The sequence below is a fragment of the Micropterus salmoides genome, unplaced genomic scaffold (genome assembly GCF_014851395.1).
Source record: "Micropterus salmoides isolate LMB-PRFRI ecotype aquatic unplaced genomic scaffold, ASM1485139v1 Ms_hic_scaffold_23, whole genome shotgun sequence".
In the NCBI taxonomy this organism is placed as follows: domain Eukaryota; kingdom Metazoa; phylum Chordata; class Actinopteri; order Centrarchiformes; family Centrarchidae; genus Micropterus; species Micropterus salmoides.
Window position 1 is genome coordinate 11,078,943 of NW_024041484.1, and position 576,716 is coordinate 11,655,658.

Consider the following 576,716-nt stretch of genomic DNA (forward strand, 5'->3'; position numbering starts at 1 on the left):
ATACTAGTTTGGGTAAAAAATAATGTTTGATAGAAGGTTTGAAATGTTCAGCCTCATCTCAGCAGAGGAAATGGTAACCATTTTCATTAAACTGAGCAACTCTATCCACTGAGGAAGGTACTGTATGAACAAAAAGCCAGGCTAATAAAGAGTGCCTGTGAAAGATTTACATTTTATTTCCTGCAGTCATATGTGATGTTTTTAGTGTCATTTGAAAAGGCAGGTACTTTTATGAAATGCAAGATATCTTGATCTTTTCCCTGTACTTACCGGTGCAGCTGTTCTGACACCTGCGGTCCCCGAGCAGGAAGGTTGAGAGCACTTAGCTTCTCCGTTATCACTGCCTCTGCAATCTTGACTTCCATTGAGGCCTCAGCCCCTTTTAGCAGCTTGCCATGTCGATTAACCATGTATTACGTTTATAGTGCATAGTGTAGACAGTGAACCCTATTCACTCAGTGTACAGTGTTGGCACTGTGATTCCAGTGCTCAAGCCTCCATTAGACTCTTGATACCTAAGGCTGCTGAGTGGATTATGCTTCACTGATAGCCTGCAGGGATGTAAACCAGTACAGATAGGTTATTTGGATATGAACAGAAAAGGCACTCCAAACATGCATCTCAATTGGAGTGGTAAAATTTTTTTATTTTTCAAAGCATGGAACTGTCACAACATTGCAGATAATTGCAAGCAAAAATCCCCCTGGACTTAAGTTGCTGTAAGGACGTTTTTTATCCCCCAAACCTCTAAACAGCTGGCAGTGTGTCAGAGCCTATTGCCAGACCTGCTGTCGGGGAATGCAATAACGCGCGCGCGCACACACACACACACACACACTTTTTATATTTAAATGCCTTATATACATACTTAAAGGGACTATATGTAGTTTTACAATGAAATGAATCACTTTTTTATTGCGTATTTGTGAATGGGTTGTAACCTCACATAGAAATTATCCATTTGCCGGCTTTGTCAATTACCTCTGACAGCCTGTAAGCTGCTTCCTCTGTGAAGAAATCTGGTCAAATATTCTTTGAAATCCATTGGTTTACAGAGACTGTGACATTCATGTGTGCCCCAGAGCCTCTTGCCTACTGATTCTGAACTATACACACAGCGGCAACACCGCAGCTAACCAACGGCTCCCAGTCCAACACAGACTCAGAGTCACAGTAAGGTTAAAAAAACTATAAAGTTGAAAAGGCTGAAGCCCGTCAGGCCAAATGTGAATGAGATCATTGGGTCGACATCAGAAAGGCATGTGAGTCATGGAGAGACCGCTTTCTTTTAAAAACCAACCCAGCGTTGGTTTTCTTAAATATATTGTGATTTTCTGTTTTAGTTGGCTCAAGTTAGATAACGTTGGCTTGATGGCTAACGCCGACCAATTGCTAAAGTTATCTGTTGCAAAATTCTATAGTCACCAGCTAACCCGATCCATATCACTATCCTGTGTACGGCCGGTAATATGTGAAAGTGTTGATGTTTTTGCCCCCATTCATCATGAGCTGAACTCAAAGATCTAAGACTTTCTTTCTGCACACAAAAGGCCTATTTCTTCTATCGTTCACAAATCTGTCAAAATCTGTGTTAGTGAGCACTTCTCCTTTACCGAGATAATCCATCCACCTCAAAGGTGTGGCATATCAAAATGCTGACCAGACAGCATGGGTATTGCACAGGTGTGCCTTAGGCTGGTCACAATAAAAGGCCACTTGAAAATGTGCAGTTCCATCACACAGCAAGTTCTGAGATGTCGCAAGTTTTGAGGGAGCATGCAATTGACCCTTCGCTAAGCTGCACCCCCTTTAGTTACTGTCCAACAAACTGTCAGAGTCACACTTTTATCGAGTGATGGCAAGTTCGACTCTTTTGACAGACTCAAAACTTCAAATCTCGTTCATTAAAATGAACTAATCTTTTTTTGAGTCATTTCGTTCATTTGAACTAGGCTGGTTATTGTGATGCTGCAGTCCTCTAGTGGACAATTAAAAAACAGCGCCATTCTCAAACATGGAAGGCTGCCTGGCTTGCTTTATTTGACAAAGTATAATGCACAAATTCACCTCTTGATCACTCTCTATCATTATGTACACCCCCTTGGGCCCACAACCAAATTCAAACCATGTAAAAACCACAGAAATATGTTGTCTATATGCAATCCACTACTCCGGCTAAATCCTTCCATTGTCACAATCTTTCCTGAGTATACAACCAGACCAGCCTTATAAAGGCTTATATATATATAATTACTATCATTATCTCTGAAGTGCTCATTCATACAGTAGCCTAACATCCCTCTCCATGAGTAATATATTAATATCTGATTTGCGTATATAGAAGTAATAAGCTTGATACTATATCAATAAACACACTCTTATTAAAATTCAACCAATTTAATAATAATCTGGATCAAGCCACCAAGTTCTCAAAAGAACTCCAGCACAGAGAGAGGATCAAAGAAATACACATTACGTTGCGTTCTCTGGCAGACCTGGATCAGCTGTTAGCTGTTTACAGGGCTAACGCTAACATTTCTATGTGGCTGTGTCTTAATATTTAAATGACTGGGTTTGTTTTGGAGAGGAGACGACCTTGGAGGTAATTCGGCTCCCGGTAGAACTTCAGGGCACTGAAGTGGAGCAGACCCAGAACAACTCTCATCAGCTTTTAGCTGTAAACACTAGCAGGACTAAAGTTACGGTATGACTTGTGTTAAAACTATAACTTAGCACAACATCACTGTAATAATGTTATGCTTTATTAAATGTCACATAATTAACAAAATAGCTATATAATATCAGTCCAGTGACTGTTACCTGACAGCCAACCTGCCTCTCATTTTCCGGCGCCGGCAGTCACTCAGACTGCCCGAATGAACGAAAGACTGAGGAGGACCCATGTGAGCGGTGAACGAGTAGTTCATTCCTGCTCCACAGTAGGAGCTGTCACGTGACAAATGAACGACTCAAACCTAGAGACCCCTAGTTGCTATGAGCCGTGAACTAATCAGTTCTGTTTCCTGTGCAGCCTGCTTACCACAGCCCTGTAGCCAAGCTGTCAGTGACAAATGAACGACTCAAACAGACCCACAGTTGAGAGTCGTGAACTAATCAATTCGGTTTCCTGTGCTGACGGAGCCCATGCAGCTGCCCTGTGACAAGTGAACATAAGAGTCCAAGATCCTGTGATCCGGTGTTCTCTTCAGAGATGAATCCTGGTTTTCACTGTATAGGGCAGATGGAAGACAGCGTGTACGGTGTTGTGAGGGTGAGCAGTTTGCTGATGTCAAAATTGAGGATTGAGTGGCCCATGGTGGCGGTGGGGTTATGGTAGGGCAGGTGTGTGTTATGGACGAACACAGGTGCATTTTATGGATGGCATTTTAAATGCACAGAGACACTGGACGAGATCCTGAGGCCCATTGTTGTGCCATTCATCCAAAATTCTTGAAAGCTGAAAACCTCCCAGTTCTTGCATGGCCAGCATACTCACCAGACATGTCACCCATTGAGCATGTTTGGGATTCTCTGGACCGGCGTATACGACAGCGTGTTCCAGGTTCTGCCAATATCCAGCAACTTCACACAGCCATTGAAGGAGTGGACCAACAATCCACAGGCCACAATCAACAACCTGATCAGCTCTCTGTGAAGGAGATGTGTCGCACTGCGTGAGACAAATGGTGGTCACACCAGATACTGACTAGAAAGGCGCTATACAAATACGTGGTATTTGCATTTGCATTATGACCCCCCCCCCTCCCGGAACCACTTAATACAGTGAAAGTGCACATTTTCTCTAACTGATTTGATTGGTAGGCTTTAGCTTCTATCATTATGTTTTTCACATCAGTATGAGTCAGTTTGACAGCCTGAATACAAACTTCAAATACACAATGCAACTACAAAACTGTCTACTTCTTTCTGAGATTGTTTTTTCAAAAATTTGGACAATATGTCTTTGGGGAGTGCAGTAATAGACAGTGGCAGTGCCTTGATAAAAGTCAGTCAGGTCCAACAGTTTGTCGGACTTAGCAACAGCTTAGCGAAGGGTCAATTGTGTCTCATCTCGTGAGCCAAGTGTCTCCTTCATACCACTTTTCAATAGTATATGTACTGTATATGTCAATACAGTATATTACATGTTAGCCAGACATGTTGTATACTGTAGGTTACTGGTTTTCATGATGAAAAAATAACTTGCATGCTAGTGGTACTATATACATTGAAATGTATTTTTCGCATGGATGTCACACAGAATATCTGTATATCAATGGATGGGGGAAAGCTTCAGTGTTTCAGGAACACAAACCCTATGTTGATGAGACATTCTGAATCTCAGTTCTTTAAAAACAAACAAAAAAAACTACTGAAAGGATTTTATCTGCTATTGTTATTCTTTTTCTTACTTCTACTTGGGATAAACATGTCCTGAGTTTTGGCACTGCAGTTCCCATCATTCACTGGGTTAAGCAAGCAGGAAGTATGTTGCCGTGGAGCAGGTGGGCTGCTACAACAGAGCTGTCAGAATGCTTCAGTTCTTTGATCTCGTCATCTTCAAAGCAACAGAATGGAACCGATGATGCTGATCCTTTAATGCAGGATTCTAGAACTCTAGCGCCTGCTTGACTCTATAAAATGACCTCAGATTCTTACAGTGCAACTGCACACACGTGTTGTTAACCAGCTAATATACTACAGAGGCGATCTTCTCCAGACAACCACAGACTGCTAAGGATTACAGTCAGTTACAGGCCAATTCAGTCTACTACAGACAATCCACAGTCTCCATCAGACTAGAGTCTTCTACAGACTAACCACAGTCGACAAAACCGACAGAGTTGGCTTTCACCCTATTGGACAGGTAAACTAACATTACTGCAAACATATGAAATATATTGTGATGTTTTTAGTTGGCTAAAGTAAGATAAGATTAGCTCACTGAGCAGTTGCTAACATTATCCAATTCAAAGTACTGCTGTTGTATGGCTTGCCACATTACTTCACCAGGTAACACGACCCATATTACTATCCTATGTACCACCGGTATTTTGTTAAAGTGTTGATTTTAGCCTGCAAGAAATGATGTAACGGTACAAAGCACATGTGGAGCTTTGTGTTTACTAGCCTATACTGATGCAAGGCAGGAAAGCCAGCTAACATTAACACGAATCTGGCGCTGTTTGCTTCTCAATGTTCAATTTAGATTTATTGCCATTTTACCGAGACTCAGGTACATAGCTTCTTCACCCGTCTCAGTTACTGTAACCTTGCGTGGCCCACATAATACACAATAATGCAGCATAAGGGCCTGTGTCCACCAAAGCATTTTTCAATTCACTGCAATGTAAGCAGCGAATATTTACAACATGGTAAACATGCCAGCAGCGTGTCAAGGCGCTGAGCGTCTATTCCGCAAAATTTTCTAATTTGTGTGAAGCGCAGTGCTCGTCACTGTCACGTTTTACCCGGCCGTCCAATCACAGTGCAGGAGGGGTGGGATAAACACCACACCAAGCCAAGTCAGCGCTTGAACGAAATGATGTGCCTACTGGCCGAGGTGTGTCCTCACCCGCAAAATCTCATGAACCCACATGAGGCGAGTCCGTCCCCTCGCTCTACATGCTTCAACATTCTCTTAAGGGGCCTTCTGCCTTCTCTCAATGGCCAGAGCAAGTAGGCCTACCCTACTTTGTGCAACATATCACCTCCACAGATATTTATTATAGCAACCAAAGCATCTCAGCTGTGCCTCCAAAGCGCACCCTAAGGCCCCTTTCAGACCGAATGCGTTTTTTGTAGTAAAAAGTGAACCGGGAGGATGCCTTGGAGAAGGTCCGAGGGGAGAGGGCAGGTTGGCGAGCCCAGCTGACACAACGGGAGAGGAAGATGAGTGAACCTGGGGAGAGAGAGACAGACAGACAGACAGACAGACAGACAGACAGACAGGGTTAGTGACTGGGAAAACAGAGAACAGGGATGTCAATGAAAAAAAGCCTGAGTCAAGTAGTGGTACCAGGTCAGTAGCAACGACAATCTAGCAGAGATTGTGTGGAGAACCGGGGTTGAAGTACTGGCAGAGATGAGGTTGATTGCTGGCAGGTGTGGCAGGCAGAGGAGGTGGCTGATGAGGTGCAGGTGCGGACTGTCAGGAGCAGAGAGAGAGGGAGAGCACACGCAGGGGGAGAGGAGGAGACACAAACAGGCAGGCCAAAACACGAGGGGAAAACAGAATCACAAGAAAAAAGAGGAGAAAGAAACAGGACACTCACCGTCAGCCGGGCTGCCACCACAACAGTAATGTTACTTACTGTGGTCAACCTGTTAGAATGTGTGGCAACAATCTAATTTAAAATATTCAGTCTAGTTTACTTGAAAAGTAATCAAAAACCAAATTCAGAACCTCTAACCAACATAACTATCCCATCTGTTGTCTCTTGACTCCTCCCTGTCCAGTCTTGCTCAGCTTTCAGACCAGAGTCTAAAGCCCAGGGAGGTGTTAGCTAGCGCTAACCGCCCTCACTTCCCAGCAGCTGTAGAAACAACATGCTACTATTAACAGACACACATTGACCTACACTGTACATTTACTGCCAAACTGACAACTTACTCGCTCACTTTCACCGTCACTTTCTACCGCTCACATCTGCTCACAAACACACTTGCTACGAACACACATTGCACTGCCCTTAAAAGACGAACTTCGCTGCTCTTATAACAGCACTTGTCATGTAGATGTCCTAGCCAAGTGTTGACGTTGACGTGCTCACACAGTGTGCGTGTAAAAAACATTAGTTGACCATTTATTTTGATGATCATGTGAAATTTTTGTAGCAGCGTTAACTTATTGTACTGAAGTAATTTTGTTCCAGTGGTGAAGTGTGACACATATTTGATTAAGAGGGACATTTCACTCTGACACTTGTTGGATTTAAACCACATGCTGGAAGACCCACCACTCCTGTATGGACAAAGTTTTCGGTCATTAAAATGGTGGTGGCAGACTATGTTATATGGTCCAGCGTGTCACCACAACTGGATAGCACAGTGAAGCAGTTGCCACAACTGGAAGAACGCTCACTGCCTTCTAATTTGGATTAATGATCACGGTGCAGAAAATTAACTCTTTTCCTTCTCTTTCATGCTCACATCTGGGACTGCCAACTGCTGAGAGGAGGAAGGAGGTGATGAAAATGTAAGCTCATGGCAAGGTGCTAGTAACTTCTGTTCCCGCTTACCAACGACGGAGCAGCGCGCGGTCCCTGACTAGGCCATAATAATGCCTATCAGGGGCGAAGGGTTGTTTTTCTTTTTTCACATAATGATATTACTACTCACAACTGATCAGTATTTAGTTAAGTTGTCTTCTCAACTGTGATTTTGATGAGAGAAGGACGGAGGTGATGAAAATGTAAGCGCATGGCAAGGTGCTAGTAACTTCTGTTCCCGCTTACCACCGAGGGAGAAACGCGCGGCCCCTGACTAGGCCATAATAATGCCTACCAGGGGCGAAGGGTTGTTTTTCTTTTTTCCACTGGTGAAGTGTGACACATATTTGTTTAGGAGGGACATTTCACTCTGACACTTGTTGGATTAATCCCACATACTGGAAGACCCACAATTCAGCCCAGAAACTGCATGGAAAATGTACGCTGGATTTTGTGTCACCGCTCCTGTATGGACAAAGTTTTCGGTCATTAAAATGGTGGTGGCAGACTATGTTATATGGTCCAGCGTGTCACCACAGCTGGAAAACACAGTGAAGCAGTTGCCACAACTGGAAGAACGCTCACTGCCTTCTAATTTGGATTAATGATCACGGTGCAGAAAATTAACTCTTTTCCTTCTCTTTCATGCCCACATCTGGGACTGCCAACTGCTGAGAGGAGGAAGGAGGTGATGAAAATGTAAGCTCATGGCAAGGTGCTAGTAACTTCTGTTCCCGCTTACCAACGACGGAGCAGCGCGCGGTCCCTGACTAGGCCATAATAATGCCTATCAGGGGCGAAGGGTTGTTTTTCTTTTTTCACATAATGATATTACTACTCACAACTGATCAGTATTTAGTTAAGTTGTCTTCTCAACTGTGATTTTGATGAGAGAAGGACGGAGGTGATGAAAATGTAAGCGCATGGCAAGGTGCTAGTAACTTCTGTTCCCGCTTACCACCGAGGGAGAAACGCGCGGCCCCTGACTAGGCCATAATAATGCCTACCAGGGGCGAAGGGTTGTTTTTCTTTTTTCCACTGGTGAAGTGTGACACATATTTGTTTAGGAGGGACATTTCACTCTGACACTTGTTGGATTAATCCCACATACCGGAAGACCCACAATTCAGCCCAGAAACTGCATGGAAAATGTACGCTGGATTTTGTGTCACCGCTCCTGTATGGACAAAGTTTTCGGTCATTAAAATGGTGGTGGCAGACTATGTTATATGGTCCAGCGTGTCACCACAGCTGGAAAACACAGTGAAGCAGTTGCCACAACTGGAAGAACGCTCACTGCCTTCTAATTTGGATTAATGATCACGGTGCAGAAAATTAACTCTTTTCCTTCTCTTTCCCTTCTCTTTCATGCCCACATCTGGGACTGCCAACTGCTGAGAGGAGGAAGGAGGTGATGAAAATGTAAGCTCATGGCAAGGTGCTAGTAACTTCTGTTCCTGCTTACCACCGAGGGAGCAGCGCGCGGCCCCTGACTAGGCCATAATAATGCCTATCAGGGGCGAAGGGTTGTTTTTCTTTTTTCACATAATGATATTACTACTCACAACTGATCAGTATTTAGTTAAGTTGTCTTCTCAACTGTGATTTTGATGAGAGAAGGAAGGGGATGATGAAAATGTAAGCGCATGGCAAGGTGCTAGTAACTTCTGTTCCCGCTTACCACCGAGGGAGCGGCGCGCGGCCCCTGACTAGGCCATAATAATGCCTACCAGGGGCGAAGGGTTGTTTTTCTTTTTTCACATAATGATATTACTACTCACAACTGATCAGTATTTAGTTAAGTTGTCTTCTCAACTGTGATTTTGATGAGAGAAGGAAGGGGATGATGAAAATGTAAGCGCATGGCAAGGTGCTAGTAACTTCTGTTCCCGCTTACCAACGACGGAGCAGCGCGCGGTCCCTGACTAGGCCATAATAATGCCTACCAGGGGCGAAGGGTTGTTTTTCTTTTATCACATAATGATATTACTACTCACAACTGATCAGTATTTAGTTAAGTTGTCTTCTCAACTGTGATTTTGATGAGAGAAGGAAGGGGATGATGAAAATGTAAGCGCATGGCAAGGTGCTAGTAACTTCTGTTCCCGCTTACCACCGAGGGGGAAACGCGCGGCCCCTGACTAGGCCATAATAATGCCTACCAGGGGCGAAGGGTTGTTTTTCTTTTTTCCACTGGTGAAGTGTGACACATATTTGTTTAGGAGGGACATTTCACTCTGACACTTGTTGGATTTATCCCACATACTGGAAGACCCACAATTCAGCCCAGAAACTGCATGGAAAATGTACGCTGGATTTTGTGTCACCGCTCCTGTATGGACAAAGTTTTCGGTCATTAAAATGGTGGTGGCAGACTATGTTATATGGTCCAGCGTGTCACCACAGCTGGAAAACACAGTGAAGCAGTTGCCACAACTGGAAGAACGCTCACTGCCTTCTAATTTGGATTAATGATCACGGTGCAGAAAATTAACTCTTTTCCTTCTCTTTCATGCCCACATCTGGGACTGCCAACTGCTGAGAGGAGGAAGGAGGTGATGAAAATGTAAGCTCATGGCAAGGTGCTAGTAACTTCTGTTCCCGCTTACCACCAAGGGAGCAGCGCGCGGCCCCTGACTAGGCCATAATAATGCCTATCAGGGGCGAAGGGTTGTTTTTCTTTTTTCACATAATGATATTACTACTCACAACTGATCAGTATTTAGTTAAGTTGTCTTCTCAACTGTGATTTTGATGAGAGAAGGAAGGGGATGATGAAAATGTAAGCACATGGCAAGGTGCTAGTAACTTCTGTTCCCGCTTACCACCGAGGGAGCGGCGCGCGGCCCCTGACTAGGCCATAATAATGCCTACCAGGGGCGAAGGGTTGTTTTTCTTTTTTCACATAATGAAATTACTACTGGGGCGGCACGGTGGTACGGTGGTTAGCACTGTTGCCTCACAGCAAGAAGGTCGTGGGTTCAAACCCCGGTTGCCCCGGCCTTTCTGTGTGGAGTTTGCATGGTCTGCGTGGGTTTTCTCCAGGTGCTCCGGCTTGCTCCCACCATTCAAAGACATGCGGACATGATTGCTTACCCTAAATTGTCCTTAGGTGTGAGCGTGAGGGGTTGTTCGTCTATGTGTGGCGATGGACCTGTCCAGGGTGCGGCCGATGTCAGCTGTGATGTCCCGCGACCCTGTACGCACAATGGATGGATGGATATTGGATATTACTACTCACAACTGATCAGTATTTAGTTAAGTTGTCTTCTCAACTGTGATTTTGATGAGAGAAGGACGGAGGTGATGAAAATGTAAGCGCATGGCAAGGTGCTAGTAACTTCTGTTCCCGCTTACCACCGAGGGAGCGGCGCGCGGCCCCTGACTAGGCCATAATAATGCCTACCAGGGGCGAAGGGTTGTTTTTCTTTTTTCACATAATGATATTACTACTCACAACTGATCAGTATTTAGTTAAGTTGTCTTCTCAACTGTGATTTTGATGAGAGAAGGAAGGGGATGATGAAAATGTAAGCGCATGGCAAGGTGCTAGTAACTTCTGTTCCCGCTTACCACCGAGGGGGAAACGCGCGGCCCCTGACTAGGCCATAATAATGCCTACCAGGGGCGAAGGGTTGTTTTTCTTTTTTCCACTGGTGAAGTGTGACACATATTTGTTTAGGAGGGACATTTCACTCTGACACTTGTTGGATTTATCCCACATACTGGAAGACCCACAATTCAGCCCAGAAACTGCATGGAAAATGTACGCTGGATTTTGTGTCACCGCTCCTGTATGGACAAAGTTTTCGGTCATTAAAATGGTGGTGGCAGACTATGTTATATGGTCCAGCGTGTCACCACAGCTGGAAAACACAGTGAAGCAGTTGCCACAACTGGAAGAACGCTCACTGCCTTCTAATTTGGATTAATGATCACGGTGCAGAAAATTAACTCTTTTCCTTCTCTTTCATGCCCACATCTGGGACTGCCAACTGCTGAGAGGAGGAAGGAGGTGATGAAAATGTAAGCTCATGGCAAGGTGCTAGTAACTTCTGTTCCTGCTTACCACCGAGGGAGCAGCGCGCGGCCCCTGACTAGGCCATAATAATGCCTATCAGGGGCGAAGGGTTGTTTTTCTTTTTTCACATAATGATATTACTACTCACAACTGATCAGTATTTAGTTAAGTTGTCTTCTCAACTGTGATTTTGATGAGAGAAGGAAGGGGATGATGAAAATGTAAGCGCATGGCAAGGTGCTAGTAACTTCTGTTCCCGCTTACCACCAAGGGAGCAGCGCGCGGCCCCTGACTAGGCCATAATAATGCCTATCAGGGGCGAAGGGTTGTTTTTCTTTTTTCACATAATGATATTACTACTCACAACTGATCAGTATTTAGTTAAGTTGTCTTCTCAACTGTGATTTTGATGAGAGAAGGACGGAGGTGATGAAAATGTAAGCGCATGGCAAGGTGCTAGTAACTTCTGTTCCCGCTTACCATCGAGGGAGCAGCGCGCGGTCCCTGACTAGGCCATAATAATGCCTACCAGGGGCGAAGGGTTGTTTTTCTTTTTTCACATAATGAAATTACTACTGGGGCGGCACGGTGGTGCGGTGGTTAGCACTGTTGCCTCACAGCAAAAAGGTCGTGGGTTCAAACCCCGGTTGCCCCGGCCTTTCTGTGTGGAGTTTGCATGGTCTGCGTGGGTTTTCTCCAGGTGCTCCGGCTTGCTCCCACCATTCAAAGACATGCGGACATGATTGCTTACCCTAAATTGTCCTTAGGTGTGAGCGTGAGGGGTTGTTCGTCTATGTGTGGCGATGGACCTGTCCAGGGTGCGCCCGATGTCAGCTGTGATGTCCCGCGACCCTGTACGCACAATGGATGGATGGATATTGGATATTACTACTCACAACTGATCAGTATTTAGTTTAGTTAGTTACTGTGATTTTGATGAGAGAAGGACGGAGGTGATGAAAATGTAAGCGCATGGCAAGGTGCTAGTAACTTCTGTTCCCGCTTACCACCGACGGAGAAACGCGCGGCCCCTGACTAGGCCATAATAATGCCTACCAGGGGCGAAGGGTTGTTTTTCTTTTTTCCACTGGTGAAGTGTGACACATATTTGTTTAGGAGGGACATTTCACTCTGACACTTGTTGGATTTAAACCACATGCTGGAAGACCCACCACTCCTGTATGGACAAAGTTTTCGGTCATTAAAATGGTGGTGGCAGACTATGTTATATGGTCACCACAGCTGGAAAACACAGTGAAGCAGTTGCCACAACTGGAAGAACGCTCACTGCCTTCTAATTTGGATTAATGATCACGGTGCAGAAAATTAACTCTTTTCCTTCTCTTTCATGCCCACATCTGGGACTGCCAACTGCTGAGAGGAGGAAGGAGGTGATGAAAATGTAAGCGCATGGCAAGGTGCTAGTAACTTCTGTTCCCGCTTACCAACGACGGAGCAGCGCGCGGCCCCTTGTTTTTCTTTTTTCACAGAATGATATTACTACTGACAACAGATCAGTATTTAGCTAAGTTGTCGTTTTTGTCAATAGATCCTCATAAATATTACACACTGGACCTTTACCCTTTTGCTGCTTCCTCTTGAAGACCAATAAATTTTCATCATATTTTTTTTAAAACTCAGAAATAACTTCAGGCAATTATGGATTATAAACATACCAATTAAAAAATGAAGACAAACTCAGAGACAGACAAAAAAAATTATTAGAACAACTTATTTCAAGGTGCTTGGGGATTAAATAGCTTGGACAACCCGGCTGACAAAGGGGCATCACCAGAAGCAAAAATAACAAATCAAGACTCATAATTGTTCTTACATGCCCTGTGACATTGCAAAAGACAACAAACAAACACGTCAGAAGCAAGGGAATCATTTCCCGACTGCGATCAATAACAAGGACATTATTAAGGAGATGACTGATTGAGATTCACGGCAGTGTGACAAGAAGACAATCACCCGTCAGAGAGGTTGCCCTTATTTAGATTTCCTGATGGAGAGAAACACAGAGCAATAAGCATTTGGCTGGCCTACATTAAAGCCGTGGCATGTCATACCACATGGCAAGTATAATAAGATCATGAGATTTGATTATGTAATATTAGATTGTGTGTTGTAAGATATTGGCATTTTTATTAATGATACAAGTTGTTGGAACACAAAGGCTATAATAGTTAAGTTAATAACGTAAAATTAACATTCAGATATGTTCATATAATGTTGCTATTCAATGCAATGTTCTTTTCATTAGCACATATATAACATAGCACTGATCTTCACACATGCAGAGAAAGCAGCCAATATATTATATGTTCGACTCCTAAATCGTTAAGAGCAGCTCTGATTTAACATATATCACACTGATTGAATGAGCCCTTGGCTGAGGCAGCACTGATTATCAGGATGTAATTGTGTTAAGAGTCCAACGGCCATACTGGTCTCCTCTCCTCCACTCCGACCCCCAGCTCCAGCTGTATCTTGTCCTGTGATTTCTACAGAAAATGCTATTACAGCCACCTCTCCGGGGACTAGATCGACAAGGTGTCTACCTAATCACACGCAGAGATGAGGGTACCTGAGAGAGGAGCGAAAGTTCATTCTGCAGGTTAATAAGGTCCTTGGATGAAATCATGTGTATGATACAAACAGCAAAAATGACGGAGAAGTAGTTTTTAAAAAGATCCTATGTCTTCCCAGCTCTTTGATTTCCTCACTGTCTTTCCCACTTGTGTGGCCGATTGCCCTTCAGATGTTTTGAAGGAGAACATTAACTTGTAAGAGATAAGATTTCATGCTGTAATTGAGGCTTAGGGAACATAATGGTGTTTCAGATACGGTGTCTGCTGTACCAAAGACTGGCACGAGGCAGCTGAGTAAAGAGGCCGTCTGCCTTAATGTCACCAATGTGACATTACACGCAGGGATTGAACTCGTGACCTTCATTGTGACACATTGTTCGGCTGGTTCTAGTGGCCTTATTAGCTCCCTTGAGCTGAAACACATAATCACAACCACACACACACAGACACTGTGTACTGTATGTCACAGACCAGGATGTGGCCATCTTGTTAGAAGGTTACAATAGATTACAAAGAACCTCTTGACAGGATCTCATTTTTCTATTTTTTTGCACAAATAAACACACACACACACACACACACACACACACACACACGAGCATCTCAGGTTGCAAATGAATAAGAATGAGAAGGACAGGAGGGGAATGAAGTCAATGCACCATTTTACAGGCAGACGATCTGACACCAATAAAATGCAGCTTCATTGGGAGAATTTCTCGCTTAAAGTATGGGGGATGATATGAGCTGTGACCTCCAGGAAGGCTGAGCGAGGTGCAGCTAACATCAGCCGCTTGCACACATAAAATACAACACACACATAAAAGCAGGCAAGTATCATGATTTGTCCTATTAGTATTCATAATCACTCATACATTTTCGTTGCAAGCGTTACCCACTAGACAATTAACTCTGAACAATAAAAACCAAGTTATATTCATCTTTAATTATTACAAAACCACTTGAAACATAAAAACAAAACTCTCAGAGAATAATTGTTACTAGTTTAATAACACTTCATTATCCTAACTAACTTTTGAGAGGCAATTCTGTTCAGGGGAGGGGAGCGGGTGTTAAACTATGAAATTGACTACAGTGAAAAGAAGATTACACGTTTGGGTTATTGGTTTATTGGCAAATGCTGATCTGTACCTGGGAAATACCAAATAGCTGGCATGTTTTATTACATGTGATCATCTGGATTGCAACAGCTACTTGTACAACTATTTACCTTTGTGCATAAAGTGGACTAAGTTCTTAGTAACAAGTAGCTAGCTACTTTAAAATTACTGATCTGTTTGCACAATTAAAACTAAAGTAATGTCTTAGCTAGTAAATGCTTTGGTAATGTCTAAACCAGCTTTAATATAACTTAAACTTAATATAAAATAACAGTTCTAATGGGAAAAAAGATTATACTTAACAGCCAGTCCTTCATAAATGTAGGTATATGTCATGCAGTTTTAGAACAAGTGGCAAATATCCAATCACGCTGACATAACCAGCGCTATTTCGCCAATGTTACACGCAAAAGGTTTTGTAATTTGGTGCATGGGTTATTTTTGCAAAGTGTAATCTTTCCAGTTCACTATTTAACAGCATTTTCATGTTGGGTCAGATGTGTCGACCGTATTGCATATTACCTCTTTAATCTAAATGTCATATGGTAGCAAGCTAACATTAGTTGTGTCAGTTAGTTCACTTAGCTACTGAACAGGCAGTTGCTGGATGTAAATATGAAGTAAAAACTACTTCCAGCAGTTGCTGGATGTAAATATGAAGTAAAAACTAATAAGATAAAATAAACGTTATTGATTCCATGCAGGGAAATTAAAGAATATGTACATAAATAGTATTTTATTGAAGGCTGAATTCCAGGAAAGAGCAAGGCCTTACCTCTACATAAGAACTAGTTTGTGTGGTGCAATAACGTGATACCCGACAAATCTTTGTTTGTTGTTCTTTGGGTTTAAAATGATAATTACTTTTTATTGTAGTTAGTTTTATAAACACACCATTTTAATTTATTGTAGCACATCTTTAATAGCACCACAAGCAATAGCATTCAGCCATTGACCTAGACTCACAAAACGTCAGCTCAGCTGGGTCAACTTTCATTTGAACTGCAGACTGCATACGTCAGCGTGGGATCACTGCCAGAGTGGTGGGGGGGAAAAGCCAAATACCAAACAACAAAAGAGACATGTGCAAAATATATTTTTCCACACTAATGAGAATGTCACTCAGGCTCTGCAGCACCTGTTGCCTGTACAACCACTGGTCTCCCTGAATGTAGGCTAGACTGTTAAAGTGCTGTTTTCTTTCAGCACAGAATTTAAAAATCAAGCACATTTCTTTGTGTATGACTCATTATGACATGTACTACTAACTATGCAAGCTGTTCTTTTTTGGACATTATCCAGCTCCTTTGTATCATGGTTACCGCATAAAAACATGGGAACCAGAGACATTAAGGATCAATAATTTTAGCAGTGTAATTAGCCAAAGCCACATCCCCAGTGACACCTGCCCCCCTTTTGCTACGTCCAAAGACAACACTAGCTGCGGATGTATTTATGATCAGGTGGTGCAGTCGTAAAGCCTCATAATTAATTAATGGTGCGTTTTATGAGGCTACACTGTGAGTCAGTGCAGCCCAAAGGCTCTGAATTCCAGACAATAACACGTTAGGTTTGGTAATGTGAGGTTAATCACAGGTGGGTATTTGTTCACTGGGGTACGGGCTGCTGCTGAAGGTGTGCAGCCTTGGGTGGAGGAAAAGCTACATCCACAGGTTTCTCCCCGTCTGCCTGCGTCAGGCCGACCTTGCTGTCTGAGCACAAACATACATCAGAAGGGATGGGGACAGGCTGTTCCCTTGCAAATAAAACACACAACTGCAGATGAGCTTGAGAAGACACTTGTGCCTATGTGCATATCACACAACCACACAGTGTGTGTGTACACAAAAGATTTGCTGAGGTAGGAATCTACATGATGCTTTGTTCCGCGATCAAAAATAACTGTTCCGCAGCGGTCTGCGCGCAGTGATGCAAGGTAACCTGATACTGTCCCACAGCGCTGTTCTGCATGAGGCCCCTGAAGACAGTCCCCAAACACATGCTAAGTCACACACACGCACACACCTACAGTCTATTGCACACACACACACTCAGTCACAGAAACCCAAATGCAGTCAGAACAACAAAATGAGCTCTTGTATACCTACACAGTGATGTACACAAATCGACAGAAACTCATGAAGCTGTGTATCCACAGCCGTTTACAGTATTATATTTATACACACACACCAACCAAATAAAGACACTAAGCTCCTAAAATTAAACTTGTTTGAAGAACTATTTTTTTTTATTAAACCCAAAGTACACTTCTGTACTTTGAAAGTTACTTTATTGCTAATGTTCTTACTGGTAACCTATGCTGATATCACTTTATTGGCTGACTCTGAAGAGGATTTTTAGGTTTTGCTGAATGCGGCTTATTGGTGTTAGAAATAAAAAGCACTGGTGCACTTGGGGAAAAATATTTCCCCAATGTGCATTATTGTTTTATAGGTAATATATGCACATTTGCTTGAAATTGGACAAACACTGTACTGTATGATCTGCATTAACTGAAGGGGAAGCCTGTAAAGATATATGAAACCACACACTAACCATCACTTCAGATCACTTATGCTGCAGGTGTTTGGGAGTTCAAAGGAAACAGAAATGGTTCGACTCTTCAGAAGGCTATTAAACCACTTAATGGATTTAGATTTAATGACATCAAATCTGTGTGAGCAATCAGTCACAAATACGCTGCTTTCTTCATTTCAAGAAATCTAAAAAGGAGTTTGAATATGCATTAAAGAGCCACTATCAAAATATTCGTTTGAGAGACCTCTGATAACTATTCATGAGATCTGGTTCTTTTCCTTCTTGTTTTCAGTAACTTAATTCACTAAGATAGATTAAGGTGTGGCATCCAAAATATAATAAACTTAAAAATAATGCTAAGCTATTTCAACAAAGTCAATGAAATGTTAATACGTCAATACAATAAATACAGCTAACATTCCTGATTGACCCAATTACAAAAATAATGACAATAACATTAGCTACAGCTGGAGATGTTTTGGATATATATATATATATATATATATATATATATATTGTAAACTATGCTTTATTACCCTATAAAAGATTACTTAAGGCAAAATTACTTCTGGACCAGAGGAGCACCTTTTCTGAAACCCAATGCACATGAAAAGCACTACTATGTAAGTCTTTGACTATGTGACAGTTAAGTTTGTGTGATACCGAAGCAGGGTTGGGCATTTAATTAGTAATTATATTGCAATACATTCCTTTATTACCTTAGCAAAACTTCAATTACAGTAGTTTAATAAACTAATCTAATTGAACAGTCTAGTCCAGTGTTTCCCAAACCTTTTGTCATCTCCCCCTTTGGAAGTTCAATGTAAATTGGTTGAATTTTTGTCAACAGTTGACAAAATTGCACACTTTAAATCAGTTTCTCATTACTCATCACCAAACCAAAGATTTGACCATCTTGTACCTCTCTTGCAAACCACCTTGATAGCCTTGCCAGCGTCATAGCACTCTTGTGCTATGTGTGCAAGTTTTTTCCCCCCTCCTGGTCCCTCTAATGCCCCACAGTTTGGGAATCAGTGGTAAAAGTATATACAGTATAACGAGAATATGTAATAGAATAACTGAATGTAATTCCTTTGTCTGTATTTCTGTGTTTACAATTTGTTTTTAAGGGATGGTATAAGAGTACCATTCAACCCTGCTGAGTTTATTTGAAGATCTATATGTTATGGAGCATCCCAGTGAATCAACGAGGTAATAAAACTGAGGAAATTTAAAAAAAAACATTGGACCCTCATTACATGTTGTCCACCTTCTCCCCTGTCTGTCCAATAACAGTGAAATGCCAAAGATATGTTTAATTACAAATGATTACAATTAGAAATACATTTTCAGTAAGATATGTGCATGAATCTGGAAATCTCATGTGAACTGGAGAAGCATGAATGCATGACACTTTAAATTAAAACAACTCCACCTCCACACATACGCACACAGGCTCCTAGTAGTCTTGTATCAGAGCAAAGGAGTTAAGCCTCCTAATCAGATGACAGAGACTCAGCAATCATGGCATTAAAACTAGACCCGCAGCTTGGCTCTCTTGCATACGAGCTATTAGGCAAATCCTGACTACAAGGTAAATTGGAGATTTGACGTATCATCAGGCGCTACGGCAAATGCCTCACTCACATATCCTGCTCCTGCCTGCGATGATTTATAGTCAATGTGATGCAGCTTTGATGGTCTCCCTGTGGTTTTTTGTCAGTGGAGACAATGGCACACATCATCAGGGGATACTCCGGATCAGTGGCCACCAACTGGTGGACTCCAGCGAGCCTGCATATTGGCGTAATACTCCCGGAAAATTACGCAGTGTGAAAGTGGCTATGAAAGTAGACACAGACACAACTTACCCACAGCAGTCTGAGGAGAGGGCACGGAAAATCAATGAGCACAAAACCCAATATGAGAGTGATCTGTAGTCCTGTTTCACTCAATTTTGGTTTAATTCAAATGGCTTTATCGGCATGATTTTTTAGTTCAAACATGTTGCCAAGGCAGAAAATAAAGTATTAACAATATAATTTGAATAATAAACAATTAAATTAAATTTATAAAAAGAGCACAACACAACAGCAAAACTGCGGGCATATGAGTGTTCATTGAGAATACAGTGGATTTTTAGCAACATAAAAAGCCCATTTCAGATGAAGAAATGGTAATGCCTTGTGTGAAACACTTCTAGATCTAAAACAAAGGCAAAACAAATCCCCTTTTAGCCACAACAGCCACAGGATGAGCTGTCGATAAAAATGTTGGCTAAACTGACTCCTTTAGTCTGGTAAAAAGCATGAGCCCATATTTCTCGGTATAGAATTGTTCGGCCCTCAGCAGGGGCGGAGGGATGACTTACTGGACCTCTTGCAAGTTGAATACCCCTGCTCTGGATCATAGATGAAGCTGTGAGGAGAAAAAAGTGGGAGTGTTACTTTGGAAACTTGAGTGGTGACCGGGCTCCGTCTAATAACTCACCACTATAGCCGAGCCCATTAACACAGCTTGGTTATTTGTTTGGATTTATTCTGAGATGCAACCAGATATGAGTGTGAAGAGAAATGCCGCATGATGGTGAATTAGGTTATGCAAATAAGGCACAGTAATAATATGATTTAACATCCCTTCTCCACATCCATACCTTAAACTCGACTAGTGCGGTTCTAATTTTAATTAGATCGGATTTGCATAACAATTTCCCATTAACTGGGTCCATGATGACCCCTCACTGATGGCGCCAACTGGTTCCCCAATCATCTATTTAAGAAGCCATTAATCGGTGGGCGGTGTGACTACTTAGCAAATGCAGGCGTGTGCCAACACGCAGAGCAATTCTGATATCGTACAAAAACTGTCATCAGGTAGTAACGATGGTTTCGAGCAAACGCTGCGTGGTCACCATGTAAGGATTTCGCTTCCTTCAAAGTAAAATGCTGCTTGTTTTAAAGGTGTAATCAGCAATTTATTTGGCTAAATGTAGATACGTTTGCACATGTTCTGATGCATACATGGAAATTATTTTTAATATTTGATCTAGTCATGAAATCTCATGATACTATAGCTGTATACTTTAATCTCAAAATGCAGGTGTTAATTTATTATTATTATTAACATACAAACAACAATAATGATAATTATTGCGATATCATTTCCCTCAGTAACAATATAACACATGCTCAATAAATGTTTGATTTAAATCATTTGAATCACAAACAAATTAGCACTTCATTTTTCGATAAAGATATTTTGTTGAGGAAAAGGGACTAAAAAAGTTGTTGAAAAAAGATATAATTGTTTTGAATGTTCTACCTCAGATTTGTTAAGGGGTCCACTGTTTTGCATCGAGTGTCATGTTCTGACCATGAAGAAAAGTTTATACCCACAATTAACCATCTGGTTTCTTCAACTTTCACTCAGGAGCAAAAATCAGCCTTCAAACTCAAAAGTCATAATGATTAGACATTTATTGTGATAATTATTGAGAATGATTTTAAGTTTTTATCACGATAACATTTTTGGCCGTATCGCCCAGCCCTATTACAAACTGACAAGGCATCACGTCGGTGCCATACTACAAGTTTGGATAGCAATTTAACATGTTTCTTCCCAAAGCAAAATCAAGAAACAGAATTTCTCGAGTCGTCTGAGGGTTATCTCCTCTTCCCCGCTCCCTCACAGAAGGTGGCACATTGTTTTAACACGGATGAAAGACCTGAATCGGTATGTGCCCTGTGGGAGGAAGGCAAGACGCAGGGGGCCTCCTCCGTTATCTCTCGACACAGTTACGTACACACACACACACACACACACTCACAGACGAGGCCCTTTTCCCTGAACTGGGGCAAATTTCAAACAAATCTTCTCCGCCTATCACATCCTGTCCTTTGCAGTTTACACCAGGAGTGAGCAAAGAGGAGGGAGAAGAAGAAGAAGAAGAAGAAGTAGAAGAAGAGCGGTCTAGGAGCTGACCTAAAAACAACTCCTTACGGACGTTCTCCATGTCTCAAAGACACAAGGCCACACTATCAAATATTTACCAGAAAGCTGTACCCGATCACTGTGCAGAGGGGGGCGTGTTTGGTAAGAAAAGGTCTTTGAAAGTGTTTCAAAAGCATCTGTGCAGCAGTACATTGGAGCTCTCTCTCTGGTCTCTGAATGGTGATGTGGAGAGAAAGAAAAACACTTCCTTTCTGTCCCACTTGCCCTCAATTCAGCTGAGTGATTATATGGGCCAGTATAGAGTCTTTCAGTGTGACGGATGCTAGCTGTAATTCTTTCAATGCTCTGGGATCATGAGAGAGCATTTGCATATGTATGATCAGGCTACACAATAAGTAATCTCGCCAACACATGCATGGATTCACTACACATCAGTGACTTAAGCCCTCAAACCCAATTTCACATATTCCATGCAATTAAGGAGCTTTTTTTGAGGATGTTTTGCTATTTTGGATTACCATTACTCAGCAAGTGTTTGATAAAGGTGAAAAGGGAACTCCGGAAACCGTATCATTCATATGAATATGAGTGAAAGTACTCAGTGGTGCGCAACCAAGCTTTTTCCTGTCATTGAGGCAACACTGTTACAGTAACATCTGAATTGCATTGCTCAGCCTGGCCGCTAGGGGGTAGAGGTCCTCTGCTCAGGCATTGCAGGAAGAAGAGCTAAACTGATGCCATGATTTCAAATGAGCAGCCTTGTAAACATGCCACAGAAAGTTGTTAAAGATGATCATGAAAACGAGGTGTGCCAGAGTGCACAGCACAATGAATCCTTTTTCCAATATGCATTAAGGGAGGGGAAAGGAAGCCGAGGGAGTTCCAGTAACTGCAAGTTACTAATCGCCAAGTAGGAGCCTCTACAATGCTGTCACCTTAAATCCTTCGACCCCCTGACAGCATAATAGCCTCATTCACTTCTTGTGGGCAATTATTGTAGGTTTTAATTGCATTGTTGTGAAAAGTGACAACTCTGTCACTCAATTGTGTCTGGTGGCGTGCAGTCAGTGTACACTGCCATCACTCAGACCTGCCAGGTGTTCGTTTGGGACGATGTGTGTTGTGTCTTCTTGCCTCTGTATATCTGTGCAAGTGTGCAACAGAGTGGCGGTGACAGATTTGATCAACTTGTGTGCAGGGGAGACAAGTGTCTCAGGAGGTGACAACGGGGCGGCGATAAAGGCTGATTTGCCTTTCTACAGGTGACACAGTGTTGTCACCCACAAAGTCTGAGTCATCTGTACCGGGACAGTTCAGAAATTAGTCTTCTCTTCTCATGCACCCTGATAAGATCTTGTGTACTGTCACAGGAATTGACAGGAGGCGATCCAGACGAGAGGCCACCGCTGGCTGACTGTGGATCACTGTCAGTATCGGCCAGCGCATCCATCACAGGTCTGACCTCAGGAAGGGAGGCTTGGGCTGGAGGCTAGGGAGCCGAACATAGAGCTGTAGGAAGAAATAAAAGAAGTTGATGGATAGAGATGGAGCAAAGATAGGCAGAAGGATGTATTGGATCAACGAAGATATCATGTCATACAGAATAGGACATGATAAGGAGGAGAAAGAGCTCACGGACAGATGGCGACGGACTGGACTGGAGGCAAGAGGGTGCATGGATAAGGATGAAATAGTGATATAGAAAAGATCCTCAATCATATCCATTGGAGGAGATGATGCACACTAGCAAACATACAGTAATTGTGGAATAGTTTAAGTTAGAGCAACAATATCATTCATTGAGTCATGTTTCTGGCCAAGGCTCTGATGAATGAAAGTCCAATATTCTCTCTTGTAGCTCAGTTTTTGGGCTCTACCAACTCCTGCAGGAAATGTCTGGCTCTTCAGCTGCTAAACTGGTTTTTTTTTGGCAACTGGCAGCGCATGTAGAAGCAGCAGCCAGTTGCTCCTTCCAACTTTTATTTTTCATCTGTTTTTTTCTGGCTTTATTGCCAAAACACGTGTTACATATGACAGAAATACAGTCATTGGAAAAGAAGGGCAGGGTTCTGGATTAAACAGCTGCATACTGCATCTAAAAACGATGCTATGAGAGCAGTGAGAGTGATCCACAACAGTAAAGTTATGGCCCGGATGGCTAAACAATGAGGTGAAACTCACTATAAGGCTGTGTAAAGACGATGGGAGCTGCAGATTCAAGTGATAATTGTCGGTAGGTTGTAGGTTCATAAAGACAGCAACCTGTTTCACATTGTCACTGTTTTCACAGTAACTAGGGCCCGAGCACGAACCGTGCGAGGTCCCTATTGAAACTGAAGGGATTATTTCTGCAAAGTAACCTCAATTTTGGGGGCCCAAACTTTGCACAAAATTCAGATGCATTTTTTTTCATAGGTTTCGCGCATGGACGTGGCAAAATGGCTCGCTAGTGCCCCCTACAGAGGAGCCCCCGGACAAAGTTTCACCTACGTATATATGAAATTTCTGTAGTACGTGTATCATGTCCTGATGTACAATTGCCTAAACCCAACAGGAAGTCGGCCATTTTCATTTAATGGTCATTGTTGGCGATTTACACACTTTGTACACACTTTGAACTCCTCCTCCTAGGGATTTAGTCCGATCAACGATTTTTTAAAATTCTTTATTTTTACAGGCAAGTCATTAAGAACATGTTCTTATTTATGATGGCGGCCTGACAAGTGGGGTAACACGATTAAAAGTTATTCAAACAGTTATAACCAGTCGACCAGTTTGCCTGTGGTGTGCTGTCAGAAATCGAAGATTTGCCATGAAACAGGAAGTTGATATAACTTCTGTATACATGCTGACATCTGGACCAAATTTGATATGTATATTAAGAGTCGCCCCTGAACACATCCATATGCCTATATTCACTCAATGTCATAGCGCCATCTGCTGTCAACCGGAAATGACACGATTTACGCTGAAATGTACTACTCCTAACGGATTGGAAATATCAACTTCAAAACTGTCCCAGAAAACACTAACACATTGTTGTAAAACTTGTGAGTTTTCAGTTAACGGGTTGGCATGGCGGCGAAGTTCCATGCTTCACCGTGACACAGGAAGATGTTGTAACTCGACTGTACATGTTCAGATCTTTACATTTAAATTTTAAACGTTTAATAAGAGTCCCGCCCTGAACACATGTATATGCTGACATTCACCCACAGTCATAGCACCAACTGCTGGACACAAGATATGACCTTTAACAAAGCAGCCCCCATGGCACGTTTCACCAAATGTATGACATTTCTGTGGCACATGTATCATGTCCAGACATACAAGAAAGCCTCTTGGAGCGATGCCCTAAACCCAACAGGAAGTCTGCTATTTTGAATTTTATAGTCATTTTTGGAAGATTTACAGGCTCCGTACTTTAACAAACTCCTCCTACAGAATTAGTCTGACCGACTTCAGATTGTCGCTGTCTACTCTAAACCCGTTGACGATTAAAAGTTGTACAAACGGTGAGTTTTCGTGGAACGGTGCTCCGTGGTGTGGCGTCCAAAATCGATGATTTGCCATGAAAGAGGACGTTGTTGTAATTTCAGTGTACATGCTGACATCTGCACCAAACTTTACGTGCTTGATAACTGTCCCGCCCCGAACACATCTACATGCCAATATTATGTTAGTCATAGCGCAAAGGGCTGTGCAGCGCCACAAAGGGGATGCAATGATGATTAACACCTTTGTGCAGCGTACAAAGCACGTGGCAAATTCACAGCCACACCGGCAGATATCCAGAATCTGCAACGCAGCCGTCTCACACCTCGACATGCTACACGTGCGAGGGCCCGCCCAACGTTGCTTGCAGCTTTAATTTACACACTGTTACTATAAGAAATATTGATCATAGCCGTTTTAATTAAATAGTTTTACTGTGTTGATTTGGAACCAGTTGCCTGGCAGCCAGTGGTCACTCTAGGAAGTTACTCGTTAAAAAAAAAAGTCTAGCACTTAATCTCCAAATTTTACAGTTATTTTTTCTTTTTAAGTCTGGGCTAATGCCTCATAATCTCCTGCAAATGTAAAGCAAAATACATATTTGAAATGACCAAAAAGTTTCATTTGGGAACAAAGCATGAGGTGCAGGCAAATTAACTTGTAACCCCGAACAAATTGCTTTCTGTCTGCTCCAGATCTGTCAGATTAAAAATACAGCTTTTGTTGAAATATAATGGTGATGGAGGTATATGAGCACCAACACCAACGATGAGCCTTATCAATCCAAGCACACAGTCCATTAGCAGGCGCAAAGGCTTCAGAGCTGATTAATTGATTTTTAATTGGCTTAGGCAACGTGGTGACCACAGGAACAGCATAATGGCTTTATGAAGGGGGGGGAGGGAATCAGTTTGACAACCCCCGGCCATTGTTATCCCCACACACACCCCATGGCTGTGCACTGGTAAACCCCCTTGAGTGTGGCTGTGATGATGTTAATTGAGAGGTAGAAAATCCATGCCCCTCTCATGCCATGCAGCTCACATGGAACAGGATAATCATCGAGACTATGCACAGCATCCCGCTCCCCGGCCCACAATCCTTTGCTGCAGGGAGTTCTCAGGGGCTTAGCTGGTGTCAGGAACCCTTTTCATTCCTCAGCTCAGCTCTGACAGAGCAGCCTATTAAACTTGCCTTTATTATACAGGGTCCCGATACACCCTAAAATAAAGTCTGGGAAGACTATCACAGATGCTGTTGGTTTTATTTCCACATTTATTATGTGCAGCCAACACTGCGCGGCATCTCAAGAGCTGTATCTTATAAACTGTTAACATTCTAACATTGTTATCTGAACATCACACAATCTGCAAAAGCAAGCCCACATGCAAAAGCACAAATTACACTTTTTCCACAAAATTCTCTTAGCGCTTCATATTCCGAGTTTATAAGTCAAATTTGGATTTGTGAAAACCTCCCTGAATGCAAGGTGCCGTGATTGGATGAGGACGGCACAAAATGAAATGGGATTGGGTACGGCTTCTTCACAAAGTGGCACAGCGTTATAACTTTGAGGAGGGGCTCCTGTGATGCGATGATTCATCCTGGAGACATGGGGACATACTGTAAAAGGTAATTATCGCCATACAAAACAGACAATATTGATACACAAGCTGAGGTGTATTTTCCTGAGTGGAGTTTATTAGCATTTGTCATTTCTCCTAAAGTCCTAGAGTGCGCAAATAGGCCTGCTTATATACAGGAAATTGGCTAGTAATCAAGAAAAAAAAAGCTTTTTGTTGAAGCTATTCAAGAAGCGGTGTCATTACTACAAGCCATTGCATTCATTACTGAGCACAATATGCTTTTATAGAGTAAACACACCAGAATATCACATATTCTGTTGCCTTATTGCAGTTTGAGTGTCTTGATATGCTGTGCCCTATTTACACCCTACATCTAATGTAAAGAACTGACAGTAGTACATGGGCTGCCTTATCTGTTTTGGTATTTTTGCCTGAACAATAATTACACTTCCACTCAGCTGCTTAGCTGAATGGCCGCTGTGAAGCAGCAGCAGAGTGAGGGAGGCCGCATGTCTCTCAGCATCAACTATCTCTCTGTGCAAACAAAGAGGATTTCAGTATTGCCAGAAACTAAACGGGTTGGAGTAAATCACCGTGGTCAATAATCCTGACCTAATGCAGGACTAAACTTCACTGACATACCTGCTCACACCCACTGATTTCCTCTGACTTTTATAAAATATTAAGTTTCTTTATAGGGTGAATATCATGTTAGCAGAAAATTATTTTTCTCTGTAGAATTTTTCACCTCCACCAGGAACCATTTTCTTCCCCCTATCAAGATTCTAGCAGAAACAGCTTTCTAATCCCCAAGGAGAGATGAATTTAGGACACATTCTCATTTGCTGCATTTCTTATCACCGCAATTGGAACTTAATGTGAAAGTTACATTGAAGCATAACACTGCTGATCAGGAATACCAATAAAGTGTTATCTTGAACTCCTCGTGTTTCTTTGTCCATGTAATTGTTGTTAGCATCTTACTCATAACACAACTGAGGAATTACACCAGTCGATGGGTGTTTGAAAAGCATCGGTTTCAACCTCCTTTCTCTCCTTTTTCTCCCTCTGCAATCAGTATCTTCAGAACTGCCCTGATTTCCATCTTTTCTCCCTGAGTTGGTTCAAGATTAATTTTGTTTTTGATGGTGAATATGTATTGGCATTAATCACAGATGATAAAAATTTGCAAGTTTAATTCTGTCCTCTGAAATCTCAGCTGCTCACTGACGTCTTATACCCCCCCCAATCACCACCACCACCACCACCACAAACATTTGCAATAAAAAATAATTACAGCCAGATAAAAAGCCTCGATTATAACTCAGTGATTTCAAGTGCACTTAATGGTCTATTGTCTAAATTTGTCAAGCGCTAAGAGTTGTTTTGTTGTCTTTTAGAGCGGTAATTAGCCAAGTGCAGTCTGTCCTCAAACACCATATCTACATGACTCAGCTATTTCAGCCAATTTATCACTAGACTGTCACAACAATGGAAGCTAATGAAGAAAATGTGCATCTCAAACACCCTCTTCTCAAAAACGCTTTGTCCCTTTGTCACAGCAGAATAAACTATGACAGCTTTCTTCAACTTCACTATAGCTGTACTTTAGTACGTTTAATGCGTTATTTGAAATATTAAGTTCTCTAGGAGTTGCTTCCTGCTTTCTTATAGTCCAGACATTTTGCTGCTTGCTCTTGCCTCTGCTTGCATTCTTTTGCTTAAACTCTCTTTTTTTCTGCTAGAAATCAGCAGCTCTTGGATACTTTTAAAACACTGGGACTGTCAGATAAAGTTGGCTCTTCCCATACTTAAAAAACTTTTATGATCTTAGTGCTACGCGAGTGCGGCCTATCAATAGCACTAGCCTGTACTGCAGTGACTGGAGTTATAGCTAATGCTAATTAGCAACAAGATTCCCACCTTCTCTACGGAGTACTTCTACAAAATTCTACAGAAAATTGCAGTACTGGAAACCAAGATCCACAGGTTAGAAGTAAATATGAAAGTGAATGGACTATGTGGGAATGACACCACTTTACCGTGGACCCAAAACAGTGGACAAGACCATGCTAACACACAGCTAATTAGCACCAACAAGACTACCAAGAAGCAGGAGGCCTGTGTACTGGGTAATAAATCTGAAAGTGGGAGTCCTCCCTGGAACGCTCTTGGTGCAAAGCCTAAGAGTAAATCATTTCCTGGGGAAATGGGAGGACGAGTAACAGGCAGAACCCAGCGCCCTAAGATTTGTGATGTGACTGGCTGGCCTGCATTATCATCCAGGCAGAGCGCCTCTTCAACTCCTGTTCTTGGTAAGACACAACCGTGGACAGCTGCGAAAGGGAGAGTTAGCTACAAACCTCCCCAACAAACGAGTGTGCAACAGCAGAACAGATTTTCACCACTATTGCAGGACCCTGGATCTCCGTCTGATGACCTGGATAACCTCCCATCCTCATAAAAGGGTAAGGACTGAGAGTAAATCAGAAAGTAAAAGGTTGCAGGGAAGGTAAAGGTGGTCTCTGGTAAGAGAACATCTCCATGGAGAAATGCCACGCTGGTTAGAACTCAAAAAAGTGTCGAAAAGCTGAATGCAGGTGGCGGAAAACAAATCTCCAGGTTCATTATGACATCTATAAAGAGACTTTGCATTTATAATTTAGAACTGAGAAATGCAAGGCGGTCCTTCTTCTATGACATCATCACCAAAAACACTAATAATGCACATGCACTGTTTGCTATGGTTGACTGTGTCTGTAGCCTCTGACCTTCTATCCACCAGGGCCTGCAATGAATTTGCCTCCTTCTTCACAGACAAAATTCAAACAATTAGACAAGCAATCGGTGCCTCCATGTCAGTAACAGGATATGTCTTGTCCCTGTGTCCACTTAAAAACAATTCATATAGCATGAGACAATTTGATTCTATTAACCATAAAAACCTGGAGGACGTAATACAACATCTGAAATCCTCCTCATGCTGCCTTGATATTCTGCCAACAGGTTTTTTCAAAAATGTGTCTAAATGCCTGACCTCAGATCTACTACATTATTGTCAACATGTCTCTCCTCTCAGGTTTTTTCCTACAGGCCCTGAAAACTGCAGTCATTAAGCCACTCTTAAAAAAGAGCAATCTAGACAGGTCACTAATGAGCAATTATAGGCCCATATCAAATCTCCCATTTTTAAGTAAAATCATTGAAAAGGCTGTTTTTCAACAGCTTAGTGCTTTCTTGGCACTAAATAACTGTTTTGATGTCTTCCAGTCAGATTTTCGACCACACCACAGCACTGAGACGGCTCTTGTTAAGGTCTTCAATGACATCCATTTAAACACTGACAGTGGCAGAATTTCAGTCTTTGTATTATTGGATCTCAGTGCTGCATTCGACACGGTCAACCACAACATATTACTAGACAGACTTGAAAACTGGGTTGGACTTTCTGGCACAGTACTAAAATGGTCTGAATCCTACTTAAAGGACAATGACTACTTTGTGTCTATAGGTAATCACATCTGAGCTGACAAAAATGACATGTGGAGTTCCCCAAGGCTCCATTCTGGGGCCTCTTTTGTTTAACATTTACATGCTTCCACTGGCTCAGATTATGAAAAACAACAAAATATGTTACCATAATTATGCAGATGACACAGATATACATAACCATTTTACCAGGGGACTATGATCCCATACGGGTGCTGAATAACTGTATTGAGCAGGTCAAAGATTGGATGTGCCAGAATTTTCTTCAATTGAACAAAGATAAAACTGAAGTTATTGTTTTTGAATCCAGGGATGAACGATTGAAAGTCCGTGCTCAGCTTCAATCTGTAATGTTAAGAACCACAAATCAAGCCAGAAATCTTGGTGTAGTCATGGACTCCAACCTGAATCTGAGGAGCCACATTAAGACAATTACAAAGTCAGCATACTATCACCTGAAGAATATATCACGGATTAAAGAACTTATGTATCAGCAAGACCTGGAAAAACGTATCCATGCATTTATCTTCAGTCGACTTGACTACTGTAACAGTGTCCTTACAGGGCTCCCTAAGAAATCCAAACTGATTCAGAACGCTGCTGCTCGAGTCCTCACTAAGACCAAAAAGGTGGATCACATCACTCCAGTTCTGAGGTCTTTACATTGGCTTCCTGTATGTCAAAGAATTGATTTCAAAATCCTGCTGTTAGTTTATAAAGCACTAAATGGTTTAGGGCCAAAATACATTTCTGAACTTCTGCTTCGTTACGAACCATCCAGACCTCTCAGGTCGTCTGGGGCAGGTCTGCTTTCTGTCCCCAGAGTCAAATCTAAACAAGGAGAAGCAGCGTTCAGTTATTATGCTCTGTATATCTGGAACAAACTCCCAGATAACTGCAGGTCTGCTGAAACTGTCAGTTCTTTTAAATTAAGACCATTTACCATTGCTTTTAATTAAATATTTAAGATTTTTCTTTTTACCACTGCCTTTAACTAGTAGATTGATAACTTACACTGCACTGTAACTTTTACTGTCCTGTTTTCTTTTTCTTTGTTTTTAGCTTTTTACCATTGCTTTTGATTAAATATTTACACGGTGAGAAATGATTAGGTAGTTGAGTGAAAAGATAATGAGAGGGAGATTGAACAGAGTGAAGGAAGTGGTCTTAAATCTTGCGCCTGAATGATTTGTCCACCTGTAAACGCCAGGTGGGTCCAGAGTATAACTGGATCAAAGTGGCCTGCGGACAGACATGTCCTGGTTTCTCTGTAGTGTCCGAGGATTTTTGGAGTTTCAGTGGACCCAAAGATTGCTATGGACCTGAGTACAGACTAGCTAGAGAGAGTAGATTAAGTGTACTTCTGTTTATTCTCTTTTCAAAATAATTGTTACTCAATTATTTGGTCAACCCCTCAGCCTGTTTTTATTTTCCATTTAAGTCTTTTAACCCTGATTGTACACTGCACTAAATTTTCCTATGTTGCTTTTATGTTTTATGTAAAGCACTTTGAATTACCTTGTTGTTGAAATGTGCTATACAAATAAACTTGCCTTGCCTAGTATAGTCTGTGGCGCTGCTTGGTGGCGCCAGATGCACGATACATAACGTTCCAGAGGTTTGCAATTGGATTCAGGTCTGGGGAACGTGAGGGCCAGTCAATGGCATCATAAGGCCGGGCACTTTCCTGCACCAAGATAAGGTCCGACTCCCCAGACCATCACTGACCCACCACCAAACTGGTCATACTGGATGATGTTGCAGGCAGCATAATGTTTGCCACGGTGTCTCCAAAATCTTTTTTTCCTCTGTCACATATGCTCAGTGTGAACCAGCTCTCATCTGTGAAGACAACAAGGCAACAATGGCGGACCTGCCAATTCTGGTGTTCTCTGGCAAAGGCCAATCGAGCTGCACGGTGCCTAGCACAGATCCCACTAGAGCACTTCGGGCCCTCATGCCACCCTCATGGAGTCTGTTTCTGACAGTTTGGCCAGAAACATGCACACCAGTAGCCCACTGGAGATCATTTTGTAGGGCTCTGGCAGTGCTCCTCCTGTTCCTCCTCGAACAAAGGAGCAGATACCGGTCCTGTTGCTGGGTTGAGGCCCTTCTGCCTTGTCCAGCTCTCCTCATGTAACAGTGCGTCTCCTGGTATCTCTTCTATGCCATGAGACTGTGCTGGGAGACACAGCAAACCTCTTCTCGCGACAGCATGTATAGATGTACCATTCTGGAGGCGCTGGACTACCTGTGACACCTGAATCGGCTGCAGGTAGAGCCTAATGCTACCAGTAGTGACAAGGACACTGACAAAAAGCAAAACTAGAGATCAGTCAGTCAGGAAGGATGAGGAGGGAGCTGTTGTCTGTGGCCACCACCTGCTGTTGCCTCTCCAGTGCACCTGTTGTCACTTTCATTTGCACCAAAAGAGTTAAAATTGATTCACAGTCGCTTATGCTTCATTTCCTTTAGCTTACTGTTTAGACTCTGCTCTCTTGCTGACTGCTTTTCATAATCCGTAATCCTTATATGTACACACTTGACAACCACAGAAGTGCTCCAAGGGTACCCCTGGTAGGGAATTACTGCTCTGTGTTATCTGCGGTATATCCTGGGATGAAAAGAGTAAATATATATTTGCTCAAGTAAAAATAAAATCAATTTATAGACATTTGATTAATGGTTAAAAAAATACTTGAAAATGACTTAAAATGTAGTTAGCTAAAAGCAAAAATAAGGGCAGTTATAATGTTCTACTCATGTATTAAATGTCCTCTTTAGTGAACGTAATGGCTCTACTGTTATCAAGCGCAATAACATGTCACCTTATATATTTAGATATGATAGCACACATACAAGACAATGACAGCTGATAACCGACCATCTGGTTGCCATTGTGGGGCTTCAAGTTGTTAGCTGAATTTTGTCAAGATTGTTTTTTCTCTAAAGCGCCGCCTCAGACAAAGTTGATAGATTTCCAATTATCTGTGCTCTATTTCGACATGTATCCAGAGGCTTGGGCCCTGTCTGGGCTGTGATGCTCTCCTTAAAAAGAAATAAACAACCATAAAATAAATATTAATTTCAACAAATCCCAGCCTGGACATGGACTCAATAGTTTATAACAGATGTCATATTATGAAACAGACATGGGATGCAGATCTTCGTGGAGCATCACCTGCTGTTTGTCGCCCAACTCACAGATGACTTTTAACAGTGTGAACTGTGTTTTGACTACAACCATGCACACACTTTCACGCACAAGGAGGCATCGAAAGACTCTCCATCCTGTTTGTGTCATTTATTGGGCACATGTGTGTTTATGCTACGCAAACCACTTCAATGTCTAGAAGCTCATACTGCAGACGCTGCTAAAAAGGAGTTAAAGCCACAGCAAAACATTGTGAAAGAATAAACTACTCTTTCAGTGGAAAACCAGACTCTGGCTACTATGGGATATTATAACACTTAGTAACTTCAAATGTAGAGAAGTACTTTACATGAAATAATAAAAAAACAAACAAAAAAAACAGTAAAAGATTCAGTAAAATAAAAATACATACATAAGTACAAGTAAGTAAATGTTTTTTGTTTTTTTTTACTTCCATCCCTGGGTATACCTGCATATGTGGTTAATGGCTGACTTTCGTAAAATACAAAAAGCTGAGTTAGTTGTTGTCTTAACAATAATAATAATATATAGAGTAACTTCCTATCTCCTTGAAGAATTTCAAAAAGTGAGCAGTACTGTAGGTACACAATCTCTCCTTCTGTTCATTCTCCTCGTTAGATGATTTTCCTGTTGTTCTACGGTTTATGTGCCACAGAATGATAATAGAGTCCCATCAATGTAAGGAGATTGTCTCCTGAAATGGGAAGCAGCGGCAGCTGAGTCCTTTGGATCATCTCTCCACAGATTAAAAGCTTATTCAAATTATATTTCTCACTCTCTTATTAACAAGGCAAGCTTTGCATTCCCTGCAGAGAAGTGCTGGTAAGTAGCTTTGCAAACATTTGGGTCTAGAAGCACACAAATTGAAGCTTGAATGAGCTACTTCTTGTTTGTGAAATGAATGCTCAAAGACGTAAATGGATTATAAGTCATTTAACAATATTGTGGAAAACAAATGTGGTAATTGTTTTTGTAATCTGATATTGACTTAAGTAAATTGTTTCATCATTGTTAGAGAAAAAAAAAAAAAAAGAACTCCTCCTGTATCTGTGCCGCAACATAAAATGAAATTTTGTAAACAAATCTGCCAGAGCATTTTTAAACTTAGTTTAAAAATCAATGTCTAAAACCATTTTCGCTGAAAACAATATATGATCTTTCAAAATTACATTTCTCAGGCACAGTCAAACCCCTATGGAGCCCTATTAGCAAAAGGGTTTGTTTAAAAAAAAAATCACAGCAGTATAAGAGCACGAAAGCAGTAAATAGCAGAAATTCTTTCATTGCTCCATTTGTAGGCTACTGAGCACTCGCCTTGGTATGAAAAATAAATCACATGTACTTTCAGTAGCAGAAGCTTAGAGCTCCACAATAGGGACGGGGCTGTGTTGTACCAGTTCTGCTCTACTCCAGCTTTTGGCAGCTTGGCAGTCCCGACACTTTGCATATTCATGTGAAACTATGCCTGACGATGAATCTGCAAAGCCCTGACACCTCGTTGCAAACAAAGTTGATAGTAGTAAGACGCAGGCCCTCAGTGTAGGGGTGCACATATTTTAACTGTCAGCTAGTTGACTGTGTCTCACTGCAGTGTTTCTTCAAGTCAAGAAGCATTTAGGGGACGGGAAATTCTGGGCGGCAATAATGGCTGGTGATGTAAATGAAACAGCACATCACCTCAGCACACCTAAGAGACTGGAATTGTTTTAATGAGGGAACTTATCCTCTCCCTTTGTCTTTAAAAACAAACCCATGGAATATTGATGCAGCGAAATCACAACAATCTTGACGATTTGGCAAAACAAAGATAAAGATTTATGCATGAATTATGACTCCCAAGAATGTCCGCAGATGCTAATTCTCCTTGCATCCATGACTGCTTGTTACATCCTGACAAATGCAATCCTTGTATAATACAGTAAGTCCATTCAGCCAGATGATGGCTCGCTCAAGCCCAAACCACACGTCTGAGCACATTTACACTCATAATATGGTGCTAACTTTCCAGTAAGCATTCACATTATACAATCAGGCGGTATTCAGAACCTTCTAAATGAATGATGTGCAATTACGGTCCCTGCTCCCCTCCTAACCCCCCGTGACATGTGCATTCACAAGCGCTGCCACGGCGCACTGCCTCTGCAATTCAAGCTGCGACGTCAAATCATATTATGAAGAATGACCTTTGTCTTTGCTGTATCACAAGCCCAGAGTCTGTACTTAATCAAAGATGATTAGTTCAATTTACTAAGTCTGTTCTGTAATGGGTGCACAGAGGACTGGTGGCACTAGGGAGAGGTCAGACTGAGTGGAATTCAACCCCTTTGTCATTTGAATGACGTGTGTGGGTAAACATTCACGGTGGCTCAGCTGGTGAGGATGCCCTTCATCGGCAGCATTCTTGATTTACACATTTTGCTTTATAGTATTAATTTTAATTAGTTTATTTTATATGCATTCTAATACAGTATGGGAAAAAGTATTTGTTCCCCTGCTGATTTTCTACGTTTGCCCACTGACAAAGAAATTATCAGTCTAATTTTAGTGGTAGGTTTATTTGAACAGTGAGAAATAGAAAAATCTGAAAAACACATCAAAAATGTTATAAATTGATTTGCATTTTATTGAGTGAAATAAGTATTTGCCCCTCTGCAAAACATGACTTAGTACTTGGTGGAAAAACCATTGTTGGCAATCAGAGGTCAGATGTTTCTTGTAGTTAGCCACCAGGTTTGGACACATCTCAGGAGGGATGTTGTCCCACTCCTCTTTGCAGATCTAAGTCATTAAGGTTTCGAGGACAACATCTGGCAACTCGAACCTTCAGCTCCCTCCACAGATTTTCTGTGGGATTAAGGTCTGGAGACTGGCTTGGCCACTCCAAGACCATAATGTGCTGCTTCTTGAGCCATTCCTTTGTTGCCATGGCCATGTGTTTTGGGTCATTGTCCTGCTGGATTACCCATCCACGTTTTTCAATGCCCTGGCTGAGCGAAGGAGGATCTCCCCCAAGATTTGATGGTACATGGCCCCGTCCATCGTCCCTTTGATGCGGTGAAGTTGTCCTGTCCCCTTAGCATAAACCCCCTCCCCAAAGCATAATGTTTCCACCTCCATGTTTGACGGTGGGGAAGGTATTCTTGGGGTCATAGGCAGCATTCCTCCTTCTCCAAACACAGCAAGTTGAGTTGATGCCAAAGAGCTTGATTTTGGCCTCATCTGACCACAACACTTTCACCCAGTTCTCCTCTGAATCATTCAGATGTTCAATAGCAAACTTCAGACGGGCCTGTACATTCTACATTTCTTGAGCTGGGGGACCTTGTGGGCACTGCAGGATGTCAGTCCTTCACGGCATAGTGTGTTACTGATTGTTTTCTTGGTGCCTATGTTCCCAGCTGCCTTGAGATCATTGACAAGATCATCTGGTGTAGCTCTGGACTGATTCCTCACCGTTCTCATGATCATTGCAACTCCACGAGGTGAGATCTTGCATGGAGCCCCAGACCGAGGGAGATTAACAGTTCTTTTGTGTTTCTTCCATTTGCAAATAATCGCACCAACTGTTGTCACCAGGGGCCGGACTATTTGTTTCGGGGTGGGCCAGTCAGATTGATTAGTGTTTCCCACACACCAGCTTTACTTGGGCGGCTCTTAACGTACCTCAACGGCACCTGCACCAGAGTGTTCACTGTTGCTTTACCCGGTCCATGCTTGTGAAATATCCACCTGCTGAGTCTTATAACGTAATGGATGATCATTTCTCTGCAAAATGCTTAAATGGGTCGCCAAATATTCTGCCCCAGCTGTTTGCAACAAAACGCTTGATTGTCTGGAGGTCTCAACGTTCGCCTCAAACGTTGAGCTATTTAAGAGTGTTGCCTCCGTCTGAATGACATTTTACAATTTGACTTTTCAGTGTCAGTTAAATCCCTTTTTTGGCCCATTTGGGCCTGAGGAAAATAAGTTGTCTAATAATTATGCACACCTTGACAAGGGTATTGATCTCCTTAGGCCACACCCTCTCTCATTACACAAATACACGTCACCTGATATGCTTAAATCCAATAGGCATTCACCTTTATACAGCTTGGAGTTAGAAAATATGCATAAAAATTATGAAATTGTCAAAATACTTGCCTAATAATTGTGCTTGCATCATCTCTCCTGTTCAAGCTAACCGATCTGTCATTAATGACACCATGTGCTAGCCACTCAATCCTTACTGTACCTACTGTTGTCTAGTTATCAAACCAAAAATCCATGGGCTTGATGCTTACATTATTATGTCTTTTGCAGATGTCTTAGTGTAGCGACTCGAGGGTGGGGTTAAATATAAACAAAACTAGAATTAGGTCCCTACAAACTGAAGAGAACTAAAAATACCTTTATTAGGGAACCAAATAAGCAAGAATAACTACGCCAACACTATCCTACAGGACAGTGTAACAGGTCCTAGAACTGAGTGAACAGAGACATGCATCCACAAATATAAAGCTTTATTTATAATTTTCAATTGTCAAAATATACTTCATCTATTTTAAATACATAAAACATAGGCCTCACACACACACACACACACACACACACACACACACTCATCCATCCACATAAAACCACATAAGGGATTAACAGAACCAATACCTGTAGACTATATCAGTCCCAATAAAAGCAGCAGCAAAACTGTTCCAATATGGGTACTATCAGTCCTACCCGTTAGTCTATTCCCAGTTTATGCATCCCACCTGGATGATGAGTTGATGGCGTGAAGTTACTTTGGTGGATTACGAGAAGGAGGAAGGCCGTCAAACTTGTAAGGACCATCAAAGAAGGGGAAACCCGCGAGGAAAAGTTCAACGTCAATGCCTATAAATTGGAAAACAATATAATGTAAGGAATGTCCCAGTCATATGTAGCAAGAAGGAGAAAGAAACACACCGCAGTTGAGAATGAATGCGCACACACGCGCTGGAGACGAGCGCGCACCAATTAAGGCGTCAGCCTAGCCGCCGCACGCTACAAGTAATAAAAATTACACTTTATGTACTGCGAAAACCAATAATGCACATTAAACAACAACAAGAACGCTTACCAGTTTTAGAATGGACATTGAACCAGGTTGGGGAATACAATGCTGAGCCCCGTGCACCCGCGCCGTGCATGCACGCTGCGCACTGGAGGTCCAAAAGAATCAATAGATTAGCGTGGAACAATTTTATAAATAAAATACCACGCGATGACTCGCAGTAAGCTACTCACCGTTTGAATGTTTACAGTGTTCACAGCACGAGCTGGGAGATACCCCTGTTGACTCGTGAATGCACCCATGTGCCAGGTGTCTACAAACCAAGACGCAACGATTACACACGAGATGATGAATGAAAGTACGGTTTATTTTCTCTCTGTTTCTCTGGCGGGCAAAAAGGGTCAACTCAGGTGAGGAGACCTCCTTTTAAAGGCTCCGGTGCGTGACGTATACTTACCAGTGGGCATGCGGGCATACTGCCACATTAGCATATCATTCCTGGTATTTTTGTACATGTATGATAGTAAAATACGTACCATTAAAAAAATATATCAGCATGGAGTTGTTTATAAAGATCCGTCAAATAACATTAAATTGAGCTCCTCTCACATAATCTTGGCAAGGATGAGGGCTGAGATTACACGGGATTGCTGAGTGTGTGTGTGTGTGTGTGTACGTGCACATGAAAGCTTACATGCGCAACCTTTAGTACTTTATATGCTATGCTGTGCGCCTCTGTGCTCCGCTTAGACACGTAGGTCCTGCACTGGCTTTTCAGAGGCCCTTCCCTGTCACACAATGCGCACCCCCTCTTTGTGATGTGTGACTGCATGCAGATAGACTGTATACCATGCGTCAGATGTGACAGCTGCTGATAAAACTGCTCACAAATGACTTGTCTTCATGGAACTGTAAGAAGTGGAGATCTATCTTCTACTCCCCCGGCTTTCTCTCCAGTGTTGGACATGTGCTGGGCATGTTAGCATTAAAAAGAAACACTTGTCTCTTTTTTACCATTGCAGGCCTGTTTCAGTCAAATCCTGAGGTGCAGGTCCTTCCTCAGACCATGCCTCAGCCTAATTCGTTAAAGTGTAAAAAGTTGCTCAATTCTAGCTTGTGAGAGCCTTGCCCTGGGCATCGGCTCCATCTACCAATTAAATGAAAGCTAATTAAAGCCATTAAAGCAAAATGAAACCATTCAATACAGGTTGCTTGCCACAGGTTATAAAAGTCAGTGTTGAAATGCTTATGCGGTGCGGGGGTTGCTACGACACCTATGTGATAATACCTAGAAAGGAAAAACACACAGTTGAATACATTTTACATTTAAGATGAATGAGCTTAATATAAACTACTATGTTTTGATTTTTAGTGTTAAAGTACTGTAGTGAACAACGATGTGGATTTGTGCATTTTATATTGAATAAATTTGGAGCTACGCCTAAATTCCTTTCTCCTCCCCAGAGAAGATGGGGAGGGGTCAAAGTTGCTTTCTCTAAGTGCTAGCCCGACCATAAAACTGGCACCATTTTGATTCCGAAGCTGATAACGCGGGGCCTGACTGTTAAACTGACAAAGGGACACGAGCCAGCCATTGGCATCTCCCTGAACAGCCTATCAAAACTTACCCCACCACACACGTTTCCGTGGAAACTGACCTTATTCTTTGTTTATTACCACATCAAAAGGATACTCCTTGTCTCACCTAAGTGTGACATGTTCCAGACACTGAACTTTGGATGACAAAGGACGGCAATCTCCAAAAGATTCAAAGCATCTAATTAAATTTAATTAAATCTTTAGTTACCTGAATATGTTCGCTTCTATTTGAGTAGTTATGTTAACTGTTGTTGCTATCTGTTGTTGATATTAGTGCTGAAAAGAAGTTACTTGTGCAATGTTTTTATTTTCAGCAAGACACTCCTTCATCTGATGTAATCAATGCTTGTTCATAATACTTTCTTACAAAATCCCTTTAGAAATGATGACAAAGAAATGTTTTACTATACTCTTAATCGCCAGCTTGAATTTAAGGATGAATCAACAATATTCCCCGGTTCCTAAGGAGAGACGATCTTTGATTTAATCCAAGCTTTCCTCATGTAACCTGAGCTCCCCCAAGTGGACGAAATAAGTATTACATGCCCTCGTCGGAAATGCGGTTAAATGTATAAAAATCATGACCAATAATGTGACAATTTACCAAATGCTTAGAACAGTACAACCGTTCAACCATTGAGGTTCGATTGTGGAAAATATTTGATTATAATACGTGCAAATAGATTTCTTTTCTTTAGACATTAAGTTTAGAAAGGCAGTCCCTGGGGAAACCTGAGACGCCCCCTGGGGAACCACGCCCCAGACAACAAAAGAGCGACACGCGACCTGCTCGCCAGTCTCTAGACTCTTCTCTCAAGTCTCTAGACTCTTCTCTCTCTCGCTCTTCCACTCTGCCCTCTGGATGCTTCGGCACGCGCGTGGCGTGCCTCGCCAGGCAACGCCCAGACTCGGCCAGCGAAACAAACAGGCCTTTGTTCGCCTGAAGCTACACACCTGAAGTGCCGCGACATCGATCTGCCTTCAGTTTGTTTTATTTTCTTTATTTCTTTGGTTTGTTAAAGTTATGAGTCCGTTAAGTTACACTGGACTAATTCAGTAACGACCAAGTTCCATTTTAAGCCTTTTTCGTCGAGCCAACTTCACCGAGGTCAGACCAAGCCACGTGGTCTCGCCAGCTACAACCAAGGAAACCAGCAAACAGCCGAATTGCCAGACGGAGGAGGCATTTTCAATCAGACACGGAGAACCCCGGAGAATCCCTAGCAAAAAGCCAGGATCGGCAGCTAGAGTGGGACCCTTGCAACAGGCCAAAAGCAGGCTGTCGACAAGCAGTAAGACTTAACACACGTCCTGTGATCAGATGTCCGTTTTAACTCCTAAATTATAGCATTAGTTTACTTTCATTAGCTCTTCTATGCCGTATGAGTCGAATGCTTCCCACAATCGAACCTCCAGGCTCATTGTTCAGCAAATGTTTGTTCCCTGTATCCAACCATCTTTTATCACCTTAGTTAGAGAATAAATTCACTGTAATATAATCAAGAGCTGTGTGTGTTGCCTATTTATAGTTCCTGCCAAGAGAATTGACCCTTTAGATATGAGACTGACTGACTGATTTAAGATAATTGAGCGATTATTAACTAACTGATCACTAGTAATAATTGTATAATTATTCAAAACTACCTAGAGGTCCGGAGACTCTAGGATTGTAACAACTCCGGTGGTGCCCTTTACGAGGAAATTCTGATTTTATGAATAATAATTCATAATTGGGTATCAATTCTCATAAATTTATTAAAATGCATAACTAATGAATTTAGGTCCACTACAGTACACATTTTACAATCGTTGTATTTGCTTTGCTAGGCTTAGCAACCTAATAAGATGAGAACCAGGGCCTGCAAACAAAGGTCACTTGTAGCAGTAATTATTAGGCACCATTCCAATTCCCTACCATGCTACCAAATGTAAAGATTTAGGTTGCTTTGGTGTTGGTGGTGAAAAATACTTGATTTTAGACCCAGTAAGTTCAGTTAACTATGATGGACTTGTTCACTTGGAACAGAGCCAACATAGACACTTTCAGGAGTATCACTGCGGTTATTTGGTGCCATCCAAGTTTAAATGGCATTATCCACACCTGTCCAAACAAATCAACATGAAGGAGTAAAAGGCACCAGTGTGTGAGTGAACTGTTCCAAATGTGCCCTAAGAAAATAATCTGCAAAGTTTCATCTGTTAAAGCAACCTTTGATTATTGATCGGTGGCTAAGGCACGGCACAAATAATACAACGCTAAGAGGTTTGGACATCTAGCTTAGGTAGATTATGGTACTAATAGCAATATCATTCTCTACAGAAGTCGACATGCGCCCTCCACCACTACACTGTTAAGAGGTTCAATAATGCAGTTCTGCTGTGTCAATATACGCTAAAATACAAGCAATTATGGTCCTGTATGTTGCTATAAATAGCATACATTTGCCAAATTATTAGTATTATGTCGGTTAAGTAGCCAGCCTTCTGGTTTCGCTATTTTAAAAGCTGATAACAGTTTGCTCTCCATTTTGTATTATAACTATATACAATGACAATAATGCACCTATCTATCTATCTTCTAAATGCAGCATCTGGCAATAGAAAGGACTATGAAATATCGTGCATTAGGGTTGTGTCTCTTTGTGTCACATTTTGCATTCATGATGTTAGGATGCTTGGTATAAATGATGCTGTATCCAACAGTTTCTAAGAGGTGATGAAAACTGTAACCTTTTTTAAAAAAAACATTTTTTAAGAGGAGCTGTGAGTTCATTCTTGATGGGCAGGGATTAGTGTTTGGACTGTGGATGAAAAAGGGCTGTTTCAAAAAAGAGGGAAGAGCAAATGATACATGGCAGAAGGAGAAGAAAGAGGAAGAGACAGCCTGCTAGTTCCAGCACAGTGCATGCTCCACCAGCCTGCTATCAAATCTGAGTGGTATGAAACTGCAAAACGCATTAATGCCTATTGAAAATATCCTCGCTGCCTGATGGAATCTCGCAGGAGATATGAACGGTCTTACTTCAATATCAGCTTCTGATCTAATTTGACAAATGGATACCTATTATAGAATTTCCTATGATAGGTGCGCTAGGCAGTGGAGAGCAAGGTGCTGCCACTTTGAATTTAGAAATAAAACATCCCCTTCTAAATACCTCCTCTCCTGTACCTGATCCTCTAGATCTGCCTGGATTTGTATGTTATCTTCAGGATGTATTCTGATTGAATTCACAGGAATGCTGGCTATGCTAAAAACACTCAAAACTACATCTTCACTATATCATCATCGTGGTGTGCCGCATAGGCAAAATGAAAGTAAGAGTTTGACAGGAGGTTCACTTTCTCCTTTGAACACAGTGTTTGACCTTTTTCTGTACTCAATGTAATTAGCATTGTGCAAACACATAACTCATACAGTGTGGACAGACATGACTCACAGTGATCTTTTCACACAGCCACACACGTTTTGCTCATATCCTCACACATATCTAAAACATTATTAATTCAGAGTCTAGAATGGCGCCATGCATGTGACAGGGTCTAATTGCAGAGAATGTATTTTCTTTTTCCTCTCTTTGGATGTGAATTTACGCGAAGATAATAAAACTGCTGCTCTCAGATACTTAATTAGACTGACCCTCTTAGTGAATTGGTTATATCACAGGAGATTGAGACTGAACCTCTTACTGGCCCACCTGGAGAGCTGCGAAGTGATTTCATTATCTAGTCATGCTAATGATCTCATTTCCGAAAACTAGTGAAAACACATTGACATTAGGTTAAAATAACTACTTAATTTTCAGTGGCAACTTTTTTTTTAACACCTCGAAATGGAATCTACTTCTTTTCAAGGTACTGCTTCAGACTAAATGAAACCTAGTGTCAGACGTATGTAAGTTTTGTAATTACAAGATACTGTATTGGTGCATGGTATACAGTCCCCTCCAAAAGTATTGGTATTGGTTGCTTTGTTTTTGTTGTTCACTGAAGACTTTTGGGTTTAAGATCAAAAGATGAGCATGAGACAAGAGTTCAGAATTTCAGCTCTCATTTCGTGGTATTCACATCTAGATGTGTTAAACAACTCAGGACATACAACCCTTTGTTTGAACCCACCCATTTTTCAAGTGAGCAAAACTATTGGAACATGTGACTGACAGTGTTGCCTTTTAGGTTGATTGTCCAAACATTAAATAGCTCTGCATGACTAGTCTAAGTTTTCATCCTTGGTTCAAACCTATAAAGACTGCATTTCCTGTTAAAGAGGATAAACCATCATGAAGACCAGAGAGCTGCCACGAAATGAGAGCTGAAATTCTGAACTCTTGTCTCATACTCATCTTTTGATCTTAAACCAAGCCTTACAGTTCCAATACTTTTGGAGGGGACTGTACATTCTTTACATTTCACAAGACTTTGTATAGTCTGTTGCTTTAATGCAGCGCGATACCTGAAGCTCTCCTGGATCTATCCTCCACTTAAGTTTTACAATCTACATGTTGTCATCATACTTGTATATGACTTTCTGTTGTGAATCTAGTCTGTACACAAGACATCTATTGCATGACTGTCCAACCCTGGTGAGGGATCCCTTCTGTTGCTGTTCCTGAGGTTTCTTCCGTTGTTTTATCTGTTTTTTCAGTCAAGGGTCTAAGGACGGAGGGTGTTGTATGCTGTACCGATTGTAAAGCCCTTTGAGGCAAAATGTGATTTGGTCTACTATACAGATGTTGGGCTGTATAAATAAAATTCAGTTGACTTAACAGTGGCTTTAATCAACATCTTTTAACGGTTGGATCACATGAATTGTATGTGACAGGTGAGGCTTATAGTTATGAATCCAGATAAATTATGATTTGATTCTACACTTCCCATTATTCTGTTGTTGAGGTTGCACGGCCTGTAACTTGACAGTTTTGGTTCGGCCACAGCAGGCAACCCACTATACTCTACCTGCCAGCGCCAAATAGCAAAGTGACAAAATTAGCAGGAAGAGTTTAGCAAATAAAGAGCAAGGTATTTCCCTCAGGAATAGGTGGATAGCTACACAGAGCTAAAAAGGAGAGTGAATAATGGACTTACAGTCTTGACATATGATCTTGACATCTGCTGTTTGCTCAACAATTTCACTATGAACTTAAAATGTGATATAATGTTAGTGCTGTGTTCACACTTTGTAAGACCTACTATCCATAAGAAGCCAAAATCAGTGTCCAAATTAGTTATTGAAGGTTTGACGACATCATCATTAAGCAACCTTTCTTAGAGGAAGTGAAATGGGTTCAGTAGTAAAAAAAAAAGTAAAAAAGAAGTGAATGTCTCCCATCGAGGTAAGGTGTTTTTGCTTCTTGTTTTTGTTATAAAACTATTTATATGTTTACGTGTCATGCTAAATGTCATTTAATAAGAGCACACATGGAGAAAACTAATAAAAATCACTGAAATTATTGGTAATGTCCATTACACTGAATTGTACAGATGAGAAAAAGAAGCTAGCACACTAAAGTTAGCTAACATTAGCCATTACAAGCTACTGGTCACACCAGATGAAGCAAGTCTGTAGCAACAAAACCCCTAAAAGTTACATAGTCTCACTTTAAAAGACTAAACATAAGATTAAAACACTTTTGTGGGATAGCAAAATAGTGGTCAGACATCAGGCTACACAATTGGTCTTTTTCACTGTAGACATTTTGATTTACGGGAGGAAAAGCACAGGTGTTGCTAATAACATTAACAATAGCTCTATTGTATTTAAGTGTCCCAGTAAACTCTAAGTGAGACAACATGTGCAATACAAAGACCTAGAAACTGAAGCAACTGAATGGACTCTTTAACTACAGAGATATTTTAGCATTTTGCATTATTTCTTATAGGACATCTTGTTCTGTCAAATATTGTTAATGTGTGTAATATTCAGCTTTCAGTGGAGTTTGTGGGTTTTCATTAAAACCATAAAGCTTTATGATTAAAGAATCAAATAATCTTGTTTTAACATTAAGAATATTTGAGCATAATTAACAAAGATTTATCAATGCCTTTCTCTTAAACATAAAAATGTTCCTGTCATAACAAAAATCAACAAGTGTGAATTATTTTATCTCAGTGTGGAAACTCTAATATGGTGTTGATATTAAATTTAAGATGAAAAATAATCTAGCCAAAAGAAATTTATGTTTATACATAAAAATCTCTTATGCAGCTTTAGTAATCACATAAAAGCAAATATTACATAAATAAATAATGAAAGTAATAAAAAACTAAATCAAACATAAAAACATGGACTTTAATTGTTGCAAAAAAGTGCTAAAATGGTCAATTGTGATGAGCGGAGCAACATGGGTTGCACCCAAGTGCAGATAAGCAAACTGCATCTACTCTGCTTCTACGACTTTTAGAAAATAATGTTTAAGACTTACATGACCATGGCAGGCAAGGGCCAAAGCCAGAGAGGCAGTCAGGCAAAGAGTCAGGTAGGCAGGTAGCTCCAGGTGAGGGCTCCAGGTAACAGGCTTGAAAGCAATGGAGAGAAACAACTGAGCCACATAGGACAATTTGGCAAAGAGAGTAGTGGAAGTAGGTGAGCAGGGAAAGGATGTATAACACAGGTCGTTTTAAGCTTTGGGTCCCTGATGGCAGAAGTCTTAATTAACCCATATTTTTGAAAATCCATTATTGTTCTCAATAGTAAAGTCACTAAATTTACATTTAATCAGTGAAGACGTATATTTGCGGTACTTTTTGTGTCTGTACTGTACTCCTGAAAAATACTGTAGAGTAGCTTACACACAGGGATATACACATGAATGACTACTTCCACATCGCTAAATGGCCATGGTGCTCTCTGATAAAGTCAAATTATGCTTCGTTCAAAGGAACTAATCAGAAGAGTCCGCGCTTAGACTGATAAATGTCTTGCGTGTCCCAAAAACTGATCCGTGGCCTTCTCATCCATCAGCATAAGGGATTAGATGTGAGAATGGCGTGGATCTAGTTGATAGATTTACACTGTTCATAACCTTTCTGAACATAGCTTTTCTCGTACAGCTGACACTACACTTTGCAGAGCATTTCTTTGCCAGACCCTCTGACTAATGCAGGAGTTGTCAGAAAGATTACTATTGCTTTAATGGAAATAGGTAAACCAACCCTAAATTTTGCTAACAGTGGCAGGTAAATTAAGCGTCAGTTGACTGTGGTGTTTCACAGTGTACAGTGAAGAGGTGATATTTGTTATTTTTACATTCAAAACTGTCTCCATTCTCTGGTGGCTCATGACTTCACACCTTATCAATGGAGGTAAAGTGGGCTTTTTATTTGCTTAGTACTTATGGTTTTTAATTTTTAATCTGGAATACAATCAGCTTTCTTTTCTCATCTGTGCCCAGGAAATTGCCAATGCTAATGAGCAGCAGAGGAGAATTATTCAGTTAAGAGTCTTAGCCAAAATAAACAGTGTTTAATTTCTCGGATGAATTAAGAGTACGTGTCTGCTGATTCATCTCTTCGGGGTAAATGACATGTGACCGTAGAGGGTTACTGAGTGGAACTAAAAAATGGGGTCAATGATAAGTTGACATGTCAGCTGAACAGACTCTTGGTTAAAAAGACTGCTCCTTGCCTAGATGATTACAGGTTTAGTGTCTGCAATATGTGTCACCTGCTTAACTTAGTGCCCCATTGCAAGGCACTAAACCAAATACATACACTTATAATAAGTTACTAGAGGCTTCAACGAAATACATACAACATTAATACATTCTATTGATCTAAACCTGCAATGCAGAACTTTTGCTTCCCCTTCTGGCAGTGAGAGTAATTACGCAATCACTGTCGATGCACGCTCTCCCCAGCCTCGTGTTCAGAAATAGTTACAAAAATACAGAGACATTTCCACAATCACAAGACAAGAATCCATTATTTAGGAGGGGTAAATGTAATAGCCTCATTTCCTACTCCAAATATTTTACAAATACCAAGCTGTCCAAGAGCAGAAACTTGACATTCTTGACTGCCCTCAGTCCCTTCTCTTCTACACCAAGCAACACCAATACTTATCCGTATTTGTCCGATGAACCTCCAGAAATTTATCACCTGATTCTGTAGCTCCCCAAGGCTTAACGGAACTATATAATATATATATATATATATATATATATATATATATATATATATATATATATATATAATTTCAACTCATTGTATAACTGTCTGGCCACAGCTTTACTGCTTTGGTTCACTTTCTCCGCTCTCATCATCATCTCAGTATTGTTTTAGGCCACAGTGAAAAGGCTCTGATAAGCCCAAAATGGGAGGGGGGAATGCAGGGAAGGCCGTTCCAGGACTGAAAGTCGGGAGGGAACAGCGATTTCACAAATATTTTTTGTTTTTTATGACAACTACACTTGTTATTGTAAGTAAGTGCAATAAAACCTTTGCAAGTAAAAAGCCATACTTAATCAATACACCTAATCAACAAGCATAAACATGTGAACTTGTAATTGTATTTAGTATATAGCAGGGGTCTGCAAATAAGTCTGGCATCGGGCCAAATTTTTTTCAAGCTGTTAAGACTATTAATACAGAACCATATCAATAAGATTAGTAGTATCTTTAAACTCCTAATGATACCAATGCCCAAACACCACTACAATTAGTAAAACAACACATTTTAATGGAGATCCACTTAATTTCCCTGGGACCCACTCAAATGACCACCTGTGGGTCCCGGGGACTCAGTACATTGAAAAACTATTAACATCACTGAAGCTGTTGAGCAACTCGTCAAAATCAATGGAAGTGGTTCGCTTTCTAATTTCCTTGAACTTTGGTTCATAATCTAGTCTACTTAATGTAACGTTAATCATGATTATTTGACGATTCATGTGTTTGTTGTTGTTCGACAGGAGAGGAGAGGAAACAATGCAGTGGATAGGAGAGCAGAGCAGGAGAGGAGAGGAGACAGCATGAGAGAAGCAGAGCAGAGAATAGTACAACATGTTTTTGGAAGCTGAATAAGCAGCATCATCGAGTCAGTCATAAAGAATATAATCAATAGATCTCTGGAATCTTTGTCATTTTAAATTTCAATAAGATATTTTTTTCGCCAAACAGCAGACAGACAGTCAGCAACTAGCTGATGAACACAATAGAGAATTTACCAGCTAAAGAACACTGATACGCTGACAAAACTAGGAATTAACCAGATTGAACATAGTACATCCTTTAGCACTTAATTATTAAAGACCAAATCAATGCTAAAAGGAGAGTGACAATTGAATTACTGAGTGAATATATCCCATACGTCAGGTGCAAGTGGCAACCTCTGGCTCTTCCGAGTGAAGCCATCCAGCTAAGCAATTTAAACCTGCATTCCTTCTAATGGCCAACAGGTGGCGACTCCTGTGGTTGCAAAAAGAACTTCCTAAGTAACTAAGAAACTTTCCTAACGAGTTTATGGTCTCAGTCGCTAGTTTCAAGCCTTCTTCAATCAGGCATGATGCTTATTTAGTAAATTATGGTCCCATTTAGGGGAAAATAGATGATAAAGCCAAGTATGCTTTAGGGCGGGACTACCTTTTGATTGACAAGTCGCTACCATGTCGACCTGTCAATGAAGCTAGAGTGATTCTACCCACTACAGTATGTAAAGTAAACCAGCGCAGTTGAAAAAGCTTATTAGGAGTCGGCTGTTAATTTTTTCCAGTAAGTACGTTTTGTATTAAACCTGTTTTTTAGCTGGCTAAAATTAGCATCCCAGTTAAAAAAAACAAACACTTAACATCAATTACAGATGAACCTAGCTAACGAAGCTTGCTAGTGCCACTGTCTGCCCAATATGTGCCTCTTTGAAAAAAATCAAACTGCCAAACGTGAGGCTTTAGAACGGCAGTCCACAAACCAATGTGTAACCCTGTTAGCATAGAGGGCTACTATGGTATACATATTTAGTGTTATGCAGAAGAGAGATTTTTGTTCTTGATGGTCAAAAAGGATCTAATGCGAAGTTGATTAGATTAACAAGCATGTAGATGTTATTTTGAGAACTCAGTGAAAGGAAGGAGGGTTAGCACCACCCCCTGGTGTGCGCTGTGAGATTTAGAGATTTAGGGAGAGCAAGTGGAGAGCGAAGAGAAAAAAACTCCATCTTCCAAGCCAGGAAGAGTGTACGGCCGTTCCGTGGGATTTTGTCTGGAAAAACTAATGCCAATGAGCAGTTAGATCAATTTCACTCTGTTGAGATAAACCTTTGGATTTGCTGGAACTATTCTTGCTGCTCCGTGGCGCCACACACGTTTTGAGGCTTCAGGAGAGCTCAAGTTCTTGTTCCCTTTGGTCAGGTTTTTTTGTGATGTGTGATTCGACACCATTCCAGTCCAAAGATGGCGAGCCACTGTACCAGGATTAACTGAGATCTAAAAGGAAATTTGGAAGTTCTTTGGACAGACTGTGAACTTTTTCTGATTCTGCTTGAGCGATAGGACAGACTTGCACTTCACTTCTCCACATATTCTGCACGGAGAACAAGAGATCTTATCATTGGACTCATTAAGGGTGTACACCACAGAGACTGAGAAAAAAATCCCCGCGGTACATTTTCTTTTCTTATTTTGAATAGTTTGGGCCATTTTCTTTTGATGTAAATTCAAATGTATAATTTTTGTGTGTGTTACATTTTATACTTTACATTATGTAAGTGTGTAATAGATGTGGGAGGTTGTGTTAAATGCGCTATAGTTTCAATACATGTTATGCAGCTAAACCCTCTGAGTTGGTCTCATTAATTCTCTGTTTGCTCACACTTCAGCCATATCAACTTTGTAAGGACATAACATGTCAAAAGTGTTTATAATGCTTGTTCTGCCCCCATTTGGCCAAAACGCTAACTAGTGCAGCTTTAACATAGTATTTTTATTTGCCTAAATGTAGTGGAGCCAAACATTATTCATAGAGGAAAAAAAAGGTTTTGGAAGGCTCATATAAGAAATGCTCATAGGTGCTTTAGGAAGACAATGACAACCAGCCTATTTTGTCTTTTAGTTAGAAAGAATTGTTGAAAAAACTTTCCACCTTTCCATGTGGCTTGTTGAGAAAGAGACAAAAGTACTGGTAGAATAATTGGCTGGCACCATTGGCTGGTGTTAGAAGCCTGCAGGGACAGAAGTGGTCAGTTTCCCTCTATTGATTGCATAGTGAAGAGATGACAGTGGCAGCCAGCAGAGAGCGACTCATTCCTCATTTCAAACTAGGCTAATCGGGAAATTACTTTCAATATAGATGTTAGCACATCCATGGAGTGTTATGATGATCAGCTTCATGGCATTTTCGACAGATCTTTCCAGAAAGAGCTGCCGTGCAGCTTAGACTTGCATGAATGGTACTGAAGTCCCTCTGTGATCGTGCTCTGATACACACTGATAATAAGCATCCTTTAGATAATACTTTCTCCTCTGATACTGGCTATGTAACATCTGCACACCCAGCCAATACATTTTATTGCCGTTAGCTTGTGGTACTGTATGGGAGAGACTGTCATCACCAGAAAAACAACCATAGGTTGTTTGTTCAGCACGTTTTTACGACCCAGATTAACGTTTATTGTGTCTGCAACCTCTAGCTACATTGGTAGCAAAGGAGGAAGTCGGGTGACATATTATAAACAGTAGGTTTAATAGTGTTACTGACTTCTGTAATGAGATTTACTTCACTTGACTTACTTAACATAGTTAGGGTCTACTCACCGGTCGCTAGACTGGTATGGGAAACATTCATATGTGTCATTTCGGGAGACATTGACAAATGACATATTTTGTCATTTAGGTTGGAGGACAGGTTTGTATGTGATGTGTGTTCTAACCTTACATCTGTTCCTATAAATTATTCATCACTCCAAGCTCTTTAACGTCAAAACACTCCAGCTCAAGCAAGTTGTAACCAAAAGTCTCAGCATCATCAAATATTTTACTGAGCAGTTTGGTAGTTTGAAAGTATAAACACCCCTGAAAACTCATCTTAATCTACCCTTGGGTGCCTCCTTCTGTGGCTATGTCATTGCCAAGGTTTTAAATATTTATCAGAGGTATCGGTTAATTAAAACAGAGAGGGGCTGCAGATATCCTGCACTCTAATCCATTTTAACGAACATCTGCCAGGATTGCACATGAACATGTCATTAAATTCTGTTGTAAAAAAAAGTATGGTGCTTTATAATCTCCTCCCAACCAAAACAGTGACACCCTCTGTATTATTGAATTCATGATAATAAACATACAGGTGCTGGTCATATAATTAGAATATCATCAAAAAGTTGATTTATTTCAGTAATTCCATTCAAAAAGTGAAACTTGGATATTATATTCATTCATTACACACAGACTGATAAATTTCAAATGTCTATTTCATTTAATTGTGATTAAAACTGACAACTAATGAAAATTAGAATATTACTTAAGACCAATACAAAAAAAGGATTTTTAGTAGTATGAACATGAAAAGTATGAGCATGTACAGCACTCAATACCTAGTTGGGGCTCCTTTTGCCTGAATTAGTGCAGCAATGCAGCGTGGCATGGAGTCAATCAGTCTGTGGCACTGCTCAGGTGTTATGAGAGCCCCAGGTTGCTCAGATAGTGGCCTTCAGCTCTTCTGCATTATTGGGTCTGGCGTGTCGCATCTTCCTCTTCACAATACCCCATAGATTTTCTATAGGGTTAAGGTCAGGCGAGTTTGCTGGCCAATTAAGAACAGGGATACCATGGTCCTTAAACCAGGTACTGGTAGCTTTGGCACTGTGTGCAGGGGCCAAGTCCTGTTGGAAAATGAAATCTGCATCTCCATAAAGTTGGTCAGCAGCAGGAAGCATGAAGTGCTCTAAAACTTCCTGGTAGACGGCTGCGTTGACCTTGGACCTCAGAAAACACAGTGGACCAACACCAGCAGATGACATGGCACCCCAAACCATCACTGACTGTGGAAACTTTACACTGGACTTCAAGCAACGTGGATTCTGTGCCTCTCCTCTCTTCCTCCAGACTCTGGGACCTTGATTTCCAAACGAAATTTACTTTCATCAGAGAACATAACTTTGGACCACTCAGCAGCAGTCCAGTCCTTTTTGTCTTTAGCCCAGGCGAGACGCTTTTGACGCTGTCTATTGTTCAAGAGTGGCTTGACACAAGGAATGTGACAGTTGAAACCCGTGTCTTGCATACGTCTGTGCGTGGTGGTTCTTGAAGCACTGACTCCAGCTGTAGTCCACTCTTTGTGAATCTCCCCCACATATTTGAATGGGTTTTGTTTCACAATCCTCTCCAGGGTGCGGTTATCCCTATTGCTTGTACACTTTTTTCTACCACATCTTTTCCTTCCCTTCGCCTCTCTATTAATGTGCTTGGACACAGAGCTCTGTGAACAGCCAGCTTCTTTAGCAATGACTTTTTGTGTCTTGCCCTCCTTGTGCAAGGTATCAATGGTCGTCTTTTGGACAGCCGTCAAGTCAGCAGTCTTCCCCCTGATTGTGTAGCCTACAGAACTAGACTGAGAGACCATTTAAAGGCCTTTGCAGTGTTTTGAGTTAATTAGCTGATTAGAGTGTGGCACCAGGTATCTTCAATATTGAACCTTTTCACAATATTCAAATTTTCGGAGATACTGATTGTGGGGTTTTCATTAGTTGTCAGTTATAATCATCTAAACTAAAAGGAATGAACACTTGAAATATATCAGTCTGTGTGGAATGAATGTATACCTTATACAAGTTTCACTTTTTGAATGGAATTACTGAAATACTGAAACTTTTTGATGATATTCTAATTATATGACCAGCACCTGTATGCTTGTGCTTTAAAGAAAATCTATTGAATAATCTTGCAGAGGGTGTCAAATAATTTGAAATGTGGCGGTGCTCTAAAAGTGCAATCAAAATTTCTAAACAAAAACAGAAGAATAAAAGAGCACAGAATCAAACAATCCTCACAAATACAAATTTGTTCAAATGTCCACAGTCCACGGTTTTATTCTATTGGGTTCAATTAGTTCAATAATCCAGTATATAGCCAAGCAACTGTAAGATTTACCAGCCTAACCTTTCCCCACAAAATTCATGAAAAGAAGCAATTATAGATTGGAACAATACATGAAAGAGAGCCATCGCAACATTGCAAGACTCCTTTCTTTCTCAATAATGGAGGAGATAATCCTATCAAAAGTGAAATGCACTAACATTTCTGAGGTCAGGCCCTTAGACTGGTAACAAACAAAAGGCCTTTTTCTCTTCTGCATTCACAAGAGACCGTAGACAAGGCATGTTGAGACAAGTACCAGTTGTGCATTTTCATTATCTCAAGAACAAATTCCCAAAATGAGCCGGTGCGGTGGCCTTTGCATGGGCTGTTGAGTTTTGGAACTCAGCACCTCGGGTTCGTTCTTTTGACCAACCAAACACAACAAGTGAGCCTCAGCAGAATGCTCAAACCTTTAAACTAACAATTTATTTCCAGTAGTGTAATACTAAAACAATAAAATATCAACTATGCGTTGCAATACCCCAGCACTGTGTGTTTTTCCACATAATTTATGAGGAAGCAGGAAGTGCTGCCCCAGCTGACGATAAGAGGGAGGGAGGAAGATATGAAGACAGAAAAAAATCCTCTAACTTTGATTTACAACTGGAATGGAGAGCAAAATTAATGTGAGGCTGTGATGCTGAGACCTCCCATCTGCTGTGCTGTAGAACAGAGGCAGAGCAGCCATCTGTGTCTGAATCTGTTTTAACATTTACATTTAGCTGTGAAAAATAGGCAATCTAGGTAACAGGCCCAAGATTATATAATCTGCTATCAAAGACACACTATATCTTAATATACAATGTGTAGCACATACACACCATACTGTGGGGAAATCTGCCAGTGGGAAGAGGTAATTTCATTTTTCATTTTCAATGCTCAACTTGTTTTAATAACTCGCTTAGACATTATTTCACAATAAATATAGTGCATGGTACTTTGAGATCTCAGTCCATGATCATGATCCCAACCCATTTATTTCAAATTTTAGCATTATTAGCAAATCTGGACCTTTCAATTGCAAGTACCAATTCTGCTTTAGATTCGAAATAACCATTTCCTGAGAATCAAATGTCAGGTCTCTAATTTAAAAATCAAATCACATCTTTTCTGCCTCCTCCACTGGACCTTGGGTCTATGGCAAATGTCTCATATTTGAACACCTGCCAGACATCACTCTCAGATTCTGTCTTTGGGTTTCATAAATTGCAAGGACAAAAGAGCAGGCAGATAGATAGATGGATAAAATAGGATAGATAAGTAAAACGTTGAGTGACTTTGAATTGTGTCGCTTCAAATTATCTTATAGAATATTTTGCTTTTGATCCATTCAAGGCCTTCTATGTACACTTTAAATAAAAAATATAATAATTGTCTTTCTGAAGTACAAAACATAGGAAAATGTCCAAACCTTGGAGCTTAATTGTAGATGGATAACTAAATATATAACAATATACAGTGCGTAACTAGATAGCTAGCTAACTGGATACATATATTGGCTACTATAGACAGATAGATGATAGTGCTAGATAGATAGGTAGCTAGCTACATAGAGCTGAGATGATAGATATAACAGAAAGCCAGCCAGCCAGACATGTCCTTGAAATATTTAAACTAAAAGGAAGTTTGGACGTTGCAGGAACCTTTTAGTAATAGGAAGTTAAACAACCAATAACTTCAAAGGGGACAGAAATAAATTCAGATTTGGGTACTGCTGGAGAGAGTGCATGAGAAGGGCAGGGAACGACAGAGAGGCGGTGTGACTTCAATGCCACATATCACCCCATCCCTGGATTCAGTGTGAGCCACCCCTCGTGGATGATTCACATTGTGAGACGCAATTACCAGCGTGACATTTCCTTTTAATTGGGTTACCAATGACTCCTTTCTGAGGCAAAGGTCATTTTCTGGCACAAGTCAAAGTCTCACGCCTATATTTCAATGGTGGACTGATGAAGGATGGGTCTAGTGAATGGCAAAATCACACTGATGCTAAATGTGATATTTACATATAATTTACAAGCTTATAGGTAAGTGGAATTACAAAGACCATGGAGTATTTCATAGATCAATCCCGATGGAAACAACTTACTGTTGTTACAGTAAGTTACTGACAGTGTATGTGTTATGGTAAAAAGGTTAATTATGTAAAACAAACTGAATGTCATACATCCTCTGACATACATCTTATGAAATACTGAGAAGAAGACATTAAAACATACTTTACAGTATGGCTGTTATGTACATACCGGCACTATTACTGCCTTTTGACTGTACCAAAGCTTTAATGTCTAGTAAAAGTGACTGTGCTGTCAATTCAATGGGTTTTACCCAGATATCAATAGTTAATAGCTGTTAATTCAACGCTGAGTAACAATAAGGAAGGTTGGTATATGGTCGCGGTTGAAAAATATTTTAAATCTACAGCAGTCACAGCTTAAATGTTTGGAAAATACCATTGAATCAACATTGTATTTGCATAATTTTAATAAAGAACTTATTCACTGTGATAGATGCAACTTGTTTGGGTTTTGATTGTTTCAGGTTTAGATTTATATGTGATGAAAACAATGAAAAAGATGAAAAAGAAGAGGTATAAATGCTGTATTCAATGGTTGCTCATGTGGAGAAGGAGGTTAGCTTTGTGCCTTAACTAATAAAAATGCTAGGTCAACTCATAGCTGCATGTTTGTCTTGGGAAACTGGTTCATTGTTTATAATAGTTATATTATTTGATAGTGATCTGGTGGAGAGTAAGCAAATAGCTTTAGCAATGTCCTGGTAGGTAGATTTTTGAAGCAAACATCTGAACCATTGCCATTATGTTGATGTCTTAACAGATCTGTCTAATGTTGTGGTCGTTTTGCTGCTAAAAAATGATGCCAGCTAGCATTCAGCTAATGTTCCCCATTAGCATGTCTGATGTTAAAATAGGGTCTCATTGAGGTCAGCACATACCAGGTTCCTACTTAAATTATAACCAAGTAATGTAAGGTTTAATATAGCCTCTTTTATGCTGAGAAATTTGGTGAAAGCAGATATGTTTGCTAAGTTAGCAGAAAAAAACAAACTCATATGTGCTCCATTTAGCTATTTAAATTATATAGGTCCTTAAAAAACTTTTATACTTATATGCTAACCTTAGGGATACAAATGGATGATTCTCTATCAAAACAACATTAAGTATTTATCAGCGTAGTTTGACTTCAAGTCATATAGAGCAGTAGAAATCTTCAAAAACATTTTACAGTCATCCTTTAAGTGAAAGGGAAACTTTCTTTTCAGGATTCATGTTAACAGTATCTACAATTCAAGCTTAAGACCGGTCTTAAGACCAGAGTCTTTGTCTCGTCTTACTTGGTCTTGTCTTGGTCTCGGACATTGAGTACTCAGGATTTTATTTCCAGACCAGTCAAGACCATAACTTTGGGAATATCAATAAATTACTTTTGCATTGTCTGATTTGTTAACATCCTAACTTTGATTGGAAGTAAAACATATTGCTTCAAATGCAACAAATAACCCTAATTAACGACTGTCACCCCTCCCTGCGACGCTTACGTTGATTTCAGCTCTTAGTGTTTGTATGTCGGTGTTTTAATGGGAAAGTGGATCTTTCAGATCAATTTGTGAAGTACCTGTGATCTCGTTCCACATTTTACTGCGTGCCATGCAATGCAGGGATCTGGTCTTGGTCTTGACTGCTCTCAGCCCCTAAAAGTCTTGGTCTTGTCTCGGTCTCGATAAACCCTGGTCTTGGTCTTGACTTGGTCTCAGTTTGGGCGGTCTTGACTACAAAACTAATCATTATAATGGGTTTTATTTATTGTCAGCAAGAAGAACACATTTCATACTGTTGTAATTTTAGCAATATAAAACACCTAAATACCTGAATGAAGACTATTCATTTTACTTAATGATGTCCAATGTGTTGACCATTAATAAATTTAACAGTGTTCTGCTCTGATTTATTGTTTTGAAATCTGAATAAACTGTCTTAGCCTTGAAGGTTTTTAACAATTTCTTCATATTCAACAGATAGATGTGAGTTGCATCAATATTCTCATCTGACTCAGCAAAAAAAGTCAGTCTGTCCTATTCTCTCAAACTGTTCCTTTAATGGATTCAAACCGCTTCAACACGACTGGTGCCAACTTTCAGCGTTCAGGCAGAGGGTCTGCTGTGCTACAGTTCATACTTTCTTAACCTGTGCCTTGATAATTAAGGAGGTGGCTTTAAACAGCCATCACCTGCTAAATACTGGAGAGTTGCAACCCGAGTGAGTCAATGACGGTTAGAGCAATTTTGCCACTTGCTCACTTTTTTGCAATTAACTAATCAGGTCAGATACTAAGGGAGCTGGCCCCAAGGTGTTTCCTAGCAACCATGCCGCCGTGGTAGGCCTGCAGTGTGTTGGTGTGTGTGTCTCTGTGAAGAGGGAGAGTTACTGCCGCAGTAAAACTGTCTCTCGGCCATAAGTGATTTGTGACTTGACTCTCTTTGCTATGCCAATGTAGTGGAAGGCACGTACCATCTTTTGTTTGAGCAAGCACACTTTTATTACAAGGGAGAGACTGGCAGGTGGTGCAGGATCTTACTTACAGTATAACCATGCTTTATCCAAAGGACAGTGCAGCTCCTTCTCACTATGATGCATTTCAAGTAGGTCTGCACCATATATATTGTATTTTTATTATCTTTAGCAAATTAACATATATGGTAAAAACATTGCAGTATCACAATAGGTCGGATCAGAATGCTTGTTAAACAAATTTCTAGGTGGCAAAGAAAACAACAGATGTGCATATTGAGATTCAGATACCATCCTTTCTTCTAAGATCCAAATCATGATGTTATTGGTTTTCATGAATAGGTTTTAGGTTCAGCTGTCACAAGCTGAACTCTAATGTGGAGTCATCTGCGGAACCCAGATGAACTGCATGAAGTTACACTTTGGTCTAGACTGAAATATCTCAACTTTTCTCAAAGTCTGCACAGACATTCATGGCTCATTAATTTAAATTGTTCCTTTACTTGGATTGTTGGGAGGTTGAGATGGACTGATGGCCGCCCTGTAGATCGAGAATGTTGTTTATATAGTAGTTATTTTCCTGTCTAGAGTCTCCAGGGGATGAACCCTGATGATTCCCTGACTTTTCTGTAGCGCCACCATGAGGTCTATTTTTGTGGTTTTGAGCGAAATGTCTACTATTGGATGGACAGCAATGACTTTTGGTTCCAGGAATTCAGGTCGCCCTCAGGATGAACACAATCTTGGTGATCTTCCGACTTTCATCTAGAGCCATCATCAGGTCAACATTTTAATTTGCCCAATGTTTTGGTTTATGATCAAATACATGAAAAATTCCCATCAACCTTAACTGTACTTTATATTTAGTACTAATTAGCAAATGTTAGCATGCTAATGCTAACACACTAAACTAAGATGGTGAACATTATATATGCTGAATTTCAGCATGTTAGTATTGCTATACGAGCATGTTAGCATGCTGTTGTCGTTAACTTCAAATTCTTATTGTGTAGTAAAAATGTATCCATTTACCTCAACCAAAAGAAAATATTCAGACTTAATTTAACATTATATTGAACACAGGCATTATAGTCTATTCTTTTTCAGGGTCTACATTTACAGCACGTGTAATCAAAGCCACAAAATGGGACACTTAAATATTCAATTTGATTTCATCATTATTGCACTGCATGTAACACACATTGCATATTTTCTCTCATCTTGAATCTAATTTTATGTAAAGGCTGTGAGATCATTCACTCTCTCTCTGAACAAGAATTATACCAGCATTTTAAATGTAGCCTTCTTGTAAACGAAGCCATCAAGCCACTGTGTAAAATTATGTAATACAAGGCATGCAGAGTTTCAATGGCCTCCCTGCATGCACCATAATGAATGCTGATCAACCTTAGATTAATGGACAATTACAGTTGTATTTTATTGCACATCGACAATATGGCCAAGTGGACGGCTGGGGATGGGAGGCTGGCAGCTTCCAGGCACAGCTACAACACTGTGCATGTGAGAGAGATATTTTCTATACACTTCTACATATGACACTCATCACTGAAAGAGAAATGTAAGTATTAAATGATGCAAAAATGCGTGAACATTGATTATCTTTGACATGCTTGATCTCGTAGTGGGACAGGAGACTGTAAAATCATCTCCCTATTTTTCACTTCTCGCTGCTGTAGCTTTGTACGGCAATACTGTAACAATGTTATTCTTAGAATGTGCTATGAACAACACAAAAACACTGTCAACATCATTAGCTGCTGACAACTTCATTAGCCAATATAAACTGTTCATTAGCTTAAGAAGTTGAAAAGTGATCTTGACTTGGAACAAAGCTTTGCTTTGATCAAATTCAGTCATCCCGAGAGGAGGCTGGCTCTTTGTCTTTATATCTTGACAACAAACCCCACGTCTGTGCTCTGTAGTTTGCCTGTGTGTATGAATGTGAAGGCGCACGTTTGTGTCTGAAAGTGAATGTGTCTTTGAGAGTATGTGTGTGTCTGCCCGTGTGTGAGTGTGTTTCTTAGGAGAGCTGTGAGAGTATGAGTGTGGGCCTGTGCCTGTTTGTGTGTGTGTGAACTGACAAATCTGAAGTTGCCTTGGATCTCCCTTCGGGCACTGGCTCCCGCTAGCAACTCTCTGTCTCTGTTGTGTTTGTAGATTATAGGGGCTGTTGATTTTGGAATGTTTCTTTTTCCAACTTCAAAGTTTGACTGATCTCGCTTGCAGTAAGGGACTAAGCCACTTAAAATTTTCATTATTGCTTTCCTTCCTTCCCACTTTCTCTTTACCTCTGTCCACACACACATAATATACATTGCTAATTCCACGACAGCACCGGAGTTTGACATACGACTGCATACTATACCATAAACTACACACATCTGATTTTCCCTTGCCATCATGCACTAAGCCTGCAAGAGGTTGAAGAAACTGTAGCAAGATGGACTGCTCAATCAGTCTAGCAACAGCTTTAGAGCAAGTGTTAATGTGAGGCAAAAAGGACTAAGGCAATTCTAAGTTGCCACTGAAAGTAGACACATTAAAAATCCTACTACAATCAAATACAACAACTTGAAGGCCTTTTAAAGCACAAGAGAGTTGCGATTTAGAGTGCATTACAGTGTGTACATTAGTAAGTAAGGGTGGTTAGCAGAAAAAAACATTAATCACGCACCCACTCTGTGTGCTGTGGAAGCTTTTGAAGTGTTGCTGTGTAACTGCTTAGGAAACCTGGAAAAGACATGGATAATACCTCATGTCAGTCATATACCTAATCCATACTTAACATACATATTTTTATTCAATGTTAAGTATTTTGTACAATATTATATGTAAATGTTTTAATGCTGTCTTTTGCTATGTATATCCATGATGTGATGGATGCAATGCATTTTATCCATTCATAGATGGAAATAAGAGGATACGTTGGAACTTTTTGCTGCAGATGCATTATAGCCGCTTTTCGACCAAAGGTACCGGGGACTTTAAAGTCCCCATATCTCTTTTCAAGGAACTAAAAGGTTCCATCAGATTTGACTGCAATATAATGAAAAATTATAGGCTATGCTTGACCATTCAAGCAGCTTTTTTGTGTGGGAGCTATAATGAAGAGACACACGATAAAGTTTGTTACACATTTAATAGTAGCCAAACAAACTGGATAAAGCCATCAAGTTCTTTAAATAACTCCAGCACGGTGACAGCAACACAAAAATAAAATCGCAACAGTTTGGAAGGTTATTACAACATTTCCAGCCGACAAGAGCTGCATATCAGCTGCAGCACTCAGTCTGTGTCCGCCTGCGTTGGAAGAACGGGATGTTTAACGAGCTTTAATTACCTGTTGTAATCAGCTGTTCCGCTTGTTTTGGAGAGGAGACCGACTTCGGCTCCATGTAGAAACTTCCTGGCTGATGAAAACTTAAAACAAAAACTTCGGACACAGTATTTAGCGTATCTCCATCAGCTGTTCACTGTAAACACACTGCTGCAGCTGCCTGCTATTTCCCAGCTCTAAATATAATGCCGACATAGATCTCAGGTGGACATCGGCGAGACTTGTGTGGCTATTTGACTGTTGATTGTGATTTATTGGTTTGGAAAAACAGTGAGTTCCTCCAAAGGTTCCTAGTTCTGGGGTATAGTTCCTTTGGTCGAAACGCAGCTATATATTTCTACATGTGCCAGTGTTGCATGTGCTTGATTGCTTATTGCACATTAATTATGCCTACGTGAATGTTGTTTTGTTGGACAGATCTATGAAAAGCTACAAATTTGGCATACTAGCTACATTTCAGTGGCAAAAATACATTTTAGGAGAATTTATACTCTTGATTCAAAGCCATAACTGAGGGTAAATGTGTCAGGTTTTACATGTAGTGATTGAATTAACAGTGCGAGTTCAGCCTTGTGTTGTTGTGTAATCATGCTCATTATATAAATAATCCAATTGGACCTCTAGATTAGAATCATGTTCCTCTGATCAGTCAGAAAATCAAAGTGGGATTACTCTGGCCGTATCACGGATTTCTAAGAAGATTAAGGGCTGAAACACTCATTAATCTAAGAATATCATTTATTTCCTGATTGATTGTTGATAAAGATGAAATTATTTTACTGGGTGAAAGAAATCTGGGAGTCAAGAGTCAAAGCAATTATATGAGATCAAACGGCGCGTCTGTCTTGAGATTTGATTTATGTCACTGCTGCTCCTTGTGCCAGCAGTGTCCATGGCAACAAATGCCTGCATGTGATGTACTCGAAAACTGACAGTTGATTTGTGTGAAAATTTTGATTTCACGGTCTGAGTATGTCTGTTTATTATCCTTCTCTGGAGAACAATCAGCTTTGAGATGATCGGATTTAAAGCTATTGTGTCAATTTGTGGGAAGCACAGAAAAGAAACAGCAGCCGCACTGCAACACATGAATGAAGCAGATCTGTGTTTGCATTTGTCCTGTACTACATATGTACATCCCATTTCCTCCACCCTCAGAACCAGTCTCCCAACGTGGTTTAAGGGAATTACCTTAAGAAATCCGTGTAGAACATCCTACAGAACTTGTAAAACACGCTTTTACAACCAACTATGGGTGTGTAATTAATCATGTCCAAATTAAAGTAAAGGGAGAGGGTTTGACCTTGTCCTTAGAGAGCTAACTCATGTCCGCAGCACACAACTATTTTTACATTATTTTCAATTATCGTCTGAAACGGAGGGGGGCCCTTGAGGAAGGTAGCCTCATTTTTTTGTCAAGTCCTTGTCATTGAGTCACATTACCACGTTCTGTATATAGCTGAGCTGTGGTCAGCTGGTGCACACATTGTCCTTCAGTCCCATCCCCCCTTTGGATTAGAGGCTGGATTTGACAGAACTGTTGGATTTTACTTTTTGACGCTGTAGACAAAGTGATAAATTTAAAACAAACAAAAAAAAAAACAATCTGCCTTTTCATTTTATTTCAACCCATTACATATACAGCAGAAAAAGACTGGTGTTGACAGGCACATTCCCAGTGCATTATTTCATAAATCTACCTTGAATAGAAATGTCACCACAAAATGTTGTAAAAAATGTCACTTGAGTAATAACATAAAAGCATTCTGCTACCCACGTAGTGTCCAGGATAATGACTTTAGAGATACTGTCTTGTTATGCACCAAATACTTCTTCGTTTAGTGTGACAGCATCTTAATTATTACACACTCTGGGGGTGCTGGAGTGGACTGGGTGCCTGTGGTGATTGGCAGATAGATTAATATTGTCAGGCCCTGGAGACACGTGTAACATTCTACTTGAAGCCATTCTTACTGGTTTCAAGGACAAGTTCCCCACCTCGACTCCTTCTCTATTCCACTGTTGCTGCACTGAGAAAGGGACTGTGAGGGTCAGTATCACTGAAAGTCTTACTAGACAAATGCAGTAGTTGAGCCCATGGGACAAGGAGCACTTTGTACAAAACATACTGACACCTTTTACTTCTACAAAAAAAAAATAGGTCGTGAAATGCAGGAAGGACCCTTGCCAGCTGTTCTGCTAACTAACCTCTATAAAACGCTGTATGTTTATTATTGTTTTGTGTGAATTGACTGTTCACCAAACTCCTCCCCCAGTCATAGCTTAGCAACTATGGTCAACAGGCCTGTCAAGCTTTGGATTTTGCCACATGCAAGAATGGATTGCACGGAGCTGCAAACATTCAGTATCTAAAGAGGTTTTGTTTTTCTACTTTTTTCAAAACCAAAACCACACGAGCAAAACAAATCTAACCTCTCTTACTTAACCTAAGCATCAAAACAAGAGTACGCTATGTAGCTTTAGCTTCAGTCTTGTAGCATGATACCATATACACAGCCATCAAGTGCATATTTGACACACATTTTACAAGATTCTTGTTTTAGTCAGCTGTAAATATTAAAATGTCAGCCGGAGACAGTGTTTTCAAACAAAGACATGGAGCTAACGTTCACTTAAGTATCTAACTAGCTACAGCTAATAAAATATGCCAGGTACAGTCGTCATTGCAGCGGACAAATTGATATTTGGTAGGTTAGAAATGAGTTGGCTGCTTTTGTTTACTTCTGTCTGAAATCAGAGATTGATTCAAAAATGGAAAAGTGAAAGTCAGATAATGAGACACTGATAGTTTTTAGGATTGGAAGTCCAAGCATTTCTTTAGTATTATAGACACACTGTAAATACTGTCTTTGACTAAATGTTATTGCTTACCAGGCTGTAACTTCTGATCTGTATTCTTTTTTAGCTGTGAGACAAGTATGTCTTCATTCTTGAGGCATCCTTCGTGTTTTCATTTGTTCCAACTGTGTTTTTAAAGGTTATCAAATAAATCAAATCAAAGACATGTCTGAGAGCCAGAGGTATTTTACACACAGTTTTAACTTGACCAGGGGCCTCACATTTTATTTCATTTTTTTCCCCTTCACCTTGTTCCTTTCCCATGTGGGTTCTCCTTCATGTTTGTACTCTGCTTCAACTATGCCTTGGGCTCAACTTTGGAATGAGTCTGTCTCTGCAAGATGATTGGCGGTTGGGTTGCAGCCAGGGACAGCTGGGCTCTGAGAAACTGTCTTGGTGTTTGGAATACATTAATGGCCACCGCACTCAAGGTGCCTTGATGTAGTTGAAGAAGTCAGGCTGCCTTTGACACTCCTCCTTCTTACAATATCTTGTTTGACATTTGGGATGTAGATTTATTTCTTTCAGCATTTCCTGAAATGAATTTATTCCATCTAGTTATGAATTTTTCCCATGCCTCTGCAGTGCATTAGAATCATATTAGCACATGACTCTGTCACTCACTGGCAGTGGCATTTCTCTTGTTGAAATTGCCTACTTATGCTTTTGTTGAAAGCGTAGTTACTTAGCGTCCCCCACAGTCAATCTAAACATTTTATTTATCAGGGACTGACAGAATATGCCCCAGAGTTTTAATGCCGCATTTGTTATCATCGCTTAATTGCAGACTACATGTTTAACACTCCACTGGGCCATGGATGATTCAAAATTGCTTCATTTAAAATGACTGCAGTGCAAGTCAACAAGGGAGACCACATTCTCATCTGAAGCTGCATTGTCAGAATTCAAAATGACAAGAGTGTGTGAAGGGAGCATATCATTAGCAAAGACTTCCTTCCTGAATATAACTACGTCTCCGCTCACTGGTAGTTAACATGTATGAAAATGCTAAATCTTTCTAGATGCGCTTTGTATTTACAGTTGATCTACAGCCACATGAGAGCACTTTCACTGAGAAATACTGACAACTCTTCAAGGGAGAGGAGTTAAAGTGTCCCCCCACACATGCTAGATTTGTCACAAAAAAAAAAGCCACTAAAAGTGTCAAAAGTGTAAAAGTTGCAAGATCTAGCAAGAAAGTCACAAAGTTGGCAACACTAAGAGAAATGTGGCTAACGGTAACACCAAAGTTGTTTTATTTACATTTCTTCTTAACTAGCTATCTAATGTTAGCCACTGGTAAGCTTAGATCAGGGTTTAGTGCTAACAGTCACCAGGACAACTAGCTAGTTAAACTAGCTGCTCACTAAATATCTCCAAGCCACAGGCTGGCTGATTGTTAAGATACGTCTCATTTTGTATTTCTACATGTATGAATAAGTAATGTAACTAGTGATGTATATATATACTTTTGCCATTGAATAATTAGTAAAGTGATGTAATAAAATTTTTGTAATATATACTGTATGTGTATAATAATTTGTCCAACACTGGATACCAATTGGTACACCATCAAACACCATTTAATGTGACTATGTGAAACACATCTGCTTGATCTTACATTGTGAGCTTCTCATGGAGAGGGCAAAGTGTTTTATGTAAGGTTATACAAATGTGAATACTATTTCACAACTGTAGTCAGAGTTATATGTATCTGTCTGCTGTGAAGATGACATTGTTGCATGCACAGCAGCCAAGGACAACCCTCCTGTCGCCTATTGAAGCCGTGTGTTCAGCTATTGAAGTTACTGCTGGTGGTTGGCAGGTGAGAATTTACAGTATGTGTGGCCAAGTCCCACTGTGAATGACCTCAATGTCCTCGACCTGGCCAAAGCTGCCATCTCTGTAATGGCTAGTATCTCAGCCACACTGTACATGCTCTCCAAATGTGCCTTGTTTTTTATCCCTGTCTCCATCTTTTCTTCACTCTCTCCGCCTAAAGTTATTGTTGTAGGAAGTTGTCTTTGGAACTGTGGATTTGTGTTGAGGACGATATATGAATGTATGAACACTTTACATAGTAATCTCGGTGAAATGTATGTTTTTTAAGAAGCGGACTCACTTAATGATGATAACAAATAGTCAATATTACCGTTGATTGTAATTCTTTGCAAATAACCTCTTATTATTTTCTGAAAATTGCTGGAGTGATAATGGAGTTAGTGTGCTGAAAGATAGCCGCAGCTCGACCAAACAGTGGAGGTACACAACCATCCGAGGCAGTCTCATCAAGCCAAATAATGCATTTACGAAACATTTTGTTCTCTACAGTACATTAGGCAATTCAGTTTTCCTTCCCACTCTGCGAATATCCCAAAACAATATCAGTCACAGCGACCAACTGGAGCAAGAGCAAATGCACGCACATTAATGCAAATCAGATTAAGTGACCACTGTGTTTAGAAAAGAAATGGAGCCGCAACAGTGGGCTGTTGTCTGATATTTTGTCAGAGTGAAACTGCCATCCCATTTAGGACAATAAAGTTCTGTTCTCCATTGTTGTGCAAGCGGTTTCATCATGCTGTAAACTTAAAGTCTAAGAGATAAAATTTGGGATTATTTGCCTTCCAACTGATTCATGCTGGTATTGGGCATAACGCATGTCACTTAAACATTTTGATTTGACCTTTAGAAGGCTTGTATAAATGCAAAAAAGTATATGACTGACATGTACGTATTCTTTTTTTTTTATTAAGCCAATCTGACAATCCATGCATTCCACATACATTATACATTTCCACTAACAGATGTTTGCAGCAGCCCTTTTTTTTTTTTTTTTTTTACACACACAGGAGAATTTGAATGCACAAGTCAGATTGTGCTCCTTTTCCAAAGGATAAAAAAAACGCTGAGAGGTGCTGGAGCTCAGAATATGGTTGCCCTCTTGAAACAACATGTTCGATTCCCTGTTTGTGTCTGGTTTTTGAAGGATTCAACTACACTTGTGTTCACATAGCCAGATGGTATTATTAGTTTGCTGGCTCTTGTCATTACTGAAACAGCTCTTGCATTGCAAGAAGCTGGGTGACTTTTGCTGCATTGTACTGTACATGGAGTTTTTCTTTCCAGTTATGAATGTCAGCATTGCTTGTGTCATGACAATGTAGGCTACTGTACAGTAGCCATCTTTACTATTTAATTCCTGTTCTATCCCAAACATTGCTATTGACACAGCAGCAATGTAGTAAGAGCTTGATCTTACATTTTTATTGTACATAATACTAGGACTAACTAGCTCTACGACGCAGTGGCCCCACAGCAAGAAATTCCTGGGTTCAAATCCCGGTTGTCCTGGGCCTTTCAGTGTGGAGTCTGCATGTTCTCCCCATATCTGTGTGGGTTCCTCCAGGTGCTCTGGTTTCCCCCACCATCCAAAACATGTTAGATTAGGTTCTCCATTCAGTACAATTGACCAAGGCACTGTATCAGATGTGGAGTTGGTCCCCGGGTGCTGTACATTGACTGCCCACTACTCCCTTGAGGGATGGGTTAAATGCAGAAAATGAATTTCGCTACATGTAATCAAGAGCATAGGACGCCTTTTACAAAGATCCCATTTTTGGTAAATGGTCTTTATTTGTACCACTCAAAACGCTTTTACACTACGTCACATTCATCCATACACACATTCACACACTGAGCCTAACTTCTCAGATAAGAAAGTAACATTCACACACATTCACACACTGATGGAACAGCCATCAGTGGGAATTTGGGGTTCAATATCATACCAAGGACACTTCGACATGCAGACTGGAGGAGTATGGGGACGAACCTGCAATCTTTTGATAAACGGGTAGCCTGAGTTGGCATTTTAAACCAACTCACAGACCTGATGTTAGCTTAGCAAGCTAGCTAACTAACTAAGCTAACAAAGCTAATAAATTCTGCTAGTAGCAGTTGTTATTTAGCTGTCAAAATTAAAGGTAGCCAGCCAGAAATGAGGAGCCTGCTTTTGTCTATCTCTGTCTTAATTTGAGGACAAATTGTTTTGAGTGGTTTATCAGCCAGCTTGATATTCGGGAAGTCAATGGTCAATTCAGCCTGAACATGGATAATTGTGTCACATTACACTTACAGTAGTGATTATTCATTTACTGCACAGATATTTTGTTGATTAGTTCTGTCACCATGTGGTAGGTATCAGCCACCGTAAAGTTGGACCTAAATTCTGTGCTTTAAAGTGGTATTCGTGATAATAAAGCCTGTGGAGGTAGTTAATACCTCAGAAACACTGTTAACATATTGCCTTTTGACCGTCCACAACCTCTGACCACTCAACATTTCTAAGTGCATCAGGATCAAACATACTCCAAAATGCACAAATTACTCCCTCTTTTCTAAAGTTGTCTAAATGATATGCTTTTAAGAATAATTACACACAGATGAAGCAGAGCAAAAGAGAGAGGCAGAGTGCCTGTATGTCCCTGGCCTTAGTCATGATTAGCATAATTCAATTTCAAACGATCAGGGGAGTATTGAGGAAAAGGGAAGCCATTGAAAGTCTATAAATGGTCCAGTCGGCACACCTCGGTAATATCATCATAGAGAGCTTGAATGTGCTTGAATGGAGGGTTGATGTGTCAAGCAAAATAAAGTACGTTAAGATAGATGAGAGAGGGTCAAAGGGTCGTATAAATCAGTCTGTAATCTTAAGATGCACTTTTGTTACTGCTATTGAAACTTTTCATGTCATATGAGGTAGGGTATTTGCATCACATACATGCCAGGGTTTTTCTCAATCCACACTAATTTATAGTCTGTACTATCAGGTGCCAACAAAACTGAGTCATGTTTGTTCTGTATACATCTCTTATATCTGTTATTTTGAGACGGCCCTTTCAACAAACTTGACAGAATCAGAGTCATTTCAGCAAGTGCCTAAAAACGATGATTTTTACATTTAAGTGACAAAGCCCTCTAGTGCTCATAGTAATTATGATGGGAGCACAGGAGGAAGGTATGTGATAGTATTAAATCACAGAGGGAGGAGGTTGGTGTATTGTTGGGGATAAACAAAACATCACACTTTAACACGGGAGACAGTGGTTTGTTTCCATTTCCAACTGATAGTCGGTTATCATTGTAACCACGATGACGAAGGTCCCCTAACCTTCTTGAAGTAGTAATTTAAACAAGCTATCTTTTTCTTCTTTCCTTAAACCTAACCAAGTCCGTTTTGTTCCTAAACCTCAACAAACCTGAATGAGTAAATGTGACGTAATGTAAAAGCGTTTTGAGTGGTCGGAAGACTATAAAGGCGCTATACAAGTAAAGACAATTTACCAAAAATGGGATCTTTGTAAAAAGTTGTCACATCATAAAACAGATTGATATTTTTTATTTATCTGACATCTATGTGGAGCTGTAAAGGGCAAGTACAAGTGATGTATTTTGCCATTTAATTGGGATGACTTGTTGGGTATTTTGTTTTTATCTTCCAAGTACTTTTCAAATGTCAGCTGTCTTCATTTTCCCCTCAGCATTTAAGCAGCCTATGCTGTCTTTAATTCTTTGCACCTGTCTGTGGTCTGCTGACATGATGTCCCCTCCCTGTAAGCAGAGAGAATGTAGTTATATGGAGATATTCTCCCCTCTCCGTGTCATTATGATAAATGACTAGAGAGGTGTGGCGGTGGGTAGGGCAGGTTTCTCCTTGTGGAGCAGTGAGCTATCGCTCAAACAGGGTCTCTGGAGCTGAGATATCCATAAACATGCACATAAAATCAGATCCCTCAGCAGGTGGTATTCTGTCCTTGGCAGAGGAACGAAAAGTCAAATTGGCATACATTAGAATGATGATAACTGTCCCCGAGGACAGACTGTTTTTAGTTATCTGTCACTAGTCAGAAGTCAGACCCTGCCTGATAGGATTAGATTTCTGCCTTGGAGGAGACTTAATATTTTGGCACTCAAAACAGCTGCTGTCCATCTGACAATACAGAGCAAATGAACCACATGCCACACAACAGGTGAGACAACTGAAGATATAATTTTGCCAAAAGCATGCACTCATTTCTTAAGTTTCCATAGAAAAGTGCATCATGAATACAAAAAGACCATCAGTCTTACAGATTAACCATTTTTTACACATACCACTGTGAATCCTGGAGAAACTCTTTATTCCCATGAGAAGCTGGTCTTAAAGCTCCAGCACAGCTCATAAACAACATATGCTCGCAACAATTATGTTTGCCCTAGAGGCGAATTTAACCTTGAGTCTTCATAGCAGATGTTGGCAAAAATAACAGAGATTGTAACAGCTCTGGATGCATGATTCATTGGTATTGATGAGCTCTTATATTGGTCACCAGTGTCTGCTGCTGTGCAACTCTAAAAAAGATCTGCACAAAATAAAAGAACATTACACACTTGGTTTTGCTGTTGTCCACCCACACTTTAAATTTGAAAGATGCAAATGTGCAGGTCTGGCAGACTGCTTGTAGATCGAACAGAGGATGCACCGGGCCTGTCGGAGGATGCTGAAGCAGAGGTGGCAACTCATCACATTTATGGCACGAGATTGTAATGTAATGGGAAAGTCAGCTACTTTATTCTCATCTGTCTCACACTGTGAATCATGAATAATAACGAAGAATATGTTTCACTGCCTGACAAAACATTTAACCATGAGACCTTGTAGCTTTGTTACTTTTGTTTGCAAGAGAGATCATGAGCTAGATGTTGACGGGTACAAAACTCTTGCAGAACTATCTACATTTATTAAACATCAGAGACATTCTGAGCCTTATTTTTTAATTTAGAATGGCATTTTGTAGCATATTTTACTATTAATTGGGAACATGACTTAATTTGCTCTGTTTCAGGCTTGGCTTTTCTTAACTCCCTTTAGACCAGTTTGTCTCAGACTCAACTGGGCATGGTTCTAACTGACTTGGATACGATGTGGTCTGTGCTTCCTCTTCTCGGACTGCATCTTTATCAGGCGCTTAAAGTGCAAATACATGCTTAATTAGGCTATAAACCCTTGTCATTCTGGGGGGGTTTAACCAGTAAACTGACTGTGTGTTACCAACATGGTCATAGAAAGCTTGGTCAAAAAACTGCTTATTATATTGTCTAGCGTAAGTATTAATTTAAGAAATACAATCCCTATCTATTTGAAACCTCAGGGTCTACTGTTGGTGTAATTAAACTGTGGCTAGGCCAACAGTCTTTAAAAATTCCAAAAAACATACTTAAGGTGCTTCTCAAGTCTCTTGTTTGTTTCCTCAATCCTCGCTTGAACCGGAAGTTGTTCTGCTCTGCCATATTGCAGGCCGGTGCATCCTTCGCGGAAGTCTTTTAATGACCGACACGCCCCCTTATTGGGTACTGATCTGATACATCAGGACAGATAACATTAAACTCAAATGTATCGCTGCAAAGTCTTATATATGAGTTGATTCACTGTCTTCTTAAAATCTGTGTTCATTGTAGGTCTGAACAAAAGCCCCACACACAACTTTATTTATTAGAAAGATCTTTTTTTTATTTCTCCCTTCAACTTTTATTATGGAGACAATTAAAGTCAGAGAAAGTCGGAGAGAGAGTCTGTCAGCAAAAAACATGTTTTATACAATTTATCGTCATTTCTATTCAGTCACATGTGAGGCTGGTCATTCCTGTGTTTAGTTCAAATAGACGACAATAAAACATAGTAGGCTACACGTAAGGAGTCAGACAAGTCACTAAACTGCACCAAAATATCTAATGAAGCAAGCAAAGCATCTGATGAAAGCAGCCGGCGGTTGTATGAATGAAAGCTAAATAAAGAAAAAAATCGTTGGATTGATAGGCCTAAAGTGGAACACAGTGATGATCGGTGAGGAGTGATGTGACTTGCAAATAATATGTATGCAGTAGTGTTAAAGGATATCAGAATAGGAAAGAAACGGAAAGCCAAAACCTGAGCGTCAACTTTGATACAAGTTACAATTCAATTTCCCTGAAATTCCCTGAATTTCCCTGACACCACAATCATATTCTGGGTTATTCAATAACAAAATTACAATCAGAATCAATAAATATAAATGCAGATAATATCAGCATTGTGCCAGTAGAAATTATCCTGTGCCTCTGAGCAGGACATACAGTAACCTATAACTTTTCATTATTTCATTGTTAAACAGGCAACAGAGAATCCTGCTGCTCTGCACTGATAACTGTGAGACTTTATTAGTACCAACACAGTGCACATGTGTGCAGACACAAACTCCACCAAAAACCGATCCTGCTGCGATCCGTTGCCGCCATCATCAGAAACGGACGTCGCTTTATGTCACGCTTCAGAGGAAAGGAGATTTCATTTCTCTAAAAACATATTTCCTCGTTCCTTCTCTCCTGGCTTGGTTTCCTTGCATCTCCTCATGCATCCCCGGTGGGTGAGACTAAGACGCAAGGAAAAGACGCAAGTGAGGGAAACATGGATGCAATTAAGAGACTTCAGAAGCACCCTTAGTTTCCTGAAACTCACAGCCTGTCATCAGTCTTCACCTCCCAACAAGACCACAGCCACGCTAGCAGCTCTGTGAGGCTGTGCTGAACTAAATGCTAATGTTAGCATGCTAACTTGCAATTATCCTGCAAACAGATGTTTAGCTGGTTTAGCATGTTAGCATACTAACATTTGCTAATTAGCGTTAAACACAAAGTACAGCTAAGGATGATGGAAATGGCATTAACGTTGGTCATAAAACTGTCATAGTTTTTGTGTGTTTTGGGTTTAGTGTCATATACGGTTTTATTTTGTTATGCCCTTCCTCTTGTGTCTTGGGTTACTTCACTTCCTGTCTTTGTGTTTTCTTGTTCCGTGTTTGTTTTTAATTGTGTCATTTATTCATTCTATCCATGTCTCCTGTTTTATTTTGTTACTTACCTCTCCTCTCCTTTCTGTTCACTTTAATTCCTTCTCTTGTGTTTTCACAACCATTTGATTATTTGCTCAACCCTTATTGGGTCCACCTGTGCCGTGTTAATCACCTCCTTGTATATTTAAGTGAGTGTCTTCCCATTGTCTGGTGTCGAATCATCATCGTTCATTGTCAAGTGTCCCAGCCTGTCTCACATGCCGGTGTGTCAGATTACTCTGGATTTTGTGTTTTGTATTTTGTATGTGCTTAGAGTAGGTATTGTGTGATTCAAACAATAAATATATTCTTAAAAATGCATTTACCTCAATTTAACACCTCAAATAAATTCAATACTGGAACAATTCCGCTTTACATAATGTATTCTTCATTTGGCCACGGACATAAAGAGAAAACAATAGGTCTATTTATTTTATTTAAGTGAGTTTACCAGAAGACTCTGTTTTTCTCAGTTCATGATAATAACCTTGAGCGAAATTCTTGTGTGCCAGTATTCATCTAAAAGTCTAAAGTGAGCACTATCCCTCATTGTTCCAGCAGTCACATCCCAACAATTATAAATGCATGTGGGTTTTCCTTGTGCTCTGCAGTGTAAGATCAATGCCAAAAGAGGTTATAAAATGGTAATCACATCTCATTCTATTTTCATGGTCAGTTCATTTAAGAACACATGGTGCACCAGGTTAAATGGATTTATTCTTGACTCTTTCGAATCCCCTTTTTAATGCCAAATAGTCACTTTCACTGTCTCTTTTCTAATATTCTCTGTAATCAGTGATATGATTGAAATTAATAATATGTGCTTTGGCAACACATGTCAAATGTCATGCTTATAAAGCCTATTGAATTGAATAGAATTGAAAATTGATATGCTGTTTAGAACTGCATCATCAATATTTGACCATAGATAAATGACTGCTGTGGGAACTTGAAATGTCTGCACAGGATGGACCTGAGATTTGCCTTGAGGGTGAAGGTGGTGAAATGTTGCATCCACAGTTTAGTGTAGAGCCCGGCTAGACGGCCTTCATCTGACAGAGGTGTTCATCATTTGTGTAATATTTCTAATGTCAGTTTCTTTTCAATGTCAGTTTTGGGAGAATTCTTGGCAGGATGACACACTGTAAAAAGTTATTGGTTATAAGTGTGACTGGGAATAGAAGTTCCCAAGGGTCATTTTGTGTGACTCTTGTCCCTTACTAAATGACAATTGTTCCATAACCAACTAAATGGAATTGAAGTTTAAGTTTATCATCTATGACAGGAAAGAAAATAAAAATAAACGGGTTTAGCACAAGCTATGTCTCTAACGGGTGGCTCGAGGGATGACAATGTTGAACTTTTGGTCGGTAAACCACTTTAGCCCAGACTGAAATATCTGAACTGAAAATAACTATAAAATGGCAAACTATGGAACATATTAGGCTATAGACGTTCATGGTTCAGAGGATGAATCCTAGTTATTTTGGTGATCCCCTGACTTTTTCTGTAGTTTCATGTACTTTCATTGTGAAATAGCTCAACATCTACTGGCTCCATTGGCACATTTTACATTAATGGTTCCCAGACTATGAATCCGTTGGTGATCTAATTTTTCCTCTACTAGCACCAACAGGTTGACATTTTTAGTTTTTAAGGAAATGTCTCTTTAGTTATCAGATGGATTGCCACTAATTTAGATAAACACTCTCATATCTCCCTCAAGATGAATTGTAATATATTTTGTGATCCCTTAACGTTTCCTTTAGAGCCATCATCATGTGAAAATTTCAACTTCAAGTCAAATATGCTCATGACCAAATATCTGCAAAACTGATAGCATTCCCATTAGCCTCAGTTTCAAAATGTTTCAAATCTCACAGGTTTATACTGTATAGTCTTGGTAAACAACCATGCCAAATTCAAAGGCCCTAGTGCAAAGCAGGATATTTGATTTTTCTCCCTGCCAAATAGTGAAAGCTTAAGACTCAAGATATAAAACCAAGATCAGAACACAGTGACAGTCCTAGGAAACAGACACAGACACCCAAAGAAGATATACACACAAACCTGAGTACATACACTCATGACAGGCAGATGACAGGCAGGTGCAGGCATATACACACAAGCGCCTGTCCATCTGTCTGTCAACACGTAACATGCTCAGACATGCACACAAAAAGCTCTCTTTTGGTACACCCTTTCCACAGTGGCTCACATTATGCTTCAACATATTCTTCCAGTAAACCTTCAGCTAATGAAGATGTTATGAGAGCAGAGCTTTCAGAGTTCTCCCGATGTAGCAGTTCCACACAGAGACAACACAAATCCTTCACAGTGTGACACGTTTCAGCCTCAGGAATAATACATTATAGAGTGTAACTACTTTATGCTTCACTTGTCACCATTCCTGCTCTAAAGCTGCTACCAGACTTTATAACATGCTAGCTAAATATTGTGTTTATAATATGTGACATATAAATATACATATGTCTGATGCTGTCCTGACACTGAATATACATAGTAGTACTTTGGTCTTCGTTACCATGTAATTGTCAATAAGATATGTAAGTTATTAATACAACATTTTTTTTTATAGTTTTAGCCATCATTCCTCCTGGTAATAATAACATTATGCTCACCCGGTTAAAAGCTTTCAGATGGAGTGTGGAATTCAAAGGTCAGATGGTCATACAGGTTTTAACCACCAGGTTAGCCAAATCTATTTGGAAAAGAAGGAGAAGATAATGCCTGGAGCAGATTTTATTGGCAATACACACAATTGCTATCAAGACATTTCCCAGAATCATAAAAATGTCAACCTCATGGTGGTGCTAGGTGAAAAGACCGGGATCACCAAAGTCAGTAAGATTGATCCTCATGAATGCCTGTAAAAAAATGTTTTTTTTTAAATCTCAGGGCAATCTATCCAATAGTTGATTTGATATCTAAGTCTGGACTACACTGATGGAATGATGGGCCAACCCACAAAGCAACATCGCCATCCATAGAACCACGTGGCTAAAACATGGTTTGAATCCACTGTGAGACACCAATGTGTCCCTGAGCAAGAAACTTAAAGGCAGGGTAGGTAAGTTTGAGAAACTAACAAGAAACTGCAAATTTTTTAAAGTATCCAACAGTGAAACTCTCACCTCCACCTTTCAAAGCCACGCCCCCAAAACACGTGAACGCGCCTTACCGACTCTGCTGGAGGACGAGCACAGTGTAACGAGCTCACATCAGGGGTAAGAAAACATTTAACTTTATCGTTGTGAAAATAAATAACTAAGCCGGTTGTTAGTACTCACTATCAAGCTAGCATGTTAATATTGGATAGGTTTAAAAAGACTGACTTTGATTCAGTAACGAGTTGGCTAGCTAACTGTTATCAACAGGTAGCTGTGCTAACAGCTGCGGTAACACTGGGCAAAGCTAAAAACAGACTGATACACATTTTCCCGTTTCTATCAGTTACACTACACGAACTGAATTTCGTGTTAGACTCATAACATGTACCCTGTTTTGCATGTTAGAGCTTCCACGGTGACAGCATTTTTGTCTCTGATGAGGACTGCACTCCAGAGCCAAGCACAGACCGGGACGGGACCGGGAGCGGCCCGGGGTCGAGGCGAAGCAGAGGAGGGAGGGCTGCCAGGGTCCGAGGAAGAAGAGGCAGGACGAGGAGGACGAGGTGCAAGCCAAGCAGCACATACCTGCGTCGATCTTCACACTCAACAACAACGGCATATGAACAGGTATATATATTTTGATATTAGTCTATTGTCTCCCAGTGTACTTGTCTCAAAGTTTCTCTGGTGTTTCTCCCTAAGTCATTTGGGTATCAAAAATAAAGTGTTATATAAATGTAATCCATCACTATTGTTATTACTTTTTTATTGTTGTTTACTGATTACAACAACTAACTACACCTCTGCTTCAGCCATCGGCTCATCTGTGTCATGTACATTGACCTGGTGTGTAATGTGGACACAGAAGTCCTGTTAGAGAACAACAAACCCCTGTTCAATAAATATATCTGATAATGTTGATGAATGTTCTGTCCTATTACACAGATCTTTCCAATTTGGGGTTCTAACAACTATATATTCCTTTACAGGTCAGAATCTGAGGACTGTGGACAACAAACAGACTCCAGTGTTTCCATGCACCACACAAGGCTGACCTTCCAGACCCAGGACAGAGTAACAGACAGTTCAGTTAAGCAGCATACAGACAGTTTGTAGTGTGGCAGTGTGGAGCACTTAGACACAGAGTTGTGATACTGAGTTGCTGTTTATCGAAGATACACAACTGTTCTCCTGATACACCAGGACAATACAGAGGTTTAATCCTAGCAGGGTGTAAGATGTAATGTCACTAAGTGACACAGTGCTACACAAATAATTCCATCCACTGTGTGGATGAATACCTGTACATTGTTTTTGTTTTATGCCCAGGAGGGTAGAGAAAATACAAAGTATATTTTTCCCTGTTCTGGAGAATATTTTCATTCTTTTTCAGATAAAAGGTGTCCTGACTGATTATGAAGACAGTTCAGACTTTGCATGTAGCATCATAGTCGCTGCTGTGGAGATGATTAAATATATCACAATCACCTCTCTGACATGATTACCACATTTCAAAACCAACCATATTACTTTTTGTTTTATATTTTGCTGTATCTAGCAACACAGTTGGGGCAGGGACACCTGATTGAACCCCATGTTGACGGGGATCATCAGGTCTCCTGGTTCTGCTTCTAGGCATCTCCTCAGTAGTAGACAACTGTCAGAGGATGATGTAACTGTAGTCCTTCTCCACCTTCAATCCACTTCCTGGACTTTTTGTTGTACACCTTGCTGTACCTGATAATACAGAAAGCAGGATCAGCTTAGTGAGAAGTTTGTAATACCTGACATTGTTCTCTTATAGTAGTCTACACTTACATTGTCTTACCTAATGTCAGCGTCGGAAAACACAGCTTGCGCTGCTGTTTTCCAGCTCACCTAGAGGTAGATATAATGCATCGTCTCTACTCTGGCTCCTTCACCAGTCTGCACTCGTAGCAACAGTTAGCTGTATGCGTAGGTAGCTAAGTTTGCTAGTGATGAAAGTAACAAACCACAATCAAAATGATAAAAGCCAGATTACCTGTCCAGCAGAAATAAAGCCACCACGGTGAGTCAGCCCCTTGGTGTTCCTCAGTTGTCACTATCGTTGAAAAGCCACGCAGATATTACCTCCGGTCTTACCGCTTCGCTCGTCAGGTCTGAGCGAGTTGACCGGGTACGCGCAAGGGGGCAGCTCCTGTAGCAGCACGGCTGGTAGCCATGGCAGCTCATTGCATTCGGTCCGAATGGAATGATTGGCTGTGTTTACTGCAGTCCTGAGAGGACTACAGACAGACGATTTTTATACTCTCTTTTTCAGTGCACCTAACTTTTTAATATGCATTGGTGTATATAGACAGTTTCAACAAATATGACAAAAAGTGTTTTAGAAGCAAATTGCCTACCCTGCCTTTAACCCCTAGTTGCTCCAGAAGCATGCAACCTCTGACATACTTAGCAATTGTAAGTCGCTTTGGATAAAAGCGTCAGCTAAATGAATAAATGTAAATGTAATGTTTTTGTTTGATCAAAGCCCTAAATCCACTGCAGGTGAATTTGTCTCGCAGTACGAAATAAGACGACAGTCTTTGATTGATGACCAAAGAGTTCACCAGGTTTCTCTCATGTTTGTCAACTTTCGTGTTGGACAGCCTAAAATCACACAATGTAATGGTCCCTGTCCTGGTTCACCTTTGATCTACTGTACTTTTCCTGTTGTAGCTGTGTTCCTAGATATCGACAATTACTTACCAATAAATAAGAAATTAACAAGAATTAAACCATAATTATACTTTTTATCTCAGCACCAATGCTACCAAGAAACACTTTTGTACTTTTTCATTATCTACTCAGATTCTTTGAGAAACCAAACTCAAGTCATTTGTCTTCACTACAGTGGGCCTGTTACACAGTAAGTGTGGATTACTGTTTCTTGTTAAGCCAAACTGGAACGCAAGAAGAATCGTATCAGTGCAATGGTGGCCGTATCCCCTTATAGGAATCAAAGGCATTCATGCAGCGTTTGACACATCTACAATAGCGTTTCCCAACAAGAATCACACACAGCTCAGAGGGGTACTGTGCTTTTGTAATCACCCTATGTGTGCTCTAACACGATTGCCTAACTAAAGCGTTTCCTGCTTCTCTATGTTCCAAGTACAGTTTGATGGATGGAGGATGGGTTGAACCCCGCTGTACCACAATGCCAAATTGCAACTATCTGCTGATGTGTTTGAGAAATAACATTCTCCATCTCGCCCTGTCGAAATGCCAGGCTGTTTGGCCTGGCGGCGATGTATTAAATGGTATACTGATAATTGAAATCTTCGCGGCCCCTGCAATGCCTTTCTGCTGACTGTGATCTTTTAGGCAGATGGTCCCTATTACTCTTGTGCAATTGGAGAACAGAAGTGAACATGTGTCGAGATCGTATAAAGACATACAGAATACATCAGCACATAATTGTAAAAATTGTACCAGCAAATTTGACAGAACATTATCTTTATGAATACAGTATGTCTCATCCCCGCATTTCATATCCCCCGTTTGGTAAAGCACTTGATATTCCAAACATACTTAACAATTGATAAATGTGGGCCTCACAGGTTCCCTCCAAGTATGTGCATCAGAGCTATAACCAGATCACTGCAGCGCAAATGAGAGAGCTCTTTTCATTTCCATCGCCTAAGAAAATATCACATTGAAGGGTAATAGCCCATTTCGTTTCGATTCCAATGGACCTCATGAGTGTATTTTCACCCATGGCGCTCAGCTAAAATAGAAATAGAACAGACTGTTGACAGTAACCAATGTCACATAATCTCCCCCTGAAGGACAAGCATCAAAGATCAATTTATTTTCCTAAATGCTCTTCATATATCCATCTCTGCCGTGCGCCCAGGGACATTGCATATCAGAGTTTAAATCTAATGTTGCATGAATGGATTCGACGGAGGGGCAAAAGACAATACACTGACATAGATGGCGGACATGAGAGAGAGACAGAGAGAGAGGGTTGACAAACAAACTCATACAAAACAATGAAATTGAATAGCTGAATGGAAAGTGAAATGGTAAATGGTGAAAATGAATACTAATAATTACAATACTATTTGCACTGCGCCAAGAGAAGATGCTGCCCCTGAAAAAGACCTAGCTGATCCACCTGTGCAAAAACATGTAAATATCAAGGATACTGGAAATAATTAACACATTGAAAAAGATCAAAAAACAAAGTGGAAAGCATTTATTAGATGCCACTGCAAAGCATTATTAAAGCTAATTGTAAGTGTTCTTTGCTCGAACCTTTTTGGCTCCAACTGTTTTTAGTCTTTTTATAGCTCATGCAGAACCTGCTACTTCTTGCACTTCATAATTGCTCAGCACACATGGGACAGGGAGGCTTTGTTTACTGTATCGCAAGCCGGCAGATCAATTCCTCTCCCACTCTGCCCCCTTTGATAATTGCGAGCACAAGATGCGTGTTTACAGTTACAATTCTGCCAGCTCTGAAACAGTTGGACAGGAAGAAAAGTGAAAAGGCTGTGAGGTGGATGGGAGAATAAAAAGCTGGCAGCATCTTTTTGAAAATGCGAGCCCTGATATGATCGGTTAAAAATCAATACTATTAAAAATGAGGGATGGGCCAACAGAAAGCCCTTCAAAGTGTCAGATTCAATAAAAGATGGCGCTGGGATAATTAGCCAGTGTGAAGAAGCTACAGATCTCCTTTGTGACCTTGTGAAGAATTAACATTTAAAAGATCCACTCCGAGAGTGAAAGGAATTGACAGATTCGCAGTCAGTCTTGGTAAGACGCTTATGGTTTCTTGTTAAAATATTTGAATGAGCTGTGTATCGTGGATCATTTCAAAAGAGGGATGTGAGATCACTACTTCTTTTTTTTAAGTTACTGATTTTGTTTTAAGCCGGCCATGACTTTTTGTGTGCATTTGTATGTTGAATATTTATACAGAAAATCAGTAAGTTACTTCAGAAACATCATCATTAGGCAACCTGACTGAGAGCAAGTGGAATGGGACCATTAACAGACCAAATAAGGCTGTAGTGGCAAAAACTTTAGGTTACTTACGTAACCCCAGTTCTCAGAGTAGCATGAGTGAGATGTCTCACTATGGGATGCGCCTCACCGCGTATTCCTCAGAAGCATTTATCTCATTACGCCAATCCTGATTGGCTGGTGATCGACACCATTCAAAATAAGCACCTCTTCTCGCTTCGCCCCAGCAAGACGGGCTGTCTGGTGAGACATCTCACTCATGCTACTCTGAGAACCGGGGTTACGCAAGTAACCTAAAGTTCTCATTCATAGCATTCGTTTTGATGTCTCACTATGGCATATGGAGACTCCCGAATTGCCAGACAAGCTTATCTCACCAACCACCGGCTCTCAGGAAGCAGCACTCTGTTCCAGCGAGGGCCCTGTGCTCAGCACTGCACGCGCCACACTCTGAGCCGAGATATCCAGTTTATAAAACCGGCAAAGGTGAGGGGCGAGGACCAGCTCGCCGCCGCACAGATGTCCTGGATAGAGACCCCCTTAAACAGGGCCCAGGATGCAGCAAGGCCACGAGTTGAGTGAGCCCGTAGGCCTGGGGGAGCCTGCAGAACCTGACTAGTGTAGGCCAGAGCAATCGACCCCACAATCCAGTGGGAGAGCCGTTGCTTGGTAACGGGATTGCCCATACAGGGGCTAGCCCAGGACACAAAGAGTTGGTCACTTCTCAGAAACCCCCAGTCCTGTCCATGTAAAAGCGCAGGGCTCGGACCGGACACAGCACATGCAGCTGCTCCTCCTCAGGGGAGGAGAAAGGCGGCGAAGAGTACGCCCTAAGGTCAATGGCCGAGCATGAGCCAACCACCTTGGGCACAAAGGCAGGGTTAGGCTTCATCGACACTTTGACATCCCCTGGAGCAAACTGAGTGTATGAAGGATGCACAGAGAGTGCATGAATGTTGCCAACCTGTTTTGCGGAAGCCAAAGCCAGCAATAACACTGTCTGGGATGTTGGCTTGCCAGTTTACCTCCAAATCCCACATGACAAGCAGCAATAGCAGCCAGGTACACTTTAATTGTGGAGAAAGCCTTTTGTTTGTCAACCAAGACCTTCAGGAATGACAAAATCACACCGACCGGGCACTGAAAAGGGACATGACCCTCCCTGAGACACCACTCCTCAAACACCCTCCACCTACAGTAATTAAGGGATCTGGTGGAGGGTGCACGGGCACGGAATAGTGTTAACCACATTCTGAGGAAGCCCCATCACACTTAAATTATACCACTCATGGGCCAGGCCCATGGTGTCAGGCGCTCTGGTTGTGGGTGAAAGATTATCCCCCCTGCCTAGGACAGCATGTCCCTGCGCAGCGGGAGTTGCCATAGCTGTCCGCACTGGAGCAGATGTATCTCCGCTAGCCAATGCATCACCGGCCAATGCGGAGCTATGAGGATCAGTCTGCAGCAGTGCTCCCTCACCCTGGACAGAGTGACGCTTGCTGCTCCATAGTATCAGTTTACGTGCCAGCATGTGCAACTGATTGGAACGCAACCCCCCCCCCCTCGGCGGTTTATTTACGCTACCGTTGTCGTACAGGATGACGCCCAAGGGCATCCCCTGCACCAAGAAAGCTGGGTGTCGCCAGCGGTGCAGTGCCATCACGCATTCCACAGTGACTGTCACCCTCCGTGCGCCATGATGGACAGGGTCCAGTGCGAGGGAAGCCACCCAGCGCTGGAAATCCCTCATGAACAGGTGGCCTAGTCTGACCACCAGGATGGCTGATGCCATCAGTTCCAGTAACCTTAGACACAATCTGAAGGGGACGGATGTGCGCAGGTGAAAATGCTCGAGACAAGCCCTGAAAGCCTTTACCCTCTCTGCCGCCAGGCGAGCTGTAAAGGAAACCGAGTCCAGGTGTAACCCCTGAAATATTATACTCCGTGCTGAGGACAGCACGCTCTTCTCGGTGTTTATTATAAAACCCAAATCGGCCATAGCCGCTTCGGTACACTGCACGAACATTCTCGGGCTCAGGGACAGACCGAAGGGAAGTACTCTGTACTCGTAGCATACACTCCGAAAAGCAAACCTCAGATATTTCCTGTGCGGAGGGTAAATTGCAATGTGGAAATACGCATCCTTCAGGTCGACAGACGTGAACCAATCACCCTGGCGCAACAGACAAAACAGGGATGCATGACTGAGCATCCTGAACTTGTATTTCCTGGGGTACTTGTTCAGAGCTCGCAGATCCAGGATAGGGCGAAGACCGCTCCCCCCCCCCGTTTGGGGACCAGAAAATACCTGGAGTAAAAGCCGCTCTGACTCCGTTCGGGAGGCACTACACATATTGCTCTCTTTTCTAACAGCGAGACAATTTCCTCCCGTAGAATACGAGCTGACTCCCCCTGAGCCCGGGAGCATACAATGCCTGAGAAGCGAGGGGGGATGACAGCGAATTGAAGCCTGTAACCCCTTGATATCGTTCTCAGCACCCAGGCCGGGGTCGTGAGCGCCGCCCACTTTTCCCTCATCAGCGAGAGAGGGGTGGCAGCCCCCGGTGTGTCTTCCCCACTGCGCTCCGTCAATAATGGCGTTAGGGGGCCATCTAGTGGCGGGGCATGAGCGTGACCCCTGGTCGACACTGCGCATGGGCAAGGTGTTACTGCACCGATGGAGTCAACAGCGTCCCGCGTCCTGAAGGGAGCCGTAGCTCTCCTCTCCTCCTTATTGTTTTTCTGTTCATTGTTTTTAACTGCGCCCTTGACCATTGACCTGGATGCGGCAGCGGAACATGCTTTATTGTTAATAAAGAGTGAGAGTGTGTGCTTGTGCGACTTATAGGGAGGGCAGAACCTGCTGCCTCTGCTGCAAAGTCTCTCTTCTCCTCGACCAAGACGCGCCGGTGCCTCTCTGGCAATGCACGCCACAGCGGGGAGTTGGGGGGGCGGGAAAGCCCCCGCATCACACTCCGGAACAGAACAGGTGGGGCTGGCGAACAGGGAACATCCAGCGCCATCACCGGTGGGGAGAGGGAGGCTGTCAAACCGCCCTTTTCTTCTTCCTGGCCTGCTGACCAGCAGTCTGGACCGGCTGTCCCGGTGGAGTCGCCGTCAGTGTTGGAGCCTTCCTGGTCCAGCCCGCTCTTGCCTCATGCCGTGGAGGGGCAGCTGGGGTGGCCTGGGGCTTCAGCTGCTTAGGGATTTTAAACTGAGGGGGCCGCGAGACAGCCTGAGCGAAGGTCTGGCGCAGGCCTGCTGGGGGGTGGGCCTCAGCTTTCCGGTGTAGGCAGAGCTGGAGAGCTTTGTCCTCCTTCTTCTTAGCCTCACATCTCTGCTGCATGGAGGCCAGAATGGTGCCAAAAACCCCGTCAGGGACAATCGGCATGTCCAAGATGTCCTCCTTCTCTCTGTCAGAGAGGTTTGTCAGGTTGAGCCATCTTGCTCTTTCCTGTAAAACCATCACTCCCATAGATTTACCTGTGGCTTGAACCGAGCAGCGCTGAACGCGAAGGCAAATGTCCATTATCATGGTAATCTCTTCCCACACTACGGGCTCAGGCTTGGTTGCCATGTCCTCCATCAACTCCGCTTGATATGCGGTGAGCATGGAGGAGACTCTGACACTCAAAGCTGATGCTTTGTAAGCCCTCTCAGTCATAGCGGACTGGAAACGGTCCGTTTTTGATGGCAGTGTAGGGTTCCTGGAGGATGCCATGGTCTGTCGCGGGTGGAGGTGGGCTGCGACTAATGGCTCCATGGGGGGCATGCGGAGCATGTCAAGTTTTCCATGCCCTCAAAATCCAGGGAGGAAGCGCACTGTATCGGGGTCTTGCTGCTGAACGGGTGGTCCTTCCATGAAACCGAGACTTCATCCAGCAGCTCAGGAAAAACTTGGAGTAGCTATTTTGCTATCCTCTTTGCCTGGGTCAATTTCTTCCCATAATGGGATCTGGTGGTCTCCGTCACAACCGCAGGCCAGGGAATATTCAGTCTGGCTGCAGCGCGTTTGCACATGTCCTGCATATCCATACTGGGAGCGGGGGAAGCCGGCGTACTCCCGTCCTCACCCGGAGAGGCAGACACAGCGTCGGGCTTGGCAGCCTGAGCGGAAGGGATGAACATTTCATACTCATCCTCATCATCCTCATCTTCAGATATGAGGAGCTCTGAGGTGCCCTCGTCATCATCCTCATAATCCAGTCGAAGGCAGCTAGCGCCCGGCGACTGAGTGTCAGCTCTTATCTGTGGACAGTTAAGCTAGCTAGCCCGTACGACAGATCGAGATATGCTCCGAAGCGAGAAGAGGTGTTTGAATGGTGTCTGCGTTGTAGCGTAAGCTATTTAAGGGTAGGTGGGTCCACTAGACGTAGACACCATGATCACCAGCCAATCAGGATTGGCGTAATGAGATAAATGCTTTGGAGGAATACGCGGGGAGGCGCATCCCATAGTGAGACATTGAAACGAATGCTATGAATGAGAACCCTGACTTGATTTGAGCATTGGTGTGTGTCATGAATTCAACATGTTATTCATTCGTAAGACTGTAGCTTAACAGAAAAAATATGTAAATGTTACTCACCAGCAGTCATCAACTGACTGAACATAGCTGAAATCAATATAGCAATGACGGCAGAGAAGTTAAATGCCCATTCTCTCTGAGATCAACACTAGATCAATGGTTCATAACCTGGGGGTTGGGAGCCCCCCATGAGAGAAAGCAACAGGAGAGGAAAGAAGAAAAAAAATCTGCTACACATAATTAATTTCTTTTCTTGTAAATTAATGGGTTAGTTGAACTGGTCACTACTAGTAGACAAGTGGTGACAGGTAGACATTTGTTCTAAGAGGTCACAAGCCAAAAAGGTTTCACAACTACTGTGTTGGATGATGAGCTACTTTTCAAAACCTCCTCTCTAAATTTGTTCCATTGAAGCCTCAATGAATATCTGATTTTGAGGTTAAAGGGTAAGGGGAGGTCTTGCACAGCTTTTTTGTGGCTTTTAGTTGTTCTGCTCAAATGAAACTTAATTAATAAATGTTTTTATATTTCTGCTTTTCATTATCATTTTTCATTCAGAACACATTTTCATGGTGATGATAAATAAAGCCCTAAAATACAGTTGCCCATGAGTGGACAGATTGCTTTAGCTAAATATTTTTTTAATTTCCAACATACTGCATGTAGTACAAAACAAGTCAAAGTTATCGCCTATCTGCAGATGTTTGCAGGGACCAAAATGGTCTCTCACATATAGATTCAGTGTTTCTAAATTGGGAGTTTAAGTAGCTTTCATTTAAAGCCTTACCTCTCCAGCCATGAGGAGCGCAAAAAGGTTGAGGTAAGGAAAATATTATTACACTTTATATCTTTGAGGAGGCAGGCGTCCCATCCAGGCTCCTACTCTTGAGATATTGTAGTGGCTGGTTGTTTATGGGGCCCCTGAGTGTCACCACCAAAGTGACAGTGCAATGGGATCTGCGGGCATGGCAATGAACTGTGTACTTCTCCAGAGAGAGGGGTAAAGAGAGGCAATTTCTGGAATGATGGGTGACGGAGATGATGCCCAATATGCTTCAGCTCTTTAGAATTTACACCCTCTGCAGCACCATGTAAACAGCTTGGGAGCAAAACAAGGTGCTCTGCAATTTCCTCTCCTTCTCCTTTCCATTTTCCCCGTCTCCTTTTTTATGCTCGTTTGGCAATGTCCTTGAGAGAACATAATTTTAGATTCCTCTGGAGAAATACTTAACTGTAGTGCCTTGCCTATTGTTTGGGTGCCAATATTGCAAATTTTACCTGTGCATCTATCACCGGTGACAGAGCCAATTGCTGTGCTAAATGTTTACAGGAGGGCATTTTTGTCTGTATAAGCATGCAGGGGTTAAGAATGCTGTTATGAGCAGGTGTTTAATGGATAGTTGTGGATATGACAAGAATTCACTGCTATCTTGATGGAAGGCCATTATTGTGAATCTTTTTTATGATGCCTGCACTCTAAGAAATGTTTCATGGGTTTAAAAATGATTTACTATTAAAAATTAAGTTTGTTAGATACTCTTGTTTTACTCACTTGATAACTTATTTTTAGAAGTTGGTCAAACTTGAAATATAGAAATCTGTCAAACTACGAAATAAGTGGATATTCATTTCTGAGTTCACTCAACAACAGACAATATTAAGTTAGGGCTACTTGTATATCTAGCAGGCATCCTTTAAACTCATGAGTGAACAGAAGTGTGGGAGAAAGCAACTTTGCGTTTCATGATATAAAGGTGGGCTACTTGGTCAGTATTATTTTTGACTTGCTTTATCAGCAATGACTAACATTAATAACTGCCAACATAGCAAAAAATTGTGTTCTCACAACGCTAAAATTTGAATTATCGTCTTAAACTAATTCAGTGTTAAAGATGGTAGAGTTTTAGCTAGCTCCTACTAGTTAAGTCCCAGTTGTTTTTGTGCTTTGTTTCACAAAGGCAGCCAGATGATCTTGATTGGCACTGAACCTCTTAAGCACAAGTTGTAACACTGCAAAGGTTAGCGAATATGCATGTTGATGTTTAAGCTGTAATATTTTAGTGAGGTTTAAACTGGTTAATTGAGTCACAGGTTTTAGTTTTATTCAGTGGATTCAGCACTTTGCAAAGGTGGTCTAATGCTGATGGTAATGCTGGCACCACATTTTAGAAACGGCATTGTTGCAACATGTGCGTTTGTCGTGTGTGTGTGGAACATTTGAATCATCTTGTATTATTTTGGAGATAATTTTTTGATTTGGCATTACAACATTCTATCTAGTTATAATGGCTTTCTTTAAAATGTATTATATGACACAGCCCAGGCCTCATAAACCTCATCCTTTAGTAATTTTTCAATTTAAAAAGCAGTTTAAAAATGTTTTCTTATTAACAGGATGATTTTGTGGAAAGGAGGAGAGAGGTTGCCATCCGAGGCTTAGTGGTGTATCTCAGAGAAAAGGAAGAGGATCTCTTCAAAGAGCAGTTGGTGGGTAAATCAGGCACTGAAAGGTCCAGCGTGTAAGATTTACGAGGCTCGGTTTGCAGAATATGACAGAAATGGAATATAATATTCGCCTGAAAATAAAAATCTTTGTGTTTTTGTTACCTGATGAGCCATACTATCTACAGAGGGAGTGGGACACACCACAGTAGGACAGCTAAACCAAACACTAACTTTCGTTAGGTCCTTTCACATTTTTCAAGAGTTTGTAGCCACCACAGTCTCTCCTAAACGTGTAGAAGGACAAGTTGTATTCAGTTAGTTGCAATCTACAGTTTTACCTTTTATCTCTCAGTTTTAATTTCAGACACACTATAATTTGTGTTACTCTCATTTTGAAATATGATGACTTAAGACGCTGAGATTTATTCTTACATTACTTATGCCAGGATGGTGGTGGGGACATTACAAATCAAGTGATGACGATCCTTGTAACTAGAGGTGCCAACCTGTCTGAGCCAGCCAGTGCAACGATCGTGATTGAGGGAACAGAAGTCCTGGAAGACCTGGATGTACCCAGATCTTGTGCCTTGCTAATACAGCTGATATATGCACTTAATCTCGGATACCCAAAAGAACTGAAAAACACTTGAAGTGTTTCAAAAGATATTCCTAAAGCTGGATGATCTGAAAAACAGTCTGAAGGTAATGTCTCTAAAAAGTAAACTTCTGTCCTAAAAATGTCACAAGAAATTTCACAAGAAAAGGCTACACCGGTTATATGTTATGTGTTGTTGAGTAAATACGGCAGCTGTAATGTATAGTTGGTGCTGGTTACAATAAAGTTTGTTGAAACTACAATTGCTATGTGTAATTTCTTCTGACATAAGTGAAATAAGTTGATTATACTCAAAATAATTAAGGTAACAATTTGCATTGACATTTTTGAGTAGAATGGAAGTAAAACAAAGAAGTTTGAATAACTTAAAATTTAATATTTCGACCCCTTAATAACAACAAAACCATATCATTAAAATAAGTTGGTTCAACTTAATTAAGCTTGTAGTTGACAAAGCAAATCACGTTGGTTACTAAACTAATTGAGTTAGTCTAACTATAAAAGTCTCATGACAGACTAAAAAATGGCTTGAGTTGGAATTACTTAAAAAGATCAATGCAAATTGCTACCTTAATTTTTTTTAAGTAGAGCTAGTGCAGAGTAGTGCTAGTGGCATGTCGGCTAAAAGAGTTCTTTCGAAGAAGACTTTTATTTTTCAGACTGTAGTACATCAAATATACACTGTACAATTATAAACGCAACACTTTTGTTTTTGCCCCCATTCATCATAAGCTGAATCAAAGATCTAAGATCTTATGTACTCAAAAGGCCAATTTCTCTCAATTATTGTTCTCAAATCTGTCAAAATCTGTGTTAGTGAGCACTTCTCCTTTTCCAAGATAATCCATCCACCTCACAGGTGTGGCATATTAAAATGTTGATCAGACAGCATGGGTATTGCACAGGTGTGCCTTAGGCTGACCACAATAAAAGGCCACTCGAAAATTTGCAGTTCCATCACACAGCACAATGCCACAGATGTCGCAAGTTTTGAGGGAACGTGAAATTGGCATGTGACTGCAGGAATGTCCAGTGATACTTGTCTGTACATCCATGGGTTCATTACAAACAAGAACTGCTGATGACTAATTCGGAATACTTTTAATGGTGCCAATTTGCGGAAATGTAAACAAACAGAGGCTAAAACAAACGTTGTGGTTGGGCGCCATAGTCTGCTGCTTATCTACCACCTCAGCTTGTTCTCCTCTCGCGTTGTCACAAAGTTTCAGAGCAATGCAGGGCGTTCCTGTAACCATAGTAACTCACTTTCACTCCTGCCTGTGTGCGCACGGTGTGAGAGGAGATGGAGAGACGCTGACTGAGATTAATCTGAGCAGCATGCAGGGGAATAAATTAGCCTACAATACAATAGACTTTTGTATATTTCTCACTTTCCCCCTGATTGTCTGAATAACTCACTAGATATGTCGTTTTTAGAAATAAAATAGCTGAGGTAGGCAGAGGACCAAACCACTGTGAAGGGGACCATAATCTTTCAAAATTTAAAACCGCATTGGACTTCTAGTAGAGGACAAGAGCTGTTAACCATTTGTATACCAAATACATTGACTAGAAAATGACTGACAAGAGTGGTTATATTTAGGTTTTTGGATTAAAGTATTGCTAGGTACAACTCAGTAGTCAGTGGATATTGGTAGGAATATGTCCCTTGTCAATTCTACGCCCTTGGATGGAACTGGGCCATCACTAACACAATTTGTTTCACCTGCGCTTTTCCTGATATGACAAGTTAAAATGTCTCCTGTGAAAAAAGTCTACTGTCCATCTGCATACTGATCACACATTGGTTGATTCGCATCTAAGTAATTACGCTCAATTTTAAGCATCTAACGTCATGTCTAAAAATTCTCTTCTTAGTGTGTGGTGCTGCTCTGATGACACATTGTTACTAACTTGTTAATATTTTCTAATAGTTTCGGCCCCCTAATATAAAACTGCCAAACGTTTTGTGTTTTTGTCTGCTGATTTATGACGACAGGATTGGATTTCCAAGAAGGGTTAAATTAAGGGCAACTGGACAGGTTGAAGATAGTGGAAGACGTTTAGCCTCCGATCAGCTGCCCTTGATTTAATCCTGCGTGCCTGCTTCTGGGAGACGCTGGACAGTGTTTGCCATGAGATTATAACAGCGCAGTTAACCGTACCCGGTTATCATGGTAATTAAAATGTGTACGGTAATAATAACCTTCGGGAATTTTACCATGGTTTACCGTTAAACCGGTGATCGTTTCATCCCTAGTTGTATGTTTTATTCCCAGCTTCTGCTATCCAAGTTATTCAGAACACATTTTAATGCTATTTGAATACATTTCCAAACCTTTATTTTAGAAATGTCATTGTGTGTGTACAAATCGTGGTTAAAAGATCTGCATGCCGAAGTACTGCTTCCTGGAGATGTTTAAGGAAGTTTTACTCTTGTTAATATGTATATGTTTTCTATTTACATGTGATGTGGATATTACTTTTCTCAGGGGTTTGCACACAAGCCAGAGGCCGAAAGAGTTCACACTGTCTCAAGCCCTGTAGGGCAACTCCCTGTTGGCAGCAGCAGGAGAGCTCATGCCAAACATCTTGAGCTCTGACCTCGAGAGAAATCCATTGCTCACTGTGGCCTGCTGGTCCCACTGGCTACTTTTCCAGACCTCGATGCAGATCTGTAGCGGTAGCTGCAGGGGTCCCCGCCTGCTGGTGCTAGCTCTTAGGTCTCAGGGCCAAACAAGTCAACACACACTCTGAAAGCAGACTTTGGCAATAGGGAGAACCAGCTGTGGGTTTGCTCTGAAGAAGCCCAACGAGTTAGTGACTACTGATACACTGCCTGTACCCTACGCAGTGCAGAGAGCCATTATGCAAGGTAGCATGGATAAGGAAGCGGTTCTGTCCACCCACAGGGATGGATCTCAAGAGTGTATGTATGAGCAAGCAGTGTGTGCGCAAGGAGAGAAAGAAATGTGGTAGTATATCTTGATGTTTTTCCTGCTGCTGTAACGGCTCTTGCACATTTCTGCCCAGCGCCTAGCAAACGTCCACTCAGTGACCCCAACCTTTCATGTAATGCACAATAAAATGTTTAAGTGGCATGCCAGCACCATTGAACTCTGGATAAATTGCCTCATATTTTCTGTGGAGCGCTGTATTTTTCAAGATAAACACGACAACTCCAGACTATGGCATTAAAAAATATATTAAGGTTGGACTTGTGCTGTTTAGGCTCTCTATTTGGAAATGAATCTCACAAAGAGAAATATCTATATTACACCCTTGTTTCCTCACTTGACTGTGTACTTACTTTTGCTAACTTCACATGAGGGAAAGAAGAGGGAAAAAAAGAACGGAAAACATAATGCATATTTCAGCCGGAGAAGCGAATGTGATGGAAATGCACGATGATGACAATTCATGCATATAATGGATCTGACATTCCAAATGAATGACTCTGTTGCATAACCCTTCAGACTCATGTCGAGATACAGCATCAAACTGTCACCCGTGGCTTTTTATTTCACATATAGCCCCGAGCAGTGTCAGGACAGTGTTTGCATCCAATCCACCTAGAAACATAAAAAGTGAACTTATGAACTAGCTTTCTTTCTATAATACATTAAAATGCAGGATGGAAGCTATATTTACCCAAAAAAACTTCTTTGTGCAAGACCTCTATAAATGGACATACATGGTCTACAGTAATGGATTTGATTTTTTTGTGGTTTGCCCATGAAAAATGTTTTTAAAATGCTGTTGGTAGGATTTTTTTAATTACAGCTTTGAAAATCTGTATTTATAATTTGCCTGTGAATAAATCTGAGCAAGCACTGAAAACAAACTGCCCATAATCCTAAATGATTGTTGGAAAGTGGCATGGGGAAATGAAACACAGCATTTTGTGGTTAACCTGAATTATACATTTATAGGAAACTGCAGTGAAATAAACAAGGCATGGAACAAAGTGCAGCCATGCAGTTTGAATGAATCTGAACGTCTCGGCCTTGGGAATCCCTGCAGGGGAACACCTACCTACACCCAACACATACACAATCTGCTCACGGAAAGATTACCATGATAAACATGGCACGTGGGGAAGGGTAGGTACCAGGGTAAAATGGACACAGTATTGGATGGTTGCCAGATCTGCACAGCACGTAATTCAGTATCATCTCATATTCATATCACACACAACGAGCACTGAGATTGGCAGCCCCTGCAACTTTAATTTCATTTCAAAATACATACATAATAACAAACTTTTAATAAAATTTGTCTGAAGCAAATATAAATAAGTGACACATAAGTAATAATAAACTATCCACACACATATTTTACATTCCTACTAAGGCTGATGTAAACAGCTTGAATGGCTGAAAACAATAGCAGAAGGAAATGTGTAATTACTCTGACACAACAGGACAAAGGAAGACTATTTTTGCAGGCTGTTTATGTATTTACAACACCAGTTGTGGCTGCATTTGGCAGAATTGCTGGGGTAAATGATGCACAAGTGAAAGTGCAAGATTAATAAGCAGTTTATCCCAGAAGGGGTAACATCTCCTGCATCTTAATGTGTTCACTCTGATCCTTTTGTGAAAATGTATGCATGCATACATATACACACACACACACACACACACACACACACACACACACACACACACACACACACACACACACACACAAACCAAAACAAAAGTCTACACAGGCATCACTTACACAAAACACACTATACTATCCATGATTAGGAGATTTCACATTTCTGAAAAAAGATTTTTTTTTAAAGGAGTGAATCATTTAAACCTAATTTTCACATGGATTTAATGTTCCTATTGTACTTCCTACTACAACAACACACTGTTCACTGCAGTTTACAGTAAATGAAGTCCTTTTACAAGTAGCACAGCTTACAAAAGAAGGAGCGAAAATGCAAATGAGCTGCTGATTGTGCAGTCCCTCAAAGTAATTGAAAAAAGGACAAAAAAACAGCAATTACCAGAAACAATGTTCCTGTTACTCAGGATAATCCACAGACCTCAGCATCAATAGTTTTCATACAGGGGCTATCTATTCAGTTAAAAAGGCTACAGTTAAAACTGAAGGTCTGGGGATTAACAGGGACCATTTTTTTTTCTAGAAAGACCCACTGCTGAGTCTTTCAAATGTCATTTTTCAATGCTTTAAGCTCACGAACAGCTTTGCATTCACCACCATTGTATTGTGGTGGTAGCAGAGGTGGATAAGAAACTGAGAAGATGAAACCAACAAAATCTTCATGGCTGATGCATTTCTTTAGGATTCTCAAGAAGTGTCAGTAGCTGCGTTCTAGATGACTGCGGCTGACTTTCACCAACTTGATAGTCAAACGTCAGGTGGGTTAAAGAAACCGCACCATCAAGTTGGACACATTCTACCTGCGTGAGCTTACTTTGAGTTTAGAATAATGACTTATCTGATCAGTCGAAAGGTGGTTCCAACTTTGTGCAGCCGGAGAAAAGCAACTGCAGTAGCCGGATCCAGCGACTGCAGCTGACTTGCTCCGTGAGATTTTAATGTCAGGTGACATGGAGACATTTAGCTGCTTAAATTTAAGGCTTCTGCTATCTGCTGGCTAAGAGTGTTACCTCAGCTGTTTTTCTGTAGTTTTTTGCAGCAACTGTTTCATAACATTTATAAAACATCAGGGTCCATCCACTTAAATTAAAGTATAGTTTCAGTTTTATCTGCTGAGTACTCCACACCAAAACTAATTTTCTTTAATTCCCCCTATTAAATTCCCCTTTGCCACCCAGCCTGTACTACACGTTGAAAGATACAGTTGTTTGCCTTCAGGTGGCACAAACTGCAGCAGCTACTTTGACCCAAATTTATACTTAGGCCTAGTCAATTTCTAGCCAGGTGTTGAAAAGACAAATGCCTCCGCCCTCTCCAAGACCCATATGTAACCTTAACCCTCAAGTGAGACTACATTAAAACGATCTGTGAAAACGCTGTTGTTTGAAAAGTTTTTAGCTAGCTTATCCTGGCTAAACTGTTATTGTCTTTACTAAAGCGCTTCTTCTAACGTTTCCAAACAATCTTGTGCATGCCTCCTTCGTAACTGGAGTAGGGTCGACCCTGATTTGCAAGTAGCCTGGGACAGCCATAATGGGTTGCAATCAGATTTGTGATCTTGCCAACGGACACACATATGCTGTATGTGGCTAAGTGTAAATGAAAGTGTCTTAAATCTCATCTGGATTTTATCCAGATATGACACTTGAAATGACAAGTGTAAATGTGGCCATTGCCTGCCTGTGGATGGTAAATATGTCTCCCATGCTGTTGTTTTTCCTGTCCATAGATGGCGCATGTTGGATTGCAACTACTGCCACAGCTGTCTGCAAATCAGTGTTTATGTCAGGACCTGTTTTTTGGCTTTGCATCATTGACACTGCATGTCCTTGTTATTTTCTGATCATGAAGAACATTTTAAGGGCTGTTCTTCACCTAATTTGGATTTGTAGGATCTAAAATTATTTACTGCGATTGCTTGAATTTCTTTGATCCTTGGCCAAGAAAATATGAGAGTGGGTTTTGTTGGAAATTTGCAACAAGCTCTGAATGAATACTTCCACCATATTTTGGAAGGGGCAACATTGCATGGCATTGCCAGCAGCCACCAACTGTCTCCTCTTTGAAAATGTCCTGGAAAAGAAGGCCCTTAGTGGCGTCTTTTTTTTTTTCCTCACAGAAGAACTGCAGCAAAGAGGGAATACTCATTTATGTTATTTCCCATCCTGAAAACATCAAACCTCCTCTGTGACTCATACCACACATGGTGAGTGCACCCAGAGGCGTGTGTGTGTGTTAGTGTGTGTCACTGATTTGTTCATCACCAGTGACTATTCCTGTTTGAAGATGATTCAACATGCTTCCACTACACCTGACTCGTTCTGCCTCAGCATCAAAATCAATTTTCCCTCAGTCCCCACAGTAGATCCCACTCCAAGCTTCAGATCCTCTGCTGCCAGACTGCTCAGCTGTCCATCATGTGACGGCCTTAAGCTTCCCAGACAGTAACTGGATCCATGCTGCACACAGGCAGCCTCTTTCATTTATATTATGCCGTGCATATCTAAATAGGTCTATAAATAAATCTATAAGGGGGTGTTGTGTGATGCGGTTTTATGTCTGCATTAACATATGTATTCTGGTATAGGTGGAACTAACTTCTATATGAAGCAAATGTTCATATAGATCAATCTTAATAGGGACACATGCCTCTGTAGAATGCAGAGTCATGGGAGGGGAGGGAAGGAAAAGATTGAAAGCTTTCCCCACTTTCTCTGGGCATCAGTTAAGGTGACCATGATTGGAAGTAGGAATAGGGGGGCAATCAATTCAGCAGTTCACATTAAATTAGAAAAATAGCACAGAAAGTGAATCATGCTCTAAATCAGCTTTGGTTATTGGCCCAGAGCCTCCTCTCAAGCTGTCAGGTGGTGCTCAGGATCCAAAAGAACTTGGGTGGGACTTTCATCTGGGACGTGGTTGAGTCGAATGCAGCATCGTCAGTAGTTTTGTGCCCACGCTTACATGCATCAAATGTTCCGTTTATTTCACACATCTGTTGTTTATGCTTCATCCGAGAGCCAGTGCTTGAATGGGACATAATCTGGCATGGCCACCTAATTCTGTTTACAGCATGCTACAATATTGTCCTTGATAGCAAAATACTTCCGGTCTCTGTTTGACTTAATGTTCAAACATAACCTTTTGACAATAACTCTTCTAGAGCCACTTTTTCAGTGTAAGGTATAATTATTTATTGCCCACAATGCAGTCACTTCATTATTTTGGCATTAGTTATGAAGCTGACAAAGATTTTAGGACCGTTAAAATCACTCCATCATGAAATATTTACCACCGCCTAATTATTTGAGGCTTGGCAGCCATTTTCAAAAGCACCTCAGTGGACAAGCCAATTTCCAAATGAAAAAAATCCTGTGAAGTTAGCCATGGCCCCTATTAATATTCCTCTATGCAAATGCCAGATGATCTTCCCACACATTTAACGGCCTGGCCTTTCTGCAATTTACTGACTCACAGCCCAAAAGGAAGTGTCTGAACCCGAATTCAAGAACAACTTCTTTGCAGTCCTTTACAATGTAGAAGAAGAGAGCTGAGGTATGGAAAAATGAGGTAGCAACATATAAACAATCACTGAAGGCTCTATTGCTGAATATTAAAGAGCGTCTTAACTGGAAAACTGGATTTCGAAGTTCAATCTCAGCTTGAAAATATTCTTTATATTATATTAACTGCAAAGCGAAAAGTGCTATTTCTCCACCTCTTTTTTGCTTTTGTTGTTTCTGACATGTGAGTGACAGGTAGAAAGTTGAATGGCTGTTCCAAAACCTCAAAAAACAAATTCACTCACCAAAGAGTAGAAAAACCATTGGTAGTTAAGTGACAAGAATTGTTGAATTTGTTGGTTTTTAAGTGAACTAAGAAACACTTTTCAGATTCAGTGCCAACGCTTTGAAGTACAGTATTTTCCTCTAAGCCTAGGGCACTCAATAAATGTATAGTTTTGAATTAAAATCAATGTCAGAAATCATACAACTATAATCAAAGATCACTTGAGATAAAAAAAAGGTGCCTGTCAACTGTTATCTTTAATTCCAGCTTCCTTCTATAGAGACATTTGATCAGTTCCAAACATTTAATATTTCATTTGAACACGAGTCAAAACCAGCTAATCTTCCCAGGAAGCTTCTTAAAAAAAATTATGAAAAAAAAAATCTATGGACATCTATGGTTCCATATCGACTGAGCAAATGGCATCTGCTGATGAAGAATGGGGCATACAGGGTAAGGACAGGCAGAGCTCTGAAGTTGCGCTTGCATCAGCTGATTGGAATCAGCTGTTTTATTCATGCTTCACAATCACAGTCATTCAGAACTGTGTGGCTACCAGCGGACTCGTCATGTCCAATCATATTCATTGAGGTGTAGAGCACCTCCATTATTACTTGATACCTCTCACTATTACTCTGCTAAGAGGATCATGCTGTTACCATTTGGTCCCTCAGCTCCTCCACCATCCCAGTCTCCTTAGTGCTATATTTTGAGTATTGTTGATTTAACATTCATGAAAATGATTAAACAATTCAGTAAGCTGACCTTGAATGGAGAACGTCTTGTTATTAAAATATTTGTTCACAGTCATTATACTAGAGGTAAAGTAGAATTTATCCTAAAGTTACAAAATTGAATTCTTTTTGATGCAGGAAGTGCATCAGTAGGGCCAGTTCAAGGCTGAAGAAACTGGCATTCATGAGGCTGCTACAGGCATCAAAGAAGCAGATGGCAAGAAAAGGCAATCTGTTGTAAAAAAAAAAAAAAGCAGTCCTGATGCTCACCCATATTTTTGAGCTTGTCTTGTCCGTACTGTTGACTGCTCATTTATTTCTTGCTGGATTCGGCCATTTTATCTCCTGTTGCACATTTCCACCGCCAAAACCCTACACTTGTCATTTTAAAGGGTGAGCTAATATAGGACACATTTAAAAGGACACAAGGGCTTCAGTGATTAAACCCATGACCTTTTAGTTTAGTAGGATGGACTCTAACCATGATCTATCTCAAGTAACTCAGGTTCGGGACATCAGTAATGCCACATTCTGTACGTTGTTTTTTTGCCCTCATAGTTTACTGACCAGGTTTGTGCTGTAAATATGCTATTAATATTGATATTTTTTGATTCACAAATGTCAAAAATCAATCATCTAAATGATAACCTTATGTTGACGGAACGCAAAAGACTAAATTTGGAAGTGCCAGACAGTCTGTGGTGTGCACATAATAGAGACGTGTTCCCAGTATATTCGGCGCAACGCTGCTGCTGAATGAATGAGCACCACTACTAAAATTTCACACGATCATTGATATCAATGCGCAACTAATGATTTTCACTCCCACACTGTGCGAGCATGGTAATACTCAACACACTTGGCTCGCTTCCTCTTCTTATTCTTCAAAGGACATCTACGTGACAGGTGCTGTAGTGAGAGCACTGAAGTGAGGTATTTTAAGGGCAGTGCAACATGTGTGTGTAGTGAATGTGTGGGTGAGCGAATGTGAAACAGTGAGCAGTAGAAATTGACGGTGAAAGCGAGCGAGTAAGTTGTCAGTCTGGCAGTAAATGTACAGTGTAGAGCACTGTGTGTCTGTTAATAAAAGCATGTCTGTTGTTTCTCCAGCAGCTGGGAAGTGAAGTCTGTTAGCGCTAGCTAACGTCTCCCCCATGCTTCAGAAGTTGTGCAGGACTGGATGGTGCGGAGTCACGTGACTACACACACACACACAGTAGTATGTTTTCTGTGCTTGTGATTTGATCTTCTTAAATATAGAAATTATAGAAACAGCTTTCAAAGAGATGGATATCTCAGCTGTGCCCAAATATTGTTTTTTCCCAGGCTAGGAGCATTGCTTTTAGATGGCAATGGCGGTAGGTCGTTTGCTCGGTTTGTCCACCACTTTGGTCCAGGTTGAAATATCTCAACAACTACTGGTTGTATTGCCACAACATCTGGTACAGATATTCAAAGGAGGGAAGTGCAGCCTCACAGAGCCTTTAGCATGGCTGCAGACTCTTAGTCTGGTTTTGTCTTTTCGTTTGTTGCTCTACTGAAGGCACTGAATCAAAGTGGCTTCAGAAGAACAAAAGGGAGGTACATCCCCTCAACAATCATGCACACACAAAGCCCCGAAATGTTAACTGGAACAGTGACACTGCCAATGACTCAGAAACATAACACAAATCTGATAGTAAGCACCCAAAGTTGAATGCAGACAGGAACTCATGCCTTTTTTGTCTATCGTTGTCCCCCAAGAGTCTCCTGAGAACCTCTGAGGCCTTGTCCCCGTGACGACAGGATTTGGCAGCAAGCTGCGTTGTCATGCCTGTGATACAATGCCGGGGGTTGTTTTCAAGCCAATGGTAGCCCGGTTCCACATTGTTCCATACTTTGTGATGTCTCGCTCCACAGCTCAGGGAGGAGATGAAGGTCTCCCTGGCAACTGGACAGATGCTGGGCAGGAGACATTACTGTTCTGCTCCTCAGACCCATCCATAGAGCGTACACACACACACACACACACACACACACACACACATCCAACTATTTGTGATGTTCACCATTCACTTTAGCCCTGGGGAGGACCAGCGGACCAAGGAGGCTCCTGTGTTTCATGCACTGTTAAGTTGGTTAGGGGCTCTTAGCTGACTCCTGCCAGTCCTGCCCAGAGTCCATGAATGGAGATCCCATTGCTTCCCATGGGAATGTGATGTGTGATGGAAAATCATGTCCAAGCTTACTGATGCATTTTCACTGAAGAGAGCTGGCTTTTCAGTCTCAATGCAGATTTAATGTGATTGCATATAAGTGAGGTTTGGCAAAGAAAAAAAAAGAGGCAGTCTTCCTAATTCTCTGCAGCACTCTTTGTATTTGACACACTTCTGTGTAAAGTGAGTTGATGGAGCAGAAAAACAAACACGTTTTTGTTTTGTTTTTTGCATGCTGAACACTTGTGTGTCACTATGCTGACAGCTTGCCTTATAGCCCCAGAGAGCGAAAAGGGTTTTGGATATGAACAGGTCCAGATTGAGATTTCCATTATCTCATGCTTGATCACCTCTCAAATTGCAATATTTCGCCAAGACAAATCTGTTCCTTCATGCTTTGTGAGTTTTAGGTTGGATTGTTTCATTCTGTGCCTAAGTGAAAAAGTCATTTTGTGGGTTGTTTTAGTAAATCGTGTTATTCAGAAATGAGCCATTACTTACACTAATATGACACAAAGCTCATTCTGACCAAAGGCCCCATATTTCGCAGCCTCACTGAAGCAAGTCATATTTACATGATAAAGACTTCCTCATCTACCAGATCTACTTATATCTACAGTCCCCTTCGAGCGTTTTATCAGTTAGAATGTAATATTGTGCAGCTGTGCCTCCTCCTCTTTGCAATGTTCCTCAGAGCCGAGACACTACTGGCAGGGCACGATCATCTCATTATGCCAAATACTGAATTTTTAATGGGTCATTACAGTCGGCCATTTTCCGGCAGCGATTCTGTCAGTGCAAACAGGTGGGATAGGGTTCTGTCAGGTCACCGTCTGCAGAGGGAAAATATCTCCACTGATCCCCCATCTATATCCTGTCTAACAAAATGAAAAAAAAAAAAAAAAACGACAGGTAGAAAAAGTCAGTTGCTGCCATATCAGAGCCAGATCTTGACCCCTAATGTCCTTGTGGAATGGCTGTGAGAGAGACGGTACCTTTCAAAAGCCATAAATTTATTTCAGGGTAAGGCTAAAGCTAATTTCAACAGCCCTCAAAGGATTTGCTGATATAATAGATTAGGCAGAGCAGCATTATAACCCCACTGTGCCCTATATGCCATTAGACTTGTTTGTACTGCATTACTGATTTAATCTTATTTAAATGTACTCTGGTAATTAGGCCCTACAGTAATTATAGGGAATGATTGCATTAATGCAAACTTGAAAATTGAGAATTGACAAATGCAGGCGTATTAATTGACTCCCAAATTCACCTCATATTTATTCATGCTTTTTCATGGGGGTTCGCCGTACATCAGAGAGACAAGCACCAGCGTTCCAGACCGAGCGCCAAGAGCAAGAGACCATTAAGTCTTAAGAGACTTGCAGTAGATGTCGGTAAAGAAAGAGAGAGAGAGAAAGAGAGAGGGGGCAAAAGAAAGAGAGAGTGCAGAGTCCGATCAATATTCAAACTGCAAAATGAATTTGACTGGAGCGAGAACTTCTCATCAAATGGGAAAAGAAATTGGATATGAAAGATGACCTGCCATAAAATCCGATATCCCACAATGCCATCTGTCAGACAGCGGCTGGGGAATAATGACAACGGCTAATGAAAGTTGAGCCCTGGTTCGGCGGTGGTTTAAATCAGCTCCTCGCTGCGTCTGCCTTGCTGTGCTGACTCAGAGCCATGTCCTCTATCCAGCCCAGCTGGGTGCCACAGAATAAAGGAGTGGGAAACCCTCGACATTGTCCCAAACAGTTTCAAGTAGGAACAGAAAAGGGATCAAGTTGTTACTTGGAAGTGTTGTTACTCAGGTCCTGGAGGAGGTACTGTACTCACCTCAGACGAATGGGGAGGTCAGGATCAGCTACAGGACAGCACTAGTGGAGCTGATTGATATGAACGACTCTTAGGGCAGAGACTTTCTGTAATGCATGCTTCAACTTAAGCCTCTCTCTGCCTCAGTCTTCTGCTGCCCAGAAAGTACCTGATGCGCCAGGGGAAACATGGTGTCTGTCTGAGGTCAGATCCATTTTTTATTTTGCGTGTGCAGTATTTCAGTCTTGGAGGACATTAAATAAATTTCAATCAGGAGAGACATTTTAGTGAACAATAAATTATTATCGTTCTCTAAGACGAAGTCTCTCCTTGAGTAGCGTACAATGAATATGAGATATGTGAAATCTCTTTGGCAATTGGAATGACGTGGTATTTAAAGGCGGTGGTGCAGCAGTAGAGGTAGAGAAAACCCCCTAGCTGGAGTCTAGACACTGATGGTGGTGAGGGATGAAGAAATGCTGAAGATCTGGATGTGAAAAGGAGAGGACTTCAGCTGGGCTTGAACTGGGCCTGGATCTGAGGAGCAGGAGGCAAATAGGGTGGAGGAGGGCTGCAGCAATTCATACTGAAATCACAGCTGAGAGGAGAACAGATTTAAAGTTTGACAGTGACTACATGATTGGCTGTGCTGATCGCTGCAAAATCTGATCAGAAAACTGAAGAGTGAACGTCTCTTAGTCAGCTGTTAGAGGGCAGGGACAGAGACTGTCTGAGAGAGAGAGAGAGAGATGTGATGAATGAACCATAAATATAGTCATTCTGGTTGAACTTATACATGCTATATTTTCTTATTGTGAACAAACCTCACGAAAAGACCAAAACAAACAAAGAACTGATTCTACTAACAAAGTATTGCTTGTTCAAAGCATGATATATCTTATATCTCTGTACCACAGAGGTCCATTGTTGTCCAAAAAATATATATAAACATGGGCACCGTAGTTTGTTTTGGGTCAACATACAGTACACTGCTGCTGTAAATACTCACTTGAGCACGAACTGTGTATTAGTCCACAGCTGACAATAACAAATTTGCTCTTCACTCCAAAGTAACATTTGCTAAAACCTACAGTGACCAGATGTTTTAGGAACTCAACGCCACACTTCTTCACACAAGATTTTTGCTCCTTTAAAGGCAGAGTTCCCTTTACAGGCTGGGAGTGGCTTCACATTTTGACAAATAAACTTTAATTAGACGCTGGGCACCAAATGAATGATTCGTAATTGAAATGTTATCTGATGAATTTTAGTAATATTTATACTTATTCAAATAAACAATTTGATGGTATTTCACATCTTTGCTGAGCAAGAGGTTTGTGCAAAAGGAATTAAAGGCCTGCCCCAAATAAAGAAAATTAAAGCCTGGGCTTTAAGTTTTATGGTACATTTCTAATATAAACAAATAGGCTTGGGGCTATGTCCTCCAGGCGAAGGGTTGGTTTTGGTCTTGTTACACCAGCCTTACCCTTAAAAGGCCCCAATTTCCCATAAACGTTATTGCTTCCTTTTTAAAAAAGGACATTGCCTCTTCTCTAAAACAATCGGTCTCCCCATTCCCAACCTGCCAGCCCTCATTGACACTGCCACCACTCGCAGAACACTGACCGTAGCACACGACCCCTGTCAACCCCACAACCCATACTTCACCCTTTATCCCTCTGGCTGCAGATACAGACAACCAATCTGCAAAAAACACACTTTGGTAGGAGTTTTGAGCCATCAGCTGTAAGTGCTTTAAATAGCATGTGCACACTGTAATAGACTGTGTGTTTATACCCTTGTGTTTTGAATGTTATTTTTGTGCACAGACTGTGAAAACAAATTTCCTCTATAGAGAACAACAACGAATGAATCTGAGACTATGAAACACTTGCATTTGCAAGGACATACTGCATTTCATTACCTACAAAATAATGCATAAATGAGAACTAGAATGGGCATTTCCTTAAGAAAATGCGTGTGAGAGCTGCTAGCTATTTTTTGCGATTGCTATCGCTGTCGGTGCAATGTGTGGCTCCATCAGCTAAGAGACTCAATGATGTGCTGCACACTGTTCAGCAAACATATGTGTTAAGTTTGGCCCCCTTTTCGTTAACATGCTGTGAGCAGGGTTTTATTCATCAATCTCTGGATCTGGAGCAAGAGCAAGTGCTCAACCACCGGACTACTCAGATACACTGTGAAGGGCTTTCAACTTTCTTTGTCAATCATGTCTTATTCTGACAAAATAAATGGCTCTTAAGCACCAATAGAAGGCATGTTTTGCTTATAAACATATTTTCTGTGATGGCTACTCCGCTGTTGAAGAATAAAATAAATGAACATACATTTAGCTGAAGCTTTTATCCAAAGCGACTTAAAATTGCTATACATGTCAGAGGTTGCACACCTCTGGAGCAACGAGGGGTTAAGTGTCTTGCTCAGGGACACAACAGGTGGATGGGTCACAGTGGGGGATTGAACCCAGGTCTCTCACACTAAAGGCAGGCATCTTATCCATTGCGCCATCACAATGGAATGTGAAAGACTTAATATCATGTTAACAATGATTGCATTTAAAAAGACTAACAACACAGAACTTTGAAAGTAACCATTGAAAGTCAGTAAGGACTCCACATTTTGTTAGCATCAACTTCAAACAACAAACAGCTCCGTAAATATGCAAGCTTTAATATTAATATATTGTGACTCAAATCAATGTCAGGCATAAGAAGTAGTACTCCGAGGACTGTCTTTTTATTTATCTATCAAATCAGCTGTTCTTATCAAATGAAACAGGCACTTCACTCCTGGTTTCAATAGTAACCCACTACAAGAATGACAATTACCAACAAAAAACACTATATTCTAAGCAGCCACGTTTAACAAAACATAAATCACAAAGTAACTTTTGTGTTTCAAACAAATAGGAGACTTATTAGCAAATTTTAACAAAACTTTCTTCACTGCCATGCATCATGGGAATTCTGCAAGCGGCAACCTTCGGCTCTCACTTCCGATACAAATACGGAAGTATCTCAAACTGCAATTCATCGAGTGGCCACTTGAGGCTGGCTGCAGAAGGGAGTCAATCTCCATTGACCACCATGTTAAAATGCCCAACTTTACAGCAGAATAAAACATGTTTACAGCCTGGTTCAAAAAATGGTTTTAGTGCATATCGTATACATATAATTTTGCCCTTCGTGACAACTTTGAGGGGGGTGAATTTTTTTATAACTCACCTGTTTAAATTATATTAAGCCTTAAAGTTCTGCATTATTAGGGGCGTGGCCACTTTGATTGACAGGCGCCATTAGCCGCTGCCACTGCTAGCACTCGGTCCGCCGTCTGTAAGCCTCACTCATCTACACGGAGCTCTGAGCTCTGCCTGTTGGAGCCTTTTGGACATTTCTACATGCAGATACTGGGTGAATAATGGCAGGCTGTGCAGTTCATTGGAGAGATAACCTCCAGAAAATCTGTGTTCTACTTGGTGAGTGAAATTCCTGTATTTTATTTATGTGTTAACATTTAACAGGTATCGCTGTCAGCATATTTTTCTTTACACTTGATAAAGCACTTTGTAACTTGTTTTTGAAAAGTGCTCTACAAATAAGGATTATTATTATTATTATTATTATTATTATATAGCTTGTTAGCTGAACGTTAGCTTGTTACGCTAATTAGCCAGATAAGAGCAGCCCCAAGCTGCTAAGTTAGTGTAAGTAAGTAAGTCAGTCAGTGTGTCCTAACTGCAGCTTTTAATGAGTCAAAGACAAGTCAGCAAGAAGGGAGAAGCCAAGATTAACCTTAGTGTTAGACATTAGGGTGATAATGCTTTGAAGAAAAGGCGTCTGTGTGAGATTTAGCTAAGTCCTGTAACGGAATCACTGTTCAGTTAGATACTAGTCAGATACTGTTGTAAGTGGCTGCACCTGATCCCGATGGAAAAGAAGGGTTTAAAGGCAGAGAGCCGAGGGGGGAGCGGCTGCGGAGTTCTGCCTGAAACTGTCACACCGAGGAACACCGATGCCACTATTTGAGCTAGCTGTCTCTCCCGAGGAGAGCCGTGCACCTGCAAGTGTAACGTTACTTTTTAAAAACGATAACGTTATACTATTCTTTGTGGGGTTCATCAGTGGGGATGATTGATTCGAAGTACATATTGAAGTACGTTTATAGTCATCAATAAGTTAATACACTCAGTAGATGTAGCATTCCTGGAGATTCAGCAAATACACTGCGTTTGATCAGCGACGTTTCTGATAAGAAGCTTAAGATGTGGATGCATAATTTGGCAGAACAGCTGTTGTAGGCTACCTGCAGAGATTTTCATCCACCTTTTTTGTCAGCATATAATGCGCGTTATGCCTGCAGACAGGTAGCTGGGCTGTAACTACGGCGAAGGTTTAGTTAAGGCGAGAAATTAGGTGTGTGAGAGCCGCCTCTGAGTTTGTTTTGTGGGTTAGAATTTGCCAAAAAAGGTAGTACAGTTTAATAAGAAATATAAAATAAGATCCTTAAAATAAACGTTCAATAAGCTCGGACTTGAGTAGTTATTGTTGCACAGTGTCCAGCAGAAAACCGTATATTGCACATATTAGTAAACGGTGTATTTCACATTGCCACCCCTAATTACTGTCACATGCCAGAGAGATTTTCATGCTGAGGCAATCTCAGAGTTCAGTAGCTTAATGGCTCTTTGGAAGAAGCTGCGTAACTGTCTACCCATTGTTGTCTTTACAGGTGCCAGAGGAGCTGATTGCAGAACCCTCTAGATGTGATTAGCTGTGTCCAGCTCTACAGGAGAGAACAGCTAGAGCTTCCAGCTCTTCAGCTCCTGCTTTTCTTTTTACTCACAACAGCTGAACACTACTGATGTGACATTATGACACTGGGTTCTTATCAACAGATTCTATCATTATAATAACTCTCAACACATTTCAAGTCATACAAAACTACCATTACATTTGTAACCTTTTAATATTGATGTCTTCATGAATGCAAGACAAGAGTTTAATTTATTAAACTATTGCTTTTGTATTAGGAAGACTTTGTTATAAAGTGTTTCAAACTAATTATATATAATAAAATCATTCTTCGTTCATCATCAGTTTCATATTTTAATTTTAAATAGTGTGACCTAAACTCAACAATATATTATAGTTAGCAGCTGTAAATGAAAATATTAAATGTTATTTATAGGCTAACATCTTGCATATGTTAGTAAAAAGTAAAAAATGAAAGGTTGATGTTATATACTGTTTTATTTTGACATTTCTTTAAGAGACAAATGTGACATTGACTGAGAAGTTACTCCGTAGTGAAAAACAAAGAATGAATAGTTTTGAAGCCCTGTAGGAGGTGTCATTTATTGTGACCTGAGAAGGTCTTGTGTGGTTTACATTGTATAGACTCACCTATTTACTACATCAGCTCTGAGACCTCTGAGTTTGCAAGGTCACAATAAAAACCACCTAGTGGGATTCATAATTACTCTGTGCAGATCATTCTTTGTTTCAGCACTTACACACAGGATGGTTTGGATGTGCCCACATTATTCTGTGTTTAAAATAGACTTATATCAGAGCAGCAAACAAGACACTTAAGAAACTTCAGCAACAGGCTCTGTTACTGGGTGTATGGCTCCTTATTTATCTTAAAGTATAAGGTAGAAAGTAAAAATACTCCTGCACACACAGAAATACACTACATAATTACTTTTCAACATTTCATGTGAAACATGTTTGGGAGTATTTTCACTTTTTAACTTATACTAGACTGATGTTCTTAAGCAAGAGTTCAGTTTTAATGTTTCATGTTTTATCTGGTATACGATTAGCTTTTCCGTAAGTAGTAAAGACAGGGAGTGCTAATGTATATAGAATTTATTACAAGTGAACTATAAACCATATCTTTTTTAAATGGATCTATGATACGTATATGGACAATATTTAAAACTCAAAGTAAACAGAAGGAGAGAACGCCTTTCCACGTCAGTCCACCCCATCAGCACAATGAGGACTCCAGGTCCAGCTCTCTGGGCACCAGGTGGGACATCTGATCCACAGTGTGACTCTGGGAGGAAAATGTGTAATAAATTCTTCAGGTGATAAAAAATATAAAGTAAATACAGATGATTCTTTAATAAATAGAATATTGTGTAAAGTTAATTTTCTAACGTAATTTAATTCAAAAAGTGAATCTTTGATATATTCTAGATTCATTACACAAAGTGAAGCATTTCAAACCCTTTTTGCTTTCATCTTGATGATTACGGTTTACAGCTCATGGAAATAAAAACTCCAGTATCTCAAAATGTATAAACATTTTAGAATAAATACATATCTGTATTATAAATTATACAGAAATGTCAACTGGAGAAGAGCTCTCTAATCAGCTAATTAACTCAAAACACCTGCAAAGGTTTTTGAAGCCTGTAATCTCTCAGTCTGGTTCTGATGCTCACAATGGTCTTTTCTCAGTATTCTAATTTTTTGAGATGCTCCTCTAAAAGATGCCTCAGTGTTTCAATGTTGACAGCACTATTATGTCACATAAGTGGGAGAAAATGGAACAAGGGAGACTCGTTAAATGTTTTTGTGTTGTCCTTTTAAGACAATTTTATATCAGCTGTCAAATGTCCAGTAGCCAAGACTAGCAACGTTATTTTAGACTAAAAGTTTAAGCTTTGAGTAGCAGATGTGGAGGCATCAGAACCTCAACAAGAATCTTGTGACAAATATAAAAAGTACCTTTCTCTCTCAAGTGTCCTATTCCAGACAATAATCCCACACAGCCCTGCCGACAGCAGCAACGTTACTCAAAATAGCAGTGTGCGGAATTAATTAACGTGATAACAGCCATGGATAACATTTTACAAGATATACAGCTTCCATCATGTAACTGAGGACTCTACCGCTAGCTTATTACGTTTGTTCGTTTGAGCTGTAACGTTAAGTAAACTTAAGATAATTAATTACTGATTCATAGTTATCGTTAACTGTCAACATTGTTCTCAACAAAATCTAACTTTAGTGTTGCAAAATAACATTAACGTTACCACATTTATATATTAAAAAGCATTTAAAACCTTGTGAAGTATAATGTCAATAACAGATATGTGAGTTATTTTAATATTTTCTGGTGTCTTACCTTGACTGTAGCTGGTAATGTCGGTAAACTGGTAACAACACGGCCGTAGGTTCCAACCTCCACCGTACAGCAGCGCAGAGTAGCATGTAGCATGTAGCATTAGCTCCTTAGCATGAGCTAACTCGGTCAGGTCGAGCTAGGCGGGAGTGGTTTCAGCAACACGTCACTTCAGCTCCACCTACGACCTGCCTCTTTGCACATTTTTGGTTATCCGGGAGTGATGTGCGGTGACGCGCTGCCAAGATGGCGCCGGCCAGCTCCGTCAATTTTGAGGCTCTTCAGAAACCAATGGGTGACGTCACGGTCTACGTCCATTTTTATACACAGTCTATGGAATTCTGAGGCACGGGGTGATATAGAGCAGCCCAGGGCTGTTAAATAAGAGCAGCCTAAGTCCATCCTTCAAAACGATACAATTGTGATGATACAATTTGATGTGTTGTTGATAGAAAAAGTGTATTTGCTTAATAAAAAAAGCTTTACAGCTATAATTTTGGACTTTTTAGTTAGTGCTTGAGTAGCTGAGCATAAAAATATACCTCTTGTGTCCAAACTCCAAACAGGGAGGAAGATACAACAAGTTAAAGAATTAGTGACAGGGGGAGACCTCAGCCTGCAGCTACAACAGGGAGTGAATGGGAGAAGACTGAGACGTTCCAATCAATTAAGAATCAGAGATAAAAAACTAAACTTCCACTGAGCAGGATTTTGACATTTTGAGGGAGAAAAGGCATGTGTCTACATTTTGGTGCCTTTTTTGGGCTTATAGAGATAAATATACGCGACTAGCAGCAGTTTACAAAAATTCTGATCTGCAAAATCCTCCTGTCTCCACTCTAACTGATCACATGACACACTGGTAAAGTCTGCTAAAAGCAGTAAAACCCTTCACTTTGGAAGAGCATAGCTCCTAAAAAAACCCCATTTTTTTAGCAAACACCAAATACAACTTTTCTGCAACTTACAGCTTTTTGAGAAATTGAGTCTCTAGCTGCACATATGCCAGAGAACACTATAAAGAGTGGAGTCCCTGCTCCCATAGGAACCCATTCATTTTAAAATGCATAAAAATATTAATATAAAATCAACCATTACAGATATCAGCAACACAGGTAATAGCACCCATCTCATGAAGAAGATGTACAATTTGAAGTTGGAACCAAGTTTGTAGGACAAACGGTACTGGACTAGTTAGATGCCAAAAAATGGCGGAATAAATAATAATAATAATAATAACAATAATAAAGAGCGAAGAGAACAAAAGTGTGTGAGCTCTCACACTAATAATAAAAGTTTTAGCTGTAATGGAAATGGAAGTGTGATATTCTACATAACAATATTTTTCTATATTCTACATGTAGAAGCTAGTAAGGTTGCCAGTCTCTGCGTAAGATAATTATGTGGCTGTGTAGACAGTTTATTTAAACGCTTGACATCGAAGTGGACCAATTCTGAAGATAAAACTGCAAGAGATAATTAAATTCCAAAGTACTATCTCTGTCGTGTATTTTTCACTGGATCTTTCTCTTCTCTTCAGATCAGCGGTCTCAACACACACACACACACACACACACACACACACACACACACACACACACAAGAATCTCTACTCTGTCTCCATCATTTGTTCCAGCCTTCAAATATTTGAGTTTCATGGCACAAAAAATACACAGAATGTGATTAATGTACATTTCTTAGTGTTTTACAGTAAGAAGTGCCTCCATAAGACCAACATACAATTCAAAAGGTCAAGCTGTCATGTGCTACATGTTTCTCCTGTTCCTATTAGCAGAGCTCCCATTCTTGAAATGATTGGCCAATAATATTTTCATTCTGGTGTTTTTTCGGGCATCATGGATGCTAGGAAACTCAGAGCCTTGGGGCCTCAAGTGTGTGCCTTTTCAAAGCAACGTATGTAAAGTTAATGGCCTCTTAAATAAACTGTCAATCGTGCCACTGCCAGGCTTGTTTTTTGTTTTTCCCCACCCATGAAAGATCTTACTCCACACTGGCAAAGCTTCTCTCACTACCCCTCTCTTACTCTGCCCACCCACATCTACTCCATCCTCTGTCAAACAGCAGATTTAAAAATCGATCCCATTTGATCCTGTCGATTTCTATTTAAATCTACACCTACAAACCCCGGGTGGAAGCGGGGAGGTGCAGTTGTGACGGGGCAATTACAGCAAGCAATGGCACTGTATTTCGATAGATTGCGGAGGGTGCAAGGTGACTTAGGTCAGGAAAGGGGGTTCTTATATCTTACTGTCTCATTCAAATACACACTCTGCTGTCAGCCTAAATCATGACGCACTGTTTTCTCCCAGCCAGAAGGGGAATTAGCAATATTGAATCCGCTGTCGAATATTGAACAGCTCGTAGGGGTTTCTCTTGTCTGATCTAGCGCCAACTTTGGAACTGCAATTAAAGCCAGCACAGAAAAAGGGAATAGGTATCAGCTTCTCCTTTAGGAGTATGAGGAGTGTGTGGAAGATTTATTGCAGGAAAGAGTATGAAGTTTTCCAAAACCAGACAAACCTTGGTGACATAACATTATTTTTGGGCTTTGGTTGCTGAATATCAACGGGAAGAATACCCTCCGCTGAATGCCCTGACATACTATTTATTCCGTCAGGGCCAATGAATATCCTGAATACAGCTTTGAGGTGTCTGGAGGGTAGCCGGATGTTTGTTCTTTGTCTCAGTCTCATCAGCTGAAGACATTCAGACCAGCCGTGCCCCCTTTTTTTGCCTGCCAGTGTCTAAAAGCAGTTTCCTTGTTAAATATTCATGCTGCCCTTCTCTTTCAGGCAGGCTAAGATTTTTTTGAAGTGCATAAGTGCTGTATTGGTGTTTCGATGGCGGGGCGTAAATGGAGCGTGAGGACTTTGGCAGATGTGCAGCCCAGGATTCAGCTGATAACAGCCGTGTCCATTACACGAAGGAAGAACACGGAGGCGCACAACTGACGATAGCAATGAGATGTCTACTTTTGTTTGTGTGGAGGAGAGCACGAGAAACAGGGAGAGGGAGGCAAGGAGGAATAGGAGGAGGGAAAACGAGGAGGCGTGAGAGACTCTTGAGAGACCAGCCCTTGATAGAAGAGTTACATAAACAAGTACAGAATCGTATTCATTTTGTGAGTTCTCCGTTTGTGTCCTTGCACTAACCAACCCAGCCGCTCCTTACTTGAAAGCTAGAACTTGCATGTCCTTGAGAATAACCTGCTTGTAATGAGTGCTATATAATCTGCTGTAGGACTTACTTTTAATTGACAAAAGAACCATCAAAGGCAACTTCATAGCTGGGACTAAGCGTAAATCATGTTTTAATTAGGGAGGATATAAGGATTCCTTTCTTCCCTCAGCGAGAAATACTTTCCCAATGGACTGCCTTCAAATTCCACAGTAACGTTACTCCAAATAGCTTAACTAGATGCTAATTGGAGGCTGTGCTACCCAAGACGAGGCTCCATTCTTTTTTAATCAATCTTTTAGGCAAAAGGGCTACGGTGGGGGCTTTTTTTTCTTTGAAAGGAGCCAAGTCGACTGCCCCAAAACAGCGCTTCTTTTTAGGCAAGGGATTTTGCAAATGTGACAGAAAAAGGAAGGTGCAGATTATGGTGTCAGCAAATTGTTTGTGGCTTTTCCCTTTGATTTTTCTCTCAGAACTTTCGTTTTAATAACAACTATGAAAATGAATTCAATTAGCTGTGCAATGTGAATGAAATGTAAGGACTGCCAAACCATGAAATGCAGTTAACATTGCAGCATGTTGGGTCACCTAGCTACACTTCTCTCAGGATAAAGACAAAGAGCTCCTGAAAGCAATCTAGACATGTCGATGACATAATGAACATTGATCAAGAACCTTCCCAAAGTCTCAAGACAAAACAAAATCCTGTTATTTTTTCTGACAGAAGGTGAAGCTAAAACATCTTGAAAGTACTTATCGATTTTTGTTGAGCAATCACAGCTCACAGTCAGAAGTATGATTCGCAGATAACCTATGGTAAGGTATGAATGGATCTAACAAATCACCGCCCACAGAGGCATTATCAGTGTATGAGTCATTAACATGTCATTTATGTATATTGGGGCGTGGGGGGAAAATAGCCCATCAGAGGGCCAAGTGGAGGAATTAAACTCACAAATCACTTAGGATCTGCCATTTCTACCAGCAACATGTTAGCAATAAACACAAACTCATTATTGTAGTGCACTCCTTGGCCTATAAATGTCTCCAAAGCTGAGACAGGTAATAGAGATGACTAAAGCCTTACATCACTATTTGGTCAGATAGGCCAGAAGGGAACCCTCCCCAGCATCTGTGTGTGTTCCACCGAAATGGCTGAAATGGCAGCTGCAATGGCCTGCGAGTCATTTGATTAGGGCTCCCTGCAGACCAATCATGCCGCTACAGAGAAAGAGTAGAGCGTGGGGAGAGAGAGAGGGAAGGGGGGGTGAACCACTAATCACAAATCATATTTGTTAAAGGAAATGTTTGATATTTTGGGAAATGCACTTATTCACTTCATGATGGGGGCTAGATAAGCAGATCGATTCTACCCTCATTTCTGTGCATTCAATATAAAGCTGGAGCCAAGGGATGATTAGCTTAGCTTAGCATAAATTCTGTCCAGGTTCTACCTACAATGACCTCTAAAGCTTCTAAATAACATGTTGTATCTTGTTTGTTTAATCCATAGAAATAACGTGTAAGGGTGGGTTCACACCAGCCTTGTTTAGTCCGGTTGGAGCATTTACCCCCTTGGTGTTGTTCGGTGGGGTAGGTGTGAACGGAAGACTAAACTCTAATATGGACTAAATAACCGCTCTCTGGTCCGGCTCAGAGGGGTGATGTCGGACAGCTGTCAAGTGAACTGGAGCGGTAAATTTTTGGTGTGAACACCATTTGAACCAATCACATGAAGTGTTTTGTTGTATGTCATTTTAAACATAAATTATTAATGTACTATTAAATGTATTCTTGTTGTTATTTATAATATTTATCAGAATATGTTTTAATCAGTAGGTTTTAATTTTAGCCAATTTGTCTCGTTGTTTGGTCCCATAAACACATTAAGAGGAAAAAAAAAGAAAGGCAGACTACTAGAACAGTCAAGAACATAAATATAGAATGGAAAAATTACAATAAAAATATGAAGAACTTACTTCAAAAAAATACCACAATAACAAATACGTACAATGTATAATAATTATAGTATGTAATATTTATTCTTGATAAAAGGTTAGCACCTTTTGATATATTGACTTATGTATGTAGCATGTAGGGGAACATTTGCATTCATTCATTCAAGGAAATATAATAATAATAATAATGATCTTTATTTGTAGAGCACTTTTCAAAAACAAGTTACAAAGTGCTTTAACAAGTGTAAAGACAATAAAACATAAAAAAGAAATACATGATAAAAGCAAGGCTCTCCTGTAAAAGTATGGTTTAAGAAGGGACTTCACTGACTCAGCCGACCTGATTTCCTCGGGCAGGCTGTTCCAGAGCCTCGGGGCCCTGACAGCAAACGCTCTGTCCCCTTTAGTTTTCAGTCGAGACTCTGGAACAGACAACAGACCTCTGCCCGAGGACGTCAAGGTACGTGCTGGTTTGTATGGGACTAAAAGGTCAGAAGTCAATTCTAAAACAAACTGGGAGTCAGTGTAATGAAGCTAAAACAGGGGTGATGTGGTCATATTTCTTTGTTCTGGTTAAAAGCCTGGCTGCTGAGTTCTGCATAGTCTTGAATCGATCAATAGATTTTTGGGTTAAACAAGTAAAAAGGCTGTTGCAATAATCCAGGCGTGATGAGAGGAAGGCATGTCTGTGTCCTTAAAAGTTAACATTGATTATATTTTTGACACATTTCTGAGCTGGTAAAAACATGACTGCACAAGCTTTGTGGTGTGCTGCTCAAAACTTCAACCACTATCGAACCTGAAACCAAGATTCTTTGCAAAGACCAACCCCTGAGGCACTCCATATTTAACTGAACAAAATGAATAGACATAGTTATTAACAAGACACATAGAACCTCCTATTGGACAGGTAGGATGAAATCCACTCTAGGGCAGTACCAGAGATCCCCACCCAGTGCCTCACTCTGTCTAACATGATGTTGTGATCAGTGGTGTCAAATGCAGCGCTATGGTCCAGGAGTACCAGGACTGAGCACATGCCATCATCAGCAGACATTAAAAGGTCATTGGTGACTCTAAGCAGGGCAGTCTCAATGCTGTGGTACTAATATTTTGTTATTTTCCGGTACAGAGGGGAGTTGTTTGGACACAATTCTTTCTATAATCTTTGCAACCAAAAGTAGTTTGGAAATTCATCTAAAAATTTGAGGGAAGGAGGGATCTAAATCAGGTTTTTTTAAAAGTGGGTTCACACAAGCGGTTTTAAAATAACCAGGGACACAACTAGTAGATATGGAGCTGTTAAAAACAGAGATCAAATGGGGCCTGAAAGAATCCATTACTTTCAGTAAAAACTTTGTTGATATTACATCAAGTGGGCTGGAAGATACTCATTTGTGATGCTGTTTTTAAAAGCTCAGACAAGTCAATGGGATAAAAATGGCTAAAACTATCCTGTTGCTGGTGAGGAACCTCTGAGTAAGAGGCAGAGGGGGTAATAGATGCTGTGATTGATACCATCTTATCAGTAAAATAAGATAAAAACAATTCACAGTCGTTACTTTTATCCATATATATATGGATTATGCAAACATAGCCTGCTTTTATCCTTTTCTAGTCTATTTGCAGGGGCCAACTTTGTGATTTTTGGATGTTTGCAATTGTGGTCGACTTACTTCCCTGCCCTACTTTGTGCCACAATTCGGCTGAGTATGTGTGTGGTTGAGGACCCAAATGCAGGGCACGGATGCAGGCAGGTAAAGTTCAAAGATTAAATTAAACTAAAGCGAGCACACTTACAAGCAGAGTTTCCAAAAATCAAAAACAATCCAAACGAAAAAGAGATCCAACAGAACAGGTAAGGGAGGACGAACAGGCAGAATACATCACACATCAAGCGACAACAGCAAGCTACAATGACCGGACAAAGACTGAGGGAAACACAGGCAACAAGCTGGGAGGGAACAACACAGGTGACATGCAATCAGAACAATCGAGCACACAGACACACAGGCAAGCAGAGAGACTAACAGGGGAAACAGGCAGATGGGCAGGCAGAGGGATCACTGGGCGAACAGACAGAACACAGGTTACTAAACACTAAACACAGACTATATCAAAATAAGATGGAACAGATCAGAATAATATAAATAAAGTAATCCAGAACACAAGCAGACAGATCACACATCACCACAAGAATAAACAAGGCAAAACAGTAGAACACAAGACATGGAACAAAACAAGACCAAAATCCTTAACTCATAACACTTTTTATGGCAAATGCAAACAAGTCGTGGTATGATCTGTGATAAGAGTCTTGTGAGACATTCATATGCACAGTCCTCTAAAGTCTGCTGATATGCGCTCCAGACCAACATGAACCTGACTGTGCTCCATGATGTACGATGGGTTTGTTGTCTTTTTCCCCGCTGTAAATATATGACCACTAATCAAATCACATTTCTGCCACATGGCTTTTGTTTACAGTTTCTGGAACGTGTGAGTATTGCCTTTGTGAACGCAAACTGGACCAGTTGGAAGACTGAACCAATTTGTCATTGGTTCAGTCCTTTACTTGTGAACCTGCCCCATAAATGACAATTTGGACCAGCTCCTTCCTGGAGTCTATTCGTCACCATGAGGTTGTTCGTCCTAGTAATAGTCCAGCACAAATCCTGCCGCTAAACTATAAATTGCCTTTGGACACCGCCAGGCTACCTGTTTTCCCATGTTTTCTCATTTCCACCCTTCTACTTCATTGCAGGGCGCTTTGGGAACCTGTATGGAGACAGTGCTACAAAATATCATAACTAGAAACACCAGTGCGTCTTGTACATATGCCTCCCCTTTTTTTGTTTAATTTTTAAAAAATTTTTAAACAATGTGTAACACCATGAGGGGGCGAGAATTGTGTGTGTCTGTGTGTGTGTTTATGTGTGTGTCTGGCCCTGTACGATCACTAAATAAATTGTGTAGGACCCCGCCTCGTGTTTTCAACTTCGATGGGAAGATGAAGCGGAACTATCCTCCTGGTCACGACTTCAGGACTGTGTTCTGTGGCTTTGTGCCTGAAAAAAGTGAGACAACTATTTTATTATGTTTTATAAACACCAGCAGGCAATGGTGTTTACAAAGTGCAGCTTGAAAAAGATAACTGCATTGTGCTTGATCATGTGTTCATATGCGGTCATATGCACATGCACGAAACAACACTCGTGCTTTCCAGCAGCAAGCTCTGGGGGACCAGTCCACACAACATATGGGCGTGATGGCACTCCGCATAGGCACACATCACTTTGTAACAAGGCAATGATGATCTAGTCTCTCAGTCAAGGTTTCGTTACATCTGCACTAATGCAAGATGAAAAGCAATGGATTTTGACATTGACTATTGATTAAATATTAAATGAAAATGTCAAACTATTCCTTTAATTTATGACAGTAAGTGACAATTTGTAGGGATAAAAAGTACCCTCTGCCCCTGCAGCATCAATTGGCAAACAATCTCATCTAGTCAGGCCTTTAACCTTGAAAGCTGGCATAAAATGCAAAAGCAAGTTTTATGATTCAAAGCTGGACACTGGAAGAAAACAGTGAGTCACTGTTCATTTACATCTGTAGCAACATGCCCTCTGGTGATATCTAGGCAAATGACTATTCCTAATTCTTGACTCCTAGAGTTAAGAAAGTCAACTGAGAGACCGTATATCAGATATAAACTGTACCTGAGCTTACACACAGAAGGCCTACTTGTGCTCACACTTACTTAAAGCACACTTGCCACATCAGAGCAACACTTACATTTTGCCAGCCCACCAAGCACACATCAGACGCAGTCGCTAATGAATGGCATCGCTAATTAGCCTCCCTTCTTTCTTCTGCCTCCCACTCCCTTAAAACAGGATCACAGAGTGTGGGTCGGTCGTTCTCAGTGTGGAGGGCAGACTATTCGCTAGAGAGCCCTTTACTGCCGAAATCACCAAGATGCCGGTGAGCAGCTTGTCTGATTAGCACTGATTACTCTCTAATTGGAGTTCTCCAAAACACGATGACCTCTGCTTTGTTTACTGATGGGATTAATCACAGTCTGGCAGAATTAGAAATCCCAACTGAATTCATTCCTTCCTCGCTATTTGGAGGCTGCGTAGCCCGGGCCCCCCCCGCCCCCCACCACACCGCCTTCTTTCTTGTTGGAGGCTGAGTGGCCGACAAATGATTTCAAACACTGTCGAAGATCAGGGTGAACCTCGGTTCTGTCGCTGTCCACCTTCTTGATTTTCAGGTTTGACCCGACAGTTGGTCTGCCTTTGCTAACTCTGAGGCAAAGAGGATTGCTCTGATTTGTGCTCCTGTGAAGGTGCAGTGGGTCTACTGAGGCAATTACACATAATGAGACGGATGAATGAAGAAGAGATGGATGACCAGTTCAATGAATGTATTGTGTTAAACATTGCCTATTATATAGTATGGTAACTGTAACACCATTTTTGACAGATATGAAATTTTTATTTCATTACACAAATGTGACTTGACATTAAATGCTTCTGTGGTTTGGGTCCTGCGAAGCTATAAGTTTAACACAAATTTGTATTACTTAAATCAACATTTCTTGGAGAAGAAGAAGCCAGAAGTGATTATAAAATTGGGCCTTTTTTAGTTGTTCACTTCACCCTCCACTTCCCACCAGGGTCTGTCTGGGCTTTTTTGGCAATAATGATAACTCACATTACAAAACCAGTGGTTCATTATGTAGTCTCTCTGTTGTATCTGGTTAAAAGGATAACTGGAGATCTTTGGGATGCGTCTTGCTACTACTCATTCCATGTTTGCATCATCAGGTGCATGATTTGGGGATGAGCCTTTTACAACATTCACATAATTTTTCATGTTCACAAAAAAGTTAGGCACAAGAGGCTATGACAGACATATACTGGGAAGAAAACAGGTAAAGTTGCTGTCAAATTTTTCAGCAGTAGAGCTGGTGACAAAGGGCAGCACTGAGAGTGCAGAGGGGATGGCAAAGTATTTGAGTGACCACTTCAGAAGACAAGGAAGCTAACTGATGACATAACAATTAGCTTCAGATGTGACATTAGGGATTCACAGATAAAGACCTTAATAGAGAGGGGGGAGAGAGAGAGAGAGAGAGAGGCAGACAGACAGCAAAGACCAAAGACAGGAGTAAAGACAGGTACAAAGAGAGAAACGCATATGCATGTACAGTAGATAGATCTGGTGTGACAGGCAGAAACCAGCCAGCAAGCGGGACGACAGAGCAGATGCTCGGGGACAGACCTGGGCTCACAGCCGTCACACCCACAGAGAGTGTTCTCAGTGCAGAGAGGGTGATGGCAACATCACAGATCCCACTTAAGAGCCTGCTCAGGAGCATCAGCCGATCCATTGGGGACCGAGTCAGGCACTTGGCTCTGCCGTGTGGCTGGCACTGGTAGGAAATGACCAGGTTTCCAATGATGTGTCTGACATCTGTCACCCTCTGAATTTGCCAGGCCAAACTACTCAGTCTACACTCTAAAAAATGTCCATCCTACAGTTGGGTCATTAAGTCAAACACATTTTTTCTGGAAACTCATATATACACACACACTCACACACACACACACACACACACACACACACACACATACATATATATAAATATGCATATTTAGATGTTAGATGAGAATATTGATACCACTCTTGTGTCAGTCCATTAAATATGAAGCTAGAACCCGGAGGCCATTAGCCTAGCACAGCATAAAGACTGAAAGCAGGGGAAACAGCAAGCCTGGCTCTCTTGTTAAAGTTAAAAATACACTTCTAAAGCTCAATAACATTGTCATTTTACAAGAAGTTATATGCTTGACAAACAGTGGACAGATTTTCCTAGAGTCTTGTCAACACTGTGTGGTTGCAAATAGCAGAGACTCCATGAAATCGCTGCGCCCAGCGGCTGTCTGTCAAGAAATTTCTATATCACGTAACTAAGAGTTGGTGTACTTTTCTACTTGAAACAGAGCCAGGCAGCTGTTTCCCCCTACTTCCCCTTTATGCTAAGCTACGCTAATTGTCTCCTGGTTCTGGCTCAGTAGTTACCACAGTGACATGAGAGTGGTATCCATCCTCTATGATGAGGGTATTTCCCAATCGACCCCTTGAGAATAAGGCATATTATGGCACTTAAAGCAGTTTTATTAGTCAGACCTAAATGTATCAGTATCAACTAAAACACAGTGCCCAATTAAACATGTGAAAGAGCCTGTATGGCACAACCAACTAATATAAATGCATTAAGGAGAGCTTAATGGAACCTGCTTTCCTGCCTCTTAATCAGAGGACATTCTCCATCAGGGATCCTGGAAATGAACAGATCTCCCATCAATAAAATTGTGCCTGACAGTCATTTGAACACAAAGATGCATCCACTCTGAATGGTTAAAGAGAGACCTGCTCCCTCACATCACCCAGGGCCTTGCTGAGCAAACGTTTTAGCCCCTTGTAGGCTGAACCAAATTGCCTTATCTTGTGTAGAAAACGACAGAACTGCTATTACCATCTGGGATACTAAAACATTTAACTGACAGCTTCCAATTACACACCTATTGATTAAAGTAGATTTCTCTATCACCCTCTCGCCTCTCCTATACCTATCATGCATATCTTACTTTGCCCTTCTTCGGATGACAAGATAGTGAGGTTAAACTGCCCTATAGATCAAAATTTCAAGTCCTGTTTCTGGATAGTAAAAAAAAATAAAATAGAAATTACACTTTGTTTGTGGACCAGAACAGCAGAGCGTAGTACCCAAAGAGCCTGGCTGTAATTGCAGCAAAGGGTGGTAATGGCTTACAATTGCACTTGTACACTTTGTACCATATGATCAAAAGGGCTGTGAAGGCTGGGGACTTTTTTACAGTAGCGTTTAACTGCAGAATGGCACACACACTGACCTTTTTGTCGCTTTTCAAAGGTTGTAGAAATGCACATGGTCTTTTTTTAAATTTATTTTTTACAAGCTTGCCTTTCCAAAACCTACTTCTTATGAAATAGCTTGATTCTCTCTGATTTTCCTCATCTCAAAAATTAGAAATGAAAGTAAAAACAAGCGCAACAAAGATATAATTGTTCACTCTGGTCTGCTCTACCCAGATGACCCTTATATTTTACTACTGCAAATATACCACAGCCGACTGGGCTCCCCCTTGACAGAACTGTGCGCACAAGCGGAATGCAAACGACATAATTGGCTATGTAAAACTCTTGCTCTATTAGACGACGAGAGCATGGTGCCTGATAGCCTTCATCACCACTAAAGCTCTTCATTAATCTCCATCCACAAGGTCAAGGAGTTGCCCTGTACAAGACAAACGAATTAAAGCTCCTCCATCAAGAAGTGAACCTTGTGTGACCGAACGACAGAGGTGGCTCGCAAATTTTGTGGTAGACTTTGTTATCGCAGTAAGCTGCAATGTACTCTTTTTTTCTAGTTACAAAAGAGACCATTATTTTTTGAGAAAAGTGGTGATCATAAAATCCGTGTTCTTTTAAAAGCATGTCTTCCCTGTTCTCATGGCGCATTTCTTCTTCAAGACCCCTAAAGCTTCAAAACCCCAAGAAAACTCCACTGCTTCTTCCCAGTGCAGTAAACAACAACTCTGTGCATTACCAGAGCTTTTATGTGCACAGCATCTGACCCTGAAATAATTTCCCTTTCCACCAAATGAGGCTTCCACTCCGAGGTAAAGGTTAGCCTCAGAGCCAGCATTTAATGTAGAGGAAAAATATTGCGCGCCTACACGAATAAATCAAAGAACATTTAGGAGTAGCCTGCACTCAGTCATAACCCCCAGGATCACACTGCACACACACGCATCACCCTCCTATGAGTACTGTAAGCAGTGAACACAAAGGCTGCATTGACCATACCATGTGCTTTCATTACCTTTCATATACTCAGAGGTCTCCTTCACTCCACGGGTGTGTGCATGTGGAACTGCAGGTGTGCACCCCTTTCCTACCATTTTTTAATTAAGAGTAGCTAATGGCAGATGAAATGAGCACATTCCAATGGCCAGCTCTTCTAGTTTATCAACAGGTCCAGGTCAGCTGAAGGGAACTCACCCTTCTAAAGACATTCACTTACTAGGGCCTGTAATCAAAAGTGCTTTGGCTGATGATTAGATGAGGTTATATTTATGAAATACGGCCCTTTAATAAATCCAGTCCCATCTGCCAAAATAGATGTTTTTGAGCTATTACATCTTGTCCACATAGGACAAGGGGAATTGAAATCTTAATGTGGCTGGATTACGGCCGTCATTGTCGGGCGTTTTTTAATGACAGACATTTTGCTGGAGAAATGACCAGAGAAAACTGGTGATACTTTACTGGAGAACAAGGCTGAGAAGTGGCCTGACCTCAATTACATATGCGCCCGTTGAGCTGTGGCTTTGCTCGAGTTTGTACTGCTCCTGCAGATATGCATTTGCATAGTTCCTTATTCACACATGCACACACTCCTCACTCTGTGCATACACCCTTGTGCACATGCACTTCACAGGCAATGAAAATGATTACACTGAGGTGTATCAGAGCAGCTTTGTGCCTGTTTAAGTTAGCTGTTACCTATTTCTCAAGTTTTACCTAAAAAATGATTTTACAGTACACATCAATATCACTTTGGTGAAATATTTATTTTAAGATTTTATTAATTAAAAGAAAAGTGTCATATACTTAAAAATAGTCAATGTCAGTTCCTTTAACTTTGATGAATAATGAAGACCCATTTTTGTAGCAGATTTCACTTCTACAACTTCAGAAAGGAGTCAAAGCCTGTGTTTGTAATGGTAATATGTTATTACTTATGTTCTTGTCTTACAAATGCATAACCGCCGCTACTGCACTCATTTTATTTTTAGAGTCTTATAAGTCCATGTAGGCTGTGTAGTTGTATGTAAACACAATAAATAACATATCCAAAAGACTCCCTACTCAGCCAGTGAAAACAGTTGTGTAATGTCTTATATAGGTCTGGGAAACTTTGTCAATTGTCAGCTTCAATTTTCCGACTATTATTTTCTAATCTGTCCCACAACTTTATCAAAATGCAATACTAAATTACTTGATTACTCATTTATAGGGCCCATGTGTAGTTTTCAGTGGCCTCTAGTGGTAAGGTTTCAGACTGCAACCACTACGTTTCCAAATGTGTGCTCCTGTGTGTTCTCAAACTCATGAGCCAGTACTCTGCATCAGCCAAAACAAAGGCAAAAGACTGACTTCATTTAGCTGACATGATACGTTGGCATTAACTGCTTTTCAATAACTATTTATGTATCTTTCACTGGAGAGGCTCAGCAATGTCAGCCTAGCTACATTTACTGGAAGATAACAAAACGGTTAGTGAGCTAGAATGAATATTAAAAATTAGATTGTTGCCACAATGGACATAATACCGGCGGTACACAGGACAGCAATATGGATCGCATTAGCTGATGAAGTACTGTGGCAAAGTAATGTTATCTAACTTGAGCTAACTAAAACACAAAATCACAATTTATTTCACGCGATTTTCAGAAATGTTAGCTTACCTGTTTAATAGGATGAAAGTCAACTCTGGTTCAGTTTTCAAAACAAAGTGGAGGTCTCACTTTCCGGTGTCAACCGTGTTTTTCATTCTGAATCTCGTTTGGCCTTACGGGCTAAAGACTATAAAGAGGCGCAAAATCCGACTCGATTTCTTTACATAGGAGAAATGGTAACCAAGAAAGACGGTGAATGGTTCACAAATTGGCAATAAAAAGCCATTAATTTATTAATATCATTAAACTACATATAGCACCTTAAACAGACATGCCTGAATAATAATAAAAAACAAACAAACACAAAATATCTAAAAGGTGCCAGTGTGTGTGGTATGGGCCAGTGTGAGGGAATTTGTATGCTACACTGGCAGCCATTCCATCTTACATGCATTACATTCCCTCGGGGGTCACAAGTACGAACATATACTTCATACTGTACTCATTCATGCTCACATATATAAAAGGCATGAGCAATAATGGAGGTGAAAAACTGGTCAAGGTCAACTGGGAAACTTCTCTCCCTCACATATATGAATGGAAGAGTTGTGCTGTTCTGTTCACTAGTCAATATTGGCAAAATCACATCACACACGTAAATATCCCTGACGCACTTATACACACGTTACCATAATAATTCAACCTCTGTGTAGTCCACACTGGAATAATGTGCGCTGCCTCTTGTGCTCATTAAATTAGCATTTGTCCCGGTACAACTGCTAGTGCTGCATGCCAAGTTTGGCTCCCCATAGCTGAAGATCATTACAAGTCTATATGTGTATGTGTTACTGCCCAGTGGGAGATACAAGGATGCATGTTTGCCCCAAGCACTTAATACACTAGTGGTGGCTGTTTCATTACATGCACACATCAAAGACGGAAACCACCATGTGCCATGGTACTGTATGCAAAGCAACAAAGCAGTAGACCAGACATTTACCCCGGGGAATTCATTGTTAAAAATTTATTTTTTCACATAATATAATCACTGTATGTACATCAGTCTTGATTTGGTTCATCAGATGACCTAATGCTATATAATACTGCTTACACATTACCTGAGCTCCAGAACAATAACTCACCCACACCTTATGGATTAAATAAATTCTACACAATGCGAAAAACATATTGAAAATTCATCATTTTGACTGCACAGTTGCTAAAATATTGACTCACAATTCAAACTGAATAATTGTCCAGCACCTATTTTTATTACCTTTAAAATTATGGCTTTGCCTCTTGGCCCAATGCTACATGAGATGTGAAGCTTGACCTCACAAGCACCACTTAACAGCTGCAGCCCAGAAAAGACATTTCAGATAACTTGAGCTCAGTGGGCAAATGCTCCCACTGAGCACCCGGCAACCCTGGTTTATTGTCCCAACAAGCGGCGGTAATGTCACACCTCAATGTGTAACTTAGCCTTGACACCTCACACACTGGCTCGATGCCCTGCGGTGGTTTAAGAACACCACTGGGCCTAGTTAGCGTGTCCTGGCGAATGACACTCACTAGCAAGGTGACTCAGTGCTTGCCCTGCTGTAAATGGCACTGCCTCCCATCAGATTGAAAGTGGAGGTGCGTGTGTTCTCAGTGAGTGTGCATGTCTGCTCCTGTCCTTACCTGTAACAGTCTCTCTCTCTCTCTCTCCAGTTAACTGGTTAATGGGATGCATGACATCTGAGGAAGAGAGGGGTGACAAAAATAAGACTGTGTTCATGGCTCATCACAGCAAAGAGAGCTCCGGTGAAGTTGATCTCATGAGAAAATGAAAGTAAACATCGCTGTCTCAAGCACACAAAGGTGCTATCTTTATTTGTGTGATGCATAAACAGGAACAGCAGTTAACTGAATTACCATGTCGTGTTTAATTTGCATGTCATTTAAAAGGCACCCCACTGAATGTAACCGAGCAACACACAAGCCGAAATTTCACTCGGCTGAAATGTGACTTTTATGAAGTGAAGCATGCGAGCGCATTCTCAACGCACCCTTTTAATCATGGCTGTGTACTTAAGACATCTTCTAATGCATGTTGTGTTTGCACTGGAAAAGTGACAAACATACTAAATATGGTAAATTTTTGAGTGTGCTATTGATGGATGCTATTCTCCCACAATGCAGTGCACAGCTCCAGAAAGAAGTTAACTTTCTGTTTGCAAAGTTTAGCTGTCCAAAGTTGCAATATGATGGATGTCTGATCTTGCACGTTTTGTGTAATTTCCTGTTACTATAAAGCGGGTTGATTTTTTGTATACAAACTGCTAAAACAGTTTACTATGACGATTATCATGTAGTCTGTACTGTACAGAATTAGTCAGTAGTATGGATTTGGGACACACGTTTGGAAACAAGTGAGTTATTATCATCACTGCCCATTCCTTGTGGGGTTTTTCCTTTTGGAGCCTTGATGCCCAACATCAACACTGTACATACTCTCCACCCACATGATGATCTATTCCACGTGTGCTGGCTGCCTGAAACTTAATTTTAACCTACTTAATTTTTATTTTAACATGTTGATGTGTTGTGGCAGATGGAAACGCTTTTGATGACACTTTTAAAATTAAGAACTGTTGCATTCCTTATATTTTTAGAAATACTTACTGAAGCAAACTTTCTCAGATTTAAGTTTTAAATTTGCACTACATGACAGCTCTGTTTGTTTTCTTTTTATGTTGGCTCATTTTTTAATTGTTTTGATTATTACTGCTAATCAAGTTTTACTTACAACTGACAAAAAATATTCTGATACATTTTTCTTACTAAAGGACCGTAAGCAGTACATAACTGTGATCCCTGCAAATAGTGGTACTATAAAAGTGGACATGCCTTACAGAGCATCATACATAACCAAATACACATACACTGGAATGCACATATGCATACAAAGGAACACAGTGCTTATCTAGTAGATAAAAACAGCTGTATATGGGCATTGGCTTTGAGCACTAGAAGATAACACTGGAAATTAGAGTGTATAAAAGCTTCCCCACTGGGTGCGCCATCAATGGGTTTACTGGCAAATTTTACACAGTGTGTGTGTCCATGTGTGGTTATGCTGTATACATGTGCTGTGCACACTCTATGCACTTGTGTTGTGCTTGAACAGGTGCACATGTGATGCGATGTGAGTGTGTGTGGCTTGTGTCTAAGTGGGAGAGTGGATACATCTGGAGATTTTATCCTCCTCACTTCTTCTCACTCCCGTTCACTCTCTGTCGCTCTTTCTCATGGTTTGATTTGAGGCAAAGAACTCAATTCCTCAATTCCACACCCTGAGTGCTGTTGATAAGGGCCCCCACTCGCTGTAGTCGGGCCCCAGAGAGGGACACAGCGTGTACGCAGAATGGCAGAAAATCGAATTCCTCAAGACAATGAGGTCCATTTGTACAGTTAAGCCGGATGAAAGACCCATATTTAGCCAGCCAGTGTTTCAGCCACCATCTCCCTGTTTCCCATTGTCAGCCAGAAAAAATAAAAGCTTATTTAAGAGAAAGGAAAGTTGTGAAAAACTGTTTTGGCCCCAATAATTAGCAGAGAAGCCAGCTGGACTGCTGATGTTTTATTCTACATGTTTTCTCTTCCTTTTTGTCACATATTTGTGCATTTTAGTCAATGGATGATTGACACATACTTTTAATTTTTTCTCCGTAACGCATTGACAGAAAATAACAAAAAAATAATTATATATCATAGAGTGGATGAAATCAGGATTCCTGTTTTGAGGCTTAATCCATCGGTCGAATGGAACATTCATTTAAAAAAATAATGGTGAATTATGTGTTCTTTTCAAATGGACGATGCTGTAGTATTTCTCTGTATTGGTGTCAATCAACTTGCAAAAATCTGCTTTTAATATGAGAAAATGACAATACACACAACATTACAAAATGTACCATCTCTAAAAAGCAATGTAATCAAATTCTACCAAATGCACTGTAAACACAATAAATGTACAGAGTTGCTAATTGATAACATGAGCAGCTAAGTGCAAGATAATAAGCTTAAATGGGATGTTACACTCAGGCATTGGCCCATGAGTGTTCACTGAAGCAGACAACCATTAGTTAGTATATGTCCCATTGATTCCTCTAGTGGTGCATTAAATGGAACAGACCGCAGTCAATGATCTGCCTGCAAACAATCTCTTTGATTGAGAAGTGACAAACAACACTATGCAATCTCTTGAATTCAGCTTTGTTTCACACAGGATTTTACTCTCTGGAGGTACATTTTCTTTTAAACTTTTTTACTTTTTACTTTAATATTTTTACTTGTGCAGGACAAGCCCTTTGTGAGCCCCTTAAAGTGCTGCAGATACCCTGTTTTTCACTCCACTTTCTGTCCCCCATCTTAACAGAGGTTTTGTGCATCAGATGAGCAACATCTTCAAAGGTGTTACAGGTACAAGGGCAGACCCATCATTGTTGCTCTCCACTCCAGAAGAGCAAAGACATGAATGCCTTGTCTCCCCTTTTCATTGAGATGGACTGTATGGGAGTATGCTTCCCCCAAACTGCCATTGGTTTAGGTGGAACATGGTCTGTTCAGCCATAGATTGTCTTTGCTTTGAGGTAAATGCTAACTGCAGCATGCTAACATGCTAATGTTGATGTAGGTAAACATCTTAATCTAGCATGTTAGCAATTCGGATGGCATGGTCACCATTTTGGTCAACTTAAAAGGTAAATTATGGTCAAAAGCAAGTTAAAAGGTATAGAGTTGTGAAGTGGGAGGAACCGCTGGTTCCTTTTTCTTTATTTTGCTTCCAACAATATCCTGAGTGCTGCTTTAAATAGAAATATGAGACTATTTTCTATTTTTTAACTGTAAAGGCTCACGTTGTGGCCACCAGTTTCAATAATTTTAACTTTGTTTGTGAGGAAACATATTTTGTCCGTCATTTCGGCAAGGTAGATGCCTCTAAATACTACAATACCTGTGAGCCTTGGTCGCTGTAGCTGTTAACAAAACACCGCGTTTATGCAAAAATAACCCAGAAATTAAATGTGAATTGATTCAAGCAGCAGTTTGTAAAATCACCTTTCTCAACACAGTAATCTTCAGATCCCACCTGCTTGCCGATCAGAACTTTAAGCTCATTGATGGGATATTTCTTTCCAAAAAGCACTTTGGGAAACATAGATTCACTTATGCCCTGAAATATTTATGTACACAAGCTTGTATTCGTTTTTGTATCAAAAGAACCAGATATTTTATAACTTAGTTGTTAATCTTTTGGAATGATGATTCAACCAGAAAAGCTTCATGTTGATCCAAGGTGTGAAAGTATTTAATTCCTGAGTCATGTAACATTGTCTATGGGGAAAAATGATGGAACCTCAATTTAATGCAGTATAGCTGTAGATCTGAATAGTACATAATCAGGATTGCTTCCATGGCTCTAATACATTTAATTTCAAGTAGGCAATGTTTACAGCAATCCAGAAGAACATATGGAGGAGGTGAAATGAGTTTGGGGTAGCTGCTTTTATGTTTAGTGAGACGTGTGAGCTTACTTAAGGTTACTGGTATAGTGTGGATTTATTTTTGCAGTAAAATGTCTTTTCCCTCTTCATCACATTCACAAAGAAACTAACTGCGGAAGGCTGACCGATGAAAATCTACCTCTCATTTCCTTGTCAATGTATAAACGGTTCCCTACAGTGTTAAAGTTCGGCCAAGATAGGGCAAAGGAACACCAGACGCCTGACTCTTCACCTCCTTCCAATCTACTCCTCTTCCTCCTCCTTCTCCATTTCCTCCCTTAAGAACTGCAGCTGAGACAGTCCTCTAATGGTGAGTTTTAATGGCCATTAGACCTGCTGCGATCCACACAGGCCTCTACATGCACTGCTGCCACTTCCCTCTGATGCATGCTCGCTGCCTTCCTGACAGCCTCCCACAGAGCGATGGGAGGAGGGGAAGAAGACAGACAAGAGGAGATACTGCAAGTGTTTACATGAAAGAAGAGACAATAGAGAAAAGCTTTTGTTTTATATTTCATGTGAATCACGGTGTCGCTTTCCTGCTTTCTTGCTTCTCGTGTCTCTGTTGTTTATTTGCGAAGCGGAATGCTTCGCCGATTTAAGGGAGGGAGGTGAGAAGGAGCAGACTTGATGACGTGTGGGTTTTTGGCATGGTCAATGGGAGGAAGGGTGAGGTTTTATAGGCATTGATTGAAGCATTATACTGTGCATTGTTAAAAGATTATTACATTAACTGGCCTGACTTAATCACATTAGGAACGCGAGGGAAGAGAATGAGGTATGTCACATCCTTGCAGATACACACATCATAGCCTCGGGCTTTCTGCTCAGTTGCTTTATCTGGCAGTGTGCCGGGCAACTGCAAGAACAGTGGGAAGTTTGCTGACTTCACTGACAAATGGACTTTTATTTCTTGAAAGGGGCAAGGCAACTTTTCGGGGTGATGATTTATGTTGTGCTTCTGTCCTCAATGACTGTAGCGATCTACCCTACAGCAGTCCTCTGGATTTTAAATTCAACCCATTGTTTGGATCACTTGGAAATGACATGCCTTTGTTCTCTAAAACAATGAAAATAGATCAATTGAAAATGCAACTTCTGCGGTAAGCTAACTTTTTTGCTGCTGGTAAAGTTCCTTCAAAAGTTCTCCCAGCACTTGACCCTGCTAAGGGAAGTGTTCCTGAGAGGAAATGACATGCCAGGCAAAAGTTTTTAGTTGATATGCCTTCTACGCCTCACTGCTCTATGACCTGCTTTATGCGAGCGCCCTCGCAGTTCGAAGAGACAAATTGTGCCTCGTCAGTATCTATAAAAACCAGTGTTCCTTAGAGCCCAGCTTGGGCTTCTCTAGAGGTTTATTGACCCCAGACAGTCGCCCTCCCTTCGCTCCAGTCAGGGGGCCATTCAGCCTGGGCACTGAAACTCTCAAAGCTGGGCTCTCTGTTGGAGTCTTCGCCTTTCTCATTTCCTCCTGAACCACAGGCTTTTAACCATGTTGTCTCTCTTTCCACTCTAACTCTATTTGTCTGTGTTTCTCTTAGTTTATCTGTATAAACCTCTCCAGGCCTAATGAGACATTTCACACCTCCAAGAGACGTGCTGAGGTCTGCTGCCAGGACCCCGCTTGTTCATCATGGGGCCCTGCACCTCCTAGCTGCCCTCATTAGTGAATCCCTGAGTGCCCTGAGTGAATCCTCTGCATGTGTAAGTCTCCGTGTTGATCATAGCCAGGGTACATCAGGTGTCAAATACAGCTGCATGCAGGTAATAGAAATCTGACTCAACCGTAGATAAGTGATGGGCAGGCCCTGCAACGAGCTCCAGTGCATCCAAGGGATGAAACAGCTGGAAGAAAAGGGTTTTGCAGGGTGAAATAAAACACTTTGCAACACAATTGTAAAAGACTGACAGTTCACCAAATTCACAATTTAACTTCCTGTGCTGATTCGAGTAATTCTACGGAGGCTAAAAAAGACCAAAAGCATAAACCTCACAAAGCGCCTCCAAAGGTTTGGTAACCATCACCTTGGACACAATCTCAAAGCCCCTGACCTGCCCAAACTGATAAATAATACACTCTCATACACACTGAAGACCCATGGTTTTCCCTTCAGCTGTCAGAGAATTTCAAAAGCCTCGTTCTCTGCTGTGATAATTACCCATGCTGCTCTCCGATGGAACATTTGCATAATCATCATCAGCCATTCACAGAGGACACACAAAGGATTATAATGAGGCAACATAGAAACAAGACGCATTTCAGCGAGCCATTGAAGACTCACACTGAGAGGGCAGTCATTGTCGCCTGACACGGCGCACAGAACGCCGCTAAACAAAAAGAGAGATGTAGTGATCATCTCTTTGGGGGAAAAGGAATCAGAAAAATGCTTTGGCCAGCGCCCTCAAGTATTCATGTTGTGTAACTCGGCATAGCCCACTTAGGTTGCTGAGATGCTGTATTTGTGGAGAGTTGGTGGAGAGGTGAGCCAGAGAGAGGGGAAGTGAAAAAAGTCCTCTTATCCTTAACAAGCTTGCTGTTGCAACAATCACAGTAGGTGGAAGCAGCAGGCGCTGTCAGATATACCTGCCTTTAAATCCACCAAACTTTGTTCTACTTGCTAAAGCACAAATTCGTCTGCATAAGGTGAGCTTTACTGACATATTTTACCACAGACATATTATGATTTTATTTACTGTCCTAAATACCTGGTCCTGCTATGTTTTAGCAAATATTTTGCAGCGCTCAGAGGATAACAAAATAATCATCTTTAATGACTTATCTTTCCTCATGCGCAGGAAAGGAAATTCATGAAATAAACCGCTTTAATAACATACTGTATGTAATGAGCCAATTCCAGTGTGTAGAAGAGATGTGAGCGTCTTTGTAAAAATAGGATCTTATTCCACCTTTAACAGCTGTGTGCAGTGGCTCAGGTGGTGTTTTGATGTCTCTGGAGACTACTGGATCTCATACAGCATTTTCATGAAATGTTCAGCACTACAGCTTTATAGTCCAGTCAATTTAATGATAACAAAGGTGGAAGGTATTGCAGCATGTGCAAGAACAACATTAACAACATAAAAAATTCAGTTTGTGTTTAGAACATGATTTTCAGAGAGGGCTTTCTGATCGCTTTTAAAAGATTTTATGAGGGCCGATAGAGAGAACAACACAATCTGTATATCTCAGCCAGAAAGTGATCATCCTGCATTGGCTCTGTTAATGCTGGGTTCAGGATATGCAGTATATTTTTGTCTTGTGAGAGAGTCACTGTGCTGGATAAGGTAAGCATGAGGTCATAAATTCTTGCTGTGACGTGGACAAGATAACAGGACAGACTACACGTTGGACACCGACCAATCATAGCATGCAGTGTTTCATGGCCTGCGCAACATGTCCTCATATGCAAACAACAGAATAGGTTGTTCCAGTGCATATTCTTGGTGGTTAAGAGCAAAGATTGTGGTTATGGCAAATAAAATATGGTTAATGTATGGTTAAAGCAACATTATCTAAGACCTGGTGTGACTTGGCGCCCCTACTGTTTCAAAGTGTAATTCACTGCTGCCGTAAATAAGGACACCTGCAAACGCGCATTTTTTGACAGAGCAGTCTGACTAGTCCAAAAGAAAGAATGCCAGCTCGGCGTCTGTCTTGCAGCCTTTTATTTCAAGAAGCTCTCGTCAACGTCTGGGAGCCTCCATCAGCTTCCGCTTTCGTCTCTTCACCTCTGCCATTAGCAAAGGTTATGTCCATTGTGGCTGCTGAGCCCAGTTTTTAGGGATGAGCGAGTACACCACTATCTGTATCTGTGTCTGTTCAATAAATCAAATTATCTGTATCTGCAGCTCTACTCGGAATGGGCTTAACCTGGACATGGGCAGGACAAACAAGACGTTAGTTATTTAAACCTGAAATTAGTATTGGTTGATCAGACGTCGCTATATTTATTATAAACTATATACAGAACAGCCTCAGAAATAAGCTTCAGAGCAATGTTTTTGAATACAAAAGTAAGAGAACAATAAAAAAATGTTCCTATATATTTATAGTTTATTGAAAAACAGACACATTTTACTCTGATGATACTTGCTCAACCTACTTGTTATTTTGTTTGTGTTTTGCTCCTTCTTATAGCTTGCTTGCTGAAGAGTTGTGTTGCTGTGGGATGTGGTGCCATAAAGCATTACGCCGTTGTCGTGATAGACTTCCTGCCCAGGCTTCCAACATTACATGCAATACCAGGTGCCCTGGGCCCAAAGTGGCCATGACCCTACTGGACATGCCATTGATCCTATTACAATTCAGTGTAACTTCAACATGATTTGAAGCTGTTATTTAAGATAAAAGTATTACATAATGTTACTTTAAGATTTGGCAACTAAAACACTTTAAGTGTTTCCCACAGAATGAGTTCTTACTTTTTGTGGTAGATAAATGGTTGTGATTGCCCTGCCCGGATCCATGATGGGTAGAAATCTGTCTGAATGGGAGGGTGGCCAGACGTACCTGCCATAGAAAATGAAACATGAGCTCGGCAGATTTGTTTGGTTCCCAGACTAACACGACTCAAGAAAAACTGTTACTGCTAATTTTTGCCTCTGACGCTCAACGTCTGTCAGGTCAGGCCATTATTAAAGCTGATACTGTGTATTCTGATCCTGGCATTACCTGCTTGTATTTGACTGGGGTACAGTAGGTTTTTTTGTAACGGTAGCTGACACAGCCCATTTTACACTGACCTGTTTTTTGCCCTGTGGTTCCTAGTGGCCTCACTCAGAAGTACTGGTGTGCCAACTCCTTAATACTCCAGGTCAAACTATCTCAACTATAGAGTGTTGGGGGGAAAGTGGTGGTAACGCTGTTTTTGTTAGTCTGAATAGAGAAAAAAAATTATCTTTTTGCACAGTGTCTCGGGGACATACTACACAAACCTCCAGTAGAGCTTTTTTTTCATAGTTGTATGTGAAAGTACAAAGCCTACGTGTGCACATCAAAGTGAATGGTATGAGCAGTGATCAACAGGCCTTTCGTGTGGAATTGTTCAAAATAAATGCATTGGCACTTTGAAGTGAAAGTGCTTTATTTATTTGATGTTGGGACACGGAACTGAAAAGTAGGCAGAAATGGGTGAGAAAGATCAAGGGGGGGCAAAATGTTCAATCATCCAATCCACTGAATAAATTACTAAAGCTCCATACTGTGCTGGCTTAAACATTAATGTTAAACTAACGACAGAGCACTGTGAATAATTAATTAACCCTTACATGGCTTTACCACACATGAACTCACCCATGAACAAAGTAGGTTGAACCACGAGTTGTGAAGCAAATTCACATGGCCCTGTGAAAGCTGCCTTTGTCTCTGTGACTGGACAAATTCATGTTGCATAAAGCTGCATGCCCTTCATCTGACGGGTAAGATCTGGTTTATGTAAACAACAAGCGAATTATGCATTCAGCCATCGAGCTGGATGTGAACATCTGCCCACTGCGCTGTGCAGTCGGCTCTTCGAGAAGCGCTTGCAGAACAGCCAACCTGTGAGCAGAAGTGCTCGAGTGCCATCCCTTGAGCTGTGTCTCCTCAAAAAACATCCTGCATGCCTGCTGGTGTCCCCCTCCCTTCCTTCCCGTCCGTCTCTCCCTTTTTGCAGCTCCCTCCCTTCACAAAACTCCCCAATGAAGGGATTTGTCATCTGTACACCTCCTCCGTGTCATGCCCCCCCCCCGTAACTTTCACTTTCTCTGCCTCGTCTTCTTTGGAGCCAGCCTATAGTGACAGTGCTGCCTCTTCCTCTGGATGCTGCTGGGTGGACAGGGAGAGGGAGAGGCGCAGAAAGCACAGAGAGACTTGCTTGCACTCTTACCAAGATAGTCAAGGGGTGGGGGGGTGAGATACGAAGGGCAGCGAAGTTAAAAGAATTAGAGGGAGAAAATACACATGTGAGACAAAGCAGAAGAAAAAAGAGAGATATAGTAAGATGGAAAGAAAAGACGAGTGATGAAAAGAGATAAAGATGGGAGCAGTGAGTGTGCAGTCAGGGCTGTGGGGATATGAAACATCCTCAGGCAATATTCCTCAGCCTCAGCTCTCTCACGGTGAAAAGACAAAAACTTAGCTTTTATGCCGTAAACTTTGCTGCGTTGTAGGCAGGGCTTGGGAGTAAGCGCAGGGCGATAAGGATGATGAGGAATACAAATGTTAACTCTCCTTTGACTGCAAAACATGGGGACTATGGTAGGGCATTAAGGTGTTACTTGTGAGGTGTGATATTTTTGACAAGGGCATCGGAGCAACCACCTGTGAGCAGAATGAACTCATGGCCGAGCTGACCTTCTGACACAGACGCCATCATTCATTGCTGTACAGTCACCCTTGGTAATATATCTCCTGTTTTGTTACAACATCAAACAGAGTAGAAAGCAATTTTTTAATACAGATAAAATGACCGTTCACTAAACCTGCCCTGAACGGCATTGTCCACAGGCTATAGCTTAGCAGCTGTATCTAGGCACAGCTGGCCTGTCAAGCTTTACTATTCTTAACATGTTGAAGCACGGTGTGCATGCGGCTGTAATGAGAGTGATACTATTGAACGTTTGGAGGGTGGTGTCTGTAACACATGAGCAGAAGTGTAAGGAATGGATCAGAAAGTGTGACTATTTGCTCTCACAGGCTGTAGCATGTCTGGCTAACAAGCTGCAAATAACAGCACATTACTTCCAAGGCCTGGAGCATTTCATTTAAAACTAACTAACACTAAAGACCCCGTTCCCAATTAGCACATCCACTGTGTACCATATCCTCACTAGCTAACGTTAGCAGCTGTGTCGTGCATGCTATTGGATTTGGTCAGTCTGGTCACCTGAGATAATGTCCTTATATTTACATCACATGGGTTACTCCTCATCACAAAAGCCTTTGCAATGGTGAAAACCATACAGAATGTAAGCTAAACAGCCAAACAAGGCTATGCTATAAGAAACTAACTGATCTTACATCATACTTATAAAGCTAGCAGTGCAGCGTAGTGCTATTTAGTCCATGCTGTTTCTTTGTCTCCTTGTCTTCAATGTTGTGTTTCATTGTATTGCTTTTGCCACTAAGTGCATTTATAACACCCCCTAAAGATTGTTGTTTTAACTGGAAACATTAAAAAGTCTGCTCTTTCAACCAACTCTAGAAGCTAACGTTATCTTAATTTGCTCGCAAGCTACAGCTGATAAAATCTGCCTGTGATAGTTGTCATTTTTAGCCGGCAAAATCGATGGTAAGAAAAAAGTAAACCAACAGTTATCATTGTAAACTGCTTATGTGCCATGTAGAAAAAAAAGCTTGATGGGCATAGCAACAGTAATTAAGGGGGCGGGGCTTAGCAAACAGTCAATTAGCTGTGAAATTGACCACATGAATGATCTTTTGAAGAAGCGTTTTCACTTTAATTTTCAAATCTTCCGCATATTGATTTCCACTTGTGTGTGTGTGTGTGTGTGTGTGTGAGTGTGTGTAGGAGGTTTAGAGAGGTGTGTGGGTACAACTGAAGCATTTTGACTGCTTTAGAAGAACAAGGTCTGTAGCGCTAACATGACACGTCTCTCACATTCTTTTACTTCCCGACACTCTCTTCATGAATCATGTGATCATGAAGTAAATTGGCCTGCCGCACAACAGCAAGATAGTCTTTTAATGTGAAGTAGGTCATCACACACTGTGGCATAATGTCTCACTCAGGATCCTGCATGCTGACTCCAAGCATTTATCATTAGAGATGTCCTATGAACAACAACATGATGTAAATTGGTAAAGTATAAGTGATGTTTTCCTGTTCCATCACTACGGGAGATAAAGTAAATAGGCTTATTTTTTCTAACCTATACATCTCATTATGTAATATATTTATTTACATAAAATAAGATTTTTTTTTATCATTTCAAACATAATACATATACAGATATACAGATTACAGTTTTTGACCCATTCATGGTCATTATTTGTGGGGATTTTCTTATATCATAAGTCTAATTATCAGGAATAAAATAATATTTCACCTCAGTTGATTATGAAGGGCACTAAGTTAAGTTATTATTTAAATCACACACAGCATGATACAGAAAGGAGAAAAAGAACAACTAAGATATATGTATATATTTTTTTCCTTTTATTCTCGGCATACACAAAGCAAATACCATCAGAATAAGGAGCATAATTTGAATTTTGAGACCTGACATGTAGAGTCTGCTGATGTCCAGGGTTGTCATTTCTTCTGGGCTTTAACCAAAGCACTGGCTGCCTGTTCTGTCTCAGACAGATAGATGCTGTGAGCCCAAACCTACAATATGAGTCTTAACTATTATTTAAAGAAGTGCCCAGGGGGGCTAATGTTTGACGTCACTGCTATTGTTGTGGGTGTGATTAACTAGAAATAGAAAATGCCATCTTCAAGGGAACATGATTGGTGTGACCCTGAGAGGCATCCAGCACTGGACAATATTGATGAATTGCAACTGAGTGGTGCAATATTTCCGTTTAGATTTCCATTTTCCTACTTTCCGCTACTGATGGAAATAACTCAGTAGATAGAAGTGACTCATGCTTTTACATTTGCTCTTCTAAACAACAGTGTCCAGTAGGTTGTGTCTTAGGAAAAAAAATCTCTCTGGTGTACCGGAAATGGTTTGCTTAAAATACAAAAGAAAACTAAAGCAGCAATCGTCGCAACGGTTAAACAGACAAAGGAATTAAAATGCCTACATAGATCAGCATGCTAACATTTTCACATTGGCAGCATGTTGTTGTTAAGACGGTAATGTTCATCATCTTAGTTTCTTGTTTGCAATTAAGTACAGCTGAAGCTGATGGGAATGACATCAGTTTTGAAGGTGTTTCATCACAAACCAAAGGGCTGGCCCCATTAAAAGATTACCCTGATGATGGCGCTAGAGGAAAAGTTAAGCGATTAATGGTTAAGTCATTACAACTCATCCTCTGGGCTATGTGCATATCTGTAACGGATTTCATTCCTCAAATAGCTGTTTAGAGGACTGATGGACCGACATCGCCTTGCCACTAAGGTAACTGAAAAACACATAATAAGCTTGTAAATTTAAAGGATTAAACCAGTTGACCACTTACAGTAAAGCAGTTTTTACTATAAAGTACTTGGTAATGAGTTTGGTAGCAGTGAGAGTGATTTCTTTTTTAAACTTCCAAGAGGGTTTCATTTAAATAACTATCTAAAGTTAAACTCTCGAATTTGTCACAAGATAGGCAAAGATAAGAGAAAATCCCAAAATATAACACCACATTAATTATCTAATGACCCCTCATATTTATCTTGTGACCCTATGGAGGGGCCCAACCACCAGACTAAACAACTAACTGCATATAAAGTAGCTAAAAATTAGCTCCATTTCAACTAAATACAACAGTAATGTGTTACTTGATGCATTGATGTTTTAGTATAAACAATCTAATAATAGTCACAGGGGACATTTTTCAGCTGGGCACGTTTACGTTTGATACTTTAAAGATGTTTTGCTGATAATATGTCAGTACTTTTACTTCAAAGTGTGGTATTACTACTTTTACTGAAGTTAAAACACCCGAGTACTTCTTTCACCACTGTGTTTTTTAGTCTGGCACAACACACTCTGCCAATCAGGCGAGACAAAATATCTTCCTGTCAAACGCAACCTGCTCCTTGAATTCTCTTCAATCTTTTAACTTTACTTTGAAGGAAAAAGGAGCGATCTTTCTTATTCAGATATACTGCCAGTTTAGACTGCCCCCACCTCTGCACTGACAGATAGTTTGTGCTGAAATAAGCTTCCAAGTTTGCGGAGAACTAAAATTTGAAGACTCCATTCTAGATGAAATTGCTTGATTTCTAAACTGTTCATTTCTGCAGTGTGCAATACAGCTGTATTCTTCATACCACAGCAGTCTGAAGAAAGACATTAAAGCCTTGGGGTGGTTTTGTGAGGGATATGGATTGTTTGAATAATACTGTGCAGCACTGACAGTAGTCTCTTTGTATACAGCCGTTCTCTGGAGACGATTATTCTTCTGGAGATCTCCCTATAGACTTCGGTGAAGTCTTAAGCTTTTTTAAAAAAAGACATAAAACAATGATAGTCAACATAGTTTGATCTACATACAAAACTGTAAATGCAGGCTGCTCATACAGTGCCTAAGGAGAGCGAACATAGAGGTTTTATCATTGCTTTAAACACTTTGCTTTCACCTTCGATTCTATGCACAATATTTACCGTAAGCAAAGTTATAGTCTATTGAATGAAACTTTATTCAATACAAGTGCCATGACTGCTGGCAGTACACAGAACAAGTTTACAGATCTCCACCGCCTCAGCAGAGAACAGATCATTTTCTTTATGTCACTTGTAAAAGACCCATTTATAACTGTGAAATTCAGTCAATAAATTCTACTGCCCTCTGCGGCCTTTTCTCCCTCCGCGGAACACATCACAAAATGTCACCATGAAACGCCTTCAGAATATTCCCCAAACTCTGCAATAAACAAGAATGACCGAGAACATAACTCACACTATAAACACCTCAGGTCTCTTTCACAGGAAGCTCCCCTCCCCAAAATAATGTTTCATTGCATTGAATTTGATGCATGTTTTTCACGGCGGGTGATATTCTGTTTGTTTGTTTGTTTGTTTTTATCTATGAAAACTCCTCCTTGTGCTGGAGGTCTTCTCATGATGCACTGAAAGTACCCTTGACTGGGTTCATGAGGTGTGAAGTGACCACAGTCAACTTATACAGTAAAGGTTCAAGGTATAGAGGTGTAGAAGTCAAAAATGCAGAATCAGCAGTGGGTAAGGTGCCATCCCAGCCCCAGTAACTCTGAAAGTAGGCTGCTTTAGAGGTGTTGTTATTTGTAAGTGTGCAAATGTGGCTTTTTATCAGTGGCTATTCTTAAAAATAATTAATGATGATTTAGTATTGCAGCTACATTTTGTCAAAATATACAGCGCATATAAGGGCTAAACTTGGGAACAATAAGCAAGACTTTGATCTTCTAAATTCACCTATTTTTTAAGCATTGCAGAATGCAGAATCCTGTGTAAGACAGGATTCACTGTGTTGAAGGTTAAATACACAGTCCACGTACCAAAGTGTTTTTCCATGTCTCTGTCAGTAACTATATTCCACGTGTGGATAACTTGTACTAATGTTACGTAAGTGCATATTTAGCAGTAAGATGCGAGCAGGTTTAAGAGATAACACAACCTAAATTTGATTATCCAACTGTAGAATTTCCTCGTTCTTTTGGTCACATTAACCACAAACTTACAATAACAGGAATAAAAAAGAAGACAATGTAAATTGGCTGTTTACAAAGCATTTGGTTGCTTTAACTATTTATTTTTATCCTGCAATCTTTGGTCATAGAAAGGTTGTTCTCACCCAATAATGAATCAAAGAGTAAACTGATGCAACAGAGGCTTCAGTTTGGGGGAAAATGCTAAAGTAAAAAAAAAAAAAAATCTCATATCTTACCAGGGTTGAAAATATGAATCCATTCTGACGGGATACTCTTTTCTTTTCAAGAGGTAATTCACAAATAAGAGGTGTTTCACTCTGTGTCCTTACTTGGTGATCGCTCCTCCACCACAACATGGTTTGAAAATCACTGTGGAGTCTCATTACCTAGATTATACCTAGGTTTTGTCTACTGAAATGTTCAGTTACTGTGGCAAATATTAATAAAACACACACACACATACAAGTATGTTAATGCATCTTATGAATGGCAATGAGCCAATTAAGACCTACAGTACATGTACACCATTTCCATCTTCCTCACTCCAGTTTCAGCTGTGAAAAGGTTAGTTTATGCTCTAAATAGTTTGTACGACGTGTTGTGCGACCACTTGGGAAGGAAAAGGTGTTCATACAGTAGCTGTTCCGACCACGCTAAAAGGGAGGATGAAAGACTGATGTTAAGAGAACGTGACATCATGGAAATTTGAACACAACAGTGTACAATTTTGGGCAAACTTTCAGTTTACGAAAGTTACAAAAACAGGCAGACATACTTTCCTTCAGTATTTGTATTTTATGCAGCTTTAAACTTCTACTCTTCTACATTTTGGATACAAATATTGTACTTTCTACTTCACTATTGTGGTTACTATGCAGATTACAATTATTCATAACCTTCCTGTCCAGTGAATATTATGTGCCTCCTAATGTTTCTTAGGATTAGGTGTTTATTTATTGGTCGATAAAATTGTCCTACTTAAGCTAAATAAACTACTTGGATTAACTGGAAAGTGCATTATGAAATAGCTGAAAATAAGGCTGTTTTTCTACCCAACAGTAGCCTATCTAGTTACACCTATAGCAGTAAAATGCAACATACACATTAATTCAGCAGCAATAATAACAGAAATAATAATCTAAAAACAACATATGTAATACTAAAACACTGACCGGGAAATGAAAATTATTGGATACAATATATTTGACAAATGTAGCAAAAACCACATGGTGTATTTGTGTGTTTTGTCTATTTATAGCATACATGTTAATGAAAACAGTGCATGTGTCACCCTGTCAAGTAGCTTGCCATCCTGTCAGGGAAGCTGGCGGAGCAATAAAAGGCTGAAGAAATGGACCATTTCAGCAGACATTGTGCTTCATGATTGTGGAGTGAAATAACTGTCTTTTATGTTAACCAGATGAGGTTCACTCATTAAACGTGACCACATCAATGAACACACTAACAGGATATGATGAAAATGAGAACATGCAAAAAAAATAGCTTCCCCCCGGGCTCATCATTGTCATTGCACCTGTACTAAATTAAAAAAAGCCTGCTTGTTTTTCTACTATTATTATACCAAGCTGGGGTCTCTTGAAATGGCATTTGTCCTATTATTACAGACACACAAATATTAAGCAGCATTGTGAACAATGCAGAATGAGCAAAGGAGGGGGGAAATATGGAAAGTATTTGAAAAAATGTATAATTACTTAAGTTTAAGTGAGCAGCACCTGGGGCATGGAAAAATCCTCTGCATCCAATTAAAGAAAACTGTCTAAATAGTCTCATGGCATTGTATTTATTCATAAAGGTCATCCATTTATGAGTAAACTTTCAAAATAAATTATTTTGTGCAACTTACATGAAATTTGAATAATTTGTACAGGAGATTCAAAAAGGGAACTGTCGGTGATACTGACCCAGCAAAACACCTAAAAGTCCCTGAAGCTTTACAGAAACGTGAATGACACCATATGGATGGAAAGAACACAATAATGTTTGGTGGGGTTGTATATATTACGACTTAGACCCAATGAAATCAGACACAGGTGATGTTACACAGCCTCCAGTAGTACAGTCGTTGGATCAGAACCCTTTGGGCTGACAGATGAGGCACGTCTCTTTCTCTGTGGCTGCGGATAACCCTGCCTGACCTCCAGGAACATCAGTTTGTAGAACATTGTGTTAGAAATTCTCAAGGGATCTGAGTCGGGGAGCTCTGGAGCTAATAGGTACAGATATCCATTTTCTTCCCTGCTTGCGCCTTCTTCTTCCTTCCCACTGCACTGCAAAAAATGCCCATCTTAAATGTACTTGCACAGGAAAAGTGGCAGCTGCCGGCCAGGCTGCCACATTTTTCCAGGAATTCAACTCCAACTGCTGCAGCCAGAAACGCAGCAGCATGCACTTGTGTTGATGCGATCAGTAAACGTGCAAAGAGGTGGTGGCAAATCAAAATATACTGTTCAATTGCTTTATTTGACATTTCTAGTTTAACTGGTGAATATGAAAAGTCAAAATGCACAATAAATGGCTGAAATTTCTGTGCCTCATATCAGAAAAACATAAAAACATTTATATTTAACATAAGATTGCAGTGCAGCTAGTAAACATGCTTGTTGACACAGCGATTGTGTTTATAGTCCCACTCTGCTCAAAGTTTTTTGCTAGTCACTTCATTTACATGTTTGCGCTTCACTGTGCACTATGATGCATGCGCAGTTTGACACCAGAAAGCTGTTCCCACATTCACCGGCTGAAGGAGTGAAGTTTCTCACCTTCAGTCCCAGTTTAACAAGTGTTTGTACATGCAGGATTTCACGACATCACGACTAGTTGGGAAACCAATCACGGTCCAGTGTGTACGTTTTGCAAGTGTGATGTGAAAATTTGAATCCTCCAGCGCATATGAGTTGAGTACAGCTGTTACAATATTTGAATATTCATAGATTTTTTCCAGACAAATTATTGTTTGAAATATAATTTTCACCAAACAATAATTTGAGACTATCTTAGTCATAAATGGCCACATTTTGCAATAATCAATTTATTTTGCATAGTTATGTAATTGAGATGATATGTTGTCGATGCTCAGAGATCCACAGCCAGGGGGGCTGCAAAAAATGCCATGTTTGAACACTGAACAACAAAAAACAAAAAGCAGTATGCACTACGGTTATTTAGTAATAAGAACACTCTAATACATAATAGGCGATGTATAGTAGGATATAACATTCACAGGGGCAATTTTTCTGCATTGAGTACTTTAACTTTTGATAATTTTAGTACATTTGGCTAATAAAATAATTAAATGCATGCCTTTGTTTTACTTAAGCAAAAAATCTAAATTCTTTTCACACATCATTTTTGATTGTTTTGTAACAGTGTGTCATGCTGCAGTGACTTCTGTTTATGGATTCTGACTGATTAAAAGTTTCGACTGATTAAAACATTACTAAGGGCTTAATTAAGACAAGGCATACCATCTTTACATGTAGTAAGATTCCCAAACTTAGTTATGGTGTTTCAAAAAGCTGGAACAAACTAATTTCCTTTCAGGTCAAGTGCCATGATGACAAGGTTCACATTATGGGGTCCAGTGGGCACCTGGCCTGAGGAAGTGAGTCCTTATGTGCAGATACACTTGATCCAACTATTATCTTGAATCAGCATTATTGCGCAGTGCCTTTATTTTTAAAAACCTTTAATATTGATGTTTCTTATTTCTGCACTGTTTTACAACTGAAGACTTGAAGGAGTGATTTGTTAAAGCGGATATTTTTTGCAGTGTGCTTCACCTCCAACAGAAGAAGACATAGATGAGAACAGGCTTCTGGGAAATGAGTGACGGATCCTCTCAGCCAACCAGAGCAGGGACGCTGCGAGCACCTCGCCTGCTTCTCTGACGCTATTGGCTGTTCTCTGGAGAGTCGGGGTTTGTTCTGATATTAATGACTGCTGAGGAGACGGCGGCGCATCTATGTGGTCCGCCTGACACTTGATCGAGGGGAGAGAAGCGCCCTCAACAGCCGCTGTGAAGACGGGAAGGGAAGGGCACCGGGAACACATGCGTCTCTCTCCACACTCTCGCCAGCTTGCTTTTGGACGACGCCGTTTTTGTTTTCCCTCATGCAGAAGCCGCGTGTGTTGTTGTGGAAGAGAGCCCAGAACTGATTTCTCCTCAACTGCGTTAAAATAAGAAGACCACACATTGTTGACTGGCTTTATGTTGCGCGCTGGGGCTCCCTTGTCTTTGGAGCGGCGCACTTGATGGGAATATAGACAACACATACTGCTTCGAGGGCTATAATGATTAAATCGGGTAAGTTTACACTGTTTTCTCCTGAGATATATCTCTGTCATTTGATACATATTGCACGGTTGCGTCCCTGCAACGCATTTTCCAAGTTAATGAAAAACGCTTGAATTCATTAATTCGGGGATGTTTTGCTGGACATGTAGCCTAATCTTGTAATTGAAATAACGTATCATTACGCTTTTCAAATACCAGCCACTCATGCGTAATTGCAGACATTAGGGAATATATTGCAGGATAATAATGCTGATGACTGGCCTCGAACCCTCACTTGACGTGGACACGCGCTTTTGCGCAACTATGCAGGATGCGCCTAAACCGGACCGGATTGATGATGGACTCTGTTTAGGTTAAAAAGCCAAATTAGTTAAGGAAATCTGAGGCTACTTGTGTGTGTGCGAGTGTCTGAAGTGATAGACTGGCAGTATAATGTCCCCCGGGTCCTGCTTAGTGAGCGCACACCAGACATGTCTCGAAGAAATCCACAGAATGGTGGCCACCCTCCTTCTCCTCCTCCTCATCACTCTCTCATTTAAACCTTCCTGTTGCAAACACTGAAGTCATTACCGACGCATGCCACGAAAGTACGTTACGCGCACTCGGGCTTTTTGTGTTTTGTTTTTGTTAAACACATCACACACTCCAGACAAAAAAGGATTCTTTGCTTTCACCGCCATCTCGGCGCGTTGCATCCATGGTTTTTGCGGAATTAACACAGCCATTGAGAGGCGCATTCGCCATCATCACTTCACCTGCTTGTGTCAGTACACCCACACATACAGAGAGAGAGAGGAATATTCACTAATCCCTCAACTGCAATGGGGCATCTCACTACCCTCTCTCTCTCTCTCTCTCTCTCTCTCTCTCCCCTCCCTCCCATTTTATCTCTCACACCCTCTGTCCAAAATGTATGCCATCCAGCAGGTGTATTACTCATTAATATTTCAAAGGCAGATAAACAGATAGTGGCTGATAATGACAAATGGGATTTTCACCAAGGGGGCTACTGAAGGTGACTGCTGTAATCTTCTCTGCAGACCTGTTCTGTGTATGCATGCATGTGTGTGCGCGCCCATGTGCTTGTTCCTGATGATGGATACAATAGATGTTGGCCTCCACAGTGTGAATGACTCACCCCAAAGCAGCTGCTCAATGTAAAAAATGCACAGTCAAATGCCACATGGGAGCCATCATGCCCTCACATCAGACACCATGCCACGCTGAGGAAAACCTCAGCCCACACACTACGTATCGTTCCCACTTCGAATCATTTGACTACCTGCTGATTGAGACGAGGCTGTTTGGCGCTTATATTGTATCCTGCCACCAGCCTTTCATATGTGATCATTGAGAGCAAGTGTTATTGAAGGGTTTTTCCCGCGAACATGGGACGGCGGTAGCTCTGATCATGCAAAATATAGTCCTGAACTGTTTGTGAGGTTCAGTGTTAGGTTTATGCTCATACCTTAACATTGTAGCCCCCCCCCGTCATAAAAACAGTAAAGCAAAGCAGTAATGGGTCGCTCTATTAATTTGGGCACATTTGTTCCAAACAAATCAATATTACATGTCCACACTAAGTCATATGCTTAAAGTGAGTGGCTTTGCGAATTGCCTATTGATCTTTGTGTGAAACAGTAAGAAGCTGTAGTGGGCTGGTGCTGGATAAGGTATTGTGCCTGCAGTGGCCTTGTGGAGGCTTGGAGAGCATGATAGGCAGCACAGTGTGGGTGTTCCATATAAATTTCTCTATAGGTAGAAGGCAGCAGGTACCCTTGAGGTGAATGGATGTGTTGGTGCCAAACACTGCTACCGGTTTACGCTCAAAGTTGAGTTCAGGAAACCTATACTACATTGTGCCATCAAAATCACATTTATCTCGAGTTTTTCCCTATAATGGTGGTAACAAGATGCCCCAGGATCTATTGGGGCTCCTGAGTGAAACGCATGTATACATATTCAGAAGACGGCTGCAGGGGATCAGCCTGTGCAGCCAAGCATGGGCTCTCTGATAGCATCGTGTTCCCAAACAAACACAGGCACCCATTCAAATGGAATAAGCACAGGCAGAGGGCAAAAGGAACAGGGGGGGAACAGAGTGACGTGATGTTTGTCTTGGATCTGCAGGATGGGACTGTGGCAGACCCAAATGATATGAAAAGGCACAAAGAAAGAGGGGAGAGCTAAGGATCAAAATATGGTTTGATGGAAGCATCCATGACATTTTGGTGTTTTCAGTCTATATCAAAAGGTCAGAGTGGGATGTGAGTCTTCCTTTATATCCAGTGACATTTCCATTTCCATTAGCATTTTAGGTATTTAGCTAGCACACGTTTGTAGAGGATGAGCCACAGCGCTTTATCAAAAGGTGTACTACAAAAATGATAACGTATAATAGATACATGTCAGGTATTCGGAGAACTAAGACCGACGCTGGAGCTCTAAAAAAACAAAATAAAATCAAAACTCTTAGCTACTAATAAGATTCATATCAGAGCTGGACATGATAGGGACATATGCCCATATTGCCATTTCAAACGTGAGCAGAGAAGAAGGGGGACGTCTAAGCGCTACTGCTGTGCTGTCCATCTGTTCTGCATTTGGATTGATACATATATGCCCTGAGTGCACTAATGAAAAGCTTGGTGGATGTTGCATCATGAGACTTAACCAAGTGCTCATGTATTGATAAAGCTGCAGTGACTCAGGCACTTAGATATATATATATATATATATATATATATATATACATACATACATACATACACACACACACACACACACACACACACACACACACACACACACACACACAGAAAGTACACGTATACAAATGCACATATACAAAGCAATTACTGTCTCCAAATCAGCCAGTCATTGTGCTGCTAAGCCTTTCAGTAGACACAAAGCCATCACGCCATTTGACAGTGCCATATCTATCATCTGTTTGAGCTGAGGTAGAGTAGCAGAGAATGAAAACAGAAAGAGATGGCCCATATCAAACCCCATGAAATCATAATAAAGAGGTCCAAGCCAGCGATAAATGCAATTCAGTGGCATATAATGATTGATTCCGTCTGCCGTAGGAACTTATTCCCTGCAGGCTTGTGGCCCCTTGACCAGCCATATATTATTCATATAAATATAGATAGCTGCGCATCTTAGAGGCAGCACACATGCCACATTTGCACCTGCAGATTCAATTTGGCTCTGACTTTGAGGGATATGCCGCTGGCTCCTTTCCCCGCTGCCTGCGCCCACCCCCCCACCTCCACCTCCATTTTTTCATTCTGGCTAGCAGCTATACATGGAACATTATGCAGATTTTTGTCAAGAGTGAGTGCGATTATGTTGGGGGAGAAATGAGTGTTGAATGTTCGCTACGCCTTTGACCTTATCAGCGGCAGCCTTAAGCTGGATACCTTGGCTTAATTTTAATAGATGCAGCACGATGCGAATTAGACAAGGGGACCTAGCTGTGCTCTTTCACTGTGTGGTGCGTTATGCATGCATTATGCGAATGAGCTTAGGCACATTTGTTTTTGTGTTCTCTGCGAGGACGCTGTCAGCAAGTTACCTGTGCATGATTTGGTCTGCAAATGCATGCATCTGCCAATGTATTTGTGTATGTTCCTGTCTGCTGTGTGTGTGTGCATAAGGGCAGGTTGGCATGATATAGCGTTTAATAGTGCAGCATGTGTGTTCTCCCTCACTCAGCCCAAGGGCATGTCTTGTCCACAAAAGCACTAAAAAACCAGAGACAGGGGCCATGTGCTTAATTTGAAACATTGATTTTATATTAACAGCCGACTTGCCACTGATTCATGGCCATTCATGGTTTCCATCCACTCTCGCACACATACACACACATGCATGCGTACATACAGGAAGCTTCACGATGCATACACACTGCCTAGGAGGTTTCCTTTAATGGACTCTCCCCTACTTTGAGGAAGTATAATAGTAAATCAATGAGGTGAAGGGAAGAGAGAGGGACAGTAAAGTCATCCAGAGGCACCACCCACTAAGGAGCTTATCCAGAATGTCTATCCGAAGTGGAATGGTAGCGTCACTGCTGTGCTACATGTCCACCGTGGGTCCAGCGTCCACCAGCAGAAGCGTCTTGGAAGTGCTGCGATTTCAAGCATTCTCTCACTTTTTTTCCCTTGCTTTCACATAATAAGCAATAAAAATAACATTACATTTTCATTTTATATAGAGTCACAGTCCTATGTAAACCACTTTTTGAGCTAAGTAAAGATGCCCTGCTTTTAGCTTTGTAACAGTTCACTTCTCAGACAATCCAAAGGATTTTAAATGGTTTTATTTATATTATGACATTCTCTGTCATAAATAGACCTGAAAAAAATAGACCTGGCAGGTAAAGATGGCAGCTGCGAGTGAGGATTACTGCTAATGTGTCTGGTGGACCATTGATGCACTGGGTGGAATGCAGTTGACTCTGGCAGCCGTAATGCAGCCCGAACGGGACCAAACCATATCCTTCAGGGGTTACTGAAAAGTCATGCTGCATGGGCCAATAGAAACTTATACAGGCACGGACATTTGTAATTAGGAAATAGCAGCTCCTGAGACAGACAGTCAGACGGTATGCAGATAGACTAGGTTTGGCACAGCAGGGGTGACAAGTATTGAAAAGGCAATTAGGCTGACAGCAAACGAGCAATGAGACAGTACGATGCCCAGAAAGCAAGACGGGAACCTGGTAATGCAGAGAGACTAAATTAAATACCTACTTTCTCTCTAGTCCATTCCTCTCTTGTGATGCAAATGGGGTATAAGGAGAAATGTTCGCCATAAGGGTTTAAAAGAGCAGAGACAAATGTGAGAAAGCAAGATGAAAAGGACAAGGTTTATAAAAAGAGATGCGGGGGTTGCAATATCATGAGAAAACGCAAATAAGAGAACGAACAGGGAGAAAAGAAAGAGTGGGGGGGTGAGGGGGGGTTGACGACTTCAAGAAGAAAGCCTTGCGAGGCTTATTACCAGTGGATCAAAATTCCCAGTGAACCATTTCTATAATACACAGGCTATTCTCCTGAAAGAGGAGGCAATTCGGCTGCGCCCTACTTTCCACTTACGTCTGACCTTTATGTCTTCCACCCAGTTTTACCACAGTGAGTGTAATGTCTACCTCTCAGCAGATGCAATACTGCCTTGTTACCACTTAAACCGTGCAGGCCTCATAATCATCTCCCTGAGGGCCAATATGCTCCCGACCAAAACCTACATCTAGATTTATTCCACAGCACAGATCTCACAAACTTTGTCTTTTATGCCTGCCATAACCCTCACAGAACTTGCATTTTGCATAATAAATGATTTTATTTTTACGCAAACTGTAGGTCAACCTCCCAAACAGGGCACTGATGAGTACCCAACCTGCGATGAAGCAATCATCTTTACGTCCGCGCTCCACTAAACTCCATCCAAGCCCTGAGAAGCGAGGGGGAGGATTTATAACTCATTTCAATAAACAGCATAAAACAAACAGTTCGGCCTGGCTGTTCAGCTGCCCGACGGCCTTGAGTTAGGTCTGCCTGAATTAGCACCGCAGAGCCACCAGGACCAATGCTTTCTACCCCTACTGTGCACACTCATTAATTTAAAGTGGTCATATCTCACTGGTCTCTAATCAAACTGCATTTGTGCCATTACTGTCTGGAACAGCCACAGTGTTAGTATAATGGAGGGGGCCCGGTGGGAAAGTAAGTATGAGGTGTTGCCAAGATCTGAATGGAAAAGCATTTCACCTTGACAACGGCTGAACCTCTTAAATGCAGCTCCGTCCCAATTCAGTTATATCATGATTAATCTGGCGTCATTTCCCGATCAAATAGTACATTTTGGGGCACGTAAGTCATGAAATCCACTCAACACATGAAGTATGTGCATGTGTAAAATGAATATTACTGAACAACAACAACAAAAAAGTTTTATGAGTTTTTACCTGACAACAACAATAAGCCAACCTAAATGTACAGCATTTTAATAAGGAGACATTCCAAGTTTTACCAGTAATGCCAAATGTCACGCTAATTAAGAGTGAAATCTGTGACTAACGAGGACTACAGACATACCAGTTTATAATGGTGATGCAATGACATTGACATTTCTCAACATCTTCTCAGTTGGAATATGTCAGTAAATATACAGATATAGTAGCTCCCAACTCTTAACGATGATGCAAAAACACTTCCATAAAAGTTAATCATGGTTACAGATTTTGCCTCAAACCCCACCCTCCTCAGCTCTATGGGACACTAAAGTGTCTTTCACCTCACCGAGTTGTTCTAAGTCGCAGCTGTGCGCCACCTGCCCAACACTAAATAGCAAAAGTTAGTCAAGACAAAGTTAGTGACTAGCTGGTGAACATAGTGAAGCACTTGGCAGCTGAAGAGCCACATGTTTACCTCAGGAGTTGGTGGAGACCCAACCAGAGCTAAAAGAGAGTGAATGTTGGACTTGCTGGCCAGAAACATGACTCAAAATCTGCTGGATGTGTAAATAGGCAACTGTATGCAAGCAAGTTCTTCAAAACAACTGTAAAATGTAATAATATTTCGGTTCAGTTTGTCTTCGGTGTTGTGTTCACGGATTGTTTCCGCTGCCCACAAGTAACCAACGGAGGTAGACAAAACTGGCAGTGTTTCACACATTTAAGGCAGTCATGAAACAGACCATATTCCAGGAGCTTGTTTGCTGTAATGCACAGTCAGGATTAACACTGGCGAAAGTGAAAAGCCCTTGGGCTAGACTTTTAGCCTCCTACTGTAATGGAGGTGCTTTGGTGATCATGGGTTGAATGATTGCCCCCTCCCCTCCTCTGACTCCTGGAAGTTGTGTTAGATCCATGAGTGAACACCTGAGCTGAACCTATAAAAGGCTTCCATTGGCTCCCTGAGCAAATGTCAAAGCTTAGGCTTAATGTGTTAGTGCAGTTAGATATTACGTTCCAAGAGATCCCATTTCAAGCCCTCTAGTTTAAATTACAAGCTGTTGATTATGTATCTCTCTAGTCAAGATTTCCAAAAGGCTTTTCTGAGGACAAATTACAAGCATCCATCTTTGAATTCTATTTGCCACAGCCATATTAACCTCATTTCTCTTTGTCCAATGGTTGCGCAGCCAAACGCAAGTTATTGCCAAACAACCCACAACATTTATTTTGTTTCTTGGAAGTCCTTGTTTTCTCCCAACTGGGTTTTGGGTAATCCCTCTCTGGCCCTGCTAAGGTTAATATTCCCTGCATTGACAGCATTCCCAGGTTCACCGGAGGTTAATACACCACTACTGAGACTTAGACAAGTTCCTCCTCTGGCAAGTCATTTTGTCCTCCAGATCTCTTCTCTCCCTTTTCCCTCCCATCTCGCTCCACCTCAATTACCGCCAACTAGAGGAGAGGATTGTGGGAAATTAGCTCTACAAGCAGTGTGTGTGTATGTGTGTATGTGTGTGTGTGGGGGGGGGGGGCTGCGTAGCTTGACTGCACGGCTTACTAATGGGTTAGTACAAGTGGTGTGTGGACTCCATAGTCGCAGCAGTCACGGTGCAAAGCCCCAAGAAAATAGACTGCCTCTTCACTGGGCTTCACATAATGCAGTCGTGCAACCAATTTACCTATTCAACTGCCCGTGGATGATTAGGATAGTTCACTTAAGATGATGTAGTTTGGTACAGTTTTCAACCCTATAAAATTCAGCATGTTACCTTAACAAGGCCAATTTCTCCAGCCAAACAGCCATTCTTAATGGAGGATGTGTTGTTGAAAGCTTTTCAGTTTTGCTGATGTGAACACATGTTGATTAGTTATATTGAGCTCTCAGGATGTTCCATTGTCCTTTACATTCATCTAATCTGAAAGTGTACATTGTGTAAACATTGTCCTAGTTGTATTACATAGCCGTCTTGCCTCAATTGTCTTATTCCAAACTGTTTTATTGCGTAACCCAGTCATTGACTCAGCACTATTCTGCTCAGGCGGCAAGAATGCCTGAAGACTCAGAACATTTGCCACATCAGACACATTCCCACTCAAGACGTTGGTGCCAATTCAGTCAGCTTCTTACAAATGACTCCCAATGTTTCCCTTCAACGGCCTTTCACTGGGACCTCAGCTGACGTCCAGGAGACTGTACATGAATCCTGATTTGCATAGATTTGTCTACAACATATAAAACTGTATTTCTGTGATAATGAAAAGCATGCAATATTTAATCTGGTCTTGCTCTCAGAGTCAAATATGTACAGTTATAAGTGGCATTACTTAAAAAGCACCTTTAATAATTATATTTTGAGAGTAAATCTCCATTTCAAATTATTAAATTAAATTATTGGCTGAGTTTACTAAACTCATTGTCAAGGCTAGAGCTTAATGTTCAAGTATAAATCTGCCCTTTAGCTGGAGTAGATGTTCATTATATAACCACATTATTGGATGCAATAGATGAAAAAATGCATAATGAAAAGTGAGTCGTTTGATATTCATTTAATATTTTATTATTTAATTAGATGATTATTCTAAACACACTAAACTATTTAGTGGGTTTACCTAACCAACATTTTAACTCAGTGTGTGATACTTCACTCAAGTGGCATTTAAAGTACTACTCCTGTAGTACTGTCAGACTCATGATGGACAGTTTAATATCAAAATTCAGTATTAAAATCAATACATCAGAACGAGAGATATCCTTCTTCCTTGTCACCTTCATTACCCACATTGCAAATCAATGTGGGTGTGTTACCCTGGTAGTGGCTAATGTGACCTTGAGCCGCTAGCCTCAAGTAACTGAAAATTTTGAAAATAACACAAACACTAGTGGCTACAACCAGGCCTAAAATCAAGATTTTCATGAACCAAGTGTTGGATTATCAATAATTATATCCTCATTAATTAGCAGGGAAATATGTTTTGCTTGCTGGCCACACCATCTTGCAAAATGTCCAGTAAAGCTTTCCTAATCCCACCCTAGATTTTCGCCAATGTGAGACAACAGACATTAACATTAAACTGACAATAATGAATTATCTTTTTTCAATCTGTCTGTTTCACAACTATCATCATGCCTTACCAAAAACCAATGAAGTCATACCTGATTTAAGGTGTTGGCAGCACAATTTCGTATTCCACACCAACACCTCCCATTCGTAGATTTTATTTTTGAATGCTGCAGTGAATGAGTCTCTAACACCAAAATTAATCACAAAATAGTTAACATCATTGGTACAACAAATAACAGCACACCCCATTAGAGTCACCTGCGTTGATTGCACAATAATGCTATGCAGTAACAGTTAACCTGACCACATTATACTGCTGGCAATTGTGATTACTAAAGAGAAAATCCAGAACGAGTAGAGGTGAGACCCAAACGCTGTAGGCTGAATTACAGACTCTGGCCTGTGTTTCCAGGGCACGGATCAACTGCGTAGCCCACAATGAAGAGCCAGTGCTGAGGGAGAGTAGCTAAACCCTGTTTATCAGAATGCTCTGGGTGTTGCGGCTTATTAAAGTGCCAGGTGCTTTTGAAAAATAATACCCCCACTCTCTCTTCTTTCTCTCTCACTCTGCTTCCACTAGCTCCATGTCTGCCTTCCATCCTCCCTCACCTCTCCAAACCAGAATCGAGCCAGTGCTGGAGCAGAGGTTGAGGAATGAACCCTTGGCTTGGCTTCGCCAGTGGGGCAAACTGCAGCGTTTGAGCTGCCCTCACAATTTTTTATTTATTTATTTATTTTTTCCCCCACGTCTCCCCTGTGGCCACTGAGGTGGAGACAGCGAGGGTGTTGAAATGAAACCATTTCTCTCTTTCCTTGTTCTCACTTTCCAGCCGCCGTCACACTTATTCTCTTGATTCTTTCCATTTCATCCCCTGTCTCTCTTGACGTTTCCCATGATGTGGTGCATGATCTTATAGGCCCAAAATATCACAAGCGCCATCAACCCCATCTGTTCAGTAAGAGGCAGTTACATACAACAAATTACATGGTACACTTCAGCTGTGGAGTTTCTGTACTGGGTTTAGCGGCAGACGATGGGGACATGAATTATGTGATGGTAAAAGAGACACTACATAAAAAAAAAAAGATTTCTGACTCGCATGGAAGAGGATGCATCATTGTTCTATTTACTACAACATGCAATTTTTTTCTCAAATCATTTTATGCTTGTAGAAAGATATTTATGGCCAATTCAATCAATATTTGTTACTGTAAGAACCGAATATACTCTGCTACTCTATATGGCAGATAATCAAATGACATATTCAGGCCACTGTCCCAATTTGTTTGCCTTGTAATGTTTGTGTTAAATGTGTCCTGTTTCATAATCGTTCAATAACTATGAATTATAAAATGTGCTGAAAATTCAGAGAAAATCACACTGAGCACTCTCAGAAACATGTTCCGGCTCTTCATAATTGTCAGTGAAACACACCTAGACATTTTTAACCTTCTAAAAAAATTACTTATACATTAACAAACATTACTTGCATCCATTATAAACAGTTTTGCTCAGGGTTGTGTATAAAATGACTCCCTATTTACTATGTATTGCACAATATTTACAATTTTATTTGAGTGTCCAAATTCAAGGTTGGAAATACATACACCAATATAGTGCCCTCCAAAATTCACACAATGGACAGTTTAGGTCAATGGCATGTACATACATTTAATGAACAATCAAAGTGAGACATTTCACTGTCCCTTTTTTTCTCCAAAATAATCTCTTTTTGATCTTTGCTTATTGTTATTTGTCAACATGTGTGCCCAAGAGTCACAATTATGTATTTTTTCCCTTCAGGCCTGCGCGTTTGTATACACATTAACATAGCTGCAATGTGTGGCCACTGATGAACTGCATTACCTGTAATTTCCAAAAATGTTAAATCCTATTAGCGTGCAGATTTTGTTGATTGCACAAAGATTATATATGTCAACACATTAATGCATTTTTGTTTCCGTGGCTGTCGGTTGCTGCATCTTATAACAAACTGCACCTTTGTCAAATGCTTAGTTTGCATGTTTGGCTTGACTCTCTCACTATAGTGTGTGTTATTGGCTGCCCATTTATTGCCCTTTGCTATACTGTCCGACATATTCCAGTGTCTTGCCCTAAAGCAGCTTGCCCTAAAGGCCAATGCTTAAGCCCTACAATGTCTGCCATTTAAGAAGCTTAATAAAGCCTTCTCTTTGACCATTAACTCTGCTAACATTGGGATTGAAAGCCATATTGTGGGGGCACATCTGGAAATCCCCAGTATGAAGTCTAGAAGGTCAAAAGATGTAAATCCATGGTTCTCTGTCTTGAAAGGAGTGTGTATAAATGTCAACATGCATCAGCACACCTATAACAAATATCAGTATGTTAACACCCTTCTCTTATGACATTCCCTGACCACCTCCATTGTCATGTAATACTCACACTGCTTCTCTCTGTCTTGTTTGTCATACACAGGTAGGAATGGACTGGGCTGTGGACTCTGGGAGCTAGTCACAACAACCAATGAGGACATCCACCTTTAAAGACAGAGCAGAGTTTTCACGGATATCTAAATGTGCTTAACATAAGTCCTTTGAAATATAATATAATATATCAGTCCATCCTTTTTTTCTTTTTCCCCCCTTCCACCTTCTCGGGTCTGCCTGACTGCAGCCTCGGCCCCGAACCCTGACTCCAGAAGGCAACATTGAGTGACTGGTCATTATTTCCAAGGGCGTCTACACAGTAAGACAAAAAAAACCCTAGGGAGCCCTGCTGCAGTTGTTGTTGGTGGTGGTGTCGGTGGCAGGGGCGGTGAGTCAATCGCCTCAGCAGCTGCAGCAAATGATTCATTATTTGTGAAGTTAACAGCTCAGACCACTTAATCTACAAGGACCAATTTCTTACTGGAGGGAACCGGTCCAATATGAAGGACGTGTCATTCGTGGATCTTTTTGTTGGCTTGGCCATGGCCTCTTTTGTTGTGGCCACAGAGGAGAGGCCTGATTGCCCGAAGCTCTGTGTATGTGAGATTAGACCCTGGTTTTCTCCCAGTTCGGTGTACATGGAGGCGCAGACAGTTGACTGTAATGACTTGGGACTCTTTAGCCTGCCGGACAAATTCCCGGCGGGCACACAAGTACTGTTACTGCAAACAAACAATGTTGCCAAGATTGACCAACCCTTGGATTACCTGGCCAACATCACAGAGATTGATTTATCGCAAAATAACTTATCCTCTATCAGCGACGTCCATCTAGGGAATCTTCCTCAGCTGCTGTCCCTTCACATGGAGGAAAATTGGATACAAGAGTTGCCTGAACAATGTCTTGCTGATATGGCCAACCTTCAGGAGCTCTACATGAATCACAACCTCATCTCCTCCATTTCCCCAAAGGCTTTCCAGGGTCTCAGCAACCTTGTGCGGCTCCACCTTAATTCTAACAAGCTGAAGGCTATTAAAAGAGAGTGGTTCGAACCCATGCCAAATCTGGAGATCCTGATGATTGGTGAGAATCCTGTTCTTTCTGTTGATGATATGAACTTCAAACCTCTCAGTAACCTCCGCAGTCTTGTCCTCACCAGAATGAACTTGTCTCAGCTTCCTGACGATGCACTGGCTGGTCTCGATAACTTAGAGAGCATCTCTTTCTATGATAATATTTTCCCTGAGGTGCCTCACTCCGCCCTGAGAAATGCAAAAAATCTTAAGTTTTTGGATTTAAATAAGAACCCAATTGCGAGAATACAGAGAGGGGACTTTGTGGATATGCTCCATCTGAAAGAACTAGGGATTAATAGCATGCCAGAGCTAGTTTCCATTGACAGCTTTGCCCTGAATAACCTCCCTGAGCTGACCAAAATAGAAGCCACCAACAATCCTAAACTCTCCTATATCCATCCTAATGCTTTCTACAAACTACCGCGGCTGGAAACCCTAATGCTAAATGGAAATGCGCTCAGTGCCCTCCACAGGATTACTGTCGAGTCCCTCCCAAATCTCAGAGAGGTTAGCATGCACAGCAACCCCATCCGCTGTGACTGCGTAGTCCGCTGGATGAACATGAACAAGACCAACATTCGCTTCATGGAGCCTGATTCACTGTACTGTGTGGAGCCCCCGGAGTACGAGGGCCAGCATGTTCGACAGGTGCACTTCAGGGAGATGATGGAGATTTGTCTGCCACTCATCTCTCCCGAAAGCATGCCTGCGCATATTAAAGCACAGAATGGGAGCTCAGTGTCACTCCATTGTCGAGCCTTTGCTGAACCAGAGCCGGACATCTACTGGATCACCCCGTCTGGTACTAGGGTCCTGCCTAACACAGTGTCTGATAAGTTCTACATGCACCCAGAGGGAACGTTTGACATCTATGATGTCACAGAAAATGAAGCTGGTCTTTACACTTGTGTTGCCCATAATCTGGTTGGAGCTGATCTTAAATCTGTTTCAGTAGAGGTGAATGGATATTTTCCCCAACCTGCAAATGGGTCTCTGAATGTCACAATCACATCAGTGGAAACAAACTCGATCCTGGTTTCGTGGAAGGCTGGCTCTGGCACCCTAGCTCCCAACATTAAATGGTACACAGTGTCAGACGCTAACCATCCCACCACAGCGTTTTCCACCAGAGTTCCCTCTGATGTCCAGGTCTACAACCTCACCCATCTCAGCCCTGCCACTCACTACAAAGTATGTGTGGATGTCCGCAGCATCCACTACAACCATGACAACAAATGTGTCAATGTCACCACTAAGGGATTAGAGCTGGCAGCCAAGGACACAGAAAAATGGGACACAGCAGTAATCACCGTCTTTGGTGTGCTCTTGGCTGTGATTTCAGTGGCATGCCTGCTTATTTATGTGTCTCTGAGGAACCACCACCTTTATGGGGATATAAGGAAATGCGACTCCAAAGCTTCGCTGACACCAGTGGAAGCTACCGGTATGCACTCTCCTTTCTTTCCAAAGCTGTGGGTTTCGGGTAAGGGACTGCCAAGTGGAGTGGAAGTGAAAGCCACAGTCATAAATGTTTCTGACAATGCCTTTTAAGAAGTGCAGCGTTCTAGAGCACCACACACCAACTACACTGAATGGACAAGGCCATGGGCGGGGGTGGACAAATCTATAGTACTGTTTCAAAGGCATACCCATTGCCGGTCCCCCAGCTCAGACACACTGGCAAAACTATTATTGGACTGGGATGGAACAGTTTAAAATAGACTACATGCTCTCCCAGTTTCAACCCTAGATGAAGTGGTGGCTTTGTAACCGTTACATCAAACCAAGCTAACATCAACAGGAAGGGGCATTTACTGCAAAAAGATAAATTTCAGTACCATTCATAGAGAAATGCAGGCAGAGGAAAGAAGAGTGATGATGATGACGATGAAGGTCAACTCTCTTGTAATTGACTGTTAAATGTGTTCAGAGTTGTGGAACTGTCCGTGTGGTCCCAAGCAATACCGTCTGTGCTTTGTAAAACATCCATAGACGAGTTAGAGATACAGTAATAACACCTGTCTATTATGGGAAGGGAGATTTAGTAGAGTAGACAAATAAAAGTGACTATGGTGTAAGCCTTTTGATGAAATATACCCCTCCTTTTTCTATATAAAATGGATTCTTGATTTTTCATGGAAATATTGTTATATATTCTATTATGTTGATGTAATGACAAAACCTCTGTATCTAAACGGTTTAAATGGGTTTTAAATGAAGGCAAAGAGCAGACTACTTTTGATTACAACGTCGCATTAAGCTTAATGAAATTCAGTTACAAAATGAGTATCTAGAGAGGACATTTGCAAAATGGCTGTTTATGCTGTGTAGTTCTCGGTGACTAGGAAAAAATGCATTAGACTAAAACAAATACAAACAGGTTGATTAAAAGTGAGGTGACTGATGCGTTATCTCCTCACGAAGCGGCCTGTTAAGCCCTGGTAAGTGCCTACAACAAGAACTACATGAGGTAAACAGAGAAGGATCTGAAGATACGCGGCAGCCACAGCAAAACACGGCCATGTCACCGTTACAGAATCACAAGCTATTCTCCAGTACTTTTAGTGGAAATACTTTCTCAGTATTTTTAGCATACATATTTTAAGAAAACATTTCGTTGTTGCTTTGGGTGTAAAGTTAAAAAGCCATTTTTATATTAACTGTACTATATGTGATCAATGGGCACAACAGACTTATTAAGAAAAGTGCTAAGAAAAAAATAAATGTCATTGTTTCTTTTACAAATAATTGCCAACTTTTCTCGTTTGCTTTCATCTCATATTTGTCATAATGCATCTGGTTTATTTCCAAACAAAACGATTAGTATTATAATTAAAATACTTTCCTTTTTGTTGCCATCCAACCATTGGCTAATGTGTAATGACTTTCATCTGTGACATTTCAACTGCAAGCATGTAAAACAAAATATTGATAATGATCAAGTAGTACAGAACAAAAAAACTGTTGAGTTGCCCCCTGTGGTCTGACTTTTGAGTCAGACCACAGGGGGAAAGTCAAGTGACTTCAGCTGAATGGTTGAATGGTCGTCCTGACCCCGGGAAGAAGGGAAAAAACAGCAACAAAAGAACAGAACTCATTAGCCGCCTCATTAAGAACATGTTCGTCCTTCAGCTGGTCTGAATATAGTCACCGTGCTACAGCTGCTGCTGCTGCTCGTGCTTAGACAGGGACACAGCGTCCCTACAACAGAGAGATAAAGTACAGTACTGAAAAGTCGATGCAGGGTGGGACGGGGCCGAGTCTAAGCTTTAGGACTCACATTTTATTTCTCTTACTGAAATATCCAGCACACACAACATTTCACATGAGAAAGCCAAGCATGATGAATGGCTGTCAGAGGCAGAGTGACATGGTGGATTTATCAAACAGGGCCTAACACTCATACATCAGGCCAGCCTTCAGCACCATGGACAGAGGCTTTTAGAGCCACACTATCTGTCAAAGACAAAGGGAGTTAAAATATGACGTGGCGTGCTCCTAAGGTAATGCTCAGGTCAGACTGAGCCTGTCTCCTCGCAAATACAGTCACAAATACAGATGCACAAACAAGCCTTGCAGAGCTGAAAACCCACATACCCATATGTTTGTACAGGAAACCATACAGAAATTCAAGGTCACTCATTGGCTCAGAGACTCACTTGAAGAAGACAAAAACATAGTCAAGCACACACACTGGAGCACTAAATTAACCAGCCTGTCATTTCCAGTGGTGTTGCAGCTTCAGTTTTTCTGAGTCTGTGTGTTTGGAGAAACATGACAGCCAAATAAGCTACTAAAAGAATTCACCGACCAAACATGCTCTTTGAGATTAAAGCAGCTCATGGATATTAGCCATATTGTTCCTCTTTTTTTTTTTTCCACTACTCATGATTACATCCTTCAGTGAATACGCTGAATGTTACCCAGAAACTCATCTCTCCTGCTGTCTGTCCCAATCTCATGCATTTATCTCTTCCTTTTCCCTCGCTGTCTCTCTCACCAATCGCCGCTGACACTCACTCCATTTGGGTGTGGGTGATTGCATTATTTTTTGTCTGAATTTATACATTCAAAGCAACCTATATTAGAAAAAAAACCCTCTTGATTTTACTTCAATCCCACATGAAAAGAACCAGTGAGCTGTCACCATTTAATCCAAAGCGAGGAAGGAAAAATTATGTTTCTCGCTGAATCTTCAAATATTTCAAATATTAAAACCACCTTGTTCTATTTAAAAAAAAAAAGCCATCTGCTCTGAGGCAGATATTAAACCGTGCTCTGTGAAGGCTTATGGATGGGTGTTCCTAGTGGTTACATATTCATTTTAATTTTGTGAGGATCGTTGTCAGGCAGCCTGAGATTTGATGGTGCCGTCCACCAGTGAAAAGTGCAAGTTCAAGAGTGTATTTACTTATTAAATTAAAAACACAAGGTAATCATTAAGTCAGCGGCTGGCAGATCATTTTCCTTTATTATCTGATGAAAACAAATGTGAAAAGTACTACAGGAAATGTAAATTTGTGAGCCTGTTTAAATTTCATAGTGTTACTCAGCTTATTTAGACCTGCTATTGTAACAGTGTGACTATGGGAATGCTCTACACTAATTTTCTAGAGCACGTAGGAAGGTACTATTTAAACACTTTGTATTTAATAATGTTTACTCACACTACAGTGTGATTTTATAAAAAAATGTTTCTCTTTCTTAAAGCTGCAGTTGAATATTTAACTCCTATCTGACATAAGATTTTTGCAAAAAGCCTTATAGCACTGCAAGGGCTGCAAAAGCAAACAATGTTCAAGCTGCTACAGGCACTTTTATATGTTTGAATTATCAGCTTATTAAAGTTACAAACTTCTACATAGGTCAGCCAGTGTAGCTACAGGCAGCCACGTTTCAATGAAAAGTGAATTGTCAACATGCATTTACAGCCCTGCTGCTAACACTATATTTAATGCCATTGCTTGGTTTTAAGAGGCCCTTGTAGAGCCGGCCGGCTATTGGAAAGTCAACCGGATGACCTATGGATTGCAATAACAAAGCACTGATTGCTTTCATGACAGAATAAAAGTGGATATGCCTCTTGGGAGTCATATGAAGCACTTCAAAAATATTACACATTATTACATTTATTAATTAAACACATTTTCTTCAGCATTGTAGGTTGTTTTGTGTCTCATCACCTTCTGATGTGTTTACGCTGGAACTGATGTTATTCCCGACGACAGGTGAATTGTTCATACACACTGTGTATCATTAGTGAGCCAGAATTTGCCCTGCACATCGCCATTCTGAACATGCATTGCTGTGTATTTCCTGAAAAGTGGAGACAGAATGTCACAGCAGATTTGGCACGGCTCGTCAGAGAGCAACCAGTCAAAAGCCATTTGTGTGCACACTTCCTGTCTCCATTTCCATAACCATCACTCCCAGGGCGTCTCCAACGTGCAGCTAAAAAAATGACATGCTCCCTGCCTCACCCCCCCCCAGGTCTCTACCGTCATAATCATAAGCACTCACATCCACATGCATGCAGAGTCATTGGCATACCAAAACACAGCTGCTATTAGTCACTTCCATTTTGAACCAAGCCGATGTGTTCCCAATAAGTGTTGGTGGTGTGAGTTGCTTTCACATTTACATATTTTTCTGATTCACAACTTGCATGACATCACTGAAATTCCACATATAAAAGAGGAACCCCATTGATAAAGACGGTCATGCAAATTTGAGGTTTCTCATTGTAACACCCAACATTAATAAATATTATTATATTAATCAACCCGGATTGATTGGATTGCCCACCACAGAGGGCTTTTCCGCTAATTGGAAGACCCATTCTCAAAGAGAGGATTGGTTTCCTGGGCTACTGATGGATTACCGCCTCCCTTTGTTTCACTGCCGTTTCCTCCATGAAGTGGGCAAGCAGCCCGTGCCTGGGTCCGATCGATGCGGGGCTAATGAGTTATTCACATGCATGTGCTCACATTAATGATGGATTGGGATTGGACGGGAAAGAAACACTGCTAACAAGCAGACATGGTAGGACATGGAGGAACATCCTTTTCTAAGTAGGTTTTATAAAGCTTTGTCAACCTCATGGCACTGACGCACCATCGCTCCCATTAGAATCATTAGTGCTTCTGATACCATCTATATTAATGGCAGCCCACATCAATCATCACTGAACATTTAAGTCTTGTTGTCAAGTGGTGGAAGAGGCTCCTACAGTTATCGTCCCTGCATAAGTACCACCTTTTACTGCAGGCTTGTTTATGCAATGCTTCACTTGGACACATCTGTAAAAAGACCTGCTGCCGACTTTGCTCTCTATTAGGCAGATGGAAGGCTTGAAGGCGTTTAGGTAATAGCTGTTCATGCTGGTTATTGAGCTTTGAGGTAAAGTAGACCTGTCTTCAGGACTTTTTGATTAAAATAACAAGTGCATATTTAACTAGTTTGCAAAAGCATGCGTACATGTTAATTTACTCACCGGTAATTTTGCACTGGCCAAATTGATAAAGCATCTGCACTATCACAATTTTTCACATAACCAGGGGAGCGTTTGAGAGGAGGAGATGAAAATGATGGGGAATTATAAAATGTTAAACTCAATAAGTTCAAGTTGTGTGTGTTTTGTGTGCAAGTGTTCAGTAAAAATCTATTCTTACCAGCCGTTAACAGCATAGCTGGTATTGTTTTCACCTTGTGAGGTTCTCTGTGTGAGTGTGTGTGTGTGTGTGTGTGTGTGTGTGTGTGTGTGTACGTCATTCATCATGGAAAATTGTGTTCCTGGAGATGTCTGTCCGTCTGTCTTTCTGTCTACGGACAGATTTTGTCACAACCATGCAAGATGCAGTCATGAAACTTTACAGGTGTGTAATTGAGATCAAAATTAATCTGGGTCCAAAGATGACTGTGGTCTAAGCAAAATGCCATTAATGACACATTCACAACTAACCATGTTTAATTTTGTACATTCCCTGTATAAAACCTGGGAATGCTTTGGCAAAACACATATATATGTACAGTATGTCAAAACTAACATAGCTTAAAAGTTGACCCTGTGAGGACGGTTAAGCACATTGAATAAATCTGGCACAATTCACCTGTTATCATGTGTTCCATTGGCTGGTGTGATCTCATGGCAAGACGGTCTCTAGTTATGTATGAAAAAATTACGTTCATATTTGTTTCTTACCAAAACTTTACTCCTTGCTGTAAGCAGCAACAACAAAATACTAGAAGGACAGTACACAAGATCATGACAGGGAAAAATAATCAATCTTGTTCAGACGCAGTAAAGTGCCATTTTGGTTTTAGATTACACATCTTAAGGAGTTTGTGTTTCTGTTGACTAGTAAGTGACGTGCCAACAATGAATAGAAAAATTGGGAGAGAAATTAAGTTGAAAATGAAAACATGCATATAAAATCCTGGTAATCCTGGAGAAAAAAGATGAACACCACTCATATGATTTGCTCATCATGTACTGTATGATTGCAGGGTTCTACGGATGCAAGCAGCGTGTTTTCAGTGTGGCTGTACAATGGTTAACTGAAAACTGAGGAGGAACCACCTTAAACATATTCCACCTATTAACTGAAACCTGACAAAATAAAGCAGATTTAAGGCTCTCTAAAACCAGAGATTAAACTGGATTAACAGTTTTAATGTAAGTACATTAATACATTTTAATATTTAAATGACAAATTTCCATGATAATGTCATAATTAAATGTCGTGCTTTCTGGTTTCATTTGTCTGATAAGACGTTTAGTTGAATTTATCTGCTTGCTCTATGCTTTGCGTATTGTATTCCTAAATAAATTTGGATTGGCCCTTGTTTTATTTCATTGCATGCTTTGTCATGTTTAGCTTGAACTTATACTCAATCAAAATTAATTGAATTAGTAGAACAGGATTTTTTTCCTGCCCCCCCCCAAAAAAAATTAGTATTCTTTCTCTCTTCTTAATATCAGAAAATGCTAAATGTTTTCATTCTGCTCCAGAGAATTTGTGTTCTACAGGAATGCGGCAGCAATGGGGACTATGGCCTAAATAAAATGGCCCCGTATGTCTCTTTCATCATAACGGAGGGTCTTTGATGTAATGATGGCAGCGTTGGGTAGAGAGAGAGGGATGGATGATGGGGGTCAAGGCTCATGAGGGCCATTCAGCGGAGGAATCAGCACAACATAAAGTGCTGTACTGCTCTCAATACCTGTGCACACTGGCTGCACTGTGAGCACATTTATACACACCACACTCATCAGTTTTGTCCCTTGCTCAGGCCTTTGCGCTAATCAAGCTAAAGTAAGGAAAGGATGTCTTTGTGTGCGTCTCCCTGCTGACATTTTAAACATGCTCCCAAAATGAACTCACAAATGGCGGCAGTCTACCATCAATCATCCCGCCCCACCCCTCACAGTATTTGTGGATGGCAGCTCTGTGTGGTTCCATCCACTGCGGAGCAGTGTGTGACTCCCGGTAAGGTTATACAAAACAACCATATTCCTACAGTTCATTACACGCTTCCCTGGAAACTAGAAAAACAATAACCAAAGCTCTGTGCTTGATCTTTATTATGTTTTTGATAGATTTTCTATTCTCTCTATATTTGCACTTGTCTCTTCTCTCCAGCATCTTCCGCTTCCTCTCATCTCCAGATAAGACAAATCCACCAGTTTAGATTAGATCACAGCGAAACTGAATGACCGTTTCATATTGATGATAATTGTGTTTTACATAAATTATCTATCTAGATTATTTGCAATTGAAATGAAGGGAGCGGGGTAGTTAACAGTCTGGCAATCTGCTCTCCTCCATAATGTACGCATCCAGAATGATGTTTCTACTGACTGAAAGCTGTTCATCTATGAAATAAAAGAAACTGAGCGACCTATTAAATTGTATTATGTTAACGGTGGAATTAGCACCAGACTGTGGAATACCATCACATTCATTATTGTCCCAATAACAAATTATTCTCTCTTGAGGACATGTTAAAACATTTATCTCTCACTGGGGAAATGAAAGGCTACTAGATAGTTTTTGTGAAGCTAAAGGCCTACTGCTGAATATGTTAAGATCAGAAAAACGTGTCGCAAAAAAGGTTAAAAAATAAATAAATATGACTAAAATCCTTCTATTTATGTACTCTCTGTGCAACTAGCTGTAGAGATTTATGCCATTTGTAAGCCCTGTCTCAGTTCTGTCAAAAGAGAAAGCTTTCCTCCATCCTCTGAAGTGTGTCCAAAAGAACATGGGTGATAACGAGGGCCTGGCTCCTCTCTCTTAGTCCTGCAGGTCATTAGAGGGAAAGGCTCTTCTCTGGATCTCGATTCTAAGACATGCCTGTTTTTGTCTGTATGGGCTTTCGCTTTGGAGCCAGGAGAAGCTGGTCTGCCAGGTCCACCGCCGGTACCCTCAAACGGAGGCCGTAAAGACTGAGCAAGTGCCATCTTTCGCGACTCTGGTGAAGGATTAGCAAGGTGAGAAAATGTGAGAGGCGTTGTTTGAGCCTGATCAGAATCAGAAAGGCAACTGCGGTAATGAGCGGGATTCAATCAAAGGAATGGGGCCGCTCTTTGAACAAAGAGGTCTTAAGCCCACGGCGGTCAGGAGACAGATAGGGATACTCTGATTTAACTCAACCAAAGCCACATTAGTGTGTGATACAGATAGCTTCTTTTTTTTACGGTAAGACTCAATGACACTGATTGTACTGATAGACTTTTCTTTTCTTTAAATTAAACCATCATGTTGCTTTGCCCAACATAAATTGGAATTGTTTTACAGCAAACCAGTGCATTTACTCATCACTCACATAGCTGGTCGATTTTTTGTCATCTCCCTCCCAGTGTATTTTCATAGCTCAGTAGTCCAAATTGGATATTGTTTATGATGCATGATATTGAAAGTAGACAGACTCCTGCGGGACCAACGACAGTTTCGTCAACTGACTGAACAAGCTAACAAACAGATCCAAGTGATTTTTGTTGATGCTCGGAGACACGTAGCTCCCCAAGCACAACAAAGGGACATTCATTCTATATTTATGCCACCACGGAAGTGTCAGAAATATTGATGACCCTGGGCAGAAATTAGCCTGCTTGTCAAAATAGAATAGTGCAAATGCAGGGTTTTCTTTTCATCCCGCGCAGCCCTCGCAGTCTTTGCAACAATCATCAAGTAACCAGAAATTGTGACTGAACAAGCACAAAGCCCCGACACACTGGATCATTGTCAGTCTAAATTTAAACTAAGCACATCTGTCACTTTGTTTCACGGATGCACAAAAATGCTCCAAGGTTATGGAAGTTACTTGCTTAATTGAAGTGAGACAACTTGTTTTCTGTTATTGCCATAAGGGAATTTCAGTATCAGCGTGTATCTGTCACTAAAAGGAAACGTGGAAAGAAATGAGACTAAATTGACAATTTTTTTTTTTTTAAACTGTGACCCAGGCAGAGGCAACTAAATTGTTCAGGGGCTGGCACCCGCCTCTTTTGTTTATGTTTACTTTGCTAACCGAGTTAGAGAACTCTCATCAAAGATCACATTTTCCACAGGCCCAGACGTGTAAGTAACAGATGAAAGCATTGATTCCTGTCTGAGATCGATTCCTTTATTTCCTTAACTCAAAGTTCACCATCAAACTCTTAACCGCAAAACAGCCAGGCCAGGAGGAGAAAACAATCAAAAAAATAACAACGAAAAAACATCAGCGCCGAGAAAAGACAATGGCAATTGATCAGGCATTCGGCAAGAGAGGTGGCATCTCTCCTATCAGATTCATTAGTTTTCCGGCTGCTCTGACATTTCCATTTGCACACTCCAATTGACAAAATAAAATACCCGTTCGGCTCTCATTCCTCAGCTCCACGCTGGGTAATCACTCCTTCACTGCACCATACACTCTCACCCCCTCTGTTCCTCCATCCCTCGGAGTGCAGCCTCATCATGACGGAGTATGAAACATAAACGGAACGTACGCCCGTTTGCAGGGGAGTCGGAGGAGTACGAATGCCACTGAGCATCCCTTCAATCTGGGGTCACTTGTACAAATCACCTCAGGGAAGGGCACACTTCAACTTTTCATTTTCCTCCCATCACCATCACCATCTCTCTGTCTCTCTCTCTCTCTCTCTCTCGTGCTCTGCCCTGCATACCTAAACAACTCCTCCGAAGCGCAGCCATCTCCTAGAATCATCATCAGCATCTCCCTGCCAGGCTATTGACTGGCCACACACTCGCAGGGAGTCTCTCAGCCATCCATTTCATTTAGACGCAACTTTTTGACTCCTCCACATTAGGGGTCAAACAGGCTCTTTTCAAAAGAGACTCGGAACGGAGGTAAATTATACAAATTGAGTGGCAGGAGGGAAGGGAGCCTCAGCAGGCTCCGTGAACCCAGACGACCTCGGGTTTCCTTAATGATGTCTTTGCCAAGCCAGACGGAGACACACTGGATGATTATGCTGCAGATCGGGCAGAAATCTCTCAGTCTCGCTTTTTCTTCCTACACCCCTCTGCCGCCACCAAACCCCTCCCACCATCCATCACGCGGCTGCTTCTCTCTCTCCCCTCTAAATTCCCCTCCTTTCCATCTTTCTCCACTCCGCTATACATTCATCCTCCTCCTCCCCTTCCTTCTCTCCCTCTCTATACATTCATCTTCCCACTCCCAGACTTCCTCCGAACTCCACCCATTTGGAGCCGTGGCAACACGCTGAGAGACTTTGGTCAAATCTGATGATGCTCCCTTCCAACAGTGGCATTTAATCAATCGAAATCTTATTTTGGGGATGAGCAGAGAGGAAGCTGTTTTTTTCATGAGCTGCTCTATAATAGAATAACACAGCCAGAAGGCCAGGTCCCTCATCACCGGGGACTCCATAGACTGAGGTGATCGAGCTGTTTGAAGATGAATTTTGAATACTGCCTATGCCGGCTGGCAGACTGTGCTCAGCTGTAACTCACTTGAAATTTAGTCATAACATATAACAATGTCAATTAAAAATGGAAATTAGAATGAGAAAAAAAACCTAATATCGCTTCAAGGAGGGTTTGATTTGCATAAAACATGTTTAGAGAAATATAAGGGTTTGTCTTTTTTGGTGTGAATAACAGTAAAATACTGTTTCCTGCACCTTTCTTGGCATCATGTTTTTTGTATTAAAGCAAGATATCGCTCTTTCAAATTCTCGCACAAATAAAACCAACGAGTGAAATGACAAAATTTCATTATTCATTTACCTTCATTTAATCCTCTAATCTGACAACTCTATGGTATAACACGCCTTTCAAGTCTTCTGACCGCTCAATGTGCTTTTACACTACGTCACATTCCCTCATTCATACACTGATGGCAGAGGTGCCAACCGCTCATTAAAAAGAGAATTTAAAGTTCATACACCAGGGGCATTTTGAGGTTCAGTATCTTTCCCAAAGACACTTTGACATGCAGACTGGAGGAGCCGCCAATCATCCGATTAGTGGCCGATGCGCTCTGCCTCCTGAGCCACAGCCTCCTGGTTAAGGTGTGGTTAGGTTTAGGCACAAAAACAACTTTGCCAAGATGAGGGGAACATCAATATTAAAATTACTACTTTTCTAAATTCCATATCGGTAGGACTTTATAATAACTACACACTATAAAGCATTAGTTAAGTATTAGTAAATATGGAATTCATCATTTATAAAGCATTGTTCATACATTAATACACACTTGTAAGTCATTCATTCACAGTTATAAATGTTTTATTTTTATTATCTACACACTCTGCAGCAGTTGTTAAGTATTAGTACATTTTTAATTCATTGTCTATAAACCGTTGTTCTTACGTTAATACAGATTAGTAAGTCTTTATAAACATAGTTATACATGTTGTATTCTTTATTAATAAGCTCACCTATAATGTGCTTAATAGTTGTATTTTCATACTTTATACATGATTGGTTCACTATTTATAAATGAAGTATTATTTTAATGACAAACCATTTATATATGAGTACATGTATATGAGTATATGAAAGTGATACTTTCCCGAGAAAGAATATAAACAATCTCAGCATAACGCCTAAATCTACCAGTGGCAAAGCCCAAAGGATGCTACTAAGACCACCCGAAAATGCCCCCTAACTTTACTGGGTAAAAGCCTCACCGTTACAGGCCCGGTACCGTTTCTCTGAGACAGATATCACTACCAGCTCATCAATGATGTGCTTAATGATTGTATTTGATAAAAAGTGTTATTGCAATGAAAAACTGTGATTTCAGGTATATTGGGACATCAGATAATTTGGGACAGCATAAGAAAAAAGCCTTTTTCTTCTCTCCTGAAAGGTTTAGTCAAAGTTATTGGTGCTAAGACCTTGTGGTCTGCATCAAACAAGAAGTTGATCCCAAAAAACAAGAGTTCACAGAAATGACATAGGCTTCAGCTTGATTTTGATATACGGGTAAAACATTTGATGACTAATATACTGTAGATTTAAATGATATACAAAACATGTATGGTGTAATAGTGTACCAAAATACAAAATATTGTTATAGGAAATGATGTTTACATTTTTTAAATTAGAACTTTTTCTTGCTGTCCCAAATTACCAAAAAAACAAATGTTTTGGTAATTTGGACAGCATGTTTCAGGTATATTGGGACAGTGTTAAAAGGCTATTAAAATGAAATTTATCAATAGTGTGGATTCATAAAACCAGATATACAGAGGGCCCACACATGTATGTCAACACAGAACCACAGAGATGTAACCTACAGGCAACTTTTAAGTAGAGGGAGTAAAATGCTATTGCTAATGATGCTAATCCCCCACATTGTCTGTAGAAGACCCCATCATTTGGTTAAATTAGCCTATTCCAACAATCCTCTGACAATGGTAAACAATAAAGCAAATGTTTACTATGTTTAATGTGGTAGTTCTGTAACATATAATTAAGTCTAATCAAGAAGCAATGCTGATGCATGCAGACGTTTTGCCACTCACTTTGTTTAATCTGTGGATTTATTCTTATGTTGAATTTAAGGTCTGTTGCAGAATAGAATGGCACCAAGAAACAGATAAATAAAATAAACATGTTTGACAACATGTTGGAGTCTTTAATGATTTTAATCTTAATCAAAATGAATTAAGCTATCACAACAAATGATAGGCTCATACATAATATTGTGTAACTTGAGACGTATATTATTTTATTTTTATTTTATTTATGGTTAAGAAATAAGTTTAAAATACTTTTTGAAATATGTCAATAGGGTTAATGGCTAGGTTATACACTAATAAAACTGTGTCCCAAATTACCAAACATGTTCCTGAAAATGAGTTTTGTGTCAACTACAACAAAATGGTGAACCAAGCTTTGTCAAAATAATGTACACACTTAATTTCTTCCCATAAAGAAAGCAGACATCTTGAGGAATTCAGAAATATATCAAATGTTGGGTTACTTTTTAAAATTTATGACAAGAACGAGATCACAAGATAGAATTACAAAAACACAGTTATGCGCCTATGGTTCATACGATCATGTAGAACATTTAAGGAAATTATTTAATAAGTATTTTCTCTGTAAAGTAAGGACTATCTAGGCCATACAAAACATTACAAATGAGATTGAAAGAAGTCTCAGTTAGGCTTCTTAAGTCTCAGCTTTACTACGGCCTGGGTTAACACGTTTTGGACGTCTCGGTTAAGTTAGCAACAATAAACATGCAACTTCCGGTCAAGGTAGCAACAATAAACATGCAACTTCCGGTCAAGGTAGCAACAATAAACATGTAACTTTCGGTCAAGGTAGCAACAATAAACATGCAACTTCCGGTCAAGGTAGCAACAATAAACATGTAACTTTCGGTCAAGGTAGCAACAATAAACATGCAACTTCCGGTCAAGGTAGCAACAATAAACATGTAACTTTCGGTCAAGGTAGCAACAATAAACATGCAACTTCCGGTCAAGGTAGCAACAATAAACATGTAACTTTCGGTCAAGGTAGCAACAATAAATACGCAACGTCCGGTTACGCTTTCAAAATAAGACTAGTGACCAACGTTTTGAAACAGAACGTTACTTGCGTTCCATACGCAACCGAAGTAAAAAACCTCAATATTTACTTTGTGTTTAACACATGAAAAAAGTGAAAGTATGTTTTCTGGTAAAGCCGCCCTTCTCAACCATGTCTCCTCCTTACCATAGACTGTAGCCCACATAAAAAATAGGGCCTTAAAGCAGCGCTATTTTGACCCTTGGCGCATCCAGTAGTCTCTGCCGTGTGCGCTCACTTTAGCGCCAGAACGCACCGAGGAAGAACAGAGAGAAGCGGGCTAGACGCTGCTGGAAAAGGAGATCACACGGTCCCAGAAGAGGGTCTTAAGCTTTTTATATACAGTCTATGGTCTTAAGTGTAAAAACAACATCACTCCGGATTTTTGAATGCCCTCATTTGCCGAAGGAGTTTTTTCCCCCCTGGAAACTCCGGTGAGTAAAGTTTGTAACCTTTAGGGGAGAGCTAAAAGTGCAGCGTGATGCTAGCTTAATTGGGTGGGTTAAAACCATATTACTGTAAGTTAAAAGCAGTCGGTGGATGTTGTGAACACGATGTCTAGAACTGTTCAACAGTGTTGTGTCGTGGTTTCAAACTAATCTCTGGAGGTACTTTTGGATTTTAAGTACATGTAGTACCTTCAGAGGTATTTTTATTTACAGTATTTATGATATTACGTGTTAAAGATAATTTCGTTGACTAAAATGTGTAAACTCTGTTCAGTATTTTTTGGTTGTAATTTAATGTAACGTTAATGTAATTTTAAGAAATGGAGAAATTATTATTATTTATGTTCTTTCTCGGGAAAGTATCAAAAAACAGGCAGTTAATAATTTTCTTAAACTTTCCAAATGATCTTATGAACCATTAACATCTCATACATAAATGGTTTGTCATTAAAATAATACTTCATTTATAAATAGTGAACCGATCATGTATGAAGTAAGAAAATCCAATTATTAAGCATATTATAGATGAGCTTATTAATAAAGAATACAACATGTGTAAGTATGTTTGTAAATGACCTACTAATGTGTATTAATGTAAGAACAATGGTTTATAAATGATGAATTAAAAATGTACTAATACTTAACAACTGCTTCATAGTGTGTAGATAAAGAATAAAACATTTATAACTGTTTATGAATGACTTACTAATGTGTATTAATGTATGAATAATGCTTTATAAATGATGAATTCCTTATTTACTAATGCTTAACTAATGTTTTATGGTGTGTAGTTATTATAAAGTGCTACCTAGCGGTCTACCATATCATAGTCTGTTTACCCATGTATCCACTTGTGGCTGTATATTGTCATGCTATTTCCTCCCAACAGACAAGAGCCATGATTCCTATGGCCGCCAGAGGGCTTTGTCACTTAAATCTAAACAAATATTATTTTTAAAATATCGTTTTTTTAAATGGTATTTAAAGATAATTGACCCTTCGCTAAGCCACACCCCCAATACACAGCTGGCCAATCACAGCGCAATATAGGACTCGTTCTAACTGAAGTCCGACACTTTCATTGCTGCGCTCCATTCACTCTAATGCAAAATGAGTCGTTTTCTAGATTTCTTCTGCTGTATTTTTCCAAGATACGGTCAAATGCTGTTCCTGGGGCACTTGTAGTAGTTAAAGCAGCTACCCAGAGAGGTTGAAAGGAGAAGTATAACTTATTCTCTTTCCAAAACCTAAAATAAATCCAGAAAAATGTAGGCTGTGGGTTGTTCCTAATGTGATGTTAGTTAGCTAACACTAGCTAACTTCCTACTGTTCTGCTTTTTAACGATTGTAATAATTAATAGTGGCCTACCCAGCTTTACAGGAACAGTAGCCATGTTTCCATCTAAATGTCATGTGAATTTTAAGCGTACTATTGAAATGTCGCAAAAAAGAATAAAAAAAGAAATTGCGAAATATGTGCGTTTCCATCAGCTGGTTTGGAGCGAATAAACCAGGCTACGGTGAGTGTAGTTACGTCAGTAGTTGACGTTACACATGGCTGTGATAAACACGATGTATGGGTTCCAAAACAAAAACAAAACCGGTTGCATGGACCTGATGGCCATTGATCTTAGAAAAATGGAGAGAGGTCCTCAGAAATGTGTTTCAAGCCATGTCTCCGCATGTTATGGGAATATCCAGTGTTCTGCAGAGTTTTGCATGCCTGCCGAGAATTGCACGTACCTCCAAATAATGCTTTTAAACGCTATAATATCCTTTGTGGGGTTCATCAATGGTGATAAATGATTGAAATGAAAAGGCCAATTTTATAATCGTTTTGAGTCGTTAATATTTTATTACACTCACTAGAAGTAGCATTCATTGAGATTCAGCCAAAATATGCGGTGATTAGCCCGTTTGAAAAGCGTGCAGAGCAAAGGATCTGAAAAGTACTTTTAAGAGGAGAATGCATAATTCGGCTGAAGAGATGAAGGCTACCTGCCGAGATTTGCATCCACCTCTTTTCTCAGCACAAATGAGCGTTCCCAGCTGCGAGGTGCATGAAATTCTCAGCAGGCATGCAGAACTCTGCACAACAGGGCAAGACACCGACAGCAGAAACAGCTGATCAGTGGTGAGTTACAAGTTCACTACATGAGAACTTATTTGGAAAAAGTGTTCCCATCTCCCATTAAGCGCATTTACTCTTTCTCGACAAAGGCAAAAAACCACCTCAAGCAAGCGTAAAAACGTTTGAGAAATTTTTAGAATTCTGCCGTTTCCATCAACCTTTTCTAATGCAATACTTCAAAATGCGCATTAAAAAACGTGTTGATCCTTAATATCGTTGTCTTTTTTTCTCAATCATTGGGGGATGCGGTGGTTCACTTGTACTGTGTGATCGGTAGGCTTTAGCTTCTATCTTTTATTTTTTTCACGTCCGTTTGAGTCAGTCTGACAGCCTGAATACAACCTTCAAATTTATAATGCAACTGCAAAACTGTCTGCTTCTTTCTGAGATCGCTTTTTCCAACAAATTTGTCAATATTTCTCCAAGGAGTGCAGTAATAGGCAGTGGCAGTGCAGACAATTTGTCGGACTTCGCAACAGTAACTAAGGGGGGCGGGGCTTAGCAAAGTGTCAGTTATATAGGGGTGGGGTTACAAATGTACATATCACAAATAAAGTAGAGGAATATAATCAAAATGGCCATGCATTAGTCAGCACAAAATTGACAAGGAAGACAAAAACCCAAAAACCCACAAAATAAATATATAAAACTAGATTTTATCTAGATTTTAAATTTTTTTATTATACATATTCAACTTTGGAAAGTAATATAGTGTAAAACAGACAGCATTATGTACTGTATGATTCCTTCCATATGTAACGCAATTGTGCACTCACAAAGTGGGAAGTAAAGAAGAACCTAAGTGTATTTTTAACCAACTCCTCTCAGGTAAGAGAAAAGAGAACAGTATGCACTGCAGCTGTAAGACGGCAGGAAATGAGCTCTGCATCCGATCCGCCATCTGACAACAGAGGCGGCCCGAGCCTGTTAAGAGTCTCCACAACAGATGGACAGATGAATGGTGGTCAGGTGTCACGCACACACACAGACTTCCTCACACAAGCAACCAACACCTCTTCACAGACAGACACAAACACGGCAGATCTGGGTTGCAATAGGTATGCAGATCCTTTGCTTAAATTAAGCACTACAAACAGCATAAACATACTCCATCACAAGTAAAAGTACTTTTTTTAACAATTGCATGTACAGTATCTATGGTCTAGATGGAGTTTGCTAACTTTTTATCCTGTTAAAGTAAAATAAAATATGCATTGGATTTTATGTGCTCTGCAAAGGAATTTAGTGAGTCAAAGGTACAATATTTGCCGCTGATATAGTGATTTAGAAGCATATAGTAGCAGTAAAACTAGCATTAAATTGCCTCACAATTGTACCAAAGTACTTACTGAATGTACTTTGTTACATTCCATCAAGACTGTACTGCAGATACATACAAGCACTAATGTGTGCACTTGCAAACTCATACATGTACAACAACCTTGTCTATTAAAAATGGCATTCATATAGAACTAATTATGCAAACACCTTAACACATGAAAAAACCTGGATAACTGAGAAAAACTTAAATGTTTTAGTAGTCAAACCCTAGCCACACCTGGGGCACAGGACACAAACATGCAATCCCAGCAGCATAGGTATGAGGTAGTTCTCCTGCCATTGCCCTTGACCAATGCACTGGCCTCATAAAATAAGCTGGTCCCCGGGCACTGCCACTGCTCCTTTAGGATGGGTCAAAAAGCAGAGGACGAATTTCTTCATGGGGATAAATAAAGAATAACTTGACAAATGACCTGAAGTGCAAGCATGCATGTGAACCTAGAACAAAAAGCTTTGCCCTATTGTCAGGCACAAATATGCAGATTCACACAGAGATTGATGCAGCTTTGACTGATAGTGATGATGATGACATGGCATTTGGCAGGTCACGCACACAGATGGTGGACACCTAGCGATTTCACTGGCTCACTGCAGCGTGTTAGATTTTGAGCCGAAGCCTGACATCCATGCTGCGTTCTCAGGAACCGCGGGTGCAGAGGGAAAAGGAGAGTGAGGAAAAAATCTCTGGCCCCACAGATTAACAGAACAGATGTTCTCACCTCCTTCATCACTGACAGCCAAACCCAAGATGACCAAAATTGACTGCAGAGAAAAGTTGGACTACAGCTAGTCTGTGATTGTGTGAATCAGACAAAGGCTTGATCTAGATAGAGCTCCTTTGAAATCTGGGTCTCAACATAGCGGCACTCACTCTCAGCAGGGATCTTTCAGACTGGCAGAAACCCACCTAATAAACACAAAACCATTATTCTGCTCTCACACTCGCTCTATCATTTAATGCAGCAAAATAAGATAAATAAATATTTGCATGACATTAGCCCTGACAGAACTGTGTCCTTGTTTTATTGATATAATGCCACAGAGGGAGAGTTTATCATGCGCACGTTTTCTTGAGACAAATACAGGAAACAGAGAGCATAGGCTTGGCTATGATTGGAATAGCAATGACCTTTGTTATTGATTTTGGCTGGGGTTGCTCTAGGACCAGCTCAGCTTGGTGTGTGTCTTAGTATGTGTCTTCATGTGATACTGAAATACAAAGATAGCCATAATGCCCCAATTAGGGTGCGCTCTGACAACAAGAGCTGCTCAGAGCTGCTCCCATTTTCCCACCAACTGTAAACAGTGACAGCAGGAAACACAATCTACCTATACTGTATGTTGTGCATTACAGCACAGCCTTTACTGGCAAGTTGCCCATGCTACAGAGAATTGTGCGTTTTCTGCTAAGAAAATACCATTTCCGTTGCCAAAGCACATGCTACACTAGGTGGCAGCTTTCCGTCTCTTTGTCCCTTATCTATCCATCCAAGTATATATGTAGTCATCCATCCAAGAATCCATTTCAAGTACCCATTCATCCATCCATCTTTTCAGTCATTCCATCGATCCAATCATTGATCCAAGTACCTATTCAACTATCCTTTAATCATCTATCCGTTCACCCAAATATCCATCCATCCATCAATCCATCCAAGTATTAAGTATTCATGCCGTCAATCCAATTAAAGTATACTTTCATCCATCCATCCAACCATCCATCCCTCCACCTATTTAATACCAATCAAAGTATCCAACCATCCAAGTATCCTTCCTACTTACCTTCCCATGTACCCGTCTATCGATCCATCCATCCATCCATCTTACACTCCACGGACAACTCAATGCAACGAGATACACAAGCCATAATGACAATTTAAGGAAAATGAAAGAGCCTCGTGAGACAACCAAGAAACATTTCACTGCAAATTAAGAGTCAATAAAGCCCATTACACTGCTACTTCACTGTTCTGTGATTATGCTGTTAGTTTTCACCGTCAGCGATAGTGCTAAAAAAGACATTACCATTAAACGCTGAGACGTACTGTACAACTGTGATTCAACATCCCAATGACACAAGGAGATCTGCAAAAACAAGGAGGCCAGAAATTAGGCTAAATGTTGGAGAATACAATGTTCAAAGTGGTGTCTCCTGAAATAAATTTACTGTGAGAGCAAGACAGCAAGAGAGTAGCGGGAGAGGAGGTTGGGGGGGGGGGCTTTAATGGGCTTCTCAGATGACTAAGTAAAGGTCCCAGGCGCTTCGCTGCTAATTAGTTTGATTCACCAGGCAAGCTTAAAGCATTGTGGTTTGTTGTTTTGCTATTATTATTTCCTATCTTGTGTTGGCGTCCACTCTTTGAGGCTCCGCTTAGTGTGCCATCCGATGCCCCATGGAAAGGAAAATCATGTAGTGGCCCACCCTCAAGTCCGAAGAAAACACTGTTGTTGTCTTTTCTCCATGGTGTAAAAAGATTTCAGAGACTGAAGTAGCTTGAAATTAACTTTACTGTAAGAAAGAAGAAAAAGTTAACTGAGATAAAAGGGGGTAAACACAGTACAGGAATTGCCAGCAGAGACTTTCAGAGGAGCAGGATGTCACAGTACAATCTCCTCATAAAGGACACTTTCGAAGCAGAGACAAATTGTCCTTAAGGCTCTGTGTGATGGCAGCAGTCAAAAGACAACTAACATGTTCCAAAGAGGAAAGAGAGAAAAAGGGTGGGTGAGAGAGAAGCAAATAATTAAAACTATCATTTACCTTAAAAGCTGGAAACTGAAGTTCCGCCATGTGAACAAGTAGAATTCATCACTGTTGTCTAAAAACAGACTTGAAAATCAATGGAGTTTGGGCTCTTGGAAACTGGTAGTGGTTAAATACTGTGGTAATCAATAATGTAATAACCTTCACATGGGTGTGTAACCAATAAAATGGGATAAGATGTCAGACATACAAGAGAAACATAATACAATAATCTAATTACTCTCTTGATTTTAAATATGAAAATATTTTACTTAAGTATTTTTACATGCAACAAGATGAAAATATTTGTGCATTTTGCGTTATACACCATTCCCAGAGTTACTGTAGGAAACAAAAGTCGGATTTTAAGTAGATGTAAAAATGAATTCTGTACAGTTGAGGGTAACACAGATTTGGGTAATAGTTCTCTGTGTGTTCATCCCTATAATCAACTCTTTCACTTTATACGTAGTACTTCCACGGCTAATTAAAAAATATATGCTGCTATAATGTCTTGTTCAAGTATTCTCACAATTTCAGTAAACAATAGTATACATGCTGCTTTTAAACACCCAAAAGCGCCAAAGTGAACATTATAGTTGAGCCTGTAAATTGGACCAAAGACAAAAGTGAGTAATGGCACCAAGGGTAGGATCACTTTTATTAATCTACTTGTTGAGTTTGCATCCATTGATTTGACAATGTGTCACTTTATTGAAGAATGTGTGTGTGAAAGTTAAACCTTGTTAAATGCAGTTTCTTTTGAATCACAATGGACCTGAGATTTGAACTGTGCTGGGTGTTAAAGCTGTACAGTAAACAGACCATTTTTCTAAAAATGTTTTACACTTTTGCTGACTTCGGAATTTACCTTCCATTAGAAACTTATTTGCAGAGGGAAAAAAATGCTTGGTTAGCTTCCCAGCACAATGAGAACACCCTAACTGATGTCAGCACCCATGTTAGCCCCAAGCCCGTCTTCACCAACAAGAAAATATTAAAAAATGGAATTATGATGATTTGACAATCAGATAAAGAAAACGCCTCGCACGTCTCCGGCAATGATGAGAGCTTGCAAAACATGCACTGTATAGAGTCTCACAGGTGATGGTACTGACTGCTGCGGTGTATTAAGCTACATATTTAAGAAATAGCTGCTGCCTCTGCATATGTTTTCAGTATTCTGCTGGAGTAGAGTTGGCTTTAAAACAGATGTGCCACCTGCCTGTGGAAAGGAAGTTTCAGTCAGTCAAAGTTGTGAGGGAGAGTACGTGTGTGTTCTGTGTGCACAATTGTTTCAGTGAACGGTGAACTCCAAGAGTCTGGAGGAAAAAAAGCAGAATAATTCAAAGCCTACAGTTTGGCACAGTCACTGCAGAACAGCTTGTATGCATACATTATGTGCAAAACCTTAAATTAAAGATTGACGCCTTTTCCTCGTTTATCAGTTGTGTACGGAAAGACCCAGAATCATACTTGATGAAGAGAAAAATTGCTGGTGATGAGAAGACTATTAAGGAGTGACAAGATGAGGAAGGAGGTGTTTGTTTTCCTTTGCATTGTTTCATGTCATGTATGACACAAAATCAGTGTAATGAAACATGCTGAGCAGTATTGGCAGATCCGCAGCACCGGTTGGACGGGTTTTGATGGTGTAAATTAGGAAGGATATGGTGTAAACTTGAATGATTACAAGCTGCTTTGGAGTTAGAAGTGGAGCAACTGTAATTGGTATCGCAAATATTTTCCCAAGTTCTAATTTGTAGCATCAGAGAAAGCTACGCTCAAGCTAACAAACAAATTAGCTGTTAGCTAATGAAACGTCTGTTTTCTTCTGTGAATTTCTTGTCAAATCTCTCAGCTCTCCCACCTTTCCTATCTTCCCAGACAGACATTAATGAATGATATTTCACCACTTTTTTTTCCCTTGCCCCCATCCCCACCCCCTTTATCCCGTCCCGTCCCCAAGACCCCATGTTCATCAATCGGCCGGTAGAGGGGAAGCTCGTCTGTCTCTTGCTTATCTTCCTAACCACTCTGCAGTCATATCACCCTGACCTGACCATCCATCTTCTGCCATCTCCCTCCATCATCGTGAGCGTGTCTGTTTGTGTGTGTGTGTGTGTATTGGGCTGCATGGCAGCGCTGCATTTTCCAGCCCGAAAGCATCCACGTTTCCCTTCCAACAGGCCTTGAAAACGCTTCTGCTCGCTGTCTGCCGTGGCTGAGATCTTTTGCTCTAAAATGTCTATTTGGTCTTGTGTAAAAGAGAAACGGAGCGAGCAAGAGCGTCAAGGGGTCTGGCTGGCTTTCAGCTTACAGTTTATTGCGGGTGATGTATCTGAAGACAACCGCTGACAGCTTTGCAAACCTTTGAACCCCACATCAAAGGATGACAAAATGGTGGGCAATGTGTGGCAATTTGATCGGTTGAAATGAGTTGCCGTCATCAGACGTGGACTATCACTGATCTGAAATTCCAAAAAGTTTGTGGAAAGCCTGTTTACCCATTGCTATTCAACGTTCAGCTATTTCAAAATAAACTCTTCTGTGAGTCAGCACTCAAACACTGAATATTCCCATCCTATGGTCAGTGACCTGTCCTGATTTAAAGTAAAAGTTTTCTCAACTGGCACAAACTCTACACCACATTTGCATGATGCTAAGCTGCCCCACTTATCAGCTGCTGCATGAACTGCTGGATCTTGACTTTAATGGCTTTAAACCTACCGCACACATGCGATAAAATCCTTTTGGATCCCACTATGAAATTGTGTGCCTAAATACTGCGGGGTAAAAATAAACAGGTGCCAGGGATATGTGTTTCTGGCATTTGTCAGTTCTGCAGCAATCTATTGCAAACATTTACAGAGCATAGTAGAGGTGCTCTCAAGTTGTGGCTATGTAATCATTTGCTTCAACATTCAGAAGGAAAGAAAGAATAAAAAAAAAAAAAATCTCTATCCTGTACCATGTTGTTACTATGCTGCAACAAATCAAGACACTATAGCCTGGTGTAGACAGCAATCGGTAAATGCTCCTCCAGTTTGAAATGATAGTAGTGCTGAAACAAATAGTTAGTTAGTCAATCAACAGAATATTAATGGGTACAATTTTAATCGATTCATCGTATTTAGTCCTTTAATCAGCAAAAATGACAAATATCCTCTGACATTTTATCAATATTTCAAAACAACAATTGATTGAAAGTAAAAAAATAAACAAATAAACGACAGATTAATCAATAATTGAAATAATCGTTAGTTGGAGCCTTTCAGGTAACCGTCATGTTCAATTTCTACAGCAGTCATGCTGGCAGCCACTTAGTAACATTTGCATAATATTCTTTGTGATTAAAGAGAGTCATATTGCCATTAAATAAAAGAATATAATGTTCTTACACATGACATTTCTGAGTATATGATTAAAGCCATTTAGGAGAGAGTAGGAAGTGAAGCTAAATGCTGCACCTTGATCATGGAAATAATTTTATAATTTTAATAATAAGAGGCATATTTTGGCTCTATAGAATGACATTTGCAAGCTACAGGAGCTACACTACTTTTTATTAAAATTGGAGAAATTAGAGAACTGTCGTCTCTCCTTGTGGCTAAGAAGAGATAATTACGTATTCACAATATCTCAACACTGGCTCCTAAAGAGTAGGTTGCATTATTGGTTGTTTGCAGCCTTAATGTTGCTAGGCTACAGAGTCTATAGTGAGTCTTTTAGCCCTAAGTGTTTGTTAGAAAGTAAAGTTTGACCTACGGGAGATTCTGGTGGCTTGTGTACTGTGTTTTGCTGCCACTGTTACAGGGTTGTCAAGCTCGGACACAGGAAGCAGGGATTTGGGCCCAGATGCAGACACTTGCATAGCAGGAACTGTTTCTCAGCATTTATTAACAAACAGGATAAACTTACAATCCAAGCAAAGGGGGCAGTCTGACGAAAAGCAATAGTACAAACAAAAAAGGTATGCAAGAACCAAAGTATGAAATCTACAATACAACAGGGTAATCCATAAACAGGGGAGCCACTTGGCAACGTGAACTAACGAACTGACAAGAACAAAGAGAACAAGCAAACATATATATCTTTGCAAAGAATTAATCACAAGAAAGAAAGTAAAATTCACGTAAGACACACCAGGAGGGATAACAACAAAATAAAACTGGCTAACAGCCAAAGCAATTCAGATTCATCTTATAGTCAGGCCATCTAGGTAAGTGTAACAACCTGCATTGCCTTTAGTGTTGTGTGCCATGCGTCTATTATTACACTGTGTCTGTAATGATCCTGCAAAAGTCAGAAGGGAAACAGTAATTGAGACATATTGTGTGCGTGAAAGCCAGCAAGCCATCATTTTAACAGATCACTTGTGTTTCTTTTGGTCTTCCTGTATGTGAACTACATCTCATTAATTGCATATGTTACTGTGAAGACAGCCTAAAAAGTGGTCTGAGATTAAATGAATGCAAATTGCGATCGAAAATTCTGCCCCACACGGGTTGTGCTGAGCATGCTAGCATACTTAAACGCTGGCATGCCACATCATATATCATTTCTTTGACTACGAATTTGAGATAAGCATACCAACTAGTACACCAAGCAGTAATGCTTGCAGTGGGATGGCCGCCAGCTATATCAATTTGTGTTTTCCTACAGTACATATGATGCATCTGAAGAGGAGGTAATTAAGAGGATACTGCATGAGACTCCTCTCTTTGCTATTTTGTCTGTGTGCTGTATGTGTGAGCCCATCTGTCCCAGGGGATCCGTGCTGTCTCTTTCTTGTGGGTAATTATGGGTAATGTAGGATGACAGAGGAGCACAGTCACATAAACAGTAAAGGGGCTACTACACTGACTTGCAACCCCCTGATTAATATAGATGTGCCAGTATGATGTAGAAGCAGACACACACACACACTATAAATACAGGGACATACACACAAGACTCCCATGAATGTAAACACTCAGCAGGTAATGGAGGTGTGTATTACTTATTGTGGCCCCTCAGTAAACACACACTGTGATCAGTGTGAGATCGATAGATCACGTTAGTCAATAGAAATTAGCAGGGAAGTGTGAAATCAGATTCTGCACAGCAGGTGTGTTTACCTCTGTATGTACCTTTGCATGTATGTGTGTGTTGCCTCTCTGCATGCAGTACCAGTGTGCCATCTCAGTGTGAGCATGTGTTCTATCCAGGAACGCAAGGCAATTTAGCCAGCTTGATGCATAGCATTTATGCAAGGGCAAATACACAGAAGAAAAGAACTATGAAGCAAGAATAGATGTCTTCTTTACTTTGATATATTTGATTTAAGCAAGATAAACAGCCCTTTATCCATCTATGACAGGAGATATTACGACAACAAAACTATGTCTTTGCAGTAATATAACTGTGTCTGCTGTGGCGCAATGTGTGCAGCTATATCTTACTACGCTTAAATCTTGCAGTGGGCAGCCATCTCTAACCAATATTTAAATAAAAGATATGAAGCATCAGCCAGCAGCCACTTAGCTTAGCAACTAACCTGGCTATGTGCGGAGGTACTGGTTTTTCAACAGATTAAACAAGTGAGATATAACGTGTTAATTAGTGAGCTTTAGAGGTGCTGGTAGGCAGATTTTTTTTAAACCTTTGCTTAATTTGTTTAGCTTAGCATAAAAGCTGGAGGGAAAGCAGCTAGCCTGGCTATCGCCAAAGTCCGGGCAGCTAGCCTGGCTATCGCCAAAGACGCCCCCCCTGTTAAAAACCACAACTTTCATTGTTTCAGATGTCATTTTTTGTGTGAGCCAGGCTTTTTCCCCCCGTTTAAAGTCTTTATGCTAATCTAAGATAACCGGCTGCTGGCTATAGCTTCATATTTACCATACAGATATGAGAGTGTTATCAATCTTCTCATTAGACCCGTCTTCTTTTTTGAATATCCAATGAAAGAGACAATTTCATATTAAGTTGCCTTTGAGCTGCAAAATAAAAAAAAACACAAAAACATAAAGATGGATCAGTAAAACTAACTTTACAGGTATATCCATCCATCCATCCATCGTCAACCACTTATAATTTACAGGTATATAAAAAAGGAAATTAAGAGGGGACCATGTTATTTCCCTGGTGTACATCATTTAGACTTCATAGTATTTCAGATCACAGAAACACTGCAGTGGGTTCAACACTAACACGATGTGCGTTGATCTGGTGATAAACACACATTGTGTGTGTGCCCCCCCCCCCGGACACACAGACACACACACACACACACCCTCCCCGCCTCTCAGGTTAGGGAATCAGTAGGCAGCCTCACCAGGAGACAGAGAGCTCCCCAGGCATAAATCACACACCCACACTATTTTCCATCCTGACTCCCCTTTCTGTATCCTTTCTCTTTTTCTCCATCCCCCCAGTTTCCCTCTCGCTGCCCAACCCCTCCCCCCTCCTTTGCTCGCTCTTCTGGCTTAGCTCTATTCCTGTTTTCATCACACTGCCACAACTCCCTTGTTATTGCTCATCCTGCCTCTTTCTCCTACTTAACATTTGTCTATTTTTCTGTTTCTTTCTCCTACTTAGTTTCCACTGTTGTCTCTCCTCCTCCTCCCTTTGTGTGTGTGTGTCTCTCTCTTTCTGTCTCCCGCCTCTTCCTCCAAATTTACATCACACCATCCTTTGTTTCAAACTGCGAGCGGATGAGTAGCCACCTGCTGTGTACAGCATGGGTGTTAAAATTATACTTAAAATTATTATTCACTGTTAATAAGACTGAGGCAGAGAGGTCAAAAGGCGAGACAGAAGGATAGAGACGAGTGGGGAAAGGATGAATAACTAGAATGTGCTTTTTATTGCAGCTTTTCATCATAGTCAGAGATACTGGAATTATTTAGGGGAAATGACCACAAATTGTGTGTGTGTACTTCATTTTTCTCTGTCCTGTTGTGTGTATTTGCACGCCATGTGTGGGTGTTGGTGTGTGTAATTTTTTGTGCACACGTGGGGCCTTAATTCCAGCCTCACCATCTAATTACTTAAATTGTGCTTACAGGTCTTATTGTAGTGCACACTTTCCCTTGGAGAGCTATACCCTGTCTTCCTGCTTGCCTGCTGCATTAGCAGTAGAAATAAGCACATTAGGCAATTTTGTGCTCCATAATAAGTACTGCACCTGAGGGATGTTTTTGAGTAAAAATGTCTGGACAGAAAGAAAAACAGCTTTCGAGCCCAACCACACTATGTCCTTCTTTTCCTCTCCTTCTGTTCCTCCCTCCTCTCCTTCTCCTCATCGCTCACACCAGGAGAGATGAGTTTCTCGATAGAAAGGCCCTTGTTTTTGTGCCCGGTCACCCCTCACCACTGATTGCTCTGTGATTTTACAATTATTAGTAGATGGGACAGTTCAACCCTTCAGGAAATCGTTTCTCTAAGCTTCCTTGCCAATCAACAGGTCAGATTGCTTCATGTCACCTAAAACAATAGCACTTAAAGGAATACTATGGAATTTAGGAAGGCCACCTCTGTTTTATACTCACAACTCATAGTTGTGCAAAAACGGGCTTCATCCAGCCTTTTCTTCACACTGGACCTGCAGCACCAGGTTTCCATCTAGTCTTCAGATAAAATCAGATAAAGGACAAAACAGTCCAAACAGATGTTTCACAGATGCTTACTCTTCTTACCCGCTAAGGACAGTAATCATCTGAGTTTGATTCATAATATCAATACAATTTTTTTAAAAAACATTTTCAAAACAATTAGAATAATAACCACTTAAAACTGACTGCTGTAGAAAAGTACAAAATGGTTTAATCACATTTTATCAATCCAAATCCAGTATAGAATCTGCTCATTGAATCCAAATCTGATTAGGAGTAGCTTTCATCAATTGCAAGTGAAGTTATAAAAACTGAAAGATTCAAAATAATCACCTTTTGCTGCCTTACTGTAGAAGCCAGAAACATGACTTTTTAATGTTCGTAACCTGTAGCTTTAACCTGAAAATGCAATGAGTGACGTAACATATGAAATGTTGACATTAAGGATAATTTGTGTATTTTTAAACCTGGGGGGTTCCAATGACTAGTAGGTACAAAATCTTGTTTTGGAATCTGTGTAGTAAATGGGTTCAGCCAGCAGCCGCATCTTATGATGAGAGCTAGATGAGAGCACAGAAACTGCATCAGCTGCTGCCCACCAGTGCTAGCATATTCACACTTTATCCAACAGTTGTTGACAGTTGTTTTCTAATTTGGGTGCACATAATTTAGTTAACATGTTTTTTTTAGTTTGCAAGGAACACATAGCTGTGTTTTTATAATCTTACTGCAGCCTGGGAAAGATGGACTTTCTTTGGATTTGTTATATTTTACTGGAAGCTAATTAGTTTGTTAGATGTTTAATGTTGTCAGTCAGGTTTCCCCTTATGTCTGTCTAGGGCTAGTCCATGGGTGTGAATAACGTCCTTATGTGTCATTTGGAAGGGTAGGTCTGTTTGGTTATGTTGCACTAGGCATAATTTACCTCCTTTGAGTTTGGGCCTTAACTTTGTAGCTTCTTTTTCTTTCTTTCTTCTTCGAAACCCAACCCTAGACCCTGTCTACTGAATAAAAAAAGAAATTCAGACCTTTTCTTTCAACTTGGTGGAAACGCCACCGGTCGTTGCTATGGAGAACTCAAAGAAAAACACACACACACACACACACACACACACAAAAAATTATGCACACATCTACATCTCAGGCTTATAGACTGTATAAAACGCATATGTACTTTCTGTGACGTCACCCATAGGTTTCTGCAGAGCGATTGTGAAGCTCATTGTGGGTGGCTCCAGCCGTCGCCATCTTGGCATTGCCCGAATCGCCTAAGTCCCGGCTAATCCAAAAATGGGCAAAGAGGTGGAGCATCGGAGGAGCCAATGAACCCTGTTTGCTGCGGCAACTCACCTGTTACTCAAAGTGGCCATCCCCTTAATTATGCATAACTTTTCTCCCTAGTACAGTTGGCATGAACGGGGAAATTAGCTTAACAGATCAAAAGTGGGGGTTTTTTGTACCAGGCTGTGAACATATTTATATCTGCTGTAAAGTTTGGCATTTTAACATGGGGGTCTATGGATATTGGCTTACGTTTGTAGTCAGCGTCAAGTGGCAATTCGAGGAACTGCAGCTTTTGGCAACTTGTTGTTGGCAGTTTTCAGCCCTGACGTTGCAGTTTGCTCCGGTTTCATTTTCCTGCAAAATCATTGCCAATAAGCCAAGTTACAGATCCAGAATGGAAGGAAATAAAGAAAACAGCTGAATTAGCAGAATGTATCCCCCCCTCTTTTTTAAATAGTTTACATAAAGCAGTATTGTTTTTAAACTGCACTGCCATTATACTGCCATAAGCACATTATAACGTGAAATATTACATTCACACCTCTTGTACAGTGATTACTAAGAGCACCGCAAACAATACAAAACACTGAAACACCCACGCTCAGAACTCGAGACACATTCCACATGTTCAAGGGCCACGCATTACCAGGAGACTTCCACTTCATTAGCTTTAGTAAGGGCCTCTGTTTGGGTGGTTTGTAGGAGGACGAGGTGCTCCAAAGTGTGCCTGCACCTAATGAGGCGAGACGGCAGGATAGGGAAAGTGTGAAGAGTTATGTGTGTTTGTTTGCAACATAATCACCGGTCCCCGGGTAATGGCAGAAACATGTGAGGGTGAGATCGACTGATGGTGTGCGTGAGGTTTGTTATTGCATGTGTGTTTAGAGTGCCACACACATGTACTTGCTGATATTTCTCTCAACAAATGCGTGGTATAGCTTCAGCGAATTGCTGGAACAGGAAGATAGGGAACGTAAGTGTGATTTTGTCACAAGTGTTTTATCTATCTTCAAAGCTACTTAAGCGTAAACTTAAGTGGAACAAGGGGAACATTAGGGCTCAAGTGGTCTAAACCAACCTTCAGCTTTCATTTTCAAACAGTGCTTTACAGTATTCTAGAAAAATATCATCCTACTTAATATGAAAATGTGTGCAGCAGCTACAAGACTGAAATATAGGACAAAGATGCCTCTTTCATAAAAACTGCAGTTTGTATGTGCGCGTCTTTGTGTGAGCACAGTACAAAATTTGGTGTCGTTTGAATAAAATATTTCCCAGGGGCCTCCCTGCTTGGCACTTTGCTGGTGTAAAGCCTGGAGCATCATTTCAATATCACCCAGAGAGAGACGAGCATTCAAGAAGGGATTAAATGAATTGTCACCCTTCTTCCTCTACGTCTTCGCCACCAGTAAGAAGGGGCTCACAGGGGCTCCCTGCAGTGCAGTGTAGATGCTGGGGCAAAGGTTTGAACGGGACCATGCGATCAGATGTGCGCGTTACTGGCCAACTCTGGTTTGACTGAATCTGGATTTTTGCCACGGGGCGAGATTTCACCAAACATACTTCAGTATGCTGCTTTGATCACACGTCTTGTGATTCTATACTAACCCCTCACCTCTGTCAGAAATGTCTTTAATGCTGCCAGCATTTGCCTATAGCGTAACCTGCTTTATTTGTGGAGGCTCAACAATAAAGATGATGGAAAAATAGGTTTCTGTTATGCTTGTTTCCTCCCATGTAAGATGAGCACTTCGGTACAGAAAAACATTTTATAATTTGTGCTTAAAAGGATTCTTCTCCACTTCAGTCCTCATCGAATCATCCTCTCCCAGTTGCGCGCATTAGAAAGATCAAAGGTACAATAGAAGAATGTCAAAAATCAAAAGGGAGAAATGCAACATTTCCTAAGGGCATGGTAAAGTTCTGATATTCAAACTTCTTTTTTGCTAAAATACCATAAAAAAAAAACAAGAAGAAAAGAAGACATGTAGAAAAAGGTCTGTACGTCGCTTGACTGGTTGAACCACTAAAACAACCACATCCCTCTCTCTCTCTCATTCATATATATATATATATATATATATATATATATATATATATATATATATATATATATATATATATATAATATGTTTAATACCTCCTGTATGTGTTTCAGATTCTGTGGACAGAATCCCTTCATTTGTTAATGATGCTTTTATTGTATAATGCAACATAGAGTCACTTTGTCACTACCATTGCCAAAAAGCTATTTTAGAGCAATAGTACCAATTATACTGCAGATACATTGGCTACTGTATTTAGCCTCCAGTTATTTTTCTTCCACTGATCAAATAAAATACACACAAGCTATATTTGCAATGCGCATTCATTGCAACCCTCAGTTTGAAAATGTCAATACAAACTGAAATCTGCAGCTGTTGCAACAAACTGAGAGCCAGCATTATGTTTTAAATTACATGTAGTTTCTCCTAAATAAAAAAAAAAGGAGCAGATGGTTTTGACTGGAAGCTCGAGACCTGCTCTTGCAAATCAGAGCTGAAAGTTGGACGCTGACCTACTCCCTGTTGCGTGTTTAATTACACCATGACACAAAAGACTGAGACCTACTGATGGCACGATGAGGAGGAGGGACAGAAGGAGGAGGAGGTGGGGAGAAGGGAGGGAGGCAGTAATAATGGCTGTAAAGCCATCAAAGCTCCAGTAAATGTTGACTGAGTGTCCTTGAGATCACGGTGGAAGGGAGCGGAGTGCGCATCTGTGCGTGTTCATAAGAGTCTGCGTGTGAGCTCATGTGTGCATCCATAAGTCAAAATGTGCATTTGCGTACATGCGAGGCTCATTATGTGGGTGGATGTGCGAACGCTGGTGAGCAGGCACATGAATCCAAGTATGAAAATGACAGGCCAAAGAGGGATAAGTGGCCAAAGACTGTGTGATTATGTAATACGGCTTTATAGCTTTACAGAGTCACACTTTTGTCTTCTACAAATGCAGGATAAAACAAAAGACCATGTCTACACGAGAGGCCCAACTTTCAACATGAGATCTTTCTTGCGTCGTCTTTAAATGTCTCAGTTAATTAATCAACATTTAAATTGAAAATAGTCTCAGAAATATAAGTAGATTTATGTATTAAATGTAATTTCTCTTTCAGCTCAGCATCACGCATTCAGTAAGCCCCTGTGGATGAAAACACTCAATGTACATCACTGTAAGCAGCGTAGTTGAAGCACATAATTAGTGTTTGCACAGAAAACAATAAAGTTCAAATGTGAATAATACAGCAAATACTAAAATGCTTCCTTGTGCTCGCTCTCACACACACACTCCACCACAACAAGCCCTCAGGGTGTAAATACTGTAAGCAACTAAGTAATCAGGCAGTCAGCACATGTGCAAATGCAGATAAATGAGCATCAGTGTATGTGCGCAACTTCCACTGCTTGCTCTCAGCTGATCACAACCTTGCATCTGTCCTATAGTACCCGGTTGTACCCGGAGTACCTAAAATGTGTGTGTGTGCGTGTGTGTGTGTGAGAGTTAATATGTGTTTGTTGTGTGTGTATGGTGACTGGAGCCTGCCACTCTGTTTATCCCATAATCCGTCCTCTAAGGGCGAGTGTGCTAAACACAGATTGTGCTCCCCATGTAATCTACAAGGGCATCGTCGCCAGCATACGTGCAGGCACATATGCAAACACACACACACACACACACACACACACACACAGGCGTTGGGTGGCCTTTCAGCTACACTGGACAACAATACATCTACTGTATGTACACAAACCCATTGAGAGATTTTGTGTAAAAAAAAAAAATAATAAAAAATAGACTAACAAGTAATTTAGAAAGAACAAAAATAAACAGAAACACCTGTCTCCTTGTAGAGAGTACTGGCTGGCCTTCAGCAGCATCTGATAATTTAATTCATCCAATCAATGCTCATCAGCCCACTGGCTGGGGTATGTAGTGGAGGCTCTTTGAGAACATGTGCTCCTGACAAGAAGCACAAACACACACATACTCCCCCCCCCCCCCCCCCACACACACACACACACACACCTCACAACAAAAAACAGGAATAATGAGGGATTTATATGCAACTTCCTCTCTATGCAAAATTTTGCTCTGAGTGATACAGAGACAAACAAAAACACAAGGACGCCTCCTTTTCCTCATTTTCAGCTAAATTTCAGCTGCTAAGAATCCCCCAACCCCCCCATTGTTCTTGTTCGTGTTTCTTTCAGTGTCGGGAAATCTATAACGTTTGGTTTAACATTATAATGCTCAAACTTAAAATGACTATTCTTGCAGGCATGGCAGGCTACAATTATAGACGATCGATGCAAATGGTGAAGAACATACATACTGCTACACAATACAAGTATTTTCTCACTGAAGGAAAACCGCATCAAGTGAGGAGTGCTGCTACATGCATCTGGCACACGTGACATCCTGCGAGATTAATGAAAGAACTTAACATCCCCACTGCTCGCAGTATGAGCTGTATTCACGCAGACGCGCACACACACACACACACAATACGGAAGTGTTCTTCTTGCTCATTAGAGCATCTCTATCCTCAGGTTTTGCGGCCACAGGACAAGTGAGCATCTTTTGGGCATCATCTTTGCTCTCTCAGAGCCTTAAAAGCTTAGTCTCTGTCCATCTTTCCCACAGTGCCTTTTCCTATCCATATCTCTGTCTCTTTCTCCTTTGTTTGTTCCTCTTTCTGCCTCATCACACTTCCTTCGCCATGCCATCAACCCTGTGTTGTACCGTGCATGTAACACTAGAGCTACTTTCTTCTCTTTCTCTGAAGCCTTTCATCTCCATCTTCACCGGCGGGCCTCCGTGATCCCAAAACGACTCAAACATTTACGGACCCCAGTGGTCCTAATTAGGCTAAATAGAATATTGAGAGAACACAAAGGGAATGCTTTTGTGTGTACCGTCCATAGGATGCTTTATGAGCACTTGGAAAGTCACAGGCAATTTACCCGAGGGCTGGTCTCTTCCAGAAAAAGCCCTTTTCAGCAGAGCTGGTCTACAGCGCTCGGAGTGGGCCATGCATCATCCCACGCCTTGGAGGACTGCAGAGCTGCAGAGTACTTGAGAAGACAGGAGGCTAATGTTGTCCACCACATCATGTCTTTGAGTTTTATACAATTTATGTCAGTGCTTCATATTCATACCTTAAAAGGCTGAGCTCTTGCAGTGCTGAACATGTTTGCTAATGAAAGCTGCCAAACATCAGCGCTGTTTGTTTCACCAGTGAACTTGTGGATCGATTCATGTACTGTAGCTAGTGTTTGCTTTGCTAGCGTGTTGTTGCACTACAAATTGTTAAAGAAATAAATAATAAATTATTTTGTTTCTTCCTGTGAGGGAGATGAGATGGTTGATACCACTCCCTGTCCATTAAATATGAAGCTACAAACAGGAGATAGTTAGTTTAGCTTAGCATACAGGCTGTAAAGAGGGGGAAAACAGCTCGCCAGGCCCTGTCACAGGGTAAAAGGAGTAGCACATCTTAAGATCACAAATTAACACATCGGTTTTTATACAGATTAAACAAACAGGATATAACATGTTTTATTACTGAGCTTTAGAAGTGTTAATAAGGTTTTTTTCTTTTCTTTTTTTAATATATACACAGGCGTACTCCTGGCTGTGGCTTCATATTTAATGAACAGTTATGAGAGTGGCATCGATCTTTACATCTAGCTTTTGGCAATAAAGTGAATGAGCAACTTTGAAAAAAATCTTTTAATTACATTGTTTCTGAACAATTTTAGCTTTAGTGTTCATCATAAAAAGAAACAAAATAGAAAAGATATTTCCAAATGCTGCCTTTCCAAGAACCCTTCTACTGCTGCCAACACTTGAGAAATACCAACAGCATACAAATGTTTTCTATATGACACAGGATATGAAGAAAGGCAATATTGCTCTGAAACGCTCAGCTGAATACTTTCTTACTGCCCGTGTTGTATTTTCCATTGACTCTATTAGCCATCCCTCGCTCACAGCAGGGGAAGAGAGTGCCTTGCGTATTCCTTTAGAGGACAAGACATGCTTTGAAGAGGCTCCGTCTTTTTGCCCAATAGCTTTCCCAAGGATAAGGATATTTAGTATGAGGAAGGGAGCTAGTCCCAGCCCAGCACTGTTACATCCCATTCCACAGAACATAAAAGCCAACATGCCCCTGTAATATGCATAAAAGCGGAGGCCTTCAGCAATGCTTGACAAGGTACAAGAAGGTTAGTAAATTGCTAGACTTTGTCGGATCTGTCTGCAAAAGTAGATGTGCGTCTGGGACAGTTTTCACACGTACTTTGATGGAGAATCCAAAGTCAGCGATGCGGCTTGCTGATGATCCTACACTAATCGGAAGTGCTTTAACATCATTTTATTGTTGCTCCTCACTTAACAGCACCTGCGTCTGCTGGATACAGATGTTTAATCGAGTCTAGCTTAAACTGACACATCCGTGACAAAGCCAGTTATTCGGCACGTGTAATTACCTCATGACAATAAGCACTGCTTTGGATTTACTTTAGATACCTGTGCCACAAGCTAACTGTGCAGCATACTTTTGAATGTACAGTATGTGCATATGACCAAATTATATAGCATTAACTAGCCAGAATCCAAATGCAGGAAAGGGAACTCAGGTACACCTCTACGTGGGAGATTATACAAGAACCTCATCGTATTTCCATTTCTATTATCTGGTGGAGAATGCAAGAAAGCTGGCAGCAGCTCGCACTCTTGTTTATTTGCCTTTATAGATTTTTTTCTATCGCTCTCTCTCTCTTTCTTTTTTTTTTCCTAATGGAACCCAGCACTGTGCCACCTGCCAAATTTTGGCGGTCGAGAGAGAAGAGCAAAATAAATGTGTGTGTGTGTGTGTGTGTGTGTGTGTGCGCTTGCAGGTGTGTTGGGGCTTGTGGGAAAGAAAAAGACAATATGTGTGTGTATGTGTGAATGAGGGAGAATGTTGTGGACTTTCACAGCCTGTTATTTGTGCGCTGCTGTCAAATGAGTTCACTGTACAAGAAAAAAAAAAAGCAATCAGCAGGCCATGGCATCGGAGGCCGTTTGGCAAATCAAAACACAAACCGGAGTCTTATTGAATTGTCCTGTTGTGTCGTGTCGTGCCGCCCCGGCTTAGTGTTTTAAAAAGTGACCTGGTGTGGCCATCACAATCAATTAAGTGCTTGCGCGTCTATTTGCTTGTTTGCTAAGCCAAATGGGGACTATCATCCTCTGTGGTCAATAATGAAAAAAAAAAAATTAATCTCAATAGATATTTGCAGAAAAAAAGAAGGAGAATACAAATGGAGAGGGATGTGGAGATTACTGTTTTATAGAGCTGAGAGGCTCAACGCCCCTACATGCAGAAAATCACGAGCCTGCATAACAAATCTCTTCAGTTTGCCACCTCATCCAGCTCTCATAGTCTGCTATTATAATGAGTGCTTCTAGGGCTATCACCTTTCAAAAGTGACTCACATGCTGATGACCACTGCAAAGTGGAATGCCACTTCACTGGTAAATAGAAGGACGAGTTAGTTTATTTATTTACTCTTTTTTAACTTCAGCAGCTATTGAATAAAGCCCATCATTGTGAGAGTCTGACTTGCATTTTAAATACATCATTTGTTCATCAGATGACAACTGGCAGCTCTGTTTTCGTGCCTTATTTTCATTTCAGGGGCTTTGCAAGGGATTTGTTTTTTGATGATGCATTCAGTTACCAATATGAGCATTGTTAAGCCCTGATGTGTGCAAAATGTGCACCGTTTTGAAACCAGAATGAATTGTAAAATCAAATTACTGCACGGTTTCTCATTTGACTCATTGTCACTACACATCAGCACGGAAAGTGAGCAGTTTATTTCGATGGCATTTACAGGAGAAAACAGCAGTTATGTTGACTGTTGAATGCTCGCCGAATGTTACCACATTCAAATCAAAGAAGTGAAATAATGCAGGCTCATTATATCACACCTGGGACGAAAGGAGATATGAATACACATTAATTTTGCTATGTCTATGTGTGTTTTTGTGTTTGAAAGAGTAAGTGATATGTATGGGATAATACATTAGCTGGGTCCTCATTTTGCTTTATATTTCCCTGCAAACATTTGCGTGAATTGAAATACAAGTGAATGTTTTGTACTGTAAGTCAGGTTCCTGCCCACACAAAATCCAACATATGGCAAGGTTTTCCTAAAGCTGTAAAGGGGATTATGTTAGTTTGGTTGATATCTATGCATTCAACAGAACAAATCTTGTCCCTGGTAACTGATAAAATGCTATCCTTTCTTTTCCTTTTTAGTGTCTTAATGCATTTTTTAAATGTTTAATGTAATGCTTATAGACTTTTGTCTGTTGTAAGATTCTGTTTTAGGCTTTTCTAAAATCCATTTTCCCATTGGGTACAATATACAACAAGCATCTGGTTTGAAAGGGTGAAATAACTAGCCTTAAATACCCCCCCCAACCCACAACTGACTGTTCTTTAAACCCCACCCACCTTAGTTACTGTTGCTACGCCTGTCAAGTTTTCTGTCCTTGCATGGCACATGTACAGTTTAACAACAATGGTGGTAATTATAGTCATTTTTTAAACAAAGGGTCCTTGATTTCAGACAGGTGGACAAAAACAGGCTTTTCATTTCCAGCCGCCAACTATTCATCTTGCCAGTGCCACTATCTTAAGCAGATTTTATCAGCTGCAGCTAACTAGCTAATTAATCCTTTGCTTAAACATTTGCTTCATGGTTAAAATGCAAATCATAGGTTACATACATGAAGTCATGCTAGAGTCATGGAAGTATCTTGTATTGCAGTGTAGAACTAGTTAGATATGGTGTATGAGTCTGATCATACATTTTTCCCTATTACAACGAGTTTGGCCAGGGTTGCTGGAGTGTAAACTTCCTCAAATCCAATAAAGAGCAGGAAGGATCCACTAGCATTTCCCTACACTCTGATATAGTAGAGAATGGCTTTCATATAGTGAAGAAATACTACACAGTGAATGTGCTATTATGAAGGGGACATTTTTTCTAATCAAATCCCACAGAAATCAATCTTCTCATATCACTCCATGCAAGAAATACAATGAGCTTGCTCATGCACACACAGACCAGGAAACACACATATAAACACAATGTAAATTAGACATCCAAATATGTAAACTTGCACAAACAAAAACACAGAGATGAAAGAAACAGACAGAAACTTCCCTTAAGCCACCACAGGTGTTGACAGAGAGGGGAGGGGAGTGGCTTCTTTTTTACCAGCCAGACAGATCATATCAGAGTGTTTGCTTGCTTCGGGCCCTGCGGTGCCATCAGATGGCATTTGATAAGAGTGTGACAAGCAAAGGCAGCGAAGGTCAGGACATGATGGCAATGAGGGCAACAACAGCCACAACAGTCAGTGTGCTGGGGAGGGAGATTGTTGGGGGTCCAGGTTAAATAGGAAGTGGACAACCAAGGTAGAAGATGTAGTTGCTTTAGGTCACTTACCGCTTCAGAGGCAAGTCTGTTTCAACTGTACAAATGTGCAGGGGATGAAAAAGTAAACATGCATTTGAGATACATATTTCTTAATATAAAGTGACAGATTTTACCATTTAAAAATTGTGGAAGCCATTTAAATACTGGCATTTATGTAGGATTAGACAATTCTTTAATGACATTGGGGCCAAGTTTTTACAATTAAAGGCTGCATTTGATTTGTCTTCAATTGCCCTTTTCTTGTAATCTTGATGTCACACATTGCAGCAAAGGTCATGGGAGTTGCACTTTTAAGCAAATCCAAACAGAGACCCTGTCTCTGCCAAGCCGATTCTAGCAGTCCCCATTACGCACACATTGACATGCGTCGCTGCTCAGCTCAAATGAGTTACAAAGGAGGCAGGGTGAGGAAACATTAGCAGCAGTTGGATGGACTGGGTGCATAAAAATATTAGAGTGTGATTTATGGCCCGTGTCGATAGTCAGTTCCAGAAAAACAGCGCTGTGTAAGCAAAGGCCCTTCCGGCATCTCTATCCACCATTCTAGTACAATGGGTGACAGGGAAAGACTACGAAGCTATAATCTTTCAGCATCAGTCAAGGAGAAAGTCTACCTGGGAGATGCTGCCACTCATGCACCTACTGCTAAACTTCAATCCAAAACCTAGTGATATCTATATACTAACCCAAAAGCGTCAGCTAGAACAGCCTAGACTAGATTAGACGCACATAAGAGAATCCGAATGTCACTGAATGATGCCCAGTTTGGGGCCGTAACTGGCATTTTTGAGTCCAGGTTTATGGTAATGTTTGCAGATAAATGTTACAAGGATGGAAACATATTGACAGCTAGGGGAGTACAAGTAGGTGTTTAGATGTCAATATAATATATGTTCAGTGTTTATGTTAATTATTTTAATAGCAAAGCTTGGTTAATTTATGACAAATAACTAACAAAGACAAAAGGTGTACGTTGCAATCAGCAGCTGCTGTAGCAGACTACTGACAGGTATCATTCACAATTGTTCTTCTGTTGAACTGAATTTAAAACATAGCACTAATTAATACATTAGGTTGATCAGATTTCAGTAAGAAACTGCAGGGCTTTTTAGCACAGACATAGAAGAAGGTTTATTATTACTGAATGACTTTAAGGAACTTAGCAAACAACTGTTATTAGGTGCCTGGGAACAGAATGTGCATTGTGTTTCATATTTAGCCATCTGTAATGCCCTGCACTAATCACTCTTTAGGAGAACTACGCTATACCCAGTTTCTTTTTTACCTGGATTAGAGAAAGCTGTTGTGCATTTATATGATGGCAGAAGTTAAAGAGCCAACTTTGGGAAAAAATGTTAGTGTACTGCATTCCACATTTTAGGGTGAAGCTGACTGGGTTTTCTGCAGTGGCTAAGTTGGCGCATAAATTATATATTTTTATGAGTAACATTCACTGCGCTAACATAGCACTTTGGCGGCAACAGGTGGACTTTTTTAAGGTCAGCATAGCCTTATTCACATTGGTATCCACGACCTAGACAGCACTACACAGTAACACTCTGTACAGTAAAAGAAAGTCACACTGAAGGTGTGGAGTTTGAAAGATGTAGACATTCAGGAGAGAGTTCTAAAGTAAGATGCTATTGAGTTGAGCATTATGGGAGGTATCGCATCAACTGTTTTTACAAGAGACTAGAGGTCAGGATATCTTGGCCACTGCCGATTCAATTTTCACGATTTTTTTTAATGTGTTTCTTGGAAATCCCAATACTTTATGGAATGAAATATTACATTTCCAGAGTATCTCTTTAAGAAGATGCACAAATTGTGCATTGGCACTATCTGGAAAAAGTGATGTGCTCTCATTATATCAGCAGTTATATATGAGCTCCCCAACCAATGTGGACAAACAGCATAGGTGTTCCAGGTTAGTTCATACAGTGGATAGAGGTGCCCTGCTCCAGCACCATCCTTGGTGGCTGTGAGTGGGGTTATTCGCAAAACAGGTATTGTACAATCTGATAGCTGTTGGCACAACAGAGCGCCTGAAGCACTTTATGTTGCACTTTGGGGGTAAAAGCCAGAGGCTGGAGGTGTTTTTCCACGACATCAGCTCACCAGAGATGGGGTGGATGGTTTTGTGTAGGACATATTTCAGTTTGGTCCTGGCCCTCCGCCCTGCTACTGCCTTCAGGCTGTAACAGTCAGACTATTTTTTGAAAAACCAGTTTATTCTGCTCTCCTCCCTCATCTCAGCACTGCATCCTCTACACTCAAGAGTGAACAGCACATTGGACGCCACTGATTTAATAGAGGCATGTGAGATAGTCGCTGGTACGTATGAATGGCAACTTGAGACTGCACTGTGTCTACCTCTACGTCTCAGTGCTGAGAGGTGTTTGTAGCTTCTTCTTTATGAAGTCATCTACCAGTTCCTTCACCTTGCTGACACTGAGCCACAGAAAGCAGCATCAAAAGATGTTGCACCGATGTGAGAGCTCAAAAACAGACAAAGTTCCCCACCTTACTCAAGTCAACATCGTCTTGGCCTCCTTATTAGAGCAGTGAACACCTTGCAGTGGTGCTTCTTAACAGCTTCAATGTCACAAACATTACATTTGTTAGACACATTCATGGCTCACAGTACATTAGCTGTGAAGTAACTTGATATCTACAGTGAACACAAACTGTATGTTGCTTATCACAACTTGTTATTGCCTCTGCGTTACTATGGCAACATTCTGTGGCCATCCCTTACATACAGCACTGTATCTCCTGGCAGATCCAGCGATGTAACTGTCCATTCCCAGCAGCCCAGGATGAAACTAGAGATGATCACTGCTGCAGGATCACCAGCCACTCAGACCAACTGTCATTCATTTTACTCCAGAGCCTCTGGCCTCGGAAATCTGTGTACATGCTCACACACGCCTACGTCATGCGACTGAACATACATTCAAACACACACTTACTCATTGGTGGATATCTAGTCAAGAATACAACTTGGAATATCCTGGGAAGCAGTGAGCAGTGAGGAGACACTTCAAGCTCGGTCTCACCGCAAGGTCACAGCCTGCAGGCAGCAGCAGTAGCAGCAATAATGGCCCTCCATCTCCCAGCCCCATTTAACTGACTGATGCTTTTTGACATGTCGGAGCGATCGAGCCAGTTAGCCTCTGGGAGGCTTCAATTAGGACCAGGACTTAATGCAGCCGAGAACTTTGCAAGGCCCTGATACGATGTTACAGCCAGACTCAAATCAATAAGGAGAACATGCTTAAAGGCAGCTGTACTGAACCCCCCACACACAGTGCTGCTCGAGAGCTTAGAGATGGGTGTATGTCGATTGGGTGTAGTATAATGCAGAGAGAGAGTGTTTTCTGTTGGTAGTAGATGTGTATTTTAGCTAGACTGAATAGTCCCCAGGTTGTCTTCTGAGAAAGAGTTTGAACCCTCATAGGCAATTAGATAATTCTCAGTAAAGTGGTAATCAGAGGCAAACAGGTGCGTGTGACTGCTTGAACATGTGTTTAAATCTTAAAAAGAGAACAAACTGAATTCTTTCACCTGCACCTGTTGCCTGTATGGTGTGTTACACACACACACACACAGCTCCAGTATGATAATGAAATAAAGGAGCAGAGCTGTGAGTGACACGGCTGCAGCACTATTTCACGGTCCTTCCGACAGGTCCATTTCCTCACAGCAGGCATGTGATTCAGCCGAGGCTCCTATATAACTGCCACTGCCACCCTGCATCTTCCCTGCACTCCTGATTTATGGATAAGATGCGTGCGGTTATACACTCCCTCAGGGGCCAAGCCTATTTGATTTTGTCAGGGGCAATTAAATAGTCCATGATGGGGCTTGCAAACTGTAACATGATGAACTATGAGGAGAGAGCAATGATGATTTAAATTTTTTCTAGGCATGGTAATTCTTGATTTTGGCAAAAAAAAAAAAAAAAAAAAAGAAGCTCCGACTGGGAATTATGTTTTTTAAGGAATGTAAGTATTGCACTTATTCATCATATTTGCATCAGCTTCAATGAACAGCTCATATCAAACACTAAAGTTTTGTCTTTCTTCTCACTTCTTGAGTGCATATTACATCGCTGAAAACTAATTTTTTTGTTTTTCATCACAGCATTGAGTGGCATTCAGTGCTAGCAAAAGCCAGTTTGATGGAGCAGTGGAATAACAACTTTGAGGCAGGCAGACCTTGAGGTTGGCTGTATATCATTTTCCCCCCACAGTGCGAGTGCATCATTGTCTGGGCTGTAGCAGTCAGAAATGACAACAGAGGGTGACACTGAAAGGTCCCGGAGTTCAGCTGCCTGAAAATGTCACTGGGCTGGCTATGACAGAATGCCACACAGAGAGAGGGGAAGGGATATGACAAAACAACAACCTTAAAGTGCTACAGATCTCTCTCTCTCACACAAACATACACTCAAGGAAATGTGCATATTCTCCTCCTCCAACACACACACACACACACACACACACACACACACACACATGTTGTCATTTAATCTAAAGCATACAGAGAGAGGAGGGTTCTGTATAGTACATTAATGTTTCATTGATGATGTGAAAATAGACAAATATTTTGAAAACAGATTAGTCGTTTAAGTTATTCAAGCCCCCTGTTTCTCAAATCTGATGTGTTTCTATTTTTAAATATGATAGTAGATTGAGCATTTTGGGAAGTCACTACATTCACTAAAATAAGAGATTTTATGTAATAAACAATTCCCTGATTAATCAGAAAAAGTCACCAAATGGATCAACAATGAAACAAATCATTTGTTGCAGCCCTAGTACTGTGCATGGTAAAGTTTCGAGTTAAAGTTGTAATCCTTAAGATTTTGATGAAACCCTGCTTTATATGCTACTTATGGTTGTTATTTTCAGCAATAGCTATTCAATGTATTTACACTCCGAAATTACTTCTACAGTGTGTAGCAGCTTTCATTGTTAGCGGCGGAGTCCGCCATACCCACTGGATACCAATTTCCTACCTATGCACAGGGGATTCACAGGAAATTATGTATGTAATCTATTGTTAGTGTTGTTACTGCCTCACCGTTTACTGTTCACTTTCCTAAAGTCGTATCAGAGGTTTATAAAGTTAAAACCATTCAGTCAATGAAACACAAAAGGTAGCACTTATTGTGAAGCAGTGCCAGGAAATGCATTGTATTTGTTACAAAGGTTTGCCCTGACCACAACTGTCCATCAAAAATGCATCTCCTAAACAACACTATGGTAATTTGGGCATTTTTTGGCAGCTAGTCATTAATATTGGCAAGTAGCTGGTCAAGGACCACAGTAACTGTGGTAACAGTAAAACGTCACCAAATCAACCAGGTTGAAATGTTAAGCATTCTAATCTAATTTTCATACCAGTCACCTCATCCATCCAACATACTGTACACATTGAGTGAATTTTTGGAACAAAAAGCAGGATGCCGAATATGTACCTACATAGTGAGGATGTGACAGTCGCTCTAATAGCAGACGGCATGTTTCTACTGTGTCAGCTATAGTGCACATGCAGTAGTGCGTGTACTAAAGATATGTAAGGTGTGGATTCATCACAGCTTTCAACCCTGCGATATGAGACTGAGGAGAGGAGAGGGTAAAGCAGAAATGTCTCTCCTCATTAGACCTGACCCCCCCCCTCCCCTGCCGCTGACAGAGAGACTCATATCCTACCTCCACCAGTCAGCTCTCTCAGTATGGCATCAGTCCATCCGCAAGTGTAGCTCTTCCCTCAAGTCAAAATCAGCGCATTCGCTTGATCCGATTGGGCACGCACGTCAGCATCACCTTGTGTGAACGGAGAAGATAAAGAAAAAGAGTTCACCGTCTGAAGTCTGGCCAAGTTCTGCAGCTTCGCTGTCACAAAATTAATGCAGAGTACATTTCCTCTGGGTGTCAACTTATTGTTTTAGCACCTAATCTTTCCATGCTGTCAACCTTGTTTGTATCCTTGTAGTTCATACTAATTAGCTATATTAATATGACGAAGATGATGATAACGATGATAAAAAGGATAAGATACCTGTATACCTGTTGGTGGTGTTATGTTAAACTTTATCACAACCTGGGTGTTATTTTCATAGTTTTGACCATTGTAGCTTGCGTTTCTTGCCCCGTCAAACATTTTTTTTGTATTACCACCAAGTTCCAAACTCTACTATCTGAATTGATTGAAATGGACCAAACACCAATGTTAATAAATCTTTTACATAATTAGATGTCTGGCATCTAATTATGTAAAAGATTTATTAACATATGCTGCTGCAGAAATGTGTAAACATTTATCCTAGCACTGAACTTTCAAACTTTTAACATTAGGAATCCACTGAATTCTTAACAAAGCTTTTATTCTGAAGAAACAGTCTGAATCCACTGAATAAGCCCCTTAACAATGAGGAGGTTTAGAAACAATAAGCGCCATCACAAAGGGGAACAATTTTTCTTTAACATGGAGTGAGATTTGTTATTTAAATAGCAAGGCATGGGAGTAAAACGAAAGCACTGTATGTGATTTAATTGGGACTGTACCTGCAACCTAGGTGCAAAGGATGAGTCAACCATGTAACCTTGCTGCCAGTGGAAGGACAGGAAGCATTTCATCATCATTTCTCAGGGAAAAGAGAAACTACTATAATATTTTGCTAATTTTGAAAAAAATTAAAAAAATAAAAAAGTAATTTCAACATTTATCTAGATCTAGCCTATTTCACAGCAGCCATTTTGACTTGTCAAAGTAGGAAAAGACACAGGTGTTACTAATAACATTAATTATGGCTCTGTTCTATTCAAAGCCTGCATAATATCTGGACACTGAAATCAAAGCAGCTACATGGAATTCAGCCATCATTTCCTTTTTATTTTTTACACCCGTGCTTGTCCTACTGTGACATGTCAAAATCTATAAAAAGGATTAGTATTAATAGGACTAAATATGTTTCTAAACATATGAGGACTAAACATTCTTTCTATACACACACACACACACACACACACACACACACACAGGTTGTGGTCATTTCAGGTCTGCTTTATGTTTTCCATCTACTAGACCCCCATTCCAATAACCCTCAACCCTGCCTCACACTAAAATAGGGTAGCAGGTGTATTAATTCAATAGTCACAACCATACATCCATGGCTGCATTAAAAATAAGCCTCTCACACAGATGCTGCCAGCTGCATGTGTGTAATTGCGTGTGTAAGTACAAATGGACAAAACACACACACACACACAGCTGAGTGGTTTCCCTGGCAACCAGAGGCCAGGAAAGGACTTGTATTGAGCGCATATGACCATTTGACCACATATTGAATCTCTCTGCTCTTGGTGGAGTTTTTATCCAAAACATTGTTATTTAAGTGAAAACGTAAAACAGATATTAACATTTTTGAAAAACCTTGCGTGACTCTTAAAGCAGTTCATTCCTAACAGCTGGGGCAATTTCTTTTGTGGATTAGCAAGTCTATCATAAGAGCGCTTCCACAGATGTTATCTTCGCACTGCGCGGCTATGCAGATGACTTTTACAGCATGTGCAGAGTTTTCAGGTCTCCATTTTCATAAAGACGCATTATGGTGATGTGACACACAATCATTTGCACCCAAATGCACGCCAGTGTTAATTGGAAGAGCTGTTGTTATCCTGCAGTCTTAACTCTGCAGTAAGAACAAAAACGTGTCAATACCATCACCTTTCAGGAACTGTGTTTCATCAAGTCGTAGTTGCTAAATTATTAGCTAAGGCAGGGCATGTGTCAAAGTGAGTGAGTGTATGGTTGTGAGAGAAAACGTGAGGTTACAGGGAATGCAAATAAGTACGTCTTGAAGCTAGCACAGGTTAATTTAGGGCTATTTAGATTGCTGAATGGTTTTAAATGAAGCCCTCTCTCTCATGTGTGCATGTCCAATTAGTGGAGCGCTACCTTCAGGATTCAGCCTCTTCCTGTCGCCGTTTGCCAAATGCGGCTGTCGACTGAATCAGAAACTCTTGGTCTGTCTGTCTCATTCTTGCAGTTAGGCAGGAGAAATGGCCTCCTGGGGTATCTTATACCTTATGGTGGTTGGTAGTTTAAGAGTTCTTTGAAAGATAGAAGTAAATGTAGAATGGAGGTACAGAAGTTCCGATCCAGCCCGTATGAATAAATGCATAACCAAACAGCCATTTCAATTAAAATCCGAAAATGTTCAGGCATCATGCATTCAGTATTTTCCGGTGCCTTCTCGAACTATAGCTCATATGGGATGCCCTTTAATGCAGCTACCCTTTGCAAACAAATGGACATTCTATCACTTTCTAAACAGCAGGATTTCACAGCATCAAACACCCTAGCTGTGTGTTAGCTTTAACATGCTTTCATCAAAGGGCAGACACAAACAATGCGCAAAGGAAAAATGTTTACTTTTCCACCATGGAAATGTAATTGCATCATCTCTTTTGAAGTTATTTTGATGTGGATGACTGTAAAATAAAAATAAAAACATTTCAGCACATCCTTTGAGAGAATTATGGCCAGATTGTTTTCATAACCCTGGGACTGGTGAGCATAAAAACCAAAGCGCATTCTCCTGATAAAGCTTATCATGTCTGTAGACATGAGGCACGCTTAGAGGTTGGACTGATAGTGTCATCATATGAGGATGTTGGTAAGAGTTGGTAAAGTAAGCTTACATACTGTATTTGAAGACTAGATCCCCATGTGAGGGAAAAAAACATGCACTTTTACATGGGGGTGGGGGTGGGAGTGACTGGGAGTTGCAGTCACTTCAATAAGTGTGCCTCTCTTTGGGGTGAATGTCTTGATCAGTCAGAGGGGAGGAACAGGAGGCTGGGAAAACAGCTTGTACAGCGGGTATAATCAGCCCCAGTTTTGGCAGAGAGTGGCAGCGCTTTATTACTTGTCTAAGTAAATGTATAATCGAGCTAGTCACTTTATCCACTGGTGCGCTAGACTGTACTGCTTTTACTGGCAAAACGCAGATTAATTTATTTGAGCAGAAATCTCAAAAACTGCCAGGGAGATGACTGACGGGCATCAGGGAGGCTCAGGATACTGGGATTCTTACAATGTTAAGACATGCAGGATTTTTTGGGTGAGTACTGCAAAGCGGTTCCTCAGATTTAAACTGAAACTACATTTCCAAAAACCCTGGAAATGGTGGAGAATATTGCACTTGGCCTCCCCAGGGATTGTATTAAATGAAAACACTGAGATCAAATATTCCCTGCACTTTCAATTACATGCCATTCCACTTGAGCCCACTTGATCTCTTATGTAAAACGCCATGTGTTGCAATTAGCTCTGATTTAGTTTGTTTTATTAAAACATAGCCTGAAGGTTCTGAGGAAAGTCAGCAGCACTGATGTTCATCCTGGTACTCGAATGTTAAAATCATTAAACTGAACCCTTGAGCTGCAATTTGACATAAAGGAAGATACCTCCAGCTCATTACTACTCAATAGCCTGAAAGTAGCGGCTACCTTGTGGCTAATAGTTACAGAACTGAAATCAGTGAAAAGGAAGAACATTTATGAATGTTTTGAATGAAGTAAAATGAAGAAAAAGAACAAGTACAACAAGATACCTTACTCTAGACGGAGCCACAGTCTTCATTATACCAGCTCAAACTCAGAGCACCTCAACATTATGGAAAGGGGAACAGAAGGGGTTTAATTTCCACAGCGCTTTCTGCATCATTAACGATGGCTTTGATTAATGGTTTACATCCACCCAAATCCCCACCTGTGAGAATCGCAATAAAGATGATAATTTGTCGGGCCACACCCACCTTCCAATCCCACATGTAGACACAGAATAAACAGGAAAGTAAAAGGCACAGGGGATTAATTTTCACTTGCACCTGTACTTTAGTCAACACTGTTATAAATATTGTGACTTTCTAATCAGCAATTTTGGTGCCACTGCAGAAGGGGCACACAGTAGGCGTGTTCAATAGGGAAAATAGCCTTGCATCAATTCTCCCATTTTCTGCCGACCTCTTCGCTGTTTGCAACCCACCCATGTAATCCATCATGGAGACATTAATTATGTACAAGGCTCTTCCAGGACAAAGACTCTAATGAAGGGCCTGTCAACACAGGCCTTTCTCAGAAAACAGTGCAGTCATGGAGGTGGGAGGGATGTGTGTGCTGAGACCCCCACTTGGATCTGGTTTTGAAGAGGAAAGCGACAACAGTTCAACCGCATTTTCAGCACCTGCATTGTGATAATGCTTGCACAGTGCACACCTGGAAATGCAATCTCTAATAGATAAAGGGCCACTGGGGGTAGAGCTAACCTGCTAGCAATGTTAACAGATTCACTGTCATATATGAAAGGAGGGGTGGGGGGGGAGTTTTTTATTTTCTAAAATCACTGAATTGACCCTGCCTATATTTGGGACAGGCATCCATATGGGACAGGCCTTTAATTCCTTTCACACGAAACTGAAATAGGCTACTATGAAACAGTTTATTTATTTCAAACAGTATGAATATTACTTGTATATAAATGATCAAGTAATATCAAGTACACTTCATTCATTTGATCTAGCACAGACGGCTTATGCGCTTTTATTTTATAGGCAACAACGTAATGAAAACAACAACACGATGCAGGATGAGAAAAGTGTGGCAGAAGTTAGCAGACAGAGAGCAATGGACTTCAAATGACAGGATTCACAACTTGGATAAATTTTTATGAAAATCTGTTTTGACCCTTTTGATCGGTGGACCCTTACAGACTAAAGGAATATAAGTAATCAATGAACGGACACAGGTGTCGGCACTTTTCTTTTTATCTCCTGTACCATGCCAGTTACACCAGTAAATCTATACGAATTAGACTTTGGGCCTTGTTGTTTCTGTTAAATGAACTGAACGATTTAATTGTGAAGAATCTAACCTATCTAACGATGTGTTGCATGCCCATATTGATCATAAGTTTAAACATTATTTGTATTAACGATCTAAGCAGCTTAGAAGCAGCTAAAGCAGGCGACCTGGCGGGGTTAAAGTGGTTTTATTCATCCAAAGAACTTATATAAAAACCAGACTAGGCATTTAATTGAGACCAGCGTTTATTTATCAAAATGTGTTCCCACACCAGGCCAGTAAACGGGGTAGGCAGCTATTTGGGACTCGGCTATTAATTGAAGTTTTACGGTATATAGGAAGATGACTTCCCTTTTCATAACATGCAAATGTAAAGGCTATAGCTTATGTAGCAGTTTTCAAACTGCATTCAAACTCAAAAGTTACATAGGGAATATCATTATTCTTTCCTGTTGACACCACCACGAGAGGCAGTTCAACATGACTTGTTCAAATTGTGCAATTTTACTACATCAAAAGTTGGTGATACAATGAGGAGAACCAGCTCTGCTTGAACAGCACTTTCTTAATAACAATTCAACTGCAGAATTCAACTCAAGACTAGACCATTTTTGATTATCATAAAACTTGCAATGGATTTACTCAATATCACGCATATCTTCAGAATAAAACAATTAGTCCTGGGCAATGATTAAAATTTTTAAATGCGATTAATCGCATGATTTTCTGCGAATATTCGCATTGTTATGTGCAAAATTGAATAATGAATTCTAAAGTAGTGTATTGTGCACTTTTAATTTAAATGTACTGCTATATACACAAGTGCAATAACATGTGGTTAGCAAACACTAATAGGGTGTTTGCTAACCACATGTTAGTATGCTGATAAAAAGCCACAAATAGGGTGCTTTTTACCAGCACTATTCCCTTTACACGCGATAATAACGTGTTAACATGCCCAGCCTTAAAAACAATATATATTTATTTTTACCTACTCTCCATATGCTAGCTTGCAACTACACAAAGAACATAAAGGCTCAAGAGTCATCCCAAAATGCAATTTTACCATCAAATACTGTACGCCATTATAGACAAATGTATTACTGCAGACAAATTATTGAAACAAGATTTAAGAGAACACATTTTTTTGATTAACACTATTTTCATGCCATCTTTAACTTTTCGTCGATGGGTGTGTCATGCATGTCGTCAAAAATGGATAATTCGCCGTGAAACAGGAAAGTTGTTATACATTTCAGTGTACACACTGAATTTTTCATGTTTGATAAGATTCTTGCCCTGAACACATCTACATGCCAATATTCACTCAATGTCATAGGGCCACCTACTTGCAACAGGAAGTAAGCCATTTCTGACATTTTCAGGATGTGGCCACCAAAATGCGTGATTATTCAGCGCAGCGCCTGGCAACCTCAGGCCGCTGAGCCGCAACATGCCCGGACACGCGGCACGGCACGAGGGCCCATCCAACGCTGCTTGCAGCTTTAATGGAGATGTTGTATCTCCATTGTTTTGTCAGTACACAAACAAGAATGTGAAAACAAGTCGGCCTTTGGGGGAACTGTGTGCTGTAACTATTACTTAGCGAACTTTAGCATTAAGTTAAACTATGCCAAGTGCTTTATTACTCTAAGTAGCTTCATACTTATCACACGGAGATGAGAACGGCGTCAATCCTTCCTATCTAACTAGTAAAATACCGCAAATATTAAGGGCATGTTGCATTGGTGAAGTTTTTTCACTTGTGAAGTTGCTGCTACCCATGCCTCTAGTGGGATCCATAATCATGTGCCCCAGACAGACATGATATGTCTGCTAGATAAAGCACCTCCCTGCCAGCCGACCAGAATGAGACAGAAGTGTGGGGGTGATATAATGGATAGAAGACAGAGACAGGACAGGGCTGCTGCAGGTCTGCCCTGTGTTTCAGCTGGACACCTCGCAGCAGTCGCAGCCCTCACTGAGCTCTGAGCCCCGGAGGCACAGAGAGAGGGCTCAAGGTGTGAAACTCAAGCCATAACTGAGCCGAGCAGGCTTTTGTTTCATGGCTAATTACCGCTGACTCCTGGCTCTCATCCTCTCCCCAACACCCCTTTCCTTTCTCTTCCCTCCGTCACCCCCTCTGCCTGCTCCGTCTTGCTGTTCACCAGAGGAAAAGGTATTACTAATGACAGAAGAAGGTTACCCAATTTATCTTCGGGCAAAACCTTTCAGAGCTAGCTCTCCTTGCGTCCCTGCAGAGCGCAGATTGCCAGAGGAAAAAAACAAAACACACACACACACATACAACAAAAAGCAACAGCTGCGACCGGGGACTTAGCTTATTCCAATCTGACTCAGGTTGAAATGACTAAAATTACTTTAGTTTTCTTTTTAATCCACTATTTTGTCATCTGAAACTTATTTTTAAAGTCTATGGGATTTTAGATTCTATGGGCAAAGAAAGAAGAAGAAATCTTCTTTAAATGGTGGGCCCCATATCCAGGTGGTGTGATTTATCACAGAGGATGAGAAGAAAGACGAGGGGGGGGACGCAGCTTTAAGAGAGTTTTGGTGGTTTTGACCCTCTGATGCAGATTGATTTGTCCTTTTGGCATAGTGAGTAAGTGGCAGTTGGATAACAGGAAAAACACTCTTGGTGCAGCTTTAAGTGACATCGGAATCTTTCGGAGTCACATCATATCATGGTAGTAGCCAATGTGAAAACTGTTAAAGTGTATCTTCCCATTTTTCAGGAGGTACTGTCAAAGTACCCTTGAGTATATTGCTTAACCCCACCTAAGATGTTTAATAGCCGTTAGTAAAATACTGGCTGTAAAGTCACAGATGTGACTGTATATAAACCAAATGCTTAAAAGATCAGAGACACACCCTGTGTTTACACACTACTGATGAGGTGAATCAAGGTAAAAGCAATTATTCCTTATTGTTTTAACTACCAGTCACAAAGATATATAGATAAAAGAGAGGCAAATCAGCTGCAGCGGTACATTTAAGAGGTGAAGCTTTAAAACAAAAAATGCTGCAACTCAACTTTGAACATGCCCCTCATGTTTTGCACATAGGGTAGGGCATTGTAAGGAAGCAGCATGTAGACCTACCTTTGGCTAACCCTTCATTAAGAAAACTATTCACGGGTGCAACGACTTCACAACACAACATAACTTGAGCATGCGGAGAGTTAGATGACAAGATTGATGCCCCTCTCATGTCTGTGTGTAAATGGAGCTGGGGCGCAATTGGCTTAGCTTAGCGATTGAAAGCTGCTGGAAACCTGAATCTCTCTAGTTTAAAAAGTATAGTTACTAACACCTATAAAGCTCACTAAATAAAACATATCTCTTGTGTTTAATCTAAGAAACACAAATATAAAACAACAATTTTACGGGAAGTTACTTGCTGTAACCATTTCTTTGTGAAATATGACTCCCTCTAGTATGACTTCAGCAAACAACATACAGTGTGTGTGTACAAGTGAGCTGTAGCAGTGCTGGCCTACATCATTTTTGAGCTTTAGAGTCAGGCTAGCTGTTTCACCCTGTTTCCCATCGCTAAACTAAGCTAATTGCCTCTCTGCTCCAGCTCCATGTTTAACCTACAGACATGTGCGATATCAATCTTCTCATCTAACTCCTGGCAAGAAAGCAAATAATGATAGTTCTCAAATTGTCAAACTATTTCTTGAATACTTTGCATGCATTTTTGCTATGTATGAATATATGGCAGGGTGTTGCTAGAAAACAAGATGGATCCAAGATAGCTTGAAGGTAAAGAGGGTTCAAAAAATAACATGAGTGGGGAAGAAAGAGACTGAAGGTGAAAGGGACCCAAAAAAAAAGGGTGAAATACAAGGAGAAAGTGACTGACGTGTCTAAGTTAAATAAATGAGGAGCAGGATGTCCACATCTGTTACAGACTAAACCCTGATTAAACAGTTATTAATCAGCTGGGGCCAAAGGAGTCACTCCAACATTCATCAGCTTTTATCTGCTCGGCAAAGGCAAAAGATCTACAACCACTAACACGGCCAGATTAGAAGAGATGGACCAATAGGTAATGATATTCCATCACTTTAACATGCAAATTACCCCTTACTATAATAAAAACAAACATTTCGACTGCATGAGTATGTTACATAAAGAAGGGATATCAGGTGACGTCTTGCACCCACCCTCTGCTGTCATCAACTCCTCCATCATCCCTGGGCTGTCCTGCTTCATGTCTGCCAGAAATGCCATTTGCCAACTTTTCAGTAACGCAATTTATCATGACACTCTCCATGTTCTCTGCGCCTCCTCTGTCACCACACTGGGGCAAGCTGTCAGTTTAAAGTCCACCTCCTGTTTTGACCTTTGAGGTATTCCTCTTATTAATTTTTCCACCCATTCCTCTTGAAGGTACCCAAAAAGCGGCCAATTACCTCTGTGGTGTGCACAGACATAACAAAAACCCAGTGGGGATTTATGCCAAGAAGGCCAATTTAGCTGAATACAGTGATTGACTGATATGGGCAGGTAGCACAGCCCGCTAACTGCATGGTTTGTAGTGATACCACTGTAAAAAGCATGAAAAACTGACATATGGGAATAAATATCCACCGCTCAGTATTCGTGGGTTTACAAGGGTTTCAGCCTTGTGTGAAAGAGCTATGAAATGTGACTGGGCCAATATGGAGCTGTCCATAAAAAATATATTGAGTGAAATTAATTTATGTAAATGATAGGTGAAGATAAGGTTTATGGTCCTATGAGACATGGCATTTCATTAATTTTTCCAGCACTTTGACATAATTGTGAGCTCCTAATCTATGATCAGCTTGTGCGAGCCCAAAACCCACAGTGACGCATGGATTCATGGAGGTCCACCTCCTGTGGTGTGGTAGATTAAGTGTGGATGGGGTGGGGGTTGAAAACTAATTTTGACTTGCTGAAGAAAGCAGATAAAGATTAGCTAGAGCGCATGAAATGTAAAGAAAATTACAGGTTGAAGTGTATGAGCACATGAAACTGAAGGAGTGTTTAATTGGAGGCTTTGCTATTGATTAAGCTGGGCAGAGGTGGGTTTTTCATGAGCTGCTTGGGCTTTTGTGGAGCAATTTATTTTCCAGCAGGCAGAGAGGATCCATCCTGCAGAGAAATGAAGCTGTTGGATGGAGGAATTTAAGATAAGCGAGGGAAGTGTGAGGAAGAGGAGGAGAGAGATCGAACGGAGACAGATTTTTTCTCATTTATTTACTTGATTTAACTTTACACAAGTCGGGGGGGTTAATCATAATTTAAACTGACAGCCTGCAAAACGGCCAAAGACATGCATGGGGAAGCAGAATACTTAGAGAATCAACAGTATATAAGACCTCAACAGAGGCATAAACAGCACGAAGCTGGAGGAACAAAGAGCAAAATAATGAGCTGAAAACAATGTATGGTGCAAGCGATCAGCATAGCACACTGTAAGACTGTGTGTTGTTGTGGTGAGCGGGGGATATGATCATCTTGGCAGAGCAGTCTCAACAGCTGTAGCATCTGTGAGCAGACGCAGCAGCAGCATCAGCAGCAGCAGCAGCAACATCTGTCTCTGCCGCTGTGCCCTTTAGTCTGCTGCAGATTTGCTAGCCCTCTACCACAAGTGTCCCTCTGATAAGCTCATCTGAGCTGTATGTCAAAAAAAACAAAACACTGTGATTTCAATGAAAGAACTGCAGTTGCATTTGTGTTTACATCATGAAAGATCATTTACATTCCTTCTGATGTATTTTTTCAGAGAACTGGTGACTTGTGAAGGAGGGTTTGAATACATTATTGGATTAGGACTCTAAAAGGACTTTAACAAAAAGGCTGGTTCCTTTTTGTGTGTGAAAAGCAGAGCAAAGCGTGTAGAAGTAGCTATAGTTTCAGTGTTGCTGATATATCAACATTCTTTAAAAAAAAAAATAGAGGTGAAGAAAAGTAAATAGGATACACAAAGACAAAAGCATGCAAGGGAGAATCTTGAGAATCTGGCTGTCAATGCCATGACTCATACGTGACTCTGTGAGAAAGCAGGGGGGGGAATACAAAAAAAAAAAAGGTAGAACTCCTGCACACAGACAGCACCCACACAAAGAGAAACACAGTGTGGGGAAGAACTCCTGAAGACAAAAACAGTGCACCGGCATAACCTATATAAGACAGAAAAGTTTAGTCTTAGGAATGCTAGATGTAGACACTTCTGGGCTTTTAATCACCCACAAACACTGCAGATCTGGTGTGATGGCATGTTCCTAAATGCAAAATGTTGATGTGAATGGAAAATAATAGATAACACGACACACACTGTCAGACTGAACACATTACACATTACTGTCACAGGAGCTTGTCAACTTCATAAACTATTAACTAAACCTCAAATATCATTCAAATATGAATATTGTGTTCAAGTGGTAATAGCCATTTTAGCAAGAATAATGCATATAACAAACCTGTCATTGTGTTAGATGCTTTCTCACTGGCACTACTTGGCCTTGGCCCTTGCCTGCTTTCTCAATTTGCATAAGTATGAGGAGTTTAAAATGCCAGTGTGAAATGAAGACACCCGATGAACTCATCCTGGCTTAGCTACGAGTCCATTAAGTTTATTAGGCTGGCACGTGCCTAACCACTCCAGATTAGGCACGTGAGATACAATGTCTTGCATCTGGCAGATAGCTGAACACATATGATTCACATAGGTATTGATATTTGGATACCCATGTGTAGCATCTACACACAGAAAGTTGTGGACACATGAATGCGTAAGCTTCTTTGCACACACCAGTATAAATGGATTTATTGGGATTAGTAAACAGAAGTGGATGTTTTTAAATACACCCAGTCCATGGATGTTCAGTATTCCCTTGGGGGAAAGAACATGCCAATAGATAGAAATTATTATTTAAAACATCTGGAATATGCATCCCCAACATCCTCCAACAACTGCTTACCTCCCTTTTATTCACATGCAGTTCTGTCATTGGAACAGCCCCATGTGTTAATTCCTGCCTAAAACAGAAAATGTGGACTATGAATATATTGGCAAAATACTGTATTTTGCTTCTTCCTGCAGTCCCTTTCCGCTCTCCATACTTCCTTTTTCAAAATCCGTCTCTATTGTCTCCACAAGCAGGGGTGGAAATGGGTCGGGACTCGCCCCAAAGGAGTTCTGGCAGTAAAATTTGAGCAGGAGCAGAGCCCTGTTAAGGGACCAGCTCAGTAAAGGGATTTGAACCTCTCAGGCAGCGCTTACTCACAGGTTAGAATTACGGCCAACGTGGGGGCTTTTGGGTCTGCCAATCTTGGTGGGAGGCTGGGAGGAAGTGCTGCCTGGGAGGCCCGGCTCATGTCAGCAGGTTTTCTTTAAGGGAATTACACCTTCCAGTGGGTCCAAGGACATGCAACTTGATCACTGTACCAAAAAATGCTAATAAAAAAAAAGTTAGATAGACGGCTACTAATGACAAACTGCGCACAGCCAGTTTGTCATAACCTAAAACATTACGCTACTGTGTTTTGTTTTATTTATTTTATTTCATTAGCACATATTGTACAGGGTAACAGGGTGAATATTTATTTATCAGTTGTATCTCTTCAAGAGTCTACATCCATGAGGCTAAATGCTAACATCAACATGCTAACATGCTCACAATGACGATGCTTATGTGCTAATAGTAAGCAGGTTTGATTTTTACCAAGTTCACCATCTGAGTTTAACATGTAACATGCAAATATTTGCTAATTAACCAAAATACAAAACCCAAAATACATGCTGATGCTAATAGTTTTGCAAGTTTTTAGAAATGAATCAAAGCATTGGACAAATTGAAACTTTGACTGCTGATCTGGTCTATTTCTCCAATAAAACCAAAGATACAAAAAAAAAAAAAAAAACACATCCAGGTTTGCTTCAAAAATTCTGCAAGTGCATTGGAAAGCTTAGCAGAGTCTTGCACCTTTACTGGATAATTCTGATTGGATTAAGAAATACATATACCCATGACATAACTGCTCTTTTAACTGAATGTGGCCACAGCTAGACTTTCGTCATGTGCTGGCACATCCTGGTTTATCTCCAAATATGTCCAATTATAGAAGCAAGACACCTTCAAACTGTCATTTCCTCGTGACTTCAACCAACTCCAAAAATCGTCCAGCTGGAGCCGAGTCCACCATGTGATCTGGATCACAGCATCAGTGTTGCAGGTGTCACGCAGACGGGCTACCAGCAACTATAACTCCCTCTCTAGAGTTTTCTTACAGTCACAGTGCTGAGCTCACTACCATGACAGACAGCTGTGCTACAGACAGAATCAAATCGAATGTGCGGTGTTGACATGGATGAAGGGTGGTAGTCACTCAAGAGGGAGTAACATTTTTCAAAACTTGTTCTATGGTTTCACACAGAAGACTTCCAGCCACACACACACACACACACACACACACACACACAGGTTTGATGTGTATAATGCAGTGCTGGAGGTACTGTTGGAATGTGTAAACACCATTGCTATGAAGTCTCAAAAAACATCAGGAAGGATAGTTTCATACACTCTGGTCAACGAAGCCAAGGCACACTCACTGACAAAGTGAGAGTACAGTTCGTAGGAGGTGTGTGTGTGTGTGTGTGTGTGTGTGTGGGGGGGGGGCAAGATGTAGGAGAAAGAATTGGCAAACCAAGCAGAAACAAACAGTAGAAAAGGAGGTGTAGAAAGAAAGTAAGAAATGCTTGGCTGGTTTATGAGGCCAGCTCACTGCTCCAAGGGACAGGCGTTGCGTTTGATCTTATGAAGAACTTCACATGGGGATGATAACTCCACAACACATCTCAGTGGGGCTCTCCACTCTTCCACAACCACCATGCTTCCTTCTCTCCTCTCAGATACATGAGAGCAAGAGAGGCTGATAAAAATGAGCACGAGGGAGATGAGGATGGAGAGAGGGTGAGCAAATGGTAAAGTATGATTTATGAACACTTCTCTTGATCCTGTTTTCACTCTCCCTGGTTCCCTGTTGGGGGGGGGGGGTAAACAATGTCAATTCCTCTGAGGGAATGTGTGTGTAGTCGGGTCTTTCGTTCTGCCTATCTCTCTCATGCACAGAAACACAGTGGGAGAAGAGAGCCCCTGTCTGTCTATAACTTACCCCTCCCTCCTTCTCTTGTGTCTTTCAGCCCAGAGATCTATTTGTGCTGACTTCTTAAAAGGCCTTCGGGGTGTCATTGGACAGAGTGGATGGTCCTAATTGCATTTAGCAAAGTGGAAGCAGATCTGTACAAGCGTAAATGGATTGAAGGTTTTTTTTGTTCTCACTTTATTGAATCGTTCCTGTAATGCACCTCTGTCACTTTGTAAAACTCTGTCACATTGTGTGCTTTCAACACTGACTTCTATTTAAGCTAGTTTAACATGTATCATATTGACTAGCAAATGCTGACACTTAAACAATCCTTGGAATGGCCTCTGAGGGAGCGCTGTAAACTCTCTGAACCCAGCCATTTAGCAGCTAGCAACAGCATTTGCACATTTTGCATGTAATGAGTTAGACCGTCATTCATTTCACAGTAAAAGGTAAATCATTATGCCTCCCTAATGTATTTACTTCTACAACAGCAGTGTGGGAATGTATGCAGAGCAGCAGACACCCACTCACATGAGTCTTGTTTAGTGCTTTTCATAAAGAAAATCAATGTGCTAAATGGTCATAAACTGTATTTGATGATCATATAATTTAATCTCCATGGCTACTCAAATTTAAACAACTCTCAAAGTTCAATATCAAATGTAGGACTGGTGGCAGTTGAAGGAAATATAATACCGATGTGACAGGCTTTATCCTGCACTGCACTACAAATCTGGTGAGGACTGGTGAAAAGTTATTGAGGATGACATAAAACTATCTGCACCTCTGTATTTTAGCCCATTTTAACATTTTGGCAAATTTGCAAACATTCATTCATTTTCATTTCGTATTTGTTTACATCCCCTCTCTAGCGCTTACTAACCTCACCTGCCATTCCTCACCTGTCCACTAGCCATCACTACCGAGTTTCCCACTCATCTCGGCTCATCACCTGCTAAACCAGCTGCTCCTTGTGCGCAATCACCCTCAGTATATATAGAGGACAGATGTTTTGCGGACCATCTGTCACCCATAGCCCTCTGGATTCATTTCCTGGTCTGGCTACTTTCTCATTTGCACTTGCAATCGTGCGGTTTGACCTATAAAGGGTGTTTTCACCTTACCCCCCCCCCCCCCACCGTCTGCTTTTGGGCACCAGCACCGTGATTCAGTGTTACACTTCCTCGTCCTGTCTGCCTCCCTCTATCTCCCCTCCTGTGTGACCTTTCAGTAGTGCACCTTTGCGCTCTCCATCTTGGGGGGTGCCATGCCTCCTTGTGTGGGTGATAATGACTGCTATCATGAATGCGAGGAGGCAGAGGCAGACTGTGGGTATATATTACAGCGCGATGCGAATAAGGGGAGGGGCATAGAAGAGAGGAACAGCATGCTTTAACAGCACAAATGCAAGTACACAGAGACAGAATTGCTGGTTAAATATAACTGTCAGCATGAGGTACTTTAAAGGCTACCTACCGCCTAATTCAGCTTCACCAGTTATCAACAGAGTGTTCTTCATACAATGGCTAACAGTGCTTGACAGGGAGGGTTTTACTCAACTGTCCTCTGTGCTTTTAAAGAGTGACCAGTGCTTTAAAAAAAGTTGTCTTTCACTTAAGTATTGCATATCAGTAGCAACAAGTTGAAATCCAGAAGGAAGTTCTACACATCTACAGTATGTGTGATGACAGACCGAACAAAGCCATCCATGAGGCTGAAATAAGTGTATAGAAATTCTTGGCAAAGAGGACATTATTCTGTTCAACGCATTCCATATGAGCTGTCTGAATCTGCAGTTCTCTCCTGTTATGTCTTCAGTGTCAGACCCATTCATTGCTCTTAGATCATTAAAGTGCACCTGTGAGCTCATGTGACTGACAGTCTTGTAAGTATAATTATAACACAGAATTACTGCTCGCTCAACCTTGAATCAATACCCTTACCTCTTGAAACACATTCATCTCTGTAAAAAGCAATTAAACACTGGCAAATCAAAGAATACATTCTATGGTACACCCTGCCTACAAAGCCTGCAGTGAGAGGTCAAACATTGTGCGACATGAAAGATTAAATGTATCAATAATACATTCAGGCAGAATGATTCAGTAGGGGCACATAAATGAGGCGTCACTGCCATGTCACATTTGGGAACAGGTGTGACGCCGCAGAAGCTCCTGTCCCGCTGCATAAGGAGCGTATATTTGGCATGTCAAATGAGCAGGTGTTGTGTATAATTCATCTTTGTTCCATATTTCATGTACAGGAGCAGGAGAGTGGGTTTTGGAGTCTGCTGGGGGGTCTTTTGGAAAAAAAAAAGGCTGCCAGCCTTCTGGCTCAGTGTGGTGTACCTCTTTAGGAGGTCTCTCAGTGGGATCCGGTCTCTCGGAGTGTGTGTCTGTTTGTGTTCTCGTGTATGATCTATGCAAATTTGTGAATGAATCTGTAATCTCACACTGTATCTATGCCTAATGTCTTCTAACAGTGGCCTCGTAGTCCGGTTTTAACCAGGACATTTTTTTGACACGGTAATTTGCAAACTCGAAACTGGAATCTGCTCGTAAATAAAATACACTTCTCTATCAATCAACTCTCAAATGTATTTTTTACCACATCTCAAAGGAACTGCAAAAGCCAAAAAAGATAAACATGAAGTAGAATACTGGATTAATCCATAGAGACACAGGAATGTACGTGGACCCACTGCCAAACCCAGTTCTCATTTAGCTCTTTCCATCAAAATATTTTACTGTCAAAGTGACAGTGTTAAAAGGTCCCATGTCTTGTTTTATTATAAAGCAGGTGTAGGTACTTAGGTGAAATAATCAAAAACGCTCAGTCCACGGAGAAATTCATACAGCCTGCATTATTTTAGTTAGCCGTCAGGACTGCCCTAAGGTTGTGATGGCACAACTACAGTCGCCACCCAGTCCACCATCCAAACTGTCTCAGCCAGCGCAGGAGGTTGTTCAGTCTGTCTTGCAAAAAGTGCTTTTTCGGTCGTGAAGGAAATTTAAATATTTTCTGATGTCCCCTGGCTTCTCTGCCTCAACGTTAAGAGTTTTAAAGAGTTTCTTGATGGACAAATTGTTAGCTGTCCCTTTAGTTGCTAGCTACTGGTAACTGTAGCTGCCTGTTATGGTTTTGATGTTCTATATTTTACGTTTTTTGTACTTGTGTTTTGTCAATTATGCATTCATTCAATGTTTTATTCTGTTGAATCCATTCTCGTGCGTTTTGTGCACTTTACTTCCTGTTTTACTTTGTGTTTTATTTTCTCTCCCTGGTGGTCTTGTTTTTCTTCCTGCCAGTGTTAATTCTCCCCTGATTGTCTTCACCTGGGCCTCGTCTTGTCACCTCCCTCTTGGTTATTTAGGTCTGCATGTTCCCTTTGTCTTCGATGGATTGTATACTACTTGTAGTCAAAAGTCTTCCTTGTCTTATGGATTACCTTGTTGGCTTGTGGATTTTCTGTTTGATATTGTTCCCTTGGATACCTGTTTGTTCCTAGATTTGTGGATTACTATTTCCTGAACTGCCTCTCTCAGTTTTGTAGTAAGTTCTTGAGTTCATTAAAATTATAACTAACTGCACCTGCTAAGCTTGGGGGTCCGTCATTTTGGGTCCAGAACCTGTCTTTCCATCCACACTTGACATAATATATAACACTGTCATTATCTCAGTTAGCCGTGCAGCTAATAGCCTGACTGCACGAACTGGAAGTATGTTGGTGTTTACACCTCTAGTACAACAACTTTAGACCACTGGGAGCGCTCCAACCTCTCGGTCAGGGCAGAGTCAGCTCAAAACAGCATCAAGCGGTCATTCCGTCGCCAAGTTAGAGCTGGAGGTTGTTCAGTATGTCTCGCAAAAAGTGTTAATTCTTGTCTGATTTGTGGTCTATTAAACAGTAAACTACACACACAGTAATACTACATACACTATTACACGCAGGCATAAGTCACTGTTCAGACATAGAGTGAATAGAGGTGCTGCCTCAATGGACAGTGAGAAAAATAATGTGTTTTTTTTTTAACATTGAGGCATGTAGACATTTTCTAGTAGACACCCCTCCCCCAAAAAAGTATGAAACTAAAAATGAGCATAATATAGGACCTTTAAAATATAAATTTGCTCAGAGAAAATGCTCCCTTTACTTGAATTATAGAAGATTCTGTTAACACTTAGTAGGCAAAAAAGGATTCAACTGCACCACTTGAGGGAAAAAGTACAGAATCCCCTTTTCATGTAATGGGCAATGTCTCCTTTAACAGCAATAAAGTGAGCCGCTGATCTGTCACTCAGATGCCTAGAAGGAATTCTGAACCATAATTGTTTCTACTTAGGCTATAATTCATGTAATGTAAAGCTCACATCGGGTTTCTTCCATGGCTGTCAGTGGGTTTTGAGTAGAGGTCTGGCTTTGTGACAGACATAATTCAGTAATGAAACTGTGGTCAAATGTAATTTTTATGTGTGTCAACGCAGTACTAAAGCAGAATTGTAATGTTAAGTATAGTTATTTTAAATGGAATAGGACATCAGATGACCTGAAAATGTATATGTTTATAATACATTTTAAAAGCAGCTATAATCAATATGTTTTTATCCACAATGTATCAGATGACCATGTGAAAACAATGTGACAACCTGAGAGAAGTCGCTACTATGAACCTACAGAGAATTATCACACGAATCTGCATCTCCCCTCGGTTTTCCAGAACATTGTAGCGAGTTTTGAGTAGCCAGCCCGAAACGTTACTGTTTTTGTTCTCTCTCATCACTTTCATAGTGTTGTTTTTGGCAGCAGCAGACAGCTGTTTTCAGCAAAAACAAAAAAAGTTCTAAAAAAAACAAAACAAAACAAAAAACAGTGCACACTATCTGTTCAGCACCAAATGGCAGACAGACAAAATTAGCGACTAGCTGGTGAACATAGTGGAGCATTTGGCAGATCCAGATATTTTGGTAGAAATCAGTTTGGGGATTTGGGATGCCTACCCCAAGAAAATATGAAGGTTTTTGACTTTGACTAAATTATGCAATTTCACATCATTTTGGACCATTATTATTATTATTATTGTAGATAAAACCCAGAAATATTAAAGACAGAACTTGCTGTTGTACTCTAGGGCTGTGACATCTACTGATTATAGACTGAGCATTGTATATTAGGATTATCAACAGGAGGAACATGTTTCTGTTAGTAGTATTCAATCAAAATTGATATTCTAAAAGTTTCTTCATCACCTCATGTTAAAAGTAATTTTCTGCACCGCTGCTATTATAGTAACATACACCATACATACGTTTGGCAGTTTGTATGTCTGTTTACGCTAATGGCCACTTATGAGTGAGAAAAAAGCACATAATAACATTACAGAATGTTGTTACAGTCAATTGTAATTGTTATTTCCCTAGCCCCAAACTGATGGAAAAATACATTTGCCTGTGATGATTACTGAATACTACTCCAGTGATGAAATAGATCCATGTCATATTATCGTTTTAAGTTCCAACTCAAGTACTTAAAAAATAGTCAGTAAAAATACTGATTCTCCAGTTCAGGAGACATACAGCGTTTAAATGGATCTATCGGCAGCTGATAAATAGGGTCTGTTATTATTATTAATATCACAACACAGCAGTGAGTAAGAAATTAGAGTAATTTTTAAATATGATACTATTATCATTATTCTAATGTGCTTTCTCTTTTTCAGGAAGATTGAAGAAAATATTGAAAATTTCAATTTTATTTTATCAAGTAATAAAACATTTCTACATAATAATCAATACATTAGTTCTTAGATGAATCAATTAAAAAATAATTGTAAGGTGCAGTCCTAATTTACACATATCATAGCAATTAGTCTAATGATTTTACAAAAAGGAGCTTGCTAATAACAACAATAGCCTAGACCCTGGGTTCCCAACTCCAGACCTCCAGGCACTCCTACCTGATCATTTTCCAGTTCTCTCTGCTCTAGCATACCTGAACCAGCTGATGCCCAAGCCCCCTGAACCAACAGCGAGGGCTGGCGAGTTGCATCAGGTGTGTTGAAACATAATGCTATGTTACTAAGTACTGTTGCTGTGTTATTGATGTATTTTCACTACTCGAGGCCAATAAACCGATAACAGTGGTGCATACAGTAGATGAGTCAGTGTATAGAAATTAACATGTATGACAGTCTACTTGTACTTATTTGCTAACTACCTAGCTATGTGGCACTCAATTAGTGTGATGAACATCGTGCATTAGTTAATAAACAGTTCATTCTAACTGAATGACTGGTAGATGATTCGCTCTCATCCGCTTTCTACTTGCCGTGCTAGTGTACTACCAACTTTTGGCTGGCTAGTTGACAAAAAATCAGATACAGGGCTCGGCTGCTTCCCTGTGGTGAATTATGCTAGCTAGCTTAATAGCTAACATTAACAAATTTTAAAATGATAGACAATAAGGCCCTTTGTTTTCTTAGATGTTGTTAATTGGTTGGGAAGCGGTGAGACAGGGAGGAAGATAGCGTAGATGACAATGTAGGCATATAATGACAGGTAAAACCCTGAATTAATTTAACAAGGTCAACTGGCATATCTTGTAAACTGAATTGCATGGGTTGAGTTCTACTGATTGCCGTCTTTACCCCCAATTATACTGTCCAAAAACTGCACCTGTACTATTAATCACTACGGTCAGGAACACTTGAAGGCTATGTGAGTTGCAGAAAGGTACCTCAGTGAGGGAAAGAAGAAAACATTTGGGCTTTGGAATTCTTGCTGGCTCAACACTCCAAATTTATAGACAGTTTATAATGATTATGTCTTAAGTGCTTTGTTAACTCTATTCTTACAGAAACCTCCAATTCCATTTTGAGGATATACTGCGAAATCTCTTATTATGCCACTTATACGCCTTTATGTTGTGCAGATCCCTCAGTGTGATTTAAATGGGATCAGACAGTTACACAAACAACAATTAAAAGCTTGGTTAAGTTTGTTCTTCCTGATTACCAGTGAAGTTGTATCCTGCATACAAAGCAGTGCCTCCACAACAAATGTCTGTTGATATGCATTTGTGATGATCAAGGCTTCATTCAAAAGCTGCCACTGTCCCTCCCACAACACAAGACACTCATCCAAGGCCTTTATGAATAAGGACAGTCACTTTACAAAGACAGATGGCAAAAGTCAAGTCAGTCAGGGACTGGCAGAGCCATGTGTATGTAGTTCTCTGTTGCTTAGTCATAACAATATATAGTCAAATGAGGTGAACCATTTTGATTGGTAGACATAAGGAACATCAAAGGGCTGCCAGGGATGTAACATGTCATCTGTATGGGAAGACAAACATGCGGCCTCCAACAGTCACTGCCGTCTTCGTGGTTCTGGGTGAGATGGGGCACTGTGATGGTGAGGAAGAAAAATGGAAAACCACAATATGTCACGGTTAACACAGAGCAGCACACTGACTGCAACAGGCAGAAGTCAGTATAAATATTTCCCAATGGCCGCTGTATGTTCAGTGAAACTATACACAACTTTAATAACAAGTTGTTTGAGGGTCTTGACACAGAAACACACACCAATACTTTAAGCCAGACTTTTCTGAAAGACATGTTTTTAATAAAGAAAGAGAAATCTAATTTTCCACCAAATGTGTCATGTACATAGCAGATAACAATACTGCCAAGTTGAACTGTCATCTTATTTGTTATCTTTGCAGAAGTCAGATAAGCTCAATGCACACTCATGACACTCATGTCTGTTAAGTACAGAGCTGGAGCCAGGAGGCATTTACCTTAGCTTACCATTGAAGCAAGAATAAACAGCCAGCTTGACTCTGTCCAGAAATAAGGGAAAATACACCTACCAGCACTTCTAACGCTCATCAACTAACCTCTTGTTTGTTAAATCTGATTTGTTTGTTAAATTTCCTGGCCGGGCACTCTGACTTTTCCAGAGTCTCTGCTGGAGAAAGCCAATCTAGCTTTTTTCTACTGTTTCCAATCTTTGTGCTTAAGCTAAGCTAACTGGCTGCAGTATATAGACTGGAGGCAGGGGTTGGCTCGTCCTAAATCCCCTAAAAAACGTCATATGGCATGTTCATTAATAAACTTCAAAGGTGCTAGTAGTTGTGTGTTTTAGAACTTTGGACAGGCTAAGCTGGGGTAATCACCTCCCAGCTATTACCAGCTGTCATTTACTGTTAATATTTATGCTATGATTTATGGTGAGCTGGTTAGCTGGTTGTCATCATTCATGATTCCAATTGAAGTGACATGATATCAGAATCTTGACTGGTTGTTGCCAGACCCTAAATCCTCACCATTTAGCTGTAAGTCGGTCTTCTAACTGGGAAGTTACACAATATCTCGGTTGACTTGTCCCGGAGCAAGACATTGAACTCCCACCTGCTTACTCATTATAAGCAACACTAGATAAATATGTCAGCTTACTGTCTAAAATGTAAATATGCAGTGGGAGGGAAAACGGCACAATAATCCAATAAAGGCAGTGTCACCAGTTGTCATAACAACCTACACGCTACCTTTAATGTTGATGCCAAAAATTTGAAGCATTTATACTATCCAATTTTAGCTAATATCTGGTATGCAGTGTTTTGTTACTTTTGAGTATATGATGTTTTACACTGATTTGCTATAAACAATCAGATTGCCTGTAAACTGTTATCGGAGGCAGTGATATGCTTCACCACAGGAAGAAAAGAAAAAGAAAAAAGAAAACTTGCGAATCCTATTAAATGCTTTTTTCACCAAGCATTACAGTTGCCCTCAAACATTGTCCTGAATGTGCATTGTTCAGGCTGTTATGTGGAAATATTGCTGACATATCATTGGAAGGCTTGGGACACTATATTAAACAAACAATGCTATCCAATAGCTCGAAATGGTATGCTGATCACTTTTTTGCGTGGTCAGAATTGAATTTTCCTGAAATATCGTATTTGTACTGACTATGTCTCAGTGAAGGGAAAGTGAAGGAAAGAGCCATTCATAAATCATTCCTTGACATTGCTGCTTCATTACCCCAAACTCACTCTCTCCCAGCCTCACTCTGTCTCTCATCAAAACTCCATAATCCATGTCATAGCTGTTTGGATTGTAGGTCAAACGTGATTCACAAACACGGGGGGAGAGAATGAGTAAGGATGGAGGGGAGAGGGAGGGATGGATGGGACTATAATCTTCTGAGCATAAAGCTCTGTTCCACACACACTTGTGAAAATTACCTCTTGCTAGCTTTTAAAAGGCTCCATAGTTGTTGTTTTTTTGTGTGTGTGTAGGTGCTGGAAGCGTCCAAATGGAGCTAGCTTGTAATTATAATGCTCCAAGTACAGAGAATCATGCCCTTTGTGAGCACATGGGAGAGCTGATCATTGGATTTTTGAGGCTGCCATCGGGCCTCCTATTTTCACCAGAAATGTCAGCTTGATGGATTTAAGTCATGGTCAAATTTGAAAGCTCTGATTAAAAACTGAGTGGTGTTATGGATCAAATGTTGGGAGGGCAAAAGCAAAGTGGAGTGCAGCAGAGGAGAGAATAGCACTGTTTCCAAGAAGTGCAGCCTAAGACCATGTAAAATAGCTTTTGGTCAGCAGTAAACTATGTCAAGCACAGCGTTTTGGATCGAGTGAGTGGAGAACAGGAACCCTCAGTGCACCACAAAAACACAATACCAAGCTAAGCAATGGTAGTATTTGTTATTAGAAAAATCGCTAAACATTGAGAGCCAGCCACACACATGGTCCACATCAGAAGTTGGAATGTAAAAACTAGGAGCCTCAGTACGACTGCAGATATTTCACTACCATTTCCATTGCCTACGTTACCATCAGCCAGGGCTGGATTAACCCACTAGAAGGCCTCAGGGCAACAATGAGCTGTGGGTCTTGGGGTCACGCAGATCACAATCACCAGTGATGAATGGGTTTGTGCCTATATATTGTCTGTTTTCTGCTCCGTGTTGGTGATTTAACAATTCCTGACAAAGATCTCTGGTAGATCGAAGAGTTGCTCAATTAAAAGTGATGGGAGCTATTAGTACAGTGTGGGGATCTTCTGTTTGACTCTTGCCTTCAGTTTGGTAATCCAACCTTGTGATTATTGGAAACTAAGTATACTAATCATTAAATTGTCTTACCATTTACAATGATCGTAGTATTGTTGTCCAACAACAACATTACATTAGTCAAGTCCGATCTACTTTGCCGTAGAAATGAAAATTATTATAACAATGGAGGGAGATTTTAAGTCAATGGTAAGCTATGAGGAGCAAACATGTATCACCACCCACACTATTAAAAGCTACACTTTGTAGCTTTTTAACTTTTTACTATTATTATTATTTTTATTGTTTGTTTTTGTTTGTTGTTGTTTTTCTCCTCCCCAAGCCCCCCTCTCTGTTCTATTGCAGGTTTCGTTGCTTTCTGCAATTGGTGTTTCCCACTGCTTTTCCCTGTTGTCCCCACCTTCCATCCCCCTTTCCCCCTTCTCTTACAGGTGTTGTCCTTTCTCTGTGCTGTCTGTTTGTTCCCCCCCATCCCCGTGTCTGCCCCCCTGTCCGGCCCGGTGACAAATCAATACATAATTAAATAAATAATAAAACAGACAAAGGAGTATTTTAATACTCTTGTTAAAGTAAAATCTGTCTGGCACAATATGGTATCCAGGTCATCATACTCTATACCAGGCTGCTGGGCAGGACAGGTTTAAAAAAAAACAAACAAACAAACAAAAAAAAAAAAAGCTACACTTTGTCACAGTATAGAGTGAGTTTGTAACACATAATTAAGATTGCAGTGTTTCCATTGCAATGACAGGGAGTGTGTCGTTAGCGTAGGCGGAAGATGGCAAGTTGTTGTCAGTCCCAGACTAGGAAGCTGTATTTAATAAAAGCAACACCACTGTAGGTTTGGCAAGGTATGTACAGAGCTAAAAAACACAAATACAATCAATACAATGAGTTATTCACTAGTTTTTTTGTTTTACTGTACTACAGTATACTGGGGCTGCTGAACTGAGAAACAGGAAAGTTTGAGTAGGAGCCTTCCTATTATAATGACATTTCAAACCAGTGTGCTTATCCGGCACTGGCTTTGCCGGATATAAGTGATTCATCTCCTGGAGATAAAAGCAAACAAATGCTGCCTGGAGAGATGTCTGATGGTAGCTGTCCATGGTGCTGAATTTACCCTTGGCTGCTTTTCCTCCCTCACTCCTTCTCTCCCTCTCTCTCTCTCTCTCCCCCTCGCCCTCTGTCAGTCCGTCTGTCCATCTGCCCTGGGCCTGTGTGTAAGCACACATTGCCAATGTCACTCAAGACCGTCAAAGCAAGGCTGACACAACCACCTCCGCCACACAGCGACTATAATGTCTCAGGCAGGTGAAATATAGGCGATCGCTGTGTGCATAGTGTCAGCGGTTGCAGTCAATATGTCCTTTTTACTGTTTCAATATAAGCCTTAAAAGTCTCCTGGCAGAAGACATACAACAACATAGCCATGACCCATTCAGAAAGGTGTCAACTCCATTCACACCAACAATTGCCTTTCCCATCAAAGACATGCATCAGGCATTCGACTATCGTCATAGGAATGTAGCAGCTGGTGTGATTGGGTGTGTGGGAAGTAGCAGATTTTGCTGTTGTGCAGTTAAACACACTAGCTGATTGACAGCACAGCAGTGTGGCAATCTGGGAGATATACGAAACATATATCTCCTTTCCTCCAGTCAAGCCATGCCTGGGAAATGAAGAGACAGAAACCTTTTAAAAAGTCACGTGCACCAACACAGAGACAGAAGACACGACACACATACCCATCATGCATGCATGCACACTCGCAGACATACAGTATGCATGTGCATACTGCTTTAACATGAACGAATCAGTCTACAGCCATGATAGCAGCTCCGTAAGGTTGTACTTGGGCACAGCAGTGTTTTGAGCTAAATGTTTATGCCTGCATGCTAAGCTGGCAATGGTAATGTTAACATGCTGATGTTTAGCAGGTATAGTATTTACCATATTAACCATCTTAGTTTAGCATGCTAAAATTAGCTAATTAGCACTATACGCAAAGCACAGATGATGCTGATGATCTCAAAGTATCAGACCATTTGAAACTTTAACCTGTCAATAAAAAATATTGATAATTGAACTTTATTTACCGCGTGAGAACACATCCACTGTTGATTTTATCAATACTAATTCATTATTTCGTCAAAGGCTTTACTTTTTTTATCGTCCGTGTTTCTGAGGCAAAAGAGGTCCTTTGTTATTTCTTAGAAAATAATCCTTTGTATTCATGGCATGGATGAACAATCATAACTAATGAAGTATTACTTCACAAGAAAGAAAAGAGAGAGAGGGACGATTTTAATTTAGAATGTGTCAACAGTTTTACAGAAGCGTGTCAAAATGCTGCGGCGGTTTAGAAATTAACAGTGAGCTGGTGTCTTTTGGAGAGCTTACTTTTACTTTTTTCTGTGACAAAGCTGTCACCTTACTATTAAAGTCTTATGCTCCATGTTTCGGTGCATTTCACATGTCACAGAAAACATGGATCCCTCTTTGGATATGCTGTCTCTTTAAATGTATTACTATTTCTATCAGTAATTAAATTTCATATTGCTCTAATAAGGACATTTTATGCCTTTATATAATATTCATTTCACACATTTAAGAGAGGCCCAAGGCTCACGACTGTTTCACTGATTCATACAGTGAGATTCACAGTTTAGAATTCTAATGCTAGTATTCAGCGGGCTAATTTAATCATAATATGCTCCTCTGATATATACATCAATTAAAGATGGCTGAAGGTTCAGCACTGTGTGTGTGGGTTATGTCAGCTATACAGATTTTACCCTGAAACTGACACCCACAGTGTTTGAGCCAGGATTGTTTGGGAGGGGGTCAAAAGGGCACAGCAGTAGCTTTTTGACAAGGTCATTGCTCTATCCAAGGGAAGCAATGAACAATACTGTGTAAAGTAAAGTGCTGCAAAATAATATTAAAATAATACAAATTATTGGACATATATTGGACTTTTTTTTTTTTTTAAAGACATTGAAATTGTTGAGAAATTGTTTAAAAATCAGACCAATTTAATTATCTTGCATCTGTCCTCATATAGAATACTTTAATATACTCAAAAGCTTGTATTGAGAGGATACACACTTCCTCAGAGCGGCAGCATGAAATTCACAAACAACAGTCTCATAGTACCAATGTCTCACAAAAAAATAAAAGCTCCGCGTGCCATCTGTTTCTCTCGCTGCCTTTCTCTCCCTCACCCCTCTCATATGACTTTCAAAATTCCTTTCATGAATAGCCTTTGGAATAAATTGAAAAAGGCCCTTTTCTGAGAATGCTTTTCCTCCCCAAGTCCCTTTGGGTAACATGAGAAATCAGCAAGAAGAATGAGCTCAATTCAATTATCTTCCTCCGTACTCGGGGGTGCCAAAGAGCCTTTAACAAATTGAAGATGGCTAGGGTTGATTCAGGTAAATGGACTGAATCTCACTCAAGTATTTAGAAGGGGAAGGAATAGCAGGAGGAAGACCATATCTTGCTGTTAAAAGCTGAAGATATAATTTACCACTGAATGGTATGAAGCTTGAGAGGCCAGAGAACAGCTTTGTACCAACAGCCGTCCTCCTATCAGGGAAGCAGGAGCGAGCCCAGCGTTGGATTTGTTCCACTCACCAGGCTTTACCTTCTTTGTTCACAATGCAAGATGACAGCTTTGATGTTGGGCCTTGTCTTCTTCCAGTATTCTACCTCTGACTTTAATGTAGAACCAATGCCTTTGTCACAGTGAATCACAAACATTTTGTAAAGGTTGGCTTTTCCTGCTCAAAACGGTTGCATGTAAAGCAAAGGAAGCAGTGATTTTTCATGCAAAACCCAGAAGAGATATTTCCCCCTACTAGTTGGGCTGTATCATTTAGCATGTGCCTGGGACTCTATTCATTATAGTGACCTCAATAAAATAAGTGGGCGGTGAGCTGCAATAGATTTTGGAGGGGACAATATATCTTTTTTGTGTTGTATTCCAGTTGCAGATGTATTTTTTGTTTCAAGGATGCATGTGTGTATGGACCATAAAGACCTATGGATGGATGGATATTTAAAGAAAAGAGTAGATATATAAAAGGATCAAAATATAAAATTAACGTTTCATGTGTGCAGAGATAAATAAAAAGAACAGAAAGGCAGTAAAGCAGATAACACTCTATATCATGTCAGATCCAGTTTGATGCCAGTGCCCTGTTTCTGTGGGGAACAATTTACTTGTTTTCCTCCAGGCTCCAGCAGCAGCGGCAATGCCGACACCTCCTCTTCCCCCAAAATGAAGAGGCCTCTGCTGGGGAAATCACCTCTCAGCTTGGCCTCTCCACTCCTAGATCCCTCATCTCCTGCGCCGTAACCTCTGAAAGCACCCGCAGTGCGACCATTACCCAGGCACTGGGGCTTTAAGCAGGGGAAGATGGATCTAGAGGGTGTCCCCAGCCAAAGCTCCACACATCCCTCCTCTGTATTCCACACTATTACTTGTCTAGCTGCCTGCCGAGCTTTCTTGCCTCCTCTTTCCCCTCTTTTTTCTCTCCTTTTGTTAGCCACTAAAATACATGGCTGTAAAAAGATATAAATATCTGGAGGCGTGAGCCACATCCAATAAAGCAAACTGATGTGAAGGGCTGTGACAGGCGATCACACCATTTGAGGAGTGTGACGGCAATTTATTCGCTCAGTGAAGACTGGTAAGGCCTTGAAGCAGTCCACTGGAACCAGAAGACAAATGGACATAGATCTTGGTAAACCATTGTATTGTGGGCAAATGTTACATTGGTTCCATATTTACTGTAGTATTTAAACAGATTGTCCTTTGACCATTTCATATATTAAGATCAGTAGAATGTATGACCAAGATTGTACCACAAAAGCAGTGCTAAATAAATAGCCAACTGACTTCTGTCACTGGCTTAACTCAGTTATCTGCTAATACTGTCAGATCCATCCCTTGCCCATAAATAATCTGCTAATTATATGAAACCTCAGCAAAACAAAGAGTTGATGGCGTGCTTTGATCTGCCATGTGGGCCTCCGTTTGGAGGACCCAGCAGGTGGTCTGAAACAAACCTGAAAGGGAATCGCTGCCCTACCTCCATATCACACATTCAAACCTCCATGTCTCTTATCTCCCGGACCCCACAAAACAGCCGCTCTGTGTGTGCTCAAAGTGCGATACATCAAAACGCTGCACTTAAAAGGCGGGCCTCAACAGTGCAGTTTTCAGGAATCTCAAATGAAGCTTTTCACGCTGCGACTGTGCTTTTCACATATTTTTGTGTCAGTACCCACTGGAAGACGCTGCAACTTGGGGATAACAAGAGTTGTACTCGTTGAAAGTCAACACATTCATTATTGTGGCTTGACAACAAGTTTGTCCATTTCTTTGAAGACACAGTTTTCATATTGTGGAATCGCCTACACCGAGCCCATAATTGACTGACTGGCAAGTGTTTCAAATGCACATAACTCAATGCACATTGGCTTCTTTCCCACCTCACATGTCATTGGTGGACATTGCTAGAATTTGAATCATGCATAAGTGGACCTTTGGGAATGATCATAATTGCTGCCATCCAGGATCATTCAGCAACTCGCACAAAGAAAGGAACTATAAATGATGGGGGCACCGAGACCTGCTATTGACTGTACAGATTTCTATTGAGTTCACTCAGTGACACGATGTTTCTATAATACACCCATGTTCTCATGAGCTGCTGTTCCTAGGTGATCATAAAGATGCCACTGCAGTTCTGTCCCTTTCCTTAGCTCTTCTTTTTCTGGTGTCCCTTTCTGTTAAATTCTTAAGGTGTTGGTAAAACGCCATAATGTAAAAACATAAATGTGCTGTCCAGAGTGCCTACAAAAAACACACACAGTGGCACATAGAAGCCTGAAACAAAGGTGAAATTGACAAAATAGCTAAGTGGTCCTCAAAAGGTTAAAACAAAGTGGAGGGGTTTATTAAATAATTATATTTCCTCTACATAAAAAAGAAAAGTCCTTTTAGATGAGTCAAGACACAGGCCATGAGCATTAGCAAACAGTGTATTTCATTTGGGTCTGGCAAAAGTATATGTATAAATTATGTACAGTATACTATATTACTGTATTAATGTTTTATGCATGTCATCCCCAACTCTGTCTCTATTAGTCTCTTCTCTACAGGTTTAATAAGAGGAAAACAGTATAACAGTATAGAATTTAAAAAATGTGTCTTAGTAGAAATGTGAATGCATTTTAAAAGCTTCAGAGACAGACAGCCTCATATAGAATGTTAGAATCTGACCGTCATCTTGTTGGGGGATTAAGTCTACACTAGTGACTCTATGAGGCTGTACTACAACAGAGCGTTGAGCTAAATACTAACATCAGCATGCTGACATGCTCACAATCACAATGCTAACATGCTGAGGTTTATCAAGGAATGTTTACCATGGTCACCATTGTAGTTTAGCATGCTAACATCTGCTAATTAGCGACAAACACAAAGAACAGCTGAGGCCGATGAATTTGACAAAGTCAAAGGTTAACCTGTTGGTAGTGCTGGAGAAAAAGTCAATGGATCACCAGAGTCTTCAGGACACATCATCTGGGGAACATGAATGTCCGTACCAAAAGGTATGGTAATGTTGCTGAGATAATTCAATTTGGAACAAAGTGGTGGACAAGTCGATCCAACTGACAAGCTGACATTGCCATCCCTTGAATTAAGCAGCTAGCATGGATGAAAGCCCATAATATAAAAGCTGTGACCTCCTCTAAGTTGGGTGCTTGGCAAACCTACAGTACTTTTGTAAGCCCTGGTTCACACCAAGAGTGTGTGGCTTGAAGTATGACTGAACATGCAGACACTCTGAGGAGGCTCAAAGCTGCAGACAAAAACAGTAATGGAGGAAGTCAGGTGGAAAATGTAAGCACAGTAGTACTAATTGACCTGACAGACACCTCCAGTGTGTCTCAGTGGAGGGAACTGGTGGCATGGACTTCTGTGTAGCTGAGGTGTGTGAGGCACTCCTCTCTGTCATTTGGCTGTCTGAGGGTCTAAAGTCCCCAGCCATTTTTCTCTTTTAAATCCCTCTCTTTGTTTTTGCACCCTTACACTCTCTAAATATTGCTTCTCTCTTTGTGTCCTTTGCTTGTCCATTCATCTGTCATTCAGTGCAGCTCTACCTAAAAAAAACAAAAACAACGCACACACACAAACACAAACACACACAGACAGACACACACACACACACACACTCATACATCGTTCTATTTCAGAAGTTACCACTCAGACCCAATCCCAGTAGTGCTGTCCCCAAAAAGCCTCCTCCATCACCGTAACATAGTGCATCTAAGTGCTGGAGCGGATATCACAGTGTGTTGGTTGACCCTCTAAAGTGACAAAAAGCACAGCAGTAGCAGCACCAGCACCAGCAGCACATAAAAACAACATCAGCACTCTGGGCCACACCGGAGCAATTCCTTACCGCAGCAAACCCAAGAGAAACAGCAACAAAGGAGCTGTTGCAGTGCCCGTTGACGATCTTAATTGAATGAGACTGATGTTTAAGTTTGTGTTGTGTCCATGCATTTTGAAACAAACATCTGCCCAATCCATTTTTACATTGCACATTTTAAGATTTCCCCCCTCAACACAGTAACGCTGAGGGATTGCGTACTTGTGCGTTTGCATCAGACATCTCCCGGGGCATGGGGGCAATGAGCTGGCAGTAATTGGGTTTGATTTAATGCAGTAATGTATCCAACACAGCTGCCATGCTAAACAAGCTTGTGCATACAAGTACCATCTATTTACCTCTGGCGTGAATTTCGAATCTCAAATGCACTCTCAATTAAAAGCTGTGGAGTGCAGGAGTCGTTTGTTTTATTCAATTCTATATCATTAAATTCTAATATATTCATAAATTAAATTTTGAGCAATGTAGCTACTTAATAAATACAAGAGAGACATGCAATTCGATTTTGTATTATATAGTGCACAGGAAGAAAAAAAATTGAATGTATGATGTTTGCATGAGTTGAAGTGCGCTTGATGTATCTAACAAGACACTAAAAGAGTCTTAATGACCAAACAGATCGTAGGGGACGATACGGTAAATAAAATGCTTCTCATATCTTATTTAAGTTTTTAAAATGTACTCATCTACTGTGTTTTGTTGTTCAAGTCTGTTGTTTCACAAGGAAACACAAACTCATTCGGGAATCCCACCTACTTCTCCCTTCTCTAAATGTAGGCCACCGCTAAATTAATTGTTTAATAAATCATTGACGAGAAAATTAAATTTTTTACGAAAAAGAGTACGCAGGTGGTATTTCATTACAGCAGATATGGTGCAGTTTGTCAACTAGAATAACATCATCCATGGCCATCCAGAACCATTAGGACGTCAAAGCCCATCTGCGTCTCTCCCCTGTGAGCTGCCATGTTAAAGAATACATGTCTCCAACACAGTGCACTGACATGTCAGGACAGATGCTAGCATCAGATGGAGAAATGGAGTAAAGTGTGAGTACACGGCCACACAACAGTGTGTATACATGCACTTTATGATCTTTATCTAGTAGTGACCACAAACACATGCAATGGCATGACTTTGTGCAAATGCTGGCTTGTGCACTGATCTAACATAACGGGACACTGCAACCTCAAACAGGTACAACCGCACGGAACACACAGAGTGTGTCTTTATCCAGCTACTCCCGATTAGGCAGCCTAATACCTGCTCAACCTTGTAAATCAAGTCATGAACAGAATTTTTATTTTCAAATTTCACGTTTCGATCAGTCAGGTCCCCCCGAAGCACAAACAGTTCCCATCTAACTCACAAACGGGGTGCATAAATCATGCAGTGACCTTTTTGTGTTGGAGCAAGCAGAGGACAGGCAGTAGCTTTAGTTGTCCCGAGGAGTAACTTTTCACTGTGTGTGCATATGTACATGGATCACGTGCCCTAACTGGACCACATCAAAAGTTTTTGTATTAAGTTACATTGGTTCAAATGCATGTGTTTTTATGTTGATGCTGCTTGTTTTGCATTAAGTCATGTGCAAAATGAGGCATTACTTAGGCTTACAAAGAAGAACGCAATTTTGTTTTAACTACACTGCTCAAAAAATTAAAGGGAACACTTAAACAACACAATGTAACTCCATGTCAATCACACTCCTGTGAAATCAAACTGTCCACTTAGGAAGCAACACTGATTGACAATCAATTTCACATGCTGTGCAAATGGAATAGACAACAGGTTATAAATTATAGGCAATTAGCAAGACACCCCCAATAAAGGAGTGGTTCTGCAGGTGGTGACCACAGACCACTTCTCAGTTCCTATGCTTCCGGGCTGATGTTTTGGTCACTTTTGAATGCTGACGGTGCTTTCACTCTAGTGGTAGCATGAGACGGAGTCTACAACCCACACAAGTGGCTCAGGTAGTGCAGCTCATCCAGGACGGCACATCAGTGCGAGCTGCACGTTTCCTCTTTCACACGGACAGTTAAATTCATTAGCAATAAAGCACACAATTTCCTCAAGTCAGTACACTCAGGGGTTTTGCTGTTGGGGGCAATGAGAGTACATACTTGACCAGGACCTTATGTTGGCTAATGTTAGCAACGTATAAGAGATAAATGATACTGAGTGTGACTGACATTGCTAAGTTCTGAATTTATAAATATTCTGTGAGTTTCAGTAATGTTACAATATGTTTTTGCAGTTACCATTAACCCATATTTGCCACAGTGGCTGCTGTTCAGCAAAGGCTTGCTTTAAGGTACATTTACAACCTATGATAAACTTGTTTTCATTTAGCTGTTTTATTGTTTTGTTATTTTGCTTAATCTACATATATCTTATAAATTGTAAATACTGTTTTACATTACATTCCCCCCAAGAACAATGAGAGCATCATTTGTTTCAGCAAATGGCCAAAAACGATGCATGGTTACATTCAAGTGATAAACCCCTCGATCGGCTGTCCTGATTATGACTCCAGTACACCTTGAGCAAAGGAGGAAGTAGTGTGATGTTATTATAGAGTGTCAAAGTCATGGACAATGTCTGCAGAAGGAGAAGGTTAAAGTGGATGGATCGTTCAACAAATTGTCTGACTCAGAGATGTTGATTCTCGTCAGATATCTCTTTTCTGTATGACTTTAACTTGCTATAATCTCAAATGTCAAATTTTGGCAACACACTGAAATCACTGTTCAGCAGTAGTCTTTGCTTAACTTTGTTTAACCATCCAAGATGTGCAGGGCAATTAATTTCATCCAGCTCTGACAATTTCAAATCCCACATTCATCATTACATATAATTAGAAACAGTTGTATGGTCCTTCAGGGAATACAGGACCTCTCTACGGTCTGTGACTCTTCAAACATGTGGATGTTGATTTGTTATTTGCTTGTGACTTGTGCATTAACATAGAGTATTACATAAGAATTTTTTAAAATCCTGATAATGATAACCTTAAGACACTATTTGCATAGTGAGCCTTCAACTATGAGCAATGAACATAAAATAATAAAAACAGTTCGAACAGTTAACGAAAATTTGATCAAAGAGTGTTTAACTTACATGAATTAATAATACCTTTTCCCAAACTTTAAATTTAATTGTTGCTTGTTTAGTCATGAATAGTCAAGCTTATGAAGAAAAACTTTAAACCAGGTTTTCGGGGATTTTGAAAATGTTTATGCCAGTGTGATTCAAAACCTACGTAACCTAACCTAAAATGATCTTTTCTCTAATTTTATTGATTAGCGTTAGCGCAAATATGCGCATTTGCTTGTGTTCTTAAACAGAAACTGTATATAGTTAAGGTTCCATCTACACATATTAATTATGATTATTCATAATGTTTTCCCCAAGACATTTTCACTTTGATGCAGATTCACAACTCTCTTCATTATCTGTCCAATCATCATAATCAAAGCCTTTGAGAAATTAAGACGTTAAGACAATGCAACAAAATCAGACATATGTGCAGGGCAGCTGTTTCCACATAACACAGCACTGGAAATTGCTAATTCTCCCCTGCTGATTATGTAAATACCACTAGATCCCAATCTCAAAACACCATTAATCATGTCCGTATGGTTTGACTGTGTGTTATTTCAATTTCCTTGTGAAGGGCTCATTCAAGAAGCAAAGCTAATCAATTGTGTCTCATTATCATTGCATAGATCTGTCTGTGACACTGTACACTCAATGCTAAGGTTGACAAAAGACTAATACTTAAACAGTTCAGTGCTGAGGGAGAACATCAGCAGTCTGGAATACTCTACAGTACTACACCTGTCAATGGCATTGAAAAGTAATGTTTAGTCAAAGCTAATCATTAATGTAAATCTAGCCTCGACAGTTCTTTGAGCTAAATATCAGCATGCTAACATGCTCACAATGACAATGCTGACGTTTAGCAGGCCACGTTCACCATCTTAGTTTAGTGTGTTTGCATGCTAACATTTGCTAATTAGCAGAGCTTGATGGGAATGCCATTAGTTTTAAAGGGATTTGGTATTGGAGCCACAAAAAAATGATAAAGATTGACATTAACATATGATAAACTGTGTTCATGCAGCCTTGCTTTTCATATACACATATTCTAATGACCTTGATGTTGTCTAATCACCTGCTATCATTTGTAATTAAAGAAACCAATTTTCCGAGTATTGTCACTGTCTCTAAACACGCAACCTAAAACACACATGTACATAAATACGCAAGTACATAAAATCACATCATACACAGCTAAAACTGGCTGTTTAAATTAGTCAAGGAAACAAACAGCACATGGCACCAATACTAATGAGACTTTCACCTCTCACTTGTGCTGGTATTTTAATTATAAATTGTTGTGCAGCATGCTTTTAATGACTTGGTTTTAATAGAAAGCACAAATTAATTGTGTATATCTTGCTGCCATGCCACGTTGAAATTGTCCCGGGAATTGGAGTAATGAAGAATCAATGGAGCAACATATTGGATGTAGATGTTCATCAATATGGTTGTAACTAAGGAACAACCTTCCTGCTTGTGGATTCATGTCATGGCTAAGGAGTTGGGGTGGGGGTGGGGTTTGTCTGAAGATGGTGACCTATGGACCTATAAAAAGAATCGGAGGCTTTTCAAATAACTGAACAAACACATTGTTATTATAAAGTGTACTGTATCTTAAAAGTCAAGAAGAGTGCAGAAAAGAGTGCAGTGTCTAGACACTGGCTAAGTCAGCCACGGAAATTATTTGCATTTTCTGTCACTCGGCCCGGCAGGAGACACATTTGGGGCTTGTCTGCCAGACATGTCTACCCTGTTCCTGGGCTCCAATTGCTTTCTGTCCACTATCTCTTGTGAGGGACAGTTATCCCACATTTGAATTAACATGCATTCCACTTTGGATTGCTGCCTTCTATGAAAATAACATGAGAGGCGAAGATAGGGAGACAAACTCATTTAAAAACAGGCTGGGAAAAAAAAAGAAGCAATTGGCGACACTGACGGAGGAAACAGGAGCTGGAGTGGAGGGCGGAGAAGAGAAGAAAGGAGCAGGGGGTCCTTTGAAAAACATGCAGAAGGTAGGAGGGGATACACCTTTGTAGTATGTATCCATATTTGAATCGTATAAAAACAGGAAAGGCTCCTCTGCTTAACAAGGGAAGCCATCCCCCCTGCTCCATATTCCTCTCCCCAACAGACTGTGAAAGATGATATTAGTGGGTGTCTGCTACCTCTCATTTCACACCACAACCTGTGCAGCGATTGGATTTTGTGCCATTTAGAGTCAAAAAGTGGTCAGACGGTGAGACAGTAGGGAAGTAACAGTGTAGTTGGTGCCATTTGGTTATGTGTTCTGACAGGCGTAAAGGGAATAGTGTGCTTGTGTTTCCACGTGTTCAGGATGCGACGGCCCTGTGCACTTAACTCATGGGCATGTTATCATGCTCCTGCTGGTGACAAGGTGTGCGTTGCCCACAGCTACACAGCTGCGGGGGCGTGTGGCATGATGGGAGCTGGCTGACAAACGGTGGGTAACCAAGCGTCAGGAGAGACACCGGAGTAGCCAGTCATATCAGCGTGCAGGCAAAAGGCAAGGTCCAATCAGATTCCTTTAAGCAGGCGAGGAACATTTACTTTCACAGCGTCCTCCTGCCAACCACCCCCCTACAGAAACCTGTCGGTAAAGTTCTTGGGAAGCTGTCAGTCATGCTGAAGAGCCATTTTCACACATAGTATTGGTACGACAAGCTCTCTTTGAATTGCTTTGGACGTTCTGGTTCCCTGATAAGATCGCATTTGACATCCTTGTGACAAAATGACGTACTTTATTTGTACCACCAGGAAATAGGTGACATCACACAAATAACGTGTGAAAAAGCTACACTTGAGATGTAAGTGTGATACACTATTTTCATTATTAATACTGATCCTGTTTTTTGCAGGAAGTTCATTTATATGATGTTACTTTTTTTGATAAATGTCTCTATATTAAGAGTGAGAGCTTTAGCAAGCAAAGTAAATCACACACAAAAGGTTAAAGTCAGCCACCATATTATTTTGACAAGTAGTTTTCCCAAAATAAAGGTTGTGGTTTGCATGTTTGCTGATGTGCTAGTAATCCTGTTTCATGCTCTCCTGGAGAGGAGTCGCACCATCATCCCCAGGCATGACAATCCCACCTACAGGAGTATAGCAGCAACCTCCGCAACAGCAGTATGACTGATGTGTTTACGCATTCTCTTATCATATTTACCACTCAGTATCCTCACTACAGACTACTCAACATTTACAGTGACTGATTCAAAAACCATCAACAACAGTGGTGCATTATTTGAAAACGTGGGGGCAGCTCTACTGCTGCCGCAACATTTTTCTTCATATAGCAGCATATTGACTATAAGCCTCCATCCAGGATGTGAGGAAATAACAAAAATCTAGTTTGAGGAGTACACAGCACAGTTTCAGATAGTCAACTTACTTCTCCCACAGTGGGGCTAAATGCTCAAGAGGCGGGAGTGGGGATAATTTAATAACGCCTACACACTCTCATTGCAGTGAAATCGAGAAATAGATGGCAGTCTGCTAGTCATCCCTTACCTCATGATTAGTGTGATTTTCAGTCCCTCGATAACCCAGAAATGTACAGAGGAGAGGTCAGCCTTCAGAAGGAGACAAAATGATTTGGGAGATATCAGTGACAGTCGAGGTGACGCTCTTTCTCTGTGTGCTGATGCATGCAGTTGCTAAGAAAGAAAGAGAGAAAGATAGAAAGAATAGGAGATGGCAGTATAGGATGAGATAAAGAACTGGGGGAAAAAAGCTACAGTATCTATTGATACACTGCTGCAAATTTTCTCCTGGCCAGCTCTGACAAAAATGGAAGATTTTTATTAACAGCCTTGGCTCCTAACAGAGAAAGTCCATCTTTGTGCCGGTCATAGAAAGGTGTGTCGCACTGCTCTTATTTTGGAGGGGAGGGGTGTATCTCTGGGGTGTAAATATGGGGAAGTGAATTGAAAATATATAAACTATAATGGTACATGACACATTTTTACATTTTACATTTTTCAAAAGAGTATAAAACCGTTTTTGACAACATATTAGTGCTAATGTCTAAGCTTTTAGCCTCTGGGTGGCTATTTCCTACGGCAGTGTTTCACTGACATTTGAGGAGTAGTAGTGTGCTACCAACTGGAGCATGTTATAGCCCTGTACTGTATACTCCTTTCCCCATTTTTCAAAAAGCTCACATAGTGTTGACTATAACTATCCATATAAGACAATTCTCCCTTTACAACATGCTACATTTAGGAGGAATGATAATTTTTGTTCCACAATTGGAATTGGAAGCTAGTTAGCATAGCTTGCTATTGGCACAAAATCCCGCAAGACATTACTGTTATTTCATCACCCGCCAACTCATTATCATGCTCCTGCACACAAGTGTAGCATTTGTCTCACATTACACAAATGACCGAGTCTAGCTAGTATGAGTAGCTAGCTTTAGCGGCCTTTTTTTCAGGGGTCCAGTTGTGCTGACAGCAAATAAACACACCAACAGGTCATCATGTACCAACAGTGCACTGTACCATAGTGACTCATTTGTTCATTCTAAAGATGTAGATCTTTAAAAAACAGCCACAGGTAAATAATGAAATTTTTTAAATAGGCACAGTAATTTTCTAAACAACAGGACATTGTAGTTTTTTCATGTTTCATAGACACAATATAATTGAGTCAGACAATGAGTTTTGAATGTGCTAGTAAGTACTTTATCATCAGTATTGACAGATACTACAGATCCCATGCTCATCAAAGTAGGAACAGGTTGTCAGACAACAATGAAGGTTCATGGCACAGACAAAATACCTCTTTTTCTTTTTGTCCTCAGCTCAAAGCTTTAGTATGAGGAAGCATTGTATCGATTTTTACACCCCCTACAAATGGCACAACTTGCACAAACTCTACCGCTCTCTTTCTTCCACCCAGGAATCTTAGCCCTAGATTGCTGTACTCACAGCCTGCGACCTCTGACCCCCCAATAGCCACATCTCCTCTCTCCCTGGGGAGTCTCTTGGCTTGGCTTCTCTTTGTGGTACATGCTCCTCCACAACTCAATGACAGGACCCATAAACCACTGTCGAACAAGATAGCCCACCGCTCTGCACACTTGAAGGCCTGTGGGATTGCCATCAGAGAACAAACAAGGGGACAAGTCGGGTCTTATGTTGATCAATAATGTACTCTCTCTGCCATCACGCTATCTGTCACCTCCATTTTTGAGAAAACAACAGAATAAATAGCAGAGCCTGGATTTGTTGTTTCCAGTGATGGATAATGGGCGATAACGTCGCCTTGGCAACTGTTCTGCAGCATACACACCATAAGGGTCTCCAGCGCTAGCTATTCTTACTCTTAAGTCTGAATGTCTATCCCCTTATTGGCAGACTCACTATAAACATCCTCCTATAGCTCAACTGACAATCTCAAACTGACAACCTTCTTAGGTTTGTGCTCAAAGATGACAAAAGCTATTTAAAGTTGCTGTCCTTTCAATGTCTGAGCAAATCTCTAAATAGAAAACAGAAAATTAATATCCGAGGCTTTGAATGGATAAATATAGTAAGTATTTTTTTGCTACATTCAGGCTGATGTGCGCAGCAGTTCACTACATGATCATTCTATCCCTCTGTCCACCATCTGCTGAACAGGTGACACCTACGTACACATGGAAAAGTATTCCATGCGCTTTTAGAGCACAGTGAGCATCAGAGACAGTTATTCAAAACAAAAAAAATGTCTTGATTAACTAAATGCTGGTGATTTTTTTCAGATTATAACATTCTGAGGCAGTACTATTCATGTTTACAATGTACCGTACTATAGTGAATAGCCAGGACAAGGTGATCTAAAAGCACACATCTAAAGATGATTTCATAGTTACATCCCCATCACAGTCACCTGTGCTGCCGTGGCTTTCTCTGTTTATTGAGTGTAAACAACTGTTGCGAACAGCATGATTACAAAGACAGCACATCTAAAAGACAAAATGTCAAACAGCCGTACATCTAGAGCAAATCAAAACGGACGAGCCAAAGCAGAACATTTAGCCTCCTGTGGCTGTCTGCCTCAGAGAAATCAGTCACAGCCAACTACGGTAATGCTTGAGGGACTGCCTGCTGTCAGCCTGAGATGAGCACTCAGAGTTTCTACCACAGGTTCCATGTGTTCTGACTCGCTGTACCCAAAATGAGCTTTTAGCTGCCTGCCTGTCGAACAGAAAAGAGCAGACCAGAACACCATGTTTAGAGCTGACAAAAAACGGCCCGCTGAGCAGGAGAGGAGAGTGCTGGAATAGAAATCTGGACAGTAATGACCCTGATACAGATGAATATTTCAAAAATGTAGGAAAAAAGTTGTGGATTTTTTCTTTTAATCATGATTACTCCCTCCTCAAAATATGCTTGCTCTGCTAGGAAAATGTCATATTTCATGATAAAAAGCCAGTGTGCCTTCCAAAATGTCCTATATGACCATTACAAAAATAATTTATGTGAGCATTTTTGATCTCTCAACCATATGGTTATAGTTTGGTTAGGTTTAGGCAACTAAAGCTAATTGGTTAAGGTTAAGGAAAGAACGTGGTCAAAGTTAAAGAAGGCTAAGTGTCTACAGCCATGCTACCTTTGAGCTAAATGCAGATGTCAGCATACTAACATACTCACACTGGCAGGTATAATGTTCACCTCCTGGAACAGCGTGTTAACATGGCAACATTTGCTAGTTAGCACTACAGTAAAAGAACTGCAGAGGCTGATGGGAATTTCTCAATCATTTATCACAAAAAACTAAATTCAATAAATCAACATTTTTGACATGATGATGGCAATTGTATATGGAAAATGAACGGATTACCAAAGTTGTTATAGTTCAACTCTAAGAGGACCAAGAATGTCTTAACCAAATTTCATGACAACTGATTGAGACATTCTCTTTAAAAGCGTCGAAAAATTCAGGGGATGATGGGTACCATGAATTTCTGTACCATATTTAATGGCAATCCGTCCAATAGTTATTAAGATATTTCACTGAAAAGAAGCCACATTTGCCTAGAGGTTACTTGTTAGGAAAACTCCATCTAGTTATAACTGATGAACTAACGAACTAACCCACTCCAAAGAACTTACACAGTAAAAACAGAAAAGGAGTGCTACTCAGAATCACAAACATTAAAAAGAAAAACAAAACTTGCATATGCTTTGGAACAAGACATTCTCAGCGTGACTGATAGAAGTAATTTAATTATTGAACATCCCTTGTATGTGCTGTTCAAACAGCTGCACTGAATTCATATAAGCTTAAGACAATGTCTTTCCTGACAATTCCATTATTTTAATCAGGACCTCTTCAAATGAATTAGCAAAGATTAAAAACAATGAAGACAGAAGCAGGGACTGGAACCCCCTGTTGTTTTTAATAAAAGCCAAGTTGTACAGAATTCATTCTAATGAAGACGAAAGAACAAGCGTCTGTTCTCTTTGTGATGTGCATGAAAATAGCTCGCACACTTCTACTAACAAAAGTCTGGCATTTAATTAATCACAAAAAAAATGTACAGCCCCCTCTTACCCCCCACCCTTCATGACAGTCGAAACGGTTTACAAAAAGTATTGCTAATGAGCTCTAAATGACCAACCATTTGGAGTTGAAGAAAAAAAAAAGTCACTGACATGGCCAGTCAACGCCGCCAGGTAAAAGCCTCTAGGACCAATTACTAAGCCGGTCACCTCACAGCAAGACACACACACACAAAGGAGGACAGTCACACTCATGAGTATGAGCCCACCCTGCTGGTAGCTTAGGGGGCCTTTAGTTGTTTTTTGTTTTGTGTGGCCAAAGCGCCAGAAGCACTCCTTCTGCAGGCAGTAATGTGCTGTGCTCAGATCTGGTTTGAACAGGCATTATGGAGCCAAATGGCCACCCAAAATATCTTCAAAAACTCCCATCAACAGTAGGCTAGATGATAAGGACGGCTTGGGGTTTCAGTGTAGAGAGAATATTTATGCTCCCTAATTGGGCTGTGGTGGTTGAATTCACATTGTGCAGATTGTCTTTAATTTAATCTCCACTGCGTTACAGTTCCAACAGTGTTTTGCTAACAACTCCTTCTTAATGGTGCATTCCTTCCGAGGCTTATATGACCCCCTCTTCCCTCCGCTCAAGGACAGCAGGGAATAATATAAAGCGGGACACAAAAGAGGACAGAAACAATGATGGCTTGAAAACCAAAGGGTGGAAGGGGGCTCAGAGGAAGGAATGAAAAATGCATAGAGTTAATAGAGGTTGAGAGGAGGGATTAGGAAAGAACAGAGGAGAACAAATGAATTCCACACTGTTCATTATACCAGCCGCTATGTGGTGTAGTGCCACAAGCCAAGTGCCCTATTTATTCCAGGCATAATTACACGGCAATGAGGCCCTGCTGATGCCCAATGCGAGGTTAAGTCGATAGGTGACCCAGATTTAAAGCAGCCGTGTCCTGTAATGGCATCTACAGTCAAAGAGCCTTGCCTGGATTGCAATAACCCATCTCATCTGTCATAATAAAAATTTAGCTTGCAATTTGCGCTGCCCACTCTGTCCCTAGCTCCCCGCCTCTCATGTTCTCTTTCCTCACCCTCTCTCTCTTTGACTCTCACTTTGTCCCCTACACACTTGTATAGACACACATACACAAAGCGCTTCAGCTGTAATACTTTATGTCACTGGGCTCATATCGATTCCGGAACAGTATCCACCGATTTAATTACCCATGCTGCATATAAAATACCCCACCAACCAATCATTATGCTCTGAGCAACATGAGCCAGTGATGCTTGAGGTTTCTTGCCTAACAATCCTGTTAAAGTATAAAGCTTTTAGTGCTTTTGACCACACTCCAGAACGTCTGAATCCCTGACCCCTTGGCTCTTCTCTGCTCTCCACCCATTCCTCCTTTTCCATGCCTGTCCTCGTACCTAAACTTTTTTTATACTTGAGTTTTCATATGTTTTCCTAACATTTAAGGACTCCTTTAGTATAAAAAAAACACTCCACTGATTCTACACATGGACATCAGTTTACTTGTCATTAGGAATATACCTGTTGTATATGTCCTCTGTGGCTCTGCTGTTTTCTAAAGTCTGTGAAAATACTCTGATGATGTAATTTCCCTCGGGATTTATAATTTTGAAAAGGTGGATGTTAAGGTTTCATAGCAGAAAAATGTTTTTGTTCCTTATTGAGATATTAAATGTGTCTGTAATGCACAATAACTCTTTTGATATAACCTTGCTTTTTGAGCTTCTTAAAAAGGGGCACTCCACTGCTTCTACATATGAACAATAGTTCACTTGTCACAAGGAATACTACTCAACTTACAAAAACATTTGTTTATGTCCTCTGTGGCTCTGACGAGAGCTTTCTGAAGTCTGAGAAAATAACCCTGATGATGCTATAAGGGTCATCTGAGATTGTGGTTGAGAGTTCAAATTTTTTGAAGCTTGTGTTAGAAGTTGGAGCGTGGAGGTTGAAAGACATGGGCATTTTTAAAGGTACAGAGGGTCTGATGCCATTGAGCTGCATTGTGGGAATTGTAGGATGTGGTGTTTTTTGGAGCTTTAACCATATTAGGGACTAAAAGTCAGAATATCTAGGCTTCTGCTGCTTCAGTATTGACCATTCCCTTTTCAATCCGTCTCTTCTGAATCCCCCAGCTCAATAAAAGTGCAATGCTAAATCACTGAAGTGGGCCTTTATTAACACCTCACTGTGCTCCAAAGCTCAGTTTAAGGTGACACTCCACAAAAGCCCACACAATGTAGACTTATGAGGCAATTAAATAGTTGGATTGCAGGAGTGACAAGGTCTTAAAACAGAAATGGTGAAAACAACCACAGAAAACTTTTCCTATGTAGCCTTTGTTGTCCATCTGTATGCCTCTTTTGATGTTTTTGATTCTTTTATACTCAAAAAATAGAATTTTGGGTGGAGGATTACTTTGTGTTCGCGTTGTGACTGTCATTTTGACTTCATTTTTAAGATCTATTTTAGAGTTTACATCAAATTGCATTATGTCTGACATTCTCTCCTGCTGTCACTCTCCATTGTGGCTTGATGCATCAAAGAAGAGCTTCGAAGACCAAAGAACACAGCTCTGTGTGAACAGCAGTGGGGAATGATGTAACAAAAAAAGCTCTAAGTCTTTGACTCTGACCTACAGTAGTTGTTGCAAAGTAGTTGAAGACATCATTGTGTGTGAAAATATCACTTAAACATTAGCTGAAATGCAGGAGACAAACCATTTAATTATTTCTCGTATTTTCCCCTGACACTGTGACTTCATCCCCGAGGTGATGGCTGTGCAATCTGTCATCATCATGTTTGAGATGAAAGACAAAGGAAAGTGACATTTGTGCTGGTGATTTTCATTTCTGTGTAATGAGCTGACCACTCTGTCTCCATTTTAATATTATGTGAAAGCTGTCTCTCCGGGGCCAGAGAAAGTGAAAGTAAGCAATGTGGATTCAAAATGATTTGTGTCATTCTGCATCAGTTTGACCCCGTCACACTTTCTGTCATATGAAACACATTTCAGAGACTTTCCACCTGACTCACCTAAAATGAAACAATTACATCTCCTGTAACTGAGGTGCTCAATCTACTGCAACAAATGACATTTAAAATAACCCAGATTTTGTTTAAGTAGCTGCGATCATTTTCAGATGCTGATTATCCAGTTTTGTAATGAAACATATTTTTGTAACGATACTGTCATAACTACTACTGTATTCACGATGCCTAAATTGACAAGGTAATTTAAAACGTTAAAGCTCAATATTCAACATATGATAAATCATGATTAGCATGCCTCTGGTCTTGTAGTGTGGGGTCACCACCTGACTAGATGTTGTACACTATTTGTTCATGTGTTTCACTGGACTTTGCTGATATTGTATTATTCCAACAGCTACCAGTTCTGCTTTCGTCCAGTAACACTTAGCTTCAGCTGCCCATTTATTGTCATTTGGCATCTGACACCTCTGTTCATCTCAGTCAGGGTAAGATGCAAAGTCATCACTGGCTAACGGTGCAAATACTGCAAATGGTACGAAAGCCCATTATGATCCCCTGATGAATGTGGACAGTGAGACTTCAGAGTAAGCCAAGCTGTGCTTGCAACTTCATTCACATCTATCTCTCCTAAAGCTCCACAGTATGTAACGATTGCAGTGGTGAGAGAGAAAATGTGAAGTGCAGCCATTAAGACAAAGGAGGTCTGGGAGCTGGGTGTCCAATTAACATTTACCTGGATACGATCAACTGGAGGTGGGGAATGAGGGAGGAATGTGAAGTGGATTACCCTCATTCTAGATACCAGCTTTTGGAGGCTGATATTTTCTATCATGAATGTCAACTTGATAGCGATTTACCTGATACACTGTGGATCCCCAACAGAGCTTTTCAGTGTGTAAGTGAATACCGGAGTCTATGTGTGGGAGTCCTGTGTATGCATGCACAGACGCATATGAATTTATTGTACCAACAGGTATATTTTCCTGGGCTTTTGCAGAACATAGGCTTGCAAGCAAACAAAAAGGTATGTCCTGCCATAACCCAGACTTAAGGACGGACGTCAACAACCCAGAGAGACACTAACCTGACAATCAAAAGCGAAGAATAATTTCCCTCCCTTCGTCTCTCTCTCAGCAGTAAGCCCTCTCTGTCAGTACCCATGCAGTGCAAGAGTAGTCGTTGTTTATGCCCATTATAAAAGTTCAGGCCCTCACTAAAGGAGACAGAGAAACAAGGCTCCTCAAGCTTGACAGCAAATCTTTACTAAAAGCATATAATAGGAAACTTTTCCCCTCCTGCACAAATGCCAACATTATGCCATACATATGAGTAATGGAGGCAGGTTGCGGGACCCATGCCACTCTACACTTTGATCAAATAAATATTAAAAACGGTTGCCAAAGTAACAGAATGCTTAATTGCGGCGTGTTGAATGATAAATAGGGCAGTGTGTTCTCTTAAAAACATGGGTTAATTGGCCTGTCAGACCCCGGTGCTGACTTTGCTCCAAAGCTAGGTTTCTGCTGAGTAACGCCAGGCTAAACAGGAAACATTCACTTTATTCCCAAATAAAATATTTAACCTTTAAAGACTCTAATGATTCACAAACTATAGGTATATACTGGCATCATGGTATGAGTCTTTGATAAATTTCAATCCACAACAAACACTCTTGCCAGTCAGTTGTTCTTGACAAAGCAAGCAGTTTCACCTCGCACATCCTTCTCTGCCTATTCAGCATGTGAGGTTGGGGGACCTAGATAAATCAAATTCCCTATTCCTGCTGTAGTGCTCCACAGGTCCAGGAGGACAGTGTCCACTTCCTTACATTAATCTTTTAATGGACTCTCTCCCCTTCTCTTTGGCAGCTGCACTTCCTCCGACAGGTCAGCAACGATTGCCGGGGTCATTAGTCCTCTGATAGGCTGAACGATAAGATCAGCAACAATGGGGACAAGGTGTGGGTGAGACAGCGCTGAGCTAGCTACACAGCTCTGGGTTAAAGCGAAGAATCGTCTTTGCAAGGTCGTCCAGAGAGAGAGCGAGAGCGAGCGAGCGAGCAAGCGAGTGAGCGAGAGAGTCAATTTAACACTGAAGAGCAGTGGTTAGGGTTGTGTTGCAGTGCTGATACTGCACCATAGATATATTGCACTGTGAATAATGTATCCTTATAATAGCAGGAGCAGCAGCCTTGATATTGTGTCTTCAGTAATAAATGCATTAAATTAGACAGATCTTGTGCTTCTTCTTCACAGAGAACCTAAAGCCTTGTTTCAATGTGCTGACTTTTGCTCTCTAGAAATATTAAAGTTTTGAAAAGAACTGATTGGATTTGAAGCCCTTCAGCGTGCGGCAGAATGCTTAATTTTTTGGACGAACTTCTCAGATGTGTCTTGCGCAGCGCTTGCCTGCAGATCAAGGTTGACTTTGATTTGCATGACTGAGTTCTCTGGTTCAGATCACAGCGGATAAGGCAGGGGAAAAAAAGCCAGATTTTCTCTTAATGAGCCCAGAGGAGAGTATTTCATAAAACAAAAGGCCAAGATAAGAGGGAGGATGTTTGTTCTCCAGGAAGAGCTTTTGGCCTGTCCTCTGATGCAGTTTTCACAGCCGGCCGCATCCCAGTTAAAATTAACTACAGACAAAAACGGTTCAATCCATATCGTCCGAGGGGAACAAATGGGCTGGAGTTGATGGGTAAATGTATTTCTTAATCTACACTGGGGTGTAAGGGTAACTGGGTAAATGTGGCCCACTACTCACAACAAGTCCCTTGAGAGATTATACCAATTGCCATTTCAGAAATGAATTCAGTGACCTACAGTAATGTGAATTTCATTTGCACACTCTTTGCCGCCAGACAATTGTGTGTGTGTTTCCTCCTGTCGCCACAATAGCAGTTAAAAAAGAAGTATGAAAAACATTGAAAATGGACACATGACAGCCATACAGCGTCAGCATGATCTGCTACTCTGAGTCCCTGAAGTTAGGGACGGCCGCAAAAGTGCATGCTAAATGGCCAACCAAGTTCAGGGCAGTGGTGGAATGTTACCAAGTATATTTACTACAGTAGTGTACTTAAGTATAATTCTGAGGTACCTGTACTTGAATAAGTCCATTTTCTTCTGCTTTAGACTTCTACTCCACTACATTTTAGAGGGCAATATTGTACTTTTTAGCTCTATAGACAGCAATAGTTATTAGTTATTTTATACAATCAGTAATTGTAATTTTGCATATCCATATATGAAGAGTATAAATCGCAGTAGAAAACAATTTAACACAGAAAACTACACAATGTAGACAATTTCTATAAATATTCAATATAGGCCATGTACATGCAGAGCTTTGTGTTACACTAAAGTCACAACAGAAATGGGCAGTTCAGATTGATTGACACTGATTAAACCTTAAGTTCTGAAATCAGGGTGCTTGCCTCAATCTCCTAACAGCATCTAATCTAGAGAATGCAGAACTGAACTAGATTAAGTTATTTCTTGCTAAACAATTCATGTCATTTTACACAAGATAACGTTTATAAAGATGGATCAGAGGAATCCCACAATGTGCCTTCTTTTGCTAAGTAATTATATTCTAGCCCCTAATCAAATTAGGCTACGGTTTGCAAAACAGCCACCCCACAAAACACGCACACACACAGAAAACGCAACACGCGAGTCAAATTTAGTAAGCAGTGTGGGCTGTTGAACCCTCACTTAGCGCAACAGTCTTCTCTCATGTTATTATTTTAGAAGACACAAAAACACTTGGACTGATTAGTTCTGGGAATAAATGATCTCTAATTAGGCTAAGTGCTTCAGAGGGAATATTTTAGAAGAAGAGGAGCCCTGAATGGCTACACACAAAATTAGGAGCTAAAACACAGAAGTATGTTCTTCTGATAGTGAGAAGCAGAGAGACGAAGAGAGGCAGAGAGAGGCTGGGTGGATGATGTGGTTTGTGTAGTATTCAAATTAGCAGTGTTGCTTCCTCTTATAGTTTAATTAATAAACCATGAACTGCTATACTTAAAAAGACATTTTAAAAGTCTAAGGATCAGTGGGAGGAAAATGTTTGAACATCAGAAATGATGTAATCTAACGTCAGTAAACTGCATCCAGCTCACATGTTGACTAGAACATTAAAAGGGGACGAGGCAAATGACCAGGGAGACCAGCTTTCTCTGGACAGAGCGATTACTCATTTCTGTTTATGAGACAGATTGTATTTCATTCATAGAATTATTATCTCTGACATAATCGTAGCAATCAATACCTGAGATTAATATAACACAAGCATGATTTATCGTAGTGTATTTTCAGTTGTTTCTACAGCTTTTACATCAACTGTTGGTTAGGCAGTGTTTCCCCTAGGATGGAGTTGTAGCAAAACAATTTTGTGTGCATAGTGCGCGCCTGCTGTGTGTCTGAATATAAAATCCCAATACAATTTGTGTCAGCAGCAGTGCTGTTGTGTCCATGAGCATGCGATGCACATTAGAATAACAATTTGACTTTGTCCAATGAAAAATATGCAATTTCACATCATTTGGGACCATTATTCTTACCATATCTGTGAACAAATAGTTGGAAAAAGCTAAAGCAGATAATGAATAAACAACAACCAGAAAGCTAAGGACTAAACTTGCTGAAGAATTTGTCTGTGGTGGACTATTACCATTCGAGTTTGGAAAAATTATTTAGTTTAGTTTCCATCCTCTCTCCTTTTTTATGTTGCCTTTTGTGTCTCAATTTACTGCTTTTGACATTTATCTGTAGAAATAAACATGGGAACCATCTCCCTTAATTAAGCATTTCATTTGCACAATAAAATCCAAAAAAACATCTCCTCATTAGTTAAAAAGGGACTTTGCATCCCTAACTTGCTTTACTAACCTCAACTCCTCCACGGTCACCACTATAATTTATTTTCCTAACAACCAGTCTGAAAACTAGATAACTATTAGGATGTACAGCCACAACCCAGCTATATTCTAACTTTGTACAGGTTTGTGCTGCTGTGTTCATGAGAGAGAGAGTTAGAGGAGCTGGACGAATATATGCTCCTCAACCAAATAATGTATGATTTTAAATAGGGCCTAAGCCCAGTAAAAAACAACAACAACAAAAACAAACAAACAAAAAACAAACAAACAGAAAATCAATATGTAGCGGTCAGCACTGATAATTATCCCATACATTGATTTATTTGTGGGCCGCCAGAGTTTACAATAGACGACAATGTCCTTTGCATCTTAGACTGTGACACAATAATGGCAGTTGCTACTTACAGCTGTGGAACATTTAGCTTTTCGGCGATCAGCGGACATGAACAACAAAGTCCGGTGCCACTGACCTGCAGCACAGTCACGCATTCACGTCAAGGATGGTATGTTCAGTAATACAGCGTTACCTGGATTAGTAACAGTAATTATATTACTGTTTTAGAAAAGTAATCTGTTACACTACTAGTTACTAGGCAGTAAACTAGTTACTAGGCGTTACTGAGTAACGTGTTACTGCCCAACACTGCATAGCACCATAGTCAGCTTTCCTGCTCAGGTGTGCAGTCTGAAGTAGAGGGGGTTTGCTGGCGCTAATCAGCTTCACTTTTCCAGCTTTTTGGGAAACAGACAGACTTGTCTTGGTTTTGATAAACTGACTCACCCTAACCGACACATACATTTAACGGCAGATTATTTTCCTCAGCTCGCATTTACCGCCACTTTCTGCCGCTCAATTAAACACTACACACCTCCTGATTACTTACAGGAGTTACGCTGCTCTTATAACTGTCACCTGCAAGTGAGAACATTAGTACCGTGTTGTTTAATGACCTTGGGAAATTTCAGTAGCACCGCCACTCCTGACCGAATATAGGGGAAACACTGCTAGGTGAAAAGCCCTCTAGTACACTGGAAGTATTGTCTTTTACACAAACAAGAACACTGTGCTGATTTACTGTTTGTGGCCATTCATTTCAATGACGAAACTGCAAGGTTTGAAAACGTGACTTTTAACCTCTTTTAGCTTGTTTTGGTTTGACATCCTGACATGTACAGTTGAGTCTTAGCCACCCTTAGCAACATGTTCTCCTCAAAGGCTGCCAAATACCTTTCGCACAAGGTACTCTTAGCGTCCATATAAAACGCCTTCATAAGATGTAGTTAACATTGTGAAACGATCGCAATTTGGTTAGGTTTAAGCACCAAAACTACTTGGTTAGGTTTAGGAAAAGATCATGGTTTGGGCTAAAATAAGCACATTACATGACATAAGTTAGGCATGGTTTTGCCGGCTCACTGCTGTTGCTTCCTGAGACCCCTGAATTGAACAGTCATTATTAGTGTCATAACGTAACACCTGTGCATTTCCTGCCGTGACCAAGTACAAATGTCAGCTGTGAAAAAGGTTTATTCTTTGCTAAATTCTGCCGATAAAAAATGGATTAGCTACTATTTCTTAGTTTGTTTTGATGTGTTTTTGTGTCAGACAGTACTCTGTGGCAGAAATGTTATTAATGTAGCTTTAACTCCGACATCAACAAATCTGTAAAGACATTAACGTTTAAATTTTCACAGCAATCAGTAATTTGTTGCATGGTTATTGCTGGGAAGTATGGGGAAAACCATTACAGCTACGTCTGCTTATAGTCAAAGATCAATACAAAACAGATTGGTTTAGATTTAGCTTATTATTTGATGAGAAACATATAAGACCAGGAATTCATTTTGTGGAAATAACTACGCTAAAGGGCCTTAATTAAAATAATGGGCCACTTTTTGTGAGGCAATCTCACTTTGTGATTTAGGCTGATGAGATGCCTGTATTTTTACACAGCTGGTCTGTCTGATGGCGCTTTAAGATCCTGGGAAGATCTAGGCTAATACAAGGTCAATATTATCATAATTATGATCTCAAACCTTGCTTGCTTAACAAAAACTGTCTGTATCATCACTAATCTAAACGACTTCACTGGTGGGTCTTGTACATACTGTACATTTCCATCAATGTATCCAATGTGCAAACCACTTGGCCAAGCTGTCGATTACATAAGGAATATGAGAACAATCTCTTTTGACTCTTGAATGTTATTTATTTAAGTTTTTGAGCTATTTTATGGATTAATTAACTGTGCGACATTATTGTAAAGGTTGACGGTAATGCGGACTGTATGCTGAATAGAAACGCAGCTGTTAAAGACGACTGTCTTACAAAACAACTTTTATGATTGCTCTCTCTCTAGAAGCTGATAGAAAAGAACATATCATGCAATCATAGGTGACTGAGCTGAAGGGTCAGTGATCTGCTATAGAACAATATGTGGACATTGTAGGATTTCAGTTTCTTGCTTAAGGATAATGCAGAGTAAGTGCTTGCTGTCACAATCCTCAAACTCTGGCCTTTCACTCGATGTGCTATCCCCTTAATTACAACAGCAGCAATAAAGTACCATATATCAACAACTCTTGCTCAAATGTTGTAACAGACAATAACATTATCTCCAGTGTTCGTGTCAGTATGAAAAATCTAAAATTGTATTCAAATTGTGTACTGCAAGATGCTTAAAAAGATTTCTTTTACACTCTGATTGGATCATAGGAGTCTAAAATATGGATACAATCGCATCCCACTATGCTGGAACCAACACTAAAAGCTTTTCCTGCTGGGCTGCTATAGGACATGATGTAAATAGCTGTCTCAGAGAGCCCAGTCTTTGCCAGCCTGTGATTTCTAAGGAAGGTTCCATTACACTTCAAAGCAAGTGAGGGTGGTTTATTTATCTTGTAAACACATGCGCATTACTAATTACACCCATATCACCTTAAAAGAATTCCACCTCCATCAAAGTCACGACTGTTCGATTGAGAACGATTTTTCCTCTTTTCTTCTATTCTCTCGCCAGGACGGGATTAAAAGCTGGTTATCGTTCAATTCCTTTAATGTCGCCTCTCTCCCTGCTGCAGTTTCAAGCTAATTAAATTTCTTCCGGGGCAATGCTGTATTGGCTGGCTGACAGGTAACATTATAAAGCGTGACCTTCCTCGCGTTGTTATCCTTCTGACAGCTCAGGAACCCTGCTGGTGGGGAGCCGTTGGATGAAGGCAGGACAGTCCCTAACTTTTCATGCAGTCGGTGCACGTGTCAAGTCGCGTCAAGTCAAACTTTGTTAATCAAATTTCATACAAATACACTCGATGACATGAAAGTTTATTCAAAATGACAAAAAGCTAAACAAGTATTCCTACTTTAGCGTGCATTCTTTTTGCATAAATATCATAAAACCACTAATAAGAGTATAGAATCTCATCAGCAATGAGGTATTTCTAGACTCCTGTACAATGACAGAAATCTAAGGTTGACTCATCTCTTTGAGTAGGAGGAGAGAGGAGCTGCTACAGCAGCTTCTGCAACCAGCTAGGGTGTGTGTGTTTGTGTATTGATGATACATGATGGGTTTTTTTTTAGTGGGATATTCAAAATTGTGTCAAATGTGTTTTTAACACTTTGGGTCATCCAAAAACATATAAAGAGAATGTTAGAATTAAACCTTTCATGTATCCACACATGTATCATCATTACCTCCTCCTACACCCTTGCCTGTGGTTTTGTACAGCGTTCTTTCCCCCTGCCTACTCTGTGAGTGTGTGTGTGTTTATGTGTGAGTACAATGTGTGAGGACAAGCGAGCACTGTGTTCAATTGTCCGTTCACTGAGCTCAGCAGGGTGTGAGGGCCCTCTGGCCAGACAGCCCAGCACTCTGACTGGTTGTCAGGCTTCATTTCAGATCCTCAAATAATGTCTTCTTGCGCTACTGTGGCCAAAAAAAAAAAGACCAGCCTTTTAAGAATCCCAAGAACAATTGATTATTTTTATGTGCAATATTTGAAAACGAGATGGTTGCAAAGACTGTTGACATGAAAGTTGAGGTTGTTGTAATGTAATCTGGCAGACAAAATAATAAAAACATTTGAGGAGCAACTTATAATCAGCTGAAAGTGATGTTTTTGTAGACTTCCATTGGTTTAACTTTCCTCCCCTTGCTGCAGTGATGTACACCTGTACTCCAAGGTGTGACAGTACACTGTGACATCACTGCTGTGGTTACAGGTTGTAACAGAGCACGCTCACAACCAACAGCACCCAGCATCAAGAGGAGAAACCGATGTGAAACTCTCAACCAAAAATTTCACAGTTAGTTACCCTTTAATTATTTTCAAATTAAAGTCACTCTTTAACCTGATCACTGTAATCATTTAAACACATTTAATAGATAAACAAACACCGAATTGCAGGTGCACTAGTCAAAAAAGTACATAATTATTTGATAAATCAATAGGAAATACAGTCAACATCTGATGCACAGGACGTCACCCATATAATATTCCTACATAACTGGGTACATGAGCACCAACAGGCACAACCATGACTAATAAAAGTAAAGACACACAGACACAGATTTATCAAAGCTCATACTGTTTGTTGCCTTTTTGGAAGAAGGTTCAAGTTATATTTTGGAGGTTCATGTACTGTAGATGTCTGTGAAGTGGAACTACAGGCGAAAAGGAATGGGAATCTGTGTGTGCTGCCCTCAATAAGGAGCTCCCGCTGAAGGTTTTTAACTCAGACAAACTCTAACAGGCTCCACTGAAGCGTTCACATAATTTTAAAAGAGCTCGTGCACCTGATAACTCTGTGTGACTACAAGATGGAGAAGAGGGAAGAATGAGTGAGCAGGAAAGAGAAAGATGCACAGTGACACAAGGACATGGTGCAAAGCTAGAAGAAAAGGAGGATGACAAACATTTTAACAGATAACTTTGCCAGGATTGTTTTCCCACTAACCATTTGTGCCGGTGTACACATTAGAAACAGAATGTGCCAAGAGCTTTTCAGCCAACCTCTCCAGGCTAGCAGGGAGAAATATAGCTAGAAGTATGAAATTGTCTTCATGCTAAATTGCACATGGTTTCTCAAACCTCACAACCGATACTGCCTTTGAAAATGACATTTGCAGGGCTTAGCCAGGCATATTTTAATCTTTTCTCAGCTGTTTTGAGTTCATATTTGAAGATTTCTGAACCATAATGAGATTTAGAAAACATGAGGCCTTGATCAACAGACCATAATTAAAACAAATCATAATTTCCAAAGAATGGGAAGCAATTTAAACCCTCGGGTGATAACACAATAATACAGTAAATTATGACTTTTAATGACATTCACTTCATCTCAGTGCTCCATCAAAATAGGAAATGTTCCAAGTATTTTGTACAGTTCAGTGGATATGAGTGGAGCTGAAGGAGCTCCTGTCCTACACTAGCCAATAAAGCACTCAACCGATTTATGGGATCATTCTCCGTGACCTGGTGGAAAAATACGAAACATGGAATATCTGACCTTGACACTGACCTTTTTGAGCTACTGATTTTTAGATGCACACATAACATTTCAGCGCTACACACTAATGGTCTTACGTTGTTGGCTGCTGACAGAGATTCCCCAATCAACTTCACTTAATCAAAAAAATGAAACAAGGGGACTTTGGCTAGCAGCAACACATACTGTGTTTCTCCAGAATGTAGAAAAAAGCTACCAAGAAACTGATCTTTTTTGGATTTGTGGTGGTCCACAAAGCTGCACTAAACAATATTTACTTTTAAACCCGCTAAAAACAGAAATTGGGGGAAAGGGGTAGCTCCTCACAGGGAATTATCACCTGACTATGAAGTTCCCTTTGGCTCTATGCCACGTTTTAGCATCTTTTAGCTCGTTGTTTTGGTTTAAGCCCCACAACTTTAATGTTTGAGTTCACTCAGTGTGTCCACTTTGTCCACTTGAAAACAAAAGTATTAATGTTAAAAGTATGAATTAAAGGCACAATGAAATCCTGTATTTATGATTTTGATGACTCATCCTCCTTGGGGGCATATGCATGTGATTTGGGGCAATTAGCTAACTCCTCCCATCTCATAGCTAGCTAGCTGATATTAGCTAGTTTGTTGATCATTTTAGCTAGCTTGTGGGCCGTATTAGCTAGCAGAGCACTGTCATGGGTGAGTACTGTTTCCAAAACAGCATGGTTGAGGTGTAATCTGTTTTATTTTTTCTCTCTCGGGCACCTGAGCCTGATCTAACAACAATGGTGAAGGAGGTATGGTTGGAGGCAAACTGTTCTTTGGCTCCAATTTGCTTTGATTTTCCGTGTTTGCTAAATCACGCTCACTTTTCAGCGATCAAATCATATCCCAAACTAAATAATACCCCAGGCAACATATTTAGTTTCACTCAGAAATACATCACATTTTAGAAGCTACCTGCCCTTTTAATGGGAGTTTAACATAGCACTGGGATATTATGACATAGGCCTACTGCCAAATTGAAACAGCATACGTGATAGACTAAACTATGAATAATCTTCCTTGTAGTGTGAGAACACTTTTAAATCTTATTTTTTATAGTCCTGCTTTGAAGCATAATATGACTACTTGGCTAAATATCAGCTTGGGTGGGAAGAACATATTGTTATGCTCTGTGCTCACAGCCCACCCACTCTGGAGATTTCTGCATTTAAAAAAGGAGGAGTGGGCCGAGGCTGTGTTTTTGTTGCTTTTGATCTCGCCCGCTGTGACGCCTGGTACCCCCAATGGACTTGGCTTTCACTTGTAGTCCTCTGTAAACTTCTCAACTTGGCATAATTAAACAGATAGGTAACACTGGCTTGAAAACTGATGCTAAAAAGGAGGACTCAGCACAGGAGTGCCCCCCGATGCTCACTGCAGTCTGTCCTCTGAGAGCTGCACGAGGAAGCAGTAACAGCTAAGTAAACAATGCTTGGAATCAAAAAAAGGAAGTGAGAGATGGAGTTTGTAAGTGTGTGTGTGTGTGTGTGTGTGTGTGTGTGTGTGTGTGTGTGTGTGTGAGTGTGAGAGAGAGACAGAGACATATAGCTTATACTACATCTCCTAACCTGTGATATGAGATACGGTTCCTGTGTCTGCTGCTCTTTTGAAATCAGAGCCTGACTGACATTTTCAATACCATTAACAGCATCCTAGCACACATTCTAGGGGAACACATGCTTTACTACTGTAGATAACTACTCAAAAAATTCCAGAGACACCATGCTGTGTTTGTTTCTCTTTTATTTGACCGTCATATTCACAGGCACTTCAGCTGACCACACGCACACACAAACTCACACCGCCTCCCTGTTTTGCACATAATGCTGTGCACTAAAACCCACAGAAAATCATCACCTTAGGGGTCTTACTATTTATAGTTGACTCTCTAACCCTTTCCTAACCCCCCTGCCTTCCCGCAATACATAGCTCCATGATGCTCGCCTCTCTCTTCCTCTTTTTCACTCCTTCTATCTGCATGATGGAAACATATTTCTGGCAGCGAGCTCCTGACACACAACTCCTCCCCTGTCGATATCCTGCTGCCTCCGTCACACCTCGATCCATCTGTCTCTCTCCTTCTCCCCATCTCTCTCCCTGCCTGCATCTTTTACCTATCTCACCATGCTCCCACTCGAGTCTTGTCCAACACCGGTCCTTCTGGCTGACTGATCTGTGGCCAGGGCTCCCTGCATTGTGCAGAGTACAGCCCCCCCACCCCTTCCCCTTATTGCCACCATCGCCACCTTACTTACCCTCCATCCCTCCTACCGGTCCATCTTCATTCTGGGCAATTTCCTTCGCTCTCTGCGGGGAGGGTCTCGCTAATGCCGTTTGTAGTGTGAATCACTCTCACCTTGCACCCCTCCCTCCCCCTCCTCTTTATCCATGTCACTGCACCGCCGCCCATCCCTTCCTCATGCGCTGCTCTCTGTTTTTCACACATCTCATTCTGTCATGCCTTCAAATCTCTTCCAAGGATGTTGTTTTCATTAGGTGTTAACATGGACAGCTAAACACACTCACCTGCTCACACACACACACACACACACACACACACTACACTACACTCTTGGGCAACATCACATAACACGCACCCAAAAGCTATTGACTGGTGACAATGGCAATAATCACCTACACTAATCCATTTAGAGCTTTTGTCATTGGTGCTAGCATGGAAGGGGGATTGAGTGGGATTGCGCTGGCTCTCCTCAATGTGATAAATTCTCGGCGGAGAAGGCGAGATGTGTCAAAGTCAGCCTCAGAAACCTTGTTAAACAAAGCTAATCTGGCTACGGATTGATCTCAAGCAAGGCAACACAAAGCAAGAAGTAAACACAAACACTCTCTAAAACACTGGTGTGACCTGACCTTCTACTGCTGAACCAGCATGATAGTGCAAGTCTGACCTTCAAGATTAAAAAAAAAATGCACAGAAACTCTTGTGTCTGTTATACCATCCTGCCTACAATATGCTATGGGAACAGATCCTGTGCCATGATGTGAAAATGGTATGACCAACATGTTCCTATTCCAACTTGCACCTGCTGCTCTGGCACTGTTATGATAGGCCTTCCTCCCAGATAACTTTTATGGAGGCAGTTTCCAAATAATGCCTACAATCTTTGTTAGATTTAGGCAATCTGAGAAGAACTGAGTCTCCTTTACTAATTTTTGGGTTTGTTTGTGTATGCCAAGCAAAAATTATTTGGACTTGTATCTGATGAGCATGTATTTTATTTAACTACATATTAACACACATGAGCAAACGTTTACGAGGGTTGGGCCAATAGACGATGCCATCGTCCACTGCCAATGGCTGAGCATGCATCCTGATTGTAAAACCCCGCATCCCCCCCTCCCCCCCTTGGCAAAAAAAAATAAAAAATCAAAATTTTTCACATAATACCTCATGAGAAAGCAGGTTTTAATCACCACAGACATTATAAATTTTAAATATGCTCCACACCTTCCTCAGAATTCTCTTCTCCCCACACTCAGACAGACAAGAGGCCTACACCTCAGGTAAACACACCAGCTTGCCCCGCCTCTCTCTGTCTCTCTTTCCCCATCTACTCCACTTTCTCCATCAACAGTACATCTTATCAAGTTGCCTAAAAGACACAGAAGTCGTCTTTTTTCCGTATTTTTCCACCTGCGATCCGTTATCATGGAAGCATGGTGAACCGCTTGTGGGCTTATTAATGACCCAGCCTATCGAACAACCGAAACCAACATCTGCACCCTGTGTGTGCAATCCTGCTTTACCTGATCTGTGCTTGAAAAATATCCAAGTTTTTAACTGAGGTTACTGAAGTCTGTGCGAGTGAACACATGCACGTATGCGTGCCCCCGATGTCATCGTTCATCCCAATGTTTCAATTAGGGCTGAAACGATTCATCGATTAAAATCGATAAAATAGATTAATAAAATGCTTCGTTTAATCCATGCAACTATCAAGCCCACTGTGTCGCAAGGACGTTTATTACTGTCGCACATCGTGCTTATGCTGTGAATATCACGTGATTATAATGGCGCTGTTTGCAAAGTGGGGGAAGAGAGAGAAAATAGCAGGGACAAAGAAGAAAGTGTCCAAAGTATGGGATTATTTCAAGATAAAGAAAACAACAACAACAACTCTGTAATGTTACCGTCCATCCACCGTAAAAAAAAAAAAAACTTATGTCGCCTCGGCAACAGCACGACGGTGCCTGATCAGAAAGCAGCCGGTGGTCTGCCAGCGGACCACAGACAAGGTAACAGTAACAGCAACTTTAGCATTTAACTGAAATCATGATTGATTGTTGAGTTGAAGGCTAGCCAAAGTAAGCCGCAGACCTCAGCTGAAAATGTGCACACGTGCATTTATTTCCTTTTTGGGCCGTGAGTTGTAACCTCACAGTCAGGAGTTAACTGGGTGTTGGGGAGCTGCACCTTTTTTCTCACGTCTTTATAATTGCCATCTTTATAATAACAAACAACAGCTGTTGAAATAATCTATAGAAGCTTCGAATACTGAAATAATCGTTAGCTACAGCCCTCGTTTCAATGTAGACATCGCCCAACCCTAGCATTTACATTCAATTCCCAATGTGCTGATTTATTATGTTTGCATTTCTTTCCAGTGTTGTGTTTCTGTAGTGTTGGCAATCAATACTCAAATTATTTGTGTTTTTTGGTTACTTTTTAGTTAGATAGAAGGACAGTGGATTTAGTTTTTTTTTTAATGATCTTGTGTATTCTTCTTCAGAAAGAATTTTAATGAAAGGCACTGTGTTGTTTTAGGTTGTTTTAACATAGCAGAAATACAAAGAACTATGTGCCTCAAATGTGTAGATGAAAAATACTGAACAAAGAGTCATTAATCGATGTAAACTAATCTCTCATTTACTAATCTTCTCTAGCATGCACTCACAGCGACCCACAGTCTCATACATGTAACAACAAACCGGCATATAGTTAATTTGGTTAGCTTGCGTGCCCTATCAATTTATCCCTAGTTGGTAACATTGGGATAAAATGAATAAATTAAATGTGTGTTTTTAATAAGCCTTACTGAAGGAGAATTTCTGTCACTGCTTTGGGACAGATAAAGTCATCTATATATCTATCTCTTTCAGATGCCTAATTTCTGTCTTTACTTGTGATCAGACAAGCATTTAAAATTGTCACAAGTTGTCATTTGTCACTTTCGACTGGTTTCCAAGTTTCTACAAAGCAGGTCTCATCTAATATTAGCCTCAGTGGTAATTAATCCCCGAGACCAAGAACATCATATTATTTTACCAGCAGTACCTGTACCATGACAACATGACTTCTGTTCAGTGTGTATTTGGAAAGCTTCAGGAGACTTGCATCGTTTGCACAACGTACAGTTTCTTGCCTCAGTCACGTTTCCTGAATCCCTCCAATGGAGAGTAGCAAGTGCAAAGTTAGCATGACCCAAAGTCACAAGGGCCACAGTTACAAAAAATACTAGAATTATATATAAAATAATGTTACTGAACAAGTTTTTCACCCTCATGCCCATTTCCATATAATATATAATTTCCATATAAAGTAGTATACATATAAGACAGTGACACTATAAAATCCTATTGTTCTACAATTTCTAATTTCAAGATGAATCTCTTACTCTTCCCCATGGCCCATCTCTTTTTGATGCTGCATCTGTAAGCTTGATCAATAGACTGCCACTGGCTTCGTATCCATCAACAAATAACTATGCAAATAAAAATCAATGGTCCAACAACAGAAAATCACTGGCTCGCCAATTAAATCTGGCACCTCTCTGAAAGGCACTTTCAGAAATGCACCATGGACTGCAATAAAAAGGGTTTCTCAGTGCAAATAATAGGTTGTGTCTTAATGTCAATCATATAAGCCCTTATTTCTTCTGTCTTGAAACCCTGATCATAAGCATGCAGAATTCAAGAAATAGAACGAAATGCTTGAAGGAATCAGAGCATAACAACATGCATGATTGTCCTGCTGCAGGTAAAATGTGAGGTGGCTCTCTGTGAAGACAGGCTGTTCTTGGCTGCTTTTTGGAAGCCTTTGTCTGTCAGTGTGATCATTATCCACATAATCCAAACACACTCAGTCGTTGACCTTCTTATTCAATTGGTTTACTGTTTGAACAAATTATACTCATACCCTTTCAAGGGGTTTTGAACCATTGGGAAAGCCTCAAATATTCATGCAGTTACAGTCACGCAGACAAGTGGTGGACATCTCACACACACACACACACACACACACACACACACCACCTCTTTGAGTCGACCTGTTACCCTAGCAACCACATGTAAAATGGCCACCAAGGCCTGTCACAACTCTGAACATTGAAGTTGTATTCACATATTTCTAAAAATACATGAACTCTCTTAGGCCCATGGCCAATTGATGGTACCAGAAGGCAATAAAAGGCTATTAAATGCTAGCAGTATCCATGTATGTTGGCATAGTAAGCAGGCACACAGAAAACTAAAGACAATAACACAACCAGCATGATTGATTCATCTGTTTATTGCCCACAGATGTTGCATATAAAATGAACAAAACAGAATAAAATGCCACAATATAATAAAATAAGATTTTTTTTTTGAAACAGAACAATAAAAAATGTGGGTATGGATCTTAATAGAAATAAAACTTTGGACTAACATTACTAAAATACTTATTTTTAAAGATTATTATTATTTAGATTAACAACGTTAAACAGTTGGAATGAATAACTTTTTTTTTTTTTTTTTTAATAATTGTAATTATTTGTCCAATAACATCGTAAGTTCAACTTCTGTTATCGTCTTCTTCTTCAAATCCCGTCTTCTAGTCTGTTGAACTTTGACCTACACCAAGACCCTCGCTCACACCACACCCCTTGATCCATCGCTCACGGCCCCTGAGCTACAGTCCGCAGCCCCAACCCTTCTCATAAAAACAGCCCTTTATAGGCAAAATTAGGTAAATGGAGCACTGAACAAAAGTAGCAGACATTCCAAATGTGATACTCTGCCAGACAATTTACACCCAGCAATTTATCCACATATCCAATGATGATTTTATCACTACTGAAAACACAACAAAGACATGTCCCTCTGTAAGGTGATTTCCAATATTTCACTGAGCTTGGCCAATGAACTGTGACATGCTATCAGCCGTAGATTGCAGCAACGCAGATGCAAACGGCAATAAAGAGAGACTAAAATAGCAGTCAGCCTGTGCCTCCAGCAGGCTGGAGACTTGAGATGGGTCTCAGAGATGGGCCAGCAGCAGTGGTCTCCACCTCCCTCTTGCATTAATCACTGTAAAGATCATCTCAGATAGAAGACTCGAGGTCGAGGCAGGGGAATGGGGGGCTGAAGGTGAGGGCTATAGGGCCAAGATGATGGAGGTTGGGAGGATGATGCTAAAAGGAAAGGGAAAAGAAGGAAGGGGTGGGTTTTGCCATTTAAGTAGCTGGTGAGGTGATAGGTGATAAGGATTGGGGGAAAGATGCTTTAGCCTAGAGGTTTGGAGCCCATGTTGCTCAGGGCCTTGGGTTCCTTAAGTTATTTTTAATAAGATGAAGAGAATAAAGAGGGAATGGAGCATAGATTTCACTCAATGTCCACTTTGTACTTAATGAAACATTTTGCTTGTGACCTACACACTGGATTGATGAGGCACGGGCCAGTTACCGTTTTCAAGGTATCCAGCGGTATGAAAATGTCAAGAGTTTGTTTCTTTTAACATCTCAGAATCAGAATCAGCTTTATTGCCAGGTGTGTGTACACATACGAGGAATTTGACTCTGGATTGTACATTGCTCATGATGTGCTTACTTATACAATAATACAGTAATAAAATCAAACACAGGCTAAGGTATAGAGAACACATATATACAAACACTATAAACAAAACAAAATAGACAGAGACTGTCAAAGACAGAATCCCACAGGTTATGTACAGTGTAGAGTAACACAAGGGCGGCTGTGGCTCAGGAGGCATGAGGGTTGCCTGCTAATCGGAAGATTGTCAGTTCAATCAGGCTGCATGTCCAAGTGTCCTTGGATACTTCCTTGGAATGGCTGTTCCATCCGTGCATGAATGTGTGCGAATGTTAGTTTCGGTTTGAGCACTTAGGCTCAGTGTATGACTGGGTGAATGCAATGTGGTGTAAAAGCAGCGCTTTGGCTGGACAGAAGACTAGAAAGGCACTATACAAATACAGAGCACTTAACAAGGCCCCTCCACCTCTGGTTTGTGTGAGCAGTCCTGAACACACTTGGGCTCAATCCCATTTCACCCCTTGCCCCCACCCATTGTTTTTGAGTGTTTGCTTTGGCAGAGTTACAGTTACGGTGTTAAAATATTTCCCTACGAAATGGAACAACCCTTCAGGAACCCGACTCGTCATCAGTAGTCAATGATGGCTCTGACTTTAATAGAGGCGAGTTTTTACAGGATTTCTCCATGGCGATTGAAAACTACAATATGCCGTCCTCCGCTGTTGTAATCTCTCTCGTTTGGTAATGTTATATCATCATCAAGCGATTATACAAGTCACCAATTAAAAATAAAAAACACAGCTTCATGACCAGGTTACTAACGTTACTAGCGAAGCTAGCTAATGTGACAACATGCTAGTGGCTGAACTAGCGATTCTTTTTAATGATTGTTTTGAAGATTATCATGCTATTACGTTGAAATGAAACTAAGAATAACCATGGGTATCATAAATTATACAAAGAAAATGCTTGTATGCTGGGCACTTTCTTGTAGTCTTCCATTTAGAGTGTGAGAAAAATCTCTGTTTCAAGGGCTATTTAGCCCTCCCCCCTTGCCCTGAACATTTTCCCCCATTGAAAAAGACGGAGGCAAAAGACAAATATGATATCCCATCTACAGCAGCACCACCTGTCACTCTTTGCTAAATTCAAGGTAACACTATTTGCAACATGCTGAGAGTTAGCGTGTTGAGCACTGGTGAAATAATGGCTTGCTACTGAAGCAGATAACATGGCTAATTATCTAGCTAAGAGAAGAGCAGAGTACTATGTTTCTGTGATTTAGTACAATAATTAAATTTAGCTGGTATCTCGTATATACTTTAAGTCTTCCACCATTGTGAACTGTTAAAAATCACAATATTTATAAAAAAAAAAGAAGAACACAACAACAGCTGGCTCTGGTGTCTGTACGTAAAGAGACCGAACAACAGTGTGTGTGTGTGTGTGTGTGTGTGTGTGTGAGAAAGACACGCGCACGCTAACTCTCCTTATGTGTAAATCTGTATATATTAGTAGCAGTAGTATATGTTGTTGCTTAAAAATAAAATATATTGTGTTGGAAAAAGTTGTTGTTTTTTACCCAGACATTTAAATATAACAAATTTTAGAGCTGCAATCACAATACCGTGATTCTGTGGAACCATGATAGCTTTGCTTAAGGTTATCATACTGTGAAAATCTCATACCGGCACATGCCTATTTGTGATAATGTAAAACATATTGAGAGTTCGGCTGAAATGAACTATTTCTAATCACAAAGAAATTAGAAAGTAAATGTATCCACCAATTAAAAATAAGGTCATCACCAGGAAAGACGAAACAAGCCGTCAGGATTTGATGAGTGCAAAACAGGTTTTGGGCCCAGATGCAAGACACTAACATGGCAAGATCAGTTTCTCTTGACAAATTATTAAACAAAACAAAGAAAAACTTACAGTAGGTAAAGTCCAAACTTAAAGTGAGCAGTCCAGCAAACAGGTAAATCCAACAAAGAATAGAAAATCCAAAAGGGAAACGCAATGACAATTAAAACAAACAATAGTCCAGGCACGTGATAATCACTTATCCAGAATCAGAAAGACAAACTGTGAGCAAATCAACAGTTACTGAGAGTGCAGGACAATGGGATCAGGTTGCACACAAACACACACTGCGAGTGATAACGGATGACAAGGGCTGAACAGAAGTGAGGACACTATATACTAAAATACACATGAACAGGGAGGGAATGAACAGGTGAAAAGGTTTTTTTTATAAACAAATGTAGTGTAGTGAACCAACAGTGTGGATTTGTGAATGTTATATTAAATAAATTTGGGCTACTCCAAACTCCTCTTTTCTCTTCCTGAGAGAAGGAGGAGGGGGGTTGAGATCAACTTTCAACAGACGGCTGAAGAGACCCCAACAGAAGGGGGTGGAAAGGTCGCTTTCCCTAAGTGCTGTTCCTGAGCAGCCTGATCTTAAAACTGGCACCTTTGATTCCGAAGCCTGATAACGCAGTGCCTGACTGTTAAACTGACAAAAGGGACATTAACCAGCGATTAGCATTTCCCTGAACAGCCTATCAGAACTCTCCTTATCAAAGCATTACCTGTTTAATTAAATAATCTTTTAGTTACTTGATTACGTTTGCCTCTATTTGAGTAGTTATGTTACCATGTTGTTGCTATCTGTTGATATTATTGCTGAAAAGAATCTAAATAAGTTACTTTCGCTGTGTTTTAATTTTCAGCAAAGTTAAGGACACTCCTTCATTTTATGTGTAACCAATGCTTGTTCACAATACTTTCTCACACAATTCCTTTAGAAATGATGATAAATGTCATACTACACGCTATTAATTGCCAGCTTGAATTTAAAGCTAAATAACTAAATTTTCCAGCTCCTGAGAAGATTGTTTTTGGATTAATCTAAGCTTTCCTCATGTAACCTGAGCTCCCCAAGTGGACGAAATAAGTATTACATACCATCGTCGGAAATGCCGTTAATGCATAAATGTCACTCATTTATCATGACCAATAATTTGACAATTGTTTTCCTGTTACCAAATGCTTAAACTTAGAACGGTACAACCGTTTGACCAGTGAGGTTTGATTGTGGGAAATATTTGATTATAATACACGCAAATAGATTTTCTTTTTCTTTATAGACATATTAAAAGTTTAGAAGACAGTCCCTCGGGAAACTGGAAACGGCCTCCCTGCGGGAAACGAAGGACTGCCCTCTGGGGAACCACGCCCCAGACAACAAAAGAGCGACACACGACCTTGTTCGCTCTCTCTTCCCTCTTTGCTCTGCTCTCTGGACGCGCTCTCTGGCTTGCTTGGCACGCGCCCGGCGTGCCCCCTCCCAGCAACGCCCTAAGAATTCGACCAGCGCAACAAAGTCTTTGTTTCGCTTGAAGCTACACGCGAAGTGCAGCGACTTCAGTTTCCCTCAGTTCCAGCTTGTTTTATTTTCTTTCTTTTGTTTTGTTAAAGTTATCAGTCCGTTAAGTTACACTAGTTTAATTCAAGAACGGCCAAGTTCTTTTTGAGCTTTATTCGTCGAGCTAACTTCACCGAGGTCAGACCCAGCCACGTGGTCTCGCCAGCGGCAACCAAGGACAACAGCTGAATTGCCAGACGGAGGACGGCCAACCCTTTAATGGTTTTTCTTCAATCAGACACAGAGAACCTTGGAGAATCCCTAGCAAAAACCCAGGATCGGGCCGCCGACAAGCAGTAAGACCAAAACAAAGCATTCTGTGGCAGGGAGGTCCCATAGTGTTAATATTGTCTTTTTAACTCCTAAACTCATAGCTTACTTTCATTAGTTCTCCTCTGCCGTATGAGTCAAATGCTTCCCACAATCGAACCTCCATTCTCATTGTTTAGCCATTGTTTATTTCCCTGATGTATTTAACCACCTTTTTATATCACCTTAGTTAGTTAATAAATTCACTGTAACCAAGGAATTGTGTGTATTGCCTACTTCTAAGAGAATTTACCCTTTTAGATATGAGACTGACTGATTGATTTAAGATAATTGAGCGATTATTAACTAACTGATCACTGGTGAATAATTGTATAGTTTTTAAAAGCTACCTAGAGGTCCGGAGACTCTAGGTTAATAACAACTCCGGTGGTGCCCCGCGAAACGAGAGATTTATAGATTAATATTGTCTGAATGTTAAAATTCATAATTGGGTATTCTCATAAATTTATTAAAATTCATATGTAGTTTAGACATGCCACACAACTCTTATTTAATAATTTTACCCATTATCATGAGAGCTACATAAAAAATCTCTTACTAAAGTCAGTGATTATTTTCTTGAAGACAGACTTCATGACACTACTTTTTCAGCTTCAAAGGTAAATTGTGTATTTCTTGATGACTGTAATGTTAAGCTTATGTTTAAGGATGGATATGGATATGAATATTTTTAGGACTGTATCGATAATACCACTTTTGGGGGCTGAGATGATGTTTCAAGACAGGAAAAAAGAAAAATGCCTCTCCCCCTGTTTGGGAGTATTTTGGGTTTAGTCCCGATGATAAAGGTCAGACAGCCAACACAGACAATGCTGTGAGCACATGTTACAGGCCTCAAGCATGAGTGACCTGTCAACAGATATTGTGTCCTCTTTTGTACAGGAAAAGCAGAGACAGGAGATGTTACTTGATCGTGATCGTTCAGCAGGCTGTTCAGTCTTTATTAAAACAGAAATTATCTCTTTTTTCTCCTTCATTTAAACTACTTTGACAATAATATTCCTTTAACAAATACCACTTTTAGATTCAAATTACAGCATGGAGGACCATGTACAAATTTGTTGTTAAGTTCAACAGAAATACTTCACCTTTCCCCAGTCACACTTACTGCTATGATACAAGCCTACTTGTTTCACACTTTTACAACATTCTCAAATACAAAATAGAAAAACAATACGGAGGCCTACATTATACAAAATACATGTGCGTCTTTAACTTTACCAACATGTCACACATATCAGTAGGCTATTATTATAGTAAACTGACTGACAAACGAACGACTAGATTAACTTTCACCAACTTTCAATAAACTACAACTCAATTCAAAGTCTCTCAACTGAATAAACCACGGTTTTACACATAAAAACGTTGTAAGAACAACATAATGAAGTTCTCAGTACTTTGTGATATTTTGCTGCAATACATTTCTAACCTGTTTTGTACAGGAAAAGCAGAGACAGGAGAAGTTACTTGTGATCGTTCTTCAGGCTGTTCTCTGTCTGATGAGCAGAAGCTTTGCGCAGCACTACTACCACTTACATAATTGGACACTCCCTCTTGTGGCGTCATTAAGCAATTGCACCCTCAAGAATACTACTCAAATCCCATGCAAAATACATTCACATTGGGCCCTTTTTAAACAGGATATTACACAAAATAACAATAAAAAAAATTGTGACCATTTGTAGGTGTCACACACATGATCTCTGTTCGGCTCACTGATCTCACGGTCAGGGGTTGTTTCTCCTAATTTTAGGCAACCAGTGCCCCAAACTTGACTAGCACCAAATGACAGACACACAAATGTAGAGACTTGCTGGTTACCATATTGGAGCATTTGGAGCTGAAGAGACAAATACTTTGATTAGAAGCTAGTGGAGACGAAAAACAGAGAATGATTATCGGTCTTATATTCATCAGTTGGCCAGGAACACGACTCTGTCTGCTGAATGTGTAAATTAGCATATCAATCTAAAAGATAATATATCAATGCTGTGCTCACAGCATTGACTCTGCTACCCTCATATGGTTAAAAAACTGTTATTGTAGGTTAAATGGCTTTAATTGCAGACAAAACAATTAAACAGCTGGTAACTTTGAACTTTTATCAGAGTCTGCTGGCGTCATCATGTCCATTGGTAATTGTGCTGTTTGAGATAATGAGTATTTAATGCAACAGTGTATTACAGTGACCATAGAATGACAGGGGAGACACCACAGGGACAATTATGATGGGCGAAAGCAACAACTGTCACATGGCGAGGATTGCAGCCTGGAGCTGTACATATGCGTGTAGTTTATTGAATGCTTTCCAAAAAAGATATGTTTAGGGAATGGAAGTCTTCCATTTCAGTTATTCTATTATAACCATTAAAAAGTAAGAAAACAGGCAGCACAGACAAGTAGCACAAAGAACTTTAAATGGTGTCCAGCAGGTCTTAAAAGTGAATATCAGTTCTAGTTACTAAAAAAGCTCAAGTGTAGATCTGTCGGCTTGGCCCCTGGGCAAACACATACACGTGTACACACGCTGTGGGCTGGGTCATATTTCATAGCTTTAATGAATAGCTGCGGCCGCTACTGACAATCCCCACAGTGCAGAGACAGAATAATAAGCTCTGCATAATAACTGTCCCTCATCAGCGTTCACTCATCATAGCACACTCACTCCCTTCTTTCCTCCTCATCTCCCCCTTCACACTTCTGTGAATGAGGGGGTTAGTAAAGCAGAGCGAAGCAAGCAACGAGGCTCCCATGGGAGCTAGCTACACGATAGAGCCATTATGGGGAAATAGGCTTGTGCATTTCAGGGGCCAAAAGGGGGCATGCTTAAGTAAAGAATCTCCACTATTCACTTTCACAGCCGAGATGCAGCCACGGAGCTCTTTAACAATGTCTTGTGCATAAAAAAACACAGATAAACACACACTCCAGGATGAACTCAAATAGTATATTCAAACCACTAATATTGTAGTAAGCACAAACATGCAAATTCATACTAACGTTCGCACGCACACACAAAATCTTTGCAGGACAAAACAGGCCTGAAAAACATGCCCAGGTGGTTTACAGCCAGTAGCTACCTTTATTCAATAGGTAATCTACTTCCTCTGTACATTTCCCTGCTATTCAAGGAGTGAATGGATCTGTTGGGTAAAGGGATTTTCATTATTCAGTGGTGGTTCAGATTTAGAAAATGCTCCTGCGAGAATATTCTAGTGGCATTGCTGCCCCATTCTTGCTCTCAAACTGCATTGTTCTCAAGACCTATTGCCAACACGGAAGGTTTGTTGTATTTCAAAATGAGGATTAAGATTGAATAATTTATACAAATGGCTGAACAGCTCTTTACAACAGCACAAACCCCTACAACTTGGCTCAACACAGTCTTTCTTTCTCACTTTACCGTTCCGCTCACTGGCTGCAATCTCTGACACAAAATGAACCAAATTATTGCTACTTTACAGTTCACTATCTTATATTGGAACCACATTCATCATACATTTACTCTGACATGATAGGCAATAATACAGTCATGATCTACTGGGAGTAATGAGGCGCTTTGAGGGTAGCCACAGTTGGCTGGGTTCATTACTAAATAACCTGATGATATGCAGGCTGCATTCTAGAAGAAACCATATGGTGTATTTACCGTGGCTCTGTACCCAAATACAGTCAATTTACTGTTGGTTCTGACCATATGAATAGTAGAGTATGAGATGTTCCTGACAACACGTAAGGTCAAAATCCTGGTTACTCAAGACCTTATAAAAGATCCATATAACATAGACATCCTGAAATTGAATCCCTTGGTAAATTTTAACATGTTGCTTTCTGGTTGCGAGGTGTCAAAAATGCCAACAGAATACATAAAACACTGGTACATCCACAGTGAAATGTATTAGTACACAGATATTACAGTATGTTATATAAGACATCACATAAAACTATTGAAGAAAAGTTGTGATACTGTATACTTTATTCAGCTGCTTAATATATCTAATAGGACTGCTTTCACCCATTTAAAAGCAGTATTAACTGGGTTCTCTGTCACTTGGGGGGCAGTGGGATGTAAACACAACATTGACATACATGTAGTACCTTTAAAAGTTGTTATAGATATGCGTTAGCAAACATTTCCCTATTTACATACTATTACATCATAAGCATTCATTTGAAGTTGTATAAGTCCAGTATTCAGTCAATTTCAATTCAATTCAAATTAGCTTTATTGGCATGAATGTAATAACATTGCCAAAGCATCATATATACAACATAAGAACAATCAGCCCCATACATTTCATTAAACAAGTAATTAAAGCGTAAAGTAATCAAAGTGTATGTGTGTTTGTGTTTAAAAAAAAAAATGAAAAAAAGAAAAAATTAAAATTAAAATAAATAAACAAAACAATAAGCGTGTGTTTAAAAAAATATATTAAAAATAAAATAAATAAACAAAACAAAGTAAGCGTGTGTGTGTGTGTTAAAAATGAAAATATATTAAAAATAAAGAAAGAAATAAAACAGTAAGCGTGTGTGTGTGTGTGTTTGTTAAAAAATAAAAATATATTAAAAATAAAATGAATAAATAAAACAGTAAGCGTGTGTGTGTGTGTGTGCGTATGTGTTAAAAAAATTTTAAAATAATTTTAAAAAACAAAAAAAAGAAATCAGTATCAAATGTAAAAACAAAACAATTACTAAAATATCAAATGATCAAAATAATAATAATTTGAAAATCTGTACAATTATTTGTTAGTCTGAGGTTCCACTGATTGTCCTCACTTGAGGAGACATATTTTGCAGCAATTATTTCGCATTTGGGCATTTCTCCCAGTAAATAGGGGAGTTTCTGTGTGTCTGATATGAATTTGAATTCGGAAATTTTTGCAAAGTGTTTTTGTCTTAGTGTTTTATATGTGGTGTCTAAATAGAAATTGTGTGTAACCTGATTTCTGTATTGTTTCTGTAAGATTATTATCTTAGTCTTTGCTGTGTTTACTGTTCAGTCTCTCTCATAAAGACTGAGAAAAATGTGTCTCTGTAGTTGATGTTTACCAAGTAGACGCTTATTTTGTCTGTTTGACATTCAGGTAAGCTTACTTGAATATATCACGCATGTGGGTCAAAAAGTAGCAAAGTTAGGAATAAGGTATTAATGACTTGTTCTTCTCCATAATGGCTAGAGCAGTGGTGTGAATTCCAGCGCGAGCGCAATCCAATGAGTGTGCTTTCAGCTCAGCTGGTCCAGTGCTCTAAGCACGTCAAAATAGGTTAAATCTGGAACTGTGGAGTGTCGCAGCCAACAATAAAGAACAGTTTTTAACAATTCATCTGTGTATTTAGCCTATTGTGGGCAGGGTAATAAGAGAGCTCCCTAGCAGCTTAGAGAGCACCACAACGATCAGTTCTTACAATTGTGCTACTGGGCTATAATGCATAAAGTTGGCGGCTTGCGGGTAGGGTTCGGGTAGTTGTTTAACACATGCATTTGCAGGTCGGGTGGTGCGGATTGGCTCTCGCAATGAGTCGGGTGGGTATGGGCATTAAAAAACCCTGACCTGCACCTCAATACTGAGCAGACAGGTACAGTTAGCTTATCAGGTTTTGTTGCAGGAAACAGCTGCCTGAAAATAATGTCGATGAGAACAGTGAGATTGAACTGTAATACAAAAACAATATGCTGAAAGGCACTAAAATGCTCCCATTGGGTCACTAAAAGTGATATTTTTCACTCAGCACATTGCCATTAGACCCATTTTTAATATTAGTTTAATGTAGGCTTATAGCTAGATCTGATTCAGTACCAGCAGATACTCAAAGAATCTTAGCAAAATCGCAGGAAAAACGATGGGGACATACACAGTGTGCTGTTTGTAATGTGCTACTGTATATATGACCCAAGAGAGCAAAGTTAAAGTGTGAGAGTATTTTTTCCCCCGAGATGGAGTGGCAGAAAGAAGAGATCCAAAGAGTCAAGGACAAAGTTTTTAGCCTGAAATTGTTCCCACCACATCTCAAGCAGAGGTGCTTAGGGGGGAGGACTTTTCAGTGGAGGTTCATTTGAACCCGGGACATTTTTCCTTGTCAGAAAAGAAGCCTATTTTTATCTTTTCTTTTTATTCTATGAACCCACAGGGAGTTTAGCAGTTCTTTCTTGATCCAGGCGGGGTGGTGGGTTTAAAAGGATTCCTATCCATAGAAGCATACTACCAACTTCAGGGTTATGTTGCAATTTATGCGTTCTCTAAATGCTGGTCTCTTAGATGTACTATGCTTTCACATACTGTATCTCGTGTCTTTCTCTAGCTCTCGTCTCCTTTTTTGAAATACCTTAAGCAGGCAAACCCGAAACAGCAGAAACTATCGTACTTATTGATGTGAATGTCAGAGGGACTGATGCAATCCAACATCTACAGAATTGATGAGCTGAATTGAACATATTACAGTAATAATACACTACTTCTGGGCCATCCACTGAACCTTAATATGCCTCTATCTCTCAACACTGTACTCTGTATTCACAAAGGATTTACTTCACTTCCTCAACTCCCTTCAGTAGTTCTCCATTCCCATTTCTCCCGTCCCTCGTCTCTCTATATTTCTCTCGGTTCTCCCTAAGCTCCAGGGTGTATTGTTCTTAGAGACTGGAATCATACCGGAGATTTAGAACTTGCTGGATTAGAGGAGGCAGTGTTGTCCCTGGTGGCTATTCCCTTTTGTAGAGCAGACCCAAAAATAAAGGCCCAAAACCGAATGTGGATAAAGGAAACAATCCATCATACAGGTTGAAAAACCCCACTTGCGGTCAGTTAAGATGATAGTGTATCTATATGTGTTCTGTGTGTCGGTGTACATGTGCGCAAGCATGCATCCTCATACCCAGTCGATACAAAAAACAACTCTTGGCATTTTACGCAATACTATATATGCATCTCAGAGGATTTCCTGGAACAGAGTCCTGCATCCTTTGAGAATCAGAGCGAACTTCTGTCTTATGAATCAGTAAGATCCACACTACTGGGATTATCTTCATTTAGTTTAAGGTGTCGCACAGAATGCATTTTCATTGTAAAACCAAAGCCATACATGTTCAAGAGACTCACAAGAATGCCCCATTTCATATCTAGGAAAACATTTTAATATTTAAAACATGTGTATGTATCCCAAATCAAGATGTGAACAATTTATCGTATTTTACAGTACATTACATTAGTGAGGCAATTATGTCGCAATTTGTTCTCCAAAAAACAATGTCATATTAATTAAGTCATAAAAAGGCTTTAGAGAGAAGTCAGAACCATAAATACTCCTTTTCAAGCTATTTAACATATCTAACATCACTACAAGAGAGTTATCTTCAGTATATCATTTACCATTATTTTCTCATTTTTGATCAGAGATTTCTGCCTCCTGCAACTACTTAAACAGTTACATGCATCACACCCCAAGGCTGCTTAGAGTAACCAGAGTCATCTCCTGTCTCCTGCAACTAAGCAGCTTTTCTGTAGCAGTCAGGGATTAAGCACCTTGCTTAAGGCCACTTCAACATATGATTTCTATGGTTATTACTCAGAGAGCATTACTCGTTTACTTTTCTGACTGGTCTGGGGATTCAAACTTGCTCTAGGCCACCGCCATTTAGTAGTCACTGGACAAGAGAGCTGAAATGTCTGGTGTAAAAAAAAAAAAAAAAAAAAAAAAGTATAGCCACACTACTTGCATGAGAGTAGCAATCTGGATACCCAATGTCAGAATCTTTGTCCAATATTATTTTTTGGACACATTTTGAAGCAGTTTTTTTTTTTTTCTTCACAAATTGCATTAGTGTAGACTCTTTGGGTGGTATTTCTTTTTAGGTGCTAAACATTGAAATTTCATTTGTCCTTATTTACTAAAGGGCCACTCCAAAGTTTTGCGGTGGTAAAATGATTTCATGCAGTATGTATTATAAGGCATTTCTGTTTGGAAGAGCAAAATGGGGAGGAGGGAATGGACATTTATATGAACATCCTCAGCACCCACTTTACCACAGCAGATGAACCAATTTAGTGCCTGGAGAAGAAAAGCAGCTTTAAAATCTACAGCACTGTTTCAGCAGACACACACAGAGGGGCAGAGATTACAGCAGGGAGGAACAGTCAGTCTGAGAGATGGACAGAGCGTGATAGAGTGAAATGCAAATTAAAAGATGCATTACCAGAGTTCACCACTTATCCCCACAACACAAGAAAAAAGAACAACAATCAAACAGTTATTTTCAACACTACCTAACTCTATGTTTCTCACATTTGCTTCCTGCTTATTATCCAGTCTAGTACAATATGATTAAAATAGACAGTAATTAAGTAGGCTTTTATATTATTTTTCATCTGTTAATAGAAAGAATTTGGTCTGAATGGTCAAATGAGTTTTACCAAAAGTCACTAAATAACTGAATCACTTTTTTCTTAAGCCGACAACATCAGCCTAATTAATATTTCTCGTGATACACAAAGGCTTCTTCTTTCCCTGATGAATGTGCACTTGCAGTCCCAAAAGTTTCTTCTTTTCAACCAAGCTCAGCAGTAAAAGACACTTTCTTCTGCACTTCACTACTTTCCAGACATGAGCAACACTCATCAAAACAGCCTGGCATCAGGCAATTTATGCAAATTATTTATGAAATGCGGCAAGGCTCATTTACATCTATAGTCTTAGTAAAAATTCAGATAAGTAAAGAAATTGTGGTGATGCAAAATTTGTGTGGTAATGTGCAACAGGCTTAGTTAATATCCCCTTTTGTCTTGTTTAGACATGTAGGATGTATCTAGTACAACAATCTGAGGAAACACCAGGAACATAAATAAAACAAAACACACCTACTGACACACTTAATACTTGATTTCCTAATTTTAATATATCTAAAAAAATGTATATGACTTTTTTTCCCAGGACCCTACACAACCAGACACAAGTCAGACACCACCACAGACAGAGGCGCACACAAATATGCAAACAAACACAGGCAAAACCAACTAGAGGTGGCAGACAGCGCACCACAGGAAATGTAAGCACCGTACACAGGGGACACTGTCATTCAAACTGGCAAGAGGCAAAGCACGGATTCAAAGACAACAAAGTTGTATCTCTGAAGATACATCAACTCTGCAGTCATTACCACACCCATGCCTCCCGCTGACACACACCCCACAGCACGCCAGGATAAACCAAGGGAAAGCAGCTGAAAATTTGGTTTGTAGCAGCATGGGAATGAGTAATGCATGTTGAAGGCTGTCTTTGGAGGCCTTTGGAAGGATGGATGTGCGGCAGCTTGAGGCCTGGTGATCTGTCTTCCACTGTCGAGACTTATAAATACCTGAATTCTGACAGGGAGGACAGCTCCTGGATACAGACAATGCCCATGCACGTCAAAGCACGCATGTGCACGGGAGCACAAAGAGAACACACTTGTGCTCGCACGAGCAAAAACACACAGACAGAAAGACGTGTAAATACAAAGAAACACCTGCACACAAAGCCACAGAGACACTGAGGATCTCGGAGGCAATTTTTATTTTAAGACCACATGCTTTGAGACAGTCCCTCAGATGAGATAGGGTTCAGTCATTGCAAATTGGCTGATCAATCTTCATAACTGTTGTTTTTCCCTTCACTTCATAGGACAGCTTTTTAAAATGAGCCCATCCTTATTCTGTGCCAGCTGCAGTCACACTTGAATCTAGAGACATATAGTTTTAATATTTGTTTGGGTCAGAACAGTCAAAGTCAACAGTCTTTTCCAATGGTGCTAATTATCAGCTGATCTAAACTAATGATGTGGCTCATATTAAGAGAAACAATTACGCTTCCCCCTCCACTTTTTGCTCTCAATGTGTCAAAGCAGTGGCCTAGTTGTCTGATCAGTGTCATTGTCAATGTCAGTGTGATGGGGGTTGTCCTCGAGTGTTTAAGTGTGTGACTATGAGGTTGTTGGAGAGGCAGAAGAAGAGGGCTAACCTAAGATTTCAAACAGTCTTCAGATCAGTCATTGAATGAACTGTGGTGCTCAAACACCCATAGCATAGCATCAAACTACTCTGACTCTCTCTCTCTATATATCTATAAATAAATAAGCATATATATACACACTTATATAACAAATATCTGCACTGAAATAGCTGACAAACTTAACTTACAAATCTAAAGTAGTAGTAGTAGTAGTAGTGCAGCCTACACACACCTGACATTTCACAAAGCCTTCTTTTTCATTTTGTCTCAGTATATGCCTCCACATTAAGAGTCTGTGTCAGGTTTCTGCTTCCTATTAGTCATATTCCTACCAAAAGCTGCTGAAATTCAAGTCACCATGCCAATGATTTTGTGTTTGTGCCCTTGTCCCTGACTGCCCCATACTTTTACTAGAAACTTTATTGGGAAATTACAAAAAACAGATCTGACTGACTAGCAAACAAATTATCGTTTCATTCAATTAGTATAGCATTGAAATACATTGGAGGTGGATCTTTTCTGGAAGAGAGGCAATACTTTGGCGACAGAAGACAGTGAAAGAAACATGGCTGTGCATGTCACTAGCCTAGATCCAAACCCTAAGAATAACCAGCTGAGACCATTGTGTCTGTTATCCAACCTTTCAACTGTCGCAGAAATTATATAAATGGAATGCACTCACTTTTAAAGGAATAGTTTGGGATTTTGGGAACTATGCTTATTTGTTCGATGAAAGGATCATACCACTCTAATGTGTGTTCATGTGTCAAATAGTCTATAAGGCTACAGCTAACATTCAGTTGCCTTAGCTCATGTAATCTGCTCTCAACCACAGAAATAGTCTGGCAAACAACCCCCAAATCTTTTTGTTTTTACACTTTGGTTTGAGTAGGAAATTTCAGTACCTACAGCTAGCTTTTCTCCCCTGTTTCCAGTCTTTATTGTAAGCTAAGCTAACCTGCTGCTGGCCGTAGTCTTATATTTATCCTACAGACATACAATACAGACATACAAGGTATCAGTTTCATTCAACTCTCAGCATGAAAGCAAATAGGCTTTTTTTCCCCAAAATGTCAAACTGTCCATACAAGGCACTCTCCAGTCAATTTAGGGTTCATGCTTAAATATCTTTGAAATAAAAAAAAGTTGTAAAGCAAGTAGCAAGAAAAGTAAGCTCCCTCTTATTTTTTCTAGCATGTGCACATTCTCTTGAACTTGAGGAAGTGCTTCCAAATTCTCCTGGTGTGATTTGTGTCTGAAACAAATTGCCAGAGGTCTACGTTTCACAGCAAGCATACAGTGGCCTTAAGGGAGGTAGAGATATGGGCAGTTTTAGTGCCATTAGAGGATGTGTGTTTGTGGGTGGTGGTAAGTTGGGTGCCATTTGGGCAGCCTACTGAGCTGTGCAGTGAGTAGATGGCCTGGGGCCCTTGTGTCAAACCTGTTTAAAAACGGTTTGGCTTATTCACCCTGTCCCCTCTACCATTTGGCCTGGCTGCTTAGAAGCCAAGTGATCTTTCTCTTCCCACTCCACATCTCTCCGTATCACACTGTGCCCCTGCAGTTTATTTTCAATTTCAGACCAGTTGGTGTTCTTTCCGTCCATTATCATTTTCTCTGGCTCCTTTTTTTTGACAGACTTAACTTCCTGTGAAATCGTCCATGAATGCCTTCTTTTCTGCTGAGGAAGCATTAAATATCCTTTATTTTCCAAAGCTTTTAGTTGTACAGAGAATTCCATGTCCAAACTCCAAGTTTATATAAGCATAAATGCAATAAGGAGTGTATGAATTAAGAATAAAGAACAAACAATGGCATTTGAAACCTAACAAGGCTCATCATATACATGCAAACCAGCAGCAGCCAGCAGATTAATATCCAGACTACAAAAAAACTTGCATTCAGTGATTCACTGACTTTTAAAAATGGCAAGAGTTGACTTCTGCCAGCACCAACTGTGGCTGTGTGAAAGGGAGACTGTTCTCACCAGAAAAATGACAACGTAGGTCCTTCGTGCAGCACGTTTTAACGATCCATATTTAATTTTATAGTGGCCATACAACAGTAGCAAACGGTAGGAAGTCAGGTGACATCTTATGAAAAGGCAGAAAGTCCACATAAGGAGGTATGATAGGGTGGTTGGATGGGTCAAACCCCAGATTTTCACTCAGGAGAACAGTATGTGAAGTAAATGTTGAGTTACTTTGTTAAAAAGGGCTATATGAAATTTTTACTTCCTTTGAACAATGGCCTCTAAACTCACTTAGAAATGATGCACACGTCTGTTTGCTCTGTTGCTTGCATCAGCCACTATTCTGCTTCTTAAATCACGATGTAGCCCTGTGCACGCTCCCGAGCCTCTCTCCGACTACAGCAACACCACCGTAGCAAATGACATGCAGTCCACTAACACCACAAAACAACTGGCTCCCAGCAAAACACAGACTCCAACATAAGGATACAAGAATAAAGGTTTACGTGCTGAAGCCCATCAGACCAAATGATGTCGGTGAAAATAGTGAACAGTCTAAAGTGTGACAACAATCTCATTTATAATAAGTAAGTATAATAAGTCCAGCTCACTAACTGTTTTGTTATCATCCAATACATTTAGCTGTGCTCACATTGCTGAGCCTCCAGAGAAAGACACACAAATAGTAATGTTAGCCTACTGAAAAGCAAACAGTCGGGCTATTCATGTAGCACGTCGGCTAAATGTAGTAAATGTAACACGAGCATGGATTAGTTCAACCTCAAGCAGCTGATAAATATATTTCTGTAACGTTGCCGTGGGAGTTTACCTAAGTTTCCAGCATGTTGTGTGAAGCTGTCTCCCTGTCTGTCTATAGCCAGAGACAGTGTCTCGCTGCGCTGTATGAAAGGTACAGAGCTGGTGTTTATCTGCCTCTGAGCCGGGAACGTTAAATTAACATAGTTTGAACATGTCTAGAGAAATGCCACAGTCTGCACGCCAGTGTTTCCACGTTTATTGCGGGATATTTGTATGAAAGCAGTTGTGTTTCAGATTATGCTCGCTCATGAGTTCAAGCAAATTCACATACGAGCACACACGTGGTTGCAATCTTAAAACCACACTGCTAGTGGCCACTGAAAACTACATGATGCCCCTTTAAATAGTGTCACATACTTCAGTCACGTGACTTCCGTCACATGACTTACATAATTTATTTACTTTAACTCAAACCACTGTGTTTTCCTAAACCAAGCAACCAAGTAGTTTTTTTGCCTAAACCAAACTGCAACCATTTCACAACATTAACCACGTTTCATGTGATGTAGGTCACGTGACTTACGTAACATACACTGCTCAAAAAATTAAAGGGAACACTTAAACAACACAATGTAACTCCAAGTCAATCACACTCCTGTGAAATCAAACTGTCCACTTAGGAAGCAACACTGATTGACAATCAATTTCACATGCTGTTGTGCAAATGGAATAGACAACAGGTGGAAATTATAGGCAATTAGCAAGACACCCCCAATAAAGGAGTGGTTCTGCAGGTGGTGACCACAGACCACTTCTCAGTTCCTATGCTTCTGGGCTGATGTTTTGGTCACTTTTGAATGCTGGCAGTGCTTTCACTCTAGTGGTAGCATGAGATGGAGTCTACAACCCACACAAGTGGCTCAGGTAGTGCAGCTCATCCAGGATGGCACATCAATGCGAGCTGTGGCAAGAAGGTTTGCTGTGTCTGTCAGTGTAGTGTCCAGAGCATGGAGGCGCTACCAGGAGACAGGCTAGTACATCAGGAGACGTGGAGGAGGCCGGAGGAGGGCAACAACCCAGCAGCAGGACCGCTACCTCCGCCTTTGTGCAAGGAGGGGCAGGAGGAGCGCTGCCAGAGCCCTGCAAAATGACCTCCAGCAGGCCACAAATTTGCATGTGTCTTCTCAAACGGTCAGAAACAGACTCCATGAGGGTGGTACGAGGGCCCGACGTTCACAGGTGGGGGTTGTGCTTACAGCCCAACACCGTGCAGGACGAGAACACCAAGATTGGCAAATTCTCCACTGGCGCCCTGTGCTCTTCACAGATGAAAGCAGGTTCACACTGAGCACATGTGACAGACGTGACAGAGTCTGGAGACGCCGCGGAGAATGTTCTGCTGCCTGCAACATCCTCCAGCATGACCGGTTTGGCGGTGGGTCAGTAATGGTGTGGGGTGGCATTTCTTTGGGGGGCCGCACAGCCCTCCATGTGCTCGCCAGAGGTAGCCTGACTGCCATTAGGTACCGAGATGAGATCCTCAGGCCCCTTGTGAGACCATATACTGGTGCGGTTGGCCCTGGGTTCCTCCTAATGCAAGACAATGCTAGACCTCATGTGGCTGGAGTGTGTCAGCAGTTCCTGAAAGAGGAAGGCACTGATGCTATGGACTGGCCCGCCCGTTCCCCAGACCTGAATCCAATTGAGCACATCTGGGACATCATGTCTCGCTCCATCCACCAACGCCACGTTGCACCACAGACTGTCCAGGAGTTGGCGGGTGCTTTAGTCCAGGTCTGGGAGGATATCCCTCAGGAGACCATCCGCCACCTCATCAGGAGCATGCCCAGGCGTTGTAGAGAGGTCATACAGGCATGTGGAGGCCACACTGAGCCTCATTTTGACTTGTTTTAAGGACATTACATCAAAGTTGGATCGGATAGTGTGGTTTTCCACTACAAAATTAATATTATACAAATATTATACAAATTTATACTCATAACACAAAATTACTATGATAATGTATATCTGAGGATGGTTGCTGAGGTTGTTTTGGGCACATGATTTCTGGCTTTTAGTTATACCATTTTCTAGGCCATACCCGTGTATACTGGCACTTGCATAGAATACATACATACAGTGGATAGAAAAAGTCTACACACCCCTGTTAAAATGCCAAGTTCTTATCATGTAAAATAATGAGACAAAGATAAATCATGTCAGAACTTTTTCCACCTTTAATGTGACCTATAATGTGAACAATTCAATAGAACAACAAACTGAAATATTCGAGGGGGAAAAATTAAAATTAAAAACCTTACAAGAACCTGGTCGCATAAGTGTGCACACCCTCTTATAACCAATCACATTCAAACTCAGGTTAACTTAACTTGAAGTCATTACACACCTGCCATCATTTAAAGTGACTCTGATTAATCACAAATAAAGTTCAGCTGTTCTAGTAGGATTTTCCTGATATTTTCTTAGTTGCATCTCCGAGCAAAAGCCATGGTCCGCAGAGAGCTTTCAAAGCATCAGAGAGACCTCATTGTTGGAAGATATAAGGCCTACAGGCCTACAGCAACATTAAAGGAACTGCAGAATTTCTGGCAAGTACTGGCTGTGTGGTACATGTGACAACTATCTCCCGTAGTCTTCATATGAATGGGCTATGGGGTAGGGTGGCAAGACAGAAGCCTTTTCTTACAAAGAAAAACATCCAAGCATGGCTGAAGTTTGCAAAAACAAAGTCTATCAAGTCCCCCAAAAGCATGTAGGTAAAGTTGTTATGGTCTGATGAAACCAAGGTAGAACTTTTTGCACCAAACATACCTTTTGGAATTATGGTCAAAAACAACACTGCACATCACCGAAGGAACAGCATACCCACAGTGAAGCATGGTGGTGGCAGCATCATGCTTTGAGGCTGTTTTTCTTCAGCTGGAACCGGGGCCTTAGTCAGGGTGGAGGGAATTATGAACAGTTCCAAATACCAGGCAATTTTGGCACAAAACCCTTCAGGCGTCGGTTAGAAAGCTGAAGAGGAAGTTCACCTTTCAGCACGACAACGACCCAAAGCACACATCCAAATCCACAAAAGCATGGCTTCACCAGAAGAAGATTAATGTTTTGGAATGGCCCAGCCAGAGCCCAGACCTGAATCCAATTGACCATCTGTGGGGTGATCTGAAGAGGGCTGTGCACAGGCGATGTCCTCGCAATCTGACAGATTTGGAGCGCTTTTGCAAAGAAGAGTGGGCAAATATTGCCACGTCAAGATGTGACATGCTAATAGACTCCTACCCATAAAGACTGACTGCTGTAATAAAATCAAAAGGTGCTTCAACAAAGTATAAGTGCAAGGGTGTGCACACTTATGCAACCAGGTTATTTGAGGGTTTTTATTTTTCATTTCCCCCCCCCCTCAAAGATTTCAATTTGTTTTTCAATTGAATTGTTTACATTATAGATCACATTAAAGGTGGAAAAAGTTCTGACATGATTTATCTTTGTCTAATTATTTTACATCATAAGAACCTGGCATTTTAACAGGGGTTTGTAGACTTTTTCTATCCACTGTACATACATCCAAAGCACAGCTTGCACCAGTTTTAGTTAGCCTTTTTAACTTAGTGCAGTGCAATGCACCCGTAGCAGCACTTTAATTAAACTTGGCTACTAAATTGCTTACTGTCTCCCCAGCCATGTGTTCTCATTACCACTTGACTACTCTCCAATTTTTAATATGAGGCCTTGGTTCCTCCCAAAATATCAAATGCTGACTTTTAAATGAATGCATTTTTTTCTGTAAAACTACCATGATCCAGTACTGAATATATACTGTATTTCTCCAGCTAGAGCTAGTATGACATATTCATAAGAGTATACTGTCTGTAGGATAATTAAATGGAAAATGGTTTTAAAACTGTATTTCACTTCCATGGAAGGTATTGATGTAATGTTCAACACTATGATTCCTCTCATGAAGCATTCATAACAGATGTATACACATTTAATTAACACTAAAACAATATAACATAATAATTACGTATTAAACATAATTGTAATTATGTATAATGATATGTCTTTGTGAGTTCTGAACACATGTAAGAACAGTTTTACACTCACTGGTGAAGGAACAAATGCTTTACAATACACTTCAGAGGACAATGTCATCTAAGGTTATAGTGTTATACACCAGTTCTTTTGTTTTTATGCACTACTTATACAAAGTTAAAGTGGGAGATTAAAGTGTCATGGAAAAGATCGAATAATGGCAAGGCTTGTGGACCTCATTAAGAAACCTTGCATTACATAATCTATACTTAATTGCATTTGTGATGACAGATTTGCGAAATGGTTATTCATGTTTGGCTCCATGCATTTTTATTTCTGTACAGTTCATAGGTGTAGCTCTACAATATCCATTACCAACACACTTTACACCTCCAGGCATGTTAATGACGTGTTGACAGCCGTGTCAAATCTCAGATGAAAGCTGAGATGTGAACCTGTAATATCCAAGCCCAATCACGGAAATAGCATTCGAACCGATCAAGATTGTTGGCATCAAGGTACTGCATCTAAATCAGTCAAGGCACACACCACAGGGACACACGTATCATCTATTGTTTCAGGGTGAGATGAAATCTGCAATGTGTGCACACAGGCCCCCTCATACTAAATATTTCATTGACAATAAACATTGCTGTGATTGATGTGAAGCTGAGTCAGAGAGGAAGGACAAAAGAGAGAAAAAAAGAGAATAATACGAGAAGATAAAGAGGGAAGGGGAGAGGTCGAGAAATAGAAAAAGATAGATGTACTGTAGACACAAAGCAAAAGAACGGATTCTGCTCATCCTGTTGCAACAATAATAGAGGTTTAGAGGTCAATGCATGTTTGTAGTGCGAACACTTTACACATTAGGGCCTGACCTTGTTTGTAATAAGGCCCTATGAAGAGGGGGTGGGCATTACAGTGCTGGAAGTGAAGGCAAAGCTCTCACTCCTTCATTGTACAATTTAATTACTGCAATCAGAAGATCAAGAGTTACCAAAAAGGACTTCAGTTAATTCACAGTCCCTCTCCATATATTAAGAAACATGGCTTTGTGTAGCTCTGAAGGGCCTCTTTTCTCAATGATCATCTTATTAAAGTGTTTTTTCTCCTTTTCTTGTTATAAACGGGCCAAGAAATTGCAGCTCCTCAGAGACAAAATGGCTCAGAGAACTGGGCTTTATCCCTCGCCTGTCGTCATGGTCATTTTTAAACCAAGCCTGAAATCCCTTTTCGCTCAACAGTACAGCAAGACTCATGAATAAAATATATGGATGAACAGAAATAATAACACAGGAGCCATAACGTATTAATAGAACCTTTGCATTCATCTGTGACTTGGAGTCATCCTCCTAAGGCCAGTCACAATTAAAGTTGGAATGAATTCTTTCAGGAATAACAGCATTGTGAGAAAAATAAAATTAGTAGAAACATGTAGCATTAAGGATTCATTTTTATTACGAATCAGGAATTACCCTGGCTGGTGAGAAAAATTTATAATAATACATATTATTTAATGGTGCCATTTAATGACTCAAGGTTACCTTACACATAATATAAGATCAGTAACAAAACATAAAATGAAAACAACAATGGGTGTTAGATTTCATACGTAGTGAACAAAAGAAGGCTTCTTAATTGTAGCTAATGACTGCAGATTTTGTCAGATAAGATGAAAACTGTAGCTAGATACGTAGATGTTATTCCACTGACATAACAATTAGTTTGGATGCTTACTTAACAATTCAATTTTATTTATATAGCGCCAAATCACAACAACAGTTATCTCACAGCGCTTTTCATAAAGGAGCAGGTCTAGACCGTACTTTATGATGTTATTTACAGAAGCCCAACAATTCCAACCAAGAGCAAGCACTAGGCGACAGAGGCAAGGAAAAACTTCCTTTTAAGAGGCAGAAACCTCGAGCAGAACCATGGCTCAGGGTGGGCGGCCATCTGTCTCGACCGGTTGGGGGTGAAGGAGACAGAGAGAGAGAGAGAGAGGGCGAGAGAGAGAGAGGGCAAGAGACGAACAGAGAGAAAAAGAGAGGGATGGAAGGAGAGAGAGGGGAGGGAGGCAGCCTACACAATATACACACACAGAGGTACAGACAGTAAAGGTGATGTTGCTATAGACTAAATGAAAAATGGTATAGATATGTATAGTAGTGTTAATGATAACAATCGTAATGTTAATGATTATAATAACAATAGGACTAGTAACAATAGTTGTTGCAGCAGAGGGTGTCGAGCAGAAACACGGGGGCAGCAGGTGACCCGCAGCCACAGATCCAGACTCCACAGCTCCAGAGCCAGAAAACCTGCAGGAAGTGATAGGAGGAGAGAGGAGAGGGACGAGAAAACACAAGACTAACGGAAAGGGGGGAAGTTGTGTGAGTAACATGCAATAATGGAACGAGGTTGCATACAGAGGGAGAGAAAGTAGAGGAGAGAGGAGCTCAGTGCATCATCGGAAATCCCCCGGCAGTCTAGGCCTATAGCAGCATAACTAAGGGATGGTTCAGGACTCACCTGAGCCAGCCCTAACTATAAGCTTTATCAAAGAGGAAAGTCTTAAGCCTACTCTTAAATGTGGAGATGGTGTCTGCCTCCTGAACCCAAACTGGAACCTGGTTCCACAGGAGAGGAGCTTGATAGCTGAACGCTCTGGCTCCTAGTCTACTTTTGGAGACTCTAGGAACCACAAGTAACCCTGCATTCTGGGAGCGCAGTGCTCTGGTGGGATAGTAAGGTACTATGAGCTCTTTAAGATAAGATGGTGCCTGACCATCAAGAGCTTTGCAGGTAAGAAGAATGATTTTAAATTCTATTCTCGATTTTACAGGAAGCCAATGCAGAGAAGCTAAGACAGTAGAAATATGATCTCTTTTCCTGGTTCCTGTCAGAACACGTGCTGCAGCATTCTGGATCAGCTGAAGAGTCTTAATGGACTTTTTTCGAGCAGCCTGATAATAAGGAATTGCAGTAATCCAGCCTAGAAGTAACAAATGCATGGACTAGTTTTTCTGCATCATTTTTAGACAGGATGTTCCTGATTTTCACAATATTACGTAGAATAAAAGGCGGTCCTTGAAATTTGCTTAATGTGAGACTTAAACGACATGTCCTGATCAAAGATAACTCCAAGAGGCCAGGGAGATCCCATCAAGGGAAACTATATCTTTAGATAATGCGTCGCGGAGGTGCTTAGGCCCCAGAACAATAACGTTTAACATTAGAAAATTACAGGTCATCCAGGTTTTAACATCCTGAAGGCACATCTGAAGTTTAGGTAACTGATGAGTTTCATCTGGCTTGATCGATAGATATAACTGAGTATCATCTGCATAACAATGAAAGTTTATGGAATATTTCCTGATTATATATGCTTCTTTTAGGCAATATTAAGTGAAGAGGATTGGTCCGAGGACAGATCCTTGTGGAACTCCATGACTAACTTTGGCATACATGGAGGACTCATCGTTAACATGTACAAACTGAAATCGATCTGATAAATAGGACTTAGAGCGGTTCCTTTAATGCCAATGAAATGTTCCAGTCTCTGCAATAGGATCTGATGGTCAATGGTATCAAATGCAGCACTAAGATCTAATAAAACCAGTACAGAGACAAGTTCTTTGTCTGATGCAATAAGGAGGTCGTTAGTAATTTTCACCAGTGCTGTCTCTGTGCTATGATGAGCTCTAAATCCTGACTGAAAATCCTCAAATAAACTATTGCTCTGTAGAAAGTCACACAGCTGTTTAGCAACTGCTTTCTCCAGGACCTTAGAGAGAAATGGAAGGTTAGATAAAGGTCTATAGTTGGCTAAAACATCCGGATCAAGTTTGGGCTTTTTCAGAAGAGGTTTAATTACAGCTACTTTGAAGTACTGTGGTACATAGCCTGTTGATAGAGATAGATTGATCATATCTAGTATAGAAGTGCTGACTAAGGGTAAAACATCTTTAAGCAACCTAGTCGGGATGGGGTCTAAGAGGCAGGTTGATGGTTTAGATGAAGAAATTATTGAAGTTAGTTGGTAAAAACTGAGGGAAGTAAAACAGTCTAAACATATATCTGGTTCTACAGCTGTATCTAAGGTTCCTGAGTTTAGAGATAAGTTGGTGCCAGTTAAGGGCAGGTCTTGGTGAATTTTGTTTCTAATAGTTAGAATTTTATCATTAAAGAAGCTCATGAAGTCATAACTACTGAGAGCTATGGGAATACTTGGCTCAATAGAGCTGTGACTCTCTGTCAGCCTGGCTACAGTGCTGAAAAGAAACCTGGGGTTGTTCCTATTTTCCTCTATTAATGACGAGTAGTACGCTGCTCTGGCATTACGGAGGGCCTTCCTATACTTTTTAAGACTATCTTGCCAAATTAAACGAGAATTTTCCAGTTTGGTGGAACGCCAATTCCTCTCAAGTTTCCGCGATATTTGCTTTAATTTGTGAGTTTCAGTATTATACCATGGAGCTAACCATCTTTGTTTAATTATTTCATTCTCAACGTCCACATGAATATTAAAATCCCCTACAATAATAACTTTGTCCGTTTTAAGGACTAAAGTTGACAAAAACTCTGCAAATTCATAAGAATTCAGAGTACGGACCAGGTGCTCGGTACACTATAACGAAAAGAATTGGTTGCAGTGATTTCCAACTTGGGTGCAAAAGACTAAGAACAAGGCATTCAAATGAGTTATAATTTAGTTTAGGTTTAGAGCTGATTAGTAGGCTAGAGTCAAAGATAGCTGCAACTCCACCTCCTCGGCCTGTGCCTCGAGGAATGTGAGTATTAATATGACTGGGAGGGGTGGATTCATTTAGGCTAACATATTCTCCATCACCCAGCCAGGTTTCAGTAAGACAAAATAAATCAATATCATAATCTGATATTAGTTCATTTAATAGTACATCTGTTTAAGAGTCCACATTTAATTTTCCTATTTGTTTGCACTATTGCTCTTGTGGTTTTAATTTTTATGAGGTTTTTATGCAGAGCTCCTTTTCTGTTTACCTTTGATTTAAATAATTTCGATGGTCGGGGGGCAGGCACCGTCACTATAGGATTTTCACAAAGTAACTCCTGAAATGCGAAGGGTTTTGGGTGGGTAACTGCTGAATTAGAAGGGCAGAGAAATGTGTTAGACTGCGACTCTGCCTCCTGGTCTCAACTCTGGGTTGTCATGGATTTGTTCCACTAATAAACTTGGCCAGATTTCTAAAAATGAGAGCTGCTCCTTCCTAAATGGGATGGATGCCGTCTCTCCGAATCAGACCAGGTCTTCCCCAGAAGGTCTGCCAATGATCTACAAAGCCCACATTGTTTGCTGGACACCACCTCGACAACCAGCGGCGGAATGACCACATGCGGCTATACATGTCATCACTGGTCAGATTTGGCAGGGGTCCGGAGAAAACTACGGTGTCCGACATTATTTTTGCATATGTACACACCGACTCAACATTAATCTTAGTGACCTCCGATTGGCATAACCGGGAGTCATTACCGCCGACGTGAATGACAATCTTACTGTATTTACGTTTATCCTTAGCCAGCAAGCAGTTTCTAATAAGACTCAATGTCGCCCGCTCTGGCCCCAGAGATGCACTTAACTATGGCCGCTGCCTTCACTAACTTCACGTTTCAAAATGGAGCTGCCAATGATCAGTTTGTTTCTCAGCGGGTGTGTCGCTGAGTGGGGAAAATCTGTTAGAGATGTGAACAGGTTGGTGATGACCTGTGGGCTTTGAATGCTTACAACTATTCCTCCTTCGGACAGTCACCCAGCCACCCCTTCCTGGCTGCACAGGGGATGCCGGGGGGGGCGGTTACAAGAGGCTAACTCAGGACGTTCCGCACCGACTACTGGGGACTGGCTAGCTACAGTAGCTAAAGACTGATCTACCAAGGAGCGGAGCCGGACTTGTAAATCACTGAGCCTCGCCTCCATGTCTAAAAATAAACTACACTTATTACACGTACCATTACCGCTAAAGGAGGCAGAGGAGTAACTGAACATCTGACACACCGAGCAGGAGAAAGTAGGAGAGAGAGAGGTAGAAGGAGAAGCTAAAGTCGCTACCGGCTAAGCTTAAGTACTGTAGCGTCAGCTACCAAAACTTTTGTACAACTATGAGATTGTACAGCAGTCACTAAAAGATGGAAAGAACTGTGAGTGCTTAGGCAAAATTACTGTAAGAATAAGTGTTTAGCGGACAGTTGGCCGCTGTAACTAACTGTAATCTAACAAATGTAACTGGTATTTAGCGAGAGCAGTACAACACGGTACCAACACACAAGCACCGGAAACGGAAATGAGTCAACATGCTTACCGCAGTACGATAGCAGTCCGTCAGAGAGCTGTGCAGATCAGGAATAACATAACCCGTAATGTTTTCACAAAATACTGCTGTTAGCGAATGATTCATGGCCCTTGCCTTTAAAAATAATGCCGGGCAACTGTACATACTAAGCTAGTTAGCCAGACATGCTAACTAGCATCTTACCTTAGAGCAGATATACACACCATTGTGCGTTTGTGTTCCAAGACAAAATGCCCTGTGTTAGATAACATTTTATGAAAGGTTGTCTGGTTAATAAAAGATACATTAACTATTCAATACTGACCGCCTCTAAAAATATTTTCTATCCAATAATAGTATATCTCCCCATGTCTTATTCAGAGCTAGCTAGCTCTGTCTTGCTGTGACCTTTTACTGACCTAGCAAAGTATGGGAACTTACAAGTAACACACCTTAAATACATTCAGTATATCGGCTGTTTAAAGGTCCCTAATTACCTACACTGTGTGGAATATACAGAACATACCTTGACCAGAGATTAAGAGAACATATATACAGTGACTGCAAAATATATATTTGATCAGCCTTGTCATGAGTATTTTATTTTCTGGTCCAACACAAATAAATAGATAAAATGAATGGATGTTTTAAAAATGTTATTTATAAACTCATTTTGTCCAGTCAAATGACAAACCTTTTATTTTTTTTATTTTTTTCACAGGCACAAAGGAATGAAAGGGGGACCACCTCTGCAGAGTACAATGCGTGTTTGAGTGTATGCAATTTCATGCAAGCAATCTCCATGAAAGCGTATGTTTCCACATGTGCTGAAGACACCTTACCGATGAAAAAAGAGAAGGCTTGGGGCCCACTCGGGACCGATTTCCCCAGTCTGTTGTGAAGACCTGTTCATTACTGCGAGCAGGAGGGAACAATACTCCACAGCCCGCCAACTTCATTTGCTGCCATTTTCTCACATTCACTCCCTCTCCTCCTAAAACACAACAGTGTGCCACCCCGACTTCCCACAGCGCACCACTGCACGCCTGTGAAGCAGAGATTGGTTGCAATGGGCTCTCTAAGGTTTCAAAGCTGTCGCCGCTGCCTAGAATGTTTTCTCTCTCCGTCTATTTTTCATCTGTCATTTTCTGAGAGTGAAAAAACCCCCAGACATCTTGGTTTTATTTATTTTTTCTTGGTATTGCATGTGGGCTCCGACAGTTTCAAGTTGGCACTGGAGAGGAGAGAGCGAGTGAGACAAAAGACAAAAGCAGAGATACAGCCTGCATTTGAAGGATGCTAATGCACTAAGATAGCAGCAAATAGAACTTGAATGAACTATCCTGTCTTGGAATTGTCTTTTAAAGTTTGTTTGCCTGGTTCTCCATTTCTCCAGCATAAATATCTGCATACACAACACAATGAATATTTCATTTCAAAAGACACTAAACAAATAGAAAATCGTGACAATATGTCTGTGGTTAGAAGCGAGACACCAGGCAATGAAGCATAAGAGCTGATTTGTATTTTGGTAGACAGACATAGCTAAAATTAGTTGGCTGATGTACAATAATGATACTATATCATGCCAAAGCATGCAGCATATGATGGATCCATGCGGAAAATGAGATCTCATTTCACATTTCTTGCAACACTTCTTGCGTGCAGGAATACAGACAAATAGAACCATCAGATGGAAACTGATCCTTTGCACGAATCAGTTTTACAGGCAGCTCACAGATGGGTCTGCTCACAGCAGTATGCCGAATAAATCAGGTTTGTAATGGCCCCCACTGCAGCCATGACAAAAAGAGATCCACTGAGCCCCATGTGGGCTCATGGAGGGACCAGTGACTGGGTGTTTTTCTGAGTCAGATGCCGCCTCTTGAAAATGAAGGGTTTTCAGTAATTAAGGCATTTCTCAGCGGAACCAAATGTTTCCTTGAACTATTTGCTTTCAAGAGTGAATATCAATGATGTGTGGGAATTTGAATCTGCACTAGAAACAAACATGTTGGAAATTGAAATGCTGAATAAGGCACTTGTTCACACAGAGAAAGGTTTCTTGTCTCAAAAATTGCCCGTCTGCTTTTTGTAACTCAGAGATCAAACCCAGGGCGCTCTGACTGCTGACAGTCATTGCAATTGTAATGCTTTTAGTGTTAACTATTTAAATAAATGTTTAACCTTGCTCAATGCAAAGTTAAACATTTATTTATTTAGCCTAAAATAGAGCTCATGCAAGTTTGCATGTCAGCAAATACTTTATGACATGTGTAAATGACATAACAAAGCTACAACATCTATTTCCAACCTCTTAAATTAGTCAGATTCAAGGCAAGAAAGTGGGGATAATCCATTCAGAAATATGTCAACTATTTTCACATAGTATTTGGACACTGTCACATTGTCTTCACAAGCAGAGATATGGAGCTTTAATATCAGCTTCTGTGCTGACTGGATGTCTGCGATTGGGTCTAGACTTGTTTTCATATTTTGAGCAAATTACTGTCATTGTGTTGAATGGCAGATATGGGGAGCTAATACACATCGGGCAAATTAGCATGCCCCTGAAGCGCTCAGTACACTTTGTCAGGATGAGAGGTGATGTAAGAGGGGATAAATGTTGCAGTTTCCCCCTGACCTGGGGCGCAACATTCCCCGCACAGTGACACACTGCCCCCTCTGGGCTGGTAATGGAGATAATATACTTTCAACAATTTAAACAGCGTTTAAATTCATCAAAGCTCCGCAGTCCTATTATAAAGAGAACATGATGAGTGTGGGTGCTGATGTTAGGAATGTAAGGGAACGTGATGACAACTCCCATCACATATCAGCCAAATGATACTCTGCATACATGATGTTTAATCTGGATTTCAATACTCAGCACTGCAACCTCAAAAAACAGGACACTGGTCCATCTAATCATGCACCTGTCTAACAGACAGACTGAGTAACTGCATTAAGTGCAACATTTGCAGTGCTGTAATGATTAGTTGATTAATCTGCTTTCAATCAACAGAAATTACCAACTTGATAAACCTATGCTGCTTCAGCTTCTCAAAAGTGAGGATTTGCGGCTGTTTTTTTAGCACTATATAATGAATATGAATGGATTTTGGACTATTGTTGAACAAAGAAAGTAATTTGAAGACATCATCTTGGACTAAATTATGGAAGACATTTTAATTATTATCTGACATTTGGTAGACCAAAACAAACAAACAAAAAAATTAACTTGATTAATTTGCAAGTATAATTAGTTGCAGCCCAAATCTTTTTTTTTTTTTTCTCTCCTATCTCCTGGCATGCACCATCCAATACCAACAAGTGTTTACTGTCACAGCTTAACTATGCACCTCTTTTTTTCCCTTTTTTCCTCAACTGAGAAAGTGAAACTCCATCCTTTTAGTCCAACACACACAGTCATATAACGGCGCTGATAGTTTTCTAAAAGTTGCCGTGTGTCAAGACACAGCCAATGTGCAGGATTTCTAACAGAAAACTATCAGCACGTGTGTTTTGATGTGCATCATATGGTGCCAGCTACTATGCCTTGAGTGCCAAATTGCTTGCATCCCATAGAAAACCAATTGTCGTTAACTAGGGCTGCAAGATTATGGCAAAAATCTAACTATTTTGGTCAATACTGAGATCACGGTTCACTCATTGACTCTAGCAAGCATTCACATCCCTGGTGTTACACAGACTCTTTGACCAAACCTGTTGTTGCTGTTAAACAGTTGTATTTTGGGGATTTAGCAATATTACGATACTACCTACCCGTGACTGGGTATTATATCTGTTAACATAAAAAACCTACTGTGCATTCTGATTACAAAAGATCAAAATGTCATCTCCCAGTTACAGCTAAATCTCACAAGGTTAAGGAAGAGTTTCTTAAATGAATGAGGAAGAATAGGAACGCTGCAGAAAAGAGGATCGTGATGAGGGTAACTGGGGCGATGTCTTTCTCATATTACTTCTAGACCCTTGCCACAACCTTCCTAACAAAAGGTATGTATGGGGGGAGAACAGAAAGACGAAAGGTAAGTGCAGTTATAAAGAGCGGATGTGCTTGTTAACTGGAGTTAAATGTATTCATAAAGTGCTCTAAACACAGGTTTTTCACTAAGTGCTGCACAAAGAACAGAGGTAATGAATAAAGATGAGAAGAGCCGAAAACAAGCATTTCACAAATGCTGTGGTGTGTGTGTGTGTGTGTGTGTGTGTGTGTGTGTGTGTGTGTGTGTGTGTGTGTGTGTGTGTGTGTGTGTGTGTGTGTGCTCCATTTTCTTTGTATAACCTAATGTTAATATGTTTCTTAACTTGGCAGCTTATTACAGAGTTGGAACAATGATGCCCTGGAAACTTACACAGTAAATGTAATTTTCTATAAAGGAGAATTCAGGGTCAGAGTTATGCCTGGGATCTCTATCAAGCTGCCTAAATGGTACTGAGCATGCATTAAGCAGTTCAGAACAGTCAAATAATACACAATTTCTCTGATGTCTTACATTTTACACTGCATACATAAGCATGTACACTGCAAGTTAGTAGCTACAGGAGAAAAACACAGCAATGCATTCTTGTTTTGTGATGCTTCACGGTAGTAAGGAGCATTCATAGAGCCCAAAAAGTGACAATATTACCCAGAACTGAGCCCTGGGGGACCTGTTGAAGGGAAATGATTCATTGTTTTGAGTGGACAAAGTATAATCCCCCAGAGACAGTGCGCTATAGTTAGTCATGCTGGGTAGGAGTTTTGTTTTAAGGTTGTTAATACTGTAACTTCCAGCAACAACAAAAAAAGGATTGGGAATCCTTGTCTTCCTGGAATGGAAGTTTGTGAAGTCCATGAAGCTAATAACCCAATAAGACTGTAGTATGGTCACACAGTTTTATAAGCCAGGTACTTGTTTGTGAAGCAGTCAGCACATGACTCATGAAGACTCGTGCTCCATGTTGCACTTCAGAACACAGCCTTACTATACACCTGTTGCCAAAAATATGGCGAACACGCAACACAAAACATTATAACTCTTAAAGGCTTAGATTTTGATTATCTCAAAGTTTATCTTGATACAATACTCAGTACTGAGAAATGGGGGGCCAAATCCATAGCTTTTGTTGCAAGTTCAGCCAAAGCAGTCTGGAAGACACCCACTTGGTTTGATTAACTTAGAGCCCTATTACAGTGAAATTGCTTTTTTTGGTCTCCTCGGACAGCTTTTCCTGACTGCACCAGAGGTACTGTATATGTCATGTGTTAGTTTTCCCTGTCAGGACAATGCTCAATAAACCCACATGAGGACAAGGAAACCGACTTGATTTGGCTAATTCCGACTGATAGAGCCTCATATTAGCTTCTGCATATAAAAAGGACTGTGGATTTGAAACCTCAGCACTTACAGTGTAGTCACTCTACAAAGGAATCGCTTCACAGGCAATATGGACAGGAGGAATGATTACAGCAACCACAAACTCTCACAATGTACAAATGGAGATCGACTTGGAAAAAATCTAAATGTATCCTTAATGCAAACATGAACAAGAAGCCCTTAAAGTGCTCAGAAGAAGAAAAAAACCCTGAAATTTATACATCTGCAGTTCCATTAAAACAAACTCCACCTACCTGAAGATCATATGAAATTAACAGAAGCACTTCAACAGCTACTAAATAGACAGTGAGGTGAGTTTGTTGTGTCAACTGCTGTTTCCAAGGTCAAGGATGAACTTTGAATCACAACTTTTGAGCCAGCACAAACCAGAAGTGCTCAGAAATAATGGAAATTTGAACATCCACTATTCCATGACAACTGGTCAAACTCCTTCTGCTGCTGAAGCTCATGTGACAGGATGGGAAGCTCCAGAACAAATCAACACACAAACTCCTTCTTTTTAAGTCTGATGTAAGTAATGTAGTCTGGAAAGAGTTTTGTGACTTTTGTATTTTCTTCATCTTTAGAAGAAAATATGAGATATGAGTCATTTGCCAATACTTTCCTACAGCTTATGAAAATGTTATTCATTTATGCAGCTGGATTGCCAAACAACTAATCAATATAATCCTTCAGTTTCTATGGCCAGAGGAGCGTTCTCTAGCTTACAGTGTGTCCTTTTTCCATTTCATGGGGTGTCTTTTGGTTCCTGTGAAGAGGAGTGGTTTCTAGTCCGTCCCATATTCCTTTTGAAGAAAGGTGTTTCCTAGCCTAGAAAAGGACACAGATTTAGGAGTCTGAAAATGTTGTGGCAGGTAAGTTTGGTCCGACTGTGGGCAGTTGGTTTTGGTGAGGTTGGTCTGTGAGATGCTGCAAAAATAGAGTGAAAGCAAAATATTTCAAGCGAGCAAAACATTACTTTGCCCTGACCACTGATGCATGAGATGGTTAGGACAGTTTGATTGAGAGCACTGAAGGTAATTCAATACTTGCTTCTTTGCTTGCTGGCATCACGGTGTGTTAGGAACGTGGTACTGGGTGTTAAGAGATATGTCCTACATGAGCGCGTCCTGAGTTAACCTCATTCATAAATAAAGAAATAAATAACTATAAATATGGGAATTCTGAGAGCAGAGGACTGTGAGGTTGTTTGGAACGGGAAGAAAGGGGAGCATTGGTTAGATGCTCCCGGGAATGGATCAAGCTTCTTGGATGTCATTCATTTGAACTAGGAAGAAAGGGAAACCACTGGCTCCATCTTGTTTGGATAATGATGACAGGGGTCAGCTGGATACCTAGGCAGTCCAAATATCAACAGCCTTGATCCAATATTTAAATCTATTTAGAATTTTGATCTTACATCCATTGTGTTATGACAAATCTAGGATGAAACACATGTATCTCACATGTTTTGGAGCATGAAGGTATATTTCCAACTGTCATGCAAATGTAGATCACAAATTAGAGTAAATTGATAATAAATTCCTGCAAGAATCACATTTGTACGATGTTTAAAACTGTATAATTCTTTCCCACAGTGCCCCTATGAGCCTGCATAGCTATAGCTGGGTTTGAAAATTATTGAAATAATGGATGAGTGAAAACTGTATGATTCTAATCTAATCATATACTCGTATCGATCAGTGTGGGTATTGTACGAAATAAATGCAGTTGAAGTTACCACACCATGGTTGTTTAGGATATTTAACACTATGTTCCTTTACAAGGCTGTAGATCTATAGATTTATTTTCCTGCCCGCATACTGTCTATCTGTCCTTGCACTTCTTGGCTCAGCTCAGTCTGCACTCATCCGCAGCTGAACCAGCCCTGGCTCTATGTATGTCAGCCTAAGGGGGCCTGTTTGTGGATATGTGTATGCGAGCGTAAATGCATGAACTGTGTGTTTGTCCTACCTGGCACAGTGCATGCGATCCCTAAGGACCTGTGTGTGTGTAAGCATGTGTGTGTTCTTCCATCACTCCAGCTGTCTCCTCACATCCATCCGTTCTCTGATGACTGAACATCACAGCGAATCTCTCCGATCTGCTACCTTCAGGGTTCCACCCAAACAGACACGGATATAAAACAATGCTTCTTGGGACTAGAGCCAAATCACGCAGTGAAAAGTGGAACTTACACATCAGTTGTACACACAGCGAGCAGCTGAGGAAACCACTGGATGGACAGTCAGTTTTCCTGGGATCGGGCAAGTGCAACTCCTCTGATGTAGACAGGAGAAAGCATTCTGTACTAGACTCTAACGGACATGAATCTCTGACTTTTCTCCATTCTCAATTGCTCATCCCCATTTGTGTAATTTCATAAAAGCTACCTTTCAGCCATTGCATCTTTAAACCTTACTAGAAAAGTGTGAGTCCTGTTGTTATCTACAGCACTACACCCACTAAAAGGTACAGACAGCAGAGATAGACTTTATATAATACAAAGATATGTTTTATTTAAAGACCTTCAACATACAGTGCACACACAGCTCCCACACAAAGGAAAATAATCCTTTATGGCCATTATGAACCATACCTTCCCACACAACAAAGAAAGACACACCGTTGCCTCCATTTACACACACACACACACGTTTTTTACTATCACACCAAAACAATATTAAATTAAACCTATAAACCTAAACCTAAGTAGAGAATTTAACGAAAATTAGAACAAATAATAATCAGAGATGGTTGAATTCACATTTAATGTAATAATTTTTGCCCTACAGATTGGAGAGATATGAATTCCAATGACATGTATTCCTGACCTCTGTGTCTTGTGATTTATTAGATGTTTAGAAGTTATCCCTCCTTGTCTCGCATGACTTCTACTTCATGTCCTGTGGTTGATTCTTTGCACCTGCCCTAATGTGTCACCTACTGTATGTCCAATTATTATGCCCCGTCGTCTGCTTGTTCCCCCGTCTGCGTCAGATTGTTGTCATGAGTTTGTCATGTGTTTCAGTGTCTGTTTTCTCTTTGTTTTTGGATTATCTGTTATCTATATTCCTGGACTTGGATCTGGATTATTACCCGCTTTCTAGATTTATTCTGTCATTTTTGTATTTAGGTTTGGATTTTCATGCTCCTTGGATTTTTGTTTATACCAGTTCCCGGATTTGATTATTCCTCGGACTCCTTGCTTGATTCTGTGACTGTAAGTTTGTTATTTGAGTCATTAAATGTGTGTGTTTAGACATCACCAACTTATTGCCATCGTTTGCTGTGGTAGAGTTGCAGGTGCCAGTAACTATGTACACTGGTGACGCTGCTTTAAAACACGGAAGAATCAGAAACGGAGATCATCATCTCACACCCTCCAAACAGTCACGGTGCAGAAATCGTCAGTCGCACCACATTTACTCAGCAACGCAACAAAGATTCTGCTCAGCCGCTATGATGAACTTCCATCATTCAGGATTTGATGCTGTCGTAGTGTTTTCTCGATGCAAGTGACACAAAAGACATTTTTAGATCTGATCTGAGCGGCCAGAGCATCCGGACTGAAACACATCTGTAGAAATCCAATTGGAATCGCATTTCAAACCACATCCAAATGTAGCTGGGGTCAGATTTGCAAAACATGTATTTCATGTGGGCTTTTTTGCTGTCCACAGTTCCAAAAATCAATCCAGATACAATGTGGATATGCCAAAAAAAAAACTCATTTTCAGCCTTCTGTCCAGACTATAATGGCATTTTCCTCTCACTACAATCTCCCTGTGATCATTCTTCCTTTTAAATGCCAATATAGGTGAATATTTAGCAGAGCTGTTGTCATTAACCTGTTTACATGTTTATTTTGTCAGACGATGTTGCGACCATAAAATAATGATTATGTCCCACTCCTTACCAGATGGCTGTTATGCACAGTTTTGTTGTTTGCCAACTGGAAAGGGGGCGAAGAAGAAGAGATTTTGCCATTGCAGGCATTTAACTGTGAACAGATTTAAAATTAGACAGCTTAATGTACCTAGACGCGGTGGGTTTTGCACACCCAAGTATACAACTGCTCACACATGCACACAGAAGTGTGAATTTGTGACTTCCCAGACCATTTAGATTATTCTTGCAAAGGAAGTGTTGACAGAGAGCTACCAGTGTGGGATCAGCAGCGGGTTAATTAACAGCAACGTTTTCAGCTCCGCAAAGAGAAACAACACCTGTAAGGGGAACTCAGGGTGTGTGAATTCGACCTAACACATTCAAAACTGGAGAAATCTCACCAATACTGGATCTGCATCGAAGTACCACAGAGTGCAAATCACACTGCGAGTGTGAGTGCCATTTAGGCAAACTAATTCCCTGTATGCATTACGCCTCTCTTTGTGTTCAAACTAAATTACAGAGCCACATCATTTATAGAGCTGTCTGAACTTTTTAAAGTTAAATCTCTTGTATCTGCATCATTAAACTTTGCTGGAAGCGTTTCAGTGTTATACCACATGAGTTTTGTTGTTGCTGTTAATGAATTAATTTCCTAGAGGTCAACCAATTCTTGCAGGTTTAACTTATTACAGTGAAGGTAACAAGCTCCACAACAAACAACTGCATTGACAGCATAATTGCCTACAAGACACAAACTACATTAATTGGTCACCCATCACTAGAAACCAATGGGAAGTCCATCAGGATTTGCTCCCTCATACAAATAAAACCCACACTTACATTAGCTAGGTTTGTTTGCTCTCGTGAATTAGGAATTAGTACATTTTCAAAGCCAGGAGGCAGTGAAAAGCATAGGTGGTTTTTACTTTCATTGCTGCAGTGACTCTGTGTCCTCAATGTCTCTAATTAGAACAAACAAGCTGTTCCTCTGGTGGGGTCAGTGTGCTGTGGCTCCCCTCTGTCCTGATGTCCGAGCCAAGAAAACGACACATCTCAAGATCTCGATTATTATTAAGAACCTATTCCATTTCACTGTGTTGCTCCTCTGGGTGTCAAATTAGTGTGATGATGTACAGTATAATTGTTCACGTAACCATCAGTCATTAATTATTGCTCATTTTAAAAAAATGTTACATGGTGAAAAGCCAAGAAAAGCATGCCAATTAAAAGACTAGAACACTGCAAAAACAAACAAAAACTACTTATCAAGTAATTTCTGTCTGTAACAGATTCCTTTTGATATGTTAACTGAAAGCAGCTGATGAGAGTGCTCAGACTGAACCAGAAAAATAAAATTGTAAACCCAAACAATGAGCTGGAGGACACTAAAGCGCTCTGTATCTGAGGTATAATGAGGCTGTTCGTTCATCATTACAAGCAACCCCCTTTGACATTAGTCACTCAAAACATTGTTTAAAAATATCGATTAGTGCAGCTTTAAAGCTTGTTTTCTTTGGCTAACCCAATTCGATTTTTTAAAATCCTGTTTCCAATTTAAGCTATAGCAACTTGTTTCACAGCCCAGTATCCTAGGAAGGACGTTCATATTATTCCACAGCTCACGATTTATATCCAATGCCAGAAATAGTGCTTCATTTAGCAAGATGGTGTGTGAGAGTGTGGAGGCTAGTGTCGAGGATGGGCGTGTAGTGTACATACTGAATGCGTTCCTGTCCTCAAAACATTTACAATGCAGATTATCTACTTAATTTAAATGTTCCATTGGTTACAGCCAAGTCCGTCCTCCCCAGAAAAAAACGACAAAATATGTAGTTTGTTCAGAATGTTATTACGACCCATTTTTTATGTTTATTCTGACAGCGGTCTCTAGTGGCCCAACAACAGTAGCAAAGGAGGAGGTGGGGTGACGTATTATAAATAACGAGAAAGTCCATAAGTGGATGGGTGAATGGATGGGCCAAAACCAGGACTTTCACACAGGAGAACGATGTCTGAGTGTGAAACCAAGTAAATGTTATTCTGAGTCGTAAGTTAACTCAGCCTGGTGTTGGACTGGTACGGGAAACAATCACAAGTGTCGTTTTGGGAGGCATGGAAATACTACCTATTTTGTCGTTTAGGTTGGAGGACTTCCTGTTACATCCGAGTTTGCTACCCTGCAATCTTCTTTACCGTCTTTGTGGGTACATCGCTATTGTATGGAGAATAAAGGACAAATCTGCTGGCAAGTCTGGCAATAATGTTGTGTTTCCTTATTCTAGAGCAGCATCCTGCCTTATTATTGTTTCTAGATGCACACACTCATTTCTAGAAAATTCTTGAAACAAGTTGATATCTATTTGTAACAGGTTACAGTAATCTTACTGCACTGGGAGCCCTTAGTAAGCCATTAAGGACTCAATTATAGACAAAAGAAAATGGAGAAGACAGATTTTGTGCAGTGAATAGAACAGAGTGATTCATACTTGGATTTTACTGTGAAGAATACTGTGTATCTGTCCCTTTGCCAACAAAGAGAGGCTTATGAATAGGAAGCATTACAGGACGCTGCATTCAAAGCAATCAAGTCCTTTTGATGCAGACACCATGTTAAATGATTAAGTTTCATTCTTTAAAGATTTCTGCCCAGATAACAAGGCCGGGGCAACGCACTGTAAAATCCGCCTTAACATCAAGATCTAGAGAACCAGCACAGCAATTTATTTCCAATTTCTTAGCAATTTTTTTTCCATTCATTGAAATCAAATAGAACATAAAAAAACAAACTATAACAAATCAGTGGTGTTTAAGTGGCGCACACTGGTAACTGTGCAGTTGTAAGAAATTACTCAGACGTGTGAAATCAGCATCATTGACGATAACCACTCACAGCATGACCCGGACACAAAAGACAAATTCCATCTGATTTTTACCTCTAGATTTGAGTTCAACTGTCTTTAAAAAGGAAGATGAGCCAGGCTGTGAATAAAAAAGGGAAATATTCATTCCTGAACCCCATGTGGGGTGTGGTATGATATAGCTTTCATTTCTCTGCAGCAATCAAATTTGAGAGTGGAAATGGCAACAAGCGTCCAAAAACCTGCTGGTAGCAGCGTGCCTCGCAGACAAAGGCGCAGTCAGTGCCTTGCAAACGGCATGCTGCTTTCAGCGGCACTATGATGCTTTCACTGAATAACAGGCATAATATATCAACTGCTGGAAGAGAGATGGTGAGAGAAAGGGTTGAGGGTGGGGTGGGGGGGTGGGGGTTGAGAGCTGGAGGTGAAATACAGAGATTCAGAAGAAAAAGAATAGGGGGCAAAAGTGATAAAAGCATACAAAAAGCCTTTATGCTCGGTTTTAGATTTTGCTTGATTCTATATTTGCTTTCTCATACTCTCCGCAAAACACAACACTTCCTGGACAGCTCTTAGCTCAACATTGCCTTGAAAATGTGCATATAATATTAGTGTTAGAATCCTGAGCGATGTAAGCTGTCTCTAAAATCATCCCTATGCAAAATAAATCAGCCTTGTTCTATCTGAGTGAGCACGGACAGGAAGCATGGCTATATTTAGGAGGTAGGCTCTCCCATGATTAAACACGGAGCACAACAATTAACATTTTAAAGGTTAGCGGCTCCACAGAGAAACATGCATGTTGTCCCTAGCACAGCACATATGGCACAGTCTCAGGTCAACTCTGCTTTGCCAGCGATGCCAGCGTTATTTACTGCATTTCTAAAGAGTTTGACACAGTTAGGATGGAACACGAGCTTAAGGTTCAGGGATAATCCCTCAGAGGGGGGATGGGGGGGGCAGATTATGAGAAAATGATGAAAAACTCAGTAATATGCTGCAGGAAGGCAGCGTTTTGACTCCGTTTCAACATAGGTAAGGAGCAAAAAAAAACAAAAAAAAAAAAAAAAAAACCAGACTTCAATCAAGCTAGAGTGGGTCCAATAATGAAGGGGAAAAAATCTCTGTGGTGCCTGATACAACTCCGATTGCATGCAATTACCCTCGATCAGCTACAAAAATACCACAGCCATGCCAAAAAAGACAGACAAAAGAAGGCCCATATAAATTCTGTCTGGCTAAATACAACACAATTAGCCTCTGTTGCTCGCTGTCACATTACCACAACCCCAGAGAAACTGTGGTGGGCAGAAGAGGAGCCATCTCATATCTCATGTTTGAGAATGAGACACAAAGTAAGATCTGTCTTTTGTTCTCTTCCAGGCAGAGAGCCGACTATTCCCACTTGACGCCACCTCTCCCCTGCTGTACATATTGCAGAACCTGCTCAGATGGTTGCAGAGGCTGCGATTCTCTCTGTGAGTTTCTCTTTGATTCCCAACCCAGTCTGTATCGACACATAACATAAAATAAAATAAATAACCAAGAAACTATTAAACATGTGCACGGCAGTCAGAACAAATCATCATTAAAAAAATGCACTCAAACTTCAATTTGGTTGATATGCATGAAACAGAGAGTTAGCTACGAAATATCACAAGTGCCTCATGGGCACTGTAAAGTGGCACTTCCTCCTTGCTACATGGCTGCCAATACTGGCAGTTATTTCACACACAAGAACACTGTGCACTCACACTTTCATTTGTCAGAGGAGCACACACACAAATCATTATGAAACTGCTGCAATCACATCATACTGTACCACATACACATGACTAGGCCCCCAGTCAACGCAGCCCATGGGATCATGTCGCTTCACTATAGGATGGTGGGCAGGACATTTTCTTTTATTGGCCTGCCAAGAGATGTCATTGTACTATCAGTATGAATTGGACCTCTGCTGTTGTCACACATTGTGGTTTACTGTAGCGTGACTGCCGACGATAGAGTGCATTATCCCCATTCCTCGCTGTTGAAAACATAAAGACCATGCCGGCACATGAAAGAATGCTAGCAGGTATATTTCATTTATTTCCTGGAGCATCAATCACATGCACTCTAAGAGTTGATGGCTCTTGCTGCAACCACAAAGGACATGTGATCTCCATCTTTGTCAAGTAAGTGCACAGAGTAAAGTGCGGGGTAACATTCTGTGGCTCAAGTTTATTTCATTGTAGCTATAGGTGAATACTGTTTCTGCCACGCCGCTAGATTTGCTAGTACGCTTCCAAGTGACATTTCCCCTATTCCTCCTGTCTGATGAAGATCCACTACTTAATCTGCATTTGCTCACATGTCAATACTCCGGGGCAGTTGATACAGAAAGGAGAGCTTGTGGGGAGATGGAAAAGAAAATCAAAGGAACAGATCAGTACTTGCTAATCTCATTCCCATTTTGACCAAAACTGATTTCCATAGGAAGGACACCCGGCCTCAGGGCCTTAGCTCAGTTTCACTGTTCAGAGCCCATGGCCTTATTCATTAGGAGGTAAAGGTCAGGCAGGTATTTATAAGGGAGGTAATTAACTTAGTGTCTCACCACAGTAAGTAGCAGCCCCTCATCCAGTTATTGTGACCCACTGTACAGGCTCACCTGCCTCCGTTACTGACTGAACAGAGGAAGTGGTAGTAGGCGGTATTTTGCAGTATTTCTGAGAAAATAGTTTCACTCAAACAATATGTATGCTGAACTCATCTTGAGGAACTGTCAAAAAAAAGCTTTCCTTTATGCCAGAGAGGTGCTGACCGAAGTGGTGAGTTTACATGATTATAGTGAAAGTGTGATAAAACATGGACAGATGGATGGACCATTAACAAACAAAGCCATAGACAGACAGAGGATGGAGGAGTATGAACCTCTCTATCATACAGTGAAGCCATGGCAACAGCAATAATGGTTGGGATGACAACTGAAAAGTACATTTATTTTATATCTTAACTTTCTTCTTGGCTTCAAGTGTGAGTGGAGACAAGGACAACACAGAGAAGTGGTGAGAAATCTTAAGTAAATAAATAGCATAATTTTACCGATAACTATGTGGTCCATCCATCGTAAATGGTCAAAAGCCTAGTGTCAAGGAACAACATCAAACTGAGAGTGCACTCATGTCCTGCGTACATAACCTGCTTATATAACCTAAAATAAGCGAGATGCAGAGGCACACACACAGGCTGATAAATAAGCACATAAAGCACAGGCTGTGGAAGGTGTGGAGAGTCTAAGAGACAGAACAAAACCACAAGAGAAAAAAGAAAAATCCAGGCGCTAAGAGCTGAAAGGTCCTCCAATCTTCCCGGGCTGCTTGCTGTACTGTAAATATGTCCCAGTTGGTGGGAATCAGTGTAAAAGGCAGCTAGCAGCTGGTGCTTAGCGGGGTCCTGCTGGCCCAATCCCACAGCCGACCCGGCTCACTGATGAAGACAGATGGATTGGGCCACAGCCCCCAACGCAGGAAACACGCCCCCGAGCTGGCAGATTAGAGCCAAGCGTCCAATGGAGCCCTGATAGCCCGCTGAGGGAGGGAGAGCAGGCACACGGTACACAGGCGCCTTCACGTGAACTTTTGAACCAAGAGATGATATGGAATGAGGTCATCTGAATGTCAATGGTTGAGTGAAACGGTGCACAGAGGAACGCCAGAAATTCCTTAAGTATCATGAAAGTTATCGGCAGGTAAATGAAGAGCATCCCATGCATTCAACTAATTTTAGGTGGAGAGCAACCATTAGTGCTTTAACAAATGACTAATCAATGGCAAAGTTACTTTGAAGAGCATGGCTTTCACGGCCTCCAGGAAATTGATGTGGTTGGCGAAATACACTGATGTAGTAACAGGACCTCCAGGTAGCACAGTGCAGTATAGCTGTGTTGTGTGTGTGATGTTTTTCTTTCTCTCAAAACCTCTTCTTAACTTCATGGAATTGATGCTATCCAAACAATGGAGAGTTGTCTATGAAGGCTACAATTTTCGAGTGGTGAGAGACATTTTTCATGCAGTCCTGCTGTGCTATTGTCATACTCTATAAATCAAATAACATTCATGATTTCTTTTGCAGAAAAGAATGGAAATAATGAAGATCCTTGTAAATGAGCCAATTGGGCAGTGTTGGTGAGATGTTTATCTTATTATGTAAGATGTTATATGAACCAGTGTTCCCCTCGGGATTACTGTTCAGGAGCTGTATGTTCTAGGAAATGCAATTTGTTTTGTCTATAGGCTGATGGATCTTAATGTTGAACTAAAATATCACCTTTCTGAGATAGCCTTATGTTAATCTGCACTGAGGTTCGCGATATAAGTAGCTTATTTTGCTGGCACTCTGACAACCTACGCAGCTCATTATTTTAAAATGCACTTTTTTGTTGGCTCCACCTGGCTCCACTGTAACCACTGCTTGGATTCACTTTGCACTTCCTGCTTTAATGCTAGTGTTGTCAAACTAGAGGCCATGATGTGACACACAGCTATGCAAGGCCAGCTGATATTAAACATCACTTTGCTAACCTCAACACCTGAGGAAAAGAGGCTTGTGACTGCACAACAGATGGAGCATTTTACACATATACACCTAGCATTCCATAGGCACTGAAGCAGCATGTCATAGTGGAGCGGTCAGTTCACTGACCATGACACCAGTTAACCATGACACAGCTGTATTGAGTGAGATGGAAATGCATGAAAGTAACATATTAATATTAGGAACACCCACACAATGTCATGTAAATATGTACAAACACCAAAACAAGACCATTGTGCTAAAACTAAGTGACTTAGAGGTCCCGAGCTGGTGAGAGCTACAGTAGCCCCTAGAGTAATTTATTGATCGGTAAAGCCCCTGCTAGGTGTGTTACAGTTGGTTCGGGCCCATCTCTGATTGACTTAGTGTGATGAGAGCATAATTAAGACTGCAGCACATTAACAGATGGCTGCAGTATCACACTGCGAGTGAGTGAGAGAGAGAGAGAGAGAGAGAGAATGTGTCTGGCATGCATAGCAGAGCATCCCGGAAGGCCTTCTTGAAACATAGAGTACCTACAGATGCTAGAGGAAGTAGTTTTACACAATGTCTGGGCATATTTTATGACGACTGAGAGAGACATCTAAATATTTCTATACATTTCTCCTGGTGAGAAACCCTATGTTTACTTTATTCCTTCTTTTGTCGGGCAACTATAAAATCAGACTACAGTAATATGACGTTAAAAATCCAGCAAGACTTTAAGGTCTCATCTCTCAGCATGAGTTAGAAAAACTGGTCTTCAGTAGGCTTGAGTAATTTCTTTTTAATGTCTCGTGACAGCGGCAGCTTATTCAAAACGCTTGTAGCCCTCACTAAAACCAAGAAAGTGGAGCATGTCACTCCAGTTATCAGACCTTTGCACTCAGAACAGATTTTAAATTACTATTGGTTTATGAAGACACTATATGGTTAAGGGCTTGGCTACAAACTATGACTGTCCCAGATGACCTACTGTCTACTACTGTCCCAACAGTTGCCAAGATGGAGAAGCAGCATTCAGTTTAAATGCGCCACATAACTGGAAAAAACATCCAGAAAAATGTATTTCTACTCCAACTCTAAGCTCTTTTAAAATCGAGGTTCATAACTTTTTTGTTTTCTAATGCACTATTTCTCACGACGCTGTAATTGCATTAATTCTTCTGTTTTTTTATCTTAAATTTAATTAATTTGTCTTTTTAAATTACATTGTATTTCTTTTATATATTGTCTTGCCTTTTTATGTCTCTATGAAAGTAAACTTGCCTTGTCTTATCTTTATGAAAAGCAATTAAGGTTTAACTATGAAATGCTGAATAGTAATGTAACACAGTGTTTCCCACAGGATTTTAAGAGACTATGGTGGGTGGGCCTTGAACCCTCTCACCGGGGGTCCAGGGGCATGCCCCCTATAAGAATGTTTTGTACATTTTAAAGTTAAATGCCTTAAATTGATGCAAAATTAAGAGGCTATCTATGAAGAACTTGGTATGCTTGTAAACAATGTTGTGCTCTAATAAAGTATTTGATCATAAACCCATTGTATAGCTATAAATATACTATAATATATAATATAATATAAATACTTTTATTGGACACATGTAATATGTTTTATACTTTCTGTAAATATAATCTAATTAATCAATTTCCATGCTGTATAGACACCTTATTTTGAAAACCGGGCGTTGTGTGTATCCTCATGCTAAATTCATTAAGTCCAACCAGAGACCGAACTTGATAAATAATGTTGTATGTGGTTCTTGTATCGAGAAAAATGAAGACTTTACAGCCTCTCTTTAGGTAGGACTCTAATACTAATAATACTGCAACACTTGTCTTTGTAAAGAGAGAAACTGACAGGATAAAGCCGCTAACCTGCCTGTCAGCACGCACTGGTCCATTTCAGTGGATTTATCATAAAGGCTTTAATACGTGTGCACTCCAAATGTAGGCGCGGCTAGCTTAATTGCCTTCTCACAAACGAGTGACAGAGACAGGCCGTTAACATTACCGTAGTTACCTCAAAAGAAAAGCGGTTGTCTCGAGTCGGAGGCCAAAGTGTCTGAGCGTGCGAGCTTACAGTAGCGCGGAGCAGCGCCCACATCGTTAGAGTCCTGTAATATATTATGATATTATTATATATGTACAAATATTTTTCGGTTCATTCTGAAATTAAAATTCAGAAATGGTCTCATTAATTAATGGGAAACATTGTAACAGTAGCACAAGTAGACAAGAGACAAAGTCAGGAAATTGATATTATTGTACGTTACATAGCAATGTTGGTTTATGGTTTTAATATTTAATATTTAATATCAAATTAGATGATTGGTAATATTAATGAACATTAGCAATCATAAACTACATATCACACCAGAACAAGTTAACACTGAATGGCTAAACCCCTGAGTGTATTAAATTGAGCAACAGTTTAATTTATTGCTTATGAATTCATCTTTTTATTTGTAAGTGGAAGATTTTGTTCATTTAAAAGTTAGAGATTGTTGTAGCATCAAGTCAGGAGTTAGCCGCATCTCGTAACCTTGATCTGCATCTCCTAACTTGCTACCAAAACTCCATCAATAAATGTTTTGTAGTATAATGTTTACAAAAATTAAAACAAAAAAAATGGCAGTAGATTAACATTTGTCTTCTTGCCTGACAAACTTCACTGTTCACATTAACATTTACATGTCTTCCTCTACCCCTCCCTTATGTGGACAAGGGTCGATCCTCTTCTGTTTTTACTGTATATACACTACCTCTGGGTCATCTGCTTAACTCCTCAAGTGGTGTCTTTTATGCTGTGTTCCAGTCAAAGTTGGATGTCAGAACTTCCTAGCTGAAATTTCCAACTTCCGACCTCTAAGCATTCAAGGTGCACAATGCCAAACATAAACAAAAAACATGAATGCGGCAAACTGATGTTTCTTTGTTATGTATACACACAATTGTACTCTCAGCAGTACCCTTGGTGTTAAATAGAGATAGCCGTTTTAATGAAAACAAGTGACATAAACATACGTTTCTTATTAACTCTGTTCTTGTCTAGCTACATCGGTAATCTGCAAAAGTCAGTCAATGTTTTATATTTCCTAATGTTTTCAAGTTTTTGGGCATTTTTAATGTTTTTCCAAATAACTTTTATGCAGAGAAGATGACTTTAAGAGATAGTGAGCCGCAACCAGCTACATATTTCGCCATCAATGTACATGCAGAACAGGTTTTATAATATGGTAGTATGTATTTTTTAAATTAAAAACAGCAAATATACTTTATGTTGCCTTTTAGTTGGTGGTTTACCATTTCCAATGTGTGAATCCACGGGCGCTGCCATTGTTGTGAACGTCAGACAACTGCTTCTTTATGATGTCGGGGTAGATGGATTTGCCGCAAGTTTACAAGTAGGAAATCAGACTTTGACTGGTGTACACAGCGCAGCACCAAACACTGTTAATATGACCTCAGATTCATTACAGAACCACCTCCCTTCTCTATAATTACGAGCATTTCATTTGTACATCAAAATCCAAAAGAATAATCTCCTCATTAGCTTAAAAAGGACTAACATTAGCTTGCATCCCTAATTTGCTTTAACGTTGCTAACCTCAGCTCCTTCGTGGTCAACACCTTCCTTTCTTTTTAATTTAACTTAATGCTGATCTTTTCCTCCCCTAACTTCTGCCATCACTTTCTGCCACTCTCCCTCACATTCACTTGTCCTTTGAAAAATGAGAAGAGGGAGACAGTCACGCGTTGAGTTACGGTAGCTTACTGAAAATCATTAATGATCATGTGAAATTTTAGTAGCAGCGCTCATTCATTAAGCAGCGACAGCAGGCTTCAAATACGTTACTAGCAACTGGTTTTAACCAAGCCCTAAGCGCTGTTTCTCTCAGGCAAGAGTTGCTAAGTTTGCACTTTTGCACAGCTGAAGAATAAATCCATTTTATATCTGTGGTACAATCCAAAAGAGACTTGCAGCAATAACAAAACAGCTGCATGTTGGTCTTTGTAGTCGTAATACAACGAATTATATTTGGACTAGCGAAAGAAAAACTACACCACCACAGGAGGAAAAAAAACATTCTAAAGCCAGTAAAACACAGAATCAGTTTCAAAATCACCTTTAAGCCCCTGCATGGCCTGGCTCCGCATATATAGCAGAGTTTTTGAGCCTCTATTCGAGTTCTTGGCTACTCGGATCACTTGATCAAGGCCTTTTATCCATTCCTCATTCCTATTTTAAATCCAGCGATTTTCCAGTGTAACTCCTGAACTCTGGAATAGCCTTCCCCATTCCATCAGATCTGTTGAAACTGTGGTTTTGTTTTAAGCTACTGCTGAAAAGTAATTTCTATAGGTTTGCCTTTTAATAAACACTCCCCATTCGTTTAGTTTATTTTGGTCATATGCTTTGATCTTTGTCTATGTATCATGTATGTGTATTTTATCCTATATGGGAAGCACTTTATAACTGTGTTCTTTAAATCAAATTATTATAATTATGTCCAGGAACTTCACAGAACAAGAGACTTACACCTCAGGTCTGCTGGTTGTGTTTACTTCTATTTTCCAGTTTCTTCCCCACTTTAATTCTCCCTGTCTTTTGTTTAGTTTTGCCCCATCCAAATAGGATGAAAAGTTAATAGAAGGGCAACCTCAGAGAGCAGATGAGAAAACAGTAGTCACGATTCAAGCCACATACAATTTGATGACATGACCAGAAAAATCAATAGGAATTCATTGTGAGAAACCCCCTCAGAGCTTCACTGCCAGAACAAAAGATGAACAATTCAGTGCTGTCTAACTGAAGCGGTAATAGCCCAGTAAAGTCATTCTCCTGCAGGAATCAAACCATGCGTGCTGAAGCAGTGCATTATCCTTCCTATGGCTTACCCCCCCACCCTTTGCCAGCCCCCCAACCCCCCACCCTCCGCCAGCCCCCCAACCCCTTCATCACACACCCAAGCGCCAAATTCTGACAGCACTGTCTTTTGAAACACCATTTACAATTTAAGGGCAGTCGAAAACAAGCAGCAAAATGGAAAGTTTGCAGTTGTTTGCAGCCAGTTAGCTGCTTTTGTTGAACTCTGCAGAGAAGTCATAACCACTTTGTAAATTTGAGGGTGATACAAGATGCTGCTGCTAGCTTTGCAGCTGCTGTTAGCTCTGATGCCAAGCTCTGATTTGTTACTTGTATTTATAGAACCAAGATATCTTAAAATACAGCTACTTTTGGGAGAGAAACTGCATCTCCCCCTCCCCCCATGTATGGCTACAAAATGTACAAAGTTTGTCTTCTCAAATCTGAACCCTCCAGACCCTAATGCCATTTGCTGCCCATTTTTTCTGCACCTTTTCATGGAACTTCTAAAATTATTTTGTATTCCTTGTGGTGCTGGTACTTTCTCTTGTCTGCCTGAATGCTCATCATCTGAATCTTTTAGGTTCCTTCTCCCACAGCTCCTCTTTGCTGGCTCGAATATGGATGGATTTCACCATTTGCCATATACTTTCCAGTGGTTTGTTTCACTCTGGGGAGGAAGATGTTCTCTAAAGTTTCCAAATATGAACTAGCATTAGCCAGATTAGCTTGCAATGACAGAATGCCCATTCAGACACCGTTAAGTTTGTGTAAAATTTACATCTTGTAATTATTAAGTGGGATAGAGCAATGTCAAATTACATCATGAACAGCATGACTTAATCAGACTGAATCTGGAAGTAACTAGAGCTTCAGATTTAACATAACCCATAGTTAAAGTGATGTTAGCATCACTGTAAGCGACTTTAGCATGTTAGCTTGTTTTTTGCCCTTATTCATATTAAACCACCATTTTTCAGCCCCAAAATGCCTTCTAAGTAGAAAGTAAAGAACTGTACATGTTGAGAATGTGAGCTTTGTACTACATAATCTACATTGCTGGGTAACTGACCATCCATGGTTGTCTTTACGCATGGACATCCGGGGCTATAGCATAGAATAATAAAAATAAAAAAATAGCCATTGATCTATTATCTATCATACTAATTATGCATTAAAGCCCTTGAAATGAATATGATATTGTTGGGTCCTCTGTCCAAGCAGAAGATCGAACCACGGGTTGATTAAAGAAGTAAAAGAATCAAAGATGTATGTGGTGATGGAGGACGAAGCCAATGACGGGCACACAGGAAGGTGACATCTAGGAAAGATTCCAATGCTTGCAGAAGCTGTATGGCTAGGATGCAGGTGCAAATGCAGTCGAGCAGGTTCTTGTGTGCAACAAAATTGCTGACCTGAAAGTTGTGGCCCAAATATATGACTGCACAGCAGTGATGAGTCGATCCGTTTGTGGTGTGCAAGTCCGTTTCTGGGAAAAGTATTCAGAGGCTGTCCATGTGCATTGCTATGCAAATGACCTACGCCTTTGCCACACTTTCACTGCCATTCCTGAAGCAAGTGATTTTTTTAATCTGCTTGAGAGCCTCTATTCATTTTTCAATGTGTCTATAGTCTACCATGACCAGTTTGCTGCCATTCAAAAAGAGCTCCACATTGAGCAGGGAGAGCTTGTACAAATATCAAACACCTGATGGTCATGTCAGCTGTGCTCTGTTATTCACAAATATCAGTCTACATGCGCCAGCCATGACGCATACCATCCAACAGCAATGTGTGTGCAACGGAGTTTCTTAACTCAATCAAACGTCCGCAAATTCAAGACAGAAACCACAGTGATGTCTAATTACTATTCAATTATACTGTAGATTTAGAGAAAAGTCAAAACACTACGGGAGAGAGAAGCCCTCTGCCTGTAGTGACTCTGTACTTGCTTGCTAACGATAGGTTAGCAAACTCGCCAGCTCATTAGCGGTAAAGCAGATTATTCAAAAGACGTGTTTGTACCGTAGACTCCTTTTTCATAACTGTTTGCAAACCATTGCTCTGTTGTGTAACAGTTCTTACCCCAACATGAGGAGGTTAAATAAAAGTGGAAGGAACAACAAAGCTTGTAAACTACAATAGCCTGGACTCTACGGCTTCCCATCCCTTCAAAGGTCAGCACTGTCAAAACGGCTTGCAATTGGTCAAAGTTGAACTCTACATAGAACATTCACAAAGTTTCATTTCGCCTCCTTGTGCCTGTGATCTTGGCAATTACATTGGACTAGACTAGAGAGCTGCCATGGTGGGACCAGGCTTTTACTGTGTTTCTAGAAGCAAGCGGTCAAACAAGAGACAAGCCCACTACAAAACAATCTGCCACCATTTGATTGACTATAGACAGAATACCCAAGATATTATGTGAGACCACCACCCACATCAATATTAGATGTTTTATATAACATATTGATTCACTGTCTTCACAATGAACTTCCCAGTTCATTGTGAAAACTGCTGATTTTTGAAAATATGCCCCCCTGAAAAAAATGTGATGCATTATGCCCATTCGATTGTATGTCAGAATGTTTGCTATCTACAGCTGCATTTCAGTTGAGTGCGGAGCAGCCACACATTGGTCTGTTCATGTTAAACTTGTCTCCAATATCCAAAATTATCCAAGTTATGTCACTCCCCAGACAGAGCAATTCCCATTTAAGCTTATTAAATTGTACATTTACTCAAACTACTGCAGCCTAAAGTCTGCTTTATACTGACAGAGGTTTACTTCCCCACTGCCCTCACTGTGCCATCCTTCCTGCCCTAATGCAACCCCTGAGCTGGTTTTTAACTCAACAGCAACCCCTTATAGGGACAATGCTTCAGAATATCACCTGACCTTATGTTTATTCATGTGTGTAGGAGAAACAAGAAAGGCCTCTTCACAGCTGAACTAGCCAGGCAAAACTAAGTCGATCACCCAAGAGACTGGAGACGGGGAGAGCCTAACATTTAATTTAATATACACCCCACGGAGAATGAGGGCGGGTGACAGCGAGAGGTTAGATAAGGGCAAAAGAGTACCTTTTAGCATGGCTGGCCTGATGCAAGTCTTGATGCAGCTGCCCTCTGGTCCTGCCGTGCAAACTACTGAACCACAAGGGCTGGGGTGGAAGCCAGGATCGAGGACCTGTGGTGGGCACGAAAGCTCTGAAAACAGGGTCGCCATTTGCTGACCTTCGGAGGATGACTCACTGGAAAGGATAGGGGCATATGATAATGAGAGAACTGCATTAGTGTGGTTCAAGTGCAGGATAAAAGTGTCTCAAGGGGCATGTGCGTAGCATACTGAGGGAAATTAATACTTTTAATCATTTTGGGAGGGACGCTGTCACGGTTAGTACTGTATTTTACAGAAGGTTCTGCAACTTAACCCCTTAACATCCAGTTTCCATAATCCCTCCTAACTTCCAGGTTTAAGCAGCTTTCAGCTTGTTCCACCAATGTATACAAGCTGTAATAAATATGATCTAGTAAGATTCTGTGTAGACCTTAAGTACAGACTGCCATCCACTTATTCTTCTTTGTATACACAAAAAACCTCCCTTGCTTTAACCACGAATTTAATGATGGTACTTTTATGATGGTACTAGGCTACATTATCATGGACAAAGGTATTCACAGGATGCAGTACTAGCCTTTAGAAGTAACTTTTAATCTTAAATTTTGGAAAGACTTTAGCTCATATTCTTCCAGGCCTTTACTTAGTTTCAAGAATACTGAATATTCTGCTGTGTATTCTACACTAGCTGTTTCGATCATAGACTGTATAAAAGATTCGACGCATGCCATACCAAGTACTGTGGAGTAGAGCCTCAATCTTTGATCCAATGTAAAGAAATGTTTGCCCATCTGTGACGTAGAGAATCCTTTTATCAAGTGCCTCTGCTTCCTTTCATGTTTTCATTGGAGAGCAACTCGGAGCCAAAATTACTATTATTGACAGCTTTGTTGTTTCCTCTTTCAAATATCTGGTTGTTCATACTGATCTGAAATTGAAATGGTCAATATAAGGTTCATGGTAATATTTAGAAAAGGCACAGTCCAGGTCTTTCAGGGTCAGTAGGGAGCTTTGAATTTTCAGAGTTTTGTTGCCAGTGTCTGATTTTTCTGTTGTATGTTGAGGTAACAACATTACTGCCAATTAGCAGGATTATATAAAATGAAACGTTGCTTTGACAATTGGTTTGACTTCTGACTCATTAGAAAACATTGTGGAGGAAAGAACTAGGGGGAGTTTAAACCTTACCTCGGGTTGAAGGTTTCTAGGCTAGTTTTTAAAAGACAAAACAATTTAGAAGGTATTTTGAGCTGTTCTGTCTAATAAATGCAAAAAGCCCCCCCAAATAATTAAAAAAAAGTTTATTTTCTTATGTTTTACCTGCTTTATTGGCCTTGTTTTTTTTTTATACTTGTTATGCAACCTAACTAGTTTTCTCTCTGTAAAGGCGCCAGATCTAATATAATTGAAATATTTACTACTGCCATAAAGTTCTTTGTTTCCCCGCCTAAAACATTTACTTTGCAGTCAAACAAAATTTTTTGAAGTCATTTTCCTCTATATTGTTAGCAGAAAGGTTGAACCCTGCATTACACCATCCTGCAGTGGTTTTAGAAAATTACTGCACAAATCTGCAGGAATATATACAGTATGCCTCTTCCAAGAAAACTCAGTCACCCACACATACTCAGTCAAACACACACACCTGCATTTCCCTGATCTCTTTTTGTGTTGTACTCCTCTTCAGCATACAAAGTATTTGAAACTAGCAGTCAACTCCCCATTCAGCTGAGGCAATAGTCCTCCTCTGAGGACAGCACAAGTCAAAAAATTAAACTTCACTCATCGTGCCATTAAAAACAACCTGGAGTATTTGAAGCTGTCAGGTGAAAATCCCCCATAAGCTACAGAACACAACAGAGCAGATATAGGAGTGGAGCTGGAAGATAAAACATGCCATCTATTCCTGCGTTCCTGAGTTTCTCTTTGAAACTTCTCTTCAGTGTGCCTCGGAGATGGAGGTTCTTTGCTCCCTGCAGAGCTGCTCCAGCTTCTCCTCTCCCTGGAGAGATTTGCAGAGCGAGACAAACACCTTAGGTTTCTCTGCGGCTGTGTGTTCTCCAAAATTCGCCCCAGGCAACTTTAAATTAATACCAAGCACTGCTTTTCCCCTGATAATTATGTATCATCACCCATGAATGCTATAAATGAAGGTTGTTTAGTGCTTTTATAATGGGGCTAAACTGTTATGCAAAAACCTTGTGCTGGATATAATGAATGCTGCATCTTTTAGAAATGTGCTGAACGTCTCTACAATTACAGGGAGCTCTGCAGGTTCATAATATTTACATGTTATTACAGCTCTGTAGCTTCCAGCTATGGTTCCTTTTGTTGTAAGGGAGCTATCTGTGCCCACAAACGCAAAATGTCAATGTCTGGGATCAGCAGAAATGTGTTGCCTGCTTAACTCTCTCCTGTCCTTTAACCAGGACAGGCTTTGTTCGCTGTAACTACAAGCAGAACGCAGCTCTTCTCTCAATAATAGGCAGACTGACAAGTCTGTGGAGGTTTGTAACCGACAACAATTCTCCCAGACTGGCTGAATGGCTCTCCGGTCGCTGTAGTATGTGCCCTCTGTTGCAAGGAGACTCTGTGATTAGCCGGGAATTCATTCCTGACATGGTAATTGCTGTCAAATTACAGCCAACCACCAACAATTATGATGAGTGCTGACAGGTGAAGTGTGCTCGTCTCCCAATCACTGCCCTGCGCAGATGGTATATTTATAAGTGAGAGAGTGAGGAAATACACACAATTTACACACCAACTTGCAACCAACCATTCTGCAATTGTTCAAGGTCCCTTGGTCAAGCAGCACAGCTCCATCAACACACAACTGCTGTGCTGAGTATAGAGCGAGAGTAAGTCTTCAGTTGTGGTGGTGGGGTAATTAGATGCTCTGTGATGAACAGGGAACTTGCTCCCTTGTGTGAATGTTTCTTCTGTATGGTTATCACACACCGGTAAGTCATCAACAGCCTCTGAGCCATGTGTGCTAGAGGGAAATTCTACAAGCTTTAATGCTTGGCATGGCCATGTGTGCCCAAGCCTGGGATTTATGGAGAGCAGATGATTTGGGCCAATTACATCTTTTACATAAAAGAGAGTTTAGCGTCAATCTGAATGCCACCGAAGGTAGATGTAAACTACGATTTATAAATTCTGTGTCCTATCTTTGGTGCAGAAAATCACTGACCACACAAATGTATGAGTTTTGCTGCATATTATTACATAGCTGCAAGAGACTATTTTTATTTTTAACCTTAAAGTCTCCCTGTAGAAGACCACATGATATATTCACGTTACTAACATTATGCATAAAAGGCAGAGCAGCATTGCATATGATGGTGTAAGTTAAAGCAGTGGTTCTCAAACTTTTCTGTCACATCCCCCTTCAGAAGCCAAAAAACTTTTATGCCTCCTCAGCAAAAGTGGATTTAATTTCTTTCTTTTTTTTTTTAAATCAATCTCAATATAGGCGACTGATCTAAACAAGTTTCAGGTTAGCAGAATATCCTTGCTAGCATCAGAGCACTTAACGTTATGAGAACCACAGATGTTAAGTGATTTTTTGGAGGGAAAGTGGTCATCACATTACAGTATGTGAAGACTAACATAATACAATAAACATTTATTTTCCACTTTATTTGTACCTTTAAACTCGGTTAGCAAACTATTTTGCTAATTCACGTTAGCTCTACACACACTTGATGTTGCCAATGCAAGCGCCACGCAGTTCACGTCGCTGTCTTTTGAGTAACACCTCTGACACACCCACCAAGCGACACAAACCATAGACTGAATTATTTATATATATATATATATATATATATATATATATATATATATATATATATATATATGACATACCTCAAAGCCCGGTGCAAAACGTTCTAAGAATGAACTTGGCCCTGGTGTCAGTCAACTGCGAGTCGTCGAAATTCTGGCGGGGAACAAAAAATAAGCGTCTTTCTTCCCTAACGCACTTCCTGGTTCTTTTCAGAGTCTGTGAGCCAAGGTGTGGCCATGTAAATTAATTCCTGGGGGTGTAAAATTTTATTTGGGCTCCCAGATTATAATGAGGACTCAAGTGTTTTTGTTCATTAAGCTGGTTTTGCTTTTAGCCAAATGAATAGATCACAGTTTAACAGTAAAAACTTTAAGTTTTTGTGAAAATATCGAATATTAAAGTATTGATTTGCTGTTCTCTAAACTAAAAGCATAGCTATAGCCATCAGTATTATACTTTGTAACATATACACATTAGCTTTTTATCATTTGTTTTCGTTGTGTATCCCAAAAATATAATATTTAATTATAGCCTACTAAATATTAAGAAGGTTGATTGAATATAAAGTAATATTTGTATAATAAATACAGGATAAACTTGATGGTGGAAGCAGGGGTGGAAAATCACATAAAATGGAAAGGCTTCCTCATCTTCACAAAAAATTGGAAACACCTTTGTTTCATCTGGCATTCCTGTCTTGCTTAATCTAGGGTTCTCATTTCCTGCATGAAGAATTTACTACCCTGGGTCTCCTCAATTACACAGCGTTACCAGATTCGTTCTTACTTTAATTGTTCCCAGTTCCTTCTGTGCTCCATGATCCCTGTTGCTGCCAACGCATCCTGTTAGCCTGGGGAAAATGTAGGCCACATTGTGGCTCATGATCCCGGCAGACGGTAAAGTGAATGGTTTCCATGGGACAGTGTAACATGTACTAATGTTTACATTATCTGATTCAGATAATGGTAAACAGAACAGACGCTGTGTCCACCTAGAAGAGTTCACTAATGCAGTGACCACCACATGATCCCAAGCTGCCCCCCCCCTCAAACACTAAGAAGCCAATGATTTTGTTAGAGGCCAGGACATTGCTGATGGCCAATCAGCAGAGATCTCTGCAAAACTGGGTGATGTATACCACATAAAAGAAGACACAATCCAACTCACAAAATATCTAATGTAGAAATCTGTCAATCAATCCATTTGTATTACATAGGGCAGTTTATTGAACTTGTAAATGTGTTAGGTGTCATAATGCATGACCTGTGTTTTTCTACACTCACAAAACCATAAAAGTCTGAACATTTATAATAATATTTTGCTGCTTCAACATTACATTCAAAGCTGTAAATTGTTATAGCTACATTTTGTTAAAAACACAGTATTTACATTAATTGTAATACACAAATTTTATATTTGGCATACTTACATTAATCTCATCATATAATTTACAGGTTCTCAAGTACTGATTAATGGGAATATTTAATCTCAAATTCACAACAAATCAAAAAGTAAATTAACCATACAAAAATGAAACATAAGAACAATACTAAAGCTAACCCCTCCCCCACCCCATAAAATGCTGCACAGAATTTAAGATTGATGAGTATTTTATGTCAAAATCTCCTATTTTACAAAACAATGTGAAATCTACCTGCCACAGAACATTTACTTCACTGCAGCAATGCAATGTGGTTGAACTGAGCAACTATTTATAGTGCAGTCAACTCACGTCCATCTTTTTAATCAAATGCAAAGCAAATCTCATCTGTACATACTGTATATCTGACAATGATTAGTTTGTAAATATTTCTTCAATAGCGTGTATTTTAAGAGTGATTGCTGACGGTGAAACTAATTCCAACTCTAATTTTGTCAAATAGAGTTCATAATAACAGTACTGGTCATAATATAGATCTCGTTTGTGCTTGTCTGGAGTTACATCTGATCAGTCGGTTATCGTTTAAGTAGGACTTCTGGGTTAAATCACTGTAAAAAGTGTTTCTTAAAAATGTCTTTTCAGCTGAACATTTCCAAGCTTCTTGATTCCAGGTCCCAGTTAAAAAAAAAAAAAAAGTAAAGTTTCTTTACAGCACATTGTACATTTCCTTTGGCACAACACCTGGTAACCCTCCCCCCCAAAGATCTGTTGGCATGGACATCATGCAGGAGGGATAGGATGTGTTCACATAAATGGCAATGGTACAGCTTCTTAACATGCAATTGCACCAACGATTGCCCATGTGTTTGGTCCAGGCTCATTGTTAATGGGGGCAGTTTTTGGTCGGTATGAAGGGTGAGGTGATTTTAAGATTCTAGAGAGAGGCGGGCAGTAGAGGTGGCAACTTCCCACTGAAAAATCTCTACATCTCTTACCTATGACCAGTTAAATAAGCCTCAAAATTGCTCTCATTATTGGGCCGAAGTTACCAAACCTTTTACATCACTGCATAAAAATGACACAATATGGTTAATTGGCAGGCAAAAAAATGCAGTTAACAGCAAATTTTCCCCATTTAACCATAATACACTTTTGTTAGCATATGTTCAACTTTTTTTGTGCCATTGCTTGTGTGGATATGACTATGGGAACACACCCTTGTCTACTACACTTCACTGAAATGCATACTCGAGGCCTCTAGCACCTTTTAGCCAAACAGTATACAAATGTACACAGTTGTTTAAAAAAAAACGTGCAAGACTCACGGATAAAAGACTCTGTTTCCAATACTTAAGGCAAAAACAATTCTCATATATACCAATATACATATATTTGAGATTATTACATCTATCAAAACTGTGTTTTTCTAGAGTGTTCTGGTAAACATACGTTGCGACTGACCGTGGTGACCTAATATACGTACTAGAGCTAAAAGTGCGGAAAGACCATGTCAAAGTCAATGCAATGCCCTCTAGTAAATACAAAAAGAAATTTTAATTATTTGACAGTTTCTTCAGTTTCTTTGACTGCCTGATAATCTATAGGCCGGTGTCTTTTATTGGAGTGTATAGGTCAGGAATGCCAAACTGAAGATCACAAAAAAACAAGTAGGTGCCCAGTAGAAAAGTGCAAAATATGCCAGTGTGTTTCTTCAAGCTCCAGACCTGGACCTGAACCAGCACCTATAGCTGGGACACCTTTCTGGGCAGAGGCCTTGGTCTGGGGACTCGAGGGTCGGAGGTTCCTTCCAGCTTCATGCTGCCTGTGCGGAGCTGGTGAGGCTTAGGTGGCAGGGCCGGGGGGTCCGTCTGTGGGGGGATGGAGAGACTGTGGGGCAGTGGGACCGGCCTGCGGTTGTTCCTCTCGTACACACTGTAAGGGGGCGGGGTCTTGTTCTCTCTGCGGACCGGCTCGTCTGAGCTGCTGGAGACAGAGTTTGGCAGGGTGGTGGGTGGAGGCAGCGGGTGGGGTGGGTGGTCACCTGCAGGTAGCTCGGTGCCCGAAGCTTCCGACACGCTGCAGCGACTGAGGGAGGAGATGCCGCTGCTGTAGCTGCCGGAGAGGACAGGGGAGTTGGAGACCAGGCTGGTGGACTGGCACTCGGTGGGTGAAGGTGTGAAAGGCGGCACCGTGGTCTAGAGGGAGAGAAAGAATGAAACGTGTTGTGTTTCTGAATGTATGAGCTGTCAAGTTCATCATTTGCAGATGACTATCCATCTACCTGCCTTCATCAAGGAGCACAAAGCATTCTAGCTTTCTGGTGTTATTCTTGACGATTTCTGAAAAATTGTACATAGAGCCCATATCCTGCTTTGCTTGTTTTATTGTTAAGCCATTAGTCCATTAATGGATTAGTTGAACAACAAATAAATAACTATATACTAAACAACTATTTTAATGATCGATTAATCACCTGAAGAGCAACTTAACTGCCCCTGCTTTAACTTTTCGGCCTGTGGCAATGATATAAACTTTCAACCAGAAACTGTGGGCTGTGAAACACTGCCTTTCAATGTGGTTTCAAATTACTCTTTAAACTATTTCCTAAGGATAAAATTCCAAACATTACAATTTACAATTTCTTTGTCTTACGGTCACAACAAACTTGCGCTGCAAATTATTTTAATTATCGATTACACTGTAATTACTTTTTGATGAATAGATGATCATCAATCATTTAGTCTATGAAATGTCAACAAGAAAATCACACAGTCTGAGACCCTAAGGTGACACCAACCAGATATTCAGTTTAAAACAACATGAAACACAGAAATGCAGCAAATGCTTCGTTTCAGAAGCTGGAACTACAGACTATATGCCATTTTCTGTTGGATCGACAAATCAATTAATCAACTAACGGCTTCGGGTCTACACTGAAGTGAATATCTTTGGGTTTTATTGGCTATTCCAATAGGTCACCTAGAGCTCTTAGACATTAAGATGGTCATTTCCACCATTTTCTGACATTTAATGGAGAATATCTGTAGATATTCAATAATGAAAATACTAGTTAATTGCAGCCCTAAAGCTGTTCCTGTTGTCAGATTGTTTTATTTGAAGGATTTTAAAGTGACAGTATCAAGAAAAAGAACTAAATTAAAGTCAGAAAACAAATCACGTTCACGTTGTTAGCATTACTTTAGTTTGAATTCCCATACAGTTTTAAAAATCACAACAAAAAATGGCATACACATAACATACATGCATGAGGGTGTTATTTTAGCAAATGTTGTGTCTCAAATATAGTGAGCCAGTTATGGTTACCATGCAACCATATTGTATGCACCCCCTATCCTGCTCTCTCCAACTTGTGTGCTGACACAGCCATACAGCCTCAATAAATACTGAAAAAGTCAGTGAACAGATTGAGTCCAACCGGCCCTGTGCACCGAGACGAAAAAACACAATATGTCGCACTTCCCCCCCTCAAAAAGCCGATCACTCAACAAAATGTTTTTCAAGGCAATTACACAAGGCTGCCATTATGTCTGCTAAAACTTAATTGGATCTAGTGGAGTATACAGTTGATCAGTAAGGTATCCATTTGACATGCACGACTGGACAAACCTTTTCATATCTGGGTGCGAGCACGATGAAAATCAGTATATTAAATACAGTGCTGACAAGCAGATTAAAGTCCTGACCCAGCTTTCCAGAGAGAGGCTACTAACAAATATAATTTCTACATCTGGAGATGAGTAAGTGCAGCCCTGTCATACTGGCACCATGTGTTTTCTGCAGGTTCACTGCTGTCCCGGGGGTTTGTGGTGTGGTAATGGGCCCCTGGCTGCACTGATTGATGTGTGTGTGCGCTCGCTGTGTGTGTGCGTTCATGTGCCCGATAATGGGGCCTGCTGGAAGTCCGCGACGGACCCGTCTCTGGCAGTGCTGTGATGGGCAGCTCGGTACTTCGCTCCGGGCCTCTTCTATTGCCACAGCACAATAGCGGCACACACAAATGCGTCGACATGCACACACCTAATCGCACACACACAAATCTGATTGACAGAGCATGCTGAGCGCCAAGCTGTCACTCACACTTCTGCAGAGTTTCTCTCTCTCTCTCTCACTCACACACACACACACACACACACACACACACACAAACAACCGCATTCTTAGTTGTCACATGTAAGAAGACATCACACCCTCAACAAAGCTGGGAGCTTAGCACTGTTGCTCGTGACAAGCCCACAAAGGAGATAAAAGTCAGCAGGAGACAAGCTTCAGTTCACCGGGGTTTCAAAACAACTTTTACCCTCATTAAGAGCTCGCTCGGCGCTTAGCTAACCTTTCCTGGACCTCTCCTGCTTCTGCAGACTGGTATTAACTGTGAGGCTCGTTAACAATAAATGAGAGCTTGGAGACAAAACCAGAGTAATCAGTTTGACTGTACATAAACACTTGAGGTCAGAGATATTAAAAAAAAACATCTCAGTTGAGAGAAGGGAACATTCAGTTCAGGTCTCATAGCAATAGTAAAGTATCATAACAAACAGGGTTCAGTCTTTTTAATTTAAATTCACTCACAATACACGTAGCAATAAATAAATCCATCTGGTTTTGCATTTTTCTGGCAAGCAGGCCAGGTGACATCATCTCAGAGCCTGAATTAAACACAGTGGACACCAGTTGGCGTCTAGCACATTTAGCTAATACAATGAATGCCCTCCAGCCAGTCCCGTTTTGGGTCCTCTTTTGGATAGCCTTGTCATAAAAACTACACAATCAGCAACACTGGAGCAGTTAGCAGCTTCAGTGAACAGTAACGCAAAGATCCCAGGCCTTGGGTTGACACAGTAGGATAAAGACCACTGGAGCTGGCCGGTAAGACTTTAGCAGTGCAGGATAAAAGGCTGTCAAAAAGCAAGGTCAGGCTGTCTCTGAAAAAGGAAGAGAAACTAAAAAAGAAAAAGAAAAAAAAAAAGCCCCAAAACCTCCAAGACCAAACGGACAGAGGAAGTGAGCGACAGAAACACAACCAACCTTTTGCGGCGATCTGGACGTGGAAACAGGGGACTGTGACCTCATGCTTTTAGCCGAGGAGCCTGCTGACAACCAGATGAGCGAGAAAGGGGGAGAGAGGGAGAAGAAAAGAGGGCAAATTCAAATTAGAGGACCGTTTATTCTATCCATTGTGATGACAGAGCATGAGTCATGCATACATACACACACATGGAGCTGAGAGGGCCAGTGGCTTAAAGCGCCAATGAATCAAACTAGCACTGATGTTCTGTTCCACCTGCTTATTACACTGCTGGGGCAGTACAATATATCAGGAAGCGTCAAGTCTGTTGCATCTGTAATGAGTAAATTACTAAAACACAGTGTAAGTTGACGGTGGAGAAAACTGCTGTTGAAAAGCAAAGACAAGTTTCTCAAGAGATCGGGGGGGGGGTTGCAGGAGGCCGCAAATCCAGGAATTGACTGGAATTTCAATTGGGATTGACTTCAGCCCTCTCAAAGTCCACAGAGATTTTCAGCCTTGTTCTCAGCTGCACTAACACATCTCATGCCAGAAAATATCAGCATTTCAAGGCAGTTAGTTAAGGATTTGCTGTTGTCATCATATATGTGGATGATATTAGGCAGCAGTAAGCCAGGAAGCAGTAGCTGAGAGCCTCAGGTGGGAAAATGTCATAGTGAGGAGGAGGTGGAGAAAGCACCATGTGTCAAAAGTCAGAGCGGAAAATTAGTACCATTCTTTATCAGGTGAATTCACCGTGATCGGCCAAGTTTACCTGAGTATGGCGGTCTAGGAGGTACAGGAGGGCATTGCAATTTGCCGACAGAGTCGGTGAAGGATGGAGTGCGCTCTTTGACACTGTCAAGGCTCCAGCTACTGGGTGTGGGTCTCACTTACAGCACACAGAAACATCACAAGTCACTCAACAGGGTATGGGGATTACACAAGACAACACAGAGAACACAGTGGAACCATGCACATTTCAGATGGATGGTATGACAACTGTAAACAAATTGATCAGTTGATTGTCAAGTGTTCAGAACGCATTCTGACCTGCAGAGGGAAACTACAGTAAAAATGGTTTCACACCAGACGTGCAAGAGAAAGAGCGTACATTGAAGACCCTAAAAATGTACTTTCTCAGTCAGCTTCTTAACAATGAGCAGGGTTTTTCCTCCATAGAGAAATTTTTGGCGCCCCCCAAAGAGGTTTTAGCGAGCGCCAAAGGAAAATCACCAGCACCAAAATGATGAGAATTGGGGGGAAAAAGCGTTTCAAATATTCTCCTAATGTTTATTAATAGCCATTTATCAAACTGTTGAGCAAGCAGAACATAAACGGCTGCGTTGGTTTGACTGCGCATGAACGCTCCGCTACGAAGGTGACCTTACGCTAATGGGAGATGACTTCCTGTTATTTCTCACAATATAAAAGCCTTTTGTGCTTGAAGTGTACCAGTATTCACCAGTACTGCAACTTCTACATTTTACTCTTTGGCGTACCGGCACCGGTCCTCTCCTCTGCCCTCTCCAAATCAGGTTTTCACTACGTGACGCTCACCTGTTCCCGTTCTCGCCTGCCTGTTGATCTCCGCAGGGAGATCAGGAGACTTTCATGCAGCCATGTGCCTCAAGCTCATCAAAGTCACTTTTCGCGAACTAACCAATCACAGCCTGGAGGAGGCGGGACATTAAAAAATGGTTGAGGCACTACAGTAAACTTTAGAAATGTGGAACTTGTTGTTCTGTACGCACGGTTATTATTATTGACGAGTTAATATACTAACTTACTTTGCATAAACAAATGAGAGACTAACTACCAAGTAGAGCATTTTTCTTGCACAATAATTGAATGACTGAAAACAACCCACAAAAATGAAACTGCTGTTTTGTCCAACTGGAATTAATATTAGGCTACTAATGGTAAGCTATAGTAGACTATAGCCTACTATGATCTGAAATTATAATGAATACACAAACATTAGCACTAATCAAACCTTAACCACAGTGAGAGGTTTTATTAGTGAAACAGCTTAATCTCAAGTAATAAACTATCTGTAAGCAAATTATCCAAATCAAGTGTAACCTGTAACTATATTATTATACTAACATTATACTATACTTTTATACCTTTATTCCTCCAGGTTGTAGATATATTTTGTTTATCAAATAGTCAGAAATTACTAGAAAAATGCATATATTTGAATGAGAAGCGCAGGAATTTCTTCTGCCTTGGAATGATGGGGAAATGAAAAGTCCATAGGTTGATGGATGTGGACCAGTTGCTGGGTCACACACAGTCCAGCAATTGCTTTGTTATGAGCATGTTAAACAGTCTCTTCATAAGAACTTTGTTGAAGAGGATTATAAAAAAGATTAAAAAAGAAGAAAGAAAAATCGGCCTTAAGTGAGGCTCGAGCACGCAACAGCACAGACTTTAAGTCCTGTGCTCTACCAACTGAGCAAACAAAAGACACTGAACACAACTCTGACATTATGATTAAGAAACGCTCTTGTCCTGCTTCCTAGCAGGTTTACTTGGCTTGATTTTCAAAAAACACCATATTTTTTTGTCATACTACACATTGCTGTAGCTCCTCTTCTCACCCTGTGTTGAAGGCTTCGTTTTAGCTATGGAGTGATACATCTTGTCTCTAAATGATCTTTGTTGGGAGTTGCACATACACATTTCCTAGTTAAGGACTACTAGCCAATCAGAAGCAGATAAGGGTGGGTCAGTGAGAAGCCAGAAAACAGGGCTTCAGTTCAGCTGTACATGTTGGAGACCAGCTTGGCAACATAGACTGGAGCAAGATTTTCAGAGGGGTGAGTTCTGTAACAAATGTATCTATACAAACTAAGAAACAATGAATGGATGGCTGCTTAGGGGTTCCGTAATTTGTAATCATCACAGCTTTTGTTTTCAAGGCTGCTGTTTATTTAGTTTTTGTGTCCTTATGGTCGTGAAAAAATGTCCACAAATAAAGAGAGAAATAATAGCCTTGTTCTGTGCGATAGCCACACTTTCATATTTGGTGTGAAAACAGGGGGATGGATTTCATATAAACAGGAATAAACTAAAATACAAACACACTTCTCTTAACTGACAGTACCTTTTGTAGAAATCTCAGACTTTATATCAGGTTTATACAGTGGGTCACATTCAATCAAACTTTAAGTTCTAAAGTAGCTACTTCAAGTCTAGGAGCTACCTCAAGTGCAGACATTTCTGAAGAAATGAAACGTAATCAGACACCATAATTGAAATCACAATCAGGGTGATTGGTCAAGTCACAGTCTAGTTGTGGAAGCCTGGTGCCTTTGGACACGGCCACTGAACAGGCACAAAAAGGCTGTTTTCCCCATTCCACTGCCAACTAGAGTCTTGAACATAATCTATTATTCCATATTTGGTATCTGCTGTTATAATGTAAGGCTCAAGGCAGAAGATGTGACAAACGAAAACTTTTATACAATCAGGCTTTGTGTAAATTTTAACACCTTTCGTCGCTGTCGTATGCATAAAAGGTGTCATGTCACCATGTTGTGGCAGTTCATCTTTCTCTCGCTGCATTATTTACAGATCACACTCGAATCACACGGAAAGGTGTGTGTTTGTGTGCGAGTCACGAGGAAGCGATCACATCCACACCCTTTCTTTTAAAGGTGTCTCTTCCGCAATCCTCTCTAAGTAGTTCACAAAGTGTTCTATAAGGTGCTCCTTTGTTTTTCCTGACAGTGAGCAGCACTGGCGGAAGGCCATCAATTTCATAAATTTCCTTTTATACTCAGAGTTCAGAGAAAAGCAATCAGACTGTTCTGTTGTTTTTTTTAATTACACATTGAAGGGAGGGGGAGGAGGCAGCCATTCACAGGTGTATTATTTCCAGAATAAATCCAAGAAATACGCATGCTGAGCAAAATGACAACCAGGGGGGCTTAACTAATGGATATGCATTCATACATATGAATGTCACACACGTCCATCAGCATTGCAGGAATAGTACCTGCCATTTTAATACTCTTTTAGGCTGGGGGAGGATGAAAAGCTGTTATCTAGTCTGGTTAGGAGTCGGAGGAAAATGGAGGCCAGAAATGTTCTTGAATGTGTGTGTCCTGAGGAGCTCCCTGAAGAAACTGTGTTAAGACAGATGCCTCTAGTCACTCTGTGGTCAAACTGTCACACACACTGCATGTCTGGACAGATGAGTGGACAGTGGTGTAAGCATCGGTGAGTGACATGGAAGATGCCCGCTACCACTGCAGCACGCCATGCATTGCTGTGTTCCACTGAAGAGAGCTTTTGTTAAGAAATTCAACAGGAATTATTCTTAATGGACACATGTGTGGGACTTGTAATGGGAAATGTACGTGAGGATAAAAATGCTCTTTTAAATAACAATAAGGGTCACTCAAAACAATTAAAATCATTTTAAACATACACCTTAGAATAGGTTTAATGAAGTGTCTACAAATGTTCGCATTATTATACAGCGGGAGGAGATTCCCTGCAAGGTGTATGTGTTTTGAGGGTTTCTGAGAGTGCATGGAAGTGAAGTATGTTAAAAATAAAACAAGCTAAACATTGTGTTTTACCTTTGTCTGGTGCTGAGAGGTTGGGGTCACTCCTTGGTAAAGTGGTATCCCCTATCTGATGAGGAGGAGCTCTCTGCACCCAGAAGAAATAGCTCGAATTACTTATAGCATTAAACGGTATACTTGATACAACATAGGTAAATGCCAGCTTTAATGCACAGAAGAACAATTGAATATCGTATGGTTAAAAAATAAATATCAGGGTGTGAAATCTTTCCCCTAACAAATTCAATAGAAAAGACAAAGAGAAACCTTTATGTCTGGCAGCGGTGTGGTATTTGTAAAATACCTTTTTGTCTTACCTTTTTGCTCTTAATTACATTAAATGATACACATGATCAATATTTCTCAATAATAAATAATCCATTAGCAGCAAAGAGCTTCGCTGTTGTCAGGTTGAAAAAAAAATTGCTAGGGCCTCCCAGCATCTATTCATGTGTTGACTTAAACGATTCTTTTGAGTCAAGGTAAGAAAAACAGGTGAGCTGTGGCAGTAGCATCGGCACTGACTGTAAGAGATGAAAGGCCTTGAAAAACAAACACATTATTTTCCTGTTACAGTAGCTTTGTCACCGAGGATGGAGTGTGTGATTATGTTACGTGCTGCCCTTCAGCTACAGAGAGAAACTGCAATATCATGTTGTTCTTGTTGGCTCTTGTTCTTGTGGCAACATTACCGCACTATACTGGAATGTTGTTTTTTTTAAACAGACAATGAGGCAAAGCCGCTTGAAAAACTGCAATTCTCAGCTACAGAGGGCCTCATTGCATGTGCCCTTGTCCGGGAGGCAATTTTTCCTAAGAAAGAAGTCACCCATTGTGATATGCTGTATAATGCAAAGGTGACCTCGCTTTCTGACCCAGTATGCACCTTATGGGCAGCTGCAGAATTGGAAAAACATGCCTGAGAAAATGAATGGGAACAACCAGTGGTGTCTGAAATAGCTCCTCCCACTTTGTGACTGTAATTATTTGGGCATGCTAATATGCTAAAGGCCTACACGACGCCGCACATGGAACAATGACATTTCAATTTTAGTTGGCAAATTTTTATTTCCAGCATCCCATCTCACAGAACGGTTTAGATGCACAGTTAGGGTTGTGCTTGTGTTGCTGGCTTACCTTTCCATTAGCGCAGCAAATGATTATTGCCTCTGGAAGCATTTTTTTTATTTCTTGTTTGGTTTTGTTTTGCTTTCAACCAAAAGATATAGAACTACTTATGTGAAAGCAGGAGCACATTCTCAGACTTTCCTCGTACTAGCAGACATATTTCCTCATTGTTTGGTCACCGAAAGGTCAAACGCTCATTTGTCAGTTTTCATTTGTTTTATCCATTTTTTTCTTTGCAGGCAAATATCCATTTGTTCTGATCTAAAAGGGTGACCTATAATTCATTCGACACTGGAACACAGGGTGTAGTCGGATTCGTGTGTGTAGGTAAATGTGTGTATGTGTTAACCTGTGCAGGGTCCAGGGGGTTGGGGAAGATGGCGCTGACCGGCCTCTCTCGTGGAGACAGACAGGCATTTTCTCTGGAATGCTTGTGTTTCTCTGCCATCTGGGGTGAACCTGGAATGGATGTTATGAGATGTTAGAGGGGTAACACACACACGAGCATGTGCAACACATAAGGGACCAAATAGCAGCAAGGTGTTAGACTATTACCCACAAATACTGGCAATCAGGAAAGGCCAATCTCTCTTTCTCCCTCCAAGCCTCTCCACCATTCTTTCAGCCTCACTGGCTCCACAACATGACAAATGGCCTGCCCCCCCCCCACGCACACACCCACCTCACTCCCTCCTACCGCACCCCCTCACCTACCCAGTTGGATCGAACAATCACTACAGACAGAGACACATGCTAAACCTTGACACAGATACATATGTAACACATGCACCGAAAGCCACACACACACACACACACACACACAAATACTTGCTCACAACCTTTTCACAGCCCTTCCCCTCATCTGGTGTTAGCCACTATATAGATCTTGATCCATTAGCCAATGTGATAGCGCTTGCAGGGCTATCATATGAGTATGAGATACCCATCGCTGGCTCTCATTCAGATAACACACAAGCAATAATTCTTCCCAGGCTTTATGGGTAGACAGAGGCCACTTTTATAAGGGCGCCGCCCGCTGCCAGCAGCTCGCCAAAGGGGAGTGCATACGCTTCCATAAATGTCTTCATATATTCTTACTTTTTATGATGTGGATCAGGCAGAAACGCGTTTGCACATTTGAACGCAGCGAGATATGAGGGCAGACAGAGATGGGCATTAGATATTCACACCACACTGCAGAGGAGGCTTGGATGGGTTTGGAGGCCTGGACTTGGAGATTGTATTGAGGTCCAAGAGGGATACTACACAGAGCTGTGATCATCTCTTACTGTTTCTTGCATTTTTACTCGCTCCATGTTTCTTTCAACAGCTTTTGTCTCCACGTCTCAGCCCATTTCATTTTTCATCTCAGCTCATTTTGCATTCTCTCTATTTTGCCAGTCTCTAACTTTCCATTCAATCCCCGCTTTCTACTCATTGTTCTCCCTCTCCTACAGTACGTGGACTGTGGTCTAACCCTCGTCTAACCTCACCAGACAGGACGCCACGGTGGTTTGAGAGGACACCGTGACGCTGAAAGGCTAAAGGTTCAGTGCTCATGTTCAGTGTGTCCGGCTGAAACTGTGTCTGCTTCCTCTGTGTGAGTCACTTCGGATTGAAATATCAGCTAAAAAGCCTACGGCGTATAACACTGTAAAATGAGTCTCACCTCTGGCACTGGAAGGGGCTGAGCTGGTGACATTGGGCGAGGCAGAATGGTTGGAGCTGAGGCTTGAGGTAGACGGACTGGGCTGTAGGTGGGATGACAACAACAACAACAACAGCATCATTATCATGAACCAGAACATTATGAACATGAATTAACCTTTCCATATGAAATAAATTTGCTTATTTTATAAAACAGAGAAATTCCAGAGTCTAGGTGTTTGTGATGGAGTCTTAAACCTGTGATGTTTTTTCCACTTTCATGTAAGAGTATTTTGCAATTTGAGTTTTTTGTTAAGTGTGGATGTATGAAATTGAGCAACTAACTATGCTATTATTCCACAGGCAAATGATGATTAAAGATAACGGAAGACCAGACTCAAAAAGCAAAACTGCTAGTTAACTATTATTATCACATATAAACACAACGTATTTACAGTAGGAAATAGTTTTAGGACATCTTGGGAAAAACACTTTTTTTGTGGTTTAGGGTTTTGTATAAAGCCATAGCTGGTTAGCTTGAAGACTAAAGACTGCAAGCATAGAGACCGGAAACAGCACTACTAAAGCTCAGTAATTAACTCGTATCTTAATTGTTTAATCTGTACAAAAACCAAAGTGAAAAATTATTGCTGCTGAAAGCTTCATATTTGTACAGACATGACACAGTATTAAAATATAGATAGAGTACTATTATTACTTGTTATAACAATAATGATTGTATATTAGTGACAATGAATATATTCTTGTCGATAATATACAATAATTATTGTTAAATATGTGTTTCCACATTGTGAAGGGAAATGTTCTGTAGTAATACTTGTCTTCGGGATCACTGTGCAGTGCATAAAAGCGATGATGGTCAGAAATAATATTGTAATTGGTTCAGTCAGAGCTTTTTTCCTCTCATGGTTTTCTCTGCTTCCTGTTATTCCAGGCCTGCCAGGTGCGCCTGACAGCTTGCCAGGAGTTGTCTGCAGCTTTCTGAATTGGCCAAATCTCGTTTAGATTACTGCCCAACTCCAGCGAGCTCACTGGACAGACCACACAAAGCACCGTGTCCTTGTTTGATATAATCATGACAATTTGTTTTGCCAGACAAAGCTCCGAACAAGCAGAGGGGACAATAGAGGGAAAGGGTCAGAGGAGAAGAGAAATGAGGGTGGAACATAGTGAGGGGGATTAAAAAGTATTGCAAGTGAAATCTGTAAGGGGTAGGAGACCAAACCTTGAGGTGTGTCTCTACTTTAAGAGCCTTTGTGTGGCTGTGTGGGAAGGCGAGAGAGAGAGAGAGAGAGAGAAAGAGAGAGAGCGAGAGAGCGAGCGAGATTACCTGCATGTTGAAGACTTCATCCGAACTCTCCGATTGCCCTGTGATGTTACTGACTTCATTGGAGGCCTGAGATGACAGAGAGGACGAGGAGTAGCGGTTCACTGCAGGGTAGCTGAGGGGCCTGGGGGTGACAAGAAAGACAGAGCGAGGCGGTTATGGTGGCGTTCAGGGGAATGGTACTTAGTTTAATTGCTTTCAGAGGTTTCACTCACCGAAAATTCACCATGAACCGCAGAATGGCCGACAAAAGCCACACAGGGAGGGAAAAAAAAGACAAAATGTCAGGTTACAGGAAGATAATCAATGCCGCAATCGCAGCATTTCATCAAGCATTTGTCTGCCAAAAGGCAAAAGTGTAAAAGAAAGGTTAGAGAACAAACACAATGTGGTTTTCTAAAGGAGGGTAAAATTATTATTTTATTTTTTTTAAAGTAGAGGAAAAGTACAAAAAAGAAATCACAACTCAATAAGTAAAACGCAAAATGTCACCGGGGGATTGAGGTGATGTGTGTGTCTGTATCTTTCTGTGTGGCTGTGCCCCGTGGGATCAGACTGTGGAGCCAGAATGTCGCAGGTAGACAAGAGTGGCAGGGTCACTGAACACATCAAAAGAAGAAGAAGAAAAAAAAAACCTGTCTGCCTGCTGGCCCGGCAGCAGCCACACAGAAATATCCCTGTGGGTGCCAGCCAGTCGTCCCCAGCTATTGTATGCCCAGATGGAGCCACACCGGTAAAGAACGCAAGGAAGTACAGAGCAAAGGCACAGAACGTGGTGTTCCAGGTGGGGAAGAGTTTAAAAAAAATAAATAAATAAAGGAGGTAAGAATCAGACAGAGAGGTCTGCAGTGAAGGGCAGCACATCGGGGGGGAAAGCAAAGGAATGTGAGACAATATGAAGCAGAAATTTAATACTGTAATGGAGCTTTTCGGCTGCTTTTTAAATGTCTAATATAATATAAAGAAAGAAAACTAAGAAATAAAAGCATAAACATTACACAAATACAAAAAGAAAATAGACGACAAATTATACAAAACAGGTTGTTACCTCCGCCTGGCAACCCCTCTGCCACCGTCTGGGCTAATGATGTTGGGCACAGAGTTCCTGCATGTTCGCGGGCTCCCGTTGGTGAAGTGCACTGGGCTTGCACGCACATAAGCCGGAAACTCCTGGGGTTTTTAATTTGGAATAGAGGAAGTGCACATTATTAAACACTTCTTCACGCCAGCGTGAGCTATGTACAGTAAATAAGATACATACAGATGCAGATAAAGGAAAAATGTTTAATGAGGGGTAGCTTTTTCCTCGGAGGAATAAAGGGGTCATTCACTCGGAGGTCTTAACACAGCGGTTGGGCTCTGTTGTACAGTGCATGCTTCCATAAAAGACTTGATGATTTGAGGAAAAACACTGTTTTCATCTTCCTAATACATCATTGACTGTAATGAACTAAAATGACTTGTGTTAGCCTTTGAAATAAGTGTCACCTGGTCTTGGGTTCTGGCCTACCTGTATGCCAAGACTGGATTTCATCAGATGAAACTGGTCCACTAACTTCTTGTGGAGAGGTCTCATGTCCTGGGGAACAAACTTCTCATGCACAGCGAGGCCGTACTCCAGAATGTGTGCCTGACACAAACAAAAGAGGGTTAACGCCTCTGGATGTTAAGTCCACAAGTAACCAAATCAGAGGACAAGTCCAGCGATAACACTGAATTAAAATGACAGCGCTCCTACTTTATCTGCTGAAATTAAATATTTGCTCCAGACGTGTGTGTTTAAAATAAGTCTACACATTCAGTAAAATACTTTCCACCTTAACTGATTTAATTGTGAATTGAGTTTTGTTTTTTTGTTTGTTTGTTTTTTTTGTTGTTGTTGCAATACTTCATAACTTTTTAACAAGATCAATTTGTGGATGCAATGAGATACAGTAAATATCTGAAAATAAAACCAGTTATATCCACAAAATCAAGTAAATCTCACACGATACAGGCATTAGAGCTGGACCAATAAATCGTCTGAGAATATATATCGTATCAGCGTATTTGTTGGCCAACACATTGCAGTACAGAATGCCAAATAAATGTTATTCAAACAGTGCTGCGTTTATTTAATTATTCACCAGAAAAATGTTCCATTTTGTACACATATTGGTCACAGTGCTTTAAAAAAAAAACTAATTGCAGGGATTCTTTTCTTATGTTTGTATATCACCCTTTTGACTTTTTATCCACTTTTTCTAATAAAAACATGGATTTTAACACTTAAAACTAAACTCAATGACATAAATAGTTCTGTAAATTGAAAACAACTCATTGTCCATTTATTTGCTTGAGTGATAAGTGGACTGTTTCCAAGTTCAGGAATGAGTTGTCACGCTCAAGTACTGTTTCAATTTTTGTTTCCACGTTAGGGGATAAGCACGCTGTTCAATATCAGGTGGCCTATTCATGCTTAAGGTCTTTTTTATTACCAACCTGTTCAAACATGAGTTCCCTCAGTCGCCCGATCTTCTCGCCATCCTCAGGGTGATTCATGATGTAGTCCTTCACGAAAAAGGCCTGCGTGGAGACAAAATGCAGAACATCTGTTATGCACACACCGAGAGCTGAAGCAGAAGGCTTCCTGCACTGCAGTGTTACCTGAATCCCCCGCTGGGCTGACACAGTGAATTAGTGTCCACACTTTTTTGTTGAATCTTTAAACATTTACAAACAAATTGAATGAATAACCAAAATCTTCAGCTCAAATGGGGGTAATACTCCTGTCAGTTCAGGGACAAGAATAAAAGTGCACACTGGCTAAAAATAGAGAAAAATACACTCAAATTAACAAATGGATGTTATTGGAATCAAAGGATTGATTTGACTTTGATTTAGGGTGTAATTTGGTCTCAGATTTTAAAAGCTTTTTTTTCCCAAATCACATTCATTCATGACTCTGCTTTCTATTGCAGATCATGTCTCTTCATAAACATCATACTTCTTGATTATGGCTTACAGGCTTTCTATCCACTTTCCCGAACATTTCCTTCAAAAGTACGACAAAGGAGAAAGAGATAAGATGAAAAATGCCCTGGGCTGCTTTGAAGGATGATAACTGTTGTTGTCGCATCCATACATTATACGCCAGTTCCATGCTGTTTACAATGCCATCAACACTTGTGATGTGTCTACAGATTATGGTAAATCCTTTTCAATCTGCATCACGGCACACAAAGAGGGGAGACGACGGGCCGATGAAAGACCCGGCTCACAATCTGCTTTCAAATCTGCCACAGAGGGAAATACTCACATACACCAAAAAGGGACTGAAAGTTCACAAAATAAGAGCAGCACGGTTCCTCTACCAAGGACACAGCTGTTTATCTCCAAAGAGACAGAGCCAGATGACAGTAAAAGAGAAAAGATGCTCAACACTGCTTCAAACATGTCACACACAAACACATGAAGATCACTTTCAATGACTGCACGAGTTAATAGCTTGTAGACTATGAATCCTCAATAAAACAAGGAATATTATTCTTCCAGACAAACATCGTCAGATGTCAATCTTTATCAAGACAGCATATATTAGTATGTTCTGTATGTATAATGACATCACATTCCTCTCAAAACCATGCTATACTGATACTGCTATATATATATATATATATATATATATGTATATAAATAAAAGAAATGTAAAAGATTTTTATTTTATAAATGTTATTATGCTCTTTATACTTGATGTACTATAAAGTACACAAGCAACAGCAGCAAAGTAGTAATGCTACCTTCAGCAGGAAATTCAAACCTAGGAAATTCGGAAAAGGCATTGAAAATAATCAATAATCTTCTACGGATGATGGAATTTCTCGTCGGGCTGCAGGGGGTGAGACATCGCCATGGAGTTAATCTTTAGAAAAGTCCAATTAGAGATGGAATACTGAGGGGAGGGGGGAAATAAATCAGACAGCATTCCCCTCTCAATGGTTTCCACTCAAACTAAAGCAATAAATCTAAATATTAATAACGACAGTTTCTCCTTCATTTGTAGCCAAGCGGGCCTCCACAGCTGTCAATCGGCATTACAGGGGGAAATGAATAGATCTACGACGCGTTCCGCTGGGGTGCTGCGTGCCATACTCTGCAAAGAAAAATGAGCGTTGATATCGGTGGCAGTGTGTCTGCCGCGGAAAAAGCCCCATCTGTGTCCACTTAACTGGAGATAATTGTCACTTTCTATTGTGGATGATATGAATATTAGAAATGGCTGAAGGAACTTCTGGTGGTCAATTGTTTTACCCAGAGAACTCCCATTTATACATTTTATCCATAGAAAGATTCACATGACCCTACCAACAGTGTAAAAAGGCCTGCTCTATAAGTATACTGGAAGATAAAAATGCATATGCTATCATATTTCAAACAAAAATAATGGCAGTATGGGAGGAAAACACTTCAGCGACCTTTGCTCTTGTGACTCTGTCAAGCATCCTACAAAAACCTTAATAGGCTACTTCTACACAGAGGCATGCCCTTCTACACAAATCCAACATACACTCACACACACATACAGAATGTGCCCACACACACACACACACATACTCACACACACACACACGCACGCACGCACTCACACACACGCACTCACTCACACACACGCACACTCCCAGTGGAAAAGGGTAGTTGCTATGCGACACAGAGCAAGTCGCTGAGTCCAGTCAGTTTTCTCTAGTTTCCCCAAGTACATTTGTAGATGTCTTTTTCTTCAATTGTGCTCCTCCTGGTTAGGAAATTGTACTGTACTGTTATCTTGAAATTGTACTATAAAGGAGATTTTGGAGAACCAGTAGCTGCAAATGTTTGTCAGAGGGATTGACTGTTTTAGTTTTTCTCTGCCACTCTGTGTGCTTGTCTGTTGCTACTTCAGCGTATAATTAAGCAGCTGCATAAACACTCCCATCTCCTTCATTCAGCCATTATTAGCCATCCATCTCTTTACACTCCTTCCTCCTACTCCTCTAACTGCAATTTTTTGACCTGACCCCTCTTCCTTCACATATCCATCCATCTATCCATCACCCATCCATTGACCAAACCCCCCCATCCATCCACCCATTCCTACAAAACCCATCCATCTCATTTTGCCGCTTCCACCCCCTTCCTGCTCTCCACTTGCTCTCTATCCATTCTATCCATCCATATCTCCGCAAAACGCTCTCTGCCCATACATCTCCCCGCTAAAGCCCACCTTCATGCATCATTAGGCAATCCATGTATCATCGTTCCTCACTCCTGCCTCTGTCTCTAAAACCCTCCAACCTTGTCCTCCATCTATCCATCCATACCTCTTGGTAGCGGGCCAGCCCCCCGTTGACGGCGGCATCGATGACCCCGTTGAGGCACATGGTGAGGGGGTTGATGTTCTGCATCTGCCGGCTCTGACACTGGGTGATCAATGTGCGGAGCTGTAAATTCTTGTTTTCGATCACCTCGATGGCGTTCTCCAGCGGGCTTACCTCCACCTGCAAAGAGGGAGGTTTTCGCAAAATTAAGAGTTTTAAGAGGTCGCGTCTTCTGTAGCTCTCAGGGGAGTTCAGGGAAATCTGAAACCTAGAAGGAAAGGACCCTGATGATTTATAAAAGAAAGTCTGCATTACAAGGTGGGAGTGTGGAGTCTGAAAAAATAGCCATTTATCAAGGGTGTAATGAAACAAAATATGCTGTGGAAGTGCATTATGGGAAGTGTAGGAACCAAAATGGTAAAGTTGCAGGTCGTAAAACCAAAACAATGACCTGAAAGATGCTACAATGCTGTATTGCACTGTATTGTTGTAAACACACCCAAAAACACACAATTAGTATATGGTCACTTTTGCATGGGTGCAAGAAAAATGCTCTTCCCATCATCCTGCGCTTCTTTTTCTCTCTCGTTTTCTTCCTCTGCCTCACACAAAGCTTATTCCTCTTGCTAATAGAGGGTTTTGCCAGTTCCACAATTTCACACCACGCTCAACAGCTATGTGCTAAAGTTAAAGAATATGCACTCAGAAAACAGAGACATACACTGTGTTGTGTTTTGCATACACCAGACAAAACAGCATTTAAAAATCCTCCCACTCCTTAGAGATCTGAATGAAGATCCAAGACGGAAAGCTTCTGAGGGAAACATGTAACACAGTGTAGCAATGGACAAATATGAGTCCAGGCTAAAAAGGCTGGTAAGTAAGTCAAAAAAAAAATCCCCAATATAACAATCCAATACAAAAATCAAAGCAAAGCAATTTGAGTTTTAGCACGACATCCAATCTATCCGATGGAGGAAATAAAATCTGTCCAATAGCCCCAAACTCATGACCTAGGTCATTATTGTTGTTCAATGTAATGACTTGGATCAATACTTGGATATTGGCTGGCAGTACTCCAAATTGCAACCTGTAAAATAAAAGTGTATTACAGGGTGCCTTGTGTAAGATGGTTATTTCCTCAGAAGTGGTCCCACTCACCAGCTCTCTTTTCTCCACTTCAAACCAGCGGGAGATGCCTGGAAGACTCTGGACCAGCGTCAGGGTCGTCCTCTCCACCCAAAGGCTCTACACATCAATGCATGGCGTGAGTATTAGCAGATTGCTAAAAACACTTTAAAAAAATCCATAGCTACTTATGCTGATGCGCACATGCACTCTATATCTGGCAGACGGCATACATTTTAATTACAGATACCACAGTTTGAGGAAAACATGTTGAGTACACCTACTGCCAAACGCTCACTTGTAGGTGTAGGTCAGATGTCATGTCTTATATCTCATATCATCATTCATGTTCCACCACTTACCCCGTCGGCCAGCATGCTTGTCAATATGCCAACATACCACAAGGTCATTCTGACAGCACGTAAACTATGGAAACTCTAGCACTGACTGCAGGCTGTTAATATAACAGATTAACACTACAGTGGAGCAATCTAAAGCAACAAAGTTTCAACAAACATGAAGAATGGAAAGCAATCATTAATTTCATTTTCTGTGTAGTGTATTTTTAAAACCAACTCATAACGTTTGACTTGATAGGGCTGAAACAGTTAATCAACAATTTTAAAATCATTTGTTAAGCAAAAAATGCTTCAAGCTTTTCAAATGTGAGGATGTGCTGCTTTCCACATTTTTACATCATTATAAACTGAATATTTTCGAGATTTGCACTAACCAAAAACAAGCAATTTAAATGTGTCACCTTGGGGTCTAGAAAATTGTAATGGGCAACTTTGACCATTAACTCATTCATCAATTTATCTAAAAAAAACAAAACAAAACCTTGTTTACTAGCTTCTTCTGGAGCTTTATTTTGTCACCAACTACTGTTTCCAAGACCAAACATTAGCTTTCACTTTTAATCTAAACAAAACTAAGTGTCTCTGTGAGGCCTTATTTGGGTTCAGTGGTGCTTTGAGCTAAATGCTAACTTCAGCATGCTAACATGCTCACAGTAACAATGCTAACATGCTGATGTTAAGCACAGGTATGTTTGTTTACCATTTCCCATGCTAGTTTAGCCTGCTAACATTTGCTAATTAGCACTAAACAAAAAGTACAACTGAGGCTGAAGAAATGTTTAAATCATCTTAACCCCACATCAGTTTGTTTTATTCTAAATGAGGCTAAATGTGTTCAAAATCTGAAGCATTATTATGTTATTATATTTTTGATCCCCGCATGGACATCCTGTATTATGTTGGGCCCATTTCACAAGCAGGTCAGGGTCAACGTGCTGATGCAGTAACGTTACAGCTTCATTTATTTTATGTTTAGTTTGGAGCCCAGTGTCTTGCTCAAGGACACTCCAGCAGAGCAGATGAGTGCTGACATGCATTATCGATCCAGTGTCCTCAGGTTGAAAAAGGGTCTTCTGACTCACTACACAGCCCTGCTGCCCTTTATTGATTTTCTGTTCTTTAAGGCCAAGAAACCCACCTGAACACCTCTTGAAAAAAACAAACATGTATTAGGAAGTTGAAATGAAACGCTGACAAAAATAAAAGTCTTACCGTTTCAGCAAGCTTTTTTTTTTTCTTCTGCACATAGAAATGTCATATGGAGACAGCTTTCTTTATTACTTTATTTTGACAGATAACCCCATATCCTGGCTGCTGGATATTCTTGTCGCTATGCAAAAGTTTATCATACATATTTTTACCCCATGAGGGCCAGAGATATCTCGCCCTAATTGAAATGTGATATCATGATGAAATTTGGCCAAATAGCTTTGATGGAACTGAGACGAAATGACTGTGTCTGTGTATGTGTGTGCTAATATTGAATATTTATGAGCCTAATATCAGGGTCTTTGCAGAGTGTGTGTGTGTTTGTGTGTGTCTATGTGTTTAGAGTGTGAGCAGCGCGTGTATAATTTGTGATACAGGAGTCATGATGAATAAAACATGCGCTATATACACAGATTAATACCTGGGCACAGAAGAAAACGAAGCTGTTTCACATCAGTCTGGAGTGAAAAAAATGCTAATGATCATAAGTGGATAATTTTAAATTCTGAAATATTCACAGATAACTAGACTTTTCCCCTTTTTATTCTATAGCACATAACATCTTGTAGCTACTCCACAAGCTGTAGTAGGTTGTTAAGTTAATTCTTTATTTATTTTCATATCTCCACAAAATCTGTAAATTCATGTTTTGTGAAAAAGGGATGAAATTACATAAAGGCAGGGAAATGTCTGCATCACACTGACCTCTTACCATGTGTGTCTATGTGGTGCTATCAATCTTCATCGCCATCTGAGTTTCTAGTGATTTCTCCCCTTTCCCAGCCATACCTTGAACTCATTCTCCTTGTCTTTGGTGCCCTTGTGAAATGGCCGGTCGTATCTGAACCTCCAGATGTGATTGAACTTGTAGAAGCTTTTGATGTTGTCAGGCACTCCGTCTCTCTGGAGCACGTCCTGACTCTCCGGGATGGGGGTTACAGCATAGATCTGCAGATCTGGAGGCGAACGGAAGTTAAGGAAAGACACAGGAGAGAGTGACAAGGGAAAGCACTCTGGGCTAAAACGGACAAGAATTCTTCAGTGACCTGAAAGAACATGGGAAATCGTGCCCACACAGACAACAAGAACACGCACATGCAGAGTTTCACAGGATGGTAACACATGTGTCTTTGAAATAAATAAATCCCTCTTGCATTATCCTTTGCTTCATTAGTCTTTTACTTACATCCACATGGAAACAATACCCTGCCAAGGACATACTAACAGGGACCAAAACAATATCTGAACAGTGAAATTAAAAAGAGACAGCCACACGAAAGGTCATTGTGAGCAGTGGTCAACCTCTGCATCTCCACCAGTTAGGAGTTGGGACAGTTATTAAACATACAATTATATGCATGAGTGTTTCTGACAAGGATATACAGATGGGTAAGCAATCTGAGAGAAACTCTATTGATTAGCGTTATGTGAGAATAACACAGCAGGGTGCTAATTTTTTAGATCTTTTTAGTTGGGGAAGCACAAGAAAAACAGGGACAAACAGAACAACTTACATTCTGTCCTCCATCAGGTTTCTGCTCTATAAAGTCTCTGTGTCATTATGTCCCCAAGTATTTGCTTTGTCTTCCCACTCCCTCTATAGAGGTTTCCCATACACTAGTGTGAATAATTAAAAATGCTCCCATACTGTACAGCAAAATTTGAGCATGCTGCCTGGAAATGAAGAGTATAGCTCTCAATGTGAGTTGGTGACTTGATTTATGTAAGGGCGTGGGTTTGGTTTCAGAAGTGGGGGCACAAAATTAAGTCAAAAAAACAACACAAAGTATGACTTATGTAGGCAGGCATGGCCACACTGCCAAATTTGTACTGGCAGTAAATGGTTAAAACCTTGACGTGAGTGTCTTGACTGAACTGCACTGATAGATATGCATTTCAAATTTGCTACCGTGCTGAGAAAAGTTATGTTCATCATCATCATGTCATAACCCTACTTAAAGTCTTATTTAGTATCGTAAGACTCCAGCATCTTTTAAAGGAGAATATTAACTGTAGCTGCAAATAAAATTGAAAATCCTAAGTAGTATCTGCTGTTTTCCTGTTGGGCTGCATACTGTTCCAACGGCCGCCACAAATCAGAAGGTAAGGCAGCCAGTATGTAAAATGTAAATGCTCCGTATTTGTATAGCGCCTTTCTAGTCTTTTCGACCACTCAAAGCACCTTTACACTACATCTGCATTCACCATTCACACATATTCATTCACTGAGCCTAAGTGCTAGAACAGAAACTAACATTCACACACATTCATACACTGGTGGAACAGCCACAAGAGGCAATTTGGGGTTCAGTATCTTGCCCAAGGACACTTCGACATGCAGCCTGGAGGAGCTGGGGACTGAGGCAAGCTTATGACTGTAGAATCAGCCTGTTTATCATTTTAGAGCTTCTCTTATCTGGATTACAGCAAGTAAGAAGATGCTGTTTAGAGAGATTTCAGTGAGTAAATCAACTGTATAAGTAAGGACGAAAAAAAACATTATTTTTTGAAAAGCCTGTCCCTAGTGAAAATTCTGCCCTTGGGTTTATGATTAAGCATATGTATGTCCGTAGCATGTTTGATGTGCTTTCTGTGTATGAGAATCTGTATACTGTACGTAGTATGCAGTACTTGAATTGGCCTTTGATAATGAATGGAAAGAGACTGTGAGAGACCGAGGGAGTCACGGCGTTTTATAGCATGTGCCTCATTACAGGCAATTTTGTGTATGTAAACACACAAGCATGCTGTGCACGCAAGCCTCTGTGTATGTGCGTACGCATGTATGTACACTGTGGCGTGTCATGTTTTTATTCATTTCCACACATTTCACTGCGTGTCCAAGCTTGAGCATATGAATTTTCCATACGCCTCTTTCTATAGACAAGGATACACTGCGCGTCCGCCTGGTATATGGTCTGGTCTGGCTGGTTGACGTGCTGCATGGCTATGGCGTGGGGGAACTCGTTGAGCATCCGCTGCTGGAAAGCCTCCAGCCTCTCGTAGTCATGGCCGCGGCACACAAACTCCTTATTCTGCAGAGGGGGGAAGCAGGAAACAGCGTGGGGTTAGCTTGACATCTAGTGGCTGCACATTGCAACTGCAGCCTCAACTGCAAACTCCACCAAGGACAGGGGCCTGTTACATCATTAAATGGCATTGAATAAGAGTTGCTGAATGTCACCTCATACTGAAGAAGTCTTATATAAGAAAAGTTAATTCTTTCTGCAGGTCTAGCTCTTCTATGTAGAGGGTAAAAGTATTATTCTATTCAACTTGTTATTCATGACACAGAGGGAATATGGAGATTTTTTTACCCGTAAGAAGAAAGGAAACTTCTTTCCATAGAAACCCACTCTGAAGAATTCAGGTTCTAGTCTTTGCTGGTCCATGATCTTGTCATAGAGAGAGGCTTCCATCATCTGGCGAGGACAATATTGAGCATAAACCAACGGGATTTGATACATTGACAAAAGCATTGTTATATTAAAAGCAGATTAATTTGTATGTGCATAACATATATCAAATTTGAATATCTTTTTTTGTATCTTTGTATCATCACAAGACTCCAACTAACAACCCGTCTTAAGGAAGTGCTGTAGCTTGTTTATTGTGGACAACTTACCCTCATCTTGCTCAAGTTCCTGTAGTCGTAGTAAGACTCATATTGGTCAGCGAGTTCTCTACACAGGATGATGCCATTCTCCCAACACTGAAGACAAAAAACACACACACACTTATTCATCCTCATGCTCACTGTGCTCTGTCTTAAAACAAAATAAACGCAGAAAAATCAAGGAAGCTCATGCCTATCTATTTGACTTAGATCAGGAAACTGTATAACATGCTCTGCAGTAGTGCTGCTAAACTGCATGTGACCCACTGGGTGGCACTGGTGAGTCAACAATAGCAAGAGAGCATAACCTCTTTATGCAGGTACACGCAGCACCCATCTTGCTAATTAAATGAAAAGCTTTCCTTTCCTGCTGTCTTCTAATCCCTGTGCGGCAGCACCAGCAGATGGCATAGCTTGTGAATGTGAAGGAAAATTGGACTATGAATAACGAGGAGAGCAGTTTTAATGATTCCGTAGAGCTACGTTATTTCATCAGGGATGCTGAAGTTTTTTTTTGTGTGTGTAATTCTGGAGGCTTTCCATAATGCCAATTTTCCCTGAGATTGCAGAATGATGGCAAGGGTAGTTAGGAAAGAGATAAAATCAGTGGAGAGGAGTGGTGGGAGGAAGAAAGAAAAAAATGTACTTCATGGGTAACAGAAACAAAGCAAAAGCCTGGAGAGAGCTTCTCAAATGCTGCTGTATCCTGAATCAGCTGGGTTTCATTTACTCGGTTCATTCTTAGCTGATACATAAAGCCAACACAGCAGTGCGACTTACGCTTCACCCCTCAGTCTTGCCGTCATCTCCCACAATATTTCTTGCAGGAATGGTGTTGGATGTTATGGGATGACACAGATCCTGCTTTAATTACAGCTGCCAGCCATTCATCTGATTAAACCGAGGAGGTGTTGATGCCTCGAGCTGCTGTCACATCACAACAGGTAGAAACTAAATGTCTGACTACGAGTGACATGCATTATTGTAGCTCCACACAGCTTACAGCTCTGCTCTACTCTCCTCCTATGAAGGGATTTCATTTCACGTGAGTGACGTCTCCACTGAACAGGCGGGGTACTCCAGTCCTCTCATGTTCCATCCAGTATTAATGTTTAATGAATTGCTTATTAGGTTGGGTTTAAAATCCATGTATTTATTTATTCTAAATGAAGCATTAATATTATGGCTGTGCTTCAGTTTCAATGCGAGGTTTGAATTAAAGTTACATTTTTGAATATGCATACAAAGCTGAAATGCTGCTGTTTTGCTGCCACATTGGTGTGACACATTCACTGGCATTTAGCAGTGTTAAGAAGTCACTGCTGGTTTTGAGGCTCATATGTACAGCACAGTGTTTCTCTGATTTGCTGTCACTAAAAACAGAGTTTTTTGATTCATAATTCCTATACAAAAAACATAAAGGCAATGGAGGGTATTTAGCTTGTTGATACCAGTGTTAAATGTTTTTGCTTGATTTTGTCACCAAAGTAATGCAGATGTAGAGGACGGATGAGTGTGTGGGGAACAAATGTGTGTGTTCAAGCTCACCTTCCCCCTGTCGAAGTTCTGTACGATGGTGAGATGCAGATACTCTTTTCTTTGCCACTCGCTCTGCATGGGGTAGTTGAGGAACTCTCTGAGTGGCCTGTCTGACCATTCCAATAGCTCATCATACAGCAGCAGGGTGTACGAAGCCTCTGTGAGACACACACACACACACACACACACACACACACACACACACACACACACACACACACACACACACACACACACACACACACACAGGACATTACATACATCTTAAAGCAGCAGGATATGTGCTTTTAGGAAAACATGAAGGATTCAGTGTCTCAGAAACATCTTTTAAAATCTGACTCATGGGACAGTAAGGATGACTAGCCATTCCAATAATAAGGCTATACACATGTATGTACACACGTTACAGCATGCAGTAAGACCCACAATAATGTATCTGTCATACATGCAGACACCCACACTCACACGCACTGTATGTTAGGGCCATTCCTTTAGGCGTACCTGTGTAGTTTTGTGCTTTCAGGTGCAGGTCGTACAGTTTGTGGATGTAGCGGATGTACATCTCCTCTTTGTTCAACTCAGTTTTGTAGAAGTTCTGACAGGAGCAGTGGGTGGTTCGGTGATGAATGAGGACAAAAAGAATCACAAAGAGAGAGAGAGAGAGAGAAGGGGATTATAAAAATAATGGTGAGTTGGAGATGCAAATAAGGACACATTTAAAAGTGACAGATTGTTCTAGGGTAGAGGTGTAACAATATATTTCAGCTGCTGATAAGCAGTGACTTCTAATTCATCTGCCTACACACCCAGGTGCTCTTTCAGACAGCTGCTGTTACATAAGGAAATACTAGCAGGCACAAAGGGCTGACAATTGAAACAAAAGAGGGAAAGATCAGAGAAAAAAAGTGATTTGTCATTTGACATTCGTGTTATGTCTCTGAGGGAAGGAAATGAAAAACTCTTTAAAGTCTTAAGCATGAATTTATATTTTCCACTGTTAATCAGAGAGACTAATTATGTAACCTGCAAAATACACAACCATAAAAGCAATAAAAGTTATGTGTAATAGCATGAACTGAAGAAATGAACTTAACATATTTGATTTTTGGATAATTCTTGAACAGGCAAAAAGTTGAAAACATCATAGGACTTCAAATAGCACCAGAAGATAAAAAGGATAATTATGGTCACTAGGCTCATATAGAGATATGGAATACTTTCAGAAGGTAAGGCCTATTTAAAAGATGTAAGCCATCATTAAAAAGCTCTAAACTATATGCAAATATTAAAACAATAGTTTATGAAATAAACTTTCTTGCCAAGAGTTAGATAACATTGACAGAGGACAGAAATGCTAAAACAAATCATTAGGCACAAGAACATGACACAAGACAAAAGTCAAGAGGTATCTGTTTTGTTTGGTAACGCATTTTGTTGTCACTTAAAGGACTCTGGAAATCTGCTTTACTGCTTTCTTTCCACAAGTTAAATGAGAAGATTGATGTCTGTGTGGTACACATGAAGCTACAACCAGCAGCTAGTTAGCCTAGCACGAACAACGGGAAACAGCTAGCCTGGCTCTGTCCAAAGGTAAATAAATCCTCCTGTCAGCACCTCTGAAGCTCACTTATTAATGTGTTACGTCACATTTATTAGACAGTTAAATTGTGCGGCATTAACCCCATGTAAACCCATAACAACAAACTGGATATAATGTGATTAATGAGCTTTAGATTTTTTTTTTACCTTTTAAGCTAACCTACTTCTCGCTGTAGCTTGATATTTAATGCAGAGACATGAGAGTAACCTCTAGTCTACTTTTTTAAAGATTTTTTTTTGCCTTTATTTTGACAGACAGGACAGTGTAGGAAACAGGGAGAGAGATAGGGAGAGACACACAGCAAAGGGCCGCAGGTTGGACTCAAACCCTGGCCACTGCAGTAAGGACCCAGCCTTGAACCTGGGGCGCGCGGTCAATCAAGTGAGCTAACCACGCTCCGAGTAATCTCTACTCACCAGTAAACTGACAGTACATCCAATCTTTTTTCCATCCACTTCTCCCAGCTTCATACAGTCCCTGTGATGGAAACATCATCAGTAAGTGGCAAAAAAAAAAAACGTCCAAACCTGATTCAAATTGACCAAGCGTGTCTGCATGTTTCTGAGAGTATATGTTTGCACTCTTACCTATAGTCTAGCAATCGCTCCATTAAGCGGGTGACCGTAGCGATCAGAGAGATCCCACTCTCCCTCCAGGTTTCTCTCTCAATCTTCTTAAGCAGGCTGGAGGACAAGATAGAGAGATGTAAAGACCAAAGGAAACAAGTGGTAAAAGTGAGCAAATGGGAAAGGTGACAGGAGGGGGGAAAGAAAGAAAAAATTACTGCAACAGAAAAGGAAGCGAAGCAAAGAGGAAATCAATCCCAGTCACACCAGTATCACCTATGCTTGCTGGCCTGCCTGTGGGGAAATAAATACTCTAGGTGGCTAAATATATATCTATATCACAATAGCTGATACACTGTTTTACACATCACAGCCAAAATATTGCTGTTAGCTTTTGGCTGAGTTAATTATTGTTTCCCAACGTCACCCCTTGCCGCTGTTTCCCCTCACATAGAAGACACAGAGAGAAACAAAGAGGAGAACGTCTTACCTAGGGTACGGACCAAACAGAGGAATTCTACTCCAGGCGGGAAGCATAGGCGGAATAAATGTATATTAATGTGATTAATATCAGCACCCACTCACACAAGGTTAGTTTAGGGGTTAGTGGAGAGGAAAAGTAAATGGAGAAACTAAATCAAAACAATAAATCAATTAAGCAAGAAAAGATAAAAGTCGGCTAAAATCATAATCATAAACATGAACCTCAATCTGCATACAGGCTGAATAGATAGTAGCAATTTAATAATAATGCTTTCTAATGCACAATTGTATTATATGGCACAATACAGATTAGATAAAGAGATATTTTAATATTATGCAGTGATATTGCACTGTTTTTCTGTAATGTTTCACATTTATAATGGAAAGAGAATGGTTGACTATGAAAGACAAAGGGACAATTACAATAGATGCATATTGATAAAATACTAGTCAAGATCACACTTTAATTCACATCTATGTGACAGTAAAAGAGACATACATGGGTCAGAAAAATGACTTCATTGTGTTTCTGGAAGCTAAGTTGAAATGTAGCACAGACTTCAAATATAGTAGTCATTGTGAAAGAGGGGGGCGGGTGACATAAAAATATGAACAGGCACAGACAGAGGCAGGGATACACACACATACTAACACACACACGCGCATTAGCGTAAGCACGTACGCCAAGCATGCAGGAGCACAAACCTAACAAGGACAGAGTGGACAAGGACCGGCCACAGAGGAGGTGTGAGTGAAGATGAAGGTGACTGGAGCTAAGTACTGATCACTTACCTCTCATTATTACTTTATCAGTCTACTCAGTATAAACAATTTCAAATACAGAACTACCCACTGCCTATTTGTTCATACTCATGACAGGTGTGCATGGTTCTGTAATCAATCCTAACACATAATTCAGGTAAAGGAGTTTTCTCTGAGCATAAACACTGTTATCTGTGCTCTTTGGGTTTCAGGGTTAAAAGCTCACTTTTGAAAGCGGAATACTTGCGGACACTTACAGATAAAGCAGCCACTTACTGAGGCAAACAACCTGCGAGTTGCAGTTACCTGATGTAGCCTTGTGTGGGCTGCATCATCTAGGTCATTAGACTCAATAACCGGCAATTTTGCCTGTCAGTGGAAGTGTCCTGGACTGGCCTTTTTCCTTAGGCGATTGAACTGTGAGCTAGTTGAGCTCTTGTGTAGGCCAAATTTCATAACACAAAGGCACCCTGACCACGTCCCCCTTTCATGTAAAATCCAAGGTAATTGAATATGCACCTATACGCCCCCTCATCCCCATAGTTTCTACTACTATTCCTTTCTCTAACTCACATGCTGTTGAAGAGCTCCCGGTACGTTTCATCTCCTTTGCCCTCGGACATCAGGCTGTCCAGCTTGTCAATTAGCTTGGCCTCCACCTGTGAAGAAAACGCATTTTCAACGGGGGCTGCCAGTTCAAACGATATTGATGAAATGGCTGGGTGGAAGAGCAGCACGGAGGGCTTAGAGCTTAACACTGAACGGTGTGTTAGATCAAATTACTTCCTGTCATGCTAAGGCGTCGCGGCGATTGAATCTGACAGGTTTTTATTTTTATGACTTAATCTTGGAATTATGCAAAAGGTCAAAAAAGTGGATCACCGTCACCAGGTAATAAACATTACAAGTTCAAATCTAACAGCTGTGTACCTGTTTGAAATTTCCACTGCGTCTCTGCTCCCAATCCATCATGTCATGGAAGATGGGGATCATGACATTCCTCAGATCAGGCTGAGGCACCAGCGTCACCTCCAGGAATGGACCAATCATTGCTGGGATGAAGTTCAGCTTGTGCTCCCCTTGAGGAGGGGCAGAGGTCAACAAACAGGTTAGGCTCTCACTTTATCCATGAACACAGCGTGCTGTTTGTGTCAGAGGCAATTTGACCAACTCTGGCAAGGCAAATTTCGGCTGGCTGCACTGCACCCTAACCAAATTGACACAGTATTCTAATAAACTAAATAATCCTAACTCCTGTGTTACTTAAAATGTATTGTTGTTACACAAAGAGCCACACAAAGAAATGATTATAAAACACACACAATTGCACAGATCCATCACAGACTCTGAGCAGAACAAAAGCATCTACACAAAACAGAGTCAGGCATCCAGCTGGTTGCCATGGTGACTTTAGTTTTAGTTTTTGGCATAGAGAAAAAAAGGCTGAGAATTTTTTCAAGTACAAAAATATTCTATTTAGTTTATTTGCCTTTACTTTCTCTGATGTTACTTTAAGAACAATCCTCCTGCATCAGGGGAGGGCCTGTAATGCTGGCCACACACTAGAGGATTACTAGGCCGATTCAAGGTCTGACTCACCCCTGCCAACAATTGCGGGGGCGGTCCCGACCCGAAGCTGGTCGGAAGAGATTATCAGCCTAAATGATCCTGTAGTGTGAGGGGTTTACATACACAATCTTATATACATATATAAGATCTGAAATTGGGGTGCCTCTGATAAGGAACCCACAACAGCCAATGAGAGCGACCTGACCGGGAAGTGTCACCAACATGTTGTGTATTTGCTTGCGCTTTGAAATGTATTAACCAGGTTGGTTCCCTCTTCTCAGCCATGAATTTATCCACAGATCTGTTCTCTTTTTTTGTTTTTCTGTGCAAAACATAGCACACACAAGTGTGACTAGCTGCCTCCATGTTGTTTATATTGTTTAAGTCACGTTTGATCACGCGAGTTTCTGTGAGATCCCAAGTCAAAGGAATCGCCACTCTGAAATCGTTTAGTATAAACGCCAAATGTGTGGCCCTGCATCTTCACTGAATTGTCTGGTGTGTGGATTCTTACAATTAAAATATTAAAAAGCGGTAAAATATTTTGTTATGTGAAAATCTAGTGTGCACCAGGCATAAGAGATACCCACTGCAGGAACAGAAGACGGACAGTTGCCTATACAGTACTATATTTGTGGCACCGGTCAGATATTGCAGTGACTCTTTAAACAATCTATTGCACATTTTAGGAGTACATTAAGAAATAAAACAATCTATATGAACCTTACCTAAATTCTGCCACATGCTGAAGATCTCACAGCCCATCATCACCCTCATGTCTCCATACCTGCATGACAAGATATGTTTAGACATGTGTGATTGCTGCAGGCAAATACTGAAAGTACTCATTATACTGTATGCGGCCTACAGTATACTGTGTGTGTGTGTGTGTGTGTGTGTGTGTGTGTGTGTGTGTGTGTGTAACTGTTTTTGTCTGAGCACCATAGGATGGCTTGTTGAGTGAGCGCAGGGCTAATTACGGGCTATCCTAACACATGCATCAAATGACAGTACGTGCAGGTGTATTTGCAGACAAGCAGGACTTACTTTTCCAGCGTCTTCTTCCTCTTGGAGGGAGAGAAGGACTCCAGCTGCAGACACGGCTGGTTTATAAATATTACAGACAGATAGAAGTACGAGTCCCACACCTGGAAATGACAGCAAAAAAAATTGCATCATGTCAATGCCGTGTAAAATCTTCCTCCTACATCTTCCCTTTTCAAGAATTCAGGCAAAAATAATTATAATTTGCCACTGGTATCCATGGATTCTTGATATTGGTGGTATGTTGAGGTACTAACAGCTGTTAAATCAAGTTCAGCATCATTACACAAAGTAATATCTAAATACAACTGAAACATGGACTAGGCAATCTACAATATCACAGTTCAGGAAGTAGTAAAGCCTCATTATAATTGAATTAACTTGTCCTTTGTGGTATTTTTATTGCTGTTTTTATTGGTATTTTGTTTTTGTTTTTTGCTTTGAGCTAATTTATTTGGCCGCCTTAAGCTCCAGACTAATGGTATTAGCTCTGTTTTATGTCTCTGTCTCTGTGAAAGCTTCTGCTTTGAAAAGTGTGATGCAAATAAATAAACCACTTTTATTATAAACGTGCATCTTCCAGTCTCTGCGCGGGTGCACTGACTTTTAGAAGTGAGCCTGTTTGATACTCAACTAGCTTCGTAGCACTGTGGCATTGTTTAGATCTACGCAAACAAACACACACACACACATTCCCCACCTTGTAGTCAAACTTCTCATTGAGGAAGTTTTTCCTCAGAGCGTCAGAAAGGTAGAGGACAGTTGTGATGATGACACTAAAAGAACAAGAGAAAGAGAGGAGGGGGTTGCTGTGTTACTTTGGTGGAAAATGCATCACCATGAACAATTTAAATGCAAGTCAAATGGCCTGTGTGTATAGCAGTAATGCAGAGGACACGTCTGCAATCGCATTCCATGTTGAGGAAGGTCAACTATAAAACCCCAAGGAGAAGGCAAAAGCATAAAAAGAGCAAAGTTGCTTTGAGTTCCAGTTTTTATGATTTTAAAGACACAAATCTGTGTCATCATCCACAGAATTTTTTTACTAGAAATATGAGATTATTAATGCACTTCATTTGAAAGTGTCTTCTAAAGTGATCCGGTGCATTAGCCTCAGATTCAGTCTCATTTAAACTGAGAGCACTACATCAAAATTCCTCCTACTTTTTTAACCTATAATGTTTTTTTGGGGGGATGTTGACAGACGTCTTTGTACCTCCACCTTATTGCTGAAGTCTGGAATCATGTGGAATAAAGAGACATCACCATGGACTACTGATGGCAGCTAACCTTTTAAAAGAGGCTGTAGAGAAGTGGAACACACTGTCCATGGATAAAGACAAGGATCCCCATACTTTCATCAGATTAAACTGTCTCACTGATGTTTAAAATTTCATATCTGGGGTGTCCTCATAGCATCGCAGTCTACATCTAATACCATGTAACAGCCCTTATCGGATTCCAACTGAGAACCTTTGTTGCGTATCATTCGCCTGACTTTATTTCGAGGTTTTTGTGCCGTTTTCTATCTCTTGTCATCTGTTATTACGTGGGTACATTCACGTGTGTGGTCTTACTTGTTGGTGACCAACCGCATGACGGTCCAGTCTTTGGGAAACATTTCTGGTCGGATTAGGATCCTGAAGACTGTGAAGATCTGGAGAAGAAAGTCCTGGAACGCACACACACACACACACACACACACACACACACAGCAGACGTGTTGTTATTGAAAACTTCCTAAATTTCAAGTTAGTGTCTCTCAATGGTGCTGGCACAAAATCACACTCCCTTGATCACTCATTTACTATTTGCTTCATGATATACACTCAATAGGGTACTTTATTCTGACTATTAAATTGGAATTTAAGACACCTTGGCAGGTGTTTTTTTGCCTAGCTATAATGGACATGTCTATAATCACAGGGCTAGAGGTGAAGAACAACATGGACATTTCTTAATCCATGGAAAAGGAGAAATATAGTTGTTTCCACCCAAACACATCTCTCAAAATTGACATTCTATACTTAATCTGAGGATTAGTGTGTAGTATGTACAGTCAATTTGTGTTGCATATGACATGTATATACATTTCATTCTGTTTTTGTCAGTACTATCAATCAGAAATTCACATGCATTCTAAATATTCAAATACTTAGTTCATTCTCATGAGTTGCTGTGAACTTGAAACCGAAAAGTGTATTATATCTGATTTATTTTGGACTGTTTAAACACTGAAATTTATAGGGAGAGCAAATTTCAATTTGTTTTATTCGAATATGGATACTTGTGATAAAAGTGCTAGAATTAAAGCATAATAAGTGTCTTTCTTGAATAAGTGCTCTCAAGCTAACAACAGCATATAACCTTTCCACTTTTTCTGACATTCAGCAGATTGATATTTCTCACTGGAATGACCTTGTGACCTCATTAACTTTCTCCCTCTCTCCGCGTCTCTTCATTACGTAACCTGCCACTGCTGACCTTGCAGTACAGCTCGCTTACATGTACACATTTTTAAAGGTATGCATACAGACTGGAGACATGAATACTTCACACGCACAGTATATTAACATAAATGGTGTGTGTACATAGACTTTAGAAATGCCTGAGGGGGGGGGGGGGGGGGGGTAGATGGATGTGGTGGTCTTACTCTCAGGTTGTCTTTGCTGCTGAACGCCTGCAGTAGCTGCTGGTAGTGTCTGTCGCTCATCTGTCGCAGAAGCGCCAGCAAACATGCAACAAACTCTCCCTGACAGGATAAAAACACAGAGAGAGAGAGAGAGAGAGAGGATTGTGTGAGCATCAGTTTTATTTGGTGTTATCTTGGAGGATCTCTGTCCTAGTGACTCTCTCACAAATATAATAGCTTTTGCGAAGCTTTTAGCAAGACGTCTCATTTTATTAAAATGAAAAAGAAACCACCAACCCCCCCAACCTTCGCTCCATGGCTGGGGGATCTAATGAATCATCTGACATTAGAGAAAATCTGATATGCCACCAGAAGCAGTGCAGGCAAATGCTACATTGTACGGCAGCATGTCTTAGCTGATCTTCAAAAAGAATGACACCAGCAACATTTTACCTCTATAGTTTTTTAATATTGTATCTTTTCTTATAAAATTATTATTATTATTGTTATTAAATGCATACAATCAAAAATAAATACATTTGAGGAGCAAGACTGGGTTTCCATTGGAGTGGGGTTATTTATGTTGTAAAAAAGATACTGTATGTATCATTTATGAATGTATTGAAAATTATATCTTGCTGTGTCTTTAAAAAACCTGTCCATAACCATGTTGCAAAGGATAGTCCTTTGTATACTATACTACAGGAAATAGACAAGAAAGCACTTTGTTATATTGAATTACCAGTACGCCCTTTATTAACCTCTACTTGCAAACGGTAAGAATTGTCACAACATTAGTAGATTTCTATTACAAGTGGAACATCCCGCCACCCTTCCTTTTCCATCATCACACAATGATGATGATGATGATGATGATCTCATTACTATCCACTTCACCATTCTCCTTTTGTGCTGTGTTGTATTATAAATCTTAATTATTGCCATTAATGTTAATAATGTTAGTGCAATTATAGTCCCCACAGCAGCAACTCAATTTAAAATCTATAATTACTCCTACACATTATGCTAAGTCCCAAAACATTTTATACACACACACACACACACACACACACACACACACACACACACAGAACTGTACACAGTAAAACACACATACAGTGACATCCTGGAACTGTAGTCTCATGGCAGGTCCTGCAGGCTGGGGCCGGTTGCTAATTTCCAGGATGGTCCTCAGTAAAACTCCCAGCAAGCTCTCTACAATTAGCTCCACCTCTTCTGAGACCACCGGCTCCTACACAAAGGACAAAACACCTGCACATGAATTACAGGTTACACTTCACTTTACCCAAATGTGAATCCCACAGCCTTGAAATTGCAAACAATTACTCAATTTCTCTCCCAAAGTTACACTAATGTTCCTTTAATGTTATCTTGACCATTTTTCATTTGTTTTTTGCCCAGCACAACCTTGCACCATGACTAAAAGCTGACATCATTCTGCCTCAGAGCCAATTTTCTGGGCTCCTTACCCTATAAACTTACTTCATCGCAGTTTTAATGAGTCTTGAACCAGTAAGTGTGGGGACGAATAAGAAGTTTCAAGGCTAGGAGCAACATTTTGAAATTCACAGAAGAGAAGGAGGAGAATGGGAAAGAAGAAAGAAGGTGGAACACAAAGGAGAAAGAGACAGTTAAAGATTAAAAGCAACTCGAAGAGAGTGGAGGATAAACTGGCGTGTGTTTGTGTGTGTGTGTGTGTGTGTGTGTGTGTGTGTGTGTGTGTGTGTGTGTGTGTGTGTGTGTGTATACACATCTCCCGCCAGTCTCTACCCCTGACAAGACAGACAGGTCTTGGACAGAGCGATAATGAGAAGGAGCTTCAGACTGGCACATTGGCTGCCACTGCTGTCACTTCCCTTTAGATGTGGTGCCAGTCTGTGTGTGTGTGTGTGTGTGCGTGTCTGTGTGTGTGTGTGTCCCCTACTGGGCGCCTTTACCACTAGCTGCCCCTCTGGCAGCGAACAGTTCAAGCCAGGCAACCCGAGCTGCTGCACACTCTCACCCAAATCAGACAAACACACACACACACACACACACACCGTTCGAAGTGACTGCTATTTCGACAATGCCCATTGCTAAATTGATGGGTCTCATTACTGGACTGGGCGGCTGGCAGTGTCCTTGTTACCAAGACTAATTGACCATATACACACAACAAAGCAATCTGCTATTGCAATGTATTGGCAAGGAAATTGCTGTAAGACTAATTCCTCTAGCTTTGACTTCCTTTAAAGTTATTTTCCAGTTATTATGGTGGTAATTCCCTTGTAAAGTCTTGGAGAACAGAATGGGGAATTAATTTTAACGGTACAGGATAACGGCTGGGTAATAAAGTCACTTCATCCATAATAAAATGTAAAAGTCACTTCTCTATTTATTAGTTTTGTGCAACAATATACTGACATTTTGAAGTTGAAGTTTCGGGAAATATACTTAACAGTTTTCTTATCGAGAATCAGATGGGAAAATTGATACCAATTCAATACCTGTATTAGAGTCTGACCGATAAATCGGCATGCCGATATTATCGGCTGATATGAGCTAATATCAGTGTTTATAACAGCCAGTAATAAAGCCTGAAGACAGATCATCATCAAATTATGTTAGTGGTGTTGCATGCATAGTTTGTCCACCAGAAGGTGCTCTGCTCCCCCTGTTGGCATCAAATGTGTTAGGAACGCCACAAATCCACCACAAAACACAGTAGTCTGCTATACTTTTATTCAATGTACTATTTATAACAATAAAAAAGTTTTTTTTTTAACTGTATTATGTTATCTAACCTCACATAACAAATGTTAGGGATAATCTCTGTTTATGTTATGTGTTTCTAAAAACATGGGGGAATATTGGCCGATATATTGCAATCAGATCAAAATCAGTATCGGTCTTAAAAAAAAAATCTTATTTTGGTCGGGCTCCAATCTGTATGCTAAATATGAAGCTACCGCCAGCAGCTGGTTAGCTTAGCTTACCCCAAAGACTGAAAAGCAGAGGAAACAGCTAACCTGGCTCTGTCAAAATGTAACCATTTTGTTGGTTACATTTTGACAGAGCCAGGCTTTATGAGATGCTGGTAGGAGGATTGTGGATTTTGTCACGCTAGCCGTTTCCCTCAGTTTCCAGTCTATGTGCTAAGGTAAGCTAATTAGCTCTTAGTAGTAGCTTCATATTTATCGTACAGACATGAAAGTGTCCTCATGTAACTTGAAGCAAGACAGCAAATATGCTTATTTCCCAAAACTATTATGAACTATTGTTTTAAGGATGAGCTGGGTCTGTGTATGGCGACCAATTACCACAACTTAACACTCACCGCAGTGCCATTTTCTTCCTTCTTGATGAGGGAGAGCATGCTGGTGAGGATGCGGGCACACATGACAAGGTCTCTCTGCTCCTGCATGTGGGCCTGGAGGACCCGGAGCACCACCGGTAACAGGATGCACCGTGACTCTGCAACACACACACACACACACACACACACACACACACACACACACACACACACACAGTTGTCGTACATCAAAGACAAAATGCTATATAAAGAGTAAACACAACAAAGACCAACCGGGAGAACACACTAATCATCTGTGGCTGTATTAGCTCTTGTTTTGCTTTCACAAGCGCATACTGTTCCTAAAATATAATTAAATGTAACTCTTTGTGTAACATTAATGTGATTTGCATGAGGGATGTCTTTCTTGCTACATGTAGTCGTTGGGAGCATGCTGGGATAAAACACTTACAGTAATTGCTTCAGTGTACAGCCTTTAAGAGCAATTTAATGACGCTGGCATTAGGTGCACTGCAGGTTAACAATTAGCCAGTTGTGTTCTCAAATGACTGCACTGCAGGAGCGCACAACCAAACAGTATAATATGGACTAATAGCCTGTTTGTACATAATGCAAGACAAACATATAGTACAAAGTGTGTCCCTCTGTGCTGTTTATTTTTCCTGTGTGTTCATAATCTGTATGCAAGGCTTTTTTGTATTTGTGCTATTTGCTCACAAATTTTCCTGTGTTTGGGTTTTCAGCATGTTTGCAAGCTTTATCAGTGTGTGCCTTTCAAAGTCTACATAAACTTTTCATCTGTTTGTGTGTACAAGTCTTTACCTGGGTTAATGTAAAGCTGGCTTTCCACCGTCTTGGCGATACACTGTAGTTTGACGGCCTCCAGGGGGCAGTCAGCTTGGACAGTGTTGGGCAGGCTTCCCAGTGTCTCCCTGACGAAGCCGGCCACATCCCGCACTGTGAAGATCTTCAACAGTTCGCCATAAACTGCCGGAAATGTCCGCAGGAACACCGCCTAGGCAGAATGGGGCATTGTTCAATCAATCATTTGGAGGGTAAATCAAACAGGCACTATGACTATGACTGGAATCACTTTGTTGATAGTTGTAGTTCAGTGTTTTCAATACATTTTCCACTAAATCAGCATTACATACTGTATATTTAAATCTTACAAGCGGCCACCATCACACAGTGAAGTGGAGGTCATGGGAAGCTCATTGGGCAAAGCTGGCAACAACAAACAAATTGTGTTCAGTGCCTCAGGGGCTTTGGATAAAACAGTCCATTACACAAGATTCTGTTACAGTGTATAAGAATAGGCAGCCATAACAATCCATACCCTCATACTTTATGGAGAGTTGCTTTAGTAAATATTTACTATTGCTCTATGAATGACTGGGCAGTTCGGATGGTGCAACAAAGAGTTCCATAGTACTGCTAGTACTGGAGTCTAGACTCAGACAGGGAGCACAAAAGATTCATATACAGTATCTCACAAAAGCGAGTACACCCCTCACGTTTGTGTAAATATTTGATTATACCTTTTCATGCAACAACACTGAGGAAATGACACTTTGCAACAATGTAAAGTAGTGAGTGTACAGCTTGTATTACAATGTAAATATGCTGCCCCCTCAAAATAACACATCACACAGCCATTAATGTCTAAACAGCTGGCAACAAAAGTGAGGACACCCCTAAGTGAAAATAACTTCTATTTTTGGTTTGAATTAGCATAAATACATTAAATATGTTTTTTTTGCAATCTGTTGTAATTCCTTCAAATCAAAAATAAAATCTGCAACTTCAACTTTCAACTCTGTACATGACATATTTGGAGCGAAATAACGGACCAGATAGATTTGATGCTGTGTTAGTGTTGCTTAGAGGAACCACTTGTTCCCTAACACAATTGTTCCCCAAGGCAAATTCCATCTGTGCAGAAATCCTTATTTACATTTCCTTCATAAATTAAACAATATTCAGGGACCACTATAACAACACACAGTCTCTAGTATTGATTGAACACCGTCACTCTGTGTGTTCAGAGCTCGACACACTGGACCGGTGTCATCCTGTGATGAAAACTACAGCATGCTGCTAAATTATGCATCCATCGCTTTGCTGTTTGTTTGTTTGTATGTATATGTGTGTGTGTGTGTGTGTGTGTGTGTGTGTGTGTGTGTGTGCCCACGTGTCACAGATTAACTTGGCTTAGCATTAGCCTGACGTGCAGCTTCCCACAGCTATTGTTGTGTTGAGAATACAGATTAGTCTGGATCAGAAGTCAGTGGAGGGATGAAGTAGAGCTTTTCAGGCGGCATGGAGAGGGCACAACTGGAATAGCTAATGTTACACTCATTCTTGTGGAGGTGTAAATTATTACAGACTGGAGAGTTTAAAACAAGGCTGCTGGTTTTGAGAAGAGTGTTCGAATTCCAATAAGATGTGCAAAGGAAACCTGTTAGAGCTATTTTCTGATGATAGAAAAAAACATGTTTAGGGTTCAATAAAGGGAAGACATTCATTAACACACTTAGGAGAGTAAACACATACGCAGCTGAACTTTTGTCAGACATGAGCGCTGACAGCGACCTGGGATTTAATCGATTAAAAGAGTACGTGACTCTAATGGACAGAAGAGAAGGGATCGGAAAAGAAGCAGCAGATGAGAATACAAATAAAAAAGACAATAAGGAAGAGCAAACATGGAGAAGGCAGAGAAGAGGCAGAAGCAAAGAGGAAGAGCAACAGATCCACACACAGGTCATGGAGAGGCAAAAACCCAGGCATTTCCCTACAAGTGCACGCAAAGACATACACAACCACACAAACAGCTGTTTCTGGTGTGTAATAAGGATTATCTTTGGCGTCTTCAGCTTATTTGTTTTGGTCTTATTCGAAATCAGTGAAGGCTGCTACCCTGCTGTGCAGACCTCCCAGCGGAAAAGGAGAAGCTGCCACAGAAATTCCTATTCCGACTCCAGACCCTCCGGCAGCGTGAAATTCAATTACAGACAATTTCTCACCTATCACAACTGAGTCCTCGAGAAAGAAATCATAATGTGGCGCCACAAGTACCAACAGGAACACATTTACCCATTCACATATGCGCACACAGAGATGCACACTTGAGATTGCAGAGGCACAGAGGATTTGAGACGACGCGGGTCACAGCCTTCTGAACACGACACACATACACACACCTGGGTTTGTGCAACGGGACTGGTGCCTTTGTTTTCCTGCGAGAGGAAGAAGCGGATGGACATGAAGAGCTCGTGGATGCAGACTCGGAACTCCTCCTCGTTCTGGCCTCCGGTGGCCAATGAGAAGAGCCGGCGAGACTGGATAATGTACTTGAAGATGTACTCGCTGGCCTGGAAGAGAGAACAGTCATCGTTCATCACATGTTTGTCAAAAAAGGTTAAAGAATGATGTGATGTTAAATGTTGCCCCTGACATATTTCAGTGTTATGACTTCATTTATCTGAAAGCAAAAAGTGGTATACACTTATATTTTCTTGCTTTAGCATCATAGATGTGTGAATTTGCAGCTTTCCTGTTTTATATAAAAATAATAGAATATATGATGATTTTCTTCCATTTTATAGACAACTAGCTAACAAAAGATATAATTAGTTGTAGCCCTAGCAAAGACAGTTGATAATGTTGATTTTACCTACTGTACTATGGTATTTTCAATATGGCCTTTTCCCCCTTTATTAGAAAATAATTACATAGTTGTTTAAAGTTGGCCCACTTAACATTTTTGAAATAAAATGAAACTTGTCTAAAGGAGGTGCTTTAAAAAAAAAAACTCATGAAAGACAGTCCATAGGTCGCTCGTACTAGGAAACCCTGCAAAAACAAATCTGCGGCGCATCACTTATTTATTATTTACTGCATGTCAGAATAACATTTACTTCTGGTGCAGAATGCATTCTGTGAATGATAAATGGAAAAGTGCTTCATGTGACGGCGTATGTGCATGAGTCATTAGAATAATGTGATGTGGATTCCCATCACCAGGGGCACTGCATTTCTGCTGATTAAAATTGCATGCAGCATAATAGATTGAGGAGGGGAATAATGAATGGTGGTGCAATGTTTTCACTGCTGTTTGGTGTAGTTGTAGTGTGTGTACATGTACTTGAATGTGTGTGTGTGTGTGTGTGTGTGTGTGTGTGTGCGCGTGTGTATATGTGTGTGTATGTGTGTTACAGCAAATGCCTCACCTTGAGCACCTGCTGTATGTGATCTTGATGTTCTGCATCAACAATGCGGTCCACGTACCACTTCAGTACTTTGATCAGATCCCTGGAGAATACACACACACACAGAGACAGCATCACCACTCACCTCTAGCTACATCACACAGCTTCTCTCTCTGGATTTAGCAAATATAGATGAGGCAATGGAGTGTTTTAACATGAAACACTTCATTACACAAAGTTTAAATCAATTTCAGAGAAAATCCTTCCACTCTATAGTGTATATAGAGTCTTCTGTAGAGTAATGATCTTAGGATGACCAGCAAATTCAATAAAACTCTTTTGTTTGTTTCAGTTTTTAAATTGGTGGAGTTCAGAATAAATCTCTTAAAAACTAGGCAGATAATTCAAGACAGGCATCATGTTTGTGCAACAGTAAGTTGGTGACAAAGAAGGTAGACAGTGATTACTGAATGAGAGGGGTTTCTCTTTCTAATCAGGAGAGTGACATCTTGGTTCCCTGTTAATAACTAAATCTAGCTATAATAAGAAAAGAATGGGATACACATGCACAGTTTTTGTGTTAATGAATAAAGATGTGACAGTTCTAATGAAACAATATCACAGGTAAAAGAGTTTTAAGAAGATGGATGTGGCAACCCCCCGCGACCCTGTACGCAGGATAAGTGGTTGACGATGGATGGATGGATGGATGTGGCAGCAGAATTCTGTGAGTGTGTGGCTGCGTGCAGACTGGAAAAAAAAGAGAGATGAAGACAGCTCCAGCACTGTATCTTAGCAGGTGTAGGTGAAGGCAGCCAGTGAGAACAGCAGGCTGTGAATATGTGTGCCAATGTGCGTGTGTACACATGTGATAGATAGGAGTAGGAACGAGGAGCTAGGAAGCAAAGGCAAGCACAATTTCATATTTCATCAGCCAGGGGGCACTATAAGCATTTCATTCACATGCCTGTCGACTTAATCACATCACAGAGGCGAGTGGAGCTGCCCTTCGGCACTGACACAGGTCGGCCTCTCCAACTGCACGGCCCATGTGATACAGCATGTCGTTAGAATACAATACACGGGTAAGGCTGCGTTATTGTATGCTCAAAGCGCCGCTGTAGCCTTGAACAGCCACATCTAGTGAAGTGAAGGCTAAAAACGTCACGTACCTGTAGGACAAAGCTCCGGCAAAGTGGCTCTCAATGTAGGTGTCCATGACCGGTTTGAAGTGCTGGAATTTGCTGTCCTGGAGGAGGTTTATGATATGGACCTGGAAATAAACAGGTCACAGTAAAAAAAGTATGCCTTAACAAAGATTTAGTTTTTGTCTATCTGTACTACACTAAACTATCATATATATTATGTATGAGTCTGTTCCAGCTTTTCATTGAAGCTATATGATATTTATACTGAGAAAAATAAACAAATAAAATAGAAAAAATAACATGAAGCAATGTTGATTTGTAAGGTAAGCACAGAAGACAGATAATATGATTGATTGTTATTATCATATGAATCTTCACCTTGAAATTAAACTTTAAACTCCAACACCCAGGTGGGACAGCCATTGTGAGTAAAGTGTTATGAAATTACCCTCCACATACACAGATACAGAATATTGCGCATTACTGGTTATCAGTTCATCACCTTACGTTATTTCATACATGTGGCCAATAGAAAAAAAAGAGATAAAATGTCTAAAATACAAAATATATGAGGAAAATAATGTAATTTCAAAAAAGTGATAATAAGTATAGATATTCAAATATACAACCACTAACAAATATAACAAAACAACCAAGTTAAACCAAGCAAACCATTTTGACAGTGGCTGCACGTGTTAATCTAGGGGAGGGGAGACCCTTGTGTGCAGGTTGTTGTGAAAAGCACTGAATTTGTCCGACCACAGAAGGTAAGTTCACTTGTCAGACATGTTGGATTGATCCTGAAACCGCAAAAAGGAAACTTGATGACTGCACCGGCTCGCTAGACCTTTTCATCATTGATAATGCCACGCTGAGAGGAGAGAGTGTGTTCATGTGTCAGTGTTAGACTGATGTGTAGACAGAGAAAGAGAGAAATCGATCGCTTGCTCTATCAGTGCAGCGCAGCATAACCCGGGTGAGATTGGCTGAGCGAGCTCTGTAGCGTTACATCACTAAATCTTTCTCCAACTGTACATTTGTGTTTCTGTTTTTCTGGGTTTGGCTCAAACACTATGAGGTTGCACTTGACACATGCAGAAAAAGAGGAAACAGAATATACAAAAACATCCATGGAAATTACCAGACCATTAGAACAACTTACTCACCAGTGAGTCAAACACCTTGAGCCCATATCTCTGAGAGCTTTCATCGAGAATACCAAAGAGTGTGTCCAAGGTGTCCTGTAGAAACTGTGGTAGGGGAAAAAGAGGAGTTTGTTTGGCACAAGAGCTGCAGCATCAAAATAACTTGACTTCTCAGCTTTTGAACATCTTCATCCTCTCAAATTTAGCTTAAAGCCGCGAATCTGATTGTGGGGCCTACTTTGACGATCTCTGAGCCATCGATCTCCTTCAGCTTGGAGAGGCTGTCGTTGATCCTCTCGGGATGGGCCCGCCACTTCAACAGGTCCAGCATATCACCTGGAGAAAGACATAAAGTAGGAGATATAGAGAAATGTAACAGAAAATAAAGGTGATACAAAAACCGGAAGTGACAAGCGCAAGAGATAAAGACACATCGTGTTTGTAAATGTTTGTTTGTAAAGAAGCGCGGGATTGTGGGAGCAACGTGCGCCTCAGATCACAAAGCATCACCACACTCTTCAATTAGAGCCCCCAAAAACTCCTCTGAATCCAAACAAATGATGACATTTTCAAGTGCGGCGGGATAAAAGAGATAAAAAGTCATTTTCCTGAGCCCGGGTCCCCAGACATACACATGAATAAAACATAAGCCTCCAGAAGAAAGTCTTAGCTGTCTCTCTGGATTCCGCTCAACCTGAAGCGTGTCTTTTTTGCAACTTCATGTGTGAATTTGTGTCTGTGTGTGCGCGCGTATGTGTGCGTGCGTGACTGCATTCCTTTTTTTAACCAATCTGTCAAGTCTATTTTGTCATCAGAAACTGGTAATACTGTACAATACTTGTATAATAGGTTCATCAACAGAATCAAATGTATTCAGGACATTAACAGCCTGTTGCAAATAAACTGTGCCTGTAGCTTTTATATTTATGTATTGTACCATCAACTTAATGAGGTAAAAATAATAATAATCTTTATCATTCACTGTTTTTTTGCAGTCTGAAAATACAAGGCTATTCTCGCCACCATTCACATTCACAGGTTGTTTTTTTTCACACACTTGGATGGTTTGGTTGGAAATGTCACTTTCTCTCTCGCACACAACTTCTCGCTCCCTCTGTTTTGTTTTGTTTTTCTTAAACATATGGCATTTTATCATTTCGTTAGCCTTCTGTGAGGGAAAGTGATCGCTCTCCGTGCCAGTAATAATAGTTCTATACTCCACTCACAGTCGCACAGAAGCACAGGAGCAGAGAGCGTATTAAGGTACGAGCTAACTGCTATTTTAAATGTGACAACAGCTGGAGCGGCCAAAACACCTCACCAGGCAAGTGGCCAAAACATCAATCCCTGAGTCTTAGTTTACCATTCTGTGTGAGCTTGGTGGAGCAGAGAAAGCTGGTGATCCAGAAAGACTCTTTGGTGCCTTTCAGAGTCTGGTTGTTGGACGGGAGGTTGGCCTTTGAGAACGGCAGCTTCAGGTAACGCGAACAGTCTGCCAAGCTGGTATTCTCCTCGCACTATGGAAAAAAAAGGAAAGAAAGAAGATTTATACTGTAGGAAAGGAGCCGCAATATCATCAAAGTGTCATATGTTTATATATTATATGAAATGTTTAGATCAATCACGACCAAGGCATAATCAATCACAGAACACTGCTGTTATTTTGGGGATTTAATGTGAAGCCTTGATGCACGGCTGAGGCCGTTTGAGCTCCAAAGCTACCACACAGTTTGGACTGATTCTTCTGTGTCTATTTTGGGTCTGAGGAGAATCTAGGCCATGCCAGCTTCATTGAGCTTTTCAGCAACTTCCATCTGGCATTAGAGCGGGCCTTTTCCCCCCTCTCAACGGTGGGAACACACAACACTACCAGAATTGTCCTCTAAAACTGGCAGGCTGAGGTTAGAGGGGTTTGGTAGGACTGAATCTGTCCACCTGACAGGAAAAGACGACAATGAAAAGAGGAGCCTTTATTGTTTTTGCTTTTAAAGATTATAGCTAACAGCAAAATAAATAATCAGACTTTTGGTTACTGTTCTGCCTCACTTCATACATTTTATTGGCAATAAAATGTATGAATGCACTCCATGCTTCTCTGTCCTCCGCCAGGCCTGAGGTTTATGCACACACCCTTCGCCTGCAGCTGAGGAAAAGCATGTAGCCTGCAATTATTCTGAATTACACCCAAGACGGTCTTGCAGTAGCTTTTAACTCGGGGATGCTGGCCATTTTATTTGTCTTAGTCTTTTGATGTTTCAAAACCAAAATGTGTGAAAAGTTGAGCACGAGTCTCTTATGGCCTGTAAAAGTGCAAAAACTGACATAAAGGTCATGCTAAATACAGAGACTAGAGAAGTAGAGTCGAAACAATATGAATCAACTTTGCTTCAAAGGAAATGTTTATGCATCCGGTTACCAGCTGTCACAAACAAACACACATACTGTACATTAACATGCTCTCGTGGCAAAAACAAACTTACATAAGTGGACATTACTCATTCAGGCTGTAATGGAGTGATGTGAGCTGGTTGTCAGGCCGTGGCACAAAAACAGTGTGATAACAGAGTGACCGTATTTTGCCATTCAGAGCAAGTGATTCACATAATCATATACAGTATGTAATCCCATCTCACGAAGCCTTAGTGACACCTGTGATGCAAAACAGTTGAGTGGGTTCACTTAAGAGAATCTCTAAGCTGCAATTTACCAATGAAAAGAATAACGATGGAACTTCATGAACTTCACCCCCCCCCCCCCCCCCCTCTTTCTGTACACTGAAATCTTTTGTTTTGAAATTGCACTTTTCCTTTTAAATACCTAATATTAATAGTGGGCAGGATGGCACACTGATAAATGCCAAGCAGCTAGAATTATCATACACAGCAGAATCCCCGTTATTGAGATGATTGGAATTACATCATCAGGATGAATATTAACCACTGTACATGTGCCAAAAAAATCCTGCAAAGCACACTCAATTTGATTATATGTGGTTCAGTCAAATGATTGTGGTGGTGGTGGGTATCTAGGTATTACCTTATGGATAATGAGCTCGTGGGTGCCATCTGGCAGAGTCCTGCCATCCTCTTGCATCAGAGGAACAAAGGAGTAGCCAAACAGTTTCTTCTCTCCCTTGTCTTTAGCTGTCAAACAACAACACATGGACATGATATTGAGTCCAAAGTACACCAGCACAGGATGCGAGAAAATAAACAAAACAAAAGCTCGTATTATGAAACAGTTTGACTTTTCAGGTTATGCAATACAAAGAGAATCTGATGCTCAGCCTTCAGTGCATTTTATTCTAATTAAAATATGAACCTAACACCAAGCTGAGAAGCACTGCTATTATTATTACGTTGATTGACAATGGAAGAGCACCAAGAAATGTAGCAATGTGCCAGCAAAAGACAGAGAAGAAGAATACTAGCTGGCAAACATGGATGCAAACAATTCAGGTTTTTGAAAAGATGACTATGCAAATGTTATCTAAAAAGGAAGAAAATGCATTTAACACAGCTGCTAAGCCTCTGTGATGCACATAATTTCTTCTGGTAAGAAACTCTACATCTAACCTTTCCAGGAAACCTCTACATGGTACCTTTAACCGCACCCAACTGAGATGCTGGGTGTGGTTAGAATCCACTGCCCTGTAACCACACACTGCCCTGCTTTCATGGTGTACTAAGTGCACTTACACACAACCTTAACAACCTGCAAAAAGCAAAAAGAAGATTTTTTATATGCTGTTAAGTTACTCTTTGAGAGCATCATTAAAGTGGGGTGCAGTGTTTTTAAGAAGCTTTCTGAAAGCTCTGGGCATAATTTGCATTACGAACACATGTAATCTGATTTATCGGCTGCTTTTGCAATAAAGTGCTAATGTGCGCACAGCGGGAAGTGAGAAGTGGGGTCTTTCTATTCTTTTTATTTATTTAGGTAGCGTGTAGCAGTCTTCTGTGTGTGTGTGTGTGTGTGTGTGTGTGTGTGTGTGTGTGTGTGTGTGTGTGTGTGTGTGTGTGTGTGTGTTCACACTCCCAGGAAAAGAACAAGTTTTACTGTATTAAACTACAAAATGAAATGGCCATGGTGCAGTACCAATTTCAGTCTTGCTTTTGCTGTGATTAAGTTTTTTTACACCACGAAAGTTATTGCTTACAAGACTAAGTACTTTTTGTTGTGTGTGGTTCTTTTTCGGACTGCTTTTCCTAATCTATAAGCCCTCATAGCCTCAGGCATTAAGAAAGATTGTGTGGTACTGTATGAAACGCGGGCTTAGCTAAGCTTGGCAGAACAGGTAGATATTGATGTATGTTATATCTTCAAACACACTCCCAAATACACTATGATATAATTCAATTTAATAGTTTGGGGCTTGTTATGAATTCAGGGTTTTAAATTGTAAACAAAGAAGGACTTTATATCTATGCTGTCTAGTTAGAACAAAAACTCAGTAATACAGTACTCATTCTACTGCAAATTGTTTTAACGTTTATATTGCCATAATAAAATAAAGCATTGCACTGCTGATTCTGACAGGTCCTTACAGTCTCCTTTTACACCATTTAGGAACACTGGACTCCCCACAAACAAATTAACAATTACAACTGCTGCATAATGAGCGCAAAAGCAAGATTGCATTTAAAATCATATTCATAAAAATGAGCTTTCTGTTTTGCCTTAATTGAAAATGAGTGTCTGATCATCGTATTTCTTTGGGCAGGTTGTCCCCTAGTTTGGGAGCCCTAATAGTAATGTGTAATATGGTCTGCTCAGTTTGTCACCACAGGCTTAAATTGGGCTCTTAATAGCCAGCCCTTGGGTAGCTATGCTAGCACTGCCAGCAGTAATAAGGCTACTATATCTACTGCACACAGCCACACAGGCTCCCAGCTTGGCTGCAAACTGCATAATAATATCAGCTTGTTATGAGAGAGGAGACTCTGCCTCCTCCCCGTTTCCCAGAAAGAGGGTGCGAGATAGTGAGAGCAATATTTTGGTCACAATTAAAGTTTTGTCTAATTAGGAGAGGTGAGAAGTTGGACAAACTGGTCTCATTATGAAAATGCTTAAACAAGCGCACACTTTTAGACATTGTCTATTTGGAGGGTGTCAGCAGCCACTGGACTTAAGGCTGGCAGATACAAGTGAGTGGGAAAGTGAATGCTTATTGGGCTCTTCTCCCTCTACAACAACACCTCTTTACCTCCAGCTACACTGGATAATCAACTGAAAAGCAAGCAGTGCCTTGGGCATTCATACCTGAACAGCTAAGATGCGAAAGCCTGGAGAAATGTGTTCTCTTAACCATTCCTAGATAAATAAAGGCCATCCACTTACTGGAGCAGTGTCGGAACTCAAACCGGACGTGTGACCCCCTAAACATGTCGACAGGGATGGGCAGCTTGATCTGCTCCGCCCAGCGGGGGCTGTTGTTGTGGTACAGCACCAAGGAGTGGTACTCATCCCCACCAGGTTCGCCAGAGCCAGCAGCCACATGACTCTGAAAGACAGAATGAAGAGATTGAATAAAGAAAGAGCTGGAGGGGGGAAAATGAAAGAGAGAAGAGGAAGCAAAGACAGGAAATGAGAGGCAAAGCAGATTTGAAGAACACAATGAAGTCAGAAAAGATAGGAATGTATTGAAAACCGCTCACTTTATTATTGCCAATAAAGTGAGAATGACATAGTTTACATGTGTGTATTAGAGGGTTGCGTGCATGTGGTGGCAGAAGTAGTGGCAGCAGGGTTATATTTGAGTCTATTTTCTGTCCAAGGCAGAGCAGGAAACCACAGAAGCAGACTGTCACAGCGCTGCACTAGAAATGGGCAACACACTGGAGAGACACTTTATCGCTCTCATCTGGGTCAGCGATATTTAAATGAAGAGTTTTGCTCCAAAATAAGACACCCCACTGTCAAGAAAAAAGTTAACTAAGGACTTAAATAAGGCATTTAGTGTCCTTAAACAAAATGTTTAGTCTTTACAAATGATATATTTTCCCAATGACAGTTATGGTTCTTGCAAAATGGAGACATAACAAGTGCGACATAAAATTTCTAGAAAGAAAAAAATGTGTTTTTACCTTGAGGATCTGTCCATCGATATCCAGCACATAGACGGTGATCTCTACGTTCCTGGCTACGCTCTTCCCACCCTTCTCAAACTCGCCTTTTTCCAGTGTGATGTAAAGGTCATTCCTCATCTCTCCTGCATGAACAGGAAGGCAAAAGAGGCAACAAGACATTGATTATACATACAAGCAGGCATTACTAATGACCTCTCACCAGCTTGAGGATAAATTTTAGTGTAATGCTTCAAGACAGGGGTGGACAGCAGTTTACACATTAGTAGCATTTATTGATATATTTTCTGCTGACATGAACTCTAAGCATGAGCTATGAGCTCTGACCATGGGAGAAGACTTAATATCCGCTGTAAGCAGATTGTGTAGCCCATAGCAATTGACATAACATTTGTTTTCTCAAGTCTAAAGTATAATTTCAATAAACAAGAAAAGGTGCATAGTTATAACATTTGCACATGTCATATCAAACTGTCAGTGGGGTTGGCTTCATGAGTGATAAAGTTAAAACAAGCCACGCTGGAAACAACACTCTGAATGTATTTAAGAGCCATGATTCATCACAATGGTATATTTTTGCACACATGTACTGGTTGTGACCAGGTTCAGCCAAAGAGTGTCTTTTTTTTTTACTTTTAGGGGCCTGAAGAGCTGAAAGTTGTGCAAGAACTCAGTTAAGAAAGGCAACAATCCAAGGAAAGTTTGAAAGAATAAACATTATTTTGTGAAGCAGAATTGATGTGTTTTTAATGGTGTTGTTCACCATTTCATGGCCCCTCAGGCTTGTTTTGCAAACCCAAGGTTGGGAACCTCTGACTGCATTAGAAATAATTCACACAACACAGACAGTAAACAAAAACATTAAATACAATATAAAGTGCTGATTATTTGTATTAAAACGGATTTCCACTAGCTCCATAAGTATTCTGTTGAAGACTTTTAGCAAAACAAAAACCACATAAATACAGGTGCTTCCTGCCCATGTAGTGTTGAATTATAGCAATACAAAGAGCCCACATAAAAAGGCTTAACACACACATGTTTTATTTGCAAAACACCTGGGTAGGTAGTTAGTGCTTTTATCGAGCTAACATTTCTACCTACATGCATGCAAGTGCATATTTGGCCCATATCAATGCTGTATAACAAGATAACAAACATGTTGACAATGAAGAGAAACATGCACTTAAAAGAGCAAGGAGCAAGTGTAATCCCTAGCAAACTAACTATCAACAAACATGTATCCTAAAAATTACTAAAATACAGTCCCTTTCTGCACATACATTTTATAATAACCTGATAAAGTTGAGCAACAATTTTTTAACAATGAACTTGGCATCTGGATTCATAAAAACAAAAACTTATAAACACTCCTGTAGCGCAGCTGTTTCATGAGGCGCAATCTGCCAAAACACTAAGGGGAAATAATCCCAGGAAGTAATATTCTACATCTTTTTGTTATACTTGCAGCTGGATGTACAATGACTGGACCAGGCACATATTTATTTCCTTTTGTGGGGGAAGTCAAAATGGTACAAAGCGCTCTGAAAGATGATAGGCCTGTTTCCTCTGCAGCCACGCTGTGGTCAGACATATTGTAAAATAGGTTGCCTATCTAACCTCTGTGTGTGTGCACTCATCATATCTCTATCTCTAGGGTCAACATTGATTTACTGCTCTTAACAACAGTAACTATGGCAACATGAGGCAATCCATATAAAATCGCACCGTACAATCGCTTCACAAACGCACGCACACACAAACACAGACACACACTGGGGGCAGTTTCTTAATGTACAACAGGAAAAAGGGAAGTGGAGAGGGTGAGGCTAGAGCAGCTGAAGAAAGAAAATGAGGAGAAAGATACAGTCAGATTCAAATGCAGGAAAAAAGAGAGATGGAAAAAGGAGGAGAGACAGTTTCCTTAGCCCAAGGGCCGATTTACACGGGCAGAAAGGGTGAGAGCGCTCAGTGTTAAGGGTTTGTAGTCAGACAAAGACAAAGAAAGAGACAGTGGACATAAATCTGTTTTAGTGAGGCGCTGGGGGACCCAGAGTCTGTGGCTCCTCTTTATCTGTGTGACCAGACAGCACACCTCACTTATTTAAAAAGAAAAGTCCCCCGACATCCAGCTCTCATAAATTAATGAACAGACGAAGAGTCAGAAAGCTAATTCAGACAGTTTTTCCCCCTCTTTGGTACTTTCTTCACAGTATATATAAATATAAACATGTTCAGCTCCTGTTTCGTCTTACATTCAAGTGGTTGTGTATTTGTTACCACGGCAACAAGATCCAATCCAGCTAAGCCTGAGGGCCTCTGCGGGGGTCTGTGTCCTTTAGAGAAGCAGCTATCTAAGTGATGCCAATCTACCTGAAACAACCTAAATAGTTAATCTTTCTGATGGCGCCCTTAGGTGGATTTCAAATATCGCTTCTCACACACTGGGTAAGGATGTCAAGTGTTACCTAGGCAAAGACATTATCGTTAAGGCAGGATATTGTGTTAAATAAAAACACTCTTATGTTTAAAGCCTCAAATATGTCATCTAAAATAGTATTTCATGAGCTGACATTTTACATTGAAATGATTGTTTAATACTCTTCCTGATAGATGTCACAGAAAAGTCTGAATCAACAGTCAACGTTTTCACACCTGCTGCCTGATAAAAGTCTGTATAGACTTCCTATCCATCTTTCTGATAGAAAGGAAATGATATGTTTTATGTCTGTAGCAGCAGTTTATGGAAGTGTAGTGGAAAAACAGCACAGCATTGACTGTTCCAAAAATGTCAGCAAAGTGATAGTGGAATACATTAGCGCTGAATCGGGTACAAGATCAGTCGACCGACAAGTCAGCTGATGCTACTACAAGAGTGTTTTTGTTAATGGCCCTATGTAATGAGGTGTGCCTTAATTTTGATGCAGGATCTTGTGTAAACTGCAATAAAATGGGGTATCAGTTCGGCATAAAACTGATTTAATAAGACAGGCAGAATGGCGCGATTGTTAAAATAGTTTAGGATGACTTTGGTTGCTTACTAATGGTTGGACAATTCTTTTACTAGATCACCAGTTTTTTCCAGGATTTTCTGTTTTTATTCATTGGTCTATCTGTTAATTTTAAGCAATCATAAAATTCACTCAGTATAGGATTGATTTTATATTCAAAATGTCTAGAGAATGCAACGAAGTCTAAATCTTAAATTAACAGTGCGCAGGAATAAAATGGGAAGTTGTCTATATTGAGCAATAGGAAAGACAGCTGACATCCTCGATGATCACATACCCTCAAGACTGGGAGAGTTCTTGAACATACTGTACTGAAGGAACGTAATAGCTGAAAATCAACTCAGCACCATATGGCTTGTGGAAGTGAGCTTGTTTGTGGTGCCCTACCTGGCATGATGATGTCAGAGAAGCCCAGTTTCCTGGTGATGGACACACCCCGAGTGAAGAGCACCATGTACTCTCGTCTCAGCTGCTCTATGTCCCCGTGGAGGAGCTGGAGAGCCACTGCCAGACCTAACAAAAAAGCAATAATAAAGTTCAACATCTGAAATATCATATTCCAATGCTCCACTACATGGCCTTGATTTTCCCTCCTTTATCCCTTACCAAAGCCACTCAATAAAATGTTCAAAATATATCATAAGCCTATTCCCAACACTATAAACAATCTTGTATTTGTGAGCACAGAAAAAAAGTATTCACAAGGTCATATTTTCAGTTTTATTACAGCTGCATGAGTTTGCGAACAGGACAGCTACAGTTATACCTGGCAAGAGCAACACTTATGTGTATGGAAGGCAAGCAGACACCCCCACACACATAAACAAAAAATGCAAACAGCCTGTGACTCATCCTCCTGCACTTTTTTATTAACAGGAAATCCTACATGAAGGCTGTCAAATCAATATGCTTATGCAATAACTCCAAATGTCAGCACAGATAAATTAAAGCACAGACTTTTATTTGGAGCTCAAAATGCATCTCCTTGATATCCGTGTGTGTGTGTGTGCCCGTCCATGCTCATGACAAGGAGAGGCAGATACACAAACAGCTAAAGAACAAGGGAGTGTGCAAGAGACGCTGATGATGGTGATTATTATTATTGTGGATATTTTCAGGAAAGCTGGGAGGTGGTGAAACGGTTCATTAGCTGCAAGCGGTTTCAGTCACTGGGAGTCAAAATAGCGACATGACTTGTTTGCAAACCTGCTAGCAATTCGCCAAAATATACTGCACTGCAAAGGCATAGAGCAGTAAAAGGCAATGAAGTTTAGGGATTTAAAGTTTGCAGGCTTGCCGCCAAATTAGGGTAATAAGACTATTCTACTCAAAAAACAAAGTGCCATAGAACCTGCATACTTCCTTAGAAACTGGTCTCTGAGCAGAAATGCAGTAGCTGTCTACAAACAAAATTATATATTTTGGCTTTCTTGTCTATTTTAACAACTTTGTTTAAGAAAATAAACCTCATCTTGATTATTTACATCCCGCAGTTCACAGGGATTAAATACATCTCTGTTTGTTGTCTGTCTACTCAATATTTACACTGAAATCAATAAAATAAACATTTAAATATGTTATTTAAAGGTATTTTAACCACATCAAACTACATGAATTCCATTAGCATCAAAAGCTGAGACAGTGGATACTAGCAGGGGTTTTAGCTGGGGTTTTTCTATGCCATGATCGGATTTAGATACTGCCTCATTTAGTTATGTGGAATAAAGATGAATTTAAGACATCAGTTAATCAAAGTGGATATCTTTCAATTACAGATAACAGCTAGAGAAAAACCTAAACAGTAAATTTTGTTTTCGGTTTAGCTAAGGCTAACTCGGTAGCTAGCTTTAACTGTCTAGTTTGCTGTTTCTCTGCAGGCAGAGAGTGCAGTTTGTGTGATGGCAGGTTCAAGTGTTCACATAGGCTATTACCAAACCAGAATGTAGCTACTACAGCCTACAGAGTGTTGTAGTTACTGCAAAATTGAGATGCTTTTGTCATATATTCAATGGCATAATACTTTTTCTGTGGTAAAACAGATATCAAAAAGTATAATAACTAAATTTTGACCAAATTATAATAACCGTGTTTTGGCTTTGTAGGGCGGCACACAGCTGTGCACTTCTACAACGCAAGGATGACATCTCCAAGACAACAATCCACACAACAGTCTCCTGGTCTAAATAATTAAAAATAACACACAGTCCATCAAAAGCGTGTTCAGGCTTGGTGGGAAATGAAATGAGAGTACCATTAGGTTCAGGGGAGATTTTTTTTACCCAAGCTAATCTGCCTGCCCCTTAATGTGGATCAAGCCTTTGGCATTTATACACACATAAACGAGCACACACAGGCAGGCTCTAAAAGCTACTGCAGGGCTACAATTAGGCAAACCAGGTTCATTACTATTCTGCCCAGTAGATGTGGCTGACGCTGACAAAAACACTATCGACCTTTGCTGCCCTCAGCCCACCCGGCCTGCCTCTTCACAAGCTCAACAAAAACAGAGGAATATAAAAACTCAAAAACAAAACAGTGGAGTTGTCGCAGCCTCTTCTGTCACTGCCTACGCTCGCATGGAGGTGGGAGCTGCATTATCTACCTGACTTGACTCATACAGAGACATATTCTTATGAAATCCCTTTTATGGATTACCGGGCTCCATGTTTACAAAATCCTCATCTCATCTCAACCACCTCTCTCGTCTTTCGAATTAGATTACGCAAAAGCCCCCCTTATCCTGAAAAACATAGGTAAAGATAAATTAGGTAGTCATTAGTGTACATGTGAACAAAATAACTGTCTCTATGGTTCTTTATTACCCAAAGAGCTGAGTGTTCTTTATACTTTAAGGCCAATGCATTCATCTCTCCCCTGCTAATTGGCTGCTAATAAGAGACTTCTGGCACACAGCCAGGCCTGTTTAAAAAGAGAACCACACAGCGGGACAACTTCAGACACACACACCAGGATGCACAAACACCCAATAAAGATAGAATTGTGCACACAAATATAAATATGAACACATATAGACACACAAATACACATAACGTTATCTCACTCCACTGCACATTTGTTTTAATCGCCTTCCTGACACTAAGTGTAATAAATTGTGGTCCTTAAATTATGCATGGTGTTCCATAACACCTGCATGAACATTTTTACAGGAACAAACTGAAGAGGAGACACTGACCTGCTGAAGTTGAATTATTCTCCTTCTCCAGACAAGTGTTATCTATTCTGTAATGTTGCTCTGCTGCGCAAAAATGTGCAGGAAGTGAAGTTGTGCATATTTGTTGTGAATGCAGAGAGAGAAGGGAACAGTTAAGATGCAGGGATTTAAGTTGCAACTTGTATCACTACTGTCATCATCCCTATTAGAGTGAGAGCAGTGGTATGTGTGTATGTGTGTGTGTGTGTGTGCCTGTGTGTGTGTGCCTGTGTGTGTGTGCCTGTAAGATGTAATTAAAGGGATAGAAGAAGTTAAAAACAATAAGAGATAAGAGCGCAGTCCTTGCAAAGTAAAACTGTCAAAGCAAATAAAATTATAATCAATTAAGTTGTTCTAGATAGATGAATGGTGCTCGTAATATATAAATGAAACCTAATACCCACTGCTCATCTTCAAAATTGAAATTATTACCTCTGCTTTTGTGATTAAAGCATTTTTCTTTCATTTCATAAGATCAATGTCAAATTCAGTTAAGTGGCGGAAATGGAATTTTGGAACAAACTCGCTCGAATTATGCACGCCAGCGTGTTGTGACAAAAGACCCAAAGCACTCCTCTAATGCACTCTGAAAGAGAAAGCACTGAGGCAAATCAAGCGTTCAGAGGGATCACTGTCTTTAGCTGACAGCTACTCAATAGCTAACATCCAAGCGTTTGTGATAAACTGCATGCAACAGCCAAAGACGGGAGTAACTCTTTAAAATAATTCACTTACAAATGTTTATGATGTGTGTGCTAGCATGGGTAATGCTGTCATATGAAAGCGTAAAGCAAACGCAGAAAATACTGTGAACAAAGGCAAACGCTGTGCTTCCCAATCTACGTAATTAATTGTTTTTAATTACAGAACGTTTATCTTAAAGCTTGGTCATCAGGCGTGAAACACTAACTGACTAAGCCACATGTCAGTGTCATCTGCCAAAAGTCTTGGAAGTTTAACATCAACAATGCACCACATTATCCGCTTTATCTGTAATTAAATATAATAACACGCGTTATTTGATAACACAGATAGTCAACAGTTTAAGTAGCAAATAAAGCTGATATAAGAACTTGATTAAGATTTTGTTAGAGTTCAATATAAGATAATGAAACAGCAAAGTAAGTGGTTGCACGATATTCCTTTTTTAGTGTCACTGCTCTGCTTTATGTTTTTATCCGAAATGAATTAAAACTGTTGTTGCCCTTATCAGCTCAGCTATGCAAAACCCCTTACATCTCCATCTATTCAAAAGCAGTACTGTTATACAGAACTTCAGCTGGATGCAGCAGTTTTGTTATAAACGAACGTAGTGTAAAGATGCTGTTCGGATAATGCAGACTGTGCTAAATGGCTCTGTGTCATTCAGTTTAATTACTGCGATCCTTCACGCTTTGTGCAAGATTAGTCATGACAATTTTAAGTCCCTGAGTTGTATGACTTCTCCTCAAGTAATTATTGGTCTTCGGAGGGAAGGTGGAAAGAGGAGGAGTCAGTAGATCAGTCCCATAGATTCTTGACATTTCTATAATCTCTTCTCCCATTTCTCCTCAAACAATTGGCAACCTTTTCTATGTTGTTCCTCTAATACATGAGGGAAAGGTAAGAAGACAATAAATATTGTCATTATGAAAATAACAGCCTGCGGCAAGTTTGCAGAAACATTTCACAAAAAGATTTATGTTAATCAGCTTTAAGACAAACTTCTGATGATTGTTGCTAACTGCTTACTGTTTATACTTCTGCCTTTTGATGCAAACAGCTGCAAACTAGCCAATACAGTTTAATTCATGATTGTGTCCTCCTGCTTTTACCCCATTCAAGCTTCCTTCAGTGTAGATTATATTATGAAGTCGTAATCAGAAGTTCATCTTCGGCTATCATTTTATGTACATACACATCTTGGTAGTGTAATTCCTCTAACAGCTGTATCTGTATGATTCCTTGTATAATGATTCTATAATCCACACAAACAAAGAATGGATCTCAATGTGGAACAAACCTCTTCATATGTCACATGACACTTCATTGACGTTTGAAGAACTGACTGTTCTGATTTTCCACAAACCTGTTGCTATGGGAAACTGCTGATGGTGTTGTTCAGTATGATGTAAATGCAGCTATTTATATAGAAAAAAAAACATCTGAATGCATTTGCAACAGCAGGCTTCCTGTAGACATAACCATGTGAAGACTGATCTGTTCCCTTAAATGCTACCCAGACTGACCAGAAACAGACTATTGCATGGTAGGAGACTGATGATGCAACTAAGCTGCTAAATTTGTCACTGCCGCACAATTAAGGTTTTGTGAAAGAAATAAGACAGATTATCATCAGACTATTGAATTAACAGCTTTGAAAGTTGCTCCCTGATTTTAAAAGCCTGAAACAAAACAAGTGAACCAGTACTTTTTCTTTGCTTAAAACCAAATCGCACACCTCACCAGAGGCTAGCTTGTAGTATTACTAAATCCCCTTGTTTAATTTCTCAAACCAAGATGTGTGGATGTGAGAAAGCACAATGAATAAAAGAGATCTTACCGGTGTTGGAGCCCGACAGGTTGTACCTGGAATTTGCCTTTTTGATGATGTTCTCATGAATCTGGTACCACTCACTCTCAGTGTTACACCTGAGAAAGAAAGATTGTCTGCTTAAATGGGGACTCCAGCAATGTATTATTTATTATAGTAGGGGAACTCACAAGTACAGATTACTTAAAGTATGGTCACATGCAGCAGAGGTCAATATTTTGAATGTTAGGCCGTATATATCGGTCGAGCTCTACATATGCTGTATCCAACATTTCCCATAATGCAGCAAAAGCTTCTTTTCACTTGGGTAAATCCCCACACCTTTAAAACTGACACAGGCTTTATGTTTTTATGTGTCATTTCCAAGCACAAGCTCACATAACCCTGATGACATGATCAGGCTTATGTTTTTTATGCAGCTAGTTACTTGTAATGTAACGTGTACAATCACAGGCGCAAGTAAAACGTTATGGGTTTTGACTGTGACTCCAATCAAGACCTTGTTGTTTATTGTCAGTTTTTAACTAGAGCAGGTCATTTAAAAACAAATTCTTACCGTATTTATAATGACGTCTTGTCTCGACCTAATTCTGAAAGCATTCGGCTCAGAACTCTAATGCTAATCCAACCAAAACCTCTTTGTTGTGACTGCAGGTATAGAGACAGAGGTTGTATTTTTTTCTGAGCTAAATGTATTTGGCCAGTTACTCTGATACAGCTATAATTTGGGTCAGACTACTGTGTCAACGGTAGCCTTTTCTATCCCTCAGGGCACCGTGTAGACTAGGTTGGACCACAAAGTCCTGCCAGGCTGTTGTACCAAGTCCCTAGAGTACAACAGGAAAAGGTCTCTATTAAAAATGCTGTATTATTTCGTTGGACTAACGGCTAATAACATGACTTGAATTGGTTTGCTTTGTAGCTTCATCAAAGAGAATTCTAGCACTGGGCTTTTAAAGGCACTTTCATTTGTTAAATATGAAGCTAGAACCAGAAGACAGTTAGCTTAGCTTAGTATAAACAGACCCCACTAAAATCACAACTTGTTGTTTTCACACTTCAGCTTGTATGAATTCAACAAACAAGATCTTGTGAGCTTAATTAGTGAGCTTTAAAGGTGCTGGTAGGCAGAGTGTCTGACCTTTTTCATTTTCAGTAAGAAAGCCAAATAGCATATTGCTCAAATGTTTTCCTTAACATTTGGTCTGATATTTGGAGGAAAGAACTCATTATTGAAAAACTGGTTGTTTACAGTGACTTACGCATAAACCTTGAGCAGGTGGTCATCCTTGGAGTCGGCAGTGAGGAGATCAGCGATGCTGACGACAGCACAGCCAAACGGCCGCCTGTACTGCACGCTACACAGATTCTTCTTCTCCCCTGCTCCCATTCTCCCTGCATACACACACAAAGAAGCATCCACACTCCTAACCGCACTGCTATGAAAGCCCACGAGATTTAAAAGACACATAGTCCTCAGTAGAATAAAGAAGCAGCATCGTAACTCCCACCTATTCTTATGATGTGTACTACGATGTAGACATCTTTTCGTAGATCACTGCTTCCCAAATCCTGACAAAACAGGAAAACATATTTTGGCATCAGATTCAATCATTGTAAACAAGCTGGAGCACAGGCTTGGCTTTTAGTTTTCAGGGTAATGGAACATGACTTAGGGCAGCTTTACATAACTTTAAATTGCTCCCTACCAATCTTTGTAAACGCAAAGTCGTGTTCACTACTCACCACGAATAGCGTGCATTGTCTCTCGGTCTTCTCTGGCGACTTGGGCAACCCGCTCTTATTTAGTTTGACAAAGAACCTTTCACTGTACAAGAGGAGAGACAGAGAGAGGGAACACACATTGAGAAGAATGGTGTCAGGAGTGATGGCTGGGTGTCATCGTAAACAACTGCATCCAAGCCACTGCTAACAGGAACAGAATAAAGATTAGAAACAATGTCAAAAATGTCAAGCGCTGAATGGTGGGCACTGGAGACAACGCTTTAAAGTTCAAGCTTCAAACTAAAGCTGTCTGAAAGAATAGGAGGCAGGAGAAAGACAGACATAGAGGGATAGAGAGAGAGAAAAAGATACACAAAGCTTAAATTACTGAACCAAATCCCCAACACAGAATGTCTGTAACATATCAGACAACAAGCACATCCACACGTGGCTCCACCACGGCTGAATAAAATATTCAGTGTGTTGTTGCGTATTGTGAATTCTTTCTGACACGTTTTAGCCCAGATACTGGACTGTCAGCAAAAATAGTGATGGGTTACAAGAAAAAATGTACCACCTCAGTCTTCTAACTGACAAGCTGGTTGTCAAAAATCTTCTGGTTGTGACAGGACTAGACTGAGACCATTATTAGCAAGGTGGATACAGAGAGAAAATTAAAAAATGGACCCACTAAGTGCTGCCAAATGTCAAAGATGCTGTGCTGTATGTGTAATTTAAAGGATAAAATATATAGAACTAGCAATTATATGAGTCACACATGTAACTGCTTGGTTGCTATTTTGCACAATGCAAGAAATAATTCAGTAACTAATGAGTTGTTTGGTCTAAATTAATTAGCATAACTGCTATGCTAATGCTAGTGCATAAAGTCTATAGGCACACTGGGTCTGAAAATTACACCGAAGCAAAAGCTAAAAACAAAGCAGATCCGACAGACAGGAAGACAAAGTTACAATGTCTTCAGTCATGCTAGCTGTGAGGCTGTAATTAGGCACAACTGTGCTTTGAGCTATGTGCTAAAGCAGAGCCTATAAGGACTTTGGCTAAAGTCAGCAGCTAACATGCGCACAGTGACAGTGCTAGCATGCTGATGTTTAGGAGATATGTTTAACATGCTGGCCATTTTGGTGTAATGTGTTAGCTTGGTAACATTTGCTAATTAACACTAAACACAAAGTACAACTGAGGCTGAAACATCAGTCATTAGGATTCACCCTCTGGGGATCATGAATGAGATATTTCAGAGGTGGGCCAACCACAGACAGACAGACAACATTAGAGCTATGATGCTAGCGTGGCTAAAAATAAAACTGTAAGAAGCTACACAGAGACAACTGGAAAAGTAAATTGTCTGGCTTCCTGGCTAAACAACACTGAATCATACTTTGGATAGTTTGCACATACTTTATAGTGCAACATTAAAGTATGAAATTCAAGAGCTTCACAGAGCAGTCTCGAAATAATAACTCTGGCCTCAAATGCTCCCGCCCCCTCTTTGTGCAGGCGGGAAATGAAGTGCATGTCGGGCAAAAACAGAAAGGACGGACACAGATCGCATTTTCATTCTCTTTGCACTGCGGTCTCTCTCTCATTCTCTATCTCGCACACACGCTCAAAGACAGGCAGCGCAGGCATCCTGCTGGGCCCCGTTTCATCCTGGCTGGCGAGCTGAGGGCTAATCCAGTTAGGTGACTTTCACAGTCCACCGATAAGCAGAGAGAAAACCTTGTAATGCACCAGCGCCTGACAATGAGCCAAGTCGCTGGCACGCTAGCAGGCGCAAGTAGGCCCATTCACATCACAGCAGAATATACCCCAACAGATAAATACAGATATATAACTTCATGCTGCATACAGCTACAGTGGATTAGGATGTTCTGTAATAGTCTGACCTATTAAACGCTCTTAATACAAGCTTAAAAGTTGTCATGTCGCTTCCATGATGTAAATACGAGGCTGCTTCTTGCAGTTTCATTCAGTGTTTTGTGTATGTAGGGCAGTGGGTGCTCATGCTTGAATTAATTAAGCTCCTGATAATTAATTATACAAATGCTTATAATATTTCATACATGTATTCCTTCAGCAAAGTTTTCCTTTTATCCTCCGTATTGGAACGAACAAGTTAAGAGCCAGTTTGATTTAGATGCGGTTGTTCCTCATTAGCCGCTCTCTGTAACTTTCCAGGCCATTTATCCGGCCATATGGAGACGGATTCCTATGCATTAGACATGAGACATGCGCACGTTTTCCCCAACCATAATTAGCGTTCTATTGTTGAAACCCCAACTGCCAATTAAGAGCCACTCCTGCGAACACAGACGCACATTCGCAAGTCTCTTAACACTCCCTCCCCTGCCACCGGTCCTTCTCCCTCACAGCTGCAGCGTGTTGATCACCCGAGGTAATAGGACCAGTGTCCCCCAGCGGGACCTTATCTCCCACTATCACCGGTCGCATTAACATAACATGAATGGCCGATTTCCCTCCCCTCTGGGCCCACACGGTGCTAGCTAGTCCCTCTCCTGATATCGATGATTGCATTAGGAGCAGTGTGCTCACCCCACGAGGGGATAGGGGGGTGGGAGGGTGATAGTGAGTGACTGGCATGTAAAATACTGCCCCTCCGGGCAAAAAAACTAAATTCATCCATAGAGGCCACATGGAAAACTTACACAGACACTTACAGACATAGACACAAATGTCTGGGTCATCCATGGGTGACCTTGTTAGAGTTGAGCAAAGGCTATGCCAGGAGAAAGGGGAGGGGTGCTTGATCTGGAATAGCACCAAATCTTACAAGGCAGAAAGAGAAACAGGAACATGTGTGAGCATGGTACAGTACCATAGTGTGTGTGTGTGGTGCCGAAAAGCCAGACAAGGAGTCTGTATTGAACACAAAGAATCTGCCATGATGCACAGGGGCTGCTGGTGTTGGCATGGTACAGAGACGACGGGTCGGACCCCCATCTGGTCTCTGACACAAACACACACACACACACACACACACACACACACACAGAAACCACAAGAGGGAACCGTCGGATGGCTCCATGCCAGGCACCTTGCGTAAATGTGTGTGTGTCTCTGTTATTGTGTGTGACCAGACAGTGAGAGACAACGCTGGCGAGCTGCCATTGCAAGATTTTCTTCGAAGACAGAACCTCTAAGGCACAATGGTTATGACCTCTGACTGCCTTTAACCCCCAGAACGGATGGAAAAATTGTAATAAGCTGATTTAGGGTATAAACTGATCTTTGTATCTGTCTGTTATTAAATTAATTGCAGTATTCAGTTTGGATAAAATCGCACAAGATTTGTATTGTATGTTGACTGTCTGAAGCTGCTGTTTGATATTTTCATAGTATAGAACATTGAATGAGCTGTAAATCTACTTCAAATGCATGACAGAACTCGAGGAGTGTAATGACTCTTGCTGGGCTAAGGTACTCAATCTGCCAAAGTAGGACGCAGACAGGTAGGGAGACAGCAAGACAGAAATAGAGAGACAGATAATGACAGTGAGAAAGTGCTTCAAGTGGAACTTAATATCATACCACTGGACACAAATTACCCACTTAAGACAAAGCGTGGGTTGAGAATGGTCGCAAAAACGCACCTTCATTATTGCCAAACCTTTTAACGTACGTCAAGAATTTGGAGTTAAAAGTAGACAAGAGAGCATATTTAAATACACCTTACTAATTAAAAGTACTTCTGGTCCACTGATAAATTATGTGTGCGTGCTCTTTGTGGACACATGTAAGTTCTTAATTGTTCAGAAACCCATCTTTCTCTCAGATAAACCACATCATGAAAACGCCTTGCACATGTCCAGTAAAAAGTAAAGTAATAGAACCTCCTTTTTTGTGCGCCATTATTCACAGAGTGGTGAAGAAAACCCCAGGTTCTCTGTGCAAGAATCCAGCTTAATTTTGTGCCGGTAATATGAATAATGAATTGGATTTCAACAGAAAGAGAAGTTGAGTTACTGTATGCTGAAACAAAATAATAAATATGAGTCCCATCAATGTCATCCTCGTTCCTCTGATGTGACCCTGTGGGGTGGAAAGTAGCGTCAAACCCAAGCATGACTTATCAAAAGAAGTTTCAGTGTTGCCGTGCTCGTTTTTCAACCCACTCATTTTCCTCGCCTGACAAATCCACTTGTTTGTGACATGAAGTGGAATTTCTACGCTTTGAACTATGAAACCAGGGAGTTTAAACACAGTCTTGCATTTGGCCGACGCCCCATCAGGAGTGAGTGTGTGTGTTGGTGTGCACGCAAGTGACGTGTGTAGACTCACAGGGTGATGACAGCACAGGCACTTTTTATATGAGAAAATAGCATGCCCTTACCCACTTTTATGTGCCCAAGTGCACTTTAACGACCAGCTTAATTTAATAAATCTTCATGAATATAATTAGAGTGGTCTTCTTGACATCAGAAGGGGAGCCATTCGAAATGTCACTGTGCAATCACCAATCCACCTCAGCATGATAGCTATGCAACCTTATGAACATACAAACAAGTTTTTGAAGAAATACCATAAAAACAAAAAAACTACAGGCTTAGATAAAATTGTTACAACAGTATAACAGTTAAACTGAGAGATGAAAACTTATAATTTAAGTATACAAATGGAGCAAATATTATATATCATATAATATACTGTTACTAGTACACAAAACGGAAGCGTTTTCCATCAGTACTTCATTAATGCTCTCTAAGTGTCTACCTGAGTGGCCGGTTCTCCCGCCCATCATAAATGTGGAAGAAAACTTCTAGCTCCTCCCCAAGATTGACGCTCATCAGACTCTTCATGTGGACAAACAGGTGATGGGTGCTAGCAGGTGCAGGAGTCTCCTTCTTCCGATGCCGATGTTCCATCTGCAGAGGAGAGAACAGTATCAGCACAAACCTTATTTCCTAATAGTATTATGAGCAAATCTTTCCATGCATTATTTATTCTTCAAAAACTTAATAAATGCAATTTATGAATATACATATTTGCTTTAAAAAATGCTATATAAATAAAGTTATTATTTTTATTATTAATATTATATTGTGCTATTCTGATAAAGGACTGAAGGAATGTATACAGAAATGTTTCATGCTCTAAATCCTGAAAGATCCCCAAATGCAGGATCAAAGCTTATCATATAAAGTTAAAACGAGAGAAAAAACAACATGTGTTTACATCTCTTTTAATACCGGCCAATCACAGTCAAGCGCTGCTGTATCAGGCCTTCAGTTTCCTAGTTAAAGATAGATAATATGCCTCTGAGACACCTCACTGTTGGGAGGAGCTTTGCTGCAAATTGGCATATATATTTAAGGGCAGTAAAGACCAGGCTAAAGATATAGATCGAGTTAATATAGCATATAATATTGCAGACTGTGAACAGCACCAGAGGCTAAGAGTGTGAGAGTTTGAGCTGTATTGTCTGACTGTTTCTTTGTTGCAATCTTGGTGCCAGAGAAACAAAATGGGACGACAATGGAAATTGCATAATTCTGTACATACAGATATGTACATAAACAAACACTTTATTCATACAATAGTTCACAGAAATGTATTACAACCTATTCAGTGAGGAAAATACATTTACCATCAGGTATAAAAGCACCAAAACGTGTACTCTACCATATTTATTTACCTCAAGCATTTATCTTTAAGTAGTATTTTTTTGACACTAAGAAATGATGTTGTTGTGATTTGCACCCCCTTTTAACTGAAATTCACACTGAATACAAATGCAAGGAAAGCAACAGTGAAACAACGCAGTACAAAGCCACATCTCAGTGTCTTCAGTACATTTAGTACAGTGTCTGATATGACATGCTATATTGAATAAATCTATATAAAAAACAGATCAATAAAGCCTCATAGAGCATGGTGCAGCATTGTAAATACCTTCCAGATCAACGGCTCTGTTTATGAGAGGTTCATTCTAATCTGCTGTCAACATCCAAAAATACAAGGACAAATACACACACATACAGAGCACCAGATGGCCAGTAAAGCCACTGCCAAAGAGTGCTCCACATTCACTTCACTAAGATGTAAAGAGATGGGGAGGGAGGCAGGAGGAGGATGTGGAGAGGAGAAAAGAATAAAGAAAATGCAAGGGCAAAGCGCAGTAAAGCATCACCGCAGAAAAGCGTCACTGAGTATCAGAGTCAAACACACAAAGGAGAAAGCTACCAATCACCACCAACAGTATATAATATGAAGATTATACATACACACACACACACACACACACACACACACACATATGTATATGTACACACACACACACACACACATACACACGTATATGTACACACACACACACACACACACACATACACACGTATATGTACACACACACACACACACTCACACACACACACACATACACATACATACATATACGCAGGATTCTTCTATCCTGTGAAGGTTTTGTTTTCTGCATTTTGTCGTCATATTGTTGGGTAGTGCTGCAGAAGTAGCCATTTGGAAACCCAATTGTTGGTGTGTTTAAAAGAATAGTTCAACATTTTGGGATATATGCTTATTCGAGTCAGCCAGTTAGCTCAGCTTAGCTTAGCTTAGCATTAAGACTGTAAACAGGCTAGCCTGGCTCTGTCAAAAGGTAATAAATGTGATTTTTAAATAGTACTAAAAACATTCACTGCTTTACAGGGTTATGTTCCGGACTATTTCTTGACCAGGACCAGTAACTTCTTGGAGTATCTGCTGGTCATCTGGTCAGGCTAGCTGTATCCCCTTTTTCCCAGTCTGTATGCTAAACTAAGGTAACCAGCTGCTGGCCCCAGCTACATATTTACCATACAGACAAGGTGGGATTACTAGTCTCATCTGACTCATCAAGCGTATTCCTATATTGTTGAACTATTCCGAGATTTAAATAAATGTGATTTATTTAAATCTCAGATGTTTCTTTTTCTTCGTGGTAGCAGTATATCCGTTTGAACAGGACTGTTAATGTTTATTTGATTATTGTGGCATTGGTCCCGAGGCAATAACTTCTCTCCAAGGACGTTAGACAGCAGAGGTTGAGCATTTGCATTCATAATTCCTGGTTCTGAATTTGATTATTTAATGTAAGAAATTGCAGTGATTGAAAAAACTGGGCAAGCAGTCTTCCTATTTGGCATTTCTGGCAAGAATAATGAAATATATGACAGCAATCACAATTTCACAAATTTCTGGAGGGACTATGTAATATCAGAAAGTCAAACCTAGAAGACAATTAATACGCAAACATGGATAATATGAGAAATACAGTTCTTTATAGTTGAATGCTTTATGTAATGTAAAATGCTGTTCGGCAGCCGACTGTTAGGGTTTACAATGTTTAGAAAACACTCAAGAGTGCATTACCAAGTGATGATAACGGTGCTTTGACAAAGAATTAAGGCAACAAAATGCTAAAATGCTGCAGTATCTCAGAGAAGGTTTAAGTCACTCAAAAGCTGTTCCTGCCATAATGAAATACGAGATAAACAGTGACTGCCTAGAGGGGAAGAAATCAATCTAAAATATATGATGTGCTTTGGAAAACAGACTATGAATACAAACATATCAAGAACCACTAGCATGGTCCTCTAAGACTTAAACATGCTTGAAAATTATACCACAAGTCATTTTACAATTGCAGTATCTGTCAAAATGATAAATATGTCTTGTTTTGTTGTGACTGCTCTTCCCTATCTGAGATCCCAGAAGAAAACAGGCTGTAGAACCATCTAAGGCACTAACACTTTTTTTTTTCTACACAAAAGGGCTGAGTTCCTGGTTTTCGACGCAGAATGACTAGGTCTGCAAAGGCATAATTTATTCTGTGGGATTTTATTACGAAGTTATTTTCAGTGTGCCCAGCCGGAGCATTGTGTGATTATATGACAGCTTCAGCATGACTACACACAAAGGATAGACATAACAGCCTGGCAGCCCTGCTGGCAACACAAAATGCTGTGGGCAACAAGGAGAAGACGAGAGAGATGTAGCTAAACAGAGAGAGCATGATGTGTGTGCTAGCCCAACCGTCTTATTATTGTTCACTCCGTGATCTTTTCCTAAACAGCATGAAGCAGCACCAAGTGGAGTCAATGTCAAACTACAAGGAGCTTTTAAAAGGACAGAAGGGTTAAACTGAGGCCACAGAGAATCTAGTCTTTCTACATCCCTTCATCAGGGCTGCCTTTCATCTTTCACTTTTACATCTCTACTTAAGCCTCTTTTTTCCCCTCTGTTAAGCTTCTGGGAGGGAGACCTGTGTGACACAAGCAGGAAGCAAGAGATGTATGTAGCACTTAACTGAAGTCACAGAACTAACTTTACTACCATGTGTCCAGGGCCCGGCCTGGGCTATCCATCACTGCTGTCTGATCTGCCACCATTAATGAATTCATCGCTCTGGGATCTAAACTCTGGTCTGCTCCGCTCGCTCTCCGTACTACACTCAATCTCCTAGGAAATAACGGGAAGTTTGAAGCCGTTTTGCCTTTGCACTACAGACAGCTTTAGCAACTGAGCAGACTTAGCCTGGGGAGCCAATTAGGGATTTGCCTATTTATATATCCAGCAGACACGTAGCAACATTAGCATTCATTCAGTCTTGTTTTGGTCCACCTGACAAATGTAAGTCAAATATTTACCCTCATTTACGCTCTAATCTGTCTCCTCCTCCTACTGAGGGAAGTATCTGGCTCTTTAAACGCTAAATGCACCACATCGTTCTCTAGACACATATTCGCTAACTGGCACTGAGTGATGATCAGGTAGCATTAAGTGGGTTTACAACATCATAGCTTTTTTTGCTGAAAACAGTTGCCTGCTAAGGCTGGAAACAAGGTACATAAGAGCGGTGAGAGTGAACCAAAAAGTAGTAAAACCAAGACAATGAGCTAAAAGATGCTAAAATGCTACATAGCGCTAAGAGGCACTGCAGTCCAAGACTCAGTCCTTTTGGGCTATAATATCACAAAAAAACTTCAAAAATCAAACAGCATATATTTAATTTTGGAATCAAACATAAGCTATGCCATCTTATTCAAAACACTGAATGTCTTTCCTTCATTCTTCTCAGTATCCTCTTTATTTCTCACTGGGCAGATATCACATAATTCATTGGCACAATGTAGCTACATTTTCCCACAGTAATACCCCACTGCCGTACAGCACACACACAGAAACACACACACACACGCCAGGTAATCCCCCTCTCAGTTTAATTACACCACACCGCAGCGGCACAGCACAAGACCAGAAACAAAGAAGCTAGTCTCATACACAAAGATCTCACTGAAAAATATTGATGTAATTTGGGCTTGATGTGATGGTGTGTTGTGTCTTGGTGTGAGCAAGTGCGTGTTCATGTATGTGGATGAGATTGAATGCCAGTCCCTTTATCTTGTCTCAGTATAGGGGAATTGTAGTAATTTGCTCATTTTGTACGCCATTTAATAGAGGTGCATTAAGCTTTCATCCTGCTATGCCTGCTTTTGTTTTGACTAACAAAAAAAGAAACAAATGGATTAACAGCTTCAATTACCCCTGCGAAGGGAATGCCGCCACAGTGTGTGTGTGTGTGTGTGTGTGTGTGTGATGCAATTCTCCCCGCACTGTATCAGGGCAGAGAAGTGGTTGCCACGGTAACAGCGGTTGGGGCTTGGAGAAAATGGGAAGGGGAAGCAGGGAGCAAACAGTAGGGCAAGAAAAGAGTGTAGGTTTCCACTGAATGAAGCCGTAGTTTGATGCTCTAACTGTTCCCCTCATCCATATCCACATCAATAAATCCACGGGCCCACTTGGACAAAAATGTACTCATTGACTTAGATACAACAAAACATCAGTACAGGATGATTACAGAAACGAGTTGATTAATTAATGAGAATAAAACAGGGAGGGAGAGGTAGAGAGGGGTCAATAACTTGTGTGGCTCCACTCTCTGCTTGCCTGACTGTCCTCTAAGGTAACTTCCCAAACTTTTATTGTGAGAGTTTCCAGAAGCAATTAAAGGTGCATGCAGTTAATAGGAAAAGACAATCACAGTCTATTCCCCAAATATTACCAATGTAATATTTTCATGCACTCTAAATTATCTGCCCAAGAAATAATTATGACATGTATTCCTTCCTATTCCTTCAATATCAATGAACCATGTAAACTACTGTTTTAGATGAGCTTGAATTATTGCAAGTTACGTAGTCAAATATTTCTGTTTATCAATAAATAGCATTTAGGCTCTTACAGACAGAATGAGTGAGAGAGGTATGGAGACAAATGGAAGAGGGAGAGAGTCAGACATTAAGCTGTACTTTATTTTTGTACATGAAACACTGATGCCAGAAGCACCTTGAGAGGCTAACACTGTGTTTGTTGTGTGTTAATACTGTGGAAAGTGGCTAATCTTTTAAAAAAGAAAGCCAACACAAAATTTCCAAAGATTAGTGATGGTGTATAAGACAAAAACATTGGATGGTTTCAAATGGCATCAGAAATATGTTTTTTAATCTTCCAGTCTAAACATTACAGTCGAGACACTAAACGGAAGAGAGGTCCTTAAAGGGCTGAGAAAAATGGAGGGAAATGGTGTGATACGATCGACAGCTCCAGAACAGCTACTGAATGGTTCTCCTGCTGTTTCCAGGGGTAATAGTGAACTTTCACTCCCAACTTTTAAGCCAACATGGATGAGAAGTGCTCAATGGAGGTGGAATTGTGAACATCAACAATTCCTTGAGAGCTAGGCAAACTCAATCTGCAGAGGAAAACTTTCCACAGTTTAAGGTGTGCTTACGCGGGGAAATGTTTGATGTGGTCTGCCAGTTCACACCACTACCTCTACCACCCGCCAGCTTCGAGGAAGAACTTTCAAACATTGCCGTCAGTGATGGACAGCTCACATCACCTCAGAGGTTAGCTGGATCAGACAAAGCACCGAGTGAACCGGTAAAACATCCTTCAACTGTCTGATACAATCAGGTGAAGAATGTGTTGTATAAAGCAGCTTGCTTGTAGCAAGATGCAGCTGTTAGTCTGGGACAGACAATTTCAATTTGTCTTAACAAAATGGTAACATACAGTTTATAAAGTATTATATGCACAATGCATCCATCTATTCATTACCTACACCTACTTTTTCTAGGATTTGCTTGGGGCTGTAGCCTCTATCCTACATTTATTTATCCAGTGTATTTTAGAATGTTTTTGGAGACAAGGTTTTGAAATAAACAGTAACTAGCTTGTTGAAGCATGACCAATTCTACATTTAAATGGCAAAGGTACCGCAGTACTTGTTTTCCAGGCATTGAATTATGAATGAACTGATAAGAAAAAGGCAAATCACACACACACACACACAGGTTATAGACCAAGCCTGTAGTACCACTGTCTACTATACAGTCCAAGTTATGAGCTGTATTGAATTTAGCATTTTATACAATGACACCTATATATTACCACCCTGCTCCCTAAATGAGGTGTTAGTTTGAAAATAAAGCCGTTAAAATGTGTGGTATGCAATTCTGGAGAAATCCCTTACCATGATATAGAGCGAACAACGACACAGCAAATAATGTAACTAATGTTAGCTAGGTTGTAAAGGAAAAGGATGAGGCAGTCCCAGAGCCAGCACACCAGCTCCAGACAGCGATATTGACAACTCTCCAGCTACTATAACATCTAACATCATAGCAGCAGCACATCCTGGCAAACTAGAACGTAAGCTTATTGTCCGTGGGCAAGTAATTTAACGTTACCTGACACACAAACCATGCCTGAACCGGCTGGAATAGTGTTGTGTTGCTCCGTCTGAGCCACAGTATTTATTTCATATTTACAGAGTCAGAGCTTTGTACAAACAATAGACTTTTTTTTTTTAAGCGCACACACTGTACGGACAGCTAGGGGACCGTTAGGAGATATTCACTGAATATAACAAAAAGAGGTGTATGGGATTAGCGTCGCATACCCCACCTTTAAATACTGCATGGAAAGTTGGAAGGCCACTCACCAGTCTGTAAAGCTCTGTAACGCTGATTTCATCTGGGTCCACCATGCTGAACTCTTGCCTGGGCACCAGGTCCAAGCAGAGTTGTCTGTAACACAAAGATTCATGCAGTGAGAAAGTGAATTACATACAGATCAGAGATATCGTATACACATTAATAGTTATTTTATATCCTACTCCTGTGGCGGGCAAAACAGACATGAGAATCAACAGCAAAGTGAACAAACACTATATATATAGACCGACAAGTCCTGTCATATAACCCGTATCAGTCATCTAAATAAACCTGACAGATTGTCCACTTCTCAAAAAATGAACAGATGAAAATGTCCTCCCCCTTTAGCCCCCCAGCTATGCCTGATGTCGTCTAACCTTCTACCACCAACTGCTCCCCTCTATCTCATCCTTCCACCCTCTCTGTTCCCTCATGTCCTCACAGACAGCTCTACCTCTCCCTTTCTCCCTTCTCCCTTTTCATCGTCTCATCCTCCTCTAGATTGGCACTATCAGTGGACCAAAACGGCACGCTAGAGTGTGCCTCCTTGTCAGCAATAAAAGAGACAGGCCTGGTCAACTATACAACAGCCCACAGCAAGGGACTGTCCACACATGTCCTCACTAAGGAGGGGTGTGTGTGTGGGGGGGGGGGGGGGGGGGGGGGGGTTTGAGGGCCTACAGCATCGAGATGAAGGAGAGAGAAGGGCAAGGACCGAAATAAAGAGAGAATGACAGAAGTTAGGAGATTTCTTTTTTATTTCACCCCCATGGCATGGAGAGGAAAGAGAGGAGAAAGAGAGAGGAAGGGCGGGGAAAGTGGTGTCAGCGTGAGGGGGAGGGAGACTTGATAGAGTGAACAGTGTGCCTGCAGGGATGGTAGGTGACAACAAAAGAAAGAGGAGCAAGGAGAGAAGAGAAAGTGCAGAAAGAGAGAGAGACAGTCTGAGAAAGAAGGAAAGTAGCAGAAAGCCACTCTGCTAGAGAGTAGCAGAAAGCTACTCTCTAACTTGAATACAAGCTGAGACTGTTTTATTTTCTAATTCACTTTTGTTTACTTCAGGTGAAAGCACTACTGCTAAATGAACCAACTTGTTATTAGAGCATGCTGGCCTGTTTCTCATTAACTACAAAAATGCTTTATATTATTAATAACCATTGCCACAAAATTTTAGATTGATTTTCCGCCTTCCTGGCAGGCACAGTAAAACTCTTAACTCTCTCTCACAGAACACATAAAGTTTGATTTATTTTTTTTCATTTATTTCTCAGAGGATACATTGTCATAATTCAGTTATGCAGATGTGAGCAGGGACTGAGATTGACACATCAGTGGTACAATTAAAGAAACTCAGACAACCAAGATTTTAGGGTCAGTTGCTGAAAAGCATAGCATACGAGAGTTATGTTTGAAAATCACACACATTTGACCACATAGTTACGAGTACTAAAGAGCCCCGTGAACTGGCAATGCACCAATCTGATGCACCGGGTCTGTATCGGCATGATAATCATTTCACCGAGAGCATCAGACATGAGACGCCCGCATTAAATACAGTTTCTTTGTCAGTGTCATTAGACAATTCAGCGTTTCGGCTATCAGTTAAATTCATTCAGTCGTGGTGGGTTGCAGACTCTTTTATTGCCAAAGCAATTGCTGGTCTCGTGTTACCTTACAAAATAATTACACACAGAGAGATAAGATATTTTAAATTCAAGTTCCTGGGTCACCAGAAAGTACCACCCCCAGACCTTTTTGGTTCCTGGAACTACAGCATCCCTTGTTTCCCTCTGAACAAGTATCTAAACTTTTGATACTTGGAGAAAATGGATCACATCATGGAGGTGGTTGTCCGAACTGTTAATTTCATCCGAGCCAGAAGTCTCAATCATCGTCAGTTTGACAGCCTTCTCAGTGACTGTAACATTACCCATAGTCTGCCATACCACACTGAAGTAAGATGGTTAAGCAGAGGTGCTGTGCTGAAGCGCTTCTTTGATCTACTTGGGTAAATCAAAATGTTAAGGAATTACAGTGCCCACTATGGCTCCAGGACCTTGCATTTATGGTTGATATTACAGAGCACTTGAATAATCTGAACAAAATGTTGCAAGGACGCAAAACAATTGTAACACAGTATTATGTGCCCGTTGACATGCAACTTGAAATAATTGATTTGCAGTGTGATGTAGAATTGAAGGACAAATTTGCCTCAGTGGGCTTGGACACATTTTATCAGTATCTCCTGCCAGGCTATCCTTAACAGCACTGGCTGCAAAAATGTTGTGCATGTTTGGGACTACCTACCTTTGTGAGCAAGTTTTCTCAGTAATAAACATTAATAAAACGAAGCTGCGCTCAAAGCTCACACATAAGCACTTAAATGAGACATGGATCAGGACATGATGCCTGATATTGATGCACTTGTGCAGGCTAAAAGATGCCAAGTTTCAGGGGTAAATACAGAGCAAGGCTAAATCCAATGGAATGCTGCTTTCAACATTGCACTATAAAAATAAACAGCTGTGAAATGATTATTTGCTGTGGTAATTGCTGTGAAAGTCAGCAACAGATTTACTACAGAAGAGTTTTGTTGAGTAAAATATTATTTCTTATGCATACCATATATGTTATGTATGTGAGTATATTTTTTATATGTATACATTTTATGCATTAACAAGGAAGGGGACAAATTTACTTTATCAATTTTCTGTTTAAAAAAGCTGGCACTTAAGATTTTAAGTGTGTGGAGTCAATTCATGTGTTCAGAATTGCTTCCCAGAATTGGAAAATGGATTTTAAATAATTTCTATATATTTTGATGTGTTTGATTTATGTTAACATGCAGGACAGTGTTTTTAAGTGCCACAAAACAGTGACTAAATGTTTTGCGACATTGTACAATCACTGTGATCAGTTTTTATGCATAATGCACTTAAACAAATGTTAAACTGAGTAAAAGTGTTATTGAAATTGCACACACTTTTCTTAGAAACTCTTAGGTTGTTCATAATATATTTTGTAAAAGGTCAATTCATTTAATATGAAGATTTTTATAATTTCTTCTTTGCACTAATACAAAGAAAAAAGTGGACTTTTGTTAGTTCTATGTTATTTTGCTATGAGTTTACTGGTCTTGCCCCTTTGAGATCAGATTAAGCTGTATGCGGCCCCCAGACCAAAATGAGTTTGACATCCCTGATCTAAACCAAGGAGGGCTAACTTTGACCTGGATGACCAAGAATCTTCACAGACAAAGTTTCTAAAGTTGCTTAAATGGTTCCTGCGTTTCTTACAAAGTTCCTGCCGTGGATACGGGCTGACAAAGACAAACAAAATGCTAATATAAATGATGTGAAAAGAATGATATGAATGTGTTTGTGTTTTGTATTAAAGACTGCAGCTCAGCAACAAACCTTCAAATCCCTGATGTTAGATATTTTTTATTGAACGCACCCAAAAGCAAGACTTGCAATAATAAACTATGCAATAAAAAAATTACTTTTACAAAAAAATAAAGCTGACTTGAGTGTTCCCTATGATAGATTGCTGCTCTCAAGCAGGCCTCTTGTCACTGGTTTTTGATTTTCATACAACACTATGAAGTGAATGGAATTTCTGAGCAGGGGGCGGAAAAACAATTTAAAATTAATAGCAAAGTTTCCAATGAATAACAAACATAAAAACACAGATGTGATCCTTGAGATGGAACAATAAAACATTGTGTTGGGTGTATTAAATTAAAACAACTGCCCCATAAGCCATATTTGGACATCTTTTCTGCCCTTGTTCTACTCACTCGTTGCCCCAGTCCAATCGCGCCGTGATGTGCTGCTTGACGTCCCTCATGCGGTCATGGGTGAGGTGGCCCACCAGCACCTGCCTCCTCAGGTCCAGGATTTCATTCATCACATGCCAAAGTCGGTGGAACAAATCGCCCTCATTCTTCTGTGGCAGGAGGAAACGTCGGGCAGGGACGGAGAAGGAAAAAATGAGTAGAGCAGCACAGAGAGTCAGTCAAAGGCGACGAATAAAAGGGAAATTGACATGAAGGAAAGACAGAATGAGGATGATAGGCAGAGGGAAAGACACAGATAAGAAGATGAAAATATACAGTTGAATCCAGCCACCCAAACACATGAGTGAAAACGGAGTAACAGAATACACATTAGAGGGCCAAATCGACATTGAGAGGAACAGGCAACCCAGAGAGAGAAGCAGACAGAGGGACTTAAAATGCATCTGAGCAAATTAGCTTCTGTGTCCTGCTGCTTTTTGCCGCAAATGTATGCACTTTGATCTGTGAGTATTCATCAGCTCAATTTAATCAGCACCCCAGATGGCTTAATAGGCCACAAACACAATCAAACCAACTAATGAATGTGTATGAAAAAGCGTTGACTGTTTGCGGCTTTTGAATTACCCAGGGCCAGACAAATTCACTATATAAGGAACCTAAAAAGGCAGCATCACTTAGGCTGTAGTGATATTTAAATAGATGCAAATTGTGTGTGTGTGTGTGTGGATTCATACCACATAGAGTTGTTTCCACATGGCACCCCAGTCTCGCAACGTTGATGTCATCTCTGTGATGACAGAGTCTTCAACGGGGATGACAGTCTCAAATTGCCTAAATACACACATGTATAACAAGAAAATCCAGTTCAAACCTATACAACAACCTCTGCACACACACACACACACACACACACACACACACACACGGGGATAAGAAAGGAGAAAAAAAAACATGGCATTACTTACCCCTTATTCTTGACGTGGGCATTCTTCAAGTGGATGTAGCTGGATGGGAAGATCCCCTTTCAGCAGAAGATAAACAGGTTAATGAGAGGCTCTTCTAATTCTCAGCAAGTGACCGTTAGCATGAGGCCGAGATGCACATAATCAATACAAGTGTGTTTGTGGGTTAAAAGAAAGGAGAGCTGGGGGGGCAGACAAAAAGATAAAAGCAAGGAGCAATGGGATTTAGGAGACAAAAAAAGATGAAGAGTGTGACGCTAATAAACTGCAAGTTGCTCCTTGCCAGGGAGATCAAAGTAGAACTTGCGTTTAAGTAATAAGTGCAACACACTCACGCACACAAAGTAAAATCTACTCCCAACTTATTTTTTATTATCATAACCACCACCCCCAAATGTTTTTTATGGAGTGTAAGCCTCATCCAAACAGAGGGTTTTGACTTGACAGAATGTGAGTTTTACGACACTCATTGCTGATCATCATGAAGACACACCTGACAACGCTGGTCTTAAATAAACGTGCCATTCAAGACAGCAAACGTTTAAAAACATATATATCCTTAATAACAATTATATAAGCTGTTACTTTGAGTTATTAGCCTTGAGGTTACTGACTAATTGTCATTGTAGGAAAAGCACAGGTGTTTCTAATAGCATTAACAATGGCTGGTGTGACACTCAGACAGCACGCACAATATCAGGAGCCTGAAAATGAAGCAGCAAAACATTAACATTAATTTTATTATTCAGACGTGTGCTTTTCCTGCTGTCACATGTCAAAATGTCATCCGTGAGTTGCTTTTGTGAGTCTAGTTCACATTAAAAGGCCCTGCACATCCACTCAGGTGTTTTGACTTATTATGGCTGATGAGACACCTCTCAAACAAATTTAAGAAAACACTTCATTATAAAGGGCATCAGGGTTGAATGACGGTACAAATTAGTTTTAAGCAACCAAAAGACAAAACATGCAGACACAAAAAACTTCCCCTCACCTTGACATTTGGATTCTTCAGGATGAATCCTCGGTACCAGCCTGCAGTGACAAAGCACCATTTTAATTTACAGTGTGTCATAATAAATATTATAACTTAAAATCTAGCTTAGTCTGCAGGGTACACAAGGAGAGTTGGTTGAGAAATATAGACCAGTATACATTTAATCATAGAAATACACAAAAGGAGATATGTACTAAATATTAATAATAAACTTTATTTCTATAGCGTCTTTCACAACCAGACAAGTGCTTCGCAAAATACTATATAGGTGCAAAGATGGCGAATCATAGAGAAGTACAACTTCCAAGATTTCAAGAACATAGAGAGAAGAAAATATAAAATAACAACATTAAAATATTTGAATAGACATGCAAATATTATACAAATGGCAGTCAGTACAGGTGGGTTTTTATAAGCTTTTTATACTAAGGCACTGACTCAGCTGATAGGATGTTGAGGGGGAGTTTGTTGGAGCCATTTATTTTAAAATTGGGCCACAGAGCTTTTAACATCATTTGATTCTCTGATCTGAGGGGTCTCGGAGCAGAGTAAGGGGTTAAGAGTTCTGAAATGTTAAGCGGATCCAGACCATGTAGGATGATTTCAAAGTAATTAATAGAATCTTAAATTGAATTCTGTAAGGGATGGGCAGCTAGTGTAATTTGGCCAGGACTGGAGTGATGTGTTCCCTACGTAGAGTGTTTGTGAGTCTCGCTGCTGCATTCTGAACCAAGTATAGACGGGAAACCGCTGCACTATTTAGGCACGTAAATAATGAAATACAGTCGTCCAGGTGAGAAGAAATGAGGGTGTGTTGTTCTACTACGTTTAGGGGCAGGATTAGTCTTTCTGATTTGTAAATATCAGGACTGGACAAGACTCTTAATGTGCAGACTGGAGTTGAGGTACTGATCAAAAACAACTCCCGAGTTTGTAGCTGAGTGTTTCGTGTTAGTTGTTAGTGGTCCAAGGTGGTAGAAATATATACACGACCAGTCACCAGAACTTCAGGATTTTGTGTTGAGCTGCAGGAAGTTGGAAACCACCCAGTCCATAATGGATTGTTACTATATTCAATGCTACTGAGGCATACAACTGGGAGTCATCGGCATAAAAACGGCAGGACACAGGGGTGAAATGGCTAATAACATGGCCAAGGGGCAACAGACACAAACAAACAAATTAGGGTCATGGACTGAGTCCTGTGGGACCACATGACATGAGAGTAGTTGACATTACATTACATTTATTCATTTACTTACAATTGCTTTATATTTCAGATACCACGCCTCTGAAGCGACTAGGGGTTAAGTGTCTTGCTTGCCACCAGTTAAAGAACCAAAGCTGTCAGCAGTGACTTTAAAATCTCTGTTTGATATGAAAACCAATTAAGACCAGTTTCACCTAGGCTAACCCAGTTCCTGAGTCTGTTGAGTAGAACTACATGATCAATGTAGTGAAGGCTGCACTCAAGTGCAGCAAAATGTGAATAGTGAGTTTCCACACTCACCATAAGATGTCATTAGTTACTCTGAGTAGGGATGTTTCCGTATAGTGGTTCTTTCTGAAATTTGTGAAATATATTGTTTCCTTGCATTATTTATACAAGTTGTTTAGCAACCACCTTTTCAATCATTTTAAAAATCAAAAGGTAATTTTGATATAGGACAGTAGTTATGGGGGAGTGTGGGATCTAATCCAGGTTTCTTAAGGAGATAAAGGGTCCAAGCCTGTTTAAAATAGTCCAGGACAAGGCCAGATCAAAGAGACTTGTTCACAATGAATGCGTGAGAGAGGCTATGCATGTGATTTATTGATTATGATCCAATCCTTCTGCTGGCTGCATGTACATAAAATGTAATCTCTCCAGACAATCAGTTTTATTCCACTTCAGTGTCATATGAAAAGGGGACAGAGACATTAACAGATTCCTGACTAGGTACTTCACTGAATAACTTTCCACAACCACTAAAAATGTCAACACCATTTTAGATTTTGTCAAGCAGCACTCAAGAGCATTGTGGTACAAAGTAACTTGTTTATTTTTAACCTGTGTTTACTGTGACCACAAATAAATGTGCAGCAGTGTGAAACCTGTGAAACACTGAGCCACTGAAAACCTTGTAAATCTCACTATGACTTGTCCTAGCAGATGTGGAAAGAAAACAGACAGAAAAAGGTGACAAACTCTGTGGCTCACATACATACCCCAATAAATGCTCTTCTCACACTATTACACACTCCAGTCTGAACTCAAGCCAAATTAGTACTTGCTTGATTCTTTTGCAAATCCCAACGCTGATAGAAACAATCTAATACATTTACAGCAGAGGCTTTGAGCTGGTGGTCTTATCCAAACTGACAATTTAAGCTCATTCCACTGTTGCAGTGATTGTAAGTCCCACCAGATAAGAGCATTATCTTCATAACTCAAATGTAAATGTATTAGATTATTCTAATCACTGTTGGGTTTCGCCAGAGCAACATTACAGTTAGGTAATATTTTCTCCTTGATTTGTTTCAGGCATGCATGGTCAGAAGAGCATTGAATGAGTAATTCGTCTCGGCCTGCACAGTGGAACACAGCTCAGTATTTCCAAGATGAGTCATTCTTTTAGTGGCATAGGTCAAGTACTATGACTCCTTTCTGCAAAGTTATATGGATAGGATGGAAAGGATAGTAACACGCCTGTATGAGATCAGTAACTCATCACTGTTTTCAATCAGTGATTCCAACAAGGAAAATATATATACGATTCTGTGCAGTACACACCTCACCAACATGAACAAGCTGTAACACCTGAACCCCATATGTTGTGATTGAGAATGAAGTTGAAATAGTTATCAAAATGTAATGGATAAATTGTTGCAATGGATAAAAGAAAGGGATAAATAGCTGGAATAGTTGGCCAATAGTAATGGATAAACAGTTGAAACTTCGCACTTTTGCCTTTTTTGTAGTAAAATAATGTAGTAGTATAAATTCAAACTTGACCAAACCAATCTAAAAATGGAACATTTATTTGTATGAAATGTATAACTGACATCTAGTTTAAAGTTATTTGGACATGACATAATAGATTGTGTCTATGAAGTGTTATTAGGGCTGTGACTGTAAATTAGATAAAACTGGGTTGGAAACCACTGTTTTACATTAGTTTTACAATATACTGTGCATTTAGTCTAATGTATTCACTGCTGTCAGAAAATTGACAAAATTGCCAAGTTGAAAATCAATTACTGAGCCGGTGCTTTTACAGACAGGAGCCACATGTCAGTAAAGACACTTTCACATGGTACGCTCCCGTGTCAACAGTATCAACATGAGGCAGACCCATTAGTCTGTCTCCTCTGCTGTCAGCAGCCTGTCTCTCAGCCTCCTCGCTGCTGGCAGGATTCTTATTTCGTTCCTCCATTCTGGACCCAGCATTCCGCTGGCTGTGCTATTGTCTACTTCCTCCGGGCCTTTAACCGCAATATCACATCCCTCTGGCTGGCTGGCTGCACGACTGGCTGCTCGACTGGCTGACTCTCTCAGTGTGAGTGTGTGCTTCTGTCTCCCAACAGGAAGCGAGACAGAGTGTGTCGAGAGCACCGGAAGAGGGAGGTGTGTATGGCTGCTTATTTGTGTTAAGGTGTGCATAAGAGTGTGGCTTTGCTGTGGTTAAACGCTTTCATATTCTTCTGGAAATTTCACAAAAAAAAGGCCCAAGGACAGGGAAAGAGAATGCAAAGTGAAAAAACATATTAACATAGATAGGGATAGACCGACAGCACGAGGGAGAGAGAGAGAGAGAGAGAGTGTTAGAGAAAGCAAGCAGAAGAGAAAAACAGACTCAGCGTGGGCAGGAAGGCGGGAAAAGCAGCCAGTCTGTGGTGCAGGAAACAGTAGCAAACATTAATTTCCCCAGCCATTCATCACAGACATGATGCTGCTCATTTGTGCGCACACTGCACCACTTTCAAGAAGATCTATGAGAAGTGTGATGTCCACCAGGTGAACTTCCTGCACTTGATCAGCAAACACACATCGAAGCGTTCTTGCGTTTTTTTCTTGCAAATGTGTCTGTTTCTGGGCCTGTCTGTGGTTGCATGCATAAATCTGTGTGGGTGCCCGTGTACATACAGTACTGTGCCAATTACTTGTGATTTAATAAGGAAAATCAGCTTTCACATGGATTCACTTGATCTGTATATTTAACAAAAAGAGGAAACATTATATCTGTGCATGTGTTCACTTCATTAACCAAGCAAAATTACTTGCATGTAATTCTGTTTCATTTCAATTATTTCTCTCTCTAACACAGAAACTAACTTAAAAGCAATGTACATATACTAAGTGTGTACTGTGTGCACTGTACCTTCACATTTCTCCAGGATCTGCACTGTGTCTCCAATTTCAAGTGGGAGGCCATGCTGGACAGTCCCTCGGAAACTGGCCAGCACTACAACAAAAAGAAGCACAAAACACCCACATGAGTTGTTTTTTGTTTTTTTTGTACTTTTGAGCTTAGTTATGCAAAGTTTTAAAAAAAGTCCTAAGACATAAGCAGAGTGATACAAAATGCTTCTGGGAAAGAGAGAGGAGGTGTAATCAATAATCTGTGTAGGTGAAATAAAATCAAAGCTTATAAAATCTCTTTGTATTTCTGCACAAACTCAAAATAGTAATAAAAACATTCTATGTAACACAGAACACATGAAGCTATCTTAACATGAGGACATTTGCAGCACCCTTTCAGTCCTGAACACTCAGGGGTCATGGAACATTTTGTGTGATGCAGTGATAGAAGGAGAAGCCGGTATTTGATTCACATTGGACTGTTTACTGTAGCGATTCGTTCCCTACTGAGAGAAAAATCTCATCTCTCTCATATCATGTTCTACAGACCTGATACAACCCTTTACTGAAACCATGGACACAGAACAGCGAAGGAATTGTGTTGTCCTCTCAGGTCAAATAACTGGAAATGTCAATACGTCATACGGAAAAACTTAAGGGGCACTCCGCTGATTTTAGACACAAAGACATGAAGACCTTGTGGAAGTGCAATAATAGTCATTGAGTGCCCCTTTAAGGAGAAGTAAACAGGCAGAGAGAGGAATTATGCATATAACAGATGGAGGTTTGGAGCAAGTGGCCAAGTTGTACACCAAACAAAGGAAGCACAGGGTGTTTGAAACATTATTATGAAAAGGAGATATAATGCATGTTGTGTTAAGATTGAAGTTTGTACAAGTTTTGAAATGTAGCTTAAAATATAAACAGGAGGATACGTAAGGAGGTAGGGACAGAGAGATGCTTAGCAGTGAACGGTACTTTGTGCTGTGAGAGTGTAATAGCCATCAGCAGAGAGTGTCAGTTGACAGCTCTTCAGACAGAGAGCTGTGTCCTGCCGACTCGCTCACAGCAGCCTGACAAACACACACACACACACACACACACACACACACAGCCAAGCTAACTTAAACCTGCATGCTCATGCAGATGTCACCCACTCCTCAATGATGTTCATACATACACTGAAATGCAAACCCTGACAGATCAATCCACACACACACACACACACACACACACACACACACACACACACACACACACACACACACGCTGTAGAAATGTCTACACATCCTCTTTTCACAGAAAGCAAATTCACACAAGCAGCCTATTCAGACAGCAACGTATGCAAGCGCACACACACAGACATGGCATTTACACATGGACACGCACACACACACAGACAGAGGTAAAAATGCAGCTTCACTGGGATTTGAAATGGAAATGTATAACAAGAGTCACTGCCATGCAGAACTGAGAGGGTTCCAGCTACAGCTGAAGTGTTTAGAGAGAATTTCATTTCCTCTGCCCGCGGGGCTCGCCCACTGTACCTGAACGCATCGTCCAAACAGCACTGAGAGAATTTTCCCCCGCTGGAGAGGGATAATATTTAATCCAGCCCAATTTAAAGACAGTTGGTTGCACCCAGAGATCTAGAGTACAAACATTGTGGTAATGTTTCATGGAAAATTCTTACCATTCAGTAAATCCAAAAAAGTCACAAAGATCCGTTAGAGTTGGCTCCCTAATGGATAGGGCTCAATGTTCTTTTGAATCCATGAGTTTATCGATATTTATTTGAAAACCAAAATATTGTCGAAACCAAATCATAATAAAAAAAACAATAATCTGAGTCCAAAAATATAGTAGTGTAAACATTTATGTAATTCTGTCATTTTCTTAGAGAGATTCAGGTGCACATCGTCACCAAATTTACATTTTCTCCCCCATTTTTCTGAACACCTCTCATTATAAGAGGAGCCCATTTACTGTACTGTCATCTTACACCAGGAAAGTTTAGTTGAAACTGACGCACCCTCTAAAAAATTTGTTTTGTTTTTTATGAAAATTAGCAAAAACCCGATGAACTTTCCTGATAGACTAAGCTGCACTCAAAGAGAAATATCATCAGCTAAACAGAGGTTGACTGCCAGAAGTGTTTAAGTTTTTATATTTAGGGTTTTTTGTTCCTGGCAGAGTAGCCCACTTCCCAAGAGAGGATTCAGTTGAATTACCCATCCACCCACTCTCTCATGTTGACATTGAGATCAAGTCTGCTGATAAAATCAAACAGCAGCTAGACACACGTAACTCTGTGTGTGCATGTGTGTGTTAGTCTGTGTCCTTCTGCATGTTATGCTGAAGCTTCGCCAACTCCTCGTTATCCCTCAAGCTGCAGAAACACTATCTTTACAAGGGATTTGTCACAAGTGCACATCTGACTTTGTAATTCATTCAAAGACCAACCGCTTGCACACACGTCCACGCAGAGAAACCCAAAACTTGCCTAGTTTTTGTAATTCATTCAAAGCTCAATCACTCACACACACACACACACACACAGATGGACGCAATCACAGCAAACACACTTACAGTCACAAAGTGTGCCCAATGCATGAATTATCCAAGTGACTTTCCCAGCTGCAGTCAACTAAATTATTCAGTTTCAAGTCGTCTTTTATTTCTGCTGCGAAATGAAAGCTTCCCGCCTGTCGATCCACAAGCCAGCTGCTGTATGTCCGTCTGTCTCTAACTGCCTGTCATCCTTCTGCCTCTGACTATCTGTCTGTCAAATGTCTGGGCTGGCTAAGCGCCAAATGATGCACTGAGAAGACAGGAAAAGGTGCTTTACATTTGAAGGAATTGATTTGTTGTTGTATTCTCCCATTTGCGTGGATTGTGTCCAATTACGCCAGAAAAAGAGAACGCAGAGTGCAAATTGGGAGAAAGATGCCATTCATGGCTGTTGGACCACACAGCTGCCGCAGAGCACAAGAACAGGCATAGCAGAGGAAAGTCCTGCAAACGACCAAAGCACACACATGGCACATCTAAGTGGATGCCACTGGTCCATGAATATCCTATTGCATAAGCTGAACAAAAGCAGACCTGCTGATGCTCTGTTATGACATGAACCCACACATATTATCTGTCTATTGAACCTTTTTCCGGATGGCTTCTAATGACCAGCATTTTAGCCACCAAAAGGCAAACTCTGATCCTTTCTGACACACCCAAACACACACACAGCCTGATTCTATGTGACACCGGTCCACTGGGTCATGGCGAGGACGCTGCTATTTTTGACCAAACTATCTGCCCCAAACTACACAGGACACTAAGATGGCAGACCAGAAGAGTCATGCAGACAAACAGAAACACGACGACAAAGAGACACAGACAGGGGAAAACCATGTTCATTGTCAATCTTCTCAAGAGAAAACAAGAGAGGCAAGGGAATCGAGACTGACGAATGCAACAACGGAGGAACAGAGAGCAAATATAGAAGCTGAAATAAAATTCAGAGGGTCTCTGGTGGAGAGCTGCTGCTGTATCACTGTTGCAGTGTGTCATCTTCATGGAGCTAACATGGCAGCACTCATCTCAGACAAGAAGGTCACTTTGGGGTTCTTCGTTTATGTGAAGGTCATAAAGGGAGATACTGAGAGGACATAATGAAACTTGGAACAAGATAAAAAGGTTCAAGTTTGCTCACATCAAAGGCCAATAGGAAATATTACATTCACTGAAAATAGCTATATAGCTGAATGGTTACAGATGCCTCACGGCTGCAACTGTTGCAGGGTTCGATTCTAGCTCGACCTTTGCTGCATGTCATACCCCGATCTCTCTCCCCACTTCCTGTCTGCTACCTGTCACTATGCAATGAATAAATAAATAATCCTTTATTATTCACCCCATTTTAAATAACCTAGACTTTAATCACAACTGAGAACAAGTAATTCATTTAAATGAATTAAAAATAAGCATTTAAGAAATGAGAAAATCAGAAACACTTTAATTATGTTATGACATTTATGCAACGGCTAATGCAATATTTTGCTCATTTTAGCATAGTATATATTTATAGACACACTTTAATAACACAAGTGAAGCATTTAATCATCAAAGCTTAGAAAGTCACAGAAGACACATGGGTTTAGGAGTTTAAAAATGACCTCTATTGTTACTGTTTCAACAGCGGCTGCTTGTTAACTGAATGTATAATGTGTTCAGTGTTCGTGTTCTCTCTTTTGGGACTGTTCAGGTCGACTATATTATTAACCCAGTCTAATTATCGGTCTAAATTATTTACATTAATTTATATTGGATTCAGATTTGTCTCTTAAATGTTGGTTGGCCGGTCGGTCCACCACTTTGTTCCAGACTAAAATATCCTAACAACCTTTTGAATGGATTGCCATGAAATCTGGTATACACACATCCCCCTCAGAAGGAAATGTAATCACTTTGGTGATCCGTTCCATCTAGTGTCAAGTCAGAATTTCACTTTGTCCAACCCATTGTTTTGTGACCAAATACCTGTTAACCTAACGACATTCCCATCATCCTCAGCTGTACTTAAGTGCTAATTAGCAAATGTTAGCATGCTGACACAATAAACAAAGACGGTGAATACTGTTAACATTATACCAGCTAGACTTTAGAATGTTAGCATTGTCATTGTGAGCATGTTAGCATGCTGACGTTAGCATTTAGCTAAAAGCGCCACTGTGGCTGAGTAGCCAAGCAGAGCCGCTAGCAAGGCTGCTGTACGACTTTTAGCTTTGATTTCCCGTTCTTCTCTGTTCCTATATTATTGTAAACTGAAAATATCTGGCTTTTTGGACTGTTGGTCAGACAAAACACATCTAAAATGTCACCTTGGGTTTTTGGGAACTTGAGTTGAGCCATTTAATTTTTTTGACACTATGTAAACTAAATTAATATTTGGTAATCAAGCATTAAAATGATTCATAGCTTCATCAATAGTGAAAATAATCATTATTTGCAGCCCAACTTCACATATCTGACCAGACAAAGCTGCACTGAAAGGAAACAATCTATTCATTAACCGACAGCAACTGTGTCCACACTGGATCTTGATGTCAGAGGTTGCATTTCGATCTGTTTAATACGCTTTCATCTCGCCTTAATCCATTAGGACTTTGTGTGTGTTTGCTAGTTTGCAAGTGTAAGTCGAGAGCCCTAGAAAGCCTACTGGCTCAGATTAGGCTTACATGTGTTTTAGGCTGCCACTTGGAGTTGAGGCCTGTCAAACCATGTTACATTTGGTTTGCTTGTCGCTCTGTCTAAGCCCCTTAGAAGAACAAACACAGCCACAGGCCCTGAGTAAGAAGAGCACCAGCATTCCTCTTTCAAAAACGGCCAGAGCGACGACTGAATGAGGAAGGTATACCGCCAGTGATCAAAGCTCGATATTATGTTGCTTCTAGACTCAATTTTACAGAGATTTCACCATTAAAGTAAAAAAACATTAAAGAAGCAGGAAGAAGCTACTGATTTCTGTCTCACAGCCCACCGCTTTTACCAGCTTTTCTGCACTAAATCACATGGCAAATTGCATTCAAAAGGCTCGTTAATGTGCTTTTTAACCTCATTAGCTGGACCCTTTCTTCTCTCTGAGTGATCTGACAACGATTCATGTGCATAATCCACTCCCACATGTTAATTATACAGCATTTATATCATTAATATGTTAATTTGAAAACACAGCAACTGGTGGTGCTCCACTGGCGTCCACTGCTGCCAAATGCATGTAAGGATCATGAATATTTAATTTGTGTGTGGGACTGCAAACGTGAGCATTATGAAACCCGCACAGACCCACAAGCAAACACACATTTGTAAGGAAGGGTAAACAGGTTAATGGGTTGATTCTGAAGAAAGGAAGGGCGATATCCACAATGGAGAAGCAATGCTAGTTTTCGTCCAATTTCTTACACATTTAAATAGTGAACTTTAAAAAGCACCTACAGTTAAACACAGAACTAAAAGCTAACGATGCCAATAAACCTCTTCACTTCCTCATGGTGCACGTTCTGCATTTCCACCGTCCAAAAGCATAACACTGTCAGAACTGCCAAACCAAAATTGTCCTTTATTCGAGCAATGTGACTAAAACATTCCTACTCAGACCAAAACTAGCTCAGCTATGTTTTGTCTTAGCCAACGTCATGCACGCTGTGTTCCTAATCAAAGACTTCAGGCACTTAGCTTTCTATTTGGTTAAATGAGGGTTAAAATGCCTCCACGTCATGTCAAAATACAGTGTCCTCATGGATTCAAGGCAGTGAGTCTGTGAATGTGGTTAACAACACACAAGGACTTACTCAAGGATCATACAGTAAGACAATCCAAACCACACAGACATATTTATGCATATATGAAGCACACTTGCACACACAAATACACAGAAACTCACAGGAGTGTGACAGAGTAGGAGAGGTATCTGACAGCTTTAGTGTGAGCTGGAGGCAGATTAAGTCAGTGTGTGTGCACTCGTCTGCAAATAGGTGATTTCTCTGGTTTAGCCTGAAATGCTGGGAAGTGGCATCATGCATTTTAAAGCATGGGAATCAACAGGGGTCGGCAGCGGGAGAAGAGAATAGGCAGGCGCCTGAAAGTAGCGACGCTGAGAAGGCCTTGAACAGGACTCAACTTGGCAGTTGGTGCACACAGAAACATACAAAACGAAATCACGCACACATGTGTGCACACACACAAGAGGTCTGATAAGCGGCGCAGACAAAAGCCAGGCCAGCAGAATCACCCAGGAGGAACGGCTTTCATTTCGCCTTCGCCATTGACGGCCGCCAGGTTCCTTTCGCTGCCTTTGTGTGTGTGGAGATGGCAACCTAACCAACATCACAAAAGTGCTCAGTAGCAACAATAACCCTTCGCTCAAATCACACTGCTGGAGCGGGAGCTTTCAAGGCAGACTTGTGTGAGGAATGTTATTCCGTTTCTGTAATGGCAAAAAAGTGCAGCTCTGCGGGCTCAAAATCATTTCAGCATTGCCTCAGTGTCAGAGGCCGAAGCTGAAATCTTATACCTACAGTATCTGATGCATGAAAGAAGCATATGCTGTGCAGGTGACACACAGAGCCACTTATTAAAAAGAGAATGAACTTCTATGAACTTCTGCTGCCTTCCACTCCACAACTCCTCTAGCATGATTCGCACTGTGTACCTGTTCTACACACATCCACACAATGAGTTTGTTAATTTACCCTTTCTAACTAAAGTAGACAGTAAACAGTTTTTTTAAGCATTATTACCCACTAAGGTGACATCAGCTTTTGACTCAGTCATAAAGAGCAGGAAAACACAGAGCAACGAAAGCAACATTCATTCTGTCCTACTGACCTGAGCAGGAAGAATCATAAATGACTCAGATTAAATAGAAATATAGGTCAGTGCGCTAAAACCTCGCCTCATTCCCGGGCATTAATCTTCCTCTGTGTGTGTATGTGTATAAAGCTAACCACATGCATGTATTTGATAGCCCACTGATGCCAAAGTTGAGATGAGATGATTATTATAATCCTCTTGGGAGGTTTTATCTCACCTGCATAAATGTGGCTTCTGTGTGGTAATGACATTGTTATTCCTGTTTTTGTCATTGTTGATGTCTACATTATCAAGTAATACTTTTAGTTGGTTTGTACACTTTCTGAAGCAACTAAAGAAATACTCCTCTCATCTTTATCCCAATCGTCCTTTCTAATATAATCTCACTTTCCTGTAACTCATCTCTTTTATCCCTTGGGAAAGCTAGTCACAGCCAGTGAGGTGCATGACTATGACTTGCCTATTGACACATCCAGCAGATACAAAGCAACATTAGCATTTATTTGCAGTTATTTGTCTGTCCACAAGGCAAATGTGAGCCCAACATTTACTATCCTTGTAGCTTTGTGTTGTTCTCCACCAACCCCTGAGTTAAATATCTGAATGTGTAGCTGCTAAACGCTCCACTATGTTTCACCAGCAAGTAGCTAACTTTGACTTGGTACTGGCAGGTAGCTTACAGTGGGTTTATCAGAGAGCAGCAGCCTGGAAACAAGGTTGATGAAAGCAGTCAGAGTCAAAAAAAACATTAAAGTTGCGCGTAAAACCAAAACAATGAGCTGAAAGATGCTAAAATGCTCCCCAGAGCTGAGGGGAACTACGGAACTGAATGAAAATTCTCTATTGGTTTGTCACTACAAGTGACACCTTTTACATTACACATAGTAATTTCATCCATTGTTAATAGAAAAATATTGATGAGTGTAGCTTTAAAGAAAAAAAAGTTGAATCAGAAACTCTGTGTATAACAAGATTAGGTCATATCTTTCCTTTTTTCCGACATACAATATGAGACCACTACGCTTTACTAGGTCAGTCTCACAGGCTCATTCCAGTTCCATCATACAAAAACATCTACGGTCAGAAATCTTTTTTCTATATTTACACAAAAATTTGGAATGACATTCCCCATCACATTCAAACATTATCATCCATCACATATTTCAAAAAGTCATATAAACTGTTTCTTCTTAACAGTCATTCTTTGGGGGTTGTTCATGTTTTGTTTTTAGTCTTGTTTCCCCGTATTTAAAGTTTCACTTGTTTTTATCTGTCTAGTCAATAATAATGTCCTGTATAAATGTGTTGAAATTGTGTTCATTGTTCTATGTTGCTGCAGAACAGGAACCTGCTGTAAACCAGTTTTTAAACTGAGTCAGGCCCGTTTACTGTAACTAAATTGTTGCTCTTAAACTTTTCCAGTATAATATTGAAATTAAATGAAAGAATACCAGTTTATTTCCACCATTTGTGCCAGTCAAGGTAACCAGCCAAGTGTTGAATAACATTATTTAAACCATTATATTTGAAGATACACTGAAATATAAATGTTCATTATCAATACACTGGAAACCTATGGGTGTTATGGTACGTTAGGCCAAAGTTGAAACAGGAAGTAGGTCTGCAAACGGATGGTTGTTTAAAATGGACAGTTTAGGTTCAAATTTTAGAGGTCGCACAGGTTTGAGTAACCTAGGACTTTTTTTTCTCGTTGTTGTGTATAGATGTGTTACTGCGTTCCCAGATACCAGCAATTAACTTGGTGAGCACAATGTTAACATAGAATGATAGCCAAATAACAAAAGTACAACCCAAGCTGTGATAAGCCAGAATTATCCTTTAAATTATACATTGCTTACTTCAGGTTTTTGACAAACCGCATGACACCACACTCACAAAAAGCATCCACTCTTTCTCTCTCTCTCTCTCTCTCAACACTCCAGATGCTAATGCTGGGAGCTGAAGCTCTAGTGTTAAATTTTTAGCAGCAGCTGAAGTCACACCGACGCTGGTGCCTACACATCCTCCCACTCTGCAGAACGAAAGATGGGAGAGTGGAGGAAGAAATGCTAAAATACATGGAGGGACAGGAGGGAATGAAGGGTGTGTGTGGCTTATGACAAAGCAATACAAGAAAAAGCTGGAGGGAAAGAGAGATTGTAGAGAGAGATGGTGGGAGAATCAGAGGGACAGAGATAGATAAGTGGAGAGTAGGCTGCGTCTCCCACTGACAGATGGAGCAGAAAAAGAAGAAAGATGAGCAAACATCTGCTTCTTCTTCTTCCTTGAGGTATAACAGTTAAAAGTGGGTGTGTCAAATGAAACCTACAGCATCAATCTGTCTCTCTCTCATTCTGACTCACTGCAACCTCTTCACTCCCCCTCATATTCAAGGGGATTTGTATTATCTCTACCATCCCTTAACTACTCTTTTTCGTATGTGACTGACCTCTATCTGCACTTCAAACTCCCTTCAGGCTAATTACAACAAATTATGCACTTGTGCTGCAGTAGCACATGCAGATGTAAACACACCCGCACACCCAAAACCGACAGGAAATCAGCAGAGTGAACATGTGCCCTGAACAGAACACGTGCCTACCTGTGAATGTGTGGACACATACATACACATACATTCTCAATCCACATAGGTAATGTGATGTATTTGGCAGGTTGTATGTTTAGCCGTCAGGAGCACTACTGTCTGACATCACATCTCATGGACACGACATCAGCAATATTACCTTCACCGACTACTGGGGGGAAAAAACACCACATATACTTTTCATTGCTCCAGGCTATAGCCACCCAAACAAGCAGTCATGTCCACATTGAGGATGATGAAACGATGATGAAAAAGTGATGAAACAAAATCCACCAAAAACAGCATCTGTGGTTTTAACTCGTAGCCCTGGCTGGCCTTAAATCATACACTGAAGGTGCGGCATTCATGTGAAAAAGGAAAGAAATGGAAGATGCTGCCCCAAGGTGAAACCAAATCAATCGGATTTTGTAGGCAGAGCAGGTAAAACCGCTGCAATGGCCTAGTTAAAATGTTTATTTGTGTTCAAATGGGAAAGACAGTGCAGTGTAGCCAATAGCCGCAGCCTCAAGCCCGTAGACATACAGACACAAGATGGATTTGTGCTGACTGGGGAGCAAGAGGAGAGTGTCTGGGTGAAGACAGACAGAACGTGAGAAAGAGAGAGGACGTGGAGGACAGATTAAGACAGCGGAACAGTGAGTCTAACAAACAATGCAGTGGAGAGAGTCAACACAAAAGGAGAGAGAGACGGGAGGAGAGGGAGAAACAAAGAGTTAGGGAGAGTGAATCAAAGAGAGACGCAGGAGAGATAAGTAGCTGTCAGCTCTTGTGCATTCTACTTCACTTTGGTTGCCCCTGTGCTGTATTTCAGCTTGAGGGGAAGAGAGATGCTCCCCGCCGGCTCTCAAAATAAGAAGACACTGACGGCAGGGCCAGCAGAGAGAGGTGTGGACGAGAGGAGGGAGCACAAACAACAATCAAAATAATCAAGGAGAAGACAGGGAAGAAGAGAGAGCTGCACGACACGATGGAAATATCTGTATATGAAGTGATACACTTGGTGGATTAAGCGATAGAAATTTAAAGTCCAGCCCCCCTTAACTACTTTTGCTGCACCTTTTCTTTCACACTTTCCATTCTCACACGGCACATAAGCAGTTTACAGTGGCAGACTTACCACATTTTTTAAACAATGGGTCCTTGATTTCTGACAGAGGTAAAAGCAAAGGGAGGCCTCTCATTTCTCATAAACGTAATTTTTTTCGGCTGAAATGACAACTGTCGCTGGCAGATTTCATCAGCTGTAGCTAGCTAACTAATGAAGCTAACATTAGCGCCATGAGGGGATTGAAATCGCTGTTTCTGCCTGATTTAAAAGCTGGTATGTCTTATGCAGGCACATGATAAATACATACACACCACTATCACACACACTTAACACTTCATCGGTGCTCTTTCAGACCTGTGATTTTAAAATGTGGAAAGTTACTGATCTCTCTACCTTGACTTGCTGCAGGTATGGACACTGTGAACCAATGGACTCTAAAATATTTCATCTTCAAAACCAGATGCATTCATCAGCTCCAAGGCCTTGTTACTGTGATGACTGCTTCAGGTACAGAATGTACAACAAACTGTTAAAAGCGTAATTACCAAGAGACAACTTGTTGCTCGTCTTCAGTATGGCTCTGGCAAGGAATGACATTAAAGTAGGGGAACTGATCAGAAAAAAGAAAAGCTCCCACTTGTTAGATAACAGCAAAGAACAGTTATACTGTATATGAGAGACACAGAGACATTGTCAGGGCAACAGCAGGTTTGTCAAACCCAGGCCTTGTATAGTTGCAAAAACATACAGATCACATGTGCATACACTCCTCTAAAGACAGCAAAGGGTCACAGAATGGTTTGATGAGGATGAAAAGTGAATGATATCCTCCTGAACACTATGGGAGACCGTGCTCTCCAAAACCCTAAATAAAAACACAAATGGAGTGAACACTTTTGGAAGAATGGTGCTCATCCCTCCAGTAGAGTTATGAAGACTTGGAGGATATATGACAGGGAGCTTTGAAGCTGTTGTGGAGGCTCATGGTCACCCAACACCTTTTTTTACATACTCTCTGTTCACCCTGAATCCCTGCTTAGTCAGTCTATGATCAGTTATCCAACAGGTTCTGTGGGATTATGTAAGACATCATCCTCTAGATTTATGGATCATGCACTAAAGCACTAAATTAGATTCTACCATTCTCTCCGAAACAGACAACTTGTTGGTTCTGTATATCCATCCAAAGGTGTTTTTAGATTGTCTAATAATGATCTGAACTGGACCTTGAACCATGAGGTGGGCCTTCTCAAGCCTATGGACGATGCGTGAGCTGTGCAGCTCAGTGTTTGAAGGATGGCTCTCATTTGTACACGCAGCGTGTGCTACTGTGTTAATGTCCTGGTATCATACTACTCAATTCCGTTGTATCAGACTAGCCAGCTGGTGCTTATCGCCTCATTAAAAATATATCCCCACCCCACTCTGATGAAAAGCATTCTGTCCTGCACACATACAGTATCTCGGCATGCACATATGCATGAGATTGCGCGCATAGGTCTGCGGAGGCACTTGATACACACACAAACACACCCACGTGCATGTTGTTAGCGTGGTGAGGGAGGGTAGCCCAGCATCTCTGAATCTGCACTGAGCCATGAACAACCATATGGAAGCCTCCCTCTTAGTTAAACCCTGCTGGGTTGTTGCACGACAGTAGCCTGGAAACAAGTTCCGCATTTTATTACGCACACATGCAGATGATGTTTTGTGCACCGATTTGTTGTAAAGGCAACATGCCACCGTACTCCCAATTGTAGGGTGGGAGGACTGACACAAAAGCACACAGACGATGGATGAACTTCCCACAACTCAATAGCGCACACAATAACCTCCTCTGCGCTAAAATTAAAACTATTGTTCAGCATTCCTCACTGCTGAATGAAATCTATCCATATTTCCTTGTGCTAAACGGGGGCAGATAAACACATAAATGTAATTTAAGCTCTCTAGGGTATAGGGCTATGGTGATGAGGGCAGTGAGGAAATGAACAATTGTACAGCTTCATTTCTGTGAAAAACCACAGCATGACCTCTAGATACAAACACCCACACACCTTGGTATCTTTGTGCACCTACATTATGTTTCTGTATGTGTGTTAAAGTGCACTTGTGTGCGTTCATTCCAGCAGTATCTAAACAAGCCTAAAAAAACACTTCTCAGCTCAGGACGAGGAGAAAGGTTAGCCTGAGAGTTGGGTCGATCAACAGAGGTCAGAGAACAAATTAAAATGAAGGGATGAGGAAGTGCCAGAAGAGAGAAGAGACGAGGGAAAGGGTAAAATGTAACTAAGACAGGAAAGATAACGAAATGTAAAAAAATAAAATAAATTAAAAGAGAGAAAATTAGTTGGGAATAAGATGTTAAAAGAGAAGAATCAACGCATAAAGAAAAATCCTGAAGATAAATGTCAGCAGTGTACCATGGGGTTAATATTGACTTCAACCTCACCAGCCATTTTCATCCTATTCCCCTGCGGATCATAAGTCTTTCATTAGTGATGAGGCTGATATCAACTATCACGGACAAATGACCCCATGCTGCTAGGGCTAAATGCTAAGCCTCCCAGAAGACGCAGCAACTAGAGTGCAGAGAGAAAGAGACAAAGACCGTGGTGAGGTGGGGGAAATGACAACGGTAATGATAGGGCTGAGGATAGTTATAAAGTTGAAGACAATTCAAGCAATTATATTTTTTGTTTTTGATATCTACTAAATGTTGGAAATTCTGCCACCAACCACCAAGAGTCTTATTTAGCCTAGTTTGTTGAAAACAAGATAAAACACAAAACAGGGAATAAAAAAAACACACGACAAATAAGAGAGAAAATCCCAATGGACTAGTATCCTAAATGCTGTGTAGTTATTCTATACATTCACTTCACATCCTGGCCTAGTAGCCTTCATTCTGCTCTCCTCCAGAGGAGATTAAACAAAGAGCTCAGTGACAAGAAGAGACAGAGAGACAGTATAAGAGAAGAGAGAGCACTGAAGCATCAGTGAGTGATTCGAGTCACTGGGGGAGTGTATGAAAAGCGCAAGAGTGAATGAAAAGACCACAGTGTGGGTCGTCCGCGCTGAGCTGAAGGGCCGCTGGGTGCAGGTTGGGATGTTAGATGTGCGCTCAGATTCACGGCATGGGGTCGAGACGCGGGAAGAGGCACCAACTGAAACACGCACGGTCACACGAACAGGACATGTGCATGCGTGAACTCGGTGTGCTCGCTAAAAATCACACACACACAGTGACAGACGGTGATAGCCTCAGAGCACAGCCAGGGCAATTGAAGACGCTTCACAGGAAATGGCAGTGTGGAGTCACTCACACGCACACACAGTGACTCCACTCAAGGACACACAGATGGCAGGTGCTACACAAATACAAGCCACTGGAGCATACCTTATTATCAGCTAAGCCGGCCAGCTAGTCACTGCTTCACAATAGGAACCAATCTGCAGCTTTGAATGTGTCCATTAACAGGGGAAAAGAGTAGTAGTAACAACTTAAAGGGCAAACTGTGAAGCAGCATGTTGGAGACTAGAGTGACACTAGACTGGAGGGATATGTGTTAGATAGATGGATGCTTTGTTTAATGATAAAGAGATAGACTGTGTGTGTGGAGACACTGGTGGACAGTTTGGTCGGTGTATGTTTGTGGGCATGTGTAGTACATTTTACTTTCCTGTAAATCTAGCTTTAAAACTATCTACCATATCACAATGGAATATTATCTACAAAAGCCAACATGAATCCCACCTGATCAGCAATAGATACAAAACAGTGCCAGTGAAAGACAAAAAAGTGCCACCGAAACCTAATAAATGTCTTAAACTAACACTGTACTGTAGAGAGGCGCGAGAGTAAAGGAGAGGAAGAGCAGCTGAGTTAACTAACACAAAACTCTTCCAGGTCCACAGCACACATTACATTTGACACCATGGCCCATTCCAGGCTTGGCGCAGCCTTTTGAATATATACAATAGGTAGATTCTTTATGATTTTTTTCAGAAATTAAATGACAAAATGTGATTATTTTTCATAATCAGTAGAAACGAGAGCACCAAAGAGTGTACACAATCAAATTCTGGCTGAATTTCTTGGAACGTGACAAGTACTTCATCAAAAGAAGTTATCAGAACATGGACATCTATGAACTTGCATCAACACAACACAAACCACAGTGCAAAATACAGCCAAATCTGATTTATACTAACTAACTATCTGACCATTAGATCTGAGTGGTGTAAAACAACAAATTATCACACGTTTTAACACAGCGGGAATTCAGGGAAGTCATGACTACAATGAGTACATGAGTACATGAGTACCATCAGCATAATCAGAAACATTGATAAGACCCCTTTACTCTTATGTTCCTGAGTCTGAATTAAGCATTTGGCTTCCAAAAGGAGTACTGCTTTGCAAGTCCATAGTTTAATCTGGAAATCTGTTACCAATACAATTTATCAGTTAATTATCCTAAGGGTCTCTAAACAATGAGGCATTCAACAGTGGCATTTCCAAGTACAGGATGTACCACTGGGTATCAGGCAATTCTAAGCAACAGCAAAAGTTTGTAAGCTCTGGCCCAAATCCTTCCAAGCTTAGCAGAGTAGAATTTAATGTGGAGACTACAATAGAGCTGAACTAACAATGACAAGATAGAGACAGCGGTGAGGGGCGACTAAACCAAGAACTATGACAAGTAAGGAATCTGTCCTGTAGCCCAAGCCTCAGAATAAAAATAAAATATTTTCATGTGACATGCATTCCGCTTTCCATGAGCCACAAGATATGGAGAATGACTGAGTGTGAGTCTATATTGGCACTCATGTCAAGTCTCATTCTTTCCTATGAAGACAGCCACACACACTGAAAACTGAAAAACGAGGGCTGAATTCCTTGGCTTGTTAGCATGCCAGTCCTCCTGACATCTGCTATAACTTACACAGATCAATAATGGATGTCACACACACCAAAATATGGGCAAGTAATGGGGCAGATCACTTAAGGAGGTTTAGATAAAGGTGTTTCGAAAAAAAAACTACAAAACCTACTCAAAGAGGTGTCAAACTGAACACTACTCTCTGACATACAAACTAGTGTGTGGTGTACCTTCACAAAAGCTCTATCAGGGAAATCAGTTGTGTTACAATGTCTAATGGCTTTCTGTAGGAAATGGGTTTCCTTCCTTCTACGTGCTTCGGTCACCTTACATAACGCTTGCTGTCAGGAAATGTAGGCCTCATGAAAAAAAAGCTAAGAAGGGACGCGTTCCCCAAATCTGCTTTCATGTTCAACCGGAATCAACATAAAACGAGAGCAAAACTGCTAATGTAAACAAGGGCGGACGGCTGGTTGCAACTGATTCCAAAACAGCCATCTTTAGAATGAAGTGCTCTGTTCTGCTCTGCACTGTGGTTGAATGTATGGCCTGTATGGCCTGTATGGCGTGTGTGTGTGTGTGTGTGTGCACGTGGTCAAACATTCCTGCGGGGCTAAGGGGTTCAGCTGTCGTCGGGGGCTATTTTCCTGTGAGCTGCATGCCATTGGTGGATCAAGGAGGATTACTCCTGGGGTCGGAGAACATTGGGCCCAGAGAGATGGAGAGATGAGGGAAAAAAGAGAGAGAGAACCACCATGGTTTTGGAGAGCTTTCTTCCAGGAATCAAACTCTGAGCTGCGTTTGTAAAAGCAAACCACGTAGGAAATCACACAGCCAAGAGCTACACTGAACGAGAGACACAGAGGGAGAGTTGAGGAGTAGCCACTCAAGCCATCTCACATAAAAATAATTAACCGATACTCAACTGTCACACAAGAAAATCCCTAGTGCCTGCTTTGAATTTAGCTTTAGCTCGAGGAGCTGCTTCACACTTTGCTTTAATCTTGTCCATTACTGCCTCGCCATCAGCGTGAACAAAGAGGCAGCTCTCCAATTTGTTTTGTAATGGCTCTCGTCCGGTCAGGGACCCCCAAATGGATGAGATTCCCAATTGCCCTACACAGAAGGAGCTGTGGCTAGGCTAACTAGGCTAATTCAGATCCAGCTGCAAGACAGAGGCCGGCTGAAAAACAGATGCAGAAAGTGAATGTCACAGTAATGGCCGGGCTCAGCTAATTTGCTCATGACAAAATCACTAGAGTGAAGTAAGAAGTTGGAGGGGCGAGGAGAAAAAAAACGCCCCAGTTTCCTGATTTAGGTCAACGGCAGTTGTGTGCACCCTAATGCTGTCTGTAATTAAATAAAACAGTTAAAAAAGTCGGCAGGAGCTCTGAACTTGAAGGGGGAAGAGGGATGTGAGAGTGTGGGGGGCTAGAGTGATTAATTCCATCTTTGTTTTTCTCCTCCCACAGTTGCGAATGAACACCATTATACAAAGTAGGAAGGTAGCCTCATTTGTGTGCCCGTTCAACGCCTGGTGCTCCCCGGGGGGAAGAAAGTATAAAGATTGTAATGAGCAACAGAGAGCGTTCCTGAAACACAAACGGGCAGATAGAGACACACTGGGACGGGGTTCTGCCAGGCTTGGCAGCTCCGCTCTGAGGGGGAACTCCATGTGGACCATCAATTGACAGCCCATCAACCACCGCATTCTGTGTCTGTCTGATTCTCTCCGCCTCACTATATCTCCTCCTCCATCTCACCCATATCCACCTCTCATTTGCTTTTCATTCCTCTCTCCCTTCATATTCTCTTCACTTCCTTTTGTCTGGTAGGCTACACGGTAAAGCCTGGCAGCTTGGGACAGTAAGCACATCTACAGTATAGGGGATGCACAATGTATTAGCAAACTGTGATCAGCAAATATCAGCTTTAAAAAGGTTCACTCTGTCAGAGCTCTGTAAAATATCTAGTAATTTTTGGCTGTTTCATTAACAAAATGACAACTAATGGGACATTGATAATGTCAAGATGACTGAGATTACAGTGATTAGAAGTACATTAATTCATGCTGCGCAATAAATATGATTCATGTCATAATATTTCTAAGAATATTTTTCTAATACAATGAATTAGCAGCTATTTAGAAAATGAATTGTTCAAGTAATTTAAATAAGTAATTATTCCTGCCAAAATTGCCAAACATTCCCCAGTTACAGCTTCCTAATTATGAGGATTTACTGATTTTCTGTTTTATCATTGGAAAAACAGAATATCTTTGAGTTTTGGACTGACACATTACTACCTTGGGTTGTAGGAACTTTTAATTAATCAACTGAGAAAATGTTCTACAGAATAATCACTAATGGACCTAAATATATAATATGCAAGATTACAATTCCGCAGTTGATGTTTAATAAAATGAACTGCATAATACATCAGACAAGACTCTAACCTCAATACCTCAATTAGTAGTACTAGTAGTATTTAATAACAACTTGGTTGGAATTAACACTGACAACAAGAAAGTGAACTTACTCACAGGCTTTGCCTCCACCCCAAACAAGCTCCACCAAGCAACTGATTCTTTTTAGGTTTACTTTATATATGGTTTAAGATGAAGTTAGTGGTTATGGTATGCAAATCCTAGCAAAGCAGGAAGGATTTGTACACAGCCCAACAGGATGCTCTGACAGTGAGGATCAAAACAGGGAAAAACAAAGGTTTTTTTTTCATCCATACCCAGCTAGACACATGATGCAGCTGGCAATATGATAATGTAAATACACTTAAATGTTTAAATTATCAACAAAACGTTATTTTGTTTGTCTGAAATGGTTGATACGAGTTATTTGTTCTCACACAAAATTTGATATTAACATATTAGCAGCATGCCTGCATGTTGGTGCTACAACAAACAAGCAGAGTCACTGCCAGCCACCCAGTCTGAATTCCTAGGTGGTAGTGACGGTAAGGTTTCTGGTGCATTAGGACAGCCTGTGCAAAGAGGATTATGGCTGTGGTCCAGATGAGGGTCCCGGGGGGAGCTTATGGGTGACGCATCACCACTGATGATGCCTGGAAACAGTCCCCTACAAATCAATGGCCTGGTTCCAAGCACACATTAAATCACTACCATTACCACACTAACCTTTGAACTCCATGCAGGCTGAAGGAAATGCAGCCGCACAGTGTTGATAACATTTCAAACTGGGTGCATCCTCGTACCTGTAGATATCATAATGTAAAAAGCTGGATCTGAATGGGATTTTGAATGAAGAATCATAAAGTATGTGTTATCCAGGTTACTGTCCACTAGGGTTGCAGAGCAGTATACCACTTTCACAGTATACAGCGTGATGAAAACTGATGGTTATCATTTCATGTACATGTGCTTATCTATGGTATTAAATTCTATATATAAGTCTAATTAAATGTATTATTATTATTATTACTATTATATAATAATGTGATGCCGTGAATTCCATGATATTTTCTGAGACGGTTATTGTACTGTGAAAATCTCGTACCGTTGCAACCCTACTGTCCACTGATCAAAAGCCGACTCAAAAAGGAAACCGCTGCATCTTTTTAAAACCAGACCACAAGAAGTTCTTCCTTTTCTGCTTCAGGAGACAACAGCAGCATCAGCAGCTATGCTAAAACATATGTCATAAACGTGTGCAGTGCAGCATGCTCCGTTTGTGCATTAGTATTTTTATCATCCCCATGCTCATTATGTCAGCACAGCATTGCAGAAGGTCCGAGCCGGTCTGGGTGAACTGAAAGAGAGACAGGAAGGAAAGACAATGCACGGCTCGGCTTCAACTCGGGCATCTGCTTCGGCATGTGAACCACTCACATGTATCCTGGCTGTGAAGAATGTGTTTTGCTTTTCTCTGCTCCAATTAAGTTCATATTTGAGGGGGGATGGAAAACAAACACGCCTGGTTACACTGCTGTAGCAGCGTACCAGCGGGCTCTCGAGGCGCAGCATTAAAAAAGTCAAAGCAAACGGCACAAATTCAAGACAAGAGACATTAATCACTGATGTTAACGTTATTACTCTCACTACTCTTTCAAGTTAAACTATTGAAACAACATGAAAGCATCTTTCTTCAAAAAGCTCAAAGTCCTCAAAGACTGAAAGATGATACTGGGCTTTGTAGTGACCATCAAGGTCAAAATGGAACGGATGACAGGTCATTAGGCTGTAGATAAATAGGTTGGGGGATACATAATCCAAAAAGAGATTTCCATTATTGATCCATTAACAGAGGAGGTTACTCTATGGGAAAATACTTCAAGTTGGGCTGTGATGCTAAATTTAAGATTCTGATGCCCTTGGGAATGAAACAGAAACAATCTCATTATATTCTATCACTTGACCAACAAAACCATCTGCTTTTGCAATAAAGACCAGTAAATGTAAGCATCCAAGCTCCTATACTATTTCCATGCCACCGTCTGTATATTTTATCTGTGGCCAGCTCTCACACACAAATTGCTTGTTAGCAAGAATAGCCAGAGGCCTCCGAAAAAGGTATGAGAACCATGCATTGGGAGGGACGTAGGATCACGGTTTGTGCTTATGTTGTGTACATAGCCAGCATACATACAAACAAAATGTCTCCTCTCCCCTGTCATCTCCTCTACTGTGCTGACTGAACCAACTGCCTGAGGGGTCCATCCGCCGTCATCGCCCAGACCAAGACATTTTGCTCCGTGTACAAAGGCTCCCACAGTGGGGGTTTTCCTTTGCGTTTCCCCTCTCGCCCCCACACAAAGGGGATCCATTTCAACCGCTTTTAGCAGCACCACTTTCCGCTTTTAGTTCTTCTGCCTGGTGGGAGGGGGGAAATAAAGAGACCAGGTGGATGCTTAGAGAGAGGTTAGGCTTGTGGCAAACAGGGCCACTTCAAGCCAATCCCAATGAGGTTTAGTGTTTTCTTTTTTTGGTAACGCCTGGCGGGAGGAAAAGAAACTGATACAAGTGCCTGGAATGAGCCTGGTGCCTGGACTACTGCTGTCTTGCTTCATGCTATCTGAGAGTTGGTTCAACATCAGTATAAATCTTTGAATAAAATAGGATTTAGGTTCTCATTTAATAATTTGGGTAATAAGCTTATGAAGATAAGAGAGATTCTTTATTGATCTCCAGAGGGGAAATTCATGGTCATGTTCACTTTGTAGCTGAGTTAGAGGAGAAGATTGATAGCGCTCTCATAATAACTCTGCAGTAAATATGAAGCTACAGCCAGCAGCTGGTTAGCTTAGCTTGCCACAAAGACTGGGAAAAGGGGGGAACAGATTAGTGAGCTTTAGAGGTGATGGTTGGCAGTTTGTTTTAATCTTTTGACAGAGCAGGAAAGTTGCTTCCCCCTGCTTCCAATCTTTGTGCTAAGCTAAGCTAACCAGCTGCTAACTTTAGCTTCATGTTTAACAGACAGGCATGAGAAGGGTATCAATCTTCTCACTCTTCGTAAGAAAGTGAATAAGCGTATTTCTGAAAATGTCATACTATTCCTTTAAGTATGTTCAAATAGTTTCTGATATACTTGGGTCATTTTTTAAGCATTTAGGGTTTACAAGATATCAAATAATGTCGATTTACCCAGAGCACTGTGTGAGTGAAGAGGACATAATTATGTTAACTAAATGATAGAAGTAAAAAAATAAGTAAAAAACTAAAACCAACTTTAACCACATATCACATTCACATACAAGTTTAGGAAAAGCACCTAGGCGACTCAACTTCTTGCCAATAGCTAACTAAAACTAGATGAGATGATCAATACCACATATAAAACTACTTCAGCAGTTACTTAGCTTTGCTTACCACAAAGACTGGAAAACAGCTAGCCTTTCATGTTTGTTAAACACATTTTATACAGATTAAAAAGATATAGGGTGTTAATTTGTGAATTGGACAGAGCCAGGCTAGCTGTAAGCTAAGCTAACCATCGGTAGTCTCCTGCTATGTATTTAAAGCGAATAAGCATATTTCCCAAAATGCCGAACTATTCCTTTACCAACGTGAACATAAACACATGAAATTTCTACTCCGACTCTTTGCAGTTCTATCTTAAATGGCAGCAGAAGAAATACCCAGAAGGACAGAAGGAATCCTCTGTGCAACTTCCAGAAAAGGAGCACAAACAAAGCAAACCTTACAATGCACTGCAGTGCCAACCTTTGGTGTTGCTAGAAGAAGGCTGAACAGGCCCCATTCAATCAATGATGAGAGGCAGGAAGCTGGAAGACACTTGGTCTACTCCCCTCAGACATACAAAACTTCAAATGATCCAGAGGCTCAGATGTTTGGGGGGCTTATTAATTCAAGACAAGTATTTAACTAAGAACTCTGTTTCTGTCTCCGTGTGGTTTGAAGGCTTTCCTCTTAACTGGATAAACATTCCAAACAGGAACAGTCCCTGAAGACAGGCTGGGTTGAAAAGAGAAGTAACAAGTGAAGTGGGTCGCAGTTGGAGGTTTAGTCAACCTGATGAATTAAACAGACTCTCTGAGGCAATAACACTCTACAACACCCACACTATTAATTTAGGAATTCATAAGAATTGTTCAGCTGGGGAGAACCAGTCAGTTTTGAAGTAATCATGGTGTGGAGCTTTGTCACTGAGATGGGAGTTAATCTCATTTCAAAGTTGTAACTCCTCTGTTCTTTTGCCCCCTGAATCTAAATATAAAAAAGCCCCACATGCAGAATACTAGACATCCTATCTCTTCTCCTTCATATCTTTCGATATTGATAATTATCACGATAAGTATCAAATCGTTATTTCTTTCGAGTTTAAAGGCTGATTTTGCTCCTGAGTGAAAATTTAAGAAACCTGATGGTTAATTGTAGTACTTCTAAACTCTTCTTTATGGTCAACACTTGAGGCCAAACAGTGGATCACTTCCCAAATCAAACATTTATTGAATATTTATTGAACATTTGTTATACTGTTATTGATAAAAAATTATATCGCAATCATTATTGTTATTGCTTTATTGTTCAGCTCTTGTAGAATAAAGCTATTTCAATCAGCTAAGCAGTCTTGGGTGCCAAAAATCAATTGCAATCGGCACCTCAACACCTCAGATTCAAATTGACTGAAAAAAAAAAGAAGAAGCTGTGATGAAAAGTGAGCAGCAGTGGGCTTCAATGAAAAGCCCTTTTGAAAGTCAGCCTGACATTAAACTGGCGATTCTGTGAGTGGGCAGGAAGTGAGAGGAGCTGACAGAGGAGAGGTGAGGGGGACGGGCGGAGAGCCAGCACCTCACATGCAGCAGGTTGACAAGCAGAGGAGAGCCAGACTATCATCTCGACGCCTCAGCGAGCGCAGGAAACAGATCGCTCACACACACACACACACACATGCATGAACCTCAAAGGGTACAAAGATCATGTGTACAGACCGTATATACAGTGACTCAACCGCCATAGAGGTGTACACACACATACACAGAGATACACACATTGTGCAGGTAATGAGACAACTAACAGCAGCCAAGGTCGGAGAGGCTAATGCCCAGAAATCAGCCAGGCAGCAGCTGATCCTCTCAATGTGATCTTTAGAGACAGAGAGAGTGATGGAGATGGCAAAACAGTTCAATCTCAGAGAAGTTAGAGGGGGATGTAAAAATAGATCAATGTCACTGCCACAGCTCATGAGCCCACAATCAATATACACTACTAATATGGCATACCTGTGGTGAATGTGTGCAAGTATCTCTAGTCCCCATTTTTTTCATGCTCAATTCTGAAATGACTATCACTAAAACCTGCTCTGATTCAAGTATGTGTACAGAAAATGTAAGCAGGACCAAAAAGGGAATATGGCAGTAATCAACAACAGAAGTAATCAACAGTGTCATTCAAATGTCGTTTCTGCACTGTAGCTGGCATGAAAACAGCTGCCTACCCCATTCAGAAAACACTGATGAAACAGGTACCAATGCCATAAAGAGGACAGACACAACGGGACAGAAACCAAACCCAGGTAAACGTGAACATCCCATCTGTCTGCCTGCTGTGTTCACTTCACAGAAATGGACGTATGACAGATAGATCCTGAAAAAATGTACGGTAGAAGGATTTTTCTGCATCTATCAATTGACCATTCGCTAAGCCCTGCCAGGTGTACTGTTGCTACGCCTGTCAAGCTTGCTGTTCGTGCATCGCACACAGTATACAGTGGAAACGATTTTTTTTGTTGTTGTTATTTTCGAAACATTGGGTCTCTGACGTGGGAGGTGGACTAAAGCAGGCTTTTCGTTTCTATCCAGCGAGCATCGATTTTGCTGACTGAAATAACAACTTTGACTGATTGCATCAGCTAGCCAGCTAATTAACGCCAACTCCACGAGGTGGCTGAAAGCACGACTCATTTTAAACAAACAACAACAAAGGGTCCTTCATAGGCTGTTGATGACTGTATACATGATATTGAGGCTAAAACAACATGGCCCAGGCAAAAAGTCTGCATCCACCAGTTAATGATCCATGTAGAAGACATGGAAATAAAGAAGGCACTTCATGTAGGCTGGGCTGGCTGCCTGCAAGCTCTTTACAGTTGCTAGGCTATGTTTGGACGATCATTGTTTGGGGAGGGGTTTAGCGAACAGTCAGTTGATATTTCTAGCTGCTGCTGTGTGTCCAGCCCTGTAGTAACAATATAATTGAATGACTAGGTATTCCATTTGGGTAAAGCATAGCAATAAGTAATTTATTGATTTCTTCCCTATTGAGTCTAAACTGCTTGCGATTTGTCCACAGCAACGTTTCTTTAATCTAAAACAACTTAATTCATTTTAATGTGGCACTTGCAGCAACAGTTTTCAGTGTTTTCAAATCTCATTTTAGAATGATATGCTTCAATTTAAAGGAAACCTGTTCAATAGGATTTGACGGGGAGTGGAGTATGTAGCACAACAAAAAGATGCATAACATCTGTATCTACAGCTCTACTCCAAAGCCTGAGGGGCACCTGTAGAGCTTTATTATCTTCAGACGTTCAGCCCACTGAGGCTGCTGCAAACACACACACACACAGAACACATACAAACGTGCAGACAAGTATACAAACGCACGTATGCAACATCAGATGCACTTGGAAAAGCGCAGCCACACATTTGCATCCTTGAATACACAAGAGGCAAACACACTCAGTATCTGGGGATATCTGGGACAGGCGAGTATGGATCCAGAGGAGGGAAGGGGCGGGGAAGAGAAAGAGACACATGTGCAAGAGAGATAAAGGTAGAACAGACTGCAGCACCGATAGAAGAAAATGGGCTGCTGAAAGAAAGGATTAGAAAAAAAAGCCAGACAGAAAAGCAATGAGTGAGCGATGGATGAGAAGAAAGAGGCAGAACGTGAGACAAGGGTTATTAAGGTGCGACCTGCTGTCTCTGGAAACAGTTCACACTGTGGGAATGCGCGGGACAGTGCGGGGGAGAGAGAAAAGGATACAGAGAGGGGAAACAGAAAGCAAAAGGAACAGATATACAATAGCATTTCCATTTAATTAGGACACTATAAAACAAAGGAGAGAGGGAACAGATGAGGCCAGCAAGTTGTGAACGCCTAGTCAAGGTCGAGCAACAGCGTCTACTAGCTTTCTGTCTGAGGCCCTTTCACCCTCTTCCTCAATCGCTCTCTCTCTCGCTCACTGACATTAATCCTGACCGTCGCCCCGCTGATAAACTTCTCACAGTGTCCTCCTCAGTGAACTGGACTGTGATGCTTTTCAGAGGAACCGAGCAGAGTTGAGCTGTACTTTTTGAGGGACAACGTAGTTTTAAGTATCTTGGCACTCAGAGAAATTTAGGACATGTCCACAAATCCATCTTTAGTCCTCCATTGTGGCATTTTATCCACATTAAGCTGGGGATTTATGCAACTTATATCTGATCTTTTGGAAAACACTCTACTAAGTAGATATATAGTTTCAAATGATGCTGTTTGGGAATGGGAATGTTGGTCTACATGACTTTGTTCTAGACAGAACTATCTCAAAAACTATTGGGTGAATTGCCATGATCCTGTGACCTTTAATGTAGTACCATCATTTGTCCAAGGATTAAGCTTATCAACAAATACAAATGACATTCCAATCAGCTACAGGGGCAATTTTTGTTTAGGGCGAATTAGCACGTTAGCAGCTTGCTGAATTATAATGGTGAATATTATACCATTATTATCATAGTTCTCTGCTGTTTCGGTATTTCAGAGTGGACATATATGGTGTCCTATGTATCTACATGGGTGTGACCATATCCTTAGTGTCATAAAGACGCAAAGGGAAAGATGCCCCAAAGCAAATTTGGCCTGATGATGGTCCATCATCCCACAGAGAAATAGATGACACTGGAGAGCAAAACAAAGAACTGGACCAAAGCCATACGGGTCTCCTCTGGTTACACATCCCCCACTGTGACTGTGTGAATGAGTGTTAGAGGCCAATTCTAAATTCAAGAATTACCAGGGTAATTGACGACAGAGACAACTTCGACCATTAGTGCTTCACATTCTTAAATTATGCATATGTCCTTTAAGCAAGCCTTGACACTTTATTATCCATCAATAATACATTAACGATATTAGATTTATCCTGAACAGACCGTACCTATCCCTTTTTATTAGCACGTTAATAATGAATTAAGCATACTGGTTTCAGTAACTTGAGCATAGCTATTACTAACACAAGGTTAACGGGAAAACAGAAGCCTTGAGGTCTTTATGATGCGCTGGGTCAACCACACAAACGCTCGCACAAATCAATGCACACTTCCTTTATGGTCAATATATGCAAGCCTTGATTACAAGCACAGCACACAGATAACTGATGCTGGGCCAGCGCAGGAAATCATTTTTGTGCCGCAACTGAGTACAAAAAATGTCTCTTGATGCATAAGCAGCTCTTGTCACCCGCCAGTCACAGTGATTGTCACCGGCAGACGCCCTTCATTTATGAAAATGGCATGTCAGTCATTTTTCCCCCAGCCCACACAGATGACAAAAACATATACGCACTCTAGCCTCGCCTCCGCTACAGGAGCACCACTGATCAGTTAAGCTGCTGAATTCCTAATAGGACATATCCCATTAACCTCTCTCATGCAGGGATCACGGATTGATATTGAGGAAGGGGAACCACAACCAGCCACTACACCAACAACAGGCTTGCTAAAAAGGCGGTATTTCATAACAGTGAAGGATTTGATCAAAAACCACAAACGACATTCAGTATCTTGAGAGAGATGACAATCTCACCACCAAATGATTTCATTTTGCAATCACTGCATTTGCAGATTTAAAACTATTTTAGCAAATGGCTTGTTTTATACAATCCAGTATTTAATTCATATTGAAAATATAGGATATAAACGGTGAATTTTTTGCTTTTTTGATGGAAAATTACTGAAACCATTTATGAATTGTGAAAATACAAGATTAATTTTTTTTGATCGACTTATCAATTCATCGATAAGCCTAATCCTTTCAGTTCTAAAAGTGAGCTTCTAAGAAGGATTTGAGCAGTCACCAGACAGACAAGCATTTGAAAGCAATTATTTATGTCAAGCCAATGTCAAATAATTGTCATTATAATAACCATATGCATTATGGTAAACTGAAAATCACTCGGCCATTTCAGAGTAGAAGCATCAGCTCCCTACAGCAAGCACGCTAGGCTGCCACTGGAGTGGAAAGGCAGGAAAGCTCCCCCCAGCTGCCTGTCTCAACATTCTACTATTATGGATGTGGACCAATAATAACACATATTGGTTTGTTTGTGTCACCAACTCCAATGGGATTCACATGGGTATCCCCAGCAAGTGTGGTGACAAAAGGCTGAAAGTATATGAAAAGAAAAAGGAGGTAAAATATTTTCATTTCCACAAAATATTACTGAGAAGACACACAATCATGTCCTTTTCCTGGGTCGCTGAATCTAAATAAACAAACAATGTTTGTGCTGTTTGGGTGTTCTCTTTCATAATTGAGGCCTCTGATAGTAAATAGAGCATGATTTAATTGTATGACACAAACGAACCAGCAGTGGCATTTCTCCAACTCTGTCCTCACGTCTCGGGCCATGTTTGTGCTATAATAGCTATTATTGTCAGGGTGAATCAGCAGTGAATAAAATGCTCACTGAGCCCGTCATATGTCACATGTCCATGTAGATTTATTTAACCCTAACATGATGCACACACCAGGGAATTGCTTGTGTATAGCAGTGGACTGGGTGGTTAACTCTCTAGCTCTCTATTTCTTTTTTATTTTCTGCATCTGCTCAATTCACAAGGGAGCCTCCTACCGTCTCCCTCCACGCTGAATGATTGCAGTGGGCAAGCAAGTATGTGTGCAAATGTGTGTGAGTGTGTGCGCACACACACAGAGGAGAAGGGGTGCTATCTCTGCAGATGGAGACAAGGCAGTGGACGAGGAAGCAATTACAAGCTGGTAGGTTTCACCTCGCCACGCCTCCTCCCCCCACCTTCTCCCATACATCGCCCTGGGGCTTGCTGCATTACAGAATCATGGATATAATGGTGGAATGGGCCTCAGGGCCCCCTCCAAAACAACCTGCTAATCCCCTGTGGAGTGGGAGGTGAGGGAGGAGGGGGAATTTGGGGGTAACAGGGCAGGGCAGACGCCCTGACAATAAGTCCATCCCTGACACGCGCCAGCACCCTCAACCACCCCCCAATCTCGTGCACCCTCCCTTCAACCATAGCGACAATCCCCTACGGGAGGAACCAGCAATGTCAGCCATGGGAGAGCAGGAAACCCCCAGGCCCGACATTGGCCCTCCATCGCAGCCAGGCCAGAAGCAGGAACATTCAATCAGGCCGCTGCTCCACTCTATCTTTATCTGATGCTGCTAGTTGCTTTTTCCAACGGCACTCAAAAAATGGAACGGGGTTGCACACTAAATCAAGCTTCTCCAGCCATCGGCAGAGAATTCAACTTGCGCGCACACAGATGCAAACCAGCTCATTAAAATGGTTTAATTATGTGTCTAAATTATGATGAGCAATGACTTGCTTGATTGGTTGTATCAAAGGGCTTTAATGGGGAGAAAGACTTCACTCTCTGTCCGTCTACAGCATTAACTCTTGTGTCTACACTCAACATGACACAATGCAGCCTCGACAAGTAGTGCAGTCATAAGTCAAAATGTGTTTGTCTTCAGTGTCATTTGTGAAAGATTATTCATTATGTACTTATTAAGCATTGGAAAGACATTCTTGGGTACGTATGTCACCCAAGATTCAGCTCAGATCTCAACTTCATGCCTCCTCTTACCCTCTGTTACCTGAGCTCATCATTTTTACTGCCAATCTAACCCATCTTTCTGTTCAATAACACGACTTTGATACTGTCCCTCTTGGCTCCATCTAATGTCTCCATATCCCAAGTCCATTTAGGAGTCAAATATTAACATCATCTCATCAATCTCCCAACCTTCTTGCTTCAGGTTAAAAACCAGTAATCACTCTACTAGAGGCTAATGGGCGCCTTAACATCTACTCAGCAAGAGTCCATTCATATTTCATCAATGGCAGTGGCCCCCGCCCTCGCAGGGCCCCGCTTCACTAGTAAGGCGAATCAACATCAAACGCTGCAACCTTCCAATTAGACAGCAAGACTTTCTGATCTCATCTCGATTTGGCCCAAGATCAAATGTTCCTGCAAGGATCCAAGGATTTCCAAGGCCTTTTAGTTACCCAGCCCCCTGTCAAAAGGGGATCAAATGTTTGCTGAAAGCACCTGGAGGAGATCACATTTAAAATGGCTAAGGTAGGGACTTACTTGCACCAATATTTAGATATTCCACAGCAATTCTACAGCATGGATATTCATGAAAGACCCAACAGGACTGAACAGAAAAGTAAAAACAGACGTGAATCAATGATGTTAATTCTACTAAGTATTGTTTTGCTATGAGAGACCTGTGGGAAGGAAACAGCGTATTCCTCCTGGCATGAATGATTTAAGGTGAGATTCCATCTGAGGTTATTTTGAAACGAGGATAAACATTTGGTTATCATTTTCTCCTGCAAAATTTGGAGACCATGCTGATGGAATATTTTGTCTTGCCAGCATTGTGTACCAGCATTGCAATAACCATGCTAAATGTTATTACTGTTTGGCAAAAGCAAATTCAAAATGTAAAGTCTTTCATTTCATTCGGATTATCTGATGAATATTAAGTTAATTATGCGGGGCTGCTAGAAAAGTTTAATGGTGAGCTTTAAGGTGCCAGACACTTGATCAAAGATCAAACAGCTTTGAACCCCCCACCCGTTATTGTGTCACGACTAGGGGTGTGCCACATCATATAGTTCACAAAATATCATTATAATGACGTAATACCGTTACACACTGCAACAACAAGCACGACTTAAAGTGAAAGTGACCTTGCTACCGGCTCAACGGTGAAGAGTTATTTCCAAAAAGGGAAGTGACTTCAGGAGTGTGGAAGTGGTGTGGTTATAAAAAAAATCACATGTACAACAAACCATAGCAATATGTAAGAAGTGCAAGAAGACAATAACAACAAAAGGGGGCAATACAATAAACTTATTTCCCCAGCAAATATCCCGTGACGGATAGTGAGTGATTGTAAGTTTTAGACCAAAAATATTTTTCAGCATATTGTCATACCGTCAAGAATATCATTATCGCAGAAATACCCTGAACTATTGTGATATTATTATAGGGCCATTTTTGCCCACCCCTTGACCATCGCATGTGATAGATGGCTTTTCACCCCAACTTCGAGTGTGGCGGTTTGGAAGGGTTATAAAATATTTTGCTGTACAATGTGGTCAAATAAACATGTCATACAAACTAGAACTTTTTTTCTAGCATAACCCAGTCCTCACTAGACTCTCTAATACCAAAAGCAAAGTTTCATTTTAACTAAAACTAACCCGAGCCACCAAACAGCTTCTCACCCCACCTTTGTGTGCTTGCGTAGGCTATCATGTAACCTGAATTTCACAACAGGAAAACATTCCAGTTCCTTCCTCAAAAGGACCCAGCCACAAAAAAAGTGCAACACTGCAAAAACATGTCTAAAAAAAATAAATCAAAGTTTTATTGCTGTTGTTAAGGGGGAAAAATGGGATAAAGAGCCTTAATCCAATTAACATGGCCTCTTGTAGCAGTTTGGGGACAATAAGACAAAATTAAATGTCTTCTTTTTATCCAGCCTAGTGACAGAAGGGAATCGGTTTAAGAAGCTAAATGGAATAAATCTACTGTATCCTGCCCTATTGAAATATGAAAAATATGAATGCTCTCTTTGAGGGCTGCAGGACTCTGCCCTGCACAGGATTAATTATAATATAACTGCACAGTGACTAAGGTCAGGTCTTTGGCACTTAATATGGACAGAGAGGTGAAACAAGTCTTTACCAGGGGAAAATTTAGCAAAGCAGTCAAGTGGCAGAGAGAGGCCAAAGGCTAGTTTCTGGTTCACTGTGCTTCACTGATTTCAGGTCATGGTGGCAAGGTGGCACACATTTTGGGACACTAAGCAGCATCTAAAACTGCATGGGAGGTTGTGCAACCAGATAGGTTACATACAAGAAAGAAAGCACAAGAAGGGAATACATGTAACCTCTTATCATATCACAGTTACAGTTTTAAGAGGTTTATACTGGCCACATTTTCGTGGCATCCTTGCAAAGATTTACAAATGATTATTGGCTCGTTTTCAGGGAGGCTGAGGGATCATGAAGGGACCAGAGCAGACCAATATCTCTGGGGGATATAATTATGAGACAATTAAGCCGCCTCTCAGCGGCCCCGTCTCAATGAGCTTGTTTTTTGTGGGTAAAGACAGGCAAAGAAGAAATTCCTACCACACCAACAGGACAAAGTCTGTGTGGGATTTACCCCCCCCCCGTTTGGCATTGGTCGCGATGTTGTCGCTTGTTTGTCTCACTTCAGTGTTTGAACCACAGCCTGGAACAATGCACTGAAGGATGCACACATTTCTCACAGACCTCTCAGGGTTCAGCGATCTCACTCCCAGACCCATCAAAATTAAAGAAAATGTATCTTCTTTGTTTTCACCCCTATGTGTGTGTCTTTCGAAGAATTGGCAGAGGTTGAGCTAAATAGCCCACACAAGAGTGTCTGGTGAGCAGATGATTTCCTTACCATTCAAAACAGACAAAATACAACAGGAGAAAATACAAAACACCTCTGAGTCAAGATAGCCCACTAGTTTATAACCGGACAATGGCAAGGGGAAATAGGGCAAAGCACGACTAGGGGGGGGAAATCAAAATGTGGCTGTTCATTTGGCAAACCATGGGGGGTCAGAGCGACAACCCTATGCTTTGCAATGTGGCAGTCAGATGAAAACCAACCTCTTGCTATGGGCTGTTTGAAAGAGAGCTGATGCTACCTTACATAGAAAAAATAAATCACTCACTATAACAATTCGTAGTGTTGAAAGTCATCATTCGTAGAGCCAGCTCACCTCTACAAACCTATCCACATATTCACACATGCCCTACAACTGAATGTGAGTGAACGCAGAGGACAGCAGTTTTAAAAACATAAAGGCAATAAACTTACCGACGCCGTATTTTTCCTGCTCTGTAGGTATCCACATGTTTACTTTTGGCACATTGATGTGTGTGGTCGGAATAGCAGCGAAATGCAGGGTTTTGGTGCTGTGTAACGCATTCTACTGGCGTGCTTTCCTCCGGTTTGTAGTAGGAGTCATTGTTTAGGTTACAGAGAGAGAAAGCTCTGCTGATACCGCCGCCGCCGCCGCCGCCGCTGCTGCTGCTGCTGCTCGTAGTGGTACAGGGACGTGCTGCCTTCTAGTGCTGTTGGAAATGTGACACTTGCGAGGTTTGACGCACTTGCAAGCCCAGTGAAATTAGATTGTCACCTCAACTTCCTGACATGAGAGGGCGGAGAGCAAGGAAGCTGTACATGTATCTGGTGTTTTAAAATTATATTTTTGTTGTTAATGTCACCTGTAATACTCATCAGTAGTCTTAATATAAAAGCACTTATAAGTTGATCTGTGAAAGTGTTAATCTTGAGAATATTGGGCTGACATTTTTGTATCAATAGCTTTTCTACACTACATTTGAATTCACCTCTTAATAGTTTTAATTGGTGCTAATGCTTTGCCACTCTACCAGCACACATTTAACTCTAAAGTTAGCCTTTGCACAGGTCAAGCAATAACCATGGCAGTATGTGACATTGTTCTATGTTAGTGACATGAAATAACTTCTTAATAAAAACATCTGAAACAAGAAATAGGCTACGACACAGTGCATTGCTGTCACCAGCTAAGTTAAAGGCTAAAGCGCTAATAGCATAAAAGGCTAGTAATGTTACCACTAGCATTAGCTTATTTACAGTAAGCTGTAAATTTAAAGAAAACATGCCACTGGCTATTTTCCTTCCTCAAAATATGTTACAGCAGGACTAACATTAACTTACTAGACTACCAAAAAACCCCATGCATTTTCCAGTTTAAACATGCTAGCTAGTTTCCCATCCTATTTTAATATATTTCTGGCAGACTAGTCTTTGCAAGTTAGCCTATAGCCTACCTCAAGAATGTTTTTTTTTTTAAATGTAAATGAGATAGACATGAAGCCTAGCCTATTAACAAAACACATTGTTGTTGTCACATTGATGTGACCAAAACACCAAACACAGGGTGAAAATGTGAAAGGTTATTAAAACAAATTATAAAATGGTTAAAATTTACTTTAACGTCCTCTTCATTCTTTCATTGCACTGTGTAACGTTGTTTCATTAATAAACATATAGATGATTCACCAAGATGTCCAGGGTTTGCAATCATTTTATACCACAAACCACTTTACTTGTGATTTAAATCAGTTTACAAGTGGCAGCTGAGATTTACGATATCGGATGTAGGAAGTCCCGAGGAGTCCTTGAATGCATCGCCAGCGCAGCGAGAAACGAGAGAAACGCATTCTGGGATTTGTAGTAGAACCCAATGACGTCAAAGCACAGCATCTTTACAGCCATTACACTATTACTTTGTTTTTGGCCTTCCTGTAAGCAGTTAATGAGAAATAAATAAACATGGACTCACATAGACCCATGATTTTAGGGTTATAGTGTAGTAGAGCATGACTTTGTGACAGTGGAGAATCCTCTCCTGGACAGACAAGCCTTCTACTGGGAAAACTATTGCATGAAAAAAATACACAAGACTACATGAGAAGAAGAAAACTGGAGGCAATTCACAAGAGAGTGAGTTTATATATGTGCCTGTGTTGCCTGTGGGTAAGTGTAGCCTATGTACACCCAGTGTCACACATTTTTTATATACCGGCTGTCCTTACCATCTAATACAACCATAGCACCCATACACTTTCCCCGCTTTTCTTTCATTCCCTACTAGCTCTCATCATCTGTCTGGGTGGAGCTGTGTTTTGTTTGAGCACAAAACCCATTCTAATGCATGTTCATTTCCCATGCTGCAAATGGTGCATTAAAATGCTTTGAAGTGTCAAATATACCTCTCTGTCTCATCACAAGTTCACATGTCCACTTACCCATCCACCTTTGTAGTTTACATGGTGAATTATGAATGGATATGCTATGAAAAACAAGCAACTTGAGGCTCGCTGCTGGTTTTGTCAGCTTAACGTAGCCTATACTGTGTGCTAATTTTACAGTGTGTTTCCACGTTGCACTGCTTCATCCCTATGCTTCATTGCCATACAGCCCCCTACAATATTTCTGATTGGAGAGGTGGGGGTTGTGGGTAAAGGGTGATTTTCAGAATGTTGTACTCTACATATAAATAAATCATAAGCCGGGGAGCAAAGTAAGACAGAAACCCAATGGATTCCCTGCGAGGACAGGAGATTGGAGCCAGTGTGCTCTTTTAGAGGGTGGAAACTAGACTATGTTCTACATCAGTAAATCACTGTGCAAACTCCAGCTGCCATGACATTTAGGTTGTGATAGAGGTGGAGAAATATGGCAAGGTAAATAAGAAAACAGGAATGGGACAGATAAGACAGACATGACATTTTTCTCAACTTCAAATGACTAGAATATCTGGATACTCATTGAAATGATACTATTGTTAACGTACAGTGCCAGGTTCCAAAGAGATTTTACAAGAGAATTTACAAAATGCAGTGTTTGAGAAGTGAAATGTTTACATGATAATGCTGACACACTGATGTTTAACTGGTAATGTTTACTATCTTCGTTTAGCATGTTAACATGCTAACATTTGCTAATCAGCATTAATGGTGATGGTGCTAAATTAAGTCAGAAGAATTCATCCTCTAGGGACAAGAATGTTTGTACAAAAATGTATGACAATTCATCCAGTAGTTTTTGACATTTGTCAGTCTGGACCAAAGTGGTGGAATGACCAACACATCGACCGATCAACATTGCACTCCCTCCATTCACTCTGCTAGTGTGGCTAAAAATACCCATCTTCAGTATGTTTAGACAAATGTTCCGTCTTTTCGATGTCTGCGAAGTGAAACCATGTGACACTGTAAGCCTCAGACCGACAGAGAATGATGAAGCAGCAGCTGATGGGCTGAAGACAGGGGGAAAAAGGGAAGGAGAGGGAAGTGGCATTTCCGTTCACTGACCACACTGTGAAGGATTATCATAGTGGACTGAGGACAGGTCGTGTCACCCAGCATTATGTTTATGTTCTCATTTCTCTCCTTCCCTTCATCTCTTGGTTTCCCCTTCCTCTTATACCTTGTCCCCTCCCAGTGTCCTTACATTACTTCATGTTTGCTCCGAGTTTCATCAGAGGGACCCATATGTTACCTGCAGGGCGTCGTAGTTGAGAGTACGACTGAAGATGATGGAGGGGAGATGGAGTCGGTTTATAGCCAGTTCCACTAGCCCAGATGGGCTCTGAAGATTGCTCAGCATTTCTGACACTCAACCACCAGTCTCTTTTCATCTCTGGCCCATGGCCACAAATAAACGCAACATCTGTGATGCTGCCACATAAATCAGACTGGACTGACTAGACTGAAGAGAAGAGAAGAGAAGAAAAGAAAAGAGATTTCGTTAGCATCAGCCAGGACTCCATTGCTGTTGGAACATAAATAAGATGTATCTAACAAAGGAGATGCAAGATGACATGGTCAGTGATGCGTTTTAAGGCCATAGTATAGCTTTCAGCTTTCATTTAGGTATAACCGTGGTTTATTCTTTGTGTTGTCTCATTTTTCCTTTGGGCATTATACCACTAGAATCTAGAACTACAATCAGTTTATTTGTCAAAAAAGTTAGACCACACTAGGCTGACTTACTTTGCTGGCTGGCTGGCTGGAGCAAAAATGGCACTGGCTTATCTCAAGAGACCCCTGCCTATCACCTCTTCACAGCACTTCTCAGCTTTGATTTAATTCACACCAGGAAGTGTAGGTCAGATGGGGGAAAAACATATGCCTCCCCCAGCTTACGCGCAGCAGGCAATATCCTCACCTCCAGTAGGAACAGGCCTCTAAATATAGCCATGAAAATAGGCTGTGCCTTACAAGAAAAACACCTCTCCCTGTACATTGTACTACATAAAGAATTTCACAACCCAGTACCTCTGATGAGGGATCTTCACATAGAAATGCTGGCATTAATTACTTTTTACTTTTCCTTGACAGCATACTATTGGCACGTTTACTGTAGCTTCGTGAGGGATTAGTAATTTGCTCTTCCTATATCATGTGTAATGCCTTCTTAGGATATAATCCACCCATATAAGCACATACTCACGTGCACGTATGCACATAAATAGACACATATTGTGAGAAACAGTTTCTTCCTGTGGCATGTGTGGATCTTAGAAGCCAATACAGTCAGACCTACAAACAAAAGTAGACAGAAGCATTGTGAAGGTGTGGAGGAGTGTCATAGTAAATGTGTCAACACAGACACTGATATAAAAAAGGGATGCATGTTGTATTACTTTGATACATACAGCATTTAAAATGTATCAAAATTGTAGGCAGGTAGGCTATTACATTCACCATCTTAGTTTACATGCTTACAACACTTTTTAAAACACAACTTAGCGTTAAACACAAAGTACAGCTGCGACTACTGGAAATGTCATGAGGTATCTGGTCATAAATTAATAAATGTATTGGAAGAATTTTAACTTTGACCAGAAGATTGCGCTACATGAAACGTTGAGGGATGACAAACATTATACCAGATCTTCCAAGTGTACCAAATTTCATAGCAATCCATCCAATAGTTGTCAAGACAGTTCACTAAATACCACGATGGTGGCGCTAGAGGAAAAGTCAGAGGATCACCAAATTCAGCAGGAGTCTTGCTCTGGGGACCATGTCTGTGGAAATTGTCCTGGCAATCCATCTGTGGAGACAGTTCAGCCTAAACTAAAGTGGTGGACTGACCGAGCCACATTGCCATCCTTTGAGCTGCTAAAAATTCTTCAAAACCACTAAAAAGCTTTGCCAGATATCTGAGCATTATTCTTGATGTTCTCCATCATGAATGACAGAGCATCATCTGCAGATCCTACACTCTACATCAGAGCAGCATATCAACTCAAGTTTTTTCCTGCTCTCTGCTGGGCCTTCACGTCAAACCTTGTTTTGTTTTGGCTGGATGTAAAAATAGACCACCCTCCGTCTCCCTCCTCACCATCAACACGGAATGCACCACGGATGATTTTTCATTGGTTTGATATGCAAAACCGCACTCAGAAGCAGTAGAAATACGATTTGCAGTACAGGAATGGATCCTGTCACTGTGGGAATCAAAAGACTCAATAGCACAGTGTCGTCCCCACCCCCCCTTGTTCTCTCTTATCTAGTTTAACTGCTTCTCTGATAAACCCAAAACGTTTGCTATCAACAAGTATATGAGTTACTGCAGACAAACAATACACACTTATTTTTTTATATCTGGCTAATGCGTGTTTCCAGCTGCTTTTTACCTTTGAAAAGAGGTCTTTACTCCTTCAGGCACAAAGTGTTTTTTTGGTTTTCAACATATTCCCAAAGATCTTTGATGGGCTCTGAACCCTGATCTTGTTTCAAGACATCAACAAGTGGAGTTAAAAGGAGGAGCTCAGTCATTTGTTATCTGCTTTAGCCTATGAAGTGGTCTTTTTCATCCGCTTTGCCTCTAGGAAGCCTCTGAACAGACAAGCTCTCCAGCCGCACTTGTAACAAGCAAGACATTTTCATGTAAACACTTGTTCCACTACACTATATGGTTGTGAGTGGTCCTCTAGTCCATGATGTTCTGGGGTTCCTCACTGTATGGTAAACACTAACAAATAAAGCTCTTGTTTCAATGTGTATATCTCTTTTAAATATGAGCAGAGGAGCTCATTTAAGATTATCTTTTCAAAGGCTATCCAAGTATTTTCTCATGTTCAGCCTTCTTACTACAATTACTTTATATCGCTGCTCTCAATTTTCCAAGAACATGCCATAGTTTTCAAACCTTCCTTCATTCCATGCTTTCCATTATTTTCAGCATGCCATAGCCAGAAAACTGAGACAGGCTTGAGATGAAATCCATTACTGGTGCAGTATTAATGTTAGTTTTACAGATTTAGAATTGACATATAAATGAGTGTCTCAGTCCAGGTTTCACTAACTGTATTTCTCTTGAACTCAAGTTACCAAGATGAGTTGCAACCATAGACTGTACAAAAGAAGTGGACGTTGGTTGCAACCCTAAAAGCCACATTTTTCTCAGGTTACAGTTTTCGGTGTGTGGTAACTGCAGGCCCCATATTGGGCATCTATGAATGGGTTTTTATGACTAACATGCTCTGCTGGGCTCCCACATCCCCCGTGCTGTTGCACACTGTGGGTGCAATATTACAGAATATAGCCACCTGGACCCCGACACCCACCAGCAAAAATGTAATTGTTCCTGCAAGAGTATGTACACACACACACACACACACACACACACTCACTCACACATGCTGGACAGATGGCTGTCATAAATGGCTGTATCTGTTAGCAGGTTGAAAGCCATCCTTGGCAATGTGTCCATTCCCCACACCTACCCACCGACCCACATACATGTTTCATCTCATCACACACGCTGACAGCACACACACACACACACACACACACACACACACACACACGCATGCACACAATTTTCTGGCAATATATAATATAAAAGTAAATATCCACTTGAGCCTTCGCAAAAACATTGACTGGCCAATCATAGCTTAGCAACTGTAACTAGGCACAGCAAGCCTGTCAAGCTTTGGATTTGTCCACATGCTGAAGCAGCAGTGCATAGGGCTGTAGTGAGTAATACCCACAATTTAAAGAGTTTGGAGGATCGTTTTTATTTAGCAACAACGCAAGAGTGAAAGTGTAAGAAATGGTTGGAACAGTGTGTTTGCCTGCACTTACATGAGCTGCAAAGGTTATTATGTCTGGCTAACAACATAGCTTACTACATACAGTAGTAACCTAACCCAATGCTACTTCTGGGGCCAAGGAGCATTTCATACTACATTATTTTGTGCTAGTAGCACATGCACTGTGCAGTATTTCTCCACAATGTAGGCTAACATTGATGACTCATTAGGACTTACTAGCTCCACACTGCAATCCAAGACCAGTTTCTTGGTCATCAGCTGGTGTGAGAATGCTGACTTTTTGCTAGTATACTTTTACCATGATATCATTTAATCAAGTTCATATTTAAGATCCTTTTAAAGGTTTTCTGTTTTAAAATGGCTCAACCAAAAATAAGTCAGCTGGAGACGCTTTCAACCAGCAAATGGAGCTGATGTTAGTATAGCTACAACTGATAAAAATCTGCTAGAGACAGTCTGCATTCGCCACCTAGAAGTTGACGACTGTCTTAAATCAAGGAGCCAGTGTGAAATTACTAGAAACAGGAAGATGTAAATCTGCCCCTTGTTGGAAAGACGTGGCAAAAAGTCAGATACAACAGTGATAGCACATGCAGCACTCCTAGTTCATAAAGCATTAACACTTGTTGTTTCAGCAAAAGCAATGGACCATCACACGACAAATGACCTACTAAACAATATTTGATGCACTAAAATTGTATTATTGGGAATAGGCCTACGGAAAAGAAGAACTAGATACTTACAGATAGTTACAAACACAGAGGGACTGAGAAAAGAAAACAGTAGCAGTTATACAGAACCAAAACTACAGAAATTTCAACATAAAGAAACTGAATTAAGGGAAGAATAATTAAAAGGATGTCCAGCTAATAGAGATAGATAGATAGATAGATAGATAGATAGATAGATAGATAGATAGATAGATAGATAGATAGATAGATAGATAGATAGATAGATTGATAGATAGATAGCATGTAAAGACTACATTTTTAGCAGTGCACATGCAATCTTTTGTTCCTATGCTTAGTCATCTGTCTTACACCGTTGATCTGTAAAACCACAACAGCCCAACCAGCTCTCAGCAAAGTGCTGTTTGCTCTTTTCTGGTCAGTGTTTAGCTGTTCTATCAGCATGTTGGTCTGTGGGTGTTGGTGTGAGGAGCAGTCTGTGCTGCGATGAGTGTAACCGCCCCACCTACATCCTGTAATCCGCATAAAGAGGTGGTGTATAAGATTCACTAGTGGGTGAGCTGATAATTTCTGCTTTTCTGATGGATTAGGCCCTCGGCGCATAAAAATGCCACAAGGGGTATGATTACCATGGCTGCATGTTTACACGGACTAATAACATAAAAACACGCTGACACATTTAACTGTAGCCTGTGACACCCGTGACCGCATGCAGCGCTATAAACCTTAGGGGCTGGAATTACATACTATAATTGCAAATGCTTAGATTTAGTGGAAAGTCAGCAGTTAGGTTATCTCTGGTAAAAACATGGCTGCAGAAAGAACGAGTTGAGACCCAGAAATATATAAAGTATGAATGTCCATATTGCTCTGCGTGCATTACAGAGATTATTATGCCATATGTGATCACTGCGTGAGAACATGTATATGTGCTTATGTGTGAGTGTTTGCATGGCATTTATGTGTTACTCGGAAGTCAAACTTATGTGCGATTGTCAGTCAGGGCTCCTACATTCTGGAACAGTCTTTCAGCTGGCTAAATTATCTGTCATTGTTTCATTTTATGTTACAAACTTACAAATATTACATTGCGGTTGTTGATTCTATTTAACTGAAATTTGGTGGAGAGATAACCCAGGGTCAACGGATCAGTTAATTCAATTTTGGAGGTGATCAAGATCTAGGATTTCCGACATTATATGATTATCTTAGTCGTTATTACTATGGTGAGCTCATATACTAGAGGGAAGGTCTGACAGCCTCTGGACCTTCTAAATCAGCTGCTGAAGACAGAAAATCAGCACATCTTTGTAGTTTGAGAATTGCACCAAGTTGGCAGTGACTGGTAGTTTTTATTTGCACTCATGCTTCAAACTATTTAGAAAGACCCTATACAGTACATATGTACACAAATCTCATATGTGTATATTAGGGTGGGCATGTGTGTGTTTGAGCTTCGGCCTGTCAGCAAAACAGAAGCAGGAAAGACTGATCTGGACCGATAAGTCAACAGAATTACAAATCACAGCAGGAAATGAAACAGCCAAGATTTACTGCCATGGAAAGCTCTTTCAGGCACACTGTCTCACATGTTGCATACATGTATCATATACATGCCTTTGTGCTGCATGTCATACACAATGGACCAACATAATGTGAATGGGACTCATGAATTTATGAATTTCACGCAGCACAAAGCATGTGTTTCAGCGTTTTTTCAAAGGCTCCTACCGTAGCACTGTATTTTACTCTGTCTACATATTAACCCGGTGAAATAATCAATGCTTATTTAACTAAAAATGTAAATTCAGCACTATGTCAGCACCTGTTGATGGTGGCTGCACCATCAGAGTCAAATAGACACCTTTTTTGATCATTTCGAAAACGCTCATCTCAGAGCTGTATCGCCTCTATCAGTGAACAAACAACACTCCAGCCGACGCTTGTCAATGCATATAATTGTCACTGAAAAGTCCACATTCATTGAGATTTGCTGCGCATGCGTGTTCTTGCGCAACGCTTTGAGCATCAACTATACTTGAAAGACCACAAAGATGATTCAAACTGATGTTAGAAATTGGGGTCACAAGATGGGAAAAGGGGCAGAAAATTTGTCATAATAAATGAATTATATGTGTGTGCTTTCAGTGCAGTTGCATTAAGGCACAGATGAAAGCCGGTGGAGGGAAGATCTGTGCCTCCTGGCTCAGTGGGAGACACACCAGGCTTTACACTGATAACCTGACAGTGAAGTGAGGGAGTCTGTGAGTTGCTGCCGCACTCACTGTATTCAGGCGTGCAATGAGAACCAACACTCTCACACAGGGCCTATTTCAAGCATACAGAAACATCAAAAATATGTACACAGGACAGGGGTAGGCAAAACAAGAAAACGTAAAAAGGAGGGAAAGGAGTGAAATTACAAAATTGACAGAAACAAAGAGAGAGGCGGAGAGAGAGACAGCTCTGGACAGATTTGCAGCAACAGAGAGACAGAAAAAAACAAACACAGCTCCATTCTGCCTCCCACATCAAACAGCCTTCTCTTCTAAATGTCAGGGCAGCTGGATATCAGGCCTGCCTGTGCGTCTGAGTCAGGCTCGCCTGCCCTCATGGTTTGATTCGTTGTCCTTAAACCTTGACTGTCAGGTGTCTTCTGCAACCAGAGCATGCACCACAGCATTTTATGGTTAATATTTTAGATGCTGCTGCAGCTACAAGGCAAGGGCATAGCAGGGAAGATGACCATTTCTCCGTGGATGGATTTATGTATCCATAAGAGATGTCAGGGCAGTGAGAGAGAGCGAGATGGCCTGGCACTTGGAGAAATATACAGTGGGAACGAAACAGTGGCTGTGTTCCCATGATTATGATTTATCACTTCAGGTAGTGTATGTTTAATCCAGACAGGCCAATCTTACACAGTCCCTCAAAGGGGGGAAGTAAATAGATTGCGTTCAACGTGCTTGTTGTTTGGTGAGGAAAGCTTCAATTTATTTCCGTTCTTGGGTGTTGTTCATATTAAAAACATAGCTTTTTTGCCTCCGTGAGGGAAATTGAAACCCTTCCACTCTTAAATAAAATTACAGTCCAGCCTTTAAACTAGAAGATATTGAGCAATAATTTGACTTATATTTTTATTCACTGGAACACATTTGCTTCTCTTTCTCTATGTCTCACTATCTGCTTCCCTCATCTCTGGCCTGACAGACAGAGCCGAGTCCCAGCGGATATTCTTTTCTCCTCCAACTGTCACAAACCATGACATAACCTTTAAAAAGCCCTTTGGCTCGTTTTCTTACATCAGTCTGCTCTATTTCCGAATAGTACCCTGCCATGATTGGTGCAATTTTTCACTGAACACTCAGCCCACTCTTTTATTAATCAAACATGACATATAGCACTCTAAAATGAAGACCAACTCAATAAAATGAGTGCAGTGCAGTGCAGTGCCAGGAAATGGTACAACACACCTTAACATGACTCTGCTATTAAATGACCAACAGTAATGAGAAACAAGATACAGCAACAGTTTGATTTACACACATACTCCAAGTGGATTTGTGTAAATACTAAAAATCTTTTCCCAAAGTCAGTGGATAAAATATTAAACAGTGTTTTAAAGCAATAGTTCAACATTTTGGGAAAGGTAACACCATCTGCCTACCAACGCTGCTATGACTGTCTAATTAATACATTACATCTGGTTTACCTGTGCAGAGAGGGGTGTTATGGGTACCCGTAGGTCGTAGGAATGGATGCACCTCCCAAATCTTCCAACCATGTTATGCGCATTATGCAAGATTATTGGTTGATCCAACATCCTCTTAGGAGTTTAGATATTTCAGCATAAAACCGCCACAAGGTATCTTCTAGAAGCTAAATTCCTCTTCAATGCACTTGAATCCATCTTGGCATTGTCCTGACCATTTACACTGAACCATATTCTGTGGCTGGCTAAATGTGGCCCTGCTTCCTTGAGGAAAACGTTTAAAAGTATAACAGATTGCTACGGACCGGCTCAAAAACCCTGACATGAATAATGACAAAGTGACGGTACCATTACTTTTATTTTACAATAACACAAACATTTCATTAACATAACTAATCAAACAATGCAGTGTAGTATGGTAATCAGTGAATCAGTAGTGTCAGCATGTGTGCATGAAAGAAATGATGAGTGCGATGTGGTGTTAAGAAAGAAAGCAACGTAATGGAGAGTAGTAATAGGAACTGCGTTTCCCTCCTCTCTTTCTCCTAAGTGCCATGGGTAGGATCTGCTTTATATATGGAGAACAGCGGGCCCGGGTGGCTCCAATACATGATGACGACGACTCCGCCATCTGAAACCTACAAAAAAACACACAGGTGAATATTCAGCAACCAGACATCCCGGGAACATCACACAGATACACAGATGTATATATCCACCAACTTTGTATGTACAGCCTGCACATGAGCCACTGTAAAACCACAACTGTAGTTTTACCCTTCTTACAGTTTACAGTTTACAGTTTTTTGTGCAGATTAATCAAAGGAGATTAAATGTGTTAATGAATGATATCTAGAGTTCCTGTTAGAAAGTTCCTGTTACCTTTGAGCCCAGATATACCTGCTGCTTCTCCCGTTTCCAGTCTTTATGCTAATCTAAGGTTACCAGCTGCTGGCAGTAGCTTCATATCTACATGGAATTGTTATTAACTCTCTGTAAGGAAGAGAATAAGCGTATTCCCCAAAATGTCAAAGTATTTCTTTAAATACACACTGTACATACCTTTAGCCCTGTGGCCCGTAGTGTTGTGTTAGCAGGAATTGCAACATACTATGCAGAATAGTATTTACTTAAGGTCAGTAGTCACAAACTGGCAGGGTTCTGAGGGATTACATTTTGTGATTCACCTTCATACTGGAAGTGCATAATGCGACTGCATGAAGGAGGCACACACTGTAGAGGCATCAAAACCCGTATTCCTTGCCCTCTTGCCTCAGGCCTTGTCATGGTGCTTTTGAAGACACGCATACATGCCTGTTAGCAGCTCACATACATGTACGAATGCACACACCAAAATATGATCTATGCATCTTTGATCTCTGTTCTGACTGCATAAATTACTGGGATTTGCGTTAAAAGCACCTTGGAGGAGGAGAAAGCTGGAAAATTATGAATTCTCTGTCAATTCTCTGGAGAGAGTTAAGGCTTTATTATACATGAGGCAGGTTGGGGGGTGGATTGGATCCGTAGTTAGTAATTTTTCAACAAAATATGTATAGTAATAGTAAAAACAACATGTTAGATATCAATGATTATAGTCAAATCCCAATGACATTTTGTAAGTGTACAGATAAATAGTATATCAGGTGCTATTAAAATAATCTTTATAGCTTAAAAAGGCAGCTTTTCCAGCCATGTTTGTGAACCACTCCCACTAGTTTAGTACAAGAACACAGCTCAAAGAGATTGGTACAGATTTCTGCCAACAAGCTACAAGTAGTGATTCCTTGTCAGAGGGGGGTCTGCACGCAAGCAAACACATATAGGGTAAAACCCATGCACACAAACAAACAACCAGCTGATCCAGCGGGAAGTAACACTGCCCTGAACATTGTTAGTGCCGAAATCAGAATCAATACGTGGAGGCAGATACTGTGAGAGTGAGACAGATGGTATAGATTTAAGCATACTGTGTGGATAAAGGCAGAAACAGAGTGTGCATGCAGACACAGATACAGACAAAAAAACCAACATCTGATGATGTACACATAACTAAGCTTTTTTTGCAGGGAAGCCATGCTGACACGATGCCAGGATTGTTATGGAGTTCCCTTAGCTGATAGCAGCCAGAAAGTCAACAAAGTATCCAGGTGGGAAAAGTTTCCTCAGCCAGCTGTTTACTCCCAAACAAAAATAAAAGCTTCTATTATTCAGCCTATGGACAGTACGAGTACGAGCCTGCAGACCAAACAAAACAGGAGAATTTTCCCCACTCTGATGTGACACTAAATTGAGAAGCAATACAATCTGTACATAAATACTACTGAATGCTATTTCTAAGTCTAGCTATAGCACATTTATTTGCACAGTCATACAAAAAAGAATTGAAGAAGCTGTGGCGATATGATCAGAAAACAAGATGTATTTTAAAACATCTCAGAAGAAGAAAAAACAAAAAACTGAAGATGATAAACAAAGAACACAATTTTGAACCCTGGTGCCTGATTAGGGATTTAATGTTTTGGTCTGGACTGATTGAAACGCAGGGATTAACGGAAGGGGGCAGCAGAAAATATGAGCAACACACAAACAACAAAGGCAATATAAAACAATGCATCCCTAAAAGGTTTGGGTAACACTTTCTATGAAGGTCATCGCTATAATGACTTATGCATATATTTATAACACGATATAATGCGTCCATAAGACATTATAACAGTTGTTATAATCACTTACAAACATGCATTAGGCGCAATAGCAAAGTTCATAACGTATTATGACCTTTTGCAAGAATCTCCGACCATGTTCCATAACACATTAAAACCGCTGAGTCTGCCTCCTTATGAATACACTTTAGTCACCATTTACAATTAGTGATATAAAATGGAATAATAGCTTATAGTAATTTTTAAAGTTATATAGCATGTCTTTGTTTGCTTTAAGTAAAGTGTCTATCTAATATCTATCCCTTACAGGTGGACATAATACCATATGAACAAATTTTAAGAAGTGTGTGTGTGTGTGTGTGTGTGTGTGTGTGTGCGCATTTCTAGCTGAGGGCAGCAGTATAGGTTTTGGGACTCAGGGACCCAGGGCCAGGGAGAAGCTCTTTTTATCCAACCACACACACACACACACACATACAGAGTCTTACTATCTTCGTGGGGACATAATGCATACCCTTATCTTAATACTAATCTGAACCCTAAAACCAAGTCTTAACCCTCAAACAGCCATTTAGAAGGTTGTGCGTTTTGATCCCAACACAGCTGGTCAGTCAGTATAGTGAATCCCTGTTTTTAGATCCCACAAACAGTAAAAAAAAAAACACACACACACACGCACACGCACACACACACACACACACACACACACACACACACACTTATATATACACACACTCTCTGTCTCTCTAAGTTAGGAAAGCAAAGAGAGAGAACAGAGGGGAGGAAAATAGAGAGGCAGTGTGAGACAAGATGGAAAGCAAAGCTGCGATATATACAGTGGGTACGGAAAGTATTCAGACCCCTTTAAATTTTTCACTCTTTGTTTCATTGCAGCCATTTTCCAAAAATCAAAAAAGTTCATTTTATTTCTCAGTAATGTACACTCAGCACCCCATCTTGACAGAAAAAAACAGAAATGTAGAAATATTTGCAAATTTATTAAAAAAGAAAAACTGAAATATCACATGGTCATAAGTATTCAGACCCTTTGCTCAGTATTTAGTAGAAGCACCCTTTTGATGTAATACAGCCATGAGTCGTTTTGGGAAAGATGCAACAAGTTTTTCACATCTGGATTTGGGTATCCTCTGCCATTCCTCCTTGCAGATCCTCTCCAGTTCTGTCAGGTTGGATGGTAAACGTTGGTGGACAGCCATTTTCAGGTCTCTCCAGAGATGCTCAATTGGGTTTAAGTCAGGGCTCTGGCTGGGCCATTCAAGAACAGCCACGGAGTTGTTGTGAAGCCACTCCTTCGTTATTTTAGCGGTGTGCTTAGGGTCATTGTCTTGTTGGAAGGTAAACCTTCGGCCCAGTCTGAGGTCCAGAGCACTCTGGAAAAGGTTTTCGTCCAGGATATCCCTGTACTTGGCTGCATTCATCTTTCCCTCGATTGCAACCAGTCGTCCTGTCCCTGCAGCTGAAAAACACCCCCACAGCATGATGCTGCCACCACCATGCTTCACTGTTGAGACTGTATTGGACAGGTGATGAGCAGTGCCTGGTTTTCTCCACACATACCGCTTAGAATTAAGGCCAAAAAGTTCTATCTTGGTCTCATCAGACCAGAGGATCTTATTTATCACCATCTTGGAGTCCTTCAGGTGTTTTTTAGCAAACTCCATGCGGGCTTTCATGTGTCTTGCACTGAGGAGAGGCTTCCGTCGGGCCGCTCTGCCATAAAGCCCCGACTGGTGGATTGCTGCAGTGATGGTTGACTTACTACAACTTTCTCCCATCTCCCGACTGCATCTCTGGAGCTCAGCCACAGTGACCTTTGGGTTCTTCTTTACCTCTCTCACCAAGGCTCTTCTCCCCCGATAGCTCAGTTTGGCCGGACGGCCAGCTCTAGGAAGGGTTCTGGTCGTCCCAAACGTCTTCCATTTGAGGATTATGGAGGCCACTGTGCTCTTAGGAACCTTAAGTGCAGCAGAAATTTTTTTGTAACCTTGGCCAGATCTGTGCCTTGCCACAATTCTGTCTCTGAGCTCTTCAGGCAGTTCCTTTGACCTCATGATTCTCATTTGCTCTGACATGCACTGTGAGCTGTAAGGTCTTATATAGACAGGTGTGTGGCTTTCCTAATCAAGTCCAATCAGTATAATCAAACACAGCTGGACTCAAATGAAGGTGTAGAACCATCTCAAGGATGATCAGAAGAAATAGACAGCACCTGAGTTAAATATGAGTGTCACGGCAAAGGGTCTGAATACTTATGACCATGTGATATTTCAGTTTTTCTTTTTTAATAAATTTGCAAAAATTTCTACATTTCTGTTTTTTTCTGTCAAGATGGGGTGCTGAGTGTACATTACTGAGAAATAAAATGAACTTTTTTGATTTTTGGAAAATGGCTGCAATGAAACAAAGAGTGAAAAATTTAAAGGGGTCTGAATACTTTCCGTACCCACTGTATATATATATATATATATATATATATATATATATATATATATATATATACTGTATATATACTATATACTATAGGAATGTGGGATTAACATATATTTAGATAATTTCACATGACAAATTGTACATTTAATAAAACTGTCTGTTTCTATTTAGGTTCACAACTGCTATTTCCTCATTTGCAACTCCTAATGCACCTCTAGCCATCTCTCCTTTTGATTTCACAGTCTCAGGAATTCTGTGTGTATGTTTGTTTTGGGGAGTTTTTCATCGTCTTCTCTGAGAGTGCTGGCTGTGTCAGGAAAGGCTGTAGAGAACCTGCAAAGCCCATTGAGACACTATATGATTGTGGACTGACAGACTTGACTTGAGCTGACGAGAGTGTGTCCACGATGGGGGCTATTACAAGTTATTAGTAAGTAGTAATTCCTTACCCTTAAGAAAACAGTTAATATATAATTTAATGTGGATCTACTCAAATTGTTCAGGGTTCCCTGCTCTCCTTTCTTTGTTTCTGTCTCTCTGAAATGTGCCCATTGGCCTAACAGGCAAGCAGCTCCAGTGAGCAGACAGTGGTAATAATTCAAAGTCAGTCTGTGCACTGGACCGCCACACAGACTCATTTAAATACTGCCCACAGCCATTACTATTTCTCTGTCTATATTATTATCTGTATCTCTCCCCTGCTCATTTGACCTACCCATGCTTCCTGCCATGACTGCTTCTACATTCTTTCCCCCCATTATGGCTCATTTGTGTATTCACAGCATCACTCCTTCACCTTCCAAAACTTATTTACTCCCAGCTCTTTTCTTTTCTCCTACCTTTCTCTCATACTATCACTACTTTATCTGTTCACCAAATCCTCAGAGCTCAGGGGTGAGTTGCCAGGATGCCAGGAAGCTCTGATTTACTTATCTTTGTTTGTTGCCCCTGGCAATAATGTTAGAGCTCAGCAAGAGATCACAGCTAGGGCTACGTCAATGTGGGAAATTAGTATGCCTGGATGCACATACCGACTGAATACTGAATGAATGTATGCAGAGTGACATGTATAATACATGTACAGTCTAGACATTTTGGTATGTTTTGCACTCCTCAAAAGCTATACTTTTATGTAGTCATTTTGGCAATTATTTTGTGAAGACATCTTGTTGTTTACCACTGTACCTCCAGCCTGCCTTGTATTTCATTAAAGCAGTATTAACTATTTTTTGCCACTTGTAGGCAGTGAGAGGAGCTGTAATCACACCATTGACATATTATCACATTAAAAAGGTGATTTAGTGAACGTGTTAGCCAACAGTTGCCTATTTACACACCAAGAGTCATTTTGTGTCCAGTATTCACTCTCCTTATAACTCTGTCTCCACCATCTCCGGAGGGAAATATCTGGCACTTCAGCTCTTAAAGACTCACCAGCTAGCCACTAACTTTTTCTGGCTGCTCTTTGGTGCATGGCAGGTAACCCAAACAACCAAAACAGTACACCCGTGTGGCTTTGTCACTGTCAGCAAGGTCTTTCACATTACATAGAACCAGTGTTAACATTAAAATGCTTGATAGTGTAGCTTTAAGTTTTCCCAAATCACCAGAATTGCCTTTTGGCAAAAGAATGTGCCAGAACTTGTTTTAACAATCAAAGCTGAGCACTCAGGCATTCAAATACACCCAACAAGTTTATGAATAAAACATTTATTGTGGAAATATTGCGTTGTTTGGGTACGCTGAGGCTATACTCAAATGAGAAATTTGTATTCTTTATGTGGGATTTCTGACTGGTGAAGGTTTTCTCTGACTTTGCAGGGAGGACTCAAAACCTGTATGTAGTATTTTTTCAGCATAAGAACCATACCAGAATGCAACCTTCATTATCGATAGCAGTTTGTATAGTTTACTCACACTCCCTGCTTCACACATATCTTATTTGGTTTAATGGAAAGAGCTATGTGGATCCATCTGCAGTGGTTAAGGTGTGGGTGAATAAGCGAGTGAAATTCAAGTGAACAAACGGGGGAATTGGAGCATGGTGAAAGATTCAACCTGGGAGTCGTAATCATCTCCAGCTGCTGCCCACCACCTCTCTCATTTCACCCCAGTTCACTGTTGTTTCCCTTTTTCGTCCAGATTCCCTGCTCTCTCAATCCTTATCGCCCCCCACCCCTCCCTTCTTCCCTCGTATAATCTTCCACGCTGCTGGCAGATCTAGCTCATGGTACCCATGGGCTGCGTTTATCCCGGGCTCCCCAGGTAGTCAGGGGAGAGAAGAATCCCCCCACCAAGCCTCACCGCAGGTTCACCAGAGGTTCTCATGGCTTCACTGCATGCCACCCTGCAGCGCACAGTTGGTGCTGACCTACAGAAAAGAAAACATCGGCAAGGATGGGGAATAGGCAGATTATATAGAATTCATAACAAACATTGGTGGAGTTTAGATAAAACAACATCTATCAGACTTTTGAGTGTTACATTCCGAGATGCTGATGTTGTTAACCCCAGTGGCAGGTTTGTAAAAGAGAGTTAATGGTGTTTGAATGCGTACTTGCAAACACAGAGCCCAGCCCTCTTTAATTTTCCAGATATTATGAAGAGAACAAGAAGAGGGAATGGATTATTTCATTGTTTCTCCTCAGACTCATCCGTGCACTTACATAAGACATCATAACAAGTACCACACTTCCCTCTCTTTGTGGCTAGAGGGTTGCCAGGCAACTCCAAGAACGTCTGCCTGGCTGCGTCCCTACCACCTTTTGTGGCCCTCACACACACACACACACGCACCCATGCATATACGCATACAACCCAATCCTAGTTAATCACCTGCTCTCTTCTGAAATTGTCTCGTCTCAGAGGTAGAATGAGGTTACTCAGCTCGGTTGTCTGTGTTTATCCAACCTAATGACATTGCCAGAAAGAGAAGTCTAAAAAAGAGAACAGAAAGTTTGCTGGACACCAGATGACGTGGAGTTTCCCAACTTCCTGGACAGAAGTGGCCAAAGGAACCTGGACCCATACTGAGGCTGTGTCTCTGTTTGTGTCTTCTTTGCAGTCGTTCTTCCTTCTCTCTGCCAAACTGCAATCTGGTCCACACAGTGTCTGATTCGGTTACATTAGTAGATGGATGATATGGGAGAGTAAAAACACAAAACATAGCTACTCAGATGTGCAACATCATCGTATTGAATGGGCATAATTTGCTTGAAGCTTCAAGTCCCCATCGAGTGTGCGGCCACTTTTAGTCAGACAGACGTGACTTCAACAAATATAGATTTTCTTTGCAGGTAAATGAAAAATTAATTATCAATCAGGATCAAGTAGCACTGGAAGACTTACAAGATTTTGAAAAGAATAGTCCAAATTGAAGCTGGAGGGGAAGACACAATGTGACTTTTAGTCCCCAGTATGTGTCTCCAACAATTCTTGATCCTACATTTCCCCCAATACAACTCAATGGCAAGAGATTACAATTGTGAAACTTGAACTTAATATTAATTTCATTATTGAATTGTTATGGTGGCCCATAAAGGAATTAGTGATCATGTTGATGTAACCCAAGGCTAAACATATATATACATACTTCTGATGTACAGTATGTAAGATAGATTTTGGTCCTCAGAGAAATGTAACGTCTTAGCAATAGATAAAAAACAAATATTTCCCATATGTTAGCTCATATTAGCTTGCGTGATCCTTTCCCATTTCCACTGTAACTGCCAAGAATGACCCAGTGTGCTGTGTGTCATTTCAAAAAAAATACTGTACTGTGATTACTATGCTGTACACTGAGACTGGGCTGTAGGCTTGGCTGTCCTGCTCGAGGTTTCTGTCTGTCTGGACCTGATCTATATAATAGAGCCCTGAGATAACGTCTGTTATGATTTAATGCTACATAAATAAAATTGAATTGATTTGAATTAAATTGAAAAATCCATCCTATCCCTCCTCTAAAACGGATTATTATTGGCTTGAAAATATATTTCCCACTAGATGTCCTCTGTATGGCAAGTGCAGGTGCATTAACACTGTGGCAGCCCTCAGCCTTGAATGGACACAGATTTACAAAGGCTTATTTCACATTAAATGCTAGCTAGAAGCAGACTGTGAAATGTTAATGTTTTATTTTAAGGACACCTTGTAAATCAAAAATAATATTTTACAGGACCGAAACACTGATTAAAGCTTAAAAGTACTTTGTACCGAGGAAGCAGAGTAGGCTTGAATAGGAGGGACACGTGGACAAACTTGTTGCAAAGATCACACTTCTCATTTGTCTTTCTTCTTTATCTAGATATTTATTTTAGGTTAGAAACAAAGAGAGGTTTGATATTTTTTCAGCTCTGTGGGCACAAATAACACCCCACGGGTCGATGGGCACCTAAACTGGAATACTGAGAGAAAAAGAGAAGGGGTGTGAGGAGAGTCGGGGAGATGTTTGTGTGTATGCGCATGAGCGTGAAAAGAAATGATGCACAAGACTCAGAGAGATACTGTGGGAAATAGAAGGCTAGAATATAACAATGAGGTGTAGTCATCCGCTGTGGCAAGGAAAAGCACTAGAGATTCCCCAACAGATCGTCTGCCTGTTTTAATAGCCTTTGGGCATAATATCCTCTTTAGATGGGATTCCATTGTCTGGGTAGCTGCAGCCTACCCAGACACACTCAGACTCCAGCAGCATCCACGATTACCTACAGTACTTTCTTTAAGAGGATGTCTTATTTTGTTAATGCCATTGTTTATTTTCTTTTTCCTATACTTCTCTGTACTGAACAGTGAGGTGAATGTACACAAAAATTACATAACACATAATATGTACAATAATTATAACTCAGTTTTCAATCTTATCTGGGGAAGAAGATTATTGTTTTAAATTAGTCTAATAGTTTCCAGGTCATCAGTATTTTAACTTCAAACAAGTCAGTCAGCTGGACTCTATGGGTGGCTGCACTAACTGGCTCCCTCCTGCATGGACCTTTAGATAGGATGTCTGAACTTATTTCAAGTTCTCTCCTGCCAGCCTTTTTCCGCAATCTTCCCCACAGCGGAGGAAGGAAGAAAATACAAGAAATTCCCATAATAGGAAAGGGGCTTTTCTGAGGAAATGGAATTGAACAAGCTTGTCTAGTCAGCCCTCTATTGACTCAAGGGCCAGGGCTATCTGTGGAAGCCGGCAAAATGGACCTCATCATCCAAGTGGAAGTGGATTGTTTGTTTCCTGGACTTGTCCAAATAAGCAACAACACACAATTAAAACAATTGTTTGTGGAACGTGCGTTACAACAGGTGAAAACGTGGATGGTCTGGATTCCTGTGATGTAGTTGTGAAATGATGCATCCAGGCTATTGGTTTGGTTTTGCTGGTGTTTACAACACACAACATGGCGGCCATACCTCCAGAATACGCAGGAGGTAGTGAGGACAGAGCAGAGAGTGCGTGAGGGTGCTATTTATCCCACATGCAAAGCCATCACACACAACAGCAAGCCACTAAATGTACTTTTAATCTACTTAATCAGGTGGCCAGATGACAATGACATTACCTTATCATTTTTGTGTTGGTGTGTGTGTGTGCTTGTGGCACTTAATGGATTTTCTCCAAGACTCAGATAAGCCTATATACCTGAAGTGCAAAATGCTTTCAGTGCAGATCTTATTCAGATTCTGCAGCAGAGTGCCCACACCTTTTGAGCAAGATACAAGGTAAAGTTCACTTTAAAAATAACATTAGAGTAAACAGAGGCAACTTCTTATTGCAGCAGAGCCTGCACACGCAGTGCCAGTCAAAGGCGGATGGATTTGAAATGTAAATATATCACAATGTTCTACTGGATTACTGACTAGCAAACTAATTTGCAAATAGCTATTCAAAGAGAGGCTGTGACACAGTGGCGTTCTGCTCTTGGTGTGATTAGGTTTGAAGTTGAGATGAAAAGGCAGAGCAGTGTTGGGGCATACAGGTGTTTTTGACCGACCTTCCCCCAACCTTCTGTTTATTTTGGTCTGTTTTTAAAAATGTTAGGAATATGGATCCTGGTAAGGGTGCGGCACACCACATCTTCAGAACAAAGGCCTGTCTCTCTCTCTCCTCGCTCTCTCTGGAGCCCTCTTAAAATTGTTGATAGATTGAGATTGAAGTTGCAAAATGATAAGATAAATGTGTGCAGGAATGGAGAGGTAATTACAATCACAAAAGCGTAGCCTAGCTGTCATACTAAGCTGTCTGATAAAGTGCTAAACCCCCATCAAAACAAGAAAATGAGGGGAAAGAAAATGGGATCTTGTCAGTGACTAACAAACTGTAATTAAGAGCTGTATGGTCTAATTTGAGCAACTCGCCTCTATCAACCAGCAGTTGTATTTATTACTGAACAGGAACAGTTATTTGGTAAATAATAGAAATTTGAATCATGGCAGGTGGTGTCCAAGTCAAGAGGAGTGGGATACCAAATGATACAGTTTGGTATTTTTGACACAGCTCAAGTTTATTTAGAGTGGTATTCAGACAATGATGCAGCAAGGCAGTTATGAAAAGATAAAAATGCCATGATCACTGAAGGGAAACAGAAATCTTGTAACAGTGAAAGAGAAGCAAATAAAAATGGAATGGGAGGAATCTAAACACATAGAGGAAACATGCAAAACAATGTTTTTTCCAATACTAATAATGCATTTTATTTGTCAGCGCCTTTCAAGTCACCTTAGCACCCTTTACAAAACCAGGTAATATGGGAAAAGATAAAGAGGGGGAAAAAAGAAAAAAAACAATTACATGAAGTAATAAATAATATGTATGATAACATTGACAATTACAAAGCACCACAAAAGACTAATCTAAATATGTGAGTTTTCTGTTTTGGTTAAAAAAGAACCAAAAGATGTGCACCGATGTTGCCAGCTGAGACTTCAGGAGAGGTGGTGGTTGGCAGATTTTGTTGTCATCAGACAGAGCCAGGCCAGCTGGTTCCCTCGCTTTCAGTCGTTGTGCTAAGCTAAGCTAACCATGCAGACTCATATTCATCACACAGATATAAGAGGATGCATCTAACTGTCGTGATGACAGCAAATAAGCAAATTTTCCAGAAAGTTGAACTATTGCTTTAAACCTGTATATAGCATGTACAGAATAAGTGCTGGATGTGTGCATTAATAGCTGCACACCTAAAACTCCTTTGCACAAACAAACTACAAATTATATAAATAAAGATGATAAGTGAGACATTGCTTGGTTGAAATTCAGATTCAGATAGTTATTGTCAAAAAGTAGATCAAGTGAGAGTCACTTCACCTCGAGGTCTGATTCCTGTCTATAATAAATGACTAAAGGGAGAGAAAGCACACTGCTAAATTTCAAAGAGAGCTGTTTGGGTTTTTTAAAAGATCACCTCTGCTAAACTTTCCTGTCAACCTGAGATAATTTTCTAGCCTCACTCCCCTCACCCAGCAGGCTTAACCCATGCAGCCTCACCACATTGCTGGAGGCCATGTCATTTATGAATTATTAAAAACAGAGGCATTGCACACTAAATTAATATTCAGACATTTTCTATTATCTGCTGTCATCTCTCTCTCTCTCACTTTCTCGCCCTGCTGTCTGTTATTTTGATGATGATCTGTATTCCTGCGGCATTACGTTGGTCAGGGCTTGTGCCCATTGATGCAACGTGCTGGGCATGCTGAGTGTGGCTAGACTGGGCTGCTCTGTTGTTTCTTACTCCTACACTGGTTTACTGGCAGGTAATTTCTCTTTTCTTTAACTGCACGTTGCTTAGCCTTGCCTGAACCAGTTCCCACCACTACCTTCAAAATAGCATCTGCCCCCCCCACAATTTCTCAGTACACATTTTGAAATGCTACTTTTACAGTCGTCCTACCTGGTTGGGTCATTTGATATTTGCACTGCACCCATTGAACGTTTAGAGCAAGACACAGCTCAGCGGCGAGCACAGTTTCAGACTCAATAAATTATGCATCAAAAAACACATCTCTTAGAATTTCACTTGCTGTATTGCAGTGAGAGCAGTGTGTCTTTTGAATTTCAAACAGAATGGCTCCCCCTAGTGACAAAGACAGTTGTAAAGTCTAGCTGGATAAATAAAAAATAAAAAATCTTGTTACACACCTGCGCTCAAACTTCATTCACAGTTACACAATCTCTGATTTTGCTATATTGTCCAAACTCTACAGTAAACACTTAGCTATGAGTAAATTTGGAGATTTGGGGCAGTATTAGACCCCTTAAAAAATCAAGGAATGTATCATTCAAAATAATTTTGCTCAAAATCTTACATGTTGTGGAATGCTTCCTATTTAACCTCACACTTTGTGTTATTCTGCCCACTTAACTAACCCCAGACTTCACACATAATGAATAATTCAAGCTTGTTGCTTCAAACAGAGCAGTGGTTCTGTCCATGCACTGTGCCCTCAGGGCTACATACAACGTCTTCAGAAAATGAGTGCAGTCCTATATGGTGGGCCATCCTGAGTGTAAAAAGTGTCACCTTAAATATTCAGGTCAGGACAAATTTTTATCACATTTTAATGTACATCTTTATTTTATATTTATGTTTGACTTTTGCAGCACTATTTTTTTTCTCTTACTTTGTTTCTTTTGAATGTTGTGCACCACAACACCAAGACAAATTCTGTGTATCTGAAAACCTACACTACCCCTGTTTCATCTGTCGTCAGATGTCTTCTGATTTGATTCTTTTGACTCACATGATACGCCAAATCTTTCTCTCTGTATTTTACCACACAATGAAGGCTTGTGTCTGTGCTTTGTTCAGTCAAGACTTCAACTGCTCAATGCTATTGCCATTGGCTACTGCCTGCTGAAGTGTTTAGGTAAATAATATTTGCTCTTTCTGTGTGTATTTCTGTACATGCTAATATGTTGTTCGTCCAGAACTTGTCTGAGCATGTTTGTCTGATGTTACGGTCTTGGCAGGGTATGCAGAAAAATCTTGTTTTGTCAAAACTATTTGGTTGAGTAAAGCTTGAAAACATTACTGAATGTGTTCCGAGTCCACCCACGTCTTAAAGAGTGCTTGTGGATTTAGGCACTTGCTTCTCCAAAGAAAATACAATCTAACCAGACAACTACACGAAAAAAGCTTTATTAATTACCCAGAATTAAATAGGCAACCGACAATCATGATCAGTGTGTAGGTGTATGTGTGTGTACGGGAAGCAGCTCTGGAAACCCCCCAACAGTCGAACACGAGGGTGCATGTAAAATGAAAAGTCAGCTTTGAATTCTGCAAGCTTATATTCTAGTGTTTGTCAGGTCTGAGCTGGCAAGAACACTGTTGACAGCTGAGCCGTGGGAATGGCAGCAAGGAGGCTGCATCTGTGAGATTTTCCACTTGTTTAAAGAGTTAACTATTTCTGTCCTGTCAAGCAAAACGCAGAGTGACTGAAATAATAAAAGCCAAAAAAGATAATTAACTGGAATGATTCAATCTCTGCTCTGTGTTACACCACGGATTAATAAATGCTCATGAGGATTGTTAGCCAGCAGGACAATTTAGACATGATAGCAGTAACTCTGGAAGTCAATGAATTCATTCTGATCTGCAGTTGCCATTAACTGCATATAGGTGTGTGTAACCATAGTACTAGCTGGAACTGATTATCTCTTGCAATGTGAGTCTGGAAAAAAATCTATACAAAAAATACAATGCAAAAGACTGAGGAAATGCTGGGTTTGTAAAGAAAACCACTCTTTTGTATCACTTTCTACTGAAAGAAAGAAATATGAGATGTCTAAAAAGTGGCTTTAAGTGCATATCTGGCAGTACAAAACATTCACCAAAGTAATGTTTACTGTGCAGCTGTCATTTATTAATGTGTTTCTATTATTTTGTCTACATTAGCATGGCTACAACATACAATAGTTCACATATTCTGGGTGAAAAACTAATCCACATGATGCATTGCATTGCAGAGAACATCATCACTGTAGGCTATGTATTGCTGCAGAGAGCCCTACTGATGCCATCTAATCCAGATGGTAGACAGCTGTGGAAGAAGTACTCAGACCCTTTATTTAAATAAAATGAGCAATACCATAACGTAAATATAAATACTTTTTTTCTCCACACTCTTTTTTCCCCTTGTATCCCTCCCTTCAAGAGGATGTCCTCCTCATGCCAGGCCAATTTTTGCTGTTAACTTTAACTTGCCTGGTTAAATAAAGGTTAAATATAAAATAAAATAAAATTACAAGTAAAAGTATGGCATTGTGGAATGGTCCCTTTAGATATTTCTTGATGTTTCAATGCAGCATTAATGCCGCTGGAACATGTGGCGCTCATCTTAATATTACCCTTTGTGTATGGTCTAGACTTGCTCTGTATTAAAATTGACATAATATAACTTGCCACTATTTAAATAAAACTGATTTGGAAATGTACTGCTTTGTTGACTAATGTATTACAATGTTTTATTTATAAATCATTCGTTTTGTATGTAGAATCTGAATCTTAAAAGTTACAAGGCTCTCACTTTGTAGTGGATTAAAACATATCCTACAATATATCCCTTTAATTATTATATCAAGAATTGGGCTAGTCCTTTATGATAGCAACAGAAACAGGTTTGGGCGGCCGCAGGACTTTCCAAAACAACCAAAAACGCATATTATCAACATTCCGTTCACTGCGTCACGCGCGAACACACGCGACGCTTGTTCCTGTTCCCGGATTGGTCGACGATGCCGGGAAACCTCCTCGTGACATGTCAGCCGGTATAAATACTCAGAGCTGGCTCCTTCTTACGCAGCCCTATTTTATGAGGGAAAATGTATCGTCTCGGCCAGCAGTTTATCGCCAAGATCATCTTCAATTCCTTTTTATCCGCTGTGCCACGGGAATATTTTCATTTTACGAGACAATACAATAAAAGCTGGTCGTGTATTGGCTGATTTTGGATAAAATTATTTACTTATAAGCACGAAAAATGCCAAGGACTAAGAAGAAGAATGGCAGGGGTAAGTGTGCGAGCGGCCGCATTGCTTTGGCCTTGCCTATTGGAGTTCACTATGCTGACGGTAGTTGTAGTTCTCTTTGTGTCGTCAGATCATTGAGTAGAGTTCGACTTGTTTACAGTAAGGACTACAAACGTTAGAGGTTGGCCTACGTCAAAATACAAAGCTAACTAGCCGTGGTCACACAAAACATCGCTATTACTGACACAACGTGCCATCATACGACAGTGTGGTTTTACTTGAACGTTGTGTTTATTGCCACCCTCGTTTAATGATCTTAAACTAATTTATACTTCGCACGAGCCCCTAATACTAGTCGTGCATTACAAGCTAACTTAATTAACTGTTAACTTAACGTCAGCTAACGTTAATGTCAACTCCCCACTAGCGAGATACAGCTTTGGTAATGCTAGATACAGTTCATGTAGGTAAATAACGTTATATCTTTTGACAACTTGATTATTGCCTCGAGAAGTTAGACGAATAAATAACTTTTTTTTTTTTTTTTATATTGTGGGTCCACATATCAAAGACTTAACGTTAGCTGGGACTATGTAAAGTGACGTGTTGCCTGCTTGTCCAACCTCCAATTAATCTTTAGCCGAATTTGTGGCTACTGATATTAATTCCGACTAACGTAGGCTGACTTTGAACCAACATGTAAGGCAGATAACAGTTTTTGTATATTGATGATTATTGTTTAGTGACAGAAGGCAGACATTTTGGACTCCAGAGCGCGGGGTGGGAAAGAGGCGGCGCCCGTTTCTCTGATATCAGCTGTCGTCCACGTCAACACACATAGAAATAGCCTCTATTGTTAGATAAAACAATCTGACAGTGGTTCCTACAGCGTTTACCATGGCTCGAAATATTCAAGTACATACATTTGTTTGGGGGGTGTGTGTTTTTTTTTTTTGTTTTTTTTTTTGTTTTGACTAGGCGTGTTGTTACAGTGATAAACGTACCAACATGCGGGGTTGAGGTGAATTCAGGTCAGGCTGGAGTGTTACAGTGCACAACCATTGAGGAAGCAATTTCCTACACATAATCTACAACTTATTTTATATTTTACTGGGAATTTCTCTTAACTAATGCAACATAACTAAAGCTTTCAAGGTTTGAAAGATTCTCACAACACTCCCACACTTTATTTTCAGAAAGACCTTTTTAAAATATCACACGTGGACTGTGTTTTGGCATGCCTGCTGTCTGCAGGTTTTAATTCGAGTTAACCATATTCTGGAAGTCTTTCAATGAAGGTAATCGCTGTGGCAGATTGTCAGTTGACAGTTTCTGTCACGTCTGACCCCTGTCTCTCCAACCTGAACATAATGTTGTGTTTACACAGCAGAAGTGTGGGTTGCCCTTGACTCTAACAACATGGTGCATTTTCATGAGATAATGAAAGTACAGCAGGATAACGCGTGCAAAGGACACAAGTGATTAGATAACTGCAGCATTTCCTACAGTACCTGTCGGTAGCTGGGGTTACATAATAAAGTCACACAGACCTGTGCTAATGCGCTTGATGTGATAAAGCTCAGTTATATTTCCTGTGCTTAGATGTATCTGTCTCTTTCTCCAGGAGGGCAGCATGGAAATGTGCAGCCTTTCAGTGATGAGGATGCCTCCATTGAGACCCTCAGTCATTGCAGCAGCTTCAGTGACACCACCAGTGTAGCAGATGAAGGTAGGTTTGTGTGTTATGTGTCAGTCTTTGTTTGAACGTGCTGTCAGAGTGTGTTTCTGCATGGACAGGTGTTTTCAGTTTGTGTACACTCATTAGCAAAAAGGAATGTACTAGATGCCAAGCCTATTTCTTGGTTTGAATTTTACTAAGCTTGTCTTGTCACTAGGCAAACATTTGAGTAAAACTACCAGTTTCAGTTTTTCGTGGAATCATAGACCTCCTAAGCGATAGATGACCCTACTGTGAAAAGTGCAGTTCATCCACTGTTTTGTGAACAGTAACTAATATCAATACTTTGAAGCATATCCGGCAAGTGTACATTAGCTAAATCTTGTGGTGTTGCCAGGTGGAGAGGCCAGTGAGGACACAGCCCAGGAGGATTTCCAGTACAAGCTGAAGGGGTTCATAGACAGCACAGTGGATAAGAGGTAAAACTCCTGTCTGAGTTAAATGGTCTATGTACCCGTTTTCTGATCTTCTGCACACTAAGGATGTAAAAGTAATCTAACAAAATAGATGTACAGTGTTGTGAAATAATACCCTTGAAAGTAGAGTGCCACTTTCAATCACAGCAGAAAGTTATCAGTGGGCTTTGCAGCAGTATAGTTAAAAGTAGACTTCATCCCTAAAAAGGCTCAGCAACATTGGTCTGCTGAAGGTGATATTAAACACATAGTATGTAACTTCTGCCACTAGGGGTCGCTCACATCAAAACAAAAACAAACAAAAGAAGTAGTTTGACGGCGTTGTGAAGCGTGGGATCATGGGAGTTGTTGTCTTCATTGTTAAACAACCACTTGGAACCACCACAGATTCATCTACCTTTTAATACGTTACCTCGTCCGCGAGGTAACGTATTAAAGGTTTTATGCACGTTACGTTGAGTCACGTTCTCTCACTTCCTTCCTCCCTCTGATGTAGCCCAGGTTTCCCTAGAAATTGTAGCAACTAGAAGGGGTAGTGGACATGGAACCATTTACAGGTGACCAAATGATACGCACCATTACCTTGAATAATATTATGGATTTCTCTGGGTTTGAACATTGTTCAACTCAACAAATATATACTGTGTGTGTGTGTGTGTGTGTGTGTGTGTGTAGAGATATTATTTTTTGAACTTTGGGATGGTAAGGAAGTAGGGATGCACAAGTAGTGCCACTCTACTGCCAATACCGTTTGGGAATGACGTTTTGAGGTTATACTTACAACACATTAGCTCAATAATATAGTGACCCTCCTGAACATGATAGACAAACATTATAGATATTTTTGATCATTTGAGAATGATTGACACAATTCACTTTTTCACTTCAAGGGTTTGTTTTGATTTAGTTAGTTACAGAAACTAACATTGGCTCACCAAATCGATCAAATGAATTGTTCTTGTTTCAATCACTTTAACTCATAGGACTTCATCCAAGCTATTAGCCAAAGCAGAGGGTGTTAAGTAGGGAAATGGCTTTTTGTACAAATAAAATCCAACTGAAAATAGAGTATTGAGCTTGATTTATACTCCTACGTAGGGTCTACGTGCGTAGCCAGGCATTTATACTTGTGCGTCTGTGTATCCGACATTCTGCAATGATACCAGATAATGCCTCTCTGTGTTTCTTTGCAAAGTAAAGTCATTGTGGGAAAGACTGCTTATACAAATTGCGAGCTTGGTCTCTTCTCCCTGGTAACCTCTATGCTAGTAACTTTTTCCATCAGTAGACTATGTTGTATTTCCTCCCACAATTCTGTTCACCGCGCTGCATGTTAGCCTTTCAAAACAAAATCAACGTGGTAGTTAACGAATTACATGTGCACTATTGTGTTCACTGTCGCTTTTTACCTAGTCACACAATGTCCGCGACTTGTAATGTAATGACTCTGTGTTTCTCTGAAAAATGCTACAATATCTCGCCAAGAGAGGCGCAAACGCTGGCAGGACTTTACGAAACATTAATTAACTCAACATCAGACTATCTGTAAACGGTTTATACTGACATACCGCCCAGCCCTATGAGAGACTAATCAGCCCGGTTACTAGTCACGGCCGATCAAGATGAAAACCTTCCAGTTATCAGTCCATCTCCCTTTTTTCTCTTCCTGATGTTGCGTTGTCCAGCATCAGCATTGATATTGAAGGAGAGAGATTCATTTGTTTATTGGCAATAATGACTGTTTTTGCACCGGTTTCCTCAGTGCTAAGACCAGACAAGGGCACTGGATGGGCTTAAGACTGCAATGGCCACACGGATCCTGTATGAGTTCATCTCAGAGAGAAGGATGACCATCACAGACAGCATCGAACGCTGCCTCAAGAAAGGTATCGGAAGGGTTAATTAAACAGTTATTCCAACTGTCTGGTTCTGTTCTCTAATGGCACAGCCGATGGGTGATAGATTTGGCATTGTTTCTTAAAGCATGTCTGATAAGTGGAGAAATGCTGTGTTTAAACAGACTGTTCTGTAGTTGTACATGTTAGCCATGTTATTTTAATAAGATCTCTGATATCTTTATATAATATGGTCAAGTTAATCACCTCAGCTTTGTCTTCAGCTCTACTCCATGACAAATTTCCCCTGATGTCTACCCCTCTTCCTGTCAGGCAAAGGCGAGGAGCAGCGAGCAGCAGCTTCTTTAGCATGCCTGCTGTGTATCCAGCTGGGCTCGGGCATCGAGAGCGAGGAAGTGTTCAAGACCCTGAAACCAATATTCAAAAACATCCTGGCCGATGGGTCAGCCAACATACAAGCCAGACAGGCTGTGAGTACCTGATTTTTGTCCGTGGCAAAGCAGTTATGTCACTGGAAGAATGCATTGTTGACAAGTTGCAGAACAGCAGCCACACTGTACTTGTGGCTGTCTGGATTTTTCTGAAACGTGTATACTGTGGAAAGTCAACTGAACAATTTCTGTTCCTCTTAATAGGTGGCGACAAGTCTGGGCCTCTGTACTTTAGTTGCAGAAGATGACATTTTGGTAAGTTCTTGATCACTTTTGGCATCTTCTGAAGTTTGACACCTCTGGGCTTGAGGGCAAGCTGCAGTGATGTCTCTTCTACAACCTTTTGTCAGTAATTTATTTGTACTCGTTATCAGTTGTGACATCGTGCCTCATTCAGTCTTAACATTCATAATGTCAACAGCACTGGCAGCTGAACTCAAATGTGCCTCAGTAATGACTCAGTTATTTATGATGACTGGTGTCTTATTTTCTTAAGTGTCTTTTTAAACAGTCTTTTTAAATTTTGTGTTGCAAGCTCCAGTCTTAATCAAAACAAACCCTTTAAGTGAAAATATTATGCCTGCTGCTTCTTGTTCTAGGACGTGCATGCTACCATGGAGTGCTTTGAGAACCTGTTCACCCGGTCCTATGCTAGGGTGGACGGTACGTGTTCTTTGATCAGTCCCCAGACAAGCCAGCTCCACACCAATGCGCTCCTGTCCTGGGCACTGCTGCTCACCATCTGCACTGCCAACCAGCTCAAAGACATCCTGCGCAAGTAAGACCCACCGTCAACCCTTCAACTGAGTTTCACAGTCAAATGTTTTCTGTTTACCTCAAATACTTTAATTTTTATTTTTTATTTTACTGCAACCCAGACAAGTATTGCAAAACACCTTTTTGAATGCATCTTTTTTGTTGCACAGACACCTGCCTAAACTGCCACGATTGCTGGAAAGTGAGGATGTCAACATGAGAATTGCGGCAGGGGAGACCATTGCCCTGCTCTTTGAGCTGGCCAGAGACATGGATTCTGTAAGTTCATGTTGTGTTTAATATCCAGGATCCTGTCTTTCCTGAAGTAAGGTGTAGTCCACTATTTTGACTAAATTAGATGCAAAACGATAAATGGACTGTGCTTGTATGGTGCCTTTCTAGTCTTCTGACCACTCAAAGTACTTTGCAATACATGACAGTCACCACATTCACACACTTGGGGCACAGCCTTCAGGAGCAATTTGGGGTATCTTGCCCAAGAACACTTTGACATGCAGACAGGAGGGGCCAGGGATCAAAACACCAACCTTAGGATTGGTGGGCGACTTGCTGTAGGGTTTACCTCCGCGTGTGTGTGCACACGCATCTTTTTTTGGTTTGTCCAGTGTGATGTCTTGTTGGTGGTGGTGGTCATAGATGCATCCATTGCTTTCTGTGTGTCTCCAAGGACTTTGAGTTTGATGACTGGGAAGAACTGTGTGATAAACTGAACATGTTGGCCACAGACTGTAACAAACACAGAGCCAAGACGGACAAGAGGAAGCAGCGCTCTGTGTTCAGGGACGTACTCAAGGCTGTTGAGGTGAGTGTTTAGTGTCCATTGAAAGACCGCAAATTTCTTAAACTTCTTCCTCCTCTTATCCTGCGTGGGTTAAAGTGACAGGCTAGAGATTCTGCGTTTTTAGTGTAGATGAATTAAGAGGGCGCACAAGGGTCTGTTTTTTGGCTAGTCCTTTTTCTCACTTCCCTCTATGTTCTTTCAGGAGGGTGACTTCCAGTCTGAGACCATTCGCTTTGGGACTGAGCGCATGACCATTGATAGCTGGGTCAGAAAAAGGACATATGATGCCTTCAGAGAGTTTGTGGGCTCTGGGATGAACTACCATCTACAGGTGTGTGTGTGTGTGTGTGTGTGTGTGTGTGTGTGTGTGTAATATATTAAATATTGGTGGAGTGTGGCATACACTTTTAAATTTGTGCCAAACTCGAAAGTTAAGTGCATGAAAGTCGACATTTTAATTGAATTGCACTGTGGCGTTGTGAGTTTGGGTTAGGTTGGATGACGCAGCACTAAAACATAATCAAGATGTGAGGCTTGCCTGATGCAGGGAGACAGCACTTACAACTTGATTTAGGATAATGTTGCGTATTGGGCAGGGGGCATTACAAGTTGCTGGCTGGAAAGTAGTCTGCTATCTGGCCTGCAGCCAGTGCTAATGGAAAACTGCAACATTTAACAAGTGAAGATGAGACAATGGAACATATTTCAGAGCGTACAACATCTAAAGATACTAAGCTACTGTTCAGATTTTGTATTGTGCTTGTGCTGAAGTGTGTTCTCAGAGTTTTGTTTACTTCTCTTGAACAAGGGTAATGAATTCATCAGAGACGTTTTTGAACTGGGACCACCAATGTTGGTTGATTCAGCTACGATGAAGGCCATGAAAATCTCTCGCTTTGAAAGGGTATGTGTGTTTGTATACACAAGTTATTCAAACCCTCCCTTTGTGGGGTTTTTGTAATATGTTGGCCATTTGCCATATTAAACATGCTGTATATAGTTGTTGGTTTTTTCTTCCCCTAATGCGTATGAACTCTTTTTTTTGTGTGTCTCTGTCCCAGCATCTCCACAATTCAGCTGCATTCAAGGCTCGGACCAAGGCTAGAAGCAAGTTCAGGGACAAGAGGGTGGATGTGGGTGAATTTTAACTTTCTTTTTTTTTTTTTTTTTCACACGTGTGTGTTTTTTTTTTTTTTTTTTTTTTTTTGTTGTTGTTGTTTTTTTTTTGACTTGAATAACCTATTTATCAGGCTTCCCTGCTTTTTAGATGAATTGTCATGACTGTTCACGTGATCCTCCCCCTGAAATCTCGTATCAAACACTCATCTTCTGTAGACTTGAAAGGTGGCTTTAACACGGATGTAGGCGAGTGTCTAAATAGTCCAAAAATAGATTTTGGTTTAGAGTATAACTTTAATGTATCCACACATTAACAGTGGTGTTGTACATGTATAGTGTATATTTGTTCTCTCTTCCATGTTTAAATTCTTTATGTGGCCTTTTTGAAAATATGTAGTAAGTTATATAATTTAGCCAGCATATGTCTTTGCACCATGTAATCCTATTTAGTTAACAGCAGTGTCAAGACACATGTTGTGACTACCCCTCACCCATTTTGATGGATTTGTATTAAGTTGCACTACCTTGTTAACCCTCAGCAGGTTATTTCTGCAGAACCTCGGTGAATATTGTCTCTTTTTAGTATTGGGTATGTAATCAAAAGGGCAAGGATGGTGAAATAAACACTGAAACTGTGACGCTTATGTGTGTGGTTTTTTATTTTTTATTTTTTTTTACTTAACTGACTGAAATGGCACTAGGTTTTGGGGAAGTGACAGTGAAACTTCATTGGAAATCTCTTCCTCCCTTTCAACTTCTGGCAGATATATATAATAAAATCATTTTGAGCGGGGGGGCAGTTAAAATGTTAAACATATTGCAGAGAAAATGAAAGATGTTGACGCCATGGTGACCGTGGCATTACAGTGAGGGTGTACTAAGCAGTACACTCTGCCTGTACCTTCCTACATAGACATGACACTCTGTGATGGAATGCCTTTTGGTTATTTATACAAGTTTGTCAGTATTGAAACTATTCAGAGAGTATAGGAAATAATAGACCGTGCATTGCACACAGTTTGTTTACTCCTCCAGGTCCTACTCAAAGGCTGCTTTTATGTAACCGTAAAAACGGTCCATTACAGCAGTGAGTAGGCCTACTGCATGATAAAGGTAAATGTCACAAAGCTTCAAATGGTCCCATCACTTATGTTGGTGTGTTGTTCAGGAGTTTGGCGCACATGTGGACATCCTGCACTTGATGCAGCAGCCATGTACCTCAGGTGAGGTTACCTTCAGGAGGAATCAGCAATGTGGTGCTGACACATTTATCATGGCCTGGCTTTTAATGTTCTCCTGTAGGGTGGTCCTCTTTTCGTACAGATAAACTTCACGTGTATGTCACATTTCCACGTGGTTCGTTATTGTTCTCAAGTCAGTCTAATGCTTAAGATTAAGGTGTAGTTTAGTTAGAACATTTCCTAATTAACTGCTTCAGAGGAGACCATTACCCAAATTTGCAGATTTTGAAAAGGTAATTACTTTATTTCCCTTTATTCAGACTCAGCATGAGAAATATCTACTGTCTACAGATAAAATACCAATTCAAAATTTTCTGCTTTTGAACTGTTTGTCACAGAGTCTGAACCATTAATCTTCATCACCTCCCAGCCCTCCTTCATCAGACCCCAAAATTTGAAGGGAGATGCGAGAAAGAAAATGTGTCTGGGATTGACCGGCTGCTTGAGCCAAATGGCATGGTGGAAAGTTCTGCCCTGTCATTTCCCATTTCTCTGACAGGAGACTATTGTCCCCTGCCATCAAATAGGAAGTTGCGTGTGGCCTATCTGCAAATCCCTGACCCTTTCTGTGACCTGAGAGGCAGGGTCAACACAACCTCAGATTATTCATGAACCACTAAAACCCTTGTAAAATAAAAGGGAATGTATCTTATACTCTTTCAGTGTCTCTAACAGCAGATAGGTAATTGCATTTGTTACGCATATTCTTCTAAAATTTTGGTCCCAGCAGGTTTATTCTGATAAAGAGGGAAAACCTAAATTGCACTGGCAGTTATCGATTACACAAAGACTCCTTTACCTTTTTAATATGTGTAATTTAAATGCATTGGGAGGACAAATTTAAGCATGGCAGAACTGTAATTTTGAGGATTTGGGGCTTATAAGAAAGGGCTTTGAAAAGAGAAGGAAGACATGGCTGGTAGTATTGTCTTCAAACAGAGCTGCGAAACACCTCAGAGCACTGAAGGAAGCCATCTGACTGTGTGAGGAGCAGCTCCTTGATGTCTGCAGGCAGAGAAGGCCTTGAGCTCTCCCGTCTGACTGGTCCACCAATAGGAGAGAAGTTCACCCCTTGAGACACAGCCCCTCCTCATTTGCATAATGAGGCAGAAATGCATACAGAAATGTAAAAAGGACAGGCAGAAATAAATACCATGGGTGAAAATAAATAGGGTAGAAAATGCAACGCAAGAATAAAACAGACAAAAATATTAAAACACACACATAAATAAATACATTTAAAAAAGATGTAATTAATAAATGAAGTTGAAGATTATAACAGACAATAAATAAATAAGGTAATTAAAATAGATATATACATTTGTCTCCTTGTATAATTTAATTACTACCTACATTTATTTATTTACTTTATATTTTTGTGTATTTAATCGGATGCTTATTTATTTATTAAGCATTTATTTATTTCTGTATTTATTTCTGACTGTGTCAGGATCGGTCCTCCATAGTACTGTGCACTGCAGACCTTTTAACCACCAGAACAAATGCTATAGACATTAACCCTGTGGACCTATTTGATGGTGGATTAACATCATGAGTTGCAGGTTACAGAGTTCTGGTAAACTCACTTCTTTCTAACTGTTATATTCACCAGTTTTTATTTTTATTTTCACACATGTATAACCCACATTATAAAAACGGTGTCATGTGATGTCACTTTAGGCAAATCATCAGATTTTGCACATTTTCGAGTGGCCTTTTATTGTGGTCAGCCTTTGACACACCTGTGCAATACCCATGCTGTCTGATCAGCATCTTGATATGCCACACCTATGAGGTGGATGGATTATCTCGGCAAAGGAGAAGTGCTCACTAACACAGATTTTGACATATTTGTGAACAATATTTGAGAGAAATAGGCCTTTTGTGTACATAGAGATCTTTGAGTTCAGCTCATGATCAAGTGTTGCATTTATAATTTTGTTCAGTACATATATCTATGCAGTAGGATTCCCCAACACCTGTAAACACACTTTAATGTATAAAATCTATGGATTTGGTCACTTGGGCGCAGCAGAAACAAGATAAACCGGGTAAACCGAGTGTAAACACAACTCTGATAAGTAGCCTATTATTACGCCTTTTGAGGTGGTACGGCTAACTTGCTATCAAACGGTTGCTTATTTACACATTGGATAGACAACGTGCAACATTAGCATTCAAATAGAGTTGTGTTTTTGGCCAGCCAATGTTCCCCCTCTTTTAGCTCTGTTTTTCTCTCCACCAACTCCTGAACAGAAATTGCCCACTTTAGCTGCTAAATGCTCCACCATCTAATGCTAGTTGCTAACTTTGTCTGTCTGCCGTTGATGCTGGGCAGGCAGTGTACAGGAGGTTTAGCAGAGCTTTTTGCCAAAAACATCATCCTGCATTTGGAATTGACGCTGATGAGAGTGGTGAAAGTGAACCAAAACAGCGACGTAAAACCACAATAATAAGCTGAAAATTGCTTATAGTCACCGTATAGCTGAGTGGATCATTCTCTGTGTTCATCATCCCTAGCAGCCCCTCTCACATACACATATTTAATCCATTGTTAATCTAAAAATAATTATTAGAGCAGCTTTAAAATCAGTGTTAACTTAAGAATGTAATACTTGCTATTAAAAACCATATTGTGTTGATTCACTGGATCAAAAACATTTCTCCAAGCATATAGGCCTATGGCTTCTCTGTAAATAAACATTATCATTTGATTAGATTCTCTCTATCTTTGGTACAGTCAGGCAGGTAGAAAGGAACGTGGAGAATGCTAATGGACAATTCATATTTCATCACCGTCTGTTGTTTGCAAAGAAAAACCATCAGTAAGCAATTAAGAGGGATAAATGAGCATCAAACAAGTAAATGGCGTGATAGGGTATCTTCATTTTAATTAATAATTAGTTTCATTTGTGTGTCATTTTGCACTCTTACTGGTTCAGCGACTTCTTCTGTGAGGTTTTATTGTGTGCAAGTTGAGAAAACTGTGTGTGGAAACTGCAGTTTGCCTGAGGAGATATGGAACAAAGCAGAATAGTATATGTTTCTGTGGATGGAATTTGACTGGCGGTGGGTATATGGAAGAGCAAAACACTGAAAGAAAATACACTTGCACTTGCCCGGTGTGCACCTGAAGTGATTGCTGCCATTGACTGTTTGATATTACTGTTTTGGAAATGCGCTCTGTTTCAGCCAATTGAACCTTTCAAGGCGATCGATTTGAACTGGGGAGCCTTTATCATTTAAGTTAATGCATTGTAATGTGGCATTGTGTTTGATTAGTTGCAATACATACACTGTGAGGCAGTCATTGCCGCGGCTGGTTAGGCATCCCTCGTTGAGTTTAGTTTTCCATTCATCGTGCCATGTATTGGCAGCAGAAAGGGCCTGAAGCCAAAGCATCGAAGCCAAACCATTGTGCATGTGTGGCAGTCACACACACAGTCAGAAACAGGCCCATTTACACACATGCACACACCAAATGGATGCTTTTCAATAGGTTAACAGGTTAATGTATTTATTCCACAATTTTGTGTGCTTCTGGCATCAGCAGCTGTTACAGTGGCACCCACTATAGATCAGCCTATTTCTTTGCTGTTTCTTTGATGCTGACACTAGTGTGGCAGCCACCTACATATACTCCCCCTACCCCACTCCTCTTTCCAACATTTCCTTTTCCTGGCCCCAGTTGCTCCAAGGAGCGAGGCGTATACAGTAGCTATCACAATGAAAAATGGATACAGAGATTAGCGGCACTTTGTCACAGAATGAGAGTTGTGTGTTGTGTGCGTCCCATCCCAAAATGCCAAGGGGCTTGTTGTTGTGTAAAATGGCTGCTGCCTCTGATGACTGCAATTATGCTGCATACATATATTAAGAGTATGATTTACCCAGCTCTCCGTCACCTTCCGGCATGTTGATGTGCCACACAGTGACTACACCTAAAATAGTTTGAAATGATTTGTTGTTTACTTTTAGACTATGGGATCTTGTTGTTTGCTTTGTGTATGTGACTGACTTTTTTTTTTCGTTTTTTTACTTTTTTTACTACACACACTGTATGTGTTTACATTGACCATCTAGATGTGTTTCATTTAACTAGGCCTTTGTCCTGATATCACATATTGACCTGCAACATCACTATAGAGACTGAGGATGGATGGTTTTCCACTATTTAAGATGTCCTACACATCACAAAGTCACCATGAGAAGCAATGACTTGTTTGTTCAGTACTTATTTACACATCCGCACAAAAGTTAAGGAGTGTAAATGGCAGTGAGGAATGTTAATGTGTCTACTTGTGAAGTGAGATGTGGAGAAAATTGGCACACTCCTAGGAGAAAGATATTAGCTGTTTTTCAGTGCAGCATATTGAGCCATAAATCATTGGTCATACATTGACTTTATCTTAGGCCTGTTTCTTACTACCAGCGTCTATCCTGCAGTCCATGTTTAATGCACAGTGACTCGTGTTCCGTACAGCCACACTCATGGCCTGAGGCCTGAAAATCTGATGAGGTCCCACATCTTGGTACATTCAGAAAGCAGGAGGAGGGGGCACAAGGTTTTATTTTGTAAGTGCGCATGTCTGTTGCCCACACTCTGGAGCTCATTAGGAGACTAGTTTTTCATTGTCACCAAGACTCTAGTTATGGGTAGAGAACAGGAAGGTGTCTGATGCCTCAGCGTTTGATTGTAATTTAAGCTTAGATGACATTAAAAAAAAGCGTGTGCGGCAGAAACTAAAGACGCCCGGAAATTGTCAAAATTGTCAAAATTACATGCTATGTGATTCTTCTCTACTTGCCCTACTCTTTATCAGAATGAATTCTGCTATCACATATGTGGTGTTTGGGTCAAACCACTAAACAACTAAAAGTTGGTCCTGCAACTTCCTGGAAGGATCAATGGCCAGGAGCACTGTAGTACAGAGATCATATTGATTTTAGTTGATCTTATGTTTCTTTTCTTTTAACTGTGTTTGAATTCCATGGTTTTTTATCTGTTTTCTCTTAAAACCTGATTGCTTTACGACGTGTTTTATTTTCTATCCTTGTGAAAGCACTTCATACCATGGATTTTAAAAAGTACGCTATAACTAAAGATTATATTTGTTATTATTATTATTATAGTGGATCATAATGACAAAAAGCCTGGTAACAAAGTAAATGAGATGAATAGCACAGGACTGAATCTGTAATACTCTATAGAGTAGTACACGATATCAACTGAACATCTATTATGAAAGTGCATAGTCACTAAAGCTTCAGTATTAGAGAGGACTGCAAATTATGTTTACTCAGTTGTGAGTGATTGTACTGCATACAAACTAGATATGATTACTACTTGATAAATTGATTTAATCAACCTCTTACGGGTCTCTCTTATGTGCAATTTTGAACCTCCTTGAAAGCAGATCCCGCACTCAGCAAAAGTTGGAGAAACAAGTAAACAATAGCACAATAAATAAATAGAACATGCCTACTTAGGACTTGAACTATGTGTTATGTAAAAATATAAAAAAGATGCTGTCTGGCGCAGAGACTTTTTACTTTGTTAAAAAGAGCTTAACGATACTCTTACTGCTGCTGCAGTAAAATAGTTTTTAGCTGAAGTCATTTATGTTGCGCATTTACTGGAGCATGAGAGGAATGAAAACACAACTCTCACCTCAGTGGTAAAGCCCAGATGCAATTACACCCCATGCTTACATTGCTGTTGACTTCAGTAAAATATACACAAGTAATAATGATGTCAAGGTGAGTGTAATTCTTAACTTCACCAGGTGGTGGCAGTTGTTCACCATTAAGCTGCCTACTGTATCACCACTTGAATTGACAGTGATCACCTCTGCACTTGCAACTGAGCATAACAGATGATACAGAGTATGGATTTTGAGGTGAAAGCATGAGAAGATTTTGTTGAATCATACAGAAATACACATTCTCAAATGAGTTGAATTTTTCAAAAAGGCCAACTTGATGATTGCTACCTATCATGTAGAACTCGTTCTCCTTTACAATCAAATCAAATCAAATAAATCACCCTTTGTGTGAGCTCAGTCATTCAGACAACAGATCTGTTTTTGAACTGGAGTGAATAGAAGAGCACAGGTGAGAAAGCAGTATCAATATAACATCTGATCACTAAATTCCACACATTTCATTCATCTCAGAACAGCAGATCCTGTATTGTAGTGTGCAAAACTGACAGCATATGGAATGTGGTTGTAGACTTGAAATAGAGTCAAGTGGTACACATTTTTCGTGCTGGGCGCAGATGCATTTTAGCCCCCACACTGTGTGACTCATAGCTACTGTACACTCACACAAACATGCTCACACAAATACACATATGCATAAGTGCATGTGCAAACACTGCCACACTTCCCTACTCCTCTTCTCTCCCTCTTTCTCTCTTCATGATGTGGGCCAATGATAAGCGCAGACCCCCGTCAGGGCTGACAACTGTTCGCCTGATGATGCCACAGAGAGGAGGCAAGAGGCCATAGTTAAGGGACTGACACCTGTCTCTGTGTGCTGCAGCGTCAGTCCCACACACACACATAGCGATATGCAGCAAATGCACACAAAAAGGTCCCCCCAACCCCAAATTTCCTAAATAAAAAGAGTTAATACACACTTGAATTTGGCATCTGAAACTAAGTCTGCACACGTGGGAGGCCAAGGCTTTATCTCCTCTTTTAAGGCATTGACTCACAGCCTGAATCGCAGGCAGCACTTTGTTGACAGGAGGGAAGAGATAGCAGCCCCCCCCCCCCTTTCAGCTTCCTCTATCAGCTGCTTAGAAACAAACTACAGCCTAAAGAGCACTAAAATAAGCCAGGAACTGGATTACATTATTGTCATTTTAACCATGACCAACTTCTGTATTAGCAGAGAGTAAATAGAGAATTAAAAGATCCGTTTGGCATTTGTTATACACTGTTTCACTTTCTTGCAGAGTTGGAAAAGAAGATTGATACAGCTCTCATGTCTGTCTGCTAAATATAATATTACAGCCAGGAGATAGTTAGCTTAGCTTTAAAGGTGCTGGTGGTAAGACTTAGTAGGTGTGGGAATCTCTGGGCACCTCACGATTCGATTCGACTACGATTCACAGGGCTGCTAAGCGATTATAAAACGATTATCGATGCATCTTGATGCGTCTTTTTTTCTATGTGATTTCTGGATAATTACTATGCATTTAATTAATCCTTAGCTTAAAAGGACTAGCTTGCTTCCATAATTTACTTTACTAACCACAGCTCCTCTGGTTTTTTCAGACTCTTCTGAAAACTGAAGTATAACGTTAACTAATATCAGGATGTACAGTATGTGAACAGGACAAAGCTGTACACCAGTTTAGCTTGTACCTGATGTTCTAAACCCTGGACATGTAAGTAGTAATGGCATACAGCTAACATTAACGTTTACTTTGTTACTGATTTAGCAGGCATTATATAACCTAACTTAGCAGCCAAAACTCGTGCTATACAAGCCAGATGTTACTTCGCGCTAACTGCCTGCACTTTCCAGCTGTTGGGGAAACTACAGACTTTTATTAACGGACACACTGTGACCTACACTGCACGTTTACTTGCTTCTGAAATTTACTGCAAATATTTTTCTCCGCTAACTTTCACCATCATATTTTGCTGCTCTCACTCGCTCGGCCACAAAGACAGGATACACAGAGAGCTCGCCAAGCGTTGACTGTCACCATGCTCGCACATTGTGCGAGTTAAAATTACTTACTTGCGCGTTGATATTAATGATTGTGTGACATTTAAGTAGGGTGGTTATTCATTCCGTGCTGAATACAGGGGGAACACTGGTCTCAGTTATGTGCACGCCACAGACGGTCCGGGCTCTACACTTCCGCGAGTTCCGCCTTTTGCTTTCCGTCAACATTACGTTATCAATTAACATTTAAATAATCGATTTTTTGACATTTGTTAATCGAGTCAGAATCTTCCTCGTCCGCATCGCAGTGCATCTAAGAATCGATTTTTTCTCCCACCCTTAACATTTAGTGGTTGTGGTTTACTTGTTCTGGGTTACTTATGGAAAGAGCCAGGCGAATTTCTTGGCTTTGTCATCACCGTTTTGTGCTACAGTAGCTTGCTGGCCAAGTGACAGCTGGCTTTAGCTTCATATTTAGCATACAGAGTGGTATTGATCTTCTCATCTAACTCTCGGCAATAAAGCGAGTAACTGAATTTCCCAAAATGTCAAACTATTTCTTTAAAAAGACCACAAAAGGGGATGACCAAAGAAGTTTGTATTGTGTCTTTATGTCATGGAGTAACTGACATGTATTTGAAGTTTGTTAAGTCTCTAGGTAAACAGATGGCTTGGGCAATCTTTCATTTTTCATAGATTTTTAGATTTTGGGGTGTCCTGAACGGAAGGGATCCAAGATTCTGACCATGTAATCGCAATGTCCCCAGTTTGAGTCCAGCGAAAAACCTTCATCATCCCTCACCTCTCTCTCTCCTGTCAGGTCTCCACTTTTTTAGACTTTGGTAGTTTGTATTATCTATGGTGCATTTATGCCTAGACTGGCAAATGTCTCAGCCGGAGCTGTTTGTTTGATCCCACAACAGCTGCTCACTGAAGTTTGAAATGGATTGGAGTATCTTTGCTGATTTTTTTCCATTTGTGTGTTATGACCTGCAGTATTCAGTTTCACATCTGTCTACTTTGAACATGGCCACTGTGCTTACGCTGTATCTTTCAACTTATCGACTCAACAAAGCAGGTTTTTGCTGTTGTGTGAGCAAAAATGGAGTTAAATTATCCCACAGACAGAGAAATGTCTGTCCTGGCTGCATCAAATAATCCGTCTGACATTGATTTTGGTCTACTCAGAAAACCAAAAGTTCCTATCAGACTTATGCTGGATTTATATTGGTTTCACTTTTGCCAGAGGGGACCTCTATCTGTGCATCAGCTGTTCTACAATCAATTTCTGCCTGCCTCAACTTGGGCGGATTTTCCACTCGATCCTATTTATGCAGGCGCACACCTGTGCGTGTATTAGGTCAGCATGTGTCTTGCGTGTTTATAGGTGATCGTAATAATGAATTCACAAGGTCATCAATTAATCTGTCACTCATGGGATGAGAGCAGCTCAGGCTTAGTCTTCAATGTACACAATGGATCAGAACAGACATAGCAGAGGGTGCGTGTGACACAGCAGCTCCCACACGAGACCTGAATACAGAGGAGATTTTATGGGAGACTATGCTAACCGCACACTCAGTCTGGAGCGAGACTGCACAGAAACACACTTTTCACACACACACACACACACACACACACACACACACACACCACACGACTTTTTCGCTTTGCCAGGAAGGTTGTTGCCAAGGCTCAGCATGAGCGAATTGATTGGTCGCCTCTGCTCATCACTGTATGAACTCACCAGCTGGATTGGCCGGTTTCGTAAAGGAACCTTTTCAAGATGTTTCCCCATCTCCTCCTGTAACCAACCGCTGGATCTCTCATTGCTCTCAGTATCGGCACACACTGCTCATCCAATTTAATTAGCTCAGTGTGTGTGTTTTTTCTCCCTTTTATTGCTTTTATTGTAGCGTGAATCAAGGGGAGGGGTTCAGAGTACAGATCTATCAACATTATCATATGAATGATGATTCTAGTAAGTAATGATCACAGCAGTATATTGATTCCGCTTAGTATTTGCCTGGAAAAGGTGAAGTGCACAAGCATGGGGGGTGATATATGCCATATGCAGTGGTAATATATATGCAGCACAAGGATATAATCATGGAACAGAATAAAAACCCTGTGTAAGCATCAGCAGCACACACACACAAACTTTCCTTGTCTGTGGTTTTATACGTTGATAGGCACCAATGACAAAATATGTCCTCGGCCTCAGGGTGAGTGTGCTTGAGTTTTTGCATGCATGATTGTAAGTGTGCGTGCGTGCGTGTGTGTTTGCATGTCCATGTTGTGTGTCAGTGTGCATGACTGTAAGGATGTGTGTTTGAGTGCCTCACGCCTCTGGCTGTGTTTGTGTGTATGTGTGTGTGTGAGAGCTGCAATGTATGTGGTGAATTAAACAAGGTCACTCATTGCAATGCTGATTGCTCCCCCCGTCATTTCCCCACCAAATGAATACATATACATGATCATTTAGTAGTATTTCCCAACCCATTTGTTCTGAAGAAGAAGCAAAAAGTATAGAATTTACAAGTTAAGATCATTGGAAGAAGCTAGCTCGGTATTGTCATGTATTATCATGGCAGAGGCTGCAAAGAGACCGAAGACAACAAGGAGCAGAAAGGATGCAAGACAGATGCCTGGTTCCTGCTGTTGGATTAGTAAGTAATACCTTATTAGCTGGCTTGCTGTGTCTTTTGTTGTTGGCTTGCTTAATGTTTGCCTGTGTTAGCACAGTTGGGGACTCGAGTGAAAAAAGCCAGCCAAATCAGAGGTTTCGCAGAGGTTTAGCTGCTAGCTATGAATATCAAGTTGATGTTAGCAAACTTCTTAGATAACACACTGGGACATTGGTAACATTACTGTAGGTGCTCTTGTGTCGGTTGCTGTCCAGCTTTGTTGGCTAACTTCCCAAACGAACCGGGCAAGCGGGCAACATGACCAAGCTAAGCAGTATCTGTAGACATAACTTTAGTTAATGGCAGAGGCAAAGAGACCAATGATGATGTTGATAAAGGAAGCTAAGAAGAGAAAACTGGCGAGAGCTTTGTGAAATAAAAGGTAGATAGCCTACCGAGCTGGCATTGTTTCTGTGTACATAGTAATATTGCAATGTCTTGTGTGTCACACTTGCTTGATGTTTGGCTGGCTAGAAGCAGTTAAAAAACTTTGCCGGTAGCTGGTAGAGTTTTTTTCACTTTTACTCAGAACCAGGCTAGCTGTGTCCACCTGCTCATGGGCTTTATGCTAAGCTAAGCTAATTGTCTCCTGGCTCTAGCTTCATATTTAGCGTGCAGATACGAGTGGTTTTAATCTTCTTATCCTATTTCTGCCAGAAAGTGAAAATGCGTTACCAGTGATCTATTATCACAGGTTGCATGGTGTCGAGGTGTGATCAGTTCAACCCAAGAGTGATAGTCCTTTCTCATATTTGAAAATACATTTGAAAAATTACTATCGAGAGGTAAAACTATCCAGTACTATCCAGAAAAATAAAACTAATTTATAGCAGAAATATGTTTTATTATTCCTGTCTTGCAAATCATGTGTGACCTTGATTTATTTTGCAATTTCCTTTAAAGAACTCACTGCTTGCTTGAAAATGTACAGATGCTTTAAAATTTTGAGATGTTGGTGTATTTCTTTTCTTTCTTTCTTTCTTTCTTTCTTCCTTTTTTAAACTTCAAAATATCCAGCCATAGCTGTGTGTCCTTTCCTGTTGCTGCTGATTCCCTGCTTAGGATCCAATGATATATATAATCTTGTTTTTGTGGTGTCAGATCCTATCTACAACTTTACAGGGTTCCTTAAAGTCCTTCCAGTAAATACAGTTTTAGTTTGATTTGCATTTGACAAGATGCCAAGGATCAGGACAGGACAGATCAGTACAGGGTTAAATCTGACAAAAGATGTAGAGTTCTAGGATACATATAATTGTTTTTCTTAACAGCATTTTCTATCTATGAACATACAGCAGGTTTAATTTAAGAAATGCTACAGTTCAAACCTTAATGACAAGATGTCTTTTTGCCTGCATATCACCAAAACTGGCCCTGCGGGTTTACTGCAGCTGTGTGATGCACATACCTCCCAATTGACCATCCTCTCCCCCTCTCTTCAACAGGCAACCTTATCTTTATCACCATCTCCAGTAAAAAATGAACAGCGGAGTACAAGCTAAGAAGCCAGTTATCATCAGTTAGCTGTACACCATAAATCTGTCACACCTTTTACTAGGCATTCAGGGTTCACGTGTATTTTATCATCATCTTTTCTTTTTTTTTTTTACAGGGACTGGTGAATGCGTAGATGTTATTTATAGGCAGCCGTTTTCCTTTCCATCAGCGCTGTCACCTCTCGCGTGTTTACTGCACCTCCTTGTTCACCTCTCCGGTGACAGGAAGCTGGGTTTAATAATAGTAAACATTTCCACTTCTCTTCCTCGAACTTGTAATGTCAGTGTCTGTAGCTCCTCTTTTTCCGTGCTCTTTTATGAAGCATCTATACATCCTTATGTATTGTATCAGGACATTTGAACATGCTGTACTTATAAACACAATGTGCCTACAAAACTCACACATACGGTTTAAAATAGAGCATAAAAAACACAGGCAACCTGTCATCCTGTTTCATACCTGAATTATTATGCCTCCTTTCATGAGCTTTTGTGTGTGTGTGCGGATATTTGTCTGCATGTTTGAGCTGAAGTGATTGCTTTGTTAGTGCAAAGGTTCCTAGTATAGTGAAAATTTGACTCATAGTAATATCCTTAAGTCCTCATCCACACTACTACCTTTTCATTTTTAAATGCAGACCTTTCGCTACATTTGCACCTCCCATCCAGACTAAATCTTTCAGCAAACGTGGCTTCTCCTAAAATGGAGAAGTCTGATAACGCTGCCGACCTCGTTTTCGTTTTAAAACTCCGGGGTAGCAATTTAGTGCGGACAGCTGATAAATGTGACGCAGATGCTCACATTTGGCTTCCTGATTGGGTCTCATCAGTCAAAAACACAAATCTACTGACTGTACTGTCTTTTAGTCTTGTACTGAGCATGTCGCCGTATTTACTTTGTGACGACTCCCAGTCTGTTTTCCACCACCACAGTCGCTTTGTACTCCAGTCAGTAACAGTTTCACCATGCAAAGAAATTATGTTGATGGCCACATTATGTGTGTTTTAATATAGACAGAGCTAAACACTGATACACAGCTAAAACGCTCGTGTGGAATTTCGATTTTTAAACAAAAACGTAATAGTGTGGATGTAGCCTAATACAACACACATGTGAGACCACAGAGATTTAGATGTACTGCAGCTCTGCCCAAGGAAATACAGTATTTGGAAGTTCTGCACGCAGGAATTTCAAAGGCCCTCTTACAGTTTTTCTCAATTGTTCACACACTAACGCTGGTATCTGAGACACAAAGACCACAATGACCACAACCACTATGTAATTCATGTAACAATAATAATTTAATGTGATCACACTTAACACCTAGTTTTCAAAAGCTTTTAAATTAAAAAATACAAGAATACAAGAACCATGGGTTTGACACTGAACACTGAATAGTAGAAAGCAATGTGTAGAATGCACCAGTTTTCAATAATATGGACGTGCCAGTCACTGCATGTTAGCTTAAGCAGAGACAGATACAGCTGAATCAAGCTATTGAAAATCTGCACTTTGCTTGCCTGCTCGCAATCATGCATTTAAGGGTTAAACTTTGTTACATTCATTTGCAAATTTGGTTGTTTTTCATCTTTGCTCATAGCAAAAAGCAGAGACTGTCCAAAATACATAATTTGGCACATATTGTGCAGCAAGACCTGAAGGTAAGATGTGATGGGTTCATTCCAGAACCAGAGCTACTCCTCCAGCATGTCTGTGTGGAAGCCTGAAACTCAGCAAAGTGTCAAAAATGAGGTCAAACACTGTCAAACACTCTAGTCCACTTATGGAATAGTTTGACATTTTAGGAAATTATTTGCTTTCTTGCCAAAAGATGAGAAAATTGATGCCACTTATTGTCTGCACGGTAATTTAAAATGTACATATAGCTTGTAAAACTTTTGGAACGTGTTATTAACATTAACAAATTCAAAATCTAAAATTCTGAAGAATGGTTTGATTGGTACAACAGCTCAGAATAGGGGTGTTATTCAGCCATATTTCAAGACCAAACACAGCTGTTGAGTCTTGCTATCAGATGTAGTTTCTCTGTCACCTTCCGTTTTGGTAGACCAAGTCAACACCATCCCTAGCTGTCTCACAGTGTTGTTGTGTGCAGGAGTTCTCTTGGGGATTTTAGGTGCCTCTATGGTTCTAATGAGGAAATCATTTTTTTGTTTAGAATTATTTATAATACAAATTTGCAAATTTGGTTGTTTTTCGTCTTTGCTTATTGCCAAAAGCAGATACTGTCCAAATTAGACAATTTCGCCCATGTTGTGCAGCAAGACCTGAAGGTAAGATGTGATGGGTTCATTCCAGAACCAGAGCTACTCCTCCAGCATGTCTGTGCGGTAGCCTGAAACTCGAAGTGTCAAAAATGAGGTCAAACAATGTCAAACACTCTAGTCCACTAATGGAATAGTTTGACATTTTGGGAAATTGTTTGCTTGCTTGCCGAAAGATGAGAAAATTGATGCCACTTTAATGTCTGCACGGTAAACTTTTCGGAGCGTATTATTAATATTAACAAATTCAAAATCTAACATTTGTTAATATATTTTAGGGCAACCTGTAATAGTTCATCTTTATACTCTGCAATCTTATACATAGGCTACTGTAACTTCCCATAGACTGCCACCTACCAAGCCCAAACTAGTCAGCACAGTAATCACAAATCACAGTTGCTTGTGGTCATTGCAATATGGTTATGTGAAACACTCTGTTTTGCGGTGGTCATGTAAGGTCCTCAGTCCTAATTTCTCTTGGAACTGCTACTTTGATCCTAATTTGACTGTTCACATGGTGCAGTTCTGTTTTTAACCTCTTAGCATTCCTGAAAAATTCATACAAAATGCCTATTCAAGGTAAATCCAAAGTAAATTGAATGCAGTTCTTGAACCATTTGGAGTAAATGCATGGTTTTGGGCTTCTCTGAAACTGAAAACACTCTGAAGTGCCTACCCCAAAAGTCCGAATCACTGTAAGTGCTACTGGAATTGATTAATATAAGTTTAAACACACTAAAACAAATATATTTTTCCATTTCCACTCCACTTTCGCTCCGTATTGGCTGGTAGCTTGACGCAGATCTGTTTTTTTACTGGTAGATCATGAACTTCCAGATAAAGCTGGATATCGTTATTTTCACAATTTTATTGACTACACAAAGTGCCAGTCATCGGCACAATTGGTTGAAATTGGCTCGGCCTTCGAAATAATACTTCCTTACAGCGCGGGCTCTCGTTGGCTGTTGTGGGGTGTGAAAGGGACATATGAGCTCCTATTGGGTCGAATTTGCTGTCAGTCGAAAGGTCAGAGTTCAGCAGCTAATTCAAATACAAGAAATTGTAGTTGTTTACATCCAAAATGGAGTTATTACGGTTTTAAAGACATATTAGCCACGTTTGCTGACAAATGGGAAATGAAGCCTCAGCAGTCCCTGGGGATTTATTGATGGAATAATGTGTTTTGGACTAAATATGTTTACTGGATTGGATCGTCTGGACCTTTGACAACATAACAAGACCGTTTTTGTTGGAATATAATTGATCGGTGAATTACTATGAGGCTTCATTGGTGAGTCACGTCAATTGTGATTGTACTGGTTGGTCTCACAGAGGCTCTGAATGTACCCGCTGTGGTGATTGTATCTTGAAATGGTTTGCATTGGTCGAATCACAAGGATTTTAGCTTTCAAACAGTGTATCATATAAGAGTATGAACTTAACATAGCAGTTGTGTGCACATAACGAAAGCTGCCGCCAGGACCTGATGGCGGGCCATTTATGGTCTGATTCACAAACGGCACAAAAACAAATTCCTCATCATCCTTAGCCTCTGGTACAGCTGCAGTTCCAGAACTATTGTCATGAAAACCCTCCAGTGTCAAAGACACTGCAGCTCTGCACTAAACCTGTCACCCTGGTGCTGCACCATCATGTTACTGTGACAGTATGATAATTTTAACAAACTTTCTCATCATTGTGTCTTTATTTATTCATAGTAATGGGCCTCGAGCAACCCTATAAACCTTTCAGAAACAAAACATTAGAAAAACAATGCTTTTTATTATTTTGACACCAGAACATTATTAAAAACAAATGCCAGGGAGTTAAGAGCTTAATTGAATGAAATGAAGTGATTAGATAGGGTGAAATATAGTCCGAGGTATGCATTTAAGGGTTAAACTTTGTTACATTCATTTGCATAACACAATTTCAGGGGACCAAGCTCCATCAGCTCTATGCTCAGAATTGATCAGATCAGATGGACACATACAGTAACTCTTTGTTATTCAGTAAAAATATCAAGTAGATCATGTAAAAATGTAGTAAAGCCCAACTGTGTACAAATGTGGTCGTGTAGAATTCCATCCATAACTTTTTACCCTATTATTATTTTCATTAATTTGTAAAGACAGAAGTCTTGTAACATCAAGTGTAAGAATAGTGGATTTCATAAAGAGACTCCATAATAAGAAATTGCCGTTCTTGTACTGCAACCTCATGAACCTAACAGGCCTTTTCTAGGTAGGTAGGTAAATTTATTGTCACAATATAATAGATTATATAATGAAATTGAGCTTTGTAACTCTCTTCTGCTACATAGCAGACAATATAAATTAATACAGAAGTAGTTATAAAAAAAAGCTGAAACTTCTATCAGCAGGGTGAACAGGCTGTGGCAGGGGTGGGTGCTGTCCTTGGTATCCTTAGTATCCTTTGGGCTCTGCGAAGGCACCTCACCTCACCAATATCACTGATGCTCAAGAGATGGTACCAATGATGAATTATGCTGTAAACTGAATATCTTAGTTGTCATCATATGCCCTCATAAGCTGAGTCAATATATAAACACACATCTCTCTCTATGTTTCTCACAGTCACACAGGTACAGTGTGCATCCGATCGGAAAGCAGTCTTCGTCAGCAACAATCAATAGAAAAATATCCAACAGAAAGACATCTCCCCTGAGTCACACACGCACAACATTTGTGGAACACTGCACAGAGGATGATGCACTTTATTTATATTACTATATTATATTACTTTGAATTGTACACCAATATTATATTCCAGTTTTAGTCATAATAGATCACAGATTACATTAGGAAATACAGAAGTTCCCTCATACGTCCAACTATGGCCACACTGATGTTCCCTTCTTTGTTGCTTAGCAAAAATACGTTCAATACTATATTTCTCTAAAGGACTAGACTAAAATGACTATCTCTAGACTATGTACAGTAAGTAGAAATTTGTTATTTAATATGTGGTCTCTTTCATGTGTTCCTCAGTGATATCAAAGCCTTTTAATAACATTAGGAAATTGTAATGATGATTATAAATGAGAATCGTTTGTTTAAATAAAATACTGGTTGGGTATGGACACCTCTCTGTCACCTGAGGTTGATGTATTGCAAGTCAAAAGAGAAAAATAAACTGCTCCCAAAGCAGAGAAATCTGAGAAAGCCACACTCACCAACTAGCAGGTTTTGTCTCTTTGGTACCCTTGTTGTCTTGCTTCACACGTACATGTAGATTTACAGCTTGAGGCACAATACTAGACCAGCAGATGGACCAGATAACCTCATATCAGACTTTACAGGCTCCACAGTGATCAGTTCAGACACTGTGGAAAGAAAGCTTTTTCTTGTGCATAATGGAAACATGCTCCATAGAAACAGTAAAAGAAGTGACACCAAGAATGATTTGAGAAATTAATGGATACTATTCCTAACCTGTTTTGATACCAATTTACTTCCAAGCTTTGTTGCTTTTTGTTCCTCTTCCAAACGTGTAAAAATATACCAATGTATGGTGACCCACAAATTGACAGGAAATGATCAGCAAATGTGAAAAAACCGTTTTGTGTGTAAAAATAGATCCACAAATGCGTAAATAACACTGTGTAGTATATTATATTGTACATATTTGCAAATTGCACTGTATTTTTGTGGATACGATTTTACACACAAATGTAAAAATACATGTTTTGGGTTGTGAGATATTTGTGTATATATTTTTTTTTACAGATCTCCGCAGTACACATTGGACAAAATTCCACAAATGCATAAAAAGCAAGTTACAGATTGACAGAAAGCAAGCTGCAAATGTGCAAAAACTCTTTTGTGTGTAGAAGGCACTCTGTATTTTTGTGGATATGATTTTACACATCACAAATGAAAAAGTACATATTTTTGGATAGTAAAATATTTGCGCATCATAGTACACATTTGTGGATTGTTTTTGGTGGGTTACAAATATTAAAGTCCAAAAAAATCTTCCATAGCGGGCAAAAATGGAAATATGTGTCCTAATACACTATATAATAATTGACCTATACCACATACCTATTTTTCTGGCGAGGACAGCCTGCCAATGCTTATGGGAAACCAACACACAAGCAACATATACTGAACAAAATTATAAACGTAACACTTTTGTTTTTGCCCCCATTCGTCATGAGCTGAACTCAAAGATCTAAGACTTTCTCTATGTACACAAAAGGCCTATTTCTCTCAAGTATTGTTCACAAATCTGTCAAAATCTGTTAGTGAGCACTCCTCCTTTGCCGAGATAATCCATCCACCTCACAGGTGTGGCATATCAAGATGCTGATCAGACAGCATGGGTATTGCACAGGTGTGCCTTAGGCAGGCCACAATAAAAGGCCACTTGAAAATGTGCAGTTTCACTGTATTGGGGGGGGGGGTAACCGATTGTTGCAGCAGCTGTCCAGGTAGCTTAGACGATATTGGAGGTGAATACGCTGGATGCGTAGGTCCTGGGCTGGTGTGAACAATATTTGAGAGAAATAGGCCTTTTGTGTACATGGAGAAGGTCTTAGATCTTTGAGTTCAGCTCATGATGAATAGGGGCAAAAACTAAAGTGTTGCGTTTATAATTTTGATCAGTGTAAGTCAAATCTTTGCAGTTCTGCTCATCTTGTCATGACAGGTACAGTGATCGACATGCCAAAGTCTGATGTTTTGGTCGACCTCTTTTCTGCTGATTTAATGGCTCTATAACAACGTCACACTATTTAGTCCTTTGTTCCAGACGGACACGAGTCATGATTCAAACAGAAATAGGTATTAAAATCACCTAATATGTCAGATAATAAACAACGTTGTTTGGGGGATTTGCATAAGCTTGAAAATGGTTGACTAAAATGAGCAGCAAGCATGCCTGTATAGTCATATTCTTTAGTTAATGATGTTGTTCACTTGCCTGAGAATGTTTCCGTTTACTGTTGTAAATTTAAAGGATCAATGTAGAGAGAACTTACTCCTAGATGGCAACTGTATATGTAACATATACTGTGGCTTGCTTTCTTTGGTACTTGTCTTATAGCTGCTTACTGCCGAAATAGCAATGTTCTCTGTAGAAGTATTAAATGGTTTGTGAAATGATGTGCAGGGTGTCTGGGCTGAAGTGGTCACTGGCTTCTTGAGCACTGCTTTCTTGTTTTTAGCCTTGGTTGCCAGAACTACCTTCCACACTGACTTGATACAACCTGTTTCTGACTTGACTTTGTAAATGCACAATTTCTCCATCTCCAAACTGAAATGTGACCACATCCGTGTGATAAAGTTCTAAGAAAGACATGTTTATAGTGAGCAGTGGAATCATTTTCAAAATTTGGGTAAACAGCATCTGACATAACAGTTGCAACAAAAGCAATAAACCACAATTGATGAAATTACCCTGTTTCACCAGTGTGACATAACCGCAGCTTTATCTAAGCCAATTTTCAATTTATTCTTGATGGATTTCTGTTTTTGTTTTCCTTGTCTTGCCTCACAGGCTCATCAGTTACAAGACCTACATTGGTCTAGTAACTTCCTGGACAGATATCTTCAGCATCACCCAGTGCCCTGCTTGCTTGCTGGGTTTTGCTATCATCACGCAATACATCAAGAAGGATGATGGAGTCCACTTATATATTATTTCACAGTTGAATTCCTCCTCATTATTCTGCCGTTCTTCCACATAGTCTCAGCTGTAAAGAAGTGCAAGAAGAGATGGCAAGAGAAAAGAGATTTCAGATCCATTTCACTGGCTGAGTTGCAGTTGTGCATTGAGGCAAAAACCCACCCACAACATCACTGCACTGATTCATCAAGAAACCAGACCATGTCCAAAGGTAAGGTTACTATAGAAAATGATGAGGACGTGGAAAAGAACAGGTAAGGATCTCTGTTTAGAATGCAACAAAGAGTATTTTTTTAAGTCAGTGGCAATTTTTCCCGGCAGTGTGGCAAGAAACAAGTGTTGATGAGAATCCAGGAAACACAAGATGAATTAGTGTCTGAGGTAGAGCATAGAATTAACAAGTTTGATGACATTCACGCTTCGAAAAGGAATCAACTCAAAAGGGGTAAATAATCAGATCAACATTGTTTACTTCTAAAATGGGAAAAAAAGGAAAGAATGGCAACACTATAAATGCAGAGGACAACGCAAGGCACATTCAATCAACTCAGGGACAAGGGGAAAGACATAAAAAAAAACTCTGGTGCACAGAATAACAGATATGAAGGGGGAGAAATCACAAAGCGCATGATGAAGTAAATGTGGGTATGACGACAACACTGGAGGAAACTGTCATACAGAAATTAATGAAGGGGTCAACATTATGGAGGTAAGATAAAACAATTCAGTATCTACTCTATCTGAAGGCTACCCCAAGAAATAAAAATCTTGCTTTATATATAAAGGTAGATTTATGTAAAGATGCACCAATTCAAACCTGGGAATGTTATGCGGAATTGGAGAACACACAATACACATGTTAAAACATATTCAGGAAAAAGCAACTAAACACACAATAAAGAAGAAACCAGTGCCCTCACTGGAGAGGATGGAACAATCCTGTCTCCTAGAAACTATGTTTTATATACTAGTTGGATGTAGACATAAACTTTTGTGTCAATTTCACCACTTGCTACTAAAAATCACAGCTCTAATGTTTTCATGACAATTCATTTTTTGCAATGTCCAGATTTTGATACCTGGAAGCTAATAAACACAACAGCATGTTATGACACTCAGCAAATTATGTGTTACCAGGTCAGCAGTGTGTCAGTCTTAAAGATGCAAAGTAAAAGAATTTCTCAAATATACTGATTGCTGGTGAGAAGAAAATAGCTGAAATAATGGATTCCAGGTGCTTGCACAAACCAGCCTTACAAACACAGCAACAAATATATAGACATATAAACACACTTCAGCAACTGGAATTGTTACAAATAATAACCTCAGTGATCTTCTTTCTGCTTTAATTTGGTACAGTTTGTTCACAGGCATTTCACAGTATGCTTACTTACTTATAAATACTTATTGCCAGTAAATACAATTTGGTTGACAATCTCCTCTAGCCCGAAGGGGAAATAAAATGCTAATAGACAGTTGCTCACATCTGCTGTAGAATTATCACAACTCATTAGACAATTATACAGAGGAAATTCACGGGGCACTTGAAACCAGATGTATATACACTAATAAGCAGCGGTATCAATGTCCCTTGAGCATCATAAAAAAATAATATAATGATGGTCTAATGAACATTATTATATCATCAACAGATAAGATTATTTTTGGAATGCTAATTGCTTTAAGTGCGGTACAGTGAGCTTTATATAACCATGAATTTATTTATTTATTTATAATTGATTTAGTAATTTATTTAGTCTTAAATATACTGTTTGGTCTGGTAGAACTTTAAAGGACTGGTATGTAGGATTTAGTGGCATCTAGCGGTGAAGTTGCAGACTGCAATCAACTGAATACCGCTCGCCTTCCAAGTAGGGCTGGGCAATAAAACAATGATAATTATCGCATTGTAATTTTCCTCAATAACAATATAATAAATGTTCAATATATCATCAATAAATATTTGCTTTAATTCATTTGAATCACAAGCAATTAGCACCTAATTTTCTATTAAAATATTAATTTTGTTGAAAAAAAAAAGAGGCCTGAAAAAAAGATTAATCATATTTTTTGAAAAAGATGATTTGAATTTAAAATCAGACTTGACAGTGAAGTGATCCACTGTTTGGCATCAAGTGTGTCACATTCTGACCATAAAGAAAGAAAGTTCAATTTTCACTCAGGAGCAAAAATCAGCTTTTAAACTTGAAAGAAATAATAATTTGACATTTATTGAAAAATGGGGTGAGAGCAGAGCAGAGGGCAGACCAGGGAATGGAGACCAGCGAGTGAACTTCCAGGCAGGCAGTGAGCTGAGTGAGGCAGTGGCAGAATTTCCAGGCAGGCAGCGATCCTGAGCACAGGGAGACAAGGTAAGTGATCTCACAAGAAACAAACAGTTGAATATGTAACACGAGACTGGTTGACCGCAGCGCAAATACCACTGAGGTAAGCTGACGATCTGGCAACAAGTGAGACAACACAGATACAGACTAACAGGAGACACAGGGAGGGAACAGAACTGCAGACTCATAACATTAAGTTTGCATCTAGGTATTGTTAGTGTCACACTGAGGCTAACTGAAATTTTGCGCTGAACATTATAGAATTTGCTCACCTCATGGGAGCGGAGTAAACATGGTGACGAGGCCTTTCTGTGTGGTGGTAACTCAACTGACACAAAAACTTCCAGTGGTGACTGGAGGTCACTGTATGAAGACTAATAAAATAGATGCTTAAAATGAAAAAGCAGATGAGGGTCAGTTTCAGTCGGTGAGGTGTGATTGGGAAATAAGAGACATTTTGTGTATTGGAAGTCCAAAGAGTCTCAACAGTCACTTTAAGATGTATTAATGTAACTGGAAGGACAAACATGGCATCATAGCAGCACACTGATCTATCTTTATCCCTCATTATGTCAAATATTACTTCTAAACTGGTCTAATCTATAGAGTAAGACTCTGTATAAGGCGTATACAGAGAGAGAAAAAAAAGATGTTGAAACAAATTTTACTTAATTGCACATCCAATTGATTTGCATTTCCCAGACTAATACGCAAAACCGAGGAGTGTCTTGTGCCTAAATCAACAAGGATAATCACATTATGAAAATCAGGTTGATGAGGTGCTTCTCCGCCACTGCCAAAGAACCCAGGAGAATGTGCTTCAGTCAGTCAAAATTTACTCCCCGACAAAATAAAAAAACAAAACTCAGTGCTATTTCAGGTGCCAGGAAATATCGGTCGCGGAATATAATAAACCAAATCATAGGTCTGCTGTCACATTGCCTCATTCACTCAGTCACGGGATGTTAACCACATCCAATGAGAGCGGGCGCTCCTCTCAGCCAGTCAATGAGTCGCTATGACAACAGCTCTTGACAAGGGGAAATCAGGTTTGATGTCTTGGAAAAAAAACAGCTCTCGGCTGCTTACTGCCTGAGCCCCTTTCTGGAGACGACTGTAAAGAAGCCTGTCCACTCTGTAGGATGATGGAGCTTGTAAAGCCTGTAAATGTAATTCAGATTATCTGTTTTTCATTTTGTCAAAGAGAGAGAGCTTATGAATAAGGGCTCTCATTGCATATTCAAAGACAGTGAGCAGCAGTGTCAACGGGATGTCAGTGGGACGAGTTTCCCTTCATCTATTAACCTCTGGACAGGTAGCCATGAACCCGAGACCCCAACAACTCATTATTGATGCTTTCTAATTACTCTTCTGGTTCTCTTTGATCCCATATCTTGTTATTCACCACTGTGGCTTCCGTGCCCTTTGGAAATAGCAAAATCATTTCTTCTCATGCTGTGATTTACAGTTATTGCGTGCTGAGGCCAGACTAGGTAATTTGGAGATGAAAATGAACAGGGACAGAAGGAGAGTTCAAGTCTGTAACTCATTTTCACCATCACGTCCTCCTCCTCTTCTTCCTCCCCACATATGAAAGTAATAACTCAGTCTTTGTGTCCTCAGCCGGCTATGTAGCCTTCGTTAGAGCATCGCATCGCCAGGCATGTTGGTCTCAAGGTTGTCCTCGGCGCCGAATATGAACCTCAATAAAATTGATCTGCACAGATCTCTGCCAAAGACAGATGGCTGTTGGATTACAGTTGAGCTCTCGAGGAAGCCAAGCTGAGAAATTTACACATCAAAAAAAAGGAGTTGGCAACATTTCTGCTCAGGTAAAATTACACAGCGGTGTATTTGCAGTACATTTCTCAGTCAGTCCTCATACCGCAAGCGCCTCTCAGATGCAATTCTGCTTTGGAATCACAAGTCTACTGTAAAAACTGATATTGAAAATAACCAGCAGTGAAGATCAAATATAATTGAACCACATAATGTGTCCATTTCCTAGAATGTTATTATGAGTACAAACTGTGTGAAATGACCAAAAGCATATTTAATTTAATTTACTGTTCACAAATCACTGTGATAAAAGAAGCTCAAGCCATGTAGGAGGCGTGTTTTTATGCATTTCTTTGCCTGCTTTCCTCCATTAAATATTTACTGTATATAGTACCGCATGGGTCCACTTTGTCAGAGGCTCCTATGATACTCCAACGGCTTCTCCTCTCCCACAGATAATCCCACTAAATCTCTCCACAGCTACATGCCTTAAGTGGACATCAGCCTCAAGACCTGTGAGTAAAGCCTTACACCTGCCGCGGTGGGGCCAGTAAACATAGATGATTTGCTCCCAAACACCTTGAAATCACCCAACCTCATCCCGGGACTGCAGAGGACAGAACGTGTGTGTGTGTGAGAGAGAGAGAGAGAGAGAGAGAGAATGAGAGAGAGGGACAAATTGAGTGGACAAGAGGTGAGCAAAAAAGGGCAAGTATAGTTGTAGGCTGCACTGGGAAAATGTAAACAATTTCACATGATGTATGTTTTGGGGGGGAAGTCAAGAAGAGAAGAAGAGTGATTTATCTATGTTGTGAGTGTGTGTCTGTAACAAAAGCGGTAAGACGGATAGACAGAGAGGGGTGTCTACTAAACTAGTAAACTTCCTATTGGGATTCACTGACCTACAAGACCGGAGTGAGTAATATGATGTAAGGGTTAAAGATTAAGCATCACTAAATGGATAGAGGGAATCCTGAATGAGCCAGCATCTAAGAATCTAGGAATAATCACACTAAGAGAGAACAGCCTTCTCTTCACCTGTCTGGATCCAGGTCTGTAGTAATGCAAACACTGATCCATCTACAGTTGAATTACAGCCTTTGCTGTTAAACCAAATGCGGCCTGTGTGTCTGTGTATTGGAGAGGAGCAGCCTGCCAATAATGCCATCAATATATGTTAATCTAATAAATGCACAATCTTGCAAAATAAAATTGAGTTTCATTCACAGTCGCCAGCAGGGCCATATTGAAACCTATTGATTGCCTGCGCTTACGCTCGTCTGCAGCAGCGGAGGCGGCCAAGGACCCATTGGTTTTTGGGATGAGATGTGATCAGTGCAGCTGCCAAATGAGAGCAGCGACAGAAGCGACACCGAGCGCAACTCAGCAGAGTTTTCGGCAGCACACTTGCTGGCACTTAACCTTGAAGCTGTGTTCAACCTCGCTATGAGTAATGCCCTTGGGAGGGAGGAGGGAAGTGCGGTGGATAGGACGAGAGGAGGTGTGGTGGAAGGGGAGGCAAGGTGAGAGAGAAATACAACAAAAGAGACACTGGCAGGGTTTGCATTTAAAGAGCTGCAGAGACTGTGGGAAGGTTGTATAGGAGGAGTGTGTGTGTGTGTGTGTGTGTGTGCGCAGGAGGAAGGAGGGGGAGAAGGAGAGAGAGGAGTGGAGTAGAAAAGGATGCCAGAAAGGTCACTAGGCAAAAATGATGAAGTCATCTGTATTAGATTTTCTGTGGCTGCAGCCTGGATGAAAGCTGGCCGCTGGCCAGAGAGGTGAGCTGCCAGTACCTGCAGCCAGAGCTTCTCAGGCATTAGCAGCTCATCAGTTTTCTTGATTCACACAGAATTTTAATCAATGTCTAGGATTTGTTGAATTTATACTACTTCTAAAAAAGCTGTTTCTACAGCTTGGGCAACATACTTACTGAGATAACATCAAACCAATAATTTAATTGTCGCATTTTGATACATTAAGTATCTTTGTTACCTGTGAAAAACACCAGGAAGTTGTCGCATTACATATTTACAGCAAAAGCCACAGCAGTTTGTTTGAAACACATATTTCTCACAAACCACTTAAAGTTAAGATTTTTCATTAAATCAAACCCCATTTTTGAGACCTTTTATGGTTGACATTTTTTCTGAAAAAAACAAACATTTAATGTATTTATATTTAGTAATGATATTTGTATATAATAGTTTGTATTAGTAGTGGCGGAGTCTGCCATTACAGGAAAAGTTAGCACCAACTGCGATCAATTATCAAAAAACAACCTCAAAAAACAACAGTCATTGTCGGAGCTGCTTAAAAAGTGTTTGCTGAAGTATTAAACCGCACTTATCGTTACCACGTAACCACAACTGAAAAATTAAGGATTACAACTCGCAACAAATTCATGCCTTTTAGGTTTTTTTACCCCTTCAAATGCACAGAATTTCCACATGGCCATCTATTGTCTCCACGTCTGTCTCACATGTCCACAGAGCCTCTTTGTAAAAATCCAATAATTGTTCCCAAAAAGTTTGGAGACTGTGGCTTCCTCCAGGGCCCTGCATCCGCTCCCCCTACCCTCCTCTGCGACTGCTAAACCACTGATGCAACAAATAGGCAATCCACTCCCTATGGCCCAGGACAGCTCTAACTCTGTAGCCTCTGCAGTGAACGCCTTTTCCACCGCTCACAGAAGCTTCCTCTGTCATAAAAAATAAAGTCGGCACTCCAACGTTCAACAGTATCTGGATATTTTAACAAAAAATAAAACAAAGCTATTGCAAGTGCACTGCATTAAATTCATGAGCCTAGTTTGTTTGGTGGTGGAGTTCTGTTATTGACTGGCCAAATGTAGACAACATGACCTGTAGTCAAAGTAATGACAGTGTAGCTGCAACAAAGGTTTAACAGTAGAAATTTCCTCAAACACCTTAAAATGTCAACATCAGGTTTGGCCTTGGTGCCAAACAATTGAATCGCAATTTCGTAGACAAGCTATTTTGCTCTGACCCTCAACAATCACACAGGGGGCGATACATTGTTAAAAAGAAAGAAATACAAATTTCCCATGTGACAGAAGCCTCAATGGCCCATAATACAGAAACAAGACATGTCCTGACCAACTGGGCTGTCTTGGTTTGGGGAGTATGCACTGGGGCTGATGAGTAATGGGGAGCAGGTGTGCAGGCAGGTGACAGATCAGGAGATGAGTCGGAGCCGGAAACACAGTAGAGAACAGTTGGTGGGCAGGTGAGGTTTGGAGCCACAGGAAATGTTAGAAATACTGTTACAAGAGATTGAATCACACAAACCTATGATCAAGCTTTTTGGTGGCCTTTTCTTTTAAAGGCCCTTCACAGTCACAATGCACCCACACAGGTGTTTTCATTTATTTTGCTTTATTCGACCTCCTCTCAGGACTGCGTGGGCATGCACAGACTGCAATTGATTGGCATCTGCTGTTTTCTTGCACCTGTCAGGGTGATGTCACACTTAACGCCAATCTTTGTGAATATTTGCTCTATCCTTCATTCACCTCACTTCAAGCCTGTGTGGCTGACATACTCAAGAATGAGTGCAAGCTCAGCAGACTCGTCAAAGCTGACCTTTGTTCGAATTTGACCTACATATTCACACGGATAGCCTATAGAAACAATGTTGTCTGGCATGCATCTGCTGTGAGAAAATGGCGCAGTCACTCTTTGTGCAATTTACAGTTAAACAGTGACTGATTGATTCCTTTGTACAATATTTCTTTATTACTCATGTCAGACCTATGACATTTTGAATATTAGTTTGGTGACATGTATTTCCTTGATAGTGGCACCAAGCTCAACCTGAATGGAGGTTTAAAACAACTATTAACAGTAGTATCTCCATCTATCTATATCCAGAAGTCCAGTCCACAGGACATCTGTCTGTTATCCAAACCTTAACACCTCAAAAAATAGCTTTGCATTGTCCATGTCCAAAGCTAAAGCCTGCCACCACTTCTAAAGCTCACTAATTAACAAATACATAATAAATAGCTCACAAAAAACATGTTATATCTGTCACGATCCCCAGGTCTTGACCCCCTGCCCTTGGCTCTTGGTATGTGAATGAGTGAGTGTTGATTATTTTTCCCATTGGTCTCCTTACACAGTCAGCGATAGGGAGGCGTGTCCACGGATCTGGGTTACTCACTCTGCTTCCCATCCGTGATCACTCACCTGCTTGTCATCAAGCAATCTACTCAGCCTTCTTAAACTGCCTCCAGCCGTCCAGTCTCTGCTGGATTGTTTTGTCATTCTGTGTATGCACTCGCACTAGCCAACTTCGTATTAACTTGCTTGTTGAGTTAGTTTGTTATTTCTGCTCCTGCACCTGCCTTCGGTTTGTAATCTCTGGACCCAATCCTCGTTACTATGCCTGCCCGTCAGCCCCCACCTCTCGGACCTCAGCTCAAGTTCTCTGCCTGCCTGCCGCCCTCCCCGCCCATCCACCTTTTGTTCACACCAATAAACATCGTGAACTACTCTCTGTCTCTGGTCTGCTTCTGGGTTCTGCTTAGGAAATCCTGACAATATCTCATTTGTTAGCTAAAATAGTGCAGCACCCCTGGCAACACCAACATGTGGTTTTTACCACTTAGTTAAATACTGGATTAGAAGATCTAATGGGTTACATAATAAACTCTAGTGGTAGGTGGAGTTTCTTTTTTACTTAGCGGAGAGCCAAGCTACCTGTTTCCCCTGTTCCCAGTCTTTATGCTAAGCTAGGCCAAGCTGAGCTAACTGCCTCCTGTTTTTTTTCTGAATATTTAGCGATAATGATCTTCACATCTAAAAGAAAGAGAATAAGCATATTTCCCAAAAAGACAAACTACTCCTTTAAAACAAACAAAATGTGGCCTGTGCTCACATCTGCCAATTTCAGTGTGAAGAAGACGAGTAAAGTTCAGAGTAAGGGTAGTCTTGTCCTAATGATGAAATCGATGTTGATGACAATGCTGTTATAGGAGCTGATACAGCATATAGCTTCTCTATTCATATTTCAAAAGGGAGAGGACAATCAGCTTCTGCTTAATCACCCATTTTAACACTTGCCCTTAGCTGTGATCAAAAAGCACTGCAAGGATGTGAGCACGAACTTAAAGTGTGCTGCAGCGTTCAGTGAGCTCTTCTCAGTGAAAATCAGTGCAGTCATGCCTCAAGTGTAGATTCAGAGGAAGAATATTTCAAAGTTTTAATAATTGGGACTGATCCCGAGCTCCCCCCCTACAGTTTCAGCTCTTCACATTTCTGAGAGCTCTTTGCATAACTCGGCATGATTGGTTGTGATTTCTCAAGCAGAACCCTGAGCAGCTGACAAGCCTGTGCGACACTGTTGAAAATGTCAAGGCGGGTCAATCAGCACACTGTCAAATGAAAGCTACCAATTACCTTGCAACCAATCACGCAGCGTGCAGGTTTGCATGCAGATTAGACACGGCGGATTTTTTTTTTAACAACAAATGTTTGGTGTTTTTAAAATTTGCTGCTGTCATAGAAACTGTATGGGTTCTTGTTAAACGCTGTAGAGTCCTGCTGTCATCGGAGAGAGCAAAGAGTTCATTTGTCTCCCTCCCATATCTAAACACAACTGGTTGGCTACACAGATGAGAGAGAGAGAGAGAAATATTTGAATATGTCATGCTGTTGCTCAGAGTGAAAAGCACCCTGTGAAAAAATATGACAGAGTGCATTATTCATCACATCACAGCACTAATAAATTCAATGCTTTGTGCGTGGCAAAAGGGGAGCATCAGAGAGAAAGAACTGTGAATGAGGAGGAATGTGAAAATCCACCAGGGCACTCTATCATGCTGTCATCAACCTCTATTACGAGGCCTCCGTAGGATTTGTGCACATATACACTGCTCAAAAAAATAAAGGGTACACTTAAACAACACAATGTAACCCCAAGTCAATCATACTCCTGTGAAATCAAACTGTCCACTTAGGAAGCAACACTGGTTGACAATCAATTTCACATGCTGTGCAAATGGAATAGACAAAAAGTGGAAATTATAGGCAATTAGCAAGACACCCCCAATAAAGGAGTGGTTCTGCAGGTGGTGACCACAGACCACTTCTCAGTTCCTATGCTTCCTGGCTGATGTTTTAGTCACTTTTGAATGCTGGCGGTACTTTTACTCTAGTGGTAGCATGAGACGGAGTCTACAACCCACACAAGTGGCTCAGGTAGTGCAGCTCATCCAGGATGGCACATCAATGCGAGCTGTGGCAAGAAGGTTTGCAGTGTCTGTCAGTGTAGTGTCCAGAGCATGGAGGCGCTACCAGGAGACAGGCCAGTACATCAGGAGACGTGGAGGAGGCCGGAGGAGGGCAACAACCCAGCAGCAGGACCGCTACCTCCGCCTTTGTGCAAGGAGGGGCAGGAGGAGCACTGCCAGAGCCCTGCAAAATGACGTTCAGCAGGCCACAAATGTGCATGTGTCTGCTCAAACAGTCAGAAACAGACTCCATGAGGGTGGTATGAGGGCCCGACGTCCACAGGTGGGGGTTGTGCTTACAGCCCAACACCGTGCAGGACGTTTGGCATTTGCCAGAGAACACCAAGATTGGCAAATTCTCCACTGGCGCCCTGTGCTCTTCACAGATGAAAGCAGTTCACACTGAGCACATGTGACAGACGTGACAGAGTCTGGAGATGCCGTGGAGAATGTTCTGCTGCCTGCAACATCCTCCGGCATGACCGGTTTGGCGGTGGGTCAGTAATGGTGTGAGGTGGCATTTCTTTGGGGCGCCGCACAGCCCCCCATGTGCTCACCAGAGGTAGCCTGACTGCCATTAGGTACCGAGATGAGATCCTCATCATTACCAGTATATGGTCTCACAAGGGGACCATATGCTGGTGCGGTTGGCCCTGAGTTCCTCCTAATGCAAGACAATGCCTGACCTCATGTGGCTGGAGTGTGTCAGCAGTTCCTGCAAGAGGAAGGCATTGATGCTATGGACTGGCCCGCCTGTTCCCCAGACCTGAATTCAATTGAGCACATCTGGGACATCATGTCTCGCTCCATCCACCAACGCCACGTTGCACCACAGACTGTCTAGGAATTGGCGGATGCTTTAGTCCAGGTCTGGAAGGAGATCCCTCAGGAGACCATCCGCCACCTCATCAGGAGTATGCCCAGGCGTTGTAGAGAGGTCATACAGGCACGTGGAGGCCACACACACTACTGAGCCTCATTTTGACTTGTTTTAAGGACATTACATCAAAGTTGGATCAGCCTGTAGTGTGGTTTTCCACTTTGATTTTGAGTGTGACTCCAAATCCAGACCTCCATGGGTTGATAAATTTGATTTCCATTGATAATTTTTGTGTGATTTTGTTGTCAGCACACAACTATGTAAAGAAAGGAGTATTTAATTAGATTATTTCTTTCATTCAGATCTAGGATGTGTTATTTTAGTGTTCCCTTTTATTTTTTTGAGCAGTGTATATCACATCTAATATGAACGTAGCATGGTGGCTGACCACAGGCCCTAGCCGCTAACTACCACAAAAAAAAGAAGCAGAAAACACTTACACAGAAACAACACCCTCCCCCATCCCACAGTCCAGTTGTACTGACCCGAAAGGCAGAAAGCAATTTCAGCTCAGAGTACTAGCATTATTACAGGTCTTGATGGAAATTAATGGTGGGGTGGAGAGCTCGACAGGGTAATGCCTCACATTCCCTGTACTGCTTTCTGGGTCAGGCATTTCCTAAGATTCCCTGCCGCATGTGGCACAGGCACACATGCACACGAAAACAGAACCACATACCGCAGCCACGGACACGGATACATATTTCTGAGTTGGTATTCTGTGAGTGAGGCCATTCGATCGTCATTGCATGGATTGTCTAAATTCATTATTGACTGATAATCAGGCTGCTGGCAAGGACAACTTGTTGACAACATCTTGCCTCCTCATCAGAATATATAAAAATATGATATAGCCTCTGAACTACCACTTTGAGACTCTAGGGAATATGTTTACAGGTCTTTTTAAAGAATGCCATTTGAGATGGTTGTGAGTAGGGCTGACCCTGAATAGTCGAAGATTCGATAGTTTGATGGGTGGAGCCTGATTCGACTGTCAATCTCACAGTCAAAGCTTCGCAGCGAAACAAGGATCATGCATTTTGGCAATATGGGGGTGCTTAACGTCTGATTTTACATAGAACTACTAGTTTTCTCCCAATAAGTTAATATACAGCCTATTACAGTAGACATTTCAACGTTTAATGCTGTAAATAAACATGTAAAAGGAATAAAACTTTTAATAAATGTTTTTAACCCTAACCCTGGGTTGTCAGTGCGCATGTGTAGGTGTAGCATGTGTGTAATGGCAGAAGAGGAACACTTGCTGAAGAGACGTAGCCACCGGCTTCACTGGTGTTGTGCAGAGTTGTCTGCACCTCGCGGGACTTTCGGATAATTTATCATCGTTGATGAACCACACAAAGAATATTATATTGTTTTTTTAATTGGCCGGCTACTTGAAATAAACCCGCGAGGAACTGCGACGTGCATGTAATTGTCGGCAGCACGGCATGCACGCAAAACTCAAGACTGATGAATGGCAGGCGAGAGAGAGAGAAAAGGGTCTTCAAAAAGCCTCAGTTTAGCTGGAAATTTACAGTGTAAGTTGAATGAACAGAGACTGCAGCTCTGCAGCTTCTCAAGATTAAAGCGGAGCTACCTGTGTAATCCCCCCCCCGTTCGCAATCACACTAAAACACACATGATTCGACTATCAGTCGACCATAGGTAGGACTTGACGATTCTGATTCGACTATGTAAATCCTTAGTCGGGGACAGCCCTAGTTGTGAGATATATTTTATATTTTCTACATTTGGAAATCTTTTCAGTAATTAGCAAACACGGTGTCTTTAAGCAAAACGACAATAAGCTCTGAGCCTGAAGTGGTATTGACTGGGCTGGAAATTAATTTGTGTTCCGCTAAACATTAACTAATCTTTTAAAAATGGTACCTTAGCCAAGCTACACAGGATGTTTTGACATTGGTAGTCCTTTAGAGCATCCTTGTGTCCAGAAAGCGTCCATTCAGAAATTAATTACAGTCTTACCATGGCTGCACCATCACTGAGTGCAAGCTGTTTTAATTAAAACAGTGAGTGCGTAAGTTATTCAGTCAGTTAATTCTCTGTAATGCAGCACAAGCCAATAAATACGCACACAGTTCACGCCAAGTGAAGTGTATAGACAGGGGAGGTCTTTATGCATGCATGCAGACTCACACTGGCCTATACATGTATATTGTATGTATGCATGAACACTTACAGGGTATGGTGTACATAGCATGCACAAAGGAGAGGAATGACAAAAGCAAGAACAAAAGAGGAAGAAAATGATAATTTAAGTAATTTCATTGTTACTGAATTGTTAACACCCAGCTTAGAGCTTAATGTTGATGCATTCTAGGGAGATTTCTAATACAGCTGTGTCTTTTCAGTGCCCGTGCATGTTTCCAAATCCCCTTCCCTGCTCTGAAACAATCAATAGAAAGCTTTTTCGCACTGGACAGCTAGATATACAAAAGACCCCCGGGTAATGAAAGTCAGTCCCCGTTGTCGCAACTTCAATCTCTTAGCTGCTGGTAAACGTCATTGATGAGTAAATAAAGAAAACATGTAGCGGCCCCTGTAGCCACTTCTCTATGCAGATCAGAGCTCGACTTTAATTCATCTTCTCCTGATTATGAAAAAAAAAAAAGAATAAATAAAATGTCTGCCTTACCTTAGGAGACATTAAATGCAAAGCCATAGGTAACAAATGTGCACCATATTGTGACAAGCTGAGGGGAGTACGGTAATATTGCAACAATATTTGACACATAAACTCTGGATTTGTGTCATGTGAGGTACACTATATTGTCATTTTTCTTTCAGGCAAGCGTCTTGCCTTTCACATTAAAAAGAAATACAGACTACTGTACATTCAGAAAACAACAGCTCAGAGACATTTGTTTCCCTACTGCTCTTTGTTTTCTGTTTGCTGGTGCAAGAAGCCAAGAAATATCTGATCATCTGTAGTGGTGATCTCCAATATGTGTTACTATCCTATTTAATTTGAGACTTGCTGCCTAACGACACATGGCATCCCTGCTTGAAAAGAGAGTTGCATTAAAATTATTTTCCAGGAATCCATTGGGGTTATACATGGTATTACACATGTTAAAGCTACTGTATATAGCTCCAGCACAAACTTGAATAATTTATAGCTTCTCTATTATCATGCAGTTACAAGCATAATACGTGAAGAAGTCCTCAGCATGCATGAGGGTTCCTTCACCTGATATCAATAGGAATTGTTTTCTTTTGCCTGCAGAAAGACAACATCTGAAGGTCATTCTTGCATAAATTATCAATGCACAGATGACTATGCATCATGGGGTGGCCATTTGCTGTTTCAGTCAATTTATTGAATATGCATCAGGTCATGATTTCTAATGCTCCTCCAGTCCACACAGAGGTAATTAAACCGAATATGATCAACGGCCGGGTGCTAAAACAGCTCAACCTGAAACAGCAGCTTAGCAACTGGAGGTAAAGCAGCAGTTATGACAAAAATGAGAGGAAGGCCAGCAGCAGATTAATGGACAAGAAGAAAGTAATCAAAGAGACCTATCAAGAAAATAATAAAAACATAAACTGTTCACATAACAATTTGGACTTGATGGTGTCCTTGAAGGCATCGTTAAAGTACTGCGACGAGGGCTGCTTCAGAGAGGTTTTAATCTTCGTCAGTGTTTTGAATAAGAAATGACTGAATTATTCAGACAAACTTAATTTGTATAGCACATTTTATGCATTAAAATGCAATGAGCCCTTCAGGTGATGAGACAGGTTGACTGCTCTCATGCTTCATTCATGATGATCAGTGGGGCAATTAATACACAGCTCCTTTAGTTAATTTTCCATTCTAGATGTGACATGACATGCCTATTGTTTTATTAAGAACAGAGTGTTATTTAAAAACACAGGTTCTTTAAAATTTTCATTCAGTAGCAATAAAAGGATTCTAATGGGGAGAAAAAGGATCCCAGTCATCTGGATACGGACAAATTAGAGGAAGCCATTTAGGAGAATTGTTATATCAGAGATGGAAAATAAATTAAATATCTCGGAATAGCATAACATTCTGGGAAAAAACATTTGTTCGCTTTCTTGCACTCCCGTGTCTGTACAGTTAATATGAAGCTAGCTAGAGCCAGGAGACTGTTAGCTTGTGCTGCTTACCACCACTGCTAGTCTTGTAGTTCCACCAGATAAACAGCATACATTGGCTACTTTTGTTGCATTACATATTTGTAGTTGTTCGTTAACAAATGAAACCACATACAAACAGACTTTTAATGGTCTAACCGATAAGTTGTGAATTAGCATAATGACTGAAAACAGGGGGAAACAGCTAACATGGCTTCATTTGAAGGTCAAAAAAATCCCCCTATCAGGACCTTTTAAAGCAAATAAACATGTTAGATGTTGCTCGTTTAATGTGTAGAAGAACCAAAGGGTCCAAACTAAAAGTAGTGTTTTTGGACATAGCCATAATTGCTGTTGTCCCCTCTTTTTAATCTTTCAGGAAGAAAGTGAATAAGATTATTTTTCAAAATGTCAAACTATTCCATTAATATTTTCAATATATTTAACTATAACTATTTGCTTGTCTGTTTGAAACCCTTTTATGAATATACAGAGGGAAGTTCGCTGTCACTGTTGTGTCAGATGGACACAATAGATAGTCAAACATTTGACCCTCTAGTCAGTGTCTAAACAACTAGGTCACCCAGCTACTCAAGGGTAATATTCCCTGTTTGATTTTATTTTGTGTGTCATGCAAATGTCATTTCTTAATATTAAAGATTCTGATGAAGACCATCATCATCAAACTGTCATTGTCTCACTCAGATAAACATAAGGTACAGAATATGGCACACATTCAAGTTTGCAGTGTAGCTGGCTTGCACAAACACTGTACACATACAGATGAGTGATCGAGAACAGGCCTTTTCATCCAAATGCAACAGCTGGACTAGAAGTGTAGCAACAGGTTCTTCTTCGCCCCCTAACACATAACCTGACAGCCAATAAACACACGGCCTACTTTTCTGTCTCTTTGTTTCCTCTCTCATCTGTCTCTTTGTCTTGCTTCCTCTCTCCCCTCTCTTACCGCCTCTTTAAACCCCCCTATCTCTGTCTCCTTTTCTTTCTCAGTGAATTTCTCTCTCTAAGCAGTCGCACTCAAGCCAAAACAGATGAGTCTAGAATGTTCCCACACTGCACACAGCGTTGGATGACAGTAGTCCTCACTGGGATTGTGTGTGTGTTTTTCTTGCCTCTGCATGAGAGGATTTTCTCATCCTTTTCTTTCTCTCTTCAGCATATTTTCTGAGTTTATGCTAACACCTATGCACACATAGGTAGATCTCCACAGTGTCTCTCTGTCTCTATTTTTCCCCCTGATCAGGGACATCCAGTCATCTGCCTCGAAATTAGGCTATTCCATGCTGTTGCCCAATTTCCCAACAGCATGAGACTCGGACCGCAGCAGTTAAACTGAGTGAGGGCTTAAGCTTGCCTTTAAAACCTACAGTAAAAAGCCAGCAATGGCATCTAGGGGACCAACACTAAGCATTCTTCTTGCAGCATGTACAGGTATGTGTCCTTGTGCATAAATATGTGTTGAGTGTGTGCAGGAATATATCAAAGTCACTGAGTGAAAGAGTGCATGTGAGTGTGTTTGATCACTGATGGACAGGTGTACTCTTTCCTACCCCCCCTTTTCACTCTGATACATAGCCATGGGCACACCTGCCTGCCTCCATTCCTCCTACATCTATGTTTATCCAACCTTCCTCTTGTTTCCTTCTGCCTCTTTCGTCTTCTTCCTATCCCAGATTTTCTCTCATCCCTCTCCCTTTTTTTTGGCTTTACAGGAGGCCAAAGTAAAAGCTAAAGCGAGTCTTCTCTTTTTGCACTTCACTCGGAGCCTGGCTGGCTAACATTGTGAGCCAGCTGTGAGGCGGCAATCAAACGAGCTCCTGCTAGACCCCCTGGGGTTGTGCTGACACTACACACACAGAAAAAAAAAAGAGGGGGGGGAATGTGTGCATGCCCTTGCACGCTCTCACATGCACGTACACACATGCTATCGTAAAGCCAGCAGATTAGGGACAAGCGCATGTACACCAATAATGAATCCCTGGCCAGAATTGTGTATCATTGTGATACTGATTTGATTTTGGTATCTTTTCACAAAAGGATTCCTTTATTATTCAAAGTACAAATTCCACTCAAATCACGTATTTTCTCTGCCTCTGGGGAAAGGTCATGGTACAAATTCTGAACATCTCTTGCGCTGAATGGATATAAAGTGAATGTGCAAAAGACTTCACACACACACATACACACACACATACACAAGGGTACACCAACAATTGCCTAAGAGCATAGAAGTAAACACAGCCTCTGATAAACATGCAGGAGAGCAAAAGACCTCTTGTAGCCATCTCTTAATCCCCCTTCAACCCAACCTTTCTCAATGCCTGAGCTTCACTTAAAGCCAGCCAGACTGCTTGTTACTGGTATGTCTTCAGTCAGTGCCTGAGTACGTTGTTATGTCATGGCTGAGAAAAGACCCCCAGTGCGGCTCCATAACCCACTTATCGGCAGCCAGACAGACTGAAGATCGGAGGAGCAGTTTTAGGTGAGTCATGCATCAGTACTGGATTAGCTGGAGAGAGAATTTCAAATCACTATGGGAGTCTATTGTGAGACAGCACAGGGAGCTGGACTATCTTTCTGTCTGACTTCAAATTCTGCTCAATAAAGGGTTTTATAAGGACATTCAAGCACTGCACAGACGTACAGGCTCGTACAGTAGAGGTAGCCTCCCCTGTAGGGCTGAGTATAAACCTAATTATACCAACAGCTTTTTTTATGCCTTCATTATCAACTGGATTAAAGCATTAAAGGAATAGTTAGACATTTTGGGAAATGCAATTATTTGCTTTTTTTTTTTGCTGAGAATTAGATTAGAAGGTTGATACCACTCTCATCTCTGTACGGTAAAGATGTAGCAGGAGCCTGCGCAAATAAGTGTATTTCCCAAGATGTCAAACCATTCCCTGTTAAGGGTTTTTTTGTGTTTGCAACTTTTTTTCTGAAGAAATTCTTTTAGTAAGGTTTAGTCTTTAAAATAGCAGAAGTAATGTGCAAATGAGGGTAAATGGCTCGCTTGCACAATGAAATGTGATGTTACTCAACAAACAGCACTCAAAAAGGCTGTGTACAGAACTGTTCCAACTCCCGGGAGACATAAAAAGATATTTCCCTTGAGCAGGAGAAGCCTGCTTTGGCTCCCCAGTTGTGAGATCAGAAAAGGCAACTCATCTGTTTCACTAGCCTAGCTTCAGCCTAGCCCTGTCCCATCTCAACCCAACTGTGACAACAAAGCTAATTAGAGAACCTCCGATCCCACAGTGCTGACAGTCTTGTTAGCCTCCGATTTACACTTTTAATTGAATCAAGCGTATCGGCATCATCTGGCTCATACGGAGTATATTTGGCTGCTTTCAAGAGTCAATATCCAGAGCAGTTCAGTTTGATGACACACCTGGAAAAGGTCCCATCCACACCTCAAATTATGTGATCATATCTTAATTTCTTCTACATCTGTTCACATTCAGATTAGCACCTGTGTTTATATCCTCCAGAGTTTTTGTGTTTATGGGGCCAAGATGACAAAAGGACAAGGCAGCCCAGATGCCCGCCCTCACAATATTCCACAAAATACACTTAATGCCTTTATCCTGCTATAATTTTGACCTTCACGTTACAATAAGCCATATGTGTAATAACTAAGGGTACAAGGTGTGCTTCACTATACCCCCTCTTGTGCATCAGCTCGTAAATCCTTAACCAGAATAACTCCAATCATACAGAAATACTCCAATACCACGAATAATCTCTTAACATCTCTGCCTTGAACTTGAAAATCTATACATTTTAGCTGATATTCTTATCTTGACAGTGAATGTTGAGGGGATCAAAACCTTTGCCTTCCAGTTAAAGCAGCTATGATTCCTGCTGGAAAAGCCATGTTCATGTGCGGCCGACAAAAATGTAGTTTGACATTTCAGAAAATACGCTTATTTGCTATCTTGCTGAGAGTTAAATGAGAACATTGATACCACTCCCATATCTGTATGGTAAATATGTAGCTGGAGCCAGCTGTTGGTTAGCTTAGCTTAGCACAAATTGGAAACAAACTGAAAAGGCTAGATTGTCCAAAGGTAACACAATCTGCCAAGCAGCACCTCTAGAACACACTAATCAGTGCGTTACATCTCGCACACAAAAACCGTGTACAAAAGACAATTTGCCGTTATGTGCAGACTTCCTGAAGTCTCCATGGTTGCCTGGAAACTGTAGAAATAGCAACCAAATTCCTTTGGATAGAGACAGGCAAGCTTGTCCTCCATTTCCAGTCTTTATGCTTGGATAAGCTAACTGGCTGGTGACTCTAGCTACATAATGACCATATAGTCATGAGAGTGGTATCAATCTTCTCAACTAACTCTCAGCAAGAAAGCAAAGTGTATTTCCCAAAATGTTATTATTATTATTCTCCCTTTTCCAACGCCAATCATGTGCAGCGTCCTGCCAAATAATGTAGTCTCTGATACACAGAATCTTATATTAAATTACCATATGGGTTTCAGAGAAAGTACTATGTTGAAAGAGAAGACTGAGAACAGGCAGATTTTGGCAACCTCTGCCAAATGATTGTCTGCATAGTAGGGAGCATTGCACGGTTAAACAGCCACTAAACGTATCCTCAGCCCTTGTAATTTGAGATAATGGCTTTGACATTTCAATGTCGGACCTACTGCGAGCCACAGCAAGCAGGCCTCCTCAAAAGCAGGGCACAGAAGTTGGAACAGTGATGTTGCTGAATCTGTAATCTCTCATCCCTTTACTCCTTCTGTTCCAGGAGAGCAAGAGAAAAGGGGACAGTCAGCAGTTAAGTATATATGTGGTTCTAGTATATTTAGCTTAGCATGGATGCCCATTGACACGGTGGTGCAGTGGTTAGCACTGTCACCTCGCAGCAAGAAGCCCGTGGGTTCAAGCCCGTGGGTTCAAACCCTGGTTGCCCTGGCCTTTCTGTGTGGAGTTTGCATGTTCTCGCCGTGTCTGCGTGGGTTCTCTCCGGGTGCTCCGGCTTCACATGCGGACTAGGTTAATTGGTGACCCTAAATTGTCCTTAGGTGTGAACGTGAGTGGATGTTTGTCTATGTGTGGCCCTGCGATGGACTGGTGACCTGTCCAGCGCCTTTTGCCCGATGCCAGCTGGGATTGGCTCCAGCCCCCTGCGACCCTGTACACATTTGGATGTCACCAAATCGAAGAAGTGGTGTTGAAAAATGGTAGCACAATAAGCTCATTTTAGCTTTAGAATCATGGAAAACGCACATGCAGACAATGTGTGAACCCTGCAGATCAAATAATGAACAAACCAATGGTTAAAAAACAAAGAATTGGCTCAAAACATGGTTTAAGTTCAATTGTATTCAAGAAAAAGAGCCGTCAGATGGATTTGAATAAACAACAACAGAAGAACAGCTGTTGTGTTTGCTGTTCCAGTCCCCACACTAACTTAGGCTATAAAAGCACATTTATTTCCAAAAATAAATTGCAGGCAAGCATCAGGCACATCACATCGCCTGCATTATAAGGTAACGCCCCATGACAGGCTGTAATTGCCCACAGACTGAGCTGTAGAGAAACAGGAACAGAGAAAGGAAGTAGAGAATTGGTTGTATTGGTTGTATCAATGCATGTATCTGTGTGTGAGGAGAGCTTGGACTAAACACATCCCCATGGGCCCCCAGAGGTGGCTGGCCCTTTTATTACCTAATCCAGTTTAGGAGATGAATCTGGCAGTAATCAAATATTCTCATAAATGATTCCTGCCACATATATGAGTCCATGACTTTAGCTATGACCGCAGCTTGCAGGCAACTGCAATGTAAAAAAATGCCCACACAAGAAAGCATTTATACCTGTCTTTTACACTAATTGCCACTGTGAATACTAGCTTATTGTTCATACCTGCCTAATGGTTTGATATTTACAGCAAGTTAAAAGTGGTGAAAGGTTACTCTGGTTCATGCCATTTTTCTCCTCTGCTCTCCTTGTTGCGTGTAGATGAAGACTGATATGAAAAGTTGCTTGTAACGTCAGCTTTCATCTTTCCAAGATCTCTCCAAACCTTGCCCTGTATCAAACAGCGCCCTTCAGGCATGAGCCAGGCTACAGCCCTGCCTTCTGAGACCACTGAAATACCCAACAGCGCCTCGGACACATGTCCAGTCAGGCACTGTAACTGAGGTGAAAGCTCTGTGAGCAAATCCCTCAGAGATAGTGTCATGTATAGTTTCATTTCCCCTATTATTACCCCAATCTCTCATTTTTCTTTAGCTCACAGTCCTAATATTTGTCAGGAAATGCTACCATTTCCACAGAGCAGAGTCTGTATTTATTTAGTGTCTGTAAAGCCAGCCATTTTAAATGAGCCTGGCCACTTGTCTACCACAAAGTGTTACCTTCTCTATTCTTGTCCCATTTATTGTATCCTCTTTTATTATTTCCATTTAATATTCCCTCCCACCATTTCTTGGACAACTACATCAGAGAGCAATATTTAATCACTTCACAATCCAAGTTTAATTTTGCCACATGGGGAATTACATGTGGAAAATGCCACTTAACCTCCTAGAAACATCACAGTGAAAAACAAACTTTGAGGCAGCAATCCACTCCAGATTTTAGGGATCTACGGGAGAGTAATCCAACACAGCAAAAAATGGACGAAATAAAGAATGATCATTATAAGTTCCTAAGGTCAGAGCGGCAATAAAAAGCACTGGGAGCATCGCGATTTGTCGTTTTGCTTGACAAGTTTCAGTTTCACAGCATGGCAAAGATAGCTACAGAACTTGAATGTATTTGTGGAGATAAACAATATGTAGCACGATAAAAGCAAGTGAATATATACGGTCTCACAGCCGATGCTTCTTTGTTTATTCAGTTCAGGAGTAAATGCATTTCTAAACGGTTTGAAAGTGATGAAGAAAAGATCCCACACCAAGAATGGCAGGTTTGACATCGTGGTTTGACAGTCCCGTAACCAGAGGGTTGCCGAGTTCAGCCCCACGACATTTGTCATTTGCCATTTTGTCTATCCTGATGAAAGGCTTTAGGAAGACACTGAGCCTCTTCGTGCTCACACAGTTTAAGTGAAGAGTGTGTGAGCTAAATCATTTGAATATAAATAAGAGGTATGTATATACACATGTATATATACATTTACATATAGAAAATTAGGCATCCATATTACAGATGATGCCAAACCCATATTCAAGGCACTTTATGGCACATATATGTTGCTGTAAAAAAAAAGGCATGTAACAAAAAAAGAAAAACCTTTCCAAAGAAATAATGAAGTAATGGCAAAACAGTATTCAAAAATAAAAACACACCACCACAAAAAAACAAACACCTTTTTTAACCTCATCCTACATAAAGAAACCAAAGCATACTTAATACGGTTTTACCCACTGTAATTGTTGTATCTCGCTTTCTTTCTTTCTTTTTAAACATCACCATAGAAATGATGAAATAGGTTATTTTACTTGGCTTTTCACTCCCTCATTTTGGGGACACACGTTTTTTGCTCTGAAATCCTCGGCACAATGTCTCTGCATCCCATCAATTAAGTAAAAATACATTTGGGAAGAGTTGAACAACCTTTCTGACAGAAGGCATCATTTACCTCATGGGGTAAAGTCTGGCATTATTAAACACCTCGAACCCCAGCTGTTAAAACACAGAACTACCGAGTAAAGATGTACAAGCCAATGTCCCTCATTTCTAAGAGTGCACCAGTTTAATGCCCTGTCCAGTGTCCAGTACAGCTGGTGGGAACCAAGCAAGTTTACACCTCCTGAAGCAGCGCAGACACACGCTACATAACCAAAACAGATTAAGGCCACAGCACCAGTTGGAGAGGTGCACCATGGGATATGTAGCCTTGGGAAAGTGGGTCTTCCAGTGCTTTGCCACATCTCTTCCAGTGGGCAGGTGAAGCGTGTAGTCGCTCCAGTGTTTGGACACACCATAGGACGCCGTCACAGACCTTCCCTTTTCGGACCACTGGGTGTCGCTTTCTGGGTTGCAGTTGAACTCCACCCATTCGGAAGTGAAGTCTCCGAGGCCTGGGTTGTCTCCAGCCTCTGGGTCCACCCCGGCGGTAGACAGCTCAGCCCCCTGCACTGCTACGTGGATGCCCTCCACCCTGCGCACCTCCTTCACCCAGGGGAGGGAGTTCTCTGTATCCAGGATGAGGATGAGACGGGAGGAGTGGCCGGCGTTCTTTTCCTTCCACAACTCCAGCAACTGGGCCAGGTGGAGGCTCTCACCTCCTGCAGGAGAGGAGGACGGATATTGTGAGGTGGAGGAGGGAGAGACAGAAAGAGAGAAAAAAAAAAAAGGAGCAGTAAGGAAGCGTTGGGAACAAAGTGCAGGATGGAAAGGGGAAAAGGAAAGTACAGAATAATAAATCACTGTTCAGAATGTATCCCTATGTTTTGTAAAATTAATATCTTTTTGAACTACTTATTTCTGTGAAAAGTGTCAGGTTGATCTGCATTTTAATTTTTTTTTTTTTTATATTGCTAAAACTCAGAGAGAGATATACAGTGGTGGCTATAGAGCTACTATTGTTTTAAAAGACATTTCAACAGGACTCATGGCTCCTGATGGACACAGTGGCTTTGCAGGTACCACACTTGTCAACTTTCAATTGTGGGCATAGTCTGTCTGACTGACTGCTGTCATCACAGCCACAGAAATTGCCATTTTCCAGAAGGCAGATCCAAAGTATAAAGCTCGAGATCGAAAGAGATGTGGTACCTTGCCGACAAGTTTTACTCAAGTAAAGTACAAGAATTATTTCCATTTCCTCAAAATCATAATTTATTGTAGGAAAGCGCAGAGTATATAAGAACTGGGAAGAAAAATGACTCCTACTGCTGCTGGCCATAGAGCAACTCCACCAAGGACTGATTTATATCTGGATTGGAAACTGGGCTCCTTTCACATGGCTAAGAATATACAACAAGCCAATTTGGAGACAGTGCTGTTGCATTACTGAAGCAATTTGTACGCATGTATCCACTGTGAACAGCTGACTAAAAGCAATATCATTTTGGACTAGGGGTGCACCGATCCAACTTTTTCAGTCCTGATACCTGGGCTTCAGCTGATGCAGAGTACCGCTACAATACGAGTGTAAAATTAAAAAGCTGTATTCCTCACTATGAAGAAGAGACTGGGAATCATTATTTTATGTGTAAGGCAACAGCAGGCTTGATCAACCGTTAAATAGGCCTACATCCAAACTGCTGACCCATTATTTTTAGCTTCCTCAATCCTATTTTAGCTCTCCTAAAAAAATCTTTGGGTCTACCGGCACACTGTTGGCGCATCGCATAGTACGGGCATAACTGAATTGAACAGACCTGCCACAAAGATCAGCCTCCTTGTCACTGATACCAGATCGAGCTATTTCAGTCAATATTGGGCCAATATCCGATATCAGCATTGGATCAGTGCATCCATATTTAGGACTATACAACATTATCACACAAGGTCTATATAACTGTAGGAAAGGAGTGAAAATATGACTTGAAATCAGGGACTGTTCCCAATTTGGATTTCTGCCAAAACAACGCCTACTTTTTGAAAACGTGTACAATTATTCACTGAAGACCGATTGAAAATGTCCCTCTAATATGTCGACACAGGGAAGTGATTTTCGTACAAGGGGGATTTCTTTTAGTTCTTGTGGGCAGCAGCACACTGAGATTATAGTGTCAAGTAATCTCTGAACAGAATAGCTGGAGCTGACACGGTGTTAACCTTCTGCGATTCTCATTTCTGTGGAGGGAATGCTCGTGTCACAGCAGACCGTCTGCAACTTTTCACAGAATCTTCTCCAAACTTCTGTGAGTCCTTCACAGCAATTTTAACTCCTTCTGGCTTACTCGTCTGATCTGTGCAAATTGGACTCTGATTGACTGAGAGGAGGGGAAATGAAAAGAATGGAAATCAGACTGTAATGCAAATCCAGTTTGCGGGGAGACTACAATAATCTACCAAATGCCATACACGACACAACAGCTCTGCAGTACACACTACTTTGGTAATTACTGACTGTTTCATTTGTGATAACTACTAGACAACTTTAAACTGATAACCACCTTACTGTAAGCTTCTTGATGCTCACATAAACTGTTTTCACTTGAGGCGACAGTGTGACTGCCAGCATCCTACAGGAAAGCTTTCATAGACAAACCTGCTGTGAAAGCAACAGCAAAGATGTTTGAAAATGCTAAAATAAATAATTCTTGTTCTAAGTGAAAATTAAAGTAACGTTGCTCATCATCTTTATTTAATGAAGATACTCTGAACTTGTGACGACACTGACACCAAACATCACTGCTATTGCATAACAACACAGTGGCTTCCGCTTTTATTTATCTGATGCAACCTCCACAGCACAGTCAGATGAACTAAAGTGAAGACTGATTTAACTGTGAGGACTGATCAATTTCCAGGAAGGTAAAGAAAAAGCAAAATGTGTGGGGTCTCACCAGCCAGAGCCCAAGCCCCGGTGCCTTTGTGTGTGTGCCCGCTGTAGAAAATCAGATAGGTGTCATGACGGGGCCCGTCGGCCGTACGAAGCTCCAGAAAGTTGCGCAGCTTCGTCTGCACGACCTCGAGTGTGACGCCACTGGTGGAGTAGTCACAGCCAAACGTCTGGATCATGTGGTGGGAAAAGAGGCGTTGCACGTTGTTCAGCATACCTGTCGAGCGTAGGTTCAGTTGTTGTATCTGCTCAGGTGGCAGGAGAGTGGGCTGGCCATCAGCGCTGGACACAAGAGAGTGAGAAGTTGATGGTTTAAACAAAAGAATTGGCGTGCTCCACCCCAATGTCTTTAGAGTATGAAGCCTGCCGACTCAAAAATCACAATATAGCCAATGAAGTCATCAGTACTCGAATGAGTATGTAATACTTTTAATGTTGCACGGCAGCAGACGGAAACGGTTGATAGTTTAACACACATGGGTGGAGTGGCTGTCTGCGTCATCGGGGGAAGAGAGGAGACAGAGTGCAGAGGATGAGAGGAGACAGGGAAAGGGGGATGGAACGAGTAGGAGTGGCGGATCGCTGCCGAAGGAAATGACATTAGCCTCAGGGGTGTAAAGGGAGTCAAGAATGAAAGGAAAGTAAGAAAATGGCACAAAAGGAGGGAGTATAGAGAGGAGAACCGAGCAGCGTGACAATAAATGAGAGTGGGAATTGAGGTTAGTGAGTTACTGAGATAGTTAAGGGCAAAGTGATTTTTATAAAAGTGTACATAGATGTATGTGGCACAAAGCCCTGCCTGACAATAACAAGTTGATGACAACACAGAGGGTACACACACAAAGTCAAGGCTAGCAGCTCTTCAGTACAGCTATACATTTTCTTTCCATCTCTGGGTGTGATGTTATTCATGGAAAAGTCGTACTTCACTGTCATAGACGTCTGCATATCCATCATATATATACACCCCCCATTGTCACCTTCAGCCTCACTTTGACAAGGAAAGGTGAATGTTTCTCTTTATCTAATGTGGACTCTTCTTGTGTTAAAGCTTGCTTTTTGTTGTATATTATTTTGTGTGCTTTTTGCAAGAAGATTGCAAGGACCCTGAAACTGAGCTGCAGCACAGTCGCCAAGACCATACAGCGGTTCAACAGGACTGGTTCCACTGAGAACAGGCCCCGCCATGGTCGACCAAAGAAGTTGACTAGAGGTGCCAAGTGTCATATCTAGAGGTTGACTTTGGGAAATAGATGTACGTACTGCTGCCAGTATTGCTGCAGAGGTTGAAGGGGTGGGGGGGTCAGCCTGTGCCCAGACCATACGCCAAATTGGTCTGCATGGCTGTCGTCCCTGAAGGAAGCCTCTTCTAAAGATGATGCACAAGAAAGCCTGCAAACAGTTTGCTGAAGACAAGCAGACTGAAGCCTCGTGCAGACTACACGACTTTCAGCATCGGCCGATGGCCGTGCTGTTTACGGGAGTCTTGAAGTCAAAAAACTTTTTTGGTTCAGATGGTGTCAAGTGTGTGTGGCGGCAACCAGGTGAGGAGTACAAAGACAAGTGTGCTTTGCCTACAGTCAAGCATGGTTGTAGGAGTGTGGTCTGGGTCTGCATGAGTGCTGCCAGTTCATTTAGGGAACCATGAATGCCAACAAAGCAGAGCATGATCCCCTCCTTTCGGAGACTGGACCGCAGGGCAGTATTCCAACATGATAACGACCCCAAATACACCTCCACGACAACCACTGCCTTGCTAAAGAAGCTGAGGGTAAAGGTGATGGACTGGCCAGGCATGTCTCCAGACCTAAACCCCACTTAACATCTGTGGGGCATCCTCAAATGGAAGGTGGAGGTGTGCAAGGTCTCCAACATACACCAGCTCCATGATGTTGTCATGGTGGAGTGGAAGTGGACTCCAGTGGCAACCTGTGACGCTCTGGTGAACTCCATGTCCAAGAGGGTTAAGGCAGCGCTGGAAAATAATGGTGGCCACACAAAATATTGACCCTTTGGGCTGAATTTGGACATTTTCACTTAGGGGTGTCCTCACTTTTGTTGCCAGTGGTTTAGACATTAATGGCTCTGTGATGTGTTATTTTGAGGGGATAGCAAATTTAACAAATTTAGTTATACAAGCTGTACACTCACTACTTTACATTGTAGCAAAGTGTCATTTCTTCAGTGTTGTCACATGAAAATATGTAATCAAATATTTACAAAAATGGGAGGGGTGTACTCACTTTTGTGAGATAATGAGATACTTGCTCAAAAAATTACATGCCGCAACGTTTGTGTGGCTTGACAAGCTCACCGTTGGACAGAGAAACCATCTTATCTTTTTAGATCTCATGGCGCCCAGGGTAGCGAAGTCGTAGTTTGAGATTCAGACCACATCTTGCCCTGTTACGGCTCTCTTTCATCCTTAAAAAAAATCCTGTCCTTTTCTCCACAGCTCTCACAGCTCCAATCCCTCCCCTCCCCCACAATTCCTCCCTTTCCTGGCTCTGCTTTTACCACCACCCTCACTGTTTACAAGCTCAGTCCTCTCCTTGTGTTTTCTTCCCATCGTTCTCACCCTCCCTGTGTTACCCTGCGCGCCTCCCCTTCTCACCTCTCTCTCTCTAATCTCCCCATGGGGCTCTTGTCATTGTGAAAACATGATCTGCAGCCATCAAACAGCTGATTATACACTGCTGCATTCTCATCATGCTGTCAGTCCTCCCTATGGACTCTGCACATAAGGCCTCGCATACAGAGCATCCAATAGGACAGGGGCCTGCATCCAAAATAATCTGAATCCCATCTGAATGCTAAAGCTAACTATCAGCTAAAATGTTGAATATACAGAGAGTGGTCATCATAAAAGCCAAAAATCTCCAAAGGCCAGGTTTTAAGACGTCTGATGGGCTCTCGAAGATGGAAACACTAATGTATAACTGATGCTAGTTCCTGCTGTTTAGGAGAAGACATGTCGGGATCATCAAAACTAACTAGGCTATTTCAAAAAACACTTGGCCAAATGAGAGGGCACTGGGAAAGGCAGCAGCAACTAATGGCTAACTGCTCCAGCTGAACAACTTGGTATGCTGCGGAGGGAGCACTGCAATGATCCCTCAAGGGCCCAAACATTAGCGGCATGTTTATGCATAGTTATTGGCCTATTTATCCAGTTGGTTTTGTGTTAACTGAGGAGGGAGTTGGAATGAGTGATCATATTTACCAGCGCCTGGGATGCCAAGACAGGCTTCGACGTGGGGCAAAGTCAGTCCACTGTGTGTTTATATGTATAAATGTGGCGTGTTGTGCTGCTGCGTTGAGTATCAAACAAAGTCATGCAGTAGGAGCAACAACAGAAGGAGTGCATATACTTTTGACAGTGACTTAAAACAAATATGAAACAATTAGCAGAGATGGGGACTTGAGTTTGAGACTCTGACTCAAGTCCGACTTAAGTCGCACACACAGTGACTTCAGACTCGACTTGAGACTAGTCCTTAAAAGACCTCAGACTTGACTCGGACTCAAGGTGCGGTACTCGTGAACAATGTTTATTTTTAGGAAACATCTGATGACTTTGTGGTTACTCTCCTCCCTCCATTACCTATAACCTGCCTACGTAACACGTAGTATCTGCTTCGCGCGGCCACACATGAGAGAGGACAACAAACACCACCAGCTGCTGTGGCATTCATCATAAACGTTGGCTTTAAAACTTCATACAACAAGGTGCAAACTAAGAAGCGCTGAACGCAAAATAGGTTAGTAACCTGAGGTTAGTAACATGTTTAGCTCAACATTGGCCTCTTCTTGCTTTAGCTACGACCTATGGGAGGTTAACTCCGACTGTCATTCATTACAAAAAGATGAATGAGCGTTTGTTTGCTTACCAAATTTGCAGTTGTCCATTAACGTAATTATTTACGTCCTGCTGTCTGCCATCACGTTAATTATTACCGTTAGCTGCAAACAGGCTACAGGTTCATTGTTGATCATGTAACGTTACAGTTTTATTTAATTATAACGTTACACTGGTTTGAGAGTCTGGGGAATGTGTTGTCTTACAGTAGTTAATAAGCTGTCATTAATTGCATTGCACATAACATGGTTGTGCTCTTTAAGTGAAAGACAGGTTACAGTTACAGAATCCCTTATAGCTCTGCAGTTTTATAAGCAGCCTGGATTGAATGCAGAAGGTGATACAACATTCATTTAAACCACGAGCGACCGGACTTGGACTCTAGCTCAGAGACTTGAGACCTGACTTGGACTCTAGCTCAGAGACTTGAGACCTGACTTGGACTCTAGCTCAGAGACTTGAGACCTGACTTGGACTTTAGAGACTTGTGAGCATCTCTGACAATTAGGAGTACTACTGAAATTATTTGAGTTTTGGACTATTGGTCAGATAGTCCAGAAGACAGGAATTGTGACATATTTCACTATTTTATAGACTGGACAATTAATAAATGCCTGCCCTGCAAGCTAGTTCAGGCAGCCCAACTCGAGTCGCCGTTATACTCACATCATACTCCTCTTGCTGCATCATAAATCCAACGCACCCTTTTAATCATGGCAGTGTGCTTAAGCTGTCAGTGCACTCTTCTGCTGCAACATCACTGACTTGAAAGCTGTGCTGTTGCTTACTGCTACTGCAAATTTTAGTTGAAGTCTGTGCAAGTTTGTCTGTGTAAATTCTGTACGCATCTCTATATTCCTGTGCCTCCTCTCTCTTCAGTACCTGCAATAAGCAGTAGGTATGACCAGGGCGTAGCCAACACAGGTTCCCCCCAGGCAGCTGCCTAGCTCGTGGAACAAGCCATGGGCCAGGGACTCCAAAGGCAGCACCACCAGAAGAGCACTGAGAAAGAGACCATTGGAGGGCTGCAAAAAAGCAAAAGCAGAGCACTTTCATTCACCACTTACAGCTTGGACAGAAGCAAACAGACCACTTTAATTGGTGGTGACACTTTGCAAGACAGTTTTACAATATGGGACTGACAGTGTTATTGTTGCAGTTCAAAACACGACAGGACCTAACTAAATGGAGACACAGTGCATTGTGTGACAGCAGACTAAACATACATCACAAGGATCCATTCAGAACACACTAATTACTGCAATGTATGAGCCTGTCTATGAAGATTCTCAGTCATCCAGGTCATAGTTATCCAACGAAGGTTAAAATCAAGGGCAACTGGACTTGGCTGAAGATACTGGAAGACGTTTCGTCGTTCGTTGGATAATGTATGAGCCTGTACTTTAGCCATGACTTATCATTTTAGGTACTTGTGCTTTACTTGAGTATTGCCATTTTCTGCTACTTTGTACTCCAACTACATTTACTAACTGATAAATTTTAGTTACTCACGTCTAGTTACTAGTGACTTTCCACACTCCAGACTGCCACAAGCTACCCAGCAGTATATTAGTTAATTAGCCTTTACCAACGGTAACATTAAAATGATGAACAGACGTTTACAGTTGGAACTTTAAATATATTTTGATGGTAATACCTTTGTATTTTCTAGTAGTAAGTAATATTTTGAATGCTGGACTTTTACTTGAAACAGAGTATTTTTCCCCTGTGGTATTGCAGCTTTTACTTAAGTGAAAGATGAGTGAGTCTAGCTGATGATACACGGAGCAACTTTTAGAGCAATGGTGCTGGGCAATGTTGCTGTCAACGGTAATGAGAAAAGATTACTACCATAATCCCCTTCCCCCACCACTCTGCCACCTGCCCCGCCCCACCGCTATCCATTCAAAACATAGTCAGGCTTGCCACAAGCAAGATTGCCCGGCAACATTGCTCAAAAAGTTGCCCCGTGTATCATCTGCTTCAGCCTTTCACCAATGCAAATACATTACACCATGTAGTAGTGACATAAAACAGAAGACATTTTAGGCTTTAAGTGTAATCAATTTCTCAATGTGATGGTACGTGATGCAGTTTAGCCATCCACAAAAACACACAGTGATTTCATTGCATGGTAATGTATCTGAGAATGCAAATCAATACCCGCATGGTTAAGTGGAACCACACACGAGTTTGCAGAATATATTGAACTGCCTAGGGGTATGGCTGAGTTGAAAAATGTGTTACCCTTAGTCACTGAACTCTTATGAAGTTGCCATTACATAGTATTATAAGCAAAGGAAGCACAATACAGTATAAAGGAGGACTTTACAATACAATACAACCCAGTAGTGGTTCCCACAGATTGATAATTGATTTTCTGTAGTCAACCCCCAAGCTGTGGGAGTACGAGAGATGCTCATGAACTGACTTCCCAAAAGCACTGTTCTGCTTTTCAGTCAATCCACACTTTCAAATGCATTTTTCACGCAGACTTTAAAAAAGATGATATAATACATGCAATATAAATAATAATGTCTTTGTATAGGCAAATCTACTTGGCTGGGTCTTCCATATAAATTCGATGGAAAGCAGTGAATCCAAGGTAACACCCCAAACTGTGGCCTAAAACATTTGCATAGAGTTGAATCAACACTTCTCTGCATCAGATTGTACCACCATCGCTTTTTATTTTATGTGCGTGTGTGTGTGTGTGTGCGCATGATAGTTACATGGATTTAAGTGGTTGACCATGTATTACTGTATTTAAACAGCATAGGCAAATAAAATGCTGTAAAACATCAAAAACTACACTCACAAGAGCCACACACATTAACTTTCTCAAATGCGGGTGCAGGCAGCTCCCGCTTTCTCAGGCAAATTTGCAAACTGACATCAACAATGTGCAGATCTCAAATTAGGACTCAAGCCCATGAGACTCTTACACGGTAAATGTCTAATAAGGCTAAATAAGTTATTGCTGCTCTTTATGCAAGTAGATAGGGATATTAAAGTGCTAATTAAATTGGTTCTGCATGAGAGCAGAAGTGCCTCAGCTTGGGGAGCAACTACTAACACAAACATTACTGACACACTGCCACTAGCATCTCTCACCTGAGTTTATAACATGGGTGTGTGATGTTTATAGAGGCCTTGTCAGGAAACTCTAGGTTTCTAAGCAATATGACTATATGATGCTCTAGAAATGTTCATTGTATAAAAAAGCCCCATAGAACAATGAATGAAATACCTTGTATCTTTAGATGCTTTGCAAACTTAGCTATAATAGTTTCTAATTAATATTACTGATATGATTTAAAGTAATCTCTCTTGTGTCTCCTACCTGCCAGGACACAGCTCCCAGTATCACTGTTGACAGCATACTGAAGAACACCAGGCGCTCTGAAATGAGGCAGAAGTGTCGGATGCCCCTGGAGGCCATGACTTGGTCGAGACTCCGGCTACTGGATCGCTGGGCCCGCCAAGCTTTCTGACACTCACTCAACTTGGTGTGGAAGCCCCATATCGTGATCAGCAGAATTATGTGGCAGATGGACCAGAAAAGGCCAAACAGGCAGAAGCCTGGGATCACCAGATACCACAGCTCCAAGTGGCCAAGCTATGCAAGGCAAGAGAAAGTGACATTGTATAAGTAAGCTATACATCATTCCAAAAAGTTGCAAAATTGTAAGAAATGTCAAAGTCACAGAAGCCCTAAAGACTCACATAATGGAAATGTCAATTTTCTCACTAGACAAGTTTTGCTAAATGCTGAGTGTACCTTTAAGGCAGCCAGGACAAAGAAAGCCACCTCAATCAGACTCAGAGGCAGCAGGGACAGCCTCCTCCACACCTTCCCCAGGGACAGCACTGGTATCCAGCGTTCGCTGGACCCCAGCCCACTGAAGTACACATCCAACACAGGCTCACACAGCAGCCTGCTCAGGTAGCAGCCTAAAGCGTAAGGGTTGGCTGTGATGCCTAGAGCTTGGAAAAACACAAGAGAGGTAACCAAGGAAAAACTGACCAGGTTGGGCAAAGACAGGAGGGATTTCATCCTCAGGTCCACAATGAGAGTCCCCAGGGCCACTACCAAGCCCATTATGGCTACTGACTTGTGAAGAAGCATGGCAGTGCTGGCAATGCCAAATCCCAAGAGCTCCAGCAGCTCAGCTGATGTTAGCAAGGTGGGTTTGTAACGGACAGAGCTGCATAATCGCTCAGTTATAGCCCATACTGTTTTCATGATTATACTGGCTAAGAGGAGATAGTTGGTGACCACTTCCTTAACATCTGAATCCAAGGCGGGGCTGTTGAGGAAGCACAGAAGGCCGAGCAAAAAGCCAAACCACAAATGGAACAAGCTGAGACTGGCCTTCTCCATAGCAAAGTAGTAATGGAGGATGCTGGCTATCCCGAGGACAAAGAGGCCCAGGATGAAGATGACCAAAATCATCGGTTCACTTGTCACCTCCCAGCGTACGTACATCCCGACGCATACCGCCACAAGGAGGTTGACGCTGGACAGGTAACCCAGGCAACGCACTGATGTAAACATGTCCACCTCCTTGGGTCCATCGACCGTCAGCTCCTCTTCCTCCCGAGGCATGGCTGTGGCTGGTTGAAAATCACTTATCCAAATGCAGTTGAAGTCTCTTGACAGTCAGTTTCCTTCAGTCACCTTCTCTAGATGTGCACAGAAGGTTTACAAATGGAGGACTGTGCCTCTTGATTACATTCTCCAAAATCAACCCCTGTGAACAAGCAGTGTTACTTAAGTTAGTAAGTGTCAATCCACGGTGCATTATTCAGGCAATCCAAATTATAGATATATATTGCACTTCTTAGTTATTCAAGTCCAGACATATGAGTAAATGCTCTTAGTTAGCTTAAATGTGAGCTTCATTCTTGTATTAAAAACAGTTTTATTTTTCCTGACCTTATAAAATGGTTTAAAAGGAGAATACAATACCTAAGAATAACCTACAGTTAGATTTTTCTAGACTTAGTGTATATAACAATAATAATCGTAATCATAATCTGGTTAACACAGTAATATGCAGCAAAACAGTACAAATAAACGTATCAAATACCGTGGCAACATATCGATCAACTAAACCACTGACTGCGGCCCTGCTGTCAGATTGTGACGATGTGGCATCGCAGCCGGGAAGTTTGCTAACTTACACAGCTTCCCTGCTGACTTTTCGTTCACGTTAGCTAACTCGCTGATTCACGTTTAAACGCTGCCCCTTTAGCTGTCAAAAGAACAACGTGAGCACAAATAAAAAAAAGTCTTTATCGTCAAAATGTTGCTTACATGTTGTTTGTTTAGATCAGGTTTGATGACAGCAGCTCTCCTTCCGTTGTTCCTGATTACAAAGTACGGCATCTCGCAGTTGTCAAAACAGTCAAGCTTTCGCTTTTCAGGCAGGTAATTAGCGATATGATTTTTTCAGACTTTGAAGTTCACGAAATTCCGACATGTAACTTGACATAAAACAGTAGAAACTCGAAAAGTAATGCCATGGCAAAAAATGATTTTGCTTTGTAATGTTTGTTTAACGTTACATCTGCTTTGCTGATTTCAACACCTGTGTAGGCTATGTTATGTGGTGAATGCATACTGACAAAAATAAGTTACTAACGTTAAATAAATAAGACAATAATCAGAAAAAAGGGGTTTTACAAGTCTTTCAAGTTGGAAATTGAAAAGTGGAACATTATTAATTTTAACTGATATGTTTTGAGGGTTAGGAATATGCTTGAATTCCAGGGGCCAGAGATATCTTTGACCTGGGTTTCATTTTTACAAATCTTTAACAACAGGGGCTATTGAAATAAAACAAAAGATTCATGTTAGGAAAATAGCCTTGCTTGCATCAGAGTCCCTTTTTTTTGTTTATGCCACCACATCAATCACCTTCATGCAACTTTTGGTTTCCACCATGTCCCCACTGCAGTGGCACTATGCCACTTGAGACCCACTGCATTAAAAGATCACGATCAAAACATACAGTAATAGCTGTAAATATTAAACATCTGCAAGATAAACAAAGTTAGAATACACTTATTGCTGTGGATAGAAAAGAATTGTGTCAACTTTATTTTTTGCAATTTATACTAACAATTTAGATGTGACAATAAAGGCTTCCAGATTCTGGATATTTTTGGTTTAGGTAGCTTGAAAATGCTTGAATGTTATTCTTAAAAAGCTGCCAAACTCTGAGAAGAGCGTATATTTCAAAATATGTACATGCATGTCAAGTCTCATAAGAAGTTGGTTTAATGGTCATGGAATATGTAATAACATATTTTGCAGGATGTAAGAGTCAAGTATTTAAAAATCAGTCAGGGCAAATCATATTTTAATTGCTTTGCATTGTTAATTTGCATTTGTTAAAATTACAGCATTTATTTTTGTATAAAATGTGTTATGATATTGGTAAGAGAGAAAATATAACATTTTCTGCCCCTGGGAGGATGTAGGTGGAGCTACCATGAGGTCTGAGGACAAAAGTTATCCATCCATCATTTTGTCAGACAGTATATTTACTCTCTTTGATACTGTATTGGATGGGATCAAACAACATTATATCTTTAAACAAAAGTCCTAACAAAATTTTAAAAGGCAACAGGCTATAAAGTAAAGTAAACACTGTACACCTACAATTTTGCATACGCAGGTGGAACTAACAACAGGGCTGTACTCTACTGAAGTGTCCCAGTGCCAACACGCACAATGCAGGGCTCTAGAACTCACACCTTAATGGAATGCAGCAATAATTGATGTTATTAATTATACACTCTTGAACAAAAACTTAAGACCTGGGGAAACATTGCAAGTACTCGCATTTCGCTCTGGTAGATCATAACCGGGTTGTAAGTACTGCTTCAAAATGCCAAAAGAAGAAACAGGAGCAAGAGACAAAAAAATAGAGAGTAGACAATTTATTGAAAACTGCATTTAAACTCAAACAGGCTGTTCATCAGCTGATCAAAAGTTTAAGACCATATGCATAAAAAGGTAAAATCTGCACAAAAATATGGCTTTCGTGTTATTGATCTTCAGGCAGTCACACTGTCATGATCTCCTGATGGCAAAGGCAAAAAGGCTTCCTCTCGTTGAATGTGGCAGGATTGTTGAGCTGCACAAGCAAGGCCTCTCGTCATTTTACATTTCTTAAAAGACCGTGAGAGTTATGGGACAAAAATGTCAAGTGGTAGACACAAAAAATTTTCACCTGCACTGAGCCGCAGGATCCGACGGGTTGTCCGTGAAGACACAGGTCGATCCGCGACCCAAATTACAGCACTTACTGATGCTGACTGTAGCCCAATAACCATAAGACGTCATCTGCGAGAGAAGGGCTTCAAGAACAAAAAACGTCTTCAAAGGCCACGTCTCCTCCCACGCCACAAACTTGCCCGTTTGGAATTTGCAAGGGAGCACCAAACATGGGACATTGAAAGGTGGAAGAAAGTTTTATTCTCTGACGAGAAAAAATTTAACCTGGACGGTCCTGAAGGCTTCCAACGTTACTGGCATGACAAGGAGATCCCACCGGAGATGTTTTCTACGCGGCACAGTGGAGGAGGCTCCATCGTGATTTGGGGTGCTTTTTCCTTCAATGGGAAAATGGAGCTTCAGGTTGTCCAGGGGCGTCAAACGGCGACTGGCTATGTGGACATGTTGCAGCGGGCATCCCTCTTGACTGAGGGCCCCCGTCTGTGCGGTAATGACTGGGTCTTACAACAGGACAACGCTGCAATTCACAACGCACGCCTGATGAAGGACTTCTTCCAGGAGAATAACGTTGCTTTTTTGGACCATCCTGCGTGTTCTCCTGATCTAAATCCCATTGAGAACATTTGGGGATGGATGGCAAGGGAAGTTTACAAAAACGGATGTCAGTTCCAGACCGTGGATGCCCTTCGTGAAGCCATCTTCACCACATGGAGCAACGTTCCCAGGAGGCTGCTGGGAACGTTGCATCAAGCATGCCGAAACGAGTGTTTGAAGTGATCAACAAGAACGGTGGGGCTACTCACTACTGAGTCCTTTTTTGACACTTTTAGTTCTGTTGTAGGTTTATTTTTGGGCTATGGTCTTAAACTTTTGATCAGCTGAGTTTAAATGCAGTTTTCAGTAAATTGCCTACTCTCTATTTTTCGTCTCTTGCTCCTGTTTCTTCTTTTGGCATTTTGAAGCAGTACTTACTACTTTGTGATTGATTATTAAAGTATGTGACCACTGAGTTTTCAAAGTATGCAATGGCTATGGGTTTCCTTGTGGAGCGCTTGTTTGCCTGTTTGTGCACATTAGCGCACTGAGACTCCGCGGATTCGCTAGTGGTTACTGGTTTCATTTTGTTCATTTTATGATTTTACTAAGGAAGTACAATATTCATGAATAAATGTTCCAGTAAAGTACAATAATAAGTCATGAATGCAGCTTTTAGGTTACACGAGGAGCTTCAGTTTGTCTGCACTACTGAGGTTTTTTGTTTAAATTGTGTTGTCTGATATGCACTGTTGAAAATATCCACAACACATTATTATTATGAAAAAAACACTGTTTCATGAGGAACATCTGCATGAATCAAATTGGCTCTAAAATTATTTGTAAAATGATCACAAGAGTAAAATTCCTGTTTGTGACATTTCTGACATAGCGACATCTCATAGCGATGAAAAACCTTTTACTTGCTCCAACCCTGCAACACACCACAAAAGTCTGTATCATGGGCTTTGTAGACCAAGATAAACCTATTGGCCTCTAGGATAAGAAGCCTATTTACTGCATTACTGAGGAGAAGCCTGTTAAATGGTTTATTTAGGATTTCCTACTGATGCAATTTGATAAATGTAACAATCAGGGGAACATCAAGAAGCAGACTTACTCAATACCCTGAGGGTATTCTAAAGCAACCCAATGCATGCTTGTGTGTGTGTTTCATGTGTTTGTGTTTTTCTCTCTGCGTGTTAGTGTGCTGCTTTGATCAGATGTTGACATAAGGCACCCCCATCCCCACCCTTGCACAAGCAGTCCTCTATTCATACAATGTTTATGGCTGAGAGAAAGATGTACAATGATATATTTATACTAAGCAACAATCATTACGTTTTCATCGACCAGAAAAAATAATTTTGAATCCTCACTGTAACAATAAATGCTGGTGTAAAATCAAGGCAGATAAAGAGCCATACATGTTGCATAAGAAATGCAGCAATTTCATTGTGTAAAATGTTATTCCTTTACTGCCTGTTTAGAATTGAAATAGGTAACCAACGCAAGATTTGACAGTAATACAGATCAGATGGCGTGGTGTTGTTTTGTGTTCAAAAGCTTATTAGGAAAGGCCTCTGCAGGGCTTTGATATAAATGATTTAACCAAATGAATGACACGATCAGCTCACATTACTATGAGAAGAAAATGGTTAAAAGTGGTGCTTTACAGAACATTTGTGCTTTAAAAGTGTACGCCTCCTGCAGAAACAAGATCATTTTCCTCTTAGGAAAGGCTTGTGTGGTGTAGCTATAGACGTCTGTACCTCTGTAGTGTTTCTGAAGAGAATATGAGTGGAGCTGAGTGATTGATCCTAATCCAATCCCCTTTACAACTCTGCAGTAGCAGTATTACAGTCCAGTGGTAACCTGGAAATGAAGTCCCTTTGGTCCGAAGACTACAAAACAAGATATTGGTCATGTAAAGGCATGCCAGTGCTTTGAACATGAACCAGCAGTTGCAGCTTTATTCACAAAGAAGGGGTCTACAGAAAGTGCGTATATGCATGTCCACTGAGATATGGAGTAGGTGGATAACATCACACAAAGAACAATGAGAAGCTTCCCTGGTGAAGATAAGGCAGCTTAAAGAAGAGGGGTTCCATTGATGATGACCAAGAGATCACTGATGTTAATTCCCTCCAACATACATTTATTTCTGGATAAAGACCTAGATAAGCAATACAATGAAGAAGTCACCACATTAATTTGATTAGAGCCTTAACATTGCATTTATGCATAATTGAGAATAACTGAATAAAATCCCAAAACTGTGGTGTGTGTATGTGCAGACCTGGTTTAATGGGCTATCACTGAAAGGAAGGACACGCAGACTGATCAGAGTTCATGAATGGTGCAGATACATTATGATCTCTTGAAGGTTAAAGGTCTGAAAGATATTAAAAACACAGCACACAGATACGGGGGAGTTACATTTAAAATGGGGAGAGTTACATAAGGAGAGAGAAAGAGAGAGAGAGAGAGAGAGAAATTACCATTCTTCTGTTTAATCAAGTTTATTTTCACACTTGCTTTGGCAATGAAAACATACACTTCCCATGCCAATAAAGCCCCATTGAATTGAACTGAGAGCCAGAGAGGGGAGAGGATATAGGAGACTAAGAGAGACAGGTTCATCTGAATTATGCAGAGGCTATCTTCATTCTAATGTCAGACACACCTCCACACCACCTGCATGTGCCTGACTGCACAAGACACTGGCAAATTTGAACATACACATACACACACATGCACTATGACATGCATCTATACACTAACCCTAGCCTGAACTAGAATTATTAATTTAATATTCATTTTTAAGCTTAGGATCGTGGTTAAAAAAACATTAATGTTTGGTCATAGATGGGCTGTGAATTCTGGGCTCTGGGCTGTGAAGGACGAACGCACCACACATATCCACCATCCCGAACTCCATACCCTTGGTTTTTGCTTCATTACATGGAGGGCACACTGCTTCCTGCATTGGCACTGAACGTTGGCATAGAAGGTAAGAATCATCGTCCAAGTACAAAGAGTCCTGTGTGAAAACATGAGCTGTGATATGAGAAGCCTTTAAAGAATGGAGGACAAATTAAAAAATCTATTTCTACTCTTTTGGTCACTTGGGATTTTATCTATCAGGCTTTGTAACCATCACTGAGCAAATGTCTGAGATGTAGCCATTTAATTACACACCACGTTTCCAATTCTTTCATCCTGACAGTTTGGTTTAGAGGAACTGAGACAAAACTGATATTAGATAAAGGAGTCATCTTAAAATATAGGTCATACAATATAGGGTGCACTGGTTCGTTGGCCTCACGTCGTTTGCCAATCAAGTGATAGAGTGTGTCCTCCTTCATAAGCTGCAACAGTGCAAGATACACGTGGGGGCCCTCGGCCGCCAGGGGAGGTCTGTTCAATCAGAGTTTCATCTTCAGAGAAATCAATGTGATGGAGCGCTGCACCCAAAGTGGATGTTAGGAGAGGCAGTCAGCATCTGATGCCTAAATCAAAAGCCGCCGGTTCTTAGTATATCCATCAAGGCTGAAATGAATTTTCAGGGGGAGAAGCGCCTTGACTTAGAGGGAAAGAAATGGGTAGAGAGGTTGACAAGGAAGAGATATAAAGAATATAATAATATAAGGACATAGACTTGTTGACTTCTCCTTTAGGAGAAGCAAATGTCCTTTCCTTTTAAACAGATTCAAAGATAAAGTATAATTGGATGAAGGCGTCAAAGACATTATGAGGGACACAAGGAGAGAACAAGAACAAGGATAAAGCAGACAAAATCTGAGAATAATATAGTAATTTTCCCTCATTCTCTCTTCCCTCCTTCTTCTTCCCTCCAACAGCAATTTTCATAAGGGTCTGCCACTTTTAAAATAAGGACAGGAGGCGCACTCAGTATCGCACAAAGAGGAGGTAAAAATAAATCCCCCTCTGCTGATTAATGCGGAAAGGAAGTGAAATCCGCCAATCACAGTCACTTCCTGCACAAAAGGCAAACCATCTTCACGGGACAATGCCAAGACGATGTGTCATTTTGCGGGGATCAATTCAAACAGCTATCACGTTGCTTTATCCCCTGTCAACAGTGCCGACATGATGCCAGCGCTGAAGATGAGACGCACAGAGAAGACATTTGTCATGTCTTGGTTGCAGTAGATGAGGAAATAGTTTAAATGAAACAAGATTTCAAATGAGATTCCATAAGAGAGGGTTTTATTACTTGAAAAAGAAGAGAAGTAGCTAATTTACTGATGTTTTTCATCTTGATATTAGCTCACACCTGAAAAGTAAAGAGACAGTCTGCTTGTCCATGAACATGAACTTTGAATATAATGACCAGTTGAGGGCAATCATACATTACCAATCTAATTTAGTCCTTTGCCTGAGATCACGGAGTGAAGCGGCAATGACTTTTTAATAACCCGACCTGTTCAGTCCCACTGAGCTGTGACGATGAAAAGTCTGATTCATTAATTGTGCCGACGAGGGGAAAATTACAATTCTAATAATGAATCTGTTTGTGCCATTGTGAGAAATGCTGTACGTTCCTGTAAAGTCGACTGTTCACCTCCGCTGGATGGATTTTCAGTCTGTGATCAACGGTGCTGATGATAATGGCATTGTTCATTAAACACACATGGTTTCACAAATGAGGGATTTGACTTCTATCTCTATTGCCGAGCTTTAATGTGCTTGTGTTGTAATTGCCCTGGATTAGTCAGCGGTCTGTCAAGTGTGAACACAGTCCAGTTGCGCACCTCCTCCCCCTCGGCAGATGGATCTGAGAAAAAGATTTGGTCACTTGATTCCCTTCCACTCTGTATTGCAGCACAAACTTGGCTTGTGGAGGAAAATATGCCAGAGAAAGGGCCAGCGTTCAGGAGTCTCACTGTGCTTTCTCAGGTTTAACAAATCAGCATCTGTTGGCCAGTCTGCCAGCCAAAAACACACTGACTCCAACCTAGATAACACGGAGGGGAGGAGAGGAGGCTGAGAGTCGGGAAATAGAGAGTGCTGAAATGTAGGCTACAGCGTTAAAGATGGTTAAGGGACCCTTTGTCTGACTATTACTTTGGGTATTTTGTCCAAAAAAACCCACTGTACCTTTGGCCTTGGAGTGATTCCACATGCCTAACATTTTGTTTTGTTTTGCCATAGCCTACTAGCAGCTCTAGAAATGGAAACTGTGGTTGGTCGTTCCACCATTTCGGTCCAGATTGACTCTAACTCAAATTCATCCTCAGCAATGCATCATGGAATTTAGTTTATAGTTTGCTTCTGTTTATCATTCTATGATTATTTTTTGCATACTGTATATTGTCTGCTATGTAGCAGTAGGGAGTTACAAACCATGTTTCATTTTACAACCCTGTTGTAATGTGACCATTAAACATACCTTATAAGTTGTAGATTGCCATGAAATTTTGTTCATGGTCCCCAGATGATGAAGCTTAACAACTTTGATGATAGTCACCATGTGGTTTTCATAATTTTGAGATTGTAATATTTGCTACAGATATTTAAGGTTTCTAGAAGATCAATTCTAATGACTGATGAGTCCTTAACTTTCATGTAGTGCCATTATCAGGTCAAAATTTCATTAATTTATGAAAAATTATAGGCTACATTGTCTCCAATTAGGGCTGCAATCACAACCACAACAGTATGTTAGCGTTGTCAATGTGTGCATGTTAGCATGTTGACGTTAGCATGTAGCTCAAAGCACAGCTGTGCTTATAAAGGACAGCCTCACAGAGCTGCTAGCATGGCTGTAGACTCAGTCCTGTTGGAATACAGTTAATGCTCAGAGCGGCTGTATCTAGGTGAGGAGGTTCACAGTGGTTTAACACCCACAAGCCCTTACGGTTACCCCAACAGTTCTCCTCACACTACTGTTATGCAAACGTTCAGAGGAAGCGCTGTTCACCTGATCCTGTGAAGTGTGATGACTGAGCAATGTGAGTGACTCATATTCAGAGACAGAGAATTGACTAAGTGTCGACACACAGGCAGGATTTGTATTGGTGTGAAGAGGGTGGTGTCATTTACGGGACTGTTGATGAACATGATTCCTGTATGTGTGTGGCAGAAACTGAACCACTGGAACACATAATCTGCAAACAAATGGCCAAAGACAAAGGGAATTTATTGCTGGAGACATAGCCACGCATTGTTGGTTGCAAATGTGTGCGCAAACAAAATGTTATGAAAATGCTTCTGGAAATGTGTCATCCACAACTAGTGGCGGCGTTAGGACACCTTCTGCGCACTAGCTGATGATTCGCTTCACAGAAAATACTTGCGATACACATTGTCATCTCTCTGTCTCTCTCTATCACACTCTCTCACCTTCCTTGTGTCACTCATGCCATTTCTGTGTCACTCACTCACTTGTATCTCGCTCTTCTAATCATTTGCTTGCTCTCACACTCGCTCTCTCTCTCCATCTTTAATATGGCACACACACACACACGCTTACACAATGTCAAGGTGAGTGAGTTAAGCACTTTCATGCATCATTAGAGCAGTGATAACAGCACAGAGATAAAGAGAGAGATGCCTGATTGGCCTGAAAATGACTTCTAAAATGCATTTACCTCAATACATCATTATTGGGAAAATGTCAAGTAGGTGTGCGTACAGTGTAAGCCTATTTCAGATATGAGAACTAGTAAATGAGTGTGAGCAGTCCCGTGTTATGTAATTTGTAGTCATATTCACTGAACCTAGATGGGTCATGCATCTTTTAGTTGAGAACGTGGCAACATTTGACCGTCAGGAACCTGCATTGGTGCAAAATTTATGACGAAATGTTGGTGACAAAATAAAACCAATTACATGAATCTAGATAAAATAATAGCATACACTTATTTATATTTTAATTAAAAATACTGAAATGAATGAAACCCCTATTTTAAAATAAGTTGATGTCACAGCTTAAAGGTTCAGTGTGTGAGGTTCTATTGACAGAAATGCAATATAACATACATAACTATGTTTTCAGTGTTTTCAGACCTTACATGACCATTGTGTTTTCATTACTTTAGAATAAACCATTTCTATCTACATACACCGCGGGTCCCCTTACATGGACATCGCCATGTTGCATCGCCATGTTTCTACCGTAGCCCAAATGGACAAACAGCTTTACAGAGAGCGTTTCAACACTAAGTTGAATACGTACAAAGAAGTAAGAAAATAAGAGAAATTTGGACAAATGCGAGCCCACACGTGTTATTTAGCACTAGAGTCGACAGAGCGTGTCGGCCACTGTAGCTTCTCCTGGTACACTTGTAAAGGGAGGGGTAAGCAGTGCATTCACGTGGTGTCAGAATAACCAGTACCTTTTTTTTCTTCTTAAATCTTAATTTCAAAAAAAGAAATAAAGTGTACATGGGACATAAAGAAATATACAGAGCTTTGATTTGTGCAAAATCACGTATTGCATATACATATTCATTCACAAACATGTAATTTGTAATATTGTTCAAACAGTTAGTTTTCTGTTCATGTAGAATGAACTACACGTCTACATGTTGTTTATACGCTCTAATAATCCTAATCCAACACATCTTTGTAGAACGTCCATGTAGATTCCACATTTCAATTTAAGAGCACATGAACACACACTGTAGTCAGAAGAACGACTACACAACTCGGGAAATGGAACCATCTGGGGAGCATGTGAATGCACCTTAAGCCACTGGTTGCAATTCACAACCCTCACCACTAGATGCCACTAAAATTTACATGCTGAACATTTAAGGAATCACCACATTTTTTTTTTTTTTTTGCAACATAGATTCATAATTAATACGGGTGAATTTTCTAACAGTACACATGTTGGGAGTAAAAACAACCTTTTCTGCATAAAATTAGCATGTATGTTTCTGCTTGAATTTGAAAATTCACTTCAACCAAATTCTGTGGACCCTCCCTAATAATAGGCTGGACTCCAATGTGTATTTCAGACGTTGAAACTGCACTTGTGGTAGCAGTTCGCACTTAGCTACTGGTAGCGTTAGCAATTCCTCACAAGAGAGACAGCATCATACAGGAATGAGATTTATTCCTCTACAGTGGCAGCAAATATAACATGACCATGATAACTGTTGCCTAAATATCTTGTTCAGAGCTGAATAAGATATTTAGGGCTCACAAACAGAAATGTTAATCACCCATAAACAGCATGGCTACGGCTGTGTACTGATACACACATTGGAGATCCTCTAGTCAAATTATATAGAAGAAGAATTATATGACCCTACTTCTCATTTGATTTATTACAACCACTAGACCAGCAATACTAATATGTTTGTAATACGAATGTGTCCTCATATCATTTCAGAAACCTATTTGATAAAGTATGGCTTGGAAGTTACATAAACTGATTGTTACATGCATTTTTTAAAAGGTGACCTACTAATGTAGTTGACACAGTCCAGTTAACACACACAAGCTAAAACCTGGAAAGAAATCACTTCATGGACAGCACCTGTGTAATCTGCTCTGGTACAGAAATAGTCCTCTCTGCTGTAGCCTTGGAACATCAAGTCCCATCAAATCCCACAGAAATCAGTTACACAGTCTGAGACACTACCACTGTTAAGCTACATCATTTAATTACCTAGTTTTTTTATTGTAAAAAATAGTGCCAAATCCCATCAATGTATTCATTTGCTGACAATTGTATCTTCCTTTGATATCATCCATCATTTTAATGTAAGGCTTTCTGCTATTAAAATCTCAGCACACCCACACAGGTGTTTTCAGTTACCCTGGCTGATTAGATTTTAGGCAGAACTATGCTTCAAGTTTGCAAAGGTCACCAAACTCCATACAGAAGAAACATAGGCCTTTGTCAGACTGCCAGCCCACATTAATTGAGATTGATTTTAGAATGACTGGACAGTAAAAAAACACATGAAATGCAATTTTTGCAAATTGAATCCAAGCCACATTCTCAGGTGGTTTGAAATGCACGTCCAGGCGGGGGCGCGTTCAATCTGAAAATGGTGTGCAACCTTTTGCTACTGTTTCTGTGTTGAACAACATGTTTCCTCGAGACGTTGTGTGAAACCGTAGCAAAGCATTGCACACTGTTTTTAGATTGAACTTGAGAAGAGATATCCTTGATCTGCTTATAGTCAGTTCTAAAAACAACACATTCTGTCCAAGCTTGATATTTTATAACCAAGGTAGAATTACAAAAGTATTGCTTCATGTATTAAATGTCAGGACCTACTAACTAGATGGGCTGACAACCAAATTTGCACACTCTCTTGCACACACAGGTACAACACACTGACAGGAATGCAATATTTAGAAATACCAGGCTAATATTTGAAAAACAAAGCAAATAATAGTTATTCAGTCAAACGCTATGTAGGATTAATTTGTTCCATTAGCATTCCTCTCATCTTAAAGCACTACAGAAAATGAGCTTTTAAAGGGCTCTGAATTCCAGACATGTGCTTTGCTTGAACCTTGCAGCTGACATGCCAGCAAGCAGTTACTTTTAAAAACAAGATTAATGTTAGTTGACTGACATCAAGGGAGTTCAGTCCCCTTTGCTGAGTCTAAATATTTCAACACATGCGTATAGTGCATAATTTTCCACTTTTTTGTGGAAACTCATTATAAACATAAAGAGCAAAATGCTTACTGCTCTGTGTAGGCTGAGGAGAGTCAGAGGGAATACTAAATAAGGCAATTAGGCTTGGAAACAGGCTACCAAGTGTAATCATTTCATAAGAGGACTCGGTTTTTAAAGTAGCCAAATTATTAGATGCGTGCTGTCTGTCACAGTAGCCTATGTAGCTATCATTTGCAAACAGACATCACTGGGTTGTAAACAAGAAAGAGAACAAATACTCTCTCACTTCCCCACTCCTTATTAGGATTTTTATTGCTCTGTAAATAAAAAAAACCAACACTTTACTTTAGCCATCAATGCCACGGTCATCATAATTTTGGCTTTAACTGACATTTGTCATTTATGTAGGTACCATACACATAATTTAAAGGCTTACATGGGACCCTTGTTCGACCTCCTTTTCTCCGAACTCCCCTGAGTCACCAGCACATCATAAAATGCTCAGATGTGCTGTCAAAGCCATTTGCAGTGACACACGAAATTGTCCTGAGTCATTCTCTTTTCCAAGCTTGGAATGGTATTAGAAAAGGGACGCCAATCGCCACAGAGAAAGAGTACGGCCTGTCTAGCCGTCGCCACGGCAACCTTCTATCATGAAAACCTTCCTGGAACAGCTGTTGTGATCTTCTGTGATTAAGCATGTGTTTTAGTCATCGTGAGCTCTCAGCGTAATAACAAGAGGGGGGAAGATTTGAGATCTGAGAGATCACTTCTCTTAGACTAGATTAGGAGAAAATATGAAAGAGACGGGTATTTTGCCAGACTGTGGGAGAAAGGGAGGGGTGGGGGCGTCTGGAAGAAATGAAAAGCAAAGAAATGAAAGAAAAATATACGACAAGCCCCGAAGCTATATGAGGATTTATTACAAAGTCCAACCCCAGTGAGCAAATAAGAAACTGCAGTTAAAATAGAATGCTTGGTGTATTACCTCATATACTGAAGGTACTTTGAATATTACATTCTGCTGTATTGCTGAGTTGGAGCATTCAGAAAATGGCACAAAGCAAATATGTGTCTGTTTTAAAATGATGAAGAAAGGGGTGAAACACAGTAAAATCACGCCTCGCCTTTATTCAGTAGTGTCTTTTCTTTTGTTTCTCTCTACTATTTCTCGGCAGAGCCATCACTGGCACGGTTCATCTGCTGCCGAGTTTTCACTCGTAAAACAGAACAGTGTTTATTCAGACCAGGCTTTCTCACTTTTTATGTGGAGCTAACATTCTGTATAATGAACCAGCAACAGCGAGATAAACAAGTTTTCCCCTCCCCCCATCAAAAAAAAACAACAAATATAAGCATTAAACTGTGCTGCTTTATTGGCAAACTCAAGATGAATTAGGAGAGTGTATTACAAAAGAATATTTTCAATTTGGATTTATTGATAAAACTTTTTCAAGTGGCAATGGGTCCTGCATCTACAACTTCTCCAGTGGTTGGCAGGGTTTCTAACAAATATTTTTTGGGTACCTACCAAAACATACATCAAAAACTGTAAAGGTACAGAAAATTGGCATCAAATTGTTGGCCAGATTCCTGCTCTTGTTTACTTATGTTTCTTTGATTAGATATTTCCTAATTAATATATTTTTAAATTATTTTGAATGTAAGACTGTATTTTAATTAAGACAAAGTTCTTAAAGTTCCTGTAAAGTTGCCATGTATTGGGCATTACTTTGCTACACTTATCTTGTTACCAGCTAGCCCCAAACAAGGAGAAATGCAAATGTCATTTTAGCTGGCTTGCTAATGTTAGCCGCTGCTAATTTTCTGGAGGAGCCTTGGTTTTGTTCAGGGTTGGAGTGTGTATGAATCATGCAGCTTCATTGGGAGAATAGGACTTATGCAGAGCTTGATTCAGTAACCCATTCTAAGCAAATGCAAGCTTGATGGCCAGTAAATACCTAAATCCATCTAAACTATAGATTAAACTGCTACTGTATATCTCATTTCTACACATGTTGAGTACAGAAGATGTGAGGCTTAGGAGTCTGCCTTTTTTGCGGAGGACATTTTGACCATATACAGTCTATTATTTTGACATGTAACAGTAGGGAAAACCACAGGTGTAAATGAATGATGGCTCAATTCCATTTAGCTGCTTTGGTTTGACTTGAATCGAGTGGAGACATGGAGTGGCGCTTTTCCCACTAAGACACTAAGTAAAAATGTTACGGAGATGTGGAACAAAATGAAAGTAATGTTGTGTTAACAAATTTTTTTTGCCATTTGAGTAATTAGTAAAGTAATGTAATTGCTTTTTCAATTTAGTAATTTATAATGAGTAAGGTGATCACGTATTTGAAGTAATGTTTTTGTCCATGGCTGCTTATTCTGTAGAAAAGCATGATATGCAATGAATTTTGCATTACCAAACCTCTTGACCACTGTATACTTCTCTTCTATGCTTTTCCATCCTTCCCACTGCCCTCACTCCCTCCATCATCCTAGTCTCTAGTCTCCATCCCTGGCACCCATCCGCCTATCCCTCTCTTCTTCGCAGCCAGAAGGCCAGTGTTTGATAATGACATATCAATCTGTAATGTACTCTGGTCATGACTCACCCACAGATGGCTTGGAGAAAATACACTTTTTCTCCCCCCGCAGTGCCCCACTTACCAATAAAGAAACGTCTGAGGCTGTCAAACTATGCTCTTTCATGTGGTGTGATATTGAAATTAGGTGATTTAGATGCTGTGGAGAAGGGTGTGACTCTGGCGAATCTCACTCATAATTTGGAATTTGTTGTTTCTGATGAGTCATGATTAAACGCAGTACTCAGGAACAAAACGCAGATACATGGGGGAAGCTGGATTCCCTGCTGGTGTGGATTAAAACTGGCATCCATCAGGTCCAAGACCCTGGCATGTGTTGCTAGGAACTTTATTGCCCTTCATGCAAGAATCCTAGAGACTCTTGGATAAAGTAGTCCAACACTGGCAGAGACAATGACTACAAACATGGACAACTTTGATGCAGAGGAGTGTGTGTAGGGGCTTTCAAGAGGGAAATGAAACATGATGGGAAGTGAAGAAGGGCTGAGCACAAAACATAGTGATAATAGGATAGTTATGCCCAGCTCTGACGACGCTAAATTTGAGATTAAGACAAGGAGGAGGCCAAAAGGAAAAGACATGGACTATCGCCAATTCAGCGCATTTCTCTGCTCATACAGCTATTGTATGAAAAACATTTTTAAAAAAATGTCCTTGTTAATATCAAAACCGCTGACTTTCTTACATTTTTGAGGCACTAGAAGGCAGGATGCCACATAGCACTGTTGAGACATTGTTCTGATCTCCTCTGCATTAGAACTGACAACTGCTAATGGTCATCTGGTCTCTGTCATTTCTAATGTAGCTGCTGCTCACACCAGATTGTTATGTACTAATAGTATTATAATTACCTCAAAATGCCTGAAGATTGTTTACTTGCCCGTGGGTGGGCTCACACTGTGGGAGTTTAACCAAATACAGTAAAAAATGCATGCCATCCCTTGAAACCCCCCAAGCCGCCCGGCTATCACCGCTACCCTGCTGCTGCTGTTGCCACCACCTTCAAGAGTTTTATACATTTGTCTTGCTTTTCTACAATACATTTGCAGTCTTTTACTTTATGCCTACACATTTATTATGATTAACCTCTTCCGTTCTGTTGTGTGCATGCAAATTGTGATAAATGGACCAACTGTCCCAATGCAGATAAACCAGCTGGTAGTCATAAACAACTCAAACTACTACTGTATGCAAGAAAATGCATACAGTAGTAATGCTGCAAGTCAGCTACAATGCAGGTTTAGGCCCAGGAGTCATCAGTCAACATGTTAGAGAGGAGGCTATTATAAAAACCCCAGCATGGTCCGTTGTGTACATTGGTCCATACCAAAATGAGTTGAAAAACATTTGCTTTTAGAAATTGGTGGACAACACCAAAGTAATCCAAATTATTGAACAGTTGTTATATTTTTGGGGAGGATATTAACTGCTCTTTTTTTAGCAGTTAATTTCAAAAACAATACAAACAAATCACACTGCTTTCCTCACAAGATTGTGTGAGGACAGCGTTCTGGCAAGCCTGATAAGTGTGTTGGAGGGAAGCAGCCATATAAGGGGTTGAACCTTTCATTTCCAGATGATACATCTTTATTTAGGGGGAGGACAGGAAGCTTTGATACGTATTTAAGATGGCATACAAAGACTTTGCTGATGACAATGAGCCATACATTAAACGTGTATGGAAATCTACATTAGCATGCCACATCAAGCTCATTAATCAAATTTGCATTCAAGAATACAAGCCTCACTTGACACTCAGCATTACTGTTTCCTTCTGTATATGCAGGAAAACTTAATCCCTTTCTCAGTTGTGCATTCTCAGCTTTTTGGATTTACACAACTCAATTTGTGGATGATTTACATTAAATCTGTATTATTCTCAAAGCTGTGTGGGCACCATCAACTGAGAGAGGTAGAAGGGAGGGTCTGCTGCATCCATCAGCCTTGCAGAAAGCTTAAGTTGGTCTCGGGCAAGTGCTCTGCAGTGATGTAGCTGGACCAGACTGTAGCAGGCAAACTAACAAACAACTCTCCAAATGTGCAAGCCAGACCCTCTTAGCTCTGACAGCTTGAAATCCTCCCATCATAGCTGCGAAGCTCTCGTTTAGCTTCGAGAACGATGTGGGCCGTATCACTGGAAGCTTTCCCAGGCTATGCTATCACGCTGATGTTCTGAACTGGGGCATGTGCAGTGGGCGTGGCTCCCAGTATGGCAGCCCTTTCTTGTCACATTGTTAAAGCTGATATGTTTTCTAGCAAATAGAAAGGTTCACAGAGGGCGCAGGATGACAGCACTAATTGGTGGATACCCGTGTGTTCTGGAAGCGGCTGTGATAATAGAAGTGAATTCAAAAAGGGATGGGGGGGCAAGAAAGAGAGAGAGTGGTAGGAGTGGTGGACGTGGGTTGAGACAAAAGAACGTGTCGCAGTCTTTTCTGTCTGCTGACTGCGATAAGCATGTTTAGTTGGAAAACCTTAGTGCCAGCTGAAAAGAGCCAGGACTTACAGGACTTAAAGGATGCAGCAATTCTGCATTCTGTGTTTTCTTCCCCATAATATTCTTATGTCAAGTCTCATTTCTCATTGTGAAAAAAGAAGATATGATAATGTGTGTGTATCCTTATTGAACATGTGGTGCGTGTGTATTTTTTGACATGCGTATTTGTGTTTTTACACTGTGTACAAAATAACACCACAGTTAAGCTGAGACCTCAAATTTGAGACAAGGACTGTTTTCAAATGCTTGTGACTCAATTTAAGTAATTGTATTATATTATAGACATAGTTTCGGTCAAAATGCAAAGTGTAAATGTATCCGTCTCTCCAACACGCATACGCAATCTTTACTCCTCCCACAGTGTAACTATTAAATAGTCTGTGGTCTCACTGTCTAATTTTTTTTAATACTGTTCTGATAAAGGCAGCTAAAGTTACCCTAAGATGTCACAGAAATTACCCTCTGTTCTCTGTCTCATTGACTCAACAAGAAAAAATGGCTCCAGCCATTTCTACATATACAATTAAATAAAAGGGGCACTGAGCTGCTGCAGAGTTTATCTGATCCCTGATCAGTTCAATCACTGAACAATCTGTATTGTGGGAGAGAGCGGTGTGAGGTACAGCATGTGAAGACAATAAAACTTTTGTCTTGCTCTAACTGTTTTTCATAAATGTGATTCTATTACTTGTATGTGAATGTGTGTGGGTATGAAAACTAAACTGTTCAAGTGCAGAAGTCAGGCTATTCTTCTTCTGGTCTTTTTGTTACAAAACAGCTTCAGGTGCATTCCCACCTCCTTCTGGACTGAAGGAGGACTGACCCCGAATTGCATGTAGCCTGAGAAACAAAGATAGGTTGCAATCAGATTTGTGATATGGCCAACAGAGATGCATAAACTGTATATGGCTAAGTGTAAATAGAAGTGTGGTGAACCACAGCCCCATCAAGGTGAAGCGCACTGATGTTTCCAGAAACCTTTTATTTATGTTCCATTACACAATTTCTTCATGAAACACTGTAAGAGCTAAGCTACGGGACAGAAAAATGACATAAAATGATCTCATACAAACATAAACACATTACCTGTATGCCTTATTAACCATACATATGAGCTTTGATCAAAATGTTTACTGACATATAACCTTTGGCATACGCATATAAAAAGCTGGAAAACTATCATTACTGTGACAGTACAGGTATCCATTCAAACCTTACTGTCAGAAGCTAACATTAGCATTACAATGGTGATACATTCCAAACACTTATTCACCATTAAATCAACGTCACATCACTGAACATATAATCATAAAACCAAATGAATATCTTGTTTCTGTTCCAGGCACTTAATTATCAAATCATAAAAACTGAAACTAAATGTTCTTTAACCAGTTTGTGTGTTCATCGTTCTCAATACCTGCTGCAGTATGCCATCTCAGTCACATCCAGTTTGAGACTTTTCTATTTGCTTTAGTGCCGACCAGTGCCCCGGGCTTGAGGGAGAGGAAATAACTCAACACGCTCAGGCAGAGTTCAGCAGAACAAAAAACATTTGGGTTAAAGTGATGCAGTAAAATTCTGTTGGCTCTGCGGCATTACACCACCACAAAACTACAAAGCTTGCAGCTCGTAGGCCAGCCCTTTTTCTCTGAAAAGAAACCAAAAGAGGAATAGAGAGGGAGGGAGGAATTTCCTTAAAAGCTTTGAATCCATTTTTTTTTTATCCTTCGGCAATGTTCATAGATGGTTCATTTCCAGAAAATCTGAATAATGGTTTTGGACAGCATCTATTGAGAGCACACTGGAGGCCATGAGTACACCAAACTCAATTACCAACTGTTCGGAAAATGTTCTGTATCAGTAATAGTGATAGGGAACAGGACTGAGATGGTGACAAATCTTTTTGCTGGCTTTCTTTCCAGTGATTTTATGTGTGTAGCATGTGGGACTGGCAATGCGTTGTGTGCTGTTAAAGATACACAAGATCCTGCCAGAGATTGGAAGTTAAATCAAATTCTCATTACTCATTTAACAAAAAGAATATTTAAGTAGAAGCCATCATCACTGACTCCAGTGATAAAGGGAACTTGTCCGATGAGATTTTGTATCAAAACACAGTAATATATTTTGCTGATGTGCGTGTTTTTTTGTATGTTTGCGCAGGCGCAGTTACAGGTGCAGGTGAATTTATGTCCATGTCATTTGTGTATCGACAACCTTGTGTGTTGAAACAGTGTGTCTTGCTGTTGTGAACATTTATTCCCCATTCTGGTTCAATGTCATTAGGGAACATTGGTGGCAGATTGTTCTGATGAGCCTGAGGATACTGTGATGTCTGGTGATGTGCGGCATTGAATGCAAATTAGGTTCCAATGCAAGAAGCTATATATACATTGTGGGAAATTATTTATGAGGGTTTATCATTTGACACTTCTGAAATGTGAAGAGCCCTTTTTGATGGGGCTTTAACAATGAGTCCGTTGTGGGTTCAGGGTAAAAATATGAAAAGAGACATAATGCATCTGCTCTGTATGACCTTGTATCACACTTGACAGTCCAGCTATGTTCTGCTGTCAACTATACAGATGCATTAATCTGACACTAATCAAGTGTTCCTACCTTGGAAAGAAGAAGCTTAGATTATCACATGTTTGTGAGGCAAACTGTTTTTGGTTGCTGTTACTTGTTCTTGAAATATTTCTGTTTATCTGAGCTACAGAATGTTAGCTTGTCCAAATCAAGCTAACTTTAGCTTTATTTGCCCCGGCAAGAGTGGCAAACAATTCAAACAAAGATGGCAGGCTAAATAAATAAAGTGAAATGAAAAGGCAATTTAGTGTATCAGGCTGATTTCTCATACCACGTTTGACATAATTTAACAAAGGCTACTGGTAATATTGTCTTGTACTTCAACTATTTTATGAAAGAAAATGTAACATCTTGCAGATGATAGTTATGTGAGGAATCCCTATGATGATTTTAAAGCATCCACTGATGTGTTTGGATAAGTAATATGGCACACTGCAATAAAGAAAAAATCGTCTACATCTCTAAGTTGAAAAATATATTTTTTTAAATGTTATGGTCAAATATATCCCATATTGTATTATTTCATGCTTTCACTATTCACCATATTTACCTGCCCTGGTTTGGGGAATTCTGCTGGAAGAAAAGAGCAATATGTTTTTAAAAAACAAACCATTGCCTTAAGGTATTCTAGAGAATCTTTGAGGTTATGAAGTTGAACATTTGAAGTTACTTCTGACCCACTTTGAAGTTTCTTTACCTTGCTGTTGGTGTGACTGTTTGCAGATTTTACCTTGATCTTACGCTGAATCACAGCCGTTACAGTAATTGGGACTGACATTGTTTAGAACCATTGTTCTGAATATAATTATGTTGATGATTTATGTGTCAGACAAACCCACACACGTGAACACTCACAGAGACCCACTCAGAGGCACATAAAAACACATATACTTACCCATGATAGAATACCTGAGGGAGATGTGGGTAGACACAAAGAATCACTTTGTGACAATTTATCCATGAATCAAGTTACAGTCTGGCTCCACCTGTCACAGCATAGCAACAGCGCGGCATTACCTCCCACTAGGCTCTGGGGAGAAGGGCTTACAGCAGATGGATGGGCTGATACAGGAGGGATCTGGTTCATAGGATGGGTTTCTATATGCGGGCTGAGAATATAGGTCAGTAACACATTTACACTCTTTTATAATGTTGAGCTTTTACACCAAGAGCTCCAAATTACGACTCCCACTCTCCCATCACAATCACTCTGTTGCCAAGGTGATGAATCAGAGAAAGATTTTATTTTTTTTAAACAGGGAAAATAAGGACAGCAAAACACTTTCAGCTGAGAAAAAAAAAGTTTTGATTGCCTTTGTATTGAAGTTTTCCAAGTGTGGAATAGACACATCATGTAGCTTACTGATTACAAAACAACAACAGCCTTGTTTAGTGTCTGCCTCTCCCTCATCTCTAAGTGCTGTAGGAACGGAGAAAAGCCAATTTTTAATTTTTAAATCTTTTGTCAACATCTCAGAACAGCGTCACAAAAAATCGCACTCCCTCCTCCTGTGTGCTGCAGGTTGTTTTGCTATTGACTCACTGTGACGCCGAACTTGTTTATGCTGTACTGCATGCTGTGCTCACACCAGAAAAAGGAGAAAAAAAGAGGGACTAGGAATGGAGACAGAAAGAGACAGAAATTAGGGAGGGGGGTGGGAGGTTTGACAGAGGGAGAGGAGAGGCATCGAAGGGGACAGCAAGAGAGACAGAGGTGGCCATGCTGCAGTGTTCTGGCTGCTTTCCAAGGGCAGTGTTGCTTCTAGTGAACAAACAAAATACTAGTCTCAGCTATATATAACATTTCCCTCCGTGTGCAAGCCTTCAGAGAGGTCGTGGAGGCAAAAGAGGGAGGAGAGGAGTGTGATACCCCCTGACCTGCAAAAGACCACCTGAAGCAGTGTGGCTTTAGTAACACAGAGGTCAGGATCTGCTCCCCTGTTTGATTACCTTTTGGGTTTTCCTCCAGCATCACACCTTTCCCTTCTCCTTTCCCTTCTTCCTTCCTCTGCCCCCTCCTCAGCTACCATATCTGTATTATGCTGAAATGAGTACTTCCCCCTCTCCTGTCGCCTATGTTAGTTTATCATCTTCCTCTCCCCCCTCCTCTGTCTTTCTCTCAATTTATACTGTTTTATCTCAGTTTGTTTCTTTTTTAATCCGACACAAGTACGAGTTTAAAAAATGAACTACCGCTGCCGCCGATGGACATTAATAATTTACAGGGCAGCCAATGCAGCAGGAGAATGAAAATTAAACATAGGTTTTAGCCTGTGCATGGGAGGCCGGAACAGGGAAGCCAGCCAGCCTGACTAGTGTGTGCATGTGTTTAGTGTAGGAAGGTGGGAAAATGAACACAACACCCACACCCACACACCCACACCCACACACACACACACACACACACACACATACACACACAGAGTCTATAATGTTTTATCAGCTAAATATATTGCAATTTAACTCGCAGGTATTTAACAGGTATTTGTTCCAGACCAGTAGCAATGCTGGCAGTGATGCTTTCTCAATTGGTGATTATCTTCATTGATGTTACTGTGGACAACTGCACACAGAATATTTTCATTTCAGCTTTGCTTAGAATGCAAACCACTGCCAATTTACTCAGCCTGCATGCACGTATGTGTGTGTGTGCGCACATCTTGCCCACGCATGTTTATATGTTTCCTCTGAGCGGTTTTCCTGTGAAGAAAAGACAACAAAGAAACACAACAAAATAAGAAAGGAGGAAGCCTGAAGTTGGTGGCTAGAAGGCTTAGAGGCTGGGTGTTGCTTAACAGAGGCAGAGGCAGACATAACAGTACACTAGAGGCTTTGCCTGGCTAAAACTCAGCACCACTCCTCATTGCACAACTCCAATCCAGCCTGACTTGTGTAGCAGGGAAACCTTCAGGTGAGGAGCTACAACAGCTGATGACGTTTCAGCACCATCAGCCACAGAAATCAAATACAAATCCCTCTAGGAGAAGAGAACTAGGAATGACAAACTTATTTAGCATTGCTGCCTTTCCAGTTTCACTTCACCTCTTTAGCTCAGTGGAAAGTCAGGTCAATATTTTACCCCACTAACAAATTGAAAAACCGCAAAAGGCAAATAAACACGCTGGTTTCAAGGCGTTCTCAAGCACAATACTGGGGTAATTTGTCATGTCTGTGAACGTGTTGAGTTTAATTGAGCTCAGGAAATGTTCATGGCATGCTGCTGCCACAGGAAGGGCTAAATTAATCACGGGTAGGAAATTCACACCTCCTGAGTATGTCAAGCACTTCCTGTCTTCAGACGAATACGCAGGGAGACAGACAGACGCTCCGCCACCCTCCGGCTGGCCATGACATGCTATGCAAATTGACATTTCTGCGTGTATAATAGACTTAATGATGACATACTAATGGTATTTTGAGCTGCCGTCTCTCCTTTTGATGTGCTTTGAGTAGACAGCACAGAACCTGTGACCTCCAGGTGTGAACGATGATATTTAGAGGGACAGCACTAACCTCTTTTAGAGCCTGACATTCTTATACCCTGGATGGAACAAATTACTCTAGAAAATACAATTCTACTGAACACTTGGGACAAACCTCAGGCACTGTCAGACATCCCTGTTGTAAAGTGACAAGATAAATTCCACAGATATATTTAATTTCACTTATACTGCTGTTATATGTTGGTAGATCATGACTCCCGACACGTAGACTCAGTCACTGGATCATCATTCAACTCAAGATTATTTGCTGTAAATTAACCCCAAGGTTACTTAGTTTTGTATGTCATACTGGTACCCTACACTGTATCAGTTCACACACATCACATTCTCCTGATCATGCAACTGTGTAACTCTTTCTATATATAGTGTTCTATATAGCAGTCAAAAGGAATCCACTTGCATGTTCACATCCTCAGGATCCATTTGTGGTGTGATTGTTTTCTTGGAGCAAGTTTCTATGATAAGCCATCCATCGTCAACCTCTTATCCTGCATACAGGGTCGCAGGGGCTGGAGCCACACAACCAGTCACACTCACACCTAAGGGCAATTTTAGAGACACCAATTAACCTGAATGTCTGGTGGGGAGAACATGCAAACTCCACACAGAAAGGCCGGGGCAACCAGGGTTCGAACCCACAACCTTCTTGCTGTGAGGCGACAGTGACTGCACCACCGATTTTAAGTAAGTTGTTTATTGTTTGTCTATAGGTGAAGGAAGCCACGAATGTTTGCTCAACTTTAGTGGTCACTTTTGTGGAAGGCAAAGGTATACTATTGAAAATGCAGGTATGTCAAGACCAGCTTCTTAAAGAACATATGGAGGGCTTATAACCTTGCAAATCAGCTGACATTACAGATATATCCTATTCAACAATCCTGAAACAAATATAATGATCTTGGGAATATTTTACCACATTTGCAGAGCATTTTACAGATCCTATGTAATGACTAAATATGAGACTACATGCTTTCTGCAGCACAGAAGGTGCTAGCTTTTTAGAGTGACATCTTGGACTGGACTGACACCACAGATGGGTGGCATGTGTGACATCAACGGGCGCAGGTTAGTGCATGGGTGCTCTCAACAGCTGCCCACACACTGCAGTAAAAGCCAAACGCTCTCTCTTCTCTCCTGTTTATTTCAGGAGCTGTGGTTCAATTTTACATAAGGAGTTGCAGCCTGACAAGGCGAGGCAACTGTGCAAATTAGCCAGGTAGGACATTTATATATCAGATTTGAACAGGGACATAAATAGAAGGGTACATTTATGAATACATAATGCTAAATAAATGTATTTACTTCCTGTATGAAATAAGATAAAATGAGTAGTCAGTTTGTAAGAGCCAATCTTCAGTTGTTGTGATGTTTTTTCCACCAGAAGAGTGTGTATTCATGTTGAAGGTGGTTGTTGTGGAAAAGTGGGGGTTAAAGCGCTTAATGTGATACAAAGAACATATAACTCATGATATATTAAAACATCAGCTCCATTGTCAACATAATGTTTACCTCATGAGTTGTCTAAACGTAAGTGCCTATACACAATGAATATTTCATAAGATTTAAATGGCTCTCTCCTGCAATTTTAATTGAGCTGCGTCAGCCACAAAGTAAAGCTTGTAATGCAAAAGTCTATTAGAATTTCAATCCCCATTATAAGAGAGTCTATTAAACAAGTGCTCATAACCTTCATGCTTTCTTACTCTGGATATCTTATTGTTTAGCACTCTCTGTAATGCCAGCCTCATTCTGTCTCTCTTCAGGTCTTTGGCCTTGGCCTCTGTTGTCAGTTGTGTGGAGAGTAACACACGCTTGGCTTCGTTCCATAATTCATTTTGGGAAAAACAGGTGTCTGGCCTCGTGTTCACCCCCCACAATGGGGTGGCTGCTGCCTCCAGGCAGAGTCATTGCGCTTCCATCATTTCTCTCTCACACACACACACACACACACACACACACACACACACACACACACACACACACAAACAAACACGGAGGCTCCTGCACATGCACATATATATTGAGATCACTGCCAGCACACTCATATGCAAATATGTAAATATTCATGCGTGCACACAAGTACTCACGAACAAATTTCTCCGTCTGGCATTAGGCCATCTTTTTCTGGCAACAAAGGTTATTCCAACAGATAAACACATTTTAATTACCTGGGCTCCTGTCGCATAGGAAATAAACATATGCAAAAATATTACAAGAAAGAGATATATTAGGCCCTAATCAAGTTTTAGAAATTTTAAGATGTGGCTAGAAATATTCCTCCAAACCATATCATCTCAGTTTATGTATTTTATGGCTTTGGAATAATCCATAACTGTAGATGACAGCACACAATACCACACATGTCATGTAACAAATTCCACTAGCCGTGATGGGAAGCATATTTCGATGAGACTGTAAATAACATCCCCTGTAGAGAGACAGGATGAGTACATGCATTTCATCTCCATCCATAATTTATTACCAGATGTTGGTTTATATTGGTTTCCAGGTATTTGCAAGGACTCTGTGGAGATTGCAACATCCCCGTGGTTTTTGGAGTCATGGAGCCTGCTCTTCAGTGCATACGCACTACAGCTTGGCATACACAACATATATTTGCTGCCAGAATCACCACTGAGAACATTCTTGTTTGGACAATTTATGATTTTCAGCATTAGTAGTGTGACATTGGCGTCCTCTTGATCTGTTTCTTTGTCACTTTGTAAAAAAAAACAGAGAACCAAGTGAGAAGGACAGCAGTGTGCTTGTGCAACATTGCTGGGATTAAGGAGCGCTAAGGAGAAGCATCCTGACAATATAAAAATGTCCCTTAACCAGCCAGACAGAGAGATGTTGGCACACTGCCGCCTTGTTTTAAAGAGCTTTTGTCTTTGAAGGGAGGGGTCGGGTGGTGGGGGGGCAGCACTGACAGTGAACATGGAAGATCTGTGAAGACAAACCTTGGGGTGACAAAGTGTGTTATTCTAGGCGAGCTTCTCCGAATCCATTTGAACGCCCACTCAGACACCTACGGGCTGGCTCATCTATAGCCAGATCAGGTCCCGCTCTCAATCCATTACCTGCTGCTTGGAATGGATGGCGGCAGATTCCTGTGCTGAGGCCGCCATTATCAAAGAGAAATGGAGGGAGAGAGGGACAGGGAGAGATGAAGGGATAAACAAAGGAGCGGCTTGGGAATAAATGATGACAGCAAGAGAGACCAAAGCATGGAGGGCAGGAAGATACGGGGTGAGAAGGCGAGAAAGATGGATTAGTAGATACAGGAATGTAAGAAAAATTGGAATTAAAGGAGAGAATGGCAAAAGAAATAGAGCAATATAAAACCCCAAATCCTTTTTTTGGTCAGTCTCCGTTGATCTCTCTTGATCTACAATACAATAGTGAGGCATTGAGGATTTTGGAGTATCTCTGAATGATAAATGTAATAAATTCACCATGTCCCCTATATTGTATGACAGCTGGGCTATATAAATGTACTGGAAAGGATTAGAAATGATACTGTATGTGCTTATCCTGACCTCAAGCCACCATAGCTCCATCATCACACTTTGCTGTCTGAACACACTGAACCACTTTCCCAGACGTGATAAACCAAACTCCCACGCAGCCACTCTGACAGAGAGAAGAAGCTCCAGTATTAGCTGTGTTCCCTCGCAGTGCTCCGCTTTAAACTGTTTGGCCAGCTTGTCTCTGTAAGTCAGGTAGTAGCTTGCCAGTGAACAAAGTGGATCAAATGAAGTAAATAGATTCAATGAAATTTGAGAATTACCAAGACTACAATTGTGTTGGTGCATCTTTTCAGGGGCCTTTAAAATGGAGAAATGTAAATGGGAGCATTAGCTTGAATCTGACACAAGTGTCTTTCTGTAAGGCAAGGACAGAGGAAGTCTCTCTTTCTTTATCTGTCTGTCACCATCCCTCTCTCTCTCAGAATCGCCATCCGCTGTCTTTTTCTCCAAGCCCTCCAATCCCTTCCCCTTGACTGCCCATGTCACATGGGATTATGGCCACATACACCACTGGATGTTTTTGTCGCAGAAAGACACTCACAGTTGCCAAAGAAAAATACTCAGCTCATACTTCCCCTGGTTTTCATGTTGAGACAGCAGATTTTGTTGTTCCCGTTTTAGAAGCAATTATGTTGCATGATGGAAATTTCCACTTTGTGATTATGACAAAATGGGCCACCTGATCCTTGTGTTTTGGGTTTAAACAACTCTATGATTGCTATTAGAAATGCCTGGAGGGCTTTAATAAACTGATTTGTATCTTAGGGTACAGAAATGAGGAAGTAGTTTAGATGAATACTACAAAAGCATATAAGTCACTCAAACTGTGACAACTGCAGATAACTTTAATTTACAAAGATAACATTGAGGGTTACAGTGCATCTCCACAAAGACTGACTCTGGGGAATCCACGGAAACTAAGAAATGCATTTTTGTGAATATAAAGGTATAATGCAGCTTACAAAAAGACCACTAACAATGGTTCACTAGCAGATGCAGTCCACAGGAAAAAAAAAGTCTGAGTGCTTCATCATGCTTTCTCCTAATGAAACATCGGCTTGTTTTCCATCTGAACTAGCATAAACCCTACTTCAGTGCAACTACAAGTACAAGTGAGAGAAAACATAAAGATTGCATGTGCTCATGACTGGAAGGTTGGCAGTTTGAAAAAGCTGTGCGGGAAAAGATGATGAGAAAGGTTCATCAAAGACTTATGTTAGCTTGCTCCAAGCTCTAATGGAGTTGCTCAGTGTTAAACTGGACTGTATTTACACTGTGCCAGGTGTGAAGTGTAAATCTGCTTAACGGTGTTGCAAGCATTGAAAAACAACATGAATACATGCAAGAACAGAAATAAAACCATTTGATGCAATAATGTAGCGATAGTGGTAACAGCGTAGCATTTGGTTGTAGGACAATATGAGGTTTCAGAGCCTGTGCTCGTTTTGTATATCTGTAATTTTATTAAATGTAAGTACTTCAGTAGAGTAACCACAGTAATGGATAAAAAAATAGATTAATGGCATATTTGGCCTGCCAGCAACAGATACAGAAGCATATTAATGGTGTCCTAATTAGCCTCTATACTTTGAATGCTTTATATTAGTGTATAACTATGTGAGCCGAGAGGCTTCAAAACTCTTCATCAGCAATCCTTTAAAAAAAATCTTCATGTGCAAATATTCTATAAGAGGTAGTGCTTCTTTTCCTCTCTCTCCTTCTCTCTTTCCCTGTCTGCAATGCTCTCTCTATATTGAAGCTCGTCTTTGTCATTGATTGGCTTGGAGAGGATAATTAGCTTGCATCTCATCATTGCCACAGCGACTTATTTACCCCCAAACAACAAGAGAGGACAGACGTGTCTTATTAAGTTTGGCAGCCCAGAGAGCTCAAGGTCTGTCATTTATTTGCTGTTTGATTTAACAAACGGGATACATGTATGAATGAGTCTGTCTTTAAGCGGCAGTAGGGAATTCTTATAAAAATAACCTTTTGGCATTAGATTATGTAAAACTGTCACTATATCATGACAGTAGTACATGAGACAGATAATCTGTGAAAATAAATTTGCTTCTTCTGGCTCCTCCTCGTGCTCCTAATGCCATTAGCAAGAATCTACCGCTCCCTGGTCAAAACAACCGTTCAGAGCCAGGAGTGTGTCATTGAGCCAGTGTCAATCACTGCACGTTGCGCAGCCAGGCTCAACATCTTGCGGCTTCAGAAGTTTTGCAAACACAATGGCTAAGAAACAACCACCAGCAATGAAAGAGCTGCCCATCCCTGCTTTGCCAATAACACTGTATAGCACAAAACACGCGTGTGATCACATCCCAGCTCCATACGAAGCTTCAGGTTCATTATGTTCTATGTGATGCCGCTCGTATCAACTTTTGACAAAGAGGCATGATGACACACAGTGGGGATTAACTTTTGAGGTGGGAAAGCAGTGTACTAGCCTCTCATCCAACTGTGAAGAGTTGGAGGGCGTCTTTTGGTGCTTTTCCATTACAAGTACCAGCTCAACTTGCCTCGACTCGACTGTACTCGACTCGGTTTGGCTGTGCTTGGTTTTCCACTGCAGATAGTACCCAGAGATAGTACCCCTCAATGTAGCTGGTTGTCATAGCGACACCACACACAACAGCCGCGAGGTAATGTTTAATGCAACACACGCACCAGTGACCCACACACAGCTGTCTCTTGATTTAAGCTAAAATGTTTCAACCTTACTCAGAATGTAAAGACAGATAAGCGGACCTTACAGCTGTATTTTCCTCTGCCTCTGTGTGACGGTGGGAGCAGGACTCTGTGAGCGAGCAGCTGGCTGGCCTGATAGGCTTCCTCTGCCGCCACTTGAAGAGCTCAACTCCGAAAACCTTCAAGCACATTTTTGTTCTTCTTGTAAAAATCACTTCTCGTAAAACTATCAATATTCAAAATCTACGCAGTTGATTTCTCACCTCAAAACTTCTCCGAAGTGGATTTAGTGATGAAATTACATATGAAAACTATAAAATATAAAACTTTCTGTTGCTGGCCTCTGTCAGGCGCGCGTAATGATGATGCAGTGAATAGTGACGATTCTCTCTGACCTATCAGCAGTCTGCTGTGTTTTCATGTCACATTTTAGTATCACCTCAGCTCACTTGGAACCTCGACGGAGGTGATACGAAAAAAAGTACCTGGAAGCAGGTACAGGTACAACTTTTCTGCAATGGAAAACCAAACAAAGGTGAGTCAAGTCGAGGCGAGTCGAGCCGAGTCGAGCTGGTACTGTGCAGTGGAATAGGGGCTTCTGAGAAGACGAGTCGATGAGAAAGAGACCAAGGTCTTGGCGAGACTCTCACTGTGGAGAGCAAGCTGAGGTTTCAAAGGGCAACTGGTTACTTCTTGTGGGTTTGGTGGGTGGGGTGATAGAAGCAGCAGAGAGAGAGACGGAAGGCTTTGCATTGTCTGTTCAAGCCACTCTGAGGATATTGAGCTCGACTGAGTGAGAAGGGGGGCTGCACTGCGTTAGAGACTCCTCCTCGTGCTGATTGATTGTTTTTACCAGAGAGCGATGGATTCTTGCAAATGGCATTAGGAGCAGTAGGAGCAGCCAGGTGAATGATTTTTTCACAGATTATCTTTCTCATGTACTTCTGTCAAGATAGTGACAGTTTTAGCCAATGTGACAAAAAGTTATTTTAAAAAGAATTTCCTGCTGCAGCTTTAAGAGAGTAAGGAGACAGTATGTGTGGTTGCACTTGTAAGGGTCTTAACCACTGCACTATCATACACATAAAAATACTTATACATTGGCTGCTGGCGGGGGTATAGAGTTATCAGACATGAATATATGTTGTCAAAGGCGAAAAAGTGAAGGCCAGGCCCTGAGATTGTACAGGCCAATTCAATTACTCCAGGCCGTTGTCTAATGGAGAATGAACTAACCAGGCACGGGGTTACTTTGGGATGGGTCTGCTGACTACTGCCTCTTGTCTACATGATCTAATTTACTAAGACACACAGCTATTGATTGGCCTCTGCATGCCAACAGAGGAAAACCTTTTTAGAAGCACTTTTGCAGTTTGCCATCTGGCAGAGGCTGAATAATAAGCTATAGGCAAGCTGACATAAACATTAAAAGACATGCACACATATGAGCACGAGGACGAGCACACGCACCCACGCAGGTGCGCACACGGTGCTAGGTAATTTTCTTATCGCTGTAAGCCATGACGACCAAATTGGCTGGGCCTTCAACTACATGGGTCAATAAGCACAATCGGTGGCCTCAAGTGAGAAAAGAGACGGGAAAAACAGATTTGAGCATTTCTATAAACACAACTTCTCTTATCTGTGGTTGAATAAGAGGGTCAAAGGGCAAGCACTAGCAACTAAACCCTATCAACACTATGCATTCACCATAACACTATTTTGCTTACTGACTCTCTCCTGCACACAATCCCTTTCCTGCACTCCCGCCCCTACCCATTTCTTGCTCAAAGCTGTGGACACAACAGTCTTATCTAGCACTGCCTTGCTGTCAGCGAGAGTGGTCTATTTTGGGCTTTATCTTGAGCAGGGGCCGTGCCGGAGCCGTGGGTCTGAAGCCGAGCCGGTGCACCAGGAGATAAGGCAGACAGGGACACTGTAACCTGCGTGTCTGTGGTCAGGGGTGGGAATGGATGGAGCCTGCTCCACAATCAAACAGCTTCCTCTCTGCGCTCGATGCATCGGATCAGGATCACACAGCTGTGGAGGCAGGCTTACAGGTCTCTTTAAAGGCACAGTTTGTTTGAAAGGCCAATGGAAGGTTTTTTGGAGGTTTTTGAAAAATTCTGAATCAAAAAATATTTTCAGTTTCGCTAAACCCTTCCCGTGGACAGCAATTTTCCAATCATAGCCTCGCGACCGTAATTAGGCACAGCAAGCTCGTCAGGCTTTGGATTTCTCAGTATGCCAAAGCAGTTTGCATGGGGCTTTAGTAAGGGTGATTCAGGGTGATACTACTAGGGCTAACAAGCATATTCACAATACGAGAGCAATGCTGCTCCTTTATTTCCATGTCGTCTACATGGGTCATCAATTGATGAAGATGCTGACATTTTGCATTGGAAATGTAGATAACACCTATGTAGCCATGAAGTGCATGTTTAAGACCCTTTTACTAGGTGATTGTATTCAGCGTTAACTAGCTACTGTGACTAGAGCTGATAAAGTCAGCGTTGCTGGCTAGAAATCCTCTGAAGATTATCAAGTGGTAAATCTGCCAGAATTATAATTAGTTGTGTTTCCATCAACATATTTTTATGCGCATTAGAAAAAGTTCAGCGGAAAATTACTCAATTTTTCAAAAAAAGATTTTACGCTTCACAACCTCTACTTCTTTTAATCTGTTTATTACAGCAATGCACAACAGTGGTAGAAATGTGGGGGACGCACTGGAACGCCATTCTGGGAGTCAAAGTCGGGAGGGAACAGCATTTATTTTGCGCCACAAATCCAGCCACTGCTCATAGTAATGGAATGCTAATGGAAAGCCGTGACATTACAGGGACCCCTGAACCAGTCCCCAAAGTAGCGTTTTTGTGTCAATGTTGTGATCGTTACTGGCTACAGGTTTGCTGGAAACTGCAGTGATGTGGATAGGTATGCGTCCTGCGTCTCTGATGCATTACAATCCAAAAAGACGTATTAAACTCACTATCAATGCACCCTCTTTTTCCTGTATGAAGCAGAGCGGAGAAAATAGTATAGTGGAAGAACATGTTTTTGAAAGCTGAATAAATATTGCATCAAGTCTGTCATCAAGAAAATAATTAGATCTCTGCAATCTTTGTGTTTTCAAGTAAGATTTTATGCAGCTCTCATGATAATGAGTAAAATCAATAGGAATTTGTTCATAAAAAATCTGTCAATGTAATTCCCAGATCCCCACGAAGTATGGTTCCCCCAGTAAAACATGGCCATTTCCACTACTTTTTGCGAAATTTCAAAAATTAACTTCAAATTTGCATACCAACTACATGGAAATATGGCTGCTGTTGCATATGTGTGAAAATGGAGGCGGTGATGGCGCAATGGTGTGAGAGACCCTGCTCTGGAGCAACTAGGGGTTAAGTGCGACCTCTGACATGCTTTGGATAAAAGCTTCAGCTAAATGAATAAATGTAATGTGTGAAAACAGAAGCAGCTAGAAATAGCTAAGGCATAGCAACAGTAATTAAGGGGTAAACAAAGGGTCACTTGGGAAGCCAAATATCTAACGACCGAAGTATAGAAGACTTCATTGACTAGCAACATTCATTAGAATGATTTGCATGTACCACACTCTATGGATTGTTTTGTGATAATGAAGTACAGACCAGCTTCTGGACCTGGCCTGACATTGGAGCTAAGGAAAGAGAAAGAGAGGCCAAGTCAAAAGAAAAAAGTCCATGGAGACGCTCAGGCAGCGTCAGCTTGCACAACACAATGCAGTAAGACTGCAGATGAGAATATGTCTGTCTGAGAAAGGGGGGCGGGGTAGGGTAGGGTGGCAGAGAGAAAGATAGAGAGGGAGAGAAACCAGATGAGACTAGTCAGAAGTACTCAAGCTCTCTCCCACTGATCGACACACTACCTCAGCCTTACAGTTTCATTTTCAAAGCCGTTGTGTGCCAATGTGCATTATCAGCCACTGCCTGTTTGAATATCAACCCTGCTCTCCAAATGAAAAGCCCAGCAGCAAAGAAATACCATCCCTGAGGCTTTTGAGATTCACATATTTAACACTTTTGCTTTGATTACCCTGTCCTGTGAATTGTCACAAACATAATGCAGTTCTGCTCCACAGCATGTTTTGAAAGCCAGAGTTATCACTTCATATGCCAACATGACATTTCCCTTTGTCCGTTCTCTGTGATCGTATTCGCATTTCCTTGGAGAATTTTTTTCCCACTGAATTGGTAGCTGTTATTTCAGTCCAGATGACTCAATTATGCATGGGCTTTATTTTCAGTGTTTGCTCAGTGGGTTCGAGTGAGGACAGATGGCGTAAAATCAGAAAGCATACAATGAACTGACAGTACTGACGCCTCATTGAACCACTTCAGTGTTCCCAGAAAAGTACCCAACAGAAGCAAGCATGTGTAAACCACCCAGGGCTACATGGAGGAATTTCCCTCCATGTAGCCCTGGGTTCCTGATCTAGTTATGCTATCAGTCTACAATATACTGTACAATAAACCACAAAGCTGACTAGCTCTAGTTCTATCTCAAGGTTCTTTAAGCTCGGTTCATGAGACTGGCTGGAGAAAAACCAATGCAATGCACTTTTCTACTTTACTCACCAGCAGCATTGTAGAGACACTATACTGGGCCCTGCTCTTCCAACAAAACTGAGTCAAAGGGGCCAGTTTAAACCTATGCCAAAGCTGATAATGAAAACAGAATTAAAAGTTAAAAGTTATTACCCCAAAATTCCCATTATAATGATCCATTACTATACAGCACTCCTTTAATTAAACTACAATGGCTTATGCTATTACCTATTTTTCCTGTGGCAGTGCAGCTACAGGTCCTAAGAACTGCTTTCTGAAACAGCTGTTTAGCTGTCTGAAACTTTTCCTGAAAGGTTTCACTTTGGTGACAACGCTTGGAAAAGGAATGCAATCTCCGCTGTGAAAAAACTGTCACTGCTGCTGCCTCTTTTACCAGTAAGTATGACAGGTAGGTTGGTATTTTGCATTTGGGTATTTCCTTGTGGACTCCTTCCAGGAATGTGCATGTCATAGCTACCCAGGTTGATCAGATTTAGGTCAGGGTTTTTATCATTTTCCTCATTTGACCAAAAAGCCCTAATGTTTCACTTAAGCCTTTTTCTGTATTTTCATCTCAATCTCAGGAAAGATTATGTGAATGTTTGCAAATTTGGAGTGTTATAAACCACGTTACACAAGCACAGCAAAGCGACACTGTTTTTACATTAATATGTGTTCCTTTGCCCTCAGTTTAGTCTGATTCACATGCTTAATTTCAGCAATGTCATAGGCCCTGCTAATGCATATTTATATCTGGAAGCTTCCCAATTGAGCTGCGATTGTCTCATATGAGCCACTGTGCAACACCACTGGGACAATTAGGTTACATGTCAATGAAGAATCAGTCTTCATCATGCTGACCACTTTATCCTCTGTTCGCAATGGAAAGGACGCGCTGTTGTGCGTTTCCAATAGTGCGTGGTGCTTTGAGGATAAAAATATTTTACATTTCAGCAAAAACATGGCACGCTTCAAACTGGTTTTCAATTGTTGCTAAGCAACAACAAGAGCCAAGACCAGCACTTCCCCTCTGGTGCTGTTAGCTTAAAAACAGGTCCCTTGTGGACGCAAAAATCTTGGTGTGTTGCTCAAGTGAATATTAGTTGTTAAGGGTTTAAACCAGTTAAACACGCCTGTTTATTCACTTTAACCAGACATTTGTCACCAGGGATTGGTATGAGCAATTTGTCTGTCATAAACTGGTTATAAATCCTTGTCTTTGCCAACTGTGTGAAATGAAAGCAATTAATGCACCAGAAAAACATGTTTTTGATCCTTTAGAATTTACCTCAGATGCAACATGTTTTCACTGCAAACAGCGAAGCTTTATCCGCAGGACACTCCTACATTATTATGCATGTATTATCCAGTCACCTCCATGTCAGGGAACAATGAGATCAGAGCTCTGGATGAGTAGGTAATCATATCAGTGACACACCACAGCCCTCAGCTGCCTGGCAAGCTGCTGATGGAACTGATTACATTAACACTACAATCCCCCCAGTATTTTATGCAATGTTTCCCAACTAATCTCATACATGCAAGTTTCATTGTCTGCCGTCGTCTCTTGACAAACTTTCACTCAACATCACACACTGCTCTCACCCTATGTCCAAACACAGCTGAATTACAGTCATTTTGTACTTCTTGGAGGTTTACAAGACACACAGCCACATAGCAACACATTATACAACACGCTACAAAAAACTGAGTCTTAGATGTATATAGGAACGTTATGTAAACAAATAACAAGAAAGAATCACTGTGATGCAAAGGTCAGTCTTCAGCTGCCCACTGTGCTCTTTTAGTTTCACCAAAATGAGTGGCACACTGGCTTTTTGCTAGCTCTGACATGACCTAGTGTTCACTGAAATAATTGGAGTAAGTGATCAGAATTTCTGATCTAATTTAACCAGGGAGAGATCGTGACCCTGGAGATGCAGTGAGGCTGCAGCACCGCTTCGCCCCCAGAGAAGAGCCAATAAAAGGGCCTCTTGGAAGAAATATACTGCACTTGGTTTGAAGAAATACATAAGTTCTGACCATTGCAAGATTCTACATCATGCTTTAAACTCATCAAGAGAGATTTGAGTAAATGTGGTTTCAAGCATAGGGACAGAAAGCAAATTAATTTTCACCAAGTTTTAAGAACTGAATGAACCAAAATAAAGAGAAAACACACGGTATAGGCTTAACAGAAAAATGAGAGTGTGCTTTCTTTCCCCAGACAATGAAGACGTCATGATTTTGCTTTGATCCTCGTCAGGAGTCTTTGCTGCTTGAGATTGGCAAAACTTCCTTTGATCCATAATGCAAAATGTATGGACTCAAGTTGTTAATGCACCATTTTAAAATAGATCTAGAGAGGTTTGCGGTAATTCATTGTCCATCAACCTCCATGACATTATGACTCTATTAGGCTGGCAGCATATTCCAGATGGAATTGAATTTGGTATGTTTTCATTGGCAGGTGTGCAACCAAACAGGAGCCTGGATTATTTGCAGTGAGTGATATTCATTTTAGCATAGTTCTTTCTTGTTTTAAATAACATGCCAGCAGTGTCTTCTCATTTAATGGCTTCCAAATACTTTATCCTTTATCAGAATCACTAAAATACATTTGTAAAACTCACTAAAGCTCACTACTTTTGAAATGTTATTTCTGTGAATTCTTCCTTTCACAATAAGAGTTTAATGCAGGTAGTTTTTATTCTAGTCATCTTGCCTTCAGATCATTCAGATCAAAGCAACAGTCAGTCACTTAGCTTGATTGACAGACAAAGACTTTGTGATGGCACTATGGAATAAAACAGCCATTAAGAAGCTGGTGGGTTTATAAAGACATTGACAGCTGGAATGATAAAAAAAAACAACCCTGAAATAAACTCTTATTATATGTTACATTATATTTTATACACATAATTGTATTTATGTCTCCATAGAAGTCAAGTCTGATGTAGGGTAGCTGAATAAACAACAACTCATTTACTGTGATTAATAATAACAAGATTGATTGCAAACTGATTGTAATACATAGATGAAAGTCCCTGCATACTGGTTATGCTCATTTAGCCTGTATTTTTTAAGAATACTGAATGGTTATTTTCCTTAAATAACAGTAACACTGTTTTGTAATAACAACCATTACTGCATCACCTGTTAGATGAGTGAAGAGAAATAATCTGTTAGCTAATGTAACTGTAACAAATAGAAAACATTAGCTGGTCCTTTCCTGGTATGGAAAGAGAACAACAGACTTATGCAATGGCCAAATACATTCATCCATCAATTTTCTGATGATGTTTATTATCCCAACATAGCATTTCAAGTACTATATACAAAGCCCAATAATGTGCTTTTGTTTATGCAAAACATGGCCATGCATGCATGGCTGTGTAACACAGAATATATAAAGCGTAATTACCGAGCAGCATTCTGATTTGTTCAAAGATGATTTCCTGCTATGGTAAGTGGTTACTATGCTACCTCGTGTGGTAATCAGGAAGCTAGATGAACAATATCCTGGCAAGAAAACCCTTTCAGGAGTTATTTTTAAAACATCACACGACGCACATAAATATCACACACAAGGCTGTGGAGAGAGGGGCTGCCTGGCTGCAGAGCATTTAACTAGAGTAGAACATTTGGTGTTCTCTCCTGAGCTTGGGGCAAAATTGTAAAGTTAAATTTTTTTTTCTAAAAACTAATCTTAGACTGAAGAGGAAATGAGGGAGAGATGAAAAGGAGGGCCTTTTGTCAGCTGGTCTCCCGGAATGTTCATAGTTCACAGCTTTGTGTCTTCAAGCAAAATTAAGACTTTAAACAGCCATGCTAGGTTTATCTTCGCACATCAGGAGACCAAAATTGACCCCCTTTTCTGTGTTTCAAGGAGGGATGTGGATGGGGGAAAGGTTCAGCGGGGAAATATATTTCAACTCAGGTGGATGATAGATTTGCTATGAAAACAAATCACAAGGGAGGTGACTTACAGTTCACTGTACTTACACCTTAAAAATCATGTTGATAAATTAAAGTTCATCCAGGGGCAGCACAGGTCAAACAGATGACAGCTCATATCTGCCTTAATAGCGGGGCTGGGATTTTAAAACTTGAGCATACGGTTGGAGGGACTGTATTTAAGATTATTATGGGCTACGTTTACAATTACATAATTAAGAAACCAGCAATCTACAAGACTAGTAAGTAGAATAATATGAACATCACATATAAAAGACAGAACTATGCATTCTATATTCAGGTGTGTACAGCAAGTAGCTAATACAAGCAGAGTGTGATCCAATCAATATCAGCTGAATATCATTGCAGCCCTGACTTCTCATTCACACACATATCATGTAAGCTACCAGATCCAATAGTGCTGTGATTTATCTGGGTTTCCATCGAAGTTTTCTGTTGCATTATATGAAGTGTCTGAAAGCATTTGGCCCCACAGAGACCTGGGACTGCGTGGCTGGAGGAATGGCTGCAGTGATTCAGAAGGAAACTTTCACAGCACTGCGCTTTGAGGGGCTATGTGCTGCTGTTGATGACTAATGACGATGGCTCTGTGCTGCTTTGCTCAGGACCCTTTTCTGTTCCAAGACTATTTCACTGCCCTCCCAACACTATACAATGATGCTAAATGCATCAGGGACTATTCAATACACAGTGAGGAGGCACACCTCATCACAATTAACATCTGGTACTTGTTCACTCAGCAGATTTTGACACCAAAAATCCATCAGGGCATATATATGTTTGTGTGTAATGCAAGTTTAGCTCATGTGACATCACAGGTAAATACATAATAAACTATGCTACAAAGCACTGACTGATACAGCTTCCTTTATGTGTGAACTGGAGTATGGTAAGCCTATAAACTGTGCAAATACCAACAGCGTAATCAGTCTCTGAGAAGAAAGCTACTATATCTATGTAGCAAATCTAATTTTTCAAGAGAAAAAATTGAATTCCTTGGACACAGAAAGTAGAAAATTACTTTTTCGCTGCGGTGACCATATTTACAGTAGAAAGAAACATTTCCTAGGCAAGCTGCTGGGTGACTTTGTTCCAAGACATCACTTCTGAACAAATGCAACTTATTAAGGATGTAGCACGGATTTTAAGGCCACTGATAAATTTAGAGATGATGCCTGCAGATATGCATCTGTAGAAAGTTAGAAAAAAAGAGTCTCAAGGGGAATGGATGCTCACCAAAGCTCATTCTCTTGATCAAAATGTTACTTGCAGAGGCAAACTAAAATACAACAGCTAAAAATGAACACATTCAAATAATGGTTTAACATTTTACTCTTGCCTACAGCCAAATTAAATCCTTATCCAACACAACAAAAGTCCTTATTATTATTTTTGTGCAATTTCATTTGTTACTGCAGGTTATCTCTATAATTAACACAAAAAAACATGAATCATCCTCTCCACACACGCACTAAAAGATAACAGAAACATTGTCTGCGTCAAATATACTCTTCTGCAAATGATATGAAGCACAAAACCAGCTAAAGTGTCCATCTCAACAAGCCATTTAATCCTGTATTCAAAGCCTAACCTCAGTCGGTAGGATGATGTAAGTGTTTGTTGTATAATTTGGTGTTTCCAAGGCAACTTAATTTTGCAGATTTTCCTGGAAGGGATCTGCCTTATTTGCAAGAAAACTCTTATTGCCTTATTTGCAAAGAAATGACACTGCATTGCAAACATGGTAATTAGCTCGTCCCTTCGGAGCCACCGCTGTTTTAAAAAAAAAAGGAACAAAAGAAATATATATGCATATAAAACGACAAATGAGCAACAGAAGTGCAGGTGACATGGCTATCAGTCAAGTCAGGTATAATCAATCAACACTGCCATCAACGCTGCTCGACAAATTAAGATGGATGCCAAAAATGTGGTTGCATCATCACAATGATTTTGTTCCACGAATGCAGCATAAATGCAGGGACTTTGTCAGGTTAGAAATTGCTGCCTGTCACCTTCTCAAGGCCCCTTTTCAGCCATTATTACACAGGTGCTCGCAAAAACACATCCATCCGTTACCTGCCAGCTATGTAAATATGGTGAATTAAAAATTCACAAAGCATTCCTTCTCTCACCCTCTCCCTCTTGGGTCTGAGAAAGAGAGGTGAAGGGTTCTGTTTCCTCCTCCTCGACTCTCTCCTTTCTTCTAATGTCATAAACAGCAGAGACACGGGCAGAGAGGAGGAGGGGGCGAGAACTCGCCAGACTGAGCCTCTGTGAGCATGACGGGCCTGACTCACGAGAATGAGATGTTTCCAAAAATAAAGGAGGGAGGGAGATGGAGTGAGAGAGAGAGAGAGAATGTGCTGAACAGGCTGGAACACAAGAAAACGAGTGGATTAATTCCCTCCCCACCCACCCCACCCACCTCCTCCCTATTCCAAAAGCCCTTGGATTCATCACAAAACACGCCGAATTAGTGGGAACAAATCGCCTGTATAAACACCCCTAAACACTTTCCCCAATTGCCATGAAAAAAATTTGATAAATAAATAATGATGCCATCCTCAGAACAACATTATTAAAAGCTGGAGAGAGTAAAGGATCTGAGCTTTAAAAAAGATATCTGAATATAAATTCCACAAATTCAGCTTCTATCTCTTTAATTTTCCTTTCCTTTGCTCCTCTGGGGGCAGATGTGCCCCACTGTGAACAGATGTAAGCAGTTGGTTGTAAATAGAAACCATAATGTACATGTTTGCTGGCTTTTTATCATGACAGATTGCCCTCTGCAAATGCTGTGCTGTGCGAATATGGTAGTCTCAGCCTTCTTGCTGCGAATCATAATTCTCTGAAAGCCCCTATAAGCCAGATAGCAGCTTCTGAATATTTCAGTCTGTTAGGAAAATGTTTGCGGTGCCTGCTAGTTTTGTCAGCTATATCCTACGAGCTTGGTCTAATTTGAGTGCAATGAAAGTGGAATCAAAGTACTAGCCTGCTCATTGGTGGAGAGACGTTTTTTTAGTCAGACGCTACCACCACCAACCGCAATCATCACAACACTATTCAATTTTCATGTGACCCAAATATTTCTTTTCCTTTCTGCTGACTGCGTTAGGTACGTCATCCAGATCTCCTCATTTCAGACTTTGTGTGTGTGTGTGTGTGTGTGTGTATAGCGCCTGGTGGATAAGATGATTATCTCAACACACTCGCAGAGAGACACAGACAGAGAGAGACCACTTGGCTCGCGATTGGTCAGCCTGCCCAAATCTGGAGAACTGAAGAATGCCCGCATAAAAAAACACCCAAATCACACTCAATATCAAGCAGACAACAACAACAAACGATGACTCTGATAATGTGTCATCAGGCGCCCCGATTCCCCATCAGGACTTGGACAGAATGGCAGGGTATCATGGGACCCTTTAATCTAACATGAAAGACATGGGTAATCCTTGTTGGAGGATTACTTCTGACCAGTACTCTCTCTTCACATATTCCAACTTTGGTGCTTAAGTACTAACCCACCAATCTGGATCTATTTGAGGCTCCATCACTCATCCTAAGTTTTAGAAGCGAAGGGGGCGTGTTTACTCTTGACTTCCATCACTGCCAAGAGGATTTAACAGTAAAGAAACAGAACCTCTGTAGGCTTACATCCTGACCTGCACCTACTCTAAGCACAACGCAGTGGCAGTTTCCACTGCTCAACCCATTCATTCACAGCATGAAAAAATTATGCAACATTTACATTCCAATGAAAAGCTAAGTCCTGCGAGGCTTGTTCTGCACAACACGATCTACACAATGCACCTACAGATATCAAAGCATAAAACATTGTGGACAGTTTCTTTTAAAGTTTCTGTGCAGCTTAGCCATACTTGTAGGAATAACCACAAAACGTAAGCCCCTTGTACCTCTGCAAGTGTCCTGCGTTAGCACTGCAGCATTTCCACAACTCAACTTTTCAGGGTGGAACAGCAGAGTAGTAAAAGTGTAGCAGTATTAAAAGAAGGAGGGACCCTTACCACTTTTTTTTGGATTCAGGGAACAGTTCAACCTTTTGAAAAATACGCCAATTTACTTTCTTGCCAAGAGTTAAATGACACGATTGATACCACTGTCACATCTTTACAGTAATCCTGTAGCTGGAGCCAGCAGCCGGTTAGCATAGCTTAGATAGCATAAAGACTGAAAACTGCCAGAAACTGCTAGCCTGGCTCTGTCCAAAAGTAACAAAACAATCCTATCAGAACCTCTAATCTTAATAACTGTATTATATTCTGGACTATTATACCAAGACACAGTCCGTCACATCACGTTTAATTTATTTAGGAATTACAAATGAGATTTGAAGTGTTACTTAGTGAGTTTTAAAGGTGGTTGTAAGTTGGTTTTGTTGCCTACAGACAGGGCCAGGCTTGCTGTTTCCCTGTTTCCAGTCTTTGTGCTAAGCTAAATTAGCTAGCTGCTGGCAGTAGCTTTGTGTTTAGCGTACAGACACTAGAGCGATATGAATCTTCTCATCTAATTCTCGGCAAGAAAGTGAATAAGCATATTTTTCAAAATGTTAAACTATTCCTTTGAACCAAACTGTGCAATCGCAAAAAGGTGCGTTCTTGTTCATTCTACAGCAACAAATCACTAAAACACGTAGAAATGATCAAACAACTTAATGCCATACTGCCTTACTTACTTTGTGAAATCTATCATCTAGTACCCTTAATCTACAAAGATATCATCCTCCAAATGAGCATATGAACTGCCAGCTGTAACATTTAATGTACAGGACATCTGAAGAAACTTCAAAATAGCCCAGATTAACTTTCTAGTGCATACAGGTGTGATGCCCAAGATAGAACTAAGACTTCTAAAACTTAGCTCCTAGCAAATTTCCAGAGAAATGATCCAATCACTGTGTCTCACATTACAGGAGAGAGAGTGAGAGAGAGAAAAAATACTGTTTAAATATGCAGGACGGAACCTTTGAAGCTCCATCCGCAATTTAATCAGTTAATATTTAAAGCAGGGATATTCTTTATATAAGGCATTTGCATGATGGGCTGCAGGAGTTGGGAGGGTGGTTATTGGAATGAAGACATAAAGACTGGGATATTATGTGGAGGAATCTTCATACACTTGCAAATTTTTATCAGGCATCCCGTTGATCATTGGTATTCAGAGGCCTGTACTGGCTGTAATAACTTGTCAGACAATAAATGCAGCAACCTTTTTTTTTTTTTTCCCAGAACCGCTCCCCCCTGGGAATAGAAATCATCATTATGCTGTGTTTTATTGGACCTTCACTCCTTCTGCATCTTTACCTAACGACATCTTATTCTTCATTATCTTGGGTACATATTATCATATAGTATAATGCAGTAGGGGGTTTACACGTATTTAGATTCTGATTTTGTTTACATGAGATGGAAAGTAGCTAATTCCATGTCTGTTTCAAATTCTGCACATGCATTTGCCCAAATTAACCTCCACCTTTTTTTGAGAGAACCAGCTTGTTTGTAAAAGGATTTGTTTACATTGTCCCACATGTTTTAGTGACAGAGACAGCCCTTTGTTATCATGTCTAAAAGCTTTGGGAAATGACAGGCATGTATTCATAAAAAAAACAGATTATGAATGGACGGAAAGCAGGACAGAATTAAACTCTAACAGCAGCAGTGAAAGGACAAAAATAGTGAATTTTAGGAAACACCTACACATGCAGACAGACTGCCACACATTTGTGATCCTAGCACTATCATTCATTTGACCATTATCAATTTGCTGTGGCACATTAGCTGTGAAGCTGCAAAGCTATTTAAGAGAAAACTACTGCAGCTTTGGACTTTGATGACTGTTCACTGTGTAATGTGAAAAGAGGACTGGCTGGCTTCACAGCCTGTTCTGACACACTGATAGTGGACTGACCTGTGAGTGAGGACAAACACGAATGCATGAAAACCTGCAGCCACAAACTCAACACACACTGTCATTGGGTCACTAAACCAGACTCCTGCACAACACATACATTTACACACATAATTTAACCGAACATATCACGGAAAACTCCACGAAATACATTGTAAGTAAATGTCATTTCACAAAACAAAATGAATGCCCTGGAGAAATTATGCAAAGCATTTTGAACCATTATATTTCCAGGTCCGTTCTCAAGTGGTCACACAATCAAACAAATATGCAGGGTAGGGTTATGCCAAGACAGAAAGCAATTCTTCCTTTTTCCTGAGTAGCTTGTCAGAAGATTGAGTCGTCCACTCCATTCCATTCAAAGCTTTTCATATTTGAGTGCTTCTCGGCACAGTCCCTTACTGCTCTTTTAATTAAGGTCTGGCGTGCATTATACAAATAGAAAATGCTTAAGAGTGCAGACAGCCCCCCCCCCCCACACACACACACACACACACATACCTTAGAAAAAAGCCAATGTTTCTAAGTCAACAGATGGTATTGACTCAAATTATAGGCAGCAAATGAGGGCTAGGGTGAGATCCTTTTTTCAGAGCCCATTGGCAGTCCATTAAAGTACAGAAATTGTTTGCACAAATCCACTGAGATACAAGGAGAGTGACACGGAATTAGGGATTGATGTGTTATTCATTGGCAGCCAAAATCCAATAGAAAAGTCTTCTGATCATTAAATGAAAAGTATCTCCAGCAAAGCATTATAATTGCCCCACAAAAAGAATCCGTTTTTTTTTTCTTCCATGATCTAAGTGCAAAGAACCAATCCCAGTCAGGTGGTACAGTAGACTACAGCGTCCTAATTGCTTTGATTATGAACAATATGTTTCTCGATGTTTCTCAGGAGAGACGGTACCTTGGAGGGAAACGAGTTCAATGTGAGAGCTTGTCTGCCAGAGTGAATCACTTTCAAGCCGACCACCTCTGCCTGTCATCTTTCCTCAGACGTGGAGAGAAACAAAATTACTGGGGCGCTCAAATGAACATGCGAAGGAAATGGGCCAGTGCTCACAAGTGACACTGTTTGTGATTTGCATACGCTGAATGAGGCTAAAATATACACAAGTGAGATATTAATTTCCGCTCCAGCCTCAAGTAGCATAGTTTCAGCCCCAGTTTAAATATGAAATCCCACAAAAACTAATTTTTTGTTTCATCAACAACTACCACATTCATCCACCTCTCAGTCTCAAGAAAAATTGTACAGGTTTCATGGCAGCATAACAGACAAAAAGCAGGAAAAAGACATTATGTAAAACTAGAACGGAGCTTTTCCTGATATAACCATTCCTTTAAATGTGAATACATGCTTTCACAACA

At 40.7% G+C, this 576,716-nt stretch overlaps 4 protein-coding genes and 2 long non-coding RNA genes across 13 annotated transcripts; 2 read left to right on the top strand and 4 right to left on the bottom strand.

The window, feature by feature from the left end:
• Positions 1-145,027: 145,027 nt before the first annotated feature.
• Positions 145,028-166,040, top strand: LOC119918411 (leucine-rich repeat neuronal protein 3). The gene is made up of 2 exons (XM_038739150.1): positions 145,028-145,408; positions 156,885-166,040. The coding sequence occupies exon 2, from the start codon at positions 157,336-157,338 to the stop codon at positions 159,460-159,462; it is 2,127 nt and encodes a 708-aa protein (XP_038595078.1). The 5' UTR covers positions 145,028-145,408; positions 156,885-157,335; the 3' UTR covers positions 159,463-166,040.
• On the bottom strand, positions 156,605-322,962 carry LOC119918412. The gene is made up of 5 exons (XR_005447442.1): positions 322,884-322,962; positions 318,977-319,146; positions 203,779-203,892; positions 156,852-156,946; positions 156,605-156,774 (listed from the first exon to the last, which is right to left on the bottom strand). It is a non-coding gene; the product is annotated as an uncharacterized LOC119918412 (long non-coding RNA).
• On the bottom strand, positions 183,514-187,231 carry LOC119918413. The gene is made up of 2 exons (XR_005447443.1): positions 187,170-187,231; positions 183,514-185,615 (listed from the first exon to the last, which is right to left on the bottom strand). It is a non-coding gene; the product is annotated as an uncharacterized LOC119918413 (long non-coding RNA).
• A 1,039-nt stretch (positions 322,963-324,001) lies between the features above and the next one.
• On the bottom strand, positions 324,002-441,924 carry dock4b (dedicator of cytokinesis 4b). 7 transcript variants are annotated; one of them, XM_038738739.1, is made up of 53 exons: positions 440,806-441,924; positions 408,303-408,386; positions 403,939-403,979; positions 402,948-403,003; positions 402,717-402,813; positions 401,983-402,128; positions 398,192-398,276; positions 390,901-391,052; positions 386,164-386,245; positions 385,929-385,989; positions 385,680-385,812; positions 384,427-384,515; positions 379,061-379,186; positions 375,663-375,787; positions 374,917-375,079; positions 372,613-372,719; positions 370,940-371,093; positions 369,815-369,912; positions 369,598-369,681; positions 368,456-368,556; positions 367,305-367,386; positions 366,276-366,446; positions 363,892-364,084; positions 363,091-363,227; positions 360,871-361,005; positions 359,775-359,873; positions 358,699-358,793; positions 357,822-357,897; positions 357,125-357,225; positions 356,806-356,864; positions 355,439-355,587; positions 355,082-355,167; positions 353,754-353,780; positions 353,285-353,380; positions 353,114-353,174; positions 351,599-351,692; positions 351,107-351,255; positions 349,568-349,654; positions 349,260-349,364; positions 348,836-348,977; positions 346,732-346,898; positions 344,408-344,494; positions 343,250-343,426; positions 340,395-340,478; positions 339,424-339,543; positions 338,962-339,083; positions 337,917-338,028; positions 336,588-336,669; positions 335,268-335,377; positions 333,806-333,878; positions 329,986-330,102; positions 329,231-329,295; positions 324,002-326,379 (listed from the first exon to the last, which is right to left on the bottom strand). In XM_038738739.1, the coding sequence occupies exons 1-53, from the start codon at positions 440,840-440,842 to the stop codon at positions 325,927-325,929; spliced, it is 5,934 nt and encodes a 1,977-aa protein (XP_038594667.1). In that variant the 5' UTR covers positions 440,843-441,924; the 3' UTR covers positions 324,002-325,926. The 7 variants fall into 7 exon arrangements, with proteins under 7 accessions (XP_038594667.1, XP_038594665.1, XP_038594670.1 ...); XM_038738737.1 differs by having other exon boundaries at positions 401,983-402,131; XM_038738738.1 differs by having other exon boundaries at positions 325,927-326,379; positions 329,231-329,292; positions 401,983-402,131; positions 440,806-441,711.
• A 25,997-nt stretch (positions 441,925-467,921) lies between these two features.
• ifrd1 (interferon-related developmental regulator 1) lies at positions 467,922-475,856 on the top strand. The gene is given in 14 exon segments (XM_038738869.1): positions 467,922-468,136; positions 469,719-469,823; positions 470,170-470,251; positions 472,011-472,024; positions 472,027-472,134; positions 472,417-472,574; positions 472,740-472,790; positions 473,135-473,313; positions 473,462-473,570; positions 473,980-474,114; positions 474,296-474,424; positions 474,902-474,997; positions 475,155-475,273; positions 475,309-475,856. Coding segments are annotated over 13 exon segments (1,284 nt in total). The 5' UTR covers positions 467,922-468,105; the 3' UTR covers positions 475,242-475,273; positions 475,309-475,856.
• A 42,293-nt stretch (positions 475,857-518,149) lies between these two features.
• On the bottom strand, positions 518,150-531,407 carry tmem168a (transmembrane protein 168a). Of its 2 annotated transcripts, none has more exons than XM_038738713.1 (6): positions 531,338-531,407; positions 529,799-530,771; positions 529,361-529,636; positions 526,900-527,042; positions 522,163-522,440; positions 518,150-519,930 (listed from the first exon to the last, which is right to left on the bottom strand). In XM_038738713.1, the coding sequence occupies exons 2-6, from the start codon at positions 530,624-530,626 to the stop codon at positions 519,380-519,382; spliced, it is 2,076 nt and encodes a 691-aa protein (XP_038594641.1). In that variant the 5' UTR covers positions 530,627-530,771; positions 531,338-531,407; the 3' UTR covers positions 518,150-519,379. The 2 variants fall into 2 exon arrangements, with proteins under 2 accessions (XP_038594641.1, XP_038594642.1); XM_038738714.1 differs by lacking the exon at positions 531,338-531,407 and adding an exon at positions 531,111-531,269.
• Between the last annotated feature and the right edge of the window lie 45,309 nt (positions 531,408-576,716).

What these genes read in the sequence shown, in the direction of transcription:
- LOC119918411 (XM_038739150.1), top strand. Translation starts at nt 157,336, where the DNA reads ATGAAGGACGTGTCATTCGTGGATCTTTTTGTTGGCTTGGCCATGGCC.
- tmem168a (XM_038738713.1), bottom strand. Translation starts at nt 530,626, where the DNA reads ATGCCTCGGGAGGAAGAGGAGCTGACGGTCGATGGACCCAAGGAGGTG. An exon ending in TTGTCCTGGCTGCCTTAAAG is followed by an intron (nt 529,637 to 529,798) that starts GTACACTCAGCA and finishes TGCCTTGCATAG; the next exon opens with CTTGGCCACTTGGAGCTGTG. An exon ending in CGGGGCTTGGGCTCTGGCTG is followed by an intron (nt 519,931 to 522,162) that starts GTGAGACCCCAC and finishes CCTCTCCTGCAG; the next exon opens with GAGGTGAGAGCCTCCACCTG.
- dock4b (XM_038738737.1), bottom strand. Translation starts at nt 440,842, where the DNA reads ATGTGGATACCTACAGAGCAGGAAAAATACGGCGTCG. An exon ending in ATGAGAAGTTTGACTACAAG is followed by an intron (nt 357,226 to 357,821) that starts GTGGGGAATGTG and finishes TGTCATTTCCAG; the next exon opens with GTGTGGGACTCGTACTTCTA. An exon ending in GGCTGGCCCGCTACCAAGAG is followed by an intron (nt 340,479 to 343,249) that starts GTATGGATGGAT and finishes GTCTCCACGCAG; the next exon opens with GCCTTTTTCGTGAAGGACTA.